Source organism: Diadema antillarum, unplaced genomic scaffold (assembly GCF_040938485.1).
Source record: "Diadema antillarum isolate AM-2024a unplaced genomic scaffold, OU_Dant_1.0 seq00000369_RagTag, whole genome shotgun sequence".
In the NCBI taxonomy this organism is placed as follows: domain Eukaryota; kingdom Metazoa; phylum Echinodermata; class Echinoidea; order Diadematoida; family Diadematidae; genus Diadema; species Diadema antillarum.
In genome coordinates this window covers 316475-893190 of record NW_027271370.1, presented here as the reverse complement: position 1 = coordinate 893190, position 576716 = coordinate 316475, and the positions used below count along the sequence as shown (strand labels likewise).

Genomic DNA, 576716 nt, shown 5'->3' with positions numbered 1-576716 from the left:
ATTACCTTTCATCCAGGTTTCTCAGCACACATGGCATCACAGAATCACTCCACCCCAGTCCGAGAGCTGGACATCCTTCCTCCAATGTTCTCACTGGCTTCGGTAGACACTGAAGATGACACAAGCAGCACAGACACCCAGCCACAGCAGCAGACCACTGTTGGGTCTGCAGGCACAGTAGTCACTGATGGCCAGAATCCAGTGTGGGACCCACTCCCTAACCTTGTAGAAGAGGAGGAGGTGACAGAGACCAAAGGTCACACTGAAGCCAGTGAAAGTGATGCTCAAGCCAAGCTCGGCCAGATGACTTGTGAGGAAAGCAATAAGCAGCTGGATGGCAGTCTGGCCAAGATGTCACAAAAGCCATTCGACAGAAAGGAAGGGGAAATCCCTTCCTCTAGTGCCTACTCCATGATACTTCTCTTCCTCCTGGTCACTCTCACCACCCTCCTCGTCATCTTTCTTCTCTTTGAGACAGATCTCCCTCTGGTGCAGCCTGTGCAAGACTTGCAGCCAGTGTCTGACCTTAGGCATGTATACTATGAGCCAGCCAAATCGTGGATTGTTGACAGGTGGCAAGTCATCCACAATGACTTCATTGCTCCTGCCAGGCAGTACCTGATGGGCCAAGTTGAGACTCTTATGAGACATTTCAGCAATTAAATGTCTCTACTTTTGACCTTTCTAAAAGTTTTATAACCCAACCCAAAGCTTTAGATAGAGTGTTACTGGTGCATCCTTCCAGTAGCATTATAATTCCAGTCTTTGTCTCTCTACAACTTTTTGTAAAGTTTATAATATGTGTAGAAGGCTGTATCTTGCCTATCAAAGATATTAATGGATAAAAAGTTATGTATGATTCTTGAAAATAAGAATGGTTCATGTGTTCTGCATTTCCAACTGTTTTTATGATGGTTGTTGAAATTATGTTGGACATGAGGAGAAACATTTGTGTTACACTAGAACAAAAAAAAAAATGTTTTTGCTATACTTTATTTACATCAATGCTATTTCAAAGTGCAAATGTTGGTTGATAAGGTCTGCCTTGAAAAGCAGTGTATTAAAATATACATAACTAAATTTCTCAGAGTGAATGACCAAATTTGAAGTGCAAATAGCACCATTCTATCTATTATTGTACATTCTCATTTCTTATGGACCAAATGAAATATTTTGTCATCTGTGAATGGCTGTCATACATATTTTGATCTGAAATCACAATGTGTTCAAACTTCTTTCATAAATATTTTCATTTGTAGGTGTTATTGTTCACTGCATGTTTTTTCTAATGCTGGTCTGAATGGCTGTATGCAATAACAACAACAACAACAAATGCAAATTGTGTATTAAAGTAACAATATAGAAATTTTTACTCTGAAAAAAAAAAGAAAAAGAAAGATGTATCATCTTTATGACCAGATGAACAATGTGTCATCATATTTTCAAGATTACCCCATCCTATCATTTTATTTTATCAAACTGCGACACATAGATATTCATCTTAATGCAAATGCAAAATTAATTCGTAGTACTCTGCATTACTCATGTTAAATTGTTAGCTTGCCTTACTAGACTATGTTGTAGGAATGTTTTTACAGGCACCTATTTTTATGTATACAAATCATTGCTAATGCTATCGTTGCAATTTATGAATGAGTGGTTAACTGGCTGAAAAGAAATGTCTTTCCTAATACAATTTTAATTGATCTCATTAGTCACAGTGCTTGATGATTGTAGACTTGCATGCAAATTATTGCTAGCTAGTACATATCTTTGCCTTGAACCAAGGAGGTAGTACCTCCTTGCTTTAACCACCTACAAGTATATATCCACTGCAAATGTATGTTTTGCATGTAATTTATTTTGATCGCATGTTGTGCTTACTCATGTGTTTTGCATGATCTGTATACGATACTGGTACTATTTTGATGTTGTTGTGGTTTAATACTGATTGTAGGATTAGCTTTATTATCCTAATAACTATCATGAGCCTTGTGTAGTTGTTGTTGTCTCTGCAGCCATTTGAATGTGATGATCTTGCTATGGGGATTATTTGAAAAATGGTATATGTCTAGCATCAGGGAAAGGCAGCTATCACCTCTTACGTAGGAAACTCCAGGGGGACATTTTTTAATAGTCAACCAATTATACCAAACAGTTTAATTGATTCAGTAAGCTCAGGGATGACTTGAAATTTAAATCAAATTTGTCTTCAGGAATTGTGCAAGTCAAGTGGTCAGAGTTCCGTAAAAGTGGACATTTTCATGGTGTAGTAATTTTTGCACATTTTTTGCCTGACATGAAATTGGTACAAAAATAAAAGCATACCATTTTCACTTGTTATGTGTCAACTACACTACTAGTATTATAGATCTTTTATCCTTAACCCTAAAAAGAGTTAGCTGTTTTGGCAGTTAGCAAGACAGGGAGTCAGGGGGCACCCAAAAAGTAAACTGCCAAACTGAATAGGTAATTATTCTGCAATTATTCAGATTTGTTTTTGATTAATTTATTATGCTAATTAATGCAGGAAATTAAAACAGTGACTGTAAATCTGTAAATAAATGTCCAAAACTGCTATTTTTGGGTCAAGAAACTTTTTTTCGGATTCTTACTGAATGTACATTAAAAAGATGGCTGCATTGAAATTTTCCAAAATATTGCGTAACTTCTGAACTGCATACCCAGGCGTCGCAAATTTGGTATCAAAAGTTGCAAAAGATTTTCACGTTACAGATTTATCATGAAAAATGTCGAGGGGGGCTGAATCAGCTTCCCCCTCCCCCGTCTTTTTAGGGTAATGGTAGGCATACCACTTTATGGGTATAACTTTCCAGTTATTTTTTGTGGTTTTCTTAGCTTTCATTAGTCCTATAGTGTCAGTAAAATTGCTGTCATAATGCAGACCAGCCACCTTTTACCATAGTACTGTATGTGCTGTGAAAGCTGTTGTTAACTGCTGTGGCAGTGGTGAGCTGTTTGAAGTACTCCCTCAATTATTGTAACCGTCAGTGAAATTAAAAACAGGCAAAATTCATCTCGCCTGGCCCAAGTGTGGAAAAAATACTTGCACCAAATTTTTCACTTTTCTTTACAATTTTTGTCTTTTCATACTCAGTTCTATGCTTACCCATCCTTGAATAAAATATTGGCTTTAAATGGTAAACCAGTTATTTACTGTGATAAACCCTTGGAACAAGTTGCATATGTAAGCGGGATATGTTGTGACATGATATGCAACATGATATTTCAATAGGACATTGTGTAAATTGCCAAATCAACAAATTCACAGCAGCTCAAAAAGATTGATTGTTGCATAGTGATTGCATTCAACCATAATAGAGACTAATTCGAGCTCTTTTGAATTGACAGCATTTTTTAACTTCATTGTTTTCCAGAGAACATGCACACTTCACAGTGAAATGACATACATAGTACTTCAAAATTGTGTGAGGGTATACCACTTAAAAAGGTCAAAGGGCATCGATATTTAGCACAACAAATATTGCAGTGGACATTTTTTTTTAATGTCCTTAGCATCTCCAACATCTTGCGCATCTGTCATGATAAATGCTGTACAAGCCTGTTTAAGTATTTTTAAGAATGTTCACTAAGAGTAACCTGCATTTTTCAGTGTGTTTAAGACAATATAGACATCTCTAGATAACATTCTAAAATTCATACATGTAGAATGGTAGATGTCCTTCCAGATGACAGAGTGAAGAAAGAAGGCAGAGAAAGATATTAATGGTAGATTGAAGTACATCGTGAATTCAGTAGCATCATGCAATTTTCATTATTGCCCACAAGTTTGAATTCATAGTCATAGCATATACATGTCATTAGCTGTTTTATTGCTAGCAACATTCTCATTTTCATGATTGTCCGGATTTTGGTAGTTGATGATGTTATTACCATCATATTTTGTATAATATGGGTTTGCTTTCTTAAAAAGAGATTAAGTTTGTGTAATGTATGGTTTATTAATGTGTAAATATTATTGGTTTGGTGTTCTTTTTTTTTAAAGTCTGTTTTGCTGAGTGTATGTGTTTATAGCAGAAATATTGATGCATTTCAGTGTGAACAGAGAATTACTCCTTTTGCATCCATAATATAAGAGAGATGCCAGATAGAATAATGTGTTCTTTGTGTTTGTATATGTATGTATTTATTTGCAGAAGTACAGTGTAAGTTGCTCTGACAAAGAACATTTTATTGGTTTCTGAAAGTCAGCGAATGTAATTTATTAAGACATATGATGTATTTTAGTCTTATTCTTACAAATGTGCAATTATGCGTGCATTATGCATGCTTTTTAACATTGCCATCGCCATATTTGAATCAATTTTTTATATATAGAGAAAAAATAGCATTGGCAATTTTTCAGTAACTCTGATATAGATCGTAGACATTAAATGTATGTTAGAGAGCAATTGCTTAAGCCACTATGTATTCCAAAGATTTGTAACTCTTATGCATGCTCAGAAGTGCAGTGGAAACATGGTTTTTTTGTTTTTTTTCTTGACATATTTTCCACTTGCTCCATCTCTTGATTATTGTAATCTAATTCCAATCGACCAAGATGCTGCCTGTGACGTGTGGTTTGTGAAAAGCTTGGATTTAATTTTCAACAAGTCAGTTTGAAGTTATGGTTGATCAGTGCCATCCAAACAGTTTTCATCAATTGATTGTACCTGATTGAAAATTAGTGTATATCTGTATGGCCATATATACATTATAGGGTAGGAGGTTAGGTTATGGTCCGAAGTCACAGTCTGAAATATGCTTTTGTAAAAGGAGCTAAAGCATATTTCAGATCATATCAAATTTGATCTCCCAACAGATATGAAGATACGAAGAAAAGAACGCTGAAAATGGTTTTGAAATGTTTGACAAAAGTATAATCAAGAGAAAAGTATTGAAATGCATTCATATAACAAAGAAACAATGGAGAGAAATTCGATAAATGTCCACAATCCAGGAGTATATATGCTTGTCTGTGCCATGCTGCCATGTGCAGCACATGATCAGGATCAATGGCTGAAGATTGTCTAGGAAGCTATCAGTGGTGCTGCCACTACCCAAGCCTGGGTTATGAGTTCGGCGGCATTGTAGATAGATTATGGGAAAATTGTCACAATATTAGTACTGGAGAGTCAGGTTACATGGCTCCTATTGCACATCTTAATAAGTTCATATGGTCACCTGACTATTACGTTGTCTGCATGATATTTTTCATTCATTGTAGGAGTGACATGCCAGATGCATTGACAGAGACTCCAACTCTCCCGTTTTCGACGGGAGATCTCCCGCCGAAAGCCCATTTTTGCAAAATCTCCCGTTCTCCCGCTTGAGATTCAATTTCTCCCGCCCTGGCTCTGCGTCTCCCGCTTGAAATGATTTCTTACTTAGTATCATCGTATATGTTGAAAAATAAGCCTTGGATAGCACGAGAGAGCATCTAGAACCCTAGAGCTTCCAGGGCCCTAAGCGGGCCCTGGACCCCCGGCAGCAAGGAACTCTGGGCTTCACGCTCGTAATGTGCGTTTCGCGCACATCAAGTTGGAGTCTCCCGTTTGCTAGGGGTTTCAGGCGGGAGAATCTCCAGATCAGAAGGTGCTTGGGGTTGGAGTCTCTGCATTGATGTTCTCTTCATCACAGTAATGTGAACAAGATGGCTATTTCAGTGTTTGCAGAGAACATTGTAGTGGGATTAGTACTCACATTCAAATCAGCTGGACTTTCCTAATTCATGTCTAATTTCCCTCAAACTTTGCCAATGTGTGGTTTTAACTTAACCAGTTTCATAAAAAAAGAAGTGATTCTTCAATAATGCACGTTTTCCTTGAAAGCTGGTATTGCAAAGCAAGTTCATGACAAGATCAGAGTGATGATGTAATAGGACATTTGGCATTGTCGCAGTGTGTGTTTATTGGCCATTATGTCAGATTGTAATGACAATGCAGAAAAATGTTTATGATTCCTTGTGACAGTCTAATATTTTTCAATATGCTCAAGATGACAATGTGTTCATATGCCACTCAACCACGGATGAAAATCCAGAGAGATGATAAACATGTAAATAGAAATTTTTCTTCTCTGTCTGTATGCTGTCTGTTATTCTTGTCTCTGATTATGTGTTCACTGTACTACTATATTGTGAATAATTATGTCCTTGTCTTTGATGACAGGATCATACACTCTCCCACTTGGATCTGTCAGAGTGTCTGCATCTTGTTTCCAAATTTAGATCAAACTGGTAAACACAGAAGCTCTGTCATTGCAAGGTCATTATATCAAAGAGCAACCTTGTGAATATCTAGATACAGCATGTAGTGTAAATTGTGCACCATGTATGTAGCCTTGGTGCTGTCATTACCTTCTTTTCACACAATAGCCGACTTCTACAGTCTACAGTACACACTACAGTTATGGTTAAAAGGAACATTCAAAGAAGCTTGCACAATAAATATGAATCTAAAATGTTTTGAACCTTTGAAATGGACACTTGTATGCACTGTGCCACCTTCCTCTAAGTCCCCCCCCCCCAAAAAAAAAAAAAAAGAGACGAAGAAGAAAAAAAGAAATGAAAATGAAAGAAAAGAAAAAGAAAGAACAGTCACATATTCAAAAGAACAAGAATAAGGAAAATCTTAATGTTGAACTAAAACAAAAACAAAAACACATGCACTAGAACTAATAGGGCTTTATCAAAGGAAATCTTTGGATCCATGAAGAAAATCAACCCTTTACTGTACAATCCATGAAATGTGAGGTTGCGTGTGTGCGCAGGTTTTGTGACAGTAATTTGATGTGCTTGATACCAGCCACTGTTTGAAATGGATGTGTGCATTACATGTGCAAATGTACTGTTGTAATGTCAGGGTCTCAATTTGCTCGAGCTTATAGTCTGGTAGGAATGGGGGGTCCCCATGCACCCTCCGAACACATTTTTTTAACTTACTTTTTTGTAACCCTTAGGGCGTCTAGTTAATGAAATTTTTTGTTCCCAAGAAAAAATCGTGTCCCATGGGGGTCATTGGCGGCCATCTTGGCAGCCATCTTGGATTTTCAGGGAAAATCATGAATTTCCATAACTTTTGAACTACACAGCATACAATTACAAATAAAGCATTTCTTCAGGGTAAATGTGACATGAGGAATCGATTGAAACGATTATTTACATGATTAAAGAAAAATTGAAACAAGAAAAGCCAAAAAATATGACAATTTCAGTGTCATTTACACCGAAAAATACCCAAATAGTTTTACTTTTGAATTACATAACATCCTGAGACAAATAAAACATTTCTTAAGAGTAAATACGGCACGAGGAATCGTTTGAGATAGTTATTTACTTGATTAAAGCAAGTTTCATACTAGAAAAGTCAAAAAATGCAAGAAAAATTAGTGTCGTTTACTCTACAAATTGACCAAATAGTCTATATACATAGTACATGACAATCTCATACCTCATAAGAGTGACTGACCACTTTGTCTTAATAGTCTTGTAGTAAAGGGGGATCTTCATACACCCTCCTTTTTGGTATCCCTTAGGGTGTCTATTAAATGATTTTTGTTTTTGTTTTCACGTAAAAATCGTTTCCCATGGGGGTCATTGGCGGCCATCTTGGATTTGCGAGGAAAATCATTAATTTCTATAACTTTTCACATTTCCAACATACAGGGACAAATAAAACATTTCTTCAGAGTTAATATAGCATGAGGAATCTTTTGAGATAGTTATGTACATGATTAAAGCAAGTTTCATACTAGAAAAGTCCAAAAATGCAAGCAAAACCAGTGTCGTTTACTCTAGAAATTGACCAAATAGTCCATATACATGCATGACAATCTCATACCTCATATGAGTGACTAACCACTTTGTCGTAACAGTCTGGTAGTAGCTTCGGGGGGGGGGGGGGGGGGGGAGGTGGGGTCCCATGTACCCTCCTTTTTGTATCGGTTAGTGTGTCTTTATGATGATTTTTGTTTCGTTTCCAAGTAAAAATCGTGTCACATGGGGGTCATTGGCCGCCATCTTGGATTTGCAAAGAAAATCATTAATGTCTATAACTTTTGAACTTTCCAACATGCAAGGACAAATAAAACGTTTCTTCAGGGTAAATGTGGCAGGAGGAATCGGTTGAGGTGGTTATTTAAATGATTAAGACAAGTCTGCAACAAGAAAAGTCCAAGAATGAAAAAAAAAAGCAGTGTCGTTTGGTCTGGAAATTGCCCAAATAGTCCATATAATATACATGACAATCTCATACCTCATAAGAGTGACCAACCACTTTTGTCTTGAAGGAATTGGGGATCCCCATGCACCCTCCTTTTTTGTATCCCTTAGGGTGTCTATTGAATGATTGTTTTTTTTTTTCAAGAAAAATCGTTTCCCATGGGAGCCATTGGCGGCCATCGTGGATTTGCAAGGAAAATCATTAATTTTCATGACTTTTGAACTTCACAACATACAGGGACAAATATACCATTTCTTCAGGGTAAATGTGTCACGAGGAATTGATTGAGATGGTTATTTACATGATTAAAGCAAGTTTGATACAAGAAAAGTCAAAAATATGAAAAGTTTAGTGTCATTTACACTGTAGAGTACCCATTATATAATCCGTTTATATATACATGACACAAACTACTTCACAAAAGTGACTTATCACTTTGTCTTTAGATAATAGCTCAGATCTGGTGTTTTGTATAAAAAAGAACATTCAACATTATCTTTAAAAAATCAACTCCAAGCATTCTGACTTCTCACTTGTTGAAATCAAATGAAGAATGTAAGCACTATGGCAATCCATATGCAAATACCCCTAAAATAGCAGATCAAAAGAGGTGAACATACAGATTTTGATCACAACATGTGAAAGTGACCGTTGATAATCGACAAGAGTAGAACCTAAAATGAAATTGAATACTTTTTGTGTGCATTCTATTTCACTTAATTTGCATATGAAGAGTTTGAGTTGGGGTATTTTCATGAAAACAATCACTCTGCCAAGATGCTCTGCCGATTTCAACAATTTAGGTGCCAAAATGTTATCATTAAAACTTATTGAAGATTAAGTTAAAAGTGATTCATTCAAATGTATTTGTTCAAAGCCTTTCTGTCTGAAAATAAACATATGAATTTCACTTGACAGCCAGAAATCCACTCTGTGAATAGAGACTATTATATCAATGTGGATTGCGGCAACTGATTTTTCATATTTCGTATTTGCATACGAATCGCTGATGTGCTTACATAATATGTATTCTATTTCAACAAAGAGAAATTTCAAATTGTTTGAAATTAACTTTTCTTTTAAATTCTTTTAAAAGTTGTCTGATACAAGACAAAATATTTAACCTTTGATCAACAGACAAAGCGGTTAGTCACATTTTGTTACTTGTGTACTGCAGTATGTGTTTTCCATGAAGTATGGACTTAAAGTATATCGAGAAAAGTAACACAATATGACTTCACTTTGTCAAAAGTATTCTGAATTCTCATCCTGTGCAATTATACAAAACACAGAAGCGGTAAGCGATATGATAGCTTTTGGTTTCACACTTCTGTAATTTCTAGTCATCATCAAAACGATCATTGTAATTAATGTCTGGCTGCTCCTCTTCATCCTCCATCTACGCAGTAATTTTTTGAAGTAATCAATGAGGGAAGTAGTAAGGATAGGACCAGTTAACCACACCGGGTCCATGATACCGAAGGCTGTCTTCTGCCACCCTTGTCCAGGATCAAAGGGGTTAGCGCGCCATAGAACTGGCTGATCAGCTCGCTTAAAGATGGCAAGGTGGTGGTTCACACATTGACAGTGTTGGATAAGGTTGCCTCTGCCAGGTGGGAGCATGGAGAAAACCACCTTGGATTTGGTCATCAGTTGCTCGCCCTCTCCCATCATCTGCTTCAGCATGATGCTGCGGACGCCATTAATAGACTTCTCCCGGGTCTTGCTATACATTGGCATGTGAATGCTTTAATGTCATCTGTCACCTCTGGCTCCACAGACTACCCATCACCAAGATTTCTGAGGAAAAAGCAAACAAACATTGGCACATAATGAAGTCATATTTTAAGATTTACAGTAGTGTTTATTATGATAATACTGAGCAAGTTAATAGATTTCAGTAAAATACTTCTGGAATTATGATATCAGACTACTCTCACATGAATGCTATGTGGTACATGGGGTGGCTTTGTAGGTTCTTTAGGGGTCCAACGTACCTTGCTCAACCCTTGAAGGTACTTAATTATTACATCTTCCCCGGTAAACACATACAGTCCAAGTATTGTGGTACAGTAGTCAGCTCATTTTGATTCTGCATTCAATTTCACTGACATTCACTATCTGGCAATACGTGACAGTCCGTTTATTAAGGAAGATACTACATTGTAGAAGTGAGGGCGATGGATTAAGCATGGAGCAAGAGGATCAAAAATGTCTGTGTCAGGAGTCCTCACAAAAGCTACCTTGTACCAAAGCTTAGGGGCGCACTTGAGGTAGAGCACGACCCTGGTGTCCGTCTGATCCTCCTGGTTAGACAGCCGCTCATGGATATCGCTTATCGTCTCCTGGAATATATCATTGTGTTAACGAAAGGAATGTAACAGAAATCTCATTCTCTGAAGCTCAAGTGATTCCTGTTACATTATTTCTATTCACACAATGATGCGTCCCAGGAGACAATCAGCTCTATCCATGAGCTGCTGTCCAACCAGGAGATGGACACCAGGGTAGTGCTCTACCTTGAGTATTCCCCTGAGCATGGGTACAAAGCAGCTGTGGTGAGGACGCCAGACACAGACATTTTCTTGATCCTCTTGCACCATGCTCACTCCGTCACTCGCTCTATATTCCTTGATAAACGGATTTTCGAGCATTGCCATACAGATTGTAAATGTCGGTGAACTGGCATACAGAATCAAAGGGAGCCAACTACTGTACCACAATACTTGGACTACAAGTGTTTACCGGGGAAGATGTAACAAGTGCCTTCAAGGGTAGGGACAAATTCGGACCCCTAAAGAATCTACAAAGCCACCCCATGTACCACACAGCATTCAGGTGAGAGTAGTTTGATATTATAATTTCAGCAATATTTTACTGAAATGTATTAAATTGTTCAATATAACATTTGATAAACACTGCTAAGATCTTAGAACATGACTTTATAATGTGCCAATGTTTTGCCCCCCTCATAAATCTTGGTGATTGGTGATCTGTAGAGCCAGAGGTGACAGATGAGATTGGAGCATTCGCATGCCGAATGTATGGCCACGAGACCTGGGAGAAGTCTATTAACAGCAGCATCATCCTGAAACAGATGGTGGGAGAAGGCGAACAAATGACGATCAACTCCAAAGTGGATTTCTCCATGCTCCAACCTTGAAGAGACAACCTTATCTCACACATTTAATATGTTATCCATCGCCTTACCATCTTAAAGAGAGCTGACCAGCCAATCTTCTGGTGCTCTGTATTGCATGACCCCTTTGATTCTGGATAAGGATGGCAGAAGACAGCCTTCGGTATCACGGAGCCAGTGCGGTCAAGTGGCCCTATCTTTCCCACCTCCCTCATTGACTTGCTTCAGAAAATTACTTAGGAGATAAAGAAGGATGAAGAGGATAAGCTAGACATTGATTACGATGATGGTTTGTTAATGACTAGAAATTACAGAAGTGTGAAATGAAAAGCTGACATATTGTTATGTCACAAATGTACACACTAGTAGTTATGAACATATTATGATGTACTGTATGCATGGTTGTTTTAATCTGTATGTACACAGGTTGACCAGAGGAACATTCTATTTGGTATATAGTACATACAGGCTGACCAGATTAGTGGAGAATTTTCTAGGTGGTATACAATGTAGCTACAGTACATGAATGTGACAGGAAATACATGTACATTATAGCTCACTCAATCTAGAATGGTATCTCACCCAATCTAGAATGTTCCAGGAAGTGCTTACATATTTGGCTGAGTGATGCACTGTCCCTGTAGCCCAATGTGATTGGTAGTTATTTTTAGTAGGCTGTTTTGCACATAGTTAGGCAGTGAGTCAGCTCGGATTTCTAGAACCGTCTTGGACTTGCTAGTATATACAAGTGTGTTGCCCCAGGTTGGAGAAAATTACAGAATCTTCAAGAAAGGGGTGAATGGATAGTATTGTAAGAAGGGGAAATTCTGAGGTAGGCAGAGTACCCAACACCTCTGCTCCGAGAGTTACGTCACTTCTGGCTCTGAAGCGACTTGTTATAGTCATTCCTGTGTTACCAGCTGACCTGCTATACAAACTGTGTTTGTGGAGATTAGGCTAGGGAGACATTTTGCCTGTAGAGAATTAATTTGCCTTCATTGGAGATAGACTCCATATTTTAATGTCAACGGACATTGCTACGGCAAAGCTGTGACGGGCTGGATTCCTAGCTGGATATTATTAAAGTGAATCATCATTCAACGCATCGACTAGACGCGGTCGTCATAACGTTGGATATTTGTACATATTTCGCTGTGGATATATACCCTGGACTATTAATTCGTCGGTGTTTTCACGAACTGACGCTATTTCGATTTTGGTCAAAATTTTCAAAATCGAGATATTGGTACCAAATGAAAGTGCTTTCAAAACTCTACCAAATCTCAAAATTTTAGATCACAAAATTAATTATTCTTAATTTTATCAAAGAAAGAAAAAAACGACGGTACTCGAAATATCGAGAAATTGAGAAAAAGGGGTTTCACGAACCGACGCAGGAAAGATACGCCGGTTCGTGAAACCCGAATTGCTACGGTGAAGAGCAATGCGGGTTTCACGAACCGTCGCAGTTGCATTATTTTGAGCTTTGTTCAACTTACTGGCCTAGAATTAGGTTTTGGCCCTAATCCAGATCTCAGAGTGAGAACCAAACCTTCTGAAAGATGAATGACGGCCTAAGCCAGCCCACTGTCCACGAGTGAAGTGAATGGTAAGCTATAATCCTATTAAAATCATGCTCAAAATAACAGTTTCAGTTGGACTACCATAACCATTAATTGCGGTAGTGTGTAGTCCCATGTATTCAATCGCGTGATGCTTATGAAGCCTAGTCTGTAAACGCCATCCAATTTCAAATTAGATCCCAAATCATATTATTTATTGTTTCTTTTCAACTTATGTCGTTACTTCTGAGACTACTGAGTACTGTAGTCGTAACGTCTGTGTGCAAGACATGCAGATTGCAAGATTTCAAAGTCTCGAAGACACTAAAAGCCTTGACTTTTGAGTTGAAAATGAAATCATGAGATTGACAAAGTAGGCGTACTAAACAAAAAAAATAATAAAAAGTCTAACAGTAAAACTCAAAGGAAGAGTAAAGAATAAAGTTAGACATGTTAGACTTTTACTTTCAAGTCTAACTATTAAGTCTAAGTTAAGACTTTACTTGTAATACCGGTACCAGTTACTAAAACTAAGATCAGCTGAAGTCTAAGACCAAGTCAAATTAACACAGTTCAGAGCCATACCGGTACACGGTAGTCTAGCTCTAGATCTACATCTAGACTAGTGGTAATAGTAGGTAGAGTCCACCCATTTTTTCCCCCAATCTTTACTGGTCCATTCCTGAAAAAGTTACTGGTCAGTGTCCAACAGTGATTTTTCCTGGTCAGGGACCGTCGGACCAGTGCCAGTGTGCAGCGTTGGTGTAGATGTCATCTATGACAGTATGTGGTCTAGTGATACTACCTAACGCTAAACACTACGAGTAGTACTCTACAGGTTAGGTGGCTTTCCTGTACAGTGCAGTGTTATAGTATACTTGTGAATTCAGCCCTAGTACCGTACTGTGTGTAGATACGTGACATTATGTCTAATGTTAGTTCGAGTGGAGTACCTTTGAAGCACAGCGGTGGGACTTTTTTTCCCTAAAACTTGTGAATGCGGCCCAACCAAATGGCGTTTACATATTCATGCGTGATTGATAGTGATACAGTAGCGCTGTCGATTTCCACAGCATCCATACATAATCTTTTGTCCTTTCTTCTTTCCTTTTTTCCCTTTGTTCTTTCACCCTTTTTATTCTTGGAATCGAAGGACTTCTAAGAAATGTCCCTCGACTGATTTAACCAGGACTCTTGAGTCCTGGTAAACCTAACCTAACCGAGTAACCGTTAACATTTGTTAGGCCTAACATAACAGTAACACTGACTTAGCCCTGTATTGACTTTGTCTTTGGCCGACTTACTGAGATGGCGAGTCTAACTCTTTAACGTTAGTCTAACGTAGTCGTTAGATCTGTCAGTGTCAGTGTCACCGGCTTTTGTATATGGTGCCATCTCTAACGTACGTTAACAAGTTGATGTTAGTTATCTATGTCAACTTACTGAGTCAGTAATAGTGGTACTGTCATCCTGTTGGATATCGCCGCAATATCATCCGTGACGTGTTAATTTCGTGTCACAAAGACAAAAGTTGCCAAGATCTAATAGTATTAGATGTCTAGATCTAGATGTAGTCTAGATCTATAATATAAATTTTGTGAACCACTGGTAACTTAAAAGTGAAAGGTCTAGACTTCACTTAGTCTATAATTAGACCAGACATTCATGAGGCAAAGGCCTACTTAGTAGATCTATTCTTATTCTATTTTAAGAATTTAACGTCAATTCCTACTAAACTCGCCACATGTTATTTCTAAGGCCAAGGACTTCGGGTTAGTGATTTTTTTTTTTCATAAATACCAAACAGCAGACGTGTTTCATTTGCATTCTTGTGCAGACTTCATGAAAATATGTGCAGTATCAAAGAAATATGATGCACATGACAATGCCAGTGTTTTATAGGTGAATGGTTAATACCTTTAAAAGCTGAATGATAATGTAGAGTCTAGGTCTAATTAAGATGTTACAGTCTCTGATAAGAAACAGGTTTGATTGTCATAGACTGTTTCCCAAATGCAGGTACATGTAGTAATATTCAGCTATTTCAATGCAATGCCTTGTTTACAAATACATGTAGATTTATATTCATGTGAATGATAATTCAATTTCTACATGAGACATACCAAGTGCTAAACATAATATCTTGCATCAGTAAAATGTGTAAATGAAGAGGCAATTTGAATATGCATCAAATACAGTACGAACAGCAGCATTTTTTGACATTCTTTGATCCTGCATAGGCCTACCATTTTGTTTTATGTTTAATATAAATAGAGCAAAATAATTTCAACTTCAGTTTTGTTGGCTGATTTTTTTTTCTTCTCAAAATTAAAGTTGTATCTTGTGCCATGATGTTTGATTTTAATCAAAAGTTCTTAATTTCTTTCTTTTCTTTCAGATGACTGGTGCCATGTAGTAGCGAAGAACTGGACTGTCTCAGAAAAGAAAAGGAAAAGTACAGGGTCGTGTACATCACCAACGGATGTGAATACAATGGTAATGTAGAGTCTAGGTCTTATTAAGATGTTAAAGTCTCTGATAATAAACAAGTTTGATTGTCGTAGACTCTTTCCCAAATGCAATTAGTGATATTCAGCTTTTTCAAAGCAATGCCTTGTTTACAAGGACATGCAGATTTATTCATGTGAATAATAATTTAAATTCTACATGAGACTTACTAAGTGCTAGACATAAGATCTTGCATCATTAAAGTATGTAAAAGGCGAGACAATTTGAATATGCATCAAAAACAGCAGTATTTTTTTTGACATTCTTTGATCCTGTATACCGTTTTGTTTTATGTTTAATATAAATAGAGCAAAATAATTTCAACTACAGTTTAGTTGGCTGATTTCTTTTTCTCAAAATGAAAGTTGTATCTTGTATCATGATGTTTGATTTTAATCGAAAGTTCTTAATTTCTGTCTTTTCTTTCAGATGACTGATGCCATGCAGTAGCGAAGAGCTGGACTGTTTCAGAGAAGAAGAAAAAAGTACAGCATCGTGCTGATCATCAAGGAATGTGAATACAATGGCTTAGGAAAGAAGACAATCTACAGATAGGATAGAAGGGAGAAATTGGGATGAAGGGCGACAACATAAGGACGGTATATCTACAGTGAAATGTGATTGTAAAGTGGAAACATGAAAGGAGATCCTAAGATTGAAGGTGAAAACGATGCATTCCATTCTGTGATGTCGTAATTACAATTTTGCTACACTTTAATAACACTACAGAGAGACATTTATATCAAGGAAAGCTTCATGTGGATGTGGAACGTTAGATTTTTTTAAGTGTTCATTGGTATGTATTTCATGATAATAAATCTTGAAGGTTTTGTGTGGTAATCATAACCTTGTGATAAATCTTGATAGATTTCTAAGTGCACATTGGCAATATTTAGATGATGCTGTAATCAGATTAAGTTCTATTCTCCTTTATTCTTTTATTTATTATTTTGTTGTCTTCAACCCACTTTGAATGTGTCACGTATGATTCTTATAAACATGGGAACATGCACTCCATGTAAATGATAGGACTTATAACAATTTGACATAATTATTCAACCATCACTAGACAGTTCTGTTATAAGATGTTCTTTATATAACTAAAATTGTAAATTATGATACGTGTATGTTCCCATGCAAACTCACAACAAAATACAGAAATTTGATTTCTTTTAATAATAATTCATTATGTCTCTAAATTTACAATTAAAGAAAGTGATTGCAATAAGGATGTCAAACATCGTATATTAAAATAATAGATTATTCATTTGTCTCCATCCGTAGTAACGCACGCAACTGCAGTGTGCAGTTTGTAGGCTGCTGTGAAAAAAAAAATCACAGGCAGCCCAAGCAGGATTCGAACCCACGACCTCTGGATTACTAGACCAGCGTCATAACCACTAGACCACCAGAGTGCCCTGGCGCTACCTTTACACATGAATAATTAAGTATAGAAGGGCTTGGGGGCGCTTCGAAGTTTACTGCTCTTATTAAATATGTACATGTCATTTGCAACTCAACTAAAGATGATTAAACACACTGAAATTCTTACTTTAAATGATATTCATAATCTGTTTTTTTTTCTTTAATAGCTTGGGATGTACACTTTATACACTGTATCGGTCTACATTTCGCCTACAATATGGAAAAGACGTTTGTTTTTGAACAAACAAAAAATTAAGAGTCCTTTAAAGGTGCTGTAAAACAGTGGTGTTTGTTTGTTTGTTTGTTTTTTGGTGGGGGGGGGGGAGGGGAGTCAAATTAGCCTTGGCCCCTCTCCGCCGTCTTTTTTTTTTCCTTTAGCTGCATATTTTTTAGTCATCACATGAAAATTCGTCTGCATCCACCCCGTAGTTTTGCTGATGACCTTTCTTTTTAATTATTTTAGCCACACACAATTTTGGCTGAATTTCCCCAACCCTCTTGTGAATTTGCTAGTACATGTACTAAAACACATTCTCAGAATGTGTTTATAGTACTGGTGGATTAAGGATTCACAGGGAGGGGGGGGGTCGGCCAAAATTTCTCTTTTCTCATAATACAAGCCTTCGGGGCGAAAGGCTGATATTATGGGCTTTCTACACACATTTTTAGATGCTAATTATTGGTTAACATGAGCATGATCATTTATGTTGTGATTAATTTGTTTCCTTATATATGTATGACTTCTATTAGAGACTTAATTGGCTTGGCACTCCTTACATCGACCTATTTTAGACACCCATTTCCCTCTCTCTCTCGTGCTTTTTCTCTACTGTCCTGTGAATAGTGTAACTACATGTACATGCAGTACCTCTTCTCTTTTGTATGATATACATCAAGTTTTTATCTGAGCATATGGGTGTTGCAGCACTCTCAAGCTTCATGCATATTTAAAACCTGTATGCAGCAACATCTTTGTGTGGTCATATACATACATGTAGTTATGCTTGATATATTAATTTGAGAATGTTATTCTTTCTCTTGTATATGTTCCGTCCGCACTCTATAGATGTAAATGTACGATGTAAGATTTGGTGTGCATGTTCGAACTGTGTTCCTCTTTTTGTGAACACACAAGAACTGATATAATAATGAACTTGAATTACACATATTCTTGAATCTTGATTCCATCTCCATTTGCCATTGGATATGTATTGATTTATGGAGCTCTTCCACAATTGTTATCCTTCCCATTGTCATTACTCATCTCTGAATAATTCAAATTTGATATTCTACTGAGGACCTATGTTTCTTCGATTACATAATGCACCTCTTCAATATATTGCTGCAAAAGGCATAATAAAACATGACCATTGTTATATATTTAAAATGAAGCTTGAAATTCTGATAGTGTTGATATTCATGTATTTTTAGGAGTTTATCAGTTTCGAAGAGTGCATGCAGGATGAGTTTATGTCTTTATATGATCAGGTGCAGCTATCATAGAATCTGTTGAGCAGGAAAGAGAAAGATGGAAAATGAGGAATTATGAGTGAATTCGCATGCGAGCCAAATGACAATGACACTGATAAAAATTGTGACAAAGTAAATGTCACAAATATGTGGAATAATAAGAAATAAAGAAATTAATATATTATTTCAGAGAAAGAAATAACAGAGTGCATGCATGAGTATGAAAGATGAGTAAATACAAGTAATTATTACTGACTGGCACATCTTTTTCCCAAGATTTAGCGGTATCCTTCATCTTAGAACAAACATTCATAATTATTATGAAAGAAGTGAACTAAATTTGAATTAAAAATAATGTGAAAAAATGAAAAAGTAAGTTAATTAAGTAAAAAAAAAACAGTAAAAAAATATGAAACACAGTATACCGAATACATGTATTACCATAGATGTCCAAACGCAAAAGTGTTAAATAATAATATATCCACAAAAAAAAAGGGGGGGGCAAAGAAATCTTTGGAACGATCAACCACAGCTATAATAACAATACATGCGTGTACTAAATGAAGATGAAAACAATGACAACACTCTTTTTAGAACAATCAAGAGAAACTGGCTTGTATTATCATCTTAGTTATCACTAAATGTATTGTAATCATCACAACAATCATTACATGACAATTAATTTCAATTAATAAGGTTATTGTTGATAAGCAGGTATAGCCCTAATAGTATTTGTATGTAAACACATACGAAAATGAAATAGCGACGGTTCGTAAATACACGCGTATTGCACGTTACCTATTGTACAGGCCCTACAGCGCGGGTCCCACGAACCGGCGTAATACAACTTACGTCGGTTCGTGGGACCCGCGCTTAAGTACATAACCTATGGTGCGCGCAAGAAACGATGGATTTACGAACCGACGCAGTGAGTTTGAAGACAGAAATATCGTAAATTTTTTGAATTCACACTAAAATTACACTATGGATAGGAAGAATAACTTCCACTCTCATCACCCTGTCAAAATTTTCACACACAAGACAGGAAAAGTCATTGAAAACGTTGTCTAAAACTTGTGAGATCTTTAAACGCGATTTTCTCAGAACTGCATTTTCGCTCAAAAACGAAATAGCGTCGGTTCGTGGTAACACCGACGAATTGTAACCAGCGCCTCTGGATTTACGTCGGAGGAATCATTCATCGGTGAGTCACAGATCATTCATCGGTGAATCGCGGATCATTCATCTGTGCATTGAGCATCGTATTTGGACATTTCCAGGAGATTACATGGATTTTGTGATTTGAGATTTGGCTGTAATACATGTAAGTGATTCCATTACTGATACATAATTGTTTATATTGATTACTATTGTACTGATGTTAAAAACGATTACGAGTCTGTACCCACAATATCACTGTTAATAAACCGCCTGAACATTAGTTTATTGTTTCTTTTTTCTTTCTCAGAGTGATTTTGGTCGTAACACTTACCGCTTCTTTTGTTTGTACAGTTACACAGGATGAGAATTCAGAATAATTTGGCAAAGTGAAGTCATATTGTATTACTTTATTTTTTCAATATACGTTACTTCCATGCTTCATGGAAAGCATACACACACGTCACAGATGTAATCACTTTGTCTTCTGATAACAGCTTAAATATTGTGTCTTGTATCAGACAATTTTTAACAGAATTTGAAAAGAAAAAACTTAATTCCAATCAATTTGAACTGTATTTTGTTGACTTTGAATACAGAATGTAAGCAGAAAAACGATTCATATGCAAATATTCCTAAATAAAAGTAGCAGCAATCCCCATTGTTATAACAGTCCCTTTACACAGGGTAGATTTCCGGCTGTCAAGTGAAAATTTGCTCTTTGTTTTCGGACGATAAGCTTTAAACAAATACATTTGAATGAACTGCTTCTATAACCCAGCCTTAAATAAGTTTAAATAAAAACATTTTGGCGGCTACATTTTTGAAATCGACTGAACATTTTGTTTTTTTCATGAAAATTTTTCATATTTTTGGACATTTCTTGTATCAAACTTGCTTTCATCATGTAAATGACCACCTCAATTAATTCCTCGTGCTACCTTTCCTCTGAACAAATGTTTTATGTGTCCCTGTATGTTGTGTATAAGTTGAAATATTTTGGTACTTTTCGATAAAAACGACACTGAATTTTTCATATTTTCGGACTTTTCTTGTATCAAACTTGCTTTAATCATGTTAATAACCATCTTAATCGATTCCTTATGCCACATTTACCCTGAAGAAATTTTTTATCAGTCCTTGTATGTTGGAGAGTTGAAAAGTTAAAGAAATGAATGATTTTCCACGCAAATCCAAGATGGCCGCCAATGACCCCCATGGGAAACGATTTTTACTTGGAAACAGAAAAAAAATCATTAAATAGACACCCTAAGGGATACCAAAAAGGAGGGTGTATGAAGATCCCCCTTTACTACAAGACTATTAAGCAGTGGCGTATCTAGGGGAAACGGCGCCCGGGGCAAGCGCAAAAATTGCGCCCCTAATTTCTCAACCCCAACCCCATCCCGGTAGGGACTTTAACAAAAATCTACATGATATGCTTTTTTCAAGCACTTAAAAGCGGTCTTTTGAGGGTAATTTACGAATTTTGATAAATCTTGGCGAGCGAGCGCAGCGAGCGAGCTGAAAATTTTTGTATTTCAGCTTACAAAACATGGAATTCTTGCCATTTTTTGCTTATCAAATCTTACAATTCTAATCAAGATATAGTGACGGCCTTATAGATAAGGATTTATATCAACAAACTGAGGACTTTAAAAAATACTCTAAATTAGTGCGCGCGAGTGAGCCGAAATTTGTATATTTCTGCGGCATCATCACGTTTTGTTCTTATCTCTCTTTTTTATATATATATAAAAAAATTTGGCGAGCGAGCGCAGCGAGCGAGCCGAAAATTTTTGTATTTCAGCTTACAAAACATGGAATTCTTGTCATTTTTTGCTTATTAAATCTTACAATTCTAATCAAGATATAGTGACGGCCTTATAGATAACGATTTATATCAACAAACTGAGGACTAAAAAAAAATACTCTAAATTAGTGCGCGCGAGTGAGCCGAAATTTGTATATTTCTGCGTCATCATCACGTTTTGTTCTTATCTCTCTTTTTTAATATATAATAAAATATATAGATTTTGGCGAGCGAGCGCAGCGAGCCGAAAATTTTTGTATTTCAGCTTACAAAACATGGAATTTTTGTCATTTTTTGCTTATTAAATCTTACAATTCTAATCAAGATATAGTGACGACCTTATAGATAACGATTTATACCAACAAACCTAAGCAGAAATTTGTATATTTCCGCGTCATCATTACGTTTTGTTCTTATCTTTTTTTATTTTTTTGCGCCCCCCCCCCGTATGCTCGAAACCGTTGGTGTCCTCTTTTGATCCAATCGGCGATCGCCTTCAGAACGAAAGAAATTGCAGCCGCTGCTCAGTGAAACATTTTGCCTGCTAAATATTAAATGACATGTGTGAACACAATAGACATTGTCATTTTGTCCGCGTCATCGTCACGTTTTGTTCTTATCTTCTTCTTCCTTTTTTTGATAACTTTTGGCGAGTGAGCGCAGCGAGCGAGCCGAAAATTTTTTATATTTCAGCTTGCTAAACATGGAACTCTTGTCATTTTTTGCTTATTAAATCTTAAAATTCTAATCAAGATATAGTGACGGCCTTATATAGATAACGATTTATACCACCAAACTGAGGACTTGAAAAAGTACTGTAAATTAGTACGAGCGAGTGAGCCGAAATTTGTATAATTTCCGCGTCATCATTGCGTTTTGTTCTTATCTTGTTTGATTTGGGGTTTTTTGCCCCCCCCCCCCCATGTTCGAAACCGTTGGCGCCTTTTGATCCAATTGGCGATCGCTTCAGAACGAAATTGCAGCCGCTGCGCAGTGAAACATTTTGCCTGCTAAATATTAAATGACATGTGTGAACACAATATACATTGTCATTTTGTCTGCGTCATCATCAAGTTTTGTTCTTACCTTCTTTTTTATATATATTTGGCGAGCGAGCGCAGCGAGCGCGCCGAAAATGTTTGTATTTCAGCTTACGGAACATGGAATTCTTGTGTGAACACAATAAACATTGTCATTTTGTCCGCGTCATCATCATGTTTTGTTTTTATCTTGTTTGATTTGGTTTTCTGCCCCCCGCCATTCTCCCTCCCCTCCCCCTTCCGGGCGATTTTTTTTTTTCTTCTTCTTCTTCTTCTTTTTTCTTTTTTTCTTCTTCTTCGTTTTTTTTTCCTTTTTTTTTCTTCTTTTCTTCGTTTTTTTTTTCGTTTTTTGCGCCCCCAAGGAGTGGCGCCCGGGGCACGTGCCCCCCTTGCCCCCCCCTAGATACGCCACTGCTATTAAGACAAAGTGGTCAGTCACTCTTATGAGGTATGAGATTGTCATGTACTATGTATATGGACTATTTTGGTCAATTTCTGGAGTAAAAGACACTAGTTCTTCTCGCTTATTTTTGACTTTTCTAGTATGAAACTTGCTTTAATCAAGTAAATAACTATCTCAAACGATTCCTCATGCCGTATTTACTCTTCAGAAATGTTTTCTTTGTTTTTGTATGTTATGTTATTCAAAAGTAAAACTATTTGGGTATTTTTCGGTGTAAATGACACTGAAATTGTCATATTTTTAGGCTTTTCTTGTTTCAAACTTGCTTTAATCATGTAAATAGCAACTTCAATCGATTCCTCATGTCACATTTATCCTGAATAAATGCTTTATTTGTAATTGTATGTTGTGTAGTTCAAAAGTTATGGACATTCATGATTTTCCCTGAAAATCCAAGATGGCTGCCAAGATGGCCGCCAATGACCCCCATGGGACACGATTTTTTCTTGGGAACAAGAAATTTCATTAACTAGACACCCTAAGGGTTACAAAAAAGTAAGTTAAAAAAATGTGTTCGGAGGGTGCATGGGGACCCCCCATTCCTACCAGACTATTACCAGGTATATCCCTGCTAGGCTGCAAGTGAGCACAATTAAGCCCAGAAGTGGCCAATGTTTGGAAAGAGAGTTGTATGCAGTGGTACAGCTTTCTTGTTGCTGAAGATATCGGCAAGGGTTTTGTATGTGCACATCCCCACTAAAATTGGAATGACAGCTACGTACATGTATAGATCGTTATTATGCAAACATACTTTGCCTTGAGAGTTTCTGCTTAAAACTACGGGCAGAGTTGACTCCAAAATACACTGTAGTACTATTCATTGAGGGGCATAGCCCGAAGCGAATACGATGTAGTACTTTTGGAGACACCGAGGCCCATAGTTTTTACCACAAACTCAAGATTAGGCAGAATACATTCTTTGTTTGATATTTGGGATCGAATAAATCTACAATTATGACATCGCAAAGCAATTCGGACATCGCGCGCTGTTTCGTACGTCACTCTGTAAATTGTATCGGTTTCTAACCGCACACACTCGCGATGCAACATACACCAGTGCAGCACTCGAGCCTCGTATGCTATCCATGTCTGGTAATGAATTAAACACCATCATTTAAATCATTTTCAAATTGTTTTCCGCATCAGTTTGGTCAGTTTGCATTACTCTCAATAGTAGACTTGCTAAGGGGGTAAACGCTGCATTTTTTAGTACAAATGTCCTACTTGGCACAGATGTTACCTAGGGCAAATGAAAAATTTTCATCTAAAGAGGCAATCTGTATCTATGCAAATAAGCCTTAATTTGCATAATTTATGCAGAAATACATATAAAAATTATTTAAAAATATATGTGCATCCAGCAGAAGTACCTAATGTGGTAGAAGTATTCTATAGAGTAAGTGGAAACATTCCTGCAAAAATTGATTTCATACCTATGTAAATAAACATTAAATTTGCATAATTATGCAAGTTTTTGTGCAAAAATCTGCATTTTTGAAAGAATTTCTAATCTATTAAGCACTGGATCTTGTAGTACAAAGTTTGAACCTGGGATGGATGTTCCTTGGGTCAAAAGTAAATGATTCATCTAATGAGACAAACTGTCTCTATGCAAACAACCTGTTATATGCATAATATGCATATCAAAATTTACACATAGATAATCAGAAGAAAACAAAAAGCAATTATGTGACAATGTCTTAAATCGCTTTGAACTTAATATCCAAAAAGCTAATAGAATAAGACAATATTCTCACAACATTTTTCAGTTGCTTAAGTTGTTTCCATATTATTTAATCAACTTAGGTATTTAATGCATGAATTGTATTAATAAGTATACAAGACATGAAATTTCGAAACATATTGATCTTTGAAATGATTTTTACTATCAATTTTCCCTCATTGCACAAATGCTTTGCAGGGTGGGAAAAATAGCAATCGATAGTGACACTCTTTAAATATGATTATGCAAATATAAAAGTAGGGCCTACATAGGAACAGATGCAAATCGGAACAATATTACTTACAAAAAGATTGTTTTCCCCTTGCAAACAGTACACAACTGAGGTCATGGTTAGAAATCATTACCAAAAACACAACAACAGTGAAAGTGTGAATTCTGATTTTCATTGTGTTTTGAAGGCACCCAAGCGAATAAGGGGCTTTTTATATCAAACTGATTATAAACTTGTGTAAATTATGTAGATTATCTGCACACATTAAGAACTTACAAGCTTGAGTTAGAAACAAAGTCTGTTTCTGAAAAAAAAAAAAACGTTCCCTCAGTATACTATGAGCTGCTATGGCATGGAAACTATGCTAGGAAATTTATACACAATAACATTTTGATAAGGCAATAATTTATGCAAAAATTGTCATGTGAACAATAATCTTAGTCTCTGACTTAAAATCAGTCAATTTCAACAATAAATCAAAGCAGAAATAATATGTTCATAGCTAAAAAGGAGTATATTAGATGGCGTTTACAATTACTAGGATGTGATTTCAGTGTCAACAGATCGTCACATGCTACTGTTTACGAGGATCGTAAATATCATATTCTCCCTGGTTGTGATTGTTTTTCCTTGGGATAATGTAACTCCCTGGCGATCCAAAGAATGTTATATTCCACCACATACCAGCTAATACCTGTATAGATGATTATGACCTACATGATCTTGAAGCTTTTTCCAAAAAAAAAAACATAATTATGGTAACTGGTTTTGGGTAAAGATGTCAGAGGTTAAAATACAAAAATACACAGGTAAAAATGTAAAAAGGTAAGAATGTCAGAGGTTATACATGTGTACATCAAAATTAACTTTCATGCGACCCATACATTAAATGCAATGACGGTGATGACTATACCATGTCACTGAATTCCATATCCTTTCCTGCTCATCAAGAGGAAACAAAAACACTTGAGAGGGGAGGGCTTAACATTTTTTTCGATACTCAACAAGGGTATCACTGTCAGGAAAGAACATGCACAAATATGTACTAAGTTTCATGATACCTTGATTCACAGTCAAGATATGGAAGAAAAAGTGAAAAATAATAGCACTTTCATCAGAGCTTTGACCTTTTGTTAGGAAATTTCCCAGAGAATCTCCATTAGGTAATACATGTATATATTAAGTTTCAAGAAAAATCCTACAAGCATTGCAAAAATATGAGGGAAATAGTGAAATTTTGAGGGCTCAATTGACCTTGATCTTTGACCCTTGACCTTTGACAAATGACCCTTAAATTCCCTAGAAAATCCCTGCCAGTACCAAGTTCCATGAAGACATCTTGAACCATTTGCGAGATACAGAGACAAAAGTGAAATTTTAACATTTTCACCTCACCTTTGACCTCTTGCCCTGAAACACTCTGAAGAATCTTATTTTGGTATGTATGTATATATAGAACATGTATGCAGTCACTAAGTTTCAAGAAAATACCTTCAGGCATTGCATAGATATGGGAGAAATAATGAAATTTTAGCATTGACCTTGAACTTTCTGACCTTTGACCTCCTGCCGATTTTACCAAAAAACTGCTGAATTAATTGTTCCATCATATGTCATCCTTGGACCAAGTTTGGTGAAATTAATTTGCTTAAACCAGTCTTGAGTTATCTCGTAAACTGAAACAAGTCGACCTTGACCATTAACTTCTGGTACATTCGTGTATTAATATGCACAATATGCTAATTAGGTGGTATTAGCACAGTGAAATAGTGTTTTGATGTCACAAACGAGAAATAATGTTTTAATATTACAAACCATTTCCTTCTGACTAAAGGATATGCATAATACTTTGGTAGTTTTATCATAAAATGCAGCTCTTATACTGTAAGAAAAACTTTGAAAATAATGTTTTTACTTTACTTTCTTTAGTAATTATGTAAATTAGCTGATAATGATGGTTCAATAATTCAAATTCTTTTCTCATTTTGTTTCATAGCGTGTTTCTAAAGGGTTATATCTATATCTAGGAAGAGATTTAAGGGGGGTTTCATTGCTTACAAAACAATTTGAATAACTCGCATAATTATGCAAATTTTATGTTTATTTACATAGGTATGAAATCAATTTTTGCAGGAATTGTTTCTACATGCTCTATAGAATACTTCTACCAAATTGGGTATTTCTGCTGGATGCACATATATTTTTTAACAATTTTTATATGTATTTTTGCATAAATTATGCAAATTAAGGCTTATTTGCATAGATGCAGATTGTCTCTTTAGATGGAAAAATTCCAATTGTACCGAGGAACATGTGTGCCAAATAGGACATTTGCACTATAAAATGCAGCGATCACCCCGTTTTTCGCCCTTAGCAAGCCTATACTACAAGGGAAAACCCCATTTGACCTGAGACGATCATGTGAAGGAGATTCAGTTCAACTCAGCTCAGTCACCGGTGTAGCCGGAGGGGGGGGGGGGGGGGGGGGTAGGCGAAGGGGGCAGTCACCCCCCCCCCCCCTTCAAGATTTGGAAGGCGAAGGAAAGTTATTGCACTTCCCATCAAACTCGGCTTCACTAACTCATATCTCACTCCATCTTGGTCGTATCACACTCGGTATCACTCGTACAAATGACGTATACTCTCCCAAATCACGCATGGAACATTGGCATAAGTTTGCAAGAGTTTCTCTCGAGTTGCCCCTCAGTGCTCTTCAATACTCCTGACCACAACTAGACTAAGTGGGAGTTAAACAATATACAGTACCTATGCGTGCCGACCGAGAAGATGGAGGGAGGGATACCCCCTCCCACGCTAGTATAAGGGAGCTTTTGCGTTTTAGAATTGAAATTTACCGATCTGGTGCACAGTTTTGGTGGAATATTCGGGAAGTCTTAAAGGACAAGTTCACCTTCATATACATGTGGATTGAGTGAAGGCAACAATATTAGTAGAACACATTAGTGAAAGTTTGGGGAAAATCCGACAATCTATTCAAAAGTTATGAATTTTTAAAATATCTGTGCAATCACTGCTGGAGGAGAAGACTACTACAGTGTAAGATGTCACATGCGTACAACTATATAAGGAAAATAAAAAGAGAATTTCACAAAACTTTACTTTTTGAATAAAGTGCACATTTCTTCAACTTGTTACTGACTTATGTTAGGGGTAATATTATTCCCCTGACTTCTGAAAGAGAGAAGTCAAGTGTTCTTTTATTATGTGAGAAAAGTGAGAATATCTTGAATTTTCTTTATACTTTCTTTATATAGTTGTACTCATATGACATCACGAGCTATAGTAGTCTTCTCATCCAGCCGTGACTGGGCAGAAACTTCAAAAATTCATAACTTTTGAACGGATTGTCCAATTTTCCTCAAACTCTCATTGATGTGTTCTAATATTGCTGCATTCAGTCAACCCACATGTCTATGAAGGTGAACTTGTCCTTTAAATCAAAAGGTAAGAGACAAAAATCATGTAATTGTGGTGTGATTTATCCGTTATTGCAATGACATACTTATTAGTTCTATTGTACTCACAGGAATCTTTGAAGCAATCTTATGTGCAATCTTTATAGCTCTTATTTCTTTTAATTGCACCAATTTCCATTCCCCCTTTCCAACTTTTTTTTTTCTCTCTCTCTCTCTTTCCTTGCATTTCTTTTTTTTTCTCCTCAGGTCTCCTTTATTATACTTAGTAATTTTAATATGTTACGTTTTAATGTGTTTTTGATGTGATTTTTAAATGTAGGCCTATGTATATTTGTTTTATAACTATGCTTTACAAATTTGCAGTGTTGTTATGAATTTCTTTCTTTGATGTTATTTTATGTCAATTTTATATGTAAACTCATATTGTTAGTCTTCGGACTTTCAATTGATGAGTAATGATTAAAACCGAAATGACCTTCTTTTTTTTATGTCTGTATGTATCCCAAAATAAATTATGTAAGCTTAGCGACCGAGCCCGGGTGTGTGTGTGTGTGGGGGGGGGGGGGTGGGGGGGGGTGGGTATGGGAGGTTGCATCACTCCCGCGCGATGAAGCTTTTGCAATGCTAATAGAATTTCAATTCAACCATATTTTGCTGAAATATTTGGAAAATTTTCAATGGAAAAATGAAAAGAAAAGAAGATACCTTGACTCTGAAGTCGCAAACGGAAACGCCCACCAAACTGAATTCTGTAATTGTGGCGAGATTTTCTCCCAATGTTTTGGACTTATTCAATTATTCTACAAATGAACTGTACTATAGTGTGTACGGGCAGCGATCGAACGGGGGAGGGTATGTGAGGGGGAACAAAGAGCAACAACGAGCTTTTGCACTTTTAGAGTGCACATTCATCAAACGATATCTGGTGAACAATTTATTAGTGAAATATTTGGGAAATTTCCAATCAAAAAAGTACAAGATGATACGTTGGTTATCTATTTAAAGGGGAAGGCTAGTAACTGATCAGTGGGAATCAGTGGAAATGCTGGGAGATGATTGTTCCAATCCTTATGGGATTCATTCAAGAGTTAATTGTATATCTATTGTTGTGTGAAAATGATTTGCTTCACAACGGTCTCATATTCAAGTAATGACTTGTGCAGATTAATGCTCCGTCACTGACCAGGGACGCTAACCTGGAAGCATTAAACTGCACATTACTTGAATATGAGACCATTCTGAAGCAAATCATTTTCACACAACAATAGATATACAATGAACTCTTGAAAGAATCCCATAAGGATCGGAACAATCATCTCCCAGCATTTCCGCTGATTCCCACTGATCAGTTACTAGCCTTCCCCTTTAAGTTGCAACAAGAAGCTAGGAGCCCTAACAAACTAAATTCTTAAATTATTGTTGTGCGATTTTCTCATTTACTAATCTAATCATTTTAAATTCTACAAAACGCAGCGACCGAGAAGGGGTTTGGTGTGGGAGGGGTATACCCTCTCCCAAGCGAGTGAGCTTTTGCATTTTAAGAATTAAAATTCAACGATCTGGAATGGTGACAGATAATAACGATCATATTAATTGTACAAGTATTCTCACAACTGCATGCAGATAAGAAACGAGAAATGTAATCAGCAAATAAAAGGAAAGGAAATTATATCCAGTAATCATTGTTTCGTGATTTGTATCATTTGCTGATTATTGAAAATCTAACGTCCCCACGTCAGAGTTCGCACGACTCGATTATAGTCGTATTGGGTCGGCTGGAGGTCATGTAACACTCGCACGTGCGCGAGCGACATAAAGGCCCTGTCATACCTTTCCGGGTAAACCTTGCTTGTGACTTGCGTGGGACAAATTTTGCTACATGGAGGTCCCCGCAGATGGCCCGCACATGACAATACCTAGCACGTATCTAGCCCGTAGCAGCCCGGAGGTGCGCACGCAAGTCCTATTTCCCCGCAGCCAGGTAGGCCCTGTCACATATTGCGGGTATACTCTGTACGCTACGCAGGCTTGTTGCGTGTGGGGATTTTCCAGCATGCATGATACTAGTAATGTCTGTGGGCGGACAAGAATATTGGCGAGTTTCGCATGCGTCTTACCTGCTGGACGTGTGCTCCTTACGTTCTGTTTGGCTGTATTCCGTGTGACCTGCTTGTCTGGCGCGTGGATGGCGCGTGAGGGCTGACAACTCAGTGATCCCTCTGCAGGAATATTGCAGAGGTCCCACAAAATGTCATTATCTTGGCCGCAGCCGACTCTCAACTGACCAGCAGAAAGGCGGTAACTGACCCTCAACATATGCAAGCAGTGCTCATATAATAGAACGCTCCACGCCCGCAGAACTTACTGACAAGCTACACGTATGTTGGCAGTATCGACACCGTTCCTTGCCAGTATAAAACACCCGTATTATGCATGCTTGTGATGCAGGCAGATGACACACGTGTCCTCGCATAGGCACACATATCCATGGGTAACCTACTTCAAGCGGGTTAACCGCCTGTGACTTGCGGCAGCTATACGCGGCTTCCTACTGGTGTTCTGCGTGGACCTCTCACTGGCAATCATGCCCTCCCTCCCCCCCCCCCCCCCCATAAAACTCGGCTGCTGGTAAATCGGACATGCGTGCGCACCTCCGGGCAACTACGGGCGAGATACTTGCTAGGTATAGGCCCACAGTATGGAGTTCTGTGAGTAGGCTCCCTACTGTCGGGTGCGGGCCATCTGCGGGGACTTCCGGGTAGGGAAAATTGTCCCCCGCAAGCCATAATTAGGGCTTGCACGGAAAAGTGTGACAGGTCCTTGAGCATGGTCAAGGCCTGCTTCGGGTGAGTCGCGGGGATTGCTCGCACCCGCAGAGGTCCACGAAGAACAAGGATACAAGGCTCGTAGCGGCCGCACCTCGCAGGCACCTCTCACGCAGGTAACACGCAGTATCTGATAGGCCTACTTCGCAGTGCCAGTATGTCGCCAGTACCTAAAACGTAAGTAGCACGCGTCCAGCAGTTGGGACGATCGCAAAACTCGCCCAAATCCTTGTCCGTCCACAGAAAATTATCTTGCGTGCTGGAAAATCCCTTCACTCAACAAGCCCGCGTAGCATGCCCGGAAAGGTATGGCAAGGCCTTCTGGAACAGTCTTGCGAGTGGGTGCGATTGTGCTGCGACACTGAGACTGTTGCGCGACTGTTGCGCCATAAAGATTAGAACGATATAGAACTGGTTTCACATACACTTGTCTCACTACAGTTCACTACGCAAACAAACTTGTTTATGATAAACATGAAACCACAGAGAATCTAAACTGAAATGGAAAAAAAAGAAGAAGACATTGGCACAGGCCTGTAGGTCACTCCATGCGGGGTTTGAATTGCATTGAGAAGAACTCTTGTCGGCCAGAGAACAGGAAATAATTATGTTTCAAAACACAGGTGATGAAAATGAAATAGCATACAATAATTGGTCCTACATAGATATGATTTACGTTTAGGACATTGATTATTTTAGTGATGATTATGATATAAAGTCATTGAAATTGTGATTTTGAAAGACTAAATTATTTTGCAGTGTTCATCAGAATCTACAAGGTATATAGAGGACCCGTTTTCTTTTTAGTGAGACAAAAGTATCAGGGCTATGGGAAAATTAATATCAGTATTTCTATCATCATTATTATTTCTTTCTCTTTTTTTGCAGATGTCGACTGGAGAATCATTAACCAGATAGATTTATGTTGCGTCTGTCATGTCTGTAGATAAGCATGTGACGACTTTTGTGTATGGCGTCGTCTGCGCGGAAGAATAGTATTAAGGTCCTCTATATACACGATATAGCATAAAACTTTGAACTTAAAATTGAATTTTGGTTTGTTAACTCGGACAGTGTTTTAATTGCCCCTTCGTTGTCAGATATGTGTTGGGTGGAGAAGGAGCTCTTGCACCTTTATTTTCCCTCTGTCATTACTTCCCTCCTCCTACTCGTTCTCCTCATCACTTTCCTCCCCCTCTGCAACATAGTCTATGATATTGCAAATGGAGGCTCCGCCTGCTCCCCGTGGCGCGTGCTCCCTTGCTGCTCCTCCGGCTGCTCATCCCAGCTTGATTTTCGACGATCACTTTCAAAATCCTCCTTTGAAATCCTCTTTCAAAATTCACAATAATAATAATAATTAGGTATCAATGGAAAGAGGAAGAAAAGATATTAACTATGTTGACAGACTTCATGCATGACTGATCACATGAACTTTAAAGACAACAATGACAAATTGCACTTTTTCCAAGTTTGTTTGATGTTATTGTGAAGGAACAATGCATGTCTCACTGCATGGATGAGATACACGTCGATGACCATCAGGCCAGCTTGCACGACTGCAGGTTCATATTTAGGGTTTCTTCTAACCTTATATGGTTAATAACCTTCAACATGGCAACGTTGTCGAATACTTGGTCCTTCCCATAAAGGCTAAACCATGTACTGGTATTATCCATTTTTATCTCTTCATATTCAAGACATGGTTTGTCGCTGCGAGCTAATGTGTTGAACAGAGAAAAAAAGGACTGTGTGCAGGCGCGCCGGAAGCAGTTTTGGATTGGGGGGGGGGGGGGGGCAAACATTGGAGGGGGCTCAAGATTAGACCATGCATATACACAACATACACATACACACACACACACGCACACGCACACACACATCTATTATATATATACATATATATATATATATATATATATATATATATATATGTAAAGTGGCGTACGGTGGGTCGAAACATGGGGGGGGGGGGGGGAACCATAAAGTAATTTTGACGGTCTGTATGCTTGTGCGTGTGTGCGTGAGCAATAATGGGACTACAATACATTACGGAATGTGATACATTTAACAACGCAGTCATTGAGGAACATTGTAAGTTTTCCTTACATGGATTATGGAATGACGGTGTGAAACGATCGACAAATTATATACTGTCAGCAACATAAGGTGAATGGCATAACAATAAAATGCGAGCGAGCGAAGCGAGCGAGCTTGAAAATTTTGATATTCTACAGTTCCAAAACTGGAGTTTTAATTGTAGCTATATATTTCGCTTTGGAAATAAATGGGGGCGCATCGGGCGCAACTGCTGGCAATTATTGGCAGCAACATTAGGAGAATGGCATAACGATTCAATGCGAGCGAGCGAAGCGAGCAAGCTTGACAATTTTGACATTCTACAGTCCCAAAACTGGGGTTTGTGGCTATATCTTTCACTTTGGAAATTAATGGGGCGGTGCATCGGGCGCAACTGCTGGCAATTACTGGCAGCAACATTAGGAGAATGGCATAAGGATTCAATGCGAGCGAGCAAAGCGAGCGAGCTTGAGAATTTTGACATTTTACAGTCCCAAAACTCCCGTTTGTAGCTATATCTTCCGCTTTGGAAATTAAGGGGGGGGGGGGCATCGGGCGCAACTGCTGGCAATTACTGGCAGCAACGTTAGGAGAATGGCATGACGATTCAATGCGAGCGAGCGAAGCGAGCGAGCTTGAAAATTTTGACATGTTACAGTCCCAAAACTCCCGTTTGTAGCTATATCTTTCGCTTTGGAAATTAAGGGGGGGGGGGGGCATCGGGCGCAACTGCTGGCAATTACTGGCAGCAACGTTAGGAGAGTAGCATAACGATTCAATGCGAGCGAGCGAAGCGAGCGAGCTTTAAAATTTTGACATATTGTTACAGTCCCCAAACTCCCGTTTGTAACTATATACCTTTCGCTTTGGAAATTAAGGGGGGGGGGGCATCGGGCGCAACTGCTGGCAATTACTGGCAGCAACATTAGGAGAATGGCATAAGGATTCAATGCGAGCGAGCAAAGCGAGCGAGCTTGAGAATTTTGAAATTTTACAGTCCCAAAACTCCCGTTTGTAGCTATATCTTCCGCTTTGGAAATTAAGGGGCGGGGGGCATCGGGCGCAACTGCTGGCAATTACTGGCAGCAACGTTAGGAGAGTGGCATAACGATTCAATGCGAGTGAGCGAAGCGAGCGAGCTTGAAAATTTTGACATGTTACAGTCCCAAAACTCCCGTTTGTAGCTATATCTTTCGCTTTGGAAATTAAGGGGGGGGGGGCATCGGGCGCAACTGCTGGATGCGAGCGAGCGAAGCAAGCGAGCTTGAAAATTTTGACATTTGCAGTCCAAAAGCTGCCGTTTGTAGCCATATTTTTTCCCTTTTATTCATATATATATATACATATTTATTTTATTTTCTTTGTTTATTCATTTATTTTTATTATTATTATTTCCTTCTTTTTTTTTTTTTGGGGGGGGGCTTTTTGGGGGCAAAAATGCGTTTTGCCCCCCCCCCCACTTTTTGGATTGGGGGGGGGGGGCGGCCGCCCCCCCCTGCCCCCCCCCCCCCCCCCCCCACTTCCGGCGCCTATGGTGTGGGTTCGCCTCTGTGGGAGTGACGAAGTTATCAGACAGGTGGCATGTTAAAGGTTATGAACCATCAATGTTAGGATAAACCATGAACACAAACCCAAACGCAAACCTGCATTCGTACAGGCTTGCCTGTTTTGTCCACTGTCATAATTGACAGTTCTTACCATGCAGTGAGACATTAACCCTATTCCCACGGGGGGGGGGGGGGAGGGGGGGAGGGGGAGGGGGGGGGGCATCCCCCCCCCCCCCCCCCCGACGTCTCGCGTGACTATTCGCAACGCATGATGCTCTCGCCGCGACGTTTTATGACTTTTTTTTTCTTTCAAGTATCGCGCAACTTTTGAGACCAAATTTGTCGCTCCCGGGCATACTGTTTTGAAGCACGCCCCTTTGAAAAAAAAAAAAATCGTCGACCCAAAAATTGCTCAAAAACATGATTTTGTGTACAAATCCAATGTAAATTGTGTTTTTGCAATTAATTCATATAAAAATACATGTTTTTACTTTCAATGGCTGATAATGATTTAGTTTAGCCTGATTATGCTTTACCTTTCCTAACATGCATATTCTTTGTTACGAAATACAGACTATTTGTCTCAGAACAAGGTTAAAACAAGTGGAAGAATGTCTTGGTTTGGATGAAATGATACTGATTGGCTCGCAATACATAGACACAATCTTAATTGTACATTAGATACCAAGTTAAGGTCTTTTATGTTAGAATATTTCATAACGCAATAGCCCTCAACTAATTTTGTATAAAATTGGTCGAAGTGATTCTCTTTGTGTTATTTTTGTAAGAAGTTTCCTGAAACCTTGAAACATAACTTTTGTGATTGTACAGTAGTTGCTCACATTTGGAAAAAGCTGTCTGATTGTATTGACAACATGATTAACAAGAGAGTCACTACACAGTATATTTTGATTTCCTATTTGGTGTTGATACTGGAAATAGGCACGACAAAATGTATTACTTTTTTATTCTTATGTATGAAATATTGTATAATTCGTTGCAAATTTCAGCAGGTAGATTTGAATATTCAATCCTTTATGTCTTTTGTTCGAATGAAACAAAAAATTGAATATGAATAGCTGAGAAAAGGGGTAAGTTGGGCTCTCACTTTAAAAAATGGACACTTTCATTTATATGATAGTTTGATTCCTCTTCCCCCTACGTATACATGTACCACAGTGATGAATCAGTAAAGGAATGATATTTTATTCCAATTTTGTGCAGACATGGGTAATATGCCGTGGAGCCCCACCTAGGCAAGGTTGTTTTTTTTTTTGGAGTGAACGATGGGGCATTTGCCCTTGTTATTTGTTGGAGAGATTGGTGGGGAGCTTAATTTAGTCGACAAATCAGTATTTGACTCTTTTCTCTTTCAAAAGTGGCACCCAGCCGTTATCTCAAATTATTGTGAATGCTTTTCCCTGTTATTGTGTGATTTCAACACATGTAATTATTATTTTATAGAACGTAATTTATTTCCTTGGCTCTTGTTATGGTGGGACTCCACTGCATATGCAGGGAGACATTTTCATTGTGTTGTGTTGTGTTGTGTTGTATTGTACTGTATTGTACTGTGTTGTATTGTATTGTATTGTATTGTATTGTATTGTATTGTATTGTATTGTATTGTATTGTATTGTATTGTATTGTATTGTATTGTGCTGTCTTGTTGTGTGTTCATTTATGCTCCATTGATGAGCATTATACTTTCACATGTATGATATGTATTTTGTCTCATGGTAAATGTCATAGTTTTCAATAAAAACAGAAATACACAAAAAAAGTTGGATTACCTTTTTTTAATTTTTTTTTTAATACGCACTACCAGCAGCATATACCTGAGGTACTTGAAATGGGGGGGGGGGGTGGATTTTAAGAGCTCATCTGAGATAGGGGTGCATTCCGGATGGAAGCGGTCTGTGGAATTATCTACGGGAACCACAGAATTTACAAAACATGGAATACAGTATTATCAAAAGAAAAGTTCGTGAGAAAACTGCCAAGCAGAAATTGCAAGCATGTGTTTCATGTCTTTGGTTAATTTATTTTGAGAATACACTTTCACACCTACACTCCGAAATATGCACCTGTTCAAACATTAATTTTTGTAACGTATATTATAAGTAAGACCTAGGCCATAATATAATATCCTCACTATAGCAAGTCAATTTCAAGCTGACAAATTTATCGTTAATATTAAAATCTACACGTCTAGGCTCAGGCTGTAACTGTGAACTGGCTTAATCACGTTGCTCTTGCAGTTCATGAACATGGATCAATGCACTGTATGTACGTGTGGATAGATAAATCAATGAAATTTCCAGTTTGCGTAACTCCATTATACATTACTTATCGCGTGTATTTGTCCGCGGACTCGCTGTTCATTGTTGGGTAAACAAAGGCTACCTGTCATGCCTGTGTTGCCCCTGTGTGTCGCAAGCGCCTACTGGTATTTCGTGAGCTTCGGCAAGCGGGTTTTCAGGCTTTGTATTTTTTTTCAATACACACGACGAGGGTGTGCTGTCAGCTATAGTTGGTAATCTTAAATTTGAACTCTGTGGTACCGAAAAAGTATGTACTTGGTGACTAGACCGCAAATGTGAACACCAACATAACGTCCCAAGCAAAACAAAATGTTTGAACTACGTTTATACATAACGCGTTACCATACCAGTTACCAGTGTTATATAGGATCTTTGTTCGTATTGTGCTATTGTCTCTAACCTGTTCAGCTGATTGTTGACAGCTGATACCGTACCTGAGTGGGGATTGCGTGCGCACGTGTTCATGGAATAAGTGCGCGTGCGGATAGATCGCATGTGTAACGAGAGTATGCTTCCATGCGAGCGACCGAGCAGTCGCGCAGGCTTTGCGCTTTTTAGTCTCTGATAAAGGCGCGATTTAGACCTATCTTATTCTCACATGGGTACAAAATTTGTATTTTTATAATCGAAGCTACTAATGATCTTAATTTAATATAATATAAGTTATCAAGCTGATAATTATTTCAAAAAGCTAGCAAAAACTGGCCTGAAGTACAAAGTTTTAAAAGATGAGTCTTGAAATAAGACTAATTTTCCTTCGTTTCGTAGCTAGAGAGATCGCGGCAAGTGAGAAATATTGTTTAGTCAACTGCGCAATCGGACTCCTCAGCAACGCGGCCATGGCCACGTTTTCTCATTTTCCGAAGGACATGAATACTACATTAGACATGAGTATGGATGCTACAACCGCAGCAGAATGTCTCCTAGCCATAGCAGCGTCTAGGCCATCCGTTACGTCTTCAGAGATCATGGAAACCTGTCCAAACGACACTGTTTTTGCTCAACAAGAAGGAGATTATGAGACAGATGCAGCCGTCAAACGAGCACACCACATGTCGGACTCCGGCGTTAGCGCGCATAGTTCTTTGTTCATGGTGGCAAGAATTTTGGCTGATCTCGAGAGGTATCGACCACGGCATGAAATTCCATCACCCGTAAGCGATTGTCCAAGCCCACCAAGAATCATAAACGGACCCTACGATGGACTGAGTAATACTCTTCGTTCAGAAGTGGACTCATTTCCATCGAGTACTCCACGTGATGGCTCGCACATTGCTTACGATAACAACAAAGCGTCGGCTAAACAAAGGAACAGCAGACGGCCAAAACCGTCACAAAGTCAAAATACCGTTAAAAAACACCATTGTCACTATCAGGGATGTGATAAGGTATATGGGAAATCCTCACATCTGAAGGCACATCTGAGAACACATACAGGTTTGTTCGAATTTCTACTGTTTTGGGGGTTGATCTCTTTGTTCGATCTCGTATGTTTTCATTATGTCGGCATAACACCCCCTTGTGGGCCCCACCAGCACGTACGTCCGTCCCGCTGTTTCGGCGGGCACGCAAGTCTTGCGTTGACACACCCCCTGTGAACATTACGTAGGCCTCGTCGAACAAAAGAACACTCTAAGTCCAATGCGCGTTTTAGCACGAGCTCTTATCAACACTTGTCAACCAAGACAGTGGGGAATTCCCTGTCAAGGACCACTAGGTATTCTGAATTTCCCATGATCTGCAATGCAATCTGCTGCACCTCCTCGTGGCTTGTGCCTTAGATTAGTGTCTAAACTGTCTACTCTAGAAGTTCTAACTTCCAGATATCAAAAGATTAATAATTCACCGCCAGGCGTGAGCATGACATTTTTATAAATTTTAGCCATGCATGAGCATGACATGTCTGGTAAGGTAGACCAAATTTATACCACAAGATACCAGTTGTGATGTCTAAGTTTGTGTAGAACTAAATTAGTAACAAGTTAAAAGGTTGGTAATCATGTAGAAATGCATACCATGCATACCTATCTTTCCCCTAAATGATTTGTCAATGAAATTTCTTATGGCTATCAGACATGCTAAGATGGACTGGTATGGACTTTATCAGACGGTTTTTGTTCCACGATTTCATGGAATTTGAAAGTCAGTGAAGGAAAGAAAGTACAAAATTCCAGATTCCAACTGAAAAGTGCGGCGATTGTGTCCAGGCCCCATGTGCAATTCAGGGCATGTAAATTACATGTACTCATGAAATTGGTACATTTAGCACGGCGGAGGGGCTTTCTTCCACAGTAGACTATACTTCCTATAGCCTTTATTATTAATACTCGTGAATGCGACCCCACCATGGCACCAAACACTAAAACAGCGTTTTTGCAAGATTGATACAGCGGCGGGGCCGATTTCCACTGCATAGCATTTTTTTCTCCTCCCATTTTTTTTCTTTGGTCTTCAACTTTTTAGTCTCAGTCAGAGCCTCAGAGGGACTCCCTAATGTCCCTTGAATAATTTAACAGCCAATTTGATCATAAATACAACCCTAACCTAACCCTAAACCCTAACCCTAACCTAACCTTGCTTGCTAACGCACGGGTGCACGTGCACTGCGTGCTGCGGCGGTGAGGCCGATTTCACGATTTTGCCCAGTTCACGAGAGACATCTTTCTTTATTTTGCCTTTTCGACTTTTCAAATTCCACAATAAATACGCTCACATGCTTCATTTCAGCACCTCCAACAGGTGCACAACATTTAATCAACATACGGCGAAGAAACCGGTCGCGAGGTGTGCATTTCTACATGATTACCAAAAAGTTTGGGTTTGGGTCTAGAATGAAATCCCGTTTTACTTGTAAGTTGTAACGCAAGCAAGCCTCCCATTAAATTTGATCACTGTCAATGCCCTTTCTTAACACCGCCTGTTACATGTAGAAACCTAAAATGTTATTGCTAGGCACTAATTAATGTTATACGCTTTTGCATACGGTCAAAACTTTGCACAGGAAGTCGAACCTTGGTGCAGGTGCCATACATCTGTGCATGTTGTAGATGAATTAAAAATTATGTAGACTGGTCTCACATTAGAGTATAGAGTTCAAGATCTACCCTAAACCGCATAGGCCGTAGTCCCTACATTCTTAATTTTTTTCCTTCAAATTAATTTTTTTCCCCCAATAGATTCCAGTCATGAAAACTTCTTACCCCAAACTGCCCGAGTCTAGAGTTGAAACACCATATTTACGTAAAGTAAATTGTGCAGTTGTCTATTGATCTTTAATGTTATATAGGCCTACTGGTAATGTAAAATTTGGTCAAGAAGTGGTACAAATGATGTTAAATGTAGGCCTAACTAGAGGCCGGGCCCAAGAGAATAATTATAATTTACGTTCCATCAGCTCACCACACTTGTCATGTGCACAGTGTGCTATGTGGAAGTCATACTGAAAAACACAAACCAGCGGAAGTGGAATACCAGTTACCAATTAATGCAAATTTGTGATGCTGCTTCTTAGATTGCTTGTTACCATGTAGATAAACTGCATTGTAAAGAGGATACTGCCGCTACACAATGTACACTCACTCATCCGCTGCTGTGAGAAGCTACACATGTACAATTGTGAGTGGCAAATTAATACAGTAATCTCCGCGTAATCAGGTATCGCTTAAACGGGTACTCCGTTTAATTGGGTAGTAATGTCAAAATCACTTCCAATGCACATTAAAATTACCTGATTTTATCGCAGATATAACACTTTAAGAAATCATGAATGTCAAATTTTCCACAGCTAGTCGCATTCTCTGCTTAATTTGCAAAGAAGTCCGATCATTTGGGGAGTGATTAAACATGAAAACACATGTACCAGTACCGACTTGCCACAGGTAAACAAACAATACACATGTAGCTGGCACTCACAACTGCATAGACAGACAGGAGTTGAACACTCTTGCGCTCCACTTTCGCTCCGCAACAGCATTCACAAAACGAGAAGTTTGCCACAAAAATCAGGCCATGCACCAGCTCCATAATTTTGCTTTTGCCCAGTCACTTCTCGAAAAGTAACCTGACGTTTTACATGACTAGTGCACGCAAAGAGACGTGTTCATTTCGGAAAATATCTGCGTGGTGGCGAGGAGTCTATGGTCAAACGACAAAGTTTTCTGAAGACATACAATGTATTTGTCCATTAAAAGAGTGTAAATTATTGCTCGTGACTGAGCAAGTGTACGGTAAGGTATGTACATGTATAATGTGCCGTGCAAGCATGCGTGTTAAGCATACAGTGTAGGTGTTTGGTGCAGTGTACAATGCAAAGATATGTACATGGGCAATTCCACGGTAAATGGGTAGTTTTATGCACTCTAGACATAGAGCAATTTTATTTGAATATATTTGTTTTAATCATCTTTTTTTGTTTATTTCGTGAATAAATGTGGCAAGGTGAAATAAAATATTCAACCTCGTTGAGTCTTTTTGTCATTTTTTTGTGATGTGCTGGTTTGTTTGTTTTTATTTAATATTGTTGATAATGTGCAAATTTGAAATAAAAATTGACATAAATTGTAACTTGTATAAAATAAATTTTCTTAGAAGACACGCACCCTGGATGGATTATAATTCAAAATTTATCGCCAATACACCGAGAAATCACTTTCTTGCTCGCCCTGAACGATTACACGAGTTTTGAGAGAGTGGAAAGCAAGCTGGACCAAAAAGGTCGGCGTTCTGTCCTACTTCAGTTACGTACGTTCGGCCTCAATTTCGTTTGGTTTCCAGGCGTCAGAGTGCAGTTATTTTGTGTTAAATACACTTTGCTGACCACAGTTTCAAGTTAGGTTTCACTAATTCAACAGAAAATTAAATCAAATATTTAATATCCGTATTCAAAGTTACCAAATTCAATTTTCTGTCCACGCCGCGAACGTACGTAACTGCTAGTTGAGACACTCCAGAGTCGTTCGATTTAACACGGAAACGCCGACACTACCCTGAAGTTAGACATCTGCTTTCGGTTTCGCGCCATAAGCATAGCTGTCTTTTCAGAACATTTAGTTATCTAGCTTCAGCTTCCGTTTCTAATTCTGTCCAGTATGTTACGTGCGTTCAGTGGGTACGCTCCGCTTGGTGGGACGCACGAACGGTGGACAGAATCTACAATCGGTCTTCGTTACGTGTGTTCGCACGCGCGTAACTCAGACAGATCGTTCCCATGTCTTGCTTACCTCGTTGTTTCGCGCCGTTCTGTCCGAGGTTGCGTATCGTTCCCATGAAATTTCCCGTGTTATGTCTGCATCCAGCATCGACTGCTCAGATCTGAATATGACGGAGGTGATTACGACTCTCACTGACAAAAGGTAAATTTTGCATTCTAGAGTAGAATCTTCCGTATTTTTAGGATTAATGGCCCTGCTGGCATTATTAGAAATTCTTTTGAGATTCTCTGTATGCTAGCTTTCACTACTCGTTTTCGAGTTCACACGGACGATAACTGAGCCAAGTCCCACATGTGTTATTTTTTGTTAGTAAATTCTTCGTTGCTTCCAGCTTCAAATAATCTTTCTTTTCATCTTTTCGTAATATTTTTTCCTCAAAATAAAACCAAACTGACAGTGACAAAACAGCAGTGATCGAAAGCTAAGCCAAGAGTGGTACTTAGAATGGCTGAATACAAGTTTAACTCCACTGTCCATCGTGAGCTGACGCACTGTAACCGTGTTAACGTTAACTCGCTATTCAGTTTACGAAACGTAAACGAGTGTAAGTGTAACATTTTAATATTGAATTTCGAAAGCCAGGCTAGCGCTACGCTAGTGACATGAGTCCTAAGTGCAAGTGTTGTAACCACACGATATCGTTTGTGTATGTAGACACCCATGATCAAACAAGTTAGAAAAGAAAATTTACCAGGCCTACATCGGGATTTGACTTGATTTATTTCTGCCTAAGCAAAGTGCAAACTCGACTTCTAACGTTGTTAATGTTGTCCTTCAGCCACATGAGCTCATGGATTGCAGTTCTCTCATGATATGATTTATTTATTTAGATTGTATTTCTATGTTTTGATGTAGACTAGACAACTAGCAACTGTTATGTGAGAAGCTGTGCTGCCCTGTTCTGCACCTTTTAGTGGTGATTCAATCTGTGTTGTGAGTGACCAGAGCGTCCCTTCGATCATCATGCTGGTGCCCATGGCCAGCCTGTCTGCTTACCAGTGTTACGGTGAGGTGTATATACATATTTTTGTGATTTTGCGGGAGGGCTCGTTGGAGCTAAGTGACCTTGACTCAATGTACAATATGTCCATAACACCCTGTCTTTTGTGGCCTGGACAGTTATCTGTGCAGAGCCTCATTCCAGCTGTTGCACCATCCACCATGTTCGCTCTTTGCTGGCCTGTGTCGTGTCCTAAAAACGATCCCTGTCATGAAATCAGCCCCAAATCTTTCTGCTCTAATAAATGTATGACATGACCAAAGTTCCGCAATTTCACTTCGCAGAAATTCTGCGATGTTATGTTTATTTACAGAACTATTTTGTATTTATTTAATGAAGATTATAAATTTGTATTGCACGTATGAATTAATGACCACTAAGCAAATTGTGTAGGAGATATTAAATCTCTTTCTACAGTGGAAAACAAACATTACAAGTAACAGTAATACCTTTCAAAGAAGCCATGACCTCCATATTTTAATGCCATGCTATTATGTATTGTAAATATTTTATTTGTAGATGTCATAGAACTGGTACATGTGTAGTCTTCATTTTGTTGTCTTCCATGATATTTTGGTCCATTGTCATGTATGCATATTTGGGGTTTTCTTCTGATACGATTATCACTATAGAAGCTGCGTGGCCCTGTTCTACAGCTTGTGGTGGAGATTTTCTGAGTGCCCAGAGCATCCCTTCATCATGACTAGCCTGTCTGCTTTTCAGTGATAAGGTGTGAATGCATATTTTCATTTCATTATGTAATCTTCCTTTTTTTTTTTGGTCCAAAAAGGCTGCTACATTGGCACTCAATATATTAAGGGTGCATAATATATATATATATATTTTTTTTCAGACCATGACAAAAAAAAAAAAGAAGTTCCTGTTATGTACAGGACTATTTCTTATTCATTTTTAAAGTACTGTATATAAATTTATAGTGCATACATGAATAAATGATTGCAGAGCAGTTTGTGTAGGATGTTTGCAGGAGATATTGAATTGCTTTCTACAGTGTGAAAAAAACAGTGATTGTTACCCTTCAAAGATAGAAGCCATGGCCTCCATATTTTTTGACACTGTGGCATATTCTTCTTTATTATAAAGATTTTATCATAGATATCTTTTTGAATGATTATGTACAATTGTAGTTAGCCCTCCTTTTGTTGTTTTTGGTAATATCTTTATCCGTTGTCGTGTAGCCATATCTGTGGTTATCGGGGTTTTCACCAGATGTTATTATTATTTTATTAATAGAAGCTGCATTGCCGTGTTCTACAGCTTTTGATGGAAATTTTTTAAATCTCTGAGTGCCCAGAGCATCTCTTCATCACGCCAAGCATGTTTGCTTTCCAGTGATAAGGTATGTACAATGTATGCATATTTTCATGAAGTTGCAATCAATTCTCGGTATCGCCAGTGCGCAAAAAAACTTCTGTGCATGCTGAAGAGCTCTGTCACAGATACACTTTGGGATTCTTTTGTGCCCTTGTTCACTTCTGGTTGTCTCGAGCTAAGTAGAGGTCGCAGTTCCCATATGATTCAATGGAGTTAATTGTCTGCTTTTCCATTGCCATCCCTTTTTTCTTGGTTAAAATTCAGCTTAAAAGAGTTGGAAGTTTTTAGTTTTACTGATTTGCGGTCACTAGAGTCCTGGTTCACTACTGCAAGGCTTCAATGTGCTGGTCACATGATGGAAAGCGAAGAAATCTTCAACAAAAATACCTCTGGATAAAGATAGAGCATGATCTGAGTGCATGAGCAGCCAAAACCAGGTCAAGTTTGTCCTGTAAGCTATCTCATAATGAATCTAGAACACTGCTCTCCGCACGGCAACTAGGTATTGGCGATACCAAGAATTACACCTATCCTTCTTTTTTTTTTTACTTTGGCCAGGAAAGGTTGCTAGGTGGGTTGATAGATTGGAGGTCAACTTTTATTTTTCTATGACAAACATACATTGCTTTTATGTACAGAAGTATTCTTTATTTATTTCCCAAAATCTATAAATATTGCATACATTACTAAATAATCAAACAGAAAAGAAATTCAAGAGGGCAAACATTGTGCAGAGGTGTTGATACTCAATTGCTGTCTGCAGCAAAAAATAAATATTACACATTACCTTTCGAAGATAGCGATAACTCACGGCCTCCTCCAAATTTCTATAATCCTGTACAAGTGTATTCAAAACTTATTGGAAATGTTTTATTATTAGATGTCTTTGAATGAAGATTGTTAGATAAAACACAGCTCTTCTAATTGTATGGCTACACATACTTTTGTTTCTACAGTAACAGTTTTTTTTTTTCTAAAATTCCTTTTTTTTTAAAAATAAGAGTCTACTGTATTTGTAGTTTGTGTATTTTATTGCTTGGTTTACGGAATAACTATGCAGCAAAATGTTTAACTATGATTATTTCAATTGCGGGTGACATGTACATGGCTTTTGAACAATCTTTTATCTGCACTCAGTATGTAGGAATATTCCAAACTTTCAAAAATTGTGATAAAATGAACTCAATATATATATTTGTTGATTATGTATGTATAATTTTTTTTTTTTTTTGACAGGTAAGACATCCTGGATGATGACTTGATGGGGAAGCCAAGGCATGGAGTTTTCAAGTGGTTGTTCAAAGATGACATCTCCAGAGAATCTACAAACAATATCCTGTGCAGAATGCCTGATCCCATTCTCTTGGAGGAGCAAAGCACCACAAGACAGCAGTTGTTGTTTTTTCCTTCAAGTTGTAAACTATATCAGATATGACTTGAGCTTTTAATTTTTTGCAAGATACAATGTAATAAGAAACCACTTATGAAATTTTTATGAGCATACAATTCTACAAGGAATTCAAAGTTTAGCTTATGAAATATGGTCTTCAAATGGCTGAGGTATGAAACCACAAAGTAAACCAATGTTATTGAAATAGAAGATCTGGGTTTCAACTTTTATGAGGATCACTTTGTTCAACTTTCTTTTTGGATATCTCAGCCTTTTCAAAACTGATTTTCACTTAAGTAAACTTTCAGTGCCTTTAAGAGAACCTACCTGGTATATGCTATTTCAAAAAGTTAAAAGCTGAGTCATCACCTAAATCAATACTTACCATCCCTTTTGTTGTAAAGCAAGATATAAACAGGGATACAACTGAATAAAAAAAGTTGTTACATTAGCTGCTTTGTTTCTTACTGTGGCTGATGAACATTAAGGCGATACAAGAACGAACAATGTCAGTTTTTATTGTGTTCAGAGCCTGTATGTTGATCGAGTTTGGAATATGATGACTGAAATTCCAGGATGGGCCTTATACACCATTTGAATGCATATGTATCGAATGGGCGGGCACATAAAAAGGGTGGGTTTTTTTTTGTGCGTGTTTTTTTTTTTTTTTTTTTGGTCTAATTTACAAATCAACTCATAGATTGTAAAGTTAAGAGTTCTCTGACAGTACCTGAACATTTCGGAAAGTGTTATTCTTCGAAAACAGTTGATGGCACATTAACTTTTTTATGTTTCTTACTGTGACTGATTTACATTAAAAGTCCAGTTTACCTTTGGGAGCAGTGATTTGAAATATGTTCAAGATATCACATTTGATGCATATGTGTCGGTCTGTTGTATCACAATATCCTACCATTTAAAATGTTTGCAATAAAGCCGAAAGTATAAGGAGATATCAGTATTATTCTTGATAAACCATTATATGTTTCTTAACTATGGCTGATGGACATTAAGGCGATAGAAGAGTGAACAATGCAAGTTTAATTCTTGTTTATGGAGCCTGTATGAGCCTAGATACACCATACTGCATTGAATTGGCAGGCAAAGAAAAGGGCGCTTTCAAATTCATGGAATTTTTCTGTCAAGATGTTTTCATTGCTGTCAGGCAGAAGCTCGGTGGTCTAGTGGAGATGACGCCTGTCCGGAGATCAGGGGGTCGTAGGTTCAAATCCTGCTCGAGTATGTACGTCCATGATTTATTAATTTTTTTTCTGCTGTCAGGCAGAAGCTCGATGGTCTAGTGGAGATGACGCCTGTCCAGAGATCAGGGGGTCGTAGGTTCAAATCCTGCTCGAGTATGTACGCCCATGATTTTTTATATCATGGCTACTATAGAAACACTGAACAATTCAGAAAGTGTCATTCTTTGTGTATTGATTTCCTATTAGGATTATTTCCTTTAATAATGAATGTTACAACTATTCATTTTCAAATGAATGTAAATTGAAATGAACAGATTTAACTGTTGCACTATCAAATGACAGTTTCTTTTCACATTGAAATCAGCTATTGGTACATTAACTGCTTTATGTTTCTGACTGTGGCTGATGGACATTAAATGCAATAGAAAAAATGAACAATGCAAGTTTTAATTCTTGTTTCCAGAGCCTGTGTGTTGATTGAGTTTGGGATGTGATGACTGAAATTCTAGTTAATTCCTTATAAACTGTATCTTAACATTTGTATGTAATTTTGTATCAGTAAAAAAACAAATCACTTTAGTTTTAAATTTGGACAGGCAAATACAATCCACTTGATTTACATGTATGTGTATGTAGGAATATCAATTCAAGGTGTAATGGACACGAAATGGTAACTGCTGACCCAATGACAACAGCAAAATGCTCCTTTGCATACAATATTTCGATATTTCAGCCTTTGTATATACTGCACATTGCGGTTTAAAATGAATAACACAATATACTGGAGAATGGGAGTGTATTGTATACCTTGGAAATTAAAAAACTCTGTAGAGTTCAAGTTTCTGTCCTACTGTTGTGTTACATACGTTCACCACTAATGCAGTGATACATGTCATATCATGTACTTTGGAATTTCAAGAAACTCCATGCCAATGAAGCTTTGGCTTTTCCTCACACACACATGCACCCATACAGATATTGAATATGACAACAGTTTGCCCGATTATGGAGGAACTTGGTACAAACATGATCTCACCTTTCGGATATGATGCACAAATTTTCTGGCAGTAATCATGAATGCACACTTCAAAATGACACAAATAATGAATGTTTTCACAATATGGACACCCTAAATTGTTCTTATCACAATGTATCAGCACAATAAATAGTGTCAGATGATTTCAAATCAATATTTGTATTCTTTGTATGAGGAATCCATCATTCCAATATTTCTGTCCTACTCTATGTGTTACACGCGTTCGCCCCCATAGCTATTACACATGTCTTACTTACATACCCACTCAAGCTCTATTTGAATACGAAGTTATCTTTTCCTACTTAAAAATATTTAATATAGGTATTAGGCAACCAAACTCTGAAATATGGATACTCTGAAGACAATTTTAATTTTTCATGTTTTTCCAACCTAAAACTACCCATTTACTGTGGAAATGCCCACATGTATACACATTGTGTGTGTCAATTGTGAATTAGACGTGTTCTGAACTGTTAGTCAGGTACTCCGCTTAATCGGGTAAGAAACGCTCTGCCCGAGCTTACCTGATTATGCTGAGAGTACTGTACTACAGAACATAACAGGCTGTGAGGGAACTTGTGCTAATGGATGTAGAATTATTGTTTTGTACTCCTTGAAGGATTTGCACTGCTATTCCTGTAAAGATAATGCTTTTTGAAATTTTATAATTCAGCCCTTTTGACCAAACACAATATACTTAAAACCCAAGAATTTATAAGCTATGAGGGAACTTGGAAATAGCATAAAATCTGAGCTTACCAATTCTGTACATGGACATACCTATGTACATATATTCAACAACATGAAAGCTATCATAAAAGAATCTGCTAAATCACTTTGAGCAGTGCCATTATATATTTATTGAAAGAGAGTCTGGCCAACTGCTGACAGTGGGCACCATATTGTTACTCATTGTAGTCGACTCGTTTAAAGGACAAGTTCACCTTCATATGTACATGTATTGTACATGTGGATAAAGTGAATGCAGTAATAGTGAAAGTTAAGGGAAAATTGGACAATCTGTCCAAAAGTTATGAATCTATAGTGTATGATGTCACATGCGTACAATGATATAAAGAAAATTAGAGAATTTCACAATTTTTTTTTTTTAATGCACATTTCCTCAACCTTTCACTGATGTATGTTAAAGGGGCATAGTCCCGGTAGTGTAGAGGGCGCTGTTGATGATACTGCCGATCACCGTTAGCATTGATACGAAGATTACCGAAGTTGAGCTGTCATCAAGAGTAAAGTGCGTAGGTGTTGCTAGGTAATGTTGCCTTCGCTGTCTTCTCTGCGCATCGCGCAGTCTGTAGTAATGCCAGGGTGCGTGCATATGTGCTTCTTATGACATCACAAAAGAAGTTTGCTAAAGCTGTCATCCCCCTCAGCCAAATCATGAGCCCAACTGTGATCGGACCACTGATTACAGTGGATCGGACTTCTTCGGACACGGGGAAGTGGGCCAAATCGATAGCGTAGGTCTCTATAGGAAACTTGCGCCGTGCGCCCGCGTACGCATTTGACTAAAACACCGGGACCATGCACCTTTAAGTAATTGGCTGGGGGACTAATGTCCCCCAACCTTCTGAAAGAGGCAAGTCAAGCGTTCTTTTGTTTTGCGAGAAAAGTGAAAATATATGTTTAATTTTCTTTGTTTTCTTTATATTGTTGTACAAATGTCATCACAAGCTGTAGTAGTCTTCTCATCCAGCAGTGACTGAGTAGAAACTTCAAAAATTCATAATTTTTGAACGGGTTGTCCAATTTTCCTCAAACTCTCACTGATGTATTCTACTAATATTGCTGCATTCACTCAATTCACATGTCTATTGCAGGTGGACTTGTCCTTTAAAAGGATTTGCATGTACGATATGACAAATGAACATATGTTTTATCATCAACATTATCATGTTTATGTACATGTGATGCAGTGATCCATACTGCTGCCCCCTTTTTATTCACGTGCCCTTGGGTCAAGTACACATGTAGATTTCTTGCTATTCATGTTTTTACTTGCTCGTAGGAAAACCTACATGCCCAAAAATAAAGATTGAAAAAACCTTTACCCATATCCGCCGATCTACGGGATATCCCGTAGTTCACGCAAAAGCTGGAAACGCCGATCTATGAGATAATCCGTGCAGAAATGGCTTGGACGATGATGTCATTGTAGCTTATTATGCTTGTGAACTCTGACCTGATATCCCACAGTCCTTTGCATCACTTCCTGTTACTGATATTTTTTCATTAGGATTGGTATCCACTTTCAAGGTTTACAGCAGGCTGCTGACAGAATAGGTCTACATCTATGTGAGATTGAACACTGCTGTGCGCGTACTTGTACGTGATAGGCCTACATGTACTTTACTGGAGTCCCATCCGTAGCGTCTATGAGTTTATAGACCACACTAGTCCGCAGAGCCAGATCTTTTAGTTACTATTCGATATTTCTTCATATTTGTAAGCATTATACCCTATGAGTTATGTACCGATGGAAAGCTTGCATTATGAAGATTTCAAAATTGATAATTATTTTTGAATTATGATTGAATAATGGTTTCTTTTGAATAAATGATATGATTTTCACAAATTTATATGGAGATCATACGAAAATATTAAAATCATATGACATTACATAATTCATGACATGATGCTGATTTACATCTTATATGAAAGGTCATTACTCTCTCTTTCAATTGATGTATAGTTTTCTGTAGTTTTCTTTTTGTAAGTGGTGGTGACATCACCTTGAATTTGTGACGGCCCAGTTTAGTGAACGTACATATACAAATGTACATGAAATAGCCTCCGGCACCAACAGCTTATAAACTGCTTTCACAACAAAGTAGAACAGCAAAATGGGTGGGCATTTATATGAAAGTGGAATATGTAGAACTCCCTAACATTCTTTTTTTTCTTTTTTAGTGTTAATTCATTTTTTTCTTTAGATTGTTATAAAGGAAAGGCTGATGATGGACTTGTTAAATAAGCCTTGACTGCCCTTGAGCAAGGTGTTTATATTTGTCAATTGATGATATCAAAAATCTAAAAGAGATTCAAATCACAGGTGCTATGAGGGAAGGGAGAGGGGCAGCTGGGTAGAGAAAGATGACAGCTGGACCTACAGTAAATGCTGATGTGTACCATAAACACATCATACAATACAACTTGAATTCATGTTGTGTGCTTGTTGCTTCCTGGACATGTTAGCAATCACTCCAGCTTCGCCTTTCTGGATAATAATTACTTTTTGATGCAAACAAATTCTGCACATAATTGGCTGGCTTTCGGGAGGACGATCTTCTACAATCGAAAGTTTGCTTTCATGATTGGGCAAGTAGGTTTAACTAGTATTAATCTATTGAACTTACCTTCTCTGGGCAAGTGGGCAAACACTAAAAATCTAGAATCAAGCCCTGTCTAATGACTGGCTACTGCACATAGTATAAACTGACTGATTTGTGCAGTGAGGAATTGTACAGTATGTTGTGGTGGTGGCCTACTGAACATACACTTTGTAAGAATGAGATGCTGCAGAAATGACTTTCAGAATTGAAATGGTCTAATACAAGTTGTATTGTATACCTGCCTGTTACAGTAGCACATCATAAGAAGGGATATTTTGCTACATGTAGTTTATGCTCACAAGATTATTGCAAGATTACATTGGTGCAAGACACATAGTTGACAAAATAATCATTATTTCTGTAATCAATGTGTGTTTAAAGCTGACCTCTCACAACCCTTGAGCAACTGTGATTGCAAAGCCTTACTACATTACTGTTATGGCACCATGTAATGCCTGCATGGCAATGCCTGTTTGTCAGCCCTGCTGCCTGTGCTCTGTTATAATACTGAGCTGATACCGGTACTCTTCTCTCTTATGTACATGCACACACACTCTGTAGGATAGGAACATCTTTGTGAGCTACATTGTAGCTGATGCCATCATTGAAAAGAGGGAAACTTTCCTCATCTTGTTAATTGTTGTTGTCAATCTGTGAAGACTAGAAAACACATGCACAAGATTAGTCTGTTGGTTTTTTTTTCTTCTGTACTGAAGTACAATGTAGTTATGCTGTGCCTTTGTTATTAGTACCAGTAGTTGACAGTTACATCATTTTTCATTTTGATTTTGAGATGCCATATTATGTTTCTTTCCTTCTGTCTTTATGCTAATCAATCACCATGATATGTACTGTGCATGTACAAAAGTGTATGCACAGACAAAGGAATAGTAAGGAGCAAGATAAAAAATGATTCAAACCCAAGATAATCTTTTTTTTTCTTTAAAAAAGATGAAGTATAGACTTAGTAAAGTTATTTTTGCACGAAATGTGTTTCAATTTTCATGCCAAATTGGATCAGTAATACATGTACATATGGTGTATGTCAGCTGTCACTTAACAATTGACAAGCCCCCCCCCCCCCCTTCCTGAAAAGCTAAGAGCTGTATACATGAATGACACTTTAAAATCAAATCTTTCTTGTGTGTGTTTTGCTCCAAAGGTGAAAGACCATTTCCTTGCAACTGGCAGGACTGTAACAAGCGTTTCGCCCGCTCAGACGAGCTGGCTCGACACTACCGGACACACACTGGGGAAAAGCGTTTTGGTTGTCCACTATGTGAGAAGCGTTTCATGCGCAGTGACCACCTCATGAAGCACGCCCGACGACATGCAGAGTTCCACCCAAGTATGATTAAGAGGCCGGGAAGCGCAGCCAGCTCGTTGGCCAGTGAGGGCAGTCATTCCCCATGCTCCAGCCCTGCACATTCTCCTTGAGCAAAATAAGAGGACAGACCTCCTCGGTTTACCCACTCCCAATCTCACCCTTGCTTGTCCTGTGGTAAAAAGAAAGGATGTGTTCATCCCCACGTTGCAACAGAAATCCACTAGCAATAACCTTGTCCAGTTTCAAGCTACATTTCAACAGATTCAGAGGATGGTGTTTGGGCCCTCCAATGGTGACACCTTGCAATTTTTTGATTGAAGAGTAATTTCATTGTCCATATGATGTCGGATTGAATTGTATGTACAAATTGTACGTGTAGCTTGTGCTTAATGTCATTGTGTTTGCACAAAGTGAATGGCAACTATGGAGGATCTAAATTGCATTCTGATATAGTTGAAACAAGATTGATATGGAAGCATAATGTTAAGTTAATGTCACTGAAATTGCCTGTGTTACTACAAAATTGAGACACTTTGGCATTGCCCTTCGCTGTCCTCGGAGTGAGAAACCTGTGATGCCCAGTGTGGTAAAATAGACATCTCTCATTTGATTGAAAGATACTTTTTATGCTCCTTTCTAAGTATATAGTGTAAGGGAAGCTCACATGTGATGCCTAGATGATTATTTTTGGGGAATACAAATGCAAGAGTATGTAAAGCAAGCTCTGTATGTGAATTTTTTTCCCATTTTCCTGTGACTACACAGGGATGAATGTGGCACTTACTTTGTGATGCTGTGGTACAAAATGTAGTGTGATCTGGTGCTAAACGGTATATACGTGTACACTCAGTATGGTTTTCATGATGAAAATCTTTAGGAAACTGTAGCTTAATTTTTTAATGTTTGAATGTTTTGAATGGTCTGTCAAGTACACAAATCCCACACATTTGTGAATATATTGACCAGTGAAATGATAAAAGAACTTGCCAAAGGCTAAGGAGTACTGATGAAGATGTGGATAAGTGAAATGATTATGTTTATTTGTTTTCATTTATTCAGTTTATTTTAATCAAGAATATTTGGCATTTACGTCTGAATATACCATGTAGCTGCTGTTATGCCATCTATTTCTAAGTTTATTTATTTCCATGAATGTAATAGGTGACTGATACTCGCAAAATTGACAGGTCACAAAAATATTGCCTCCTATAATCACAGAAGAATACCGTATACATGGTCTCAGGTGAGAAAGTGTTCATTTTTTTTTGTCTTGAGTCGGGATGATACTATCTCTCATTCCATCACTCTGGTTCTTGATCACAAATTGAACTACTCAAGTTCACATTGCAACATATACAATGTATTGTGCTCACAAAATGCATACCAGGGTATACAGTACAGTATGTTGTTGAAACTTGTACTGTTGAAAAATTTTTGTGATGTTTTGCAAAATTATTGGGATGCTTTACCAGATAATATTAGGCCTTTGTATTTAAAGTCACATAGCATACAATCATCATGACTGTTTATTTGATTTTATTTTTTTTTACCTTACTGTGTTGTTCCCTTGTACTTGAAGAAACTGTTTTTTTTTTTCTTTGCAATGCAGTTATGATTTGGCCATATTGGAAGCATTATGAGATCTATAAAGTTTGCTATTTTTGCTATTGTCACGTTTTATGCAAAATGTAATTACAGTAGAATCAGTTCTTGTATGTATATATCTTAAATTAAAATGAATAATGATGAGCTATATAATCACAGTATTGCAGTAGTTTTGATGCATTTTAAATTTATTATATTGTACACCAATCAGTAAGTACATTTTGGTAGGATGATGCTGATAGAACATTGCTATCTGAAACAATATACATGTATTGCCTTTGAAGTGACTATAGACTTAACTACACATTGAAGAGTCTCCCATGAACAAGACGTATCTATTTAGTCATATTGTATCAATGATGGACTTCTTGTACACGGGCCTTCAGAAAAACCTTTTACATCTTTTCCTTATCTTCACAAGTATTTATGAAAGTAGAAAACTTGAAAAACAATGTTTTGCATTTATATTCTGACTGTTGTATTGTGCCATGACTAGCATACTGTATCATTTCCAAGTTTGACTGTGATATTCTTTACTATATAGAGATGAATTTATGTATGTAAAAGTGCATGTAGCCCTCATTTGCAAAATATTGAAGTAAGATTGTAAATCACATTGAAGGCATGGACATCATGCATACTTACAATTTATGATGAACATTTCATAATTACTCCAAAACAAAAGTGCTTTAAACTCAAGTGGAATGGATGATACAAGAAGCATTAAATATTTATAGAGTGTTATCATCTGTGTTGCAAAAACCAGGAGAAAGCCTTGTGTGTACAATTCAGCACTTGCTATGCTGATGCCATTTGCTGTCAACACAAGTGTCAATGGTAATCTCGAGAGTGTGCAAAATGGGCTTCTACACTTTAAATACAGGTTGAGTTGCAGCATACTGTTCACACACACACACACACACACACACACACACTTACTGACACACACAAAATAACATTTTCTTTCATCTACATGAACGTGCTATGAAATGAATGTTGATGGGCGTTTTCCTCTTGAAAATCAAGATCTCAAGTGATAGTTTATTTGGTATTGCTATTCCTTGGTTATTATTCATTTTTTCCTCCGAGACCAAAGTCTTATCCATTAAAGTCATCATCTGAAAGCCATTGAACAATTTGTTGGGATGCCAGTCCTCTTTGTGCTAGGTTTATATTAAAACAAATGATAAGAAAGTAGATGTCATCACCAGCAATCAAATACCTTGTTGATCGGCCACATGAAGAGAAGTGCTTGGTAATGAACCAGGGGATTTAATCATTTGTGTATTGTGATCTTCACAGTACAGCAGGCATTGATATATTATTTGTATCATGACAAGGTGCTCGTGATTGTAGCCTTCATTGTTGTTTGTGCTGATGAATGCTACTGTCTCTTGCAACACTTCCAATTTCCACTAGATTTGTCTTGAGATGGCATTTGTTACAAAATCAGAATGGCTTATACGATGGTCTTGTAAAGAAAGATGTGATTTCCTGTGAAATATAGCCATATGGGCATTGATTTTTTCTTTTGGAACTTCTGAAGGAGCCTTCTAGTAGTCACATGAAGGGACTGGCTAATTTGATTTTTTAGCAAAAATATTCATTAACAAAATATGACTCTCATCTGGTAATGTACACGTACCATGTATGAGATGTGGCGAGCACTACCGGTAGCTATTTAAGATCTTGAAGATGTTTAAAATTTAGGTTCCTTCCTCATTGTTATCGTTGAAATGCTTGTTACATTATGACATGATTGAGTCATTGCCCTTAACAGTATAGTTAAGGACAACGTACAGTCTATATAGAAATTAGGCTTCTTTTTTTTTTTTCTAGTGTGCATTGCTAGTGTGCATTGCACAACATGAGTGTGTCAGTCAATACAGTGTTGTGATGTGTGGTATTTATATATTTATTTTGGTTGTTGTATGCTGTGTAAACATTATTTGTTTTTTGTTTAGTTGCAGTCTTTGTGTCAGAACTAAAATGATAATTCATGATAAAACTTGGTAACAAAAGTATTACATGTACCTGTCGACGGCGATGAAGGTAGCTTGTTAAAGTGAACAGGACTGACAGATTCGCTTGCTCCAAAGAGTGCATGATGAATGGTACCAAAGAAGTGAAAGAAGTACTGAAGGAGAGCAGAAGCAAACACATCTATAAAGTAAAATTCTTTTTTTTAAGTCATTTTTTATAATTTTTTTTTTTTTTTTTTGGGGGGGGGGATTGGGTGTGGTGGGATGGGAGGGGTGGGGTTAGGGAGAGTGCGAAAGGGAATGGGCTCTCCGAGGATGCCTGGAGAAAATGCATTTGAGTCCTAAATTGTCATGTTTTCAAATTGGGTGGAGAATAGAGATTGACATGATAATCAATCATTTAAAATTGTGGTTCCATCCTCAGTAAAAATAGGGTTCAGGGTCAAGATTTACAAAGTAAATTCACGTGTAAGGGAAGAAAGCAATGAGCTATTGCTGTACCAGAGATGCCAATTGTTCCTCTCTCTCCCTCTCTCTTTGAAGTGTTTTTGTACTGTTTTTGCACAAAAAAAAACCCAAACCAACAACAACAACAACAACAACAACAGCAACAACAACAACTGCAGGTTTCATGGAAAATTCTGTTTTGCCCAGATTGTATTACTGCAGATGTATATTGTGGGAAAGGTAAAGATGTTCTTTTTCCACCAAAATACACCCTTTCAGGCCTCATAATACTGCAATTCTCTTAACAACGTTGGCATCCCTGCTGTATTGTTATCAAAGAAGGTACAATTGTACATGATTGATATGAAGAAAGTAATCTTGTGAAAGGTAAGAGGGTTGAATATTTAGGGTATTTTTTTCCTTTTTTTTTTTTTTTTTTTGCATATTACATGTACATCAGCCTCTTTAATGAATGAAGTAAGAGGATGATGAATTGTCTAGATATGAGCCAAAATCTTGAATATGACTATGAATATGACTTTTGTGATGAGGCTGATTTCAGTTTGCAGGTGAAGGTTAGGGGTTATTGTCGTGCTCTGAAATAATTCAACTCTGTCATATTATAGACAAAGGGCAGGGCAGATATCCAGATCAATTCTAAATGTATGAAGAGGATTACTGGGTATGGCGTATGCCTTCGAATACATGGATTGAAAATGAGTGTTTTATCCTCTCTTTTTTTTTTTTGTGGGGTGGGGGATTGTTTATTTTCATTTTTGATGGGAGGGGTGTTATTCATTCATGAAATCATGAAAACTTTTGCTGTCACTTGTTTACAAATGTGATACAGTGGACTCCCGTTATAACCAAGTCCTCGGGACCTGCAGTTTTCTTTCGTTATATCGAAATTTCGCTATAAACGAACAAATAAACAACAGAAATACATAGAGGGAATGATGTTGCGGCCTGAATTTTTAGTTCGTTGTAACTAGAATTTCATTATAACCCTGTTCCTTATAACGGGAGTGCACTGTACAGGATTGTACCTTCTTTATTTCATATCCTATTCAAATTGACACTGTTATGTGTGAAGCATTTTTATTCAAACCAAAATAGGTAGCAGAGCTTTTGAGGGTTTTGAGGAATTGTTCATCAAGTATCTGATTTAAAAATGAAATTGTGCTTGTGACAAATGTGAGTAGATGGAGCAAGATTAATGTTTGAAGAGCTTCCAGTTGAAATTTGTTAAATCGAAAACCAACAAGAGTCTAATCTGTGTAATTACAGTACTCCATTGATACCCATGTGAAAGAAAGAAAAAATGGCTTGAATTGTCTGTGCTCTTTCTCTAAATTCATATGAATTAAAATTTTGAAGTATATTTATATTCCTGTCTTTGAATGCAGAGAAGCCTACATCGGTCAGTTTTTCTCTTTGAAATTCAGTCACACTGTGTTTAGAAGAATTTGCTGTGCAGATTCATTTTGACACTCTCTCATGCCAGCTCTTCCAATTTCCATCAAGGTTTGTCATGTGAGATAATGGTGTACGGTTTCTGGCTAAAATTTATTAAAAATGTATGGATAAATGCTTGCTTTCAAAATAGCAACCATAATACACTATGTTTCTTTTGAGCAAAAGGTACATGTTGTACATTTCCTGTTTAACAGTTTTCGTTGGATTTCAGTATGGGCAATATTGTTCAGCTGAAATTTTCAATATTTGGCTCACCAGATTACACATTACCCAAAATTAGATGTATGCCTATCAATAGGTGTTTTATTTTTGGTTGTTTTTGTTTGATTTTGAAATTGCTCCATGGAGCCCATTTCTGTCTATTAATCCCACAATATTTTGCAACTGAGGGCTACTTCTTAGAACTTGAGGGAATCATATGGTTCATTTTAAATTTACTGCGTGTACATAACCAACTGTGGCAGCGCATTGGCAAAACCTCTTGTGCCAATCCAGAAGATTGAATCTGTCTGGTAGCCTAAGATATTGCCCCTTCCACTGTCAGTCACGCAAAGACAGTGAGATGTGAATGTCACATTTATTGTTGATAAACTGTACAAACCCTCTTTAATCTATTTATTACCATTTATTTATTGACATTAGAGCTGATTGAATATGGTATGTTAGGAGGAGTTCAGCAGTTTAAAAACAGATATGTAAAGAAGAATGAACAGAGATAAAATGGTACAAGTGAATCATTTTGGCAAGTTTTCATGTGAGAATGATTCAAGAGATAAAAGTATGCCGATTGTTGTGGAAGTGACTTGGTGGGTATCGACAGACTCACATTGACCACATCCAAGCTCAAATATGCAATTGTGTGAATGGAGATTAGCTGGTATGAAAAAAAAAAAATGCCTGTTGGCTCCAAAAGACTGAGTATGTAACAATTTTGATGATACTTTATAGTTTTTTCCATGTTTTCAGTTTCATGACTGTTTGTGTGTCTCATGTCAGTTCCGATCACGTGTGCCATTTATGTGAGTTACTTTAGGAGTTGTAGGGGATTGATGGAGATTCTCCAACATTGTGTGAAGACATACCTCAACTATAGAGTGTATCATAATAATCAGAGTTTTATAATGGCAAATTAGAAAAAATAACCTCATAGCTGGTATATGACAGGGAATTACATTTCCATCAGTTCTTCATGTAGAAACTTTATTGTACATTATTATGATCAATTAATGCTGAGATTGATTCTGTCAGAGGGGCGTATGCTGCATTTTGAAGAATGTAAAGCCACAGTTGGAAGAAGACAATAAACTATACACAGTTGGTTTTACCTTCCATAAGAGCAAACAGTTGCTTCGTGTCTGGTACTTTGCAACCTGCCTCATATGTTGAAATGTTGTGTATGATGATGCAGTCATTTACATGGAAAAGTTCACGTTACAATTAATGTGTCAGTACACACACACACACACACACGCACACACATATATATACTGTATACGCTGTTATTTTCGTGTGCACAGATATTTACGCGAATAACGAGGTCATACACATTTTCACACGGTGCTGTTTTCGCGAATCGGCGCCAATGCTTACGTTAATGCTCTATATTACACAGTGCATGGAGACATTTTCGCGTGTTGTTAAATTCGCGATCCAACTGTGATTCACGAAATTCATGAAAATTAAACCCTCACAAAAATAACAGCTTATACAGTGTATATGTATATTATATATACCTGGTATATATATATATATATATATATATATATATATATATATATATATCTATATTGTGATTGTGTTGAGCTTATTTTACACTCTCGACTGACACAACCATTCAAATCAGTACAGTCCACATTTTTATACTTTAAAAGTGGATATTTTCGCACTTGGCAGGGTCTAAAGAGTTTTGCATGTTTTTAATTGCGCGGAATCAAGACATCCCACACAGGAACAAATGGCAAGCAAAAATATTCGCGTGCTTTTATTTTCATGCTAGTTTCTGGTTGCGCAAACTGCGCGAAAATTTGAACACCACGAAAATTTCCACTTTTTCAGTAAATTGCAAACACATCTTTTGAGAAATAATTGTTTGTTGAGTGCTTACATGTCTCTTGGGAGAAAAATCAAGCATAGGCACAAAGACCAGACATGTACATGTAGTGCTCAACACCCGTCTTGATATTGCAACAGATCAAGATTGTGTATCATTTTCATGTTAATGATCTACCTCCAAAGGTGTAAATGCCCTTTTTGTACATATATGTACTCTATCACTCTAGTGATAATACCTGCGATAAAAATTTGGCAACAAATTTGACCACTTGTCACATGTTCAGAAAGATGAAATATATATCCTCCCCGGGATCTGACATGAACAAATTTAAAACTGCACTCACAAATGTACTTCTAGCATTATCATTTCTAATTTGTAACATACAGTGGAAACTCGAGAAAAAGAGATCTGATATAACAAAATACCTGATATAACAAACTAATTTCTCTGGTCCCAATGAATTTATTTCCTTTGTTTTGTATTGTTTATTGACTACTGATAAATCAAAATATCTGATATAAAGAACAAATTGTCTTGGTCCCAAGGATCTTGTTATACTGAGTTTCCACTGTATTGATTACAGATGTTCCAATTTGGAGGATGTGCCCCCCCCCCCCCTTGTATAAATAGAATATATATTCCATCATCCTGATGATAATATGTGTACCTGCCAAGTGAAATTTTGACCATCAAAAAGAAGATGAAAATCTTCAAAAATGGCCCCACAATTTGTCCCCCCGCCTCCAGGGGAACATTTCTGGATCGGATTCCTCAATTTCTGGGCTTGATTGGGGGGGGGGGGGGGGGGGGGGCATTGAGACTGCCTGCCAAGTTTGGTGAAAATCTATCTTGGAGGATCTCGAGAAGAAGCTTAAAATGTAAAAAGTTTATGCAAAACCAATGCCAGACAATGAAAGATCGCGATAGGGTCACTAGAGATTTGGCCCTGGTGAGCTTAAAATTGGAGAACTAAAACTGTTTTTTAAAAGTTTCTTTCTCGACGGGAGATCTCCCGCCGAAAGCCCATTTTTGCAAAATCTCCCGTTCTCCCGCTTGAGATTTAATTTCTCCCGCCCTGGCTCTGTGTTTCCCGTTGGAAAGGATTTCTTACTTATTGTCATTGCATGTTGAAAAATAAGCCTTAGATAGCACGAGAGAGCAAGGAACTTCGCGCTTCGCGCACATCAACTTGGAGTCTCCCGTTTGCTAGGGGTTTCAGGCGGGAGAATCTCCAGATCAGAAGGTGCTTGGGGTTGGAGTCTCTGAAGGCCTATAGCTAACTTAAGTGCCTACATGATACATTTTGTATACTGTAAAAGTGGATACTTTCGCGCTACTAATTTTTTCGTGCTCGGCAGGGTAAGAAGAGTTTCACATGTTTTTAATTCCATGGAATCAAGACAGTATGTACTTGAACATATGGCAAGCAAAAATATTTGTGTGCTTTTATTTTCCTGCTAGTTTCTGGTCGCGTGAAAAACACTGCAAAAATTTCCTCATTTACAGTACACTGCACCGGTAATATACTTACGTATTCGTATATGCTTGCACATACTTGCTGCTGGCGTTTTTGTTCTTTCTTGCCCCTGTGGATTTCACGTTTAATGGCACTTGTGTCAATGTAAAAGTACTTTCTTTTATAAACACACTTGTATACACATACATACAATACACACAGACACACAAACAGCAAAAAAAAAAAAAAACCAAGTTAGAACTTGGCATACTTTCTTGGTAAATCTTGCATTAGCAGGAGGAACAAGTAACATTTAGAGATCAACACATCTAGGATTGAGCAGTGACAGAGTTGCCAGTCAGTGCCCTCTTGAACGTCTCAGTGAAGTCTGGTGAAAACTGGTCTCCACAAATACTTGGACATTTTCATTAATTAGACTGATATTCACATACATTCACATATTATAAAGTTAGGAAGTATGGACCAAAATCACACCTTCAGCTCTTGTGCAAGTGTTTTTACTTATGAGCGAGAGTATATTGTGCATTTTGTTATGCAATTTAGATAGAGTAACATTTGTTTTTATGCAGTGAATGGGGCCAGTGTGTGTGTTTTACTGTTATCCTATATGTTGATTACCGGTAAGTGAAGAAATGATGAAATGTTCAAGCTCTGCATGCCCATTCACCATTATACAGTCCTATACATATCGCACAGATATGCACACAAATTTATTTTGAAACAGAGTAGTCGGGAACAGGCTATTGAACAATTGGACAAGTTGATTGTCATGTTTGATGGTCTTCTGTATGAGGCAGTTCTTGCTCTGTGAAATAGTCGTTCAAGTCTGTGAATACACTAGCTAGGCTTACCCAGGTTATGTCTGACAGAGCTCAAGACTTAATGCATTGCCCTGTAGTGTTTGCCTGAGAAGGGTTTCAGAAATCCACTTGATTTTCCTCTATAAGTCATGACAATAAGTTCTGAATACTTTCAGTGGAACTATGAAATGACAGGGCCCTGACAGCATCATCGTCATCGTCATCGTCATCATCATCATCATCATCATCACCATCGCCATCACCATCACCATCGCCATCGCCATCGCCATCGCCATCGCCATCGCCATCGCCATCACCATCACCATCACCATCACCATCACCATCACCATCACCATCACCATCACCATCACCATCACCATCATCATCATCATCACCATTTGACAAAGTTTCCAGTCTGTGGGTCAACTTCAACATCTCAATGAAAAAGTGTTTTGCAAGGAAAACCACAAATACAACATTTTCATTATTATAACTGATATTCACATATTTCACTCCAGTTAGGAAGTATGGACTAAAATCACACCCACACCGTATCAGCTCTTGAGCAAGCATATTTTATTAATGAGCAAGAATATATTGTACACTTTGTTACACATCATAAATAGAGTAATGTTTGTTTTAATGTGGTGAATGGGGCCAGTGTATGTTGGACTTCAAATCTGGAATTAAACAAGTGAAGGAATTATGAAATGTGACCCTGCATCACAAAACCAACAAAAAGTTGCCAGACATGGATTTTTTTAGGTAGGGGCAGATTCAGAAAGAGCAGACTCTAAGCTTTAAAATGATGTATAACTCAATTCAAGTGGACTCCCCTAACCTATCTAAATACTGGAAAGAAAGCACACACTCTGGAAAAGTGTGAACTGAGAGAAGAGGCTCTGAAGTACAGGGTCTATTCAAGTGCTTAATCTTTACCAAGCCACGCTAGCTGTGTGATGAAAGGGACGTAACAAAGGATGTAAACCACTGGAGCAACAAACAATGAAGGGATAGTCAGATTAGACTGAAATTTAGCATGCTCTATCAACACATTCTGTCCCTGTTATTGGCAACTTTCAAAGCAGGAGCATTATCCTTTCAACAGTTATTACACTTGAAAGTGAAGAGTGTGCAAAGGATTTGAAGAAATGAAAAGGGGCCTCTGAGGCATACCTGATCATTCTACTCCCCCCCCCCCCCCCCAAAAAAAAAAGGGGTTGTAGATAAACTGCTGAAAGCACACTTTCTCATTTCTGTTATGGTCCCAAACTAAAGAATAATGTAAAAGGATGGCTCTTTTAGAAAATATGAAAAACTTAAGATTGACTCGGTTGACCCATTTCACCTTTTTTGAGTCCTCATTTAAAATCAAGGGGTGCAACTCTTTGTCGGTTTTGTGATGCACGCTCACAAATATACAAGTTCTGCCCATGTACCATTACATAGTCCAATACATATCATACAGAATGTATATGGAAGGTTCCCATCAGAGCCACATACTATTCACTCTTACTTCTAGGCACCATGGCAGCATGTAACTTATGGAATTAATTGATCCACAGCCGACAACTGCAAGCAGGGAAGAAACTATGCTTCAAACAAAGAAATATTGTGTTACTATAACAGCCGCATAAGCAATGTTTTCCTCTACAGTAATTCATCACTTTTTCCTTATTTTTGAATTGCCATAACACCAAGAAATTTACAAAAGGATAATTATGACCAAGGAAAAGCAACTTTGAATATGTGTTATCTCCATTTACCTCACAATATCTTCTTCTGTAGCCATGGGTTTGAAAATGAATTCATGATAGGAATCCCACATCACCATTTATTCACATGTACAGGAAATTTGGGCTGAATGATGAACCTAGTTTCACATGGACTCTCGCTATATCTGACATTGTTACCATGAGATTTCCCTGTGCAAACATATAGTTAGTCTTGAATGACAGTGACGTTAAATCACTGCATCACACGTAAACACAGAAATATCTCAACTAGAAAGTGTGTGATACAGCTTTCTTATACATGTATTTCACACATGGATTTGCATTTCCTCACATATGATTATCTGAAGCACCCTCTAAAGTAGACCTTGTTGTCCCTTCATAACCACATAGGTGTAGACACAGGTTAAGGTATGCAAAGAGCAGAAGTAGTACTGCACCTGAAAGTGACTTTGCAATTTAGTTACAGATGTACAGACAATGGATTGGGTGAAATAAATGGCATTCTTCTGCAGAAATGAGTTTGTAGCATGAAAATGTTCACTCACAATTATGATGGATGGTGGGTATGCTATATATTTGGTTATAGCCAAGATAACTCAAACTTTGCTAACAGCTTTTGACAAGTCTACTAACAGTAAATGCCCTAACCCTGGTTTAAAAATCATCCTCACTGCAGAATGAATACAGACATGGTCATAAAATGTGAAGTCATTCTCAAAATGCTGCCTTATTCATGACAAATTTGATACCTGTTATCTAGCTTTGCACTTGGGCTCCGGTCAGTGGTCAGTGGTTGGACAACATACCCATAACTCAGCATAGTTTATGAATAGTTTTATTTTCATTGCTTTTTATTACTTTTCATGATGTTTTATACTTGGGTTATTGAGGACGATAATAAAGAGAAACTGGTGAACACACTGTTTGGTTCCAGGACCAGCATTCTATTTCTTCCTGAATACCTCACACTGATAGTGGCATTTAGCTCTCTCACAAGTGAACAGCTACAAATGCTGTTTCTATAAAATGCTTTGTCCTTTTTAAGTTGCAGTTGCTAACCTTCATTAGACAGTGACATGATAGGAAGAATAAAAGGACATATGCATTCTCTGCAAGCAACATGAGACAGCCTCATGTTGAGCCAAAAGGATGTACCAGGGACTTGGCAGTCCATGGCACACTAAAAGTTGTTTGTTTGTTTGTTTGTTTGGGAAGGATCTCCTTCCTTCCAGCCAGTGTCATGGTCGATGCAGTCCATCTGGCCATCAGGTGATACTGACATGATACAGGCGGCCTATGCCAGACTCCCCTGCTGTTAGCAGCCAGCGTGATGAGCCCTGGTTTGGGTTCCAATCCACCTGCCAATTAGTAAGCAAAGTTAGACACATCACACAACTGAATTTACTACCTCTTCCAAACTTCTCAAGCTTTATTTTTAATGTGGCATCCCAGCAGAGGCAAGCAATCTCCTTCAATTTAAGCCTTCCATCCCACTGTCTGTGCCATAAATCACTAGAGATTTGTTTATTAGGGTCAATATTTGTTCTTGTGGTGAATTCAATCAAACTTTGTTTAAAGGGATAATACAATAGCTACCTCTGCAAAGATACAAGTAACAGGTGATTAAATTTTGGCAGTGATCCGGGAATTTTTGTAGATTTTATGAAGGAGTTCAAACTGCTCATCTTTGAAATTTTCATACGTTCACTAAAGTGTGTGCTCTAGTTTTTGCTAGGGTGAGGCACGCCACGCAGCTTGAAGTTGATGAGTACTGACATCACAAAAGGCTTCTCTACTGGTAAATTGGGCGACTTTTAGCATGCATACGTATGGTGGACTATTGAAGAACAAGATCAGTGGTATAAATGAGCTGCATAGTGGAGGTCTGTACTCTTAGAGTGCTTCTCTAGTTTTGATTGAGATGGGGCCTCAGGTTTCCATTTTTTTTTGAGATAATGAGAAACCTCGTATGAAATATGAAAGAGCATACAATTTTAAGAGGAAATCAAAGTTAATTTGATGAAAATTGGTTTTGAAATGGCTGAGATATCCAAACACAAAAAGGTCCTAATACAAGGTAGCACCCATCTTTTATTAGGACCACTTTGTTTTACTTTGTTTTTGGACATCTCAGCCATTTCAAAACTGATTTTCATCAAATAAACTTCTAAGAGTTCCTCTTAGAATTATATGCTCTTTCATATTTTGTAAGTGGTTTCTAATAATCTTGCAAAAAGTTTAAATCTAAATCCCTCATCCCAATCAAACCTATACAATCCCTTTAAGGCTTTCCTACTTTTTTTTTTTTTCACTGTCATTGTGTAGAGGCTACTCATTCTGTTGAATTTCTCATGTTGGAGCTCATTACAAACACATTATTTTCTCTTTCAAAACACACACCCTAAATATGGTGCCAAAGCAATACAGTACAGGGATGCCAACCTTGAAAACAGCATTGCAGTTTTCCAAAGGCTGAAACGACTTACTTTTGGTGGAAAAACAGTATTTTTACCTTTCCTGCAATAGACATGCATACTTTAACAATTTTTGGAAAAAACACTATTTTCCATCAAATCTGCAGTATTTTGGCAAATACAGTACAAAATACTGCAAAAAAGTAACAATTGGCATCTCTGAAAGTATATGAAGAAGCTTGTCACTTAAACATGCCATATTAGTTCCCTAATATCTCCCTGTTATTTAGTAGCTAATCACTTTGTCTAAAAAAGGGTGACCTCTCTGTTTAGTTGAAATATCAAAAAGATGAAACAATACTTTTGTACAAAGGAAGTAAGGGCTGAAGGAGTCCTACTCACTGCATTCGGTGATTCCTTCTGGATGAAATATTTCTCTATGTCACTCTTTCCAGTGGCACCTTTTGCCAGCTCGAATGTCTACATATAAAAACATATGAAAAACAACATTGATAATGCAAGGCTTTCTTGCGACTCACTGCAGCTATTCTGATTACTTACACTGAATTCATTTCTTTTTATCACGATTCTGGCTAGAAGTGTCATGGACACTGTCCACAACCACAGACAATGCTGGTTTCCATTAAGTAGGAGAAACTTTTCTTTTCAAAACCTCAAACATTTTTATGGCAAAATTCATATTCAAAACGTTTAGTCCACAATCTGATGCTCTAGAAATGTCACATGTCATATCTCATTGGACACAATTCTTTATTTCTCTTGTTTTTTATATACCTGCATATAGTAGACGGCGAGTTGTCACAATATTGGGGTGTTCTTCAAATTTTCTGTAGATTTTGATTTTTTGTGCTATTTCCCCTATTTTGGGGGTGCTGAACACGAATCCACTTGTTGCCATTTTTCTAACCGACGTCTTCACCCGTTGCCATGGCAACGCATTATTTTCCTTAAAAGAACATATATTCTTCAATAAAAATCATAAAAACATGATGTAAACACCAAAATATGTCATTAACATCCTTTTTAATTAGACTTGAGAAAGAATACAATTTTCATGATGTCATGGTTACCTTATAGCAATGACGGTTACCATGGCAACAACTATTCATAAAGAAAAATCATATTTTTCATGAAAAGGCAAGAAAACATGACAAGATTGAATGGAATATTTATAATAGATTATCAGCTTATTTTTCCACCATGTTAATTTCACATCATTTTCGTTGCTATAGCAACAGCATGACAAAAGCTGCCTTTTAAAGAAAAATTAAGCATTGCGATTGAAAGAAAAGCAAGAATATGTCCATAGATGATAAATTTCTGTATAGTGAGATTTTTTGGAGCTATTTCCTTTATTTTGTCGGTGCCAAACACGAATCGACCTGTTGCCATATTTCTAAATGACATCTGTAGCCGTTGCCATGGCAACAAAGTATTTTCTTTGAAATAACATGTATTCTTCATTAAACATCACAAATGCATGCTAAAAACACCAAAATAAGTTAATATAAACGTATCACGCTTCAATCAAATTAAAACTCACAATTTCCGACTGTCACAGTAACCTCATAGCAATAACAGTTGCCATGGTAACAGCTATTTTTTAAAAGAAAATGATTTTTTCATCAAAAAGCATGAAAAGATGGAAAGTTTGAGTAGCATACTAATTACAAATTGCTATGATAATCATCAGCTTTTTTCACTACGTTCATGCCACATTATCATCGTTGCTATGGCAACAACTTTTTTTCCCTAGAAAGGAGAAGTATCCTGTTAAAAGAAAAACTAGATAAATAAATGATCAATTTTTGTTTATTATATTATATCATATAATTTTTTTATCATTACCTTTAAAAGAACGTATATTCTTTATCAAAAACATCATAAAAACATGCAGTAAACACCGAAATAAATCAATCTAAACATCTCTTTAATCAAATTAAAAATCACAATTCTTATAACGCCATGGTTACCTCATAGCAAAGATGGTTGCCATGGTAACAACTATTTTAAAGAAAGTTGTGATACTTTCATGAAAAAGCAAGAAAATGTGACAAGATCGGATGGAATATTGATTACTAACTACTATCATGACTATCACCTCTTTCCCATTATGTTCATTTCACTTCCCTTTCGTTGCTATAGCAACAAGATGACAAAAACTGCCTTTTAAAGAAAAAATAGGTATTTCAATTAACAGGAAAGTAAGAATGAAGTAAATCCGTAGATAATACATTTCTGTACAAGTTCGATTTTTTTGTGTTCTTTCCCTTATTTTGGGAGTGCCGTACGCGAATCCACCTGTTGCCATATTTCTAATTGACATCTTTAGCCGTTGCCATGGCTACAAATTATTTTCTTTAAAAGAACATGTATTCCTCATTAAACATTATAAAAACTTACTGTAATTTCCAACAGATGTCAATATGAACATATTTCTGTGATTGAATTAAAGGGATGGTATAGTTTTGGTTGAGGCCTAATTTCAGGTTTCTAACATTTTTTGGTGAGATAATGAGAAACCTCTTGTGAAATATTAAAGAGCATGTAATTCCATGTGGAATTCATCGTTTATTTGATGAAAATTGGTTTTGAAATGGCTGAGATATCCAAAACAGAGCGATTCTAATAAAGTGTGGGACCCACATTTTGTTACGATCACTTTGTTTTACCTTGTTTTTGGATGTTTCAGTCATTCAAAACCCAATTTTCATCAAATAAAGTTTGAATTCCTCTTAAAAGAATATGCTCTGTACTATTTCATAAGTGTTTTCTTGGTAGCTTGCAAAAAGCTAAAAGCCCAATTCTTATCTCCACCAATACTGTACTATCCCTTTAAATATCACAATTTCCGAATATCACAGCTACCTCATAATGATGACTGTCACCATGGTAACAGCTATTTTTTAAAGAAAATAATGTTTTTTTTTAATCAAAAAGCATGAAATTATGAAAAGATTGATTGAAAAAGTTGTTTCATTACCAGTTAGGGTCTAACTATGATTGTCAGCTTTTTTTTTTCCTATGCTAATCTCACATTATTATCGTTGCTATAGCAAAAACATGAGGAAAACTTTCTTTCATAGAAAGAAGAACTGTTTCATTTAAAAGGAAAGAAAGAATAAAATAAACAAGTGATCAATTTCAGAAAAGTTTAAATCTTTTGTGCTTTTTCATCTCTTTTGGGGATGGTGAACAGGAATGCACCTGTACGTGGTCATTTTTTTAAATGATGTCTTCAGCCGTTGCCATGGCAACAAATTATTTTCTTTAAAAGAACATGTGTTCTTCTTTAAACATTATGAAAACATGCTGTTAACACCAAAATGTGTCAAAATAAACATGTCTCTTTAATTTAGTAAAACATCACGATTTTTCAATTTCATGGTTACCTCATAGCAATGACAGTTGTCATGGTAATAACAATTTATTATGGAAAACATAAAAAATGACAAGATTGAGTAATATATTTATAACAATTTACTGTCAGTTTTTTTTCCACTATAGTCACCCCACTTCGTTCTTCATGCTATAGAATTAACATGAGAAAACTGCTTTTTAAAGAAAAAATTAACGTTATTTATGCAGATAAGGAAGGAAAGAATACACTAAACAAAAAAAAATAAGTAAAAACACAAAAATTTAGTCAGCTTCCTGAATTTCTGATCACATTGCACCTTTAAAACCTTAAATATCCATATCCGAAATAATGGTTAATATTTAACATGGTTGCCATGGAAATGCATCAATTTTTGTAGAAAAAAATCTTCAAGAAAAAATGTGAAATTATGGCCTAACTTTTGAAGTAATACAAATGAGCAACACTACTAGCCATATATAATTCTGTTCACATCATATTTGTTCCTATATCGCAACAACCATGTTAAGAAATAGATTTTTTAAACTATAGATATACCCAGGAAACATAAAATACAAATAATAAGCAACACAAATGTCTAAAAACCTCCCCAAAAGTTCAAATTTTCTCGTCATGATGTACTCTGTTTCAGCATTAATGTACGTCTTCAAGACAATTGATAACCTTAAATGACTATGATACCTCCTCTATAGTAATTTCCAACAGATTGCTATAGAACTGGAATCCTAAAAAAAAACCATTTTTTTCTCATGTTATTGCTATGGCAAAAGAAATGATGCGGAATTAAAGTTGTGAAAACAAAAGCTGATAGAAATTTGTAATGAATATGGTACTCAATCTCGTCATTTTTTCAATTTTTTTCATCAAAATATTAGTATTTTCTTTTTAGGAATTGTTACTATGGCAACTGTCATTGCTATGAGGTATCAATGTAATTGAAAAAAGGGATTGTTTTTATTAATTGAGGAAAAATGTATATGTGACACTGCACCTCAAAACAAACAAAATTCGCCAGACCATATTCTGAAAGAGCAGACTTTAGGCTTTAAAATGATGTATAACTCAAATCAAATGGACTCTCCTAACCTATCTAAATATTGGAAAGAAAGCACAAACTCAGGAAAAGTGTGAACTGAGAAAACAGGCTCTAAAGTACAGTGTCTATTCAAGAGCTTAATCTTTACCAAACCATGCTGGCTGTGCGATGAATGGGACAAAAAACAGGAAGTAAACCACCAGAGTAACAACAATGAAGGGATAATCAAATTAATCTGAAATTAAACATGCCTCATCAACACATTCTGTCCACAATAAATGCCAACTTTCAAAGCAGTAGCACCATCCTTTCAAAAGTTATTAGAGTTGAAAGTGAAGAGTGTGGACAAGGTTTTTCAGAAATGAAAAAGGGATTCTAAAGACACACCTAATCACACTATTCTACCAAAAATGTTCGAGATAAACTTCTAAAAAAACACACTTTCCTGCCCGTTTTATGATACCAAATTTTAGCATAATGTAAAAGGAGACCCGCTCTTTCAGAAAGTATGAAAAAGTCAAGTTCGGCTAGGTTGACCAATTTCACTTATTTTCAGTCCTCACGCTAAATCAGTGTGTGCGACTTTATGTTCGTTTTGAGGTGCACGGTCACATATAATGACATATTTTGGCCTTAACAACATGTTTTTATGATGTTAATGAAAAACACATGTTCTTTTAATGAAAATAATTTGTTGCCATGGTAACGGCTGAAGATATCATTTAGAAAAGTGGCCATGGGTGGATTCCTTTTCAGCATTCCCAAAAGAGTATAAAAAAAAAGGGCTGAAAAATTAAACTCTACAAAAATTGATTATTTATTTATCTAGTTTTTCTTTTACTGGGGTACTTCTCCTTTCTAGGGAAAAAAGTTGTTGCCATAGCAACGATAATAATGTGGCGTGAACGTAGTGAAAAAAGCTGATAATTATCATAGCAATTTGTAATGAGTATGCTACTCAAACTTTTCATCTTTTCATGCTTTTTGATGAAAAAAAATCATTTTCTTTTAAAAATTAGCTGTTACCATGGCAACCGTTATTGCTATGAGGTTGCTGTGACAGTCGGAAATTTTGTGTTTTAATTTGATTGAAGAGTTATATGTTTATATTGACTTATTTTGGTGTTTTTAGCATGCTTTTGTGATGTTTAATGAAGAATACACGTTATTTCAAAGAAAATAATTTGTTGCCATGGCAACGGCTAAAGATGTCATTTAGAAATATGGCAATAGTTCGATTCGTGTTTGGCACCGACAAAATAAAGGAAATAGCTAAAAAATCTCACTATACAGAAATTTATCATCTATGGACGTATTGCTTTTCTTTCAATCGCAATGCTTATTTTTCTTTAAAAGGTAGCTTTTGTCATGCTGTTGCTACAGCAACGAAAATTATGTGAAATTAACATAGTGGAAAAATAAGCTGATAATCTAGATAGTAATTTATTATAAATATTCCACTTAATCTTGTTATGTTTTCTTGCCTTTTCATGAAGAATATGATTTTTCTTTATAAATAGTTGTTGCCATGGTAACCGTCATTGCTATAAGGTAACCATGACATCATGAAAATTGTATTCTTTCTCAAGTCTAATTAAAAAGGATTTATAATGACATATTTTGGTGTTTACATCATGTTTTTATGATTTTTATTGAAGAATACATGTTCTTTTAAGGAAAATAATGTGTTGCCATGGCAACGGGTGAAGACGTCGGTTAGAAAAATGGCAACAAGTGGATTCGTGTTCAGCACCCCCAAAATAGGGGAAAGAGCACAAAAAATCAAAATCTACAGAAAATTTTAAGAACATTACAACTCGCCGTCTACTAATAGCTTGATATACACAACAAAACAAACAGTATGATATTTCTTTCGAACCTGTTAGCTTAAAAAGGTTGATGTTATTCAGAGATCTGTGTGCAGTGTCTTATGCACTACATATTACATGAAAACTTGTAATAGTATACATGTATACCACCATGCACTTCCCATAAATCTGTAACTGTGTACACTATCTTTGTGTAATGACAGTTAAGGTTTTCTATTGTGAAGTTTAAGGTCATAGTTGCCAAATGTTGGCCAACTATCATTATAACATGAATATATGACCCCCCCCCCCCCCATGCTCATTAATGAACTGCAGTGTACACAATGTGATATCCACACTTCACAATTTCAGAGTCTTTTCTACATTGTAAGGGTAAGAATATCAATATCTTTGCCCTCGATTCAACTAAAAGACAGTCATGCTTTTTTACAAGACCAAAATTTAAATTACAGGAAATTCAAGCATACAGAAGTATATGATGTCTACTACTGGTACCTCTGCTTTGCTCTTAGATCTCGTGAAGTTCCAGGGAAGCACACAGACAGCCAGTAAGCCAGAAATATCACATGCAGCAACACAATGCAGCCAATTAGAGTATGCCAGGTCCTGCAAAGAACAATGCCAACTGCAATTAGCCATTTCAATAAAAGTACTGTAGTCTAGAGACTACTGTTAAATACAAGTCCTGTAGTCTACTGTACTATCTGTGATACTGAAGTCTTCTAGGGGAGACAAAGCTGACCCCTCTGTACATTCACTTGTTTCTCAGATAGTCTGATACCCCTTTCATACCAGACGCTGTACAGTGGATGATGTCCGGAGGTCGTCCACTGTTCACCCTAGACCACTGTTGGTATGAAAGGTAGCCCGAAAAAGACACCCGGGTGAACAGTGGATGTGATGCGTATTAGACCGTCTAGCACGAACAGTGGACGAACAGTGAATGAACACTGGATGTCGTTCCAGCATGAAAGGTCTCCGCAGCTCACCGAGCGCGCTAGAGTGCACTACAGACTAGCCTCTGGTATGAAACGGTGCTCTGCCCGCACCTCGTGTTTACTTAACGAATCACACCCCAGACGTCCGCCTAGAGTGCGCTCGGGTGACGTCTGGAGAAGTTTGGTATGAAAGGGGTATAAACTGCAGCCCCTTCTTGCCATCTCCACGCAATGACCCTGTGGAACCTCTACATCATGTAGAAATAGAAGTGCTACACCACATAGGGCCATGATGCTGAATGTTTTGCTGTATAGATGGTGGGAGGGTGGACACTGCGGTATATAAAACAAATCTACTGAGAGAAGCCTCCACCAAAATATTCAGATATGCCTTAATGGAGCCTGCAGGATGGTCTTCTCTTTGACTGTAAACAGTCCTGAGGTGTGCAATGGTCTCTACGATGGATACAACAAGGGTGAAAGAAGATAAGATGTAAAAACAGAAAGAACAGAATAAATGTAGAAAAGAATATTGTTGACTGCTTTCAAATGGCTGGCTGTAGGCTGGTTTTTTCATGCAGGTACGTTCCATCTAGTATAGCCATGTTTGTTAATGTAAGCCATTATATTTAAAAGAACATTGTATATGCCCATATCAGGGCAATTACCCCCTGAGGGTAATTACCCCCCCCCCCCCCCCCCCCCCCCCCCCCCCCCCCCCCCCGCCAGATACTGGTCAGTGGTAAGGTTTAGAGTGAAGATTAGGGTTAGGGTTAGGTTTAGGGTGAGAGTTTGGGTTTGGGTTAGGATTAGGTTCAGGGTTAGAGTCAGGGGAAGGGTCCGGGGTAATTGCCCAGGGTGTAATTGCCCTAGACTCATATATGCCATATATTTAGCGAGTCAAATTTTTTTGTCTTTTCATCAGGAATTCTTGACAATTTTGCAAGTGGTTAAATTGGCAAAATGTGGAGTACAGCACTGAACAGAGAAATGTATGCATGCACGTCGCATTCATGTTGGGATCACAGTTACTGTATAAGTGGATATTTTTGTATGAATAATTATTCATGCCCGGCGAGGTAAGGTGAGTTTTGCATGTTTTTAATTCCACGGATTCAAGACATTAACTACTGGATTATATGGCAGCCAAACATATTCACGTGCTTTTACTTTAGTGCTAGTTTCTGGTTGTGCAAAAATTTCCATTGTAACAATAATATTTTCGCATGTTGTTAAATTCAAGTACAACACCTGACTTGTGAAATTCATGAAAATAAATACCTAACAAAACATATGTCATATACAGCATATGGCAGACATAAAACAAATCTTATTTTCAATGGTTCTACTTCCCTACCACCCATGATTGCATCCTACTAGTCTATATGGCTGTGAAGAAAAATAATGTATCTTTCTCTCTGACTGGTAGGAGGCAGGTAATCATGAGATCACAACACACAGTGAGCTGTGAGTTGGCTCAGTCGGTAGCATGTCTGCCTCACGATCACGCGGCCCGGATTCAAACCCGAGTCTGGACTGTGCAATGTTGTGTGTAAGCATACCGTCCCCTCTAGCAAGAGGCAAAACACTCTGTCCCTTGGATAGGACATAAAATGGAGGTCCCGTGTATGAGACAGTAACAACTCATGCACATAAAAGATCCCGCTTCATTCATTCATCGCAAAGAGCAGGATATTTAACCCGGTGAAGTGGTCCCACCTCACATCCAACTGGACCCCCTGGAAGACCAGCTTATGATAGCTGAATATGGGTTATCTAGCCATCTTCTCAGATGGAAAATGAATAAACAAACAAACAAACAGTGTATGAATTTCTTAAGCTAGGATATTATTGATGTCAAGATGAAACTAGCTATATCCTCTTCTACTTGTAAATCCCTTTTGTCTGGGGCTTCTTCTCAGACTCTACTCTTCACTTTGTCACTTTTCTATCCCAGGAATCATCAATTGTCATAAAATCTTCTTTTGATCACAAAAAAACACTCCAAATAGAAGATGGTGTCCCAACACTTGTGACATCCATACTATAGGCCCTATAGATATCTCAGATCCGTCGGGTAATGCCAAAGTGCACTCACCATAATCCAGATATTGAAGGACCCTATCCCACTACTGGGGCGGAGGCTACAGGCATCTTGGAAATTTCTGTAAAAATGAATGTGAGAGACAATATGACTCAAATGATACAAAATTTATGTCTCACTTCTGTTACTGGCACAGACATCACTATTCATGGCATTAAGTCTGTCTATTCTTTTTGAGTTCAGCTACAAACAGTCAATGACTACTGAACAACAGTGTGCTTATACTTCATGAAATGATTAATAAGTATTGTAAGATTTGATACCATGGCAGGAAGTTAGGGTAGCAGCATATATTATAATAACAATAATAATAATAGCTAGTTTCTATTTAGCACATTTCACACTTGTTAAGTATCTCAGTGTGCTTTACAGACTATTATTACCCCAGTCACTGGATACATTATTTTATACCAGCATATCCTCACTCTCAACTCCCTAGGGAGCATTCCAGCCAGTCACAGCCATTTCATAGGTGCACACATGCTGATCAACCAACATAAACTTGCTCATCCTACCGGTACCCATTCAAAGTCCTGGGTGGAGAGCAGCAATGTGGACAAAGTGCCTTGCTGAAGGAAAAACATGTCGGGCTGGGCGTGGGCTGGACCCACGAACCCATACCATGGTCATGTCAAGAGACAAGCACTCTTATCCACTCAGCCACGCCACGTGACAAATGCTGATGAATATGAAATCCTATTGGTCATACTCTGCATTGTGCCTTGTTGCCCTAATATGTATTTTCAGAGATTAGCTGTGAAATTTAGTTTGCACATCAAAAATATCATAGGGAATTGAATGTGTAAATATAACACTGCATAATATTGACTTTAATTCAAAGGAGATATTTCATAAGGTCCAGGAAATGTGAAATGTTCCAAGAACTGCATTTTTCATTTAATTAAATTAATTTCTCACTTACAACTTGAATCTAGCACTAGACAAGGAGTTGTCCTGGCCACAGACAACGCCATTCAGGTGGGATAGGGCCTGATGCTTGCAGGTATTGTGGGCACGGTGGGTGCTGAGGGGAAGTGCTGGGTGACGCAAGTCCCAATATATCAACTGCTGGTCCATACCACTACTGCATATGATGTTGCTGTCTGCATGCGCAGTGAGGAGAGACAGACAAATATTTAGACAGAAAAAGAAATAGAATAGACATATACAAACAGAAAAGAACAGATTGACCTCGTATGAGAATGTCAAGTATTCAAATAATGCACAGGTGAGAATGCAGTAGTCAAGATGCAGTGCACTCGAGGGTACATACAATGTTGCAAAATGCACAACATTGTGAGTACCTGAGTGTGTTGCATCTCTACTAACATCATGAGCTTTAACCTGTGCATTATTTGTTTGATGAAATCGGTCTATGATATGTAATATCTTCTGGTAAAACTCTGTAGTGCAATAAAATGGGGCTGCTCTTTGATCTGCTGTGCATGTGAATGACAGTAATTTTTTGGGTTTATGCCAGGCGCACAGCTACTGTAGCTGCACAGCGCAATTGGTATCTATCGCTGATAACATGCAGTGCAGTAATGCTTTTTTCCTGTGCACTTCTTGCACGTCATGCATTAGCATAAAAATACACAGAGCACACGTGACTCATTTCAGAGCCTCTGATCAGGTACATTCTTAACACATTTTCTTAAGTGCTATAGAGTATATATCAAAAAGATGCTACTATTGCAGATTACTAAGAAATACTGTGCACTCTCTGAGTGTTTTGTGAGTTTGTACAACCAAACCAGATGAAAGCCATTATGCACTAGCCGCAAAGGAAGGTACAGCTACACACATGCAAATCAATGGATGGATACATCTGGACGTTTTATGCACTTACTGTTTAAACCAGCATAATTTGCACTAACTTCTAAATGTGGGAACTCACCAGCTTGTAACCACACCACTGAAAAGACAACATTGGTGTGGGCATTGATGACAAGCAGTGGGCAGACAATGGAAGAACCCTCAGGACATGGTGTTTGCAACAATGGAGATGTGTAGCTCAGATTCCACACAGCTATCGCTCCTGATCAAAATATTAGAAAGAAGTCATACTCATTATGAAGAATTTGGAGAGTAATTCCACTCCAAAGATGAATTGACCTTGGACTTGCACTGTTTGCATGTAATACCTTCTTTAGAGTCCACTTTCACATTTAAGTGGCATGATTCATAGATCGACACATTCAAAACCTTCAGACTGCAAACAAGTACAATAATACATATTAAGCCATTCTGGTCCATGCTTAGAATATAACGGTTCATAGTCTATGAACATTTCTTTTGTGTATACGTGTGTGATAGATCACATACATCAACAGACATCAAGCAATAACCATGCATAGATACTCCATAAAATTATGTAAGATATGCCTTCATGTATTTCATGCTTGTTTTAGCCAATGGGACTAAATTTAAACCATCTATGTGAATATGGGCCAAAGGGTCAAAACATAATGCACCAAGTAGAGAAATTGCAGTGATAAAAGGGTGTGTTCAGGTCTCATTGAATGCTCATATACATAAGAGATGTTGATGTCTTTACTTTGCAACCATTCAAAAGGGGGAAAAGTACTAAATGTTCATAGACATCACTATAATTACTAGTACTTGATTCATTTTTGAAAGCTGCTGGGACAATGAATCTTGTAGAGAAGGATGTTGCCTTGATGGTAAATCTTTCTTTGGTAACTTGGCTCAAATATTTCCTGCTTCAGCATCAAACTCAACGAAACTTGATTTACCAGGAACCAGTGGTCTGCCCAGACTCATTCAACTATACATACATTTAGTTTGATAGCAGTTGCCTGAAAAGAACAACTACCATGTGTGCAGGGGGATGTGTATGCATAAAATCATAGCACATTGAAATCTGTATGGCAAAATGAGACTGGAGAGGTACATGCATAGGACTGGTGGAAGCATATGAAGACTTAGATGGTACCGTTTGCAAAACCTGCAGCTACTCTGGAATGTGGTTTACGCATCTCCCAGGCAACACACAGGCATGCACCAAAGGACACCTTAGCGTTGCCTTCATCATGCTTTGGCTTGAGGATGAGATTTGGCACAGGCTTGTACACTATAGACAAAGGATATAAATACATTCCACAGATCTGTATGAGTGATGAAGCTACAGTGTATGAACAAAATTCTCATAAATTACATATTTGGAAAATTCTCAGAAAGTTACTTTTTATCCCTTACATTTTGAGCACTTTGAGCTGTGATTTCATACTTGTAAAATTGTACATCACACTGCCCCAGAGAGAGAGAGAGAGAGAGCGAGGGAGGGACGGAGATCTTTGGTGTCGCTACTCCTGGATGAGACGACAACTACAGTTTGTGATGTAATGGCAGGGCAATAAAGAAATATAACATCGCTGTTGCGACAAGACCTTATAACTGAAATTTTGGTGAAAATGACTTTTGTGGATTAATGGTCAGATAATCAGTGAAGTGATGTCCTGTCCGAATCCTAGCTGCCTTATCCCAAAAATGAAGCCACCATGGCATGTCAAAAGAAAGGCTCTCCCATTTGATACAGAGCTTTGGCTGCCATGCTTCTTTGCTCTCCTGAACAATTTGTAGATATGAGGTCTTGTCGCCCCAGTGACAATAAATAGAATTCCACAAATATTTTTTGAAATGAAATGTACACATTCTCTTGATTTGTAACTGACATATTTATGTTAAGGAGCAATATCATTCCCTCTGCTTTCTGAAAGAGGTAAGTGCTCTTTCATTATACTAGAAAAACCAAAATATGTTCAATTTTCTTCCTATTTTTTTAATTTTGTCCTGTGGTGATGTCACCATGAGCTGTTGTACTCTTCTAATCCAGTGATGGCGGTACCTTCTTTAATAAAAATTCTTAGCTTTTATTATATTTGAGTTTCATCCATCTTTCCTCTTTCATTTGTATTTTTTTTTTTTTTTTTGTGCAGTGACTTGTTCAGAAAAAGCATCATAATTGTGCCTCTACAGTTACAGAAAGTAATTAATATTCTAAAATGAACAATACAAAGCACTCAATATGTTGAAGAAGATTTGAATCATAAGATAAATGTAGGATTCATCAGTCTGTCTGGGCATCCATCCGTAAATTCTGTGAGATTCCTGCAGCAGAGAAATTAAGTAGAAAGTGAATGTTCACCTCTTTGTGACACATCTTTTGTATCCTCAGCATCCCTGGTTGGATGTGGTATGCTATAAACCAACACACTGCCTTCCGCACATGCCATACTCAGCACCCCAAGGCGCTGGTCAGAGTTGTTGCAGTGCGGAATGGAGTCTTGTGATTGGTCAATCTGGGGGTGTGTTGGGTTAGGGTCATCCCAGCATCCAGATGGGCACCAAGCAATTTCTTTCACCAAGCCAGCATCATGTGCTATGCTGAATTCAAGTTTGGGCTGAGCCCTGACAAAGAAGAAAAAACATCATCACATGAAGATGGTCACATTACCTGTTACTCAGTTAGATCTGAAGTTTTCAATCCTATCTGGTGACATTACTATAAGAAAAAATATTATTAGATTCAGTATCATATATACATTGTTAAAGGTTCTTTTAAACCAAGCATGATATCTTGAGAGTGTACCAGGGTAATCATAGCAATTTCTGGGTATTCAGGTGACCGTAATCAAGCGTGTCAATTCTTACTCTTTTTAAATTTCATTAGATCACTGATGTAGCATCATGGAGAAAAGACTAGAGAGGAGACGGTAGAGGCTACTGCTCAATATGGATTGCAACCAACTTGCTGACCATCTGCTACAATCATGTAATTTGATTCTATTTGCATGCTCTGCAATGGGGGCTGTGTGATTTGTTCTACAGTTTTATCTATTGTGGACACCATCAAAGACCAACCATATGGCAGGGCTCGACACTAACGGTGGCCCGGTGGCCCGGGGCCACCAAAAACGCACGTCGGGCAACCAAAATCTCAGAAATGAAGAATTTGGTGGCCTGATCGGGCCACCAAAAAAGGTCGGATGTTTGCCTTTGGGCCATCAAAAATAAACGTTAATGTGGAGCCCTGCAGATGGACAACAACAGCATGGTAAATTTCAGGGTAACTTGCTGCATTCTGATTTCTTTTTTTAATCTTCTTTTTTCTTCATTGATGGCTAGGTTTGCCACATGAAACTATGATGAAGTACATAAAAATATATGAAATACAAGTCAATCGTTTGGTTAAGCTAAGAAGGAGCATAAAAAATTATCGTAATACAAAGATGAATTAGAATAAAACACAAACATTACGACCTAGTTGTCTGCCTACTCTTGCATTTTGAAGGCAATGTGAATGTGTGGCTCAAATGAACGTATGTCATGATAAACACATTTTTGTAAATACTGTGACTTGTGGTATCAGCAAAGGAATATCTCTAAAACACCGTGGAAAGCAGATCACTAATATCAGCCTATTTCTATTTTTTTTCTATGATTAAGTAAATGACTGTGACACATTTATCTTTTTACAAATTGCTATACATATTGTCAGTCTTTCCAACATGCTCATGCCAACCTATGTGATCATCACAGATTTCATTCTCCTAAATCCATATTGCTAGTATCACTTATAAACACTGCTACTGTATAAGCTGTTATTTTCGTGAGGGTTTAATTTTTGCGAATTTCGCGAATCTCAGTTGGACCGCGAAGTTAACAACATGCGAAAATGTCACCATACGCTAAGGTAGTAGTGCGCTTATGTCCTGCCTCTTTGTCAATTCGCGAAAATGTCTATGACCTCCTCATTCACAGAAATATCTGTATGCGAAAATAACAGCACATACAGTATTTGGAATTTCACACTCATTTACCAGTCAGAAGAGAGTGGTCCAAAGCTCCACAGCTGCACAAGGCCAGGCAGACAGTTAGAGTCATACATGTAGCTGATCTGGTCCTTGCATGGATTGACAGCAAGGGCTGCATACTGATTCACTGCCTGCTGGTCAAGAGGGGTGGGGCACCAGGCTAAGGCTGAGATGGGACCCTCTGCACTGAAGGCAGTATGCTGTTGGTGGGTGTCTGCAGTATTATTCATAATACATGATGAGAGACAAGCATTTCTATTGACAAGACAAGATAAATGCAGTCGTGTGACACATACTTCCAGGTATAGTTACACATCAGTTTTTTTCCCCCCGCACATTATCATGTTATTCTGAAATGCAGAACGAAGTCAAATATCTTGAAAATCAGAATGAATAACAAAGTAAACTGTGTACAATTAACACCTGGGAAGCACTTTTCCTCTAATACTGACATGTAGTGTAATATCCAATGGTCTACACAGTATCCACCTCACATACAAGTACTGCAAGAATTCTGTTTCATGCAATTCACGGTGGCAATGTGGTGGGACGGGATGTGCAAATGTAACAGGCCGTGATGGCCATGGATGCCATGTCAGATTTTTACACTGTCAAAAAAATTGCCATGGCAGTTCCGGTGCTAATGAGAAACCTTGTAGGCCATAATAAAACTGGGTGAATGCAACAAAACTTGACAGCACATAACAGGCCATATTGAAACTGGGAGGCATATCACTGAACTGTTACTGGCTTACTACATAGGCATGTCAGAAAGAGGAATCAATACCTGTTTTAGCAACCATTTCTTCAGTTCCAGACAGAGGTATTGATGATGGTTCACTGCCTTCAGTCTTGATGCCGTTCAACTTGTCCCCAGTCTTACTTCCTGCATACTCACTACACTGATACTGAGCAGCTTCACTGTAAGTTAAGACAAGCACAGATTTATGGTACATGTTATCCTCCAGTCTCCTTTATGCAAGTATTAATGCAATGCCAAAATGTGTTCCATGAACAGATAACAAATTTTTTACTCAATTTCATCAATAAGATGCACAGTGTCATTAAAAAAAAAATACATATATCATGACTAGTTTCATACTCCAGAGCTCAGTGAAAGATGACTGGTACAGGAATAAAAAATAATTTTATTCTCAAAACTAGGAAACAAAACCCCAAGTTTGATAAGCACTGGACGCAAACATAATTTACAATCCTCATTATGCTAATAGAATGTCATACTAAACATTACTTCAAGATTTAAATAACGTGGCACCATTTACTCATTCACAGCATATCTGGTGCAGACATCCCATAGCGTGACATTCCAGGGAGGGTAAATATGAAACATCTCTGTACCATGGCATGGATATACACAAACCAAAACACTTTGCAAATACAGATACAAGAGGTCCCTGACTTGGGATGTAGATTGATATCATGAGTCAAAGCTTGCTGTGGCAGACATGAAGATATGTAGATGAATGCTGGGCCTTAAAAGGAAAGACAGGCTGAAGTACAAGAGATCACAGGAAAGACTGGATTCTGTCAAGAAAGGAACTAGAGACAGGCAAGCACAGTTGTGGATATGTTGAAAGGAGAGATAAAGGGAATGTATAAAGGCAGACAGTGAAAATGGAGCTGACAGGAAAACAGGGAGTGGCCAGAAAGAGGACAGCCTGATAATGGAGAGCCACTTGGTGGGAGTGGAGGGAAAGGAAGGACAATCCATTACAGATGGGCACAGAGAACGGCGGTACACATGGCAATGATTGTATCATGAACAGCATGAGCCAGAAGAAATGGAAGGAGGAGATGACTTCTGGCATTTAATCTTCATGGTCTCAAATCACATGACACAGAATTTTAAGATGTCTCATCTACGGGAAAAAAAAATTCAGTACACTTGAGAAGAAAAACTCACCGCTGGGATGTGTGTATAAGATAACTTTTGCCAAAGCCATGAGTATTAAATCTGCCACAAATGTTGATAAGGCTACGGTTACCTTGGAGACAGCTGTGGCCATGATGTCATCTGACTCCTCACGTTGTGAAACAATACTTCATCCATACTGCATAATCGCTCCTGGTGTCTGTGAGAAAAGCATAATTGTGTATCCTTCAATTGATATCTATTTTAAAATCTATCATAAGTTCAACTAGAACTATCACTCATTGTGATTAATATACCCCCACCCACAACTGAGGGAATTAGCTCTACCAGGATTATTAATTTTTTTTACTTTTTAATGAAAAAAAAAATTACCATGGCAATGCACTGTTCAACAGTGAATAAATGTATCGCTCACAGTTAGCCACATGTCCCACATCTCAAGTCGAGTGCTCAAAAACTGAGTGAGCAAGATAAATAAACTGACGATATCTATGGTTTTTAGTAAAAATTGTGAAACCATAGCAACACAATGTTGGACATTAAGAAAAAAAATGAAGTTTGCACAACTATATATCATAGCCGTCACATGTGCCAAATTTCAAGCCAAATGCTAATAGGATGAGGGGCTTAGTTGAATTCATAATATTAGTGTATCATTTTCATTCAAAATATACTGTTACCATGGCAACACATTTTCCACACTGACAAAAGATTTTTTTGCACATCTAGGTAATGTAGGGGTAACATGTGCCAAATTTGAAGCCAAAATGCTCTAAACAGAGAGAGTTAGGAGAATTGAAATGTTTGTATGATTTTCATTCAAAATGCACTGTTACCATGGCAACACATTGTTCAACAATGATGAAATATGAAGTTTGCATATTTCTGTACTATAATGGTTGCATGTGCCAAATTTCAAGCCAAATGCTCAAAGACTGTGGGAGTTACCTGAATCCACAATATTTTTGTAAGATTTTCATTCAAACTATGCTGTTACCATGGCAACACAATGATCAACAAGGTTAAGTTTGCACATCTACGTACCACAGTGGTCAGGTGTGCCAAATTTCAAGCTAAATGCTCAAAGACTGAGGTAGTTACCTGAATCCACAATATTTTTGTATGCATTTTAGTGAAAAGATGCTGTTACCATGGCAACATATTGTTCATCACTGATAAAAGATTAAGTTTGCACATCTCTATGCTGTAGTGGTTGCATGTGCCAAATTTCAAGCCAAATGCTCAAAGAGAGAGGGAGTTAACTGAATCCACGATATTTTTGCATGATTTTCATTAAAAATATGCTGTTACCATGGCAACACATTGATCGACACTGTCGAAAGATTACGTTTACACATCTACGTACCACAGTGGTCATGTGTGCCAAATTTCTCGCTAAATGCTGGAAGAATAAAGGAAGTTAGCTGAATCCACAATATTTTTGTATGCATTTTCGTGAAAAGATGCTGTTACCATGGCAACGTATTGTTCATCACTGACGAAAGATTAAGTTTGCACATCTATATGCTATAGTGGTTGCATGTGCCAAATTTCAAGCCAAATGCTCAAAGAGTGAGGGAGTTAACTGAATCCACGATATTTTTGTATGATTTTCATAAAAAATATGCTGTTACCATGGCAACACATTGATCGACAGTGTCGAAAGATTACGTTTACATATCTACGTACCACAGTGGTCATGTGTGCCAAATTTCTTGCTAAATGCTCGAAGACTAAAGGAAGTTAGCTGAATCCACAATATTTTTGTATGTTTTTTGGTTAAAAAAAAGCTGTTACCATGGCAACGCATTGCTCACCACTGACGAAAGATTAAGTTTGCACATCTATATACTATAGTGGTCATGTGTGCCAAATTTCAAGTCAAATGCTCTCAGACTAAGGGAGTTAACTGAATCCACAATATTTTCGTATGATTTTCATTCAAACTTTGCCGTTACCATGGCAACACATTGATCAACAATGACGAAAGAGTAAGTATGCACATCTACGTGGTCACATGTGCCAATTTTCAAGCCAAATGCTTGAAAACTGAAGGAGTTAAGCTAATCCACACATTTTTGTATGATTGGTTAAAAAAAACTGCTGTTGCCATGGCAACAGATTTATTACCACACACATCAAAGGTGTTTTGCACAAATATACATTACATTGATCGCTTATCCCAAATTCAAACTGAATTGCTACAAAACTGAGAGAGAAGTGCAATCCACAACATTTTGTAAGATTTTTATGAAAATCTTCCGTTGCCATGGCAACGCATTATGAAATACTCATGAAAAAGGTGTCTTGCACATCTGCCTGTGATAGCGGTCACACATGCCAAATTTGAAGTTAATTGCTCAAAAAAATGAGAAAGTAGTTCGATCCACAAGTTTTTATGAAAATATGCAGTTGCCATGGCAACGCATTATGCGATACAAATGAAAAAGGTGTCTTGCACATCTACCTTTGATAGCAGTCACACATGCCAAATTTGGGGTCAATTGCTCAAAAAATGAGAGAGGAGTTCGATCCACAACATTTTGTAAGATTTTTTAAAAATTTGCCGTTGCCATGGCAACTCATTATGCAATATCAACGAAAAAGGTGTCTTGCACATCTCCCTTTGATAGTGGTCACACATGCTAAATTCGGGGTTAATTGCTCAAAAAATGAGAGAGTAGTTCGATCCACAAGTTTTTACGAAAATAAGCCGTTGCCATGGCAACGCATTATGCGATACTAACGAAAAAGGTGTCTTGCACATCTACCTTTGATAGTGGTTAAACATGCCAAATTTGGGGTCAATTGCTCAAAAAATGAGAGAGGAGTTCGACCCACAAGATTTTGCAACGGACCGACCGCCCGACCGCCCGACCGCCCGACCGCCCGACCGCCCAACCGCCCGCCCGCCCGCCCACCCGCCCGCCCGCCCGACCGCCCGACCAACGGACCGGCCACCCGACCTCAGAGTGATTCCTATATAACGGGTACCCCCCCTACCCACTATGTGTGGGTGGGGGTATAATAAAACATTGATTTCAGAGGTGGTAAGTTATTGCAGGTTTTGTGGTTTTCTGACAATGACAATTTAGTAAGTTTTGGTAAGTTTTATGCAACGGGCCACTGTCAAAAAAGCTGTGAACAATTTTCACAGCTTTGCAATGGTTACTGCTACAATACTTTGTTGCCATAAAAGATGCTCAGAAATACCCAATACATGTACTTACGCTATATAAATTCCTAGACAAATATTTACAAGGAACATTGTTATGGTAAGGATATTCCTGTATACCTAGTACCTCAGAGCCTCTATCATTCTCTACTTCATGGTGTGCAGTGCTCAACTGGTTCAGTATCCCACCAATTGTTAGTAAAGTTTACTGAGTTCAAAGCAATCTCAATATGCATGATGAAATCTTTAGCACTTACAATGAATATGCTGTCTGTTTCAAAGATCTGCGATTACGATGAGAAGCTGCAAAAGGAGAAACAATGCATGACATGGTATCAAGAAAACATTACCTGTTTAGGACAAAGACATGACTTCATCAACATGGCTCCTAGTAATACTCTAGTCAAAAAAAAAGAAAAGAAAAAAAAAGTCTTGCGCAACTTTATATCACAATCACCATGTGTGTCAAATTCCTTCTGAATCATTTACAAACTGTAGATTTACCTGATTTAGAGGGTCATAATGTACTGCTACCATGGCAATGCACTTTCTGTTACTATTGCTAAATGTGTCTTGCACAACATTACATTGAGCTTTGCTTGTGTGTCAAAGTTTGTAGAATTGCTTGAAAACTGGAGTAGTTAGATCCACAAGCCATTCACCTGATTTTGGGGCCATAACTTGCTGTTACCATGGCAAAGTAGTGGACCTTCTTTGGCCACTTGACCTCAGAGCGATTTCTATATATTCCCTTACACGCTACTGTGGGGTCAACTGACTTTAGAGAGGATGACACTATACGGAATGAAAATATGACACAAAGCTGCATAACAATTTTTCATAGTTTTGGTAGTTACATGTACCAGGTCTTCTTCCCTGTTCCTTGGCCTTGAAAATGCCATAGTTTTCATCTTCTTCATCTTCATCCTCATCCTGGTATTCCTCCTCATCTTCTTCAGTCCCATCCTGCCAATCATCCCCTGAAGAAGAGTCTGAACCTTTAGTACTCTTTTTAGTGGTGTGTGCTTCATACTCCTGAATAGCAACCAGCAAGTCAAAAGCAACTAAATAGAAAGTGTGATGTATTTCATTTGCTACATTTGCTTTTAGCTTGACTTAGACAGTAAGACAGAATATTGATAAAACAAAATATAAATTCAATTACACATATTTCGACTTTTCTTTAGTAAAGGTGCTTTATCAACATTCTGTGACATCTTTTTGAATAAATGAAACAATAACACAGATACTTATCAAACCTTTATATTTTGAGAGGATTGATTGCTAACACATGAAAAGACACAATTTTGCATGAAACAAGAAATGTTAAATTTTGAATTGAACATTACACTTCATTAACTCTTGCTAATGAAAATTTCAAAAAGATGGACTTCTGCACATAAGTAAAAATGTCACAATCATTTCAGACACTACTATAATACAGTCTATGTGGATATTGCACGTTATGGATAAGTCCCAAAGTTTACAGGTCTGTAAACATATTGCATAAGCAATCATTAAAAACAAATGCAATTTACTCTCATCCACGTCTCATGCATGTTTCACTTATCATGATTAAAAGGAATGCAACAAACAAAAGAGGTGTACGAGTGTGGTATAATGCAGCTACATCTCCACAGCTATTGAGCAAAAACTGTGAAAGGTATGCTAAAATATACATTTGCAGACACGCTCAAAACTTTCATTGATATACCAATGGGAACTACAAAAATATTGCAATTAAACCATACTCATCATCTTATAGATCTAACTAACAGAATAAGACATGTAGTATTTGCTCCAAAGTTTATTCCAAAAGTTCATTCTCAGGGTGATCACTTGGCTTAATCCTGAATATGACTGTAAACATTTCAAGTCCCAGAAACCACATGTTTGGTAAAGTCTTTATACATTACAAGATCAAGTTTCTTTAAAAATCTCTTTTATTTTGTGCATCCTGTTGTCCATATGAAAAAGTTTCAGTTGCAGGATTATCAAAAGCCTCTGAAATTGCCAAATTTATTGCCAAACCCTAAATTTGCATCAAATTTCAGGAAATTAAAGTTCCTGTTTTTCTTCTCACATGAAATTTGTGTAAATGTTGTACCTCGATCTGCGCACAAATGAATTCAATCAGTCCCATTTAGTCTTTCTCCAAATACAAGATATGTAGTGAAATTCACACACCCCAATTTAATTGATGACGACAAGACCAAAAAAAAAAAAAAAAATAATGCATGATTCTCCCAATAGGTGTATAGTACAATGTCTTCACAATGTGTGATGACAGTTTCACATAACTGGCAAAATATCGAAATAACAGGTTTATCAGAAATATCTTGAATGTTCACTTTCCACGAACTGGGTTTGCTATAATTGTCTATTTAAGAGTACAGGTACACATATTTGGGGAATTGAAAATTTTTACTTGACTTCTGACCGACCTTATTATAAGTTTATGCATTGAGAATAATTTTCAAGGTATGAAGAAAGAGTGTAATTACAGTACAAAATATATCTTTTTTTTTCATTTAAACCTAACCTGTGACCCTTAACCTTTGACCTTTGACCTTCTGGCTGGAAACTTCCAAGAGAATCTCCATTAAGTAATACATGTACATATATTAAATTTTAAAACTAATAATGCAATTATTGCATATATGAGGGAAATAGTAACATTTTGAGGAGTTGACCTTGACCTTTGACCCCTGACTATTGACCCATGACCCCTAAATTCCCTAGATAATCCCTGCCAGTCAGTACATGCATATGTACCAAGTTCCATGAAGATACATTGAACCATTTGTGAGAAATGTGATATTGCAACATTTTCACCTAACCTTTGACCTTTTGACCTTTGACCTTATGACATGAAACTCTCTCTGGAGAATCTTTATGCAGTAGTACATGTCTACACTAAGTTTCAAGAAAATAACTGCGGGCATTGCATAGATCTGGGGGAAATAGCAACATTTTTAGCATTTGACCTTGACCTTTTGACCTTTGACCTCTTGTCAATGTCACTAAAATCTACTCAACTAATTGTCCCATCATACATCATCCTTGGACCAAGTTTGGTGAAAGCTGCTTCATCCAGTTTTGAGTTATCACGTAAACAGATAAATTTTAGGATTTGACCTTGATCTTTGACCTTTGACCTCTGTCCGATTTCACTGAAAAACTAATCAAGTAATTGTCCCATCATACATCATCCTCCAAGAAAGTTTGGTACTTCATACTTGGACCAAGTTTGGTAAAATTCCAGTAAATATTACTCAAGTTATCGCGTAAACGAAAGCGGACGGACGTACGTACGGACGTACGGACGTACGTACGGACGTACGGACGGACGGACGGACAACCCGAAAACATAATGCCTCCGGCACCACTACGTGGCGGAGGCATAAAAAAAGAAAAGAGAACAAAATCTACAATATTTCCAAGGAACTGATAGATTGCAGCAGTCTTCTAGGATATTACTGAAGGGAGTAATGGAGTTGGAAGGGTTAAGCTTCAATTAATGTTGAGGAAACATTCGTTGTTACCTTGCTATGCTTCTGCATGATGTGCTTCTTGATTTGAGGGAGTGTCTTCAGTACTGTGTCACACACAGAGCAGGTGTATGTCTTCTTTCCATGATGAGGATTCTGTCACAGTGCCATGCAAAGGGAATGATACAGGTTCTGGATTAGAACAATCTTCATCTCGAGACATTAGAATCATAACCACTGAACACTCCTAGATTAAATAACAGCTGAAAATGCCACTTTACCTGATATTCAATAAACTTTAAAAGTTGAACTTCACAGATTTAGATAATAATCTAATCAACCCATCTTCACCTCATGATGCATATATAGACAAGCTACAAAAAAATAATAAAGGTGTTTTTTCTTAAATCATGACATTGAGATGTGGGATGGACAGCTGGACAGATGGACAACCAAAAAACATAATGCCTCCAACTCTTCACGACAGAGAGATGATAAAAAGTACCTGTGTGCATCCTTTGTAGTGAACAGTCATCATCAGGACTGCCTTGACACATTTGGCACAGAAGGGGCACTTTGGCAGCTCTGGGGGGCTCTGCTTCAGGCCTTCATTCCATTTATCAACCAAGTCACGGGAAGGAGTAGATCCCGACTTTCTTACTCTATAAAGATCCTGTATATAAATACAAATGACATGCGTATGAAAGTATTGCAAACAGGGATTATTTAGAAATGGCATAATCTTTGGCCTCTTATGCAAGAGGCCTGCCAGTCAGACAGAGAGAGATACTTAAACAGAACATTTTCTGTTCTGAGGGTAGATACATTCATTGGCTAACAGACTTTAAGCACATAATTTTACAGAATATTGCAATTAAAGGGAATGCAAACCCAAAGAGAAATGAGGATTTAGTAAAAGCATTAACAATAGTAGAACACATCAGTGAAAGTTTGAGGAAAATCAGACAATCGATGCAAAAGTTAGGAATTTTTAAAGTTTTGGTGTTGGAACCGCTGGATGAGGAGACTACTAGAGGTTATGACGTATGAGTGGACAACACTATAAAGAAAATATAAAAGGAATTCCACAAAAAATTCACTTTTCTAGCAAAATGAAAGAGTACTTGACTAATCGCTTTCACAAGGCAGGGGGAATAAGTGCTACCACTAACATATGTCAGCATCAAGTTGATGGAAAGTGTAATTTTCATGAAAAATCACTTTTTATTGACTTCCATAGTTGGAAGCCATATTTGCACAGTTACCTCTCCTAAAAAAAAAAAAAAAAAAAAAAAAAAAAAAAAATCACAACAAAATCTTCTGTGTGAGATGATATGAGTGGCCTAAATATGAACTAAAATGACCAACATGAATAAATACATATAATACCGTGTATAGTTATCATCATGAGAGCCATTATAGCATTTTCTTTTAAGCATCCTCAGAACAATCAAGGTATATACAGCATGAAGCTGTGTACTATCAAACTCACATGCAAGCCTTTTCTATTGTGACTGTCTTGACCATCTTTGGAGTCCATGATGTCATCTGTCAGACGCTTCACTTTATCTATGGCCCTGAAGAAGGCAAAGGAAATCATGAAATTACCATTCTCAAGGTGAAGTGCTGTCATGGTGCAATAGTATGATCAATAGCAATCACTGCAAACACAACTTTAGAACACAGACTGGCCTTTTCAGCAATGTTTGAAATGCTTTATCTTAATTGACCCTTCTTAACAAAAATCATTCACATACTGATAATGTTTTGAATGTGGACTATCATTCATTCCGTTATAAAATTTTGTTTCACAGCACTCTAAAAGGATCTAATTCTTGTACAAATACTACAGACATCAGATTACATAAACATGTATCCCCCGAACCCGTCTCCCATACCCCATCTGGATTACTTTTTAGGCCAGAATGTTGTATATGACAACTGTCGCAGGATGCAATAAAATCCAAAGAGAAATGAGGCTAGTATATAGCACATACAAGGAATATGACATGATCAGGGTGACCTTTGACCCTATAAAAGGTGGACAGTGAGGGCAGCATTATCAATAGGTGTAGGTGTATAGATTTGACTATGATACATTTACATACCAAATTTGAAAAAAAAAATCGGTCAAAAAACAAAGCCAGCATCGCACACACAAGCAGACCCTGTTAAATTTACCTTTTCATGTATAAAGGCGGAACAAGCGAGGGTGCCACCACCAAAAACAATACAGGCATCTTCATTTCACTACAATGCGCCTTTTTGCCAAATTTGAAGAAAATCTGATAAGAAATGTGGCTGATAGAGCACACACAAGAAATGAGCATTGGCATCCAAGTCGGAACACTGAGGGCGCCGTCACCTCAAACTGTTGTGTCCTTCATGTAGAATGACCACCCATACACCTCCTTAGCAAAGCAAGGGAAGTCTGAATAAAATCCGTTGAGTAACAATCAAGTTATTGCATAAATAAGCACTTTTGCAAATTTTGACATGATCAGGGTGACCTTCGACCCTGCAAAAGGTGGAACAGTGAGGGCAGCATTATGAATAGGTATAGGTGTATAGATTTGACTAAAATTTGAAAAAAAATCGGTCAAGAAACAAGGTCAGTTTCGCACACACAAGCAGACCCTGTTAAATTTACCTATTCATGTATAAAGATGGAACAAGCGAGGGCGCCATCACTAAAAACAATAGGCGTCTTCATTTTACCATAATACCACTTCATGCCAAATTTGAAGATGATCGAAGAAGAACTGCAGCCAGTAGAGCGCTCACAAGAAAATCTCTGCGGCGGACGCAGACGCGGATGCGGACGCGGCGCAACAAGGCCAAATCCATAGTATCCTCCGAACTCTGTTCGGAGGATATAATATACAAATGATGCACAGGATAGAGTGCGTTAGTAACGCCACGAAATAATCCTGTGCATCATTTGTTTTATAAAATGGGTCGAAAATTCGAAAACTAACATCATTTTTCAGCGTTTTTCACGTACCTTTGTGGGTCAAGACGTCCGAAGATGTTCGTCCCAAACTTTTACGCACGTCGCACTCGCGGAAGTCCCGCACATACAGTATAAGTATAATGGGGGGTTGGGTTTCCGGACACCCGCATGAAAACTTACTTATTTTACATAGAATATGCACCCTTTACCTTAAAGACTTGATATAGACTCCTCATATAGGCCTACTAGACAACATACTCTGAAAACGGCGTGAGAATTAACCTGCTAAATCGTTGGATTTGCTCTTCAAAGTGACTCCATGTACGCGTCCGGTCCCATAACGCTTGGTCTACTGTACTGTACAAAGTGTACGTATAGTACGGTACAGTATACGTACGTACGCCACATATGTTATGCACAAGGGAAGACAGGCCGGCCGGCCGGCAGCCCGAACTAGAAGTTGTTTACAGGATTGACAGCGCGTACGCGTATGCATGCAATTCATCAAAGGAGCCGCCGCGCGCACAGACGATCGGCAATCTACCATAGGATTACAGGCAGTGCAATTGTACTGAAGTAAAGGAAGGAGGTGTGTCTCATTTCAGCGCTTCCTATTGGCTACATTCTTGAACCCATTTTATAATAAGGCATGACAATCAACTCAGTTGAATTTGACACCAGAAAGTCTTTTGACATTTGTTCCTTGGTGGAAATGGCTGCATAGAAAGCCCAAAACTTGCCCTATAGAGATTATCCAATCATCTCACTTTTTCATCTTGTACTTAAAAATAATATAGATTTACTTGGCTTCTACTTTCACCTTACATGTATCATGCCAAATTGTAATCAATTAAATTTCCAGTGTCAATTTTACACACACATTTACCTGTTGTGTATTATACATTTTATATCAAACCATTTTTCCAACCTGAATCTCTAATGATCTATCTTGAATACTAGTTTGCAGCTCTCTTAAAAAAAAACAAAACAAACGACACTATGATACAACCCCACAAACACATTCTGAAATATCACAGTCCAATGTAAACATTATCCTAATTACACTAGCTGAGTACTGGAAACTTTATAGAAGGGTTCTAAAACATATTTGGACAAAAGTTTTGCAGGAAAACAAGTGAAAGAGGGGTGGCAGAGAGACAGAAAGACACATAGACACAAATTTCTGTCATCCTTCCATGCAGCTTTACAAGAAAACATCATCCATTCTTGTGAGGATATAACCAAAATTACATTGTTTCCAAACAAACTACTGGTATGTATCACGCAGGGCTCATATACAGTTGTACAACATATCTGACAAAGGCATCAGACAAACTTCCCCTCACAAATTCAACTTTTGTTGAATATTGCACATATTGCATTGTAAATCCTACTTGATTCTAGACAACTTAATGGCACCTTACTTCAGGGCTGACTTTCTGGGTCGACATGGATCAAAGCTCTCAGCCATAGGATCATTTGTGCTTGTGCTTGGCTGTGGTTCACTGTGGTATAGCCGAATGTGAATGGCCAGGCCAGGCTTGGAATTGTATATCTAGTGGGGAAAATAAAGAAGCAGGAGTTGAAGTATGATACAAGTAAATTTCCTGAACAGACTTTGGCAAACAAAGAGTAGTGTGACCAATCACACCTCCTATGATTTTGTTCTGTTTTAAAAAATTATCATCTCCCTACAACTCCACATAACAGCTCTTGAGAAGTAAATTTTCTGCCCATAACACAACATTTGTTGTAATTTCAAAAGACAACTTATAACCTTGAAGAAAAGATACCACGTTATGCAGAGCCATTAACAACAAAGTTGATAGAACGGCACACTAACCCTCATTATAAGCAAATGCTAGAATCTACAATTCAGTGTCTCATGTAAATCAATTGCAAAGAGGTTGCAAGTATTCACAGTAAGTTTACAGTGTGAATATAACTTTTAATTTTGGTTACTTTTTCTTTGAACTGGGGATCTTATTGTGTGTGTGATGAGGGGTGACACAACATTAGCTCCTGCGACAATTGCTCCAGTCTTATTTTCTCCAAGGACTTATGGTTAGGGTTAGGATTGTGATAAGGTTTTATATTTAGTGTTGATGTGAGGATTAGGGTTAGGGTAATGCTTGTGGGTAGAAATTTTGTTTGACGTAGCATACAGATATTTCATGGGAGCAATTGTTACAGGAGCAAACGTCATGGAACCATGAGGTGGCTGCTACGCAAAAAAAAAAGTAGAAATGTCGCTATGGCGACTGGTATGCCTCCGCCATAATGCATGATTCTCCTAATAGGTCTAGATAGTACATGTGGACAATGTGTGATTACATTTTCACAAAATTGGCAAAATATTAAAAGGACAAGTTTGTCACAAATGTGTTGAATGTTTACCTTCCTTGACCTAGGTTTAATTGGATGAATAGGAGAGCATTAATATGGGGATTAAGGACTTTAACTTGACTTTGACCCATTCATACGTTTATGCATTGAGTAATTTTCAAGGTATGGAGAAAAAGTGCAATTTCTGTATTGAATAGTAAATTGCTACCATTTTCATCTGGCCTTTGACCCTAAAATTCATAAGATAATCACTGTCAGGCAGAACATGCATAAATATGTAGTACGTTTCAAGATATCTTGAGCCACTTCTGAGATATGGAGGAAAAACTTAGTTCAGCACTTTCATTTTTATCTTTGACCTTTGTTTGAGGCAAAAACAAAAGAAAAAACATTTCCAGAGAATCTCTATTAGGTTATACATGCATACACCAAGTGTAAAAAAAAAATCCTGCTGGCATTGCATAAACATGAGGGAAATAGTAAAATTTTGAAGTGTTGCCTTGACCTTTGACCCCTGACCTTTGACCCCATGAACCCTAAATTCTTTAGATATTCACTGCCAGTCAGTACATGTATATATACTATGTTCCATGAAGATACCTTGAACAATTTCCAAGGTACAGAGAAAAAAAGGTGAAGTTTTAATATTTTTACTTGACCATTTGACATTTGACCTTTGACCTCATGACCCAAACTTTCACCAGAGAATCTCAATTGGTTACTACATGTATATACTAAGTTTCAAGAAAGTATCTTCAGGCATTGCATAGATATGGTGAAAATAGTGAGATTTTATGTATTTGACCTTGACCTTTTGACCTTTGACCTTGAGCATGTGCACCCAAAAGTTGATAGGCACAACTTCACCCCCTAATACACATACATGCCAAGTTTCATTAGGATACCTCAAAAGGTTTTGATAGTTACCCTGTCCACAAAATTCATTACGGACGGACGAAAGGACGGACGTACGGACAGACAGACGGACGGACGGACGGACGACCCGAAAACATAATGCCTCCGGCACCACTTCGTGGCGGAGGCATAAAAAAAGGTCTGCTAGCATTGTTGGATAGCCGAGTTAAAGCTCTGGTAACACTTAATTTGCAACTGATGCATGTACATATGATAATGCCCATTCAGAGACGAACATATTCTCAACAAAATTAGACACCAGGTGACAGGCAAACACAGGAAACTGCATCAGCTGTGGCCATGCAGTCACTAGGGTACCAAGTATGCCATTCACATCAATATCAGTAGTTTCTGGAGAGATAATGTGGTAAAGCTGAGTCACAGAGTGGTATAGCAAAGAGTCCTCAACCAAAAAGAAGTAGAAGTAGTCATATATGTATATGTCTCCACAAACTGCCACATTTTGCTGGTCACCGATTGTCTCTCAAACATGTACAATGTAGTGATATAAACAATGCATGTACCACATACAGCTGTAATTCACAGAACAATGTTGTAATCTAAAAATATATATATAAATAAATAGATAAAATAAGAGACCCAGTGGCTCCAGCAATCATCTGATCATCAACAGTTTACATTCCACACATTCTTGTAGACTATTAAGTAAGAAGAACATATAACTTTGGGGCCTTGTGGCGTCCAGGGGATATGGCTTCCATTTGTGACCCTGCATCACAAAAAAAAAAACAGCCAAAAAGTCACCAGACATGAAATTTTAGTTAAGAGCATATTCCGAAAGAGCAGACTTTAAGCTTTAAAATGATGTATAACTCAAATCAAATGGACTTTCCTAACCTATCTAAATATTGGAAAGAAAGCACACACTCGGGAAAAGTATGAACTGAGAAAAGAGGAAGTACAGTGTCTAATCAAGCGCTTAATCTTTACCAAGCCATGCTGGCTGTGAGATGAATGCGACAAAAAACAAGATGTAAACCACTGGAGTAACAACAATGAAGGGATTATCAGATTACATTGAAATTGAGCATGCCTTATCAACACATTCTGTCCATAATCAATTCCAATTTTCCAAGCTCTAGCATCATCCTGTCAAAAGTTATAGAGTTGAAAGTGAAGAGTGTGTACAAGGTTTTTAAGAAATGAAACAGGGACTCTAAAGACACAGTCCCCACCTAATCACACTATTCTACCAAAAAATGTTCGAGATAAACTACTTAAAAACACACTTTCCTGCCCATTTTATGATCCCGAATTTTAGCATAATGTAGAAGAAGACTTGCTCTTTCAGAAAATATGAAAAAGTCTAGATCGGCTAGGTTGACCCATTTCACCTATTTTCAGTCCTCACACAAAATCAGTGTGTGCGACTTTTTGTTCGTTTTGTGATGCATGGTTACATTTGTTCTATCACATTGGCAATCATACCTGGAATATTTGTACAGTGGAAACTCGATATAACGAGATGGTCGGGACCGAGTCGTTTTCCTCGTTATAGCCGATATCTCGTTATATCAGTAGGCATAAAAGAAAGCATAACATAAAGACATTAATTTGCACATGTGGGACTACCCATCATTTTTCAATCAATACTGCTAACTTGGTAATGAGTGTGAGGTACTTACTCACCTTTATAGGTAAAAAGATGTTTTTTCGCCAATGAAATCCGATATCAAGAATGTTTTTCATATTAATTGTAGATGTTTGAATTTGTAAATCTATATAGCTTGCGATTGTGTGAAGATCGCCTGTGGATTGGTGTGTGGTTATGGTATGGGTGTGTGTTGTGTGTGGAAAGCTTGAATATGGTCTGCACAATGCTGTGTGTCTGTGTGTGTGACACATTCTGTATGTACATTATGACTGCATGTGTGTGAAGATGGGGAATTCCCTACGTAGAAAGCCAATCACAGCATCAGATTGCCTCACACTTGCTAAACGTCATGATGATGTCATGTATACAGCCGTCCCACCACAATTTCTGCATGTATCACACACACACACATTTCGTATACACGTACAACATGCGGTGCTAGCTGTAGAGTGAACTGAAGAAAATATGTGTGTACAAGACAGTTTTTGGCGCATCGAGCTTTACAATCTCGGAACATGATAGCACAGGCGAAGTAAAGCTTTACCCGAAGACATTTTGCTTTACCTCGCTATGTCAGGTTTGATTGGCTATGTTTTTCTTTGTTTGGAAATCACAAAAATTATCTCGTTATAGCAGTTATTTCGTTATAGCCGATCTCGCTACAAGAGTAGCATTTCACATAGACTTGTGTGGAAGGAAATTTGGGACCGGGAAAATTTCCTCGTAATAACCGATATCTCGTTATAGCAGTGTTCGTTATACCGAGTTTCCCCTGTAGATAATTTGACTATGCATTTTAAAAAAGGGAATCAAAATGCGAAAAATGGCCCCTATGTCAGATTTGAAAATACATTTTCTAATATATCTACTGAGAGTACTTCTGATTTTATAGACTTTGTTTTCAAAGATTCTCTAGTTTAAGGGCTCTGTAGTCACTATGGGTGGGGGGGGGGGGGGGGGGGCATGATGCTCATTTGTACAAATATATTCTTTCACCAGACTAGCAATAAAGCCTACCAAGTAAGTCTGTTGACAAATTTGACCATGTGTTTCAAGAACACACAAATTTGAAAACTGGGCCCTAGTTCCAGTTTGCCCCCCCCCCCCCCAATACACACACACAAACACAGGTCCTGGAGGGATGGAGGTGGGGGATGAGGGTGCACCTCTGGATCTGCCATGAAGAAACTTGAAATGACAGTCACTAATCTACTTACTCAATGCTCATTGACTTAGCTCGATCATTTTATGATTCCAGAGAACAAGACTTTCAGATATTCCTTCGGGAGAAGGTGTTGGCCCCCATTGGGGCTCATATTGAAGAAACTTGAAATGACAGTCACCACTCTACTTACTCAATGCTCACTGACTTAGCTCTATCACTTTATGATTCCAGAGAACAAGACTTTCAGATATTCCTTACGGGGGGGGAGGTGTTGGTCCCCATTAGGGCTCATATTGAATAAACTTAGATATGACAGTCACCAATCTACTTACTCACAGCATTAACTTAGCTCTATCACTTATGATTCCAGAGAACAACACTTTTAGATATTCCTTGGGGGGGGGGGGGAGGAGGTGTTGGCCCCCATTGGGGCTCATATTGAATAAATTTAGATCCTGTCATCCTAGGGATACTCATATGTTCAAAGTTTGTTGAAAATCCTTGATGAGATTTTTAAGAAGATGAAAATGTAGAAAGTTTAAGAACAATGCATTATGGAAGCTGGAGGATGAATGACCACAATAGCTCACTTGCACCTTTGGTTAAGGTGAGCTGAAACATCATTGAATTTAAGAACAGCTTTTAATCACATTCTTAACTTCTGGTCTTTTTTTTCTTTGCTACAAAATGATATCCATGCTTATAAAATACCTTGTCTGGACAGAAGTCACAGATGAATTTGGGTCTGTTCTCAGCCTGTTTCCCACATCTCTTGATGTGGTACAAGTATCCAAAGACAGTGACAAAAGTCTGCTTGCAGTCCTCTGTTGGGCAGACAACCTGCTTCTGAGTCTTCAACAAAGCTCGCACACGATGGCTCTCAGACTGGTCATTACTTATTTCTGCTCTTTCCTCAGACTTCATGATGTCAGATGATAGGAAGGAAACAAAATACAAATTGTTAAAACATTATTTTGACAGAAGAGCTTGTTCAATTGTTTCTTTGAATATAGATACACTACATCAACCTAACACATCAGAACATGTTTTCAAGTTGAACTGATTTAAACTCTGACCTTGGATATTGAACTTGATTTTTCCAAGAATGTATTTCTTTATTTCTTCTCACTAAAGTACAGTCCAACTGAACTGTCCATCTAAGTTGTGGCTGGAAAGACAACTCCAGCTAAAATATAATGACCTTTAAACTGTCATTCATGTCAGTGCAAATCAATATTAACCATGTACACCATTCTGTCAATCTCAATATCAATCAAAACCATTGTGAATTCCTGGCAGAAACCCTGAATCACAATGGCATTTTACACCAGAGTACAGTGTTTGACCTTGACCTTTGATCACTCAGAACATAACATGAACACTGCTCCTGAAATATAGTGATCAAAATGGGCTTCTGTATGCTAGTTAAACTCACTTTTCCACATTTGTACTCCATGTTTGCTTACGAGTCAATACTGTTCGAGTTAAGTTCGCACGGGAGTCAAAGCTTGAGTAAATTCATGACCCGTCTTAGGTCAGCTTGAAACATATTTTAAGTCATTAATGGACATTTACTTTGTAATGACAAGTCTCCTCTGCAGGACAGACATTCTGGCCGCTTCAGTATGTTTACAGATGTATGAATATCATCACACACTCTGGGATTGAATTATTGAAAATTAACTGTTGAACCAACTTAAATCACCAAAATATCTTAAATACTTTTGTGATTTTGAATTTGCACTGAAATATTCATGATTCACACAATGCAGAGATGACTGCAAACAATTTATCTCTTCCTACATCTAGTTACCTCCGCCAAGGGAGGAGGTTATGTTTTCGTTACCGTTTGTTTGTTAGTTTGTCTGTGTGCAAAATAACTCAAAAAGTTGAGCACGGATGTAAATGAAACTTACAGGAAAGGTTGAGAATGACACAAGTAAGAGATGATTAAATTTGGGTAGTGATTGGAGAATTTGGGGGAAATTTATGAAGGATTTTTGATATTTTAGCAAGTAGGGTCAATGAACTTGGGAGCTCAAGCTGCGCAAAACTGAGGTAAACATACGCGCACTAAAGTGTGTGCTCCACTTTCTGCCTTGCTTTCTGCTAGGGCGAGGCGCGCCGCGCAGCTGAGGGTTTATGACGTAACAAAGGCTTCTATATTGGGAAAAAGGGCAATTTTTCAGCATGTATACCTATGGGTGGAAATCACTGATCTCTATGGAAGAGCCCAAAGAGCTTTTAAAATCTCTTTGGGAAGAGCAAGATCATTGGTGGAAAGTAGCTGCTTGGCGGAGGTCTGCACTCTCAGAGTGCTTTTCTAGTTCAATTTGTATTTGCCTCTACAAAGGGAGATTATAGGCTTAACAGAACTTACTGATATGCTCCTGCACTTCTTGAAATGATTCACAATGACCTTCATGGAGTTCCTCTGGAGTTGGCACAGTGGACATGTTGCATAGCCATGGACAGCAAAGCTCTTTTCCCACTCTTCTATCTCCTTTTGAAAGTCTTTGAAGTCTTGCTCATTAACATTACACCTGGAGAACTTCTTTGTATAGTCATATCCCAAACTGATCCTCTTTTGTGATGTTTTTGTCTTCTGTTTTACGGAAACTTTCGCGTCATCTTCCTCCCAATCATCAATCACCTCCTCCTCATCATCATCTAAAGTGTCATCTTCTCCTGTATCCTCAATCAGCCACTTTGGTCTCCTTCTGCTCCTTCCTGCTATTGACTCACTCAATATTCCTGGGATTTCTTGTTCTTTATATTTTCCTGAAGTTCTGCCTCTGCCTCTCCCTCTTCCTCTTCCTCTTCCTCTGCCCCTTCCCCTCCCCCTCCCTCTTCCTCTCCCTCTACCTCTCCCCCCTCTACAATGGACAGCTACTTCGACACCATCTTCTTTTCTTTTCTGGTACCTTGCATCATCACGAAGATCAGGTTCATCACTGTCATCTGTACTGTCTCTGGCTATACCTTTAAAATTGTCACTCTGGGATATATGCTCTGAAAAGAGCTTAGACTTTGGAGGCCTCCCTCTTTTCCGCTTTACTGGACGTTCATCATATCCATCCAGTACCGAGGTTTGGTGACACTGGACAGGGACACAATCTCTAGAGCTCTGACAAGGTTCTTCTGCGTACTCACTCTGTGATATGACATCAGTCACCTTTTCTGCCTCGAGTGATGGTTGGGCTGGATGAAGATAAGGTTCATCACTGCCATCTGCATTGTCTCTGGCTATACCTTCAAAATTGTCACTCTGGGATATTTGCTCTGAAAAGAGCTTAGACTTTGGAGGCCTCCCTCTTTTCCGCTTTACTGGACGTTCATCATATCCATCCGGTACCGAGGTTTGGTGACACTGGACAGGGACACAATCTCTAGAGCTCTGACAAGGTTCTTCTGCGTACTCACTCTGTGATATGACATCAGTCACCTTTTCTGCCTCAAGTGATGGTTGGGCTGGATGAAGATCAGGTTCATCACTGCCATCTGCATTGTCTCTGGCTATACCTTTGAAATTGTCACTCTGGGATATTTGCTCTGAAAAGAGCTTAGACTTTGGAGGCCTCCCTCTTTTCCGCTTTACTGGACGTTCATCATATCCGTCCGGTACCGAGGTTTGGTGACACTGGACAGGGACGCAATCTCTAGAGCTCTGACAAGGTTCTTCTGCATACTCACTCTGTGATATGACATCAGTCACCTTTTCTGCCTCGGGTGATGGTTGGGCTGGCAGTTTTCGTGGACGACCCCTCTTCCTTCTTGGTGCTGTCTCTTTTATCTGGTGCTCCGTTCCTCCATGCTGGCTATTATTCCTCTCTGCAGACACACATACTTTCTTTGGTCGGCCCCTTCCTCTTTTCTGTGGCTCCATGCCTGCTGAATTCAGTTGTTCTTTGGTGCAGATCCCTGGAGCTACACTTCTGTCATGCTTTGATCTGAAGGTTGATAAAATCAAAATAAGTCTTCAATCATAAAAACTTAAACTCAAAAGTGCAGAAACTATGTACAAGTATTTGGTGCTTGTGAAGTCATAATATGTTTCTTATAATTCTGGATTTGCACTTTAAAGGAAGAAAAGTAGCAGTTTCAAGTGACTGGAAGAGAATTGTTTACACATCTTCAAGTCCTACCCCTGCTATAGACATAGTTAGTCAAACATGTGATTATTTTAAGTTTCAAGTTTATTTTATCTTCCAGTAGGATAAAATAGTACATTCATATTCATAAATAAAATGTCAGCAAATTCATGAACAAAGCAACAAAGCTTAAAAGACTAAGAAAATGCAGAAAACAAGGTGGTCTGTAAAAGAGGCACAGCTTGTTAAATTTAGATCACCATTGCAGTAAATTGCTGCAACTCTGCAAGAAGAATAACGGCAGATTAAAAACAGAATGAATACAATAATAAGCAAAATCAAAGAAATAAAACAGAGGATAATGAATATATACTGTATGGAGGGGAGAGGAGAACTGCTGTCCATTGTATTATCCAGTTACCTATAATGTATACCGTGAATAAATCATTAAATTAGAAAATGTAGCAATCTTTAAACTGTAAAGGGATGATAGTTTTGGGTCAGATGGGGCTGCAGGTTTCCAACTCTTTTTTTGTGTGTGTTTGTCTGTGGGTTAATGAGAAACCTGCTATGAAATACATGTGTAGTGGGATTGGGTTTTGGGAGAGTCGGCTTTGACTCTCCCTTTCTCTCACCGACCGAACATACCAGACCGAGACTGCAACTTTAACCGGACTGGGGGGTCATATGACCGACACATTCGACCCTGTCAGCTGACAATTGACCCCCATGACCTGGACTCGACGCTTGATGACTTGACTGATGTTTTCCACGGATGTACACTTCCCGAAACTCCTGGAAATCCGTGGATATCAAGCACATCGGGCCACTGGCGTAGTCGTATTATTCGCCTTAAAGTAGATACCACTCCCACTTTACATGTATGAGAGAACATGTAATTCTTAGATCCCGAGTTCACAGATATACAGTTACACGTATTACCGGACAGCATGGTAATTCCTGATGCGCACATTTTTGTGTATTAGAATTCTAATGACATTCAATACATGCAGGACTTTATGGATTAGCCTCACAGAGCATTGTATGGACCGAAATCGCAAAAAACGCGACATAAAAATATAAAAATGCTAAAAACTTCACATTTCACGTCAGATTTAGAAGAAGATGTCGATTTATCACCTTGTGAACTGTGCAAAATGTTCAAGTTAGGACATTTTACCATAAAATACGAAAGTTGAGTCTCATTTGCCGATTTTTTCTTTGTCGTCTGCTCGGTAAGAATGTGTGACAGGAAATCGTGGGTATGAATTGTGATTTTGATGCAAGGACACAGTGCAAAAGACGTTGATTATTCCATTACGAAAATCGTGTCCGGAATTATAGAATGCGATTTTACATCGTGCGAACAGACAACTTTTTGGAGAGGGGTAGAATTTGGAGTCCAAAAATCAGAATTAGGGCCCAATAATTGTAATAATCTTACCAAATTCATAATTTTCAAGACTTTTGTGAATAACTGGTGCTATTTTAGGCAGAAATTTCATCCTCTGAGTACGGAATTCAGAGCCGCAAAAAAAAAAAAAAAAAGGTGTCCGGAGATACGATTCACTTCCCTACTTTGTCTTCAGTAGATTCTACTTGATGAAATTGGTCTTGAAATGGCCGAGATATCCAATGAAGTGAACCTTCTTAGTTCTTCTTCTTCTTCTTCTTCCTGGTGACTCTGATGAGTGACCGCAATCAACATGCTGATTATTCTGTCACTTTGTCAGGTAGGTTGGTATTGCACGGTGCAGTAGATTTTGAGTTTAAAGCCAAAACACAGTTCTGGTACGCCTGCAAAAGTTGTCAACTTTCGCTCCTAAATGTGAACGTATGCCTAAGAAATGTGCGGAATAACGCTTTAATAACAAGATATTCGATGGGTAATGACGAAAATGTGAAATGACTCGGGGACAACTCGGCCTTGCTTTGACGCCAGGCCGAGTTGTCTTGGTTGTCCCTCTGGATTGTACAGTGTTGTACTACGGGAGCGACCTGTATAGCTCTTCATGTTCTGGCTACTCGCAGTAATGGTCCGAGTTGATACAAAGCGCGCATCAAAAAAACCTCTTTGGCGCGTATGCAAAATTAGTGTGCTCCTATCAAGCACCTCTACAAACAATCAAAGACGCTTGATAAACAACTTCAAAGACAACGCGTCTCAGCAACTCAGGTGATGTGCGTAATACGCTTGAGGACCACGCAGTGTCCATTTGTTTTGTACAGGATTAGCACGCACTTTCCCGTCTGTTCAATCAAAAATATACAGTAGAATGGCGATCACGAACTGCGTGTAAATTGTCTGAAATAGGGTCGAGTTTCCCCCCCCCCCCCCCGAGACCGAGTTAGTCTGGATCCTTCAGGACTAAAAGTCGGTTTATTTACCGACTTTTATTTTTTATCTCAAAATACTCCAAAACGACTCATCATGCCGGCAAATCGCGTCAGCCAGGTAAGTTTCTTTGTAACAGTTAGACTCTTTCGATGTAAATTACTGCAAGCAAATATGAAATGGTGCCAGACGGGTTCTCAAACCCTTACCAAAACTATGTTTTCACTTTAACAGCAATATGATTTGTTTTGTTGAATAATAGACAATCCCAAGAAATAATAAAACTTTATTCATTCGTTCAAGAATAAGTACCGTAATGTAAACTCAGCATAGCAGGTAAACTCGGCCCCCAAGTGGGCCAACGCGCATGTATTGTTACAACTATTATAATGCGCACGCTGGGGGCCAAGTTTACCCGCTAGGCCGAGTCTACCCATAACTACTGTAATAATAGTAATAAATCAATAAAGAATTTCTGGATCTGGATCTGGATAAATATTCTACGCTGAAAAACTTTGGATAGAGTATCAGTCACTCAGCACTGATGCTTGGCTTGGTAGTTGGATTAGATACCCAGTACTCCTGTCTCGAGGCCAAGGCCAAGGTCCAGGACACAAAACAGGTCACAACTTTAAAGATCTATAAGCTATAAATTGAATGAACAAAAACCAACCAACATGCACTCCACACCAAATGAAGCTTTAATCTTTCGACAGTGCATTGGCATATGATCTTACCCAAATAAATGGGGATGGCCTATCTAACTAACAACACACAGGCTTCGCAGCACTAGTGAGTAGTGTCTAGCCATAGCAGCCCTGTCACTGCACGGAACATCAGGGCGCGCGCGGCGTCTGGTACTGTACCATCGTCTCGGATCCTCTGATTCTGAAAACTGGAGTCACCATTAGCACCAGACTTTGGTGGATGGGAAAGTAACTTCTGCCTCTATAAACCCCTGAACTGCAGAAAGTTTGATCGTCTTGTAGGGAATGGGGCTGTTGGGATTTTCGATGAGTAGAAATCTAAAGCGTCGAACATCTGAAAAGTCACGGCGCAGGCACTACGTAATAACCGGGTCCGATCGCGGTAGCGATTTTTTTTTTCCGTAACCCTAACGCGTCGAAATTGCCAATTGTGTCACTTGAGCAAAGACTATCGGTGAACAAGTTGGTTTTTGTACGCATGTGCGTGGACTTCACATGACTTGGGCAGTTTCGTAGCTCCATGGTAAGGCCAAGGAGGTACTAGGCGTTGAGTTTGTACTGTATATCTACAGTACCACTGGCATGGTCGTCTGCTAACTACAGAATCAAATTACAACGTGAGAATGGGACGCCGTCCTTCAAACAGAAACATAACAACGGGTTTATGGGTATATGGGTATGTGATGCGTGTGTTTGTGTGTTTGTGTGTGTGTGTGTGTGTGTGTGTGTGTGTGTGTGTGTGTGTGCGTGGTTTCCACTTCACATGTCATCGGCATCGCGTTCGCCTTTGCCTTAGCTTACGTGGTATTTCTGTGGTTTTGTTCGCCGTCTGCTGACACTTTTCCTGTATCTCGCAAGACTTGCGTTTCTAGGATGCATGCAAACTCGACGTTGTCATCAATATCTTGCAAAAAGTAAATTTGAAATCTAATTGAAGCTTGGAATAGATTAAAATCAATATCTTGCAAAAAGTAAATTGGAAATCTAATTGAAGCTTGGACTAAATTAAAATCAATATCTTGCAAAAAGTAAATTGGAAATCGTATTGAAGCTTGGAATAAATTATAATCAGAGTATCATATTTAGGCCAACAGCTGCAGCATTGCTATTGTTATCAACATTGATCATGTTTATTAAGCCCCACAAAATCAGATTCAAAGTGGGCATTGGGTCTTGGGTAACATGGATGAACTACTGGGTTAATTTGGGTTTATCCTCCGACTTCACGATGATTCAGAAAGCCGTAGTATAGGCTCCTTTTTAGTTCAGGTTCATGTATATCAAGATATATGATTTCATTCTCAATAATATAACATCCAAGATGAAGATGGGGGAGGGAAGAGAAACTGTGGGGGGGGGAGCTATAGTAATCATCGATTTTGATCGATAATCTCTCTATAAATAGTTTAATTTAATCAGCTTTAAAAGGGCATTTTGGATCGGCCAAAAATCAAAAGATGTGCTATTTCCAACAAATTCTATTCATTTTCCCAGTCCATACATGTACAAAATTGTTCTAGTATCACGGTTTGAATTGCTCTATCAATATTTTTTTTTTTTGATTTTCACTTTATCATTGCCAACCCTATAGTCCTTCTCATCACGTACCATCGTCACCTCTACCACCATTGAAGGAAACCAAAACCCAAAAAGAAATGTGGATTGAGTGAAAGCAGCAACATTAGTAGAACACATCACTGAAAGTTTAAGGAAAAGCGGGCAATCAATGCAAAAGTTATAAATTTTTAACGTTTTGATGTTGGAACCACTGGCTGCATGACATCAGGGGTGGGCAACAACATAAAGAAAATATAAAGAAAACAAACATGTTTTCACTTTTCTTGAGTAATGGAAGAGCATTTGATTAACCACTTTCAGAAAGTAGGGGGAATGATTACTACCCTCGACATAAATTATGTCAGTATCAATTAAGTGAGGGAATGTGTAATTTTATTGATTTTTTTTTTTGGTGTGGAATTCTCTTCATATTTTCTTTACATTGTTGTCCACTAAAGACGTCATGGTCTCTAGTAGTCTCTTTATTAAGTGATTACAACACCAAAATATAAAAACGAATAACTTTTGATTGTCCGATTTTTCCTCAAACTTTCACTGATGTGTACTGCTAATGTTGCTGCGTTCACTCAATCCATATTGTTCTTTGGGTTTGGTTTCCTTTCCCAGGTCAAAAAACCAGTAGAAACCAGTAGAAACTAGTCAGCATTTTTAACTGGTCGTTACTGGTTTTAACTGGTCTTAACTGGTTTCAACTGGTTCCAGTTGAAACCAGCAAGGTAACTCTAACTTTCCAGTAACAAAATGAGCAATTCTAATTGAAACCAGTTGAAAACGTACTGGTACCAGTTGATACCAGTTTAAACATACTGGTACGAGTTTATACCAGTTGAAACCAGTAAAAGTCTACTGATGGCCAGTTGTAATACCAGTTCAAGCCTCACTGTACCAGTTGATAACAGTTTCTGTCGGTTAAAGTTTTACTGCATGGTATACTAGTTGATACCAGGGGGGGGGGGGGGGCGTTTCATCAACGAGTTCGTCGGAGGTTTTCACCGACAAATTTGCTATCAGCCAATCAGACGCAATTAAGGATTTCAGTAGCTTTTAACAGTTGTCGGAAAAACGTTTCATGAAACACCCCCAGTTCAAGTGTCATTTTGTACCAGTTGATACCAAATGAAGGCTACTGGTCTATTATAAGTTAATACGAGTTGAAGTTCCCAGTTGATACCAGTTCAAGTCTTAATGTGTACAACGGTACCACTTGATATATTAACCAATCATCACTATACCATCATTGCTTTTATTGGATTACCATGCACGACCATAAACATCATTACTATCATTTCATCTTTGATGCGCTTAGAAACATCAGTATTAAGCGCTATATAAATGTTATTCATTATCATTATCATTATCTTATCATCATCACCACGATTATCACTCGTATTACCATCGTATACATATCACCACAAGCAATGAATCTTCCACCACTATCAATATTTTTTTTTTCATGTCATCAATCCATCAACAACAACTTCACGAAATCTCTTTCAAAGTTTTCAGCATCTTCATCATTATCCTCAGTCTAAATAAGCATTGCGACTGGCAATACATTCCTATACTCGATCCCTCCCTCCAATGCCCACAGTATATGGCCTAGCACCCTTTATTGAATTGATGAAGAGAAACGATTGAATATCAAAACACTGATTTTTTGTTTGTTTGTTTGTTTGTTTTTGTATGAGTACTAGCTGATTTATTCAAAAGTCTTAAATGGATGACACGACGTTTTGAGTTCAGTCGCCAGTGCGTCCATAACTTAGCACCTTCGTACCTTCAGGTGCACTTAGTTAAGCCTAGTGATGTACATGAGCATCATATACAAGGCTAATAGACAGTGGAAATCTACATGTGCCAAGATTTCGCTCTGATTGTCACAAGTGCAGCCCAATCGTATCCTCCTTGAATGGAACAGGTTAGATCATTCAATTAGATCAGCTTCTTCCATATATTCATTTAAGAGATTGTTTAAGCAAAGTTGTTATTTGTAAGTAACACACGAAATTTATTCTGGGCTAGCTTAACATTCCTGTATAATAGCGTTTTAATTGTTATTTCGGCATTCTGGTGAACTCTTGCTGTGGCATGTACTTTTTTATGTTACTTTGCAATGTACAATATGCTGGTATGTATCTACACTGTATAATTATGTCATCTTCTGTATATACCTTTTGCTATTTAATGTACATATGTTCATCATTCAGGGCTCCATGGAAGACCAATATTTATTGGTGAATGGGCTACCCTGACAAAAGATTAGAAATAAATAAATAAGTAGATAAATAGATAGATAAAATAAATAAATAAACTAGCCGCATTCACACGTACAAAATAGCTGGTTACCGAGCGCGCTTCAAAACTCGAGTTCTTGTTATACTCGCAACTTTTTATGAACTTCATGATGATCGATATATTATAGAAACAAACACCTGGCTTTAACTGGTATCAGATTCCCAGGTGGGTTCATGACTTTAAATGTGTATAAACCATTTGTTGTCGACCGACACCCGAAAAAGGAAGCCATGAGTGATTTGTCGTCTCGAAGTCGTGCAGTATCGTACACATAAAAAGTGATGAGATATTAGAGCTGTGAAAGAAGTTTACCAGTATGAAGTTTATCAATATCAGCATAACCATTATGTCTACTATGTGAGAGAGAGAAAAAAAAATCCAACCCACCAGCTCCGATTCTCAATTAAGCACATTTGTAGAAGAGATTTGAAACGATCGTTTTGTAATGTGTTATGTGGCACAAAATAATTGCACTTATTTTTAATAATGGTAATCGATAACCAAATGAAAATCAATTTGCCAGATATTAGCCAATATAAGATCTTTTCATTTAGTTGGAGTAACGAGCATCAGTTCAGAGTCACAGAGGCTACTTACGAGCTTTTATAAAATGCATTCATAGGAAACTGATAACTACAAGTTTGAACGATGATATCACCCATTATGATGGTTACAGTTCGTTATTGAGGTGAGTATTCCGAAGGTTCGTTATTCCGAAGATTCGTTATTCCAAAGGTTCTTTATTCCGAAGGTTCGTTATTCCGAAGATTCGTTATTACGAAGATTCGTTATTCCGAAGGTTCGTTAATCCGAAAATAAAACAAAGCTCGTTATTCCGAAGGTTCGTTACGGACCCTATTTCATTGTCGGATCAACGAACCTTCGGAATAACGAACCCTATATTTTATTTCCGGATTAGCGAACCTTCAGAATAACGAACCCTATTTCAGTTTCGAAAAAACAAGCCTTCGGAAAGCGAACCCTATATTTTTTTTTTTTCGGATGAACGAACCTTCAGAATAACGAACCTGCGGAATAGCGCCAAATATGTTCGGATTAACATAGGCCTACCGTTTTTTTTATGTTAGGAATAACGAATATCCGAAACACACAAATCCCCTATACCTAGAGGTTTGTTAACCCGAAAATCAAGAAAGGTTCGTTAATCCGGACATTTGTGACGTTATTCCGAAGGTTGGTTAGTCCGAAAATAAAATAGGGTTTGCTATTCCAAAGGCTCGTTTATTCGAAAATGAAATAGGGTTCGTTATTCCGAAGGTTCGTTAGCCAAAAATCAAACAAGGTTCTGGAACGGGTCACAAGACTTTTTGAACGTTCTTAAAACGTTTTTAAACGATCTAGAGGGCTTTCAAAAGTTATCTGAATGTCTATAACGTCCAAACGTTTTTCTGTCGTCCTTAAAAATCATGTATAGTAAGGTTTTTAAGTGTTATTTTTTACGTTTATGAAACGTTTTTATAACGTCCAATTGAAACGTTATAAATACGTCGAAAAACCTTCCAGAAAAATGACGTTCTGACAACGTTTTGACAAAACGTCCAAATAACGAACTTGGAACGTTTCAAGAACGTTTAGAAAACGTCCAAATGTTAGCTAGGAACCAGATTTGTATCATGGTTGTCTTAAGGTGCTCACATGCACTTTATTAGACCTTAACCGGCCACGATCTAAAAATGACATCAAAATCACGTCCATTTTCCTTGTTTATTTTTCCTGAAAAAGGCGTCTTTCAGACATCTTTCTTGTTTTCTTTACCAATATACATCAAAAAGGCATGAATTGACGTGAGATGACGTGCTCATGACATTATTCTGAAGTACATCTTGTCTTTAGAATTGTGTTTTACACATCATTAAGACGACTCTAATGACCACCAATGACATCTTTGGGACAACTTCCATTTGAGCAAAAATACGACATATTCACGTCAGTTTGAAATGTTTATATGATGCAATTGTATCTGCCTGTTATTTTCGTTTATGAGACATTCAATTAGTAATTTACACGTCTTTACGATATCTTTGTATAACCAACCAGGCGTCAGAAAGACGTCACAAATATAACGTCTTTTAGATGTCTTCAAACAATAATACGACTTTTTGGCCTTAGGTTGAGACGTCTAAGTAGCGTCTGTTTTCTTTGCTTATTTAGTAATACGTCAAACAAACGACAATTATTACGCCTTTCTGAAGTCTAGATAATGAATTCTCTCGATGTCTTCCATTTGAGCAAAAAAGAAATCTTATTTTTGACAGTTGACTGACGTGGAATTGTCGTCGTTGTGACGACAGTATAATATAATACTGATAAAACTCTGTAAAACTATAATTCGTAAGCCTTAATTATATGAAGTCACAAAGACATCGCAAAACTGACGTAAATTTAACGTCACGTCATTAATATGACGTGGTAAATAGGTTGCAAGGCAGCGTAAATTTTATTTCACTAATACGTCGTAAATATAAAGTGGATAATACGTCACAAAACTGACTTGAAATTTACGTCTTTACCCAGCTAACAAAAAGACGTTTTCTAAACGTTCTTGAAACATTCCAAGTTCGTTATTTGGACGTTTTGTCAAAACTCTTTTAGAACGTCTTCTTTCGGAAGGTTTTCGACGTATTTAAAACGTTTCAATTGGACGCTATGAACACTTCTTTTAAACATTAAAATAACACTAAAAAAAACCTTTCTAAATTTTTAGGACCGACAGAAAAACGTTTGGACGTTATAGACATCCAGATAACTTTTGAAAACCCTCTACAACGTTTAAAAAAGTTTTAACAACGTTCAAAAAGTCTCATGACCCGTTCCAGAACCCTGTTTGATTTTCGGATTAACGAACCTTCGGAATAACGAACCCTATTTCTTTTTTGAATAAACGAGCCTTCGGAGTAGCGAACCCTATTTTACTTTCGGACTAACGAACCTCCAGAATAACGTCACAAAATGTCCGGATTAACGAACCTTTCTTGATTTTCGGGTTAACAAATCTCTAGGTATAGGGGATTTGTGTGTTTCGGATATTCGTTATTCCAAAGGTTCGTTAATCCGAAAATCAAAAAGGGTATGTTAATCCAAATATTTGTGACGTTATTCCGCAGGTTAGTTATTCCGAAGGTTCGTTTATCCGAAAAAAAAAACTAGGGTTCGCTTTCCGAAGGCTCGTTCATTCGAAAATAAAATACGGTTCGTTATTCCGAAGGTTCGCTAATCCGAAAATAAAACAGGGTTCGTTATTCCGAAGGTTTGTTGATCCGACAAGGAAATAGGGTCCGTAACGAACCTTCGGAATAACGAGCTTTGTTTCATTTTGTACTCTCTTTGCAACTTGTTCTGTGTTTGTTATTTGTTGTATATCATTGCATTTTGTAGCGAATTTTGGCCTTACGGGGTTGATTGTAGGCTCGTTTTCACAAAAATATATTGTGATCTTGCACATTACCATCACACCTCACTCTCCACTCCGCACATCACTAACCATAAACACCCATCGCAAACATCGCACAGCAGACAATCAGCGACAGTACTTACAACTACAAAGTTGACATCAAAGACTGAGTCATGGAGAATAACATACCGTTACTGTGTGTTTATTAAGCAGAGCCTGTGCAGTCGTCCTCCGAGAAGGCGGTATTACAAGCAAAGATACAAGCAATGTGTGCGATAGCAAGCCAAGCCACCAGAAAGTTTGGAAAACATATCTCCCAGACAGCTCTATCTACACCCCAGGGCAGAGCCCTTCTCCCTACAGCTCGCTGGCTATCTACTTTCACTATCTACTACTCTAACTCTACTCTCGTCCAACTATCGTATCTCCCTCTTCCCTCTCCGAGCAGGGTCCTTTTATACCTCTTGCACTTAGACCTTTGTACCCGCTGCGTGTGTCCCTTGACATCGTCTATACCCCGTACACACTTTCGTGTGCACACACACTGCACACCCTGGGTTGGTCCATTATCTTGAAAGGGGTGTCTCTATACCAATTTTGTCACAATATGTTTGCATTTTCGCCGTGTGTTTGTATACTTTGTTATTCTATGTGAAACACGGCCTTGCTGAAAAACAAAAAATAAACTCAACTCAACTCAACTCATTTTCGGATTAACGAACCTTTGAAAAACGAAACTTCGGAATAGCGAACCTTCGGAATAAAGAACCTTCTGAATAACGAATCTTATGAATAACGAACCTTCGGAAAAAAGAATCTTCTGAATAACGAACCTTGTAGATAACGAACTGTAACCATAATAATGGGTGCTATCATTGTTCAAACTTGTAGTTATCAGTTTCCTATGAATGTATTTCATAAAAACTCGAAAATAGCCCCTGTGACTCTGAACTGATGCTCGTTGCGCCAACTTAATGAAAAGATCTTAAATTTGGCTAATATCTGGCAAAGTGATTTTCATTTGGTTATCGATTACCATTTTTGAAAATAAGGGAAATTATTTTGTGCCAAATAACACATTATAAAACGATCGTTTCAAATCTCGTCTACAAATGTGTTTTACTTGAGAATCGGAGCTGGTGGGTTGGATTTTTTTTTTCTCTCTCTCTCACATAATATGGTTATGCTGATATTGATAAACTTCATACTGGTAAACTTCTATCACAGCTCTAATATCTCATCACTCTTTATGTGTACGATACTGCACGACTTTGAGACAACAAATCACGCATGGCTTCCCTTTTTGGGTGTCGGTCGACAACAAATGGTTTATACACATTTTTAAAGTCATGAACCCACCTGGGAATCTGATACCAGTTAAAGCCAGGTGTTTGTTTCTATGATATATCGATCATGAATTTTATAAAAAGTTGCGAGTATAACAAGAACTCGAGTTTTGGAGCGCGCTCGGTAACCAGCTATTGTGTACGTGTGAATGCGGCTAGTGTTCTTACAAACAAACAAGCAAACACACAAACAAACAAAAATCAGTGTTTTAATATTCAATCGTTTCTCTTCATCAATTCAATTAAGGGTGCTAGGCCATGTGGGCATTGGAGGAAGGGATCGAGTAGGAATATCTTGCCAGTCGCAATGCTTATTTAGACTGAGGATAATGGTGATGATGCAGAAAACTCTGAAAGAGATTTCGTGAAGTTGTTGTTGATGGATTGATGACATGAAAAAAAAGTATTGATAGTGGTGGAAGATATATTGCTTGTGGTGATATGTATACGATGGTAATACGAGTGATAATCGTGGTGATGATGATAAGATGATATCCAGTTGTGAAATGATAGAAATGATGTTTATGGTCGTGCATGGTAATCTAATAAAAGCAATTATGGTATAAGTGATGAGTGCAGTTGTTAAGAAACCAAAACCCAAAGAACAATATGGATTGAGTGAACGCAACAATATTAGCGTTACACATCAGTGAAAGTTTGAGGAAAAATCGGACAATCGATGCAAGTTATTCGTTTTTATATTTTTGGTATTGTAATCACTGAAAAAAGAGATTACTATAGAGACCGTGACGTCTTTAGTGGACAACAATGTAAAGGAAATATAAAGAGAATTCCACACACAAAAAAATCAATAAAATTACACATTCCCTCAACTTAATTGATACTGACAAAATTTTTGTTAAGGGTAGTAATCATTCCCCCTACTTTCTGAAAGTGGTTAATCAAATGCTCTTCCATTACTCAAGAAAAGTGAAAACATGCTTGTTTTCTTTTTTCTTTATGTTGTTGCCCACACATGATGTTATATGCAGCCAGTGGTTCAAACATCAAAACGTTAAATATTCATAACTTTTGCATCGATTGCCCGATATTCCTTATACTTTCAGTAATGTGTTCTACTAATGTGGCTGCTTTCACTCAATCCATATTTCTTTTTGGGTTTTGGTTTCCTTCAATGATGGTCGTGGTGGTAGAGGTGACGATGGTACGTGATGAGAAGGACTCGATAGGGTTGGCAATGCAAGTGAACATCAAAAAAATTATTGATAGAGCAATTCAAATCGTGATACTAGAGCAATTTTGTACATGTATGGACTGGGAAAATAAATTGATTTTGTTGGACATAGGACTTTTTTTAATTTTTAAATGCCTATTCAAAATGCCTTTGTAAAGCTGATTAAATTTATAGAGAGATTTTATCGATCAAAATCGATGATTACTAGCTCTACCCCAGTTTCTCTTCCCTCCCCATCTTCATATTGGATGTTATTTCACGAGAATGTAATCACATATCTTGATTACATGAACCTGAACAATAGGCCTAAGGAGCCTATACTACGCCTTTCTGAATCATCGTGAAGTTGGAGGATAAACCCAAATTAACCCAGTAGTTCATCCATGTTACCCAAGACCCAATGCCCACTTCAAATCTAGTTTGCAGGCACAAACCCTTGTTGGTCGTATTAGGAGTCTGCATGTGCCAAGACTAATACACGCACCACTGCACTGCAGCCTCTCCCAACAAGGGAGAAGCTACAATAGTGCCGAAGTGGTGCATATAGTAGTCTTGGCGCAGACTCCTTTACGACCAACAAGGGTTTGTGCCTGCAAACTACTTCAAATCTGATTTTGTGGGGGTTAATAGACATGATTAATATTGATAACAATAGCAATCGCTGCAGCTGTAGACCTAGATATATAATACTTTGATTATAATTTATTCCAAGCTTCAATTGGATTTCCAATTTACTTTTTTGCAAGATATTGATGACGACGTCGAGTTTGCATGCATCCTAATTGGGCTCACACCTGTACAAATAAAATGGAATGTCCCAGACCCCTTCACAAATTCGTACCAAAGATACCAAAATAAATGAAGAAGAATTAATTTAAAATCAATGATATAGTTTGGCAAAAACTGAATAGCTGTAAATATTGAGTATGAATTCTTCTACAAACTGCATTTTGGTTGGAAGATGAAAGCTTTTCTGATTGAATTTGAGGAGACTTTATTTCATTGGCTGCATGTACAGAAAAGATGTGATTTTTTGAGTGAAGAGAACTCGTAGTTTGGCTTTGCAGACCCTTGGACAGAATTTAAGCCGAAGAACCCACCTGGGAAATTTGATGGATGACAGGGTATATCTCACTTATCCAGGTTAGTGAAGATGAAACATCTCATTTCTTCCAGCTGTTTTACAGAATTTTTTCTAAGGGGAATTATTTACCCGTGTGAGCCCAGTAGACACAGGAAAAATGTCAGTAGACGGCGATCAAAACCACAGAAATACCTACAAAGGCGAACGCGATGCTGATGACATGTGAAGTGGAAACACACACATACACACACGCACACACACACACACACACACACACACACACACACTCACACACACACACACATACCCATACCATGGAGGTAGAAAAATCTACCTCCATGCAAGAACCAATGATGTGTATGTGAGTGTGTGCTGACAATGGCCATGAACAATGGACATGCCTGAACCACCTGTTGACTAGGCGTCAGTCTCGCGCTCCCTGGCACATGAATGCTTAATCAATAATTCATGTGGATTGCCCTGGGCACTGCTAGTCTGAATTCATGCACGGTAAAGGGTAAAATGTATGCACATGGAAAAAGTAAGCACATGTTTCCATGTGCTTGCAAACACCACATTTCATTCCAGCTGGCAATCATTTTCAAATTTTGCTTCACATATCACTAAATTTGGGATATAAATAAGCATAAATGATCTAAAGTTCCTCATTTTAATACAATTGTCTACTAATTAGATAGTTGACAAATTTTCGCTTTTTTTGATAAAAAGATATTATTTTTGGTAAAGAGTTCAGCAGCATTTATCATTGGGGCGATTTGTTTCACAGTAGATTTATTTAAGGCTCCATATACACAAGTGTATAGTCCAATTGATTTCTTTGCTTCGTGTCACCATGTTTACGATAGAACAGAAGGTATTCATTGTAATTTCGTTTTTCAGAAGTAAGGAGAGCACTGTCGCGACTCAACGACAGTATTGGCAGGCGTTTGACTTTACACAGATACTGCTAGAGGCTGAATAAAGACTAGTTGTGATAGTGGAATTTCTCATGAATAAATAATGAAGCATTCAAAGCCTGGCCATTGTTCAGGACCATTGTCAGGGTGTTAACCACACACTCCCATACACACCCATTGACCCCTGTGCAAAGTGAAATTTTGTACAGAGGGTTGAAAATAGAGCAAAATCTGGAACCTAAACTGTGAAATTAATCATGAATTTCATGAAACTGATTCATGCTTTCATATTTAAACCACCTCCAACCAAACTGTACACTATTCAGCTATCACTCATATCAATGACAGTGTTATCTGATAAATAGTTTTTGAATTATTAAGAATCAAAAGTGGGAAATGTTTTTTGAAACACCTAGTATAACAGAGGGGGTTGGGGTCTGAGAAATAAAATCAATACATGTACATACAATGTATATAGAGAGGGGGTCTTAGAAACAGAAATCATGTGATATGAGAGGAAGTCAAGAGAGATAGAGAGAGCTTGTATTTTGAACAAATACTTATGATGTATGGAGAGACGGGAGAAGAGAAAGACGTTTTAGAAATAAGAGAGTGAGGGGGGTCTGAAAGACAAATACAACACTTTTGATACAATGTACTAATTTTAAAAGTAAAAAGTAAAAAGAAAAAAATCAAGAGAAGAATAGGGACTCTGAGGTTTCACCCCCCCCCCCCTCCTCGTCGGCGGGGAGGGGGGGGGGGAGGGGGATTCAATTTAAGAAATTAAGATCGAATCACCATAATCAATCTGCCAAGTTTGGTATAAAATCCGTCATATATTTTACAAGACTATGCAGAAAATGTGGAAAATCCCCCTCACACCCCTTATCAGCGCACTCCTGGACCCGTCATAATCAAACCTGAAACTTTAGTAACTGTAGTGTCTTCATATAACGTAGTTCCATATTCTTCGGTTCAACAGAAGAAGATTCCAGATTCCAGAGTTTAGGGACCTAAAACTTCCACCCCTCCTCCCCACCCCCCCCCCTCCCCCTTTGGCGATGGGAGGGGGTGGAGCTCATTTTACCATATAAGACCATATCACCGTAAAGATGGTATCTGCCAAGTTTGGTGAAAATCCTTCTTGGGATTTATCAAGTAGATGCAGTAAATGTGGACAATCCCCCTCCTCTCCATTACTTCCCCTCCCCCCACCCCCAATCAGGGTACCCCTGGATCAGCCATAATCAAACATGAAATTTCAGTCATACAAGGCACTAACTTAGCTCTATCTTTTTTTTTGTTCGACAGAAAAAGATTTTTAAAAATCCAGAGTTTAGGGACTCTGAGGCTTAAACCCCCCCCCCCCTTTTCGGCCGGGGGGGGGGGGAGGATTGGGGGCTAATTTCAATTCATAAAGATCATATCACCGTAATGAGGCTATCTGACAAGTTTCGTGAAAATCTGTCCTAGACTTTTCAAGAAGATACTGACAATGTAGAAAATCCCTCTCCTCCCCTCACCCCCTCCCCCGCGATCCGGACGGAAGTTTTTGTGGAAGTTTTTGTGATGTACAATTGTTGAATATGCAAAAACAGATTTACAGATCGAAAATTAGACTCTCAATGCTTTTAATTATGCTAAAATATCATCTTGAGCTTAATTTGCATAATTAATTGATTTGAATTAGAAATTGATTGTTTCAAAAAATCTTATGACACAATCTTTTGTAGATTATGACGTGGGTCTCACGCATGCGAAATTTCATCGCGATCGCACCACCAGTGGCCGAGATCTCATGGGGGGGGGGGGGGGGCGGTGTGAGCATAGCAAAAAAAAACATCCTAGCTCATTCTTATTTGGTTATATAATACAAGAAGAATTTCGATAGTACCGTAGTTTGGGGACTTAATTGAGCCCCCCTCCCCTTTTTCGGGGGGGGGGGGGTGGTGGCTACTATATAAACAAATTGAGATCCCATTGCCATAATCGTACTACCTGCCAATTTTGTTGAAAATCTGTCAAGGATTTTATTAAGAAAATCTAAATGGTGGAAGTTCATGGGCAGTTTTGATATGGAGTTTATCTATTATCTTTATACACAATGTCGCTAAAGTAAATGATTTGCACATTTCCCGGCGACGTTTTGCACATTTCCCGGCAAAATTGAACTTTTGCACATTTCCCGGCGTCATGTTTGCACATTTCCCGTTGATGAAATTTGCACATTTCCCGGCAAGACGTTTGCACATTTCCCGGCGTTTGCACATTTCCAGGCAAGATGTTTGCACATTTCCCGGCGAGACGTTTGCACAATTCCCGGCGTTTGCACATTTCCCGCCGTTTGCACATTTCCCGGCTCCACAACCCCCTTTACAGATAGTGTGTAGCGATGTCAGCACTCCCGAGGGCAAGCCGCCCTATAGATAAATCTGACTTCAGAGCACTGTATAGCTTATGGCAGCCAGCCATAACTGGGGGCTTCCAAAGAAGAACAAAAGCACTTTCAATGGGTTAGAGATGAGTCAGGGCGTTGCAATGTCAGTGCATGAATTATCTTTTATCAGTATACTTGAAGCCCCCGGTTAGAAATTAGCATACAAACAGCAACCGAGAATGAGTGAGCATTGATTTCGCATGATATCAAAGAATCTATTCTCAGTATAAAATCTTTTTCGACATTCGACATTGCAAGGGTTTATCTGACAGGGGGTTATACTATATACGTGCAGTTTGAGCTGAGTAATGGAAAATCTAACGGAATCTCTGATTTGTTAGCTATTTGAATGAAGCAAGTACAGTAATTAGTCACTTCTATACTATGGAACGATTTATTCCACACCTTATACACGGTAGTATAAATGGATGAAAAGCAAATGGAAATAAATGGACGAGTAGCAAAATGGACAATTAGAAATGGTGTGCTCGATTCAAATGTTTATTGCAGATTCCTTATGTCTGGAAAAGTGCCAAACATAGCATGCTTCTTAGATGTATTAGGCATTATAGATTCAGGAATTCATGCATGCTGTTGGTATGTATATAATAAGACTGGTAGTGGCGCAGATAATGTAGCTATAAAGATTGGTCGAGATGATGCATCGGCGGAGAGTATGATTTTTTTTTTTTTCTCAGAGGTATTTTGGGGGCGCTAAAAAGAAAAAAAATTGCCGGATCCAAAAGACATGACCACTGGGTCGGCCCCTATCCTGAATTCCAATATCATGGCCGCCATGAAGAAACAATTATAGGGCTTAAAAATTCTTGTCTTGGCTTCTAAATGACTAATGGCGTTAATATTTCGTACACAAGGACTTTTGGACATGCTAAATTCAAATTCATGTGACGGATGGATTTGAAATGTCTGACAAACATATCAGTGTGCCGCCTCGACGAAAAGTTGAAAATTCCTATCTTAAGTTCTAAATGACGAATGTTGCTCCGTGCAGGGAAGAATTGATGAGATCTATCGCAGGTGTTGATGAGTTGCTTTGACGAAACACAGCGTTCCTGTTTAAGTATGCGTAGTTCCTCAATCACAGTGAACCGAACGAGCAGCAGTTCGATGCCCCTTTCAATACTTTCGGCAGCAATGTGTATAGAGAACAGGACACGTGAACAAAAATCAGTTAAAAAAAATGTAGGCATACTTCGGATCGTTAACGGTAACATGATAATTAAGTATACACAAAAGTAGGGCCCTGCTTTAGCCAATTACATTTCATAATTAGAAATATTTCACATTCAAGTTCTAAACTTCCCCAACGAAGCCATTTTGTGCGCAAGGTAGTTGATCGATTTTTTATGAAGAAAAACTGAAGGGATTTGTTCGCCGCCATAATTATTACCCCCAAGGCCCACACAGGATTTCCACATTTCTTCTGAACGGAGGTCTCCGTGATATATTCAAACTCTGTAAAAGAGCGGCTTAGAGCACTGTCATTGCCAAAGACAGTGGAATGTCTGTAAGCATTCAAGAATTGTCATGCAATGAATCTACGAAAAATTTGCACAAAGTGCGAAGAGATTTCGCTCCTTCTCTAAAGGCCTATCGAGACAACGAATTCCCGAACGAATTAAACAAAAATGGAGATGCGTTCGGATCCGTTGCTAATGCTTAAGAATAGTTCATAACAATCACAAAGTTTGACGGTCTTTGTTTCCAGTAGCTAGTTTCGCAGAGATACGCTGGAGCAGGTGTTTTTTTTTTTTCTTTTGATATGTTCAAAATAAAAGTCAGCTCCGGCGTGTCACTGCGGATCCCTGCACAGCATAGCAACAGCCCCGAGCTTTACATGCATTTTTTGCGTGATATTCGACGGTCGAAAGGCTTCATTTGAACGTGGAAGTTCCATGATTTGAATAAAGAAACGTTACCCGCTTTGGCAAATTACGCATTATAACCGGAGGGCCAAACCCCAAAAAGTCGCTTACTTAACGAGTGAGTTGCACTCTCTCTACAAACTAAGTAGACCATGCTTATTTTCAAGTTTTTATTGTAACAAACAACATTCCACTGGTCTACCTCAAAAAATTTGTTGCGAAAGCCTCCAAATCCAAGATGGCGTCCAAGATGGCCGCCATATTTACTGAATTTGTTATTTGAAAGATAGAATTTGATTGAAACATCAGATTTCAACAAATTTGATGTCATATGAAAGAGAATAAAATTTTCTACAAGTTGATACGATTTTTGTGGGTTGTTGTGATAACTGGATTGAGATTTTAAGGAAAAAACACTCATTGTTTGGTATTTTTCTGAAAAAAAGAAAATCATGAAAATGCTTGATTCATCATAAATCAAAGAAAGACTGAAGGATTATCTTGAAACATCTCAAGAATTTTGTTTGACATATAATTGATATTTGGAGAAAATTAGGGGTCAGTACCGTTTTTGATTCAGGAGTTACAATGTCTCAAACTTGAAAACTCACTATGTAAAAATGACCACTTTAGTTGTGACAAGACTTTATTGATCGTAAAAAAAGCATGCGCGCGCCTATAGACTACTACACGCACCACTGGCACTGACGCCTGTAGCAGTGCCAGTGGTGCGTGTAGTAGTCTTGGCAAACGCAGAATTTTCTTTGACAAACAAGGGTTTGTGCCTGAAACTAACTTTTCATACCAAGTGGTAGCTCAGGTGACGCTGATTGCTATTATTTCAAAGTAGATTGTTCTGAAGCAGATGAGATGAAGCAAAAAATATCTTTCAAATAGAGGTAGAAGCTTGAAATAACCTTGCTATAGAAAGTTTAAAACAAAATTTGGATCAATCACTCAAAAAATTCAAGATTGCAGGCCATCAAAGCTGACATAGTGTATTGCGCCAAAGTAAATGTATCATTTCGATTTTTATACAATTTTGTCTGTTTTGGTGTCTATTTATATGGTTTTTATATATTCTGAACATGTTAATGCTATTTCAAACCATCTTAGGTTTTTATGGAGACATTTTTTTTTCAGAATGGACCATGAATATTTCTCTAAAAAGTTACAAAAAATTAAATTAAAAATGTTTATGAAAACCATGCAGAAATTACAATCTTTCCCATATAATCAATATTTGGAGGTCAGTATTGTATTTGGTTCAGGAGTTATAATGTCTCAAACTTGAAATCCCATTTTACATAATATGCATTTGCACGCATCTGTTCCCAAAGACGTCACAGAGGGTCAAATCCAAGATCGTGCTTACTTTTCGAGTTCCACTCTCTCTATAAACAAAACCATACATAATATTAAGCATACTAAGCAATGTTCCGTAAGTACACTTCAGTAGATTTGTTGCAAAAACCTCCAAAGTACAGATGCGGTCCAATAGGGCCGCCATTTTTATTGAATTTAACATTTCAAACATAAAATTTGATAGAGACATTGGATTGCAACAAATTTGATGTCATATGAAGGAGAGCAAAACTTCCTAAAAGTTGATACCACTTTAGCTGTGTATTGTGATAAATTGGGGGGGGGGGGTTATTTGCTTCTCTTTTTCGGGGGGGGGGATCCATATTTTTATATTGTTTTGGAAAAAAAAGAAGAAATTTAAAAATGCATGATTTAGTATTTATCAAAGAAGAACTGAAGAATTATTTTGACACCTGCGATTGAGATTGAGATTTACTGAGATTGAGACATAATTCATATTTCTGGAATTACAGGCAATATCATACACTGTTCACAAGTTAACATCTAAAACTTGAAAAAAAATATATATTCATGCATTATAAATTTTGTATACAATGTGTTTACATGGTCACATGTAATACTGTAATGGTCTAGTGACTTGCAAGTACCTGCATGCAAACTAACTTTTCATGCCAAGTGGTAGGTGACGCTGGTCGCTATTACTGTAGCATTTCATCATAGTAGATTGTTCTGAGGCAGATAAGATTGAACAGAAAGTATTTTCCAAAAAGAGATAGGAGCTTGGAATTGGCACAAATTTTTCCAATGTGTAATAATTAGCGACAAAAACAGTATCCACACAAAATTCAAGATGGCGGTAATTAATCGAGGTTGTTGTTCAAGGCATTATTTCCCATTAGTGCACGTAAAACAAAAATCCAGCTTTACTTAATTCCTTAAGCTAGTTCTAAACTGTGAGTTAAGAATAGAACAACTAATGTACAAACTTAAATCAGTATATTGTTAGATGTACTAAATAGATCTGATAAGAATGTTTTTTTTTTACATAATTCAAATTCAAATTCGAATTCAAATACTAAATTGTTAACAGTTATCATGGTTATGGTTTCTGGAAAAGATATGGTGATATCTTCGTATGTTTTAGGCTTTATTATGATTTTTTGACATGGTAGAATGTTTTGTAATACAACTAACCTGCACATATAAATCGAATGTGATATCTCTCCCAATGGCAAACAATACCTTAAGTGTGTTGCGTCAAAGTTAAATCTCAACTTATAACTTATAATTTGATATATATTTCTAATCTTCTTATCTTTCTGTCTATTACATGTTTCTATACATCCGAACGATATTGTACTATTGTAAACCATATTGAGGGTCTTTTTTTTTGGGGGGGGGGGGGTGGAGTTCATTCCAGTGTTTGGGTAAGGCCCAATCTTTCATAAAAAAAAAGAAATGCTTCTGTATCAAAGATACTATATGCTTTTTTACTTGTATGTTACTCTGCTGTTGTAGAAACGTGAATGATGATGGTATAATTGTGTAATAATGTCTGATCCGTAGATGTCCTTGAAAGCCCTTCTGTTCCGAACCCCCCCCCCCCCGCCAAAAAAAAAAAAAAAATCCGACATGGCGGCAATTTCTCAACTTTGCTCTTAAATGTGTTGTGCGAAATTACTTTTCAGTATATTGTTCGAATAAAATTTTCCGAATTGATTATTCGTGCTGTATATTCCCCATTTACAAATAAGCATGCTGAAACTGTATTTACTGTTATCAGATTGTTTTTGGGCTGATTTCATGTGGGTTATAGTGTCACAATTGATCTGAACTTATGCCATTGGTAGATGCTTTCCCATACTAAATATCAGGATCACTCGAGAGTGAAAATGTTCATTTTCATTTATTTCAGAGTGACCTCGAGATCACTCGAAGAGTGACGAGTGATCCCTATTCAAAGGCGGGGCTCGACACTACGTTGGTCCGGTGGGCCACCAAAATGTCAGAAATGAAGAATTTGGTGGCCTGATCGGGCCACCAAAAAAGGTCGGATATTTGCCTTTGGGCCACCAAAAATAAAAGTTAGTGTGGAGCCCTGCCTAAGGTCACTCTAAAATGAGTGAAAATGAACATTTTCACTCAAAAGTCACTCCAATTTCACTCTAAATTCACCGTTTTCTGTTATTCACTCCTCACATCAAAAGTAAAAACTTCCACTCGATTTGTCAGTTTTTTCTTTTTCGGAGAGTAGAATATCACTGGTCTTAAAAATGTGTCCATAAAAACCTAAGACCGTTTAAGATATCACAACAGACAAAATTGTATCAAAATCGAAATAATACATTTAATTTGGCGCAATACACTATGTCAACTTTGATGGTTGTCATCTTGATTTTTTTGAGCGGTTGATCTAGTGTGTCTTAAACTATCTATAACAAGATTGGTGCCAAATTTCAAGCTATTACCTCTATTTGAAATTTTGTTTGCTTCATCTCATCTGCTTCAGAACAATCTACTTTGAAATAATAGCGATCAGTATCACCTGAGCTACCACTTGATATGAAAAGTTAGTTTGCAGGCACAAACCCTTGTTTGTCAAAGAAAAGTCTGCATTTGCCAAGACTACTACACGCACTACTGGCGCTGCTACCAGCGCCAGTGCCAGTGGTGCGTGTAGTAGTCTTGGCGCGCACAGACTTTTTTATGACTAACAAGGTCTTGGTTACAACTAAAGTGGCCATTCTTACGTAGTGAGTTTTCAAGTTTGAGACATTATAACTCCTGAACCAAAAATAGTACTGACCCCTAATTTTCTCCAAATATTAATTATATGTCAAACAAAATTCTTGAAACGTTTCAAGATAATCCTTCAGTCTTTCTCTGATTTATGCTGAATCAAGCATTTTCATGATTTTCCTTTTTTCAGAAAAATATCAAAAAATGAGTGTTTTTTCCTTAAAATCTCAATCCACTTATCACAATAACCCACAAAAATGGTATCAACTTGTAGAAAATTTTATTCTCTTTCATATGACGTCACATTTGTTGAAATTTGATGTTTCTATCAAATTCTATCATTCAAATAACAAATTCAGTAAATATGGCGGCCATCTTGGACGCCATCTTGGATTTGGAGGCTTTCGCAACAAATTTTTTGAGGTAGACCAGTGGAATGTTGTTTGTTACAATAAAAACTTGAAAATAAGCATGGTCTACTTAGTTTGTAGAGAGAGTGCAACTCGACCTCTGTTTTTAGCTTTTGGCCCCCCGGTTATTACTTACGTGCCGGGATTACGCGTCCTTGACAGTAGCATGGGGGGGGGGGGGGGGGGGGGGTGTCAGAGAAGGAGAAGAAACGAGAATCTTTTCTTTTGCCCATGCCCGGTGGATGCTGCCGAGAAGTTGTGCACTCTACCGCAGGTGTTGATAAATTGCTTTGACCTATGACAGCACTTCTGTTTAATGCATCATTCCTAAAATACAACATACCTATAGCCAGCAGCAATGCGCTGCCCGTCCAATATTTTCAGCAGCAATTGTGCGTACAATCAAGGAGGTTCTTAAACCTCCTTGGCACAATGTGCAAAGAATATAAATTTATATAGGACACACGAAGGAATGTAGTAAAAAAAATGTACCTCTTTAACTGTAAAACTGACTAAACAGGCAGAAACACGCAATTACCAAGTACTAAATTCGAAAGATTTGATAATTGAGTATTAAACCCGGCAAACAATATTATGCACTTGATATACGCAAGATTGTTAAATATTACCTTTTTTTATGAGATATTAATATTCAGTCCGAAGGTATTAATAATAAGGAGATTTGAAGAAGAAAAAAAACTTATTATTCCATACACGATTACCGCCAAGTTGCATACAAGATTTCAAAATTTCCTCTGAAATACAGTTCAAAATTCTTAAAATCAAGAGCCTCTTCTTTGGTCTCCATATCCAAACCCTATGGAAGAGCGGCGTGGAGCACGGAACATCAGAGCCAGTGAAATGCTAAGGGTTAGCGTTAGGGTTTGTCTTGCTATAGAACCCATATGCTATTCGCACAAATTGCGAAGAGACTCCACTTTTTCTCCAACACTTTTTTTTTGGTATAGTAGTGGAGAGCATTAGCTGTTATTTTAGACACGATCGCTATAACAGAGTGACGTTTTGATTTCGAAACTGTTGTATACAGTACATATGTAGGCCTACCTCTGTTTTCTCAGCCACCCTGACATTCACAAAGCTCCCAAATTCAGGAACTACTTGATTAATAAAAGACATTAGAATGCACCTTAAAAAACAATAGCAGGATCCAAAAGACATGACCACTGGGTCGGCCGCCATCCTGAATTCCAATATCATGGCCGCAATGAAGAAACAATTAGGGCTTAAAAATTCTTGTCTTGGCTTCTAAATGACTTGTGGCATTAATATTTCGTACACAAGGGCTTTTGGACATGCTAAATTCAAATTCATGTGACGGATGGCTTTGAAATGTCTGACAAACATATCGAATGGCCGCCATTTTGAATTTCAGTATGCCGCCTCGACCAAAATGTTGAAAATCCCTATCTTAAGTTCTAAATTGCAAATGTCGCTGAAATTGGTTGCACATAAATATCATAACACGCTTGGTTAGGAAATGGAATGATATAATCTGTCTGACAAGCGGTTTGCCCGCCATTTTGAATTCCAATATGGCTGCTAAGGCTAATATTACGACTAATTACATGAAATATAATAGGAGCGGGGAGGGGGCGGGGACTGCTGATCAATTTGCATTGGTGAAGAAAAGGATTTTGTCATGAGGGCAGGGAGTAGGTCTACACAGCTTGCTCCTTTGGTTATGTCTACAGAAGTTGGTCTCAAAGGTAACAGGCGCCGATAATTGCTTGAGTAATCATAGAATTCAATTTTTCACAGTTTGCAGGGTGCATACTATGAAGCACAAGCTGTTTTGATTGCGTAATATAGTGTATGAAATCTGCTGAATCTCTGGTTGTTATCACTGAAGACGACGAGGAATTTGTCTTGAAGGAAGAGACTTGTTTGTTTGTTTTCCTCCTTTGTAATGCTCGCCGTTGCTTGCCTCACATAGCAACAGGCAGTCAGAGTTTGCGTGCATTTGAATAAAATTTAGCTTTTGAAACCATTCACTTAACTAGAAAATGTTATCTGCACTCAGTTTGGTGGCGCAGGCAGGTGGTTACTGGAAAAGAAGTGATATCTCTTCGCTCTTTTGCAAATTTATGCGTAGCCCCTATAGCATGACTATTGAAAAAGTAGCATTTCTTCTGGCTTTGGTGTTCCATGTTCCAAACCGCTCTTTAAACGCCTCCTTGTCTTTATCCAGGCAGGTTGTCGGCGGTTATGATGGGATCCAAGTGGGAAAGCATGTTTAACATGTTATTGTAACGCTTTTGACAGAATTTAGGCATTTTCACATCAGCCCGATAAAAATCCAAGCTCGAGATATTTTTCGCGATTGTGAATTAGCGCGCTATTTCATTTCTTATTCACATCCACCCAAAGAGAATTAGCCCGAAAATTTTTCGAGCTCATTCGACAGCTTTAGTAATGTGTGCACTTTCAAATATTTCTCATGCTTTGTGTGCAGTTTGCCTCGATTTATCGGGTCACACACGCTAGGCATGATGGGATGCATCGCGCTAATTTCTTGAGGCGTTTTCACATTATCAAATAGCGCGCTAGTTCGCCAATTATCCCGCTATTTCAGAAATTTCCCGAGTTGGACTCGAGAAATTTTCTCGACCAGAGAGATACCATAGGCGTTTTCACATCAGCCCGATGTTCCAAAATAGCGCGCTATTTTCTGACTTGGGAAATTATCCCGATAGCGAAATAGCGCGCTATTTCATAATGTGAAGACAAATTAGCGCGCTAATTGTATCGCTCTGATCGAGAAAATTTCTCGAGTCCAACTCGGGAAATTTCTGAAATAGCGGGATAGTAGTGCGCTACTTGATAATGTGAAAACGACTCGAGAAATTAGCGCGATGCATCCCATCATGCGTAGCGTGTGTGACCCGATCGATCGAGGCAAACTGCACACAAATCATGAGGAATTTTCGAGAGGGCACACACATTACTGATGCTGTTTTTCGCATACTCAGCTGTCGAATTAGCTCGGAAAAAAAAATCGGCTAATTAGGCGTTTTCACATCAGCCCGATAAAAATCCAAGCTCGAGATATTTTTCGTAGAAAATAGTCAGCAAAATAGCGCGCTATTTCGAAACATCGGGCTGATGTGACAACGCCTAATGTAATTAACGGGTGATGAATGTCCATGGTCAAAGCAAGTCAGTACATGTATAATACCTGCGATAGCGCGTGTAACTTCTAAGCGACACGGAGCAATCTGGGGTATAAAAAAAGAAAGGGGAGATTGTTTAAATATATATTTTCTGTAACACCTCTCAGACGGACGTCGTGATAGGCATCTTTCAAGAACGGCTGATTTCGATGGCACCAATCGGCGTTTTCACATCAGCCCGATAAAAATCCAAGCTCGAGATATTTTTCGCAGAAAATAGTCAGCAAAATAGGGCGCTATTTCGAAACATCGGGCTGATGTGAAGCGCGTAAATGAAGACACGGGGAATTGTCCATATAGGGCACCCAGAGGACATTTGTTCCTTCTGTATTGTTGATAGTGGCTTGCTATGCGTTGATAGTGGCTTGCCTCACATAGCATCAGGTGGAGGGAGTTTGCTGCATTTGAATACGATTCAGATTTCGAAAGGAATCACTTGACTAGAAATGATAACCTCGCCCAGTTTGGATCTTTGGGTGACTTTGAGAAATTGCTGATTTCGACAGCACTAATGAAGACACGGTATTTTGTCATTAGGGCAGCGAGTGATAAAGTTGCCCCTTTTGTAATGTTCGTGGTAGCTTGCCTCACAAAGCACCAGGTGGTGGGAGTTTGCATGCATTTGAATAGGATTCAGGTTTTGAAAGGGATCATGATTAGAAATGTTAACCGCACGCAGTTTGGATTCTTGGGCGACTTTGAAAAACTGCTGATTTCGATAGCACTGATGAAGACATGGTATTTTTTGTCATTAGGGCAGCGAGTGATCAGGTTGCCCCTTTGTACCGTCCGTAGATAGGAGCCTGTCTCACATAGCATCAGGCGGCAGGAGTTTCCATGTATTTGAATACGATTCAGGTTTTGAAAGCAAACACATTAATGTTAACAACCCCAGTTTTGATCCTTGTGCCAGTTTTGTTTTTGTTTTTGTTTTTTAGAAACTGCGTGATTTTGATAGCACCGATGAAGACACTGTATTTTGTTAATGGGGCAGGGAGTGGTCACGTTGCCCCTTTTGTGATGATAGTAGTAGCTTGACGCACATAGCACCAGGTGGTGGGAGTTTGCATGCATTTGAATACGATTCAGGTTTTGAAAGGAATCAACTGACTAAGAATGTTAACCGTACCCAATTTACTTCGTGTGACAGGCTACGCCTACTTTGAGAAACTGCTGATTTTGTTGGCACCAATGAAAACACGGTATTTCTCGATAAGGCATCGATCGAGTGGTCAGGTTGCCTATTTTGTAATGTTCGTAGTAGTTTGCCTCACACAGCATCAGTTAGCGAGAATTCGCATGCATTCGAATATATTTCAGCTTTTGAAAAGAATCATTTGACTAAGAATGTTAACCGCACCCAGTTTGGTTCGTGTGATAGGCATGATAGGTAAGGCCTACTCTGAGGCTGCGTTCACATAGAAGTATACTATTCGGGTATTCGGGGCTCGTTTTCGAGGGCACGCGAATAGCTTGAATCGAACGATATGATTTCCTCACACCGGTTCACATAAGAGGGCACTATTCGAAAGTACCGAATAGCTGCGAATAGTATAGCAAAGTGGGAATCGAGCTTGTTCGATTTTCTTGCAGCGTATACCGTCTCTCGTTTATGAAATAATGATAATTTTGATCTGGATTTGCCATTTGGCAAAAATAAGCACGTAGACTGACATTCTGATGCAGTTTAGAAATTGTTAATAAGATTTGCTGGGATGTAGGAGGAAGAAATCCTCACTGCATGGGATGGTGAGTTGACGGTGCGGGTGATGGTGTACTCGGTGCCCGAATACCGAATAGCGAATAGCGAATACCGAATACCGAGTACTTCTATGGGAACGCAGCCTTAGGCTGGGTTCACATAAGAAGTACACGGTATCGTACGGTATTCGCTATTCGTTATTTGCTATTCGCTATACGCTTTTTGGACACGCGTGTCCTAATATGGCGCCGTCAAGTCGATCCAGTACACCATCACCCGCACCATAAACTCCTATCCCATGCAGGGAGGATTTCTTCCTCCTACACAACCATCTTATTAAGAGTTTCTAAACTGAGATTACATTGGAACGTACCATTTTTGTGACAAGAAAGCTATAAATTGAGTATATGAATAAAAAACTGATCCAACTCCAACCTGGGGTCATTTTGGGTAAATCAACTAAAACTGATTATTTTTAATTGGTTTAATAACACTATTTGATCATGATACACAACACTGCATCAGAATATCAGTCTACATGTTTATTTTTGCTAAAGGGCAAATCCAGACCAAAATTTTCATCGTTTTCATAAACGAGAGATTGTATACGCTGCATGAAAATCGAACAAGCACGATTTCCATTATACCATGCTATACGCAGCTGTACGGCATTTTCGAACATTAGGAAATCCTATCGTTCGATTCAAGCTATTCGTGTGCTCTCGAAAACGTGCACCATATACCCGAATAGTGTACTCCTATGTGAACCCAGCCTAAGGAACAGCTGATTTTGTTCGTAGCACCAATAAAGACACGGTATTTTGTCAATAGAGCAGTCAGTGGACATTTCGCCCCTTTTGTATTGTTCCTAGTATAGTCTGCCCCACATAACATCAGTTGGCGGGAATTCGCATGCATTTCAATAAAATTAGACTTCTATGATTGGAATCCCTTGACTAGGAATGTTAACCGCACCCACTTTGTGTGGCGTGACAGGATATATTGAGAAACTGCTGATTTTGTGAGAACCAATGAAAACGAGGGATTATCTTATTTGGGCGTTGAAGAGAGTTTTTACTCCTGTCATTGGCTATAGGGGGTAGATTCAGTGAAAACAGGGAGGTGGAACCATCTCCCTGGTGAAAAGTATTAAAGGGGACAGCGTGGATAGAGACCAGCCTGTATCACCTCTGAAGGAGAGTCTTTGCTTCATGGAGGAGTCGTGCATGCTGAGGAACGAGTCACTTTCCCCTGCAGCAAGACATCCGACATCATGCCGGTGAGGAGCGGTGAGGACCACACGGCCGTTTCGTGGACATCATCTCTCCCAGGAGTCGGGCAGTTGTCTACTGGCTCCTTTGTACCGGCATTCAAAGCTATTATAAGTAAAACACATTTAGCTCTCTATTTATTTATTCATTTATTTATTTATTTATTCATCTATTTATTTGCTTCATGAAATATCTGTAGAGTATAAAGATGTATTGTCTTAGTGAGGAAAAACTACACACAATGTGTGCATCCAATGCCTTTTCATGTTTACAAGTTATGTTATGTAAGACTGTTTGTGTGGAAACTGTATTAACTGGTCTTATATTTTCTATGACTGTCGTATCAAAGGTGAATGCTAGTCGACAACCTCACCATGCCGAGTGTTCCTAACAGCCTTTATGGGGGACGTGCAGCCAGTGAGACCAATCCAAGCTCCGGACACCTGCTGGACCGACCACGGGGCCATCCCCGGCAGCAGACACCAGTCCACCTGTACCCGCCACGAATGGGCCATTGGTAGTGTAGTCTTGTCTTTTAAATCTATGCTTGCAATAAGATATTGCGTCACTTGTATTAAGGTACTCCGTATAGGGAGTGTCCAATATGCCACTTTATCTCTGTTATCTCTTGTTTGTACAGGTTCCATAACCATTTATGAATCTAGCAGTTAGCTCAAGTGGACATCATTTTAGCAGAATATGGTTTTAAGCGGTGATAGTGTATGGGTTGTAAGCTCTCATTGCCTTAGGTTTTTTAATTCCAATTTGGGACAGAAATTGTAGAAATTTGCCATGCTACTACATGCCATGTGCCACCATGTCATCTATATCATCGACTTCCGTTTGGTTTTCTTTTTTATTTGAAAAAGTAAAAGTAAAACCAAGTGAAAAGCAATACCGATTCTGATCAGTGTAGTGAGATGTAGATTGCGGAAAAGTGTATCGATGTTGTGTTTTTATGTTTCTAGTTAATAAGACTTCTACAGGTTACCTGTCAAGTCTACGACCCAGAATGCCGAGCATCCCATCGCCTTTATGGGGCATGCAACCAACGAGACTAATCCACGCTCAAACAACCCATTACTATAGAGTAGACCGAATAGAGCCATCTTCGACGGCCGGGGCCTCCACTCCCGAACTTCACATTGGTCAGCACGGTGGGGACGACTTTTACGACCGGGTAATGCATCTAAAATCTTAATCTTTAAGTGACTTGGCTGTCTTTTGGGGGACTGGCTGCTTACTAGTAGGGCCTATTTGCTTCATCCAAGATAACTTTATTTCTTTATGATAATCTTTTATGATAAAATTTGAATAATCTTTGAAGGCAAATGACTGCGAACAAGTTTCACTTTTTAATTATATACTTTCGGATGGAACTGCAGTTAAAAAAATATTTGTACATCAAGTAAGGTTAGATAATATTTAGATCCACAATCCATTTTGGGTATTTCCTGACAGACAATATAAATCTAATATCTTAAACCACAAGACTGCATGGAGGCTCTCCAATAATGAATTTATACCTTTCTTTTGGTTTTTAATTCTCTTCCGAAGAAAGCAACAAAATAGCTGGCGACATGCTTTGTATGTCGTATGTACAACAGTATTCCCTGTTGTCTCCGGACATTTAGCTGAATAACATGACTTTACCCTCTAATAACGACCGCTTCATCTTAAAACTTGAAAATAATTCAAAAAGACCTGATCAAGCTTCAAATCTTTGGTATAAATACAGATTGATGGACTTCTTGTAGATATCTTGTACAGCTGATTGCAATAAAGAAGAATGTTACGAAATTAGAATAAAAGTTTATTTTCAGAACCTGTTTTCGTCTTTATTTTCAGAGTGCCCAGACTGAAAAGTGACACTACCAATCTCATTTTGTATGCAGAGTATGAGATAAAATATGTCAAAGTGCAGAATGTGCAGACCCCAGTGGGTATGCTATCACGGTGCCCACCCAGTCGGCACTGTGACAGCACACCCCCTGGGGTCTGTACCCTCTGCACTTTTGATATATTTATCTCATATACTCGGCATACAAAATGAAATGGAAAATAAAAATCATTTGTTCAGGCTTGTAATTTCGGGTGTGTTGTGAAAGTGCATAGCGTGAAATACGACATCCACTTCACTTTATACATCACAGTATACAAAATGATTTCAAAATTAAGTGTGTGTGTGTGTGTTGGTGTGTCTGCGTGGCGTGTCCCATATCACGTAGTAAACAAGACTATACAAAAAGATATAGAAAAATATAAATTTCTTAAAAGACACAAAACACTCGACCCGACAAGACTCAGTATCATGTGCCACATCGAGGGGGGTGGAGTTTAAACAAGATACACTCTTGTTTAAACCCATCCACTAGGTGTGGCACATTCTTCGATACTGGGTCTTGTCTGGTCGAGTGTTTGTGTCTCTTTAGAAATTTATATTTTTCTATATCGTTTTGTAGTGCAGTACTTAGTAGAGTGTGCCACACCCAGGGGGTGGGGTGCAGACCTAGAGTGTGCCACACCCAGGGGGTGGGGTGCAGACCTAGAGTGTGCCACACCCAGGGGGTGGGGTGCAGACCTAGAGTGTGCCACACCCAGGGGGTGGGGTGCAGACCTAGAGTGTGCCACACCCAGGGGGTGGGGTGCAGACCTAGAGTGTGCCACACCCAGGGGGTGGGGTGCAGACCTAGAGTGTGCCACACCCAGGGGGTGGGGTGCAGACCTAGAGTGTGCCACACCCAGGGGGTGGGGTGCAGACCTAGAGTGTGCCACACCCAGGGGGTGGGGTGCAGACCTAGAGTGTGCCACACCCAGGGGGTGGGGTGCAGACCTAGAGTGTGCCACACCCAGGGGGTGGGGTGCAGACCTAGAGTGTGCCACACCCAGGGGGTGGGGTGCAGACCTAGAGTGTGCCACACCCAGGGGGTGGGGTGCAGACCTAGAGTGTGCCACACCCAGGGGGTGGGGTGCAGACCTAGAGTGTGCCACACCCAGGGGGTGGGGTGCAGACCTAGAGTGTGCCACACCCAGGGGGTGGGGTGCAGACCTAGAGTGTGCCACACCCAGGGGGTGGGGTGCAGACCTAGAGTGTGCCACACCCAGGGGGTGGGGTGCAGACCTAGAGTGTGCCACACCCAGGGGGTGGGGTGCAGACCTAGAGTGTGCCACACCCAGGGGGTGGGGTGCAGACCTAGAGTGTGCCACACCCAGGGGGTGGGGTGCAGACCTAGAGTGTGCCACACCCAGGGGGTGGGGTGCAGACCTAGAGTGTGCCACACCCAGGGGGTGGGGTGCAGACCTAGAGTGTGCCACACCCAGGGGGTGGGGTGCAGACCTAGAGTGTGCCACACCCAGGGGGTGGGGTGCAGACCTAGAGTGTGCCACACCCAGGGGGTGGGGTGCAGACCTAGAGTGTGCCACACCCAGGGGGTGGGGTGCAGACCTAGAGTGTGCCACACCCAGGGGGTGGGGTGCAGACCTAGAGTGTGCCACACCCAGGGGGTGGGGTGCAGACCTAGAGTGTGCCACACCCAGGGGGTGGGGTGCAGACCTAGAGTGTGCCACACCCAGGGGGTGGGGTGCAGACCTAGAGTGTGCCACACCCAGGGGGTGGGGTGCAGACCTAGAGTGTGCCACACCCAGGGGGTGGGGTGCAGACCTAGAGTGTGCCACACCCAGGGGGTGGGGTGCAGACCTAGAGTGTGCCACACCCAGGGGGTGGGGTGCAGACCTAGAGTGTGCCACACCCAGGGGGTGGGGTGCAGACCTAGAGTGTGCCACACCCAGGGGGTGGGGTGCAGACCTAGAGTGTGCCACACCCAGGGGGTGGGGTGCAGACCTAGAGTGTGCCACACCCAGGGGGTGGGGTGCAGACCTAGAGTGTGCCACACCCAGGGGGTGGGGTGCAGACCTAGAGTGTGCCACACCCAGGGGGTGGGGTGCAGACCTAGAGTGTGCCACACCCAGGGGGTGGGGTGCAGACCTAGAGTGTGCCACACCCAGGGGGTGGGGTGCAGACCTAGAGTGTGCCACACCCAGGGGGTGGGGTGCAGACCTAGAGTGTGCCACACCCAGGGGGTGGGGTGCAGACCTAGAGTGTGCCACACCCAGGGGGTGGGGTGCAGACCTAGAGTGTGCCACACCCAGGGGGTGGGGTGCAGACCTAGAGTGTGCCACACCCAGGGGGTGGGGTGCAGACCTAGAGTGTGCCACACCCAGGGGGTGGGGTGCAGACCTAGAGTGTGCCACACCCAGGGGGTGGGGTGCAGACCTAGAGTGTGCCACACCCAGGGGGTGGGGTGCAGACCTAGAGTGTGCCACACCCAGGGGGTGGGGTGCAGACCTAGAGTGTGCCACACCCAGGGGGTGGGGTGCAGACCTAGAGTGTGCCACACCCAGGGGGTGGGGTGCAGACCTAGAGTGTGCCACACCCAGGGGGTGGGGTGCAGACCTAGAGTGTGCCACACCCAGGGGGTGGGGTGCAGACCTAGAGTGTGCCACACCCAGGGGGTGGGGTGCAGACCTAGAGTGTGCCACACCCAGGGGGTGGGGTGCAGACCTAGAGTGTGCCACACCCAGGGGGTGGGGTGCAGACCTAGAGTGTGCCACACCCAGGGGGTGGGGTGCAGACCTAGAGTGTGCCACACCCAGGGGGTGGGGTGCAGACCTAGAGTGTGCCACACCCAGGGGGTGGGGTGCAGACCTAGAGTGTGCCACACCCAGGGGGTGGGGTGCAGACCTAGAGTGTGCCACACCCAGGGGGTGGGGTGCAGACCTAGAGTGTGCCACACCCAGGGGGTGGGGTGCAGACCTAGAGTGTGCCACACCCAGGGGGTGGGGTGCAGACCTAGAGTGTGCCACACCCAGGGGGTGGGGTGCAGACCTAGAGTGTGCCACACCCAGGGGGTGGGGTGCAGACCTAGAGTGTGCCACACCCAGGGGGTGGGGTGCAGACCTAGAGTGTGCCACACCCAGGGGGTGGGGTGCAGACATCGTCGTCGACGTCGTCTTCGAGGTCGACATCGACATCTTTGTAAATCATCATCGTCATCGATGTCGTCTTCGTGGTCGACATTGACATCTTTGTAAATCAGCATCATCGACGTCGTCTTCGTAGTCAACGTCGACATCGTCGTCGACGTCGTCTTCGTGGTCGACATCGACATCTTTGTAAATCATCATCGTCATCGATGTCGTCTTCGTGGTCGACATTGACATTGTTATCGACGTCGTCTTCGTGGTCGACGTCGACATCTTTGTAAATCAGCATCATCGACGTCGTCTTCGTAATCAACGTCGACATCGTCATCGACATCGTCTCCTGGTCGACATCGACATCTTTTGTAATCATCATCGTCATCAACGTCGTCTTCGTGGTCGACATCGACATCTTTGTAAATCATCGTCATCGATGTCGTCTTCGTGGTCGACATCGACATCGTCATCTTTGTAATTGGCATCGACGTCGTCTTCGTGGTCGACATCGACATCTTTGTAATCATCGTCATCGACGTCGTCTTCGTGGTCGACATTGACATCGTCATCGACGTCGTCTTCGTGGTCGACGTCGACATCGTCATCTTTGTAATCGGCATCGACGTCGTCTTCGTGGTCGGCATCGACATCTTTGTAATCATCGTCATTGACGTCGTCTTCGTGATCGACATCTTTGTAATCATCATCGTCATCGACGTCGTCTTCGTGGTCGACAGCATCATCTTTGTAATTATCATCGTCATCGACGTCGTCTTCGTGGTCGACATCGACATCGTCATCTTTGTAATCATCGTCATCGACGTCGTCTGTGTGGTCGACATCGACATCATCTTTATAATCATCATCGTCATCAACGTTGTCTTCATCGTCTTTGTGATCTTCGCCATCGTCGTCATTGTGATCATCATCATGGATATCATCCTCATATGCGTCATCGTAATCATCATTGTTGAGATATGTCGCATATTTCAATGATGGGAGTATATTCTGCATTACCACTTGCCCTCAAACTGGAGAAATTGACCCAAAAGAGTCAGCTACTTCAGATACCATATTATGTAATATATTTCGATGTGCTTTCATTTTCTCAATAAATCACAAAAGTCAACCCTGTAGCAAAAATGTTGCCCTCTGTAACACATTGAAATGCACTGTATATTGTGTGAAAGCTAAAATATTGTTATCTCTTCCATTTTGAAAGAGATGATACTACCGTACGTGTGATTCTCAATCAATGTGCTTCTTAATCATGAATTCAACCATTCTGCACATATCTTTTCATCTATCTCACTTTGTATGAATATATGTACTGCTTTATGTTTCTCTCTGACAGTTTAACGAGTTATTCTCTTCTTTCTTTCCAGGAAAACTTTAACACAAGAAAAACAACACTCATAAGCAGGCCCGTCGCCGGGGGCGATTTTTTTTCCGTAACCCTAACGCGTCGAAATTGCCAATTGTGTCACTTGAGCAAAGACTATCAGTGTACAAGTTGGTTTTTGTACGCATGTGCGTGGACTTTCAGTTTAGGCGTTGAGTTCGAACTGTTACCAGGGGGGCCACCTCCCTGCTGTTACACAGTATCATGGACCCATGCACAGACAGAGTACCATTTAGTCCATGGGCCAGGCCAGATATTGGTAGGCGCCTACAATCTGAGGTGGCAATACCTTTTTGGTGTCATTTTGTTTGTCGGGCATAGATATGCTTATCAAGCTATGATAGCATTTCCAAATGAGTAGCTTAGTCATAATAAATGAATTTTAAACCAATTTGGTCTCGTTGTTATATCCCTGTACTTCTGAATCGAGACCAACCGCTATACAAATCTCGCACCCCCTCACACGCCTTACCTCGCCAAGAATTATTGGGAGTTCAGACTCACGGTATGTGGCTAAGTTTAGGTCTGTTAGCTCGCCACTACCGAGGTGAGGGTCGAGTTAACAAATAAACCACCGAAAAAAAAGAGAGAATAATTTAGAAAATGAATTAGTTAAATACAGTCAAATAAAACAGTTTGAGGAAATTAATTTGGGATCACAATTATCAACTTAATTCACCCGCCACCCAGGCGTGAAATATCAATGACAGACAGGTTGGTATAAGTTATTTAACAAAATGTGACCATTTCAATACAATAACCAAACGGCAGCTTATCAATTCTCACACACATCACACTCTCAAACACACTGACCTTTTAGTTGTTTCTATTCGGGGAAGGGATAGGGAAAGTTAGTGGGGAAATGAAGTTAATATGTGTGGCCACTTACTTATTATTTTTGTTTGACGCGAGTGTCCGAATGTCCGAAGAAATGTGCACACAAAACATGAACGCGAAGGTCCTCCTTTGACGACACGGGTGACGGCAGGGATGGGGTGTCTCGACTCCGGGGATGGTGTATCTACCGCAGGGATGGGGCGTCTTCAGGGATGGGGCGGCTCTTGGAGTAGGGCATCTCAGGAACAAGGCATCTGCTGAGCTGGATTTTCTTTGCTCGTTGTACACAGGTTTAACACGGGCATTGCCGATTGGGGTTCTTGTTCTTTGAATGGATGTCTTAAATTGATGAAGGCGTGGAGTTTCGATGAAATAGTCCCGTTGACAAGACTGGTATTATTTTGTTGTTCCAAATGAAATTACTGGCGTTCACAAGAGTCCGATTTTCGTTGCTTAGGTTTCGAACGAAGTTACTGATGTTGATAATTACAAGTTCAATTTCCAGTCAAAACTTGGACTATATTTCAAAGATGTGCAGCTTCGGAAAAATTAGTAAGTTACAGATGAATAGTGGAGATGAACGGGAACTGGAATACGGGAGCCGAGATAGGGTTGGAGTTGGGGCTGGGACTGGGACTTCGGCCGGGGCGGCTCTGGGACTGGTCTCTCTGCTTCTCGACTCGACTCGACTCCACACTACTGACTCCACTTCACTTTGGATTTTGGGGTAAAGGCTGGGGATATATAGGTCATTACACATTCATTAACACACCCACTAAGACATCTCACTTCACGCCCACATCACTCCTCATCTTAATCTTACTCTTTATATTTCCATCCCATAATGATTACTTTTTGGGGAGGTCCTGAGATTAGCTTAAAATGATTGTCATCTTGGATAAGTCATCTCATTGGTCCTAAGTATCATGATCCGCCTACAAGGGATGACAGATTAATACAAGAAATGTTCCAGGAATTAACCAAGTTGTCTTGAACATTTAAACCACGAGTCATTAGAGGGCTCCATTGGGATAGTGGTCAAGACAGATGTGTGGCAGGTTGGGAGACAGTCGACGCCAACACCACTCAATATAACACAAAAATCTGGCGGAAGTTTCCTCTCGGAGTTTGGGATAATTTATCTAAATATCAACACTTTGGGCTTTCAACATTGCCGCTTGCATCCGGACGGTGGATGACTCACAATGACTCTTTCTGGCTAATGTTATGATCACTCCGGCCAGTCCATCTGAGCTGCCTGTCTATAAATCAAAAGGGTCTTTGTTTTGGGGAGTTACGTATAAAAAAGGGCAATGACTGTCGAGGGTCAAGAACCTGCTGCCGGAAACTTTACCCTTGCACTAACAGAATTGGGGAACTAGTCTACAAATTCAGACACAAGAGGGGGTATATGTCTGTCGCCTTACACAAAGAAGAGCACTGTCTTCTGTATGTTCACAGGTGTTCTGTTGTAAAAGCGGTGTGCTTAGTCTTTATTCAAGACAGCAAAGGGAATATCCAAGGGTTATGATGTCCACAGCGCTTAGTCTAATATTCAAGACGGCGAAGGGAATATCCAAAGCTTATATGATACAGTGTATATCCCTTTATCTAAAAACAACAACAACAACAAAGCAATTCCTCGTGAATTTTACCGTATTTTTCAATTATTTATCATTTTCCGGTGAAAACGCTACGGTAAAAACGCTAATACCACGCCAATGTCGCTTTATTTCCATCTAACAATGAAAGATTATGCAAAAACAATGTACCGGTACACTACAATACATTATAATTAATAATGCTGTAAATGAACAGAGTGATCTTTGTTTAAAACTGATGTATTTTGTTGAGAGAGTGGTATAAAAACTGTATAGATAATCCCTTTTATTAGGAACTTTAGATATGATAACTGTACGTTGTTCTAGATAAAGACTAAGCGCACCGCGTGACAGCTGTGGACATCATAACCCTTTGGATATTCCCTTCGCTGCCTTGAATAAAGACTAAGCGCACCGCGTTTACAACAGAACACCTGTGGACATACGGAATGCAGTGCTCGTATTTGTATAGCGGTTAGTTTCGATTCAGAAGTATAGGGATATAAAAACGAGACCAAATTGGTTAAAAATTTATTTATTATCACTAAGCTACTCATTTGGAAATGCTATCATAGCTTGATAAGCGTATATATGTCCGACAAACAAAGTGACACCAAAAAGGTTTTGCCACCTCAGGTGGTACCAATAATTCATTTTTCGGGTCTTGGCCCATGGACTAATTGGCACGGTCGTCTGCTAACCACAGAATCAGATTACAATGTGAGAATGGGACGCCGTCCTTCAAACAGAAACATAACAGCGGGTTTGTGTGTATGGGTATGTGTATGCGCGTGTGTGAGTGTTTGTGTGTGTGTGTGTGTGTGTGTGTGTGTGTGTTTCCACTTCACATGCCATCGCCATCGCGTTCGGCTTTGCCTTAGGTGGTACTAGGTGTTTCAAAAAACATTTCCCACTTTTGATTCTTAATAATTCATAAACTATATATCAAATAACACTGTCATTAATATGAGTGATAGCTGAATACTGTACAATTTGGTTGAAGGTGGTTTAAATATGAAAGCGTAAATCAGTTTCATGAAATCCATGATTAATTTCACAGTTAGGTTCCAGATTTTGCTCTATTTTCAACCCTCTGTACAAAATGTCACTTTGCACAGGGGTCAATGGGTGTGTATGGGAGTGTGTGGTTAACACCCTGACAATGGTCCTGAACAATGGCCAGGGTTTGAATGCTTCATTATTTATTCATGAGAAATTCCACTGTCACAACTAGTCTTTATTCAGGCTGTGGCAGTATCTGTGTAAAGTCAAACACCTGCCGATACTGTCTTTGAGTCGCGACAGTCCTCTCCCTACTTCTGAAAAACGAAATTACAATGAATATCTTCTGTTCTATCATAAACATGGTGACAGGAAGCAAAGAAAATCAATTAGAGTATATGGTGCCTTAAACAAATCTGCTGTGAAACAAATCGCCCTAATGATAAATGCTGCTGAACTCTTTACCAAAAATGATCTCTTTTTATCGAAAAAGCAAAAATTTGTCAGACTATTTAATTAGTATACATAGACAGTTGTATACAAATGAGGAACTTTTCGGATCATTAATGCTTAATTATATCCCAAATTTAGTGATGTGTGAAGCAAAATTTGACAATGATTGCCAGCTGGAATGAAATGTGGTGTTTGCAAGCACATGGAAACATGTGCTTACTTTTTCCATGTGCATGCATTTTACCCTTTACCGTGCATGAATTCAGACTAGCAGTGCCCAGGGCAATCAACATGAATTATTGATTAAGCATTCATGTGCCAGGGAGCGCGAGACTGACGCCCAGTCAACAGGTGGTTCAGGCATGTCCATTGTTTAGAGCCATTGTCAGCACACACTCACATACACATCATTGGTTTCTGTGTAAAGATCATTTTTGTACAGAGGGTTAAAATTTGACCAAAATTTGTAACCTTACTTCAAAATCAATCTTAGATTTAATGAAACTGATTTATGCTTTCACATTCAAATTACCTTCAACAAAATTGTACACTATTCAGCTATTACTCATATCAATGACAGTTTTATCGGATGAACAGTTTCAGAATTATTAATGATCAAAAGTGGAAAATGTTTTTTGAAACACCTAGTATTTCTGTAGATCGCATTTCTGTAGATTTGTTAGCCGTCTGCTGACACTTTTCCTGTGTCTCGCGAGACTTGCGTTACTAGGATGTATGCAAACTCGACGTCGTCATCAATATCTTGAAAACGTAAATTGGAAATCTAATTGAAGCTTGGAATAAATCATAATCAAAGTATCATATATACGTAGCGACACGTAGCGGTACCTATATAGTGAAGCAACCTTCTTTGTCAAATTTGCAATCTGCTATTTACATGTAGATTAACGTCTGTATATCTTTTCATTTTACTCATGTTTGTATTCCAATATACACTATAATCTTGTATATCTTTTGTGTCATGTGTAATCTTTGAGTATTGTATTCACTGGTTTGTTATATTGTTATTTATACTCTTTGTTTGCTACTCTCATACCCCGAGAGGAGGTCGAAAGAGTCAATAAAATTCACAAATATTTAGGTCTGCAGCGATTGCTATTGTTAACATTGATCATGTTTATTAAGCCCCACAAAATCAGATTCGAAGAGGGCATTTGGTCTTGGGTAACATGGATGAACTCCTGGGTTAATTTGGGTTTATCCTCCAACTTCACAATGATTCAGAAAGGCGTAGTATAGGCTCCTTTTTAGTTCAGGTTCATATAATTGTATCAACGTATATGATTACATTCTCATGCAATAACATCCATGATGAAGATGGGGGAGGGAAGAGAAACTGCGGGAGGGGGGAGCTAGTAATCATCGATTTTGATCTATGAAATCTCTCTATACATATTTTAATTTAATCAGCTTTAAAAAGGCGTTTTGGATCGGCATTTAAAAATCAAAAGATGTGCTATTTCTATCATAATCAATTCATTTTCCCAGTCCATACATGTGCAAAATTGCTCTAGTATCACGGTTTGAATTGCTCTATCAATAAGTTTTTGATGTTCACTTTATCATTGCCAACCCTATCTATAGTCCGTCTAATCACTTACCATCGTCACCTCTGCCATCACGACTATCATTGAAGGAAACCAAAACCCAAAAAGAAATGTGGATTGAGTGAAAGCAGCAACATTAGTAGAACACATCGGTGAAAGTTTAAGGAAAATCGGGCAATCGATGCAAAAGTTATGAATTTTTAAAGTTTGGATGTTGGAACCACTGGATGCATGACATCATGTGTGGGCAACAACATAAAGACAATATAAAGAAAACAAACATGTTTTCACTTTTCTTGAGTAATGGAAGAGCATTTGATTAACCACTTTCAGAAAGTAGGGGGAATGATTACTACACTTAACATAAATTATGTCAGTGTCGATTAAGTTGATGGAATGTATAATTTTATCGATTTTTTTTTTGGTGGAATTCTCTTCATATCTTCTTTACATTGTTGCCCATCATGGTCTCTGTAGTCTCTTTATTCAGTGATTACAACACAAAGAATATAAAAACGAAAAACTTTGCATCGATTGCCCGATTTTTCCTCAACTTTCACTGATGTATAATCCTAATGTTGCTGCGTTCACTCACTCCATATTGATCTTTGGGTTTTGGTTTCCTTTAATATCAACCAATCATCACTACCATCATTGCTTTTATTAGATTACCATGCACGACCATAAACATCATAACTACTTGTATCATTTCACAACTGGATATCATCTTATCACCACGATTATCACTCGTATTACCATCGTATATCACCACAAGCAATATATCTTCCACCACTATCAATACTTTTTTCCATGTCATCAATCCATCAACAACAACTTCACGAAATCTCTATCAAAGTTTTCAGCATCATCATCATTATCATCAGTCTAATTAAGCATTGCGACTGGCAATATATTCATACTCGATCCCTCCCTCCAATGCGCACATGGCCTAGCACCTGTAATTGAAATGATGAAGAGAAACGATTGAATATTAAAACACTGATTTGTTTGTTTGTTTGTTTGTTTGTTTGTTTGTTTGTTTGTAAGAACACTAGCCGCATTCACACGTACAAAATAGCTTGTTATACTCGCAACTTTTAACTTCATGATCGATATATTATAGAAACAAACACCTGGCTTTAACTGGTATCAGATTCCCAGGTGGGTTCATGACTTTAAATGCGTATAAACCATTTATTGTCGACTGTCACCCAAAAAGGGAAGCCATGCGTGATTTGTTATCTCGAAGTCGTGCAGTATCGTACACATAAAAAGTGATGAGATATTAGAGCTGTGATAGAAGTTTACCACAGTATATGAAGTTTATCAATATCAGCATAGCCATTATGTTCACTCTGTGAGAGAGTAAAACACATTTGTAGAAGAGATTTGAAACGATCGTTTTATAATGTGTTATTTGGCACAAAATAATTTCACTTATTTACAATAATATTAATCGATAACCAAATGAAAATCAATTTGCCCGATATCAGCCAAATTTAAGATCTTTTCATTAAGTTGGAGCAACGAGATGGTTACAGTTCGTTATTGAGAAGGTTCTTTATTCCGAAGGTTCGTTATTCCGAAGTTTCGTTTTCCAGAGGTTCGTTAATCCGAAACTGAAACAAAGCTCGTTATTCCGAAGGTTCGTTTCGGACCCAATTTAATTGTCGGATCAATGAACCTTCGGAATAACGAACCCTATTTCATTTTCGAATAAACGAGCCTTCAGAAAGCGAACCCTATTTTTTCGGATAAACGAACCTTCGGAATAACTAACCTGCGGAATATCGCCACAAATGTTCGGAATAACATACCCTATTTGATTTTCGGATTAACGAACCTTCGGAATAACGAATATCCGAAACACACAAATTCCCTATATACTTACAGGTTTGTTAACCCTAAATTCAAGAAAGGTTCGTTAATCCGAACATTTGTGACGTTATTCCGAAGGTTCGTTAGTCCGAAAATAAAGCAGGGTTCGCTATTCCAAAAGGTCGTTTATTCGAAAATGAAATAGGGTTCGTTATTCCGAGATTCGTTAATCCCCAAATCAAGCAAGGTTCTGGAACGGGTCATATGACTTTTTTGAATGTTCTTAAAACGTTTTTAAATGTTCTAGAGGGTTTTCAAAAGTTATCTGGATGTCTATAACGTCCAAACGTTTTTCTGTCGGTCCTTAAAACGTTAGATTTTTTTTTAGTGTTATCTTACCGTTTAAAAAAAACGTTTCTATAACGTCCAATTGAAACGTTTAAATACGTCGAAAACCTTCCACAAGAAGACGTTCTGAAAAAGTTTTGACAAAACGTTCAAATAAACGAACTTGGAATGTTTCAAGAACGTTTAGAAAACGTCTTTGTGTTAGCTGGGTAAAGACGTAAAATTCAAGTCAGTTTTGAGACGTATTTTTATCACTTCATATTTACGACGTATTAGTGAAATAAAATGTACTTTGCTTTGCAATCTATCTACCACGTCATATTAATGACGTGACGTTAAATTTACGTCAGTTTTGCGACGTCTTTTTGACTTCATATAATAAGGCCTACAAATTATAACTTTATAGAGTTATATCAGTTTGCGACATACTGTCGTCAGAACGACGACAATTTCACGTCAGTCAACTGTCAAAAATAAGATTCTTTTTTGCTCAAATGGAAGACATAGAGAGACGTCATTATCTAGACTTTAGAAAGGCGTAATAACTGTCGTTTGTTTGCGGTAAATAAGCAAAGAAAAAAGAAGCAATTTGGACGTCTCAAACTGACGCCAATAAGTCGTATTGTTGTTTGAAGATATCTAAAAGACGTCATATTTGTGACGTCTTTCTGACGCCTGGTTGGTAATACGAAGACGTTGTAAAGACGTGTAGATTACTAATTTAAAGTCTTATAGACGAAGATAAACACAGAGTATACTTGACATCATATAAACGTTTCAAACTGACGTGAATATGTCGTATTTTTCAAACTGACGTCAATATGTCGTATTTTTGTTCAAATGGAAGTTGTCCCAAAGATGTCATTAGTGGTCATTAGATTCGTCTAAATGACGTGTAAATCACAATTCTAAAGACAAGATTTACGTCAGAATAACGTCATGAGCACGTCATCTACACGTTAATTCATGCCTTTTTGATGTGTATTGGAAAAGAAAAAAAGGAAGACGTCTGAAACACGCCATTTTCACGAAAACTATGTAAACAAGAAAAATGGACGTGATTTTGACGTCATATTTAGATCGTGGGCGGTCAAGGTCTAATAAAGCGCACGTGAGTACCTCAAAGCACAACCATGATACAAATCTGGGTCCTAGCTGACATTTGGACGTTTCTAAACGTTCTTGAAACGTTCCAAGTTCGTTATTTGGACGTTTTGTCAAAACGTTTTCAGAACATCATTAAATTTTTCTGGAAGGTTTTCGACGTATTCAAAACGTTTCAATTGGACGTTATAAAAACGGTTTTTTTTTTACGTTAAAATTACAAGAAACCTTTCTAATCTTTTAAGGACCGACAGAAAAACGTTTGGACGTTATAGACATCCAGATAACTTTTGAACAAAAAAGTCTTATGACCCATTCCAGAACCCTGTTTGATTTTTGGATTAACGAACCTTCGGAATAACGAACCCTATTTCATTTTCGAATAAACGAGCCTTTGGAATAAAAACCCTATCTTATTTTCGGACTAACGAACCTTCGGAATAACGTCACAAATTAATGTTCGGATTAACGAACCTTTCTTGAATTTAGGGTTAACAAACCTCTAAGTATAGGGAATTTGTGTGTTTCGGATATTCGTTATTCCTAAGGTTCGTTAATCCGAAAATCAAAAAGGGTATGTTAATCCGAACATTTGTGGCGTTATTCCGCAGGTTAGTTATTCCGAAGATTCGTTATCCGAAAAAATAGGGTTCGCTTTCTGAAGGCTCGTTTATTCGAAAATGAAATAGGGTTTGTTATTCCGAAGGTTCGCCAATCCGTAAATAACATAGGGTTCGTTATTCCAAAGGTTCATTGATCCGACAATGAAATAGGGTCCATAACGATCCTTCGGAATAACGAACCTTTGGAAAACGAACCTTCGGAATAACGAACCTTCGGAATAACGAATATTTGGAATAACGAACGTTCGGAATAAAGAACCTTTTGAATAACGAACCTTCTCAATAACGAAATGTAACCATGATATTTTGGGTGCTATCATCGTTCAAAGTTTCCTATGAATGTATTTCATAAAAACTCGAAAGTAGCCTCTGTGACTCTGAACAAATGCTCATTGCTCCAACTTAATGAAAAGATCTTAAATTTGGCTAATATCGGGCAAATTGATTTTTATTTGGTTATCGATTAATATTAAAAATATCGATTTTATTTGGGTGTATATTGATGTGTTAAATATTCTTTTTTTTTCTTATGAAGCACTGTTATGCTGAAAGTACAGCTCCATTTAATATAAATATTCTTTTTTTATGAATGCACTGTCATGCTTATAAGGACAGCTCCATTTGATTTTAATGAAAGTAAGTAAGCAGTGTATGTTTTGTTTTTATTTTTGTTTTTCGGTGCATTGTATATTCTTTACGAATGCACTGTTTCTGCTGAAAGTAGAGCTTGGTTTGATTTCATTATAATTGTGTTTTGTTGAATCGTGGATTCTGTAATACATTAAAAGATTATGGAAAAAAAATAAGTGAAATTATTTTGTGCCAAATAACACACTATAAAACGATCGTTTCAAATCTCTTCTACAAACGTGTTTTACTTGAGAATCGGAGCTGTGGGTTAGATTTTTTTTTTCTCTCTCTCTCACACATAGTAAACATATGGCTATGCTGATATTGATAAACTTCATATTATACTGTGGTAAACTTCTATCACAGCTCTAATATCTCATCATTTTTTATGTGTACGATACTGCACGACTTCAAGACAACAAATCACGCATGGCTTCCCTTTTTGGGTGTCAGTGGACAACAAATGGTTTATACACATTTAAAGTCATGAACCCACATGGGAATCTGATACCAGTTAAAGCCAGGTGTTTGTTTCTATAATATATCGATCATGAAGTTAAAAGTTGCGAGTATAACAAGAACTCTCGAGTTTTGGAGCGCGCTCGGTAACCAGGCTATTCTGTACGTGTGAATGCGGCTAGTGTTCTTACAAACAAACAAACAAACAAACAAACAAACAAACAAATCAGTGTTTTAATATTCAATCGTTTCTCTTCATCATTTCAATTACAGGTGCTAGGCCATGTGCGCATTGGAGGGAGGGATCGAGTATGAATATATTGCCAGTCGCAATGCTTATTTATAGACTGATGATAATGATGATGATGCTGAAAACTTTGAAAGAGATTTCGTGAAGTTGTTGTTGATGGATTGATGACATGGAAAAAAGTATTGATAGTGGTGGAAGATATATTGCTTGTGGTGATATACGATGGTAATACGAGTGATAATCGTGGTGATAAGATGATATCCAGTTGTGAAATGATACAAGTAGTAATGATGTTTATGGTCGTGCATGGTAATCTAATAAAAGCAATGATGGTAGTGATGATTGGTTGATATTAAAGGAAACCAAAACCCAAAGATCAATATGGAGTGAGTGAACGCAGCAACATTAGGATTATACATCAGTGAAAGTTGAGGAAAAATCGGGCAATCGATGCAAAGTTTTTCGTTTTTATATTCTTTGTGTTGTAATCACTGAATAAAGAGACTACAGAGACCATGATGGGCAACAATGTAAAGAAGATATGAAGAGAATTCCACCAAAAAAAAAAAATCGATAAAATTATACATTCCATCAACTTAATTGACACTAACATAATTTATGTTAAGTGAAGTAATCATTCCCCCTACTTTCTGAAAGTGGTTAATCAAATGCTCTTCCATTACTCAAGAAAAGTGAAAACATGTTTGTTCTCTTTATATTTTCTTTATGTTGTTGCCTTAAAAATTTAATAAACTTTAAAAATTCATAACTTTTGCATCGATTGCCCAATAAACTTACAAAATTCATAACTTTTGCATTGATTGCCCAATTTTCCTTAAACTTTCACTGATGTGTTCTACTAGTGTTGCTGCTTTCACTCAATCCACATTTCTTTTGGGGTTTTGGTTTCCTTCAATGATGGTCGTGATGGTAGAGGTGACGATGGTAAGTGATGAGACGGACTATAGGGTTGGCAATGATAAAGTGAACATCAAAAACTTATTGATAGAGCAATTCAAACCGTGATACTAGAGCAATTTTGCACATGTATGGACTGGGAAAATGAATTGATTATGATAGAAATAGCACATCTTTTGATTTTTAAATGCCGATCCAAAACGCTTTTTTAAGGCTGATTAAATTAAAATATGTATAGAGAGATTTCATAGATCAAAATCGATGATTACTAGCTCCCCCCTCCCGCAGTTTCTCTTCCCTCCCCCATCTTCATCATGGATGTTATTGCATGAGAATGTAATCATATACGTTGATACAATTATATGAACCTGAACTAAAAAGGAGCCTATACTACGCCTTTCTGAATCATTGTGAAGTTGGAGGATAAACCCAAATTAACCCAGGAGTTCATCCATGTTACCCAAGACCAAATGCCCTCTTCGAATCTGATTTTGTGGGGCTTAATAAACATGATCAATGTTAACAATAGCAATCGCTGCAGACCTAAATATTTGTGAATTTTGTGAATTTTATTGACTTTCATCTTCCAACCAAAATTCAGTTTGTAGAGGAATTCATCATGATACTCAATATCTACAGCTATTCAGTTTTTTGCCAAACTACATCATTGATTTTTATTTAATTTTTTTCTTCATTTATTTTGGTATCTTTGGTACGAATTTGTGAAGGGGTCTGGGACAGTCCATTTTATTTACAGGTGTGAGCCCAGTAACGCAAGTCTCGCGAGACGCAGGAAAAGTGTCAGCAGACGGCTAACAAATCTACAGAAATACCACCTAAGGCAAAGCCGAACGCGATGGCGATGGCAACGAGACCAAATTGGTTTAAAATTCATTTATTATGACTAAGCTACTCATTTGGAAATGCTATCATAGCTTGATAAGCATATCTATGCCCGACAAACAAAATGACACCAAAAAGGTATTGCCACCTCAGATGGTACCAATATCTGGCCTGGCCCATGGACTAAATGGTACTCTGTCTGTGCATGGGTCCATGATACTGTGTAACAGCAGGGAGGTGGCCCCCCTGGTAACAGTTCGAACTCAACGCCTAAACTGAAAGTCCACGCACATGCGTACAAAAACCAACTTGTTGAAAGCCCAAAGTGTTGATATTTAGATAAATTATCCCAAACTCCGAGAGGAAACTTCCGCCAGATTTTTGTGTTATATTGAGTGGTGTTGGCGTCGACTGTCTCCCAACCTGCCACACATCTGTCTTGACCACTATCCCAATGGAGCCCTCTAATGACTCGTGGTTTAAATGTTCAAGACAACTTGGTTAATTCCTGGAACATTTCTTGTATTAATCTGTCATCCCTTGTAGGCGGATCATGATACTTAGGACCAATGAGATGACTTATCCAAGATGACAATCATTTTAAGCTAATCTCAGGACCTCCCCAAAAAGTAATCATTATGGGATGGAAATATAAAGAGTAAGATTAAGATGAGGAGTGATGTGGGCGTGAAGTGAGATGTCTTAGTGGGTGTGTTAATGAATGTGTAATGACCTATATATCCCCAGCCTTTACCCCAAAATCCAAAGTGAAGTGGAGTCAGTAGTGTGGAGTCGAGTCGAGTCGAGAAGCAGAGAGACCAGTCCCAGAGCCGCCCCGGCCGAAGTCCCAGTCCCAGCCCCAACTCCAACCCTATCTCGGCTCCCGTATTCCAGTTCCCGTTCATCTCCACTATTCATCTGTAACTTACTAATTTTTCCGAAGCTGCACATCTTTGAAATATAGTCCAAGTTTTGACTGGAAATTGAACTTGTAATTATCAACATCAGTAACTTCGTTCGAAACCTAAGCAACGAAAATCGGACTCTTGTGAACGCCAGTAATTTCATTTGGAACAACAAAATAATACCAGTCTTGTCAACGGGACTATTTCATCGAAACTCCACGCCTTCATCAATTTAAGACATCCATTCAAAGAACAAGAACCCCAATCGGCAATGCCCGTGTTAAACCTGTGTACAACGAGCAAAGAAAATCCAGCTCAGCAGATGCCTTGTTCCTGAGATGCCCTACTCCAAGAGCCGCCCCATCCCTGAAGACGCCCCATCCCTGCGGTAGATACACCATCCCCGGAGTCGAGACACCCCATCCCTGCCGTCACCCGTGTCGTCAAAGGAGGACCTTCGCGTTCATGTTTTGTGTGCACATTTCTTCGGACATTTGGACACTCGCGTCAAACAAAAATAATAAGTAAGTGGCCACACATATTAACTTCATTTCCCCACTAACTTTCCCTATCCCTTCCCCGAATAGAAACAACTAAAAGGTCAGTGTGTTTGAGAGTGTGATGTGTGTGAGAATTGATAAGCTGCCGTTTGGTTATTGTATTGAAATGGTCACATTTTGTTAAATAACTTATACCAACCTGTCTGTCATTGATATTTCACGCCTGGGTGGCGGGTGAATTAAGTTGATAATTGTGATCCCAAATTAATTTCCTCAAACTGTTTTATTTGACTGTATTTAACTAATTCATTTTCTAAATTATTCTCTCTTTTTTTTCGGTGGTTTATTTGTTAACTCGACCCTCACCTCGGTAGTGGCGAGCTAACAGACCTAAACTTAGCCACATACCGTGAGTCTGAACTCCCAATAATTCTTGGCGAGGTAAGGCGTGTGAGGGGGTGCGAGATTTGTATAGCGGTTGGTCTCGATTCAGAAGTACAGGGATATAACAACGAGACCAAATTGGTTTAAAATTCATTTATTATGACTAAGCTACTCATTTGGAAATGCTATCATAGCTTGATAAGCATATCTATGCCCGACAAACAAAATGACACCAAAAAGGTATTGCCACCTCAGATGGTACCAATATCTGGCCTGGCCCATGGACTAAATGGTACTCTGTCTGTGCATGGGTCCATGATACTGTGTAACAGCAGGGAGGTGGCCCCCCTGGTAACAGTTCGAACTCAACGCCTAAACTGAAAGTCCACGCACATGCGTACAAAAACCAACTTGTACACTGATAGTCTTTGCTCAAGACATAGTGACACAATTGGCAATTTCGACGCGTTAGGGTTACGGAAAAAAAAAATCGCGTCCGGGTACGATCTCGATCTTTGATATGATACAGAACGCACCGCTGCAGGCGCTGCTGGCCGTGTACGTAGTAGTGTACCATGCAGCAGCGCAGAGGCACAGGCTCTAGACATACAGCAGCAACACCCAGGAGGAGTTGAGTACACGCTTCATGATCTTAGCACTCTCTGTGAATGTTTCACAAAAACTATGGTGTTTCTACCGAGCAAATGAATAAGAAAATAGGTAGAACTACGGTACTGCACAGTACAATACAGCCGTTATTTAATTACTTGCAGGTATCTGTCCACGTTGACTTCGTTTTGATAAACTCACCGGAAAGCCAATTTTGATTCCAGGGCTGGTGCGGAACCGGGATGGGGGGGGGGGGGGGGGGGGGGGGGGGGGGGGGGGGGAACAGGAGGGCTTGGACCCCCACTTTTTTTTCACCCTTACATAGGAATACATATGTAGGGTGTCACCACTTTGGGCCCCGGCACTTTTTTTTTTTTTTGTTTTGTTTTTTTTTTTTAACCCCGGAAGTGGCAGTAAAACCTTATGAGCGCCGTATGAAGCAAAGTCAGTTTTTCTTTTGCTTATAATGTTGGGTCATGAAACCCGGAAGTGGGCCTACTTTTGAAAACGTGGCGCCGGCCATGAACCCAGTCAAAAATATCGAGAAGCATGAAGATATTTGTCATTTATATCAACAACAATTTGGGACAGGTATTGGCATTTTTAGATGTCAAGATTAAGGAGGAATGATCAACGCCTCTATGAAAAAAAAGACAAAACAAAAATCCTTTCAACATCAGATATTCCAATTTAATCTTTATTTCCGTAACTCTCACTTGTGTTGAGGGTTATTTGGACTTCATCATTAACATTGAACAGTGACTTCCGACTCTGGTTTGCATTTGTTACTCATAACCCCTGACCTGCATGGTTTCATATTAATTGGGGCCCACTGCTATGGAGCTAAGAAGTAACTTCACAGTACGTATATAATATGTCCATCCAGGGCATCGATGGGATTGAGAACAGGAATATATAGGACTGAAATAGCAATACCGGTACAAAATGTATTTTTTCTCAGTACAATAAGATTGCACCCATGCATACAATATATTTTGCAATACAATGTATCTACAACCTATATAGTGCTATATCCGCTATCGGTATAGTGGCTATCATGACTGTGACACCAATGATTAATTGAGCTATACCAAAAACTCTATCAATGTACTAGTATATATTGTTGGGTTAGATTACACAAATATCACATCACATTTTAAGAAACTTAGAATCTTGATTCTTGTCAGATTTTCAAGTATAGATACCAATTATATAGCAAGTTCCCTTTCGACGATTTTAGTAAACACAAACATATTTCACACTGGTTACTGAAGACAGAATGAAAACCAGCTTTGTCCTCGGAACGAAAGATGTGCAAGAAACATGTTTGTTCCCTTCCTTTAAATTTGATCTGTCTCGGTCACCTGAAAGTTATGAGTCTAACACTTAGCTCCTAAAGAGTTAATTGAAACGTGCAATTTTATTTTGTTTTGTTTTGTTTTTCTGTATGCTCTTTCAATTTTATGATCATCATACATGCCCCACATTATACATTTGTGATATTGCACGCTTTGACGACAGGGTCGGCGGGATGAAGGGGCTTGACGGGCCCCCACTTTTTTTTTTGTGATGATGAGCATAAGGGTCTAACCAATTTGCCTCCCCCCCCCCCCCCACTGTGTTTTACCCTGGAAGTGGCACCAGAAAAAAAAAAACGGGTTCTAGCTTCTTTTTTGTTTCTTTTGTTTCTTTTTTTTTTGTGTGTGTGTGTCACCGGTATAGTGTCGTACATGACTCGATGAGGGCTAAGAAGTGCGAGTAAGGCCTTAATTTTTTGTTTTTGTTTTGCTTGTCAGGTGAACAAACCCAGAAGTGGGAGCAGAAAGTTGCACTGAGGGCCTATTTTGTTGTTGTTGTTGTTGTTGTTGTTGTTGCTTGTCAGCTGATGAAGCCCGGAAGTGGCACCAGAAATGTAAAGTGAGGAAGCAGTACACTGAAACACAATTAAAGTTTGAGGAAATTCAGACAATGGATTCATTCAGTGCCGTCATAGACATTGGTCGATAAGAATTCTGTACTGCGGTTCAACATCACTTTAGACAACTAGGGCCTATAAAGAAAATACAGATTAAATGAGAATTCTGCAAAGTTTCATTTTTCATGAAAAGTGCACATTCCATCAGCTTGCTACTATCGTTAAGGCGCCTAATATAAGTCAAGTACTCTATCATTACGGTGGATTATAAGATTTGTAAGATTTTATTACTGACTCTATCGACCCTCGATCGGGAGTATGAGAGTCTCAACAAGAACATTATGGCAATAATTATGAATAAATGTATGAAAATATACATGTGTATCAAAATGATCATATTTACAATAATACAAATGCTTTGTGAGGGATCATTAATTTGTGTGGTTTTTTTTTATATAAGGGACCTATACTAGGGCCTATTGTAATGTGTAGCACAATCCACATTGTAAAACACATTGGTTGTTTAACCACCCAGCCACTTCTAGTAGTTACATTTAGTAGCTGGCAACAGTATTATTATCATTACAAAAATCTTTCATCAATAAATGATTTAGAGAAGTATACAACATAACTATTCTCATAAATTTTACATTTTTTTAACTTATTTTTTTTTAATGGTATGGTGCCTTTTATCTACCTAAACAATTTTCCCGTTTTGTAAGCACAAGGTTTAATAAAATATTCTTTGGTATATGTACATCTGTCTTTCTTTACTAAAGAAAGAACACACATAGGCCTATAGGCCTTGTATAGATAATGGATCTCGATCGGATCTCCAACTTATCCTTCCGAGAAAAGTGATTTTCTTTCATTGCTTTTTTTCCAACCCGGCTCCTTCTAAAGGGAAGCTCAACAGGGAAAGTCTGACACTTCGTTTTCTTGTGTTTTGTTTGTTTTATTTGTTTCTCTGTTATCAGTTATATTGCTTATATTGCTTTAAATAATAATAATAGCAATAATAATAATAATATTGATAATGTAATAATAACAATAATAATAATGATAATGATAATGATAATAACATCAACAGTAATAATAATAATAATAATAATTTTTTGCCATAATGACATTATGAAGTGTAGCATTATCCTTATCCAGGGCTGAAAGTTTAAAAATTCACTACTTTTGAGTCAATTGTCTGATTTTCCTCAATTTTTCTATTGACGTCTACGGCCGGTACTTTATTTTTCTCTATTTCTCTTTCTTCTTTAAAACAACAACAAAAGTACGGTACTTTACATTGCTAATTTTCCTCTATCCGCATTTGGGTTCTCGTACTCCCTTTTTTTAGATTGGCAACTCCAATACGTATAATTTCGCTTCTGCTAACTTCACTTGCATCATCAGAGAACCGCAGCTTCGTTTCACTGGCAGCTTCAGCTCACAGCAGCTGTTAAAAGCTGAGCAAGACATGCAACTCCTATATATCCTAGCTAGTAGAGACGTACGCGATCATCGCTCCAGTCCCCACCCGGTACCGTGGGCAATGCCTTGCCTTGCCGGTACGCTGCCGGTACCTACTCGAACTCCGCCGCCCGGCAAGCTTCATTGTACGATCTTGAGTAGCAGGCACAGGCGCGTAGGCGAAACCTGGCCACTCGACAGACAGCACAAGAAAGGTCAAGAAACCGGCGTATTTGTGGGAATATTCAAATTCCTTGTGCCTTAAGATGGAGGTTGAAAATCGAATATCTTTCAAGTCAGACGTTGAGCGTCTTCAACAGACACGGCGAGTTTATAGGTCAGTGTTCATCATGTCCATGACCATATGTATGGGTCATAGATCAGAGATGGTCATGGTGGTGTTTTTGTGTGTTTGTTGTAACGTTAATCAAAATGCAGACATTTAGAATAGGTCTAGAACTACATAGCTCAGAGCCTAGTTACTGTAAAACGAGAAATTTTCGCGTGCATTTTAATTTCACGAATTTCGCGAGCGCCAAAATTCGCAAAATTAAAATGCACGCGAAAGCTTTTGTCTACACTAAATAGTAAATGCATTGAATGCCAGTAGCAATTCGCGAAAATTTCATGCCATGAAAAAGGCTGTCGGCTCCAATTCGCGAAAATTTCATGCCGCGAATATCATGTTTTACAGTATACTTATAGAGGGGGCTCAGCCCCAAAATTTACATTACCATGATTGCATTACAAGAAGACCTCTAGACCTCCCAGAAGCTCTGAAGCTACGGTACTGTTTACTGAATCAGTGAATGGTATTGTCCGGCTTTTCCTGATCTATCTGATTCAACACAACAGTGCAGTGCAAGCTTTCTCGCTGTCTAGAATCTAACGTTTGATGGGGCCTAGTCAGGGAGGTCCCTCCCTGGCCTAGTGAATGTCTGTCTAGCCCGACCATACACCGTACTCGTTGTGTGTATACAGCGACAGGGCTGTGTTGCTTAGACTTATGTCATGAACATGTTAGTTATGATTAATGACATAATGTCTGTTATACTGTCATACTCATAGTGTCATTGTTTGATAAATACTAAAAACGCTAGATCTATGAATAACAGTAAATTTAAATTGTGAGTTCTAAGCCGCTAAATAAAACGCCCTAAGCCCTCAAAATAGATTACCTTACTCGTAATTAAAGGACAAGTTCACCTTCATATACATGTGGATTGAGTGAAGGCAACAATGTTAGTAGAACACATCAGTGAAAGTTTGGTGAATATCCGATAATCCGTTCAAAAGTTATGAATTTTTAAGATATCTGTGCAATCACTGCTGGAGGAGAAGACTACTACGGTGTATGATGTCACATGCGTACAACGATATAAGGGAAAAAAAAGAGAATTTCACAAAAGTTGACTTTTTGAATGAAGTGTACATTTCTTCGACTTGTTACTGACTTATGTTAGGGGTAATATTATTCCCCCTGACTTCTGAAAGAGTGAAGTCGAGTGTTAGTCTATTATGTGAGAAAAGTGAGAATATCTTGAATTTTCTTTATACTTTCTTTGTATAGTTGTACTCATATGACATCACAAGCTATAGTAGTCTTCTCATCCAGCCGTGACTGAGCAGATACTTCAAAAATTCATAACCTTTGAACGGATTGTCCGATTTTCCTCAAACTCTCATTGATGTGTGCTACTAATATTGCTGCATTCACTCAACCCACATGTCTGTGAAGGTGAACTTGTCCTTTAATAAAAGAAGAAGAATCTTCTGTAGAACCAGGCATATGTATGATGTAGGCAGATAATGACTGTAAATCTGATGTCAGGAGCCAATTTAAACTGCCCATTCAAAGATATTAAACATGAAAAATATTTCATGAAATTGCAAAAAGAGTTTAAGCCAGCCCCAGTTATTACAATTCTCAACCTCATGGAAAAGAATTGTGCAACATAAAGTGAGGAGAATACCATACATGATATATTTTTACCGTAGTTACGGGTAAACTCGGCATAGCGGGTAAACTTGGCCCCCAGCGCGCACGTTACAACTATCTATGATGCGCGCGCTGGGGGCTGAGTTTACCCGCAATGCCGAGTTTACTGCAAAAGTGGATATTTTCGTGCGACTAATTTTTCGTGTTTGGCCGGGTCAGAAGAGTTTTGCGTGTTTTTAATTCCGCGGAATCAAGACATCGTGCACAGGAATATACGGCAAGCAAAAATATTTGTGTGCTTTTATTTTCGCGCTAGTTTCTGATTGCGCGAAATGCTCGAAAATTTCAACACCGCGAAAATCTCAACTTTTACAGTACCCATAACTACGGTACCATTCTCCTTTCTATAATTCTATTTCGAAAACCTAGCAAAACTCGCTGAATGCGCCTGATATTAAAGCAGACTAGTCTAAATTTTATATGTCCCATAACTATACACAGCCCAGTCGCTGTGAGTAGCGTACAATAACAGCGTCTGGTCGGGCTATATGTTTCAGAGACATGCACAGGTTCAAAGGTGTAGTACCTAGGTAAGTGTTTCCTTAGTGAGAATCTTATCAATGATTTTTAATACTGACAGTGAAACTGTTTTTGAAGATGCTTGGTCTTCTTTAATATATACATGTACCCCAAGCAGTTCATTGAATAATCACCTCACAAGAATAGATATGAATACAATGTAGTAGGATTTCTAATCATTTCTTCATCCTGATTCTATTCACAATGAGTAGATATGATTGATAGTTTGCTCCTTTGTAGACCCTATCTTCACTCATCTTTAAGGTTATGCATATTTTCCCCTTGTTCTTTGAAACCAGGGCTGCCCAAGATGTAACCAACAAGCTGGAATCAATCATCAAACACAAGCAAGCCTACCGCATGGTATTTGAGAAAGATGCAATTGAGATGCGCATGAGGTATGCCTTACTCTATGTGTACTTGTCGAGTTTAAAACTGTCACATATTTCATGCATGAGGTATGAAATCAAACATGATAGATACTAGTAGTCAATGTCTATCACTGTATTGGTATCTATTCTAGGTGAGTTAAGTGTTAGCCATAGAGATAATCATGTCGTTGATAGACAGTACTGTATTGCTATTATGGCCCACAATGTATCATGGGGTGCCTCTCATAAGCAGTTGTTGAATCACTTTAAAGTGTTTTGTCGATGAATTGTGCTATTTGTTCTAAGGACAGAAGATCAAGTGTCAAGCTCAAGGAAAGTAATCATCTTCAAGGTAGTCACACCATCCCAAAGTGAACAAAATGTCTGGTAACTATGTGCAGTGCTATTATTTTACAGGCTTCGTGATCTGTGTGAACGTCTAATGTTCCTGCATCCAACTGACTTTGGGAGAAAAGCAGAGGAAATTCTCTGGTGGAAGGTCTACTACAATGTTATCAATCTAGCAAAGAAGAGTAAAAAGGTTTGAAGAATACTATCTAGCTCTGTACATTAGTTATGTTCTCTGTTCTTTACCAATTCTCCCTATCGCATATAGCCGATATCATGTGCCATCACCTTGTGATACCGATATCTGATCGATCGCTCTTGGGACATACACTTCCAGTTTTGCGGTTTACCCACCTCACGTCCTTCATCTATGGATATTTTCCATAAAATTGTTGTTTTGCATCATCAGCCCAGCATTTGGCCGCTTCGCAGAAGAATCCCTTTCATCAAATGTTAAGTTACAGATTAGAAAATAACTTTATTATTTGGCAGATAATAAGACAGAATTTGATACGATCTGTGAATACTAGTACTTCATCGTTCAATGTGCATAAAAGTGTACCTTTACACATCGCGTGTTCATAACCGTAAGTTTATATCCCAAGAATTAAAGGTAAAAAAGTTAGAGCACCACACGCACTCAGTTTCAGTATGTATGCAATAGGGAGAATTGATTTACCTATCTGTTCAGGTGAGAATGAGTCATCATTCACTAATGTAATAGACTGTACTCGTGCACATCATTTTGTATTTCCTTTTCAATTTACTACTCTTCTTTTCTTTCTTTCTTTCTTTTTTTTTTGAAAATAGATATACCTACCTGAATATGTGTAAATGATATCAATTTATGTACTAGCAATTCAACTACTGTGCAATTCATCATAATTGATTTTATGCGTGTAATGGTAATTGTGCAATTAGATTGCACAGTATCCACATGAGGGAATTGTGCCGTGTAGCTGAAGTCAGTTATGAGCATGTGATTATGAGATCTTGATAAATGCATTTGTAATTCAATAATCAGGTATGATAGTGATAGATACAAGGAAGTCAGGTGAACTCTGTCATGTAACCAGTGTGGAAGGTGTATTGTCAGGAAAGGCCTATGCAGGGGGTGTTGATTTGTGCAAAGTGATAACCTTCTTTCCTAAGACTGCGTTAAGGGTCCTAGTCTGTGTCAAAATATCACTGTTTCAATGCAGTATATGAGAAGTGGCTCATCTCTGGAGTGTGCCTACCGCACCCACCTGTTGGCCGCCACCGGTTTCTACCATCATCTCCTGATGCGGTTGAAGTGGGAGTATGGACTACAAGAAGACCATGCCACTGACTTCATGAGTTTCCCTGATGAGGACCAGGAGAAAGGTAGTAATATGGCTTAATTTTCAAAGCTCTGAACCTGGCATGTATCTCAGTACAAAGCATTACATTCATGCTAATAGAATTTGTAGCAAAATGTGATTTTTCAAAGCTCTGGGGTCAAGATTTTATGAGTTCTTACTCTCGCTCTTTAACAACGTGAAGAAAACACAATGTTACATATGAAGCTAGGTAGATGGCTGCTGTGTGACAGAGCAGCTCACAGATTAGATTTGGGACATGTGATCACGACATTAACTGCCAAAAGTTGCAAATAGCTTTTATCCTCTGACAGTTTTCTGGAGTAGCTATGTTTTCCCAGGGTTAGATACTGTCTTTTCACCTGAGCAGCTACAGCTGACCACATCCTGTTTCTTAGTACAATGCTTCAAAGCAGGTGCAGCAGTTCATAATAGTCTGCACAGCTACTAGTACCTATGGGCATGCTTGGAGTTTACATGCCTCTACTTTAGAGAACATCAAACCAACACAGACTGTAGTGATTTCCCATGATTGTGGTACAGTGGAACAACTAAAACTTGTGGACACCATATACTGCTTGCAAAGGTGCCAACTACTACTTGTTTGTTGTTGTTGTTTTTTTCAATATTTTGTGCTGCTTTTCTGCCAAAGATAGCGCAAGTTGCTTGGAAAATACTGTTTTCCCCAAATTGTTTTATTACAAATATCTATTGCAAAAAAGGTCAGAACACCATTTTCCCAACATAGATTTCCCACACGCTTTTTATCTCTTGGAATACTGTTTGGAATACGTTTACGAGGTTGGCATCCCTGTGCTTGGAAACCATACTTTAATGCCAATATGAGCACTTCCACAAGATGTATGCAAACAAAATTATGAATAGCACAGTATTTGTATATCTGCAATACAATGAAATATGTTCACTGTGGGAGGATTCCTAAAAACTACAGTCCTGCTTATTGGTCTACTTCACTGTAAAATAATGAAGTGCTGTGATGAGTCAAGCTTTAAAGATGGAGAATGGCTAAATCTTTGAAATAAAACCTTTTTATACCTCCACCAGCGGCCACGAAGTGGTGCCGGAGGCATATGTTTTCGGGTTGTCCGTCCGTCCGTACGTCCGTCCGCTTTCAATTACGTGATAACTTTAGTGATATTGACTGGCATTTTACCAAACTTGGTCCAAGTATAAAGTATGATGGGGCAATTACTTGATTAGATTTGGGGTGAAATCGGCCAAAGGTCAAAGGTCAAGGTCAAGGTCAAATCATGAAATTGTATGTGTTTACGCGATAACTCAAGACTGGTTCAAGCAAATGTCACCAAACTCTGTCCGAGGATGATGTATGGTAGGACAATTACTTGATTAATTTTTAAGTGAAATCGGACAGAGGTCAAAGGTCAAAGATCAAGGTCAAATCCTGAAATTTATCTGTTTACGGGATAACTTAAAACTGGATGAAGCAGCGTTCACCAAACTTGGTCCAAGGATGATGTATGATGGGGCAATTAGTTGAGTAGATTTTAGCGACTTGCAAGAGGTCAAAGGTCAAAATGCTAAAAATGTTGCTATTTCCCCCATATCCATGCAATGCCCGAAGGTATTTTCTTGAAACTTAGTGTAGACATGTACTTCTGCATAAAGATTCTCCAGAGAGAGTTTCATGTCATAAGGTTAAAGGTCAAGAGGTCAAAGGTTTGGTGAAAATGTTACAATTTCACTTTTCTCGCAAATGGTTCAATGTATCTTCATGGAACTTGGTGCGTACGCATGTACTGACTGGCAGGGATTATCTAGGGAATGTAGGGGTCATTGGTCAATAGTCAGGGGTCAAAGGTCAAGGTCAACTGTTCAAAATGTTACTATTTCCCTCATTTACTAGTATATGCAATGCTTGCATTATTATTTTCAAAACTTTATACACATGTATTACCTAATGGAGATTCTCATGGAAATTTCCTGCCAGAAGGTCAAAGGTCAAAGGTTAAGGGTCAAAGCCAGGTTTAAATGCAAAAAAAAGAGAATCTATTTTATACAGTAATTACACTCTTTCTTCATACCTTGAAAATTACTCAATGCATAAACTTATAAAAGGGTCAGTCAGAAGTCAAGTAAATATCCTCAATTCCCCAAATACATGTACCTGCACTCTTAGACAATTATAGCAATTTTTTTAACCTAGTTCAAGGAAAGTGAACAGTCAAGATATTTCTGAAAAACCTGTCATTTCAATGGTTTGCCAGTTATGTGTAACTGTCATCACACATTGTGAAGACATTGCACTATACACCTATTGGGCGAATCATGCATTATGGCGGAGGCATCAGTCGCAATAGCGACATTTCTAGTTGTGTATTATATGTGAAAAACTTACGTATGGCTTGCAGTATATGTGTGGTGTTTTTTGCAGCAGCAACCTTTCAAATTGAGGCTTGTATGTTTCATTTGATGGAGTCAAAGGGGGCCTGAGCCTTTGATCCTAGCAAAATCTTTGTCAGAGGCAAAATGGAAGTCATGAAGGGAAAGCAATCACAATTATATGGACTACTCACAACAAGTGCAGTCTGAGAAGAGCTAAGGACACGAAACAATGAAAACAAAAGGAGTAGATTAGGAGTCAGAGGCAGGGAGTCAGCCAAACAGGTAAGGAAGAGGGATTAAAGCAAGGGGGTGAACAGACAAAACACAGAGGTGGTCAGACAAAACACAGAGATGGTCAGTGATGATCCCAAGGATCATCACTGTAAAGGATAAAGATGAATAGGGAAGTAACATCAAACAAGATAGGGAACAACAGAAGGATGAAGAATAGGAAAAAGAGTAATACAGCAACAGCATGAATGGGGGAAGGGGCTGAACAAGTAGCGCACCCTACACATGATGTACAGAGATGTTGGCAAAAAAAAAAAAAAAAAAAAATGAATGTAAGAGCCAACCAACAAATGGAAAGTACAAAACATATCAATGTACATAAAAACGGCAATACATATTTTATGTAGGAATGGATCAATATAAAGGCATCATGCATTGTACACACAGACTGTATATGGATTGGACAGTTTACCTTTGATATTCTTATCTCTTAGGAAGTGAGTTTCATGTAAACTGTTTCACATAATTTTACCACTGTGTGTAATTATATTAAAAAAAGATCACGGGTCATATATTCCTGAACAATATTTTATCAACTCCATTTTCCTCATTCCCCCTTCCCCATTTCACTCTGTTGTTGTATGTTTGCTTATAATCTTCAATGTGAAGCCATGTGCATTGAAGCCAATAGCACTGAAAAAAAATTGCATGAGAGCCAGAATCCATATTGTAATAGGCAATTCCTCTCTTCTACCTGCAATTGTTGTTATCGGCTGATCGCTATATTTGTTTTTTATTTGTTTTGTTTTTATTTTTCATGCAGACATTGGTAATGATGCCAATGCCATAAAGGCAAAGGACTGGGCACAGAAAGCATGTCAGAGATGTCTCATATACCTTGGCGATCTAGGTGAGCTTGAATGTGGAAGTTTATTTACTAAAATACTTCATTTAAACAAATATACTCATTAATGTCTCCTTCCTTCCCATCCCAAATCATCATTTGTTAAATTCATACTGAAAAATGTTTGGATTATCAGAGAATAATGTCTTATGTGCCGGCACTTAACTATTCAAGATTTTCATCAGCATTCAGTAATCCATCCAAACTTGACCTTTGCTGGAGATTGGCAAGGTGTGGCAATGTGCCTTTAGTAGTCCAAAGAGGAAGGCTATTGTGATGCAATAGGAATTTGCAGGATAAAGTTATATCTATTCAATAACAGATTTATTTTCAAGACATCTGTACCATTTATTGAAGCAAGCACTCCAGCCTGCATGCCACTCTGTGACCAAAGCACAGTAAGAGTTCAACATTCCTCCAAACATGTATGAATATTCAAAGCAAGATGATATGTGGGTCTATAAAACGATAATTGTCGACAAGATATCGTGCTCAAGACGCATTTATGTACAGTTTAGCTGCTTCCTGTTTTGGAACATTTTAGAGGACTACTGACTGGAATGAGCCGTAATATGAAAGCTATAATAGGCCTACACACTGCAGTGACTAACTTTCAGTACTGTCTGGATGTATAGCGAGGTACAGACAGGAGTACGAGGGCCCAGGTCACCTCCTGGCTGAGCGCTTCTACCACCAAGCCCTCATTGTCAACCCTGCCATGGGTATGCCTCACAACCAGCTTGGGACGCTGGCAGGCATGAGTTATCAGGGGGTCAATGCAGCGTATCACTACATGAGATGGTGAGTATTGTCTCTATTGATTCTCTAATACCTCACCATTGAAATGGGCAACGGTGACTTAGAATAGAGTAGGAGAGGTAAGAGCATGAAAAGTTGAGAAAAACCTGAAACCTGTAGAATTAAAATCAGAATTGTGTCGTGGAAGAGATATAGCTGGAAGACATGAAACATACATGAAGTAAGAGTGCAAACAATCTGTTGAGTGTATTAGCCGTATAAAATCACTGTTAAATATGCTAATTAAGTACACAGTACTTGGAGTCACATGACTCAGTGTGAATGTACCACAGTGGAGAAAGGCCGTTACCCTTGTCCATTGTTACTTACTTCACCCATACCATACCTATTCATTTTACAGCATGTACCAAGCAATACTTGGTGCTTCAGCAGCAATTAAGCAAGTGTTTGATATTTTCAGCTGGCACCCAACTCTATGACGCATTTTGTCTTTTGTGGTATATGCAAAATAAGTTGGTCTTAGGCATCATGGGAGTGAAGAAGTCGTGATTCTGTACAGTTTGTGGGCTTTTCCATACAATTCTTAAGAAGGAATGACATAATGGTCATTCAGCCATTTAACATTTAAAAAAAGGCAAAGCATGATAAGGTGATTCAATCTGGCTTTTGGAAGAAAAAACACACACACACATACACCTTGTAAAGCTCATTGACTAGTGTGGTGGTCAAATTCTGACTGACCCCATTCTGCAATACTCTTTGACTGCTTTGAATATTTCATCAAATTTAGAGTCATGCATCCATCACATTAACATTAAATCACAGAGTTCTTTTGAAGACAAACTGCAATGGAAAGTCCTGGTTAATTCTTAAATTTCACTGCTTGTGCAAATTTGAAAGATAATCCTGAGCTGTTGTTGTATTTGTTCCTGAATTAGTTAATGGATAAGGTAGGTTTTCCCCCTGTTTGTCAAACTATGAATCAACCATAGTCAAGACCAGCATTAAGTTCTTATCAAGCTTCATCTCATAACAATTGACTTCTTCTGAAAGAATGAGAGCAAAGGGGATGAAGTCACATTTATGGGAAATGTTGTTAAATATTGCAAACAAATTCCCTTAGTTTGACATAGAGTGATAAGAGAGTGTGGCTTTTGACACTTCTGCATCAGATCAGTTTTTCAATCTGATGATAAAATCTTTGTCATCAATATTGCTTACACACAGCTGGTTGTCTGACTTGAGGTTTGATGGGGCCATTGCCAACCTAGAGAAGATATTTGAGAGGAACCAGAAGCGATACCATGAACTGTCCACAGTTTCTAGCCCAGACCTTCCTCCAGAGTTACAGAGGTAAAAGGAACTTTAGGGGGAACATTTGTTTTATTCTGATCAAGACAGGTTTGCAGTCTGGTATGGATAGAAATACTCATACCCATGACCTCACTGTAAGTGAATTCTCCATATCGCATATAGCTATAAAAGAACCAATGTTGGTGGCGCACTAATTTAATTGGCGTATTTTGGAGTGATTTGCAGTCAACCCCACTTCCGGTTGCAGCTATTGCTCCGCGCGCTATTATGCACGCTGCGTGCAGCGGCGTGGCTAGCGTCCCACACACTTATTCATCGTGTACAATTTTGCCATAGGCTTCTTGTGTGGAGAACTTACACAAATCTGTATATGTGGGACTGTAATATAGATCGTCGTGTGCAATGAAAAGATCCTACACATGGGTCAATTTTCAACCATTTTATCTAAGTCAAAATAATAAAATATGAAGTGAAAACATTCAGATTAGGGATTTCAACATCTCTGAATTCTGTGAAGGGGTATAGTTTCAGTAATGTCAGCCTCATAAATGATCTGAAGAATAGATGAACACGGCACATTCAGTGCAGCAGTTGTAACTGTGTACTCAGCACTAGCAGCAGTGCAATGGGCCTCTAGTTCGTCGGGGGCAGCGGGGCAGGTGTAGGGAGCAATAGTTCTTGAATCTTTCGCGATCATCCATGATTAATAGCTTTTAGAAAGACACTCGCTGAAAAGGTAAAATTTGCGTGACCGATGTTGAGCAGACGCTACCGATGCAAGTGAAACTGTGCGTTGGCTTGCGGTGCGTTGCGGTGCAGTGCATTGCGTATGTAACGGGTTGGCGATAACCGGAAGTTAAGCTGACTGCATAAAAGCCAGGATGTTGATTGCGCAATGCATTCTGGGACGATATTTTGCTATATGCGATATGGAGAATTCTTGTATAGCTAAGGTTGTTGTATTGAGGCCCCCTTTACCAACTCATTGTTAGCTCATAAAATTGAGATGGGTGGTTGCAAATGAGCATTGTAGATATACATACAGTACATATACACAAATTGTAAAATTTCTGAGTGTGTCTGTCATAAGGCCACCTGCATCCATCAGAAAACATTCATGAAGCCAATACATATCACTGCAGCCCTTTGATGAGGTGACATCTTGACATTTACCACATTCCATTAAGAGGAGAATTGACATTATAGAAAGTTGTTTAGAACAAAAGTAGTGGTATTTGAGTTGCACAGACCAGTGAAACTAAACTGAAAACAATGAAAAGAAAAAAAGAGGAGGATTACTATTTCTGTATCAAATCTGTCACCTTCCACATTATCCGATGAGCAATCCAGGATAGGCATTTTTGTCGCATTACTATGATGCTACAAACTTACAAAAGTTCAATGAAGAAATCACTTGTTAATTTGTAATTTCGTCGAAATCAATGATTCAAACTACAGCTTTACGCAGTGTAGAGTGTTCCCATATGTTAACATGACCTGTACTAAGTTGTAAGTGCAATGTTAGTGCAGAGGGTATTATTTTGATAAGGTCACCTGTAGTCTGTTTAAGTTCCAAGCTAAGCTATTATAGTATGATTCCTTTCATTGAAGAAACCTGAAAAACTCCTTTTGCATATTCATAGCCTTGACTGTGCACAAGTATATGGAGCAGCAAAATAGTGTTATTATTTTGTCCAGATTTGGCTTGTCATTGACTTTTGATACCCCAAAACATACTTGTCATGAAATGTGGTGAATTATTCCTTTTGTCATTGCCTATTTCTTTATCTTTTTCAAGACCACGGGACATCAAGCATTTCCTCATCCGGTTCCTGTACCTGCAGGAACTGTTCCAGCCCAGCAACAAGACTGGCATTGACAACTTACCATCCCTGTGCCAGGACGTGCTTCTGGGATTTCACCAGTGCATGCTGCACAGTGCTGCCAATATAGGCAGTGGTGGTCTTGGGATGGGGCAGGGCCATGCGCGGTCAGAGGATGGCCGAGAAGGGTACCTCTCTAACGATGTGGTCTTCAAGCTGGTGGCCCTCACACTCATGAGCACCTACAGACTACAGAAAGCAGGTAGCAAGGCAAAAAAGGGGACCTTAGTCTTAGCTGACATCAGCCATGTTCAGACGTATTTCTAGTCGGAGTAAAATTTTATGATGCAGCAATTAAAATTCCAATTGATACTTATCTTACCACGACCCTGTGTCCACATGACAGTCGTGGGAAGAAACTCTGACCAATTTACCACAGCCTTCACGGGGATCACCGTGGAGGGTCGGTGTAACTTCCAGAAGTGGTACGTAGCGCCACGCACATTGACCATACGATTGTTTTTTTTAACCAGCGGCATTTGTCTTCTCCATTCGTGTTGATGAGAATTTCTGAGCGCTAGCTTCTTCGTCATGATCGGCTAGGTTAGAATTGTACTGCACATGCACGTGTACTCGCAAAATGTCAACATTGCGATTTGACCCCTGAAGTTTTACCTAGGTTGTAAGGTATGTAAGATAATAGATACTCTGAGGGCTTATCCGCACAGGCAATTTACTCCAACCAGCTAGTCATGGTAGCGAGATACTCCTGAGAAAACTCAGGAGTATCTTGGTCAGAGGAAGAGGTCGTGGTAATTTCCCCTGACCGGAGGGGGGGGGGGTGGTTTCATCAACAAGTTCGTCGGAGGTTTTCACCGACAAATTTGCTATCAGCCAATCAGACACAAGGATTTCAGTTTCATTTTCATGAAACGGTCCCCAGGACCTTGTTCAGACGGGCACTACTCCGACCTTTCCTCTGACCTTCCTCCAACCAAGCTTCCTCCGACCCTTCCTCCGAAGTTACTCCGACCAAAACATCCTTCGTTGTAATTCTCCAAGCAATTGTTTCTCTGTACTTCTTATCCTAGGAACTTGTTGTACCTCATTTTGTGTGATATCAGCTGGAAGCTCTTACCTACCAACCTAGCTTTCCTAGAATTATTGATATTTACCACATAAGTGATCTTTTCTTGTTTCATTTGTTGTTGTTGTTGTCAAGGTTCCAAGCAGACATCTACAGCAGTTGTATTCACACTGGCTCTGCTGTCCTACACCCTAAACCACCTATGTGAGAAGCTTAACAATGCAGTCTACAGAAAAATGTACCCAGAGCAGACAACTGCAGCCACAGTGCATGCTAATGGTAAATTATCTAAACCTGATTTTCTTGCAACTAAGAACTCAAAACTCATCATATGTAACAGATGATAACTTTTAGTAAACATCTAGTTCATGGGCCCACCTTTACTATTTACATGGAGAAACAAATATGTTTCTTCCGAAGATGTTTTAAATCTGTGTGTAGTTTTCCAAGAGACCTGATATGTTTATTTGTTTGTGTGTTTGTTTGGGGTATTAAAAAAAAAAAGGGGGGGGGGGTGTATTTTTTATGGGGATGTGGTCTTTTCCAAACTTGATTACAGTTCAAAATTCTTGAATTGTGATATGAAGACTAAGTAATATGGAACACTTCCAGACATTTAAAGATATGTGATCAGAATCATTTAAAGGTTATGAGTCCAGAATCAAGTTCAAATCTGCAAAATCATGAGCTCTACCACTCAAGAGATAGTTTACATAGTATAATCAAATTTATCAAATAAGTACAGTGTGATAGCTGAGGAAAGTCTGTCTGTAAGATATTGATATTTGAAATAAAAGGATTGAACTTCATCCATTTTTTGGTCAAATTCTAGCACCAGATTCAGATGTTTCTAGTAATGGTCGAGCCAGCCCTGCAAACACCATCACTCAGGATGCCAATCCAGAGATGGACAGTGATGGTACCGTCAAACTGGCCCCCAAGAAGGCACAGCAGAAGAAAATGAAGCCCAAGGCAGCACTGAAAGCAATGCGCAGGCGGCGTAAGCGAGTTGGCTTGGGTGCCGACACCAGCGAGGATTCAGACCTGAGTGAAGGGGAGCAGGGTGTGGGAGGGGCCCACACTGATGGGAGCTCTGAGTCAGGTGGGGAGGGAAGTGGTGATGCTCTGGTCGCTGAGTCTGACAGCGAATACTTCATGGACAGTCAAGAGTTCGAATTAGAGGATGAGGAGACTAGTGGAAAGCCTCACACCCAAGAGGTTTGTAGACAAGTAATGTCAAAATTTGGACTTGAGATGGCAAAACAACATATGTTGAAAATTTATGAAAATTGACTTAGTCACATATTTCAGTTTATTTTAGTGTAATCTAACTCTGAAACAAAATTTGAAATCAGAACGCAGTCTGTGAGTGAGATTATGTTATGACATCCCCTCCCTGTGGGAATTGTTATAATTTTGTTGGCAAAACAACATAAGCTGCAATACGCTTGCCCCTTCTCAACACGTGTCGTACATGAACTTTGCAAAACAGTGTATCTACAGGATCTGTGTGAAATACGTTTTTTGCCATATAAAATATACAGTAATAGGAAGAGCGCTGTGCGCGGACTGCAGAACTATGTGCATTTCATTGCGTTACATGTATGCTCGCCATTGACGAGACTTACTTTGTTTTGCTGTAGCAATACTAATATGTAGCTTGGTTAGGTTGATATGGTAAAACAGCGTATGTTCGATTTATGCAAATTATTTAGAAAAGTAGGAGGTCTAGTGAATTTCATTTGCATGCAGTATATTGTTTATATTGTTGCTCTTTTTAGGGTAAGATATGAAGTACTAAACTAAAACAGAAAAAGAGCTGTACCTTTGCAAAACTTTCAACTCAGTTTACTGGAAAAGAGGTTGCATGTAGGTACACTGTTTTGCCATCTCACAGCCAAGTTATTCATTCAATATGAATTGATGTTGGGTAATTACCTAGGGAGATGTCCTGTTAGTAACTCATATTAACACTTGCATTGTCTTGGATCTTCTTGTGGGTAAGAAAGGAATCAACATATTTGCAACAACAGTTTGTAGAATTTAAATTTTCCAAATGGCTTGGGTAAAAATCACAAAGAAAAAAACTCTAAACAGTTCTTTATTCAGATCTCGATTTTCATATTACAGTAATTTAAGCTCCTTACAAGGATGAAACAAAGTCCCTGTGACAATCACATTTTTTTGTAGTCTTTGTTCTTGGAGTTGTTATAATTGATGAGCATGATAGATATAAGATGTGCCTTTTGTATCTTACCAGGAACTGCCCTCTCACCCAAGCCCAACTCCCGAAGGCATTCTTGGTGGGGTCAGTGACAAGTTGGTGGAGGATATCTCATCTCGCCTCATAGCACCACCCGGTCCTAGCCACACTCCTCCTGGTAGGCGCAACATCAAACTTGCCCCCACTTTTGATGCCTACACCAAGGAAATGGGCAGCCCACAAGTACAGCTTAGCAGGGATGTACCAGAGAGCCAAGGGACTGGAGAAATTGCTGATATCAGTGACAACACAGCTGCTTCATCACATAGTAAGCCTTATGACTATTCCTACATCAAACAGTGGTGCCTTTGAAGTGACACTCAGTCTGGCATCATGTGTGCAATATTGTGTAATTTTTATGCCTCCGCCACGAAGTGGTGCCGGAGGCATTATGTTTGTCCGTCCATCTAGCGGTCCGTCCGTCCTTCTGTCCATCTATCTGTCCGTCTTTCCATCCTTCCGTCCGTAATCAATTTTGTGGACAGGGTAACTAAAAACCGTTTGAGCTATCCTAATGAAACTTGTCGTGTATATCTATGAGTGGGCAAATTTGTGCCTGTCAACTTTTGGGTGCACATGCTCAAGGTCAAAGGTCAAAAGGTCAAGGTCAAATGCTCAAAATTTCACTATTTCCCGCATATCTATGCAAATCCTGAAGGTATTTTCTTTAAATGTAGTGTATACATGAACTACTAAATGAAGATTCTCCAGAGACTTTCGGGTCATGAGGTTAAAGGTCAAAGGTCAAGTGGAAGTGTTGAAATATCACTTTTTTCCTCCATATCTAGCAAATGGTTTGAGGTATCTTCATGGAACTTAGGTATTGACTGATTCTGTGACGCGCTATGTGTATATTTGGCATGGGCAGCGCCATTACTGTGGTGTCCCAGCGGACCCCCCCTCCCCTCTCCCCTACCCCCTCCTTTCATTAGCACGTGCAAGGAATGAAAAACTGATGCGTGGTTGTTTTAGCCAATAGGCGTCTCGTACTGAGTGCGCGAATGCTTGCTAAATGCGCGAACCTTTGTTACAAGTGCATGATAAACATGTTGCCTGGGGGGTGGGGGGAGAGGAGGGGGGTTCGGCTGGGACACCGCAAAATGAGCTAATGGCTGCGCCCAGTGCAACAAATTGTCTGCTGCCCTCAACGAACCCAAATCGGTCAATATACACTGTAAGCATGTACTGACCGACAGTGATTATCTAGGAAATTTTGGGGTCATGGGTCAAAGGTCATGGGGGTAGAGGTTAAGGTCAACTCCTCAAAATTTCACTATTTCCCCTCATATTTATGCAATGCCTGCAGAATTTTTGTTGAAACTTAATGTATACATGTATTACCCAACAGAGATTCTCTGGGAAGTTTCTTGCCAAAAGGTCAAAGTTCAAGTGAAAGTGCTAAATTTCACTTCTTCCTCCATATTTTGATAGCGACTCAAGGTAACATCATAAAACTTGGTACATGCATGTTCTACCTGACAGTGATTCTCCTGGGAATTCCATGGCCAAAGGTCAGGTTAAAATGTTATTATTTTACTATTCAATACTGAAATTACACTTTTTTTCTCCATACCTTGAAAATTACTCAATGCATAAACTTGATAAAAGGGTCAAAAGTCAAGTAGAAATTCTCCAGTGACCAAACGCCTGCACTTGTAGACAATAAAGAGACATTCATCCAATTAAACCTAATTCAAGGAAAGTGAACATTCAACACATTTGAGACAAACTTGTCATTTTGATAATTTACCAATTATGGTAAACTGTCAGCACACATTGTCAAGATGTACTACATATTGTATATACCCAATTAGGAGAACCATGCATTATGGCGGAGGCATACCAGTCGCTAGTAGCAACATTTCTAGTTATATTTTATTGTTGTAAAACATAATAGACTGCAGTTTAGATTTGAGGCAAATGATAATGAAGGGTAGGATTCAATGTCAGTGTCAGGCTCTCAGATGCCTGTACTTGTGCAGTGACTTATGACTTGTCATTCATATTGTCATTTTTGTAAAATATGACACACATTGAGTGTTCTGGGAAATTTCATTGATTGGAATTGAGTAAGATTCTGATGAAGGTCAGTGTAGGAGGGCCATGGTCAAATTCTGACAGGTCAGTGTTCAACTCTAAAAAAGTAATCTAGTGCAGCTTTGAATACTTACAAGTGCACACTACTGATCAAGTTTTAGATGATATTGAGTAAAAACTAGGTGTTAAAGATAAAGAAAGATATGGATTTTCATTGCGTACTTCACGACAAATCAAGTCTTTCCTTAATCAGTATGTGTTTCTGTTCAGAGTTTGGGCGGAGAAAGTGATCATTATGAAGTAGAGCTGATCTTTCAGAGGAAGCTCTGTTATTTGTGAAGTATACCTCTAGGCCAAGACTCTATTCAAGTTCTGCTTGGTACATATGGTTATCGTACAATACCATGCTTGATGAAAGAAAGGTCTCAGCTCTAAAAGTATGACTTGGCATGTTAGATTTTAATCTATGTTTTCTGAAGGTTATGAGAGGGAAAGACGGCAATTTTCTGAACTTGTAGCTACATCAACATCATAACGTTACAGAGTGCTCTCTTTCTGTTGGAGGCATACAGAGATCTCCTGCTGTCTCTCCTGTACACTCTCACTTTTCTTTTGATTAGTAGCTTTCAGAACATTTGTATGGGTTCCATTTTTAGCCAAAGTTTATAAGGGTGTACTATGATAGTGTTAATCTTTGCTATAAGACTATCAATGTTACAGCCCAGTGCAAGGTTTGGTTTGTTGTGATAGCTTGATGTAGTGATGAATTTCTTTGTTTGCATTCAGAAATGAAGGCAGAAGAGGAGGGGGCCCCGGTCCAGCCACAGGGTTCTCCTGCCGCTGGCACTGGTCAGATCCCTGTCCCTGTCCTCATGGAGATCCTGACAGAAGAGGGTTTGCTTCCTGTGGTAAAGATCCTCACTGACTGGCTGCGAACTAATGAAGACTTCATCATCAAGACAGCTCAGGTACAAAGTGGTACACTGTATGATATGCTGTTGTCACCTTCAACAATTGCTCTCTGTAGAATGAAAATATGTATTAATCTCTGCTGCCCAGAGTTGAACAGCTGATTTATAATTTAGACTTGAAGAAAAGATGGAGCAACTGACCTTACATTTCTATCTCAGTTTTTTTCAAGTGTGCTTTTGACAAGCACTTTCAATAGTTGGTTCCTGCAGGCAATGAAGGCAGAAATCACTTTACTCATCTCCTGAAGAGGGATTCTGTGGTCTATTATTGTCTTATTATACCCCCACCCACACATAGTGTATGTGGGGGTATATAGGAATCACTTGGATGGCGAGTGGCCGGGTGGTCGGTCGTTTGGTCGGTCAGTTGGGCGGGCGGTCGGGAGGTGGGGTGGTCGGGCGGTCGGGCGGTCAGTCTGTTGCAAAAAAATTGTGGATCGAACTACTCTCATTTTTTGAGCAATTGACCCCAAATTTGGCATGTCGTCGGCCTCATGCCAAAAGGGCCTTAACGCCATAGACTTTGTACACTATTAGTGCCCTTTTGGCATGAGGCCGACGATGTGAGACTGCTATTAAAGGTAGATGTGCAAGACACCTTTTTTTGTTAGTATTGCATAATGCGTTGCCATGGTAACGGCATATTTTCATAAAAACTTGTGGATCGAACTACTCTTACATTTCTTGAGCAAATAACCCCAAATTTGGCATGTGTAACCGCTATCAAAGGAAGATGTGCAAGACACCTTTTTCGTGAGTATTGCACAATGCGTTGCCATGGCAATGGCATATTTTTGAAAAATCTTGCATACAGTTGTGGATCAAACTACTCTCTCATTTTTGAGCAATTGACCCCAAATTTGGCATGTGTGACTGCTATCAAAGGTAGATGTGCAAGACACCTTTTTGGTTAGTATCGCATAATGCATTGCCATGGCAACGGCATAATTTTATAAAAACTTGTGAATCAAACTACTCTCTCAATTTTTGAACAATTAGTTTCAAATTTGGCATGTGCAACTGCTATCAAAGGAAGATGTGCAAGACACCTTTTTCGTGAGTATTGCATAATGCGTTGCCATGGCAACGGCAAATTGAAAAAAAAATCTTGCAAAATGTTGTGGATCAAACTACTCTCTCATTTTTCCAGCAATTGACCCCAAATCTGGCATGTGGGACCACTATCAAATAAAGATTTGCATGACACCTTTTTTTGTGAATATTGCATTATGTGTTGCCATAGCAATGGCAAATTTTCAAAAAAAATCTTGCAAAATGTTTTGGATCAAACTACTCTCTCATTTTTTGAGCAATTGACCCCAAATTTGGCATGTGGGGCCCCTATCAAATAAAGATGTGCATGACACCTTTTTCGTTAGTATTGCATAATGCGTTGCCATGGCAGCGGCAAATTTTGAGAAATCTTACAAAATGTTGTTCTTTGAGCGCTTAGCATGAAATTTGGTACATGTGACGGCTATAGTATGTTGATGTGCAAACTTAATCTTTTGTTATTGTTAAACAATGCGTTGCCATGGTAACAGCATTTTTTCACTAAAGAGCATATGGAAATGTTGTGGATTCAGCTTGCTTTCTCAGTCTTTTAGCATTTGGCTTGAATTTTGGCAGTGCAAAATATATCTTTTGTCATTGTTGAAAAATGTGTTGCCATGGTAACAACATATTTTGAATGAAAATTATGCGATAATATGAATTCAGGTAACTCCCTCAGCTTTTGAGCATTTGATTTGAAATTTGGCACACGTGCCATCTGTGATATGTGGTTGTTCAAATTTAATTTTTTGTCATGTGAAATGTCTTGCCATGGTAACAACATTTTAAAATAAAAATCATAGAAATTGCCAATTTACGTATCTTACTCCCTCAGGTTTTGAGCACTTGACTTGAGTATGGCACATGTGACTATCAGTGAGCAAGATATACATTTATTCAATGTTGAACCATACATTGCAATGGTTTCTTCTTTTTTTTCCGATAAAAAGCATACAAAGTAATTGCTGGTTGAGCTAACTCCCTCAGTGTTAGGTGGGGGTATTAATCACATTGAGTGATAGTTCTAGTTCATATAGTAACATAAAACAAATACCTCAAATTCAGTACAAGAGTATTACTTTCAGATAAAAGATTTTTGAGTCACATCCTTATTTGTGTTTTCAAGACTTTGTGATATTTCAGTCATTTCACTAAAGGCAACACAACACAGAGGTTTAAGTGATTGGACATGAAGGAAATTCATTGTTTATGATGCATGTATTTGATATGTTATGATGAGCAGTAACTGGCAGCCTTATGTTGGCTTATGATCAAAGGGAATTGGGTTGGTCAATCTTTGTAATGCTAGAACTACCTATTTACGACATACTTTAATAGTATATCTCTTCAGAGTGGAATACCATTGATTTCACAGCATACTGTAAAACATGATATATTCGCGGCATGAATTTTTCGCGAATTGGAGCCGACAGCCTTTTTCATGTCATGAAATTTTCGTGAAGTGCCACTGGCGTTCAATGCATATAATGTAAACATGGACTTTCGCGTGCATTTTAATTTCGCGAATCTTGGAGCTCGCGAAATTCGCGAAATTAAAGTGCACGCGAAATTTCCTTGTTTTACAGTAAGTGCCCGTTGATGCTTATGCCATGTGTACACGGCTCAGTGTCAACAGAGCAGTGTTTTGTTGTGTGTACACAATACCCATCATGTGTGAAAAGCCTAGTTGGAGATATACACACCATCTCCATACGCTTCCCCAATAGCCTACACTTATCATGCTCCTGCATAGCACCTAGGAGTGTCAACCCTATGCCCCTGCGTTTATTGTAGTCCCACACATGTTTCTATTTGTGTGTGTGTGTGTGTGTGTGTGTTTACATACCATTTCATTTGTGGTTTTGCAGTTGTATTAAGTTCAAGTTAATTGTTTGTCTCCCCTCCCTTCCTCCCCCCCCCCCCAAAAAAAAAAACAACAACAACAACAATCAACAAAAACAAAAACAGAACAATGTGTTGAATGATCATGGAAAAAGGGAGAGAGAGTTTAAAATCATCTAGCATTATTCAGATTATCATGAATTGTCATAATTGAGATTACGATTGCTCAAGCATATTCATAAACCAGCATTGGGTCAGTGCTCGTATGCCAAATAGGTAGCAAATTAACTTAAATACACAGAGGAACAAAAAGAAGGGGGGGGGGAGACATGTAGAGATATGGAAAGAATATTTTCTTCTTTTCTTCTTTGTATGTAGAAAGATAGACATGTAGAAAGATAGAAAGAGAGTCTTCTTCTTTATGTAGCACAATGTTCCCAGTTGATACTGTTTGCTGACTATTGCTAGTCACCTAGGACGAACCATGGGGGGTTGGCATCATTTGTCCATTTTGTGTGTGTGTGTGTGTGTGTGTGTGTGTGTGTGTGTGTGTGTGTGTGGGTAGGTAGGTAGACCACTTCACCAGGTTAGCATCCTGCTCTTTGCGATGAATGAATGACATGGGATCTTTTGCATGCGTGAATCATGACTAACTCACTCATGGGACCTCCATTTAATGTCCTATCTGAGGGACAAAGTGTTTTGTCTTTATGAGAGGGGACGATATGATTACATACAGCATTGCTCTGCTAGGCTCGAATCGGGTCATTTTTTCCCCTTTCACGCTAGTCACCCGGGTGATCACCCAGGAGATTCAACAGAGGATCCAATGGGAAACGCCTCCAAGAAATTTCTTTCATACTAGCGAATGAGTTCCTGCTTGAATTTCTCTCTCCTACTCTACTGCAGTTCAAGTACGCGCTATGACGAATGCATGAACGTTCCTGCAAGATGTTGTTGGTATGCTGACCCTCATTTTTCACCCAAGAGTTTCACTGCAATGCCCTTTTGTGCTACAGCTTCACCTGCCTTAACCCAAGCGAACTCGGGGACAACTGCTAGTTTATCAGGGATGATTGGAGGTTCAGATTTCTGAAAAGTCAAGCAGCATTTTACCCGGGAGTTCACCTGCACTGCCTTTCGTGCTACAGCATCACCCAGGTGATCCTGAGTGAAATTTGCAAAGCATGAAACAGGCATTAGATTGAGAGGCAGACATGCTGTGGGCTGAGCCAAATCACCACCCTACAGAGAGAGAGAGTTTGAGTGAGGGATTGAAAAAGATACGACTAGGGACAGAGATGTTCTGTCAATGGGTTGTTGGACTGCACTATGCTAAACTGAGAGGTAACATGAAATAATGAACTACCTATTGAGAGAGAAAGGGAATAAGGTTCAATAGAATAATGTATAGTAATGATGAACCGTCAATATTTCAAAAAACTTTGAGATCTAGAGTGCTATAGTCCAGACTGTAATTAACTTAGATGACCCCTACTCTTATCTCCTTTAACAGCCCATAATTTGTCAGAATAAGAAAAGTCAGTTTCAAAAGAAGCTACCAGAATATTGAAAATATTCAAATGAAATATGACTGATTACTGAAGAATTCAAGTTTGTAATGACTCAATGTAAATGAGTGACTCAAAGAAAAGAACTATTATGAAATAATATAAAAATATATTTTCAAATGCTACAATTTAGATGGTACTTTTTTCAAAAAACATATTCATATTTAAATGCACTTTAAAAACTAAAAAGCAAAATTTCCTTTCCTCATCAAATTCCATGAGTGTGTAGTCAAGGAACAACATCTTATAGTGTGACGTCAAAAAGTCTCCATGAAAATTTTGTTATGCCTCAACCATGAGGTGTCACCGGAGGCATTATGTTTTCGGGTTGTCTGTCCATCTGTCTGCCCGTCCGCCCATCTATCTGTCCGTCCTTCCATCTTTAATTGATTTTGTGGACAGCGTACTTGAGAACTGTGTGAAGTATCCATATGAAAGTCAGCATAATTATTTATGCATTAGAGGATGATGTGCCAATTAAATTTTGGGTGCTCAAGGCCAAAGTTCAAGGTCAAATTCTTAAAATTTCACTTCTTTCTCCATATCTCTGCATTGCCTCATATGTACATTTAATTAAACTAGGTATATGTATTATGGCACAATTATTTTCTAAGAAAAGATTTGTGCCATGGGATCAAAGGTTAAATGATAATGTTGAAATGTCCCAATTGGTTTCCCATATTTTTGAAAATAGCTCAAAGTATTGTCATGAAAATTAGATATTACCAGTTAGTAGTTGTTTGAAGAAAGATGTGGGTCATGGGGTCAAAGAGCAAGGGTCAAGTAGCCATCCAAATGAAATCTGGTTCAAAAATACATCAGCACTAAACACATTTGGGGTTGTGCTGTCAACCTTTAAAGAGGACCCTTCAATTTTTACCAATCATGTGAAACTGTTGTCTCACTCTGACTCTGTCAAGATGTACAACAGACCTATGGGAGAATAATACGATATGACCAAGGTGTACCAGTCACCATAGCAACATTTCTAGATAATTCATAGAACTGGTCAATTTGTGATCATTGCCAGCTAGTTTTGCCACTTTCATTTGTGTTTGAGTTTGAGTATGGGTCTTCAAATGTGGCCATTAAGGAGCAATTTAAAAGCACTTATTGGCAAGCAGTGACAAGACCAATTGCTGTAAGTCTCCACTGAAGGGCTGAACAATTTATAAGGATTAAACATCCGTGCAAGAGAGTACTACTGCTGCAAGGTTAGAAACATGGTCTTATCCACTGATAAGGCTTGCCCTTAACTTTTTTCTTTCCAGGTGGCCAAATGATCTGCAGTTGGCCCAGAATGAGACTGATCTTGATGCAGACTTTTCCTGTTTCAAGGCAAAGACAGCTTCTATACTGTCTGTTGAATATCATGATCCTGTTGAATTTAGAGTAAAGAATAAAACTGGAAAGTATGCTGTGAAAGTGGATATTTTTGTGTGAGAAATTTTTTTTTGAGCTGGGCCTGGTAAGATGAGTTTCGTGTGCTTTTAATTCCACTGAATCAAGGTATGAACCACTGGAACATTATAGGAGGCAAAAAATGTTGCGTGCTTTTATATTTGTGCTAGTTTCTGGTTAAGTGAAATGCGAAAATTTCAACAATGTGAAAATTTCCACTTTTACAGCAGCTTGGCTAGTGCAAGTTTTGTCACTGCAGTCTTCTGGGACAGCACACCTGTGTGTTTGTGTGTGTGTATGTGCCTGCGATATTATTTACATGAGGTCGCAAGCTTCTTTTTTTGTGTGCAAGAGTGCAAAGACTCTTTGTAATGTACTGAAAGTCACTGAAGGGCAGCTGACAGGACCTCATTTAGAGTGTTGCTGAACAATTTGTGGCTGCACAGGCTGTATACTGTATACAGCTGAAATAATTGGGCAGAGACTTAATTGCTTGTTACAAGTGAGTGCATGTTCTTACCGCAAGGCAAAGAAATCCACTTGAAAAAAAGAAAAACAAACAAAACACAAGACTACTTAGTGGTGAACCTGTTAGACAGTGATTCATAGTACCTCCAACTCTTTGCACCCTGTCGAGCAAAATCTGTGACTAGACACATGTTTACAAGCAAAAATAGAAGAGGCGTCATTTCAGGCAACCAAGGTGCCTGGTGTCTGTAGATCATTTCAGTGTCTGTCTCTGCCTGTTTGCATTCCGGGGCGAAATTTTGGTGAAAATTACTTTTTTGGATTGTCACATAATCAGTTAAGTGATGTCCTGTCCAAATCCTAGCTCTCCTGCCCCCAAAGTGAAGCCACCACAGTATGTCAAAGGAACGGCTCTCCCATTTGATACAGTGCTTTGGCTGCCATGTTTTTTGTTTTTTTTTTGCTTTCCTGAACATTTGACATTTTGTAGATACAAGGTCTTGTCGCCGCCCCAGCAACGAAGTGCCCAGGTTTTACTCACACAACAGTCGTTTTAGTTGCCCAAGATGAAAGTGAGCAAGTGGGTTTGTAGCACCTTGGCTATGTATTACTGCAGTGTATTACCTGCCCCACTGGCCCCCTGCAGCACCAGGCCTGTCCCTGTATGGAGAACTCTGAATGCGTGATTGTCCTTGTAGACCTATTTTTGGACACAAACAAGTACATACACACACCTTAGCCTTGACTCTTCTTTCCCAATCCTTCAGCGATGTCAGAATCTACATCCACTGGGAAACCAGATACTGTACAGTGCATTTCATTCAGGTTCACTCTCTGCAAAAAAAAAAAAAAAAAATGTCATGAGTAACAAAATATGTACAAATTACTGCTTTCAAGAGGAAGAAGGAAACAAGACACCCAATATACTATGACCTTTCTTGCAACATCCACAATTCCATAACCTGCATAGTGAATAAAGATGTAGCTTCAGCAGGACTCATGCTACCCTTCCACTACCCGACACTTTGTGGTGTTTAAAACAAGTGGTGAGCTTTGTGATGCAGTCACTGTGCAAATGGCAAGGTCATTGCAGATAACAATTTCTGGCCTTTAAAAAAAAAATAATAATCCTTCATACTAGTAAGAGTTATGTAATGTGTGAATTCTGTTGCGGATTCTATCGCAGCCGTATGTAATATGTAGCAGCCACTGAAATTGTTGCTATTGTGCTTTGCAACATAATAGTATGCAATAGGTAGCAAAGTGCAATTTCATTTAGTTTTATTTGGTGTATGAAGTACAGACTAAACCAAAACACTTATGTGGTTTCCACAACGCGAGAGGTGGCTATGGCATTGTTCGATGCGATTGCTGTGCAAACATTAATGGCAGCACCTGATCATGACCTGAAAAGTGGCTAGCGTGGTCGCAATCAACCAAGTAGAATTTAGTTCAATTTCATTTGGTATATAAAACAGATAGAGACTGTTTTTATTTGGGGGCATTTTTTGTATTATTACCCCTGGGGGCAATAATATCAACGAGACCCAGAAAAGCAGTCCATGTGATTGTGCCAGGAAGCAGAGGCATCTCAGCCAACTGCATGCTGCAGTCAAATTGCTCTTGTAGTACTCTGATGGTGGATCTGATTCCAAGCCAAGTTACCTTGAAATGTCAACTCTTAGACTTCTATTTTAGGCATGTTGCCAATGTTTCCTTGAGTGAGCATTGTTTATGGGATATGCCCACACATCTAGCTACTATTTTGCCACCTTTTCTCTACAATATTTTACCTGTTGCCCATGATATCATAGGTGGCTTTCTTTTACATTTTTATTAGTTGTGACTAATGATTTTGATTTGTCTGTAAATGTCATCAGATACATACATGTGCGACTGTTTTTGAAAAATTGGTCATAAAAAAGACAAAAATTGAGGAAATTAGTATTGCAAATATGAAACAACTCCCAATTTCTTGTGCCCTTGATCCTGACAGGAATGTAAATGACCTTGATTCATGTCACTTCCATTTTTTTTTTCCTGCAGGTAAATCTCATGTCTAGTATCTTTCATGTCTATGGATGTAAGTTTTGCAAATTGTTGATCAAGGTTTAAGCAGGATCACACTGTCTCTTTCACTTTTTGCTGCAGAGTTCCCAGCCACTTTGGGCAAGACTTGCCAATTTGCTGAACTTATGTCCCAATGAGAAGTTAATCGTCAATCAAGGTATGATAAAATCCATTTGTTTCTTGTTTTATTTTTTAGTGGATGACTCTACATGTGTAGAATTTCCAATTGTGTGCTACTGTTCGATGGTAGTATAACAGGCAGCATATAGTTGATCATAACTGTGATTTGCCTTCTACCTTGCAGCATGGATCTGCTCTTGATAGTGTTATCTGTAGGTCTGTGATTATTATTGAAGGGTTTATTTCTTGCATTATCACCATTGAATGCTTTGATCATGCCTAAAGATGAAATACTTTCAATGCTCCATGGAATGAATGGATCTCTGTATCATACTCGTGGTGAATGAACTAAAGATAGACATCAGTGACGGTTGTTGCTGGAAGTGCAAATTTGTAGATGACCATGTTTCAGATTGTTTACCTTCTGGTATTATGTTACTGTCAATCCGTGTATGCTACTCTGAAACTATGGAAGCAGAAAATATGGTTTGAAATTTGTATGGTATACAAGTTAGAACACACTAATGTTTTCATTTTTATGTGTGAATGGTAAAATATAATCAACTTTGTTAGTAACTTTTGAGCACCAACTTACACATTTTATGTTGCTCATGTGTTTCTAAAAGCATGCTTTGCAGATAAGAATTCATTATTCTGTGTAGGTGTTTAGCATTGATGGTTTCACACAATCAAGTTTGACACTAAATTATTAGCACTATTGTATGTTTATCATATATACTCATTACTTTGTTTTCCTGACTGACACAACCAGACTGGTGTAGCAGCACACCGATAAGACAGCTGCTTGAGGCAAGCCTGGACCAAGGGGGAGGGAGAGACTGGTGCCAGCCCATGCCACTGACAGAGGACATTGCCTTATGGCTGATGCCCCCATTGCAGTCCTTACACAAAGAGATGGCCCATGACTGCCACCATGAGATGGACCTCACACAGCAGGATGAGGTCAGTCCCAGACACAAAGTCCAAGTCCACATTAGTCTCACCAAGGAGGTTGAAGAGCTGAGTTCCAACTGGCTGTAATTGTTCAAACAGCTATTGATTTTCTTTGAAAAAGAACTCCACAGCATTTGTGCCTTTGATGATCAGGGTTTGATGCTGCCGTTCTGAGCAGTATGAAGATTCGTTTTGAACGCTAACATAATGTTGGCTATGTTTTTCTTGTTTATCTGTTGAATGAAATGAAATTTCAGCTAATGATAAAGCATATTAAAAGCAAAAGTAAATCCTACCAAAATATGTGCAAACTTGTAAATCTGAGCTGTATGTTGTGAAAATTTAACTGTACCCTTACTGCAAAGATGATTTTATCATTTTTCCAATCACTTCTGAGAAAATAAACTGAAATGGTGTAATCTTTAAGTATGGTTCTTAATTCATTTATATGTCAGATTAGTGTAAAGACTTGCAAAGTTGAGTAATTTTGATTTCAATTTCATTAAACTTTGTGCAATTTCTATTCGCCATCCCTATGTCTAGGTACCAGTAATCATGTACACCTGTATAAGAAAGCTTAAAAGCTTATAAGAAAGGGCGGCAAACAGTAACTGTCATATTAAAAGACATCTTCTTTAGAGAGTGGCTGGTTATTATGCAATGACACATGAATCACTTGTCTTCCTATCTATGGGGCAGCTCCAGTTTGGCACATACTTCAAATGTTTTTCATGCAAATGCATATGTTTTGGTGTTTTAGGAATAGACATGGTGACATGGATAAGTTAAGTGTAGTTATTTTTCTTTGTAGAATTTGCATGTTCAGTGTGAATAGCCCCAAATGCAACAATTTAGTGTCGGAAAGTGATAGAAAATGATATGAGAAGATATGAGAGAGAAATCAACCTACCCGATGAAAGAAGAGTACAATTATCAATTGTTGCAAAAGTGTGACTGAAAGGCATGTTGAAACACAATGAATTTTGTTTGCAGTTTTTCCCTATTTGATTTGTTAGAAAAAACAGAATAGAACTCAAAGCATTCCGGGTACAAATGTACTTTAAATTATATTGGTTAATACAAGCATACAGATTTCATTGTTTATGTTGATTCAGTAAATATCGCAATTAGAAATGACTGGCCTAGTGAAATTTTCTTTAAGATTATTCAAAAGATATTAAAGTTTAAGAATTTGAAAGTTTCACAAATTTTCTTAGAGCAGTAACATTAGTCTCACCCACATATACCTTTTAGATGAGGTGATAAGGTTTTTGCCCACCACTCTTCCATTGATTTGAAAAGATTAAAAAAAAAAAAACTTAGAAAAGGACTGCCATTGCTTGATCATGTTACCGCTGTTGCCTCGCAATTGATGCTACAACATAAGTCAATAAAGCTCTGATTTAAATGTGAGGAACACAATGAGTTATTTACATTTTAGTGAAAACCAGAAATTTATCAATAGCTGGGTTCACATGTACACCAATTAACGGGATACAAATCTCGAGATTTGCATCGCGATCGTCATCCCAAGTTTTTTGCACGTGTTGACAGAAAAAACCCGAAAATTAGCGGGATAAGCATTGCGATGCTAATCCCAAGAAATCTTGCGCTGGTTCATCAATTAGCGGGATAATTGGCCCCGCGCTGGTACGTGTGAACGGTTGGGATTAGAATCTCGAGTTTTTATATCCCATCATGCAATGCGCACATCACAACAGCGAGGCCTCTGCGAAGAGGTCCTTCACCTCTTTGGAGCACAACAACAACAGCGCGGGAACCACACCACTGACATGTAAAAGACAGTGGACAAAGTTAAGTGCGCGCAGGCAGTGATAGAGAAAGGCGCTGCATGACCCAGTTTGCAGGCTTTGCTGTTATCTCTATCGGCAATTAGCGGGATAATTCGGTACGTGTGGACGCGGGTACGTGTGGACGCTCGCAAAAAAACTTGGGATGTGCATCGCGATCGTCATCCCGCTATTTTGTACTTGTGAACCCGGCTAATAATTTGATACTAGGTCATAGAGAGTCGTGAGATTCATTTGATTTGTAATCATTCATGAACTATGTTTCATAGTTTCATTGCCTATCATGCACCAACTTAGTATGCAGCAATGCTTTTGAACTTGGGACTACAGTCAATGTCATAGGTCAAGGTCAGATTGTGAAAGGTCACTACTAGTCTCCTCATTGTCTCTTAAAGTGCGAGGAAGACTAGGTAAAAGGTCACTTGATGCACAATTCCCAGTTACGAATTTGACATAATTTCATCAAACTCAGCAAGCATTTTTGTTTGAAAGCAGTGTACCAAGTTGATATATCGCAAATATTTGCTGAGGAATAAAGATCAAAGTCAAATTCTCAATAAACCAACTCAAATATTTGCTGAAATATGTCTCTAAGCTTTAAAAAGAGTGTACCAGTACTATGGTAGGGCATTTCATTGTTCACATTTTCAGTGTGCTATTCTTGAGGATTTGGATCCTCATTGAGTTCAGAGTAAAAATGTACTGTAAAACACAATATATTTGCAGCATAAAAATTTAGTGAATTGGAGCTGACGGCCTCTCTCGCAGCATGAAACTTTTGCGAATTGACACTTACATCCAATGCATATTGTGTAGGCAAGAACTTTCGCGTGCATTTTAATTTTGCAAATGTTGCTGCTCGCGAAATTCGCAAAATTAAAATGCACGTGAACATTCCTCGTTTTACAGTATAATAGAGACATTATGCAGACCTGAATGAGTGATATACAACCACTCTTCATGGGTGAAAGACTGCTAGGTATTACCGGTATGTATGCAATCAATACATTTTTTTTTTCAGTTCAAAGGAATGTTGCTAAGCAAAACATACGAAAACTTTGAAGTTAGATTCTTTAGTTGAGATTTTATACAGTTAAGAATCCCTGTAACAAATGTTGATGAAAGAAAAATGTAGTAAATCCATCTATTATTTTCTGTCCCCCAGATGGTGGTGCGAATATTATGTTTGCGTCAGTTTGGTTACTACCTGACTGGCATCAAAGGTATCAGCTTGCTCTATGAAAACAGTCAGTTTAGCAGTCCAGCTCCAGACACACAGAAGGAAGAGAGAGAAGAGTGTCATGCCCCCAGCAGTGCCAGTCAGTCTGTGAGTATTCTCTCTCTCCATGGAGATCTCTCGCTATGCTTCAAGTCCTAAGATGCTCTTTTTACTAGATTTCTTCCTTGTCTCTTTCTCTTTATCCATATGTCAGTCCACTGTTTGTTTGTTTCTTTGTTTGTAGGTGTTGTTGTTGTTGATGTTGTTGTTGTTGTTGTTGTTGTTGTTGTTGTTGTTGTTGTTGTTGTTGTTGTTGTTGTTGTTGTTGTTGTTGTTTGATATGGCAACTACTTCTGGAAGCTGCGGTGGGACTTGCCACTGTGTAACTCCAAAAGATAATATCCTGTTCAGATAAACATGTAGATATTTTCAGTCAAAGTCAGAGGTCAAAGAGGCCAAATGTACGTTTCTGTACAGATTGGAATTGCTGAATGAATATCATTACAGTAGGGACTATCCTAATTAAAACAAATGTCTTACATTGTGCAAATTCTCCTGGCAGCTGATAGACAGAAAAAAGGAAAATGTTTGAGAAGGAATAGATGCTGGTGCAAACAATTCCATTATCTGTGATCTTTTGGATTGGATTTTGGACCTTTGTGATCTTTTTCCCCTTGTACAATAATATATAAAATGAGAGATATTCTGATACAACAAGAGATACAAAACAAAAGCGTGCCAACAAAACAAATTTCCAAAAATGGACTATAAGACTGTATTGAATTTAATTGAATAAAGAAGTAGTCAGTTTCATATCATAGTGATCACTTTCATTTTTATTAATGTCTAGTATCAAGATGCACACAAGTGATTTGTAAGTGGGGAAAGAATACAGGAAACTGCCACTGCAGAGCTTTACTCGGATGATGTCCCAAACAAAATTAATTACAAAAGGAGATTAATGCATTACTGGCACTGTTAATATGTTCAAGTTCAGGTTCAAGTGGAAATTTATTTCATTTTTCCACAGTAAAATAAAATATAAACATAATCTCACTTTCTTCAGTGACAGAAATAATGCATGTAAATTTATACAGAGAAAACAATAATTGAAAACTTACAGTAGGGATACATTGCAATGGTTGCTAAGGTAACAAAAGTGAAATTATGATATAATCTGGACTGACCTTTAGGGGGATACGACATTCATTGCCTGAACTAGATTTGTATTGCCCGAGTCGGAGACCCATTTCAGGCATCTTGAGCGGTAACATAAATCACTACAGATGTAAACTTTTTACAACTTCCCAATTCACGGTTACAATTTTTCACTCGGGGCCAGCTCAAGCTCTACACCACACTGCGCATTGCATCCCTATACACAGCTCAGGTAGGCGGCGCGCGTCTTTCGTGTATCAGCTAACTCACACAGGGGCAAGGATCGTCCTCTATTTTTACGTGTTAACCTATGGGAATTTGCCCTCTGTCACGAAACTCATGTATGTGGCGTGCATAGAAACAGCCAGCTCACACAGTAACAACGATCGTCCTTTAGTTTTACATGTTAACCTATGGGAATTTACCCTTCGTCATGAAACCACTCTGCGAAAAACAGTCATCAACAGCAAATTTTCCTCACTTGGAGCTCGAGTGCCCGGATGCTATATTCCCCTTGTTTTTAACATGCAAATCCCATAGGGGTTTGCCAAAGCGGGGAATATGAGAAATTCACCCCTCTCCTCCCTGTTGATGTGCAATCCAGCATGTAATACGAAGAAATACAATTTCGTAGAACCACAACGCAGATGTCTGATATGGGCAATAATTGTCAATATGCACTGTGTGAAAAAAATGGAGGGATCCACTAAAAAGACAAAGCTTGTAGAGTGTGGGCCCCTCTTGAATAAAAAGTTCGGTGCAAAGATTGATTGAAAACAGCAACAATACATACACATATTTTCATTACTAGAAAAAGAAGGGTTGTGCGAAGAAAATTCTGTGTCCGTGTGGTTGTGCAAGTGTGTCTGCATGTGTGAGTAGGCCTATGTGTTTATGTGTGTGCGTGTGTGTGTGTGTGCGTGTCATTGAGATGACAGTTCAGCACGTCATGAGGCAACATGCAATACTAATATAAAAATTGTTTTCAAGAATAACTTATATTTAAAAGTACCTTTTTGTGATATGGATTTCCCACGTGGCACCAATGTTCATCAAGGCAAATGAAAATATTAATCAAACCAGGCATAATCCTGAACAAAATCTTGAAGGGCACAGCCAAAGGCCAATGAGCAGGATGATACAGAACTTGTCATATTATTAAATACAGTCTGAATGGAGACTATCTAATGCAGACAGATCAGATATGTGTAAGTCATTGGGAGTTGACTGATATGACAAAAGACAAGCAGAGACATATCTGTCAATGTTGTGAGTCAAATTGAATTGAGTATCAATATCCTCCTGCCCAGATAATGTGTTGTGATAGGGCCGATCCAAAATTCCTCTCTATTTGATGATGTCATGAGCCTGCAGAGACCTTTCTCTACTTATGTTGCATTCAAAACATGAATATATCTTCATATTTGCTTCATTGTTTACGTATGAATTCGTTGTATAGTATTATTTTCTTGATTTCCCTTTTATTTCCTGGCCGAAAAATAATTTTATGATAATGGCACATAGAGAGTTCAGGCTCTCACAGTGAACAAGCATAGGGAGCCTACATGCATTACAGGCTGCATTTCTCTACTTCTTTCAGTAGCATGTGCCAAGAGCCACAGACAGATGAGTAATTTGCCATGTAACCAAGTGAGTCACTCGAGCAGTTGTGGCTTTTTAATTGATAGCTCTCAATTCGAGCGACAGGTTGCTGGTGTGGTTGTGAATCATGCTGATATGACAGCCAGATTTTAATTCATGCCACATTGTTTGCCCTGCCATAAGAGCCAATAGGCTGCTGCATATTGCCTGGATGCATGAGTGAGACACTCGCTGGCTCTACTGCAGTATGTTTACCTACTTTTGGCACCAAAATGGTACAGTGAAACCCCGTTATAACGAGGTCCGTGGGACCGGCGATATTACCTCGTTATAACCGGTACCTCGTTATATCCGTACGCATCAAAAACAAAGAAAAACATACGCACGAAATTATATACCCATTAATGAAACTTAAGGACATCCTTTGCGTTGTTATTACACAATCATGGATCATTATTATTGAGAGAATAAAGGGAAATTATTTGTGAGAATAAAGGGAAAGTATTTGTGAATTAGACGAAAAATTAGGGGCTGAAATGAGTTAAATCTTTATTGCAATAATTCTTGTTTGTTAAGTTTTTCTAAGCACCAGCGCGAATAGAGTAACATACAGGCCTTGTTTACCGTAACTTGCGAGGTATCTTTATACGCTGTTTGTGCCCAGCGGGAATGCAATGATTTAATGAATCATTTCGGCTGTAATCTTGTACAATGTATGATCGTTGCGCCCGAAGGGATTAAAAATGCGGTCTTTATTTTCTTCCCAAAAATCTCTTCGCGTTTTGTACATCCGTTCTTGAAAAATATGCGGCAGGATTGAATATGGAAGGTTGTGATCCTTTTTACGCAAATCTGTACCTGGTAGACCATTCTGAAAGAAAGAAAAATCTTCATTGTGAAATGCAGTGTTAAAATTGTAATAATGAACAAACCCAGATCTATTCAAACTAATAAATGCGTTGGTTTCTTTTTCTGATTTAGGTTAACATGCGTCATTCAATTTTTTTTTTACGCTACTGTCACCTGGCGAGATCGCGATGATTTCAGGGTAACATACATGCGTTGTTTACCGTTAACTTGCGAGGTATTTTACGCTGTTAGTGCCCAGCGGGAATTCGATAATTTCATGAATCATTTCGGCTGTAATTTTATACAATGTATGATCGTTGCGCCCGAAGGGATTAAAAATGCGTTCTTTATTTTCTTCAGAAAATCTCTTCGCGTTTTGTACATCGATTCCGTTCTTGAACTGTTAAATGCGTTTGTTTCTATTTCCGAACACCGATTAAGTAGGTTAACATGCGTTATTCAACTATCTTTTACGCTACGGTCACCCGGCGAGATCGCGATGATTTCACTAATCATTTCAGCTTTAATCATACACACTCATATTTAAATTATCATTTGTTAAATGATAATGAACAAATCCAGATCTATTCAAACTAATAAATGCGTTTGTTTCTTTTTCTAAACACCAATTAAGTATAGGTTAACATGCGTTATTCAACTATTTTTACGCTACCGTTACCCGGCGGGGTCGCGATGATTTCATTAATTATTTCGGCTTTAATCATACACACTCATATTCAAATTATCATTTGTCAAATGATAATGAACAAATCCAGATCTATTCAAACTAAATAAATGCGTTTGTTTCTTTTTCTGAACACCGATTAAGTAGGTTAACATGCGTTATTCAACAATTTGTACGCTACTGTCACTCGGCGGGATCGCGATGATTTCATTAATTATTTCGGCTTTAATTATCCACACTCATATTTGCTAACCAGCAAAAGAACTGGAATTCGGAACTAAAAATGGAAAGGATATTAAATGATGAGTTGACACGCATTCCAATTGTCCATTTTTGGCCACAAGTGTCGCTACATGAAAAGTTTTTGAATGCGTTATCCTTTTTTTCCTCGTTGCGCTGTGGTCTGACCTAATATCACGCACGCGTATCTTGCGAAAAAGAAAATCGAATGATTATGTTTAATAATTCAGTAGGAACATCGGAAGGCAAATGTTTCGTTTGTCGCGTGTTTGAAAGCGACAATTTAGTCAAGAAATGGAACCTCGTTATATCCGATCAAATTGCTTATGTTTTTCTTTATCATGATGCACCGAAATTGTCCTCGTTATAACCGGAATCTCGTTATAACCGAACTCGTTATAACCGATTCGTTCTACCATAGGTTTGCATGCAAAGGAAAACGGGACCGAAGCGATCACCTCGTTATAAGCGGTTCCTCGTTATAACCGAACTCGTTATAACGGGGTTTCACTGTATTTGATTTGTGTGTGTGTGTGTGAAGACACACTCTTTCTATCCCTTCTTTATATTATGTCAGGCTGAAAGTAATGTACACAAAACCAAACAACTTTATAACTAGTTTGTATGCATCTAAAAGTTGTCTATTTCAATATTCTTAAATCTGTCAATATTCTAGAGAATGACATAAGGTTTGTTGAATCAACTCCACTCAAACTTTAAAACAACATACTAGCAAAGTATTCTTTAAGTAAGTTTACCTGTCACATCTCATGTTTTCAGTATGTTTCGAGTCAGCAGCTATTCACGAAATTAAAGACACTCAAAAATATTGACTCTGATCCCGATATGAATGTGACACACATGTATACATTTCTCCGTTCAGTACAGTACTCCACGATCGCGAATTTAACCACTCACAAAATCGTTGGAAAGTCTCAGTTAGCAAAAATTTAGGCTTGCTAAATATGTGGCGTGTACAGTATATTATTTACAGTAAATGAATCACATATAATAACTTTTTTGTGATGTTTAAATTCTGAAGGAACTTAAAGAGAAGTGGATTTAACGTCTGTGTTCATAAATGTTTATCAATGAAGGAGACAAGATGTACATCTTTTGTAAGTCACTGAGGCTTTACATCAAGAGAGTTGAATATTGATCACTTCACATTTTTTTTTTGACAAGGAAGGTTTAGACAAGAGCTTTGCAACGTTGTTTACACGCGTTGTATTAAAATGTTCTTTTTTGGTTTGTGTATTGTCATACAAGTTAGTTTCAGCTATTAGATATACGTGTATTGACATTAGGAGCTTGTTATAATATTGAGAAATCTATTTTTTCTTTCATATTTGGATGTACTTGACTAAAAATAACTGACTCACCAGACACACTGATTCATTGCTTGCTTGTCGATCTCGTCAACTTTTTTTTCAGTGAACAATAGAATAGTAGCAGTAGTAGTACATGTAGTAGTAGTTCTAGTAGTAGTAGTAGTAGTGGTAGTAGTGGTAGTAGTAGAAGTAATAGTAGTAGTAGTAGTGTAGTAGTAGTAGTAGTAGTAGTAGTAGTAGTAGTAGTAGTAGTAGTAGTAGTAATTAGTAGTAGTAGAAGTAGTAGTAGTAGTAATAGATGGAGATGGGGCCAGAGTTGAATTATTACAGTGAAGATGGTGGTACAGTTTAATTCAGTTCATTCTCTGTGTACAAGGTGTATCCATATTGTCAATGTGCTAAATAAGTTACCATATGTGTGGTGTTATTATTGAACAAGGAGCAACCAGTAGTATTACCTACGCATGCATGGTAATACTGTTATTGCAGAAATTCCACATTTTCAGATTAGTATGTCAAATAATTTTTGAATGATGTTATAGATAATCTTCCCTTTATTCAATGTCGGGATGTTTTGTGGGTTTTTTTTTTTTGCTCTCAGTAACTGGGAGTAGAAAGGGATTTACTGTATATGCTGAATATTTCACGAGGTTTTTATTCTAGGGAATTTCACGAGTCAGGTGCTATTCGTGAAATTCAAGACACACAAACATAATGACTCTGATCCTGATATGAATGTGATGCACACATAAACATTTCTCCGTTCAGTACAGTACTCCACGATCGCAAATTTAACCACTGGCGAAAATCGTCGGGAAGTCCCGATTTGCAAACAATATAGACTTGCTAGATATATGGCATATACAGTATTTTGTTTTCAATGTATGCAAAATTTTTTTATGCCTCCGCAACGAAGTGGCCGGAGGCATTATGTTTTCGGGTCGTCCGTCCGTACGTCCGTCCGTCCCGTTTTGTTTTTGTCGATATCTCAAGAACCGTGTGGTGGTTTTACATCAAACTTGGTATGAGGGTATATCCTTGGGGGATAATACTTTGTGTGGATTTTAGGGTCACAGGGTCAAAGGTCAAAGGTCACAGGTTATTTTGTGAAAAAAAATTTGAAATTTCATGTTTTTCTCCATATCTCACAAAGGGTTCGAGGTATCTTCATGGAACTTAGTATATATGCTTGTACAGATGGGCAGTGATTATCTAGGGAAGTTGGGGGTCATGGGTCAAAGGTCAGGGGGTCAAAGGTCAAGGTCAACTCCTCAAAATATCACTACTTTCCTAATGCAATATGCCTGAAGGTTTTTTTTTTAAAAAAAAACTTGATGTATGGCATGTATTACCCAATATATATTTTTGGGGAAGTTTCTTGCCAAGAGGTCAAAGGTCAAAAGGTAAAAGGTCAAGTGAAAGTGCTAAATTGCACTTTTTCCTCCATATCTCGAAAGTAACTCAAGGTATTATCAAGAAACTTACTTATTTATGCATGTTCAACCTAACAGTGATTCTCTTTGGAACTGTGAGGTCAAAGGTCAAAGACCAGGTTTAGATAATGCTATTTTCCCATTTGATACTGAAATTATACTTTTTCTCAATACCTTGAAAATTACTCAATGCATAAACTTATAAAAGGGTCAAAAGTCAAGTAAAAATCATCAGTTCCCCAAATACCTGCACTCTGACATTTTAATCATTCATCCAATTGAACCTAGTTCTAGGAAAGTGAACATTCAGCACATTTGTGTCAAACCTGTCATTTTAATATTTTGCCAATTGTGTGAAACTGTCATCACACATTGTCAAGACATTGTACTATAGACCTATTAGGAGAACCATGCATTATGGCGGAGGCATATCAGTAGCCATAGCGATATATCTAGTTTTTTCTGTTTACAAACTGTGAGAGTTCATATCATGTTTTTCTTCTTCCACTAGAGAGATGCCAAGATCGATCTAGATGAGCAGAAAGTTGAGGAAATCACCTCATGTGCAGATGAGCGGAGAGAAAAAGTCATGAGGGAAATGGCCCAGCTTCGCCTTCAGGTAGGTCCCCCCTCCCTCGCTTTCAGTCATCAAATAGATTCATTTTTAGACTGGGCTCACTGAGATGTGCCCTAGTTACATGCCTCATTCTTTGAAGATTATGCCTGTATACTCTAAATGATGATTTGCCTATAATCTTTTCAAATTATGAATTTAAATGATTGCATAGAGCATTGATATACATGTATAAGTACCAGTTGATGAGAGTGCATGAGTACACTAGCTAACCTACTGATACCGTAAGTGAATATCACAGTATTTTTACTCTAAAAATCTATAGAGTATCTAGTGAGCTCATAGTGTTCACAATATTCAAATCAAAGTTTTGAGTAGGAGAGTTAAAAGTGTGAGAATGAAAGGCAACCATTATATGCATTCACATTTTGCATTATGCATGTATATGAGTCTGTACATGACATGTAGTAGATCAAACATTTTTTTTTTCAAAAAGTAATTTGAGGTAATATCAAAGAGTGTTGAGGGCAGAAGTGCTCAAACAAGAACTGGATTTTGTAGGACATTGAAATGTTTGCTAGCATCATGATATCACTGTCAGTTTGAATCCTTATGGCTTGTAGTAAAGAAATATTTACACCCTGAAAATTGAACTTCACTGCATATTCAAGTTGACTTGTTAATAAATTAACAGAAAAATGAAAGTTGCTTTACAATCAGACCAAAAAATAAGATACAGATTTTTTGTAAAAGCTGCTGAAAACTGCTTAACCAATAGTAGTAGTGAGACATTGGGGTAAAATGGAGTCAAAAGGAGCCTCAGCTTTTGATCCAAGCAGAATCTTATTTTGCCTCTGATGAAGACACCAAAAATAAGATTTAGGTAATCAAATTTCTTCATTCAAAGTTCCTTTTTTTTTCTATCTCTCTCTCTTCATTCAGAACTCATATCATTTTTTTCCAGGGTTGCTATAACTTGCCAATGGTGACTTATTATGGGAGGACTTGTTTACATTTGCTCAAGTATTTCAAAGAAATAAACCACCCTAAAATGAAAACAAAAATTGAAGAAACATTGTGAGTCATAAAATGACTAGTGAGATACTGACATCATGTAATTTGCATATGTTGATGTGACCCTCATCACTTCATATTACTCAACCTTCTTATTTTAGTCCAATAAAGGAAAATCTCTCACTATTCAGTTCATTTAGTTTTATTCCTTGAAGTCAGTTGTAACATGAAGTGGTCTAGCTTAGACAGTAGAACTGAGTCAAAGTGGCTTGACTTAAACCATATTGGTTTTTAACTATACACAGCCCAGTCGGTGTAAAAAGCGACAGGGCTGCACCAGGGTGGTGCACAACAACAAAGCGAGCACACAGCGAACATTGCGATCGCATTGAGTTTTGATACTTTACATAATTTTTGTCACCTCAAACTCATTAAAGACAATCTTCATTAATTAGACTTAAATTCTGTGTTATCGATATTGACATACACAATTCACAACTTACCGAAAACAAACTAAGATAATATGCAGCGTGTGCGAACGATACATTGTCTTTCACTGATGGCAATTTTGAATAATAGGGAGTTCACGTGCAGCTCCGATCGCGTTAAAGATATTGTTTTGTTCCACTTTATCTAGTTGCATTGTATATGTCCATGTTATTGGCAGTTTATGCTAATGTTGGATGATGAAAAGTCAAGATTGAGTTCAGCATGATTCATGAACTATGTCCTTACCATTGTTTTGTTGTTTTTATGCCTCCGCCACGAAGTGGTGCCGGAGGCATTATGTTTTCGGGTTGTCCGTCCGTCCGTCCGTCCGTCCGTCCTTCCGTCCGTCCGTAATGAATTTTGTGGACAGGGTAACTATAAAAACCTTTTGAGGTATCCTAATGAAACTTAGCATGTATGTGTATTAGGGAGTGAAGTTGTGCCTATCAACTTTTGGGTGCACATGCTCAAGGTCAAAGGTCAAAAGGTCAAGGTCAAATACATAAAATTTCACTATTTCCACCATATCAATGCAATGCCAGAAGATATTTTCTTGAAACTTAGTGTATACATGTATTACCCAATTAAGATTCTCTGGTGAAAATTTAGGTCATGAGGTCAAAGGTCAAAGGTCAAAAGGTCAAGTAAAAATATTAAAACTTCACCTTTTTCCTCTGTACCTTGGAAATTGTTCAAGGTATCTTCATGGAACATGGTATATACATGTACTGACTGGCAGTGATTATCTAGAAAATTTAGGGTTCATGGGGTCAAAGGTCAGGGGTCAAAGGTCAAGGGAAACACTTCAAAAGTGTACTATTTCCATCATGTTTATGCAATGCTGGCAGGATTATCATATTTTTTACACTTGGGTGTATGCATGCATAACCTAATAGAAATTCTTTGGAAAGTTTTTTTTTTTCTTTTGTTTTTGCCTCAAAGGTCAAAAGGTCAAATATCAAGTGAAAGTGCTGAACTAAGCTTTTCCTCCATATCTCGGAAGTGGCTCAAGTTATCTTGAAACTTACTACATATTTATGCATGTTCTGCCTGACAGTGATTATTTTATGAATTTTAGGGTCAAAGGCCAGATGAAAATGGTAACAATTTACTATTCAATACAGAAATTGCACATTTTCTCCGTACCTTGAAAATAACTCAATGCATAAACATATGAATGGGTCAAAGTCAAGTCAAAGTCCTTAACTCCCAAATACATGCTCTCCTATTCATCCAATTAAACCTAGGTCAAGGAAGGTGAACATTTAACACATTTGTGACAAACTTGTCGTTTTAATATTTTGCCACTTTTGTGAAAATGTAATCACACATTGTCCACATGTACTATCTGTACCTAGTAGGAGAATCATGCATTATGGCGGAGGCATACCAGTCGCCATAGCGACATTTCTAGTTTCTTCTATTTCTAATTCCCTGAAAAAGCTACTAGCAGACTATGAAAATTTGTGTTTTTATACTGTAGTTACCCTGTAAACATTACAACATATATCGGAGACACCTTACACTTGCAGAAACTCCTATCTATGTTTGTAAGTGTCATAGTTTATTGTTTGCACCCAAACCAGCTCAATCAATTTAGATTTGATAATAATAATACAGTGCTTACACAGTGCATATCACTACCATAGTGTCTCTATGCACTTTAAGGGAGAGGATTGAAAATGGAAAAAGGAAAATAATGTATTGTATGTACCGTAGATGTTGCGGTTTGCAAAACCAAAACTCAATCATAATTCTTTTTAAACAGAAATGTCTTGAGAACAGTTTTGAAATTTAAATCCTGTGTATAACATGGAACAGTGTTCCACAGTATGGTAGCAGCATGAACAACAGATCGCTCACCATTGAACTTAGTTGTGATGACAGTACATTAAAGAAGATTTTTCTGAGCCGATCTGAGATTAAGAGAGGGAGCGTACCTTACCAAGGACTCACTGAGATATTTTGGTGCCATTGAATACAGGCACTGATAAGTCAGTAACAGCATCTTAAAAAATATGCGTGATTGGATAGGGAACTAATATAGCTGCTTCAAAATGAGAGTTGTGTGAGAATTTTTCTTCGTGCGGGTAATCAATCTTGCAGCTGCGTTATGAATTGTATGTAGTTAATGTAGTTGTGAGTCTGAGATATAATACAATAAACTATTACAGTAGTCTAGATGACATAACAAAGGCCTGAACAAACTTTTTAGTGGTCTTAGAATCCAGAAACTGACGAACTTTTCCCAGTTTTGGCAGCATATGATGCTGAAATTGTGATTGCAACATCAGTCACTGCAAAGACCCTACAGTGTGAGACTGATGAAAACAGAGTGACACAGTCTGGCTGTCATTTCATGCATTGCCCACCAACAAGAACATCAATGCTTTTTGCTTATTACCTCCTGAAGGACCGCCATGGCCAGACTTTTCAAGGTCTCCCAGTAGTATAAGTTAGCTTCCAAATGAGGAAATAATTGCTCTGGCTTTGTGATGGTTTACTGCAGTACAAATTAGCAGCAAGTGCTCTGTGTGTTACAGTTTGACCTACCTTATCCGGACCCGTCGTTACAGGCGCTCTCTCATCCTGATAAGGGATTTGGCCAAATATATGGGAGACTCAATGTTTAATACAACAGCTGCCCACCCAATGGTAGCTACATGTAACCTATTTATTACAAATAGTGTACACTGAAACTCTTTCTTTGCTATAAGCACAGTATTATAGCCGAGTTTTTGTTGTTGTTGTTTTTTTTTTTTACCAATATGAAATCAATTTGTTGTCTCTTGGGATGATTTACCTGCTGAAATACTGAGGAATGTATCAAGCAGGTCTTGGAAAGAAAGAGAATGAGTCGACAAAACTGAATGAAAAAATTTGATCATCACAGCTCAGTGAAGTCTACTATTGTTGGACAGACTATATGCTTATGAGAGTGAGAGGAGCACATATCACGTCCTCGTCAGCTGGTCTGCATTCAGAATTCTCTGATAATGTGCTCAATAAACGCTTGCCTGTACTGTGCCCTGATTCAATGAAAAGTTTTCTGTCCATGTTCTTGCAGATATTTGGGGGTAGTGAATGTCACAATGCATATTATTTAGATGAAAATTTGATGTGAATGTACAACTGTATGTTATTTATGTTGGGAATGATATGTAATTCATGTGAGTGTGTGGAGGAATTTTGTTTGAGTTTGTTTCCCCATAATTTTTAGATTGAAGAAAAAAAAAAAAAAAACACCGCGAGATTGCATCCGGATAATAGAGAGATCAGGATAAAGGGAGGCCAGATATGAGAGGTCGGACTGTATGTGTTTGCGTACCATGAACCCATAATTTCCAATTATTTCTTTCGAGTATTACGGGGCCATAATATATGTATTCATGCACATCTAAGATTGAAACACAAATCACTTCGAGACTTGTCACAGACAGCTACCTCACCAATAATACATGTTGATATACAGTCAAACCTGTCAATAGTGGCCACCCGGGGGAGACGAAAAGAATGGCATTTATAGACAGGCAGTCCAACATTATGTGCCTATCCCATGCATATATTTACACATTTACATGTATTATATTTGTACACAATCTATATGTATGTGCATTTAGTAGGCAAGTGTATGCCAATGAATGAGGTACTTGTAATAACAAGTGATAACAACATTTTTTACGTACATTACTAGGCCTGAATGGCGACTGAATGCAGTGGTAGTGACCATCGATCTTTTCACCATGCTTGACCAGTATGGCTGAAAAGCAGAAAAACATGCTGAATTATCAGCTTGGCTGCAGCTACATGTGGGTCTACTGCTACTGTATACAGCTGAAAGTCTATTGCGCGATACAAACTTGGTGGTTGGTTTCTGATTTGCATGAGGTCTCAAACATGGTTTTTCCTGGGGGTGGGGGGGTTAGTGCTGTATATGACAGGTGGCTGCTGTGAACAGGTTTGGATGCACTTGGATGCTCTTGGAACTGCATATTGATGTGTGAATACAATGGACAGAACGTGGAGGGAAGGGATTCCTGACATGCTCTACAAAGATCTTCATTTCTCTTTGACCACTGAAGCAAATTGAATGGGGTTTTCTGTAAGATATGGGTAATAAGTTATAGTATAATACTCTGAAATTGTATTTGGATTGATTTGCTATTTTTGAAGTTATCGTAATTTTTTGTTTGGGATATACGGTACAGTGTAGAATTTGACAGGACTTTATTTCATTCAATTTCACAGTCAGAGGTGAACCAACTGGAAGGCACAATTGATCCGATGGAGGATGACCCCCTTTCACCCTTCCTGATCCCTGTCACTGCTGTTCTGACCAATCAGCTTGCTATGCTGCGGTCACTCGTGGCAACATCACGCTTCATTGTAGTCATACCGAAAGCAGGTGAACGTCAGAGATAGTCCTTCATCTAACCCAGAGAATAGGAGATTCAAGCAGGCCTCATCTCTCTCCTTGTCTCTCTAAGGATCTAACAGACTATTTAACTAATCAAAAGCGTCTGTGTCCTTGTCCTGTGTCCTTGTCACTGTCATTGATGATTGTCCTCTATTGATGATTACTCCGTCCTTGCCTTTTAGTTCCTTTTCAGTCATCATATTTCCATACCTGTGTAAATTTCATTCTCGTAGAGATTTGAAAGAGATGGTTACTCTTGCCATAGCCTTTCTCTGATACTTTCATTTATGTTATTTATTATCGACTCAGTTTCATCATAGATTGCAAACATTGCTGAATCTTTTTCTGTGTCTTCTTTCATATCTATTATATTTCATACGTATTCTTCTTTTTACTCTCCATTATCTCAACGTATGCAGTGCATTGCTAAAGAAAGTAGTATCTATGAGTATCCCCATAATTTCTCAAAACATTTCTTTGTAATTGGTCATGGTAATTTTCACTTACCTTGGACAATGAGGTCAATAAATTGTGTGGTTACTCCATGACCTTGAATTGAACTTCATTAGGTAGCTTACCTGATGGCTGCCATTGTAAGATACATTTGTACAATTAATATATCATCTTGAAGCCCCCTCCCCGCTTGCATGCATATGCCCAATCATTTATAATGAACACTTATACCTTATTTCTGGTGTAATCTTACTCTTCTCAAGGCCTTGATCACATTGCATTTCATAATATATTATCAGTTGTCTTGTAAATATATATTGTTATCTAAAACATAGATATTGCATCTTTGTACATCTTTTTATCATTGTAATTCTATCATTTTGTCATTGCAAATAAACCAAACAAATGTGAAAAAGTGGTTTAGACATTGAATGTGTAGATACACTTAAAAGAGTGCATCAGCTGCCACTGTAAGTGATCATTTGGTCATGTATTGTAAGTTTTATGCTATTTATTGTCTCTCTATCCCCAGTCATTGCTGAACTTGATGTCAACAAGAAAAGCCAGGCCAGAGCGCGTGATGCAATTAAATTCATGGAAAGAGAATTTCAAAATGGCAACAGGTAAGTGTCAAATTTGATCTTCTGTTGCCCATTGACTGTACCATGCACTCTGAATGTGGCTCTTAACCTTGAGAAAAGCTTTATCGATATGACAGCAGTTGTCACATGCACACTGGATAAAACATAAGAAGGATAGCCAAACAGGGCAGAGCTAACAAGAGAACTACCCTTCTCAATTTATGTCTGTTTATCACCTTGTGTGATGATAATGATGATAATGATAATAAAAATATAGGATATACGTATACTGCGCAGCTAGTATGATATACCCTGATGCACATTACAAAATAGTAGTCATGATTATAGTAGGTCTAATGGAAATCTAAGTGGCATTCTTCACAAGATGAGTTTCTAACCTGGTCTTGGGCAGTGGATAGGGCTCAGTTGGTAGCACATCTGCCTCCAGACTCAAGGGAACCAGGGTCGATTCCTGAGTCTCACTGAGCAATGTTGTTTGTAAGAATTCTGTCCCCTCCGATAAGAGGCAAAACACTCTGTCCCACTGATAGGACATTAAATGGAGGACCTATATACATGTATGTGAGTTAGCCATGACTCACACACGTAAAAGATCCCAGTTCATTCATTAATCACAAAGCTCAGGGTGCTAATGAGGTGAAGTGGTCCCCCTGCCCACCCACACAAGAAAACGTGTGAATAATGCTGACCCCTTGTGGTTTTGCCCCAGGTGACTAGCAAAAGACACATTGCGCCATACGCTTGAATAAACCTGGTCTTAAACCCATTAACTGTAGTAGCTTGCCTTTCAAACAGAGGGAGATTATTCCATTATTTCGAAGCAGCATACATGAACGCCCAAGGGTAGTTTTTTACTCCCTGAAGGATATTTCAACAGTATTTGATCCTGAGAACTTTGGAAATTGTAAAATGTTTGAGATGATAATTTTAACTCTATAAACTCATGTAGGTACACTGGTGCTGTATCATGAATAGCCCTTGAAATGTGGTCAGCATAGATAAGAAAATTGCAGTGAGGATTTTTTTTTTCTTTATCACCAAGGCAAGCCCCACTTGGAGTATACAAAAAAATATGTTGCTGAAGTTGTAAAGGGTGTTTCTAAAATATATCTCTTTTATTTTTGTTTCTTTAATTATCTATAAATGGCTTGTTTTTTGTAGATATTTTCTTCTACATCAACTTGTGTCATGGTCACTTTTTAACCCTAATCAGGCCGGGCTTTTTTGGCTATGCTAAAACCGGAGGGGGGCGGATTTGGCATGCGTGACACTCACGTCATAATCTACAAGATTGTGCCATAATATTTTTTGAAACAATCAATTTTTAATCTTAATCAATTAATTATGCAAATTAAGCTCAAGATCACATTTTAGCCTACCAATTAAAAGCATTGAGAGCCTACTTTTTGGTCTGTAAATCTGTTTTGGCGTATTCAACAATTGTACATCACAAAAAATTCCAAAAGTCATTTTAGTTCTTATGTATTTTATTGTTTTCAGATTTTCTTATGTATTTCTGTGTTTTTCAACTTGTGTTTTTTTTTGTTTTTTATTGGAAATTGTCACTGACCACTTTTCTACCATAATTGGCATAAAATTAATCAATGAAAGTGATCAATTGTAAAAATAATCAGGTTTTTATGACTTACATGACAGACTGTTTTCCACAGAAAATGTACACAAAATCACAAAATTGTGCCCATTTTGGGGTGACATGCCGTTACAAAAATGGGCGTGGCTTCGTTGAAATATGCGCGGACGTTGCAAATTTGGTCTCAAAAGTTGCGCGAGACTTGAACAAAGAAAGTCAAGAAGCCTTGAGACGAGGTCTTCTCGCGTTAAAGAATTATACGCGAAACGTCGAGGGGGGCAGATTCTGCCCCCCCCCCCCCCCCCCCCCCCGGCCCCTTTAGGGTTAAGCCTCAATGTACTCTTAGATTGCAGTAGTCATAAAATGTCAGAAGTCTTGAGAGAAGCCGCTCAGTATGCCTAGTTTTATTTTACATTATGTGACAAAACACGAACAGAAAAGTCTTATACTGCAAAGTAAGAGATAATCTTTAAAAATGACTGCACAAGAACTTGACGAAGATAGCTAAGCAATAAATACAAATTCTTTATTAGATACATCTAAACTATAAGATCATGTGGTGAGGCGTAGTCCTTTGTAATACTGTCCTGTTTGAAGTTAGATAATCTCATGTATAAAGAAATTGGGAAGATAATCCATGCAGTAGTCACGAGATGCATGCTTGTGTGTCATTTCTGATTATTTTTGTTGAAGTCACATGTTTTAGCAATGTCATGTAATGACAGTTGCATGCACACTGCTCCTGTACATGGTAATACCTGTTGAAAGAAAAGCCCTCAAAATGGCTGACCAGAGTTCTCTATCTGATCACAGGTATCTGAAGGCTCAGAAGGAGGATGAGAGTATACCCTTTGAGGATAAACCCACTGTCAAGATTGATGACCAAAGTGTCAGGTGAGGTGTAGCCAAAAATATAAGCAAGTTTCACCCTCTGTCATAGACTTGAACTGAAGTACATGTATGCAAAAAAAAAAAAGAAGAGACACATAACACTATGACCCTCACTCACATCTGACACACATATACATTCACTATCAACAGGTTCACACGCAGTTGATGTAGACAATGAGCAGTGCTTTTGAGTCTACCTACTTTTGATTAAATAAACATTCTTATTTATTCTCAAATCTGAGAACCCAATAACGCCCTTCTTGTTCCCAGCCGGCGATGTATAAGTTCGTATTCTAATTATGTAGCATAAATATCATTTTGTTACCATTGCCACCCTGCAGGACTTTCTGCAGTATTGCAGAGTGTGCTCACTTCTTTGCTGTGCATGGCAGTCCGATCTTGGCTGAAATGAGTAGCCCCTGCCCCAGCAGAATGGTCACTCTTCTCACTGACCGGGAACCAGCAGAAAACCCCATCGTCATGACAACCATCAGCAGGCTGCTGAGTGTAGGGGTGGATGTCACAACAGCCAAAGAGTTTATGGCAAAATGGCAGGCTCGTGTCTGACTTTCACGGGAAGGAAGACACGACATATGTTTTGTCATCAGGTATGCTTACATCAGTTGCATTTTTTAGATTTTCATTTACATGTATGTTAGTATCCTTTGTGAATTTAAAAATAGATAAGAGAAGGGGGTTCAAGAATGTCAAAAGTTACTATTTCATTATACATGAATTAAAGCTGGATGAGTAGTTGGACTTCGTATCTTGGGCAAAATAAGAAGAATATGGTGCATTCATGAAGAATGCAGCAAGGAGACATTGAGGAGCCTAGTGTGAATACATAACTTTTATAGAGTGTGAGGGCAGAAATAAGCCAGTTTACAGTTCCACTTTGCGCATGAGCAGAAAAAGGTCATTTGTACAATCAGGCACGTTGGTTTTTTAATTCACTGAGATAAGCATTCCTGATGCAATGATTATTCATGTAACCTTTATAAATGGTGCTTGCTATCACATCCACCTGACAGCAAGCCTGATATTTAGCAATGTTGGTAGAAAGACTTTGTTTATGCATTCAACACAAAACAATAAAATGAATGTCTGCCAAGTGTCAATTGACAGACCATTCTTGTCACCTGCTCTGCGTAAGTTCATACTTGTTTGAACGTGAATTCTAAAAATTGTGGGCACGCTTATGCATCATGCTGCTTTGAAAACGAGTGAAGTGCCTAACCAATTGAGAAAAAAGAAAAGTCATTTGTACCAATGTGCCCATGAGCTAACTGTGAACTGGCTTATTGCTTTACAAAAGATTTGGCAGGCACACTTTACCAATGAAGTATTGCTGATTATTGTTCTTAAATGAAAGCAAATTGAAAAGTTGTACCCCATTATTCTTCTTGTCATATCATCGTGATCATCATCATTATTATCTTATTGTTGTTGTATTGGATAATTGTCATTTCATTATCATTATTATTATTCTTATTATTGTTGTTATCGTTATTGTAGTAGTAGTAGTAGTAGTAGTAGTACTAGTAGTACTAGTAGTAATAGTATTCAGTTGCATTATTGTCTTCATTTTTATTACTAAAATTACTGCTACTACTCATGATACAAGTACTACTGCTATTATCATTATTTCTGTTTTGACTGTCATTACCATCAGTAATATTCATAATTCTTAAAACCAAGGAACAATTTTCCTGCAAGCTGAAGTCTGGGTTATACTTGTTATACTGCTCTCTTGCCTCTGCATGGAAGATGGCCTTGGATAGCCTTCATCAATATTAGAAAGAAGAATGACAGATTCCTGTCAGATTCTAAGTCCGATTCTGTTTCTATTTAAAATTGCATGCAATAATGCATCATGAATGAATGTGGCCTAAGAGAGATTGACCCAGATTAAGGTCATATTCTCCAATGTATCCCATTGCCAAGTTGCCTTTCATCTTTAATCAGCCACCCTTGATAATCGCCATACAGCCTTCAGAGACACATTGGCAGCAGCTGCCAGCATTCACACATTTTCCTTGTATTTCATTTCGTTTAATCTTTAGGGGATCAATTGCTGTAAAAAAAAAAAAAGAGAGAGGTCATGGAATCTTCGTGTCATAATCCAAACTTATCAATGAACACTACATACAGGATGTACAAACTAACATTTTGGTGTGTGAGAGTTTATAGTGAGTGGTGAGAGAGAGAGATAGAGAGAAAGAGAAATATATATAGAGAGAGAGGGACAGAGAGAGAGAGAGAGAGAGCATGATGCCTCTTTCCCAAAGTGTGATTGTCTCGGTAAAAGCTCTCGGGTGTCTTGTGTTGACAAGGCTTTGCCTCCCAGTGCTTCCCATGCAATTTCCTGCAACCTGCCCACTGTGCCCCCACCCTGCCTGATCACTTCCTCTTGGCTGTGAACTGCAGAAATGCTGAGCTGTGCTGCCCACCCCTGCAGCATGTCATAGACAGTGTGTCTGATTTTAGGCTACTGTTGGTCATGATTTCTATCATACAACATATACAAGTAAAGTTCGCTTTACAGCATCATAGTGTTAATTTAACTGCTGTAATCGCTACAACTGTTGACATATATGGATATCAACATTCATAATCATAAATGACAGTCATAATCCTATGATGTCAGTCGATGGGAATGATGATTATGATGATTATGATAATGGTAGTGATAATGATAGTAACAACAATTATAATGATGAGGAGAAGAACAAAAATAAAGATGGAAAGTGACAATAATGAAAAGTTTAAGACCCTAGAAATAGATATAATGATTTCACTTGGTACCAACAATTTGTGCTGGTATTACTGGCCCTACTTATGCTGTGTAAGGCACTAAACATGATGATTTGCAATTGTTAGTTCCCTAAAACCTTTTTGAGATTGTATGGGGAGAAAATGATCGTGTGAAAGTTTGTGAAAAATTTATCACTCATGATTTACGTCTGCTTCTTGATTCCTAAAAAATTCATTAATGAATAATCAGATTCAATTTCTGATTGATTTGAAATTAATTAATGAATTCATAGTTTGGAACTGAGTATGCTTTAAAATTATGATACTTTTGAGAATGTCTTGCAAGCAGACTTCAATATCTATTTCATATTTTGCAAGAATGTGGTACCATTTCAAGTAGCCATATAACTAATTGGATGATTTGACATCATTTAAGAAAGACAAACATTTGATTTTAGTACCAAAAGTCACATTTTGATGATATTCTTTTCTGTGTCATTGTGAGTGGTTTGCACATATCACATTGAAGTAGTCATTCTGTACTTTTGTATTGAAATATCAGAATTTGTATGCCATTGTCAAATTCTTTCATTTGTATGAGTGGTGTAAAAGTTTCAGGACTGTGAATAATGTGATAGCCATATACTATATTCTTTAACACCTTCAGATGTAATGCAGTGCCTTGTAAGAAAATCTTTCCTCAATCTGCCTTGTTTTCATGAGAAAAACTGTGTCTTTTGATGATGTTATGCCTTCAGTGTGGAGTATTTTATGAGCAGCAAAAGTTCCCTCACTGTGTCCTTTGGCATCAAGTGTTAGTAGTTGTTGTTTGGCTGGCATCAGGACAGACAAGGAATGACCCACAGTGTGAGTCAGGGCAGTGAAGGGCAGTAATGTGAAAGCTGGTTTCATGCTGTGGCCTGTTGAGTTAGGTACTGTGACAAGTGGTGTCAATTGGTGAAAAGAAATCCGACATTGGCTGGTGTGCTTCTTGAACCAGGTCGAGTGTGAGAGGAAGAACATGACATACCCATGGGTAAAGCATCTCACACTTGTTGCTGTGTTGATGTGTGGAGTGTGTGATAGCATGAAAGCTGTTTGCTGCCAAATAACATTACATGTGAGAGACAGCCACACGCTCGCAACAAAGTTTCAGACAATAAGTCCGGCAGTCGATCATAGTGTTTTGTTCTTCAGTATCAAATTTACTGCTCTTCGAACATGATGGTGGGATGTTTTCAACAAGCATCTCTGTTCAAAATCTCTCTTACACTTTGAGGGAACAGGTTGGGAAGGGGTCAAGTTTATGAGTGGAAACTGAAGATTTAGCTATGGACCTGATAGCTTGATGGAGGAAAATGTGTGTGCTTTACCAAACACTACTCAGTTCTGCTTGCTGATTTGTGTATTATTCTGATGTAGATGGGCAAAATATGTGTGAAGGGGAACAACAGTGTACAAATCTTCTTAAAAGAATTCAGACAAATTTTCATGTAGAGTTTCACCTGATTACAAAGATTAAATGGCAAGTCCATGGTGTTTTATTTGCTGTGTATTCCCACTCCTTAATCACCTTGATGTGAAAATTGGTTTATCTTGGTTAGTGTCAGAAAACTGTATTTGCTACATGTATAATGGGATGCTCTGTCTATCATTCTCACACTCTCAAGCTAGAGGATTACATTTGATGTTAAGCTTTTGTAATTACATCACTACACAACAGTGCATTAGCTCAGTGCATCATTCCTATTTACAAGTTGGGCCATGCACATGTCATATTTCTGAGAAGATGTTCACATTGTAGAGAGTATGAATTTTCAGAGAAGGAAGTTTTGTTTTGCTTTGTTTTGTTTTCTTTTGAGGAAGTACATGAAAATACTGTGTAAATAGAATCCACATGTCAAGTTAAATCGATAACAGCAGATAAAAAAAAACAACAACATAGGACAAGAACAAAATTGAGTGGTTTCCACCATCAAGATATTACACCCAAATAAGCATACTCATTATAATTGAGTTCTCGAATGCCTATAAATTTAAACTGATGTGAATGGGAAGAGAAAAAGGAGGTAGGTACTTATATTAGTGTAGGGATAGATGACTAGATAAGAAGTTCGGGTGGTGGATGAAAAATTAGAGATAAGAGAGGGCCAGGAAATGAGAGAAAAGAAAACATTATCAATGTGAAGATATTATTAAGTGGTCAGAAGCACATGTGAAGCATATTGGTACCAATGATAGTCAATGATTTGATAATCAGAGGATTAGCTGGCCAAGATGATGTTTATTTGCACTTTTTCATATTTTAGGGAGGAATGTTTTTGTTTCCAAGATACTAGAGTGCAGATTATACAGAAATAGACAGTGTGATAGGCAAAGGCATAAAAGAGGTTGTGAGTAATGTATCCAGAGGATAAACCATCAATTTGTTGGTATTTAACCCTAACTGCACTGGGGGGGGGGGGGGGGGGGGGGGGGGGGGGGGGGGGGGGGAGGGGGGGGGGCCTCGGAGGCCCCCCCCCCCTCGACATTTCGCACGATTACTCTGCAACACGCAATGCTCTCGCCGCGATGCTCCATGACTTTTTTCTTTTGAGTTTCCCGCACATTTTGACACCAAATTTGTGACGCCTGGGGGTACAGTTCTGAAGTTACATGACTTTTTGTACATGCACGCGAGGCCAAAAATGGCTCAAAAATGTGATTTTGTGTACAAAGTCAATGCAAATTGAGTTTTTTCACATGGTTCATATAAATATGCTTATTTTTACTCTCAATGGCTAAAATTAGTTTGTTTTAGGAGTATTATGCTTCAAAAAGTGTCTGTGACAAATTTTGTTACAAAAAACAACAAAAACAAAAGGTCGAAAAAACAAAGAAATACATAAGAAATTAATGAAACAATAAAATAAATAAGAAATTAATTTTGATACCGAATTTTTTTTCAAGTACATTTGCTAAGAATGCCATAAAGAATGATTATGCCAAAAATGAGCACTTTTGGAGCTTTATTTACTGATTTAGATGAAAGATTCTGATTTCTCGCATAAATTATCATAATTAATCAAATAAAATAAAAGAAGACTATTTTCTAAAATTTAAAAACACGATCTTGTAGATTACATCGCACACTACCATTGTGCAAAGTTTCGCGGCGATCGCGCGATCCACGGCCGAGATCTTGGGGGGGCCCTTGAGGCCCCCCCCCCCCCAGTCTTTCGAGCTACCAAAATAGCCCAGTCTTTTTAGGGTTAACATAATCAAGTTTATATTATACTCATACTGAAGTATGCTAAGCAATCTGGCAAGAGTATTTTTATTTGAATTGAATTGAACAGGTTTTATTAAAAATCATGTCTGGCAGCCAAAGGCTGAATGAACTCCTCAAAGTGTGAGAGAGATATTTTGATTTACTAATGGAAGCACAAATATCTGTTTTCATGTATTTCAGTTTGATATAAGACAGATTAAAAGACAAAAAGAGAAAACAAGAAAGAATATAGAAGAGGTTTTGAGGATAAGACCACAGACTATCAATCACAATGTTCCTGTTATGAGTCCCCTGGCTGCAGTTGTTGTGCCTCTAGGCAGGACACTTTATTCTGCTTGCCTTGTCCACCAGTGGGACTTGCAGCCATTGGTCTTGTAGTTGCTTGATGGTAAACATTCAATGCTTTCATAAAACAAAACAATTCATCAGTCGTAGAGAAAAGGAAATAAGATATTATAAAAACATGCAGATAAGCAGTCCATGTTGGTTTCATCCATCCACTTGTATTGAAAGATAGAATGGCATAACCAGTGATTGGATATAAATGTATTTAAATGTTACTTCAAACAATCAGTTGCTGTATTGCAACAACATCAAGATCAGTTTCAGTGTCATTCTCAGGATCTGTGAAATTTGGTCCATATTGAACTTTATTGAAAACTTACCTGTGTACTAATCCTTCATTTCTCAACTAAACTTAATCAGATATGTAGCCAGAATGATGGCTCTCCCCTCCCCCCCCCCAAAAAAAAAATGTATTTGCATTTCATGAAAGATAACTGCAAAATAATGGTATAATAACTTAATTATTCATATCCCAAATTAAGGGAACCCATTAAGGGAAGGAAAGTTTCAGTTTTGATGTAGTAAGAAAAAAAAAAAAGGTCACATGGCTAACAAATTCCTCAAGATCATTCCCTCTTATTGTCTATCTCTATATCATCTGCAGGTCATCAAGTATGCTGCAAGGACAACTGAAGATAGTTATTGCAGCGTGGAGCTGAGATGTACTTCTGACATCACTTTGAGATATCCAATCCTCCTATGCCTGAACCAGCTCCTGACGGCTGTAATAGCTTAATTCCAAAGATGCATTTTTGCTGTCATTAAGGGCTTTGTCAACTTGCCACTTTTCTCTGATGGTCATCGTGTCTATCTGAACTTGTAAAGTTTGTCCCTGACTAATGGCGGTGACTGACAATTTAATCGATCAAACAATTTAAAAGTTATTAACCATGTGCTAACTTTAAAATTATAATAAAATTGTCACCATTTGGATGTATGCGCTCATGTTCACCGTATATTATTTAGAGTTTCCTTCTGATGTGTCTTCTGTAGATCAGGTTGTAGGTTTTGAGACCCCTGGAAAAATCCTGAACCAGTGTCCTCTGAGATTTTAGACTGAAGAATTACCTGTTTCACAAGCATCCAACTATGTTGCAAAAATTCCTGTACATGAAGCCATACTATGATTTGAACCGTTTATTTCCTAAGCATATGCTACGATTTTTTTTTTCTACAGAGTAAAGGCTGAATAACGTAATAACAAAATAGTATATTGTGAAAACTAAATATAAGGTTCGGTGTTCCGATACAAATGAGTATCTATCCTCAAACTCAAAATTGTATTTTATTTTATTTCAGTGTCTTATCTGAATATCTTTTTAAGGAATTCAGGCAGGATGTTCATATGATATTGTCTTTATTTGAGGTGCTGTGCCTACCAAATTCTTAGTTGCTCAGCTGTGAAAACAATATATTTGGCCACACTGGTGGACTGACTTATGTGTGGATGATAAATATGTGTCCAACTTGGAACCCTCATCCATTGGATGCTCCTTTTACTTCCAGTGTTGGACAAGTTGTTGCCTCATATCTGAAGACAGCATAATAGATCACATTGGTTCATGTCACATGGATGCTGCTCATGCATGTTGGTTCATTCAAGTCTTAATTAAAAGGGAAAGTCACTGAAGGGGTCTTCCAGATATGTGCTCACCATGATGCAGTGGATCACTTTGGATTCAGAGCCATATGCCATCTTCATGCTACACCTTTCCATCTTTGCTAATGCACTGACTTATGTAATGTGGGATTTGAGCAGAGCTGTTTTCGTCCTTCTTGATAGCTGCTCTTTGTGGTAGAGAGAATCAAAAGTGTGTGTTGTTGCAACTTTGGAAAGAATATGGTATAGCTGGTTGATTCATGCTTTATTCAGTTTTATGTGTGTGTCATTATACCTCCACTTGGATCCTTCATTCTGCCTTCTGTACATGGTCAAGGAATCTTGTGGGATCAATGAGCGTCCTGTCGGACCTCTGTCTCATCTTACTTTTGTGCGGGTGGCATAGAGAATTCAAATACTTGGCAGGTTGATCCCACCTGGATGCACAGCTCTCCCACCAAAATACTCCATTGAATATTTCCCTGGTCAGATCAGAAGCCCTTCTGTAAGTCATAGTGGTGAATTCAGACTGCAACAGCTTGATGACTGTGAAGGTCTCCTCTGTGCCTTTCCAAGCCATGATGAATCACATGAAATAGTTTGTGAGGATCTCACATGACTGAATTTTTATTTCCCCAGTGTCAGGAAGACCACTACCACTAAATCGTACGGTCAACTAATGTGCCTCATCCTGATTGTTGTTGTTGTTGTTGTTGTTGGTCATTTTCCATCTGTGAAGATGGCTGGATAGCCCATATTCAGCTACACTAAGCTGGTCTTCCATGGGGTCCAGTTGGTTGTGGGGTGGGACCACTTCACCGGGTTAGACACCCTGCTCTTTGCGATGAATGAATGAAGCGGGATCTTTTACATGCATGAGCTGTGACTCACTCATACATGGGACCTCCATTTTATGTCCTATCCGAGGGACAGAGTGTTTTGCCTCTTGCTAGAGGGGACGGTATGTTTACACACAACATTGCTCAGTCCAGACTCGAGTTCGAACCCGGGCCGCGTGATTGTGAGGCAGACGCGCTACCGACTAAGCCAACTCACCGCTGTTGTTGGTACTGCACCTCTACTTTACCGCTACCAGCCTTTCGACCTACTTTAGCAGCAAATCCAAGCTCTGTTTGGGTCTGAAAAGACCCCTTGTGTCATGGAGCTCCCCTCAGTGCTAGTTCTCAAAGGATGTGTTGGTAGTTGAGCCTTGCATCCAAGTCATTCCTACCTATTGTCAGACCAGTTTGGTCACAACAGCAATGTCTTCATGTACTGCTAGTGCTTCTCGTGACCCTATGCTTGCACAAACAGTAATGTGTCCTTGTACAAACTGGGTACTTTGGGTCTGTATATAATCAAATTTGATCGTGCAGGAGTGACTTCCTCTAGATAAAGACTAAGTGGTATGGAATGGTCAGTGGTGAGGCTGAAAACTTGATGTCTGCGCTGCTCCTGCTACCATACCATTGAAGTGACATGGGAGAAACTCATCCAACTGGAGTAATGTGGCTGTTTAAAGTGAGGCCTGATGTTCTACTCCTGTCAGTAGAGTGATCCTTGCAGTCAATGCTTCTCAGTAAAGAGTGATTGTCTTTGTTTCTTGTGGGAGACTTGCCTTCTTGCATACTTGTATACAGGATTGTATGTGTTATAACTTTGAAGTAAAATTGAAAATGAAGCCTGTATGCTCACCAGCACTCCTGTGATGCAGTTTGTATTCTTTGGTCAATGCATTGTCTTATTATAACAGGACCACTTTGTATTTCTGATGAAATTTTGTAAGTTTGCAAAGGGATAAATCTATATATTTGGCTTCAGAGGTCAGGTCTGACAATGTCAAAGGTCAAAAGGTCAATGAACTTACATAAAAAACCACTGTACTTGTAATATTGGAGCATACTCTCAATAACTTTCCACAGCTTTGAGCTATGACCGATAAATTCACGCCATAAGTTCATCACTTAAATTGTGATATGCAGATAAGATATCACTTGCCATTTGCCTTGCCCTGTTTCTTTGTTTTTGTTTTTGTTTTTGTTTGTTTGTTTGTTTGTTTTTGTTTGTTTTGTTTTGTTTTGTTTTGTTTTTTTTTGGGGGGGGGGGGGTCCGGAAAGTGGATTAACAATGAACAAAACATCAAGCTTACAGACAATTTTGAACAAGTTAATAAACACAAAGAAAAACAAGCACAGTCATGTCCACTGATAATTGAAATGGTCATCCAGAACAAGTTATGATTTCATTCATGACTTCCCTTTACTTTAGTAATCAATTTGCATGCACTGCTATGTCATATAGAGTAATTTAAGTGATATGGTGTCACATGTACAATGTTGAATAAAGTTCATTCACAGTGTCAGACTAACTTGTTTGTGTGTGTTTTTTGAGCTTGTGTGTGACTTATTAAATCTGAATATTGTCAATCAGAATTCATCAGTTAAGAGGTCCCAAGATGTAATGTTTATGATGTGCAGGTCACATATAGAGCGCATACCTAAGGCCTTAATTAGAATCTGAAACCACTCATGCATTACTGCTCCTTATCTCAGCATTCACCACTGCCCCCACCCCCCCCCCCAAAAAAAAAAAAAATCAACAAACAAACAAAAAACAAACTGCTAATTACAGACTGGAAATGTGGGTACAGTGAAGCTGATGAATTTGAGGGTAGTACAGTGTAAGTTTGTTTGTTTTATGTATAGGATTGATGTAGTAATTATAGTACTTATCTACCCCTATGCTGCTGCTATTGCAAGTCCTATAGCGTATACTGTAAACCACATGATCATGCTTGTCTATAGACTCTTTTGTGAGCCATCAGTGATTCCGCCTTGTGGCAATTATTTATTATTTGGTATCCTCCCTTCTAAAAAAGTTTAAATATCAATTTTCATGTTTGCTTGTTTGATGTTTGCCTTCCCTTATCAATGTAAGTCATGTTTACCAAGATTCTCCCCTTTATGAGGAAGTTTGTCTATCCTTGGTGCACTTTACTCTCTGGGTCCCCAAAGAGAATTTACCCTGTGTCATATAGGCATGGACAGTATCAATATATTTGATGTATTGATATATTTTTTGAGCACCATGAACCACAGCCTGAGATTAATTGTGTTCTCCATGTGACTGCTACTGATAAGGACAGAAGGGTTGTTTATTCAAGCTAGGATATTAAGTAGAAAGATTGTACATTTCCAGAACACTTCTACTGTGTAGGATGCTTATACCATTGTAATTATAGTTGTGTGTGTGTGTGTGTGTGTGTGTGTGTGTGTGTGTGTGTGTGTGTGTGTGTGTTTACAGTGAAGATATTTTAGAGCTATCAACAGCCATGATTATAGTGTAATGATAACAGTGGTGACTATTATTATCATCATTAACATTGCCAACATCATCATATCATAATCTCACCATTGATATGGCAATGTGTGCAGTGAAGCTTGAAACTTTCCACATCACAGGAAGCAGATTGGTTTAAGCGGACAAGTCCAAGATTGGCAGATGAGTTCTGGTCAGGAAAACATGCCCTGTCCAGACTTTGACCTACCTGATGCATATATACCAACTGAACAAATAATATGCAATTTGGATCGAATGAAAACCAATAAATATCTATGCCTGCACATCAGAAGGGCCCCAGCATGAAATGTAGACCTCAAAATCAAAGTTTTGTTTGTGAAATACTGTACAGAGTTTTGAAAGCTCCTTTGTAATGATGTAAGCATCATTTTTCTTTTTCTTTTTGGTACTCACAAGCCTGGGGCCTCAGGATGATATGATCATTATGCATCAAAATTTGCATACCCATATGAACTTGTTCTCATTTTGACTCCGTCAACTTCATTTGCTTCCATTTCAAGTTTGCTGTGAAATTTGATTTAATGTACTAGGGGAAAAATACTATAAAACAATTTATGAATGAATGTGTGCTTGATTTTTCACATTTTACACACTTATTAGGAATGCGTAAGAAGATCGAATATGCTCAAGTCTCAATATAATGTGGAGAGTACTCAGTAGTTGCTAGGAGTCACAAAACTCCTGTGTAACAGACATGTCTGAATCTGACTCTAATTTCACTCATGATTTTCTTGAGTTCTCATATGACACATCCAGTAATCAAAATGATAAATGCAATGATTTTATTACGAGCAGAAAACATATTCCGATGTTGCATGAAAGATCAGTAGGAGTGGAACACCATGCAAAAACTAGATAAACCTCATTTTAGCAGTCACTGCGTCCTATGGCAGAAAAAAAAAAAAAACATCTTTTGGTTGTTTATATTTAACCGGACTGTCTGTCTTAGCAAGAGAATGAGGCTATCTATGAAGAAATAAATGTGCCTCAAAACTAATAACGACTGTCACATCTAGTGTCAGACATAAACAAACAAAATGACTCTGACAAAGAGAAGGAAAGAGAGAGGAGGGGGGGGGGGGGGTTAGAGAAGATTGCAACATGACAAAATGCTGTGATTATATATGCAGTAAAAAATGGAAGGCTGACAGCTCATCCGAATGAAAATAAGCAAACGCAGATTAAAAAAATATATATATATGAATATGTCAATGCAAATACTGTTTCTGAAATGTTACATTTTCCAAGAATTTAAGTAGTGGAACTTGGCTTTGCATACTTTTTTACTTTATGCTTGTTTTTACATATATCACAGATTATTGATAAACTTAGTACAGAGTTTATGATTATTATAACTTTTACTGCAAAATTTTATAAATTTATGCATTCACCTATTTCATGTACATAGTTCCAAAAATATATGTATGCATACAAATAGCTACAATTTATAGCTCATATGTATTTTTTTTGCATCGTAATTAAACACTGTGATCATTAATTTCATTGCCGAGACAAGGTATCGCCGTAGGTCTTTCAAGTGTGTGACGTATAAGCAATGTTATACAGGAAAAAAAAATCTGAAGTACTGACAACCCTTACTAATTATTTTCTGTATGCACAACAAATCAATCGTCAATGCAAATACTTGGGATCTATAGCATACAATCAAGCGAAGGTGACGATATAACAACATGCCCTTGCTCAGTGAATATGAATCTCATTTCCATATTTCTAATCTAACGGGAAATCATGGATTTGGTGTGAGCAATTACTAACTTTGGAGGTGTAAGTCATCGGTAGTGCTTTGTACGAAAAATGAAGGGACTATCTATGCTGTCTGTATAGACTGTCACTAGAGTCGCAAGTCCCGCTTAGAATATACAATTCGAGAAAATAACGTGTCGTACATATTAATCCACAAAACTGCAATCTTCTTGCGTTCTACTAACGAGGCACCACGGATTGATCAAAATGAGTAACTTGGTTAACTTTAGCTAATGTCATTGATACTGTCATAAAAACAATAGATTTCAATTGTCTAATGACAAACTTTGATATCACCACGCACATTATGTAAATCTTGAGTTGAGGGTATAGCATGATAATTCCATTGAGATAAAGGAATATAATGTAAGCTGTTGTCTTGTAGAGGAGAAACCTACCATAAACTGGTAATACTTCTGATGAAAATGATGATGATGGAAATGATATTGGGAATGACAACGATAACAATATCTTAACCAACGGAGCAGTGACAGTAATAATCATTATAGTGGTGTTGTCATAATTATCGTTGGTAATCATCATTATCAACACTTTTACAAGCATTATTATCATATTCATGACTATACCCAACAATAATAATCAGTTTTAAAGCGCCACTCTCTCACTCACCCATCACTGTGTCCCTAAGTGTTTCCCACCTAATGTGACTATTACTATAACATCATGTCCAGACACAATCATGGCCATAAAACAGACATTAATCTACAACTGAGTATATTGGTTGCGGAACTTGCGATAAGCCACACTAACCCGGGGAAGATTCTTACATTGCAATTGTGCATTCAATTGCAACGTATAAATTTGCAAAGGAGTGCGGGCTATAGGTCAAATAATGGGAACTATTGAGCAAGACATACAATGACGTATACTGTTTTATCATCTTTAATACCCTGCAACGCAAAATGTACTCTTTTTATAGAAACCTCCGCATCGTATGAAAGGTGCATTATACTGGCCATAACACTCTCGTGTTGAACAATTTGATATACGTTTAGAATCGATATGTCAAGTTTATACAAGCCATCAAAACATGTGAACTTTGCACCCAAGATTACAAATAATGTTCTTGGTCCAATATACCACTTTGGAGGGTGTTTCAACGCATTTCTCATACAACGATACAGTTAGTAAACATAAACTATTTAGTGGGAAATTAAAATCCACTACTTTATGGATATGACGTCGACATTTCAAATTGTGATATCATCTTGATCTATGCAGCGCCACATGCTGCAGCAGTTTAGCATCAAGAGGACGGAGATGACTTTTACAAGCATATTTTATATGAATACTTTGTATATATTCTTTGAAATAATGATAATAATAGTAACAATAATAATAATAATGATAACGATAATAATAATAATAATGATAACAATAGTAATAACAATAATAATAATGATAACGATAATAATAACAATAATGATAACAATAATAATGATGATGATAATAGTAATAATAATAACAATTATAATAATAATAATAACAATAATAATAACAATAATGAATAACACTTACGTATATAGCGCTTAATGCTGACGTTTCTACGCGCGCAAAAAAAAAATAATAGAGAATTATGTAGGCCTACATAACAACAACATCAAAAGTTAGGATATAAATTTTCAGCAATGATTTAAACTTATCCACACTTACAGCATTTCGAATATATAGAGGGATTTTGCTCCAAAGAAGATGGAGAAATAACAGAAAAAGACCTATCACCATAACGGGAACAGGTGCGTGAACCATGTGGTACATGTGGTTGCAGAGTGGAGGAACACGGAGAGAACGGGTTGAAGAGGAGGTCAGGAGGAGCGGAGAGAAATCAAGTCTTTGAGATAAGGTATGGGGCAAGATTATTACATATCTTGTAAACAATGAGAAGGGTTTTAAAATGTGATACGTTGGTGTATTGGGGGGGGGGGGCAGTGGAGGGATTGGAGAACTGGAGTAATGTGGTCAGATCTTTTTATGAGGGTCACAAACCTAGCATTACAGCTGTATTTTGAATTCTTTGCAGTGGTGCAATACTAGAAGCAGGGAGGAACTATTAATCTCTAGCTTCAATTATCACAACTTTCTGTAAACTTAAATGACACGTGAAAATCGAGACTTTTTCTTTATTTGAGTAATGCTCTATTCGACAACAAAAGGGATAGAAAATTGGCAAATTATCTCCGAATTTTTAAAGAACAATTGAAGAGTTTGTTCGCAAAAACCGATAAGTCCATATTTGCCAAATGGAGATATTTGCAATTAAAGGTCAAGAAAAATAAAGAGAATAATAAGAAAACATTTGCTTTTTCTGACCATAACTTCAAAAATGTACCTTTATATGTAGCGTATATATATCATGTATATATCATGTGTAATATATCATTTAAAAGGTATTATTTTGTACTTTATGACAGAGACCGTACTTCAAAAACAGGGATATTCAACCCAAGTGAAAGAATATCTCATTTTGGAGAAGTGCACTAGTCTTCTACTCAGTTTCCAACATGCTAATTGAAAAGTTAATTACTGCACGACCAAGACAATGTTATAGACGGAGTTTACTTTTTCTTCTTTTTTTTTAACACAAATAGTCAGTTATTTTTTTTTCTTTCTCTCTCTGTAGGCCCTATATCCTTTTCTTGACGGCCTTATTGCCGGAATGTCATAAACAGACATTTTCTACTGTTATTATTCTTCATTACCCGTTGGTTAGAGTTCCATATCTTTGGGAAAATATTGAGTTTAAGTTTAATTGAAATGACTTCCAACATCAGAAATCAACTTTGACCCGAGAAAGCAGCAACCAAGCTTGATATCGCGCAGGTGAATTTGAAAGCACCGAGATTTTCCCGGTTCGATATTATGATTATAAAACGTTTGACGCGTGGTCTGTACTTTTGGATAACGTAGACGGGTGCATGATCTAATTTGTTGATATAAGAACTATATAAACCGAGTTTTGGGACAACGATGACGCACGAAGGAAAACGCCATCAACTCTTGCAAATAACGAGACCAGCTCTCTCTCTTCATTTCTCCAGCTTCTTCTCCGTATCTATTTTGATCCTTGTAAGTTGACATCGTAACCACTTTCACCTGGTTTGCGTGTCATCCATGTTTTCCTTTTTTCCTCTTCCGCTATCAAACCCATGTTTTCTACTTTTTTCTGAAATATCCATCTCATATTGATACTATTCTCATTGATTTCGGTTTTGATTTCGTTTTCGTCTTCATTCGCATTTCCTATTCTCTCTCTCTCTCCCCCTCCCCCCCCTTGTTATTAAGTCTCGCTGTCCATTTTACGCTGTTCGATTGTTGTAATTGACTTAACTCTGGATGTAAAAATTGATTCCTAATCTATAATTTCATTATGGTCCATATTCTCGGCCTACGAAATCCAGTTAGATATTTCCTGTCCCCAGTCTTTTTTGAGTGGCAACACTCCACCTGGTGGAAAATCTTTCACGTGTTGTAGTTGTATAGTGTTACCAATTATAAATTAAGCAAACAACATTAGCAGAAGGTGGAAACAGCCTGTATGGCTTTTGAATCGCAATAAGTATTATCGCTACCACTGCCGTTGATGATGATGGATAACAAATAAGTTTTAGTCCAGCAACATGCACCAGTTGTTCGACTCCCTATCGAACATCTGTGTGCGTGCCATCCGCGAACATTTTGTGCATCAAGAGAACTGATGAACAAGATGGATTTTGCCAATGCATGCCAGCTGTGCCAGTTTCGGCATAGGTCTATTACCTATGCATTACCTATGCCTAACAACGCGACATATCACAGTTCATGATTAAAAGAGAAATGACTAGTAATTGACCATTTGTAAATGCCCTAATCCATATAAAAGGAAACAATACGAGTTTGTCTCCCTCTGCAAATGGAATTTGTAAGATCGCAACCGCTGATCTGTAATTTAATCAACTAACATGTCGGAAGAACGGAACCACAGGACTCGAACCTGTCATCTACTGCTTTCCAGGCAGCGACACTACCACCAGGTTGTCCCTAGTTGCCGGCAGTGACATGATGAACTTGGAACAAAATACCCAAGCTCTGAAATTCAGACATTGTTATTAAATAAAAAGTAGTCCAAAGTGGACGAGGTTTTAATGAAAGCAAGAGAATATTAATCGGAGGGGTGAAGCAGAGGGAGACAAACTGAAGAAAATTTCCACCTCAACCTTCACCCCTCTGATTAATATTCTCTTGCTTTAATTCAACTTTAATCCAATAACTGTGATACACTGGACGATAATAAGTTAATCTAAGATTTGCAAGCTGTTGCAAGTTTCAAAATGATGATTACAATACTGATTGTAAATAGTAGTTGTAATAGTTTGGCATGTCAAATCATGAACCAGTGTTGTACTTTTTGCTTGTACTTCCACGTATAATATAAATTACTGTTGTGCTCTATGGTCTTCGCATATATCGTTCGCGTGCTCAGTGAAAGCAGCAGGCCTTTGGAGCTCTGAATGGGACTACCCTGACGGAATAAATGAATAATAGATAATGATGATGATGATGATGGTGATGATGATGATGATAATGATGATGATGATGATGATAATAATAATAATAATAATAATGATAATAATGATAATAATGATAATAATGATAATAATGATAATAATAATAATAATGATAATAACAATAATAATAACAATAAACAACTTTTTTAGTGAAAATACTGAAGACCAAAGGTCATATAGATCATGGTCAAGTTCTTGAAATTTCACAAGTTCTCCCATATCTCTGTAATGCCTGAAGGTATTCTCAGGAAAATTAGTGTATAACATGTATTACCAGATCAAGACTAGTTTTGGGCAGTCAAAGGTCTAAGGCCAATGTCAAGTGATCGAAAAAAGGTAATATTTCATCTTTTCTCAATATCTCGGAATTAGCTCAAGGTATATCTTCATGAACTTAGCACATAATGCATGTACTGCCTGACAAAGATTCTCTTGGAATTGTTTTTTGTTTGTTGTTGTTGTTGTTGTTTTGTGTTTTTTTTTTGCGGGGGGGGGGGGGGGGTCATGGGGTCAACGGTCAAAGGTAGGGTTAAGGTGCTCAAAACTCTACTATTTAATGCTGAAACAATACTATTTTCTCCGTACCTCGGAGATTACTTAATGCATATTCAATTAAACTATATTATACACATGCATTACTCCACAATGTTTCTGTGAAAGATTTTAGCCACGGGGTTAAAGGTTCAAGTGAAAATGTAAAAATGTCACATTTTCCCCCATGTTCTGAAAATTGCTCAAAGTAGCACAAGAATGTTTGCGAGTTTCGCACTGGTGTCTTACCTGCTAGACCCGTGCTACTTGCGTGTATTCCGTGTGACCTGCGTTAGAGCTTTGAAACCGATCCGTTTTCTGTTACGAGCGACTTACGGGTACTGCGAAGTACCTGCGTTGGAGTTGCCTTCGAGGTGCTGCCGGTAAGGGTCTCCTACTGGTGTTCTGCGTGTTCCTCTGCGAGCGATTCCCCAAAACTCACTCGGAACAAGTTTTGAGCATGCTCAAGGCCTTGTCATACCGTATCTGGGGAAGTTTTGCTGGTTGACTTGCGGGGAAACAAATTTGCTACCCGAGCTCTCCGCAGTTGGTCCGCACCTGACAGTATAGCGCGTATCTCGCCCGTAGTTGCCCGGAGGTGCGCACGCAAGTCCGATTTACCCGCAGCCAAGTTTTGAGCATGACCAAAACTTTTTCCGGGTGAGTCGCGGGGATTGCCCGCAGAGTAGAAGGCCCTTAGCGGCAGCACCTCGCAGGCAACTCCCACGCAGGTACTTCGCAGTCCCCGTATGCGGCCAAGATAATGACATTCTGTGGGACTTCTGCCATTCCTTCAGAGGAATTCCTTCACTGAGTTGTCAGCCCCAATGCGCCTGGCACACAGGTCACACAGTATACCCAGAAGGAGAACTTAAGTAGAACGCGTCCAGCAAGTAAGACACATGCACTGACTCTCCCAAATCCTTGTCCGCCCTCAGAGAAATTGTCCGGTATGCTGGAAGATCCCTACACGCAACAAGCCCACGTAGCTTGCAAGGAAAGGTGTGACAGGGCCTAAACATGGTTGCGGGTAAAAAGATTTGCGTGCGCACCTCCGGGCGACTACGGGTGAGATACGTGCTAGGTACTGTCATGTGCGGGTCATCTGCGGGGACCTCCGGGTAGTAAAACTTGTTCTTCGCAAGTCGCACGCAAGGCTTGCCCGGGAAGGTGTGACACGGCCTTAACCGACTGAGAAAAAAAAAAAGAAAGGTCATTCGGACCAGTGTGCCCATGAGCTAACGCCGAACTTCAATCAATAAATTCACGGTGATTTTATAGGTCTAGGCTCGTGTACAGCTTGCATTGATTGTTTCTCCTACTTCTTTTTATTCATTATATTTAGTATAATATACCAATCATAGCACAGTCTGCTTATTTGTCAAAGGTTAAGAGCAACACTTAATTTAATGCGATGGATATCTTTTATGCGAAAGATACAAGGGTTCCCTTTTTATTTCAAATTCAAAAACTTCGATGAAACTTTTTGCGTACAGGTCAGGGGAAGATTTAGTAGGCAATTACATCACTTCACATAATTTCCATATGTGATTCTTACTTTAAGCCTGATTACCTATATACCTTCCTGCTCGTTTGATTTCGGTCTATTTTGCTGAATAAGCCAAATTCTACAAAGGAGATGGGATAGTTGATAGAAATGGAGGGTATTTCAAGGTCTTGGAATAATATACCTATGCAGTCATTTACGTTCTTGTTTTGTGAACGGCATGCGAACTACAATTCACTGAATTTATACATACTATTCATTTCAGTGTGTCGTTTGTGCCTCTCTTTGCCAAAGACAATGTTGTAGACGCCTAAAATAAATGCAATAAGAACAAAAGGATAGATCGAGTAAAAGCATGCAGTGATTGAGTGGACGGATAGCAAATGGTCCTCATGAAATAAAGTCCAAGTCACTCACTTATAATATACTTGTTTTCACCTGTTTCTATGTTCCAAAGCACGAACACATTAAATTTTGGCACAGCCATTAATAAACTCATTAAAACATCAACGCCAAAAGCATGATCAAACGAATGGAGAAATCACGTTATCTCCCCTTCTTGCCAGATGTTGCATACCTTATGATCGAGATAAAATTCATATTCCTGTAATAGTCGAACGTACACTGTGTAGATATCATTGCAACCTGTGCTGAAGTCACTGATAGAAAAGAAAACACAGTCCTCCCGAAGGTGTTTCTCTCCTTCTCTCCCCTCCCCCCTCTCTCCTCTCTCCGTCTTTCCTTCTCTCCGTCTCTCCCCCCCCCCCCCCATGCATCCCTCTCCCTCTTCCTCTCTTTTCTCTCTCATCCACTAGTGCCCACGCTAAATTTCCTCTTTAGATAGATGTAGCAGTCGACAGATTGAGTCTGGAATGTCATATATTTTCATTCCTCTCAGCTGACAGCAATTTGAGAAAAGAGGAGTCGTGTAGTGGCAAGCGATATTGTTCAAGCAAAGGAGAATACCCTCACATATAGCAGTTTCAAGTGACAGAAGTGAAACGGGGAAAAATAGGGTTAACAAAATCTATGAATAAAAGACAGCATGCAACAACAACAGAACCCACACCCATATAATAAAGGAAAAACGTTCATGGAGATAATGTTGGTATGGCATCAAACACGGCATCCATGCATGCAGTACTATCAGATATTGCCCTGTGCAACCTTTGAAAGCAGCTCTACTGGCTTTTTTGACCGTTCAGGTGCGCAGGAACCGCATAAAACGTGGTTTGATGCTGTATCTTTTTCATTATGGTGGTTTTCTTTTTCAGGAGATAGAGAACACAAATCTTTTTCATATGATATCTTTAAATGTTCATTTATAATTATTTGTTTCCATTGAAGACGTTGAAATAATCATTGTATAAGAAGATGAAGATTTGTGTTTATCTCTCTTGTTGCCAAAATAATGTCATGATAATGTGAATTTAAGATCGATTGAATTTACTCAGTTCCTTTATCTTTCTAAATATAAAAGATGCTGTGAAATGCAGGTTTACCAAGATTTGTTGATAAGATGATAACGTCTGCAGCAAAATTTCCACAGAACTTGATGAGAAGTTCAAGGATACTGCAAAAAAAATCCAATGAATTGGGGACTTGTTGCATTTATAGCATAATATTATGCTGCAGGGGACTCACCGCCTTTGCCGCCCTCTATCGATGTGGGGCGTGACCTTGTGTGACCCTTTCCTCTTTCTTGTTTTTTTTTTTTTTTTGGGGGGGGGGGCGGCAAAGGGGAAGTATTTCTTTTTGCTATCTATTTTGTCATGTTCTCAAAGTTTCTGCTTCACCGCCCCTCGTCTCTGGGTCCCATGCTCTATATGTTGCCTGATCTGTCTCAAAATCTTCCCAAGATACGACACGACTTGTAATGATGTAAGTTTGCATATCAAAATCATAAGCTAGTTTAGTCCTCTTCAGAGAAGAACAAGCATCCACTGTTTGATGGGAGCACTTTGATTTGGTCGATTGATCCTCAGTCAAAACAAAAACAAAAACAAAAACAAAACAAAAGACAAAAAAAATATTAATGATAACCCATTGCCAAATTTTTCTCTATCATTGCAATATGAACCTTTGCTATGATGATCATGTTTCACAAAATAAGTGCTAAAGCTAGGTATAATACATCGTTATAATATATGCCTACACGCCTATGGGAAGCGGATTCTGTTTGATTGATGCACAATCAAGCAAAAGACATCAGATAAAACGAATGGGGGAGTCATACATAACATTAACTTATTTCAAGAGAAAAGAAAAAAACAAACAAACAAACAGGTGGATGATGCAAACCTTTATTGCAGAAACAACATTCTCCCTATGTCAGTCAGTCCATGACTGAGTGAAGGGGAAAGAAAAGAAGCAGTGCTATCTTTCATACATAATTCAATCACCATCAAACGTATATATCAAACTATTACGAGTTCATTATCTGAGAGGAGTGCGTGGGTATTTTGAGCTCTCTTCTTAATTTTCACACTGATTGCTATCAGAAACTGATCTTTAACATCTTTTTTTTTTTTTTGCCTTCACCTAGCAACCATCTAGTATTCTTTCTTCATACCAATTCATTGTTCTTCTGGTATACTGATACAGCCTGACTCCTGCTACCACTTCTTCTTTTGTTGCTTCATAATTAACATCGCTGCATTATTGTTATGAGTATAATAAAGGAGGAGATACAGAGTAGTATTTATAGCAGAAGATGAGCTAGAATGTCTCTGGTGTTCTTGTACCTCGCTCTTCCGATCTTCTCAACCCCATTGTCATATCCTGTCATCGTCAAGTTCATTTTTGTAGTTTTTGTCATAGCTATAAGTTTTTTCAATCGTGACAAGGATCAACTCTCGATGTATGGTATCAGCTCTCAGCCCTTTGACCCCGTGACCGCAGGTCAGATCGTGACGTGTCATTAGCATTAACAATCGTCGCTATTTTATGCATGTCGTATAATGTATTATCACAGCCGTGTCTGTGTTGAATGAAAGGAGTCTCGCTGTCACGTACGGATAGTATCTGTATTGTTATAGGCAGTTATATCTTATTTTCTTCATTACTTTTATGTCGTTGCATCGGTTGGCTGACATTTCACTGAGACTATATTAAGGGCATCATTCCTATTGGATGCAATGCTCCGTCTGGAAGATGATGAACAATGTAGGCCCTATGTAAACTACACACCTAACTGAACGGTTAAGAATAGTTTTGAAGTCAAATAATGATTAGCACATTCTGGCAACAGAAGTGACATTATACAATGTCGATTGGTGAAGAGAAAGAATAAAAGAAAAAAAATGAAGGAATTGGGAGCAACGGCACGAGAAAAAAAAAAGTGGCGTTCGGCCCAACTTAGGGAGGGAGAGGGAGAGCTGTAGAGGGATGGTGTAGGAAACTAATACACAAGATCGAGCGGTACAGGTAAGAAAGGGAAAGAAAATTGGTCTAGAAAATGCAATCTATAAAGAAAATAAAGGTAAATATGGGCGCCTACAGTCTGGTGAAATACTCTAATTCTTCATACTGCTTCTGAACAGATAAAATTGTGCATTGTATTATCATATGCAAAACGAAACTGGCCTTAATGGTATAAAGACATAACAATGCTAGGTCTTCATAAACAACAACAACAACAACAACAACAACAACAACAACAACAACAACAACAACAACAACATCAACATCAACAACAAAAACCGAACGAATATTTTTATCTTTCACCCATGTAAAGTTACTATTTCTAAAACCGTAACAAAAATCAAATGCTCGGGCAGCTGCGGATTGCTTCGTATTTAGTGTGATGGTCATCGTGTATTCTTGGCAGCTTCGTGCTTTCAGAGAATGACGCAATCAAAGCGTATAAGGTAAGAAAGTGGAGAGGCATTCCTCATCCTCAAACTGTCTACTTTTGAAGAAGTACTCCATCCTACCACTGTCTCGACAGTATACGCTGGATGAGCTTCACTGTGTACATATTATTTTGTCTTCATAATTATTTGTATATGGCATAATGTGACGTTATGTCAAGAATATGCCTGTTAGTCCCTGCAGAAAAGGCGCTGAGTAAATTTGCGCATTCTTCTTTGACCTGAAAGTAACAACTAGTAACATCAGCAAAAAATTGGTTCGGTATAGATATCCTTGCTCATCGAAGGTGTCGCCCTCATAATTCGTAATGGATACAACTGTGTGACGTAAAGTATAAATCTTTTTTGCGTCTGAATGCCCTGCTGATATGATGATCATTTTTTTTTTCTCTTTTACGACGAGGACAAACCCTGGGAAGAATTTCATGGACAAGAACCTGTAACGAAAAGAACCACTGACGTATTTTTCTGAGAAAGAAGTTACTAATGTTTGTTAATCAGTTTGTTTTATTTGTGGGCGTTGTCACATTAGTGGGCTCGACAACTTGCTCTGTCGTCAGTCAGCCAGCGCCTATCACTCTGCAAGGCCTTTTTGCTTTGGATAGACCGTGGGTAGTTAGCTCTTTGGATAGACAAACCATGATAACCGTTATGACTGACAACTGCCAAACATAGAAATTGTACAAAAGAGGATGCAGTTATAAATTCTTTTTAAAAGGAAACAGGCATTGATCACAAAAAAAAAAAAAAAAAATGATTGGAAACAAAATTATATTACTCATTACGATTGATCTATATGCATAATAATTATACATACTAGTAAATGTAAAATGGTGCATCATTTGCACAATAGCCTACACCTATCATTTGTTTGTTCTACTGGTATTAGTGTATTTTTTGTTTTCTTGGTGTTTGCCTTTATAGTGAGGTTTTCAAGAAAAAAAACCCCAGAGAGATAACGAGAGAGGGAATGATAGAAAGAGGGGAGAGAGGGAGGGAGAGAGAGAGAACGGGAGAGAGGTCGATTTGTTTTGCCAACGTTTGGATTAGATGTTTGTGACCCTTGTACTACCTTCGCGGTTAAACCGTATAGCCACTGTGGTTAACAGGCGAGAGTCACGTGAAACTAATGAGATGAATTCCCCTCTAACCAATCAGACAAGTCAGAACCACAAGTCACCGATTTTGCTGACGATATAGGCGTGTCTTGTGTGCGCAGTAGACGTAGAGCGCCCATGTGAGGTCAGCCCATGCTGATACCAAGTGGCCGTGGAATACAATGCAGCAAGGCGGGCTGCACCTTCAAAAGTTGGAATAATATTTGGCGGCGGGTTATTATTACCACCTAGCATGGCTATCTCGTTATACGATTTCCCCAACATAATACCATTTGTTTGTGCTTCCCCGTGACCGATGTTCCCGGAAAACAAGTCCTTCGCCTCACCCATCCATCTTAATATCTGTACTACATGAAACGCTGTGGCGATGCCTCTGCTGGAATCCTAGATCACTGAATGTCAGGAATTTTCAATCTAGAAGATAATTTGTTTTTACGAGGCCCCATTTTACCATAAACACACAGTTCTCTTCCCTCCAGTTTTGCCTTCATTTTCTACAGCGCGATGATTTAAGGCTGACGAAAGCAGTCTGGAATTGGCGTTGACACATCCCTCCCTTTCCAGTCACTAAACGCGACTCTTGCACCAATAAATACCCGGCACGGACGGCTGACGATCGCGCTGACGTTGGCCATTTGCATAAGGCTTGGAAATTCGAATATTAGTTGTTAGCCAAGCAGCTTGTGGTGGGCGTAAATATTCCCTCAACCGACCATGAGAAATGTGTTTATCTAGCACGCCAGTCTGTCTAGCTCACAAAATCGCGATGATAAATAAAGTGAGTGGCCAAAACATGAATAAAATAACGCGGCTCTTATCTGAGAAAGTAATGCAATTACTTTGAATATAAATGGCCTTTCTATAGGTGCGTAATAATGAAGAGAGAAGGAGAAAAATCAATGGCATAGAGCAGTACAAGCAGCGCAGCGATAACTTTTCCCTCTCATTTCAAGCGAGATCTCTCCGCTAATATTTGATTGACTTGTTTTCACGGCAAACCCTCGCGGGTACACACACCATCTCGGCCGGATACATGTACACTGTATCGCCTGTGTTTATTTTTAATAAATAAGGGCGAGTTTTTTCGCTCACGTAAGTGCAATCTTATCGTTCGAACCCCCGTTGCGACTACCCCCAGGGTAACTTGATAATTTTCCTTGCTTTGTTGTTGGGTAGCTAATCCCTATGGAATAGTGTACAGGCGCGTCTGCACCGCTGCAGCCAGACTGCCAGGCCATATCAGCGTGAAATGCAATCGCTTTCTATGCCCGCATTCCGCGGATAAGTGGTAGGTGAGGCTTTCAGCAATTTGTCAACCGAACCTTAGTCAGGCGTGATCGCTGTGTCACTCACAGGGGCGTGGCTATTTTGAAGCAACCGCATGATTGGTCAACTGATCCACAACTGCGACATAAATTAGCAGCACGTGAATTCCACCGTTCCTACTGGTCACGTTCGATCGCCGTCGGTGATACAGCCAATCAATTACTTTCCTTTTATGGAATATATCACTTGTTTCTTTGTCGTCCGCGTCCCGCGTGGAAAATAACTTATTGTGTGGTATCTATTTTGCTGCCTATCTGCTCAATATTATTCGAGAATCTTAGGGTGGATACGGGGCTACTAGGCACAACTAAATTTAACGTGTATTTACAATTGCATTCCGTGCCATAGTATAAAAATTGGAAACTGTATGGGCTATACCGGTCTATGTTTGGCAGCTATCGTGATCTGTTTTTCATACACTAACACTGATTGGATCATCCTCGCTGAACTGTAACTACAAGTGTATACTCTCGTTGACTCCGTCGAATATTCGCCTACTCACGTAACGCGGTCATATTCTACACCACCACCATACACACACATGCAGTATGTGTTCTCTATCCACCCATTGGAACTAGTGTTGGAATACGTCACCCCGGGATCGAGGCACCTCTTGAGGGTAACTTTTACCGGAATACCGTCTTCTTTACTGGATCTGTAGGTTGGAAATACCCATAAGATATGTATCCTCAGAGCAGACACGCTGTAAGTATATGTACGCATACGATATTCAATACTGCAGAGTGAAGCATAGCTTCCGTACCGTTATGGACTGCAGCAGGTTCCTTAGTCCCATCTGTAGATAAAGATGGGGACATACGATAATGTGTGGGGGTAGGGGATATACGCAGTTGTGTACGTTAATGACCCCTTCTTTCTCTAGTATCCACAATAACCATTGCGTGCGTAGCTTGAGTAAGATTATCTCAACTGAAGTTAAAGGATATAAACGTTGTTTTCCCACTTTTTTGTGGTTGAAAACACTGCATTTTTCAGGATCAGTGTAGATACTAGTAAGATAGGGAGGGTCGAGGGTCTAGCTTGTTCCCACGCAATCAATGGCTGTTTACTGCCTGCTACATCTGCATGCTGCTGCTTGTTGGTTCCTCACATTCGGTGGCTGTGTGCATCTCAGGGGACCACACATCCTAATGTATTTGGCTGTACCATGTAGACAAAGACACAAGCATTTACAAGACCATACTTGGCTCAAATTTGCAAGATGATGGGAAAAGAAATATGGCACCCGCACCAAAGGTTCGACCTCCCGTGCCAAGGTTCGACCGTGCACAAAAGCACAAGGTTTCTACATCCCATGTAGCAGGGGGTCAAATTCTGGATGGCGTTGTGGTCGGATCATGGGCACGGCTTGTATGAATTTTTGGGTTTTTTTAACTCTTTTGAAAGAACTTTTTAGAGAATCCAATAGTAGGAGATCTACTACAAAATATCGTGAGAACATGTATGACTAAGCCACAATACAATAAAATTCAGATCGAGATGTTGTAGAGTCTAGATTCCATGCATTGTTGCCAATCTCATCCCATCCCATTCCAGTAACCAGGCAGGCAGAACTGGTGCCCGTTGACCATCTCATTGGCTATAGGTGGGACTGAGGCCCATATGGTCACATTTATAGATTAGAATTGTCTTTTGAATGTGATCTTTGCTTGAATTATAACTATTTTATTCTTGCTGCCGCCAATACAATGTAGTTGCACTTTTGCACCTTCCATGCAAACTGGATTGATGTACAATTTTTTGAATGAATTTGTACGACTATTTCTTATCTTAGAGTGAAAAACAAAAAATACATACACATGTAGATGTGTCTATATATACATCATAGATAAATGTATCTTAAAGAGATTGAAGGAAGATTATTGTATACCGGTACTGGATATATTTAGGGATTCCCATCCAAGGACAAAAGTTGAGAAAATGTTTTCTCATGGAAATGCATATTTGTGAATTATATATCGGTATAAAAACACTTTGCGAACAGCGTTGAATTACTGGCTACATGTGTCATGAGCAATATACTTCTTCTTTTTTTGTTGAATTAATACAGCATAGGATTCCATTCTGGATAGCACAATCAGAGTGGCATAAATAGTTACCTACATAGTACAAATGTATGTGTTGGTGATTTAATATCATTTCTGATCAAAGTATGTGAATTTCCATAAAGTTGTTTCTCTGCTTGGTTGAAATAAGCTTTATATCCCCATGCAAAGGCATATAATGTATTTCAAGAGTTAAATGGGTAACAGAAGTGCTAATTGATAGCTATGTAAAAGTGATGATCCTTTACTTTTAGGATGGGCAATGCACTGGATATAGACTGGACCTAACATGATGAGTGACTATCCAATGATGCAGCCAGCACAGTTGTGAATAATTAGAGAGTACAGGGTGCTACAATACTTTTTTTTTTTTTTTTTTTACCACTTAATCTGTCAGGCAAACAGAATTTCAAATTGTTGCAGAATACTTGCCTGAACATGAAAAGTTGTAAATGGATTTGAATGAAACTTGCAGGAAAAGTTAGCTAATGACACAGGGAACAGACAATCTAATTTTGGTAATGATCCAGGAATTTTACGGAATTTTGAAGGATTTTTTTTTCTTTTGCAGATAGGGTCAATGAACTTGGGAGTTCAAGCTGCGTGTCTTTGAGGTTTTCTATGAAAGCACATGCTCTGCTTGGGCAAGGCTTGTATATTTGGAAATTGGGTGATTTTCAGCATGCGTGTATAATGATAGGTGGAAATGAGCTGCTTGGTGGAGGTCTGCACTCTTTGAGTGCTTTTCTAGTTTTCATATCACTGATATTGCTATTCTAGACATCTAGAACATTTTAACCACCAATATAGCATTGTGTTATAACGCTAATAAATGCAATATTTTACACTACAGATGACATGTACAGGTTGTATAGATTTGCATGGGTTTCAGTAGACTCAACACACCTTGGTCAAAAGGCCATGATATTACATGTGCATTTGTAGTTGTTGTCCTGGTTCCTGATTTTATTCTTTTTCTGTTGTATATTTTTCTATTGTATATTTAATAATACTTAACTGTATGTTATTGAACTCCCTCAACAAAACAAGTTTTAGTATGCTATTTTTTTTTAGCTATTGTTGGACTGTAAAGGCATTATTTACCACTGCAGATGAAACAAAAACCCAACTGTAGTGCTTCAAAATAGTTCTAGTATGTGAGTTAGGGATAGAAACAACCAATGTAAAATTTGAATCAATATAATCAATGTTAAGTATTATTAAATATACAAAATGTGAACAATAGTTATGACAAAATTGTTTCCAGATTAAACTGTCTACAGTTATGGTTTTGTCTGCAAAATTAGTGATGTCTCCTTATATTTTAGGCCTCATAAGGAAATTTTTATATGGTAGGATGTTTTGTGATACAACTGACCCACACACACATTATGCATCAAGTGTGATATCTCAAGCATTTCTTAAATCACTGCTCCCAAATTGTAAACTGTACCTTTTACACATATGTATGCCCATTACAAGAGACAGGACAAGCTATTGGGTATTATATTTTGGATCAAAAATTTGTCTTCCATTGATTGGTTAAACGAGCTTCACGTGATTATAGGTATCTTGAACTATTTTAGAATGTTGATGTGTTTGACACTCCATGAAGTAATATTTGCAAAATGACGTCACTTTTATGACGACATTTTGCAAATAGTATACTATTTGCGAAATGATGTCACAATCACCCTTCTTTACAATCAAGTGTACCCGTCCGGTCCCGAATTCTAGTGTTCAGGTTTGCAGCAGCCATATGATCGCTTGGATACATGCGACAGCCAACTCTAGTGGTGTCACGGCTGCTACCTATTTCAATTTCCGATCTCTCGCACTGTTGCGTATTGAAGGCGCTGAGCTGCCACCGCAGTGCGGCTAAGCCTATATAATAATTTTCACTATTTATTCAAATTTTTGATCCAAAATATAAAACAAATATACTTTGCCTAGTTTCGAGTTTCTTGTTAAAACTATGGGCCTTGGTGACTCCAAAATAGTACTATTCACTTCGGGGCTGCGCCCCTCATACCCCTTTCAGTAACTCATGCATTTCTGGCCAGCTCCTGGCCCGAGCTAATTTGGCCCATGCCAAGCAGTAAAAATTGCCTTCAGTAACCACAGCAGAGCCGCGCTACTTTTACGATGACCCATTCACGAACTCGGCCACGTGAGGGATAACTACCATGGTAACTGAACACGTCATGGACAGAGCGGAAGTGCATTTTTGCGCGATATTTGATGTGCATGCCGCGTGCTTATGAGCTGAGCAGCGTAAGCTGTGACCTTTGACCGTGAAAGGAATTTTGGCCTGCGCCTGGCGCTGCTATCGTTCATAAACTCTTCGATCAGCGCCAGGCCCGTGCCTGGTCCGCACCTGGTGCTAGCTGCAGCAGCGCCAAAATAGCCCGCTCCTGGCCCGCTCCTGGCGCGGGCCACTATGGCCTGACCCATTCATAAACTCAAAATTTTACGACTTAGCCCGCCCCTGGCCCGCGCCAGAGAGTTACTGAAAGGGGTATCAGTGAATAGTACTATTTTGGAGTCACCTCTGCCCATAGTTTTAACAAGAAACTCTCAAGGCCAAGTATATTTGTATACTATGTAGAATATTTAGCAGACTTGTTATGCACTTTAGCCATCAATAGCAGAACATTGAGTTTACTACTGTTTGTTAAAGAACAACAGTGACAAACTAAGAAACAAACAGAAAACAAGATGAAGGTTCATCTCACATAGTCCATGGGCCAGGACAGATATTGGTACCATCTGAGGTGGCAAAACCTTTTTGGTGTCATTTTGTTTGTCGTGCATAGATATGCTTATCAAGCTATGATAGCATTTCCAAATGAGTAGCGTAGTCATAGTAAATGAATTTTTAACCAATTTGGTCTCGTTGTTATATCCCTATACTTCTGAATCGAAACTAACCGCTATACAAAGAAGAGCACTGTCTTCTGTATGTTCCGTAGAGCTGTAAAATGCAGCTCTATGGAATGTTCACAGGTGTTCTATTGTAAACGCGGTGCGCTTAGTCTTTATTCAAGGCAGCGAAGGGAATATCCAAAGGTTATGATGTCCACAGCGCTTAGTCTCTATTCTAGACGGCGAAGGGAGTATCCAAAGCGTATGATACAGTGTATATCCTTTTATCTAAAAACAACAACAACAACAAAAGCAATTCCTCGTGAATTTTACCGTATCTTTCAATTATTTATCATTTTCCGGCAAAAACGCTACGGTGAAAACGCTGATACCACGCCAATGTCGCTTTATATCCCTCCAACAATATAAGATAATGCAAAAACAATGTACCGGTACACTACGATACATTATTGTAAATGAACAGAGTGATTTTTGTTTAAAACTGATGTATTTGTTGATAGGGTAGTATAAAAACAGTATAGATAATCCCTTTTATGAGGAACTTTAGATATGATAACGGTACATTGGTCTAGATAAAGACTAAGCGCACCGCGTGACAGCTGTGGACATCATAACTCTTTGGATATTCCCTTCGCTGCCTTGAATAAAGACTAAGCGCACCACGTTTACAACAGAACACCTGTGGACATACAGAAGGCAGTGCTCTTCTTTGTATAGCGGTTTAGTTTCGATTCAGAAGTATAGGGATATAAAAACGAGACCAAATTGGTTAAAAATTCATTTATCATGACTAAGCTACTCATTTGGAAATGCTATCATAGCTTGATAAGCATATCTATGCCCGACAAACAAACTGACACCAAAAAGGTTGTGCCACCACAGATGGTACCAACAACCCATTTTTCGGGTCTTGGCCCATGGACTAACAAGTCCAGTTTTGATATCTCTGTTCTCTGAATCTTGCTTGAGGCATGAACTATTCAACTAAGGTTCAAGACCCTCATGCTCTAGTTACAGTAGGTCTGGCACAGTGTATCAATGTTGAGGTAATGCAGGGCTGCGCACTAACCCATTTTTTCTACTGGTCCGACCTGCCTGTCAGACCAGTAGGTGCCTAGTTTGTTTGTTTTTTTTTTTTTTTCAACTGGTCCATTCCTAAAAAGGTTACCGGTCTGACAGTGATTTTACTAGTCCTGGACCGTCAGCCCACTGCCAATGTACAGCGTTGGATAATGTACCGTACTTCAGGTTAATTGTAGTTTTGGTTGGTGTGCATGGACATAAACAAACCTGGGTTCTTTATTGGTATTGCTCTGCATTACACGTATTTCTCAAAGTTGTATGGACTAATGAAAATGGAACTCTGAATGCAAGAGAGTTACACTGATGATTGTTTTAAATCAGACAGAGTGTCTAATACACAGTCTTTAACTTCCAGGAGCTCATGTGAGCCCATATGGTTACAACATTGTTCCTGAAGCAGCCCAGAAGTTTGATAAGTTGTGGGCAGCAATTAGAAAGTTTACCAGTACCAATGAGGCAAAGTTTACAGCTGTGAAGATAGTTGTGTTTCCTATTGCATGAAAGAATACAGTAGGAGAGATAGTAATTAAAAAAAAAGACAACTGCAAGTATAAATGCAATGGCATCAATATGTAGAATTGCATAACAGATACATACAGTGTACATGTGTAACTCAACGATAAACTGATTACCCATCCAGAAAATGTTTTGCAGAAAATGAAAGGGGAAGTTAATCACAATACACTTACCAGTTTGTTATATGGTATATGGTATATGGTATATGGTATATGTTGGTATTACACACAAATGTATATAAAACTTGTCATTACCAATATCTACAATTGTACCTGACAATGTTAGTACATGTAATACATGTAGCTGTGATGCATTGCTACAAATGCTTGGCAATACATCTTTCTCTGAGTAAGCAGTCAAAATCAATTTTAAGGCATACATGTACATTGTACCAGTATGCTAATCATAAAGCTGTACCAGAAATTTTTCAAATTTCATATAATGGCCAGAAGCATTTCAAACTTCACTGCCACATGTACAAATAGTTTGGTATTTATTATAAAGTTGTATGAGCTCCAGTGTTAGATTAGCGGAACTGCAGTGAGCAGTACAAGACTTTGTTACCACAGCATGACCTCCAAATGTTTGAGAGATTGTTTCTCATCACTACGATCTCCAGCCTTCCAGAGAAGGTTTCCTTCTTTGCTCTGATGCATGTTTTTTCACTGTGGTGACTGAATCGTTCCACAAGGGTAGTTTGACGGTGCAAATTATTGAGCGGCAAGCAAAGCTTCATATGTGTAGTTTTTGTTTTTGTTTTTTGCATTATGCCCAATTTGATTGAATGCTTGCTGCAGTATAAAAAATTGCTAAGCACACCCTTTCAAACAATACTGTCAATTAAAAAGTAAAGAGCATTGTACGTAATAACCCCCCTTTTTTATTCCAGGCTCAGTAACTGCTTGGTTTTAAGTGGGATGCCACACCATGTTTGAGAGGACTGCAATGAAGGGAGTAAAATCAGACAAAGAGAATGGTAGAAGTTCCATCAAGATTGCACCATAAGGCAAATATAGTATTTGAGAATTTCATACTTTTACATGCTTTTACCTAATAGATCTCAAGGTGATGATGTCACTGCTTTAAAATTCTTCCACCAGTTCGTTAAAAAAAAGTATAGAATCATGAATGGTTGCCGTTCACACAAATGTTCTTCAGCAAAAGCAAATTCTCATTCAAAAATCATTGTTACTAATATGTATCTAGTGCTACCTTGTTTTTGACTCAGATTATATTGTTGGCTGAGAACCAGAAGGGCGTTATTGCATTTGGGGGGGGGGGGGGGGGTGTAAAATTGTTGAGTTCAATATCCTCTACATATATTTTGATGTCATTTCTAAATTATTTTCATCGTCAGTAAAATGCTAATATGAAAACTACAAGGGCACTGTTTTACCCAATATTTGGATTATTGATTGGAACAATGCTTATAAATTTACCCACTTTTAATTACATAAACTTTTGATTTCAGGAAAATTGTTTCTTTCTTATTAAGGCTGAAATCATAGAACGTTATTCTAGCATCCTTTTGTTTCGTAGTCGATGAAATGTAATAGTGTTAAATTTATTTCACCTACAAAAAATGATTTATGTTCATACATGTTTTTGACAACAACGCACACTGGCACTGGTCCGATGGTCCCTGACCAGTAAAAATCACTTTCGGACCAGTAACTTTTTCAGGAATGGACCAGTAAAACATGGAAAAACTGGGTACCTACCCCGGTCCGACGGACAGGTCGGACCAGTAGAAAAAATAGGTTGGTGTGCAGCCCTGCTTTGAGAGATGTGGAGGTGATGACATCACCTCATGTAGATAGCAAGTATTTGTATGTGACCATCATACCGTGAGCTACATTGTATTTTGTGCAACCATTTGTACATACATTAGAAGTCTAACTTTCTCAGTATTTTATTAGTGGAAAAATGAGCAAAGAAGATGGGATTCCATCGGGATTCGAACCCGAGACCTCCGTATTGCCAGCCCAGTGCTCTACCGACTGAGCTATAGAAAGCCCTAGTTCAGTGTTCATCCTTGAATTTGTCGAATTTGATGAAATCTCTGCCATTGTGTTTGTCGTAATATCTATTTCGATTATTATTGTCAACTTGAAATAGACTGGTACAGCTGTATTTTTACAGACTTATTTCAATTCTGGCTTAATGGCTTCTAATAAATGCTTATTGGTACACTCTTGAGTATGACGTGAGACAATACCCTGTTCTCAGTGTGAAGACAGTGATAAATGTAACAATTATAATGGGCATCGTAGCAAGGCATGATTGCAGAAGTGTAATCTGGCATGACCATTTGTTATAGGCTGTTACTGAGGTAAAGATATTACATGGAAATCAAGTAGACAGTATGCAAAATTGAAACAGAGCAAAGATATCACAAAGCAAAATGGACAAATATTTTGCTGATATCGTATTCTTTGCAGTATTCAGGTGGAAAATAGATTACAAACCTGTGCAGTCAACAGATTGTTGTTTATAGATGCTTGCAAATATGTTGTTGGAAGTCATCTTTCTTGGAAATCGTTTCTTTTTTTATGTTTCCTTAAAGTACAAAACACACTGTTTCTATAACATCAGCACTCATCCAGTTCAATCATTTCATCGCGACAACAATATTTAAATGTTGTACTGTACGTGTATTTCATTCAAGTCATGCAGAAGTGGGTTTCAACAGAAGTAAAAGAGACATGAAAGAAACATGATATTGAATGTGTGTCTGTATACACTTGAAACCTCTGGCCTCAAAGATTTGCATGTCAGCATCCAGAAATTTTAAAAGACGTATGTAATGCAACTAGTAAGTTGTGTTGATGTTGCTGCATTAGAAAAGGATTGTTAATACAGTTGTTATACATGTACACATATCTGCAATGCCACATGCATTGATACCCAGTCATAGTGTTCATGTACATTGTAGATTTTGTTCATGTACAGTGTACATGTATGCTATGCTTGCTTATGAGTGGTTTTAATATTTTTATGCAAATAATTCTTAGCTACTGTTGTTGCATGTACTTCTATGATTAATTTGTTAAATCATGAACATCAGAACAGTTATGTACTAAACTTAAATTACAGTTGTATGTTTTCCATACAAGTGTACAACCGTATATCTGCTAAAATTACTTTGTTGTACTCGGCATTTAGAGGTGTGGATTGTGAGCATTCAGAATTTATACCTCATTGTTTTTCTTCATCTCATGTTGTCCTTGCTTTTTTTTTTAACGCCCCTTTCCCACAGACCCCTCATCAACCAGGGCAGCCATTTAAATTCACCATTCCCGAGTCATGTGACCGAATCAAGGAGGAGTTTAGCTTTCTACAGGCACAATATCACACGTAAGTTGATGGACTGAAGAAATTAGGTCTGTTTACACATTTTAAAGGGACTGTACGGTACTGGTTGAGGTGGGGATTCATGTTTTGAACATTCCTAAATGAGATAATGAGAAACCTCTTTAATATGAAATATGAAAGAGCATGCAATTTTAAGAAGGATTCAACGTTTATTTGATGAAAGTTGGTTTTCAAATGGCTGAGTTATCCAAAAAAGTGATAATAATAAAAGGCAACAGGACACGCCTTTTATTAGGATCTCTTTGTTTCACCTTGTTTTTGGATATCTCAGCCTTTTCCAAGCCGATTTTCATCAAATAAACTTTTGATACCCCTTAGAATTGCATGCTCTTTGACATCTCAAGTGGTTTCTGAATATCTCGCAAAATGTTAAAAGCTAAATCCTCACCTCAACCAGAATGGTACACACCCTTTAAAACAGGACAGGATTTTTTCTCTTCCTGGCACATTTTCCATCCTTTTTTTTTTCCCCTCTTTGAGAATGATACCCAGCATAATAGGATCTTTGTTTGGTCGGATTATCTTTGTTCTCATGTCCTGTAACTCTGCCTCACTCTCACCCTGTTTCATGATCCAATCATTGACCAAGAACCTGTAGTCAGTTGATCCTTCCATCCTCTCTTCCTCTAAACATCTGACCCTGTGGACATGACATGTATTAAGTTGGGAATGGAAAAAAAGTTGACACTTTGTGTATATGTATCTTTTAAAACAGCCATTCATGATATTCTACCCAAAAAAAAAGGGAAAAAAAAACACAAAACAAAACAATATCAAATGCCAAAATATACACACGTGTACATTGTATGTGAGAGGAATTTAGAAGGTCATATTTATACACAGTTAATTCTAGAGGTTTTATAAACATGTATAGCCCCCATACAGAAATTGAAGAGATCTCCATAACTATGGTTTCAAAGTATTTTGCTGTTGGTGTAGTACTGTACAATGTATGTTGTATTTGCTTGTAGCCAGTCAACCGAGTCACATTGTGTCTGGGAGCTTGAGGAATTTGAAATGAGCAGTCATGCAGAACATTTTTTTAAAGGCATGTCTGCAAAGCACTTGTTGAAAAACACAGTGTTTTGATAGGTTTGATGTGACATTGCATAATATCAGAGCATCAAACCTGTTTAAACACAGAACAACTCAGACTGGAAACTCTGTTTGAGATTGCAAACTACAGGTGTATACTCATTCAAGCTTGAAGTCTGAAGTTTTGAAACTCAAAACCATAACCCAGTTACCAAACATTACTCACATGCAGTATTTCAAGCAAATAGAAAAGAAAACTAAGGGATATCGTTCATCCTCTATGCTGGATGATGGAGGGTTGATTGAGCCATTGTTATTTTTAAATTTCAATCTCTAGAACAAATTTGGAAGGCTTGCCACAGGGCTACTATTGAGGGCTTTTGTAGCATCCCACCTCCTAACAAACCCTAGTGTTTGTGGTTTAGTGCATCAGGCCTGGCAGTCATGTATTTGGTTAAGATCACAAGCAGGGATGCACACATGAATATTAATCATTCACTCACTCACTCACACACATGCACACACACACACACACACACACACAAACAAACGCTCATATGCACAGTGTAATCCCCCAGTGCTCCTTGTCCCAATATGATTATTGCCGATTTCCGTGTATTTCATGAATTCTAGCACTTGTGTAAGACTGTCACAAATAGTATCATTCTAGTGTGCATGCTGCAAGTCATTCTGGTTTTGTGGCCAGTACTTCACTCTTGTAGGAATTTACCAGATGGATGTCATTGCCACATCATAGTGATCCAGGGAAATGAGACATACGTAAGTCATGCTAATCAAAAACAAATAATGCCCAAAATCTGAACGATGACAGCTTGCCTCATCTCATTTGTGATTCCCTCTGGCATTATGACATCAACACACAATTTAACTTTTTAAGCATATATTTTTGCCCTTGACTTACGCTCTTCATTGTTGTGTTGCTTTTTTTTAATGGCATAATCCAGGCTAAAGATGGACTGTGAAAAATTAGCTCAGGAGAAAACTGAAATGCAGAGGCATTATGTTATGGTAAGTTTGCTGCATTGTATTTGTAATGTTTGTTTATCAATTTGTGTGTGTTCTAAAAACCTCCTGGTAAGAAAGAAGCAAGTCTCATGCTTTTAATTTTGCTGCCTGTTGATACTTAGTAGTAAAGTAAACAAAGTATTTGTGCATTTTACCAAGGGACTGGTTTCGTGGTATGTAATGTGGAATATGCTAAGAATGTAACCCCACAAATCATTCTATGTGAATTGATTTTTTTTTTTTAACAAAAAGAAATAAGTCTGTGCATTTCGGGGGGGGGGGGGGGGGGAATGTAATGTCTAAGAGTGGCACAGTATCGATGTTGCTAACATTTAGTGAAATAACACATCTGTCCCAACTGTAAATACTATGCACTTGCGTATTATATGTTGTTTTTCTTTAGGGTATCACTGAGGATTTTTTATGCCTCTGCCACAAAGTGTCGCCAGAGGCATAATGTTTTTGGCTGCCCATCCGTCCGTTCTTCCATCCATCCGTCCATTCGTCCTTCTCCCCGTAATCAATTTTGTGGACAGCTTAGCTCAAAAACTGTTTGAGGTATACATAATGAAACTTGGATATGTATGTATGAGTGGACGAAGTTGTGCCTATTAGTGTCGGGTGCACTATCCTCAAGGTCAAAGGTCAAGGTCAAATTCTAAAAATTCAGTTTCCCTGTATCTATGAAATACTAAAACTTCACTGTTTTTCTCCATATATCTCAGAAATGGCTCAAGGTATCTTCATGGAACTTAGTACATACAATGTATACATGTACTGGGTTATGGGGTCAAAGTTCACAGGTCAGAGGTCAAGGTCAAATTCTCAATATGTTAGTATTTCCCCCATCTACATATGCAATGCCTAAAGGTATTTTCTTGATTCTCTGGGAAAGTTTTGGGCTTTGGGGTCAAAGGTCAAGTGAAATTCCTAAAATTTTACTTTTTTCTCCATCTCAGAAATGGCTCAAGGTACAGTATCATCATGAAATGTAGTGCATGCAACGTATGCAATACTGTCTGACAGATATACTTTTGGGAATATGGGGGTCACAGGGTCAGAGGTCAGTTTATATGCTAAAAGTCTACTTTTCATTAATGTTGAAATTACACTTTTCTCAGTACCTTGGAGATTACTCAACCTGTAAACTAGAATAAAACTATGTACGACATGTATACATTACCGAGTACAATGATTCTGTAGGGAAAGAGTTTGGTCATGCGGTTAAAAGGTCAAGGGAAAATGTTCAAATGCTACAATTTTTCCCATACCGGTAGTGAAAATATCTCAGAAGTGTTGTCATGAAAATGGATATTAACAATTATTGATTAATTAAAGTATTGTGGGCCAGAGGGACAAAGGGCAAGGGTCAAAGGTCAAGTGAAAATGCTCAAATCTCTGAATACTGGCTCTCTTAAACAATTTAGCCATCCAGCCATCTATCCATCCAAATTTAATCTACTACAAGGAATGTAAAAACTCGACGCATTTGTTACAAACATATTTTATTTTTGACCAATTATATGAAACTTTTGTCTCACATTGTCAAGACATACATTGTACTCTAGACCTATTGGGAGAACCATGCATTATGGTGGAGGCATACCAGTTGCCATAGCAACATTTTTAGGGTTTTTTTCCCCTGTGCTCACTCGGAAGACATACTGTACATCTCTGATGGCACCGTGCGCAAGGAAGGTTTAATCCCTGATACATTGTAGCTTCATTTGTTTTCATGTACAATATGTACAGCTGTACAGTGTCTTCTACATATTGTATTCCCTACAAAAGAATGTCCATTATAAAAGCTTTGAAAAGGGATCACAAACTTGTAAAAATAAGCACTTAGTAAGCCCAAGTGGCAAACTCAGCTAGCTGGTTCTCAGAGCGCTAGTGATTGATACGTATGACACGGGAAGATCCAGGTTATTGATTCGTAACAATAAACATTATAGAACTTTCTGTTAGTGAAAAAAAACCAACTTATGTGAATTTTAGTGGTGAAATAATCGAGCAAAAATATTTACAGTTAGCTATGATTATTTAATGACTTTAGTGGCAGATTACAGTGTATTTATTAGTAAAATCATATTTAAATGGCCATAAAAACGAATAAACTTGTTTGATCATTTGTGCTAAAATCTTACCACGTGAATGCGTACGCTAAATTTCTTTTTACACTATGGCCTAGGAAATATCCCCATACACAGTAAACAATACAGTACATGTAGTCAGTACACTCGCCTTCTCCATGGTGTAAAACAAGGCACATCCACCAACCATGTATGTTTACAGTATGCTTTTAGTTCATTTAATAACGTAGAACTCACATTTTATTTGGTACATTGTAAATACATCACAAATAAAAGCAGTTACAAAAGTAACACTGATGTATGTACTCATGATAGTATGTAATATTACCATAGTGCATACACATACATTGGTTGTTTACAACCTCTGGGTTACATTGTAGTGATAATGCAAGTGATGCACTTGAGTGATACTGTTAAATTCAAAATGGCCACCATGACTCTACAGAATGGTCATCTGTGTATAAAGGCCACATTTAAAGTTTCCCTTGAGTGGCCTTTCTGTACAGATTTGACTGCAAAGGAACTGTTGCAGTTCAATACTACTTATTATTTTATTAATTGCTCTGTAATAAAAAAAAAATCGATATATATCGTTGCTGGGGCGACAAGACCTCGTATCTACAAAATGTCAAATGTTCAGGAGAGCCAAAAAACATGGCGGCCAAAGCACTATAGCATAGCGAATGGGATAGCCTTTCCTTTGACGTGCCGTAATGGCTTCATTTTTGGAGTAAGACAGTTGGGATTTGGTCAAGACATCACTTAACCCATTATTTGACCATTAATCCAAAAAAGTAATTTTCACCCAAATTTCAGATACAAGGTCTTGTCACCCCAGCGACGATATGGAGTTACATTTAATCTTAATTTTTACATTTGTAAGTAATTGAGATACAGTGTGTTCATTTTCGTGAATGTTAAAGGAAAAGCAGCATTAGTGAGGACTCTTCTCAGATTTCAATGAATTATTTTCTTTGTCAAACCTTAGATGATAAAGAATAAAGGGATTTTCAAATAATTGATGACAAATTTCTTGAACCATACTAAACTTATATAGGCCTCCTGGGGCTTTTCAGGCAAAGAGATTGTTCAGGAAAGGAAAAAGATGTCCATTTACACTTTGCCATTATGGGTATTTCTGTAGTGCTAAGTACTATTTTGAAACTGTAAATGCAGTGATTGTTTCTTTATGTTGGAAATAAGAAGACCCTGTATCTTATTTGAATCAAATCACAGTTACAAAGTCTATGTTATTGTACCTACATAGATGTAGTATGTCGGTCCAACACTGTTCATTGTATGTACATGTATTGTAAATGGTTAATTCTTATGAGCTTGTTTCATACAGAAATGTTTCCTTTCCTTTATGTTTGTTTATTTTTATATGATGCCATTAGTGCAGTAACTCAGTAAATGGTGAAGTTATGATATTCAATGTACTTTTTCGCTCTGACTATCAATCCAAATCTAAATATGAATATACAATGTATAGCCAATATATTCTTGTGAATATAGCCAATAAATTTCATCTTAAGGTACTGTACTACAGTAACTTCCTGACAATACACCAGTTTTATTCTGAGGAGACAAATGAACATAAGTTTCGACACTGAAAGTACTTCCTGGTTTTTTCATAATGTTTTTTACACCCCTGCTTGCTTATGATCTATTGGTAGGCAAGATTTAAATGTAGAGCGTTTCTGGAGTGAGTAATTTTGATGTGCAGGCTCACCTACAAATTGTATAGTCCATTTTGTATAGAGTTCTTTCAAGTGTTTCCAGTCATTAAACAGCAGACAACTGCTCTCACAACATTCAGTCATCATCTAGAACAATACCTGCCCACTCTGGCCCATGGCAGAAGGTCATATAGCGGAGCTTAGTTTCTCTCTATTCTTTTATCTTGCAAATTCAGTAACATATGAATCTCTGCAAGTCCTTCTGCCTTATCTATTCTTTGTTTTGGTTGTCTGTGTCTCATTGTCTCCTGTATCTTTTCCACAGTACTACGAGATGTCATATGGACTCAACGTTGAAATGCATAAACAGGTGAGATTCCATGGGACTGGGAAAGTGCAAGTGTACATTGTACATAACTTTACGTGGATGATCCGTATAAGGAGGGGTATATTGTAAACATTCGGTAATTTGTCTGACATTTCAAATCATCGCGGTATTCATCACTTTCCTCTGTCGATTCAATCTTGTTTTCGGCTTGAGTGTTATGCTGGGCTATGTGAAAGTGTACCTTGGGAAGTACATATAAGATATAAATGAAATTTCTCAAAATAGAGGGTAGGACAAAGCAGACCTGTCACTTAATTTTTGACTGTTACGATAAGCTATAAAACTTTATACCTGTGTGTTTCCTGTAGGTGCTTACAGCTTAGGAACTTCCATTTAGGTCATTCACTTCAATATGCTCTGTATTATCTACTGAGATTTTAAATACTATGTTATGGATATTTGTAATGAGAGCATGTATGCATGTTTGTGACAACCATTCTCTAAAAGGTTATGTGGGGTCCAGCATATTCAGTTCTTGTCCATCAATTGTATGCGGTTCATATCCAAAGACTACATGTTACACACCATAGGAATCTTTTCTCCTCATAGTTTATCATTATGTTAATGGCTACTTTGGTATTAAGTAGTTAGAAATCAGGTATGAAAAGAGAGCGATGAGCATATGATGTGGTAAAAGACAGCTTGCAGAAGCCAGAGTGATGAAGCGAAGCAACAAATCCACTTGGGACGCTGTGCAGTGGTTTCTCTCTTTTTCCACACACCTTCACCCGTCTCTACTCCTGTTCCCTTTTCTGCACATGAAAGTACTGCCTGCTTGTGCGCTTGACCTAGTGGCTTACCCCGGTAGGGTTGTTGACATCTCAGTGAGCACACCGCAAAGCTACCAGGGGGTACTTGTGTGGTTTCATTCCCACAATCCCTTGCATTGAGTCACTCGCCTGCTGGCTGATGGACTGCTGACATATGATATGTGAGGTGAAAATGATCAGGACTTTAACACTGCCTGTCTCAACTGCTTTGCCTGTATCAGCAGAACAACAATTGCAAACTATCCATACAATATCAGCGAAAAGGCACAAATGATTGAGATATATCACCACTTGAATGTCAGGAAACCTTCAAATGGGTGCAGCATCCTGTGGGCATTTCAAAATAGTGGTATAGGTCATGGGCTGTGACACAGGAAATATGAACAGAAACCAAATGCAAGAGACATATATTCAAGCCAACTTTGCAGAATGCAATATTTGCATTGCCCTTATTGTTGTATTATGAAGAGAAAAAAGTTCTTATTTCTTTGTTTAACTTTATGACTTGTTTGCTTTTTATAGACCCTTTATATAGTGGTTACCTGCCTAACGCATCCAGCCACTCATTTTCTATCTGTGGTAAATATCTAACTGTGTATAGTGGCCACAAAAAGTTACCTGAACCGTTAAATCAGCCAGAAATACTTTGGCTTTGACGTTCATTGCGTGAATTTTGTCGAGTCCTAGCTCAGTCACAATCACACAGACATGATTGACAAACGCAGCTCTTTGCTTCAGTGATGCCAACCTGAATAGATGCTACAAAGGCACAGACAGCTCCTAATAACATCTCAGAATTTCACCAAAATGCTGACTAATAAGTGATTAAAATCCCTCTAAGTAAGGACAATAGGATACTCATCTGGGTATTGTTTGACGGTAACATCAGCTTTGCTCATTATCGATCCCCTCAAACTTGCTAGTGAACCCGATTCATGCAAAACCATTAAGAACCAGTTCCTCAGGCTCAAAATGTTATTCTAAAAATCAAAAGAACTGAAGTAGGCTAAAAGAAAATTTAAGGTAAAGTAAATTGTAAAAAAAATAATTAAATTCCCCATATTATAGCTGCTCATGCAAACGTATTTGCTGTTTTTTTCTTTGCAAGAATAACATGCGGTATTTTATACTATTATACGATGCAAGTGTTGAAATTGAAAATGGCCATCGACCTGTCTATACATGTAGTGGCCACTTTTGTCATTTCCCTTGGGTGGCTGCTATCTACAGGTTTGACTCTACGTGTGTACATCAAACACTTGTCAAGAACAAATTTTGTAGTAACCAGGAGCAGATATCCACCTATCATTTGTGCATGTATCTTTCATTGGTGCATGAACAATGTGATAATCTTTAAGATTTATGCAGCAACGTACTACAAATCATAACATAATTAAGCAACTGCCCGCACAGACCAGCATTATACACATGTTCACCTGTATGTCGCACATTCTTCTTCTTTTTTTTTTTGGGGGGGGGGGAGGGTTGATCTGTAGTAGAATCAGGGTACATACTTTGACATTTTAGCATAATTTGTTTATGTGATGTATTGCATACAAATGTAATGTGTATTTTTGTGATGTAGGCTAACCAAGTGTATATTGTCAGTTCTGTAGTGACTTAAAGTACATTCAGTTGCAGAGGTTCACTCCAAGCAACTTCACCAAAGGGTTTTACAGATGTTGAGTGGATGACAAAATGCTTAGTCTGTGGTATCGTTTTGGTTTCTACAGCTTCACTGTGAATATTACATAACATTTTTGTCAATTTATGTAAAAATGAGGGACAGAGAGAGGTAGTATTTGCTTCCACATGTTTGTAGTTTAAGTATAATATTTTGGTGAGTCATATTGAACTATTTGTACTACAGCACCTAAGATATGGCTTGCATATCAGCAGTCATTGTTTGATGTCATGAATTTTATTTTGATAAGAGAAAATGCTAAATTATAATTGCCATGAATTTATGACTATGAACCATAGTTTGATTTAAAAAAAAAAATGCATGTGGTGTGTCTTTCATACTCATGTATTGCTTTGTACCACATTACTAGTTCTGTTGGTACAATATTGACTACCATATTAGCCATCTGACCAGCTGCAGCCCCATTTCATTTTGACATATCATTTTTTATATCTTTACACTGATTAAGCTTCTCTGTGTATTGGTGCTTAGGCAAAGTCAAAAAAGTGAACTCACTGTAGGCTTAGCTTCATCAGATCTTTGTTGGGCCCCAGAATTATAGGGAGTACCATGTAGGCCGTCTGACTAATCATCAGAGAGTTGTTATCCCTCTGGTAAACTTTTGCGGGTCTTGAACATGGATTAGTGGTCATCAATAGGGGATAACCACATCCATTTTCACACTTCCTTTCTCTTCCCAACCCCCCTCTTCCAGCCTTCCTGCACCCCCCACTCTCAATAGGGTAAATAAAAGTCATTGAAGTGCCCAAGCAGTAATTCGATAAGGCCCTTAGGTGTAACATTTCCTACTCTCATTGTAGTTTTATGGTGATAGTGGTAAGTAAATGGCATGGTTATAGCCATTGAGGGTGCCAGGCTTTTTCCTTTTAATCACACAACATGGGACTTTGAAGCTGTGGAGAGCCTTCCTACTATGCTGATTATTGTACACACAAAGACATTTATTATATAATCATTGGTACAGATGTGACACAGATGTGGGTTTTTGTCCGAACCTAGCACTATGTGAAAAATAAGGATCTGTAAGAGAAACTACTACAACTTTGTATTAGTCATTTGCATCTGTCCGTCTATCATTTTTTTAACAAGTACCAGGTATGTCAGTTTGTACTCTTGAGACTTTTTCCTCTTTTCCTGCATGATCCCTCCACTTGGTTTCATCAATCTTCATCCCCAGCCCCTAAAATTCAACAAATATTAGCATAGCAAATATTGCCAGTTCCACCTGAATATGGCTGTATTTCTTCTATTTGGCCAGTGAGGTAGAAAAAATATGACAGAATGAGGAAAAAGAGAGAGCAGCGAGGGAGAAAAAGAGCAAGAGAGGGAGGTGAAGCATCGGAGAGACGGACTTCAGTATGATGTGGTTTCTGTTAGCATGGCAGTATTTGAACAAGCAAATGGTGTTTGAGCAGCCGTGTTGCTTCTCTGGGTGGTTTGCAGAGTCAACAGTGGTTTTGGCCTGTACAGGGTTGTTCAGGCTAAAGCCACTCTGCGTGAACAAAGCTGTCTCACAACAAGCGCGGACACTCGAGAACGCGCTGTGTATTTTGGGTACCAATTGAAATGCAAGCATACATAGAGGGCTGGCTGCCCCACCCCGTCCTGTATGTGTGCCAAGCTGCGCAAGACACAATTATTGCCTACTGGATTTAGCTGTGCCAAAAGCTCTTGTTCTGTTTGCGTTTCACAACAAGGCTGGGTAGGTTGGTCAGAGAATAACATTAGCAATAAATAACAGTTCTGAAGAAATCCAACTGTTCAATGATCTAATTGACCTAACAAAATTTAATCAAGACTGTAAGAGAGCATGAACAATGGCCATAGTTTACTTGTTTGTTTTCCCAAATCTCCTTTGCAAATATGAATGGGTGAATAACAATACAGCTGTATGTGCAAGTATGACATTTAGCATGCCTGTCAATTCAACTATGAAAAGGGATTTTTTTTTTCCGGTTGTTTTTTTATGATTTTGTGGATGATCTGTGATGATGTAATAATATAGTGCAGTAGTTCTCAAATCTTCCTGGCTTTTCCTCAAGTACACATTGTATGGGCATGCATGTGTGTGCCTTTTCATGTGTGTCAGATGAAAGCTGTAGGCCTACATACAGCATACATGCATAAGTTCCTGTGCTAAAAATAGATTTTGCCACTGCTATAGGCCTACACAGTGCAATTCAAGCTTCTTTAGCTGGTGGCACTGTAAACCTGATTATTAATGATATTAATGGGGTATACAGAGTGTTTAAAGCATTCTACTTGGCCAAATCATAGTTATTTATTTCATTGTAGATATTTTAAGTAATATGAAACTACACGTTCTTCAGATCCATATTGAAGTAAGGTAGCTCTGTCATCCATTTGATGTACAGTACTGAATATTCCACATACTGTATATTTCATAATGGTTCCATATTTGCAAATTTGCAATTTGACTGATATTTGTGGTATGAATGTAACACATAGAGGTGTTGCCCATGCCATAGGACATTATGAATCAGCAACTTGAAAAAAAAAAAAAAAAAAACTTATATGCCTCCCGCATTTGTTAATCTAGAAATGTTTCAGTGGAGTCAATATTTTAGGCAGCAGCATTAATTGAGTATTAGATACATGTACATTCCCCCAAAAAGGCTCCTGTTTAGCCAAAAAAAAACACAAAACAAAACAAAACAGAAAGAAAACCTCATCCTGAATCTGCTAACCAAAGATGACTTGTTTAAAGAGGCTCACATGTGCATACACAATGTACTATACAAGAGAGACCCCCCCCCCCCAAAAAAAAAAAAAAAAAAATACCACAGTTATATTACCCTTTGACATTGTCAGGCAACACCTCAAGGAATATTTACCTTGTGGTACTTGAGTCAGAATCCAATCATCATCAACTTCCTCATGTCTTTACCCATCCTAAAATGATGAAATATTTACACCCTCAACAGTGAATCCCTTTCTTTCATGTGTACACAAGCCTACAATCATTTCTAGTCTGCAGATTAATCATAGTGTGACATATCACCAAGATTTAAAAGAAAGAAAAAAAAAACCAGTAAGGTGTAAACATCAAATCGGGATTCATCAAACTGAAAGGCTTGAGATTTCAGAGATTTCCCATCAGTGGTTGTTGCATGCCAGCATGTGTAGTTGCCATTCAATTTCATATCTGTTAATGCAGCTCAACACTGCTCTCTCGAGACGTACAATACAATGTAGGTGACGGCAAAGATGTCAACATGACAAAATTGTCTGCTCTTTAATTTTTTGAGAGTGAAAAAAAGAAAATCAAGGGATCTCTTTGTGAGGAAAAAGATTACTGTATAAGCTGTTATTTTCGCGCGAATGTAATTTTCGCGAATTTCGCGAATCACAGTTGGATCACAAATTTAACAACACGCGAAAATGTCTCCATGCGCCCTATTAATAGTGCATTAACGTAAGCGTTGGCGTCAATTCGCGAAAACAACATCTCGCACAAATGTCTGTGGCCTCGTCATTCGCGAAAATATCTGTACACGAAAATAACAGCATATACAGTACATGTATGCAAAGTCAGGTGAGTAGAAACAGATAATTTTGAATTTTATCAACTTTGCATTTTTATTGCATGCCATCACTCCTTCATGACTGAGATAGAATAATAAAGATCAAGAAAATTTGACTAGTCAGAGATGTATTGTTTATAATAGTCTAAGTTGCAAATAACTGTCACAACAAAGTCTCCAAATGAATTGTGAATTTGCTTCTCACTATTTTTCTTCTCCTAATACAGACAGAAATTGCCAAAAGGTTGAATGCCATCTGTGCTCAAATAATTCCCTTCTTATCACAAGAGGTAAGTTCATCCATGATTTCCTGAAAGTTTCTTAATGTATAAAACCTTTTTTAAGGGAGTTACAGTGATGCCCCTATATCATCCAGAATGACTTTGAAGAAATGAACTACACTAAAAATTATATTGTAGTAGACTTTAATATCTGAAATCGAATTTAACAACTCCAGTCATAGACTCTTTGATGCAAGATGACTTTAGAGAGAATCAGAAGGATGTAAAGGACCTTGAAGTGATATTTTGTGAACTACAGTCAAGTAGCCATAATTATTATGAAGTCTACTGTGTAGGATGTTTTTTGACATTGGGTACTTTGGTACAGGCATTGCTGGGCTGCAGGACAAAAAGTCCACAGTCAGCCTCAGTCTAGCCTCAGAGGTGGCTTCAGCAATGCATCATTTGGATGCAGCTTACAACTGGGCCAGAGTACGTCTGCTTTCAAAACCTGTGCCATGTTGGAACACCTTTTATATGTAGAAGTCCAAGTTTTATCATGTATGGCTTCATTCACTGGATGTCCTACTTAAAATGTCTTAAAAAGCCACTCCATGTTTGAGATGGCTGTAGTGACTAGATGAAAATCAAACCAGTTGTACAGTGGAAGTGTCGTCAAAATTAAACATAAGATACGTGTTTTTATATGTTGACAAAACAGTGTGTAAAGTGTCATTGGCAGGTGCATATTTGATGAGGTTACCCACAACCCTTCCATTGTATATGCAAAAAGATACATGAAAGTCACTAATCTTCTGCAACCTCCTTCCACCGTGGAAGTTACAATAGGTTTAGCTCTGTAAATTTGATGATGTAAAAAAAAATAGTAACAGAAACGCACTTCCAAACAATCAAATCATGTTAATGGAAGCTATTACATGATCAATTCATGGACTGTGGCTATAAAGCTTGCCTGAGCAGAGTTTGTGAGAAAACATGGTCATGGCTGCATCAGTGCTGGCCACATCACCTCTATACTAAATACACCAAACCTGATGCAACTCCAGACAGGCGTCAGGTTTGGTAGACAGGTTACACATTTTGAAGTGAACCTAGCACTTGCCTTGCAGTCCTTTCAAACAAGAGAGTTCCTGACAGGATATACAATGTATGGACATATAACAAGCTTTTATGTGTCTGAATGCTCTTATATTGATACATCGCATGGATACATTATACATGTCTTATATCGAAAAGATGGTTACAAGCACACAACATGCAAAGCCTGTGCAAAGTTTGTATTGTGAAAGGGAGAGACTCGTACATAATCCATGAACTTCCCATGAAACATGACAGTGTGCGAAGTCTGATGCTGCCATGCGATAAACGGATATCTGGATGTTGTGTCTGAATGCTCTCATATCATATGGTGCATAATATCCATCTATATACGTTTATTTGTGCCTGAATGCTGTAGTATCCATGCAATATATCTCCATATGATGTATCGATATGTACGATAATTCTTTTTGTCTGAAAGCAGCCTCAGGCTTTTATGGCCTTTGACACATGTAGCAGAGGTTTTAAAAAAAATCTCCATGTTGCAGTTACATCAACAAGATGATTATTAGGGGTCTCGTTCCTTTTGATATTACATGTATTTTTGAAAAGTGATTACATTGTGATTACTTTCATATTTGCTCAAGTTTTTTAAACTCAGATTTCCACAGGCATGTTTTTTAGAGGAATTCTGCTTTCATTTACACAGACCTTATGTTTGGCTTGTGCCTTTGATTATTGTAAAGGGACATTCCAAACCATTGTGTTGCATGAGTGTAGATCATGAATGAATAGTAGTTCAGTTAAAGGGGATGGCTAGTAACTGATCAGTGGGAGGAGGCTGGAGGATGATTGTTCCAATCCTTGTGGGATTCATTTAAGAGTACATTATATATCCATTGTTGTGTGAAAATTATTTGCTTCAGAATGGTATCATATTCAAGTAATGTGCAGTTTAATGTTTCCAGGTTAGCGTGTCTGGTCAGTGACGGGGCATTAATCTGCACATTACTTGAATATGAGACCGTTCTGAAGCAAATAATTTTCACACAACAGTAGGTATATAGTGTACTCTTAAATGAATCCCACAAGGATTGGAACAATCATCCCTCAGCATTCCCACTGATTCCCACTGATCGGTTACTAGCCATCCCCTTTAAAGATGTTTTGATCATGACAGGAAGGTTTTCACAAAATGTCTATGCTTGAGTGATTTAACATCCATTTAAAGATGTACAGCTCAAACAGCACACATTAATTGTAAAAATTGTTCCTACATGGATAATGAATAGTGCTTTAAAACATTGTTTACTTTATAAATCCTGAACAGTCGAAAAGAAATATGTCTGTACGAGTATTTCACCCTCGGAAACAAGACATGAGGACATGCAGTAACAGTACATGTACATGTATGTGATAGATTTATGAAATGCCAAAACAGAGTTTGATTTTTTTTTAATTACTAAAAAGTGAAAAATTAAACCCACTGTCTTACATACATTTGTAGGAATTGGCAATGAAGAGATCAGAATGAAAACATTTAGATGCTACACATGTATGGTGTGCTAGTAAAGAAGATAAATTCATTCAATGATACTTTTTATGTTTGTCACAGGTGTGTTTTCGTAATTGTGTCACAGACATACATGAATGTTATTGCAAGTTGACAAATTCTACGGAGAGAAGTAAATTTCTTTCACATAAATTCCTTAAAGGGAAGATAAACCCCAAGAACAATGTGGATTGAGTGAAAGCAGCAGCATTAGTGGAACACATCAGTGAAAGTTTGAAGAAAATCGGACAATCGATGCAAAAGTTATGAATTTTTAAAGTTTTGATGTTGGAACCGCTGGATGAGGAGACTACTAGAGGTTATGACGTATGAGTGGACAACAATACCAAGAAAATCTAAAGAAAATTCTGCAAAAATCCATTTTTCATGAAAATTACAAATTCCATCAAGTTGATATTGATATATGTTAGGGGTAACAATTATTCCTCTTGCTTTCTGAAAGCGGTTGGTCCATTGTTTTTTCATAATTCTAGAAAAGTGAATTTTTGTTGAATTTCCTTTATATTTTCTTTGTATTGTTGTCCACTCATACGTCATATCCTCTAGTAGTCTCCTCATCCAGCGGTTCCAACACCAAAACTTTAAAAATTCGTAACTTTTGCATCGGTTATCCGATTTTCCTCAAACTTTCACTGATGTGTTCTACTAATGTTGCTGCTTTCACTCAATCCACATTGTTCTTTGGGTTTACCTTCCCTTTAAAGCTATTATTTGCTATTTTCTGATATTGTAAAGCAAAAAACTTCCAATCAAAACTTGTGTTTTTATGCTAATAACATCTGTATTTGAACATTTATCTCTGTAGCATCAGCAACAGGTTGCTGCAGCTGTTGAGAGAGCCAAGCAGGTTACAATGACAGAACTGAATGCTATTATTGGGGTAAGTCTGTTGTCATTCTTACACCTTTCCTTAGCCATGTAGAAAGTAATGAAAGCACCACTATTACGTGTGTCTGGCTCCATACAAATACCTGCATGCATCTCTTTGATGTGGCAGCATACTTTGCGAGTAGCGGGCATTTTTTTTTCCTTTTTTCAATGCACCACATTTCAGACATCTTGCAATTGGCTGGAAAACACAATATCTTTCTGGTTGAGCTGTTCCAATGTAGAAATGAGCTATCTGCTGCGGCCATTGGATGGGTGGTGGGTAGCCAGACACACTGAGGCAGATATTGTTGATATGATCATGTTGCCGTAGATTAGCAGCGATGCGCACCAGTGGGAAGCAGCCAGCCATGCAGAGAGACACTACAGTTCCCTTTCTTTGGTCTAACCTCCCCTTCTACTCCATCAGCGCCCCCCCCCCCCCCCATCTTTTTTTTTTTTCTTTTTTACTCCAGCATCTACCCAGTGACTCCTTTGATAGCATCGGTTCCGCAGCAAAGCCCATGCTGCAGTGCATGCTTCATGAGCTCTGCCCATTTAACCGCAATGGTGGCAGCCATGCATGGACCACCGCCTTGCTCGGCTGCCCCCATGAAGTCAACAGTGCATTAGGCATCGAAAAACTGCCGAGGACAATTGCCCCTCAGATTAATTTCCAACTCTTTCATCTGTGCAAATTACGGTGCCGGAGTAAGAAGGCTGTGCCCGTTCAGTTTTCACGATGAGTTTGCCCATGGACAGATTGTCCTTCAATGAGTAGATCTACTGTTAGAGCAAATTACAATGGATAGTTGACATTGTGTGAACACATTTTATAGTTTTTTGGGTGGGTGTTGGATGGGGTGGGGGAATGGAATAATTGGCTTGAGCAAATAATATATGGACAAGGCAGTGTTTGTCATGAAAGAAAATCAATATCAAGATTACCTGCAAAGATTATGTCAATTGACTTGATAGTTGCAACACCTGCTTCTATTTATGCACATGGCATGATCTTAAATTTGTGTTGTTTCATTGCCAATCATGAGAAAAAATTCTGGTCCAGCTCCAAATGTGTTTGTATTTCATTTTCTGCCTGAACAGACATGTATGGATCCTTCCATTTCATTTTCTCTCTTTTTCTCTCCCTATCTCCACAGCAACAGTCTGCCTTCCCACATTTCTCAGTAAGTATATTTATGCAAGTGTGCTATGATTTCAATTCTCTGGTGTCACCCATGTCTAAGAAGAAAGATGCCATATATTGAACTGCTGTGTTTCCATTTGTCATCAATATCCTCTTTTTAAAACTGAAAAGGGAAGACTGTGGTTTGTTAATCAACCATCTGTAGTGTTCAGCATTTTCAGTTTTAAAAAAGAAATCATAAATTTATTACGATAAAACTAACTGGGTGAATGGACCTAGGTTTACAAATATGATCACAAAGAAAGACTTTTATTTCTAATACCTGGTGCATATCTGATATGTTTGCCATATATATCGTGTGTGTGTGTATGTGTGTGTGTCTGTCTGTTTGGGTGTATTGCTGTCTGTTTGTTTGTCAGGCTAGCTGGTTGGCTGGTTTTTGTTTAGTTCACACAGCAGAAGCGAGACATAGGCATCACTTTTCCGTTGGTGGCGCCAGCGTCGTCAGCGTCAACAATTTGGTGTACTTTCTCTAAGTTACACCAAAGGTACATCACCTAAAAATTCTGGTCAAGTGTGAATGTGGGTGCAGTCTGACAAGGTCAAAGGTCAAAACGTCAATGGACTTTTCCTGATAAGCACTGTACATCAAGTGTTGTGGTGTACTCTCAATAACTTTCCACAAATTTGAGCTGTGACCAAACTCACACCACGGGTACATAGCCTAAAGATGCCTGTCAGGGGGGTGTTTCATCAACGTTTGTCAGCGCTGACAATTTCAGCAAAATCCTTGGTTTTGATTGGCTGAGATGCTCTGGTCACTGACTGTTACTATGGTGATTCAAGTTGTCAGTGCTGACAAACATTGATGAAACACCCCCCAGGTTTGAATATATGTGCAGTCTGACGAGGTCAAACATCAAAATGTCAATGAACTTTCCCTACAGTATTGTGGTGTACTCTCAATAACTTTCCACAGCTTTGAGCTGTGACCACTAAACTCACAATCTACAGATGCTAGTCAAGTGTGAATATGGGCATAGTCTGACAAGTTCAAAGGTCAAATGGTCTGTGAACTTTACCTGATAAGCACCGTACACATATTATTGTGGTGCACTATTAGTTACTTTCCACAGTTTGAGCTATGACCACCAAATTATACCACAGGTACATCACCTAAAGATGCTGGTCCAATTAAAATATTGGTGAATTCTGACAACCTACGTACAACAATGTAAGGTCAAATGTCAGTGGTTAGTGAACTCTTCCTGATAAGCACTGCACACGTAGTATTGTGGTGTACTCTCATTAACTTTTCACAGCTTTGAGCGATGACCAGCAAATTCACACCACAAGTACATGGCCTAAAGACACCAGTCAAGTTAGAATATTAGTGAATTCTGACCAGGTCGAAGGTCAAAATATCAATGAACTTTTCCTGATTTAAGCACCATATATTTTATGCTCTTGATACCTTTCTACAGCTTTGAGCTATGACCACAAAACTTACACCACAGGTACATCACTGAAACATGAAGGTGAAGTTCAAATATTCATTACAAGTGTAAGTCAGACAAGGTCAAAGGTCAACAGGTCAATGAACTTACACTGAAAAACCCTGTAATCACAATTCTGATATATGGGTGGGCAAGACATTGCTTTGCGTATGCCTTGGGGTTTTTCCCCCATACTATGTGGTCACATATTGTTGTATTCAAATTATATTCAAAATGGCATTTACTGTCTGTGGTGACACTCAAGTGTGTGGAAACTTCTAAAGCCAGCCTTGAGAAGGGCATAACTTTGGAGTGCTCCAGGGCCTAATTGTCTCTGTTCACACTGAATTCAGAGGAGCTCAGGAGCATTCCCGAAGCACTGTAAATGCCCTGTGTAAATTGGGTATAAAATGGTTTATTACACTGCTTTGTCTGGAGGATCAGCAACCATAATTGGAGCACTGAATGACATTTGGGTGACAATGTGTGTTCTATGACTTGTGAACTTGTGGCTTGTAAATTGGAGAATGTGAATAGGTAGGTTGGGGTGTGTTCATGCTGAATACAAATTATAGGGCCTACATGTGTAACTTCCTTTCATCTTCATCCTAATCCTCAGATTCAGTGCATGAAACTTTATACAATGTATCTGCCACATCAGTGTTTATTGTCTCACAGTGAAAAAGAAAGAAAGATTATTTCTGACTATTTATTCCTCAGTTGAGTCATGTGAACATCAATGACATGTTTTTACCAGTGCCACTTCAATTTGATTCCATATTTTATGTGGTTTCCCTGTTTTTTGGCATTACATTGCACAGCCATGCATTGTAACATTGCAATACTGGTATCCCATAATATGCTGTGATTCTTAGGAAATTACTTTTGTGGTTTAGACAGGTACCTTCAAAAAGTCCTTTTTTGAAAACAGTGTTTTGTAGGTGTTAATCAAAATTGAGATTTGTTTGAACTTTGCATCTGAACACTTAAGAAGTTACTGTTTCATTATTGAAACAAAATAAGAATAGCAATTAACTTTATTGAGAGTGTGCAGTTACTGTTTACAGGCTGTTTAGTGTTTTCCGCCATTTTTTTTTTGTAGTAATATTATATATCATGAATTTCAGTTTTTTGTTTTTCATGCTGCATGTTTCTTATTAGGATCTCATTCCTGTAACTACAATAAAGATACCCATAGTTTATTTTTAAGTTATCAATCTGCAATTTCCTTTGCCAAAGAGGTAAAAGAAAAAGCAAAAACAAAAACTGGTGGTCAGGTTGCTAGTCTCTTGATCATATGTCATGTATGACCCAGTATTTTTGGATTGTTTGTAGTTTTGTTTTCTGTTTACTGTTGAGTGGTATATGTCTCATTGGAGGTACATTGTACTGTGTGCATTTACCCCATTCATATTGCATTAAGTCCCGGGCATTGTGCCAAGCATACTCTTGGCACAAGCACAAGGCACAAGTTTAGAACAAGCTTACATTTCATTCTCATTGGGAAAGAATAGTATGATAGTATGCTCGGCCATGTACGTGGTATTAAAGGGAAATCTATGCAAGTTCATGTTGACACCCCATCGACTTTGCATTTGAGTTTGATTGATACCACTGTATACATGAAAGTTGTAGAACTTTGCCGTTCAATCTTTCTCAGTTTTTTTCTTTTTTTTCCTGAGGCTTTCTCTGCTTTATTTTGCTTTCTTTTTTAACATTTGATTAAATATGGGGTGAAGTTTTACTTTGATACCACAATATCTCCCTCAATAGAAAATGAAGTTCTAATTAGACAAAATTTTAAGGTGTGATTCCGACATCCAATGAAAAAATAATTCCGTTGAGGAGATATGATCGAGAACGTGATTTGAGATGATAATGTCATACTGACGCCATGGATGATTGATCACGTTGATACATTAGAATACATTAGATTGATCGTCCATAGGACGTGATACATAGATAAGATATGTTTTGAAGTTGATTGTCAAAGAACTTCATGAGTTGACTTGAGCACAAGAACTGACGAGAAATAAAGGAAAGAAAGAAAGAAAGTTTTCGTACAGATACAGTCGGTGATCATTGACAGATCACCTGATAATACAGGTAAGGGTTCGTAATAGGATCACAGACCTCTATTGAAAACTGAAAGGATGTGTATGTATGTTTGTTGTGTGTATGTCTTCATGTTAAAGTGAGAGAAAGATATCATTTGGCACAACTCTGTATAGCTTGGGCAGAGGGAGACGGATGGCAGGCAAGTGGAAGGAAAGGGCAATCTGAGAAGCGGGTGATAACAAACCCAGCAGCAGCCTGAACATCCTCCCAAAAACTGCCATCAATATGTATGAGTGCTCAGTGTGGCATGCATGGTAGCTAGCTGGCTGCAGGGAAAGCCATATATACCACACTGTGCACTGGTGCAGAGCTGCCTCTGGAAACCAGATTATTATTATTATTATTAGGCCCCCTATTATTATTATTATAAGAGCGTCAGACAGACTTGAGCTAGAGGCCCTTGGTCTCTGGCAATTTCCATCCATCCAAATTCCCCCTCATCTGCTACTTCTTTCTCTCTCTCTTTACACACACACACACACACACACACACATACTATACTCTCTCTCTCTCTTTTCTTTCATCTTTGTAGAAGTGTACATTGTATGTAGCTTTTGTGTAATTAGAGCTCGGTAAGAGGGTTATATTATAGAAGGTTATATTTGCTTATCTAAAGAAAATTTTTAGTCAGATATGATCATCATTTCCTTTTTCCACTTGATATATATTTAAAATCAGTTCTTTATCCGGTAGCAACACTCCAAGATCAATCATGTGATGAACATCATACAAGGAGCAAGTGAATTAGTTGAAGCACGTGATGTGAAGGATACAACATCTTTGTCGCAGACTATTTGAATAATAGCCTTCTGGATAAAGACTTGTTTGACCAGTCATTTCTGTATTCTACCATGCAGTGATTTAATAATTAACAATCTTTTTTAATAGACAAAATATTTAAGCCAAGCTTTGTAATAACTGCAGGTGTATCGTTCATCATTGGTATGGGAACGAAAAGGGGGGAGTCTTGTGTACTGAATTTTCTCAGAGCTGCTATGAAACAGTGAGTAAAAAACTGTAAAATCAAAGTCTTTGACATGCAGCGTGATCTATGCCCTTTGATAATCCACAAAACTTGACAGTCAGTCACTATGCACTATGGCTTGACATACGTGGTAAGTGGTGACTTGGAGGCCCGGTGCCACCCTAGAAATAGATGAATGGCCAGCATAACTACAAAAAAAAAACACCATTTGAGGTATCCTTATGAAAGCTGGCATATGCATGTATGAGTGGACGAAGTTGTGCCTGGACAGGTCAATTTTTTTGGTGCACATGCTCATGGTCAGTGGTTAAAGGTCATGGTCAAATTCTTAAATTTTCTCTATTTCTCCCATATTCATGCAGTGCCTGAAGGTATTTTCTTGACACTTACTGTATACATGTATTACCAGATCTGTAGGGAAAGTTTTGAGCCATAGGTTCAAATGTCAAAGGTCAAGTGAAAATGATCAAATTTTACTTTTTTCTCCATATCAGGGAAATGGCTCAAGGTATCTCCATGAAACTTAGTAGAATGCATGTACTGGTTGACAATGGTTCTCTTTGGAATTTTGGGGTCATAGGGTCAAAGGTCAGGTTAGAATGCTAAAATTCTGGTATTTAATGCAGGAATTACACTTTTCTCCATACCTTGGAGATTACTCAGTGCACAAACTTAATCAAACTAAGTAATGTACATGTATGCATTACTGCACAATGATTCTGAAGGGAAAGATTTTTGCCATAGGGTCAAATGTCAAGTAAAATGTTAACATGTCACAATATTTTCCCATATTTTGAGAATAGCTGAAAGTATTGTCATGAGAATGGATGTTATCAGTTAGTGATTATTTGAAGAATTGTGGGCCAAGAGATCAAAGGGCAAGGGTCAAAGGTCAAGTAAAGATGTTCAAATTCGTAAATACTTGCTCTCTTAAACAATTTAGCCATCCATCTAAATGAAACCTAGTTCAAGGAAAGTAAACACTAAACACATTTGTGACAAACATGTCATTTCAGTTTTGTTTTAAAATGGGAAACTGTTGTCTCATATTGTCAGGACATACTCTAGACCTATTGGGAGAACCATGCAATGTGGCAGAGGCATACTAGGCATCATAGCAACATTTATAGTTTGTTTTTGTATTGCTGCATTTGTATAAAAACCTGCAGTTTGTTGATAGTTGCTGTGCTGGTTTAGCGTAAAACTAATATTCTATGGAAGTAACACCACATTTCAGAGAATGTTGATTGTTAATATATGGCCTTGGTAATAGCAGCATGAATGTCGATTTTGACTCTGAAATAATTGTTGATGACTGTCACTGCTTTTATGAAAGTCTTGGGGACAATGATGCAGTTGTGGTGGATAGTGTGCAGATGATTGTAATAAGCTGTTAAATGGCGTTTCAGTTTCGTATATGATAGTCATACCAGCATGATATAATTCAGCTTACTTCTCATACAAATTTGCAAAATTGAAATAGAAAGAAGAAATACACCGACTCTGATCCTTCATATATTGTACAGTGTAAATTCAAAGTGTCATTTCCTGGAGGCTTGAAAGTGGTGAGAACTGAGTGATTATACTTGTGCTCTCTCAATAGAATCATAGTATCACAGAACTAGAATTGACTGTGTGAATCAAAGCAACCTTTTTACGGTCCAGCTGTATGATTTTCATGTGATATTGACCATAGAATTTGGTGCAAGATGTTGGTTGCTGTGTTCCTCCTGACAGGGCATTCAGACGCAAAAAATTTACACTAGAACGGTATAGCTATACTAAAACAGTATAGCTATACGATGAATTTATTCATCTGAACGCTGACTAACGAAACGACATACAGTCAAACCTGCCTTAGCGGCCACCTGTCTATAGCGGCCACTGAAAAATCCCCCGAGAAAAAAGCCTTGTTAAAGACCCTGTGTATAGCGGCCACCTGTCTAATGCGGCCAGCGGCCACAAATTTTGTTTCCCGCGGTAGATTTTAAGCTGTCTATAGTGGCCACAGAGCTGGTAATTCAGCATGTTTTTCTGATTTGTGGCGGTACCAGTCATTCATGGGCAACGTCAAGTGATCACCACCGCTGCATTCGTCACTTAATCAGTCATAATAATGCGCTATTGTTAAGCTTTCTTCACGACTGTACAACATGCTACTGTGTAACAATTTCATAAACACAGGCATTGTTTAATGCATGAGACACACGTGTGCATACGTACACATGTACATGTACACTAAGTACTTATAGATGTATACAACGATAATACATGTACGTGTACATGTGTAGGCAATTCACACATATAGTTGGATAACCTGTCTATAGCAGCCACCTGTCTATAACATCACTTTTTTCGTTTCCCTTGGGTGACTGCTATAGACAGGTTTGACTGTATAGCGAAACGACGGTCAGAGCATCATTTCGAACAAGAACTCAATAACGAATCAGCATTCAGTGTGCGTCTCAACGTATTGCGACCGTAGAACAGTATAACTGGGCGGGGCTTAATGGCAGCGCGCACAAAAGTTGACCCCACAGCTGTCACTCATGGCTATAACAGCATGCGCAGTGGGAAACTGCACATCTATACGACGTTTCCCAGAATGGTCGAAATTAGTGTCTGAATGGTCTGTCGGCTATAGGCCTACGATTATTCTTTATACATCGTTTCGTTATCGAGTTTTGGTATAAAATGACATGCGTCGGAAGAGGGGGTTAATGTCTGCCTCAGTGTCAGTAACCTTCCATGTGAGGAGGTATGTGTCACTGTTGAAATGTACATTGTACATAATCACCATGATTATCAGCAGGGTGTCTGATGTCATTGCACTGGATTTATGACTGTGTAATCGGTCACTTTAAATAGGGGTGAGGGAAATGGAAGGTGATTGAGAAAAAACAGCAATGACATTAAAAAAAAAACTTGCGAAAAATATCAATCAACATTGCACATAAAAGACTCCTTTACTGTTTGTTTCTTTTTGATTAGTACTTTGATGGATAATTATTGATCCCATTTTTTCCTGCATGGTACTCAACAGAAAATCTACTGACTTCTAGAGGTATTTATTGCTATGTATTGAATACTGAATGTTTCATTTAGTGATATTCACTGTAGAATGATCTGAAACATTCTTTAGGATGCTATTCATCTAAAATTTCAGTTTAGATTATGTGATGCAAAGTAATGTGTTCATTCTAGGAGGTGAAAAAACACTGACACACACACACACACACACACACACACACACACACACACACACACACAATAAAAAAAATGCAATGTGAGCACCTGCTCTTCCATTCTTATTAAGAGTAGTTTCTGCAGACCTGTGCATCAAATTAATCATTCATTACCGTGTAGCAGTACATGTCCTGGAGTATATTCAGTTGTGCAAAGATCTGTACAAAATTACATCAGGAGACATTGACTAAAAACAGTGTGTTTATAGTGCACCAATACCTTGAATATTATGTTTGCTATACTTCGAGAATATACTTGAGACTTGTCCTCTGCAAATATTAGTATTTTTTGTCCATCAGAATTTTATTTATTGGGGTTTAGATGTAAATCTTAGAGAGTACTCAAAAACAGAAATGACTTGAAATAGACTGCTTGATCACCTAATTCTTTCAATGGAATGATCGCGCTATCGATATTTTTTCCAAATATGTCATGAACGATAGTGATATGCAATGCACACCTACATGTAGTTGGATCGATACTCACTAACCTAAAGCAATCGACATGGAATCTCGCTATTGTAAAAACATGCACATATAGCTAGGACGCGCACACATCAGTACCAGCGCTTACAGAGCAGAACTTGAATGCGAGGAACACAAGTGCCAAATTGTTATAGAGATATGATCTGATTTATCGAAATGTGTATACTCTCAGAGGCTATCAGAAGTGAATTATGGCTGTTTTTAATGTGTTCTAGCTGTAAACAAATTTGATTTCCAGGGCATTAGTACACTTTAATAGTATCTGGTTGTCAAAGCATACATATTCACATTTTCTGATCAGAATGTGCAGATTGATAAAACTACTGTATACCCCGAATATTTCGCAAGGATTTTATTTTCACGAATTTTGCGAGTCAGGTGCTATTCGCAAAATTAAAGACACGCGAAAATATTGACTCTGATCCCGATATGGATGTGACGTACGCATGCACATTTCTCTGTTCAGTACAAGATTCCATGATCGCGAATTTAACCACTTGCGAAATCGTCGGGAATTCCCGATTCGCGAAAATTTAGACTTGCGAAATATATGGCGTATACGGTACTCGTTTCAATATGGGGGAGGGGGCAATACCACTGTTGAACAAATAACAAATTTTCATGTGTTGATGTATTGGATTTCTTTCCCACAGGGTCAAGCAATGCAGCACCCCCTTCCACATGCACATGCCCCGCCTGTACCAATCCCACCCCATCCTGCAGGCCTGCCTGGTGTGCCCAGCAGTATGCCATCAGGAATGTCTTCTGGTCTCTTGCAGCTGGGTATCATGGGCGGAGCACCACCACTCTCATCCAGCAAGGAGGATAAAGGTAGGGAGACCCATGGATCCATGACAAAATCCTCAATATCGACTTGGGCAAAAATCTGTTTTGAAAGACACCATATATAAATGTTGGTCTAAATGGTTAGCTTTACAATAAATGAATGCTTGATAGTTTGATAGTTTATCAACTCAATCACCCTATTTGGGGTATGCGAGTACAAAATAAAAAACAGTATACAATATGTGGGAACTATGTATGTACAGAATGGCAATATTCAAATCAGCTTGACAAAATCAAACTCATTTCACAATACAAAAGTTGGTCACAAAATGTGATACTGTATATTGGTGTTTGACACAATATTTTTGCTTTTACACATTATGCAAGTTGAGTGGTATTTGCAAGATTAACAATGTCAAAAAATATTACTCCTCTCAACACAAATGTGCTGTACTATATAGTCTCCAAGATTGGAAGCCACTAACTTTTCTTCTGAAAAAGGAATAACAATTATTTCTCATTTGTGACTGGTTCTTGATTACAATTTAGAAATCAATTCACTCACCACATGACGTTGTCTTGCAAGTCCCAATTGGCAAATGTTATGCTCCCTAAATACTGTATATGCCGAATATTTTGCGAGGTTTTTATTTTTGCGAATTTTGCGAGTCAGGTGCTATTCGTTGGATTAAAGACATGCAAAAATACTGACTCTAATCTGGATATGAATGTAATATGCACGTATACCTTTCTCCATTTAGTACTGTACTCCAAGATCACAAATTTATCCAATTGTGAAATTGTCTGGAAGTCTTGATTTGTGAAGAATTATACTCGCTAAATATATGGTGTATATAGTATTGCATAGAAATGGATTTCATTTATCAAATTAATGTTTCTGAATATAAAAAGAAAAAATTGATTTATCTGTTGATATGATAACTGTTTTTTTTTGTTGTTGGTATATTTGCATGTTATGTGTTGTTTGATGTCTTTTTGCTCCAGCAAGGAGAAATGAAATGAAATTTTCACATTAATATGTGGAGTGGTTCCTGAAATTTTGATTTGCTTTAATGGCAGTTGAAATCACTTATATCAATCAAATTGCATTCAAATGTAAGTTCAGAGGGGAAAAAATGTCTGTTGCATTTTAGATCAGTTTGTAAAGCATGACATTCAGAAGACACATGACAACATGTGTTTTTGACCTCCACCCACTATCTCAGACATAATTGATGATGCAGATCTCCTCTTTTATTCATTCGAGGGATTACACTCTCTAGGAAAAGATTTGTGTAGTTTGGTTCAGTCATGTATGCGCATGTCCTCCTGTTTCCAAACCAGTCAATAGTCCATTTACTTTATCTGTATGAACATATATAGTGCTCTGTGTGATAACTAGGGTGTGTCAAGTAGGAATTCAGTTTTTCACCTTTGACATTTGTTGAATGGGGCTGAATGAATCTTAAGAAAGATTCAGAGCATAACATAGAGTCAGAGATCATTGTCAAACTTCTAGTCTTTCATTGCTAATGTGATATCAATGATGTAAAAAATTGAGAGCATATGTCTGATGTGAAAAATGTCTGATCTAACAGATATAAGGCTAAATATGAGGAAGGTTGGGTCATAGTTTTATAATCAAGTTCCCAAATTTCATTTGTAGTAAAATAATCTGAAATTTGAATAAACTTCTGGCAAGCTCATCAATCGGTATAAGGAATGTTTTGGCACTTTCTGAGAGGATATTGAGCAAAATTCAGGGGTTTAATCTAAAAGGCCCAAATTCACGAAGGTGGTACAAATGAAACCATGGACAAAAACCATGGACTGCCAAGTGTCGCATGGAATATTTAGTTACGAAATTGGTCATTTCGTCGACAAAATGACCGTTTCGTTAACGAAATTATCATTTCGTGGATGAAATGTTCATTTAGTTACAAAATGTTGTCATTTCGTTATGAAATAAACATTTCATCAACGAAATGATTGATTTCGTAATGAAATATTCCATGCGACACTTGGTGCTCCATGGTTTTTGTCCATGGTTTGAACCATGGTTTCATTTGTACCACCTTTGTGAATTCAGGCCAAAGAGTCGTATGCCAGAAGGCTACAGTTCATGTGGGAACTTTAGAAATGTTCAGTGTATTTCTTGTCATATGATGACAAAAAAAAAGTTCTTAATTGCATTCAAGATATGATAGTTTTGTACTTATGAAAAAGCAAACACATCTTAATGAACATTTAAACAAAAGTGTTGTGATATGTTATAATGAGGTATGTACCAAACCACATGTAGTGAAAAGAGTTTTAATGTCAACCCTTGGTCAGTAGTCTGAGCTTCATCAAAATGTTACTGGAGGGACATGCACTAGTGGCAAGGCTATGAGAGTTCAGAATTTGTTTTGATTTCAGATTATTTCACTCTGCCTAAAACCTACTTTTTAGACTTTTTTAGCAATTCAAATGTATTGAAATGTTCACAGTTTCATGCACTTCAGGCCTTTTTTTTTTCATTTCAGATTTCTTTTCTGCAAGTATTCTCACACCCCTGAAATACCAAATATAGTGATTGTGTGAGAAATGACAGCATCCTGTAGACTGTGGGCAGCACAGTTGAATCGCTTTTTAATAATAATTCATTATATCTTGCAGTACACAGTGTATGTCCTGGAATATTTGCTGGTCTAATGTTTTTACTGTGCCTGTATTGGAAATTATTTCCTTATGCATGAACTGTCGTTATGAATACTGTATGATGTGCCTATAGTTGTCATGGCAGTCCTCAAATTTGTTTTGTAAACAAAGCATTCATAAAGCATATTACAGTGAAAACACATCAATAAATATCAAAGCTGATGAATTGTCACTAATGAGGACTCATTTGTTTTTTTTTTTTTCTTCTCTCTCTATTCTCATAATCATTAGCCCCGGACCCAAGGGTAAGTCCATACATCTTTTATGCCATTAGTGTGAAATATATGATTTATTTTTTCTTCAGAAAAAATGCCAGACACAGGTAAAGATAGAAAAGACAAACAGTGCAGTGTAGTTCACACACCAAACATATTTTCTCACCCTTTATGTTGCTTATAGTAACAGATGAGCAATTTATTTATTGTGTTTGTCCTGGTCATTACACGTGCCATTTAGTTCTGTCCTTGCAATGGCCATGCTGCTGTCTGTTCTTGTATACAGCAGCCACTCTGTTCAGCACAGCTTCTAATGTTGTTTGCACACTAGACCATGTAGCAAACCAGTGAGTAGTTCTTTGGGTTCTTAAGACTGTTCTGTAAAGTCTCTACTGATGTTTACATTTGAATCCAAAGAAGTCACTGTGAGCGGTGGTGTAGAGCCTGTTTTGAGATGAGAAATACAGTGGAGTGTATGGCCTCTATCTTCTAGTTTGAAGTGTGACTAGGTGTTGCACACTGTTTCACACCTAGCAAGCTGCTTCAATTATTTGCTTGGGCACTAAGAAAGAATATCCCATAATCTAATTTTTAACACCAAATTTTCATTTCAATTTTTTTTTTGCAGGTAAAATACCGCAAAAATCTTCTGCAATTTCAAGAGTTGCTGTAATTTAATTTCTCTATCCTGTAAGGTATCTCCCGACAATGTATAGATAGTGTTCCTTTTAATACTGATGAGTAATAGTATTAGTATAATCCAAAAAGATATAGCAACTAAAGAATTATAAGTAATTCATGGAGTTTCAGTTATCTGTGGAGGAAAAGTTTTAAGTGTAATGAGACAGTTATCAAGTGACAGTAGAGTACATCAGAAACCTGAAATTATGTGCATAGTGCAGGGAAAGGCTCTGTAATTGATTGGTTAGGATAAGACATAGAAATGTTTGGAATGGTTGTTGGAAAAAACCCCAAAAAGAAGCAGAGAAGTCTTGAGAATTATCTTATTTGTTGGCTATCGATCCTTGCCTCATACTGTTTAAACACTAAATGAATGGAATGAAATTCAACTGCGGCAACATAATGTATGTGCTTGAAATTACTGAATCTCACAGGTATGAGCTTGAATTAATCACACTGGCATATATAGAGACAGAGTTTGCTTGTAGCAATAGTTGTCAATCAATAGTTGGGGAGCATTCAAAGGAAAGATGTAGAAGACTTCCATTCGTTTGACAAGGAGGGTGTCCTGAGGAGGGAGGAAAGAGAAGGAAACATGGAGGATATGAGACTGCCCATAGGGATAAGAAATGAGAATACAAGTGCAAGCATGTCAGCAGGTGCATGGGTATTAAAGAGTGTACCGGTAGGAGCTGTAAAGGTGCATGGAAATATTTGAGGGAGAACTGTGTGTGTTTATCTATATGTTTGCGTGTTTTGTATGGGCCTTTGTATGATTGTTATATACCGGTACATGTGTGTATGGTGCACAGAATGCAGTGGTCCTTTTACTGTCTAGCATTGCATAGTTTTTGCTCAGAAGTTGCCAATGGTTTTATGACTGTTTTGTCATTTTGTTTCTGAATAAAGTTGTTATTTGCAATAGTAGATTATATCATCTTTTTTTTTAAAACAAAACCTGTAAGTTGATTGAGGGTTTAGGTTGGTAGTATAGAAATTGGGGGGGGGGGGGAGATTTCCATGTTTTGTGTCCGTTGTTGTTTTCGTGATTTTGAAGCCACAGTGTAAGACTTCCCATCAGGAATATATCATATTCACCAGGTGTGAGGAAGGTATGTGGCTTTACTGTGCTGTGCTTCATGCCCATTTCCTTACAAGGGAAGATGTTAAAAACTTGTGAGTGTTCCTGGTTAACCACACCATGTAGGTTGGCGTGATTTATGCATGTCAAACGAGCTGCCACTTCCAACAACTAGCACACACACATGCGTGATGAAGCGAACCCTTGAGTCTAGTATGGCATGTGGGATAGAAGCTCTCTCAGCTGGGATGAGTCTATTCCCTCTGGGAAGCTTGGTTCAAATCTCTCTTCTCTGATGATTAATATGGGGATTAGGTGCTGGATTGTCAAACAAAAATCCAACATAGGGATTTGCCCCCTCTGGTTGTGATATTGAAACTGTCTGCAATTAATGACTTCCTCTTGTAGACTCAAAAACATGTACAGGTTTGCTGAGACTTCTCTTTTCTTACTATGCATGTATACACACATGCTCTGGTGAAACTATATACAGTGGGCCTATGCAGAGCTTTCATTCCTGCCAAAGTTCAACCAAATTCATATATATAACTAAGTTCCAATGTCAGCATCATTGATGTCAAGTGTGCCTATGAAATGTCATGAACAAGTTTAATGTTGACATACATTTTACATATTTTATGTTATTTCAGACATTTGTGTCATTTGAGACAGTTTGCCTGTTTTTTTTTTTTGAAAAGATTCTCCATAAATCTCCATTTATACATAATGTTATATACATTGTACTATCATATAGGGACCTACTCATGCACAATTATGTATGTTCCCGACTTTGAGTTGTAAAGTTTGAAACTCTTTCACTTGTGTGACTTGACTTTCCTGCAAGAAAACAAAAAGGATTTGTGATTAAGAATGTAGTTAGAAAAGTTCAACAAGAATGAAACTAGAAGGAAGTGGTGTTTTATATTTTACAGGAATCTGTGCTCTTACAACATTGTGAGTAAAAGAAATAGATGGTCACATTATTTTATCAAGAGCCATTTGGTTCTCGTCCAGTTTGTCAAAATTGTTTAACTTTGGTCTGTATGTGGCACTGGGAATTTAGCTCCAATATTACTCCTCGTTGGGTTTCAGGATTCAAACTTAGGAGCCACAGTGTACTTTACACTCAGAAAACAGAAACTGACATGTAGAAATACAGACCCACTGTGAGTAAAAAGAAGAATCTTCCATAACAGAGTAGACAGTCTTTTTCTGATGAACAGAGTCAGCTGACCTTTGTGATTACAAAGTATTTACGAAATCTGACATGCAGAATCTAGCTGCATGTTATTGGTAGAATTTCTATGCAAGCATACTGCTATAGATACCATAGCTCTTTGAGAAAGCTATTGATGAGGGTCTGATCATGCAAAGTGACATATAAAACATATATGATAATATATATATATATATATATATATTATTATTATTATTTTTTTTTTTTTTTTGACTGAACTGGTGTCTTGGATCATGCACAAGAAAACAGCAGACCATTTTATGAATTGTTCTAGTGAAGACCCACACAAAGTTTGTGAATTGGGTTGCATGCCAAAAGATTTCTTCTCTGTCAGCCAAGCGTTCACAGTAACCGCAATGTCAACAAGAGAAGCCTTGCACAAATACCAATGTATTCTGGGCCAAAGAAAAATTCAGGCAATGCATCAGAAGTAGGAATACTTTGCAGAAGTCACAGTGAAAACAAAAAATGTGTTCCCTAGTTTTTCATTGTTCCATGTCTAATCAAGAACCCCTCTGCCAGAGCAGACTTGAAATAACACCCTAACTATACAGTAGTGATAGGTAGCCATGCATATCTCTGTAATCATTGTCATACCTGCTTTTACCTAGCATCATGTGGGGTAGTTTGATTGTCCCTGCACAAGGTACATATTGGCACCCCAAGAGATTCACGAAGTCAAAACAGCATCCTCCAATCAGGCTTAAATACCCCTGCTCTGGTTTCTTGTCATTTCCTCGTGTAGCTGAAAAATACAAGAATTCTAATCAGAGGAGTTGCCATGGCCCATAGATCTTTCACTGTCATTTCGAATGCACATTTCTGAGGAAGTACACATGTTAGTGTACAAATATGTGACGAGACAAAGAGTGTTCTTTGCCAGTTATAATCAGTGGCTCAGCTTTATGGAAATATGTTAAGTGTGATAAACTGATGAAGGCTAGGGTGTTGCTAGGAAGTGGTTATTTGTGTATGTCTGTGCCTGTTTCCTTCTTGTACTCGTATAACTGTATCAGCAATTTGTATTGATTTTAAAAGCTTGAACCAAATGAAGTTTTACAGCTGTAGTAACTAGTATGCAATTTCAGAGATCAGTAATAACTGTACCACAATATATTGTATGCTGAGACCTATGAGCATGCTGATCCGTAAAAAAATTATTTCTTAAAGCTTCATATCATGTTGTCTTACAATATTTGGTTTTTGACGCTTCTAAAGAAAATATTTTGTAGGGGTTATGGCATTTTTAGATCAGTACAAAAGTCCAAGTTTCAACAAGTAAATTTAGTAATACAAATACCTGGTTCCTAGACCTCAATTTCCGAAATCTTTAACACTTGATTTATGGCTTACATACAGTTATCAAGATTATGCCAAAATACGCAAAATAATAATGCAAAATAGCCCTTGTTTCAAGAGCCTGGAGGATTAGTAGGTAGTACTTACAACAAAACACATTCAAACATTGATATCTTAAGTACCAATTCTTCAGTCATGCATGATTTGTTTTTTTTATATGAAGAAATAGAATCTTATAAAATATGTCACACTTTTCCCACTCTTGAGTGATCATTGACACATAATCAATGATGCATACTTGCACACAGTGTAATAAACTTTTCTAAATGATGCATGTAGTTGATACTATGTATTTGTTTGTGACTGTGCATGCCATAAACCCTGTAAGGAAAACAGGCCTTTAGTAAACACACATACAACATTGCCTTTTTTTCAAACCCAAAATGATTGAAAACTTTCAACAACACAACATCAAACCAATGCAGGATATGTGGGCAGGGAAGTGTGAATGTGATTTTTCACATTTTCTTTTACTAAAGAGAGGGGAAAATAGTAATTTATTGCATTGGAGAAATATTGGTGTCTTTCACACCAATAATTTGCCATTGTTCCTCATATGATTAAGAAAAAAACATGACTCTTTGTTCTCATTTGACATCTTAGGCTTGAGAAAATAAGACTAAATGAAAAGGTGTTAAGTTGCCACTAAACACATGGGCCCGAATTCACGAAGGTGGTTTAAACTTAAACCATGGTACAAATTTAGACCATGGTCTAAAATAAGCGTTAAATAGGCGTACCAATACTTGCGCGCATCAATGCACGTTTTTTACTGGATGTCTGTTAGCGTACGCAATCTATCAATCATAAATACGCAGAAGAAATATACATAAACCGTGGTTTAAATTTAGACCACCTTCGTGAATTCGGGCCATGGTGTTCGAGACAACTTAAAGCCCTTCTCATGCTCAACAGACGAAGTGATATGCACAAACAAGTCAGGGAATGTTACTACAACTTCATTGTACAGGTATAAAAGAATGATACAGTAAGTGCTCTTACAAGTTGTAGTTGCTCACAATTTTCCCTTGTTGTCTCTACAATGTACTATGAAACAGTTTGTCTCTTTCCCAGTCTTTTAATATCCTTAATTTGGGAGGAAATATTTTTGATAACCTGTTTGATTCACAAACAAATATATATGAGAGAGATAGTGACCAGGAAACAAAGAGTTGGAGTGTGGTTACACAGGAAAATATCAGCTTCCCCTTTTGTGGTTGAATAGAAGTCCTAACTTGATCACAACCATATATCAGAATTTGAAACGGCCTCTGCTACGGATCTGTACTGAGCCTCCTGGTGTAGCAGTGTATGCATGTCCTCAAACTCTCAATTGGGTTCGTAGATAAGAATGGACAGTTGAGTACACACGGTTGCCTGTTTTTCCTGAATAAAGGAAGGAAAGAGAGAGAAAGAGAGAAAGGCAGTTATACTGCACATGCACATGGAATGTTAAAGCATTGCCTCATTGTTCATCGCTCATTGATTCACTGCGTGCAACATCCGGTTCCTGTAGTGGGTCAAAATAGGAAAACCAAAGCATTTCATGGAACCCCTTTCCATAGATTCCTGTCTACTCCTCTGATCTAACCACTTTCTTTCCTTCTCTCTCTTTCGAAGCATGGTGAGAGTTTGAAATATCTCATAACCATAAGTCAGTAGCAATGTCAACCTGCATTTATATCCACACAACTTTGCATGGATGTAGATGGATTGATAGTGTATTTATGGAGATTAAATTGTAGAGTAGGATAATACAGGGATGATATGAAAAAAAGCAAAGGAATAGATACATTTACATGTACTTCAACCCACATACCTCTCCCACATACCCCCCTCCCCCCCCCCCACACACACACAGACACTCTCTATTTCTCTGGGCAAGCCAATGATTTTTGAGTGGGCATACTGCTACACGTAGACATTCAGGAGGTAAATGATCAACGGCACTTTAAATCCTTCTGCTTCAGTACATCTCTCTTCTCTGTCAAACTCTTTATCAGATGGAATGACAGATGTATAGGTTGGAGGTCAAGGTAAAAATACTAATAGATTTTGCAGTGAAAAATTAGTGACAAAGTAAGTGATCATTTTTCTTTTAAATGCCACAGTCACATGTAGTAGGCCTTTCCTATCTAGCTTTGCAAAAGTGGAAATGTTACCTGAAAGTAAAGACTATAATTGAAAAATATTATGAATACTGTACGGATCAGCATAAATGCCTCGAGGCTAAATTGGCTTTTTGTTTCCAGAAAGATCAAAGAATGTCCTCATGATTCATTTGTTAAAGCTACAAAGACTTTTTGCTTTGCCAGTCATTCTCCCATTTCTCTTGTGGGCCATTTGTTGCCTTCCTCTTTCTTGGTACATAACAAATGCTTGGTTTAGATACAATGTATCTGTCCCACAGTGTAAACCCCCTGTGTGTCACATAATAACGTGGCTCATTGAGAGGTAATGCATGAGTGCTTTCTGAAAGCATTCTGTTTTGTGGTGTTTTCTCAAAGCCATGTAACTTTTTATAGAAGCGATTTTGCTAGAAATGTGGTATAGCGAAGTTGTAGAGAAAATTGAAAGCTTTGCAGTGATGTAAATTCCATGACAAAGCCGTGTCTGTGACACTTTTAGTGTACTGTGGCATATTGCGATTTATTGACAATTTGTGTGGGGTTATGTGTTTTAGCAAAACATGTAAACTGAAGACTGAGTAGGGCTTGTAAATGTGGCTCACAAAGAGTTAATGTGATAGTATTCTGACATGTAACATTTAACTGAGGATTTTGCATTGAAACTCTCTTAGCATGATCAACACCTGGTTAGGAATGAAATATTAGACAAAGTGATGTTTAGTTGTTCACACACCAACCCATTCTCGTTCCAGTGTAATACCGTTTATTGAAGGCAGCAGTGCTGTTGCCTCATTTACTAGAGCACTCAAACAAGGCGTTCAGACGGCAGGCCCTAACCTCGAGGTTAGGAAACCTCGAGGTTTAGCTCTTGCCCCCTAACTACGACGTGTGTCCACACGACGAATCTTAACCTCGAGGTTACGAAACCTCGAGGTTAAGCTTCTGCCCCCCCCCGTAACTACGAGTGGGTCCCACTCGATGTTAAAACCACAAAACTGGAAGTTTCAGCCCCCACTGCTAACAAGGCGTCTATTTATTCTTTAGTCCAACCCTGTCGGACTCGCTTACAGGTACTCTTTTTCTCTGTCATGGTATGCAGAGATAGCACTGCACTGATGACTTTATGCCTTTATGAAGATATTCGTCGAAAACATTTTTTTTTTTTTGCGTCGGAGAAGAATATAGAATACAGTAGCGAGTTCGACGTGTTCAGTTTTAGAGATTAAGCGCATGGGAAGAAAAGATGATGTGTCGTGCGTCATAGGTTTTTCACGTGTAGTATATTTGTGGTGTACGTTTGGGAGGTTGACCCGGAAGCAGAGGGAAATTGTGGGGGATGGAGTTTACGGCGAGGTCACTCTTAACTTCGAGTTCGTTGTTTTTTGTGTCCACACGGTGCTTAACTACGAGTGGGGACCCCCCGCGGCTCGTGGTTAGAGCGCTAACCATAAGATTTCTCGTGGCTCGAAACATCGAGCAAACCTCGAGGTTTGCTAACTACGAGTGCGTCTTCACGGTCCCTAACTACAAGCTCTAACCTCGAAGTTTCCTAACTTCGAGGTTAAGGGCTCCCGTCTGAACGTAACTAAAGAGAGACCTTGTGCCATGGCTCCTAATCACCTAGTAGATACTAAAATTGAAGTTAATGAAGGCTTAAAACCCTGCAAGTGGGGAGCCAGCTGATAATTCCCATTGCCTGAGCAGCCAAGCAGATCCAAACCATCCAAAGTGATAGGCTGTTTTCTGTGGGGATTAGTGCCTTGTTTGTGCTTTGAGGGTGTCACAATTGCCTAAGCTGCTTAGCAGGTTCACTAATCCTCTTTACCATGAGTCTTCTGCTGAAGCTGTCAAGGGAGTTATGAAATATTCATCAAATCCCTTGCTAGCTTGGCTTTATCTCATGCACACATTTTTTTTTTGAAGGAAGTTCAACATGCTGTGTGTCATTGATGGATTGTTATAGCGTTGTAATAAAAATTTGAAGTTGACAGATGTGTATGGTTGTTAACACTATCTAAGAATCCCATCCAAGCATAACAGTGTTGGTGATAAACATCTTGCTGTTTATATAAGCATTTTGGATGTGGTGAGAATGCAGAATGTTGCAGAGCTGTGCCTTAATTTTCTGTAATGAGAATAATATCACATGACAAATGTGTCAGCTATCATACTTATTTGGACTTCGATAGGAGACCAGTTATTTTGGTTTTTAAATAGTTGCTGTGAGGGATCTCTATATTTTTGAAGAACATTTGAAACGTAGTGTGATAAATAGTGTCACACAAAGTAAATTTTGTAATAATGCTAACCTTTGCATTCATAGTATCTGTTTGACTAGTTTGGTGTGATTTTAAATTGTTCATGTCCACATTGAACAAACCATTGAAATAATGGCATTTATAACAAATTCATTATTTGTTCAAAGCTAAATGTTGATCTCTCTATGATCTCATAAAGAGAGAGAGAGAGAGAGAGAGAGAGAGAGAGAGGGAGAGAGAGGAAGGAAAGTAAGAGAGACAGGGGAGAAGGGAGAGTCCTCCATGAAAACAAAACAAAAAAAAACCCTGAAATGCTTTGAAAACAAGTCTCCAATGAAGTGTACAGTCAAAGGATCATTTCAAGGCAGTTAATGTTCCTAGCTGGAAGCGTAGGCAGTCTGAGTACCACAGAGCAAAATAAATGTATCAGTAGTGTCATTAGGCCAGGTTATCTTCTAGATCAAATCATGTGAGTCTGAAGTTGTAGACAACCCTGGTTCTGGCCACTTGTAAGATACAGTGTGTGAATGACTGTATGTCATGTGGGAGATAATGGAGATAGAGAAATGTGCCGCATATACTATTTTATATATGGATTTATCAGCTTTGTTAGCACTTGGTTACAGATAACCATTGATTAGATTACAGGTAGCTGTCTCAAAGGTCATTGCAAGAAAAACATGAAAGTCAGTGGGGAGCATACTATATCCTGCTTACTATTCAATCCTGGGAGCTATCAGTTTTATATTGCAATTAAGAAATCCATTTTTTTTAAAATGTCTTTACTGATTTTCATAAGTTACATAACAGAAATAAATATCAGTAATTACTAATAACAGTATCCATAATAATACTGTAAGAAAGAGGGAGAGAAAAAAAAGAAGGGGGTACGATATTAGAAGATAAAAAAAAAGGGCTGGGCACAAGTAACATTATGGTCCTTCAGGGCAATATCATAAGCAATATAACCGACAAGGTCAAGATTTAAAAAAAAAAATTTTGAGGTGATAATATTTCACAACATTCAAAACATGAATACAAATAGAGAATGTGTAATAGCTGGGGTAATACAGGGTAGTACTAGGAAACCAAAAGGCTTACAGGTCAAATTTCCATTTTCTAAAATACACAGAAAGCTTGTTTCTCTTTTTAGCAACAAAATATTCAGTTTCTTTAATTGTGTTCAGAAACCCGCTTTCTTTGGTACTGTATACATATGTCTACAAAATCACCCTATTTTCTGGAAAGGAAGCACTTTGAAACTGCTGCATGCCTAAACAATGACCAGAGCATGACAGTGTTATGGGCACTCAAGGGAGGAAGACCCAGTGAGGCAAGTTGCATTATGGGATTAAAAAAAAAAAGTTTTGTAGTGTGCCTTTCACACATGCTGTGCAGGACAAATTGTCACGAAAATCATAAAAAAGAATCAATTTTTTTCATTGCAATGCATATTGCAAGAGTTATCAGGTTTTTTTTTTTTTTTTTTTGTAAGATCACACTCACACAAGAATTAAGGGTTTTTGCATGGCATTGTAAAAATCATTTTTCGAAAACAATTTCAGGTTTGTGTGAACAGGCCTAGAGTTTCAGACAGATCAAATGAGTCAACATGTCTGAAAAGGATTAGGTTTAAGGCATATTTGTCAAAAGCATGGTGAGACATTTTCTCAGTCCTTATAGTTTCCTTTAATCTGTGCATGGTCCAGCAAGGGATGAAAAACTCTGTAGAATCATTGGAAAAGCTGAAAAGCTGACAAATAGGTGAACATAGGGAACAAGAGAACTGTATTTTTCCAGTATTTCCCCATTTTTGCCCCTTGCCCTCCTTGTCATTAATTATTCTTCAGTTGATGATAGTGAATTATCTGATTCTTTGACAAACAATTCAGTGCATTCATCTGGGTGACAAGTTCTTGATGTTTAATTGATACTAATCTGGATGTACATGACCCTAAATCACCTCCTCTTGCTCATGGTGAAATCCGCTAAACTTCAAAGTGGTTTAGTCGTTGAGGTCAAGCTGATTTCACCCACTAATGCCATTTTCTCCTCAAAGACCTTCCAACCTTCCAGCCCCCTCTTTATGTTCAACGGTTAATCCAGGTAACAGGTTTATTGTATCCAACTTTTAAGTTACCTTTGTTGGACTGGCACGCAAGTACCTTTGGTGGCTAACCATCCCAGAAGAAAAAGTTCTCGGCTTTGCCAACTGCAAATCTATACTTTTCCTCCTTTTTTTTTTCCTTCTGTATGAGTGTACTGCGTTCCTCTGTTAAGAGGAAGGGGGGGGGGGAGGAAGATTTGGATGGCTGGGCAAACTGTGAGATGCTATTCACTCTGAGAGAGGTGGACTGTGGAGGAATCCTGTCTGGGCCATTTGTTTGCCTGTGGTAACCCTTCCCTGAAAAGTGTTGATCAATGGTGTCCAGCGATTTTGAAGAGAGCCAACAATAGGATGTGGAGAGCTGTGCTCAGCAGGGATCCCTCCCCCAAACCAATGGCACATCAATAGGATTAAGACTGATTATACTCCTCCATGGACAGAAACCTTGCCTTTGTCTGGGAATTATTTATGTATCCCGAGGCATGACATGTTCTTCTTTGGCTCCTCCTCTTTTTCCCAACTCTAAGAAGAACCTGTAGGGGTGGCTGGAATGCCATGGAAACCAGCCATTGGTAATTACTGCCTGCAAACAGATAGTCCATCAAGACATTTTTCTCCTCTTTCATTTAAAAAGGAAAACCCAATGTATCTAGGAACTAGGACAACTCTTCATGGACTATTCTTGGCTAGTACTGGAAGAAATAACTAATTGCTGAAGAAAAAAAAATCTCTTGCAACATGTACTTTAGGCAGGAAACAAATACATCAAACAATAATTACAATATCCAGCCAGCTATAATGCTGTACAGTGTTCTACACTCTTCAAGAACAATCATATTGAAATTTAAAGACATAAATCAAAGTCATGTGTAGATAGCATGAATAATGGTCTGATGGTGATTGCTTTCTTTTGCAAGGGGTATTAAAGAACCATTGAATGTATTGCAACATGCTCAAATTCTGCTGAGGGAACAATGATTAACAACAGACAGTGCCTTGGATCAGCTTCTTTTCCCTCTTCAACTCTGGTTTGAATCGATCTCATCTCCTGTGCCTTTAGAAATGAGCTGATCACAATAACTGCCAAATCAAAAATGAATCCTTGAAGAGCTATCGCCAGCATTGGCTGACAGTTTGAATACAGCATTCTTCATCCTAGAAAGCATGATTGATTGCAGGCTTTCAAGTGTTCCTACTTTTCCTACTTTTTCCTACTTTTTTACTGCTTGTCCTACTTTTCCTACTTTTTTGCTCAAAATCCTACTTTTTCCTACTTTTTCCTACTTTTTTGGTGAAAAAACCCGCAAAAAAAAAAATGTGCAAGGCTACTTGAATAATTGATATTCAGAAATGATGAGTAGACTCTAGTTGCAGATTCTTACCGATGGGGAGAGCCTCTATCTTCAACATGAAAGAGGGACAACACAATCCAATCAACCACAAGACTGCTGCCAGCCTCAGCTTTTGCTCCTGTGAAGACCTTTATGTGATTGATACCACTGATATTGCAGCCTAGGACTTGGAGCAGTGCTGAACCAGCTCTCATCATCGCTCAAAATTACCAGGTAAGCTTGCCATACACTTAAAAGTAGAATTTGACGTCAAATCAGATAAACAGGGAGAAATGTGTATTTAACAGATCCCACAAATTGTGAACAAGGAATGAGAACAACAGTAATTACTTAGCCATCTTGAAAGATAAAGACTATTAATAGGAGAGCTGAAACCTCTTTATGGACAATCTTAAAAGTTGATGGCTTTTTACATCTTAGAAGTATTGTTTAAGAGGTTGAATTGTATCACAGGTAAGACATACATTACCTCGAAGAACTTAGAAGTAAGCAGGGGATGGAGGAACTTCAAGGAAAACAAACACAAAAACAATATTTCACTATCGTTTAAAGATTGATTGAAGTTGAAACCATGAGACGTTGAAGTCCACTTCCTGAAGACACAGAACTATCAGGAATATATAGAGAGAAAAGCCATCTGAATTATACCTGAAAAAACCCAAACAAGCAGGAAAGCTAATGAATGTTAATTCCACAAAGAAGAGCAAGTGTGTGAATGTTTTAAATTGAACCGCCAAGAACAGTTTGTTAAGTTTGGAGGAAGCAACTTGCAGAAAAATTAGAAGCCATGACGACTTTTTATTCCACAGATCTTGCAAATTTTAGTTAAGGCTGAACATCTTTTTATTATCCAGCTAGTTTGAACAAGATGCAAGAAAATGGTAGAACAGAAATCCCTTAATGAAAGTGATTAAAGTGTGATGTATCGTTTGAAGTGACACACCCAAAATATTGAACCATGTGAAAGAGTCTTGGTAAAATGTGAGACAAGGAAACTTCTTACAAAAAGTGAATGGATGGATGTGTAACATGTCAGTTGTGTCAACATACAAAGCTGTAAGTTGAAGGTGAAAACCAAAAGAACAGTGGAGAATATCAAAATTGAAAGGACACAAATACACTCTATTTAAGGGGGGATGAGAACTGCATGGTAAATATACAGATCATCTATTGTGTATTTGCTTTCAAATGACCAAAACAGTTTGTTAATTTTGGAATTTTCTGAGAAATCAGAGAAGCTGGCAAGGACTTAAATGATAATGACAGTCACTGTTTATTCCCCAGATCTTGTAAAGAGTAGTTTATAAAATTGACAAGCTGAAATACTGAGCCAGCAAAATATCTGGAGAATGAAAAGCAGAACCTCAACCTTGTAAAATTTCAAAGGCTGAAGGATATGATATTCTCAAAATTATATGAAGAAATTTGATTTCAAGAATATTGAATGAGCTTAAAAGTGCCTGGAATGATATTGCAAAATGGAGAAACTTCCTAAAAAGATCAAACAGCTGTATGAATATTCAACAAAAATGGTCATGATGAGCTGAAAAGAAGTTGAATGTAAAGAATTATTAACTATCCGCGGTGAATTTGGCAGAAATTGCAAACAGTAAGAAATCATTGGAAAGTACAGAATGATAAGTTTCTACCATTCTTTCTAGATTAACAAATGTAAGTTCATTCAAGAATACATGGAATCTATCATCTACAGAACACCAAAGAAATGAAAACTGATTTATATTCGTTATCTACAGAAAATTATCAAAAATAGTCGTGTTTGCTACCTATAAAGTCAGTAAGACTACAGACAATAAGAAACAAAAAGCAGATATGCATATATGCTCCTCACTTTTATAAAGTGGAGTAATTTGGTTATATTTAGTCTTCTGTTACTCTACATGTGACAGTACTACATTTCCCTGATTGATACTGAAATGTAAAGTATTTGATTTTTTTTCTGTCTCTCTCTTTGGATGTTTTGTGTCCTATTGGTTAAAGTGTTTCAAATTGAGCTTGCCTTTAATATGCTTCCATCTATATCATATGATAATACCAAGATGATATCTCTGGAAATTCAGTGGTGGACACTGTGCCATGAACTCACAGTATTTGAGTGTGTAGATTTGTAGTGGGCCAGGATTTGCAAAATAGGGATGTTAATGCATTGGTAGGTATTAATTTCACTTTGTAAGGCCTCACTGTCATGAGACAATCCATTCTTCATGCATGTCTTGCCAGAAATTATGATAACACATGCTCTCAGAGACTAATACTGACTGCTACATATAAGTAGTTGAAATTCTCCTGTTATTTTAAAATGTTTGAACACATGTTACATGCTTACATGGATTTGAAATTGAAGGTCTCTTGGAAAGTTAATCTATTGCTTATCTCATGGTCATTCAGCTGGAACTTGAAAGCATAGTAGTCTTGAGCATTACTTGAATAGCTTTGTCAAACATCCTTATTTCCAGTCTTCTTCACACTTTGAAGTGAAACATATCTTTACAACTTTAAATGAATGGAGATACATAAAAGTGTCATCTTTTTTTTAATTGATTTTGTCAAATATCCTTATCTCCACTCTTTTTCACATTTTGAAATGAAGCACATGTCTTCACAACTTCAAAACATTCAAATAACTGTAGATAAAAGATGCCATCTTTTAATTATGGAAGTATACAACATACCTTTGGCATTAGTGTATAACTTACACATCATGGAATGTTTATGACATATTTTGTGGGATGATAAGATTATGTGACCGTGCATCACAAAACCAACAATAAGTCTTACACACTGATTTTGTGTTAGGACTGAAAATAGGTGATATGGGCCAACCCAGCCAATCTCAAGTTTTTCATATTTTCTGAAAGAGCAAGTCTTCTTCTATATTATACTAAAGTTTAGGATCATAAAACAAAAAGGAAATTGTGTTTTTAGCAATCTTTTTCTGGAACACTTTTTTGGTAGAATAGTGTGATTAGGTGTTTCTCATAGAGGCCTCTTTTCATTTCTTTAAAAAAAAACTGTCCATACTCTTAACTTTCAACTGCAATAACTTTAGGAAGGATGATGCTACTGCTCTGAAAGTTGGCATTGATCATCTACAGAATGTGTTAATAAAGCATGCAAAGCTTAATCTGTTAATCTCTTCATTGTTGCTGCTCCATCGGTTAACATCCTGTTACTAAGTATTTGTTCCATTCATTGCAGAGCTAGCACTGCTTAATGAAGATTAAGCGCTTGAATAGACGCTATACTTCAGAGCCCCTTTACTCAGTTCACATTTTCCAGAGTGTGTGCTTCATTCCAATATTAGGATAGGTTAGGAGAGTCCATTTATATCGAGTTATACATCATTTTTAAGCTTACAGTTTGCTCTTTTAGAATCTTCCCTTAACTCAAAATCCATGTCGAGCGACTTTTGTTGGTGTTGCTTTGCAGGGTCACAATGGTAGGTGTTCATGTCAATCACAGAATGATGTCTTTTCTATGCAGATTCATATTGCCTGTACGATTGAACATGCATTTCTGTTTGTTTCCTGACATTGTTCTAAGGAATGTCTGCCTTTGTTGTATTTTTCAGGCTCTCCCAGGAGCAAAAGTGAGGCTGAGGCAGCAGGGTTGTGAGTACAAATTCAGATTTACATGTAACATCAAGGGTTCTGGTGAGTCTCGACGAAAACTACTCCAAATTGCCTGCACATGTCCTGATTTATTCCTACTTTTTTTCTCAAATGTCCTACTTTTTCCCTCTCATGTCCTACTTTTTCCTACTTTCTTAGAGATTCTGTTCCTACTTTATTCCTACTTTTTTACATTATCCCGCTTGAAAGCCTGTGATTGGGATCTGATTCTCAAACTCTGCCGAGGCATGCTGTTTGCAATGTTTACCTGCCTGGACATGAGGACATGAACAGAGAGTAGCCAGTAAAGCTTGTGGGAGAATTGATTATATTGGGAAAACATTCCAAATTGTCTCTGCTCAATGCTATATTGCTAGGCCAGGGATGCATTTCTTTAGAGGGATGTCGGATCTATATCAGCTTTACATGTATGGGTCCTTCATATAGAACCAATGGTTTGTCATTACAGGTGCATTCTTGTTCTGTGGCTCAATGATCTTGTATTGAGTGACGAGCATTGCTTGTATGGAATGTGTTTGTGTGTATGTCAGTAGGGGATGGATTTGTCTGTCGCGACAAATGCTACTTTCTGCCCTGAGGAAACAAAGCTTTTGAAGACCAGAAGTATATGAAAGTGTGATTTTATGCCATGTCATACTTGATTTTAATGGATTGTGGAAAATCAGGCGAACGTAATGGTAGACTTTATATCAAATTCATAGTTGCAATGAGAAAGTTATCGAGTCATGGAGTTTCACATCTTGGCACCTCATAGTGCTTATACTATAGCAGTAGCTGGGATGATGATGTTTATGAACTCACAACTCTTCCATTTGTTGTTGAACAAAGGTCCCATACAAGTCATGTTATACATCTGTGATAAATGTAACAGTATAGCTGCTGTTTTTTAGTTTTACCCATGAAATGAGTGTATATATTATATATACATCATATTATTATCATATTAAATCAATCAAATCATATATCATTGAATGTGTAATCAGAGACATTTTACCATGAGCCCATGCACAGAGCTTGCTGGATAATGCTTGTAGCTCCTTTTGATATGCCTATTGTGTGACATTGCTTCGTGTCCAGCTTGTGGTAGACTAATCCCAACTGAGTGAAGAGGGGAAACCTCCTGCCAGGTCAGCAGGCGTGTCAGTTGACACATCAGATGTGGATTAGACACAGAATGAAACATAATGAGGGATTAGAATCACAATGAAACTTTGTAATGGCACCAGAAAGACATGTCTGTCTGGCTGCAGCATTAGCAGCTTGATCATTTAGCCAACACAAAGTCCTCACAAATCTGAACTGTGATTAATTGCTGCCAGGAGTGGGCCAACAGCTCTTCCACATACCAACGCTACTATCCACATCCAGTGGCTTGAGAGCTTGTTTTTATGTACTCATGACCATGTCATGTATCTGTTTTCACAACTTCAATTGTTTTCTAATTATCTTACTGATTAATTTTATGCTTCTAACCTTCTTCATTAAAGGAATAAAACTTTCTCTAATACCAATTGTGTAACATCACTGTATTGGAAGTAGTGTGAATGTGATTTCTTCATAAACAGATTCAAAAATAAAAATGTTTTGGTAGGAAACAGTGAATTAAAGAGGGCGCCCTACCATGTATTGATGGATGGGTAATACCATTATAGCAACAGCAGATACCTTGGGGGTCACTCATTTCACAGTGAAGTGATGCATATGGTTTTGGGGTTGGGTTCCCCTCCCCCCCCCCCCTTTTTTTTGTGCTTCTTATGTGTCTCTTTTTTCCCAACCCGGTACTGGTACCTCATTGATATTGATAAACAGGGGAGATGGGCTGCCTAGCTTGGAAGCTGAATATGAGATGCCAACTCGAGGCATAAGTGTGTGTTTTGCCAGCACAGGCTTCTCGACTCACTGTCGTCAATTTGCCTGTTGCCAGTGGCGATTCGCTCTCGTAAGCATCCTCTCTATTTGATAGCCAAATTCAGCTCGATTTTTTTCCCCTCCAACCGTATCCTGTTTCTCTCCCCTTTCATCCCTTCTCTGTCCAGCTACATATTCCATCCTTATTAACATGCAAATAAAACAAAGTGTTTGATAGTCTATCACATTTGTAGCAGGAGGCATGATGGGTCATTAGAACACATCCATTACCACATGTACCAATGTGTTGATCCAATTTTAAATTGCTGTATTTCATCAGGACTATTACTTTGTACATTCATTATGTAATGTGGGGATTAGATTTGTCCATTATTTATGCAGGGATATCACAAGTAGTGACATTATGTTGAATTATATTTAGTGTTGTAAGCAATATTTTTGAGATCCTTTGTATCAGGGGAAAGTCAAAGCCAAAGAAGCAAGCACATTTCAATCCCATGTGTATTAATCAGCACTTCTTGGTATTGAAGGAGAGCATAAACAAGATAAACATGTGAGTACAATGTAGGTTCTTCATTATATAGGCCTAGCTGGTATGCTTGGCATCTTGTGCCATTGTTACTCGGGATTTACTTGCCATTACCTTGTGTGCATTCTTTGCCAAGACAAGACAAGAGAAGGTTGGGAGAATGAGAGAGTTCACTATAAGTTACTGATACATGCCTGTATGGGAGGCTGCTACTAGTGAACTTCACGAGCGATGATTCATGAGAGTTTGGGTAGTGTTTGGGAGGAGGAGGAAAGAGGGGGACACAAAATCATGAGATCCTCATAAAGCATGAGATCCCATGTTTAGTCAGTGAGAGAATCCTATCTAAAGCTGGCTGTCGTAGTGATGAGGGAGGTCCCACCAAACGCTGGGTCTCCTCCCTCTTGCTGTCTCACATACTGTGATTGTAGCTTTGCCAAGTGTCAGACTGAAGGGTACCCGCTATCTACAGTCGAGGACAGCTGCCATAATATGAATCCTAATCATTGAGGCTTTATCATAGATACATATCTCCTAGACTCTCCTGCCAAAAAAAAGAAAAAAGAAAAAAAAATCAGAGGTCAACCCCATTAACACTACATAGAGGACTATTCATTTGATCATTTCTTTATCTTTTTCTTGCATTAGGTAACTAGTATATCATTTCTTTTTTCTTATGTGTGTGGTTGTGATCATGTGTCACCTTCAAGCCACATATATCTTGCTTATGAGTGATATAACACTGGGACTGATGGAAGGGAAGGTAATGCTTGAGGAAGCTCTTCTAGTGTAAGCCTGGGAAAAACCACAAACCAATCACTGAGACACGTCACTGTGCTCCAAGGGGGGGGGGGGGGGGGGGGGGGTGGTATGTCACTTAGTTTTAATATATTTCAGCAGTGAGTAGAGTTTAGGGAGTTTACTCTCTTTTCCCCCTCTTTTCATTTCCCTTAGTGGTTTGTTTTCTATGAGCAGCCCAGACTGAGATAGTTTCTTCATCCCTGCAGAAATGCTAACGGGAAAGGTTACACCCTTTCCTGACGTCATCTAGGAAATAATGACATGATTAATGAGTGGAAAATCCTATCGCGCCTGTGAGTAAGTGAGAGAAATTCAGTGAGTAGCTTAGAGTAGAGACTTGTATGAGGTTTGTTTCTTATTTTGAAAACCGCTGGAGAGGAAGTTGGCAATTTAACTAAAACTGCTTTAATTGTTTTCTTACATGTATGCACCCTTTCCAACCAGAATATTGAGTGCAGTTTCTTGTGGGGATTTTTTTTTTTGGTTATGCAGTCCTGCCCAAAGTCCTACAATATGTGTGTTTTCAGTATATACATATTCTGTTCCTAGCTCCTTGTTATTCTCTTTATTAAAAAGAGTATGACAAAGGTGAAAGTGTGAATTTCAATTTCTGTACATGAGCTGAAGCCGATGAGGGACAATTACATCGACTTTACTCTTGAATTTTCTTTGAGCCAGAAATGTGGTTACATATGAAATACAAGAGAGAAAGCAAGGGAGGGAGGTAGTACATGTAAGACATAAGAGGGAAGAGATGGAAGAGGAAGTACATGAGAGGGATGAATATAAATGTAGGCCTATTTATCAGCATGGAGGGCAGAGAGAGACAGAGAGAACAGGCAACACAAAGAGCATCATGTGCTTACATAAGTATACTAGCAACAGGTGGACATACCTTCATTATTATCTTTGAATCATTTGTTTTTGATCCATTTTTTGTAAGAGGTACATGTAAGTTACATCAGGGTCCTCTCTGCTTGCTCGTGCCATAAACCTGCCATAGAAGCATTCATACATTATTTAGTCATTATACATATAATAACAGGTTTTCGTTATTGACTGTAATGGTATGCTATATGCTTAAAAAGATACCACATTCTGTTATCATCATGCATATTATACAGAGTTTACTCCATAAACAAGAACATTAAAAAAAGCAGTACAATGTACATTGCACCTCCTCAAAGCACACTTTGCATAGCTGCACAGGATGCTCTTATAAATTGTTCATTCAGCTTTGTTTGCATATTGCAATATCTGTTCTTATGGTGTAGTAAAGAAAAAATAGTAAAGTTCATGTTCCTGTGGAGAAAGAGAGAGCTATGATTTCTGAATTAGAAAAAAATGTACATTGTTTGTGTGAGCAATGGGTAATTCTCTGTCTGAGACCTGAGAATGGGTGTTTCTGTTGACTCTGCTCCAGTCAAACAAAGCTAGGTAGGCTGCTGTGTCCCAGTGTTGAGCATGTATGTGTGTCTCTGTGTGTGCGTGTGTGCGCCTGTGCGCCTGTGTGTGCATGTGTGGTGGTGTACATACACCACTATCACACCAGGCGGATTCTGTTTGTATTTTCTTTCCCACCATTTTCCTCTTCTCCCCACCTCACTGTGGGTGCAGGGCCCTCTCTCAGCACACACAGGCCATGTTTAACCACATATTGACTGAACAAATACAACAGTTGATGGGGAAGCTTTTGCTCTAAAAACCAGAGATACAGACTGTAGTTTGCTATGGCAGCAGAGAAAGGATGAGCGACATTTTTATATTGAGCCTACTGAGGTGATGGCAAATATGGTACGCAGGGTCAAATTTTATATTTACATATAAGTATGATGGGGTTTATTTCTGTGACATCATCATGCACCGTTAAGCATGCCACAGTAATTTCCAGTGTTTTAAAAGTTAATATAGCAAGATGGTGTTTGCTCTGGCCCAAACCTGAAATGTGTTATCAAATACAAGTGTAATACTGTGGTATCAAACATAGATCTTTTATGTCAAAGAGTTCAAACTGAGTTGGTGGCTGATAGCTCTTTGTCTTGTGTTTCTACATGTACATGTACATGTACAATCCATCATCAATAGTTCTTTACACTATGATGATTAATTTAAACTTTTTTAAAATCTTTTGAATGCCGTGTGTGTTTTTGTGTTTGTTTGGTTTTTCAAATGGGAAGTGGGGGGGGGGGGGGGGAAGTGATAGGCCTACATACTGAAAGCAAACTGGCATTTTAGGAATGCTCACCAGATGTGCAGGTATATTCCACTGCATTTGTTAATCAGGTTCTTAAGAGAAAGTTAGCAACACATTAATTCATGCATCATTGTCCTTTCTTTTCATCCTTCTCTTGTCATATATTTTTTATATACAGCAAATTACACATTTAGATTAAAATATAGTGAATTCACCAAGATACTATATGTGCACATATAGATTTAAGCAATATAGGTAAAACATGTTTGAGCTCCCATAACTTCTGTGAAATATTAATCTAGCATGGGCATTATCATGTTGTGGATGTTTGTTTATTTGTTTGTTTGGTTGGTTGGTTGTGTATTTTTGAGGGAGTGGGGAGGAGGTTTCTATCTTACTTCTAAAGGAGAGATGGAAGCCTAATAGTTCTCAGTTTATTTTTTGGGTAGAGACATAGCAGGAGAGTTGTGCCAGTGTCTCATGCTCTCAGCCTGCAGCCATCCTAGCTCCATCCAGTCAACCACAATTACCACAGAGGCCACCACACAGTACATGACTCTATCCAAGCCAAAAGGCCACCACATGCCCAGCCTATTCTCTGCTCGAATCATCAAAGGATAGGCCAAATCATGTGAAACCTTTAGTTTTTTTCCTACAAGAAGCATTAGTTTCTTATTCAAATAATTTCATTCACCAGTTTAGAATTTCAAATTATGTGGATAGCCAGACATGGTATTTACCGAACACCATGGTAATTCCAAAAGCATAGGCCTACATCTCTGCGTAATTGTGAAATTCTATATGCATGGGACTTGGCAGATGTACCTCACTAAGCTTTGTATAGTCCAGAATTGCCAAAATGTGACACAAAAATGTAGAAATGCTCAGTAATTCACATTTTACCTCAGACTGTAGATTGTTTGAAATGTTCATGTTTGGTCTTTTACCCTACAATTCTGAATTTGATCCATATTTGCTGTTATTGTCTTTTTCGTCCTCTTGGTATAAAGGTGTATGGTGAATTGTTGGTATGAATGGTGAATCTGATATGTGAATCCTGTGTTACCTGCATGAAAGAAGTCAATTATTCCATTACAAATATCGTGTTTGGAATTATAATGCACTTTTGCACTGCGTGAAAAGATGACGTCTTTGTGGAGGGGCTAACTTGAAGTATATCTTTAAAAAATCTGAGAGAATAATTCCCATATAATTTTGCAAAATTCATAATTTTCAGGACTTTGTGGATAACTACTGCTACACATTATGCTAAAATCCTCTTGAGAATGGAATTCAGAGCATTGAAAAATTAGTGTCAGGTAATACAATACAATCTCCTACATATCAGCAACTCACACAATTGCTTAATATTGAACTGTGCTTTCAGTCTAGTGTCTAGCATTTTAATAAATCTATTCAAATGAGTTTGTGTGAAATTTCACAATGACATGCAGGTGATCTGTACCTTTAAATATTTTTGAAGGTTTTGTCTTGTCTAAAATATAAAGGTGTTTACACATTAGTGTGATGTGACTTTAATTCATTCGAAACATCCGGATTGGCTGGCACTTGTAAATGTCGTCAGAAGGCTTTACTTCTCCAAGGAGCTTATCAAACAAAATAGACCACATATCGACCTACTTCAGTCTGATTTGTGGAGACTACTGTTGTGACAAATGTTTCTGGTAATGGTACTATCATGCAGAATGATATTTGCAGTTTGTTTCTTGAATAGATGTTTCATCATTTAGCCATCTTTCAGTTTCTATGTTTTCTCCTGAACCTTTGCACAGACTTTGTCTAGTGTGAGCTGATAGGCAGGGTGTCACTCTCATGAATTAACATTATGGTACTATACTTCTCAGTCAGGCAACAATAAGAGCCATAGATTGAATGCTGCTAGTCCAAAAGATAGTTAAGATTTCATGTCTATAGTGGAAGGTTCTATGACAGTTGCTCCTGCAACAATCGTTCCCATGCAATATCTACACGCTTGGCCAAACATTACTTCTACCCACAAACATAACCCTAACCCTAATCCTAATCCTGGCATCAAATTAAACCTAAAACCCTATCACAACCCTAACCCTAAGTCCTAGGAGAAAATAAAACAGGAGCAATTGTCGCAGGAGCAAATGCCATGTCACCATAGTCAAATAGTATCACAAATCATTTTAATTTTTTTTTTTTTTAAGAAGAAAGGGTTGAGGGGATATGTTCATGATCAAGCATAACATTTGCTGCTGCAAGAATGAAGGGATTCCACCAGATGAGGATGTATGATATGTATGCTGCTGAAGCAGAGGATAAAGCAGTCATCACTGTCACATGAGGAAATACAATCAGCTGCAGAAAACTACAAAATTGCATTCATTAACATTTTTTAAGTAGTGTGGCTGCTTTTGGCTCCAAGAGGGACTCATGTGAGCCTGGTCAATTCTAGAGAAAGAATGGAAAAAGACAGATTTAAAATGCAGTACATTTACACACACATGTAATGTAAATATTGGAGTTCCTCGTTTTATTGTCATAACATCCACATCTTCCAGTGTATGAAATCAGAGTTTTATGCAAGCTGATCACAAGGAAGCTTAATTTGGAATTAGACAAGGGATGGATGATAAAGGATATGTAATACATTTTAGTGTTAATAGGATTGCCCTATATGGGTTGTACTAAGCATACACTATTACCCTTTTACAGTCATGTGAATTCAGTTTACTCTTGTTCTGACGATAATAACTGAACATTGAGGTAATCAGGAGTAATTAGAGGATTGTGTGAGTGTGTGTGTGTGTGTGTGTGTGTGTGTTGTAATCAAATGACAAAAATTGTCGTGCATTGAAGCTGTTCACATGGGCGTCACCAGGGGGGGTGCGTTGGGTGCGAACGCACCCCCCTTCAGATCAAAAAAAAAAAAAAAAAAATCAGTCTGCGAGCGACCTCAACGGCGGACGCTAAATAATTACTCTTTTCTAATTTTGTTTATATTTTGCACCAGGGACACACACACACACACACACACACACACACACACACACACAAAATCAATTCGCACCCCTGTTTCTGGCAGCACTGATTTTGTACATATCTATTACTATCCTACAGTGTTTACTATTTATCGACCGTACTGTAAATCCGTACGATACGGAGCACTTATACACGTTTGCCCCATCCCACATAATCATAATATCCGCGATGAAAAGATTTTCTTGCTTTTTTTTTAGAATTCAAGAAATCTGTCCATTTATTTCACCCAAAAGCAGTGGCGTAACTACGGAGCGGGAGGGGGGGGGGGGGGGGGGTTGGGGGGAGGGGGGTGAGCCCCCCTCCCAGTCCGCTGGTTAAAAAAAAAAAAGACTTACCGAAATAGTATTCTTCAAGTGTTAGTAAACTGCTTTTGAATGAAAGGGTGATCAAGAAATAAGATATTTTTCTATGATTTCTTTTAACCATAATTAGATAGGTATATAGTGTGAAACATTGTTCAAAAAGCCCGGACCCGACAAAAGATTGTGATTCAGCGTGATTCCTGGTTGGCATTCTGCATATAAGCAGGATGTGCGCAGTGTACTCAGTACATCCGAACGAAGAGTCGCTACAATGTTGCGCAATGTGATGTAGAATGTACACTTTTGTACCTTACGCTTCGTTATATCAAAGCTAGATCATTGATTTTGCAGTGTTGCTTTACATACTAGTCTATGTAAAAATGTCTTGCATTGCCAATAAAAAGACTTGACCTGGGCTAATTCCTAACTTTTCCATGTACATTACAAGACACACACACAAACAAACACGCACAATTAGTTTAGGGGATGCTCTAAAGTGCAGATTTTGGACATCCTTTCCCCGCTTGGTCACTTCGACGCCACCTCGCTGGTCATACCTCCCCCAGTCATGAACATAAACCCACACCCTTGACTACCAGTGGCGGATCCAGGGAGATGGGCGCACCGGGCGCACCGGGCGTCCCCCCCCCCCCCCCCCCCCCTCCCCCTTTAATTTCCAAAGCGAAATATATATATATATAGCTTCAAACGGCAGTTTTTAGATAGTTACTTTATGTCAAAATTTTCAAGCTCGCTGGCTCCTCTCGCTCGCATTTAGTCGTAATGTCATTCTCCTGAAGTTGCTGCCAGTAATTGCCGGCAGTTGCGCCTGGTGCGCCTCCCCCCCCCCTTAATTTCCAAAGCAAAAAAAAAATAAATAAATAAAAAAAATAGCTACAAACGGCAATTTGAGGACTGTAAAATGTCAAAATTTTCAAGCTCGCTCGCTCCGTTCGCTCGCATTTAATCTTTATGCCATTCTTCTGATGTTGCTGCCAGTAATTGCCTGCAGTTGCGCCCGGTGCGCCCCCTTAATTTCCAAAGCGAAAAAATATGGCTAAGAACGGCAGTTTTTGGACTGTAAAATGTAAAATTTTCAAGCTCGCTCTCTTCGCTCGCTCGCATTTAATCGTTATGCAATTCACCTGATGTTGCTGCCAATAATTGCCTGCAGTTGCGCCCGGTGCGCCCCCTTAATTTCCAAAGCGAAAAAATATGGCTAAGAACGGCAGTTTTTGGACTGTAAAATGTAAAATTTTCAAGCTCGCTCTCTTCGCTCGCTCGCATTTAATCGTTATGCAATTCACCTGATGTTGCTGCCAATAATTGCCTGCAGTTGCGCCCGGTGCGCGCCCCTTAATTTCCAAAGCGAAAAAATACGGCTAAGAACGGCAGTTTTTGGACTGTAAAATGTAAAATTTTCAAGCTCGCTCTCTTCGCTCGCTCGCATTAATCGTTATGCAATTCACCTGATGTTGCTGCCAGTAATTGCCAGCAGTTCCGCCCGGTGCCCCTCCCCCCTTAATTTCCAAAGCGAAAAACATATGGCTAAGAAAAGAACGGCAGTTTTTGGACTGTAAAATGTGATATTTTCAAGTTCGCTCGTTCCGCTCGCTCGAATGTAATCATTATGCTCTCCTGATATTGCTGTCAGTATTTGCCAGCAGTTGCGCCCGATGAGCCCCCTTAAATTCTAAAGCAAAGAAATATAGCTACAAACGGCAGTTTGTTTGTTTTTTACTGTAAAATGTCAAAATTTTCAAGCTCGCTCGCTCGCTCGCTCGCATTTAATTGTTATACGCAATTCTCCTGATGTTCCTGCCAGTAATTGCCGGCGGTTGCGCCCGGTGCGCCCCCCCCCCCCCCCACCTCCTTTATTTCCCAATTGCAAAGCGAAAAAGTATGGCTCCAAATTGCAATTTTGGGACTGTACAATGTCACAATTTTCAAGCTCGCTCTCTTCGCTCGCTCGCATTTAATTGTTATTCCATTCACCTGATGTTGCTGCCAGTAATTGCCAGCAGTAAGATGCGCCCGGTGCGCCCCCCTTAATTTCCAAAGCAAAAAAATACGGCTACAAAAGGCAGCTTTGGGACTGTAAAATGTCAAAATTTTCAAGCTCGCTCGCTCGCTCGCTCGCATTTAATTGTTATGCAATTCTCCTGATGTTGCTGCCAGTAATTACCGGCAGTTGCACCCGTTGTGCCCCACCCCTCCTTTATTTCCAAAGCGAAAATATATGGCTACAAACGGCAGTTTGTGGACTGTAAAATGTCAAAATTTCCAAGCTCGCTCTCTTTGCTCGCTCGCATTTGATTATTATGCCATTCACCTGATGTTGCTGCCAGTAATTGCCAGCAGTTGCGCCCGGTGCGCCCCCCTTAATTTACAAAGCAAAAAAATATGGCTACAAACGGCAGTTTTTGGACTGTAAAATGTCGAAATTTTCAAGCTCGCTCGTTCGCTCGCTCGCATTTAATTGTTATGCAATTCTCCTGATGTTGCTGCCAGTAATTACCGGCAGTTGCGCCCGTTGCGCCCCACCCCTCCTTTATTTCCAAAGCGAAAAAATATGGCTACAAACGGCAGTTTTTGGACTGTAAAATGTCAAAATTTCCAAGCTCGCTCTCTTTGCTCGCTCGCATTTAATTATTATGCCATTCACCTGATGTTGCTGCCAGTAATTTCCAGTAGTTGCGCCCGATGCGCCCCCCTTAATCTAAAAAGCAAAAAAAAAAAAAATGATGTGAGTAGTGACAGCAGGTATGATGTGCAAGCTAACAGTGCCCAATTACAGGCTATCTCTTATGACATGAGGCACGTGAACAAAGGCACTTTGCGTGCTGGCTGGCGTTGAGCGTAGTACGCAGAGGTGCTTATTGGCTTGCTGAGGGTAGGGGCGTGAAATGACTGTCTGCTAACCCAGAGGTCCGCAGTAGCTATTGCTGATGAACAGACAGATCTCTCCCCTTACTCTCACCTTTTTTCTTCTTTTTTTTTTTTTTCTCTCTCTCTGTGGGCTGTAGTGTAGCCTACTCATAACAGATGCTGGCTGTGTCCTGATCATTATAATAATCATTCAGGTTATTTTCCTTCTAGTAGCAGGTGATTTATAGTCTGACAATAATAATTACCGTAAAGTTCCGTGTATAAGACGCACCCGTGTATAAGACGCACCCCTAATTTCGAACCTAAAATTAAAAAAAAAACAAAAACACGAAAGTGTCCACGCAAATATTGCGTGTGTCATACATATAATTTCTGCTCAAAATTTCTCTAGAATGCAGCATGTATTTGCTCTATTTTTCGTTTCCTTTTATATTTTCTTTTAACGGCATTCATCGGATATCAACAAAATATGGACGACGCAAAATGCGAGACTTGTCTCGGTACTCACTTGCTATTGTTTCGCCTTTTAATCATGGTACATATGTCATGCATATCGTACTCATAAGTGTACAGTACGATCTTTGCTGTTATACATACAAATGTAGCAGAGGGTGTCTCGCATATTGACGCATGTCAGACTGGAAGGTTCATTACGAAAAATAAGAAAAACATCAGCAAGTGTAGCAGAGGGATCATACGGCAAGACGTACGGTGCGTACGGTAATTACACTCATGCACTGTTACCAGTAACATGTGTGTCTCTTGTACCATGCTTGTATGCACAGTGCTAGCCTTTTGCAAAAGGCAGCTCGCTATAATTTCAGCACACGCACACAGAGAGCAATGGACTTGCACACACAGCGCGCAACGGGCAAGCGCGCTTCGATCCGATCGCTGTGTGCACGGGAGTCCATTGCAAAAGCCTCTCTGCAGCTGCTGCCTTTGCCAAAGGCTTGCTAGCTAGCTAGCTAGCTACAGTCAGTGTAGATGCTATCCTAGCTGGCCTTGCACTCGTGAAATGAAGAGCAAACGAATGACATGGATATGCATGCATGCTTCACACATCGTTCATATTTACGGTGACATAGTGTCGATCCTACTCCGTATTTTACAGCTTTTGTCTATGGCCATATTGATACTAGTACACCCTGTACATTGATAAGTTTTACAGTATCGGTAATTTAGTAATGATACCTGTACATCACGTATTCCAGCTACTAGGTTGGCTGTTGGTAGCTTGGTAGACTGACATCGGTAGCATACAGCAGTGCTGTTACAGCTGTTGTCTATGGCCAGATTGATACATCGTTACTGCACAAGGCCGATGTAAAGTTTATCTCGTATTTGCAGCTTTTGTGTGTGTCCAGATTGAAAGATCGCTCTTTTATCTGTAATTTTTAGTGATTGCTTACCTTCCAAACGTCGATGGGCATACATGGCCCCAAGTTGGCCTTATAAAATTGGGTGTACATGACGGATTTTTTTCCGTGATTCGACTGTACCCGTGTATACGACGCACCCCTGATTTTCAACGTTTTCCGACGAAAAAATAGTGCGTCTTATACACGGAACTTTACGGTAGTGTTCGGCACTGTGTTGTACTGCAGAAGAAGGCCCAGAATGTGAAAGCAGTGTTTTGATTGTTAGATCATGTCTCCCATAACACACACTAGTAAAGAAAGATATGAACAGGGATGAAAATTATTCCTTCTATGCTACCTTTGAAAGGGATACATTGTGTTCTCACAGTTAACACCAACCCTTGGTCAGAATACTTAGCAGCAGTCTTACATCTGTATTTGATTTGTGTACATAATATATGCCTGCGTACATAGTTCATAAATCTCTAGTACTTGTAGTAGATTACTGTAAAGCAAGAAATATTAGCGACATGAAGTTTTCATGAATTGGCGCCAATGGCCTTTTTTGCAGTGCTCATTAAATTTTCGCGAACTGCCAGTGACAAAGTGACATCTAGTGCATAATAGTGTAGATGAGAGCATTAGCATGCATTTCAATTTTGTGAATCTTGGTTCTTGCAAAATTTGCCAAATTAAAATGCACGCAAACAATTCTGGCTTTACAGTATATAGTTCTGCAACATGAAGTAAAGTGAAATTGTACAGGTATTTTTGCAAATACAGTTGTACATGCTTGTAAAGGATGATCATGAAGGACTATCAGAATTTTTTTCCTATCATTTGATAATGTAACTTCATTATTCTATACATTTAATTTAATTCTTTCATTCATTTTGTTGTTGACTAAGTTGCTGTTGACCAAGAGCATCTATTTGTATTAGCACTCTGACCTCATACCCTGGCCGTATTTGTGGCCAGTGTTTGTGCTTCAGCTGAAAGCCCTGGCTAGTTGACATAGCACCATTCTTGGTGTCTCCATGCTGGGAGTGGTTATGATGTTTACCTAGCAAACAGACTAAACCTATGTCAGACTGTCCCTCTTCCCCCTCCCCACCATACCCTCCATCCACACGTCTCTCCACCATCTACTTCCTCACAGCAATGAGGCTCAATAGCTCTAATATGAAATTCCCAACCTTCGTTAGGGAGTAAAAGGTGATTCTGAGTGATATGCTGTCTTCATTCTAGAGCATCCATGGCTATTATGCTTATATAGTCTTCATCCATGTATGCACACTCTGAGCAATGCACATTTTTTTTTTGTGTGTGTGTGTTAATGTTCTTCTGTTTGATGGGTCTGTGCATGAAACGTGAGTGTGTGTGTGTGTGTGTGTGTGTGTGTGTGTGTGTGTGTGTGTGTGTGTGTGTGTGTGTGTGTGATGTCATGTGATGAGGAGATTAAGAAAATACAGGAGTGCCAAATTATCAGCCCTTTACTAAGCTCAGTCAGATGGAACAAACTATGAAACAACATACATGGCTTGTGTCGTTGTGATGCCTTAGATATTTATTGTTTTACGTTGACCATTTTGAAACATAATCCATTACTTACAAATAGGAAGAGATGGTTTTGCACCCCCCCCCCCAGCTCTTCTGTCTATCTGGACTGATCTTATTACTGTTGTATATCCGTAACATCTTGGCAGTTGTCATATTTCTTTCTTCAAACTTTCATGGTGTGGGCAGATGTGTAGTGGGTAAAGCAGTTAAATTTTTGGTGGGTCTTTGAACTTAATGTAACTAAAGCAGTTCATGTTTTGTTGTTGTTGTTGTTTACAGTGGCTGTATGTAGCTCCCTGAACTTTGAAATGTGTGTAAGGTACATGTGGGACCCTGAAGAGATGACTTACATAAATTCTGAAGTTCAAACATCATGGTGAAGCTATGGACAGAATTTGTCATAATCAAGTGCCAGAACTTTGTAAAAGCAATTAAAATAAAAGAAACTGTTTTCCAATCATAGTAAAGAAAAATGATAAAAATTAAGGGATAACTTCACACTGTAACCTTAAGGATCATATTGCTTGCCTAAATATCAGTAAGATTCCAGTTGTCTTTGTATCTAACCAATGGAAAACATGTGAGAACTAACCCACATTTCTTTCATTTGTCTCACCACAGAATTCCATCTCCCCAATGGAGCGCAATTCAGATAAGTATACCCGTAACTCAGACCATGGCGAGAGCAGCGGTAGTGGAAAAAATATGGTGAAGAGAAAACGGGAGGAGAAAGATTCAGGGGTGAGTGGGTGTTTTTGTTGTTTATGCAGTGCATTTTACACTTCATTAGAATGCTTCGTTTTGCTGTTAATATAGTGCAAGTCTTTTCCAGACCAACTTGTACTCAAAGATGTAACGAAAAGAAATCTTACCTCAAAGTGGATTATGTCAAACATATAAATGTATACATTCATATAATTATTTTCATTGGGCATTAAGATTTCTTTGTGCAAGGTGGTTTAATATGTGTTCTTTTTTCTCCACTTGAAGTCTGCCATTGATATTTCTAGTTTAATTGCAATACTTGTGCACATACAACAAATTGTGTATTTTGTGTGAAGTTGGATCAGTGAATTTTCTTTCTTTTTTTCGTAGTGGAAATATGCATTTCACTCAGTGTCTCATTAATAATGAGCATGAAAGCAGTAAGTGATTGAAGTGAGAGCTACCTGGTTGGGATATATACATAATAAAGCAAGTACATGCTTTTATGGTATTGCAATGGAGTAACACTGGCATAGCAGGAGAGTATAATGGAGTCAGTAACTAGTATGGCACTACAATGGAACATGTCGCATTCTACAGCTATCTGTTAGAAGTTGTATATACTGTGTTTTGACTGCATCACTCATTAGATTTTGATGCCAGCAGGTGAATCCATTTGATATATGGGACTGGACAACAATGGAGGAGGGTCACATTAGCATAGTGCACAGTAATCTGTATCATCATCACTGTTTGAGGGCTGGCATCAAGGCTATGTAATTGAAATCAGCATAGAATCTCATCACTCCTCTCACACTAAGGCTCACTACACCTTTGTATTTAAGGGATCTTCACTTTTTATCATCTAATTAGAGTTTATTTATTTCTACCAATCCCGAGAGTAGCCTTCAGCAACTCTTCTCATTGGCGGCTACCATGTAGTGAGAAGCTAGAAGATTGAATGAGACAGTGAAGGAGCTTGTTTCCCACCTCCCTGTTTAAAACTGCTGGAACTTGATATAATTATGATGATCGTATGTATAGAGAGGACTATAGCCTGGGGGTACATGAAAGTGATATCTCATATGGTTTAATAATGTCTTTTGAAGAGCTGTGAAGAAAACAGTTTGTTTTAATAGAATATCAAATTCATAGAGACATTTGCAGATTGAAAGTAGCATCCTAGTTACTGTAAAATGCAGCTGCACCTGCTGATGTTCAAGGAATCATAGATCATCACCTTAAGATTTGTACTTTTACGTGAAGTTTGCTTTATCTGGTGCTTCTGTGCTGATAATGCACAATGAATCTTTCAGGTAAGGGACTGCTCAGAAGCTAAGGGGGATTAAGTACAGCCACAGATCAATGTGTGCAGGGTGTAGTTTTATTTGAAATGAAGCCGACAAGGAGGAGCTGCTGAACGTGTGGAAATAAAGACAGGAGGTTCAGAGAGGGATACCTTCTTCAGCAGTACCAACACTAGTAATACAATAGAGTGCTTTACAGATAGACACATCCTTTGAAAGCTGATCAATGCAAGCTCTTTTTAAGTAGAGAGCCTCAAAGGTGTATGAATGTAGCTCTGTGTAAAGAAGTCATACATGTGAATATGTTTGCTAAAAAATGTTGGGGCTTATGTACTTCTTATCAAATCAGTGACAGAGAAGAAAAAGGATACATTTCCTGTTGCCTATATTCAGGGAATTGAAAGCTCCATTTTAAGTGATCATAAACCATAAATGCTTCAATGTAGCTTGAGGAATAGACTTTTGAAGGCATTGTTTCAGCTGATGGGAGATTGTAGTATCAGTTCTTCATATTTGAGCTGGGATACAAAAGGGATGGTTGCCATCATTTGTGCATTCTTTTGTAGAATCATTGGATGTGAATATTTGATTGTGAAATTGTGAAATTTAGATACTTTATATTGTCAGTTATGGTCAAAGCCACAAACACTTGTTGAGTTTCTGTGTTACCTCATTGACGTACATTGATGTCCAATGGTGAATACTTTATGTGATACAACTTCATGTTCTCATTTCCATTCAGGATAGTGATGGGGAGAAGAGTGACGACCAGTTGATTGTGGACGTATCAAATGAGGTAAGATGATTTCCAGCAAAGACCCCTTTCTAGTAATTACTGTATAAAGTTTCTTGAACTGAATGTTAGTCATCCATGAAGACTGGGAAATGCCTTTGCCGTAAGTTTCAGAAGATCAAGTGAAAATAGACATGTATGCATGTTAGCAGAGGATGTTCTAATTGTTTTGATGGATTATGTTTAACAGATCTTATCAAGGCTAAAGGAGTATTGCTTGCTATTGACAAACTTAGCAGGCCAGACTGTAAGGACAAATGATTGTTGGAGTGTTAGCATTCAGTGTTGGTGCTATTCACCCAAGGGCATCTCTCCTTTGTTTTTCTCAGAACCCACCATCCCCAGCACCAAATGGGAATCAAATGTCACCAAGAGACAACAATACTGACAAGCACAGAACGAAGAAGGAGAGGTCCAGCACACCCAATAGCATCGCATCCAGTGCAAGCTCTCCTCCATCCAAGCCAAAAGAGGTAAGGATGCTGTCAAGATGACCCTCCATCTATCTCCCCTTCAACAATCATCTTGCCACCCACCTAAAGGCAGATGCCATGTTAAAATGTGGTAGCTTTTCTATACATTGTACTATGGAGGATTGCGAAGAGGTGTGCTATTGTACCACAGGAGGATTCTCTAAAGTCCATTCTTTCTTGTTCTTCTTTTTTCTTAGATTGGCTAATACACTGAAGGTCAAATGAGGTTGTGTCTACTGTTGTGACATCTCCTTTGATCTGCATTTTAAGAAGGTCTATACTGCTACATAATGCATTTATGAATTTAAGGGTGAATTCAGGACCAGTTACAATTAAGTCTGAAAAGAAAGAGTTACGATCACAGCAAAACCATAATAGTGGATATGTACTAAAGCTGAGTTTGATGTAAATCATAATTTTATAGTGATGTTAGGTTACTTGAGGAATCTACTGTATTTGCTGTCAATTTGGCAAAAGATGTGAATGTGCCAAAATTATGTTGTATGATACACTTTCACCACCATGAAGGAATCAAGTAGGCAGGAGGGCCTTGGAAATATGAAGGTTTCTCTTCAAACATTTCGGTTTGGATGTTTACTAATGAATTAGAATTGGGTTCGGCAAAGGGTACTATGTATATTATTGAATATTTCATCATACCCCACATACTGCTGACATAATGGGTAGTATTCAGTTGAGCTGTGTGACCTGTGTAATCATTTACCCTAATATACATAATATCAAGGAGATATGCACTGTATGAACCTAGTACTATCAAGTAGTGTCAACCCAAAGTTACTGCATTACCTGGAGGTAATTGCTCAGAACAAACAAGATGTTATCACCTCCTTAGACAATATATGACCCTCAATAATATGAATGCCAGTGAAGTGTCTTAATACCAAATTGTGTCTGATAACATGTTTCAGGCGGCGTCATTTGAATACAATAAATTTTTTCACTCTATGTCAAGTGATAAGGCTTTATTTACACAGGCAAACACACACTGTTTGCGCTCCTCAGTTGCCTGTTTACAGAAGTTTACGTATCTTTGGAGTTATAAGGTGAAGAACCCAAACTATTAACAATCAACTGTTTCAAGCCAGCCTTCTGGAGAACTGTAACTCTATTGTACCTGTGTGTAGGGATTTAGCCTGATTGTGTGTGTGTGTGCATGTGTGTACGTGTTTAAAGTTAAAATAAAAAACATGCTGACATCACTGTAGGTGTCTTCTATAATTGGCATTCGTTCTAGCAATCAGTTGATATTTATCACATGTTTACCTTAGGAATACATAAAATATATATGTCACAGAGGCACTTAATCATTCTCATAATCTCAATACTTAGATCCTTTTTGCAGATGGAAAAGGAGATAGAACTCAAACATGCTTTGTGATAAGCAAAGGGAATGGTTTCAAAATTCAAGTAGGTGTCGAGGCTGATGGTAAACACCTGTGATTCACAACCTCTTTAATTCCTCTATCAGACATCTGAATATGTTTGCTTTTTGGTTGGAAAGCAAACACAGTACAACATACTAACAGACGGTCGATTGTGTAAATTCTAGTGATTACTTTGTGTGCAGTGACACGCTATTTTGAACGATTGGATTTGTTTGACCCGTCTCTCTTTGCCACAGTATGATGGAGTAGGTGGGGCCTGTTTACTCAGGGCCTTTTGAGGCAACAAAAGATCACTTATCAGAGAGACAAATGTTTGGGCAGAAGCCGGTAAATAACGAATGAAAAAGGGGAATTAAAAGAACAAAAATGGGTGGATGTCATCGCCCTGTTTTCTTCTCTGAATATCACTTTGGATCTCACATGTAGTCCTGATGTTCTCATTGCCAGATCTTGTCATATTGATACAAGTGTGCATACGATGTGTAAATGTGTATGCAAGGTATCATCAGGACATCGTGTGCGATGAGCAGGGTTACTTTGTTCTGTGTCCGTTAAGGCTTGGATATGGTTGTCCTCTACTTAAAGCTGACGCTCAAAAATAGATGTTCTCTCCCATAAGCTGAACAGACACAAACAAAACAATAAAAATGGCAGTCATTGTAAACAAAAGAACTTGCCATGTCATGATACTGTGCTGGTTGTTGGCATGTACAGCCCATCATTTTCAATGTTTGCTGTTACTATGGTCTTTCAGAATGATAAACCAAGTTCTCCAGCCCCGCCAAAGTCTGAGACTCCCACCAGTAGTGGGGCAGCTACCCCAGGATCCAGCAGCAGTGTGCAGGGTATTAAGCCTCCTGTGGGCAAAGTACCTCCCAGTATAGGTAAGTGGGTGTGTCAATAGTTAGACCCCACCCCTTCAACTCCCTCTGTCACCCTCCTTGACACATGAATGTACGTGCCTGTATGGCGCTCTCATGGAAAAGGGACTTAGGATGAGCTGCTCCTTCATTAGTTTTATGCCTATTACAGTTATGATATGCTGTGTGTAACACATATCATTTGTGGAACACATGTCATGTTAGTATATGTCGCTAGTACAGTCCCAGAGGGGTTATTCCCCTCCCTAGACTTGCTATTAAAGCAAGATTCACAGAAAATAAAAGTCTTTTTTTTTTCTAATTTCTCGTATTTGTTATATTTGGTGTGATCCAAAAGAAATATCCTGTATCCCTTTCATTGCATACCCTCTCTATTTATAACGAGCCAAAATCATCAGTAGCATGAGTTGGCATTTTTGTATTAACTCTTAACGTGCCATGCTCGCCGAACGGCAACCTCAGTCCTGACGTGCCGTGACCAGCGACAAAGAAGAGCGCGAAAAACATTGATCATTTAAGTTCTTGTGGTACCATAATTTGTTACACCAAGAAACTGACAATGATATGTACTGGTAGCTGACTAGTATAGCCATCGTTTCCACTAAAAATATGAGTATACTTACATTGGAAAATTTTGAGTAAATACGTTATTTTTCGTCTAGATGTATTTTTTTTCGCGCCGGGAAAATCCGCAGCGAGTGCACCCTCTGCGAGATGTGTATAGATCAAAAGTCCCATTGATAAACCACACGTGTGTATGCTATTGAATCTGCGTGTATTGTCTATGCGGTTCCACTTGTATTGTTCTGCTTGGATGCTGTCTGGCGGGAAGCTGCTTTGATTTTGTCCCTCAAAGACGGTAAGCTTTCGTTCGTCGGTGAAGTCTTTCATCCTTTTGTTTTGGTGAACTAATCGTCCCCACGCTAGCATACAAAAGAAGAAAACGCTTTTGTTCTTGTTTATGCACGTGTGCAGTGAACGGAAAGTAGACCTGTAAACTATGCCGCTTGGTACCACACGTGGTTCCTAGTTTGTTTTGGCGTGATCATCTTCTCCTAGTTCGAAGCAAAATGAAATTCAAAGTAGAAATCTAGTATTTCGGAATTTCAGACAAAATATAAAACGTAAAAGATGAACATTATTTTGCTTAGTTCAGTTTCAAAATTGTAGGCAGCGTTCACAAAGCGCGAAGAGAGCTGTTGTTTTGAGCGACGACATGCAAATAGTACATCTACTGATCAACCCTGGTTTTGACCCAAAACCAATTTTTTTTTTCTCAAACTTACGAACGTGACAGGAAATAAACCTACCTAGTATTCTCTGTGATTTTGGCACAAACTGGCTGTATTGCTTTTACTCCACGGATATGAAAGTACATTATAGCGCCTGATTCTCTGTATGTGACGATGTGCACGTGAAAAGCAGTCAAACTATGTTGTTTTCCATGTACTAGTATTTGTTTTTGTGCTTGCGTCCACCGTTGCATTTTTTTAGGGTTTCTCTTCAATTGGTCTTCATACTGTACCTCTTTCGGAGTGCCTTCTCTCTTATTATCTTGCTTCTTCTTTTCTCTATACATTTTGAAGAAAAGTAGTTTTCACGCATTGTGCATGTCTCCGTATCCGTATAATTTGTCATTGTGCTGCCGTATTTTGCCGGCTATAAATAGCTTGTAAATAACCTTTTCTATGGGAACAGCAAATGTCTCTACGTACTCTCGAATTAGCGACCAGAATCGTTGCGAACGTCAAAAATGTAATATCTTATTTCTTTTGGCAAAAAACAAAAACAAAAACAAAACAAACAAAACAGGCCCACAGACAGTCGATTGGTGTATCATAGAAATTGTTTACTCAACCATGCAAAATGATAAATAATTATTTATCATTTCATGATGACAAAAATCGAAGCAGTATCGTTCATCGCCAAGCGATGATGCAGACACAATCCCTACAGCACAGAGTCGATAAAGAAGAACAGAATTTGATCAGTAATTCGTCGACAGCTGATATCAAATTCGCAAATGTGTTTTCTTGTTTGATTTTGATTTCAATTGTTTGGAAGCTCGAAACCTAAAATTTGATAGGTTTCCAAACATTCATCGCTCAGTGAGACACAGAATTAAAGTATATTTACGTATTTACATTATTTGTTGAGCTTTGCTTATCGTTTTATTCCTACCTTTTATCATAGAAATGTGTTATTTTCTCCGAGTCGCAGGTGAAGAGGAAAATGTTCAAACTCAAGCAAATCCTTCAAAATTATTATTACGTAGAACTTGAGATGAGAGAGAGAGAGAGAGCATGACCAATGCAAAGTAACGTCAAACTATTTGCTAGCATGCAGATCTTGAAAACTTCAAACTCAGATCCTGCTGTTCAGTCCTTGGAGTAAATCAGTGTTGGAAATCCCAAAAAATAAAAAGAAAGAAATGTCGGATGATGCTGCTTCATGAAAACTGTGTCACAGCGCAATGAAGGTAAATGATAGGTTTGAATTCAAGTCCGGAACTAACATCCATCAGCTATTTTAAACTGATGAAGGAAAAAGGTGATGTTGTGATCGGAAGGACAGTGGCTGGCGATAGGTTGATCAGATCAACATTCTTGATTGGATACGGCGTTAGAAAAATAAAATCCGGAAGGCGTGTGCACTTTTATCAGTCAGATCACGGCAGCATCTTCACTTTCGATCAGGAGTTATGTTCATCCTTCAAGCTGCCCCTAGCAACCGCTAGTGTGTATTGTACTCAATCAGTATTCGGATTATCTCCGCCGTTACCAAGGAATTGCGCGCGCACAAATCCCTCGCTGACAAAGGCCTGCCGATTTCAATAGAGTACGCCCGCTCGCAGTCCGCATAGACAAAAGAAGGATTAGTAGGTGCTTCCTTCTCAAGTGGACAAAGGACACTTTCCAGGGCCCGGGACAATTACTCTACAATAGTTTCAAATACAGGATCTGGGACTAAAGGACTCAGATTTGGGAGTGAATTACTGAGGCAGAAAGAGAAATTGCTATGACAAAATAAACTGCTTGTATCTTTGGAATCATACAATTCTAGAAGACAATTTTGCTGTCATTTGAAAGGTGAGATGCAGCTCTAAAACTTTCTCACAGAGTCAAGGGAGCGTTCTATTGAAGAAACACCACGACTGACTCTGTCTTTTCATACTACACAAAAAATTCTATAATTTTTTGATGATAGTAATCATTTCTGCAATATTTCAAGTTCAAATAGATATTATGGCAAACTGACTACATGGCACGAAAGAACAACCATTTCTTGATATTTGTTGTGTAGAACTCAATTCAAAACAGTCGATAGTTTCAAAGATATGGCAGTTTTAAATTACATTGTCAGTCCAGTTTTGAAACATTCTGGCATTAAGTAAAAACCTCTGGCTCGTTAGGGGTTTTGGGCCTGGCACATTAAGAGTTAATACATATCTCTGTGAATCAAAGGTGTGTACATGTAAATGTTGTACTAATGTACATAATTTGTGAAGTTCAAAAGGCACTGTTTGACATTGTTTCCCAATCTGAAAATCTGAGCTAAATGGCCCTACATGCAGCCAGAGTCTCTGATATTGTGTGTATGTGAAGCTATGAAAACTTAGGGCTAAGGGTAAACGTTCTGTTCTGTAAGAAAGTGAATGTCTGTCTGTGACAGCTCAACATTTCCCAAGAACAAAAGTGTTAGAATAAAATATTTGGTTTTTAACTTATTAATGCAGGTGTTACTTTTTTCATAACTGGTAACAGTGTAATTCTCAAAACTTTTGTATGCTGGAGTATTTTTCTTCCATTAGAATATTACCATACAGCTCAGTCAGCTAAGTAAGATTTTTTTTCTTAAAGTGAGCCAAAACAATGTTGAACAGTGTCTTTAACCATTGGGGCACATCGGTATACTAAAGCTCTTGAACTTTAGTCTACTAACACTCAAGTATGCGAAAGTTCGGCAACCCGCTTTCGTCACACTTGCTGTGATGTATGTGCCCTACACCACACAGGATCCTATCCTTTTCTACCAGGCCAGGGCATGAACCATGAGCTCAACAACCCGTACATGCCTCCAGGGATGCACAATAACATCTCTCCAGGAGCTCTGGGTCCTTACAGACACCCAATAGTGAGTAGAAGGGCACTAGTAAAAAAGAGTCATATGGTAAGAGATAGTTAGCCATCTGCATCATACCTAAGCCATGAACTTAATGGAGTAATCATCAAAAGTTTTTCTTTTATGGTAAGAGATAGTTAGCCATCTGCATCATACCTAAGCCATGAACTTAATGGAGTAATCATCAAAAGTTTTTCTTTAAGTATCAAAATATTTACTGAACTATATCTCAAACTTGCACTTTGATTTGCAATGAGACTGACAATATTGTGTGAATTCACTAAATCCTGTATGGACCAGCATTTCAAGTTGTTGTCGACATGAAGCACAAATATATGTATTTCATAAACGGTAATGACAGGTGTAAACAGTTTATGGCTTCCTGATTTAACGTACAGGTGAGTGAAAATTGAGGAGTCAGCTTTAAGGACAATTCCGGACCAGATGAAATGAAAGAGGAAAGTTTTATAAGTCCACAATGAAAATTTGATGAAAATTTGATAAAAATGAGGAAAGTGAATGAATTACTTCGCTTCTTTTCGAAAGAGTTTTCATGAAAAGTCAATATGAATACATGCGTAAGTGAGTTGATGATGTCATCGCCTCGCAACTTGCCATATAGTTTGTACACAAAAATCTTGAAATTTTCATTTTTTTTAAACTTATTTGAACCCCCGTCACAAATCATAATTTATCTGATTGATCATTATTTCGTTTTACACTTTCTAGCAACAAAATGAATTTCTATCATTTTTTTTTCATTGGTACATGGTCAATAAAAAACTGTGAGGTAATGACATCGTCAGCTCATTTGCATATTTATATCAACTGTTCTAGAGCTGTTTTGTTGCAAAAAAAGAAAAAGCATCTTTAACATTCCATAACTTTCTTATTTTCAGTCTGCATGTAAACTGTTTTTCAATTTTTGAAATCGAGATATTGTTGGTCCAGAAATATCCTTTATGGTATCATGTAAAACGAGGAGTGTAGTTTAACTACTGCATTGTCCATACAAGATATCCAGCCTAGTTTTGATGGCTGTGGAAGCAATTTTATTGATATAATGGTTTGATTTTACTTTGCAGTTTAACGCAGGACCAGTGCCCTTTGACCCTCATGCCCACACAAGAATCTCCTCCATTCCAGGCATACCCGGTGGCAAACCGTGAGTAATCAGATTACCTGTTGGGAAGACTTAAAAGTCTCTCATCAAATGCTGATATTATACTAAGCCATCTGTGTCATGTGATTACACCTTCATGAGCATGATTGTGCAATACGTGTCACAAGTTCGCTGCTGACTCGGGGGGGGGGGGGGGGGTGGAGGTGGAGGTGATGATTATCTCTTCTTGACACGCACCTATGTGATGAATATGAATATATGAATATTTTTATGCCTCCGCCACGAAGTGGTGCCGGAGGCATTATGCTTTCAGGTTGTCCGTCCGTCCGTCCGTCCGTCCTTCCGTCTGTCCTTCCGTCCGTCCGTAATGAATTTTGTGGACAGGGTAACTATCAAAACCTTTTGAGGTATCCTGATGAAACTTGACATGTATGTGTATTAGGGGGGTGAAGTTGTGCCTATCATTTGTTGGGTGCACATGCTCAAGGTCAAAGGTCAAAAGGTCAAGGTCAAATACATAAAATTTCAATATTTCCATCATATCTATGCAATGCCTGAAGATATTTTCTTGAAACTTAGTGTATACATGTATTACCTGATTTAGATTCTCTGGTGAAGTTTGGGTCGTGAGGTCAAAGGTCAAAGGTCGAAAGGTCAAGTAAAAATATTAAAACTTCACCTTTTTTCTGTATACTTGGAAATTGTTCAAGGTATCTTCATGGAACATAGTATATATACATGTACTGACTGGCAGTGATTATCTAGAGAATTTAGGGTTCATGGGGTCAAAGGTTAGGGGTCAAAGGTCAAGGGCAACACTTCAAAATTTTACTATTTCCCTCATGTTTATGCAATGCCAGCAGGATTTTTTTTTTTTTTTTTTTTACACTTGGTGTATGCATGTATAACCTAATAGAGATTCTCTGGAAAGTTTTTTTTTTTCTTTCGTTTTTGCCTCAAAGGTCAAAAGGTCAAAGATCAAGTGAAAGTGCTGAACTAAGTTTTTCCTCCATATCTCGGAAGTGGCTCAAGTTATCTTTAGATTTTCTACATATTTATGCATGTTCTGCCTGACAGTGATTATCTTATGAATTTTAGGGTCAAAGGCCAGATGAAAATGGTAACAATTTACTATTCAGTACTAAGAGAAATTGCACTTTTTCTCCATACCTTTGAAATTACTCAATGCATAAACATATGAATGGGTCAAAGTCAAGTTAAAATTCGTAAATTCCAAATACATGCTCTCCTATTCATCCAATTAAACCTAGGTCAAGGAAGGTGAACATTCAACACATTTGTGACAAACTTGTCATTTTAATATTTTGCCAATTTTGTGAAAATGTAATCACACATTGTCCACATGTACTATCTAGACCTATTAGGAGAATCATGCATTATGGCGGAGGCATACCAGTCGCCATAGTGACATTTCTAGTTCAATCTGTGAATGTTTTGCACAAGTTTTCTTATTTATTCTACCAATTGTGACTAAGATCTTACAACATTCCATGGTCTGAAAGCCAATAATTCCAAATAAAAATAAAAATGTAGTGTTTAAAGACAGTCGAGAACGAGAGACTCACGTTGGCTTCAAAAGGGGAAGGGAGCAAGAATCTTACAGAGACAAATTTACAAAGGGGTTTAACCCTATTCTAACTGGGGGGGGGGGGGGGGGGGTCAATTTGACCCCCCCCTTGACATTTCGCGCCGCGATTCCGCAACGCGCAAAGATTTTGCCGCGTCGTTTGATGACTTTTTTCCTTTAAGTCTCCCGCATATTTTGAGACCAAATTTGCGATGTCCGGGTACACCGTTCTGAAGTTCTGTAATGTTTTGCGTATGCATGTCAACCCGAACACAGCTCAAATTCATGATATCTTGTGCAAATCCAATGCAAATCGTGTTTTTTGGTTAAATTGATATAAATTAGATTATTTCAACTTTTAACCATTGAAATTAATCAATTTTAATGTAGATAAGCTTGAAAAAGTGCCTGCAAAAAATTTTGGCCAAAAAACAATAGAAAACAAAAGGTCAAAAAAACAGTGAAATACATAAGAAATTAACGAAACAATAAAAAACAAAAGAAACTGATTTTGATTGTGCTATTTTTTTACAAGAAAATTGTTCAATGTGTCTTGAGGAACTCTTACACAAAAATTTAGCAATCATTCAGTCTTTTTAATGGAGTTATAGGTGAAAAAATGATTTAATGTGTAAATTTGCATAATTAATTAAGTAAAAATAGAAAATCGAAATTTTTCTTTTGTATGACCGTGTAATCTTGTAGTTGACATCCGGCTCTATCTTCAGGCAAAATTTTGCGGCGATCGCGTGATCGGCGGCCGAGATCTGAAGGGGGGGTTAAATTGACCCCCCCCCCCCCCCCCCAGTAAAAACTTGGTCTCAAATAGCCCAGTTAGAATAGGGTTAAACTACCTGTATTTCCATTTACAATTTCTGTAAGTGGTTAAGGTGTTTACTGTGATTGTTGTTTTGCTGTTGATTTTTGTCGTTGTTGCATTCTTGCCATCTCAAATACTCCAGGGCCTATTCATTTCATGTCAGTGCTGACGGCCAGATGCAGCCCGTGCCATTCCCCCATGACGCTCTGATTGGCCAGGGAATCCCAAGACACGCCCGTCAGATTAACACTCTCAACCATGGTGAGGTGGTGTGTGCCGTTACTATTAGCAACCCCACCAGGCACGTCTACACTGGAGGAAAGGTAAGTTTGTCCAAAGATTTCAGTTTGTGTAGAGCAGGAGTAAGGGAGAGGAATACAACACATCTTCCACAAAGTGACAGCTGTGTTTCAGACTTTGTCATGAAAGAGTGGGTAGTAGATCAGAGAAAGAGGCAGTTTACGTGAAGCTTAGAAAGGACTGGAGCAGAAAATGTCACAATCTCCACTTAGGGTAGATGCAAAAGAGCTCTTGAGTGCTCTTGAGTGCTTGTGAGTCTTGCTGATGCTACTTCTACAAGCAGGTATATGCCTGTAGCAAAGTTTGTTTTTTTTTTCACACATTTTGCATGGATCTTTGGCACATCTGCAAATTGAATAATTTAAATTCATTTTATTTTTCTTTTACAAATTTTGCTTGATGTACCCTCCATGATTTTATTATATCAGATATGTCTGTCCCTTTCCCCTTTAAAAAATGTCATTTATCACATGCAAAGCATTTCACATCATCAAGGAGAAGATTCTCTTGAACCCAGAGGCATCAAAGTCTACTGCATGGTGTGGTTGTTTTACTATCGTTCTGTTCTCAAGTCAGTGATGTGTTCTCTATTCTGTGGCACAGGGTTGTGTGAAGGTGTGGGACATCAGTCAGTCTGGGAACAGGAGTCCGGTCTCCCAGCTGGACTGCCTAAACCGGGATAACTACATACGCTCCTGCAAGCTGCTGCCTGATGGAAGAACACTGCTGGTCGGTGGTGAAGCCAGCACTCTCTCCATCTGGGACCTAGCTGCTGTAAGTTCAGGGTTCCTGATATCTTTTTTTTTTTGAGAGAGCAAGTAATTTATGAGTAATTAATAGTTACTAGCAGGGTTTCTTGGGGCTGAGTAGTGTATGAAGAGCAAGTGGTTGTGAGAACTGAAAAGTACAAGAAAATTTTCTGGTATTAAATATCCAAACCACTGCAATCACAGATTGACATTGAAATTACTGCATACGCCATATATTTCGTGGGGTTTTCATTATCGGAAATTTCACAAGTCAGGTGCTATTTGCAAAAATATCAACTCTGATCCTGTCATGAATGCAATATGCATGCATACATGTACACAGTACATGACCAAGGTGTTTGATGATACTGTACCACTCCATGGCCCTGAATTTAACCACCTGTGAAATTGTTGGGAAGTCCTGATTTACAGAAATTTCTACTTGGTAAATATAAGGCATATACAGTAAGATGTGAAATGAATGGACAGCTAACATCCTTTGTGATGTGTGTGAAAAGTGGGTTTCAAATAACTGTAAACTTTTCTTTCTCTGTCACTGTCCAGGCAACACCTCGTATCAAAGCAGAGCTGACATCCAGTGCTCCAGCCTGCTATGCCCTGGCCATCAGTCCAGATTCAAAGGTCTGCTTCTCTTGCTGCAGTGATGGGAACATCGCTGTCTGGGACTTGCACAATCAGACACTTGTCAGGTAAGCTGTCTCAAGGGATGAAGGTTGACATGCATACCCACACTCAGTTGTCGTTAAAAGATCGAACACGTTTCCAGAATACATATTTTTTCTTGTCTAACCGCATACCCCTAATTGACCCTAGGGTTGACGAGATACAGGGTCATATTTTTTTCTTGTCTAACGGCATGCCCCTAATTTACTGTAGGGTAGACCAGATACAGGGTCAGGTTGATGTTAAAATAGTCTGTATAACTAATCCCTGCACTAGTCAGTGGCTTGTTAAAAGACAACACCAACAAATAACTTTATGAAAGGCAATTTAGATCAGTCTGTAAAGGCAGTTACAAAATGGAAAATAACATAATTTACGTGGGACCTAAGTGTGAATGACTACTCATTTATTCAGAGGCCTGCCTTCCCGTATGCCTGAAAACTAAGATGAAGTGCATACAATCAACTTTCAGATTTGATAATAATGACTGCTCGGCCAGTGGATTCAGGTCTTGTCATCACAGTACTATTGCACTTATATAACATAAATAATAACTTGGCCGTAGCACTTATCCCTTTACTATACCAGGAGACCATCCTATACAAAAACCTTACCTTACGGGAGGAGGAAAGGTCATGTAAATGAGGATTATTAAGCTAATTGTGATAGTTGCTTTGCTCAATATCAGTTTGCCAAATACATAAAATCATCATCCTGTGTATCGGCACATCCTCGGGGGACTGTAAGTGTCTGTTTGGTCTGTTGTCATATGAAAACATGCATGCACATCTACATCAGCAGGGGGGCGGGAAGTCCGCCCGACATGACCACACTCTTGATCACTGACCACCCGGCATAAAACATACCCGTCATGAATGTCCAATGAGGAGCTCAGACATTTTAAGATGGGGCAGCACTATTTTCTATTTCTTGGTGGAGTTCATACCACTTCTGAGGGATGCAGGCCAGAGTTCTAGTATAAATTACTGAAGGGTTTCCCATTCAGGATGCCAATGAAATCAATAGGAGGGCAGTCATTTTATATTTAAAATGTTTGCCTGCGGGGTAATCATTGCTGTGTTTTCAGTGACAATCAATAAGTTTGTTAGGAAAAGGACATGATGAAGTGGAGGGGGTTCCATGTTCTTTCCAAGTGGTCTTCAGCAGTGTGGCTGATGCCTGGTTCTGTTGAACTCCTTCCAACTCAATTCAATTTGTAGGGCACTTCCAAATCTCTTCTCTAACACTCTCAAAACTTTTTCCTAAACTCCTTCTTTGGGGCTTGAACAAGATCTTTTATATCCTATTTGTTATTCATATCTCCTAAGAATATCTCCATATCCCTAAAAATATGTGATTGGTCAATTAGAGTCAGGTTTCTATTACGTGAAAAATTATGGGATCTTCCCTATCAATGTGATTGGGTCAATTTCATCTTGGGATGTGGTTGAAATAAAAGTAAAATCTTATAGGTAAGATTTTTCATTAGCCCCTCCAAATCTTTTTCACACAAAATCTGCTTTTATGTTTAATTAGATAACCTTTTGCACTTACGTCTTGGACCTGTCGTAGCACAGGGAGTCAAGTTGTCTACATCCTCTCACCTCTTTATTGATTTTTTAAAAAAACTTTCTTACACTATTTCTTTGTGAGTCTGTCACAAGTGGACAAGACTTGCTAATTTCCTTGGAAACAATTCTCAGATAAGAAAGGAAGAATCCCAAAATTTATTACAAGTTTTCTGCGTGAAGTGGTTATTGTCCTAAATGGTACATTAACACTATTACAGTATTCTCATATTTAACTCTAATATCTGTACTTATAATAATGATATTATTATTAACAAAAGATGAAGATGATGGTGATGATGATGATGTTTATTATTATCGTTATTATTATCATTATTGTTGTTGTTATTATTATCATTGATATTATTACTGTTGTTATCATTATCGTTATTATTATTATTGTCATTATTATTATTATTATCATTATTATTATTATTATTATTATTATTATTATTATTATTATTATTATTATTATTATTATTATTATTATTATTATGACCAAATCAACTCACAATAAGGATTAACTCACAATAACTCACAAAGGAAATTCATGCAGGGGTTAGATCCTTCAGTTCAGAGGGAGATTATGACCACTGAAACAAGTGGGTGTGTAATAAAGGGGTTTTGAGTCAGAGGGCAAGGGAAATCAGCCACAACAATAAATGCAGTGTGTGGAAATAAGTGATACAATGAACTGCTTATGAATAAACCGGGCTTACTGTCAAAGAAACTTGGCTAATGTCACACTAAGAATTTCCAAAATAACACCCTTTTGGGGGAAACAAAATTTGGCAAAGAAAAGAAAGCCTGACATAAAGCAAAATGAAGATGGCATAAACTCAAATAAGGTGTTAGGATTGAACATAGTGAAGTCACAGAATCCGGAGTAGGAATATTACTGCAGAGGTGTTAATTAAACATGCTAGTAGCCATCGGGCTTCCATTTAAGCTGATCTATTTATTTGCTTGTCTATTTACCACATAAATGTAGTAACAGCATTCTCAATCTAGCCTGTTAGAAAAAAAAGTCATATTGTAGTATTTGCCATAGAACTTATAAGTAAATCTGAAGCTCACATTGTCATTATCCTATACTATAATACTCGAAGTTGTTGTTGTTGTCGCGGCAATGTACTCTCGGGTGGGCACGGTACGCCAGTGTGTGGCCTGCGCCTGTGTGTATGTATTGACGATGGTTACATGAAACACTATCATTCTGCTTTCGCGTGATGGACTGTCATATCGTATAATACACGGCGCGCGCGGTCATACAAGGGGATTTACGTACAGTGACGTTCGCCATTGGCATTGGCGTGCCCTAATGAAAACAACGAATGCTGTTATTTTATTGTATTTTGCACAACTGCAGGATACTATACATATGCAGCTCAGGTACGTCATTAAGTTTACTCTCAAGCGGGTATCATTGTACTCAGACTGTTTAGGACGGCTAAATATCCACTTAAATTTTGTCCTTGCCGATCGTATCCTTCCATATCAGATTACACGCGCCGCTGTCCATTCATTTACTGTAGGGCTGCTGTAAACATGAATATTCATAAGATGAGCGGACGTAGAGGAAACCCTCGTGGAAATAAAATGGGTAATTCTATGGTCCATCACACCAAGTTTTGTTGATAAAAATAAAAAAGAGGGAGCAAATGAAGACAAAAATATTCTTCTTTCTCCCATAACGAGGGAAAAGAGTTAAAGAAAAAATACGAGGCCCTGAGATGCATGGATTCCAACAGGTGCCTACTTATTAAACCTAATGACTATAATATGATCTCCCCCTCCACAAATACTAGTGGAGATTATAGTGGTAATATAATAACGATAATAATAATAATAATAATAATAATAATAATAATAATAATAATAACAATAATGATAATAATGATGATAAAATGTACCTGTGTCTGAAGCAGATAAACGGGTGGTTCTATGATCTATCAAACCAAGGTTTGGTGATAAAAACTAAAAGAAGAGAGCAGTATAGTGAAGACGAAAATATTGTATTTCTCTCAGCACAATAGCAACAAAAACACAACTGGGGTAGTCCTGCTCAGCACAAGATTGAGTATGTTAGTGCGGTGAAGCAGTTTTGGACAGTTTGCGCAGGACTGTCTTCAGAAAAGCTTTTTATCAAGAGCAGAAAAGTGGGGGACAGAGATTTTTACAATTCTTAACAAATTAACATTTCTGCCTCCCTATGTTGATCATCCCTATATTATGACTCTACTCTCTCCTCTCCCCTAATGATGCCTCGCTCGGGTGACTACATTTGACTACATTTGTTTGACCAATATTGCAATTTTATGTAGCATTAAATCCTTGAGTTTTTACCTTGAAAATTATAAACTATTTTGTTCATTCCCTAGATTTTATTATAATCTCGACATACTGAATTTCGCATGTGTTTCGTCATCTTTCGTAATTAGCATGTTGCACTAAACGCTTACATTATTTCTTTGGAACCTACATCCTACAAGCATTGCTTTTTAGTAGGTTCCTCATATTTACACATCATTGTATTACATGTCCTTATACATTTGTGAAATTATGTCTAAAATTGACTGTTGTGTTAAACATATTTTACTTCAAAATCAAATAGAATATGTAACCTGAATATGAAATGTGAAATTTGGAACATGATTAAAAAAATAATAATAATTATAAAAATGTTAGTAATAATGAAAATGATAATAACAATAACAATATTACACTGTAATAATGATAATAAGAGAATAGGCCAATACAAATTAATGGGGAGGGGTGCTATAATCCATAACTAAGAGTGGGCGGAGGAGACGCAAACAGGTACTGGATTGTTTTAATGTTTAAAAATAAATATCAATGATAACGAAGCTATTTGAAATAAGTAACCTTGAGAGTAACCTTGACATGACGGACAAAAAGATTCACTATCCTTGACCGATAAACTTTTTTTCTGAATTTCCTCGAGTCATCCCCATGTCAATGAATTATGTAAAATAGCAATGAAACCGAATGACTATGATCTCCCCTCCCTGAAAATAATAATAATGGTAATAATCATAATCATAATCATAATCAATGATTATAATGATAATAAAAACAATAAACAGTATCAATGAGATAAACAGGCGGTTCTAGATCCATCAACCCAAGTTTTGATTATGAAAACAGAAATGAGGGAGCAAATGAAGACAAAAATAATCTTTGTGTATTTCTTCTGTCATAACGTGGTTGAAGAAATATTAAAAAAAGAATACGAAGCCCTGAGACCCGTAGATTTCCACGGGTTTCTTATACTTATAAAGCCTAATGACTATATGATCACAATAATAATATAACAGTAGGAGCATAATAATATAACAGTAGGAGCATAATAATGATAACAATATGATAATAATAATGATGATGTTTAGTCTGAAGTATATAAACGGATGGTTCTCTGATACATCGAACCAAGTTTTGGTGATTAAAAACAAAAAGGAGGGCGCGATTGAAGACGAAAATATTATATTTTTCTCTCATAACTTGGGAAAAGAAATAGGAATGAAAAAAAAAAATGCGATGCCTTGAGACCAGCCGCGGATTCGCTCGGGTGCTTGCATGGATGCAAGAACAGGGGGTATAATTAATATCAGACGGGAAGAATCTGTGGGCAGAACTTTCGGAGAATCTCATCAAGCGTTTTTTGGTGATTTTTCCCTGAATGTTTGTTTGTTTGTTTGTTCTGCGAGGGTGAAAATGTGTGTGAGGGGATGGTAGTCATGAGTAGAAGAGAGCACAAGTAACTGTTCTTTTTATTTCATCAATAAAAATGTGTAAAATCGTATATATGAGAGGGAAAAAAAAGAGTAAAACCCCTCAGACCCGTGGATTTCCACGGGTGCTGCTAGTATTCAGAATATTAGTACAGTTACATTCTTTTATAAGGTTTTGGCTTTGTAGTTTCCTCATTATTAAGGAATAACTACTCAATTGCAAGACTGCACTCAAATAATACTGGTTTTGTAAGTTCAGTTTTGTGAGCATACTCTTGACAATAGTGACTATTGTCAACTGTATGCCCATTGTCAAAAGAGGGCAGCATACCTTTACCAAGCCAATATTAACCTCTATGACTTTACTGTCTAGCTCAGGCAGTGCATTGATTGATCTTCCAAATGGAAATATATTCCCTAAAAGATGTCACCAGGGTATAATTGTGTAGGCCCTATAGAGTTTTCTCATTAATCACTCTCTAGAATATTTCACCCGTCAATTTTTGCCAGTCCAATGTCCTGAATGAGGGTCGAACCCAGCCAAAAACATACATGTCCATCGCCCCCGTCATTGGGTTCAGCGGTATTATTGCTGTCTGCATGGTTGCACCAAGGAGGTTCCAACTGGCTGTAATTATTCAAACAGTTGTCAGATTTATATTGATGTACAAAAGAATTTCACAGGTGCATTTGTGCCATTGATGATCCATATTCGACAGCACCGTCTTGCTGAGCAATCTGAAGATTCATTTTGAACGTTAATATGATATTGGCCATATTTTGCTTATTTATTTATTAAATGAAATGAAATTTCACTCAATGATAAAGCATGTAAAACAAAAGTCAATCTTTTGCAGAAATATGTGTAAATCAGAGCTGTATCATGTGAAAATGTTACAACTGTACCATCCTGGAAAGCCGGTTTTATCACTTTTCCACTTAATTTCCGCAAATAAAACTAACATGGAATAATCTTCCAAGTATAATTCTTTATTGATAGATATATAAGATTAGTGCCCGGTTATGCCCAGTCAAGTACTTTTCATCTTTATTTCATCATTTTTTGCGCAATTTCTATTCCCACATCCTCGTGTCTGTACCACCTACCTTTTATAAAAAGGGATAGGGAAAAGTGATTACCATTACAAAGACATATCTTCCGTGTAGAAAGTGGCTGGTGATTATGCAATGAGACATGAGTCAGTTGTCTTCCTATCAGCCTGGCAGATCCTGTTTGGCACATGCTTCAAATATTTTTGAGCGGCGGCATCGAACATCTAGCAAGGGAAATAAGACGGTTGTGACTCCATTCTCTAGAACCTCCTTGGTTGCACACATGTTTTAGCATAGATGAGTGGCATTTAAGATCATACGAGAGTGAGCAGTGTAGTACTCAGCAGATCTATAAGCTCTAAAAAACTGGCTTGCCATTCTAAGCCTCTAAATTTTTGAAATGTTTCATATGGTATACCACGTAACATGTGCCAGCATACTACCAATTCATTTCTGCTACAGAAAAACATACCATGAGGATGATACTTTGCAGACATAGACTGTGTTTGTGGAAACAAATTTTGCAGTTGTCATGTACTAACTACACCCCCATTTTGCTGTCAGAGCAGTCAGTGTGTTTGATATGCTGGAAACTGCACCTCGCATGGATGGTTCCAGAATGAGCTGTATATATCCTTCACAAGTGGGGTTTAACTTGTTTGAGAGAGCATGAGTAAGAAAAGGATATTTTCAAGACATTCATGAAAATACAGGTCTAGATTTTAACCAGATTTTGCCAGAATCATCCATGCTCATTAGTTGTTCTTATACATTTTCTGCAGATTATTTGGTCCAGAGGCAGGGCTTTGATATAACAGGCAAAATAAGCTGATTTCATGATTTTTACAAATCTAGAACTGAAGCTGCAGAAGATTTTCTTCGTGGGTTCATTGAAGAAAAAAAAAAGAGAAAAAGAAAATGTGTTTGACTGGTTCTTGATTGGATATGTTTGTAGGGTGTGGTGCCCTCCAGCAAAAGTTAACTCTTTTACACACACAAAAAAGTGGCTAATAGCATAAAGTCTCTCTTTTAGCAGACAGTTCTGCCATGTACATAAGATGAGTTCTAAATTCTTTTACTTGGATCCACTGTATTTTGATCTCTTCACCCATATCTCTTGCAATGATCAGCGGCCTGTCATACACATATCAATCCGTAGATATTTGCAACCTGATTCTTATGTTTGGTTGTAGAAGGATTGTAAAGCATAAATGGATTCCGCCAGCCCTGCTGCATAGTGGAAGAATGAGAGAGTGTTTCATGCAATTATGTTGTCAAGATTTAGAACAGTGACAGCGCAGACAAAGGCCAGAAAGAGAGGAGTTATATTGTCAAACATTTGCATGACTGAGACTGATATTTACATATCAATGGACAAGCAATTACTGCATCTCCGAGCTATGTGTTTGATGTTCTGTGCGTGAATGTCTTTCTCCACTAGGCAATTCCAAGGCCATACAGATGGTGCCAGCTGCATTGATATCTCACCAGATGGGTCAAAGCTGTGGACTGGGGGCCTGGACAACACAGTGCGTTCTTGGGACCTGAGAGAAGGGAGACAACTGCAGCAGCATGACTTTACCTCCCAGATCTTCTCTCTTGGCTACTGCCCTTCTGGTGACTGGCTGGCCGTTGGGTGAGTTGTTTCTATCTCTTTGTGTGTTGCGGGGGCTGGGGGTACGCACTGTGCTTGGGTTTAAGCTTGCATCTTGAACAACAGACTGCATTGCATTTCTCTGACCAATTGTTCAGATTTAGTTCAGTGGACTGATATAGTAAAAAGTTTATTTTCAAGATTTGTGAATGCTAAACATCTTGGCAATAAACCATCAAGTCAGTCACACAAGCTCCTTCAAACTGTAGAACTCAACAGGATTAGAGGGCAATATTTGCTGATGTAGGGTATTACAAGATGATGATGCGATTGGTTTAATTAACATACTTTTACATTTATTGTGTTTTAGAATAGTGGACGATTGTACACCATGTACATGAATATTTGCACAGATAATCATATTATGAATACAGAAAAAGTTTAAAAAGTTATTTTCTCTACTATATCCTTGGCCTCAATGAATTGGCAACTGTTCACCTTGGGTAATCATGCCTTTGTTGTGTGTATGATATACTGTCAAGCATGCACTATTAATGTGATAGAATATGGACTGTTAAGCAGATTCTTTTGTATAATCATATGGTGCAAAATTTGTGATGGATGTCTCTCGCTGGAATCAAGACACTGTCCCTGAAGTCTGATGTACTGATAGTAGTGGGAGTAGGATTTATTGCTGCTTCCAAAAGGCATATTCAGTTGTACCAATGAAAAAAAAAAATGGAGTCATGTATGAGCCCTTTTTTGTGTTGTTGGTTTGTTTCTATGTACCAGAAAGTCATCAAAACTTGTATTATGTGTTGCCTGGCTGGTGTATTATTTTGATTATCTTCAAAGACCTTGTAATACATGGTATGCTATTGATTAAATGTGTGTGGGAATGTTACAGGGTAAGAAGGGATGACTAGGAAAGTGAAAATGCAGCAGGAGAGTCAAGGTAAAACTGAAAGCATTGAAAAGAAGTGTACAGCAAATGATGGGAACATCTACAATTATGTTACATAATTACATCGCTGATATTGAGGTTCTCTTAGTTATCTTATTCTTTTCCAGTCATTCACCAATAATTTACTTTTATTTTGTTTATTCTTTTCTCCATGAGATAATGAACCTTTTTGTAAAGTTCTCCTTTGAGCTTTGTTGTAGATGTTCCCCAGTTTCTGTAAACATGTCTATTTATGTTTACTTCATACTCTGTTGTTTTCATGTTTAGGATGGAGAGCAGTAATGTGGAGGTGCTGCACCACTCCAAACCTGACAAGTACCAGCTCCACCTTCATGAGAGCTGTGTGCTCTCCCTCAAGTTTGCCCACTGTGGCAAGTGGTTTGTCAGTACAGGCAAGGACAACCTGCTCAATGCCTGGAGAACTCCCTATGGGGCCAGCATATTTCAGGTTAGTGCCTTGACCGTCCTTTATTTCTCTCCTTTGATATCAAGGAAGATATTTATGAGCAGTGCAGTCGAACCAAGAAGAGGCAGGTCCCAAGATAGAGGGTTGTGTGTTAATTTTTTACAGATATCTTTGCAAAGTATGAACAAAAATCCTCAAAAAAAGAAAAGAAAAAAGGAATCTCAATGTAAAGAGGACCTCAAGGGAAAGTGTATTGGAATTTTCTCATATGGTTATTTACTGTCACACTGATAACTCATGTAGATTAGCAAAGATGTAACACTCAACATTTGTTGAACATTCTACATGTCATATGTTACTTAACTTTTGAATTAACCATATTGTGAAGGACTGTATCATGAAGATACTGTAAAAGTGGATATTTTTGACTTATTTTTCATGCTTGGCCGGAAAAGGAGAGTTTCGCGTGTTAATTCTGCTGAATCAAAACATTAACGACTGGAACATATGGCAAGCAAAAACATTCACGTGCTTTTATTTTTGCGCTAGTTTCTGGTTGCACGAAATGCGCAAAAATTTCAACACCGCAAAAATTTCCACTTTTACAGTAACAATTATCACAATCTCTCATGTTTCTGCCTGGGTTGATAATGTATCCATTCATGGAGAGGAATATTATTGCAATATGTCACTAGAAGAAAGGATGTGTGGTTATATTCACTTAATACCTCAATGCAGTCTCTTTAATGGCTTGTATAGAATAAACCTCACAACTACTGTAAAAGTGGAAATTTTCGCGGTGTTGAAATTTTCACGCATTTCGTGCAACCGCAAGCTAGCGCGAAAATGAAAGCACGCAAATATTTTTGCATGCCATATGTCCCAGTTGTTGATGTCTTGATTCCGCGGAATTAAAAAACATGCAAAACTCTTCTTACGTGGCCAAGCGCGAAAAATTAGTCGCGCGAAAATATCCACTTTTACAGTAATGGGGTTAGTATTCATACTTGAATGTGGATGCTGTTCCCAAAATATCTTATAGATTCAGTCAAATAGTTGAATGAAAAATTTGCAGTACCTGAAGCAAACATAGGCAGTGTTAGATGTAAATGAATTGGATATGTAGACCAAACAATGTATTTGAAGTGATATCAGTAAATTCAAGGCACAATGATCCAGATATGCTATTGTTTGTTTTCCTTTTTCCTTTTCAGTCCAAAGAGTCCTCATCAGTGCTGTGTTGTGATATCTCAGTGGACAATAAGTTTATCGTCACAGGCTCAGGTGACAAGAAAGCAACAGTCTATGAGGTCATCTACTAAAGCCACCCTCTGTGTTTTCTGTCCTATTGGCGATGAACAATAACTTTTTCCTTGATGAGAGAGAGAGAGAAGAAGCAGGAAAGACAATCCTCCAGCACTCTAAGAGGACTTCAGAGTTCAAAATGTGCAGCTTACTAATACTTTGACTGGAAGGAAAAGAACAGCTTGATTTCAAGCACCTGAGTGGCGTGAAGTGTGCTAGTCACTGGCTTGACCGCACGGAACCTGCAGAAAGGACAATTCCCGTTTAGAATGTATTGTGACTTCTTCTTTCTTTTTTTCCTTTTTTTCTTTTTTGCTTGCTTGCTCCTTGTTTCTCTCCCCAGCTGACCGTATCTTGGCATGTGATTGGACCAAATTAATCGTGTAAAATTTTATGCCACCCCTGCCATTATGGAACATGTATGGAGCATGTATGGTGACAGGGAGCCAATGCTGAAGCCTTTTGTGTGTTAATGGCATGTCAAGCTGAGTATCATCAACCACGGTTGGGCCATGGAATGTGCATCAAAAGCTTTGACTCTTGAAAAACGCACAGAAATTCTTCTGATGTTCCTGAAACAGATGTACTATGAAGAAAATGTTGTCCATTTCTTTGCTTATTTGTAAATCTTGGAATGACATGATGCAACATGACAGAGACCAACCCACTTTCTCTTGGAGTATTACCAAAGGATTGCAGGAATGAAATATCAAAAACAAAACAAAACAAACTCCATCATCACTATCTCTGGAATTTGTTTTGAGTTAACCACCAGTCTTAATGACTTTGTTTTTCATAAGGATGCCCTTTTGAAACTCTCAGAAAAGCACCAAACAGTATAATTTGACCATGGAAGAGCACTTCAGATTAACCAACTGAAAAGGAACACAGTTGTTGCTCTTCATTGTCCAAGATAAATCATTCTAGAAATGGCAGCAGATTTCTGACATGATGTGATGCCTTGTTGGTTTAAGTTACTGTTAAAGTGGTATGGTTTAAATGGTTTTCTGTTGTTTACCCATTGTGGACAAGTAACAGATAAGTTAGTCTGGGTTTCATTGATTTTCCTCCATGTATTGGTATCTTGCCTACCTCGTAATTGTAAATTGATTCAGAGCATATATGTGATACATGTATGTCGATTTCTCTGCTGATGAAGCCAAAAGGCTACCACTCGGTGTTTCAAGAGAAATTAATGTGTAAAGAAACTAGGAAGTTGTTGCACTTCATGTACTCAAACCCTTTACTGGTATTCACATGCAAGAGATTATGCAGAATTTGTATGCACTTGATATAAGATAACACTTTCACTGTCGGGATTAAGTGGGGGGGGGGGGGACAGCAACAAAATGACAGTGCGTGTGTGTTTAGGGGTGTATATGTACGTACATTGTATTTTTGCATGTGTGATGTGTGTTTGTGTATGTCTTTGAAAAATTGCTGTCAACACAAAATCACAGTGACATTGTTCTAGGAGAGGGTTTGGAATTGACAATTCTTTGGTCTGTGAAAAAGAACTTTTGAGAAATAAAGATTTAAGTGACCAACAGGTCACTTGCTACTTCAGGTCCATGGTGACATTATATATGTTGGCATCAAAATGAATAAAAAATACTACAAACAAAATGAAATTGTTCAGAACAAGAGCATCAAAAGTTACTCTAGAAATCTTCATTGTGAGCAATGTAGCTATCTCACAGATTACTAGTAGAGCAAACATTGAATCAACTGTTTGTATGTGGTGTATTAATCCAAGCAGATGCTGCTGTTACCCATCTTTTCAACTCTGCTCTCATGGTATTGGCGATTAATATTGTCCAAGAGTAAAGAATGCCATTCAACACTGTGCCGTTATCTTTCTCTTTCCCCAATAATGTCTCTACACTTTGTATTGTGAATTGAATCAGATTTTGGAAGAAGCTTTATTCTTGCACTTTAGGAAATCATGTTGTAATGCTTGTTTTAAATGGCATCAATATATGATATTAACAAAAACCTCTGTTGAAAGTCACACATCGTGATTTCTTTCATGATTTGCATAGATCTTTTAACCTGATATTTTTTGTCTAACAAGCACTGGAAAATATTAAATTGGTGTAAAATTAATGAACATACAAACACACAGATGCATATTAACACAGGTTATTTATCAAAAGGACAACGTAAAAAAACTCATCAAATAAAGGTTTGAATATCAGGCAGAATTTCTATAGCAGATTATCTTTTAGGGCTTTGACAGTGTTTATAGCATATATGAAAACGATAGGAAATATCTACTAAGGGAAAAGTGCAGAAAATAAACTAAGAATTCACTAAGGAGCAATAATCTTATCTAAAAGGAGGCAGTATAATTTCTTTGGCCCAAATAATACTATGTCCTTCTTGAGTTTCTTCTCACTTCAGTGATTTTGTATGCCTTGATCATATGGTAATGGCAGGAGTTTTTATGGGTTGTCCATAAATCAAATTATTTGTAATCATATCTTGTCACCACAATGAACTACATAGACTTGAAGGTTCAGCAATGAATTTCATGTATGCTCATGTAAATATGATTCAGTGAAAGTTGTTGCTTTTGTCATTAAAAGCCAAAGGTCAGGAGCCATTATGAAATTATGAAATTGTAAATTGAACACAATACCTGAATATATGTCACAAAATTTAACAAGACAAGGATTTTGCAAAAGAGCAATCTTCAGTTTGATTGTTCAGTGAGCAAGTGATGATCAATGGCCAATATTCAGCATGTGAAATGTGTATCATTTTGCTCTAAATCAAATTCTAATTGGTAAAATTAAAACAATCCTGGTATATAAACGAACAAGGCAGAACACGGCGAATATATATGTGACCCTGGTTAGAAATCAAAGGTCAAAGGTCACATGCTTTGTTTGCACCGTCCAAAACAACTTCAGTTTATCTTGTTCAAGGCATTCTGAAATGATGGGACAATAAGACTTAAAGATCAGGGATCAAAGATCAAGTAGATGCCAGTGACAAGACTTTGCCATCATTAGGCGCTGTCTCAATACACAGAGATGAGTCAAGCAAGAACAGAAAAGTCACATCAAAGGTAGCACATCAACACTATGAAGTCAAATTTTTCTTGACATATCCAAAGAGAGATGCTCATTTTCACATATAGTGCACCTGTGCTTTAGAGAAGTAGCATTCAGTGATTTCCCTCTCTAAAAGTGTGGAAATTAGTAAGTTTGTACAAGTTTCACTTCTACCGTGCCTTTGATTTATGAGTGTTATTGTTATGAGAGACCCTAGTTATTGGTTTGGTCAGACATTTTACACAATCTTGTGGATTGTCTGTACACAGGAAAAGAACATTTGACATGAAAGAACATCACTAAGCAGTGTTCTCATGGTTGGTCAGTGGGTTAAAAGGGAAAGTGCTTATGTGGTATTTTACTTCCCAAATGGAGAAATGCAAAATTTGTTTCATTTGTGTTCATGTTTGGCAGAGTCAATAAGGTTAAAACTGATCGGCAGACTTTGTCACTTTCTGTCTGCATTAGGGCTATTCTGTTACAGTAAGTTAAAAAAAAAAATCTAGTGAAAGGTGATTGTGTTTGGTACTTTGAAGTCTTGTACATGTTATCCCAGTGAGAGGTTACACAGGGGATCACAATTTTTCTTGTGTGAGTCAATGTATATACTTGTATAGGAATTTTTTACGCCAAAATGTCATGGACCCTATTAAACGTTTGTGGCTACTATCACTACCTCCATTTTGTCCTGCATATTGTTCACTGCTGTGTCTATGTACAATTATGTTAATCACTCCCCCTGAAGTATCCATTCACTGGGTCACTGTATCCCTGTCACCATCCATTTTTCACTCTTCATATAAACGCACACACACACACACACACACACACACACACACACACACACACACACACATATATATATATATATATATATATATATATATATATGTTTATTTATTTATTTATTTATTTATTTATTTATTTATTTATTTATTTATTCATTTATTGGAGGAATCACTATCTGGTAAATTATTGACCAAAGGCTTTTATCAATGAATCCTTTATTGTGACATGACCCATTGCCAATAATCAGAAAGTTACAGATCCCTGTGCTTGGCAATGCATAGACATTTCATAATGATAATCCATGATAGGGTGGGGGGGGGGGGGGGGATAGGGTTTCTTAGCCCAAGACTTGCCCTGCCTGTAAAGAATCAGACAATAAACAAGCCCCATGATTGATTGGTGATTCCATAGGCCAGGTTCAAATTTGAGCTCATGTCTAACACACTCTTCAATGGCAACTCTAAACTCACTCAAGAATTGCCCGTGGTTAGCCCGATCCAGCAATACATATTGATATATGAATTCCTTGTGACTTCATGTGAATTAGTGGCTTCGTACAATTCTTCATTTTTGCGTGGAAACATCAATGGAAGCGAATACATGGTGATACAACAGTACAATCTTTTATTTTCTGATTGGAAATGAGTGAAGAAAATGAGATTCTGTCGGGATTGCAGATTTGTAGACCGTTGCTCTTGCCGACTGGGCATGCGAAGTGCTATGTATGGTGTTAATCCCTGAAACCCCTTAATTTTTAATGCTCGTGTGGTCAGAAGCTTACGTAAACCTGACATAAACCCTAAGGATATAAATCAACTTTGGGATAAAGACAGAAGTGTATGCTTAATATGTGGAATTGGGTGTTAAAGGAGACTTACAGATGATTTTCAGACTTTTACATTTGAACAACTACAAATTACAATGTACTTATACTGCGCACAGAGTTTCGGAATTTATAGTGATTGGGATGAGGTATAAGAATGTTTTCAAAATATATGACAAATTGCAATGAACAAGGATGATGACATGGCAGCCTCACCATAAGAATACATGAGTTAGAGTTCAAGGAAGCACAGAACATAAGAAGAAGGCATGTATAAATTCTGAATAGGTGAACTTGTTAAGCAAGCGGTATTGTAGTGGAATTATCTGAAATGTGTGAGGCTCCTATGTCATGAAGAAGATTTTTCAGAGAATTGATTTCTCTGCTCGAGGACCACAAATTCCACAAATCTATAAATGGAGTTGTTGATTTATGTACTACATGATGCGAAATTATGAAAATCGTCTGCAATGCTCCCTTAATGTCAATTTTCAAAAGTAGATAACTTCAATTTGGAATTTTGCTGAAAGAACTTGAATGCATTCTATTTTGCCATAATGAACAACACTGGTACACATGCAAGGACTTGTCTACATATATAGAGCCCCAAAATTATTAGATATCTGGCCATTGTGTCAAAAATTTATGATTTCACTTCAACTGATTCTTCACATGGTTAGTATAACCAATAGTCGCGTTATTGAGTGAAAAACCTTTTTTGGTCTTGACGTAGACAAAATGGCGTATCTAGCAACCAGAGTGCATAACTCGTAGCAGCAAAGGATGACAGAGAACAGAATAGTGTTTGACGGATTTTCTTACGTGAAGCCCTTTTTTCCATTCCACAAATTCCACAGTCATACATGCAGTTTTTTTTTTAAGGACATGTATTGAAGGCAATTTTCAACCCCATGAATAAGACACTAGTTATGTTCAGACGGTTATCCTTAACCTCAAGGATGAGCTAACTTCGAGGATAAGCTGTAATGGGCGCCAAGGCGACACTTGGCGCCCCATAGAGCTTATCCTCGAAGTTAGTTTGAAGTCGCGAGCAAGTCCTCAATGTTTGAACATGTTCAAAAATGTTACCAATTTGTTGCAACTAGCTGCAACTCGTGCTAAACTAGTGATACACTCGCATTACTCGTGACAAGCTCAACATGAACTCTACATACATTGTAGCTCGTAATAACTCACCTCCAAGAGTGGAGTACGAGCACTACGACTGTGTTGTGAGTCAGGCCGAATTGCCCATGAGATACATGTACAGTAATTGTGCGAGTTTAAAAAATGAATATCACTACATATGCCAGCTGGCATGTCGGGATACGCTCGCCTTGCACTCTAAATGGGCTCGTGCAAAACTCGCTATATTTCGGGAAAGGCTCAAGCGAACTTGCTGTAAGTCGCCGTACTCGTTCTAAATGGGTAACTAATCTCATGGGCAACTCAGCATGACTCGCTCGTACTCCACTCTTGGAAACTCGTGATGGGGAGTTAAGTAGGAGCTGCGCAATTCGACCTCTGGGTGTCAACTTGTCTTCAAACCTGAGATGAATTGACTTGCCAATTCTTGCATGTCATCTGGTCTTTTTGTCCTGAACAGACGACTTTCATGTCCCACAAACTTTACCTCCCCAGTTACACCAACTTGTCTTGGGCAATCAACTCACTGAGTTTTATTAACTCGTCTTAGGGTCCTCTCGCAGTAAGAACGTCGACTGAAAAATTTCAACAACCTGTCTTCTTGGGTCTTAAAGGTAATTGCCGAGTTTGAACAGCTCGTCTTCTACTATTGTTGTCATAAAAACGACTTTCGTCATTTCATCATTTCGTCTTTTTCGTCCTCAACCCATGAAGTTATAGAATTCCATTCTCAAGAACGGAGACTGTGTTGCACCAATATTCAAAGTTGAGTTCTCCCCCATGACTGGCACTCTTTCGTTGCGAGCTAATACCTATGATATCAACATACTATACGGTTGATCTTTGCCCCGTGCCTCCAATGGCCTTAGTCCATGGGCCAAGACCCGAAAAATGGGTTATTGGTACCACCTGAGGTGGCAAGTTCTACTTGTGCATTTTGATATGGCATATATCTAAGGATCATATTTTGCTATGATGGCATTTCCAGAGTAGTAGTTTTGTCATAGATTTCAGCTATTAACCCGACCAATACCAAATAATTTTTGACGCTCTGTGACCAAAGATAGGCAGAGTGTGATTTTTGATAATTTCAGGATTTTTCAACCAATCCCTCTGAAATTTGGCACATATTCAGCACATGATGCTCTAAAAAATGACACCATCAAAAATTCACCAAAACGCCGGATTTGGGTGCACTCAGTCAAAATACGCTAAAAACAAAGAAAAAATAGAAAAATTTCAAAATAGTATTCAACTACTTTGTTCTAAATCATGAATTGGGCATGCGAGGTAAAACAGAATCAAACTGTGCTGTTATTTCAAATCTGTAAAGACAAAAGAACATATTTGAGCCTTGTTTTGACAAATTTAGTGCATTTAAAGGGCCAAATCGTGCAAGAAAGTGGTGTTTACCACGTAAGAAATAAAGACAAAATTAAAGAGGGCGCTATAACCGTTTTGATAATGAATATTTCCTTAAAATAATCTTTGTTGTGGTTTTGACTGTACATATGTATTGCTTTGAAGTAGATTAGCAGACGCTATCACAATTGTTATGGAGACGCTGTTATAAAATAGTATCATTTAGGACAAATATTACCTCGGAAAATGTAAAAACAAAATGCACAGAAAAACAAAGCTTATCTAATCATATTTCATGTGAAGAAATTATATCGAGCCATGCTAGAAACTTGCTAGAAGCTAGAAACCATGCTACATATTTGGGAAAGCACGAAAAATTATTCACAACTTGATATTGTATGCTGGTTGTAGTGATAACCAGAATGAGTCAACACAAATAAATCATATTTTGTTTGAAATTTGGAGATCATTGGATAAGAAACTCAGCAACAGATGTATAAGTATGAATATGGAGATGTTCGTCTCACCTCCCTAGGGAGCCCCTCACTTTTTGGCTTTTCAAGATCAACATAATAGCAACGTACTTTAAGTGACATAATCTGACCCTAATAGCGGCAGTCACATATAAATATTTAAATCTTAGCACACAAATCCATACGACATGCTGGCCCAGATATTTCGAATAAACTTCCACTTGAGTTGCATGACACCAAGTCTATTCATTGAAAAAACAGTAAAAGAAGTGATGATCTCACAGTACTGTGATATGTTATGTAGAAACCCTTTACAACTCATTCTGTATTCATTGTTGTATCTATCATGTTTATTTCTGAGTCTTTGCGGATGCACCTGCAGTATACTGTGCTCCTCTGATCTTTATAGTGTGATTCATTCCTTCTCTGTTGTTCATTGTTCATTTTATATTGGGCAAATCATGATTCTCTATAACGTCATACCCTGGAAGGGCACATAGAATGTTATGCTTCGTAGATGATTGTTTTTGTTTTTTCTCTCTCTCTTCTCTCTCTCTCTCTCTCTCTCATTCAATGTGACTTTAATGTAACTTTTACATGACAAAAGCAACATTTACATGAATACATCACTGTAACTTTGAGTATAAGCAATCGTGCTGTATGCAAACTAGAAATGTCCGTTGCCGCGCAATGCGATTGTATCCCCCGGCACTATGTAGCAGCAACTTTTGCTTCATCTTGGGGACAAAGATCCCCTCCCCTTCTTCGAACATAAAGGTGAATATTGTGAAGACTAGGCGCAGCTTCACAAGCCTTTTCTTCTTCTTTTTTTTAAGCAGATCTATATTTTTAAGTCACTATGTTCATTTACAATATTATTCATTATAATTCATTGTAGTGTACCGGTACATTGTAATTGCATTATCTTTCGTTGTTGGATGAAAATAAAGCGATGTTGGCGCGGCATTCGCGTTTCCACCGGAAAATGATGAATAGTTTAAAAAATATCAAAATACGGCAAAATGCACGAGGAATTGGTTTTTTTTTTGTTTTTTTTTGTTTTTTTTAAGATAAAGGGATAAACCCTGTATCATAACTTTTGGATATTCCCTTCGCTGCCTTTAATAAAGACTAAGCGCACCGCGTTGACAACAAAACACCTGTGGACATCACAACCTTTGGATATTCCCCTCGCAGCCTTGAATAAAGACAAAGCGCACCGCGTTTACAACAGAACACCTGTGGACATACAGCAGACAGGGCTCTTCAATGTATAGCGATTAGACTCGATTCAGAAGTATATTCCGATAGGGATGTAAAAACGAGACCAAATTGGTTAAAAGTACATTTATTATGACTAAGCTACTCATTTGGAAATGCTATCATAGCTTGATAAGCATACTATGCCCGCCAAACAAAATTACACCAAAAAGGTTTTGCCACCTCAGGTGGTACCAATATCTGGCCTGCGAATGGACTACCAGTGCAGGCTTACCCTTGAATAAGAGAGAAATCCAAAGTCTTCTTACACACGGGCGTCAAGACAAAAGTCTCCGCCAAACGTCTAAGATTAGTTCCAGAAAGGTAAAACGAGGAGAGAAAGTGTATCTTCAATGAGTGAGAACAAGGTAGGACGGCTTCAGGCGGACGTGGGTTTAATAAAAGATATGTATATATATATATATATATATATATATATATATATATATATATATATATATATATAGATATATATATATATATTAGTTATATAGTTATAGTCCACAACAAAAGCGTGCATTGAGGTCAACAACAGCACAACAGGAATAACAGGAATGAACTAAATCAAATTACGTGCCCACACTATAAGATGGATTACCTACATATCAATGTGAAAATGAAAACTTCCAGCGTGAATGACCATCCAAACAGATTTAGGACTGACACTGGAACAGTTGGAATCATGAGAACGCTGTAGTTTCAAGTAATTCAACATACAGTCATCTAAACTAACCTTCTTGGTCGTAAATACATTTTCTCTATGTGAAGTCCATAATAAGATGTTACTATATGCTACTAAAATTACTCATGACGTCAATAAACGTCTCATCAAAGTTTACTCTAACGAAATTAATCATTAAAAGGAGAAATTTGTGATTACTCATTTTTGGATTGATTCCGGAGGCTACTTTTAATGCAATTCGCTGATGGTTTGCCTGTGATCAAATGAAAAAGGATAATACACTTGTATTTAATTAGATGAAAGAAGTTTGTTAGGCTGGTCACAAATACGATGCTATATAAGAGGAGTATACACAATAACTCCGAGGGCCCCAAGGCATTTAGGACATATTACAGTATACGACGCAAACGAAACAGCCTATACCAAGGTTTATATTATGCAGTGATATATCTTATTATTTTTGATAATCTATGAATCGACAGACTACTTACTGATAAGTTCCATTTCATGCGAGTGGCTAACAAAAGTATAAAGCTGCCACGACAGCATCCAGGGATATGACTTGGCACGTAACCCTGGAATTCCATTTCGCATTGCCGTCGATGCCTCCATTTGCAATCTGTTCTCCTGAGTATACTGATTCAACAGGACCTGAAATGGGATTCACACGTGGCATATATAGTTTAAAAAAAGAAAAAGAAATCGAAAAGTCACTGTATTCTCGGCCTTAATCTCAATGTACAATGGATATGTACCCCCAGACCATTATGATCCTACAAACAAAACAACAACATCAACAAAAATACGAAAGCCTTGAAAAGGTCCATAAACGAGCCTTCCGTGTCATCCTAGGTGACCAATACATGGCCTTTGAAAATGCTATAGGGCTCCGTAATATCTAAACAAACAAACAAACATGCGAACAAACAAAGTAGACATTCATTGTGTATTACTTTGGTTAAAAATATCTCCTCTGCTATATATATATATATATATATATATATATATACGAGTCAAAATATGAAAGTTCTGCGTCGGTGTGTAGTAAATAGATATCAAGTGTAAAAACAGTCTTATAAACACAACAGGAGCCAAAAAAAATGGACTGACGTTTCGGTCAAAGACCCAACGAAACGTCAATTTTTTGGCTCCTGCGGTGTTTTTACGACTGTTTTTACACCTGATATCTATATCTATATCTATATCTATATTTATATCTATATCTATATCTATATCTACATATATATATATATATATATATATATATATATAATAGAAAACAAACAAATGTACACTGTATTATATAGGCATAGTAACAAAATCTTTGAATCATACTGCCGAACAAGGCGCGTGAAGAACAGGTCGGTTGCATCTCTTATATATTTAGTACAATTCTAATTAGCTGTTGTTGCTTTTTTGTCATAAATATCTACTTCGTGCGATGATATACACGTGCGACGATCCGATCTACAATGGACATAACGCATTTCCATCGGTCGGCGGAAAGTCCTTTCACCTCTTTGTTTGCTTACACATCTTCTTGCCCTCTTCCAATTTTCTTCTTGCCCCCTTCCTTTCTCCTCCTTCATCTTCTCCTCTCCTTTTTTTTTCTCTTTGTTCCTCTTTAACTCTCCTTTCATGCTCCTCTATGCCCTGAAAGGGCGATTCGCCTTATAGAATGCTATGCTTCTCAAATGAGTGTTTCTCTCTCTCTCTCTCTCTCTCTCTCTTTCTCTTTATTATGTTAATTCGTCACTGTAATCAATGAGTATGTACATGTATGTATGTGTGTATTTATGTAAGTATGATGAGTTGATCTGGCAAGACTAGTATCGGGAGGTTTTTATCATCCCCTCCCCGCCCCCCCCCCTCTCTCTCTCTCTTTCCCTAACCCTTATTCCACGAGCATAATGTTGGACCCCTTGCTTTTTTAATGTTATTCATTATCGGTTGCCAAACAGTCAAACTTTGTGCTTAATCTTGGCAATCGCTCTTATGCAAAGTAAGCTGTAACTGATGCAGTTATCTTACAGATGTATGTATTTGACGATAATTGTTGAAAATAGTCATAGTACTGTTATTTTGTGCATTGTTAATGAAATTGCAGAAAAATGATATACTTGAAAAAAAATGCATGCAGAGAATAAATCAAATCAATTAAATTAAAAAAAGCTCCCCTTTATCTTATTGTTCCTTTACTTATGCCCCTCCTCGTCATCGCACTCTTCTCCTTGACTTTGGTTTATAAAATCCTTTCATATATCACCTGTATGACAACCCGATAAGTTTTCAACTTAATGATTATCGTATATAGCAATGAAGATGTGGCGAGGAATATGCAGCAGGATATATTGAAATATAGTACTGAACACTCTTCTTGCTTGTTTGTGTGTGTATAGGCCTACGTGCAATATTTCCTTTAGTGCATACAGTGGTCTTTTGTGTGTATAGGAGTATTCAACAATCATAGGGGTTTAGATAAGGTATGGTATGATAGAATATTCATCTTAATCTACACCAGTTATATTCTTTTCTTAATCATTTGCTATTGCATAGTGATGAAAGGAAGGTTCCATCCTGATAAAAATCATGAAAACAGAAAAATCAGAAAAGAAGATCAGTGAAAATTTGAGGAAAATAGACACAAAGTTATGAACTGATAGATTTCGGAGAGTTAGACAAAATCTAATTAACAACTCTGCGTGATGTAGGCGTTGAGCAGCTCTCTATTTGTTTTGTACACAAAATGCCGCTAATTTTCAATTTTCTCACGAGAAAAATTTCTCTAGATCTGTTCTTGGAACAATGTATATTGTAATTGTGATACGTTTTTCCATGTTATCTCAGTGGATGAGTTCTGTCTGTGCCAAAATATAGAGTGAGAAAAGCTGGTTTCAAAAAATGTAGAGTGTTTTAACCAGCAACCTGATTAAGCATGTTAGGACGTCGCATCACTATTCGAAACGTTGTTGCTTCAGTCGTTCTCATTATGTTTTTGGTTGGTGATCATATCATAAAAAGTTCAAACTTGAAAAGATATCCCTAAGTCCTAATAGCTTACATGGCGAGTACCATAGATTACATATTTTGAGGTAGGGCAGGCCTACTAGCCATGGTTTCCACTGGGACGTGTAGACGATACGCTATCCTTTTATTTTTAGTTTGACATTGATTTCTATGCCAGTCGATCCATATTTTATTTTGTCGTAAAGAGGAAAAAAGAATCAAAGCAATTGACAATCAATCGCAATCAGCTTTATGCAACGTAAATGTTTGATTTCGATCCAGGTTGCAATCCATAGCAAAATATACAGCATAGATAGATTGCAACCTGGATCATAATCAATTAAGTATCAACTAACTAAAGCTAGTTGCGATTGATTGTCATTTGCAATATTCCTCTATGATCACACACTGAATGATATCATAATAACTCTGTATAGCAATAGCATGCACAAAGGGCATGCCGCCAGACAACGTCTGGTGCTCTATCCCCTCAGCTCAGACGCCAAAAGCTCCGATCAAGATTTTCTAATGTTCACGACCGAATTACGGCAAATACTGCCCTCTGTTGCCATTGGCGCAAGTCCTGACCGTAAAGGGCTCACACCCGTAAATACAATGGAATGTCCCAGACCCCTTCACAAAATAAGTTCGTACCGAAGATACCAAAATAAATGAAGAAAAAATTAATTAAAAATTAATGATGTAGATTGGCAAAAAACTGAATAGCTGTAGATATTGAGTATGAATTCCTCTACAAATTACATTTTGGTTGGAAGATGAAAGCTTTTCTGGTGGAATTTGAGGGGACTATATTTCATTGGGTACGTGTACGGAAAATGGGTGATTTTTTGAGTGACAAGAACTCGTAGTCTGGTTTTGCGGACCCCTGGACAGAATTTGGACTGAAGAATCCACCCTGAAAATTTGATGGATGAAAGGATATATCTCACTTATCCAGGTTAGTGAAGCTGGAACACCTCATTTCTCCCAGCTATTTTATAGAAATTTTTGAAATTTGATTTTTAACACACATCCCTATGGGGAAATATTTATGGGTGTGAGCCCTATAGAGGATGCATGCAATGCACACCAGTCTATGGGAAGTATTCATCCCATACAAACTCTGCTGGTTTATGTTGATCTATTGTGTCAGATCTCTTCCTCCCTCCCCCCTTCTCCTTCCTACCCCCCCCCCCCCTCTCCTCTAAACTCTGTTTGGCTACAATTTGTTTTCTTATTATGTTGTTGTGGTACTAAATCTTAGTAAATAGCAGTCACCAGTATCACACAACTTTGAATGACTGTGTTATTTTAATGTATTTCTTTGTTTTGGCTACCACTGAAACAGGTCAAAATTCTTAAAATTAGTCTGTTCGACAAAACAAAATCTTTTCGAGTACTTTGTAGGCAATAATGTGGTGATGACACCCCCATAATCAAAGATTACTGCCTGCATCTAGGTATTCATCTTATGAAAAACTGATCAACACTACATTTTTTTTTTAAACCTCAAAGGGCATGAGTTTCAAAAGTGTCCCTTTGAGAAGCTTTATAACCCTTGAATGTGTCATTTCCCATATGATGTAGGGGAAAATATCATCAAAAACACATTTATTATGTTTAAAAGTCAAATGAGAAATATGACCTCCACTATAGGGCTCACACCCGTAAATACAATGGAATGTCCCAGACCCCTTCACAAATTCGTACCAAAGACACCAAAATAAATGAAGAAAAAAATTAATTAAAAATCAATGATGTAGTTTGGTAGAAAACTGAATAGCTGTAGATATTGAGTATGAATTCCTCTACAAATTGCATTTTGGTTGGAAGATGAAAGCTTTTCTGGTGGAATTGAGGGGACTATATTTCATTGGGTACGTGTACGGAAAATGGGTGATTTTTTGAGTGACAAGAACTCGTAGTCTGGTTTTGCGGACCCCTGGACAGAATTTGGACTGAAGAATCCACCCTGAAAATTTGATGGATGAAAGGATATATCTCACTTATCCAGGTTAGTGAAGCTGAAACACCTCAGTTCTCCCAACTATTTTACAGAATTTTTTGAAATTTGATTTTTAACACACATCTCTATGGGGATATATTTATGGGTGTGAGCCCTAAACCTGTATCATCATAAATAATCTCTGTTAAAGCTAGGTCCTGTCAGAAGGAAAACCCCATAACAAAAACAAAAACAACTGCCTAAATTGCCGCCACGTATTGCGTGGCGTGAGCGACACTACCCCGAAGCCACATTAGCATGTAGTACTTCACCTTCGCACTTGTTTTTCCATTAGGGTTCTAGTGATGTCCTGAGACTTGCATTTGATCATCAACCCCCACCTCTTCGCATACTTAGCAGAGCGTAGATTCATGTGAAAAGAGTACTCGGATTTACATGTCATCTGCTTTGATGAAAAGATCATGAGACTGAAAAAAAAGAATGCATTTATGTATCCAGAACTTTGCAGGTTTTGTTGTAACAGTAACAATAGTTTAGATGAATGCATTGTGCTCCTGAAAAAGTAGCAACAACAAAATAACACTCTTCAAACTAATCTCTCCAACAATAAAATTTTAAAGAGAAATGTACTATCATGAATGCGAGGCCGTTCCCCAGCCCCTCCAGAGTTTCACCCTCCACGTCTTTGAGTTCGAACTGATCATCCTAAACTCTTCTCCAGTATTTGCAGTACTGAAAAGCTACCAAAAAATAGTTATAGCGCTGTATCTCCTATACCAAAGGATACACATATCACTCGTTTATCAATGAATGGCATGTTCTTAGCATAAAGTGAAATCTTTTGTCTCAACAATCATATATCAGATTACTGCAAATCTACGGGTAGTAATTTTAGTCGTATAATACGTAAGTTGTCAACTGTCAGCGGTGGTCTCGGATGGTCGCAACCGGATGTTGTCGCCATTATTATAATAGCAATGGTTTTAGTGAATGTGATTTTAGCGAAAGTTACGACATAAAATTAACAAGGAATCGATTACATATCACCATTATTTAGTTTGGTCATGTACCTTGTAGTATTTAGATAATAAATATAACTTCAGTTAACGTTTAAATGTGTAAAGACCATGAAATTGTTTTAGACTAGGACTTAAAGAATTGCAAAATTCTGAGCCATCATATAATTTCGTGATCTCGTTTTAGGGACAATGAGGGAGGTGGTGTAGATGCGTTTTTCTAGTTGGGTATGCATGTATTTGATTGTTTTTCTTGAATAACCTTTCTATCACTAATAGTAAATTATTCGTATATGAGGTAATCCATGTAATGATGCATTAGAAACCATCTAAATATTAAAAAAAGGAAAGCTGGGCCGGAAGGGCTCAGAAATTGAGACCATGAACATTTCTAAGTCTTTTCTGTATTACGAAGATTTTGTCAAGGACATTCTTGCTAACCGCATGCGAGCATTCCTTTTCAAATGGGGTAATACGATCGCATAGACAGCATTATAAGAATATCTTTGGATTAAACTGATTTGAGTCGATAACTCCTGCTCTCCTTATACACGTTTATTTTGACCCCAACATAGTTTGGATGAGTTTACCATGAGTTTAGATGTTTATCTGCATTGTCTCACGTCCATGGCCTGACACAATCATGGTTGCCGTGACCGCCGGGACATGGAGTGAATTTTAGCATAAAGAAACTTTTCCAGATCTCTTTCCCATACCTTAACCCTATAAAGCCCATGCTATTTTGACCCCTTCCGGGCCCAAGGGGGGGGGGGGGGGAGGGCACATTGTGCCTCCTATATAACTTCTATTATGATGTATCACCGTCATATTTGGCACATGGATAGAGCAACTCATACTCTACATGACCCAACATTTGAAATTTCTCAAGGTCATCTATTGAGGGCGCTATTTACCAAAATATAAAGAAATATATAGGAAATATGCTAAAATCATATTTTTCTTTATATTTCTTTATCCCCAGTATATATGTTTTTATTTTGTAGCAATCATTTTCATATTTGCCACAAATGAAAAGCAAATCAACCTTCACTATTTGTTATGGTTGAAATTTCTCAAGGTCAACGTGTGGGGGCGCCATTTATTACAATATAAAGAAATATATCAAACCTATGATGTATTGCTTGGGATAGGTACATATATTGGTATCACATTTAATATTTCCATAGTATTGGAATTTTTAGTTTGCAGATTGATAATATGATCAACAAATGATAGTACAGGCAAAGCTTGTGTGAAATTAACACAAAATAAAGCGGGGTTCCCACTATCACGATTGGCGCCGCGATTGAAATCGTGGTCTTAATCGTGAAGCAATCGTGGTGATCTTATCAGATCGCATTAGATTGTATCAGATCTTGAGGTCAATCGTGGCAATCGCGTTAATCGTAGAAAATTTTTGGACGGTTCAAAAATTTTCTACGATTCACACGATTGATTTTTGATCGTGATCATCGCATCAGATTGTCTTGGATCGTATCAAAACGCAGCAAATCTTATCTAATCGAGCTTCTTAATCGTGTTGATCGGGATCGGCTTTTTCACTTTCTTCTGCTTATTTTGCACATTTGCCCATATTTTACTGGCAAATCGTATATATTTTGTATTCCGCGAGGTTGAATAAGGGAGTGGTGGCACAATTAAATATAAAATAACAACACCACTGAAACATCCAACAGAAGCAGAATGTTCCACATACCCCACAAAGTAACTTTTGTAAAAGTGACCATTGTCGTGGATGTAAGGTCACTCGTGCATGACTAAAAAATGAATGCCATTATTTTTCACATAGAAGTTAGTCAATAAGTGTAGCAATACCCCTGCGAAATAATTTTGCTTAAATATTTTTGTTTGTTAAAAAGTTATCTGTGTGTTGTGTGTGTATGTCGGTTTTGTTAAACACTGTCACGGTTTTGACTGTTAAATAAAACAATAAATCAAGCCAAACCAACCAAACTTTCAACACCCCTTGAGCATGTGATGAGATAACGACATTTTGAAATAGAAATGCATAATAAGTATTATGATACATAATATGCGAATATGAAATCAAACACACAAGCAATGCTATCAGTTCGCCCAACTTTCTTATATTGAGCGTAAATAACACATATCATGCTAGCATTCAAACATATCCCATCCTCTTCTTTAGCTTCAATTTCATTTTCTTCATGTATTTCAAAGAAAGGTGAAAAAATTTTTCTTCATCTTTTTTTTTTCTGGAGAAGATGGGGGATATGATCTGATCTTTTGTATTCGGGTTTTTTTTTTTTGGGGGGGGGGGGAGGATGAGCACGTCGATTCAATAATCTATTAATTTCTTTAGGTTAACTTAGAGGAGGGACTATTTGAGGTTGTGGCTGGCCTAGGTGATGCTTTCTATCTGATGATAACGTAATCGTCATTCGCAATACTACAAAGGTCACGTTCTCATCATCCTCAACATGTCAACCCTTGCCATCATTAAAGGTTGTGGATAGTAGGCCTTATCACTCTGCAGGAGTTGAGGAAACAATGAAATCCATCGTCAGCCGGACTATAATATTCCCATTCGGGTCCAATCGCACCTTAAATGGGGGTCGCTTTTGATCCCGATCGTGAAAAATACCGTATCTTATCTGAAGCGGGGTTCCCACTATCACGATTGACGCCACGATTGAAATCGTGGTCTTAATCGTGCAGCAAGCGTGATGGTCTTATCAGATTGTATCAGATCATAAGGTCAATCGTGGCAATCGCGTTAATCGTAGGAAAATTTTGGACGGTTCAAAAATTTTCTACGATTAAAACACGATTAGTTTTTGATCGTGATCATCGCATCAGATCGTCTAGGATCGTATCCAAACGCAGCAAATCTCTTCTAATCGTGCTTCTTAATCGTGTTGATCGGGATCGACTTTTTCACTTCACTTCCGCTTATTATTATTATTTTTTGCCCATTTGCCCTTATTTTACTCATATATTGATTTATTTTGTATTCTGATAGGTGATAGCCTGCATCTTTAGATTATTATTTCCAAACGGTAAATTGTATGACGGTGTGGGGTTTAATTGTCGTAATTTTTAAGATACATTATCAAAATCATTTTTTTAATGATTTCATAAAATGAAAGTTGTATTACAGATTTTTAGATGTTTTCATACATTATGTTAATGATGTTTTCATTAATGAGTTGCTATTACCATTATACAGACACACAAAACAGGATATGGGATAACTTTTGTAACGAAAACAAAAAATGAACAAAAATAAAATGGCAATTGCATGTCTGCACGTATTGACTAACGTCAGTACACATGTGAGAATAATTTAATGAATCGTGCTTCAATGGGTACATATCAAAGGCAAATGTTTAATTTTTAAAAGTATATTACAGAGTTGTTGTTGTTGTTGTTTTTTTTTTTGGGGGGGGGTGCAGTATCCTGCTGTTTGTGTATTGTACATATTAATTAAGAGTTGTTGTTTCATCAACCATCGTTTGACCCCATTACATCTATTTTGACACTTTTCAATGTCTTTTTTTGCATGTTTGGTAGAGCATAATTTTAGAGGAAAATGGTTATTTTCAAATCTCATTATTACTGCAAATGTAAAAGTGACCATTGTCGTGGATGTGAGATCACTCGTATGATTATGACAATGAAGATTACTCTTATTATTTTTCACAGTTAGTTATTCAATAAGTGTAGCAATATACCCCTGCGAAATAATTTTGCGTAAAACCTCCTTTTTTGTTAAAAAGTGACATCATTTTGATTAGGGAGTCACTTTTCTGTTATGTGTGTGTATCAGTTATGTTAAACATTGTTAAGTAAAACACTAAATCAAGCCGAATAAACCAAACTTTTGATAACCCATGAGATAACGACATTTTGAAATAAAAAGGCGTATGATACATACACTCTGCGATTATGAAATCGAACACATGAGCAATACTATCCATTCGGCCAACTTTCGTATATCGAGCGTATATAACACATAATACTATGTTACATAACATTCAAAATGATCCCATCCTCTTTCTTAGCTTCCATTTCATCATATAATTATTTTCTTCATGTATTGGAGAGAAAGGTCATTTTGTCTTGCTGTTTGTTTTTTTTTTCTGGGGAAGAGGGGCAATCATCTGACCTTATGTATTTGGGTTCGTTATTTCATTTTTTTTTTTGTGAGGGGGGGAGGGTGAGCATGTCGATTTAATAATCTATTAATTTCTTTACGTTTAATATTAGACGAGGGAATATCTGAGGTTATGTCTGGCCTAGGTGCTGCTTTCTCTCTGATAACATAATCGTCATTAGCAATACTGCAAAGGTTACGTTGTCATCATCGTCAACCTGTCAAGCCTTGCCATCATCAATGGTTGTGGATAAAATTAATAGGCCTAATCACTCTGCATAATTTAAGGGAAACAATGAAATCCATCGTCAGCCGGACTATAATATTCCCATTCGGGTCCAGTCGCGCCTCAAATGGGGGTCGCTTCTGATCCCGATCGTAAAAAATATCGTATCATATCTCAGCAGCCCGTAATGGTTCGCGGTATTCGTATTGGAACGTATCAGTACGTTGCTGCACGTACCAGATCGGGGATCCTGATCGTAATGGTCATGTTAGATCGGTACCAATCGTGAACTCAATCAGGACAATCCTGTCGGATCGTATTGAACGGCAGACCAGATCGTGACAGATCGTATCGCTTGAAATAGACCAATCGTGACCATATCGCATCCAAGCGTACCAACACGTATTGACTCGTATAACTTCGTATCCGAATGTGAAATTTCAGACGAGTTCAACAAATTTTCCACGATTAGTTACGAATGTCCAATCGTGGCGTTCGCAATGGATCGCACGATAGTGGGAACCCCGCTTCAACAGCCCGCATTGATTCGCGGTATTCGTATTGGAACGTATGAGAACGTAGCTGCACGCACCAAATCTGGGATCCCGATAGTAATGATAGTGGTAGATCGGAACCAATCATGGACTCAATCGGGACAATCCTATCGGATCGCATTTGAACGGGAGACCAGATCGTGAAAGCTCGTATTGCTTGAAATAGACCAATCGTGACCATATCGCATCCAAGCGAAGCAACACGTATTGACTCGCATAACCTCGTACCCAAACGTTAAATGTCAGACGAGTTCAACGAAACTTCCACGATCAGTTACGAATGTCCAATCGTGGCGTTCGTAATAGATCGTACGATAGTGGGAACCCCGCTTAAACTGGTAGTGTTTGGAAAATGCTGTATTTTCGATTATTTCTGTTATAGCTATTGTTTGATGCCTACATCATATGAAAATAAAGGAAATGATAAGAAAACCATTTCAGGGTAATTCACGACCATAATTACTTCACATTTTGGTCCTTCAGCAAATTACAGCCAAGAAAACCTTCATTTCATCCATTATTATATTGTTGATTGAAATTGGAACAGAAAAAACATGCAAAATCTGACGAACATGGTTGTCAAATTACGGTTGCCATGGCAACCAGCAATATCAAACATAAGTATATCATACATCAAAATGTTTGCAATAAGATTTTAGGTAAAATCACAAATTTGGTTGAAATCGGGTAAAGGGTGTAGGAGTGGCAAACAAAAATACGGTAGGGGGCACAATGTGCCCCCCTTGCGCTTTATAGGGTTAAAACAAATGTTAAAACAAGATATACAAACAAACACACCATCAGGCACGGACAAAATGTAACATCATGCCTCAATGCACATACAAGGTCATGTGACAGTGAAGATACAATGTGCCTTTATTTTTGACATGGTTTTATGACTAAAACAATTAAAGTTAACAAACGCAGATATGAGGATGAGATGAACATGATTACTGATCTATACAAGAAAATACAAATTTACTTGTAACTTAGAGCATTGACTGTTACAAACAAACAATATATATATATATATATATTTTCCTCTTCATTCTGTGCTTGTAGTCAGTTCCACAATAACAAAATTGGTTATCCTGTGGAAAGACGAAGCTGGAGAGAGAGAGAGAGAGAGAGAGGGAGAGAGAGAGATTGTGTGCGTGTGAGAGAGAAAGGACCTATTCAACAAAAATAGAAAGAAAATTTGATCTCAAAAACCTGATAAATAAGTCCAGATTTCAGTATATTCATCATCTGTTATTTACAAGTTTTACATAATTTAGAAATACTGTAATTTTTTTTTTTGCCTTTGTACACACAAGCACACAATTATACATGAGGGGATACGTTCAGTAAAAATTGTGTTCAACGCGTAGATAACATTTAACAAACCTTGACAATAACCTAGTTACAATGGTAAAATCTTCCAAAGTACGAAGAAGATGTATATATTGAATGAATTCTTTGAGGAATTTAAATCTTGACAACGACATCGTTACAATGTTAAAATCTTCCAAGGTACGAAGAAGATGTACATTGAATGAATTCTTCGAGGAATTCAAACCTTGACAACAACATAGTTACAATGTTAATATCGAAGAAGATCGATGTACATTGAATGAGTTCTTCGAGGAATTTATTCTAAATTGGGACTAAGCAGTGTAACTATAATAATGAGAGGCTCCGTCACCTACTAGAATCCAGTACACTAATTCGTAAGGAGAAAAACGCTCTGAATCAACGGAGCAAAACAAATTCCTACTATAAGACGAACAATCAATATGTTCCCCTATCCATTGAATCTAACAAGTTTGTCCATATACAGACCAGACAAAACATTAGTTTACTTGTCACCTGAAAACACACAAGAATAGTTGTCTCACTTATAACAAGTTAGCGTGAATGAAAACCCTGACAGCTGTGCAAATATGGGTGCAATCTGACAAAGATTATGAGTGGTAGGAATTATTCGCTTCTTGGAATGTTTGCCATCTAGGATGGTGTCCTTCGGGAGTTTATGATCCTTCTCACGTGACCATGGCGTTTCGCAAGAGGTATGTTTCAATAGCTCTAGATATCTCTGAAAATAATACAAGTTATGCTTTATGTTGATCGTACATATGTTGCCCTCCTCTGTCTTGGAAAGATGCAAGAATAAAATCTCCTTATGTTTTTTTTTTTTTTTTTTTTTTTGAGCACAGCTTTCCAAATAATGGACAACGAAAGTAATGATCTCAAAACATTTACACAGAGCAGAAACAATGTCATTTGTAACCTTAACAACATATTCCTCTTTGCTTTTTCTTTCGTACTATATCACAGCCGGCGGAAGAAAGGAACCGCTTTGAAGTGTCTTCATTTCATAATGAGTTTGTCTTAAGTGTTGGGAAAGTTTTCCTGGAAAGAATTGGTTTGATGTTCGTTCGCCGACTGTCTAGGCCATTGTGTTCTGCTGAGACCACAGACTGCTGGTGCGAGCATAGCCGGGTGCCTCTTGTGAAGGCACAAGAGCTCTTCCTACGCGCCTTGTTCGACCGGAAGGAGTGGAGGAGCATCTCTCGGTAGCTGCGGCCACTGAATGCATACAGGAAAGGGTTCAGCGCGGAGTTAGAATAGGCCAGGCAAAGCGAAAAGAAAGTAAAATGCGTGAGGTGCTGGTTGCTAAAAGCCTCGGTGTTGATTTGGAACGACGTCGCCAGGTTGATTGCGTGGATAGGACCCCAGCAGACCCCAAATAGAACGACTACAGTAAGTGTCATCCTTGTGACCTTCCACCTCTTCTTCCGCTGAGCCTCAGAAGCCATGCTGGCAAGGTAAAAGCTGCTCCAGACGGTACGTAGAATACGGGTATAGGAGTAAGTCATGACGACGAAGGGCAAAATGTAGAGTATCAACTTGGCGTACACTTGGTAGGCACGGAAAGCGAAGAGCCACTTCTGGCTATCCCTTTGGCCACGGACGCCACAAAACTTGGTGTTTCGCCAAGGGTCACTGTGGACCTCCATCAGCAAAGCGGCAGGAATGTGAAGGAGAAATGAAGCTGTGTGTTGTGCAATGGCAGAAACAAAAAGGATACAGTTTCTTGTAACTATGCCTTTGTTATGCGTTTCCTTACTGTCTCCTCAAAGGCAATAGAATGAAATTATTGTTAATAAAATAAGGTAGTAAAAAATACTGATACAATTAAAATGTTCGCGTAAGATAAACAAATCATAAAAAGTGAAAATAGATATTTCAAACATATTGGATTCCAATTATAGCTCTCATGACAAGGCTCTCAGAATGGTGAATATGATATCTTTCGACAAATAAAGAAACCATTCATGTCTATACTTTGCCATGAAGTTTGAAAAATAACCCAACTTAACCTAACATAATCTAACCACTTTCATTATGACTGATCAAAGTCAAATCAAAACTAATGTGACAAATTTCAATATTCCTTTCTAAAAGTTGCAAAATTCACTTTTGATGATGAGGGGAAAACCTGGATTTTTATTTCACATTCATCTAAGTATTTTCACGCAAAGACTAATGTCCCACTGGAGTTCCTCATAATGGGATAAAGAAAATGTGCCTCTGAAAAAAATCTACACTGATTTTTTAAGAATTAATAAAACAAACGTCTAGAATGTCACACAGGAGCTTTGACTCACTTTCTGTCAAAATATTGAGCAGCCTAGTGTACGTAATAACGAATAACTGATGTTATATCGTATTGAAGTACATATATTCCGTCCATCTCGATAAAATGAATAGAAAAATAAACAAGTAAATATCAGAATTTGTGTGACATTCAAAGCATTTCAGTCTTTTTGTGTCCACAATCTTTCTCTTGAAGTTTGTCTCCCTCTAACGAATGAAATTTGTAAGATCGCAACTGCTGATCTGTAATTAAACAAACATGTCGGAAAAAGAAACCATGGGACTCGAACCTGTAATCTACTGCTTTTCGGGCAGCGACACTACCACCAGGCTATCCTATATGTTGGTTGCCGGCAGTGACACATTGAACTTGAAACAAATACCCAAGCTCCGAAATTCCGACATTGTCATGATTGTTATGTTAAGTTGTCCAAGGCTGACAAGGCATTAATAAATGTAAGAGAGTACTAAGTAGAGGGTTGAAGGTTGAGGTTTTGAATTTTCTTCAGTTTGTCTCCCTCTAACAAATACCCGTATATATATATATATATATATATATTGAAAGAAATTGGACTGAGGCGGGACGTTGCTCTCGATCTTAGTCTCCCTAATATATTTGTCAAGCTTTCGGCCCGTCATTAGGCCTTCGTGAAAGCTTGACAAATAAAAGGGAGACTAAGATCGAGAGCAACGTCCCGCCTCAGTCCAATTTCTTTCAATGTATATGCAACCAACAATGAGGTACCGCGCACGTACGGGACCCAGGGAACTATCTCTCACACTATATATATATATATATATATATATATATATATATATATATATATATATATATATATGTATATACCGGGTGTCCCAATAAAAGCGGAACGGTGGATTTTCAGTACCTTGCGTTCTAAAAGTGATATATTCTTTGACATCATTAGAAAGAACAGAAGACAATGATACCAATATCATTAAATTTGGTTCAGTACTTTTTATTCTACGCTAATTTCTGTAAATGCAGTCATTTTCAAATTTCGCCGGATTTTTGCGACTAATGAGATAATAATTTGGGTGCGACACGCGATTCATACGGCGAATATTGTGTAAGCTCGGTGATCCATGTCAACAAAAGATACAGCTTTGACATTGGGCGCGGGCCAGAAAAAAAAAGGTATGTGTGTGTGTGTGTGTGTGTGTGCCCAATGTGAATGTATCTTTTGTTGACATGGATCAACGAGCTCACACAATTCACCGTATGGAACGCGTGTCGAACCCAAATTATTATCTCGTACGTCGCAAAAATCCAGCGAAATTTGAAAATCACTGCATTTACGAAAATTGGCGTAGAATAAAAAGTACCTAACCAAATGTAATGATTTTGGTATCATTGTCTTCTGCGGAAGATGCTCTTTCTAATGATGTCAAAAAATATCACTTTTAGAACGCAAGGTACTGAAAATCCACCGTTCCGCTTTTTTGGGACACCCGGTATATATATGTATATATATATGTACGCACACATATAGATAAATGGTGATCAATTAAACTAATCAAGTAAAAAAAAGGCAAAAAGAAAAATATGGAGGGGAAGAGAAAATGAGAGAGACACTGACCTATCCATATGACGACGTTGATGGCGTTTGCTCTCGTTACTGTTCTGGAATGAAGGGAGTGAATTGGTCGGAGGATAACACGATACCTGTCTGCTGTCATGGCAACCAACGTAGCACACGAGGCTTGAACTGTAACCTTTTTGTGACGAGATTAAGGAAACAGAAAAAAAAAAACAACAACAACTTGATATTACAGTGAATTTTTTGGTCGCATTCTGGTTTATGATTGGATGGAGGGAAAACGGATCTGATAGTAGAAAAATAGTTTTCTTTACCCCGGGTAACCCATTCAGCGTTGCCACTACTGCCCTGCCATTATATATATATATATATATATATATATATATATATATATATATATATATACATATATATATGTATATATATGTTATCATCATCATTATCATCATCATCATCATCACCATCATCATCATCATCATCATCAAAAAACAAAACTGAAACCAAGTTCATGCTGTATTCACCAACAATTTATTTCGGCACACAATTGTATCAACACTTGAGAAAGAGCGAATTGCTCGAGAATTTGTGTACCGAAATAAATTGTTTGTGAATATAGCATGAACTTGGTTTCAGTTTTGTTTTTGATGATATTATCACGCCAACAAGTGGACAACTTACTCAATGGCTAATTGAATAGACTTTGTTCGAAAATGACCGACAAAAGACGAATGTGAAAATAGGATTGGTATATTTCAGATTTCTCGGGACGAAATTGAATAACAAATCTATTGAATTGAATGAAAAAAATATGAAAATGAAAGGGAAAACCTATATTACCCTGGTGTTACCAGGTACCCATTTATAAATCTGGGTGTAAAGGGACTTCGCTTATAAATTTCTTAGAAATGTTCCAATAATTGCAAGGCTGCCGTACTTATAAACGGACACGGAAAAGCTATGTACAGTAGTAAACTTGTTTTGGGGTCTGATAATGTTAATAGCATTACGGCAGAAAGGGTTCATGACCGGAAGCTTGCAGCCAGGGTGTTGCCAAGAAATTAGAGTTTGGGAGAGACAGAGATTCATTATATACTAGCCCAGTAGCATCGTCACCATTAGTGAATCAGTTGGGAGCTCGGCGCATCCAGATAATGGACTGGGACATTGTTGTGAAAGATTAGAACAGTCGAAGTGATGCTTTGTCGTGTATCATGTCTGTTTACAGTGAAACCTGTCCCTCGAATAGGACATAGAATGGAAGTCCCATGTGTAAGAGAGTCACAACCCACGCAAGTAAAAAAAAAAAATCCCGCTTCATTCATTCATCGCAAAGTGCAGGGTACATAACCCGGTAAACTAGTCCGCCCCAAGTACACACTATATCAACAACATTGTCCCCATGGAAGACCAGCAGCACTATGATAGTGCAGCTGAATATGGACTATACAGTCGTCTTGTCTTGTACAGATGGAAATGAAAAAAAAAAACTACAAACCTTGTGAACTAATTTCGTTTTCTCACCTACGGCCCTAGAATCATGTTGCTGAAAATGCAATGTTTCATGTATAATGTGTGCAATTTCAACAAACACAATTATCTTGATGGCGGGACAGAAATAGGTCAATACAAACAGTATTGTTTCCTGTCTTCAAGCTCTCATTTATATTTTGATCGTCAGACATTCAGAATGCATTTTTCGTATCAAATTTATTAATCAATCTCACAAGTCATACGTATTAACATGCGCGATTAATATCTGCTATTTTGTCATTTTGAGGGGACATTGGGAAATCCAGATCGTTGTCGTGGAATTAAGGGAATCGTTGTTTTGTTCGCTGAAATGGAAAAAAAGATCATAATTGTCATTTGAGACAATAAACAAGCTATTAACTTCGCTATCAAAAAATCATATTCAATACCTTGCAGTATATGTTGTATAACTTACATTGCCTAATCCGCATGAGACCATGCATTGCGATACATTTTTTTTTGCCCCAAATTCGGGTGCTGCTTTTCTGAAATAATGTGATTCCTGATGCGAAAAGTGTAAGACGATGGTCTTGTCTCTTTGTGTTCTCCTCAAGATTATACCAAAGTGCTGCCGCTTATTTCAGCTGAGTTGTATAAAAACCGTTCAAACTAATATCATTAATGTTTTGTCGGGTTTTATTTTGCTTGTTTGTAGCTGACATGTCTTAGCTTTCTCAGCTGAACTCAAAGTGTTCGCAGAGCCATGAGTGAAAAGTTTCGTGGCTGTACCCAACAAATGTTTTGTGCCACATAATAGTCATTGTTTACTTGTTTACGACAAAAGAATATGTAAAGAAACATGATAAGATAAAAGGGAAAGTACAGATACCTGTTCCGCATCATACTGAGTTACAGACCAGTTGAACAGCAAGTGCAGTTCCGGAGTGTACTAAAAAGATCACTTGATATCACACGAGCTATCCTATATACATGGATGTTCTATGAGCAGCCGGTGCGCCGGTCGCTATGCAGAAGTGCTAAAGCCCCGTCACACTATAGCGTATAAATCAGCGAATGCCTAGCGGATACCATTTTTAGGGGAAAAATTTGGCAAAGTCCAGATACGCTCGAATTCTCGAGCAAAGTGTGGTTTTCGAACGTTCGCCTAACTAATGATAATAATAATTTTGGATATAAACTCCAAATTTTATTGCCCAAGAACGGAAATTCATTTTGCCCAATTGATCGTGGGCCCGGCAGCCACTGAGCAGCGCCAGATCGACGTTGCTCTAGCCTTTTCAACTGTTGAACAGCAAACAAGGTAGCAGCAACTCCCATCTTTTAACGTCTTTTGGTATGACGCGGCCGGGGTTTGAACCCACGACTTCCCGATTGTGAGGGCAGCTGCTCTACTCACTGAGCCAACACATCGGTGTTGAGCATATTAGTCCGGGAGCCAGCGGGGGTCAGCCTAGCTGAAAAGGTTACCAATTTGTATGTGTATAGCAATTTAGTACATATGCCCCTGAGTATGGAAATGCACGTCTGGCTGGTCATCGGTGTTGGGTGTGGCCAGGAGAGCCACAAAAAGGACCCCCCAAAATTAGGCTAGCCTAGCTGGAAAAGTAACCCCATGAAAACAACTGGAACTTGTTCGTTACACTCACAGGATAAATGAATGACAATTGCCAGACGTTTTAAGTGGTGGGGGTAGCCGCCAGACGCCCTTAAAGACCCAACTCCAGCTACACACAGAGAAATTAGGGTTCTATTAGGGTTCATATTTTCACCCTACGAGCAAATCTAACTAAAAGGCACCTTATAGGGTTCGGGATGGGTGTAGGGGTGCAAATCTGAACCCTAAAGGGAGCCAAGTCTTAAGGGTTCGAATTTGGAACCATTCCATAGTCTTTCCCGAAAGCTGACATGTGGGTGTTGAATGGTGTTTGCTTGAAATGCCACACTATTTTTGGATATTATCGTATATTTTTATTTGAAAATATAACTACACGTTGTTAAAGAGTAACAGTGTCATCAGTAATACTGTACTAAAAAAAATACTACTTGAATTAAACATTTGTTTTTTCTTCTCGCACCGGGATCAAGAATATCATTTCAATGACGTTATCATAGAGTACACGTATTATGCGTGCACGCGTGGACCGTTCAGCACATACACTTGGTCAATGGCAAAGCTAAAATCGCATGCGCACGCCACGCCGTTGGTCGCGCGGTATACGTACGTACGTGCATACTACTGACGTTCCTCGTTTGAAATGGACAGACGACCGTGAGGTTGGGATGATGAATTAATCTTTTTGATGAGCCAACCGTTGTGAGTAGATAGTTGTACTATAATTCCGTTGAAAATATTTCACAGTAATCGATGATGATATGTGTGAATTATGCTAATCGAATGCTGAGTGGTGAAAACTGATGCGAAAGAGTTGTATCGAGGTACATGTGTACTAACATGTCAGAAGTGCGATCATACATATCAGGTACATACAGTAAAGCATAGCGAATAAGTCAATGAAAGTGCACAGTAATACGGAAAGCCTCAACCAAGGTACTAACTACGACCAACAGCCCCATACGCATAGCCATAGCGTAATTACGCTATGCGTATGGGGCTGCCGGACGCAGTTACCAAGGTACGTACGTAAATAGGTGACCGGATATAGTCGCATCATATTCGTTAATAGGAATTATTACGTTTGAGCCGAGTTGAGGCTCAGTTGGATATTGGTTTCTGTGAAGTTGACACGAAGAACGATGTAGGCATGTATGATGTGCCTAATGAAGAAAAATAGCGTTCCTGGTTCATTTAGGAGAATTTAAGACATGTATGAAGATTGAAGTCAGAAAATTTAGGTTGGCCTTGACTCCTTGTTGTCTATCAATGAAAATAGAATGTGTGTTATAAATTAGCAATGCCATAGTCACAGAGCATAAGCAATGATACACGATATGTGAATTTAGATAATATCTACTGGAGAAGTTGCATGTGCTAGACATGACATAAAATAAGTCACACAAACAAGGTATGTAAATGGTAAATCACTTCAGAAGTACAACTACTTGATCCCATACTTTAGCAGGTAGATATTCCAATATTGATTGTATGTTGAACTTTGTTTTATTCAATTACAGGTTGAGCCTTGCTGATCCATGCTGATGCATGGTGTTAGCTTGGTCTCATACTGGACCAAAGGGACCTGTGATTATTCATCATCGAGTTCACTATGCATCAAGTTCAATAATGGTCTTCAGGATGAGTGATGCAGGTCAACCTCGAGAGACTGGTGAGCCATATAGGATGCCAGAGCTGGAGATGGAAGATGTTCAGGATGTCAATCCTGGTTCCTCGTTGAGTCAGTGTGGAAGCCATGCCAGTCCTTCTGAGAGTGATGGCCAGAAGGGCATACTATTTGGCAGCTGAAGCAGGTGCTATAGAAACGCATCAAAAACTAGAGCTCGAGGAGTTTCGACTTATGCAGCGTAAGATGAGATTAGCTATGAAGACCAAGCTGCAGGTTGCTGAAGCAGAGGATCAGATATACCTTGACTACGAGAACAAGAAGTTGGGAGTCGGCTTTCCTGTGAAAGCAGAGGATGAAACCTTGCTGTACCCAACTGAATGCGCCAACCAACCAGTACACACGAGTACACCGATTTCCCTGACTAGAGAAGTAGCAAAAACGTTATTTTCAAATTTTCTTTGACTTTTAGCAGATATAGTCCAAAAGCCAATAAGATCATCAGCATCATGTAGTATCCCTGAACCAGGTTTGATGAAAGCCCATCAATTTTTCCGTAGATACATCCGCACAGACCGGGAGACAGACAGGCAACCTGAAAACATATGCCTCCGGCACCATTCAGGGCAGAGGCATAATAATGAGACTCCTATGTCATAGGCTATGTCATGTATGTTTAAACCATATACAATTTGAGACGGGTCACATTGAATCCCCCCCCCCCCCATTAGAATTGCTAAACACCACGGCTCTAGAAACATCTTTCCATTTTAATCCAGAAAGTAATCACCTCCCTGTTTTTAGCCGAGGGTGAGCATGAAGCCACTCCATGAAATGAAGATTAGCATTTTTTTTGCAAAATATATGTGAAAATGTCTAATTTCATAGATAACGATAACTATTTATTCTGTCTTCTAAACTGTTGTCAGGTTATTCCCTTTCTTAGAATGCACTGGGCTTGAATATTTACAAGAATACTCTAAAGAAATATATAATAGAAAAATACAAGAGAACGAACTGGCAAATTACAAATTTAAACACAACCTAAAGAGAACTTGACTTCTATTCACTTTTATCTTTTTTCTTTTTTTTTTGGGGGGGGGGGGTGGATTATGGATGAAAATATGAATCTGCTAATGGATATGAAATACTCAAATTATGCTTTCCATTATATTTCATACTAGATGGGGTTAGTTTGTATTGTTCATATATTAGATATTTCTTCACCATCGATAGCCTCAGTGCTTCAATAACACATGCACACTTTGAATTGATTGTTTAAGTAGGGAACAAAAAAAAAATAAGTCGCCTGCTGTTTTTTGTAGTAGACAGCCACACAATGTATGTCAATTTTGGGCAATCTCTGGCAATGCAATGTCATAAGTGGAGTAGCTTTGTGACACTTGACAGAAGCATGATTTTCTCACAAACCCTTTATGTATATAAGGATTGAAAAATAGAGTTTGTTCCAAAACCTGAGAAAACTCAACATATCATATCTACTTTTTTTGCATATAAAAGAACACTGGACATCACTCTTTAAGAAGGCAGAAACTACATGTATTATCATTGCCCTTACATACGTCAGTGACTTGTTGAGGAAATGTGCATGTTTTACCTAAAAGAAAAAAAAAAGTGAAATTCTCTTTAGGTTTTCCTTGAATTGTTCTACGCATGTGACATCATAAACTCTTCTCACTCTGCTGCGACTGCACAAATGATTTAAAGATTATTAACTTTTGAACTGAATGTCCGCTTTTCACTTTTTTTACTGATGTGTTCTAATAGTATAAGCCAGTTCGGGGTACCAGTTTGAGCATGTGCGGAAAAAGGTTATTTGTACCGAGAGACAGGTTGGTTTTTTAATTTCACTGAGATAAGCATCTGTAATGCTAGGATTATTCATGGAATCCTTATAAATGGTGCCTGCCAGTACATCCACTTGACAGCAAGCCTGGTATTTGGCAATGTTAACACAAAAAAAAGTTTGTTAACATATTCAAAACAGCACTTAATAAAATAGATGATTCCCTAAGTGTTGATTGACGAACCATACTGGTCACTTCATCTACACTGGTTAGGTTCATTCTTTGTTTGAATATGAGTTCCATAAATGGCTATGGTGGGCAAGCTGCTGCATTATGTCACTTTGAATTGAGTGAAGTGCCTAACCAACTGAGAAAAATGAAAGGTCAGTTGTACCTATGTGCACATGAGCTATCTCCGGACTGGCTTATTGCTGCGCATTCACTCAATCCACATGTAGGTCTATATGAAGGTGGACTTGCCCTCTAACTCTGATTATAATTTTAAGCTTTCTTTAAGTAGGTTGTATAAAGTGCTGATATATTTGTGTAAGGTTTGGTGAAAATTAAGTGTTAAAATGATTGGAAGAGTTGTGAGACTGTAACATCAACACTTGAGGTATTTCTCATGCATGATCATAAATCTCTGTAAAATATTGATGGTAATACATGTAGTAATAATGATAATGATAATAATAATAATAATAGTAGTAATAATAATGATGATGATAGTAATAATAATATATTTTGCTTCTGATCATTATGCTTGTGATGGTGCCAATACCAATACCTGCTTTATGAATGTGAAAAATCGACTGCTCTTTACAATATTTTGAATGTTGGGGCTAAACTGCATACATTGTGTAATTATATTTATGGTCTACTGAGTACAATGTGCTTCTTGTTTCCATCGCTTGAAAAAACAACAACAATGTATCAAAAAAATTGTTTTTAAACTTGTCTCACAAGACATATTCCTTCCTCTTTATGTCCAGTTTGTCATACCACTGATTGGTTAACTTTATTTTCCCTTTCTGAGGTTACATTTTCTGTGGAATTGTTAATGTTAATTTGATGCAGTGAAAAGTGTTTTCAGATGTGCTATTCTGCCCAAGATTTATAACTGGGACATATCTTTAGCTGTGTGCATAAAAAAGTAACCAAATTTAGATGTGCATTCTTCATTTTTTGATTCTTTTTTTCACCTTTCTTATCATTGGTGTAATTGTATATGAAAAACAAAATGTGAAGTATACTAATTGTATAATGGCGCACATTCGCTAGCTCTCAAGTATGGAATTGGATGGAATATGTCAGTACAAGTAGTGAGTTTCAAAATATATATGACAGAACTTTGCCATACCCTTCATTGTTTTGGCAATAACTTGTGTACGAGAAATCAGAGTTGACATATCGCTGTTGATGTCTAAGAGCGTCATAAGAGCGTCTTTTGATTACACATAAAGGTGCTTAAGATGTACCGGTAAATTCAAGGTACATATCTATGATCCATTCTAGAAGTAGAAGGACAATGTGAAAGATATTTGTCACATAGTTTACTATTACTCTGCACAAGCTTCAGGGATTTTTTAAATAAAAAGAATTAGTGCTTTTTGTCAATGTGGTAACTTCCTTTAAAAGAAGAAAAAGTAATCATTTGATGGAAAGAACAAATATTTTTTCTTTTTCAATGTACTGACCAAATTTCATACATTTTTGATTTACATTGCCCTTTTTATGACAAAATATGCATCTCGTATTAGAATTTGTAGAAATACAATATGTATATTTGATGTTCACTTTAAAGTAAACCATGAAAAAGAAAATCGCTGTTAACTTGTCCCTCTTCCATTAGACATATATTAAAATGTTAATAATTTATATGTAAGTATGCACTGTATTCATCATGTTTATGTTCTATTTGTTGTTGAATTGAAGTCTCTGACTTCATTTTTCGAAAGATTGTGGATTTAATTGAATGAGAAACTGTGTGTAAATCTATGCATGCTATTTTGCGTCATGTCTGGAGTGTTGCCTTAGGTAATTGTTTGTGAAGTCAGTGAAGGCATCCAGTAGACATTAGGTAATTGTTTGTGAAGTCAGTGAAGGCATCCAGTATATAATTATTTTGGTTTTAAAAAAAAGGTTATAATTTTCACCATATGGGGTGCAGAAAGGTAACCCTATATAGAGACGTGTGCAAATTGTATTGCATCCTATATTGCGTTCACTTTATCACCCCATAGGGTGCAAAATTACAACAATAATATGAACCATAATGGGTGCAGGTATGAGGTGCAGAAAGGGAACCCTGTATAGAGGTCCATATTTGCACCTTGTAGGGTGTTGAATATAGGGTGCTAAATAAGAACCCCCCAAAATAGAACCCTAAATGGAGCCGCTGGTGTTACAACGATATGAACCAGAAAGGGAGCAAATATGCACCTGAATTTTTGTTCACCATATGGGGTGCAGAAAGGGAACCCAATGTAGGGGTGCAAATATGCACCAGATATGGTGTTGAATATAGGGTGCTAAATAAGCACCCCCAAAAATAGAACCCTAAATGGAGCCGCTGGTGTTACAACGATATGAACCCTATTGGGTGCAGAAAGGGAACCCAATGGAGGGGTGCAAATATGCACCATATATGGTGTTAAATATAGGGTGCTAAATAAGCACCCCCCAAAATAGAACCCTAAATGGAGCCGCTGGTGTTACAACGATATGCACCCTGTAGGGTGCAAATTAGAACCGTAATTTCTCTGTGTGTAGGCTAGCCTAGCTGAAAAAGTAACCTAATGAAACCCACTGGAAGTTGTTCGTTACGCTTACAGGATAAATGCATGATTGCATTGCCAGACGTTTTAAGTGGTGGGGGTAGCCGCCAGACGCCCTTAAAGGCCTAACTTTTTCCAGCTCGGCTAGCCTAGCTGAAAAAGTAACCTAGTGAAACCCACTGGAACTTGTTCGTTACACTTACAGGATAAATGCATGACCATTGCCAGACGTTTTAAGTGGTGGGGGGTAGCCGCCAGACGCCCTTAAAGACCCAACTTTTTCCAGCTAGGTTAGCCTAGCTGAAAAAGTAACCTAGTGAAACCAACTGGAACTTGTTCTTAACACTTACAGGATATATGCATGACGGTTGCCAGACGTTTTAAGTGGTGGGTGGGGGGGGGGGGGGTAGCCGCCAGACGCCCTCAAAGACCAAATTTTACCAGCTAGACTAGCCTAGCTGGAAAAATAACCTCCTGAAACCCACTGGAACTTATTCTTTTGATACACTCAAAGGATAATTGAATGATTGTTGCCAGACAATTTAAGTGGTGGGGGTAGCCGCCAGACGCCCCAAAGACCCAACTCTTACCAGCTAGGCTAGCCTAGCTGAAAATTAAAGTAACCCCATGAAACCCACTGGAACTTGTTCTTACACTTACAGAATATAAATGCATGACCGTTGCCAGACGCTTTAAGTGGTGGGGCGTAGCCCCCAGACGCTCTCAAACATAGGCGCCGGAAGTGGGGGGGCAGGGGGGGCGGCCGCCCCCCCAATCCAAAAAGTGGGGGGGCAAAACGCATTTTTGCCCCCCCAAAAAGCCCCCCCCCCAAAAAAAAAAAAAAATAAATAATAATAATAAAATGATAATAATGATAATAAAAATAAATGAATAAACAAAGAAAATAAGATAAATATGTATATATATATATATGAATAAAAGGGAAAAAATATGGCTACAAACGGCAGCTTTTGGACTGTAAAATGTCAAAATTTTCAAGCTCGCTCGCTTGGCTCGCTCGCATCCAGCAGTTGAGCCCGGTGCGCCTCCCCCTTAATTTCTAAAGCGAAAAACATAGCTACGACGGCAGTTGTTGGACTCTAGAATGTCAAAATTTTCAAGCTCGCTCGCTTCGCTCGCTCGCATTGAATCGTTATGCCATTCTCCTAATGTTGCTGACAGTAATTGCCAGTAGTTGCGCCCGATGCCCCCACCCCTTAATTTCCAAAGCGAAAGATAAATATAGCTACAAACGGGAGTTTGGGGACTGTAAAATGTCAAAATTTTCAAGCTCGCTCGCTTCGCTCGCTCGCATTGAATCGTTATGCCACTCTCATAATGTTGCTGCCAGTAATTGCCAGCAGTTGCGTCCGATGCCCCCCCCCCCTAATTTCCAAAGCGAAAGATATAGCTACAAACGGGAGTTTTGGGACTGTAAAATGTCAAAATTCTCAAGCTCGCTCGCTTTGCTCGCTCGCATTGAATCGTTATGCCATTCTCCTAATGTTGCTGCCAGTAATTGCCAGCAGTTGCGCCCGATGCGCCGCCCCATTAATTTCCAAAGTGAAAGATAAAGCTACAAACCCCAGTTTGGGGACTGTAGAATGTCAAAATTTTCAAGCTTGCTCGCTTCGCTCGCTCGCATTGAATCGTTATGCCATTCTCCTAATGTTCCTGCCAATAATTGCCAGCAGTTGCGCCCGATGCGCCCCCATTTATTTCACAGCGAAATATGTAGCTACAATAATTAAAACTCCAGTTTCGGAACTGTAGAATATCAAAATTTTCAAGCTCGCTCGCTTCGCTCGCTCGCATTTTATTGTTATGCCATTCACCTTATGTTGCTGACAGTATATGATTTGTCGATCGTTTCACACCGTCATTCCATAATCCATGTAAGGAAAACTTACAATGTTCCTCAATGACTGCGTTGTTGAATGTATCACATTCCGTAATGTATTGTAGTCCCATTATTGCTCACGCACACACGCACAAGCATACAGACCGTCAAAATTACTTTATGGTTCCCCCCATGTTTGGACCCAATGTACGCCACTTTACATATATATATATATATATATATATATATATATATATATGTATATAATAGATGTGTGTGCGTGTGTGTGTGTGTGTGTGTATGTGTATATTGTGTAACATATGCATGGTCTAATCTTGAGCCCCCTCCAATGTTTGCCCCCCCAATCCAAAACTGCTTCCGGCGCGCCTGCTCTCAAAGACCCAATTTTACCAGCTATAGGCTAGCCTAGCTATAAAAGTAACCCCCTGAAACCCATTTGAACTTGTTCTTTACACTAAAAGGATGAATGAATGATTGTTGCCAAACGTTTTACGTGTTGGGCTCAGCCGCCAGACGCCCTCAAAGACCCAATTTTTCCAGCTAGGTTAGCCTACCTGAAGAGTATGATTACCTATAGTGAAACCCACATGAATTTGTGTTTTAACTCAACACATCAGGAGGTGGTTCTACCTCCCTGCTCAACAGTTGCATGAATGACCTTTGTTAGACTTTTCGAGTAGTGGGGTGAATTTAGCTGTCAGACAGCCCGGAGACACCATCTCCATGCGCGTGCACGCAAGCACACACACACACACACACACACACACACACGCGCACACACACACACGCACACACACACACGCACACACACACACATACACCAACACAACCACAACCATCACAATCACCAGTAATGGTATGTAACGACGATGGACCCTTTCATCGCCAAGTAAAGTGGTTATATCATCGTCCTTATAGGGATATTGCCACTCTCTATTATTAAAGGGACATTCCAGACGATTTTCATAATTTCACATCATGTAGTACATAAATCGACAACTCCCTGTATAGATTTGTGGAATTTATCGTGGTTCTTGAGCAGAGAGAAACAATACTTTGAAAAATCTTAAACAAATTACACTGAACAAGGATGATGACATAGAAGGTTCACATATTTCAGAAATGATAGCAGTGTAATTCCATAACAATACCGCTTGCTTGCGAGTTCACCTATCTATAATCTATGCATGCCTTATTCTTTTGTTCTTCTTCCTTGAGCCCCAACTCATGCATTCTTATGGTGACTCTGTCATGTCATCATCCTTGTTCATTGCAATTTGTTCTATTTTTTGAAAATATTTTTATATTTTTACCCACGCCGATGAAAATCGGCAGGGGGTTATGTAAAGGGTTCCGTATGTTTGTTTGTTTGTTTGTTTGTTTGTTTGTTTTTTGTTTGTTTGTTTGTTTGTTTGTTTGTTTGTTTGTGTACAAGATAACAAGAGAACGGGTAAACGGATTTGCACGAAATGTTCAGGAGATGTTTGGATAATGGCAGGGAAGAATCGATTAGATTTTGGTGATAATCGGTTGACCCTTGCAAATTCTGTGTGACCTTGAAGTTTTGACCCCATGATATAGTGACCACTCCGAAAATTTCCCGTTTCTCACTTTGCGATTTTCCGCTACCATACGAACACATACACTCCCAAACGATCCGACTTCGCTGCGCAAATGTTCGTAAGAATTCCGAAATTTACGTTTAGGCCTATTTGAGGGACTATGTTCTTCTAGATTTATGAAAGTTCGTTCTCCGTCGTCACAAACTGGCCCGTATTTTGATGGTTTTTCAAATTAACATTGATTGTTTTTTTCGTTGGAGGAGCATTTGCTCGGTCAGTTGCACTGCACGATATGCGCGCTCAATGTCAATGCGTGTGCAAGGCCGCTGAAAATGCATCGCGCTGTACACTGTTGGTGCAAAATTGCATCGGGGGCGTTGCGGCGCTCGTTGGTGACCGAATACTGGTGCAGTAGACATTTGCATTCAACCCTTGCATTGAATAATTTCCGTAGACACTAATCATATAGGGGTAATTGCCTAGGGAGTACGTAATTACCCACGCCGATGAAAATCGGCAGGGGGTTATGTAAAGGGTTCCGTATGTTTGTTTGTTTGTTACCCACGCCGATGAAAATCGGCAGGGGGTTATGTAAAGGGTTCCGTATGTTTGTTTGTTTGTTTGTTTGTTTGTTTGTTTGTTTGTTTGTGTACAAGATAACAAGAGAACGGGTAAACGGATTTGCACGAAATGTGCAGGGGATGTTTGGATAATTTTTTTTTTTGTTTCAAACAATATTTTATTTCGATTTCATCATCCATCATTGATTACAATTCAATATTTAATTGTGTTGCTTGCAGCGTGACATTTCAAACGTATATCAAAATATTACAAAATAATTCTTAGGACTGTCATTGTGTAAATTTCCGATTGTTCTACTACTAGTATACAATACACAGTAACTGCTTCACAAATATAATCATCTCCGCAATAATTATAAAATCAATTGTTAATGCCTAATGGGTCAGCAAAACCAAAATGTATGTACAATACACATTACAAAATATACCCATTGACTGCGTCCGTATACTCGTCACAGCAGTGATTATGAGATAATGAAATCAATATTGTTAAGGGGTCAAACACAAGGTCTGCATACCTATGCATCAGGTGTCAACAAAAAGCCTACATACCTATGTACACACAATCCAATATACAAACATTTTACAAATCTTCATGATCAATGTCTGTACATAATTCATACCTATAAACATTACCCCTTCATCGCTCACCCGTATAACCTCAACAACATTTCCCCCTCTAAATAGGCATACTCCAGGTATACCTCACTCCAGCACAGATACACACACATATTTGCACGCACACACACACACACACATACACGCCCACAATCATCGAACCTGTTCACCAAACACTCAACAACAAAAAGCACAAAAAAGGTATCAAATAGTAGTGCAGTAAGTATCCCGTGCCATTAAATGATTCCATTTCCTGCTGTGCAGGGCCAGCGTACCTCGTTTCATTGCTAATTTCCTTTCTTCTTCTCTACTTTCTAACATTCTTTCTCTAATTTCTCTTATCAAAGGGGGCCTGGTCTTTTCCTTCGAAAATACAAATATCATCCATTTTATCAATAATATCAAATGGTTTATGAGTTGTCCTTTTCCAATATCCTGCGTTTTAATACCAACATGAACAGATTGCCAATCTAACTTTTGCATCTGGGGTAAAACAAAAACTTCACTACACAATTTCCAAATCTGATTGACTTTCCTACAATGAAAAAACAAATGTTCATAAGTCTCAACCTCAGAATAACAAAATGTACATTGATTATCTCAGTCCTACAAAACCAAAAGAAAATAACTTAGCTTTTGTATATATTAAACCATACAACATTTTATATTGAAATTCACGCAGTTTACAATCAAGAGTAGACTTCCGAGGCCTCAGAAAAATCAATCTAATATCTATTTCCTCAAAATTATATAAACCAACTAAATTATTATATGCTGATGATGTTTCAATTCCATCCCTCATCAATGCTTTATAAATACGTTTTGATGTTATATCCTGTATATGATATATTTTATTCTGCAAATATAATTCAATTTTCAGTTGAGTATCCTCCATATTCATTTCTCGCTTTAATGTACCTTTCCATGATGACGGTAAAGCTAAAAATATTTCAAACATTTTTCCAATCATTTCTTCACTAAATCCTAATCTTAAAAACTCCCTTCTCCCTTTAAAGTCCCCATTTACATCTACCAAATGATGAACTTTATATACATTCCTAAGAAATAACTCTTTATCAAATATTGTATGTCCATCAATCAAAATAAATTTATTATTAAAAATTACCTCATTCCTTTTTGAATCCTCTTTCAGAATCAAACTTCTACTTCCCATCCAAACCTGCAACATATCATTATAAAATTCTGGTAAAATTAGCCTCAACAACCCTAAAATTGCCTTACTATAAAAAATCAAAATACCTCCCACCGATTTAGTGAAAAACTTAAAACATAACTTCCACTTCATACTATGATCCCCAGAAATCAAACGCTTAATCCACATAATTCTTTGTGCTTTAACAAACACTCGAAAATTAATGAACTTTAATCCTCCCCTATCATAATCTAAATACAAAATATTCCTTTTTATTTTATCTCTACCCCTCCAAATAAAATCAAATACCACCCTATCTAACTCCTCAAATACCCAATCAGGTGTTACCATGAGTGAAGAAATATAAATCAACTTTGGTAAAACAAAAACCTTTACTAATTGAACTTTCCCCATCAGCGTTAAATCTCTCTGTTTCCACCATAATAATAATCTCTTTATCTTACTCAAAATCTCCTTATAATTCATAACTTCTTTAACATCAGGGTTCAAAGAAAAATATATTCCTAATATTTTTACCACCTGTTCTACTCTACCAAAAGGCAACACACAATCCTCCCTCGGAATACCTAATAACAACACATACGTTTTATCATTATTAACTTTTAAACCCGAAATTTGATAAAATACATCAAATAATCTTTTAACCTCCTCAACAGAATATCGATCCTGAAGAAATAAAGTAACATCATCAGCATACAGAATTTATTTAATTTCAACATTATCAACCATTAACCCATGAATATTAGAATTCTTCCTTATTGCCTGAGCCAAAATTTCAATACACATAATGAATAAATACGGGGATAGAGGATCTCCTTGCCTTACCCCCTTCTGTATTGGGAAATAACCAGTAGACTCCTTACCATTTATAACACAACTACAGCTATTCAAATACAATATTTCAACCCAATTACATAACATTGATCCAAAACCAAATATATTCAAAACTTTCTGCAAAAATGTATGACGGATCGAATCAAAAGCTTTCTCAAAATCAATAGCAAACATATAACCAGGTAAACCACAGCTCGATGTATAAAAGATCATATCATCAATCAATCGAATAGCCTCTCCAATATTTCTTCCTTCTATATATCCAACTTGATCAACATGGATTATTTCATGCAAAACATGCTTAATACGGTTTGACAAAACTTTCGCAAGTATCTTATAATCTACATTCAATAATGAAATAGGTCTGTAATTCTTTATATATAAAGGATCTTTTCCTTCCTTATGAATCAAAGTAATTACACCTTGTTTTTGAGAAGCAGACAATTCTCTTCTGTTATATTCCTCATTAAAACTGTCCAACACCACATCCCCTATCACTGACCAGAATGTAATATAAAATTCTACACTTAATCCATCATTTCCTGGAGATTTATTCAACTTCATCTGATTCAAAATAATTTCACATTCTCTTTTTGAAATATACCCCTCACAGGATTGAATAGAATCCCTACTTAATGTTGGCAAATCTTGAAAAAAATATCTACTATCGCCAGATATAAAATCAAAATTCTCAGAATAAAGATTACTATAAAACCTTTTTATTTCTCTAATTATTTCCTTAGAATCACAAACTACCTCATCATTAACCCGTACACTTTTAACAATCATTTTCCTCTTATTAAATTCCATTAACTGTTTAAGATAGGATGAGTCACCTTCTCCACCTTCATACCACGAAGCCCTTGAACGAATTTTTATCCCTTCATTCACGTAATCATAACATTTTTTCAACTCTTTCTTTTTATCTTCCAACAACATGATTCTATCACTATCTGATCTCAAAAATACATCATTTTCTAAAAACTCAATTTCTTCCTCAATTCTCTGAATTTTTCCCTTACGTTGTTTGGCCAAATTTATAGAATATTTCCTAGTAAGATTACAAATTTTCATTTTCAAAAAATCCCACAAAACCCCTTTATCTTCTATTTCATTCCGAAATTCTCCCAATATTTTTATTATTTCATCTTTCATTTTATTGACATATTCACTATCTTTACACAAACTGTTATTAAATTTCCAATATGACGCCTTAAAACATCTATCATTTTCCTTATCATCATTAGGTTTATTCAAAAGTTGCAAAAAAATTGCTGAATGATCTGGCGCAATAGAAGTTAATATCTTGCATTCCTTTACAATATCATGCAACTCACTCGAAATAAACCAATAATCAAGTCTACTTTGCATAAACGGAAATACCTGTCGATAAGTATATTGTCTATCTAAATTATGGGTGACCCTCCATATATCTATCAAATTACATTCCTCGACAAAATTATCAAAACACTGATCAAAATTTGTATACTTCTTTACCATTGCTCTCCCATTATAATCTAATTCAAAATTTCGTATCAAGTTAAAATCTCCACCAATAATAATCAAATTTCCATTATCAACAAAAGGATGCAGAATCTTTTCAACTTCAGACAGAAAGTCTCTCCTCTCTGTTTCTTTACCCCTCACTGGAAAATATACATTTACAATAACAATTTCCATACCTTGTAAAACACATTTCATCAAAATATATCTACCTTCATGATCTATATCCACATATAAAACATTCAATTCTAAATTTGCATTAACCAACAAACAAACACCTTTACTATGTGGTGTACCATGACTAAAATAGGATACTCCGTCCCACTCCTCTCTCCACTTTTTTTCAACTTCAGGAGAGCTATACGTCTCTTGTAATAACACAACATCTGCTTTTTTATACGTACACCAGTTAATAATATTCTTTCTTTTCCTTGCATCCCTAATACCTTTTACATTCAACGAAAGGAAATTACAGCGAATATCTAAATCATCCCAAGCCATAGTTACAGACGAGTACCGCCAGAACAAGCACAGTTAATTCACCTGACTCCGAAATACATTTACAGCTACCATCTGCATACACACAAACACACCACTTATACACACACTCACTCACACCGATTACACTCACAATTACACTTACACTCGTGGAGTCCGGAAGGACGTCCATGTACACTTCCATAACCAACGAAACGAGTCTTCCCCCCCCCACCTCCCACTGCATTGCACTAACGAAGAATGGACACAGGCAATGATTTCCCCTATACCTATCCAAGTGCATAACTCTTGCTCAGCATCTGAAAAAAGAGGAAAGGACTAAAATGAAGAGGAATAATCAAGAACAAGAAAAAATAAATTAACACCCGACTAATACAGCTTGACCTTGTATTGTTCCTCTCTTGGGTGCCCCTGGACTATGGCTAACGAAATTGTAGTACCTTCGAGACCAAATCGGACTGTGCATAGCTGTGACAAAAAAGACAACTTGAGAGGGATACGCCCTGTTCAATATGCAATCTACTAAAAAATCAAAAAACAAAACAAAACAAAAAACACCACAGTGTTAAGGGGAAAAGAATTGTAATCTAGTATCTTCTGTTCTCTTAACGAAGGAGCATTTTTGTCGACCAGACAGGAGTCATTATCAGACTACCAAACAAATTAAACTAGGACATGACATAAGGAAAAGAAGGAAGAGAGAAAAAATGGGGACATGACAAAAGAAACAAAGGGTACGAAAAGAAAAGAAAAAAAAAACCTGAGAAGCCATTAAGGCTTGACCACCTGCCTTCCCATTTACTGCACTATGCACTATGCAGAACGATTTATCTGTGTGTCTATACTCATTATCGGCGCTTGAGGGCGACAAACATGCAAAACTGGTTACCAATAAGAGGGGTCATTGACTAACATATTGATACAAAAGGGTTTTCAGTGGTATTACAAGAGAGTTGCAATACAAAAGAGCTTCGAACATGCATTCATGATTGACCCATAACTAGACACCTGGCTTCTTAAGCAAATCAGTACATCAGCTTTTTAATTGCTCTTGAAAGACCCATGGCCATATAAAAACGATTCGCACTACTCCCGAAACCAGATCAGTCCACGGGCATGACAAAACAAAAACGAAACAAGATAAAGCAAAAGAAATCTTTAAAAGGACACGCCTTATATACGTAATTGTACTTTACCACAAATAGTAAGTACGTCCCCGCACCAAAGGAGGTTCTAGCTGTAATGCCAGTGAAAATTCCACTGCTGTAAGTTTTGTTTTCCATTCAAACTTTTAGTGGGCCAGACAAAAGACGTTAATACTGCCATCATAATAACGTGCCTTAGCCCAGTTTCCTATTTTCCATCACGGCCAGAAAAGAAAAGAAAAAGAGGGCAACGCCTTGAGAGGTCGTGACTATGAAAAAATAACCAAACAATCAACTTACAAGAATGAAACAGTGCAGCTATTTTTGGAGGACACACCCATAGAGACAGATAATTGCATTGCTTCCATCTGCATGCAATCTGCATGCATTCATTACACACCAACTGGGTTATGTAACAATGTCTTCCAATAGAACAAACAAAAAACGACAAGCGCAGATTGTTCTAACTCGCTTGTATTGACAAGAATCTAGTTCGTTTCCATTTAGAACAGATTGTAGCCAAAAAAAAAAAAAAAAGGTATTCTACGTTGAACCAAATTAACGCATATGCTGTTATCTGATACGAGGAATAATGATGTCTTAAAAAAAAATGATATCCCAACCTCTGTTGTCCAAAAACATTGGTTAGAGGAAGAAGGAAAGAAGTAAAAAAAAAATGAATGAGTTACTGCAACCAACAAAGTATTCCTATCTCGGTTACGAGGGATTGCTGTGATTGCTTGGGTAAGTTTTGACGAGGGAATTGACAATTAGATGAGAAGAGAGAGAGGGGGAAAAAACCCTCTGTAACTTCAGAAACCTATTTCAAAATCATGTTCATATTACTGCTGTCAAACAAATAAAACAGCTCCATATCATACAGTTATTATCACAAATATTGATGTGCATATTACATATCGTGTCACATTCCCCCGCACTTCAGTGTATTACGCAGGCTCAACGCCATCATGATTACAAGACACACACAATGACAGTCCATATCTTCCGATCTCAAACTAACTCTGATCAACGGAGAAACGAGCATATTAATGACATCATTGCAAGTTTTCTGCATTCAATGTTATAATACATTAATATCTGATTTGCTTTAGCAGAAGAAAAAGAAAAAAAATGTATGAGTTGCTGCCATTTAAGCGACCAACCAGAATGTTCCTATCTCGGTTACGAGGAATTGCTGTGATTGTTGACAATGAAAATGACAAAGAGATCAAAAGAAAACCTTTGTAACTCTGAAACCTATTACTTCTGTCAACACCAACAAAACGACTCCATTTTATAGTCACAAATAGTTGATGTGCATATTATACATCGTATCACATTCCCTCATACTTATTGTCATAGGCTCAACGCCATCATGATTACAAAGCACACACAATGACAGTCCATATCGCCCGATCTCGAGCTAACTCTGAACATCACAGTAGAAAACCAACAAACTGGATCAACGGAGAAATGAGCATATGACAACATTGCAAGTTTTCCTCATTCAATCTTATGATACATTAATATCTGATTTGCTTTAGAGGAAGAAAAAAAATAAAAATGTGTATGAGTCGCTGCCATTAAGCAACCAACCAGAATATTCCTATCTCAGTTACGAGGAATTGATGTGATTGTTGACGAGGAAAATGACACAAAAGAAAACCTCTGTAACTCTGAAACCTATTACTTCTGTCAACACCAACAAAACGACTTCATCTTATAATCACAGACAGTTGATGTGCACATTGTACATCGTGTCACATTTCTCCACACTTCTATTACAGGCTTGGTGCCATCCTGATTACAAACACACACAATGACAGTCCATATCTTCCGATCTCAAACTAACTCTGAACATCACATTAGAAAACAAATGAACTGAATAAACGGAGAAATGAGTATATGACATCATTGCAGATTCATGCATTCAATTCTATGATACATTTCTTCCTCGCCAATACCATAAGCCATTTTCAACCACTTTCAATGATAGCGTTAGTAGTATCTCCCAAAAGACGTATATCCCAAAAACTATTTTAACAAAATTTCATTTTTTAACGTTTCTTTTTATGAGGTTCTTTCTTATGTATATATTTTCCAAACTCGCGAAACAAATCCTAACCATCAAAAAATGTATATATTTCGCACCGAACATCATGAAAATCTACCTAGATGTGTGAAATTATGTTTCAATAAACATGTTGTTAAACCAAGCAAAGTCCAAACATGCAAATAAAGTTTCTGTCCTTGTTGCGTTCATTATAATGATAATGACACTCAGATCACTTCCCGTCTCCTCCTCTAAAACGATATGCGTTTTATATCCCCAGCACAAACATGATAATACTATCGGATGTCACCCCCCCCCCCGCAAAAAAAAAAACCCACACATTTTACTTGTCGTTTACAGTACCAACTTTCTGCTTTCCATATTCATTCGCAATTTGGCGATGAAATCTCTTCTCCCATCTAATATACCAGATAATAAATGAAATAAATCCATAGTCTCAATACTGATATCATATTCATTTTCTTATTACCAAAACTGACTCACTAAGTGTATGAAGCATTATAACTTCTGCCATTCATATCAATCTATTTTCATTATTTTCCTCAAAAATTCCTTTAATTTGTCAGACATTATCAGAACTAAGAAAGTTATCCCCTTCTTCTCCGAACATTTTATCAGGCAACCAGTGATTTCCCCAATCCATGCACTCGCACATGCATATTCCATATACACATGTATCTATCTTATCTATATCGACTCGACGGCTTTGACAAACACTAGAGAGCAACTACGTGCTTACATACGCAAAACAGCCTCAAAATATGAACAAAATTATACCAATGAACATTTTATAAGGCAACCAGTGATTTCCCCAATCCATGCACTCGCACATGCATATTGCATATACACGTGTATCTATCTTATCTATATCAACTCGACGGCTTTGACAAGCACTAGAGAGCAACTACGTACTTACATACGCAAAACAGCCACAAAATATGAACAAAATTATACCAATGAACGTTGAACAAACTCATTTCAGTCAAAATAGTTATACAAAATATCCCCCTTTCCAGGAAGATATCACTCCCCCCCCCCCCCGTCTTGTCCTCCATGAGAAGGAATATGAGAGTATAAACCCTTTACTGACTAGACATCAAAAACCTCTCCACCTGGTGTCAATGAGCACACAATATATCGCATTATTTTCTGTGAATAAATATCTTTAAATCTACCTCACAGATTTCACTTCTGACCATGTATGCAACAAACATAATAAATTCCATATGCCATAACAGCTCTACTGCAAACTCACGAGACCTCTTGTACTGTTGCTGTTGTCTCCATATCCATCATACGTGGGCTATTTGAGTTACTCCCTCCTTTTGTTGGGGTCCGCATCGCTGGCGAATGCAGTTCCCGGCTTTCTGGTGGTGATTTTCTCTCATCGCGATCTCGTTGCCGGGCCCGCGGCTCTCCTGTGATTTCCATGATGAAACTTTCCTGATGTTCTTTCCTTAGCAACACGCGATCTACATAGAGCTTGGTTGGTTCGCTTCGTGAGAAATATGCCAATTTCCCCGCGCTTCTCGCCGCTTTCAGGGCTGGGATCTGGCTTTGTCGTTCGTCTCTTACACGTTTGGGTAGGTCGTCTGTGATGAACATCTTGATAATGGCAGGAAAGAATCGATTAGATTTTGGTGATAATCGGTTGACCCTTGCAAATTCTGTGTGACCTTGAAGTTTTGACCCCATGGTATATTCTAGTAGTGACCACTCCGAAAATTTTCCGTTTCTCACTTTGCGATTTTCCGCTACCATACGAAAACATAAACTCCCAAACGATCCGACTTCGCTGCTCAAATGTTCGTAAGAATTCCGAAATTTACGTTTAGGCCTATTTGAGGGACTAAGTCCTTCTAGATTTATGAAAGTTCGTTCTCCGTCGTCACAAACTGGCCCGTATTTTGATGATTTTTCAAATTAACATTGATTGTTTTTTTCGTTGGAGGAGCATTTGCTCGGTCGCAGTCACACTGCACGATATGCGCGCTCAATGTCAATGCGTGTGCAAGGCCGCTGACAATGCATCGCGCTCTATAAACACTGTTGGTGCAAAATTGCATCGGGGACGTTGCGGCGCTCGTTAGTGACCGAATGCTGGTGCAGTAGACATAAATTTGCATTCAACCCTTGCATTGAATAATTCCCGTAGACACTAATCATAGGGGTAATTGCCTGGGGGGTACGTAAATTTTGTTTTTCTTTTGCGTTTTTGTGGATACCATCAAAGATCGTACACTCATACGACCTTTGATATCATCACACTCTCGGCTTGCTATAATCAAAATATCCCGCAAGAAAACGGCGTATTTCTCGATTTTTAGCGCTTTTTCGGCGACCCGTCGCGTAGACAATACTCTTAAAACTGGACTTAATTCGCGTGCGCTTGGAAAAGTTCCGATTCTGCACTTTTGACGGTGGAATTTGGGATATTCGATGGATTTTTGGAGGAGACTAAAGGACTTTCCTATTGTGAATGAGTGTTACCGTATGTGAAATGATGTGACTTTGCGTGTGATGCGACTGTAGAACCAAAGATCGTACACCTCAGTGTACGATCTTTGGTAGAACTCACTGGCTGGTGATAAAGCACACTGGCAAGTAAGTGACCGAATTCTGGTAGATGACCGAATGCACATTATGTTTACCCCGACTTTGTACTTCAGGCGTGGGTCTGCCGCCTTTGACGGCCCCTCTCTAGTTATTTTATATTCTTATTTTTACAAATGTAAAAATCTGAGAATCACCTGGAGGTCTCCTTTAATGGGGGAGTTTCTTGAGCGCACAGGGAAACATGCTTTGAAATATCAATAGGGCAAGTGTTGAGACGAAATACTGTAGAAATATGAGAATATACAGTGCTGTGGTCTTGGTAGAAGAAATAGGGTATCTGTATTTGTCCTCAGTGATAACCAAAAAACTTATTTGGAAAGAATATTAGACAGCAAAAAAGAATTGCCCAATCAAACATGTCGGGATTTTTCTCAAACATGTTCTCATTTTATATGCAGTGTAAAACAAAAACAAAAAACAAAAAACAGGGCCGGGTACAGTATCCGGATGGAAATTGGTGGGATGGGCGTAAACCCTCAGATATTATAACATACTGACGTGAAAAAAAAAGGACAAAAACTACTTTCTTTCTGTGCCCTGGGGAGAAATATTCATCAATTGCATTTTGGAAATGTTGAAAATCACAACTTTTGATGAAATCGTGTCCTACAGTGTCTCTTCTTATATGAAGGTTTTTTTTATAATTAAGTTTCTTTCCTCTATGACCATGATAAAACAAACCCCTGATGATTAAAACAAAAGACAATCAAAACTTGGTAAATGAATTCTTTGGACATTAGCAAAAGGGAATACATTAACAGTTTTTGCAAACACTTGATACATGTCTAATACTCCATCAAGCTCATAAAAAATACAATTCTACTGCAACGAGAAATCCATTCAGTAAGACTCGTACTCGATGTACATAGCTTAAAATGCCAACTTTTTGAAAACAATGCCCCAGCTCTTAAATTTACTTTAAAATGGGAAGTAAAGCTCAACACCTTTGGCCTATGACTTTTTAGGTACCGTATCACCTTACGGTTGAGGAGATGGGTAAAGAAAAATGATTAACGAAACAAAACTTCTAGGAACATGCTTCACATGACCTCACCGTTTTCTTCTCTTAAGAAAGAAACGAAATCTGAAAATTGTTCAAGAGTGTTGTTCAACATAGTACATTGCAAAAGCAGAAAAATTCAGTGTTTTTAAGAAACATAATTCACAACAACAAGGCATTCATGTCGTGTCTAGTATTGCACGTTTTTGGTTTGGAGGGTTTGGATGCTAATATTTCAAGACAAGTTTATGCTCCGGCACTTAAATGTAAAGTAATGATCAACCTCTCTTGCCAATAAACTCAACATTTGCTGTTCTTCAGTAAAACATATGACAGGAACATATGAGAAACATGTCTAAGAATTCGTCACGTTCATATGAATAAGCTCACAGCAACAACAAAAATATTATGTTATCTATAAACTAATACTGCATGTACTTAGTTTCGAGGGATTAAGATTCAAAATGTTATGACAAAAGCCCCTACGTGGCTACCAGCAATTAAACATCCTTCAACTTCTTTAGCAAATGAGCTCATGTGTATATCATCTTCTTGTTGAGAAGACGAAGATGAGTAATGATAAAATAACCAAACTATCAACTTTCCTTAACATGCTTTACATGAAATCATTATTGCCTCCTCGTAACGAAATTGAAAAAACCAGAACATCTGAAATTGTTCAAAATCGCTTCCTGATAACTATGAAAGCAAAGGAAACTTAGTGTTTGTAACCACTATGACACGTGTCTACAGATCTGTCATGCTCATAAGAAACGTAACTCACAGGAATATAATTTCATACAGTAAGTACTTGGTTTGGAGGACATTCAGATGCCAACTTTTCAAGAATAATACTCCAGCACTGACATTAACTGATGAAAAAAAAAAGGATTGTTCACCAATATTAACACTTGACAGCAATCATTAGATGATCCAAGGAGTGAATTTGGTGGTAATATAGCTCAAAAGTGTGGAAAGTTATTTAAAGAACACCGGAATACTATGTCGACAGTGTTTACCAGGTGAGATACAAACATAGAACAAGTTCCAGTGGGTTTCAGGAGGTTACTTTTCCAGCCTAGGCTAGTCTAGCTGGTAAAATTGGGTCTTTGAGGGCATCTGGCGGCTACCCCCCACTACTTAAAACGTCTGGCAACGGCCATACATCCTGTAAGTGTAAATAACAAGTTCCAGTGGGTTTCATTAGGTTATTTTTTCAGCTAGGCTAGCCTAGCTGGAAAAGGTTGGGTCTTTAAGGGCGTCTGGCGGCTACCTCCCCCCACCACTTAAAACGTCTGGCAATGGTCATGCATTTATCCTGTAAGTGTAACGAACAAGTTCCAGTGGGTTTCAACAGGTTACTTTTTCAGCTAGGCTAGCCTAGCTGGAAAAAATTGGGTCTTTAAGGGCGTCCGGCGGGGTGCCAGGTAAAAATGGCAGAGGTAAAAATGGCAGAGGTAAAAATGGCAGAGGTAAAAATGGCAGAGGTAAAAATGGCAGGGGTAAAAATGGCAGGGGTAAAAATGGCAGAGGTAAAAATGGCAGAGGTAAAAATGGCAGGGGTAAAAATGGCAGAGGTAAAAATGGCAGAGGTAAAAATGGCAGGGGTAAAAATGGCAGAGGTAAAAATGGCAGAGGTAAAAATGGCAGGGGTAAAAATGGCAGGAGTAAAAATGGCAGAGGTAAAAATGGCAGGGGTAAAAATGGTAGGGGTAAAAATGGCAGAGGTAAAAATGGCAGAAGTAAAAATGGCAGAGGTAATAATGTCAGAGGTAAAAATGGCAGAGGTAAAAATGGCAGAGGTAATAATGGCAGAGGTAAAAATGGCAGAGGTAAAAATGTCAGAGGTAAAAATGGCAGAGGTAAAAATGGCAGAGGTAAAAATGGCAGGGGTAAAAATGGCAGAGGTAAAAATGGCAGAGGTAAAAATGGCAGAGGTAATAATGGCAGAGGTAAAAATGTCAGAGGTAAAATGTCAGAATTAATGAGAGTGATTTCGTCAGAGATAAACGTATAGAAGAGGTTTTGATTGATAACCTAGCCAGAGCAAACTGTATCGAATTATCAAATTCCAACTGCAGGTTTGAAGAATATTGAATTATGTTTTAAAAAGATTAGAGCACTCTCACTATTCTGAGTTTGGTTCAAGTGCAGTGGCGTAATCTGTCCGTTCAGAGGAATAATAAACCAGCTAAGAGCCTAGTAGGCCTATGGGAAATTTTTATTATTATTATTATTGTTGTTGTTATTATTATTATTATTATTATTATCTTTATTACTATTATCTATCATTATAAGGGGGTTCCAACAATGCTGCAAAACCCTTAAACAGTATAATCCTATGTTGTTTCGCCCAATGAAGTTATCACACACACACACACACACACACACACACACACTCACGAACCCACTTTTGGTATAAACATATACTTCTATACGCAGATATACATACTCTCACATACACACTCTTAAACAAACGAATTCCGCTCACGTCCAGGCTAGTATATTGTCATTATTTTTCATTTTTTGAACTGTTTAGTGTAAAGAAGTAAAGGAGACATCAGTAGTCGAAGCAAACCGCTAATTTTTCACCTGTTCTATGTTATTTTCTCACATTCAGGTTTCGTAGGAGGCTATTTATTTAACAAGGCCTGATTACGACATAATGTAGAAATAAAAATACAAAACGCAAAAAACAAACTATAGCAGATGTATCGGCAGACATAAGTAAGCTCTTGCAAAACATTTTATTACATTGTTCAAGTATCACATGGCGCAAAAACAAATATCTCGAAGTTTAATGAACACTTTGTGGTCACTTAACAAACTTATGCTTATTAAAACTGGAGACGAACTTTAGCAATAAACTGTTCAAGTGAGAGTAAAAACCGATAGTTTGTCATGGGATTTTTTCAATCATTGTCGAACGAATCCGCAGGCGAAAAATGTAAATGTTTGATGCCTTTCAAACTTAGCTGTTGCTCCCGAAGTCAGATTCCATTACGTTTAACGTAGTAAATCTATCAACATGGTGTGTTGCTAAAGATTGGTAGATTCAGCCACCGAAAATGACGTTGTTCTCTCGTTATACAACAACAGTAAGAAAATCCAATCCAATCCCATCCATTTAGAATGAAATCACCGCCTCGATGACTACCATATGATCGCGATTTAATTTACACAGGGATCGCTGAAGCTCTGCAAGACTCTCTTCGTCATTTTCATGAGGCCTGTAGTAAGAAGCCAAATGAAGAGTCTTAGACCCCGCCATGTTTAATTTACACAAGATAATTTCACAATCCCTTTTTTTTAAAATGTTCTATGGAACAACATGATCAATGGTGGAAATGGGCTGCATGCTTGACGGAGGTCTGCGCTCTCAGAGTGCTTTTCTAGTTTGTTAGTTACCTCCGCCAAGGGAGGAGGTTATGTTTTGATTTGTTCGTTCGTTCGTTAGTTAGTTAGTTAGTTTGTCCGTGTGCAAAATAAGTCAAAAAGTAGTTAACGGTTTGAGATGAAACTTGCAGGAAAGGTTGAGAATGGTACAAGTAACACACGATTAAATTTTTGTGGTGATCCAAAAAATTTCAAACCTTTACGCGTGTTTTTTTCGCGCATGTATACCTTTTTTTTTTTTCGTTTTAATGTTTATAATAACGTATACATCGCTTACGTCACGGTTTATGCACTCTCATCTCATAGCCCCAAGAAAATGTTTCGGATAAACCAGAAAGAGGTCAGGTGAGGCGATATGCATTCTACCTGTTTAAGTGAGGAAAACGAGGGGAATATTTTGTACATGTACGTAAGCCCTATTGGTCGTGAAGGAATGCAGTTTTCATTCTGGACAATTTTTGTACATGCTCCATTTGCAATAGTTTAGAGACGTTGGAGGCTGGGTGGAAGGTTTGGTCCTTTCCATTAAAACGCAGAGGGTATCCGTGAGAAAAAAAAAATGCAGGAAAGTAAAATAGGGGAGACCGGGAAAAAATGGGCCATTTTTACCCCTGCCATTTTTACCTCTGCCATTTTTACCTCTGCCATTTTTACCTCTGCCATTTTTACCTCTGCCATTTTTACACCGAACCTCTGGCGGCTACCCCCCAACCACTTAAAACGTCTGGCAATGGTCATGCATTTATCCTGTAAGTGTAACGAACAAGTTCCAGTGGGTTTCATTAGGTTACTTTTTCAGCTAGGCTAGCCTATAAGCTGGAAAAAGTTGGGTCTTTGAGTGCGTCTGGCTGCTACCCCCCACCACTTAAAACGTCTGGCAATGGTCATTCATTTGTCCTGTAAGTGTAACAAACAAGTTCCAGTGGTTTTCATGGGGCTACTTTTTCAGCTAGGCTAGCCTAGCTGGAGTTGGGTCTTTAAGGGCGTCTGGCGGCTACCCCCCCCCCCCCCCCCACCACCACTTAAAACGTCTGGCAATGGTCATTTATTTATCCTGTGAGTGTAACGAACAAGTTCCAGTTGTTTTCATGGGGTTACTTTTCCAGCTAGGCTAGCCTAATTTTGGGGGTCCTTTTTGTGGCCCTCCTGGCCACACCCACCACCGATGACCAGCCAGACGTGCATTTCCATATACTCAGGGGCATATGTACTAAATTGCTATACACATAAAAATTGGTAACCTTTTCAGCTAGGCTGACTCCCGCTGGCTCCCGGACTAATATGCTAACTGTGTTACGAGCGGATAAAATAACGAATGAAAGCGAATGCGTACAGGCCATCCAACGGATGCTGAGCGGACAAACTGAATGACCAGCGAATGCCAAGCGATACGGCTGACGCACACTTCACCAAATCCTTTTGAGCAGAACTTAAGCTCGAACGCATTTTTTCTCTTTTTTGTGACAATCATCTTTCTTTTGTTGTGTTTCTGACTCGCTAAGCTGACAAAATTCATGAGTAGACAAGCAAGTTCTTGTCTGCTTCTCTTGCTCTTGACTTTCTCTTTCAGCATTTTGATGGGTGTGTCATGTAATGATGTGTTATAGTTTTAGCTTGATGGTGATATCTAGCTTGATTGGGCATATTCGTCAAAATTTTGTGTTGGTTTTGGCTCATGCATATTATCTGGGATTTCTGCATGTTCATGAAGAGTGATTGGGCGAATCATCAAAGACTATCAAAATAAATACTACACTGAAGAAAAAATAAGAGTCTCGTCACGACAGTCCTCTCTTCATCTCATCTCTTCCAGCATGCTTGTTCGCGTTCTGTATCATAAATGAAAGGTGGGCCCTACTGATCAATTATAGGAAATGAAATTCACCAGCACCACCAATAACAATGGAAAAATCACAGTAACATTTTCGATAGTTGTTAATATGTTTTATTGCACAAATGTGCGTCGGAATTTCAATGTTTTAGGGCTTAGAGTCAATCTATCAAAATTTATCTTTGAGATACAATGCATAGTTTTATCAATAACATCGATACACAATGCATACAAGGTGAAGTCCTTTAAGCACGGTTAATCATTAAATTCACCAGTTAACATTGATCATCTTATGATAACGGGAGTCGAACTTTCACAATTCCCAATTTCCGTGCAGAGATACTCATGTACTACAGGTTGACTTTTACAGCAGCGGTTTAGAATAATGTTATAGATGGCAAGCACTGCAAGTGCGGATATTATTCATTTATTATTGAATAGAATACATTATAGTGAAATGTCATGACATTGTGTGCTATGAATATCTGTTGTTTTTTTTCTACTAAATTTAATTAACGTGTGTTGCTGTCTAAATTCGCCGGGCGAATTTGGACGAACGACGGACGAATAAGAAACGGACGCAGAGCGAGCAAAACTTTCTAACGATTGATGTTAACGAACACACAGCGGATTGTCATTCCGTTTGTCATCCGTTCAAGATTTTGGACATGTCCAAAATCAAAATTTGGTTCCGGCAGATCTCTGCGAATCTGTGCGAACAGCTAGCGTCAAACGGTCACGAACGACGAGCAACGGATGTGAGCGTATCTCCAAATTTTCGAATCCGTTGGGCATTCGTTGGCTCGATCCGCTCTAATGTGACAGGGGCTTTAAAGGGGATGAATGTGTATTGTTATTTCATATAAAGATTTAGCATTAAAAACGTAGATGAATTGAATGCATCCTGTCAAACTTTCTCTTCAGAAGGAGTTAATCATTCTGCGTGCTGCAGGGAAGCAATTTTGAATGATCTAAAACACGTATGTGCTTGTTGTTTTTTTAAGACCGTTCGACGTCCAGCCACTCATGACACAATAACAGTTGTATTGTCGTAATAATAATCATTGTTCGTCAAGTCCAGGTAGATTGGAACATTTGTGTTACTTTATCACGCATAATTTCATCTAAAACCTTTGACTTGATTTGATTGACCTAAATTGATTTCAATATGAATAAATGGATTTGGAAGAAAACTTGATAGGTACTTCATTTCTATATCGGTGGTTTAATTTTTCATATCAAAGACACGTTTCCGTGATTTCCAAAATGGTATTTTGTACTGTAACGTGTTAGGCATAAAGGCATTATCATCATGAATAGTATAGTATGAATCCACGCAATTTTGATTAATGTTTAATTCAAACATTTCACGACAGCTTACGAAGCACACTCAGAAACTTTAAGGCCATGTGTCCAGTGAACCATCCATGCATGGGCTTTTGGTTTGTTCAGTTATGTTGTTTTTCAGGGTTTAACATCACGATACACTTATTTAACGTTTTATTTCACTCAGTGTCTTCAGCAGTGTGATTTCGTGTCATCAAACTTATATCATGGTAACATTATTTCCATGAGACGTTACGCCTTGCAGATAAGGTGCAATTCCATACAGTGTTCAAGTTGACGTTTGTCAGTGGCGCATACTCAGACGGACAGTTTCGTCAGAATCGGATATGAAATGAGAATATCATACGACTGTTTTCATCCAAATTTGATCATTATCACAAAAGTTAGTATACTTGCCATCATCTTTTTTTTTTTTGCTTTTATAGAAGCGGTGTCATCAGCAAGCAAAAAAAAAAATGTAACAGAATAAAAAGATGCAATCAAAATTTGAAGAGCTTAGAATTTAATTTGCTTCCACTACCCATAGTTGCTGCTTTTATCATAATTTTGTAATCAGTTATTCCGACTCCTCTTCCTTGGTTGATTATTTTACGGCCCTGCCACACTTCCGCGTAGAGAGCACTTATACTTACAGGATACACTTTTTTTCCATGAAATTTTACAAAGTCCAGGGTGCATTTTATGAAGTGTTTTCTCGGATATTTTATCTGATATGACACGTTTGCTCTCAGTCAATCGGATGCAAGGATCTCAGTAGCTTATAACAGATTGCCAGGAAAAAAAATATCGGGAAAACGTTTCAAGAAATGTTTCCAGATACACAAATTTGCTCGAACTCCTGGCTGAAGTCTATAAAACGAAGTCAACTTATGCGCATGTACACCAAAAACATCCAAAAATGTCTGGCACACGCTTGTTCTATCCGCTGTAGTGTGACAGGGCCTTTGCACATCCAATTCCTTCCTCGTGAAGTTAAGTTCTTTTTACCTCAATTTTTTTTTTTTTTGTCAATGTAACAAAATAACATTTCGTTTGAAAGCTCACCCGCAATTATATCATAGTACAGCATCACGACACCGCGTTCATGGTAATGAGTTCACTTGTATCTCATTGACAATTATACAAGATATATGAGAGGCTAAGGAGTATAGTAGAGTCACAGCATGAATTATGGACTAAAAAATACTCAGTAACTTATTGCTTTTTTTACTCCAATTCTCGGGTCACTTACTCTTGATCTCCTCTTCGATTTTTTTTTTTTTATATTTCGATTGCGTGCAGTTCGGATGGAGCACAGTAAAACAGCTTATGATATTTAGCATAATACACAACGAATTACAAATAATAATTACAAATAATTAGACTTCTCTATAATCTCTATACGTGCTATATTATTCAAACATTTTAGATTGACAAGGCCCATATCAAAAGACCACGTATTCTTCCATACAAACTCTGCCTGCAGGACATTACGTATCATATCCTAAATGTTGTGTCGTCAGGCAAGATTACAGCCATGCACTCAGTTTGGTTGCAGCTTATGTTTCAGGAGAGACTTTATTCTCAATTATGATAAAGACAGGATGTAAATGCCAAGTTGAATTAGGGAAGAAAGATGAAATTAAAAGGAATGCACGCTCTCACTTTTACTTGCAGCTTTTTATTTACATTCCGTGTATCACGGTTTCGAAGTTTGAGGTGTCCCACTACTTAAGAGCTGATCATGAATTAGAATTAAAATTGGTTCCAATATAAATAACCTGACAAAGTCTTGTAGACAGGCTGTTGCCATACAGTTCGTGCTGTTCATCCGATCAGAACTTATAAAGACATATTGTTAAAACAGCTAGAGTGAAACGTTTGTGTCGAATCTTCAAAGAACTTTGACTTGTGATCTATAATTATAAGAAATTCAACTTGGTAATTTTTGTTTGTTTTTGATATACATAAAAAGAAAAAAAAGTTACTCCACACGCCAGACTGTTCATTGATACACGCAAAAACTGGAACGAAACTATTTTAGCTACTGATTCAAATTAAGATGCGAGACTTTTGTCAACGACACTCCTCATACCACGTAAGTAGCCATCCTCCAACTGGCGTGCCTTTTTCCGGCCTAGGTATCATAAAAAAAATCTGGCATAAAAAGTGATAATGAAGGTTTTGCTTTGAATTCTGTCAGGAGTGAAGAAGTGGAGATAAAAATGTCATCTCATAACAATCCATCATTTGCTTTGGATTATACGATTTTCTCGGCATAGAAGAGCAGAATTCCTTGACTCTCGTTACCACTTGTGTGCATGTATAATTTGCGTTTGCATCTTCTTGACTTTTATGGGAGAATTTATTTTGATATTCGAATTTCAAGGTTTAGTCAGCTGACACCCTTTGGTCATATTCATTTTCACAAATTTATTCAGTGAATAGGCGCACATGATTATGCTTGTGGCTTACAGCTTGAGATGAACTCTCTCATTAGTGAAGACAAGGTGCTCTTATTTTTGACAACCTCCTCACATCAAAATCATCATTAATGTAAAAAAAAAAAGGAAGATGTGATTGGTGGTTTGTATTACATTTGCATTCGTACACGCAGCAGCAATTAAAAAAGCCCAGTATTTAACATGCTTGCAAAGAGTGTAAACATGCACTCGGAGTGGAGTTTATTCTCTGGTAATTCAAAGACTGGATCCCATCTCTGTTTATTGCCCAGTGCCGCAATGTTTCAGTCGTAATGACCTGCGAACGCACTAACGATTGTCATTTGAATATCGTGCTACGTGTACTGTGTATTTCTCTACTCCCTCAAGTAACTGTCAATCTGACTCTCCCTTTCTTGACCATTATTTTTTATTTATGTCTCACTCCTCTCTGAAAATAATGATGACAAAAAAAAAAGATAATCCACTGGACTGTAAAGTTAAAGGAAGATATCAGCTCTAGATAAAGCACCTTCGTCTTAACCTAAAGCACATAACATTCATTATAGTACGTAGACGAAAGATGCCCAATTCATTCAAGACAAACAAAAAGCTTTACTTTCACGCAGATATTCTTAATGTACGAAGCCGTGTGTATTGTGTGTTTGTGTGGGTGTGGATATTGGTGTGGGCCTACTTCTTCTCAATGGACCTCCCCGCAAAGCACTTACTTTTCTGTAGGTTCCCCCACACATTATTTTTATTATAAATATGAATATAACATGCTCAAGACTGATTTACGAGCATCCAGTAACTTTGATTACAATGCAATGTTCTTTCTGTACATTGTTCGATCTGAACATGTATATTACGAATGTAATTTGTGGAATATTTACAACTGAAAATAAAACAAAAAATATAATGTTATGTTAACTCAGTGCACAGTTTCTACCTCCAACAGTTATCAGTTATCAGCACTCGGAGTGGAGTTTATTCTCTGGTAATTCAAAGACTGGATCCCATCTCTGTTTATTGCCCAGTGCCGCAATGTTTCAGTCGTAATGACCTGCGAACGCACTAACGATTGTCATTTGAATATCGTGCTACGTGTACTGTGTATTTCTCTACTCCCTCAAGTAACTGTCAATCTGACTCTCCCTTTCTTGACCATTATTTTTTATTTATGTCTCACTCCTCTCTGAAAATAATGATGACAAAAAAAAAAAGATAATCCACTGGACTGTAAAGTTGAAGGAAGATATCAGCTCTAGATAAAGCACCTTCGTCTTAACCTAAAGCACATAACATTCATTATAGTACGTAGACGAAAGATGCCCAATTCATTCAAGACAAACAAAAAGCTTTACTTTCACGCAGATATTCTTAATGTACGAAGCCGTGTGTATTGTGTGTTTGTGTGGGTGTGGATATTGGTGTGGGCCTACTTCTTCTCAATGGACCTCCCCGCAAAGCACTTACTTTTCTGTAGGTTCCCCCACACATTATTTTTATTATAAATATGAATATAACATGCTCAAGACTGATTTACGAGCATCCAGTAACTTTGATTACAATGCAATGTTCTTTCTGTACATTGTTCGATCTGAACATGTATATTACGAATGTAATTTGTGGAATATTTACAACTGAAAATAAAACAAAAAATATAATGTTATGTTAACTCAGTGCACAGTTTCTACCTCCAACAGTTATCAGTCTGTAATTCTAAAATCGCCTGAAACATTTGTTACTAAAAGATTCATCGAAATCCTTTTGTGCGAAGTCCCTCAATGTAATCGTGGAGCTACAATTCAATAATGCAATTACTCCACAATGATGAATTATCAGAGAATTAAAATTGATATAAAAATGAAGTGATAAGAATGTGTGTATGCTGGATCCATTCCTACTTTCCGACAATTTGCAGAGCCTTACGTGCGTCTTATAATCTCCGGTAGACCAAAAACAAATGAAAGAGGAACCCAACATTTTATAAAGCGAGGGGCTTTGACGTCCATGTTAAAAACGTGAAGTTAAAAAATGTAAGTCACTTAACTACCGTAATTAAAGGAAAAAAAAGTGCCATAAGACGATTTTTACACACCTGTGTCCCCTTCCAAGTTCGCTCGTAGAATCTTACCAAGGAGGTTTAATACATTGGAGTTCCAACTGGCTGCAATTATTCAAACTGTTGTCAGATTTCTATTGATGTACAAAAGAATTCCACAGGTGCACTTGTGCCTTTGATGATCGATGTTCCAAGCCGCCGTCTTGCTGAGCAATCTGAAGATTCATGGAATAATCTTCAAGTATAATTCTTTATTGATAGATATATCAGATTAGTGCCCGGGTGTGCCCAGTCGAGTAATTTTCATCTTTATTTCAGCATTTTTTGCTCAATTTCTATTCGCGCATCCTCGTGTCTGTACCACCTACCTTTTATAAGAAGGGATAGCGAAAAGTAATTACCATCACAAAGACATATCTTCCTTTGAAAGTGGCTGGTGATTATGCAATGAGACACGAGTCAATTGTCTTCCTATCTGCGTGGCAGATCCTATTTGGCACATGCTTCAAATATTTCTGAGCGGCGGCATCGAACATCTAGTAAAGGAAATAAGACAGTTGTGACTCCATTCTCTAGAACCTCCTTGATCTTACCATGAACATTAACAAGACATCAAACCTCTGACGAAACAAATGTCTCTACAACAACAAATGAAGAATATGTAGTACTCCGAGTACATGTGATACATCTCATCACTTCTCTTTGCGTAGATTAACAAACTTATATATTGGAGAGCTGTAACGATATTCAGTCACATGACTTGTAATGCCAATAGAGACATGTGTTGTAGGACTAACTTGTTTGTCCATTTTTCGTTTGATTAATATTATAAACTTTCCATGATACCGTGCTCTCGTCACTGAACCTGTTCTGGGGACATCATCACCCGTGAAGAAAACAACACGTTTGAATGAAAAATCGCAGCTCTTTCCTCACAATAGTTTCCAAAATGTCTACTATACGGTAAAACCTCGAACCTTAAACAACAACAACAACAACAACAAACAATCAAACAAACAAACAAACAAACAAACAAACCTAAAAGAGATCGTATACGTCGATAGCCATAATTTTTGTGTCGCAATATGAAAGTAATTAAAATGTCTTTCCGTTGCTTTTGAAGAAAGAGTTGAAATACTGTAGACGCGTGCGGTAACAGTATCGCGTTAGAATATTATTATGTACTTAGAATATTATTATGTACTTATATCAGCTGCTAAAGTCAGAGCATCGACAGAAAAATATGTCTAATAATTCAGTCTTCGTCGGTCAAATCAACATCCCAACCACTGAAGCTTCTGGGAAGAGAAACCACATCCATTTATAATTCATCCAATCCGGAACAGAGCGATTGACAATTACTGATCGAGCTCTGCTCTATTTTGCAGAAAGATATAAATAAACGTCTCTTGAAGTATTCCGTTACGAAACGTACTCTGTCGGCAGCGAATTGAGGAACGGTTAGACGCATCAAATTCACTAGCAAATAAAAGCGTTTCTCGTTACGCCAAAGGGCATCGACCACTCTGCGAAGGTCGCCTACCAACTGACTATAATTATGTAACAAGGGTTGTCATACACAGGCATCAGCAAGACTGAAGACATGAACAAACGAGTATAGAAACATTTCGGTAGACTGGTTTCTCACTCATTCAAACTTCACAGAAAATGTGATTGATTTAGCCAGGAACTAGTTGCAGTGCTCTTTCCAATAAGACAGCAGAAATGTACGCTTCCGAAGTCAGCTACCACCATGTTCAATATGATAACCACACAATACATGTTCATACGGGGAGGGGGTTCCGCCTGAAAGGCATGTACATCATCTCCATGCTTATCATGCTGCTGCCTTACAAAATCAAACAACCTAGGAGAGGAAATGAACTAGAGTGCAGGATATATCTGTGGCATGAAATTGAATTAGAGGGTGCATACTCATGACTAGCTTGGTCAACAAGAAACTGTCATATCAACAGCCATGCAAAATATAATCCATATCATGCATGTCATAATCATGGGCCTACGCAGGAGAGGATTCTTCTTGTCTATAATGACTATCCTGTCTGCTGAAAACACAAAACAAAACAAAGCAAGGAAAAACAAAACACCGAAAAAATTAGATATGAGCAAAGACCAAATGATGATCCTTGGATGGTAGCATCATTTCAATTAAATGAAAATGCGAACGTTTTGGGATCCGTTATGATCTTTTAGGGATTTTGCTGCTCGAACATTCACCACGAAATACATATGTCAGGGATATCAAGAATGACTCAAACACCGTGAAGACCATGTTTCCGTGGCGTATACATTGGTGATTTTAGAACACATTTTCCTCTATTTTTTATTTTATTTTAGAGCCCTTTAGCCGGAGGTCACGACTTCTTTTTGTGTATAGATAGCAAGGGGATTAAGACAAATTGAAGACAAAGCTCTGAGCCTATAGTCTGATATTCATGGATCAGTTCATGGATTGTAATGACCCTGCGCCGTCATCACTGCAGTTGTAACAAATATTCAAACAACGTCTAGTGTATTTCTTGCAAGATGAATTTGAATCAATATAATTCTCCTGAATGGAAAGAAAGTCTACATAATTCTTCTGTCAATTCAGGATTGAAACGTGAACATCTCCTGAGTAACGATCATCCTGATATTTAACATAATATGTCAAAAATATGATTTCATTTTGAGCACAAGAACTCATCTCAGATTTTGACCAAAAGTATACAATGCCGAACATATTTTGCAGACCACCTCCCTGCTGACAGCAAAGAACATCGTGAATTGCATCCAAGATCAGAAGTAGGTCAGCAAGTAATTGGGAACACATAATTTGATAATCGATATTTACACTGTGGTCGCATCAGGATTGCTGGAGCGGTGCAAACGTGCCTGAGAATACCTAGGCGTTCAAAGGCAGAGTCAACCATGAGCACTGTCTTGTTGTGAGATGCTTCCTTGGATCCTTCTGGGGTTTTGCTCCAGTCTTCAGCGTGGTTACTGTGTTGGGAATTCGTGGTGATGTTCTACGCGTCCGGCCAGGAGCATTGTTCCATTATCGTGAGGCTTTTTCACTCGTGTGCACGTCTTCCAAGAAGTAATTCCCAGCCGTCCGTCTCACTTCGGCACTTACGTCTCCATAATTACACAACCGTGGATGTATCCAATATGAATGTCTCATAGTCCTCTCGATTTGTTGAAACAATAATGACTTTCAATCTTTTGTGCCCTGCACTAAAATGCTGTGTGTCTTACCACGTGAATCTTTCATTTGTGTCAAATTTCCCTTTTCACGGAATGCGGACATCATCACCTTTTGCAATCCCATTCTTTCACTGCCGTTTTCCAAGTTCACATGACAAGGACCTAAATGCCAATCTGTGTGATATAGGTAATGAGAGGAAATCCACTCTCTTGCCGGGGAACTCGGAACAAATGACCACAGGGACAATTTCGGCATCGCTGCACTTCTCCGTCTTTGGAGTAATGGGCTTGTAATCATTGGGTCTGTCATCTGATATACACTGGCGATTTGAAGAGAGTTTGAGGGGAAGAAATGACTTACAAAGCTCTTCAATGTATATTCTCATAGTCAAACAAAGAAGAGGTCGTGCAAGAAAGGAAATCTGAGATCACCTTATTGGTTTGACCTGAGGTTTCCAGTGGTAATATTCCATAGCAACTTCGGATTTTGTGTTCATATTTCTCATCAGGAATATCTCTCTCTTTTCTGGGTATGGTATACCTGTATGAAATAAACACTCTTTTGTTTCACTGCAGTTAGGCCATGGGGTGAGCTGGTTTTTTCGCTTGTTTCGTTCCGACAACTGCGGCACTAAAATGTCTCCACAGCTACGTGTAAACAAATAACCAAAAAGGCTACAGGAAAAAGTTCGACACAAACCCTCCTGCAGTATTTTGGTAATTTAGGGGGAAACATTGAACTTTTTTGTCACTGAGGAGCTGAATATGTACACTTTGCCGTGTGCGATATTCATTTGCGAACGATCATGTGATGTATGTTATCCAATCCGAATCGAGAATTATTGTTTATGAGTCAAAATGGCCGCCCCCTGTGAGCCTGTCGACGCGTCTACGTCGTCTGCTCTGCCGAAACTTTTAAGATGCGTTATTATGCATGTAACATCGATGAAGTTTGAAAATTTCACGGCTATGACAAACCTAAGATAGACGAAACCTATTTTGTGTGCCAAAGAGTGGATCAAATTGAGTGGGGGAGACCGTGAAATCGCAGACCAGAACGAAGTGATTCAGCTGCTCAGGGGGACTGACTGCAACCTACATAGGATAATTTACAGGTTAGTTTACGTGCGTACAGTCGTAGCAGTCGACACTGCAGTGCAGTCTCTATATGCGTAATGTTAATGACCATGCATGATGACTACTTAGTACAAGTACAACGTTAGCTATGTTATGAACGTTGCTTATGTATGTTATAATGGACGCTAATGCAGTACCCAGTAGCTTAGCCGTTTGATAGCGTGTCTGTTACATTTTAGATAAATTATCTTGAATTTCACCTTGGCATGGCATAGCGCCGTTATAATGTAGCCTAGATGAACGGATACATGTTGTTCTATGTACAGCCCAGGTTAGGTTGATGTAGCTGATTGGTGATATTGTTTTGTAAAAATCTTGACACACAGGACTGGATGGAATTCCATGAAACGTGCTACAAGAGGTTTATAGATAGCAAACGCCTGAATCTCGCTAGGAAACGAAAGCTGAAGGAGGAGCCTGGTCCGTCAGCAGGAGCATCTGTTTCCTCCCCTAAGACGCTCACATCAAGATCAAGATTTTCTTCTGGAAGCTCTTCAGGTTCTGCTGTGTTGCCTGTAAAATGCATCATTTGCAACAGAGTCAACCTGCTCATTACTTGCCAAGGGAAATAGGTCAATAATATAATTGATATTGAAGCATGAAAACATTGTCATGTTACTATAAGTTGTCCTTGATAAAATGGAGCAATATATATACACCACTGACACATTCACACACATACACAAAGAACTTCAGTGCAAAGTTCAGAAACAACAGAATGTACTGTATATGCACCAATGCTTTGGTCAATGTGATTAATGGTCAAGAATTGACATCTTACCAAAGTTGTGCATGATAAAATATCTTTGTAATACAGATTGCTTCCTGTATTTTGAATGCCAATGTTTATGCAACATGTTTTGACTCCTTGCCTCAGTATGTGATTGTTCGCCCTTTAGCAAACATTTCTGCCCACTATTATGATTTGATTAGGGTTGAATTATTCTAAGAACAAAGATGTTTTCCTAAGTGTGGTTTTTTCATAAAACTGAATGACTACGATTAAAATTTGTTTCTCCCACTCTGGGGGAAAAAGATATGTAACTATTATTAATACTGAAACAGAATGTTCATGTAGAAAGGTCAGTACAATGTAGGTGTGAGTACAAAATCAGTTTGCTAAAACTAATACCAGCCAAATGAAAATTGTGCATAAGTTGAGTCAGGTTTGCACAGATCCTCTGATATTGGAAGTTAATTGCAATATTATCATAATTTTTAATGCCAAACCTGTTTTATTCTCTCCAAGATTTTCAGGTACACATTGCCTCCAATACAGAATCCAACAGTTTTCACTCATGAATGGGTAAACTATAATATTGCCTTTATTTTATATATTGGCATTCTTCAAAACCTTTACACCCTTTCAAGGATATTTGGACCATGGAATGTTCCAGGAAATTTATCAAAACTAGAAAATTTGACTGATTATCATTTTGAGCTATCTTACATGAAAGGAGGTTGTGTCCCACCAACCTAATGATAGCAATGAAAACTTCAGGAAATTTTATGAAGATTAAATTTTCTAAAGTACTGTAATATTTCATGAACAAAGTGATTGCTATGTGATCTAAATATATTAAAGCTTCTTAAGAAGAAGAAGAAGAAGAAGAAGAAAAGAAAAACATCTTTACTGATAAACAATATGATCTGTTTAATAGTAATGTCTCATGTGTGTAAATGAGTTAGTATGTGTGCGTGTGAGTGTATATAATATGTCAGCGTTTTTATGCACCTGTGTATGTGTAATGCACTGATAAATACATGTATTATATCATTGTGTGTGTTCATGTTTATGATAATCTTTTTTATGATGCTGATGTGATAAATGGCCAAGGCATGTAGAATAATATTGTAATACACTTGGGTATCTTCATAACTGTGTGCGTATGTGTGTGTGCATGTGAGGGTGTATGTGTATGTGTGTGTGTGTGTACAATAAGATTCTCCCACATGCACGCGGACACACACACAAACAAACGCTCTTAATTTTTTTTTTGCCTTGAATGATTAGTCATTTGATTAATAACATGTCTTTGAACAGAATATAAGGCATTTGCCTTGACCTCTGACGGTCAGTCAGTGCTCTCTCTCATTATGGTCTCGAACCACTTTGCTCTTGTCCTCCTTTGCATAGCCAGCATCAGGAAAAGCTGAAACATGAGATATAATGCAACTATTAAACCAAAACTTCATTTTTTTTCTAGGTATATGGCTAAAAGCAGTGCTTTACAAATGTGTATATGTATTTCAGCTTAGAAACACTATGGGAACTATACTGCAGCGAGCAGCCCCATACGCATAACTGCGGCCAGCAGCCCCATACGCATAGCGTAATGGGGCTGTGAACTGTAGCATACAGGATCATGACGGATATTGTATTGCGGACAAATATCAACTTAAAATCGGGAAAAATCTTCAATTTGAAGACTTATTAATAAATTTGAAGTATTGATAACAGAGTTCGTGCAAGGTTTGCTTCTGCAAATAGTTCCTTTCTGTTCAAATTGATGACTAAATGTGACTCGGTCGAGAGGAAACTGGGAGAGCTACACTGAATTGAAGGCCAGCGCATGCGCACACAGACATCATATCCAGTCAATGGATTCGAAATTTGTGCGCAGTGATGTGTGCGCCTGCGCTGACCGTCAATTCAGCGTAGCTCTCCCAGATTCCTCTCGACTTAGTCATATTAAGTCATCAATTCGAACAGAAAATGACTATTTGTAGAACCAAACCTTGCACGAACCCTGTTGTCAATACTTCAACCTTACTTGTAAGTCTTCAAATTGAAAAATTTTTGTTCGATTTAAGGTTGACGTTTGTCCGCGATACTACCCTGTCATAATCCTAAATGCTACAATCTGCAGCCCCATTACGATATGTGTATTGGGCTGCTGGTCGTAGTTTATAAAATATGGATTTTCGCAAAAACTACAGGATATTTCGAGGAGAACTTTTTACTGTATATTTAGGATGTACAAAACATCACATTTCCGCATTCAGAAAGTAGTGCCAGTGTTGCTGGAACGAAACCCATTTTCTAAGCCTCTTTTTCAGCTTCACCCCATGGCCTAAGTGGCACAATTTTCACCGAGTTTAACAAAAGGAGAACGCAAGGAAAAAACAGATATGTATGATTAGGGGGAACATTTCTCCTATTCTGATTGAAATGGCTATATCATCAAGTCATGCACATCAGCGCTTTTTAGGAAAGTGCCTGTTCTAGTGAAGCCAACTGCAAGGGGTTAAATATCAAATTACTTACGTCTATTACAGTTTGAGAATTAATTTCTCTCTTCACGAACACCGTGACTTGAAAATGATATTGCATATAATATGCACCTTGAATAGCCGTAACTTAACATAAGATAGAAACAGATATTTCTATCACACAAAAAAAGAATAGATTATCTACTCTATCGTCACCATCAGTGTACGCTTCTCCTAATTAGGAGGCTGTCACTCGATGTATATCATGCTATGGGTGATGTGGTGGTAGAAGCATGGAAGCAGAGGATGCATGTTTGAAAAGTATAGCTTTGAACGTGACACGTCTAGGCATCACTCTACCAGAGTTCATTTCTTGTAAATAAGGGAAACGAATTAATCATGTAATTTGTCCACTGCTTTCAACGTTTGTGTATTCTGTATTGATGTTCATTTCCACAAGTCAAAGATTCGAACATTTCGAATTGTTGGACAAAATGGCTGGTAACCGCGTAATCTTTTATGTTTTTGGTTTTAAAGTATCTTTAATAACAATCATGATGGAAACGTACTTGTGACTCCAAGCCATGTGTGTTTGGTTTTCGTAAACTGAGTGAAATCAGAAAAAAAACAATGTGGGTGATTTCATTACAATCGGACCTGAAGTAGGAAAGATATGGGATGTTTCCCACGCTTTAACAAATCAGAGATACTACTCGCAACTACATTTAAATTGGCAGAGATGATGGCCTAATTAATATCACCAGTTTCCAATTGAAAAAATCACTATATAACTTTTTCTTGGACATGAAATCAATAAAGATTGCATTGTATTATTGTAGTCTTGTAAAAGCTTAGTAGCTATGACCTTTAGGAAGAAAGTGCCTTCGGTTTGATAGACCATGCTCAAAACAAGATTTGAATCGTATTATGCGCATAAAAACAATGTAAGGGTGAGAGGAAATAACATTGCTTCTTCAAATTTGTGCAGTGAGACCAATAATACCCTTCGGTGAAACTTTACACTAGGCAGTATTAAGATGTATTATCATAATTTACATCGCACAAATTTCTTGGTTTGTGTTTGAATTTGATTTTAGTATTATAAATTTCCTAGGCTGCAGACGGGAGGAGGGGGCCAGGTGGCTGCAAGAAAAAAAAAAACACCCGATAACAAACACAGATACAGACACAGACACAGACACAGACACGCAGACACACACTTACACACCCAAGAAAACCAATAAGGGGGTGGGGAAGGAGCTTGTCCCATGACCCAATCGTGAATAAGCCCCCGTTCCACTATCACGATCTGGACCCCGATCTGTCCCGATCTAGCAGGTCGGGAGAGAGCGGCAAAAGCGTACGGGGATCAGAAGCATCGTAGCAGCAGCGTTTGGAGGTCGGGGTTGGCGCGGGCATTTTTTCATATCGGGAAGAAATTTTAAGCCCCCGTTCCACTATGCCGTTCTCGCTACGATTTGACAATTTTCTCAGGTCGGGAAGGATCGGGTAAAACCTGAGCCGATCTGGACACAGTACGATGTTAGAACGCTCTAAGTACGCTGCAGTTACGACTAACACGTGCTTGCTACGCTCTTACTACGATGATCGGGAATGAGACATTACGATCTCTGCCGCTGCAGCTACGCTTTAGAACGATGTAGCTACGCTGTCAGTGCGATGTTGCCGATGTTATCCGATCGATGCACGCTGTATCTACGCTCTGAACGATCTGTACGATCTTATCACGCTGTCATCCCGTTTAGAGAGCTGAAAAGAGCCCGATGTGCCCCGATGTACCCCGATTCGACAGTAGATCTGCAGTCAGTCAACTTGATTAGCATGCAGAACTGAAGAAATATACTGTGGACCTCGAAGAGGCTCCTCAACTCACGGTTCTTTTGCAGCAATGCATTGTATAAACAAAGACGTGCTGATTTTTCCAAGGCTTTTTCTCGATGTCCTTGCTTTTATAGTCCGTCTTCCTCCAGTTGTAGATGATTTCAAATTATTGCATCACGTGCAGTCTCTCTTTCTTCGCCTTTTGGGTAGCTGCTTCGCTGCTTTCTTCTCTTCTTTTTCTTCATTAATTACAGCTAAAATTACTTCCCGTTCTTGTGCCGATGTTACTACGCTCAGAAAGACCTTGTTACGCTCATCCCGCTGCGTTTACGCCGTCACTACGCTCTCCCCGCTGCGTTTACGCTGTCACTACGCTCTCCTCGCTTGCCGTACGATTAAAAATATGTCAATTTTGATCGGGGAGATCGGGAAGAAATTTTGAACCGGTTCAAAATTTCTTCCCGATCTGAAAAAATGCCCGCTCCAACCCCGACCTCCACACGCTGCTGCTACGATGCTTCCGATCCCCGTGCGCTTTTGCCGCTCTCTCCCGATCTGCTAGATCGGGACAGATCGGGGTCCAAATCGTGATAGTGGAACGGGGGCTAACCTGTTCAAAATTTCTTCCCGATCTCCCCGATCAAAATTGACCTATTTTTAATCGTACGGCAAGCGGGGAGAGCGGAGTGACAGCGTAAACACCGCGGGATGAGCGTAACAAGGTCTTTCTGAGCGTAGTAACATCGGCACAAGAACGGGAAATAAACTTAGACACCGACGTAGTCCCGCTGCTGCGCCGCTCTTCCCTGATCAAAGCACGATTTTCCCGCTTTAACGCCGCTCTCACTACGTTCTCTACCTCGTATAGAATCAAGGCCCGTTCCTACGACGCTCTCAGTACGCTTCACTCCCGCTTTAGTTACACTGTTTCCGCTTTAGCTACGCTGCTTCCGCTTTAGCCACGCTGTTCCTGCGCCTTCCCAGACTCAATTACGCACGTCTCCCGCTCTCGCCGCTCTAAAAGGGACGCAGCCGATACGCTGGAAAAATCGCAGCCAAAATGTCTACCAGAAGAAGATCAAGGAGATCGAGAGGCAAAACTGTTGAGGAGGAGAAGAACATTGTCGCTGCATCTGTCGAGGCAGAATATTAAGAAGAAGGAGCTCAAATTTTCGAAGAAAAAGAAGAGAAGTAAGCAGCGAAGAAGCTACCCAAAAGGCGAGGAAAGAGAGACTGCACCTGATGCTAAAGCAGGAGGAAGAGAACATAGTAGAATTTTGAAGAATATGAAATCATCTACAACTAGAGGAAGATGGACTATAAAAGCAAGGACATCAGGAGAAAGCTTTGGAAAGATCAGCACGTCTTTGATTAACAATGCATTGCTGCGAAAGAACCGTGAGTTGAGAAGCCTCTTCGAGGTCCACATTATATTTCTTTGGTTCTGCATGCTAATAAGTAAACTATTGACTGACTGCGGATCGACAGTCGAATCGGGGTACATCGGGGCACATCGGGCACTTTTCAGCTCTCTGGACGGGGTAACAGCGTGATAAGATCGTATAGATCGTTCAGAGCGTAAATACAGCGTGCATCGATCGGATAACATCGGCAACATCGCACTAACAGCGTAGCTACATCGTTCTAAAGCGTAAACTGCAGCGGCAGAGATTGTAATGTCTCATTCCCGATCATCGTAGAAAGAGCGTAGCAAGCACGTGATAGTCGTAACTGCAGCGTTCTTAGAGCGTTCTAACATCGTACTGTGTCCAGATCGGCTCAGGTTTTACCCGATCCTTCCCGATCTGAGAAAATTGTCAAATCGTAGCGAGAACGGCATAGTGGAACAGGGGATTAATATTATACCTCTGACAATGCCCCCCCCCCCACACACACACACATACATACACAACACAGAGACTGGTGCGCGCAAAAAAAAAAATGACTAGAACAAAAACAAGCAAACAAACAAAAAACAAAAACAAAAATGTTCGGCAGCACCAACGTACTGCAGGGAAATCACGATGTCGTGCCGATTACAAAGCGAAAGCTGCCGATCAAAACACAGTATTCTCCACGGGCCAGGACCAGTCGCAATAACTCGATGTAAAGCACATGCACCTTTTATAATTGTACAAATTGCATTCTTTTGGTTTTTCTTGTCGTTATCATTTTACAAAATTAAAAGTAATATCGATTTACAGAGAAATCAATTTTCCCTTTACGAATACAATTCATGAAAGAAAATATAGCAGGGTATAGGCCTTATAATCTAACACTATACATGAGACAGCATCGGATGACAAAATTTCAATATGCGCTAACGCGCAAATTCATGAGGCTACAAGTAATGAGTTCATGTATAGCTTTTTTTTTCCGATGGAAACTTCTTTATGAAAAAGAAGTTAGATAAACGCCAAAATATTTATTCAGTGACAACAAATGTATGATATCTAATTTAATTAGATAAATTCATAAACTAACAATTTTCAATTTGCATGTGTTCACGTAGCACCTTGCTTACATGGAATCATGCTCACTGGCTTCAACCAGGGAGGTAGGAATATTTTAACTCCTAGCTCTTTACAAAGTGGAGTACTAACGCATTGCAAAATTTATTTGTCGAGATGTTCACTTGTACTCGAGCGCTTTAAAATGCAGTTTGCGTTGTCAAAAAAGACGTGTTAAAGGTGAAGTTAATTGTTAAAGTTAAACATACATTTGGATTCAGCGAATGTTTGAGTTTCATTTTTTATTTATCCAGGTGTACAAATGAAATCATATGGACAAATTAACAACAACATTCTCATCAACATATTCCAGAGTACATAATTATGTACTTAAAGAAGTTTTAAAAGAATGAATATACTCTCATTTACGCAAGAACGTAATAATAATTAGGTCGTATTTTAAGATAGAGGTGGAAGAGACCGTTATCAGCAGTTTGCTTGGCTGTATATAGAATAGCGTCCACGGGCGAATGTAGAACGATTTCTGAGACGCTGAGCCAATTAAACTCTCATTTTTACGCATGTAGTGATATAGGCAAATATTACCATGCCTTCCGAAAGACCTGGGCTGAATTCTTTTTGTGCTTTCATCAACCTTACAAGAAAAATTGTACAGGAGATTGTTATAGAGGAGACATGTGTGCCGTTTAGTTTAAGCATTGGTGCAATTATCATGGATAATTAATGTATGCAAATTTGAACGTTTTATTGAGTTTTAAATCAATCAATAACTAATATCATTGGTATGTGACTATGTATATGATCATGTTTATACGGAGGGCTCGACTTTGGCGTTAGGCCCGGTGGCCCGGGGACACTAAAATTGGTGTCGGGTCACCAGATTACCAAAAAGGTTGTATTTTGATGGTCAGATCGATCAACTTTGATTCACAATGGATTGCTATGTTTCCTTTTATTTGAGCCAATATATATTTCTCTTAGAAACACCAAACACCAACGGGCCATCAGAAAAAAATATTAGAGTCGAGCCTTCATATGATAATAACATATTGATATTTATTTCGGCAGTGATTTTCATTCAGTATACAGTAAGGCTGTTTTCTTTCTTCGTTATTTGATTCTGCATGGTTGCTGTTGAATATAAATGGGCTATACGTTGAAAAGTGATTTGCCCCAGGCAATACTGAGATCAAATCAAGCGATATCACAAACAGCTTAAACATTGTAATCATCTAGACTCATGCTAATAGAAATGTCTCCACAATGGAGGTCATAATGATATTATGTGTGCTTATTGGGGAGCTCATAGAAAAAGGAAAAGAAGGTAGAGAGAGGAAAAAGAAAAGAGAGGAAAAAAGTGCCTCCACGTGGGAGCTCCTATAACGGAATGAATACGATTACTGTATGACCTCCTCATTACATATTCACTATACATAGACTACCGATATTGACCGGGCTTGTGCCCGATAGCAAGTGATACTTCTTAATCCCACCCTAATATATTTGCCCACGATGTTTCTAAAATCATAGTTATAACTCAAACACTGAACAATCGGTGTTTATTTGCGTCGATGAAAGGCAATTTGTCAGTCAGTTGCAATAAAAAAAAAAAACTCGACGCAAGAATCATCGATTTGAATGAAGACTATCTTCTCCGTGCAGATCTAAGTCCCGAGAGCTGATACATCTTCAGCTTTAAAACAGTCGCAGTATAAACGTAATCCCTAGCTCATGTTGATACAATAACATTTTATGTCTGAACCGATATGCAACCACAATGATGCATCGATTTCTTGTTAAGTATAACTGAATAAATAAAAACATAAATGAATATATATATATATGTATATATATATATATATATATATATATTATATATATATATTAGAAGAAAGAGTCTCAAGTACGCCATGGATCCAACGATTACAAAAATTTTTATTACAAAATTTTCGGTCTGCCTCAGACCTTCGTCAGTGCAAAGACAATGATGAACAATGATAAACATGAATCATAACAACAAGGCTATGCGCGTCATGCGCATAGTGCGTTGCCCTGGAGCTGCGTTGTCAAGGAGAGCGCTGATACGTATAGGGGTATGGTAGAAAGTGAAATCTCAATGAAGACTGAACTCAGACTCAACCAAAGTTTCAAGTGCTTGTTTGAATCATACTATGCTATATATACTATTTATAAAAATACATACATATATATATATATATATATATATATATATATATATATATATATATATTATTGAAGGTTAGTTAAGTTTAGATCGATTGTATATCTAGGTTGATTTTGTCTATACGTTGTTGTCATTGATTGTGTAGATCCTGAAGAAGGGCATTTCGTCCGAAAGCTTGATGATTAAAGGGGTGCTACCCAACACCAGCCACGTCTATATGTGCAAGATTTGCCGTCAATAGATTAACTATCCTTGCACCCCCCCCCCGCCATGTTGTGGTTAAGTTCTTTGATGTCAGTATATATGTATATATATATATAATATATATACATATATATATATATACATATACATATTCAATTGACATAATTCATGATGAACCCCGCTGAAAAAAAGCAAAGTTACTTTATAGATGAAAATACCATGGAACAGACCTTTTGTTTTGTTGAAGAGCACTACACACCATACAAGTAACACACCGGGAAGACGCATAGGGAATTATTTATTATTAATTAAGATCCTGTTTACCTTTGGGAGCAGTGATTTAAAAAAATTTCAAGATATCTCATTGTTGATGCATATGTGTAGGTCTTTGTATCACAAAACATCCTATCATATAAAATTTTCGCTATAAAACCTACAACATAAGGAGATTTCAGTATTTTTCTCATTAAACCATAACTGTAGACGGTTAATTCATTAGTCTGGAAACATTTTTATTATAACTATTGTTCACATTTTGTGCATTTAACAATACTCAACATCGATTATACAGATTAGAATTTTTACAGTGGTTGTTTCTATCCCTAACTCACACTTCAGAACTAGTTTAAAGCACCAATGCTGGGTTTTTGTTTCATCTGCAATCTGCATTGGTAAATTATGCTTCGCTCATACACTCGACATACACATTCTCCTCATCACACACATGCACACTATACCATCCATTGTTATGATTACCGGATACAAACATGTAGTTTAGAAGACAGGAGATGACTCACGCTACCGTAGCCGATATCGTAGAAAAACCATGTCCTACTCATCCCCCATAGAAACAAAGTTTAATTGCAACTTCCTCAAATTTACACATAACACAAAACACGTTTTCCGTTTTTCGCAGACTACATGAATACATGCGCATAGTCGAATAGACATTGTGTGCAAGAAAATAGCAAAGACATTCTTGTGATACATTATTTGTTGAGTTTTAGAGAACGGAATAGAGCTGATGATGGCAATCGTTGTGTTTATTTTCCATTGTTGTCTATCATTTCGCATTAACCGCACAAATATAGGTCTAAAACGGTATGCACTGAGCAGCCATCACACTGGCCAGTGCTCTTTTGATGCCAAAATTGTCCGCCTTACTTTGATGTAAGCAGGATTTTCGCCTTTTCTCGAATGCATCCATCAATTACTCTCTCCTGTCTTGTCTGGTTATGCGGCCAAAGCGTAGGCGTCGTACTGCCATTTTCACTGAGAGAGCGGGAAGGAATTGTGTAGACCTCAAATGCACTACGAATCATTATATTCAATTTCTACCGCGAAACTCTTCGGCTCTAGGAGCAACAAGTTCTTTCTTAAATGCACTTATTCGAAACCCGAAAGCCCAGTGGCTGGTATGAGTAGTCTAAGAGAGGACAGACAAACCTCAGTGGATTGGAATCGCGAAGCCTTTTGAACGAAACCTATGTTCATAGTTAAGATATTGACTAAATGGATGAAATCTCGATCACGCGAAAGCCTTATTTGATTAACTGGATTCATGACTCGCACTCTGATACAGTCTGGCATTGCAAACACGACTCATGGGAAATTATGTGCTCCAAACATTGAGCGGTGATGGTATTGACACGAACGACCGACATCAAATCTTTGTTTTGTTTTGTTTTTTATTTGTCACTCTTTGGCACAGTTGCTACTTTGGAAATTTCCCAGCGATACACTTGGCAAATAAAAATAAAAAAATCTGCTTTGTCTGGACACAATTAACGTTGGTATTTTTACCTGGTTTAGATTTATGCCATCTCAGTAAAGCACTCAATACAGGTGGGACAAAACAAGTCGTAGCATTGATACATATCCGAAACAGACAGTATAATCTCACCAAAATGATTCGGCGGAAATAAGTGATACTCTTTTAAAATTTCATCTCAATCATCCATGTCTCGAGAAAAGTGATTTTGACAATGTCCCGTCTCACAATGATATTGTCATGTCGGAGTCAGGTTTTGTTCCAGAAGGGTAAACCAATAAGCAGTATAGGGGAATGACCTGAAAACAGAAGACCGAGAAAGGATGATGATTGTGGTTGAGGAAGAAGAGAACAATCACTGCCAGCAGACAATTACAAAAATAAAACCTGCGGTTTAAAATACCGGCCCTGGAGCATTATCACTGCCGTCAGTCCATCTCTGTGAGAATCATGAATGTTAGGTTTACAACTTTTTCCATGAACATTATCAATCTGGCTATATCGTTATAACAATCTCTGTTTTTTAAATCAAAATTAAGTACCAACGGCAACCCCATTAAAAATTAGAGTCTCAATTTTTTAATTCAACATGACCCTAGACATATGTGTCAATCAATTACAGTTCCTTATTCCGAAGGTTCGTTAAAGTCTGAAGGTTCGTTAATCCGAACATGGAATAAGGGTCGTTATTCTGAAGAATTGTTAATCCGGAGAAGAAAAGAGGTTTGTTAATCCGAAAACGAAAAAAAAAAAAAAAAAGAAGAAGAAACTTCGTATGTCGGGAGGTTCGTTGATACACACTTTCTTTACATTTTCGGATTAACGAACACAACCCTTGTTTATCATTTCAACATCTTGGAAGATACAAAAAGAAGCAAAGTACTTGATGTATGTATACATATTTGTTTACCTATTCATCGCATTTCGCGTTGAACGTTAATAAGATTTTATCTTTTCCCCCTCGCAGCAATAACGGGTAATACGGGAATAATAAAGCAGTTAAGATCGTAAGCCACTGAATTACCACATAAGGTCAGACTTATAGTTATGGCAATCAGTACAATGATCCTGACAATTTTCAACAAGAATTTAGTACAGGGAGATATTGCATTTATTGTGATGTTTATTGTGGTTCGTGACTTTATAAAGTTAAAAACGTCGAAGGGCCATTTTCCATATACACATACGAGACAATATCTTGCAAATTATGAACGTTTTCATGAATGCGATGCTGTGGCAGACAAATCAATCTCCGACGTGTCTTCCGCGTTTGAAACGGCCAAACAAAGAAACAAAGAAACAAATAGACACACACACACACACACAAAATCTATCAGTCACACGAACAATAGCGGATGAGTATGGCATCGAATACGACTTCAGAAGAACGGCAAATAAATATTCGTCTACAATAAATAAGATGCTCTGAATTGGATGCTGCGGTTGGACTGACCCTTCACGCTATTCTCCAGCTGTTGTTGAAAGGCTTGCATAGAAATCACATAGGAAGGATCGTGCTATGGGGAGCTCAATACACCAGAGGAAACTGGTGCATGATGTCAAGGTGGAAGTCACTTATTGACGTGCGCGTGGGTTCGCATAATGTGCATTATCGACTGCATTTGATAAAGGTCAATTAAGTGCTGTAACTTAACCGAGAACGATGAACTTGAACATCTTCAAAAGGGAAGAGGCTTCAAATGGGTTGAACAACTGAACCACCATACTAAAATGCAAATCTTACGAAATATGACATAAATGTTCAAAGCTTATCATCGTCGAGGAATAAATTGGAAATTACAACATGTTCTTGGTGTGTTCTTGATCCTTCTGCTCTTACCTTTTTTTGTGTGTGTGCATATGACGTTTATATAATCATGAACAAAATTATCGATAAAAGAATAGATGCACTCGTATAGGCCTATACGATTTTGAACAAAGTTTCTATATAATATCCGCGTGTGGTTTAATTCTAGCCCACATGAGATAACTTCTATGCTTTCTGGTTATCTTCATTGGATTCATACATTTCATTGGGGTTGTAAGGCACTTGAAGATTGATTTTTTTTAAATGGTTAACAAGTGAAAACTCAACCTCTCGTTCAATCCTTAATTATTTCTGTCTGTGTCTTTATCCCTCTCCTTCATCTCCTCTTTTCCTTGAATACGTATCATGTACTGCTAAACAAAGAACTTGTTTAAAAGAAAAAATGCGTGCAGAAACAATACTGTTAATGGCTGCTTGCTGCAATGAAGCCCTGTCTTTACAGCTCTAAAAACTGTATGATCTATACCAGTACACAAAGATCGATAGGTGGTTTCAGGGGATACATGCTCCCAATCTTTCCCAATAGTTCGATCATTTTTCAAGCGCCTCGCACCATCACAGTCAATAGATTCAAGGATAGACAAACCCAGGCTAACAAAGGATATTCAGAGACATATATGTTATTACTTAAGACCATTCATGCTTAAGACATAGTTGTTTAAACTCGTATCAGTTTTCATTATCACTGAAACATTTCGGGTCATCGACGATTAGATGTACGTAATACTGTAACACCTGGGTTAAAATACAAATTCGCAAAAGCTAGTTTAGTAAGACGGTGCATGCGTGTTTACCGGCAACTCGGTAATAACGCAAATATTTACTACTCCTATAATTTCATGAAACGTTTTTACTTTCTTTACCTTTTTGCTCTTAACACTGTTGTTACTATGTATTACAATTTTTTAATGATAAAATCAACATCTCCGTCTCATCAACATCAGAGAACTGACTGTAATTATCAAAGAAATCTATACACAGAGTGAACACGTCAATCAGCAACAACGTGAAAACAGCACCGACAAAAATTCTCTCATAGACAAAAATGATCTTACATCCCATGTTGTCAAATACTCCAATATCATACAGCATGCATAGGGTCACAACTCCCAGTTCCACTGGAACGACATGCATTCTCGTTGATGCTACTAAAAACAAAGGAAAGGAAACGACTTCACCCCATTTCACAGAGATACGCAGGCATTTTTGGAGGGCAAGAATACGTTCAAATTTTGGGAATACACGTAAAAGGGAGCGCAGCGAAAGAGCGGTTGTAGGGTGAGTGTCGAGAGGGTACCCCTCCCCCCCCCCCCCCCCCCGCTACACGAGGGAGCTTTCACAAGTATGGAATAGAAATTCATCACGAATTCTGGCGCACACTTTGGCGGAATATTTGGAAAATATTCAGTCCAAAAAGTGTGCTTTGTCTATGAAGGTCCCTTTCCCACACGAGGTTTTTTTTTTTTTTAAAATTCTTTAATAGAATCGAAATTCCCTCTTGGTGCACATTTTTTATGGAATATTCGGATTTTTTTTCTGTCTGTAGTGAACTATAAGTCTATGAAGGTTGACACGGCGTAAATGGATGTGAACATGAGGGAGATTTCGCATTTTTAGAATTTAAATTCATTGATCCGGTGTACACTGTAGTAGAAAAGTTTGAAACTTTCAAATCATGAAAGTGAGAAAACTAAATACTTAAGGAAAATTTAGTGAAAAGCCAAATTGCGGAATATGTCTCTCGTTCCGCTTTACGCTTCTCTACATTTTACTTAGTCTATGAAGGTGAATAGTGCTCACCGGAATTAACAAAACGACACTGAACTAGGGTATCGAGAAATGTAATTGGCAAACACAAGGAAAAAAAAAAACACAAACTAAATTCTTTGATTGTAGCGTGATTTTCTGATTTACTGATCAAATTATTTGCAATTGCACTATCCCAGTCTGAAATGGGGGGGGGGGGGGCAGCACCCACCCCGCTGCCTACGATTATGTTCCATTTATACCTCACAAAGAGGATTTGCAGAGAAACCAGTCGTACCTGTAACTTTGAGGAAATGACATTTCTGTAATAGGGTCTGACGATTCGTGTCAGAATTCTGTAATGTCCCTGCATGCACTCCTACTTCGTCACTATCTTTAGATCTGATCGCGATGGTGATTAAGTGGCGTTTGTGTCACAAATCGCGGGGATAAAGATACCAACAGGCAATTGCTGAGAAACAGGGAGACAAACAAATACTTTGATCCGATCTTTTAGACACATACGCACGCCCACACACGCACACACACACCCACGCCTACACACGCACTTTTTTGACAATTCTTTATTCGAATTTCGTTCAGTTTCATATCAGAAAGATCAGAAACGTTTACAGAACAAAAACAAGACATCATACAAAAACAGACCGCATTATACACAAACATAATACAAAATAACATCAACTTACACTATACAAGGACAACATGCAGTAATACCAACATTGTGCAAACTTATATCATACTTACATTGTAACTCTTTTAACCAAAAAAAAAAAAAGAACGAAATCCGCTTTTTGTTATTTTTTTAACACATATTCTCGCAAGGCCCGCAAAACAGGAACATAAGGGATAATTTGCTTAAAAAAAAACCGGGCATATTTCATTGCTTCTCGAAAAAAAAAGAAAAGAAAAGAGGCCATTTGCGAAAAAACATACACACATGCACACAGACACACCCACCTAACACCAACATGCCCCCTTCCCCCTCCCTCCCCCCCCCCGTGCCTTCAGCCCTCATGTTTATATGCAGGCCCGTAGCCAGGGGGGGTGCGTCGGGTGCGTACGCACCCCCCCAAATTCTGAAAGGTCCACTTTTTCATAATAACGGTTTTTAGCAATTCTCAAGATAACAATCCAAATAAATATAAAGACACATTATATGCTACGTAAATGTGGAAGAGTACGTTTAACAATGTTAAAAATAATTGTACGAAACCCTTCTGTTGTATGAACCATCGGATCGTCCCCATGCACACAAACACAAATGTTATGTATCAATTTGTGCGAGCTATTACATATTGAAAACTTTCGGTCATCTGCGAAGCCGCGCTTCCGCGCGAACGCTACAACACGTAAAACGGGTCAAAAATCGACGCATTTCTCCACAAAATCTGCCATAACTTTTAAACTGTTTAAGAAGCAAACTTGGGGCGCCAGGATTCTGAAAGTGGACACTTTAGGGATTATTTATGTGTATATATCTTTATTGTAACATTTGTAGCAGTGACGCAAATTAGATCAGAAAAGTACCTTATATACAAGTAGAATTGTCTATGGCGAACAGTCCAAACTTGACGAATTTGAGCATATTTAATTAGTACAAACGATTTCTTGAGCCTGCACCGTTTCAGGCTCTGTTCTGGATACGGCGGTAGAAACTCATTCTTTTTTGCTGTTTATTTTATCATTATTTACTAATCTCTTTTCTAACTTACAGGTAGCGGATTTCTTTGCAGGCCAAATTCGGAAATGTACTGTTGATTATTACTTATACGTTTTCTCATGTTGTGACAGTTCTATTGGTTCTCATTTTAAAGTGAGCCAAAACCTAAGAACATTCTCACTTATAATTTCCAAAGAGTATTATGCAGGCACGCAAACTCATTTTAGTTGTATTTCATTTAAATGTAATGGGTAAGAGGGTATGAGAGAGAATGGAAAGTGCTGAGCTATGAAGTAAAATGGTAAAGTAAAAAGTTTGTCAGATAGTATTACAAAAGCCTGAATATTGCAAGAGCTCCGGAGTAAAAACAGTCAGTGAAAAACCCTATGTATGATAGCATTGTGAGAGCGTTAGACTGCATTGTGACGCATCGTTATTTAATTTACATTCTTTATTGATATATTTTCATAAATATCTCAGGTAATGAGTCGGATTGGATTACAATTCTCACTTACAGCTTTGTAGAAGTCTGAGTCAACAGTATCACACAGTACTTCAAGACGTATTATAATAGTACAAACGATTTCTTGAGCCTGCACCGTTTCAGGCTCTGTTCTGGATACGGCGGTAGAAACTCATTCTTTTTTGTTGTTTATTTTATCATTATTTACTAATCTCTTTTCTAACTTACAGGTAGCGGATTTCTTTGCAGGCCAAATTCGGAAATGTACTGTTGATTATTACTTATACGTTTTCTCATGTTGTGACAGTTCTATTGGTTCTCATTTTAAAGTGAGCCAAAACCTAAGAACATTTTCACTTATAATTTCCAAAGAGTATTATGCAGGCACGCAAACTTATTTTAGGTGTATTTCATTTAAATGTAATGGGTAAGAGGGTATGAGAGAGAATGGAAAGTGCTGAGCTATGAAGTAAAATGGTAAAGTAAAAAGTTTGTCAGATAGTATTACAAAAGAAACTCATTTTTTTTTTGTTTATTTTATCATTATTTACTTATCTCTCTTCTAACTTAAAGGTAGTGGATCTCTTTGCAGCCCAAATTCGAAAATGCCTAGAGACGGCTAGTAACCAAATATGCTACTATAATTTAATAAATAAGAAATAACCATTCCAGTATGTATCTTAGTGTGCACAGTAAGACAGATCAAATCAAATAGGAAAACATCTGAGCACTAAGCCTGAGATCTGAATTTGCACTCAACTTCTTCCAATGGCTAACGGATGTTTAATTTTGAATTTCACTGACCTCCAAATTTCACAAAGAAAACCTTCTTAGCATGATGGTTAATATGACATTTGACTGATATTGGAGATGTTTGCGAATCGGATCTACTACCTTTAATATTATTAAATCTAAAATGCTTATTTGAAAGTTCGGAAATGCTGGAAATATCCTACCACATGGAGGCAAAATATAAATGGTTCACATTTACAATTCATTTTGTTTTAAAAATTTTCTTATTTATTTTCGTTTTTGACAAACTCGCACACCAACGGCTGATATACTGTACAGTAAAGTGAATGTTTCATCTTCCAAACAGCATCCAATGGGATGGAAAACTCCAACTGAAAGGTGGACACCGTGACCATACTCGCTAAAGAAAACGCGTAATAGGGGTCGTTTTTTCTCACGGATTAGATGGAAAGTGTGATGTACGAGCGTATATAATCAAAGGGTATCAAAAAGGCCGAAATTTGGGAAAATGGTATATATATTGTTCAATCATGATGAAGTACTTCTTTAGGGTACAGGAAACATTTAAGGAATACTTGTTTTTAAGGCCCGAAAAAATCATATGATCATTACTCGTTTAGGGGCCACTTTGAAAGTCCATGTATGAGCATGGTGTCCACCTTTTAATTGTCGCTACCCCTCCCGGGACAGTATCAAAGGACCGTTTTGTTAATTAACGCAATCCCCCCTTCCTTTAAAAATCCTGGCTTCAGGCCTGCTAACGCGGGTATACAATAGAAAAAATAAAAGTTAAAACAACACCAGGAAAATCACTATTCTCAATTTTGCGGCACGCTACGCGCGCAGAGTCTCGAACACAATTAAACTTTGCAACTTCCTGGCAAAATGAGTTTTTACTATTTCCTAGATGAAATACCGTAACGCGATTGCATGCAACAGACAAAAATACAAATTTCCTCGAGACTTTAAAACGTCATTAAAACAGTCAAAATTCACAATTTGCGGCGCGCTTCGCGCGCAAATTCTTATACAACTTTTGTAGTTCGGTCGTCCAAAGAATATATATATATATATATATATATATATATATATATATATATATATAATTGTGTGTGTGTGTCATCATTGGTATTGGTACCGAAGGTCCGTTTTTTTAGTGACCGCACCCCCCCTTGAAAAATCCTGGCTACGGGTCTGATATGTACACTTTAATAACTCTGCCGTGTAAGTTGCCATTTTATTTGTCATACAATATCTAAATCCTATTCATGATATGGAGATGATGTGGAAAAGCAGAAGCAATAAAGAAAAAAACGACAACGATGTGATAATAACTCGCGGATACGGCAAAATCAAGACAAAAAAAAAACACGCACACACACATACACACACACACACACACACACACACACAAACATCGTAATCCCATAATAATATAGGGTTAATAAGTGTAGCAAATCCACAGCTGATCACGCTCTGGCATCACAATAAAACATGTGCACCTTCAAACACTTTGACCTTAAAATGTTTGGGGAAAAACCTTGATCTTGCCTATTTTCTTATTTTTTCTTGTCTAAGCCCAATCTCTTTGATCTAAATACTAGTTAACGCTGGTGTAAAGACGAAAAAAAAAAAAGAAAAAGAAAAGAAAACAACCATTCTGCAGAACTTTACCGCCGGGAACGGATGAGACATGCATTAACTCTCTGGGAAATATGAAATATCTCGGAGGTAAAAGAGTGACACTGTATCTAGTAAGTTGAAGGATGAGTTTCCAACACCTGCCATATCTGCTGTGTCAGTCGATCCAGTGAATGTATAATGATGGTGGCATTGATTCGGAACAACACAGCTTGTGAGGGTACTTAAAACATGAAGAAACGAAATATAAAGTACTTCAAAACAATTGCCCCTTTCATACCATACGCTGGACAAGTGGATGGCGTCCGGAGGTCGTCCACTGTTCACCCTAGACCACTGTTGGTATGAAAGGTAGCCCGAAAAAGACACCCGGGTGAACAGTGGATGAACAATGGACGAACAGTGGGTGAACACTGGATGTCGTTTCTACCCCTTTCATACCAAACTTCTCCAGACGTCACCCGAGCTCACTCTAGATGGACGTCTGGGGTGTGATTTAAGCAAACACAAGGTGCGGGCAGAGCACCGTTTCATACCAGAGGCTAGTTTGGAGTGCGCTCGGGTGAGCTCGGCACACGTTTTCTTTTAAAATTGTCTCTTCCTGTCTTAGTGCATTATATTACACCCTCAAAATATTAATTACGGCTTTTAAGATTAAAAGGTTAAAAATCACACTTCAGGGCCCCGTTTCATCAAAATATATAATCTGTTCCTTTCTCTACCGTCTCAACTAGTGCAACTTCAACTTCTAGCCCATTACTGTCCCCCACTCTTCATTTTTTGCCCTCCCTCTTCAATTCTCCTCTTTCTAGGTTCTTCTGCCAAACAACGATCCGGTTAAGGACTACATTCACATGGTGTCACCGCAAATCTTTCTCCCTCATTTACTTTACCATGCAAACCTTCAAACAACACATAGGCCTAATATATAATCGATTTTAAATTTCCTTACAACACAGGCTGCCATTGACTTATGGTAGAAATCAGCTTTATAATCAATTATAACTCTTCATGAAACAGGGCCCTTATTTATCTATTACAGACCATCAATATCGTCATCACTGATTTTAGTGTCATTACCTGCTTATACACATTGCATGCATGCATACTGTACAGTGAGCTGTGTGTACACGTTAAATATACGTAACACAAAGAGAGCGCTTATGATCTAGGATTTCCGGTTCCGCTCGACATCCACTGTTCCTGTGGGCGATACCTTTCATACCAGAACGACATCCAGTATTCATCCAGTGTTCGTCCATTGTTCATCCACTGTTCACCCGGGTGTCTTTTTCGGTATCCCTTTCATACCAACAGTGGTATAGGGTGAACAGTGGACGACCTCCGGACGTCAGCCACTGTTCAGCGTCTGATATGAAAGAGAAATCGTTATGAAAGGTCTCCGCACGAACACTGGACGTCGATCGGAACCGCAAATCCTAGAACGTGGTCATAAGCGCGCGCTTTTAGGCCTACGTAAGTTGAAAAAAAACAAAAACAAACCCGTGTACACAATACTGTACAGTATGCATACATGCAATGTGCATGCAAGAATAGACGATGAAATTAGTGATGACAATATTAATCTGTAATGATAATCAAGAAGTGTGATTTTTGACCTTTTAATCTTAAACGCTGTTCTTAATATTTTGACTTGATTTTGAGGGTATAATAAACTGCAGAAGGAAAGAAAGAAACAATTTAAAAAGAAATAGCTGCCTTGGTAACGTGTGCCCGATACGATACGGACACACACACACACACACACACACACACACACACACACACACACATACAAGGACAGGAGCCTTGTCTATAGCCTCAAACGGTGCTCTGCCCGCACCTCGTGTTTACTTTAACGAATCACACCCGAGACCTTCCTCTAGAGTGCGCTCGGGTGACGTCTGGAGGAGTTTGGTATGAAAGGGGTATTAATGAATTGATGCAGACACGCTTTGAGAAAGACGTTTATTTCACAGACATGGAATTGAAATTGCTCGATAATGCGGTTTCATAAACAGATAGGCAAATACTTAGGCAGAAGTATGAGAGACTTGAAAAGATAAAGTTATATGATGCACAACAAGTAAGGGAGATCGCGACAAGCCTTTAAACACATTACAAAAAGCATTTACATGTCGCATGATTATCAAAAATATCCTCTTCACAATTCGATTTGAAACACTCTGTTGCGGAAACTTTAAACTCAACACCTACTAGAATCTGACCATGTGAAGAGCTCATTTCTGTGCGAACTCTTGGCTTTTCGGACTTTTGCATTAGTTTTGCTGATTACTTAGAGGTAACTTCCTCGATTTGTGAAATATTTCTATACTTTCACCCCCTATGACGCACTTTCACACTTAATTTGTGATGTCGTATGAGTGCGGAAACGAGTGACTTGTCCCGAACTAACAGAGGGCTATGGCTATAAAAAGTCCGTGATTTTTTTTTTAGCGTTTGCATAATTATGGATGCCCTGCACTTACGGTGTTGCGAACTACAGCTGTTGTAATCAGACTTGATCCAGGACGGAGTAGTCCTTATCTTTGAAGGAATTTATATGAATTGCAACATTACTGGATTTGGTCAACATCTAACATCAACTTGCCGAGTACAAAGTGTCGTTAGAGGATGTTATCGCATATTCGAAAGAAATTAAGCAGTAGTTTTCCCCGAATATGAAAATATCCATCGTGAACGGCTCTTGGTTCGCTTCACACAGAATACCAGGTCCGACTTCAAGCTTATAAATGGAACTGAAGGTTTAACTGTGTTTAAAATGCATTACCTTCGCAAATCGATGCAGTGCCCACTATTACGGCACCTTCAGAATGCCTCGAGCTTGCAGTTGCATGAATGCCATCAGCCTCACCTTCAACTCAGGCAGTGCCAGTGGCAGTTGTACATGAGGCAACTGAAACTGAAAGTAAGTAGCTAAAGAAGCTCAAGTCTAAGCCTAAAAGCAAGTCTGTATATCGTCACTATGAGTAAAGGCAGATCAGACAGAGACAGAGCGCTGAAGATTTTACAGTAGAGAATTCTCCACTGTCATAGTACTTACTCGCGCCTATAACCAGTGTGTACACTTAGCGCGGGCGTTATAATGCCTGCCACGCCTGCAGCAATCATAATTTAGGCTGCAAGGCTACACAATGTACAAGGCCAAATTTTTGTTTTCATCCAAAGCTATCATGTTAAGACAATTAAGCATTTACATCTCCCGGGGAAGCTCCCTCAAACCCCCTGGTTGGTCTAAATGTAGGTTCGCTGATTTCAAAACTAAATGAAGTAAAAATTTCAGTGTTACTGATGGGTTTGTCGGTTAAATGCAGTTTTCTACGGCTACGTACGAGCAGGTAGGCCCTGGTACGAGGATGAATGCGCCCGGGCAGCAGGGCCACACGTGAACCGCTGTTGCACAGCATCTGCATCTTCCTAAACTGGAGTGACTTGCTATCCATCAATCACTTTTGTGGGGTTGGTCACGTGACGTGACTGTTTACGAAAACTGCTTTTATAAGTCGTGAAAATACGTGGGAAAAAATATTTGTTTTTCTAGAAGATAATAGATCCAGAATTTTAGGCGTTGAAATAAAATGGACAATCGTAAGTTGTACAAGACATTTCAGGAAGGTATTACTTCTTTATTTTTATACCATTTTAGAGGGTATTTAAGTACCACAAAAGCAGCATGGTATCAGAAACCTGCCGTAATCCGCTGCATTTTTGCCATTCGTTGGCAGGATCCAATCAACATCACAAAGGTCCTAGATAGGCCGTGCAATCGTACTTCACTGAATCCGCGATAATCACTGTCTGGTTCAAATGAGTTTGGTGCCTCACCAGAATTGAATGGGTGTGAAAAATATCTCAAAAAGTGCGGTTATGTCGTAAAATGATCGGAAGAACTTCACTGATTTTGTGAGACAAACGCGAGATATTATCCAACCTGTCGTGATCTGTTTGGAGTTTCATAAAGAACAAATTACGAGCAAATCACGACCCAGTGTGCGGAAAAGGTTCACAAGAAATGTCATTTTTTTTTTAATTACCGCCGAACTAAAAACGACACTCAGGAGTCCGGGCCCACCCGTATAGGTTTGGCGATGTTTTGCAGACTGGAATATCAATGTTGGACTTTGCCCGTTTTTTGACATTCGCAGCCTTCGCAAATTGATCGCGTGCTCCATGAAAACTTATTATGAAGATATGATATTCGGAAGGTTCATTAATCCGAAAATGTAAGAAGGCTCGTAACTCCGAAGGTTCGTTATAATCCGAAAATGAAATAGTGTTCGTAATTCCAAAGATTCGTCAATTCGAAAATGATTACGAAGGTTTGTTAATCCAAATATGAAATAAGGTTCTTTAACCCGAAAACGAACAGACGGTGAGTACTAACCAGTCTCGGGAATAAGACACCCTGTTTCATTTTCGGACTGACGTACCTTCAGAATATGTATATATGAGTATAACGTAGCATCAAACGGGGACAGGTAAAGGTGATCAAAGCGCATCCTGCGTTCAGATTAACAGTCATAGTTTCACAACATGCTTGCAGGATCTGTGTTTACAAATTAGTCTCCCCATTTTTAGATGGAACACTAGGTTGTCAAGAGCTACTTAAGAAGTAGTTCAAGTCAGAAGTCAGTTTTGGTCCGAACAATTATATATAGGGATGTGTAACATTATCTTAAGGTATACAACATACAACTATAATTATCATGGGCAGACAGGCCAAAAGGACTTACAATGGATGAAAACATTATGTCACTCATGGTGGTAAGAGAAATCCCGGTCGTTGGTCGCTGGATGCTGAAATTTAGCTGCCGTTTCTGTAGAATCATCAAAAGTAATGTTTTGTGGATCATTTTCTTTTAGTATAGCAAAAGTATTGCCCACATGGAAAACTTGAGGCCAAAAAACAGAAAAAAAAACAGAAAAAAATCTTTATCATGATATCTTATATGACTTTGTCAAGTTCAGACCATCAATCACAGGCAGGAAAATAAACTACTCCCGATCTCTTTACCCCTTGCGCAAGTTTCAAGACAATGTCAGTAAGTTTATGGCAAAAACAACAAACAATATCTATTGCTGGCCACTCACCAAATAGTGGCCGGCATTGCCAGCCACTTGTGACGTTTTGCATTTGAACTTTTTGCCCAAGAGATGCTCAAAGAACTCTTCCAGACAGCTCACATCTACTGTCCAGAGTGACGTTTGCATACTGGAGTCTTATTTGAAGACTGACCGGAATATAATCACTTTCAGTTCGACATTCGGTTGGTTTGAAGTAAACGTTGGTTGTCTTTGGTCTCGTTGTGTTGTTCATGATAACAGTCAGCAGTGTTAGGTTTAGCTTTTGTCCGTTAAGAGAGTTAATGTGATGCTGCTCCACACTCACTTTGACTCTTAAGGGGTAGGTATATACGGAATACGTTTAGATGAAATCTATTGTAGTACAAGTACCGGGTATATGAAACTTCAGTTTCTCTGCATTTTCTCATTGTTCAAAATTGGCCTTTGCCAACTAAAATAATGATATGACATTTATTTTGAGGTACAACATTTCCATGAATTCGAACAAAAGTCTTTACTAACATTCTTTGAAAAGTTCAAATCAAGAAATATTATTGTTTCCTTCATATCAATGAAATGTTGAGTTGCGTTAACTTTGCGATGGTAACTCTCAAGGGAGAAAGTTACAAAATTATTTGCAGAAAATCCATTCATGAATTCTCATTCTTACGTACTAAACAAGTTTGAAAGTTGTGAGGTAATTACATCATCGCCAGATCAATTTGCGTATGTGGAAATTGTAATCTGGCTAAACTTATATAAAACTTAAATACATCGTAACTTTTTTTTTCTAATTCTGTTCAATTTCAGTGTAGCTTTTGCTGTTATTTTGGGCACATGTCATATTTTTTATTTCCAAACCGATCTGAAAATGGTGTGGAGCTTTTCGTTATAGGTGATCTATTACGTCTGTTGACTGAACAATTCAATCCGAAAACCAAAGAAAGTAGGATGTGCCACGTGGTAATGCCATCTCAATATCTTTTAGAAGAGAATCCAACAGAGACCATTTGCAATCAAGGTGCTAGCATCAAACAAAAGAATTTTGCCCCGAAGGTTTTGAAAACTTATAGAATTGATTTGCAGATGTTGATTGCACTGAAAACGTACAAATACGACATCTCGCAGAACGTTGCTCTGTCACCTTTAGACGTTGCAAAAAGTATATCTTTCAGTGGTTACCTGTTGACTCTTAGCACCTTCGATGTGAAGTTTAAACTGAAAAATGTTAAAGTAGTAGCTACATAAATATCTCTCTTTTTGCGCTACTGTGCTAACAAAAACGAAGCATAAAGTAGGTGCAGCAATATGAGTAACACTATAATTATTGGCATAATTATCACAGTGATAATTGCAATCAATATTGTTGCGTTCATTATCATTATTACAATACAATTACCAGTAATTCATTTTTTTTTTCATTCATTCATTTATTTTGCTTATATAAATGACTACATGAATGAATGAATGCAATTACCATTCTCAGTGGTATTATTAGTAACGGTCTCCTCTTTGTCATCAGTATTATTATTGTTGTTATTCTGTCTGTATATATCTGTCTGTATATATATAGTCTGTAAAGCGCATTGAGACACTTAAGTGTGAAATGCGCTATATAAAAACCAGCTATTATTATTATTATTATTATTATTATTGTTAACATTGTATTCATAATCTTCGATAGTTTATTTTGTCTGATCATTCTCTTTTCTTCGCTCACTAAGTGTGGCGACATCGACTGTCTCGCAATGTCTGGTGACGAGTTTAATATCATTCCTCCACCAGCGTGTGCCGTTGCCTTAAGGTGGTCATCTGTTCACTCATTTGATTTGTTGACTTGACATCAATATCACCATGAGGGACGACTGCCTATAATCACATTCACATCAAGGCGAAACACTCCAAAAATAACGAGCTTCGTCTTGTGTGCCTATGTGGGAATTGTTACCATGCCTTATTGCATCCATCTATATTTTGGGCGGCTGGGTACTGATGCAGTTCTGGTGTCGTACGTATTAAAAAAATGGGAACAAACAAACAAACAAACAACGCCGTGCATCGATAGAAGAAGCCGGCAGATAATGACTGACAAGTTATGTTGGAAACAGTTTCAGATAACTTTTAGCACATTGTCAAAATAGCAATATGTCTCCATAAGCCTAATCATGAGGGTAACGGATTTTTTTTTTATCTTAACAAGAACTGTAAGGCAAAAACTGCGAAAATTTATACACTTTGCCGAAAAATACTCAATGAGAACTGTTCTAAGTATTGTCATGATGTATTGTCACCTTTGTCACGATGTATCAGTAATGAAGAGATACAGAGTAATGGTTTAAGGCAGAGGTTTTATAGGCGATAAAGTTGAAAGGGTTTTGTAAACCTGATCAATTTGGCAATTTTATATGTGATGATGTTGAAAAGATTCGAAGTGTAAACACTGATCAATTTGGAAGTTAGTTTGGAGTATATTGTAATGGATCAGTGCCATGAAGGTAATTTCAACGAGAGGGAGAATGTTGTGTTTATAGATATTCAGATTTATATATACGCATATTCATAAAGTGTCTAGACACCCTGACATTCATTATGTAACCGCATTATGTAACCTCCGTGTATTAGTATGCATGTGCCTCAGGTGTCAGCATACATTCCAATACCCCACCTATTGAAACTGTTCTTATATGTACATGAGTGCATGTCTGGAGAGAGACAGTTCTGCAATAAACACCGAGACGTTAACTGCCACGCCTTTTCTGTTCCTTCCTTATTTGCAGTCCTAAGTTTTTTAACTTGTGACCCACGATACAACAACAGCAATGTAAAATGTGTTGATATCACTCCAGCATACAAAAGAAGGGATATGATTCCCACAGGAAAAACCACAAATTACCAAACAATTCTTAACATGGCTTGAAATGCCTTTACCTGTACTCTCTTTATCACCTCTTTTCTTACATCACGGTAAGATCATATGATATTATACTAACTTCCAAAATGAAGAAACAATCTTCGTTATGAAAACCAGTGTTGAATGTTGTATCTTTATGCCAAGTTTATTAAAGGGAAAGAGCAACACAGAACAAACATTAACTAGAGATTGTAATTTGTCATCACTGACAAATTAAGGTGATCCGATTTTTTTTAATCAATGATTCAAGTCCTGATCGCAATAGGCATGAGCATGCAGGTTTCATCTGTGGTCAGAGACATTGGCCGTGTGATGTTTGGATTCTCATTTAGAAAAGGGAGTCATATCTGCTATCTTTGGTACCAAATCTATATACACTATAACGAAGATACAACAACAAGTACATATGACCTTTGACCCCCACTTTGCACAACCTAGATGGCATCTGAGCAAAAAGTGGTTATTTTGTGAAATGATTCTTGTAACATGATCTTTGCGTGTGCAAAATATGGGAAAGATAAGACATGTATTCACCAAGATACAGGATGAAACATTTATGACCTTTGACCCTAATTTACATACCCAAGATGGCGTCTGATCAAGTAATTGTTATTTTATGAAATAATGTTCGTGACATGAACTAAACATGTGCAAAATATGGTGGTGATAGGGTATGTTTTTCTTGAGTTATTGCACATAAAGTTGCAAAAAGAAAGAAATATTTCAATACGTCGAAGATAAACTTTAATTTCAACCAAATTTTTTGACGTGATCCCGACATTGTATGAAAAACAAAGGGCACATTTACAATAGCCCAAAGTCTCAGCTACAACATATCAAAATCGTGGAGAAATTCACCGAAGCATAAGTGAGCTAGTGCTCGATAAAGATAGTAATGTCAATTTTCATTTCCAGAAAAACTGCACTGCCATAGAGATTACACGTAAACTGGTCAAATTTGACAAGGTTACTTTCAATCCATTTTTACGAGGTGATGCCGTCATCCAATCAAAATTGTGTTTTCCATTAATGAAAGAACATTTCATGATAAGCTACAACATATTGAAATTTGGGTGAAAATTGGCAAAGGATAAGTGAGATACGCTCGAGTAAACTTGAAATTTGATGACGTCATTTTGAAAATTTACTTTTTTGAGTTTATTAAGAAATTTGATATCTTTTAATCATTTTGTCAGCATAGCCAACCCATGAAATAACATGTACAACTCATCAGCTTTCAGAATATGTCAAGAAAATGGGGGGTCATCGTCCATCCTGACGAGTAAAATCCGATTTAAAATTGGCGGTTTTTTGGCATAGTTGCACTGTGTATCCCCATTGACGCACGCGCGGAATTTTGAATTTGACGGGCCCGTATGACGTCATATTGAGTCGGATCGACTTGAAACTTGGTAGAAATATTCCTTGACATTTTGGACATCCGATCCGTGTAAAAAAACGGGAAATTTCTATTGCATATGAGCTGTGTGTGCGAATATGTGCGCGCGCGTACGCGTCCGTCCAATTTTTTCAATTTTTCAAAAAATGCTCGAAATGGTCTGAAACGTGCGCAAAAATATTTTGAGCTCGATTGGAGCATACAAATATTTCAACGCGCGCGTACGCGCGCGTTTTGAGATAAAAATGAATTTTGAGAATATGAGTAGAATTCACTTGACTTGAAATATATGTGACGTAAATTTCATTGAAATAATCTATTCCATTAATGACATATGCATGAAAATGTGTTTTCATATAATGACGTCATAGTGACGTCACGGTCGACTGATCACTATGATTTTACTTGCGCTGTTGTCTTTGCGACATGATACATATATGGTACAATTTTGAAATTGATAGGAAGAGGACTTTCTGAGCTAACCTCTACACAACTTTTGAGGAGAAATAAAGAAAGAAACAAAGAAAGAAGAAGAAAGAATCAGTACAGATACAGAAGGTGATCCGAGAGGATACTCGGATCACCTAACAAATAGCCAAATTCAACTCATCTCTTGAAGAGTAGGACAGATGCATGTTCTCGTGTTCTCGACATTTATTATTAGCTCCTTCGCGGAGACATCTATTATGAGCTCCTTCTTGGAGACATCCATTACTGCATTATGAGCTGCCTTGTGGAGACATTACATTAGCATTACACTGTACATGTGATACTTATGTTTGATTTGTTTATAATGTACTATGGTCTTATTTGATGTCAGTATTGTCTGGGGAAAATTATTTTAATAGGGTCCCATTTTTTAAAACAGAATCAACAACAAGAACATGTAACTCTGAGGGGTCAACAACATGTTCGAATGCGTAATAAATACACACACAAAAATGCAGGAAGATATTGTCTTGTTCAAAAGTATCAAAGGCAGTATTGACCACTCCTCAAAAGAAAAAGAAAAAACAATTTTGTTGATAAAACAAAATATGAGAAATATATCGTTGGAGGAAAAAAAATATGTTAAAGACACACGTATAATACATTTTAGTCACACACATGACAATCCTTTTCAAAGAAAATTGTATATTACAACGTACCTCCTAGGTAGTTATGTTGTTCTTCCAATCCTATAAGACAAAGCTACGCAAATAAAAAAGTTCACATCAGTTCGTATTTTCATTTTCTATAACTGTGCCCGTATTTGGTTAGATGTATGCTAATGATCTGAAGGGACCAAATTTCATGACGCGTGTGTTTGTACTAGTTGCAGTCGATAGGTACACTTATGTGTACACGAGTGTGCATGATTCATAAATGTGTAGGTAATTCACCGTCAAATAAATCCCCATGTGCCAAGCAATGTTCTGTAGCAATCGTCGTGAAAACTGGGGGGGGGGGGGGGGGCACGTGTCCCCCAATCCGCTGGTAAAAAAAAGAAAAGAAAAGACTACTAAAACGGTAATTCAAGGGTTTATAAAATGATTTTCAAATCGAAATGAAAGGGTGATCAAGAAATAAGATATTCTTCTGAGGTTTCTTTTAACCATAATTAAAGAGGTATATATTGTGAAACATTGTTCAGAAAGCCCGGAGCCAACAAAAGATTGTGATTCAGCGTGATTCCTGGTTGGCATTCGGAATATAAGCAGGATGTGCGCAGTGTAGGCCCTACTCAGAACATCCGAACGGCAATTTCCAAAGCGAAAAAAATGTAGCTACAAACGGCAGTTTTAGGACTGTAAAATTTTCAAGCTAGCTCGCTCCGCTCGCTCGCATTTAATCGCTATGCCATTCTCTCGATGTTGCTGCCAGTAATTGCCAGCAGTTGCGCCCGGTGCGCGCCCCCCCCTTAATTTCCAAAGCGAAAAAATATAGCTACAAACGGCCGTTTTTAGACTGTACAATGTCAAAATTTTCAAGCTTGCTCGCTTCGCTCGCTCGCATTTAATCGTCATGCCATTCTCCTGATGTTGCTGCCGGGTAATTGCCAGCAGTTGCGCCCGGTGCGCCCCCCCCCCTTAATTTTCAAAGCGAAAAAAATATAGCTACAAACGGCAGTTTGGGGACGGTAAAATGGCAACATTTTCAAGCTCGCTCGCTTCGCTCGCTCGAATTTAATCGTTATGTCATTCTCCTGATGTTGCTGCCAGTAATTGCCAGCAGTTGCGCCCGGTGCGCCCTCCTCCCCTTATTTCCAAAGCGAAAAAACTATAGCCACAAACGGCACTTTGGGGACTGCAAAATGTCAAAATTTTCAAGCTCGCTCGCTTCGCTCGCTCGCATTTAATCGTTATGTCATTTTCCTGATGTTGCTGCCAGTAATTGCCAGCAGTTGCACCCGGTGCGCCCCCATTAATTTCCAAAGCAAACAAATATAGCTACAAACCTCGGTTTTGGGACTGTAAACTGGCAAAATTTTCAAGCTCGCTCGCATTTAATCGTTATGTCATTTTCCTGATGTTGCTGCCAGTAATTGCCAGCAGTTGCACCCGATGCCTTCCCCTTAATTTCCAAAGCGAAAAGATATAGCTACAAACGGCCGTTTTTGGACTGTAAAATAATGTCAAAATTTTCACGCTCGCTCGCTTCGCTCGCTCGCATTTAATTTTTATGCAATTCTCCTGATGTTGCTGCAAGTAATTTGTCATTTCACACCGCCATTCCATAATCCATGTAAGGAAAACTTACAATGTTGCTCAATGACTGCGCTGTGGAATGTATCACATTCCGTTATGTATTGTAGTCCCCATTCAGTTTGCAGACTGACAGCGCACGCACACACGCGCACGCGCGCACACACACACATACACACGCACGCACAAGCACAAGCATACACACCCTCAAAATTACTTTTCCACGAGGTGCCCCCCCCCCCCCAATGTCTTGACCCGATACGACCAAAACAAACATTTGACTATTCGAAGTTACACGTAATTGCGAGGACCACCTCGAGACTACCGCGTTCGAAGAAGATCACCAAGCGATTTACCTTTCAGCACAGGAAGTATGGAGACTGTGGACCTACACCCTCGACCTTCAGAAAGGAATGTTATGAGAAGGGTAATGAGGTAGATTATAAGCTTATCTTGGATTTTTTAAAAGTTACACATAAAAGAAAAGATTTATATGCCTGTTTGAAAATGTCAGTACAGTCTTCTTTTTTTAACACCTTACATGATTTCCTGACGTGCCTATTTCAACTCATTTCACTCAGCTTATGACTTCAGATCAAATTAATTTTGATAGTAAGTACTTTCACGATATTTCTTCAAATAGGCTACGATCTTTCCAATTATTTTGCTGCTTACACGGTGGAAAGAACTTCACCTGCACAAATTCATGACCAATCGTATACGAATAGTGATTGTAAACTGGATTTGGATTAAACGCGACACCAAACGCCTGCACGCATGAATGATAAGTATACATCATTATCATCATATGCAACCTTGCGAAGGAAACAACTGTATGGAATACTGTGCTCATCATCTTTCTACAGTCCCAACTGTCGATGTCCTTACTCCCCAACCTCAGAAAGAGAGAGAGAGAGAGAGAGAGAGAGGGAGAGAGGGAAAGAGAGACTTAGATGATAAACTCGATTCACACCGGATATGACGCAGATGGCTTGAGGCAAACGAATTCCCATTCCCTCCGTCTTAATTTCAAACACTTTTTCTCCGATTATTTAACACCCAGTGACGATAATTGAAATTACCGATTTGTGATCAACAAATCGATGGGGCTGTGTTTCTTCCAACACGTCCGGTCCATCCTTCACCCATCGCCACACGCATGTTTGCCAGGCCCGTAACTAGGATTTTTATGGGGGGGGGGGGGTTCAAAATTGGAAATAGTGGACTCTTCTGAGGGAGTTAAGCAACCAAGCGGGATAGGGTCTCACTCTTGGAGGGGTATATTTTCAAACGTAAAAACAATCAATTCTTCACCTTTAATAGTTCGGTGTGACACATGTATCAGCCATGAAGAAAAGTCTCTGATCATCTTCGTGCCTATATACTGAATTGTTCTTATACCTATTATCTATACCAAGTTCAGCATCATCCTTCTTGGATTTGTGTTGCTGAAGATATCAACAACCTCTTCCAGGTTGATCACTTTGTCAGTGGCGTACCGTGGGTCAAGACATGGGGGGGGGGGCACCTTGTGGAAAACTAATTTTGAGGGTGTGTATGCTTGTGCGTGCGTGCGTGTGTATGTGTGTGTGCTGTCAGTCTGCAAACTTAATGGGGACTACAATACATAACGGAATGTGATACATTCCACAGCGCAGTCTTTGAGCAACATTGCCACGAATAGGACTCTTCCTTTTACTATACGTATAGTCAGGGGCGAATCTAGGAATTCCGTAAAGGGTGGCGCAAAGCGAGGGAGCGTAGCGAGCTAGGGTGTGTGTGTGTGGGGGGGGGGGGTGTGGGAGGGGGTGTCTCCCTCCCGCGGTAGGGAGATTTGTTTATATTTATGTTGGTCATCGTGCGATTTCACGCATACTTTTGGGAGATTTTTAAATGATTTTGTAACTCTGAATAATTCTGGAAAATGGAATGGAAATATTGTTTTACTCGAGGTGTGTGAAATATGACTGCAGTAGAATTATATAAGCATAGTTTCTGTGCTCATGAAATAAATGACTGACTGATTGATTGATTGATTGATTGATTGATGATGATGATGATGATGATCATTAAAATGTAGCTACATAATCCCAATATTGCATATGATCATGTTCTTCACTACGAAATTAGATCATGGGTGAGCGAGCGTATCGAGCGCTCAGGAATACACAAATTCATAATGTAAGATAAAGTTATCTTTCTGATAACCCAGGACGTGTAGCTCCAATCTCTTTTTGCAGGCTATAACTGCTGGCATTGCTGATAACTTATTGCGAATACCTTACAACATTAAGCTCTAAAGTCATTCCATATATCGAGAATCATCATTTACTTCACTTATTTGTGTGTGCGAGCGAGCGAAAGCGAGCCAGCGCCTGAAGAAACATGCTCTTTTCATGTGTCGTGAATACATATGTTATCATTTTTACCCAATGAATATCTTCCCGAAAAATATAAGTTCCAGGTGCAAAACCTCCTACCTTTCTTGTCGGTGCAATGTTTGTTACATGTTAACAGTTTTCCTTACATTGATTATGGAATGACGGTGTGAAACGACAAATTACTGGCAGCAACATCAGGAGAAATGCGTATTAATTAAATGCAATCGAGCGGAGCGAGCGAGCTTGAAAATTTTGACATTTTACAGTAAAAAAATTGCCGTTTGTAGCTATATTTTTTCGCTTTAGAAATTAAAGGGGGCGCGAATACCTTATAACAATACCCTCTAAAGTCATTCCATATAATCAGAATCATCATTTACTTCTCTTATTTGTGTGTGTGAGCGAGTGAAAGCAAGCCAGCTCCTAAAGAAACATGGTCTTTTCATGTGTCGTGAATACAAATGTTATCATTTTTACCCAATGAATATCTTCCCGAAGAATATAAGTTCCAGGTGCAAAACCTCCTACCTTTCTTGTCGGCGCAATGTTTGTTACTTGTTAACAGTTTTCCCTACATTGATTATGGAATGACGGTGTGAAACGACAAATTACTGGCAGCAACATCAGGAGAAATGCATAACAATTAAATGTGAGCGAGCGGAGCGAGCGAGCTTGAAAATTTTGACATTTTACAGTAAAAAAAAACTGCCATTTTTAGCTATATTTTTTCGCTTTAGAAATCAAAGGGGGCGCGAATACCTTGTAACAATACCCTCTAAAGTCATTTCATATATTTAGAATCATCATTTACTTCTCTTATTTGTGTGTGCGAGCGAGCGAAAGCGAGCCAGCTCCTGAAGAAACATGTTCTTTTCATGTGTCTTGAATATATATGTTATCATTTTTACCCAATAAATATCTTCCCGAAAAATATAAGTTCCGGGTGAAAAACTCCTATCTTTCTTGTCGGCGCAATGTTTGTTACATGTTAACAGACTCTTTACATTGATTATGGGATGACGGTGTGAAACGAAATTTTACTGGCAGCAACATCAGAAGAATTGCATATCAAATGCGAGCGAGCTGAGCGAGCTAGCTTGAAAATATTGACATTTTACAGTCCAAAAACTGCCATTTGTAGCTTTATTTTTTCGCTTTTTTAAAACCAGCGGATGGGGGGCGGGGGGGGGGGGGGCACGTGCCCACCCCCACCCCCACCCCCCCCCCCCCCCGTAATTACGCCACCGCACTTTGTGGTAGTTAATATGGAGAAGCGCAAGAGACGTTAGCCGAGTTTGGGTCATGCTGGCTCTCAAGTATTATGGTGAGACTCTTCAGTGAACTGGCACTTCTCTCGCATTCACACGATGTTACCGGAACGGTGCACGCAAGCTGGAGGAGAACCCTGATATTGCGAAAGTGTTTGGGATTGCAGACCTTGATAGCAGCTGCTTGGCTTGCTGGCAAAGTAGACACAGGATCAGTAGAAAACCTAAATGTACACATTACAAAATCTTCAGTAGATATCTCGCTCAGTCACCATAAACGCCGACCAAGCGTTTAATTTTGATTGTGTTGTTGTTGTTTTATCTTTAAAAATCATTCTTCTGTCGTATTTGGAGCTTTGGGAAGAAATTTTCACTTTTTTTTTTGTTCAAGCGGACCCTGCTTGCTAGCGAGTTCAAACCCCCCTAACCCCCCCCCCCCCCAACCTGTGTTTGCTGAGTCTACTGAACTTATTCACATGACACTCCATTAATGACAGCAGTCCAATCATCCTGAAAGTCTCGTCAAAATCATGCATTTTTAGTATATGGGTTCAAACAGTTTTAACCCTTCCGAAAGAAGTCAGAGTTGTTACATTAAAATGAATATTGTGTTAGTCGTACGAGGGTTGAATGCCAATGATGTATATGTTACAATTACAATTCCAAGCAGCTGAAATGTAAACATGTATACATTGTGTGGCCCTGGAGGGCTTGTCCACTGAATATTCGATAAACGGCAAGTTGTCTTTGTCTGTTTAAGGGCATAATGTCTACCTTGCTTCGTTTTACTTTAAAGTTATTCTGCTCCGAACGACGTTATAACTTTGTCTCGAGTAATTTCATAGAAGAAACACTTGTCTAATCAATTTCTCTAAGGAATCCTGCTTGATTACTTGTGTTCCTACCCCAACTTCCTATAAGAGAATAATAAAGGTATAACTAGACATTTGTCATGAAATCGAATACAAGAACAATCTGAATGTTTATAGGAATAAAACTAGCAAGGTTGAGTGGATGCACGTCATGAGTCCGACACCCATGAGTCATACATCTTACGAGCTCGACACTAAGAAAATGAGGCCCATGAGTCCGACACTATGGGAAAGTAAGGCCCATGCGCGACTCCGACACCCATTACATCACGTATCAGTATGCAGTGTCGGTCTTATGGGCTTTTTTTTCTTCAGTGTAAGATTCGTGGTCCTTGTTTGCCTGTTTGTCGATCTAATGGGCTGTATGACTGTTGGGCTGTATGACCCCTTTTTTCAATGTCGAGCTTGTGGGCCGTATGACCGTGGTTTCGGACTCGCCCCGGCTGGGTATATGTGGCCTAGCTCACATGTAATATGTACACGTGGCATGTGGTCATGAGCAACGCATTATGGATGGAGTGATTCATTGTAGATTGAGCTTCGAGTGGTGTCGAACGATTAGCAACGTATTTAAGTACTGTCGTTTTCATGTGTGGATGCCGTCAAAATGATGTGTATTATTCTCTTTCCTCACACTTAAGGCGATTTGCTGTACTTTCATCGTAAATTCTGTCAACGTCCCGTAAAATGAGGTACCTTTAAGATCTACAGCAGAGAATGACTTGCTTAGTGACTGTAAATGCTCGTACATCTGCTAATCTTTCACCATCGTAATATTTAGAAGAAAACATACACATATCACCCTATTTTAGAACTGTTGCCTCGTCTCTGCTTCATTGCTGCTTTGTCATTACCAGGATTACTCCGATTATTCTTAGGTTTAAATAAACAAATGCCTTTTATTTAATTGCCTTAAAATGTAGCAAATGGTTTACATGTATTCTTTTATTGTATTTACCCGTACGTTCTATTTTGAAGGACGAACATTGCCAAGGAAAGACGTTAGCTTTCACAAGTGAGCTACACCATGGTCCACATTAGACAATCAGACAGCAGTCTTTCGTCTTGGTTAATACATTTAGTATAGGAAATGGTTGTTGTCTTAACTTGACCGATGGCAAAGTTTGATATTTAAGTTCCATAATACCTACGAGAATGCCAACAAAAAGAAAACAAACAAACAAACAAGCAAACAAACAAACAAACACTAATCCTTCCGCTTTGCATTATGACAGCTTCACAACATAGTGAGAAAGCCTCCTTGCTTAATACCACCGTTGAACTATTGATTAAGTTAAAGAGATGTGTGGATGTAAAACTTCGAGCGGCCCCTGCTCTCCTCCACTCCGAGTATAATGTCGCTGGTTTCATGAATGCTTGTTTATGCGACCTACATCCCGCAGGGTGGATTTCAAAACATAAACACGCTGAAAGAAATACACTGATATTCAAAAGGGGCCCAGGCACCACGAGGCATAGTTCACGGATAATGCCCTAGACCCGTCGTAATGCATGTGCTTAAGCTCCACCTAATTACCAAGTGATAGCGACATCCCGCAGCGGTTTACCTCCGCCAATCAATACACATGATAACAGTCCTGTCGAGAGAACAGCCTGAAGTGGCAATCGTCTTGGACATCACAGTGAATGTAAAGTGTGAGGAACGCCGACCCAGCAGGTTGAAATAAAGAAACGAATATTCTATTTTGCTTTTGATTAGGAAATCTTCTGATCGTCTACATAATATAACTGATTTGAAAAGAAGGGGAAAGTTATTGGATTTCTTTTGAATTCTAACAGTGAGGGATTTTCACAAATCTGTGGGACAAGTAAGGGAAAGAATTGATGATGTAAGTCCTATGGCACATTGAATTGTAGTCATGCCTCGCACATTTATTACTATGACACATAGTTCTAACGTTTCGTCCTTTTCTCTGTGGATCTCTCAAGTTAATAAAAAAAAAGTTTGTCTGTGTGTTTTTATATAAGATTCTTGAGTGAGTTGTGACACCTAACGGTCTTTCGATATCCACTTAGCTGAAGCTCTGGGGGTCAATAATGCTTCTCCTTTGACATTCACTTCTCATTAAAACATCAGAAATGTTACCATGAGCTGTTGTACTGGGAGGGGGGGGGGGGAGGAGGAGGAGGAATGAGGCATTAACGTTTTGACTACATTTGTATTCCTCCATAGAAAGGGCATTACATTTCCTGTATTAATTCGTCATCATTGTACAATTATATGAAAACCAAATGTAGAGTGAAGATGAATTAACAAATGAGAACAAGATAGAATGGAAGAATCCCACCAGGACAGAAATGATAAAGAATTGAGCGTGCATGCTGACACGGAAATAATCAAGAGGAAGAGAGAGAGAAAAAAATAGTTAAAACACATACGTGAACTGACAAAGTAACGGCAAAATTATATCCTACAACTCAAAATGAAATGTGAGTTAACACAAGTTATGCAGAAAACTACAACAAACAACAATGTAAACGTCTCAGCATTTCGTATTTTGCCTCTTTTGCCAATAATATCTATAACGTGTTGATGATATTATGATGTATGAAACAGAACCTAGTGGAAGTGTTAAACACGTACATTTCTATATAAATTAAAATGTTCTTCGTAATTAGCTAGCCAACAAAACAACAACAACAACCAACTTTAATCAACAGCAGGATACCATAATGTTTTCAGAACACTTTAAACGAAGTGTTTTACCATTCATTAGTAGATGACCACATTGTTTTTCACATATGCAGTGTAATTTTCATTTCAATTATTGCTCTAAATTTTTAGAAGGTAAAGTTCTTGTGAAGCCCCAACGGAATTTCAATCGGAGCGCAGTCGGCACTAATATTCTTCAAGCGCAAGACCACTCTATGTTCAAGATTAGGCCTACTCTAAACAGAATTGTTGTTTAAACAAGGTCGAACATAATAAATCATGAACTTTTGAATATTTTTTTTTCATGTATTCACGGATCGTGTGCAACCATGTTATATAATTGTACAAAGATTCAAGGTGTTAGAGTCACTCTTTTATATTTCATGTAAAAAAAAAACAATCTTCAGTAAAGATTTAAGCGTAGACAAATGGTAGGTGAGGAGTAGACTTGCCAGGCGATAACATCTATATCTTATCTAATTTACTTACATTGCTTCAACTTCATAAATGATTGAAAGTTCTAAGATTTATGATTACTTTGTATCAGATTTCGATGAAACTTCCACCATCCTGTTTGTTTGCATTAAAAAAAAAACATGAACATTGTATAGAAATCGACATTAAAAGTTTGTGATTACACTTAAAAAGACTGCCTGTACAAGGAGGGGAGGCAGCAGTATCACGATGCTGGTCGTAACTTACCTTATTTGGCATTCCTCACGTAAATGAAAAATTAGATGCACTCCCGAATATTTCCTACATGCACGCAAAACGCAAGGCAAGGAAATGCGGTCAAGTTATCCCAGGGGGACTCCCCCTCCCCAGAGTGTGGGAGTGAATTTGTGTGTGTGCCTACATGTAAACTGTGTCTAGCTGTGTGTCGGTCTTTCAGGCCATTGCTAATAAGTTTATAATCTGTTCATTGCGGTCCTCCTCAATTGGCTGGAAATACATTAATTTTACACATCCATCGTCTAAATAGAAACAAAAAATACGTTGTAGAACGTTTAAAAGAATGCTTTTATAAACAATATCACTGTATGGTACTGAGACGAATGAAGGAGGTAGCTTGAAGCATTTTATGTTAATGCCATGTTAATGGGAAGTCTAAAGTTCGCCACGGTTAAAAAACAAACAAACTATAAACAAACGAACAAACAGACAAAGAAGAACTTAACTTAAATCGTCTCTTCCCTTCCGGTATGACAGAGCTATTCATATCAATCTTCCTTTCATAAGTCAATACTGAACATGCTATTTTTAGCCTTCCCAATTTTTGAAATGATAGTACCAATGAATACTTCCAAAACACGCCCTTTCACTTATTCTACCATGTGTTCTACCATGTCTGCTGACAATCATTTTATAGAACCTTCGTATATATGTCACTAAATTCACTATAAGATATGCAGTGGAAAAGTGAGCTTTATACAACGGCAGGATGAATGGAGTGCGACATTGGACATCTTTAATGGGAAATCACAATATCTGCATGGAGGAGAGGATAAGAGTGGATCCAATAGCTTGCCTATACTGCCTACATACAGCCGAGGGCAAAATCTATTGAAGTATACTAGGATGAAACAAAACGAGATTCATAAAAAGGATATTTTCATTTTGCTTTTTTGACGATTGATTGATTGAGGAATATTTCAGATAATGATGCACTTCTTACTATAAGGGGACATAGCTTTGTTTTCTATTGAATGTAAGGCACCCTACAAAATATAATGAGAAAATGTTCTCGTTAAGAAATTGTATGAGTTAATTCATTATTACATTTTTATAGCAACATACACGAAGGTAGCATTTATCATTAGTTCGAATATAAACGTTCGTAGTGTAACGCTGCATAACATGAAAGCATTATCCGATTCCTCTTTGGAAAACTTGTCTATATTCTAAGCTTCTCTTATCTTCCTATCAGTTTATTTACCCTGATGTGTGATCATCTTTATGAATGTATGAATATCTTTAGAGAGGCAGTGACAGTCTCAAAGACAAACTGCACAACTGGCATCCCAAATTTACAATTTCCTCCAAGACTTCTTCGTAGACAAGAAAAATGAAATCACTTGATGAAATCTTACATCATATCCTTCGATTCAGTTCAGGAGGCGTCTTTGTGGACCCGTCAGTGCATGTAAGTGGATCATTTACAAGTACCTACACTAAACTTGCTAATAAAACATGACACTTGCTATACTTATGAATTAAGATAATTTTCTTTTCGACTGACATTAAAGGAAAACTTTTTGTTTCTTCCTCAGTCTCCTGTGATCAGGCTAATGTTTTTGTGCAGTGCTTTAATGTTTGCGTAATTCTCCTTCATATCAAAGAGTACCCTTTTGTACACATTCCCTCTGTACATTTTCTAGTCAAGTTGCAAGACATTTCAAATTGATACACATTGATAACACAAGTTGAAGAGTGAAAATAATTTTAAAATTTGTATGTTCCTGAAAACAACAACAACAATGTTTCCACATCTTAGGTAGACAGTGATAAGATGATAACTTATCACGGGAAATTATGTTCACAACGAACTCTTCTTTATGCCAGGTCAAAGACATCGACTCACGTCAGCAATGATATATTAGCCATATAAGTGGATGTAATATCATTTTACGAGCCCTGCCAGATGTAATTGGTAGCAGAGGATCTACCTTCGTGAAAGAAATTTACCAGCCAATATGAATACCCACTCTATGGAATTGATATTTTAACTTGATGAAGAGAATAATACCGAACACGGTGCCACAGTAAAGGGAAAATCAAAATGATTATAACAAGATCTTATCAGGCGGAATACTGTCGCACTTATTATTAGTGGTAGAATACCGATGATTAAAAAAATATAGATCTATATGTTGGTGAAGAACAGACTGAAATACAGTACAAGTTCCCGCGTGCAAAACAGCAAATGTAAAAAAGAAATAAAAAGATCTTCATATGAACAAATATAAAAGAGTGTAATATTTGCTATAAATATATAACCTATCTGAAGAAGATTTTCGGTAAGTAAATTCACACAATTACAAGAAAAGACGGCAAATTATGTCGTGATGTGACATGAAGTCTTGTCTTGAAGTATCACGCGAAAACTGGTCAATTAATATAGCATTTTGAGCTTCCAGTAGAAACGCAAAGGTTTTTAGAATATCGGGTATGATCCAGGCAGGCCAACTTGCAATTGCATGCGACAATTTCTCCCATCCTTTCTACATTAATATTCCTTTTCTCCATCTCCATCAATTCTACATCAGGAACATAGGTGCAACTTAGTGCTTTTTGGCCGGCCTTGCAGTGTTGATCTGGTTAAACAGTAACAACCCACACTCACACCTCCCCCAATTTCTACGTTTTGTCTGTACGTTCACTGTCTGCTACGATCGCTCGTCCTTCACGTTCAGGTGAAGATAATGCCTATCTTTTTTTTTCCCCTCAAGTGCCGAAACAGCCATTTACTCTGAAGTGGCGATGCGGAATTTGATATGGATTTACGTCATGCAAAAGTCCCATCTCTTCATAATGCTAGAATTGAATAGACGTCAGTGATTACATTATGATAATTCGAACACCACCACACGTACACAAAAAATATCCCGTGGTGCTTGGTCTGCCAACATGCATTCCACATTTCTTTTCTCAAGGAAAAAAGAATCCTCTATATCAGATGGCAGTTAAAAATTCCTTTTTGTATACAACAAATAAGGAGCATAATTGTACTTCTTTTAATTCGCAATTAATGTGGGCCTCGACGTTGAAGTCTGGAAGAGTGTGCGTTTACAGTAATAATAAACTAGTAAACCAAATTACTTGTTCGTATACCGTTTTCCACTATGTTCGAAATATCATCCACGCTGCTGGGTTGCTGGATAGCACATTGGTAATATTTTACGATAAATGCGATTTGCATAATCCATTCTGTTCTTCCCAAAGTTTTCCTTTACTCAGATCACTTGTTCGAGATGATATGCTTCCTGCTTGCATCTATTATCATTAAGCTTAGAATGAAATCTAAATGGCATATGTTTTATAATGCATACATATGGTATTCCTAGCGTCCGTCAAGGTTTTCTGGGTGATCGAAGAGCCCGCAACCCGCCCCTTTACTATTACGGGCAAACACTGTCGTAGTCATATTTCCTACTTCTTATTATTGCAGACAAGAAAAGAACGGTATTTGCTCAAGGAAGAAAACAAATACGTCTTGGGCCTTCATTGCACAGTGAAAGTGCACGAAGTCTCCTCCAGGAAAACTCTTAATCCAAAGAAACCTGTCAGGGAACGGGTTTTTTTTTTCGTGTTTGCTTTTTCCTACATGCATACCAGGGTTTGCCCAACAAAGACAGGAGAACAAGCGAAAAAAAAAGAGAAAAGTGAGTGCGTGTGTGCACATGCATAACATGTGCATTCATACATGTATCGCACAGATGCGCGTTATGTTGTGGGAAACTCATTAGTAGGTTGGGGTCTTTCCTTTCTACCAGTTTTCCCAATGCAATCAAAGTTCATTTTTCGAACGATATAGACCATAGGGTTTCTGGGACGAACACTGAATTAGGGCTTTCTATAGCTCAGTCGGTAGAGAACCTGGATAGCGATCCGGAGGTCTCGGGTTCGAATCCCGTTGGAATCCCATTTTCTTTGCTCATTTCCCCACCAAAATCTATCAACGAGGACTGATAATGACAATAATGTTAAATGATATTATGTTGATGGTACACTGCAAGCCAATCAATTTCATCCATGTAAGAGTGATGTAAATCAAACTCTTAGTATACTCACTCTAATTTTCATGAGCAATTCTCGGTATCACCAATGCACAAAACAACATTGCAGAGCCCTGTCACAAATACACTGTGAGATAGCTTGGTGGCAATGTCGTTTCCGGCTGCCTATAGTGCATATATTCCTCCACTTGCGATGCAATGCAACTAATGCGTGCATTTTGTTAATTACTTTCTTTTTCTTGGTTTGAATTCGTCTGAAGAGTTTTGAATTCGACTAATTTGCATTCATCAGAGTAATGGATTGCCACTGTGGAGCAATTTGAATCTAAACAACTTGAAATATGCCTAAATGTACATAAATATATCGTAACACATACGTAATTCAGGAAATTCATGCAATGATGAAGCCCTAGTAATGTAAGAGTGTGAGGAATGATCAGTGTAGTTACTGTGCGATATTACGAGATATTTATGTATATTTGTGCATAATTCAAAGTATTTATAATGTATAATTGATTTGTGTTCAGATTAACTTATTATGACTTCGTTTGTTGTCAAGTCACATGAAGAAGCGAGCAAGGCCAGGAAAGAAGTGGGTATAATACTAGTAGCTCAAGAAACGTCATTGGATGTACAGCCCTACTTCATTCGTACACTAATACACACTACATCCAACCTTCGAGTAAAATGAAGTTGAAACACCTTACACTTATCATATTGGCTCTATATACGTATGTACGTGTATATATATATATATATATATATATACATATATAGGAAGTTATAGGAACCGTATAGGGTCATTAATATAGGCCTATATATACACAAACATAACTGATTATTTTAAATTCCATTGGATCCACTTGTCTCGAAGTCGCAATTCGAACGTCGTGATAAAGTAGAATGCTGATATCCTCACCCCAGTTGGCAGAGGGCTTCTGCGAACCGTTCTCTACTCATGGATGTCGATAAACCATCGATCGACCACCGATTGATCCCAAATGCACGTCTCCTACATTATTGACCTCGTCTTTGCAGTTTCTCCAAGCTCCTCAACTGCACTCAGTGTTCTTGTTCAAGTTTTTGTTTTTTCTTTGTTTTTATAAAAAAATAAGTTACTTGCATATCATTTTACTTTCTATAGAAAGGAAATATACTATTCATATAATAATGAGATGATTTGTCAAAATAGAATTCCTGTAAGTATGTAAGCTCCATGAAAATCAGTCTTTCTCGTTCATCGTTCCTTATTACCAAAGCTTGTTATTGCATTTTTGTTGTCTGCATCATCTCATTTTAAATGCCGTTGCACAGTTTCTCCTCTTGTCTATGAGTGACACAAGTCACTACAACCATTATTGCTTCCATTATTGTGGATGGACTGTCATGCTTGTATGTGTGTGAATGCACGCGCGTAAAAATAGGTGTGTGAGTATGAGTGAGTGTGTATTCTGTCTGATGTATAATGACTACGCACCATCATGATTGGTCAAGGTTGAAAATGAGGGAGACTACTATATAGAAGCAATCTATTAACCTAGTTTCAAGCACATTAACATAGGGCTGAAAAACGGTCATTGATTGATGACCGTTCTCTTTCTATTAACTATACGTAAAACCTGTTTGAAAGAATACAAATGCTTGATACAAAGTTTTTGAGTGATTCTCGGGGAAAGATACATGATCAAGGATGACAGAGATTTCGAAAAGCCTTTCTACATGGCAGTCATACAATACCTTGCCAGTCAAATTTTGCTTGATTTTATCACAGAAAGGTCATATCTCATATGACTCAAAAGTGACAGACGCCGCAAATAGCGAATGTTTCTGCGTGCCTCAAATGGTAAACATTAGGACAGATTGTTTTACTTCATATAGGTGAACGTCGACTACTCTCAAAATATAAAGAGTCTATCAAAATGTAAAAGGTAACATCACGGCTGTATTTTCTAGGCTATCCATGCACATATGAATGTGGTTTATCGTTGAATCAATTAATGAAGGCATAGTAAGATAGGACGCAAATAAACCAAGAGTATCAATTAACACTGACTGGACATAAGAATATGCATTTAAGTTTCGAGGTAAAAGGAAACGGCATGCGATATATCAATAATACTATGAATAGTAGATCTTTAGAGAGGATTTATCGTATAAATCACATAAAATATCAACAACTTCATACAATGAATAATGAACTAGAGAAGCATTCTGAGAGCGCAGACCTCCGCCAAGCATGCAAATCATTTTCACCACTGATCTTGTTCTTCCGTAGAGATATCAGTGATTTCCACCCATACGTACTTATAGCATTGTGTGCTGAAAGTTGCCAGATTTCCCAATATAGAAGCCTTTGTTACGTCATAAACCCTCAGCTGCACGGCGCGCCTCACCCCAGCAGAAACTATCTAGAGCACGCACTTTAGTGCGCGCAGGCAAACCTCAAATACGCGCAGCCTGAACTCCCAAGTTCATTGACCCTACCTGCCAAAATGTCAAAAATCCTTCATAAATTCCCCCAAAATTCTCGGATCACTGCCAAAAGTTAATCGTTTGGTACTTGTGTCATTCTCAACCTTTCCTGCAAGTTTCATTCCAATCCGTTAACTACTTTTTGAGTTATTTTGCACACGGACAAACGAACGACTAACTAACGAAATAACGAACAAACCAACGGTAACGAAAACATAACCTCCTCCCTTGGCGGAGGTAATGATGATTCATGATCATAAAACCTTTATGAAATAATTGTTATCTCTCTGCTACAGTCTATATTCTTATAATGATGTATCAGTTTTGATTTTTTTTTCCTAACTGTACTTTGTACATGTTAAATTAATCAAGCAGAAAGGAGTCATCTCCCATCATCTGCCCATTGCAACACTGTATAGAATAGTATACAAATAGTGAATGGTCACGAGTGCAATGGCACGCCATTGCACGAGTAAAGACCATACACTATTTGTTTTATACAACACCTCGAACGTCAACAGATTTGGTACTCAGAGATTCTTGAATTTAGCACAGAAATGGCAACCATTTTCCGTGAAAGACGAATGAGTAGCCTCACAGTCGCAGTCACCGTGTAGTACATTGTGTACGTACGTACGTACGTATACTACGTATGCGAAACGAAGTTGTTTACAAAAATGAGTGACAAAAGTGCGCGCTTGTAAGCGCGCTTGTAATTGTTAAGTGTGCGCGGCACATGTTTGTTTATTGTGACATCAGAGAACGTGCAATAGAGCATTTTGATCGAACCAAAATTGCACGCTGAGACAGCCAGAGCGTGCAATAGAACCTTTCACTAAATGTCACGTGATGGGCAATCGACCAATCGGATAGCTACATTCTAAATAGGTGTTGTATAATAGTTGCTGTAGACCCTATAGAAATGTACCTTCTTCTTATTATTGTTATCATTATAATTATTATCATTATTATAAATATTATTATTGTTATTATTATCATTATATTATTATCATTATTATTATTATCATTATTATTATTATAATTATTGTTATTATATCGTATTTCTATATCATTAGTTTTATCATCGTCATTGGTATTGAATGATGTCGATTATTTCGTCTCAATTAATACACTTGATCTCTCATTCAGCTCTGTACGTATAGATACACAAACCCCCCGAATATATACATGGCGCTTTACCTGTTATCCCGAAATGAAAAAAATAAAAAATAAACACAAACGCAAACAAACAGTGGACCTCACGATACCTAACTGATGTTTGCTGGAAGGGGGGGGGGGAGGGGAAGCGACATATTATTTGCATGGGGACACTGTAATAGGCAGCATTGTTTATACATTCATGCTACTGTGTATATAGTTGTGTGTCTGTGTGTGTATATTGTAGTTTAATTCACTTTTTTAAATGTCTTTTTCATGATAAGGGTATCGATATGATGTGTCGAAGGCTCTCAACACTTAAGAGAATGTCCAAGGCGGGGATGTCAATCAAAGTCGTATGTGAAAGGCACAGCAAATGATTTCAAAAGTAATTACTACTAAATACTCTGTCCAAATCCCTCCAAAACTCATGTCAAGAGAGGGAGATGGAGGAAGAGGAGGGGTTAATGATACCTCCTTACATCTCATTCGTCTTCAGAGCACAAAGATATATTGCAGAATACCAAGAGATCCAAATGTTACACTGAAACCGTAACCGCGTATAGAGTTCCTTTATATTTTATGGCCACTTCAAATAAACAGCGGGGAAGAAATTTCTTCGCCACTTCATCTGTTAGCACACAAGTGAGGTTTCAGATGTCCTATTTCCTTGAAGGATTTTCGAATTTGTATCTTCCTTAAATGACTTCTCCGGTAGCATCTTATAAGAAAGAAAATAAGTAAAATGGACATCACGTTTAGGAAAAGAAAAACAGACGTGTGTGGCAAAAAGAGATCTTCACTCTGCATGGACATAAATCAGAAAATAGCACTTAAAGGTTTTGATTACCTTTGGGAACAGTGATTTAAAAAAATCTCAAGACATGACATTTAATGCGTATGTGTAGGTCTGTTGTACCAAAAAAACATTCTATCATATAAAATATTCGCGATAAAGCCTAAAATACAAGGAAATATCTGAATTTTCTCAATAAACCGTAAATGTGGAACCTGTTTAGTAAACTGTAGACGGTTTAGTCAGGAACATTTTTGTTATCATTATTGTTGACATTTTGTATACTTAACAATACTTAACATCGATTTTACCGATCAAAATTTTTACAGTGGTTGTTTCTATCCCTAACTCACGTTTTAGAACTAGTTTAAAGCACTAATGCTGGGTTTTGTTTCATCTGCAAATGGTAAATTACGCCTTTAAGCTTTGATTGGAATTTTGGGCAGGCACGCTAGTAAATGCGCTAGTTAGGCGTTATATTTGCCTAGTCATTAGAAGATCTACCAACATTCCGCCTTCAAAATATGACTATACCCTGTGCAGTCAGGACAACATAGATAAAAAAGAAAATGAACATTAATGTAAAAGCAAAATCGTTATTAGGGAAAAGTAAAGTATTAATCTACTTTGTAGAGGCACAACCTCCCCCCCCCAAAAAAAAAAAAAAAAATCATGTGAAACTTAGACAAAGGAGCAGGTAGAAAACTTGCAGGGGTGCATGACACAAATGTATTGGGCATCGTTTCTTTATATACCAATGCGCCCTCATAATATGTAAACATCTCTATTTCCACTTGAGAGAAAAAAACAACTTGAGGTACTGTACGTAACGCAAAGCTACCTTTTCAGAACAGAAATGTCGATTTAAACCCACAAATTTAGATCAAACTTTACAAAATGTAATCCACTATATCTGTCGCACAATGTTTTTTATTTTGTTTCCTTGTTACATAACATAGATTACAACTCTTTCTCTCTCTCTGTCTATTAATACACACAGACATACACACACACACACACTCACACACACACACACACGTACACACACACACACACACACACACACACACACACACAAGGGTCTTCGTGTGACGAGAATTCTACGTTACGGTATAGAATAAAGCATTGCTTCAATAACAACAAAGATGTCCCTTGGTGGAGGAAGGTTCATTACAACAAACATTGAAGAACTCTCTAATCTGAAACCAGACAGGGTTATTTTCATGGCTTTGCATTTGACATGAAGTCGGTTTTCACTTAAATTCTGCCCTCTGTGGCTATGGGTTTATCAGCTCCAAGGTTTGTCTGCGAGTTGATTTCAACACAGCTTCAAGAACGAAGAGGAGGTTTTACGTTTCTAATTCAACATGGTATATATTCCGTCCCATGGTCTGCAGAAATAGTCTCTGAGTGGATTCACACAAAGTCAGATTTTATTTGGTTGGCAAATATACGAATCGGTGATGGATATGTATAAGTGTGTATTTGGGTGAGTAGTATAAAGGGTGAGATAAGGTTAGATGGGTTTATGGGTGGAGAAGAATAAAAAGGTGAGGGATGGCATGCTATAGCATACAAACAGCTTTGATTCCATACTCCTTTCAATGAATATAGGACGCTGCCTTCAAATCGTATTTTACCCTTCCTCCTCCTCTCCTTTCGAACGAGTCAGCAGCATGTGCTTGGGATATAATAATAATGACGACAGAAATGATAGTGATAATAATGATGATGATGATGATGATGATAAAAAAAGTAGGAGCGACAACAACAACAACAACCACAACAACAAGGTCATATTTACCCAAGATTAGGTTCTTCTGTGTTTGCTGCGCTCTTCCAGAGAGCCCTTCCATTATCATTGCTAGGTATACCCATCTATACATCTGGGTCGAGAAGGATATGGTGGGTAACAATATCTAATCCAAGGACGTAAGCACTCCTCAGGACCCAAACTTATAGGGACCTCCCTTTGAAAGTCAAAAGTTTTATCCCTTGTACCACAGTGTCCCATAGTAAGTAGTAATCTATTTGCTCAAGGGGTTTCTGTTCAAGGGGTTTCTATTTAAAGTACATGGAGTCTTACTTAATCTAAATCGTCGTTATGTTTTGATAAAGTATCGTTCTCATGCTTTCCATTAAGCCCGCCGCACACTATACGATCCGACCGGTCGTACGACCTTAAGACTGAAAGTGTCACGTCACAGTCTTGCCAGTTTCCAGTCGTACGACTGGGTCTTAGCGCCAGTCGTAGAGATTTGACATGCTGAATTTCTACGACCGGTCGTGGGCTTTCAGCCATTCACAATACAGTAAAATGCAAGCGCACGCAGTGCGCACTGCGTGCGCTTTAATACTCATTGGTAAAATGTACTGATAGAACAGTCGTATGCCTACTCGTAAGGTCGGGTCGTATAGTGTGCGTTGGCAGGTCGTACGATTGGGTCTTATGGTCGTATAGTCGTGAGTCGGATAGTGTGCGGCGGGCTTTAGACATTGTTAGACACATTATCATTTGTCTACAGCAACCCATGACTGTATACAAAGAGTTTGATCGTAAAACGAGTCAAATCCATTGTTGTCACTTTGAGATATTTGTGATTAAGCCTGTTACAAAACAAAGAAAAATGATTAAAAAAATACTTTTTTTCACTATCTGATGATGGACTTACTTGGCGATGTGTAAAAATAGCACTTACAAGCCATTTGAGGTTTAACACTCCATACAAAGTGTGTATGTGCTGTTTGAGTTTCAACTTATTTCCCCTCGTTCCCACCACCCCAAAAATGATTTAAGCAGGAACCAGCGTCCCATGGAGTATGAAATATTGATTTAAGCAAATTCTCTCAATAAATTTTTCTTTTGCCTTAGTGATTTATGATTCACAGATGATTGGAAATTCAAATGAAGCCGCAGTGGGTCATCGCCTTTTTAGAAGCTCAACCTCGTACTGACAAGCAAGGAATGGGTGACAGTAAAAGCACAAAACTGGCACACGTCGCAGGGAAGGTGTTATGTAGGAGTTACGTCATGTGTAAGATATTCTAGAGGATGATGTGTACTTTGAAATCCTCTAGCTTTTTGAAGATTCCCATGTCTATAGAATATTCGCAGCACAACATATTAGCGTGCATTTTTTTAATGAATGTAGTTGAAAACAATCACAAAATAATCTCGCTTTTGCCTTCTGATTTCTTTCAGTTAACTGCGATGTCTTAAAAGTAGTCTGGTTATTGTTACATTTATGGTTAAGACATGAACATAGCATTCACTGGCTGAGGCAAAATGTGACGGCCCAGCTCAAAACTCACGATATGTAATATATATATATATATATATATATATATATATATATATATATATGTTTAATCATGACTTCATTCAAGTTCAAGGTTATGTGAGTAGTAGGTCCACCGTTTTATTCAAAACGAATGGCAGGTTAAAACACGTACATGAGATACAAATGAATTTTAGTCAAAGTGAATATCCACTTTGCTTCACAGATTAAGAGGCCAAGCGCTTATAGCTGTAAAATCATGCATAATTCGTTCATATTGAACAATCCTTACCCATTCAAAAAGTGTTTGAAATAAGAGAGAGTGAGGAGGTGCAGTATTACAGAATGGGGGAGAAAAGAAGATTTAACGATGAAGGTCACTATATAAGGTGTGCTGTGTAGGAGAATAAATGACATAAAAAACCCCACTAAATATCTCCATTTTGGCTGCATTTCAAGTATTTTGACAATAGGTAGAGAAAGATCACTCTCTTAGGTAAAAACAAACTGTAATTTTCAAAAATAAGTTAATTTGCTGGATCTTATCATTTCCTTGGTGTAGAGTTTGTTGTTTTTGATAAAAGGTGGAGACCATCGTCGACAGGTGGAGTGCATAATAATAAGCCAAGACTCCGTGCAATATCCCTTTCAACTCAGTGCCCTCCTCTCCCTTAATGAATGAAGACATGCCTGCCTCTCTATAGGCTCTACTACAGCATCCAAATCGATGTCCGCAAATCTTCATGGGCTCATGAATTATATTTTCGTGTTGTCTGTCTGATGCATTATCAGCCTAGCATGTGACAGACATAGACCCCAAGGGATATTTCTATACATGGTTTTCAAGCAGATTAATGAAGAAAGCTATATTACATGATAAGTATGGTCTTTGGTTAATGTAAAATTTGTTTAATGTTGCTGATTTCAAAACAGAATAAAAAATGTAATTCTCGCCTCACATAACAACATGTATCTTATACTGGTGCCCAAGCCAAATCTACACCAGTGGTTAGTAAGTAGACGTTTTACAAGATGAAGGAAGTGAATCAAGGGTTACACAGTAATCAAAGGGGGAGCGAGATCGAAACGGCATACCGATGCAAAACGAAAAAAAAACACCGCACAGTAAGTGCTCCTCTCCCTAAGACACATTGTTCATTGCATGCAATCGCTGCTTCAGAAAAAGAAAACAGAAATAAAACTATGACATTATCTTTCGCATCACATTCATTAGTATTTTAGCTTTCTGTAATTTCTTTTCTTATCTTCTCTTATCTGTCATGGGATGTAGCAATTTCACCAAAAAAGAAAAAAAAAAGAAAAGAAAAGAAAAGAAAATCGAGGATACTGGGCACCTGTAAGGAAAGACACATGAAAACGAAGAAGGACAAAGACGATGACTTCACAATCCGTCAGTCGTGGGTCTTTTGTATAATCAACATGTATCGCTGGTACTTTGCACTTTCAAGTTGTCGCGTACGTTGATTGCTCTGTCACGAATATACAACAAAGGCAAGGTTTCACTCATACCCCGCCTCAACAGAGCTTTTCGAAACTGAATTATCCCGACAAGGTCCGGACAAATATGTTTACCCTGCTTGTTATGACTCTCCACGACAAGGCCAAGTGATATCTGCACAGTTGTCAAGGTAACTTTTGTTAAATTTCATCAGGGTAATTATTCGGATATTGCCGCAAAAACGTACGGACAACCCTTTCATTTACTGCGGTATGCTCCCGAGGTAAGATGCGGCCGATACGCGTAACACACATCTACGTTGTAGCGCAATACTAAAATACTAACGAACTAAAGTCGTTGATCTGCTCAGTGTCAAGTAAAAAATTGATCGAGATCAATCATTTTCCATCTCAATTTGAGAGGTTCAAAAAAATACATCTGTTATGTATGATTATGTTCCATGGAAAACAGTAAATATTTTGAAATCTTATCCATTGGAACTTGATTAATCGCAAGTATAAAATCATCGTAGAAGCATTCTCACTTTTGCTAACAAAACAATTAAAACGTTAAAAAATACCAGCATTTCGCGAAGAGTCCTTAAATGGATGGTTATTCTTCCAAGAGATGGAATGTAGCATTTCGTTCACGAGAATTAAAGAGAATGGCCAGTAACTGATCAGTGGGAATCAGTGGGAATGCTGGGGGGGGGGGGGGGGTGATTGTTCCAATCCTTGTGGGATTCATTTAAGAGTACATTATATATCTATTGTTGTGCGAAAATTATTTGCTTCAAAATGGTGTCTCATATTCAAGTAATGGATATGTATAAGTGTATATTTGGGTGAGTAGTATAAAGGGTGAGATAAGGTTAGTTGGGTTTATGGGTGGAGAAGAGTAAAAAAGTGAGGGATGGCATGCTAGCATACAATTCCAATTCCATTTATCGTATACTCCTTTCAATGAATAGAGGACACTGTCTTCACATCGTTTTTTACCCTTCCTCCTCCTCTCCTTTCGAACGAGTCAGCAGCATGTGCTTGGGATGTAATAATAATGACGACAGTAATGATAATGATAATAATGATGATAATAATGGGCGATTGTTAACGATCTCCCCGTCAGTGTACAGGCATATACTAACCTACTAACCTGGAAACATTGAACTGCACGTTACTTGAATATGAGACCATTCTGAAGCAAATAATTTTCACACAACAATAGATATATAATGTACTCTAAATGAATCCCACAAGGATTGGAACAATCATCCCCCAGCATTCCCACTGATTCCTACTGATCAGTTATTAGCCATCCCCTTTAACTAATATGAGTTTCATATGCCCTTCCCATGAAACTGTTCTCGGAAATCTGGAAAATAAAATAGTGAGAGATATACCTTTGCGTGTCGCCGGCTCGCCGTTTAGTCTATTCCGCTCGCTCCAGATAAAACCCATCCCTATTATAAATGCTGTCAAAGGGTCCTTGACGCCGACAGCTAATGGATTCTGGTTCTTTATGTCCTTTGAATAAAACGTGATCTGTCAGTAACTAGGTCAAAATTGTGAATCAGAACTGGTTTACTTTAAACCTCTTGCTACTTGTTAATGAGAAGGGTGCCCCCTATCCCCATAGATGCCGACATACTGCTTGTCCATCCCGACAAATCTGATATCAAAATTGAATCACGAGACTCCCATTCTCATGTGGCCTCATAACGAGCATCAAGCAAGGTAATGGTACTTTAGACTCCTGTCGGAGCGAAGGCTCACTGATGACCCTCTTTTCGTTTTTCCTCTTCTTAATGCACCCTGTAAATAAATTCCATCATCTCTAAACAGCATTATGATGGCTGAGATGAACGCCAGCGCATGGGATAAATGTATCTCTCATCTTTCAATTTCAATATTTCAGTCTCAACTTGATTTCTACTCAGCTTTAAGAATTACAGACTTCGTTTCTACCCTTGTTAGTAATTTCATTACAGAGGTCATTGGTAGCATAAATTTTGATATAACATAGACCACAGTTGTCAAAGCACGAGCAAATACAGCCATGTTCCATATGTATGGGCACTATGTATCTATACTGTATATATCGAGTCGCTCGAAAATTTGTGTGCAGAAATAAACCGTTGGTGAATACAGCATGAACTTTGTTCTAGTTTTGTGTTTTATCTTATATATACAATTATGTATAAACATTTCTATTACACCTTTGCACACTGACTGGAGCTACGCTTATCAAGCAAAAGTCTTTACATTCTGCTGTCATATGGGGATAGATCTCTTTTCACTGTAAAAAGTGTTTCATTTCCTTCATAAACTACGATATATACTCATTAATTCAGTCAGTTTCTATGTTTGCTACACTTCCCGACAAAGGATATTTTGATATTTAAACACAAAGTTTACCTTACTGTACCCCATATAGTGTGTAGAATAGCGTTTGTTTTTGATTCGATATCTTTTTAAAAGCCTTGCATTGTATTTTCTTGTAGTTTTGTAATGTTTGTGATGTTTATGATATGTATCCTATGCTCTTTACCTTCTTTAAACAAATAGTAATAATGATAATGATATCAGCAACATGGAAAGATGCAGGAATTGCTCAACTATATAGGGGAAGGTGCATTCCAATGTCTTTTATAACCATATTAGTATAGCAGAGAGATGAGGTCAAAGGAAAAATCTTGATTTGCTAGGGTTTCTTTGTTGTTGTTCGTTCTTTCTTTTTCTTTTTCTTTTTTTTTTTGGGGGGGGGGAGGGGGTAGCCAAGTAATCTGAAGAAAAATAGTGCAAATGTTATAGGTTTTCCCGGCCAATTTCGAACTTTTGTCAGTTCAATTCCTTATTGCTGCATTCAAATTAGCAAAATTTAGCGTAGATGACATGTTCGGTATTTCAATTTGATGATCTCTTAATTCAAATTAATTTTTAAGCATTCAAATTACCTTTAACCACAATCTAATTAACTCTTTTTCAACTGAGATTCGTAAGACAAGCACCATTTCGCTATTCATTCATTAAATTTAGAAAGATATAGTCACGTGATCAATATTTGCTGCCCTCGTTCATTCGAATTCATTTTTGGGCATCCAATCTAACATCTTTTGCAGTTAATTTAGCACACACGTTTATGCTTTGGTTCTTTCTTTATTTTCTTTCATTATAGTTATTGTTTTGTAAGCATTGATCATTACATTTCATATTTTCGTATTCATTTAAGAGATTTGGGCAACAGATTTTTTTTTTTTCAATGTGCTTATTGGGTCTCCCAATCCGAAGACAATGCATGTGGCCACAACTTATTTGGCCGTTGAGCTCTTTATTCTGGGTGTGTCGGTCAGTTCTAGGAAGTCAAGGTTATGATCTTCAAATGTTTCTATAATTCTTTCTCTGTCTCCTTGAGATATACGTCTGTATATAACTTGTGCTGTCATGACTGTTCAGACTGTAAGAAGATGAAGTTAATCGATCTGTAGTATACTGGTACATGTAGGCCTATGATGGCATGTATGAAAGAAAAGGGGCGTTACAGAACAACAAACTCGAGTTATATACGGTCAAAAATATGATACTTTTACTGCTTAACAGTGTGTGGATGAAACAAAAAGTCACATAGAAATACACGTTTAAATGTTCTCACCTCTTTGCAAAAGAAATAACATGACTTAAATTTTAATGAAAATGTTTGGAATTTGACTGGCCATTCGCGAAATTGAATGACTCAAAAACCCTTTTCGGCGAGTGATGGCGAATTTGAATGAACGTAGAGTACCGGCCAATCTGAATGCCCATTTTATGAATTCGAAAGCCACATGTGCAAATTTCATTGATCGAAATGCTAAATTGAACGCACAAGTTGCAATTTTGAATGACAGACTGTGCGATAACGAGGATCTTTGCTAAATTGAATGAACCTACTATCAATTGGACTGACAAAAGTTCGAAATTGGTCGGGAAAACCTATTTATGAAATACATGGAACATATTCATGTATTCATTTCACCACATGAATAATTTTGAGGGTATCATGAATCATTACATATCAGCATGTAATAATTATGTGCACTACATAGGTCCTTTTATATCAAAACATTCAAATTCATATCCTTGCTAGGCGTAGATTTTCATAGAATCATCATCAACAACAACAACAAAGCAAGACAGGTTCTATGTCAGCTGAAGATTTGAACACCAACGTGGTGAAAATGTTATTCACGTTATTTACGATAGTCATGGGTCATCATGACAAACACAAAGGAGAAATTTGTATCAGACATATTTTTACCTTTTAGTTGTACATTAATTTTGTATTGGCATTTTATGATATTATTGTATATTAAATTTTGTCAAGGCGACAATAATTGTGAGTTAAGAATCGAAGTTCTTCGTTTTTCCAAAACAATTCTGTATACTTGTAGGTTTTTCGAAGTCTTTAGATCTTAATCTATCTTTAACTAAACCTTTTCGATTTGTATAAATAAAGGGTTTTTCAGTGTCACATTTGATGAGGATTAAAAAAAATGATTTTGAGCTTATTTTGTCTCACTTTTTTTGATTGTTTCTTTAACCATTTTGCAATTTTTTATTTCTGTGTCTGTTTTAAGTCAAAATTAGCTACATATTGTAGAGCCCTCGAACAGGGGTCAGTATCAGTATTCATCTAGTCATTAGTACTCACACAAATGGAGGTGAATCCTTTTATTGCAAATTGCTGGGAATAAAAAAAAAACCCATCAAAGGTACTCTGCGGCACAACACCGACACAACACAACACAACACACACACACACACACACACACACACACACGCACACACACTGGCGAACACCCCAAGGGGACCGCCATCCTATGAGTTTCCTAGAGCACATATCTCCTCCTTGTATCGGCTCGGAATATACTTACAGTTCATTTAACGGGCGTGACGATAAAACATAAAACATTTCAGGGTCACTTTGATGACATATTCGCATCTGTCCTCTTCTTCGATTCCCAGCTGGTGTTAAATCCTGTCAACCCGATGACCTAAATGATTGATTTTATCATTTTTTAAAAGACGCTCAGCGCGTCCCTCGAGAAAGAATACCCCCCCCCCCAAAAAAAAAAAAAAAAAAAAAATCCGGTTTCAGTTTCGGATGCCACACATCTTCTCAGAAAATACGAAAAAAGAGAACCTTGAATCGCATCTGCTAAAAAAGCAACCCATCAGAACCCAAAAGAGATTAAACAAACAGACGAACAAATTGAAACATAATGTCTGTAATTGTCTCCATAACGACAGAAAATGGTCGAAGACATCATAAAGACATGTGAAATTAAAAAAATTCCACCATCGTTGTCCCTTTCCTACTTCTGTTAATTTTGGAATATAACTTCCACGTCATTGATTTATAAGCATACGTTACACAAAAATTGAGTGACAAGGAAATAAAGTAATTTTTCGTACGACACTGAGTAGGCATTAAATACACCATTACCCACACCCAAACACACACACACACACACACACACACACACACACACATACAAATACACTCCGCAACAAGGTTTGAAAACCTGAATTTGATTATTTCTCCCTTCTCTTATTAAAAATCGATACATGCATGGTACCATCGGAAAGATTATCTAGTTGTTTTTAAGCTGTTACCCCATTTGTTATGACTGTACAATCGGGAAAAGGACAGTATTTTGAAATATGAGAAGGTCCGAATCAAAAAATTACAAAATAAACACACCAGTGATCACGAAGAGGTAATAATGAACAAGTTCTTTTGTGGTGACTTATGTCTTGTGGTCTCAGCTGGTTAGCCATGAATGCCAATTTCAATAAGATTCTTAATTTAACAGTTAATCATATAGAGGTACCATGTCAGGCAAGGCTGATATCTCATCAAGTATTTGGTTATTCATCATATACCACGTGTAAGCAATGTTCAAAAGACCCGTGCAATAGGACAAATCGAAGCAGAGATGCTTCAAAAAGATGTGGCTAAGAGACTCGGCGTGAGCCCTGGGACCATCACCAAAATAATGGAAGCAAAAATTCCAAGCAACATAGGAGATGTCAAGGACCAACCAAGAAGCAGACGTCATAAGATCACAATGAAACAGCAAGACCGAGACATCAGGGTTCTTGCTCTGCAGGATTGCAGGAGAACGTCACAAAGTATCCAACAAAGTGTTGTGATAAGGTATTATACAAGGGTATCTGATAAGACTGTGACAAACGGTCTCTATGCTGCCCATCTCCGAGCGAAAACGACTGCAAAGAAGCCAGCAATAACTGCTATACACGAAGCAGGCCCGTCTTCGTTGGGGCCGCGAACATTTCCGCTGGAACATTATCGCTAAAATCAATGAACATTGTTAAAATCAAAGATCCCTGTAACAATGAAGATGAAAATTCTTGCAAATCAAGTCCCTGCCACTTCATTTGATTATGACCTTGTCGTGTTAAAGTGGTCAAAGTTCTGTGAGATTAAATGGCTTGAGTACTCTTTGTGCTCATACATGTTTGTTTGTTTGCTTGCTTTTTGTTTGCTTGTGCACATGTTTGTTTGATTACATGTTAATGCTGATGTTAGAATGCATAACAGCAAAAGAGATATTGGGAAACTCACTCATCAACAGGGAAAAAAAGTCAGTGACTTAACAAAACTTGGGTCATTTTGCAACTTTTCATTTTGAGCTTACCCCATGCACATTTCAAAGCACTGCTCCTCAATGTAAGCTATAATAAGAACACGTAAGGTATCACTTTACAGAGAATTTAATAATCTTTCTGGAGATTCCAAGCAACCAAGCATGCTTTGATTATTACTGGAATAAGAGAGGGATAATCGATCAAACTCAGATATCTAAACTTTTTTTTTTCTTGCCAAGTTTATAACATAGGTGTTTGAATGTACGTGAAACTGTGAAGACGCCGATCATGTGTTGAGGTGTGCTGTTGCCGATGTTAGACCCTCCGGCAAGGACTTGTATTATATTTAACGTGTTGTGCAGTTGTGAACAGATACGAGTATTACACTTATACTAGATTACACTCATAACAAGCATAATAGGAAGGATAGCAAGAGCTATGATTGGCCATGCAGATACCACGTGACGCGCATATATTTTGTTATTATAGTGCACGATGAATATAACTTATAACTACAGTGCATCTTGTTTACCGTACCTTTGCGCAGGCATGGCGTATAGTATAGCGTCCCTGTAGCTACGCATACGGACAAGTAATACACACGGTCATCGTAGTAGGTGCATTGCTACGAGAGTGCTAGCGTATAATAGGCACGGTGTATGAAGCGCTGCAGCTGCATACACCTACGCACGCTCGCTCGACAAACTCTAGTCGTTACGCAACGTCCCAATTTTACTTACTAAGTAAGTCCTATAGAAATGCAAGCGGGGACGCGGCCTGAACTGAAAGCCCCTTCTTAGGTCGTAACCAAAGAGGTTCTTAGAACCTCTCTGGTCGTAACGCAACAGCGGAACGTATAGAACCTTCCTTTTTTACTTTGATTTGGACGACATGTATTTGGATATTTCATTTTTTAGGAAACAGGCTTTTTCTCCATGGACCGTGCAGGTCATTGGTATGTCGAACCGCAACATAGTTACAGTTCGTAGTCGTATAAAGCTGGAATTCTGTTTGTTTGTGCAGAATCTAAGGAACTAGGGTCCTGGTCTAGACCGTCCTAGAGCTAGCGAAATCAATGTTAAAAATACTTTGCTCACTATAACAAATAGTACATGCTCTTTCATGTGCTATCCAAGCCAATGTATATACGCTCAAAACGCACAATTAGCTATCGTGCAATATTCTATTTCACCGGCCCGAAGGCCTCGGTGAAATATAACTACACTTGGGCTAATTGTGCATTAAAGTCTTTGTCGCGCATAATATCTATAGTATTCTAAGTAAAGTGCATTGAAATCATGCACTATTTATACAATATAATATATATATATATATATATATATATATATATATATGTATATATATATATATGTATATGTTTATGTAATAAGCCTATATATTGTATTACTAGTATCTATTCTCATCGTTCCGTTATAGATTTATCAATGATGTTTCTCATATCTATTTTATCATTGATTGTTATCTGTGTTTTATCTTTAGGTTATCATAACAAGGCCTATTATTATTATTGCTGTTATTATTGTTACGGTTTGATCATGCCATTCTTTGTATATCCCGCGAGGTATACTACAGAGTAAACAATGACCATCTTATATTTCTAACTATTATTGAATTTTTAAGCATATCTTATACACCCACCTTCCCTGAGGAAGAGTTACAATTCACGGTGTGAATTATACGCCCCTTGAGTATGACACCAGAGCTGTGTGCTGTGACAGTGTTTGTAACTCTACTCGTATTGAACGATAATTCTATCACTTTTCCGATTAATTCCAACAAATAAAACTTGTATGGTGTAATCTTCAAGTACATTTCCTTATAAAGCAAAATGTCAGATAAATTTCTGGATGTGCCCAGTCGAGTAATGTTGATTTTCTATTTAATCAATCTTTGCGCAATTTCTATTCGCGGTTATCCCCACGTCTCTATGTACCATTATGATATAATCATCTTTTATAAGTAGGATGGCGAAAAATAATTAGTATCATAAAGATCTTCTTTAAAGAGGGTGGCTGGTCTTTAAGCGATGAGACGTGAATCAATATTGTCTTCCTTTCTGTGAGACAGACCAAGAATGGAACAAACTTCAAATATTTTTGAGTGGCAGCATAAAAATGGATTCACCTGTTGGCTTACTGTCACGTTTATATCTTGACTGAGATATCAAATACGTATTTGAGAAGATTACAAAGCTTACAGGGTTAGAGCAGCTAGTAAACAAGCTTACCATGTATTTACAGCCTCTAGTTAAACTCATTGATTCCGAGGTGACAGGAATAGTGCCATCTTCTAAGGGGGCGCATCCCCGAAGAAAATAGTGCTCGTCCCGTCAACGAGGAATCCATAATTTTACTAGACGCTAAAATTCTAGTGCATGATGTTTCAAATTTTTCAAATATTATAAAATGTTTTAACTGTACAATAACTGTCACTTTAGTTTGGTCGTTTGTCTACATACATTATGGATATTACAGCACGGATAGATCAGCGTTCCATGCACAGTGGACGTGATTTTTATTTTTTTAAATCAACATAGCAATAATAATGTTTGGTCACATGACGCTATGTAGACCAAGCGGCGAACAGGATTCCATTAATGGAGAATAAACTGCAGTGCTGATATAGAGATCATCGTTATGATCCAGAACTATTGTTCAAGTCACTGATTTGGCTTCAGGTGACAAAAGAATCGGTTTACGGTGCTTTTGCGTTCGAACCATTTAATGATTGGCCACTACTCTAGATTACTAATTATCTTCAGTTTTATCACCAGAGTAGATCAAATCTTCGCTCCTGTATGGATTCAAGGCGTTTTTCTTATCGGGAGCCTGCAGGGCAGGTGATCGTAGCTCCATTGTATTCTCAGCATTGGTAACAATGGTAATGACAACGTGAAAAAGACTAGGTGTTCCCCGTTTTCCATCATCATGTCTCTACGCAGGGGCATCGTATCTCTGAGGTTTCCTGTGGCATTGCACATTAAAGCTGTGGGTCTTATTGCAATTTGTGGTTTCTAAACTGACCTTTGCAGGCTACTGGTAATACGTTGATCACGACAGGGAAAGGGGTCGTTGCTATTTCAAATGATGTACTTGCCTGTCGATGTTATCAACAGAATACCATTGATAAACATCCAAAACTTATCCTTAGGACTACAACATTAACATGATTCTTTGTGGCCTGTCTGCCATGAACAATAAATGTCAGTCTGCATAGTTTGCGATCTTAGAAATACGAGGGCGTCAGTTTAGAAAAAAAAAACTGCACATCTTCACCTCTAAATATAATCTCTTTCACACACACACACACACACACACATACACACACACACACACACAATCATAATATCACTTGCTCAGATGTCAGATGTCGGAAGTTTGATTATCACTATTCCCTGTCTGAATTGAAAAGTCTGAGAATGTTTTGATATTCGAAACTTTTCTTTGAATGTTATAAGTTTCTCTCAAACATGGAATTGACGTATTGCCTTTGAATCATTCAAATCATTTATGACCGCTCTGTGTGCATTTTATCAAGGGGGCAGACAAGCCTAATGACCGTAGGACTTACCATTATTCACTGTCAAATACATAGAGTACTGTATATGCGGAAAGCTGTAACTGCAAGGATAGCGGAGCGGAACGTTTTTCTTTTTTTTGGGGGGGGGGGGGAGGTAGGGGAGGGGTCGTCTTTCCGTCATAAGACTCTTGCTCTGGTAAAGAGGCACAGGTACAGAGCGATGAGCAGAACCGAACCTCTGTAATTCTTGGATGAGTGGGCTTGTATATCTTTTTCTATTTCTAGGCATTTGTGTGTGTGTGTGTGTGTGTGTGTGTGTGTGTGTGTGTGTGTATGTGTATGTGTGTGTGAGTGTGCGTGTGTGTGTGTGTGTGTGTGTGTGTGTGTGTGTAATTTGATCAAATGCATAAACCGTGGACAGAAAATTCAGTTCTACTCGACAGCTTTTGACCTTGCAAAATGGGTGTTCTTATCGATACGGCACTTGCCGGCATACAACTCCTTACTTACCCTTCTGTAGCCCCATCCTAAATCCTTGTATCATGTTTTCATGTTCATGGTGTAATGGACGCTATCTGGAGTATTAATAGAAATAAAGCAATGGTAAATGAAACTGAAGAAAGAAAAGATTTATGTGTAATAGGAACGGTTCGGTGTAAAAATGGCAGAGGTAAAAATGGCAGAGGTAAAAATGGCAGGGGTAAAAATGGCAGAGGTAAAAATGGCAAAGGTAAAAATGGCAGGGGTAAAAACGGCAGAGGTAAAAATGGCAGAGGTAAAAATGGCAGGGGTAATAATGACAGGGGTAAAAATGGCAGAGGTAAAAATGGCAGAGGTAAAAATGGCAGAGGTAAAAATGGCAGAGGCAAAAATGGCAGAGGAAAAAATGGCACAAGTAAAAATGGCAGGGGTAAAAATGGCAGGGGTAAAAATGGCAGAGGTAAAAATGGCAGGGGTAAAAATGACAGGGGTAAAAATGGCAGAGGTAAAAATGGCAGAGGTAAAAATGGCAGAGGTAAAAATGGCAGAAGTAAAATGGCAGGGGTAAAAATGGCAGGGGTAAAAATGGCAGAGGTAAAAATGGCAGGGGTAAAAATGGCAGAGGTAAAAATGGCAGAGGTAAAAATGGCAGAGGTAAAAATAGCAGGGGTAAAAATGTCAGAGGTATATAAATAATTATGTCAGTGGTAAAAATGTCAGAGGTAAAGTTGTCAGTGGTCGAAATGTCAGTGGTCAAAATGCTAGAGATAAAAATGCCATTGATAACAATTTAGTCGTTGAAATGCAAGAGGACGAGGTAAAAGTGACAGATTTTTTTTTCTTCATGTTTCTGACACCTTTCTCCAAATACGGGCTTTTCGTGCTTTCTGAAATAAAGCACGGGGGAGACCGGGGAGAAATGGGACACTCATGTAACTTGAAAAATGCTTGGCCAGGCAACAATCCAATTATATCAGTAAAAAGATAAGCCTCGGTACACCTGAAAATGGACATATTAACCGCTTTACAGCTCTACAGGTACACTCATCTTATCAGTAAAATATCAAACTTACTATAGATATGGTAGGTCCTATACTATGTTAATTTTAATAAGTGTGCAAACTTCTGAAAATAAAATTGCTTGATAACAGACATGCAGGTATGAAAAATTGGCAGGGATCTTTTACTGTTTCTGTTACCACTGGGAGAAATTTAATAGGGCAGTCAACGGTTGCATTTCTCCCCGCGGCACATGTAAATCCTACTTTGGTCATGATGGTTATCCAATTTCTCTCCAGGTTGTCTCATTTCTCCCCGCTTGATGTCCCATTCCCCCCCCCCCCCCAAATTTGGGGTTAAACAAATCATTAATTACACGAAAATGTTTTATATATAATATAGGGATATCACTAAATACTCTTAGTGGGGCAGCTTAGCAAACCTATCGCGCGTTTTGTGATACAAGCACCAAATTTGGCACAAATGTACATTAACATTATTGCGAACATTTTCAGATATTGGGCCACTTGGAATTCTCTCTTTATGTCCGCCATATTGGATTTCAAAATGGTCGCCATTTGAAATCTACAGTTGCGATTATCTCTGGGTCTAATGGTGCTATTGACCTGATTCTGGTGTGTTTCGGGAGTTACGCCAATGCTTTGGGGTAACAGCTAAGTTTGAAAGGCATCAAATATTTACATTTTTTCGCCTGCGGATTCGTTCAACAATGATTGAAAGAAATCCCATGGCAAACTATCGGTTTTTTCTCTCAGTAGAACAGTTTATTGCTAAAGTTCGTCTCCAGTTTTAATAGGCATAAGTTTGTAAAGTGACCACAAAGTGTTCATTAAACTTCGAGATATTTGTTTTTGCGCCATGTGATACTTGAACAATGTAATAAAATATTTTGCAAGAGCTTACTTATGTCTGCCGATACATCTGCTCTAGTTTCTTTTTTTTTTTGCGTTTTGTATTTTTACTTCTACATTATGTCCTGATCAGGCCTTGTGAGATAAATAGGCTCCTACGAAACCTAAATGTGAGAAATTAACATAGAACAGGTGAAAAATTAGCGGTTTCCTTCTATGTCTCCTTCACTTCTGTACACTAAACAGTTCAAAAAATGAAAAATAATGACAATATACTAGCCTAGACATGAGCGGAATTCGTTTGTGTAAGAGTGTGTATGTGAGAGTATGTATATCTGCGTGTAGAAGTATATGTATACCAAAAGTGGGTTCGTGCGTGTGTGTGTGTGTGTGTGTGTATGATAACTTCATTTGGCGAAACAACGTAGGATTATACTGTTTAAGGGCTTTGCAGCATTGTTGGAACCCCCTTACAATAATAGATAATAGATAATAGTAATAGTAATAATAATAATAACAATAATAATGATAATAATAATAATACTGAATAACAAAAATAATTTCCCATACACTCTTAGAAAAAAAGGTTCTCTTGAGCACCATTAAATGGTTCTCAGCACTGTCACAATAGCGACACCCTTTTAGGTGCTCGTGAGAACCTTTTCTAAATGGTGCTTGTCGGCACCTTTTGCAAAAGGCGCCCATTAGAACCTTTTTCCCGATGAAATGGTGCTCGCGAGTACCATTTAAAAGGTGCCCATGGGCACCTTTTTGACTAAAGATGGGCACCTTTTTGACTCTTTTCAAAAGGTGCTCATGGGAACCATTTCATTGGAAAAGGTTCTAATGGGCACCAATGTTAAAAGGTGCTGACAGGCACCATTTAAAAAAGGTTCTCACAGGCTCCAAAAAAGGTGTCGCTATTGTGACAGTGCTGAGAACCATTTAATGGTGCTCAAAAGAACCTTTTTTTTTTTTTTTTCTTAGCATGTAGTATGTGAATTGATGTCTGTGTATTTTTGGTGTGTTTCACATGCAGTGCTGGTAAGGTGCTTCACTGGCACCATTCTTAAAGGTACATTACCTATCTGCATTGAAAATGTGCATCACAAACTCATTTGAAATGAAATGAATTCATCTGAATTTCATCTCATCAGTCAAGCATACGTTCAAAACATGTATATTAGCAATACATCAGCATATCATACATTATCATTGACGCTAGAAAAAAAAAAAGAGCAAGGATAACACACCCATGCACACACACTTTCACAAGCATGAATACATGTACATGACATTCACCAATATTTTTTCATGAAACATTACTCAATAACTGAAAACCATAGAAATTTGCTCTTTCACAAATTCGCAGAAATGTATTTATTCACCTTCACTTTTACAATCTAAAGGTGAGGTTTGTATTTGTTACGTTATAATCTGTCAAATATTCTTAACAAAATATTTTCATTTGTTCACTAATTTTTTCCCGCGATATTTGTCATTTGTGTACCGAGCAGTTCTTGAAACACCATCACACATCTCTGTACAGATGATATGAAGTAGCAAGAGGTGCATCAGGCTTTTGAAATACATAACAAAATTTCTAATTCTCTGTGAAATAATTCCTGCATGGATGAGATACAGTAATTGTGTAAGTCTTAAAATAGGCAGAAGTCAAGTACAGCTTAAGTAGTATGAGGAACTTTTTCCACATATTTGCTAGTTTGTTCGGTGTTGTTTTTTTTTTCTTTTAACGCATATTTGTCCTAAAAGCAACTACAAAGGGCAGGAAAACAATTCCATTAAACAGGACCTTTGGTATTGTCACAGAAAACATACATTATATTGCTGGTATGATACTTGGGATAGGATAGGCTTTACACTTCTTCACTTCACTTCACTTCACATTCATAACGTTGAGTACTTGAATTAACTTATCTTTGTTTATATACGAGTGACCTTTTTTGTTGTTGTTGTTGTTCTGCAATTTGAAAGCACCATAGACACATCTATACAACTGCAAATACAAGAAGAGTATCAATTCAGGTTAATCATGACTTCTGACAATTTACAGCATGTCCTACGAAAACACACACAAAAAAAAAGAAAAGAAAAGAACACATTGTTTTATAATGAGAAGGATAATAAGAATCCAAAGGGGAAGAGAGCTAGGATACCACACCCACACAGTTTCACAAGCATGAATGAACAAAATTCCTCAACCATGATCTAAAATATATAACATTGGGAATCGATAAAAATTTGAAGAGTTTGATAGCAAAAACCGATAAGTCCATTTTTGAAGATTTTGAAGTACGGTCTCTGTCATAAAGTACAAAATAATACCTTTTAAATTATATATTGGTTACTACATATAAAGGTACATTTTTGAAGTTATGGTCAAAAGAAGCAAAAATTTTCTTATTGTTCTCTTTATTTTTCTTGACCTTTAATCGCAAATATCTCCATTTGGCAAATATGGACTTATCGGTTTATGCGAACAAACTCTTCATTTACACTTTTTTTTTTAAAGCAGAGCAACAAATTCATTAGAGTAAACTATATGCAATGCAGGCCTAAAGCTGAGGTTTGAATTTGCTGTCCTATAACCTGCCTATGACAATAATATGTTGTTAGCATTTGTCATTTTGTTCACCAAATTTGCCAACAGTCTTTTAAACACCACCACCACGTACATCCATTTTGTATTTCTGCAAAAGCAATATAAACTGGTGACAAGAGGTGCATCAGTGCTTTGAAATAAATTAGTCTTCAGTTCTCTACACAATACGTAATTCCTGCGTGGGCATAAATGCAATAAGTTTTACCAGTCTAGGTGCAAACTTTAAAAGTGTGCAGAAATCGACCACACAATGACTGGAGAAGTATAAAGAGCATTTTCCGTTTGTGCTTTTAAAGTTTAGAACTATGAATGACTCCACTTCTCAGATTGGCATCTGGTCTGATCTCATTACGTCCCCCCCCCCCCCCCAATACAGTTGATTCAAAGCTGTTAAATGCAAATTATAGTGAAACATTATCACTGGTACATTGTAAGTTGCAAATACTGTATTGAGATCATAACAAAACATATGTGACCCTCCATCACACAAACCAACAAAAAGTCGCCTGACATGAATATTTGGTTGACGGCAGATTCTGAAAGAGCAGCTATAAAATACACTATAAGTCAATGCAAACGGACTTACCTACCCTATCTACATATTTCTCAAAGGTTTTCTCTGGCAGTATCGGTGTTTTTTCTTTGACTCAGCTCATTCTTGGCTAGCGTAGGTTTCTGGTCGATGCTGTCAACGGGCTACCGGGCTAAAATTGTCATTCTGATCGATGTACTCTTTTGGTCACCCAGCTCATTCTTGACTAGCCCATCGGTTCTGTTTGATGCTGTCAACGGGCTATCACAGGCTGTCATTCTGATCGATGTATCGAGATCGCCTTAGCCACACAGCTCATTCTTTACTAGCCCAGGGTTCTGGCTGATGCTGCAAATGGGCTATCCCGGGCTCTTATTCTGATCGATGAATTCTTGTGGCCGCCTTGCTCATTCTTGGCTAGTGTTAAGCCTACGGTTCTGGCCGATGTTGTCAACGGTCTGTCATGGGCTGTCTCTCTGATCAATGTAGAGTCTACCTTTTTCCCTAACCGCACCAGCGACCTGAACATGTACGTACTGCTTCATCGTCCCGGCCAGAGTTACTTGTTCCCTGGTTTCTGTGCATGTTGGTGTGTCCACTTCCCTGATATATGAACTGAAAGATACAATAGACCTACACTGCGTTAATAAAACAATGTCATTGCTATAATTCGATAAACAGAACACTGCATTACATGACGTGACTCCTCACTTAGAACAAGCCTGAAAACATACTGAAGATATTTTGACCGAACAGTTAGGCCTACTGGGCTGTAGACAGACCTCTATTGGCTCTAATGTTAACACTGACAGTTATAACTTATAAGTTATAGCGCTAGAACAAATTTCCTTATCATGTAGACGGTATAGACCTTAACCCGGGGCGCTCCTTGTACACAGTTATCTTTGCGTTCGGCGTTTGGGCTATGTTTCGGAGTCAGTAGACTCTATTTTTAATAGGCATAGAAATGTCTGAACGTTACATGCATACCTAGCTAATTAGCCCGGCCCAGTCGCTGTAAAAACGTGACAGCCATGCTCCGGCCCTGCACGGCGTCTGATCAGGCTAGCCCATGAGCCATTGCTATGCCAAATTTCTAATTGGGAGCAGTGTCAGGCCTAACATGTTATTGTTAGATCTGGATCTACTGTACCTGGTAAACATTACACAAGATAGCAGCTTCGATCAAATTAGATCTAGCAATAACATTAGGATCTAGCTAACCGTTAAGGTTAATCACTGACTGAAAACGAAAACTGAGTGATGAATCTAACGCTAACACGTAACATTCTAACTTGATTTTGTACCAACGAATGTCATCTAAAAATGAGATAAAACCACATAAAACTAAAAATCTTACCTCTTCTCCTAAATTGTGATGACTGCCATGGCGAAAATGGAATTGACAGTGACACGTTTCCAGTCCACTTTGTCAAAATTAATGTCTAACGTTACCGGGTGCCGCTCGTTATGGGTGTGATGTGTTTATGTGTAAGTACAGTGTCTACACTATTCACTAGCCGTCTGCTGCTGTATGCTGCAGGCATGGGTATTGCACTGGCACTCTGCCGCTATGCGGTGGTTGTAGGTTTGCATAGGCGCAGGCAGGCAGCACAGGCTACATAATAGCCGCGGCGCGTGCCGCCGCGGTTAATAGTCCTATACTAGTACAGTGCAGTACTAGTATGTGTACGTTTACGCGTACGCATATCTGATCGAGCGCTAAAATTGGATGGTGGCAGCTGTCAGTTGGCACGCAGCCAAGAGAAGTCATTAGTCTACGATTAAAATAATATGTACTTTTTATCATCACAGCAGTAGAAACACATACAATATTTTTGTACCAATACCACAGTTTTGGTGATTCTTACATCTGGCATTCGAATATATAGCAAGCGGAAAAATGAAAGTGGATCTAAAGATATTGTTTGACCTGCAGGAGTACCACAAATAACACTCTGGGTCGCATACTAGCAAATGGTGACGAACGGAACCATTTCGATTGGGAACCATTTATAGGTGCTCATCGGAACCATTTTGCGAGAACCATCTGATGAGAACCATTTTGGAGCCGACGAGAACCATTTGAGAACCTTTTTTTCTTAGAGTGTAGGCCTACTAGGCTCTTAGCTGGTTTATCATACCTCTGAACAGACAGATTACGCCACTACACTTGAATCATACTCAGAATACTGAGTGCTCTAATCTTTTTAAAACATAATTAAATAAACATTCTTCAAATATGCAGTTTGGATGTGATAATTCGATAAGTACAGTTTGCTCTGGCTAGGTTACCGTTCATACGTTTATCTCTGACGAAATCACTCTCATTACTTCTAACATTTTACCTCTCAAATTTTTACCTCTGCCATTTTTACCCCTGCCATTTTTACCCCTGCCATTTTTACCTTTGCCATTTTTACCTCTGCCATTTTTACCCCTGCCATTTTTACCTCTGCCATTTTTACCTCTGCCATTTTTACCCCTGCCATTTTTACCTCTGCCATTTTACTGCCATTTTTACCTCTGCCATTTTTACCTCTGCCATTTTTACCCCTGCCATTTTTACCTCTGCCATTTTTACCCCTGCCATTTTTACCTCTGCCATTTTTACCTCTGCCATTTTTACCCCTGCCATTTTTACCTCTGCCATTTTACTGCCATTTTTACCCCTGCCATTTTTACCCCTGCCATTTTTACCTTTGCCATTTTTACCTCTGCCATTTTTACCTCTGCCATTTTTACCCCTGCCATTTTTACCCCTGCCATTTTTACCTCTGCCATTTTTACCTCTGCCATTTTTACCCCTGCCATTTTTACCTCTGCCATTTTTACCCCTGCCATTTTTACCTCTGCCATTTTTACCTCTGCCATTTTTACCTGGCACCATAGGAACATACCCACAAAATCAGAACACACATGCACAATACCAGTTGCTGAGGTTGAGACAGGTGAAAAACAATATGATAAGCGGATGCAAACAAGAGAATAGGTTTGGTGATTCAAAGTGTGCAACATAGGTGCACAGGCTCTGTGTAAAGTCTTCTGTCTCAGCAAATAACGAATACAATACCTAAAGATATTGTGCCATATCATCCTTCCCCTCCTCAAAATTCCACTGTTTTCAACGAACAGTCAAGTATCACGTGTCACTTTACTTTACGTTTACGTCTTGTGACTTTTCTTGAAACAGATCGCTCCAAGTCTACGAAGTGTTGAGTAACGTACGTGACCCAACAATTTGTTGATATGCTTCGGACAATCCACGAATAAGCTCACGTAAGTTGTCGCCAATGTTTGAAAAAAGAATAATTTAACCTGTAATTGAGAAGAGACTAAGGAAAATGGTTCAGGCCATAGATGTCATGTAATTCTATAGTTTTGGCGCAGCAACCGCACTTGTATGATGCACATGTACAATACGCTCGGCTAATTCAGTAGAAGGGTTATAGCCAGCATGGTATGACAGAGTGGAAGTGGGTTGGGGATGAAACAAGTTCTGCTTCCACTACTTTTGCTACTAATGCTACTGAGTATGAAATGCCTTAAAGATATGCTCATTCAACACTAGGCCACGCAGCGCGTTCTCATGTATTGCAAATACGCATTAAAAAACGTAAAACAAAACAAAACAAAACATAGTTCTCAGAAGGACTCAAAGTTAATCCTCCACCATTTGGAATTTGTTTGATAATACATCGAACGGTCCTAACAAGAAGATTGTCTGACGCGATTCGCCAAGATAATAATTTGTTTGGAGCATTTTGAAATAAAAAGTGTACAATAATTTCGCTGGTATGAATACGACTATAATTGCTCCCGAAGCGCCCCCCCCCCCCATCAGTAGTGAGTTGTTGTAGAGCTTTACGTGAAGATCGTTAGTGGCCTTGACACAACTTTTGCTCACAAGACAAATCACCTGCTGTAACAGTCTAATGCTGATAGGAGTGTATGTGTTATTGTTATTGCATGCTTGGCTTCTAGTTTATTTCTTTGGTGAAAGACACGAAAAGCTGGTTAAAATGTGGTAACCTTAGATATCTAACGTACTGTTTTAGGCCTAGAGACATAACCTCCCATGGCGTGTATAGAAACCCCTGAACTTGATTAAGTCTATGGTGCTGCTGGCTACAAAATTCCATCGGAAATTGTGACTTGTGTTACACGCAGAAAATCTACTCAATAAAACACTCACCACATAGTTCGCGCTTCTTCAGTCATTGATGTGCAAAATGCACATCAACAGGATTATCCAGATTGCGTGGCATTGTCTATAGCTGAAGCGTGGGTCTGTACTGTGTGGGTTGACCGAGAGTCTTCATTCCGATTCATGTCGCTACACAGGTCCACACACTTCTTGAGCTAAATTATGTCTTTGACGACAAAAGAGCCAACCCTTGATAACAGGAGTGCACAAAACTTTGGCAGTAGCAGACAACAGATCACACCCCCACATTCCCTTAAAAATTAATTGAAAACTGTACACTGAAATTCCCCTAAATTGTGAAGTTGTCATCACAATAGACATCTATGACTTGAAAGCAAGACATTCATATAAATGAAGGATTTGTGGGGATTTTCAGGATTAGGCTGGATATAGGTTAACGTTATGGCCTATCTAAGGTGTTGTGTCTCTATCTCACGGGTACCGACTCAAGAAGGTAGCACAACACAGTCGACTTGCAAGCAAAGCATAACATGTGTTTATCCTCCCTGAACTGCAACATATATTATATACTGTAATTATCCGAAGCGAGGAGGTGATTGGGGCCACAGATGGTTGTCCGAGAAGCTCTAATGGGAAAGTGAAAGATGATGAGCACAAGGAATTGAAGTATTGTTTAATGACCACACATAAACTTGCAATCAGGATATAAATAGGCTCTCTAGATTCATGTTCACGTCAGTTATGTTGCAGATATTTTAAACAAGGTAGTTTAAGAATCGGATTGTTATCAAACGAAGAAAATATGTGAACATTTCACGAATATGCCCCTTGACAGAAATTTGAATGAGGCAAAGCACTTTCCTCATCTTCTATGCAAGGTTCACTCTATATACCTGTACTCTCTTCCCATGTACAGATCTCCTTCCCTTTTTATGGGAATACATTTAATTCAACATTTCATATGGTCACCTAGATAGCATATATGATACCCTCCATTCTTTCCTGATTTTTTTTTTATTTGTGGAAGTAGACTGCTGCTATGGTGCGGACTAACATAACAGTCCTTCTGTCACGTTATTGCTGAGAAGCAGCTTTCTCAATCCTCTTTGTTTATGTTGCTTCCACAATTATATTGGTTTTTCCAAAACAGCATATAAATCTACCAACATCATATACTTCTTGATATCCTCTCCACCAAAGAATTTAACCCATTCAGTGTGAAGTGGGAAAAGTTAAATGTTGCATCTGCAATATTGTACTTTGAAGGTCCAGTTTACCTTTGGGAGCAGTGATTCCAAAAAATATTCAAGATATCATATTTTTATTTTGATGCATATGCGTAGGTCTGTTGTTCCACAAAACATCCTACCATATAAATTTTTCGCAATGAAGCCTAAAATATAAGGAGATATCAGTATTTTTCTTAATAAACCCTAACTAGACGGTTTAATCTGAAATATTTTTATTATATCTATTGTTCACATTTTGTATACTATATCTAATAATACATAACATTGATTTTACTGGTTGTTTCTATCCCTTACTCACATTCTAGAACTACTTTAAAGCACTATTGCTGGGTTTTTGTTTCATCTTCAAATGGTAAATTATGCCTTTAAAAGAAAAATTTAGCAAGTTTTTGCGGAACTAAAATAACACACTCCTATGCTGGTGAATATTCCATGTCTATTCTCAGTCGATAAAACTCTTTTTCACTATTCCTTAAATAGAAAAGAAACATAATCTAAAAGTATACATTTAAGTATTTTATTAAGTTATTTTTCCCCTACGATTTCCCCTTTTGTCGGCTTTAAATCTACAGGTGGTTGATCTGGTTCTCGTCCAGTTTGTGTTGTATTTTCTGGCCAGCACTGGTCGGTATATGTTGTAGCAGGCTTCTCAGCAGGGCATTGCTTTGGCCGTTCCAATACTCGTTATAGGGATGTAAATAAAAAAAAAAATGTCAAAGCGACCTATCCAATGGTCAACATGAAGGTGTTTGTGTGTGTGTGGGGGGGGGGGATCCACATAATGAATTCAATATCAATACTACTCTGTTAAATTTTGAGCTTCGTGCAATGTGCTGGTGCAATGGAAAACTTTTAAGAAATTTTAAGAAAGAGAGAGAGAAAGAGAGAGAGAGAGAGAGAGAGCATAACTAGTCTCAGTAAGAAGGGCTTGCAATGTTAAACATCTTGAATTTTCAGGTCACTGTTTGGTAAACACGACATTACGTGTTCTACAAGCGTGGAAAATAAACGAATAGTATAGCTATGTCTCACGCTTTAATTACGGTCACCTGTTTTACGAAAACCCGCAAACCGTGAACGTGATACGTGACACGTGGCACATGACTGTCCGTTACGAGTTAAAATCCAGTGAGTGATAAAAACGGCTATATAGGGCCTGTTCATGTACATTGTTTCGTGTATACAGCAACGACAGTAGTGATTAGAATATTCTCTTCGTACGTGGAATATACAGTTGACAAAAATAAAAAAAAAAAAAACTCGCCATCATTTCCTCGTGTTAACCGAGCAGAGTCACTGGCTTCCACCGAAGCAAGTATTTTCTTTGTGTCATGTCTTCATCCAGAAATATAAGCTGCACTTACTTACCCTATCAAATACAGATTGCATTTTAACATTCCAAATCTTTCGATAGATCGTATTCATAGGCCAAAACATGATCAAGAAGTTTGATTATATTCTATCGGTATCGATTTCTCTCAAATGCCCCCCAAAAATCGACAACTGAAACCACAATAGTCCTGTTAACACTATATCCAGTTTGGAGAGAGACAGAGTTCTATACATGTCGCTTGAGTCGGGATCAATCTAGAATTTCATGAAAGGTATGTTAAAAACCGATGAAAGACTTCGCGGAGGTATGCATTAAAAAAACAACAACATTCAAATCATCTCGACGATAACGAACTCTCCTGGATTTGGCCTTTGCGATAACGAGTACTTCTTGAGATGATTCGCATTACCACGGCAGCATGACCAGAGAGTGGTTGAGAGCCCTGGTAAAGTATTCTCAACCTGTTAAGGCGGATATAGTGTGAAACCCTATGCGCAGACGGTCGATCAAGGTCGACGACGCCAGACCACTTTGCGATGCGAAAGCAAGCGTCCTCCAGCGTCACGTGGCTTGTGTGAATACATATGTGACAGGTGCGCTGGGATGAAGTAAGATTCTTAAAAAAGTGGTATAGTAGGTATGCTCATAAGGAAGACGAAGTTACTGTCGATTCAAGGAAGATAGCTAGTTGATATTTGAAGTCATGATAGACAATGTAGCTTGAGATTTGATATGACCGTGAATTTTCCAATCATATCTACCATCAGCCGACACAAATGAAAATTCCGTCTGTATACGAAAATTTGAAAAAAAAAGACAAATGTACGCAACCTGATTGCCATGATGGGCAGTGATTTATGTTTATATACATTCATGAAATTACATTGAATAGAAGTGATAGACAAATGTCAACCTTAATTATGTGGTATAAAATCAATCACTCCTAGCGATGGAGCACTAATTTAACAGCCGTATGAATAGGATATCAGCGTCTGTTTACCTTAGAAAAGAATATAGATATGGGCTGATTGCACACAGACAGAGCCAAATTTAGGAACACTAAAGCTCTTACAGAAGATGTCAAAATATAGGGTTTTATAAATATTTCTGATGTTAAAACAAAAAATCATGATTGTGGTTCGAACTTAAGATGTCTAAAAGGTCAAGAAGTGTCCATACCTTCCCTTTATCTTCGCCCACTTTGGGACTTGCACATTCGATCCCTCATCCTCAGGGTGGAGGTAGTACCGGGAATTAGCAGCCGTGCACGTGAGATGAAGCGCCTCAAGCATTATATTGAGTAACGTGGACATTGACAAGTGATGAAGTTATTGTTTGATAAGAAATAGTGCAGTTAGCTAGAGCAAATATACATAAATATATGTATCTATCGCTCTCCATATATACATATATGATATATATGATAATAAGCTTGAATATTTTGTGGTGATAAGGGAACGAAAAAAAAAAAACCACTAAAACTTTAGTGCATAATTAGGAAAACTTACAGTAAGCATGGTAAGGAGTACTAGTAACCGAGATTCTTCGTGTTTCAGGTTGAGAGTTCAATAAAACTTTCCTCGCAAAAAGACTGAGGGAAATATTACACAAAAATCAAAAGAGAAATCAGTCCTATACAGCTCTCAGCGTCGTTTCAAGACAATCACTGGCTTAGTGAGAAATCACTGTGAGAAATTGCAATGACGGTGCAAATGAATCTTTGTTTATACAAAAAGAATGGTAACTTCATTTCAGTGAGGAGTTAAAAAATCAATGAAACTTGTACTTCAGACATCATGATTTTGGTAGCTGCTTCAAAATACGATCAGTGTTGGTTCAGTCTTTAAGTCTAGTCACATATTCAATTGTGTTGTAAAGCTAAATCTGAATTATGGCTTGAGCAAGGTATAAAACTTGATAGATCCTTAACACTCCAATATGTATATATTATAATCATATCATTATAAGATTCTTTTTACTATGCGTTCAATTGGATATGAAGAATATTTTAATAATACCAAGTTGTATAAAATGTGGACAATGAGCCAAGGAGTATCCATGTGCCTTGTGGTGATGAACCAGGCAATATTGCCGATTTTTCCTACTTTAAAATTGCGCTTATCCCTACTTCTCTCTTTACTTAAAATCAATGGAAAGCCACGTCCATCAGCCCGTGCTTATTTATATAACAGTTGTTGCATCCCTCCTTTGCAGGATCCATATCACACCAACTGGGGAGAGAAAGGAGAATAATTTAAGTAATTGCCTATGATCCACGCTCCCATTCGGATTGTGAAGACCCATGTGACACTCTGATGAAATGTCTGGTAGCATATTTGACGTTTCTGTATTTTTTAACGGTGTTTGTGAGCTGTTGGAAAGGTTGCGTGACATCCCTATAGTGTGGCAGCTGTGTTGTCATCAAATCGCGTTTGTTATTCGTCTCAAATTAGTTTGAGGCGCAGAAAACTGAAGTCAGGATAAACACTTTATGGATGCTATTCAATCTTCCTCCTTTTTTTCCTTTCCTATGTCAAATGAACAAGATGGTCTCCAGAAACAGCGGTCAACAATGAGATTGATAATAGTACATAGTTGCGAAAGACGCCCCAAGGGAGGATTCTAAGCTCGAAAGTTCACCAATCCATGTATTCTGATCTTTGCCATTGATGAATTGGTCAGTATTCAATCACTACATATGCAATGAATCCTTGTTCCAATGAATTTGGTGAAAAAATTCTATGTAGTGCATTGGGCTCAAAAAGCATGTTCAAAATAAGTGTGAGAACACTTTAAAGTGGTAAACACGCAAAGCAAGGACTTTATCAAACGAAAAGGTAGAATAAGTGTCACATGGTAACGCAGAAACTACAAATGTTTACTGAATGAGCGTAAGAGAGAGAATGGCCTAAGTAAAAACACTGATTCCTATGTAATTCCTAGGTAGAAGCCTGGCACGATGCGGACTACCATTTTCTGTCCCATTTGGGACCAGCGCAACACATAATAATCAGTAATATGATTTTACTTTACTTAATGTAATGTTCTACACTTCCCTCGTTGATGCGGCACCCTATGTGTATGAAAAGTGTATATTTTATGTGATGAAAATGAATTCGTTTCTAAAGGGGTATTATACATGATTTATTACATTCATTTACCTTAATAGTTGCTTTTTTTAATTGTCCGAGCTTTCCCTGGCCACGTCACCAGCAGTGACTTCATCCATCAACAAGTAATGATGCACTTCACCTCACAATAACAAATAAGCGTTTGTGTCTCACACAAACTTTTGCATGATTTAATCCCAATATTCCACACTATCAGACACCAAACATAATAAGCAAGTATGCATTTTATAATGCAAGGATGCTCCATCCTTACGCAGTGGCACCAGCCGCTCTTTGCTGATGAGCTGGAGGGAAGAATCCTCCAAAACGCCACAACAGCGAAATCTCAAATGACTAATGTTCCGCAAAAGCAAGAGGGCAAATGAGAGAGAAAGAGAGAGGAGGGGGAATTAACACATTTTAAGTTACAGTTTATTTTGCGCCATTGTCAAATTACGGAAGTAGAATAAACAGTAATGCCTGATATACCTTCGGTTTAAACAACTAACATTAACAACAACAAAATCTAACGGCCGCAAAAGTATTCGTGTGATCACATAATAACATATTAGTGACGGTTATGAATTTTCTATGAAAAGTCACACACGAATGAATAACTCTAGGGTTGTTTTCACGGGCACACGAGCGATTTGTGAAGGATATGAATGTCGTAACAATGGCAAAACATTCGCATTTTAACCAGCGCGGAGGTTTGTAAGCGCCTTCAATTTTTTGGTTTTTTTTTCTTTCTTTTTCTTTTTTGGGGGTCGTTTTTAGTTCGGCGGGGTTAAAAAGATTTCAATTCCTTCCAAACGTTCATACAGCATCGCAGGTCGTGATTTTCCCATGAGTTCTCGAGAATGAATTAAAAACTTCGTCATATGTGTGCGACCTACTGCGAACTTGGATTTAAGTAAAGACAGCAGTCAACTCCCTAGGAAACATTTTCCCCCATGATTATTCGAATAACTGCGTTGTTAGGTAGCGTAATTTCGTATGTGTGAACTAGTTGTACTAATAGCTCAGCAATTGTACATACATTTGCACAAAGTTGTGAGAACTATACGCCCAAACTGGGCGAGAATGGTTTACGGCTCCATTGTCAGGACAAAGAAAACTTTTCCGAGTGTTGACCTTCGTCATTTGCATTGGCATCCTTCGCGAATCATTCGCTCAGTAAAACAGCCTTTTACGAACTATATATTGTTGCATATGGAACAGTATTTATTTAACAAAATCTGCATTTCATGCGTTGATCTCGACAGAGGAACACTTTGGAAGAAACATGGTCCAAATGGTTTCGGTGATGCAACATTCAATACTTGATACACCCACGTATTTTCAGGGCTTATTATGCAGTCTGCACTGCAGCTCACGCCTCGTAGAAATAACATTCGTCTCATCACAGTTTACTCGTTCAGTTCCAGAGCATCAGCCACAATGAGACAATATTACAGAGTCTGTCATAGACCCCTATACTAACTTCAATGCTTATCACCAGAGAAAGAAAACAGTATAAGCTAAACTGAATAAAATCAGCAGCGGCAAGCCTGTGAGACAGTAAGCAAAGACTCATAGAAGAGTGTGTGTATATTATTCACATTATATGGGTTTGCGTGTGCGTGTACCGTATGCCCCCCCCCCCCAACAAATATAACGGGACCCTCAGCAACGACAACTTTAAATATAGTGAATCTATCCCAATATATATATAATAATTATTATATATATAATTATTGCCCACATCTTACAGAAAAACCAATTCTATTTGCTCCAGTGGTCAAGAGAAATAAGAATCTTTGTAGAGCATGTCAGGAATCTCTTCCCTCCAAGTTCTGGTCGTTGTGCTCACACATCAATATGCAGTTCCAAGAGCATCTAAGTGCTAAACTAGGAAGAAACAAACCCATGACATGCTTTGCAACGATCCATATCTCTCTCTGACCACGTAACCAAATTGAATGGGTTTTTTTTTTCAAAATATACGTAAGATGTTATTTTTTTAGACCCTATAATAACATTTACACAGTTTAAACATGTTGAAAGTTATCTATGCGAAAATCCGATTGTAATTTTTGTTAGACATACTGTGTGATAATGCAATGATGTTAAATAATCACATAATACATGTATCAAAGTCATTAAGTAGGATACAATACATATGATTCGTCATTTGATATGCAAAGGAGGCAGCGATTTAAGTAGGAGATGAGAGAAGGGAGGGATCTCTATTTGACTGTCTGCGATCTTTAATGGGCACTCACGTTTTACATACACCTTGGAGTCTTCTTGAAAGCTCGTCCCCAACAGACAGAGAATGCGGGCACCGCTCGTGCCTTTGACTGATTTTATTGGTGCACGTTATTCCAATATGGATTTCCGGCTATACAAAGGTGTCATTTGACCATTGTCAGGACTTTTCATCTACCAAGCTAGTCCACCTCCAGAACGGAATGAAATGGACACTGAAATGCCAATCTGCTCATTGTTGTCTTTTATCTTCGAATTTGTGCGTGTTTGGAAATAGGTATGATTATTATGAGTCGGGATGACTATGAGTACCGGTACTTCAGAAATATAGATAAAGACATGTTCTCAGATAATTATTTGGAAAATTGGTAATACGATTTATAATTTGTTAATGAAATTAATTTACACATCGATTTTCCTTTTTTGAATCATGTACTTGTAATCTGCTTACTGATATTCCATGTGATATTACTGAAAATAATTTTGATTTATGTATGAAATTGTTTTGGAAGAAAAATAAATCAAACAAACAAACAAACAAACATGTTGTTATCATCTCCGGGTTACTACACTTTTTTCTGCGATGCATACAACATACATTGGCATTGTTTTTAAAATCAAATGAAATCACTCAGATATCTGGTTAAATCAATTAAATGAATGGTTGCTTAAGTTGATAAAGTCGTTCATAAACACCTTTCGCTGCATGCAGATCATCCATTCCTATTAATATTACTTAATAACTTATTTCTTGTCAACACAAAGGAAAAGGCCATGCGAGATGCCATTCCCTTAATGGTGTACGTGTAATCTTCAGTAGTGAAAGGTGGAGAGACACAAACTTTCCCCAAATGCGCGGAATATTTATGTGATAGTAACGAATCACTTCCATTTTCCCAGAATGTGGCGTGATAGGATCGGCAGCCATTGCAGTTACACCCAGAAATTATTATTGCATGATATTGCCTTTGTTACAATCCAATTATACATTAACACTATATCATGAGTGCGTTAAGGAATTCTGCATAATTTTCCTGTCGTTTCTTGCGATACGGAACTAGACACTGGATTTGCACATTCCACAGATAAAATTTATATACATTTACTTAAATTCATGAAAAAAAAAACTGTGCAATAAAGTTAATTTTCCTTCTTCTGCTATCACTTTCTCATGATTCAATATGCAAGGTATTGTGGTGTGTGCTATAAATTTCATTGTCGTTTTATAAATTTGTCACCATAGTGTAAGAATTGGCATATCTATTCAGACGGCATGTCTCTGCAATAATTTTCTCAACCGTGAAGATGCAGACTGTAAAAAAGATATATATAATAACAAAAATCTCTATTGGGCTGTAAAAAGATATCACCTGAGATATTTTGTTCCCCCCGAAGAAGTAGAGAAGAAAAAAAAAAAAACAGTTCGAATGTGTGACACGAGAGTAGTTGACCTCAGAGTCATGTTACGTACCACAATCTTCGTTTTATTTGTCAAATTTTCTCCTCCAAGGTGTCCCTCTGAGGAAATACACTGGGAAATTGTTTTTCGTAATACAACGTAATGGAATCAATTATCGACCAAGGTAAAGTAGATGCAGACGTTGATTTTCAAATGTGTTTTATTTGGGTTTACCCTTCCTTTATAAATATTATGGTATTTTAAATTTATTCCTGTTTCTTACGCCTGACAGTATTATACTTCCGAATAATCTAGTGACCTAAAGTTTGAGAGCAATGAGCTCCTCGGTATAAAAAGGCATTTAGATTTTGGGAAAGAGTGACGGTTTCATGAAAAGTCACACCAGGAATCCTGGGATGAAAGTACTTATAATACTATCTATTTTATAACTGAACGTATAGGCAAATGAAGGTTAACATTTTTCCAATGCAGTCTAGATTGTATACACAGCACGTCAGAAAGTGAAATAAAAAAAAAACAAATAAAGAAGTGTATTTTGCAGATGATGAAAAAGTCCCTATTGTAAAATAGTCGAAACTGACCGCAGATGGAAAATCTGCGACTCGTCTCTCCGTAGTGTATTTCCATTACGTGGTGAGTTACATCAAAATATTACTTTACACCACAACATAAAAAATATTGAGTGAAACATCTCCTCTTTCAATTACTTTGACCTGATATTTGACTTTAATAAACAGCTTAATCTGCCTTCTGTTTATAGGATTTGTCTTTTAAAGTGCAAGAGACATTCATTAGAATTATTGCAGAGTCATGCAGGAAAAGCCACTTGTTGCTCGTTGGACTATCTCGACGAAATATGTCGAGAACGTGTCAAGAAAAGAAAACAAACAAGACAAAAGGGCACGTCCTGCATACTTGCATTTTTCAATTTCTGAAATCAGTTATCAATAATCAATTATGAAAACATTTCTGTGTAGATAAGTTACCACTCTGATTCCGACAAAAAAACCACTTTGAATTACATAGTTAACTAACAGGTGAGCGTGTTAGATAAAGGAGTCACCTACTTGTCTTTATGAATCATGAGTAGTACCTGTTGGTTCCAAAATAATCCACAATGTACGTACACAGTCATTTGAAAAGCCTTGTATTCAACAGAATATCAAATTGTAGGTGAACATGATGAACAAACTGAATACACGTGATAAGAATAATTCATCAATGTCCTACGTCAGATACATTTGATGTGTATCAGGAGTGTCCTTATTGTCAGATGTTGAAAAATAACACTGACAGCTTTCATTTGACTTGGCGGACTTTCTTGCTGCTGACTGATTAGTTTAACATTACAGGAGCCTTTGGTGTAAAGTAGCCCCGTACAGATTGTCATAGTATTCCTTGTAATGGAATAATTGATAAACACTTCTGAAAATGAAACAGAAATCTGGTAAATGGTGATGTTCATTTACAAGTGTAACTCCTTCACTTGTTTGAGTTGCCAGCTGTATAAATGGCTGCCCGGCAACGCTCGGGTGATAAAAATGACAGGTCATATGGAAGAGGGGTCTAGGGCAATTACACCCTGGGCGACTACCCCGCACCCTTCCCCTGGCCCTCATCCTAATCCTAATCCTGAATCTAATCCTAATTCTAACCCTAAGCCTAACCCTAACCCTAATCTTTACTCTAACCAGTCCTTACCACTAACCAGTATTTAGCCGGGGGGGGGGGGGGATGGGTAATTGCCCGGATACGATGGGAGAGCAGTGGTGACCTTGAAGAGGCTACCCTGGGTAAATAGGATAATATTATTATCATTACTGTCTTTACATTACATGGTTGTTGGTACACTTTAACGAAGGAAACGTTTAACTGCTGAAAGTTTGGGTAAGGGCATTAGGAGCGTATCTCTTCCTCTACAGGAAATTTCCTGATGTAGGCCTACAGCCTTTGTTGAAAGTGCATGTTAAAAGTTCATGGAAGTGTAACTCGAACATGAAGCTTCATTGTGGCTGTTGGCATAGACTAATTATTCCTTGATGAAAATTGATGTTATTTTTTAGGTCCTCGAAAAGGTTCGCAAAAACAATTCAAGCTCTTTAAAGTGTTGCTACTTGTTTGAATGATAAGTTCCTTTCCAACTGGAATACTTGTAATACTGGTAATAAAGAAGAAGAAAATATTTAAAGCAGGAAAACTGGCGTGCCACACACACAATCCGGCGTGTTGATGTTATGGTTAGAGTAAGTCACACAAAGACACACGCATATACGTGCATGCATGCATGTGTCAAATCTTCAAAAGCTGAGTAAATTAGTTACAATATAATTAATGGTTCTGATATTGCGTGTATAATTACATGTATATCTAATCAAAATGGAAAAGTTATGAGGTGAATTTGAAGGAAAATTGACGAAAATGATCGCTAAAAGATGAGATTGCTTTTACTGTTATGTGTGCAGCGAGTGTGACGGACGAATTTGAATGTTAAATGACTAGAATGTGCGACAAATTAATTGAATAAACTTTGTTCTTAAATGATCGACAAAAGACAAATTTGAAATCAGGATCGGCAATTCCAGATTTCCCCGGAAGAAATTGAACTACAAATCGATTAAACTGAAAAAAAAAAACAGTTTGAGAATGAAAGGGAAAAAAGAATATGGTGAGTGATTTATTTCTGTATAACGTTAGTGCATTTATGTAGAGATTTTCCACAGATGATTTTCCCTGTATATTTTCAACCATTTGTTCTCTAAAATAAAACAAAACAAAACGGTAAAACGACGAATTTACTGTTACCCTACAAGACAAAGCCGTTCCTTTTTTTTTGGGGGGGGGGGGAGATTGGTTTGGCATTCAACACTGACATTTTTGCCAAAAAATATCAACAACATCAACAACAACAAACAATCAAGTGTCATGGTCCTAAAGTCTGGATGATCATCCTAATGATACCACTATTAACCATTCCCTCCCCATATTCAAAAGCAAATTAAAATCTTTATTTAAAAACAAAGTATGACAATGAATCCGTTTTACTCGCTGTATGTTAATGACATGTACGTATGGCGTTAAGGTAGCTTGAAATTCTGTTTGATATCATTTTTCCATTCCTTTTAAAACCCTACAATATAAAACGGTATTTTCGAAACTGAAGTGAATATAATACCTGTACCTCTCCATTTTCGGTCAATTATTTTTGTTGTTTACTACTAATATCAGCAAAAATTGAGCATTTCTACTCTCACGGCTAAATTTGTTTTCCTATGTATCATATGAAAGCATTCAATCTGAGGGACCGACTAATAGTTACAAGCATTACTTTTAGTTGGTTCCGTCACATTTCGCACTCTAATTCGTAATGGACCTAGGCATTGGTTCCGTCATTTACTTAAAGATAGCCATGTGTTGTCTATTTGCTCTGATTTCACTGCTCTTACTATTGTAGCTATAAGTTTCTGTGTGTTAAATTGTAATCTGATGATTTGATGATTTTTTCCCAAGTGATATATATATCATATATGGTTTTGTCATGAAATATGAGAAATATATATATATATATATATACATATATATATACACACATATATATATATATATATACACACACACACATATATATATATATATATATATATATATATATAGAGAGAGAGAGAGAGAGAGAGAGATAATTCATATATATATATATGTATATATATATATATATATATACTGTGGGAAATTGGTCTCGACCTGAACGCGCACGGTGTCTCATCTTTAAGTGTAGTCTATGTGAAAGAAATGTGGTAGAGACGGACGTTGGTCTCAAATACTGCTTCTATAAGCTTTGAATATTGAGGCCTGCGGCCTTTATCAGGGTCTAATACCAAGCGAACATACATTTGAGAGCAACGTCCTTCTCAGACTTTATTTCTCTCGCATATATATAGAATTATCTATCTATCTATATATATGTATATATATATATATATATATATATATATGTGTGTGTGTGTGTGTGTGTGTGTGTGTGTACAGGGAGAGGGAGAGAGAGAAAGGGGGGGGGGGGGAGGGAGGGAGGAAAGAGTGCATCAAATCGCAGCCCCCGAATACTCATTCTTGATTGATGACCAGCCTCATTTAGTATCTTTGAAATAAAAGGCTCAGTCCAGAGCATGCAAACACGGCCTGTTCCAGCACGGTGGCACCGCCATCTGAACAGGTGTAAAGCACACAGCATCTTCCCAGGTTCGACATCCGAGTCAGGTTGAGAAGGTGACAGGATTCTCCAAGGAAGTGGACTTCAACCATTCCTTCCCAACGAGGGGAAGAAAAAAAATACTCGGAAGCAATGATAAAGATCGTAATGGTAGAAATAACAAAATGACTATTATGGAAATCATAGTAATTATAGAAAATAAAACTATAGAATAGACTCAGTCATGAGAGGAAAGGGACGAAATTTAGAAGGCGACGAAGAAGAATAAAAGAAGTCTGAGAAAGACAGTAAAAAAGAGAATAAGATGTAATTGTTTAATTTTGTGCAATTCGCATACTCCATATAGGTCCAAGCATAATTCTCAATGCAGAATGAGAACTGTATGCACATTACTATAGCTGCATTAGGCACTGTGCCTAGGCGACAGTGGAATCTGCATCGAGCTCCACAGATTGAGATAAGGTGTTTATCTCCTAGAGCATCAAGGCATTTGTTATTGTTTTTTATTTCCGAACTGCATTAAGTCAGTTATGCTGTAGACTAATGCCAATCACTTTTCATTCGGTGTTTGCCTCTCCATGAGTGCAAACACACCCGACGCCAGGATTCTAGCTGGTCGTGACAGATGGGCAAGTACAAACGTTGTGCGATATGGAACGAATTGTCAGTTATTGTGTTGTCGAATGCTACGTGTTTGTCGATGTATTCTCATAGGAGGCATTTAGAGGTGTTACTTTTATTCGAGTTCAAATTCAATTTTCAAAGAGAAAATCCTGCTGAAATGATAATGTTATCAAGCAAGAGTTTGAATGATTTTGCCTTGGTGCCCACACTAACTTTGAATACCATTTGCTGTGAAAGGAGAATGAAGAATGTTATCATTACCGATACGCATACTTTCAGTTGAATCAGCAATCAGTTCATGCGACAAAATTATCTCCTCATCTTTAAAAAAATAAACTTTTTTTTCTAAAATCCATTTTGCTCATTGTTTTTTAATTTCTTTCGATACAATTTAAGCATCCCTTTTCAAAACATAACCATCTATCAATAAATGGTTGTAGTCTTTCGCCGCTGTTCAATATTTCAACCTTATGTTAGGATTTACCCATAGTTCAGCAACAGCCCAACAATGGACTCCACAAACTGAAATTAGACGTTACTGTTACGCTGAATTAACATCGCGCTCCTTGTTATGAAATGTTCATAATGATAATTAAAAGATTAAGAGGCCATTTACGACATTAATCACAGCTTTCTCTTCGTTTCATTTCTCGACTCGTGCCCTCTCAGATTTAACTTACCGAGGAAGAAGATACATTTATGAATGTACTGAAAACGCATAACTAAAATGCATTTTGATAATAAAGACCCATACAACATACACACACACCTGTTAAAAACACAAACACTTGTAATGGACGCAAGCACGAGAGCGTGCATAGAAACAGGCATACTTTCTTTTTTTCTCTCTTTAACTGCTTTTATCCTCAATTTATGCGTTTTTTCACTCATACTAAATGTTTCCTCTGTTTTGGAGGGGAAGGGGCCGGGAGTGGAGGATGTAAGCATTTAGATAGTTATAAACTGCACAGGAAACTGCTCCTAATACATTTGGTATGTGATATGAAATCTCCGATGAAATGTATAGTTTTCATGATGTAGCCATGAACGCTTAATTGACAAAATACTCAAAAGTGTTTTATATATAATGACAACCAAAAGACACCAGTGGAGGTTGCTGTGTTGCTATCCTTTATCATGCACACCTCCCGCAGTATTCAATAAGACATGGAGAGAAGTACGTCCATCATACATCAACATATAATTATACTTACATATTGCATGTACACCACCATCTTGCACATAAAGTCGCCAAATATCCAGGAGGGCAGAGCAAAAGATGAGGCAGTGATTGGCGCACAGGCGAGGAGAAACATCATGTCGCTGATGGCATTGTTCATGATGAAGTAATTGGTGACGCTCCGCATAGCCTGGTTACGGGCAATAATGAGAATGACGCAGAAGTTGCCCACCAGTCCGACCACGGTGATGATGCCGAATACGATGGGGACTATCAAGTAGCCGGCGCTGCGAGTAGGCAGTGTCTGGTTACCTAAAATGTTACTGATGAACAGTGTACAATCTGCGTAGTCGGCCGAACTTGGCAGAGAATAATCTGAGAAGAAGAAATGGCCACATCCTGGTAACAGGGAAAGTTCCGAATCCTCCATTGTCAAAACGCTTCCTTCCAGCTCGGCAACATCCATTCTGACTGAATGATTGGCGTGGAATCACATAACCATGTGCGGACGAGGGACTCACAACACAAGACGAAAGAAACATCCCAAGCAATTTTATCATAGCATAGCAAAGGAAGGTAGAAAGGAACAAAGAGGAAAAGAGGAATATGCATATAGAGGTGCACGTTTCACACAGTCTAGGACCCAGATTTTTTTTTTCTGAAATAGGTATTGTTCTATGCCTGCAAAGTCAGTATCATATGTGTGAGTACGATAGTCATCCTGAGCGTCAGAGAGAGAAACGGAGAGTGGGGCCTAACGGACACCTGCTCGATCTCCTGCTTCGATCACTGATACCGTAACTCGTACCTCCCCTTTCTCAACGCACACAGACCTAGGTACCATCACACACCAACACACACACACACACACACACACACACACACACACACACACACACACACAAACTCCCTCCCTCTCTCCCTCGCTTTCTCTTTCGGATTCTATTTCTCCCTTATTTCTTCTTCCCTTCCCCCATCCGTTTGTTGCAGTCTCTCTGAAATCTTCCTCCTTTCCCCCTAATTTGCTGTAATGTGATTTTAATTTAAGGCTGGTCATCAAGATTCTCTGCCATGACGCTGAGTAAGAAGAGGATGGGTCAGTGAAATATTCTGCTTATTATTACAGTAGTTTGAAAAGAATATATAGGGGAAAAGCACGTTGAACAATAGATTACGTCTTCATCAACAACCAGGGGCTGGAGCCAGCTGTGCGGGAAAATAATGGTCTTAATCAACATACCTTGTTTGAAAATCAGGACAGCGATTATCATTACCATGAAGGATAGTCGAAATACGGCATGTGCCGTTCTAACAACTCAATGAATAAGCTCTGTTTACTTCAGCAGTGTACATACTGCGTACAATACTGCGTACAAGCATTACCTGTATCATCAGCTGCTATATTCGGCTAGTGGCTTTCATTTTTCTTTGATTATCAGTGTAAGCTGTTTTGTTGTAAGAGAGTGAATATGGAATGTAAAGAAAGATCAAGATAGACAAATAAAATCAGGTAATCAAATAATCTAAACTCGTTTTAAAAATTCTGCTTATCTTAGTTTTTCATGATGAAATTCAACAATTGATTGATTAATTTGACAAAGGTGGCAACTGAGATCGAGTGAACATTGATATATTACTAATAATGCTATTTGGCATGGATGCATAAAAAGGAATATTGTGCTAGAGGCAGACGTTGACGATTTTTGAACGGATTGTTTTCGTTGTTGTCGATTAATTTACTTTGAGATTGAGTCGGTGATACCGAATATCTTAATCCATTTATATGTAACGATTAAAAGATTATTTTTTACTACATTAGCCGTCATATATCTTTGCGTTTCTGTCACTCTTTCTCATGCTCTCCCTCTCTGTGTATATCATAACGAACACAAGAGCGACTGAACTTAGTTACTTCTCCAAAGATTACGTAAATGGCAACAAAATCATGTTTCACATTCACAATGAACTGATAAAAAGACAAAGATTTACATAAACTGTACCAGCAACGATCGATAGATTTAAAAATTAGAAATCAACAATTAAAGAAAGAAATATCCATCTCTAGTTAGCTGTATATTTTCTTGCAATACATCCATTCTGCTGTTGCCTTGATCAATGTTGCCTTGATCCATGTTGCCTTGGTCCTAAATGCAAATTTGTCAAATCTGTCAAATTGTAATAATTGGGAAAAATGTGATGTATGCTTATCTTTACTTTTCCGTTAAGGAGAACTCCGGATGATTTTAAGACTTTTGCCTTTAAACAACTATAAATTGGTTATACTAGGCAATTTAAATTTAATTGGGAAAGTAATAAGAATGTTTTCAAAATCTATAATAAATCACAAGGATGAACAAGGATGATGGCATAGCAGCTTCACTAGAAGAACGCATGAGTGGGGGTTCAAGGAAGCAAAGCAAAAGAAGAAAGCATGCATAAATTCTTCCCCTTTAATCGCATTCTCCTGCATTTACTCTCTCCGTTAACAACCCAGCAACTTTCGAGAATTATTAGAAATAAAATTAACAACTAGTAACAGATGGTAGGTGGTTTTTGTTTTTTTAGGGTATGAAATGAAAAGACAGGTAAACGGCACTTCCGTCTTTCCAGCGTCCTCCTTCACACTAATGAGCCATGTATTGGTAAACCTCCTGATGTTGTTTGAAGATTAGCACGCACAAATGTCAGAAAAGTCACAAGAGACGAGCCGTGACGCACACGACTTGGATTAGTTGTACCAAAACCTTGGGTAATTTGCAGACTATTCAGATAGCGAAGGACTATTCTGACGTTCTGCCAGGCATAAACATTTTGCTTGGTCTGGAGAAAAACAAGCACAACATAAATAACGAGCAATTTAGACATCATCCAATGTATTGAAGTAAATCTGATATATAACATCCGCTTTCCCCCGTACCAGATTGAGTTTTGATTGTACTGTACCTGTACAGGTGCCTCACAGTTTTATGTTTACTTTTTGTACTTTACGTCATATACCATATCACGCTAGCTGTTACCTGTCCTGATTACTTTCCTGTGTCACACTCTTTCATGATCTTTTATTCTCACCGTTCGCAAGTAAAGAACAAATTGATTTAATTTATGTGGTTTGCTCCTAGACGTTATTGTACTCTGATTGTCTATCTCCAATTGATCACTTTTACACTAATATTTCCTCCTATTACATCCTATTCAGGCACGATGCATTGATGTCGATGTTTCTGATTATTTTCCAGTGTACGCTGTCTTTGACAACAAAGTGTATAAAACCAACTATAAAGAAAGTGACATACATAAACTTTCGCAGTTTTTCCTTGAAGTCTTTCTGTAATGATTTAATCAATAACGAATGGTTAGGTGTGATTAGATGTTGTAACCCAAATGAAGCTTACAATAATTGTCTTCGCCAGTTGTCATATATATGTGACAAACATGCATCTATCGAAACTATAACAATCAAATTGAAAAAAAAAAAAAACCTAGATAAACCTTGGATTACATGAGCTATTAAGCCCTCAATATTGAAAAAAAACACCGACAAACTTTTTTTTCTAGAGTAATTAAGTTTAATTTTAATGACGAGGTTCTTGGAAAAAATAAGTGATATAGAAACGCCCTGACTAACAGTTCTTAGAAAGGAAAATAAATCTATTATAGTCAACCATTTGAACGAGATAAAAAGAAATTTGAAAAAAAGCAAGGAAGCACACTTATAAACAAGGTTCAGCAAAAACTGATGGGAAAATTCATAAACTCATTAAAAACAAATCTGATGGATCAACTGCTGAGGTTCCTTCCTCAGTAGATATTGCAAATGTTTTCAACGATTTTTTTCGCACATATTGGGGAAAATTGCAGATAGAATAGAAACTACGGACGTTGATTATTACAAGGTATTTAGGTCTCTGCCAGAATGAATCTGTTTTTTTTTCTTCCGGTAACAAGTTCAGAAGTAAAAGAAGTGATAAGTAGTCTTCATCAGTCAAAGGCCATTGTATATGATAATCTATCGGTTCGGCTATTCGTAGTATGAGCTCAGAATTATGTGTGAAAACCACTGGTGCATATATTCAACCTATCATTCACATCGGGCATCTTTCCAAATAAATTGAAAGTAGCGAGAGTTCTACCTGAATTTAAAAAAGGAGACAAAAGTTTACGGGGCAACAATGGGCCCATATCTATTTTACCAGTTATTGATAAATTGTTTAAAAAATTGTAAATATTCGACTGGTGAAATGCTTAGAGAAAAAAGAGAAATGTTTTACAATCATCAGACGGGATTTAGGCGGCATGGATATAGTATAAAACTGTCATAAACTCGATCAATCAAATAACTCAATCTACAGATGAAGGGAGCTTGACAGTAGGAATTACATGCGGCGTTCCGCATGATGTTAGGTCCAACATTATTTCCTGTCTACATTAATAATCTTCTCAGTTCATCAAATTATTTCAATTTTCGCTTATTATGCTGATGATCCTAATCTATTTCATACATTTAAGCATGGTGAACGTAATATTGATTTATCAGGAGTTAACCATAACCTGAAAGATATAATAGCTTGGTGCAACTCAAACAAACTCAAAATAGAACCAACAAAACTAATTACATGTCATCTAAAAATCGTTTAAGACATTTTTTGATATCAGGTCATTTGATCAAGAATGGTACCATTCTAGAGTTAGTTGACTCAACATTGTTCCTTGAAGTTCGTATAACAGACATGGAAGAATCACATTGATACTATATGCATACAAAAAAAAAAATTGGAATATCGTATAGATTTAGACACTTTGTGTCAAGAACAACTATATGGTCCTGTTATATAATTCTTTTATTTTACCCCGTTTAACGTATATGGATTAGAGGTTTGGGGTGCTGCTTGTAAAACAACTCTGAATCCTATTCTAATGCTGCAGGAACAAATGGCGGGAATAATTACTTTCAAAGGTTCGAGATATCACTCTGCTCCTTTATCTTATGACCTGGAAGTGCTAGATATTTTCAAAGAATACCGTTATGTAATTGGTATATTTATGCATGATATAATTATAACCACCTGCCTCATTCCTTATCTGATTATTTCTCAGTACTAGAACACCCTTATCAAACAAGAAACAAAGTGAAATGTAATTTGAGTGTTTCATTGAGTAACACCAATCAAGAGAAACAATCAATTTTGGGACTTCATATACGGAATAATTTCCAAAAGAATTGAATATGGAATAAAACTAATTGCCAAAAGAATAAAAAAATATTACCAGTCGCAAAAGTTTTGGACGGGCATTAGAACAATATTTCATTGAGGAATACCAACTTGAAGTGTAATTTCAGAAAAATTCATGAAGATAATAATTTTTCACTTTATTCATTTTAAGCTCACTTGATATTTTGCTACTATTATCATTTTTTTTTTGGTCGTGGTTATTGCTGTTTTTCTTATTGTAAATATTGTATATGTGTTATTATTGTAAAAGATATGAGAGATGTATATTTTTAGTCAGTTTGCTGATATTGATTCTTGTAATCAACCTCATGGGGCTAGCCTCGACTAGCATAATTATGCTATTTGTTAGCACCTTTTACCAAGTTGTATTCAATATGTCTCATTGTGATTTATCAAAATATATGTATCATTGAAATTTGGTAATAAATTCATATTACCCTCTCAACATTTAAAAGGCTTTTGGCTTTAAAAACAAACAAACAAACAAAAACAAACATGCGAAACTGTTACATGTATCAATTTCTTTATTCTGTGTACACGACTTGACGTAGATACATGTGTAGATGCAAATTTCAAATGTAATGTCTTGCTTTGATCACCTCATTTCTTTTATTCGTTTGAAACACAAAACAGAACACTTCATAGCTTCTAACAACGGGAAGTTAAGCACTCTCTTTAAAAAAGTGTTTTCCTACTCTGATTGTTGACAAGTTATATATACTCATCATTATGTACATGTACCTATGTATGTATGGTTACCTCAATAAACACACACACACACACACACACACACACACACACACACTCTCTCTCTCTCTCTCTCTTCTCTCTCTCCTAGTCATTATGTGATTCAGATCATTGTGAGTGTATGCAGGCATCAATTAATCGTCACTTAATGTGTGTGTATTCTTTCCTCTAATTGTTTGTATTTGACAATTGACACATTCAATTCGTGACATAATCATAATTTACTTGTATAATATGGAATATGGTCCAGTAAGGTCAAATCAAACTAAACAACACCAAATCTAAACTTATATCTAAACTTATATCTAAACTTATAACAAAACTTATATCTAAACAACACTTATATACCGGTAAGGGGGTCTATTCAGGATTCGGTTGCAGTTGGAAACAGTGCAATTGATTCTTTGTCTTGCTTACATCTGTGCAGAGGTTTCACATTGCTAGCACTTATAAATATGTAACGTTTAACTTTGATACATGTAATTTTTCTTAGGCTGTAACTCGTCACATATTTTCACACCTACTGTAGCCCCTCTGTTAGAATGCAATATTTCTCTTCGAGGAATATCTCATCTTCATATTGCCAGGGGAACTACTATTATATTGTGTTTTTGTTGTTTCTCGTGTTTGTGATGTAGTGTGTTTTTGTTAGGCAGCTCACCACAAGCTCTGCTTTTTTAGGTACTGCCTTCATTGTACAACTTTATGTATGTGATTTGTGAAATGTTTACAAACTTGAACTTGAACACTTAATACAGGCTAGCCTACTATATCAGAACCTCTATGAAGGAGTTCTAAAGATTATTACCCAATCTATCTCCGCTGACACGGAAATACATCCAGTGGCATTCCGAAGGAAGCATAGCATCTAAGTGGAATATATCAGCATCTTCATTTAATGGCCACTCAAGATATTTTCAAATTCTTCCAAAAACAAGGTTTTGTTGGAATGACCCTTATAGTCACAGCGTGTGACCTCCAAAAAGATAAGACAATGAAGACAAATGTTTTGCCATGGGGTAATATTAAAAGCATTATTTACCATTTGCAGATGAAACAAAAAGCCAGCTTTAGTGCTTCAAAATAGTTCTAAAATGTGCGAGTTAGGGATAGAAACAACCAATGTAAATATGTTTATCACTATATATAATCAATGTAAAGTACTGTTAAACGTACAACATGTGAACAATAGTTATGATGAAATTATTTCTGGAATAAACCGTCTACATACAGTTATGGTTTATTGAGAAAAATAGTGATATCTCCTTATATTAGGATTCATTGCAAAATTTTTGCGATGTTTTGTGATACATCTTACCTACGCAAACATCAAATGTGATAATTTGGATATCTTTTAAGCGGCTCCCAATGGTATACAATACATTTAATACTACCTGCGGACTTGAACCGGGTCCTCAGGATTAAGAGCCATTGAGGAGTGATATCCACTCATCCACAGGATCTCCTGAATAAATTATACATACATACATATACATACATACATAAATATGTTTACATACATAAATATGTTTACACACATATATGCATGTATATTATACATATACATGTATATATGTATATTATGTGTATCATATACATACATATATATTGCAGTCATGAAACACATATTTCCAACGAAAGTCATTTCTGTTGGATTACTAGTATATCGAAACTTATCATGTAAAGAAAGCGACGGACATGTGATTACGGAAAAACCACAGTCTCAAATGCCAAGGATAAGGTAGAAAGACGAACGAGGAGTTTAAATATGAACGGCATTGCTTCTGCTAGAGAATTATGTCTTTTCAAAGCAGATATATTTCCAGTTTTGTTGTCTATTTGTCACTGTTTGATGAAATGTCTCATGATGTCAATTGTGCTCATGTGGTTGTCAATATGAAAAGCTAGAATAAGAACAGATGCAAGTCCAAGGAGCAATATTTTGCTATGAAGAACTATCTCCAGCCGTCAAGTATTTTTGTTGTTGTTGCATGAATAGCAATGATTGCGGTATCGAGTATTACATAGTATATAGCACGTCATTTGTAACAATCCGTCTGTTCTCTCAATACAAGATATTAAAAACAAAACGAGAGAATTTGTTTGTTAGTATCATGCACGTGCAATCACAATTCCACTTTGAAGTAGCGTCATTCCATAATTTCCAAATATTGATTTTTCGTTCATTACAGTTGGACATCATGAAATCTGAATTGTTAATCCGTCCAAAGTCATAAATGTAAAGGAAAATGCATGTCAGGTCCCTTGAAATGGGTAACTTGTCTTTACCTATATCCAACGTCTGCAAAAATCCCGGGATGATTTTCTTTTTTTAAGACAGCATGGAAAACTCACCTATTTGATTTCGCATATGATTAAAAATCAATAATCAGTAAATTCATATTTCTTTGTCTCTTTCCTTTATCTCTTTTCTATTTATGCTATGAAATGTGAGGAATTTCTCGTGCCCTTTGAGCACTCAGACAGGGTGGGGCAATACAAATACTATGTATTATCATTATCATCATCATCCACAATTATCCTCGGACATGTTCAAGGTGGTCTATGAGTTTTGTTTACTCCTTCTAAGGACGTTATTAGCCCACATTACATTTTCGACACTGGTGCAAGATTTTAGAATTTTCTTGATAGTAATGTCAGAGATGTTTGCTTTAAATATTGACCAGCTCTAAAACCAAGGTAGAATACGCCCTTTTAACGTCTTTAATATTGTGTTTCCTTTCAAATTGATTTCACATTAAACCACATCTTCTAAACATTGCATGCTTTATAGTGAGTCTCGTCCTTTCGCTCAATCCTTTGTCAAAATCATTAGGATGATTTATTTATTTATTCATTTATTTATTTGTTTTGTTGCAGTTGGGTAGCTCTGTCAGTGGCTAAACTCTGTTATTCTCAGAGGCCCTACACATACAATAACGTACATCACGAAATACATACATTGTAGACACATTAAAAGAAAATAACATAATATACAATCACGGTACACTTACAACATGGCCAGATAATTGAGTATTGCGGAGGTAGAAAAATAGATAAATAACTTCATCTTCAACATTGCATATCAGGACTGTACTTCCGTACAGTCCTGATATGCACTCATGTTTCTTTCATTTGTGCGGACCATATCATGATGCCTTTTATTTACAAGCATTTATAATCAAATTATATGAAAGTAAAAATGAATTAAAAGGTATCGGCTTCCGGGAATCAATCATATTATTATGGCACTAAAATCAGTTAGTTTGCCTATTTCCAACGTGATAAAGAGGTCATGATGACCATTCATAGACGACAACATGATAGACGATAACAGGGATACCAAGGTCAAAGAGCAGCTAGGCATGAGATTTCTAAAAAGATTGCCCCAAAATGTGACGTGTCTGGCGTGAGAAAAATCTTCCAGAGGCGTGAGCCTTGTGTGAGACTGGGATGGTCATGATAAATCCAAATGACCCGCTGTCATCACTGATAATACGTTTATTAAAAAAAAAGCGCAATAACCGTTTGGTACCTATACCTATAGTTATACCCGTCAAGCTCACTGAGGCAAGTTAGCTGAGACAGTAGATACTGTATGGAAAAACTTGGCATGGTACATAATCAGCAATAATAAAATCAAATCCTCATGGCAATCAGCATGGTCCAGAAATGGAGATTACCCGTATGAGTAAGAAGCACTCCTCATGATCAAGAATTCATCAGATGGCTTCACAGAACAATTACCTTCGGAAAATGGATTCAAATCCATGGATATGTATGTATGGATGTTTGTCAATTGATAAATCGAGTATATTTTCTTTCTATCTATCTTTCGCTTTCACTTATCCGATTTCTTACTGGAACCAATCAACTATAAAGTTGAAGATAATGAGACAAACGCACCGTCTATAAGTAATGTCATTGTAATCAAGATATTCATAAGAAATTGAATTTGACAAATCGAAATCATTCCTTGAAGGACGTTATGTCGATTCCAGTGGCAACTGAAATGCAGCAGAGCACCGCAGATTTACAAGAAACCGTTAAAGGAGGGGTTCAGACGATTTTCAGGGATAATCAGTTTAAACAAAAGTTCAATATTTTCTGACCTTATACATCGTAATCTTTTACTTTCACTTTTATATAGAATAAAGTAAGACACCAGTTCTTGTTCAAATTCAGCGCATTCTCACTTTGCCGTGCTCGTAATTACTAGAATTTTATGCACGTTTGTAGCAAGCAGTGAGTTTGCAAGTAGTGCTATCTTGATATTATATCATTTGATTTTCCTAGGCCCTTTTGCACTTTCACAGATCGCGTCGCGGATCACCATGCCTTAATATTGCTGCAAGATAAGAGCTTCTGCACTAAAGAGTTTTACCTTCGTGGTGTAGACAAGCAGAAGCGTAGTTCCATAGATTTTCTTGTGTGTTTGCCACACTTAGCTTTGAAGACATGCTGTCGTTCGAGAAGGTTTAATTATCAAATGAGAGCCTACAAGCAAACGTCATCCGTCAACATTTCGGGGATATCCGTGTAGACAACGTACATATTCGTTTAAAGACCGTGAAGAATCTCAGTTTCCTCCGTGTTTTTCCTTGATGCTTGTGTCCACTCGTATCCATGTTCGTATCCACTCCGGTAATAAGAGGAGAATCGTGATGTTGTACGCCGGAACACGGCAATTTACGATCCATGATGACTACTGAAGCGATCTGTGGCAGTCCCCTTCACACTTCCATGGATCGCATCATGGATCATCACTGATCATCCTTCCGAGATCATCCGTGCTGTTTGCAGCATTACCATGCAGACACCGTGAAGTCATCCGGCATGATCCTTGATGTAACGGCATATCCGTGGGGCAAAAATGAAAATCAGTCCGTACTCTTCTTGAAGGCACCTTCAGTTGTACTCCATGTAGCCTCCGTATTCATTCGGAACACTCCGTGAAGACATCGGGACGTACTAATTATCATCGGCTCCCTCCGGATTGAAATTCGATGTATTTTCCAAATGAGAATGAACAGTAAGGGTAATATTGGCCGTGTGACGGACACTTATATACGTATAATATTGAAACGAGGATATCATAAGATGTGTCAGAGTCCACTTTCATAAAGTTCCTAAAATTGCTCACAACTTCCCCCATCAGTTAAGCCATCAATTTCTCCTACTGTCCATAAAGTGGTCGCTTTGGAAGCCAAGGATTGACACACAAATTCCGTCTCCTCATGATTTTTTTTTTTTTTTTTGGGGGGGGGGGGTAGTTGCCATGGTATTGCAGTTCATCTGCAACAACGAGTTTTACCTTTCTGTTGTCCACAAGCAGAAGCGTGTGCTCTAGGTTTTCCGGTGGTTCTGAAAACACGTTGTCACCCGAGAAGATTTAATCATCAAACGAGAGTCTGAAAGCACACGTCATCTGTCCACATTTCTGGGATACCCGTTTAGACAACGTACATGTCCGTGTAAGGACCACGAATGGACTCAGTTGACTCCGTGCTCTTCTCTGATGTCCGCGTTAGATCCGTATACGTTTCTGGTGTAGTCGGCATTGCTACCTTGTCTCCCAGTGAAGACACTGTTCTTTTTCGTGTAGGCGCCTTACTTGTCCGTGTAGACACCTAGTTGGGATTGTATCCACACCGGATTACGATCTGTGATGATCTGTGAAGCAATCCTTGGAAATGTGTAAAAGATGCTTTAGTGTTGTGGGCCGCCTTGCTACCTTGTCTGTACGTGCAGATACCGTTCTTTTCCATGTAGAAACCCAGACCGGAACGTGTCCATTGCGAGGAAATCATGGTGTCGCACGCCAGATCACCCAAGATTACGATTCCGGAATGATCCGTGAAAAAATAAAAAGGACTTTAGGTAAATAAAACATAACATGACATAAGTAATGTTGTTACAGTAAAATTATGATCTTGTTATAGTTAAGGTTGATTGGTCCGAACCTTACTTCGTTTTCGGACCATTGAACCTTACAATGTATTTCAATTTCGGATCAACAATTAAGCGATTCTCATTTCGGACGAAGGAACTTTCAGAATAACGAACCTTGAGAATAAAGTCACAAATGGTTGGATTAATATCCCTATTTCATGTTCGGACTAACGAACATCTGTAGGCAAAAGGAATTAATGTGTTTCGGAGCAACAAACCTTCGGAATAACAAACATCACATGAAACTGACACTGGGAATTATCGTGTGTGTGTGTGTGTGTGTGTGTGTGTGTGTGAGTCCATACTCACTCTGTCACTCTATCTGGCTTCAACAAGGAGCACTGCTGGCAGTGCTGCTAGTGCTAGCTTGTCATAGAGTTACAACGGACTACATGCGATGCAGCCAATTGGTATTTGAGTGGTCGGTGCATGCGTTTCAACAAACAGTGAGGAAGAGTGCATATGCTGCGTCGAAATTTAAGCAGTACAATTAGAATGGCATCACTCTGAGTCTGCAGATGGAACATGGTACTCGTTGAAATATTTTCAATCGTGTTGTTTCTCCAAAACTGTGTTTGAAATGACGCATGGTATATACACCGCCACTCTCGTGGTTTCAATAATAAAGTCTAATTGATAATTATTTTCTTATTCGGAAATATAATGTTAGTGTTGAAAAAAATCTTAAATGGGGAGGACACAAGCAATGATGATGAACATTATATTTGCAAGCGCATCTTCCTTCAAACATGGCTGTTCGAAATGGTCGCGATGTTCGAGATGACTGAACTATTTCGATATTCATACGTCTTAATGTCGTCTTTGTCTGTCCCGATATTGTTAAGACATCTTGGACACCATTCTCTATCCGTCTTTTGAATAGGGATGGCGGAAAACCTTTTTGTGTATGCATCTTCTAGCTTATTTACACACCTGTACACATCTACACAAACTTGACACAGTAATTTTGATCTGCAGGCATGAAGGCCTGAAATGCGTGGAAAGAGTACACGCGAGATTGATCCGGAGGTTTTTTTTTTAACCCTTCCAGATGTTTGGTGTATGTATATTCTAATTAATCTAGCGAAAAATCGTCTCTTTCAATATGATAAGAAAATTGAAGGGAAAACTAGTTTCTGTGAGTCAAGTTAAAGGACAAGTCCACCTTCATATACATAAGGATTGAGAGAATGCAGCAATATTAGTAGAACACATCAGTGAAAGTTTGAGGAAAATTGGACAATCCGTTCAAAAGCTACGAATATTTTAAGTATCTGCGCAGTCACTGCTGGAAGAGAAGACTACTACAGTGTATGATGTCACATGCGTACAACTATATAAGGAAAATAAAAAGAGAATTTCACAAAACTTTACTTTTTGAATAAAGTGCACATTTCTTCGACTTGCTACTGACGTATGTTAAGGGTAATATTATTCCCCCTGCCTTCTGAAAGAGAGAAGTCGAGTGTTCTTTTGTTATGCGAGAAAAATGGAAATATGTTGAATTTTCTTTATTCTTTCTTTATATCGTTGTACTCATGTGACATCACAAGCTATAGTAGTCTTTTCATCCAGCCGTGACTGAGCAGAAACTTAAAAAAAAAATCATAACTTTTTAACGAATTGTCCGATTCTGCTCAAACTCTCACTGATGTGTTCTACTAATATTGCTGCATTCACTCAACCCACATGTCTATGAAGGTGAACTTGTCCTTTAATGACAATAAGTAGGTCTAATGAAAGATAATTCAGTCAGTACTTCCTATCGATTTATTGAATATTACTGTTTTTGTAATTTTCTTGGTTTAATAGACATTGTCATGATATCCGTTGAACTGTAACGCAATATGACAATAACGAGAATTGATATCCATACACGTCTCTGCTCTAGTGTCCCAATTACATTATTTGCTCAGATTGATAGAGAATACGTTCCCTCGTATATAGTTCACAGTTAGGTATTGCTATCTTCATGCTCAGAATGCTCTTCATATTCATGTAATTTTCACATTGAAAGTGAAACCATGTTTACTTGCACCTCATTGCACGCATTCCTTTTTGTAAAAAAATAAAAATTAGTCGGCGGAATCTATGGTACTACTTATGCCAATGTGTGCCATCCACACAACCTCTCAACTTCAGCGACGTCACGTTCAGAAATAGTCAAGAGCAATCCGTCTCCATACACTTTAGTATGACGACTCTGTCCATTTTTTTGCCTTACCCCCTCTTGCGATAATAGCTAAGCAGTGTGAGCGCTGTAACTACTTATCCTAGTAGAAATTGCAAAATTCAAAGCTATCCGAGAAAAGAAAAAACTACCAACGATTAATGACTAGTGCTATTGGTTCTATACGTTGAATGATAGAGGTAACTGGGATCATAACTGCTAATCATGATGGATGCACGCAAATAGATAATGTGAAAAGTGATCTGAAATTTGATAAATTAACTTGGAGAGCCCTGAGGAAGAATGGGAGCAAGAAGATCCCAATTCAGGACTCAAATGAAAATGTACATTTCTAACAAGAAGGAAACGCTTCGAATTCTAGACTTCTTCTTACATTTCAAAACTTCAACTTGGGTCCGTCTGTACAGTCGTGATTGTTGGCAGGGGCGGATCAAGGGATTCCGAAAAGGGGAGGCGCCTTTACAAAATTGATTTGTTTTCTTTTTATTTCTTTTGTTTTAACAAAAAATTAAAAAGGGGCCCGCCCCAGGTGCGCCCCCCTCTGGATCCGCCACTGTTGTTGGTATGTTATGAAAACTTAGTCTTCACATGATCAACAGAATTGAAATGAAGAGCTGCTGATTGGACGGAAAGGAAATGTATGTAGACAAGGGTTTAGGGTATGGTCGCGTTCTGAAATAGGAAATTATCCGCATTCATGATATATAACTTATCAAGACTGGATGTTTATAAACCGACTATAATGAATAACAGAAAAGGAAATACAGGAATGTGTTTTTTTTTCTGAGAACAGCTAGGAATAAGGTCGAATTAAGTACATTGTCTGTACATGTGCTCTGATTCTACCTTTACTCACTAATCACAGCTGGAGGCATTCTCCTGGTATATCGCTAAGACAAACGATTGCAAAACTGCAATCTTTCTTGATGATCTACTCTTAGTTAAGGTTACTTTTTCTTCAACATTCTTTCCATCCCAACAAAATGGGTATAAAATAAATATTGTGCATCTAAGAATTAGACAATATGAACGTGTGCACGCATGTGGGCGAACGGCATTTTTTAGTTGTATTTCGTTTTGAGTTTTATCTTTTCGTAAATCAAAGTTAAGTTTGATAATATATATTTACCTGTACTGTACTTTTTCAAAAGGTTCCTCCCACTAAAGTCTGTAAGTTCTATCTAATTACATAACCACTTCATTTTCTTTCTTCCCCACAGCATCATCGCCACTCTAGACATTCATATGTCTTTAGATAGTATTCATAAGGTTGTATAATCGCCTACCTTAAAACTAACAATGTCTACTTGTAAATTGTCTTAATTGTTTGCGTTTGAGTGTGTGTGTGTGTGTGTGTGTGTGTGTGTGTGTGTGTGTGTGTGTGTCTTAGTCGTTACCTGCTATGTTCAGGCTGTGTCATTCTTAAATGTGACAGTGGAAATCATTGTTAATTAAATTGAACTGAATTGAATCGTGTGTGAGAGAAGGAGATGACAAAATAGTGACAACCGCTGTGAAGTGATTGTCAAATTAAACAAAAACTTTGTACACTATTAATTACGTTTCACGTCTGATCATGTCAGAGTATGAGATTAGTTGCTGGTGACTGTGAGTTGTTGTTGTTGTTGTTGTTTGGGGGGGGTATTTTTTGTTTTATAAATTTCTGGACGGTTTCATACAAACAAAAACAGACCTTATGGACAATAACGGAGAAAACAAATTAGAGAGAAAGTGGTGATTTCGTTTATTGTAATAGATAACATGAACAACCGAATTCCAACCGAGTTGACCATAATATATTTCAAAGGCTGATCCTAGAAAAGCAACCCTTGCTACTTCTTCGTAGCCTTTAGATGTATTCTATAAGGTCACAATTGATTTTATATCGACAGAGATATGCTTTCTCTAATATCGTGATTAAGAGTTTAATCTTCACTTTAAGATTATTTCGCTGAAACTTGGTATTTTTTTTTAAATACATAAAATGATTAATCCAAAGCCTGGTAGTACCATAGTGGTAATAACTAAAGAAATATCCTTTACATGTCATTGACAATAATGCAGGTTAACTCGAATTAGATTCTGTTTGCAGTTTGAAGGTACAAAGTATCACAGTGCTTTGACTGGTCAAACAAATGAGTCTCTAAAGCTGACTGAAAAGTAAGTCACGTTGGAGTAGTGACGAAACCTGATGTTGAATTTGTTCAATTGAGTAAGAAATGATGACCTCTTGCACATGAATGTATATATTTGAAAGACTTATTCAAGCCAGTGTTAAACACTTTAAATGGCTTATGAAGATTTGCCAACCTATTTTGTGTGTGTATGTGTGTGTGTGTGTGTGTGTGTGTGTGTGTGTTCTGTGTGGTTTGGATGTATGGATGTGCGTATGTGTATTTGTGCGTTTATAATCTTCATTTTCCATGAGGTTTTTTTTTTTTTTTTTTTATATGAATATACAGTAGGGAGCTTGCGTGGCATTTTGGTCTGCAGTCGGTGGTCTCGGCGACTTATTTGATTGATACATAATATGACACATGGGTTACTTGACATTATGGTGGAAATTCTTAAATGATGGGGAGAGGCTGAAACTGGCTGCTTTCAAGTATAGAAAAAAGGGAAAGAAAATAAAATAAGCAAGAAGATAACAGTTCCGTGCATTTCATCTGAGTAAAGAAAAAAAAAAAAACAGACAAAACCAACTTTTCGATTCGTAGAAGTAGAGAATAATATACTGCCACCTTGCGATGATAAAGAGACGCAAATCTTCACCTGCATCAATATGTATGCCGATATCTAACCTGCCTTACGTGTTGACCTTGTACATAGGCACAGATCGCTGAACGAACTTGTTTACAAGCAAAATGTGAGACGAAATCCAGGGGGATCTTGATTTAGTTTCCAGCAGACTTGTGAAATGTCACACGTCCTATATCCCTGACTGACAACCTCCTCTTTTGAAGCCTCTTCGCTTGTCCTTTCTCGTTTTTTTAGAAGGAGAAGCGAAGAAAAATAGATAAGGAAAAGATTAAAACCAAGAGATCTAAAATCACCCAGGTCTTTTATTTTCATCTTTGTAGTTAATGCACTAAAGACTGAGCATAAATCTTTGCTACCCAGTTTTGTTGCAGCTGTATATTGTGTTATGTTTGTGTGTATGCTTGCTTATATTTTGGGGGTTTGATATTGCATTTACTAGAAAGAAAGGATAATATGTGCTATATATATGTAGTATTCATTCAAGCTATATGACATTGAGCATTGCAACGTAGCAAAGTAGAGAACCATACCAACATACAGAAAAACGGGAATGGAAAAGAATACATTGTATTCATAAACATGTTTTGATTGCTGATGAATGTTTTAAAGTGGTTCAGCAAAAGTGTGCTTTGTGTGGAGGTTTAATGCTTATTGGCATGGTCTGAAATTATCAAATTCATATTGCAATCAAAAGAAACGTTACTTCATGTCCTTCACCGTGCAAACCTTCAAGCAACATACAAACAAAACGTGATGGCCATTTTGACCTTGCATCACAAAACCAACAAAAAGTCGCATGCCCTGGTTGTACGTGAGGACTCAAAATAGGTGAAACGGGTCAACTTAAGTGAATCATGATTTTTTCATATTTTCTGAAGACCAATTCTTTTCTTGTATTATTTTAAGATGGGATCATAAAACGAATAGGAAATTTTGTTTTCAGCAGTTTTTCTCGAACACTCTTTTAAAAAGAATATTGTGAGCAGTTATGTCTAGTATGCCCTATTTACTTCTTAAAAACCCCTCACATACTCTTCCCTTTCAACTCTATCATTTTTTGAAATGATGATTCTACTGCTAGATAGTTGGTATAAGTCATGGATAAAATGGGTTGATAGAGCATTTTCAATTTCGGTTTAATCTGATAATCCCTTCATTGCTGTTGCTCTACGGTGCTTTGCACCCTTCTTTTTTTGTATAGATTTTTTTAGGGAAAGATTAAACGGTTTGAATAGACCTTATATTTCAAAACCACTTTTCTCAGTATACACTTTCTCAGAGTATGTCACGTGCATGTCGTTTCTTTTCAATATCTAGATAGGTGCGGAGAGCCGATTTGAATTTAATTTGTTTATTATTCATGTTATAAGCATAAAGTCTGCTCCTTTTGAAGACTTTTTGTTGGTTTTGTGATGCAGGATTGCACATTATTTTACTTGGCATGATTAATCTTGCTAATAACTCCCTACTTGATGTGGAATACCCTCTAGCTGGGATTCATGTAGAAATTACAATTATTTTTTTTTCTTCACGGGGATATCATAAACTTGAGTTGGCATACAAAAAAACCTACAAAGCAGTCATTTTTGTTTCGTTTTGATATCAGAAAGAGCATAGTCATTCAGTAATCAATGTTCCCATATCTAATGCCAGACACATGCACACTCTCAAAATGATACTGACCGTATTTCCTTAAAAGCGTGTATTTTCTCTACAATATTCATAAATCACATTGAAAGAACAGATTCTACGCAATTCCTCAGCCAAACACACTCTGTCTGATGTGAATCTTAAGGTGTCAATTCATCTTTGCTAAAAAAAGATATGAAAAAAATGTATGAATTTTCATAACCACATAGTATGCAAATGTGGGGTGACTAATAAAAGTTAAGTAAAGGACATATACTTCACTTACAGGCTTGGAAGTGAATGTTCTATTTTATCAGTGTTGTCGATCCTCCATGACCCGGAGAGGGCGCACCTGCATTCAGGTTGGTGTGCGCTGAAACAGAATTGACGTGTTCAGGAAAGTAACAAACGTTTTGCAATCTTTATTTACCAAGTTACCTTTTATCACAATAAAAACAGTTAAAAATGGCGAAAGTATCGCGAAGAGACACTCTCAAGCACACTGATTATCTATACGAACACACATGCACACACCCACATATGTTCCTATATGTATTGATATCATTATATTTATATATGAATATATATCATTGTAAGAATTTCCGTATTTTCGTATGTATTTCTGCATGGATTCCGCATATATTTTCATGCACACTAATGTATAATTTCAGTTACTTATAATGGATGATATAATTTCAGTTACTTATAATGGATGATCAATTTTTGTTTTGAACCCCACTTAGTATGCTTCCCTTTGTCGGAAAACCACATACAGCCGTGAACAAGGCCAGGAAAGGCCGAAAGCTTTGGAATTAAATTGCGGTGGAAATCTACGTCATTGGAGGTGCAATCTATTTTATTCGTACACTTATGCTTTCACGACAATCCAAACCTTAGAGTACGAAAGATGCTGAATCACCTTGCACTCATATTCATGATGTATATGTATGTGTGTACTAATATATTGTATATTATATAACATATATACATATATGTACAGTATGTATATATATATATATATATATATATATATATATATATATATATATATATATATATATATATACATATTTGAGATGTTAGTTGCATTTATCTTAAATGCAGAATCAGACAATGATGTATGTTTACCCATGATCCAGTTACTAAATGTTAGGAAAATATCACATAGCCCAAGACGAATTTGCAAATTCAGAAACGCGATCTTCGCCATTCTAACGCAAACAATAGGTATTCTTTGGAAAATAAATAGAGCTAAGCAGTAAAACGGGTATTGGACAATCTCATTAAGTTAAGTGGCCATGAAGCTTCGGAAACTTAATTGTCAAAAATTGCAAACCCAGCAGATTGTATGAACCTCGCATTTGATGAAAGAGTCAAAGATGCAGACTGTATTTTTCGAAGAAGCCAAAAAGTTCAACAAAAACAATGGTAATAAAGAAGGTAAAATTATCACTACTTCAATGTCTTGTCACGGGCAACATACAACTGTAGAGCAAGATAAAAACCACCAACCGACCAGCAGGGAACTATAAACCGATGTTCAAGACAACAGTGAGAAGAAGGGTGAAGATGATATCATCAGGAATACTGGTCTCCATGAATGCATTGTCAAGGCTTGTCAAGAAACATATTTAAGATAAAGACCGGATTTTAAAAGAATGAGGAATTCCAGGATTTTGACTACATTAATTTACACCTTGTGACTACCATGTTCAGATATCGAAATATGAGTATCTAAAAAGACTACTTCCAATATTGTCACACACACACACACACACACAACACACACACAACACACACACACACACACACACACACGCACACACACACACACACACACACACACACACGCACACACACACACACACACACGCACACACACAAATGAGCGCATTCCCTGTCAAAGCTGTGGTTCATTACATTTGTCTAGTGATCTTAGTAATCGATACATAATGTAGGTCTATTCATATTTCAGTGTCAGGTGTAACTCAGGTAAAGAAAGGAGGTAGCCCAGCCGTTTTGATTCATAATTTAAAAAAAAAAATGGTTTTCAATACAGGATCAACAGTGTAGTAGATAAATCAATAGTGAAATAGTTTGCGCGATTATAAAGATACATAGACAGATAGTTACATACATAGATAGATGAATGGATGGAGAGATAGATAAAAAGGAGAAATAGAGCAATTATCAAACTGACTGGTGATCACAGAGAGAATCTTTACACAGACGCAACGAAACGACGAGAATACGAAGAAAGAGTAAATGAGTAACATAAGAAAACCTATACAAGCCCAGTAGTGAATACAAGTAACTTGAAAAGCCGTATTCAGAAAAGGCTTCTGGCGCCACTTTTTCTCACCAAATCTGTTTTGTTCGCATATCCTTTATTCTTTGCTAACAACGTATTCTTTTTCTCTTTCTTTGCCAGTCTTTCCCATCTCTTTCCTTCCCGACTAAAGTCTACAATTATACAACTCATGTGGCCCCCTCTTTCCTTTTCTCGCATTGGTCCCTCCCCTCTTTCTCTCGTTCCCATCCCTCCCCTCCTCCCCCTCCCCCTTTTCGCTACCCTCCCCTATTCTTTCCTTTTCTTCTTCTCTCACTCAACCCCCTCCCATCTCTCCCCCTCTTTCCCGTAGACATACGGTCATCTATGGGAACGGAGATTTGAGGCCAGTGATAGAAAAGTAAGTATACAGTGATCCACGGGTGGGTTGACGTATTAGTGCTGGTCATACGAGCTCGATAGACGGTCTCAGGGGCTAACGGCCGTCCTCACACTGCCTATCTCCTATCATCGTTTCATCTTCACAACGGAGCGCTGATCATGGCACGCGAATGTGAAGTCACGCATCCAGACGAACTCTTCCATCTTATTCTTTCCCCATGTAAATCCCTTTCCATGCGTGCGCCCAATGCGGCTGTTCTTGGGTGCGGCCAGCGATTAACGCGAGTGAATGATCATCAGCATACATCTGGCGAGTGCGTCGAGTTTCCCTGAACTCTGATCTATCGCAGCGAGTGCTGGAAAGGGCAAAAAAGAAATAGAATACCTTATGAATAGGTTCCCAATATAAACAGAAATTGATGTAGACAGTATGATAATGATAGAATGGTGGTGAATATATTGCCGCGTTTATGGGCAGTTTGATTTGATTTCAAGAAAAATAAAACTATTTACACAGTGGCGGATCTACAGGGGGGGGGGGTTTAGGGGGTTTAAACCCCCCTCTTGGGCTGCCAAGTAAAAAAAAAAATAAGAACATACAAACAAACAACAACTAATTAGTCAATTATTTGAAGACCAAAATCAACAATAAAGGCACTTTTCTTGCGTAAAAGCTGTCAATTTTAAAACTGAATATGCAAAATTTTCGCCCCTAACGGGGCGAAAATTATAATACACTATACATTATCATATCTTTATACACTAATATTTACTTTATGAGTAAATTTAGTGTATAGATGGTATAGCCTCGCGTCCTCGAGTGTGCCCCGTGGAACATACCTTTAGTAAAGCCTACTTTTTTTCTTTTCTTCTATGCTTTCTTGTAATACAAGAATAATTTTTATTGCTCAAACAATGCGATTACGTTTTAGCTTTTAATGAATACATTTCAGACGAATGGCAAAGTGAGAGTGGCTCGCTCGCTCTGTCCATACTTATAATAGAATGAATAGTTTGCATAATTTATGATCATAGTCCTTCGCGGGGATTTTTTTTAACTGTGTTTAGTTCCCTAGGAATTTGATTTAAATGCCCTAGAAACGCGACTTTTATACTCTGTTTTTACAAAAAGTCCCTATGCGTGGGACATGGGAAGAGGTATATCCCCCTCCCACACCCTCCCCCGCTCTGTCGCTTCGCTCTCGCCGCGGATCTCACACCGTCTCATGAAATAATGTTATACCCCCGTATAATCATAGTCATTTGCAAATGATTCTATTCACTTTTTAATTTCCTAGAAATTTGCTTTTAAATGCTCTATAAACGCGACTTTTGTACTCCCCCTCCCCCCGCTCGGTCGCTTCGCTCCCTCGCCGAGGATCTCAAACCATCACGTCAATGTGCCCATCCCCGTCGAAATTTTGCCCCCCCCCCAAACCAGACATGTTCCACCGCGCTTGGGGCGCGGGTGGGGCTGCACCAACCCCCCTCCCCCCCCCCCCAAAAAAATATATATATACATTGTATATATGTTTGGCAAAAAAAGAGAGAGAGAGAGAAAATAGAGCATGCAAAGTAATTAATATGCTTAAAATTGCAAGCTGGCAATCCTAAAAATTGAAAATCTCCCTACTGTGGGAGGGGGGATACCCCCCTCCCACACCCTCCCCCCCCCCACTCGCTTTGCTCTCACTCACTTTGCAATACCCCCAGCTCAACCCTTAAACCCCCTCCTTGGAAAAAAGCTAGATCCGCCCCTGTTACAAATAAACAGACAAACAAATCAAACATAACGAAAGAAAATAACAAAAACTCTGTGGTACCTTGATATAAATAGTTCTTCTGTGCACATTGGTGTTGCCCTTAAACCAGAAAGTTGTTCATTACTGTTATTTTGTCCCATTATTGGTCACGGTGTTTTTCTTTTCTTTTCTTTTTTTGGAGACCTGAGACCTGACAGTGGTCACTGTAGAAGTCTTTACTCAACCCTCTATGATACAGTTTGACATCATCATGTTACTTTTCACATGTCAACAAATCAAAATATAATGATACAAATTTAACGTACTATTGACAACATCTTTATTAAAGTAAATTTAAGTAATTTTCAGAGGTTATATCTAAAATTTGCAAATATGTTAGGAAGGAAGCATTCGGCACAAGGTGACAATATTTTTCATTTATGCAGAAAAAAATGGTTAAAACCCAATCTCGAAATTGTGTTTGATAATATATTTGTTGTTGCTGGTACGAAATAACAAATTTTTAAGACAGACAAACTCAATACTTGTATCAAGATACAGGGTTGAGGGCATTGTTTAAGACCTACTAAAACAGTAAAATTTTTTTTTCTCAATAATCTGATCATATGAAATGTGAAGCTTGAGCAATTGTTAGTTTGTGCGAACCTCTTGGCTTTGGGACTTTTGTTCCATTTTGTAAATGATAAGCTGAGATGTGATTTCCCCGATTTCGAAAAAAAAAAATGTATATACTTTCACCGCCTGTGGCGCACTTTGTGATGACGTATAAACATGGAGTCGAGCTCAGGCTCAGCGTCTGCTATAGATTCAATCCAGCTATGAGAGTGCAGCCGCAGCACGAGCAGGGGTGCGAGAGGCTAGAGGCCCTGCTGTCCGGCTGTAACCGGCCTTGATGGTGTTAACATGTGACCAGAGAAAACTGCATTTTCAGACAGTCCAATAATCACAATAACACTAAAAATGGCCACTCATACCAACGAAGCTGCAATAAGACAATACAAGGGGATTTCGGGAAGTCACCCGGGAAGAAATATATGCTTCATTACCTCAATATTGAAAGCTCTAATGAAAAAATAAAAAGATTACAAAAAGGCTGCTGAAAACTGCATAGCCAATAGTGGCGAGCCAGTTTGGAGACCAAAAGGTAAGCAAACACACACACACACACACACACACACACACACACACATGTATATGTATACATATATATATATATGTGTATATATATATATATATATGTATATATATATATATATATATATATATATAAACATATATATTATTCATATATTGACTACACACAACAAGCAGCACAGTCTGAGAAGGGCTGGGGACACAGAACAAAGAAAACGATAGGGGTAGATTAGAAGTCAATGGCGGGGAGCCAAACAGGTAGGCCTGAGGAAGGGGGATATAAGCAAGGGGGTGAGCAGACAAAAGGCAGAGGCGAGCCAGTGATGATCACATAGATCATAGGGAGCAACCTGTGAGGGATAAAGATGACAACGCCTGAAAGAAAAAAAAAAGAAGGAAAAAGTCGGCCTTTCAAGTTTTCAGCCGTTGGCATTTACGTAAAGGCCTTGTCACACTCGTCAGCGTATAAGCGATATCATAGCGTATGCCTAACGTATACCCGGCATTTTGGGGGCGAAATTTGGCAAAGTCCAGAAACGCTCGAATACTCTCGAATTACGTCCAACCCATATTGAGCCTTGGCAAATGTACAACGTATACACAGCCTTGATATAACAAATGACTGACGAATGGTCAACAAATACACAGCATATCAAAAATGTGCACTGACGCTGGTCTACCGATAGAGTAACGAGTGCGCACATTAGAAATAGCGGTTTTGTCTTTTAGGTCACAGCAGATGAGAGTAACTCCTCCAGCTCAGCACCAAATGCAAACCTGAATTCGGGAATTATTTGATTCAAATTCTTCATAGTGATACGAAACTATTTTGTCACTTAAGATGCTTGAATATTTACCCTGAGTTACAAACTAGACGGTATGAAAGCGTGCCCATAATGGTGAAAAAGGATCTGTGAAAATTGCTCATTGGTGATGAATTCTCTTGTTTGTTTTTCATTTAATGTGCTTTCTTTTAGTTCGTTTCCAACAAAAGTGTAAATACAGTATAACATTTGCCAGTACATGGTTACACTAAATCGATGCAGCTCATTTCTTATTATAAGGGAAAACATAGTGTAAAAAGTGTAGTAAACATAGTGTAGAAAACATTACTGGGACTTCAGCTTTTCCAAGAAGAGTAAGCTCTTTGAAAATTCTAGAAAACAAGCACTAATGAAATGTTTTAGAGATATCCAAATGTCTTGAAAACCGATTTCTTTTTAATAATGCTACTTAAGAGATATTGATTTGTTGATGTATTGATTTTGAATTATTGATAGATTGATGTTGATTCTTCTCATTCAGCCACTCGAAGCACAAGAACGATAATTAGTTTAATAAAAAAAAATGGGATTAAACTCACTTGTGGCAACGTTTCGTCAGTGGTCAATTGGCTCCTTCGGGTGAATGACGCTCCCGTCGATGGAATGGCCCTTATACATGTATAGTGCGAGATTGTGCAGAGCTAGAGCGCACTGGACCTTGTCCAGCGTGGTCCACAATACCTTGAGACAGAAATTGGTACGTGTCAAGCAGAGGAACTTGGTCTACGGCATTCGGTGTTCCCAGGAGGACTGCAATGATTCTATGTACACTGATGTAGGGGAGATTCAACAATCACTGCGAGCTCGCATGAACCAACATCGAAGGCGCAGCAGTTCTGAAAGTATCCCAGATTCAGCAGTCTACAACTCAAGCAAGACTCTTTCAATACCAAGGAGGTGATCATCCTGGATGGAGAATTCAAATGGTTTGAAAGGGGTGTTAAGGAAGCCATCTGGGAACGAGTGGAGAGACCTGCACTCAACAAGAAAGGAGGCCTCCGCTTCAATTGGTCACACATGTGGGACCGCGCCTTTCGCAGGATTCGAAGCCGTCTTTCGGTCGCTGACAAGGTCCAATTCACTCTAGCTCTGCACAATCTGGCACTATAAAGGCCGTTCCTTCAACGGGAACGTCATTCGCCCGAAGAAGTCAATAAATTATTTATTGTCGAAACTTTGCAACAAGTAAGTTTAATTCCGGTTGTTTTTATTCAACTAATTAATGATCCAGGTACTAAAGAGACTTTTGTAAAATTGTTGAATATTTTTGACAAACAGCAAAGCATAAAGGCTAGCATACGGACTGCTAGTCAAATAAGTGGATTATACTACTATACGTTGGGTATTCGCTGATCATTCATTTCATACGCTCATCGTCCGTCGGACATTTGCTGCTCATTATTTTGTTTCGTACGCTCAGCATCAGCTGGATGAACGCTACGCCATGTGCTTTCCTTCGTTACTTTGTACGCTAGTTATACGGTCAGCATACGCTCATTATTCGAACTGAAATCCAGAACTGGCCCGAGAATTCGAACGTATTCGAGCGTATCAGGACTTTGCCAAATTCTATACGCTAGGTTAGCTAGCTTGTGCGCTGACGGGGCCTTTAGTGTAACTGTGCTTATGGGGTTGTACGTATACGCTGCCAAGCTCGAGTCCAGTTGCGACAGGGCAGCAAGGTCGCACGCACCGCTGTTTGCGATGCAGGTGCGCTCTCCTAGCTGGATTGAATCCCTAACATGTTCTCTTGATTAATCGTTCTAATTAATCATCTTTTCTAGAACGTACAGATTCAGAAGATGTTTAACACGTTCTCAAGTGGAAAACGTTAGAACGTGAAAGACATCTTTTATCAATTGATACTCATAGTATGCAAGTTTTGTCATCTTTCCCTATACATAAAAAGCAGAGTAGAATTTTATCTCTCATGTTTTTAACCTGATTATGATTTTTTTGTTAGGATAGACAGAGTGCAATATGTTTATTTCTGTGACACCGGGAACTGACACATCATTTGTTTTTTGTTGTTGTTATAACTGTTTTTTAACTCGCATATTATATTTCTCTCGGTTTTTTTCTTTCTTATTCCTGTAGCCCGTTGCATAAAACTTACCGTTGAATTTCAATGGTAACTACCGTCAAAATTAGGCGTCACAGCCAATCAGCATCAAGGATTATAAAATTTACCGCTAATTTGAAGACTTACCGCTAGAAAGGAGCGGTAAGTCCAGCGGTAAGGGTTTTATGCAACAGGGCCCTGATGTATTTTTATCATAGTATAATTTTGTTATATATCCCTTTTGTGTTATCTGGTTGATATGTATACGTTTATTTTGATTGTAACGTTGTGTATTTGAATATATGTATGTGCTTGTATTTTTTTATTGTGCAGGGCCCCTTGGTAGAGCAGTTTTGTAACTGAAAGGGCTACCCTGCTGAAATAAAACTCTACAGTGAAACCGTCTTAGTGGGTCTTTAAGGTTTCTACCTTATAGTGATAGTGTCCCTTACTTTGTCCTTTATCAAGATGTTTTTTTCTTTTATATCAATAACTTGTTCACTTGACTTTGTGTCTAATTTATGTATGAAAAAGAAATGCAGAAATAAAATCATTCAATCTATCAATCAATCAATCAATCAATCAATCAATCAATCAGTAAATCATAACCGCTTCACGGAGTCACGGAAGTACAGGTTTTGACTGGCATGAGTGACCGTGTCCAAATAAGATAAGCTCAAATTCAAACTCAAACTTCTGCCGGGTATGGTTCGGAGAATGTTAGAAAATTAACCCTGTTTATCATTATTACCATACGTCACTGATAGACTAGTGGCCAAGGTCATATTCTTAAGTATATCCTAATCAGTCGGGGGAAAAAAGCACTGCGTAAATTTACATAATCCGTTTTGCTCTCAAGATGATGGCCATCTAAATAATGTGGCCACATTTGAAACGCAGGCCGAAGTGACTGTTGTGAAAGTAAACTACGAAAGAAATATTTAGGGCTTACATTGTACCATCCATTTTGGTTCAAACAGTATGCAAGCCTCTATGATTGGACGCCAACATTCTTTAGGTGCAATACCCGGGGAAGGCATCTTGTCATACATTGGCTTTGGTGTACAAGATGAGTAAAATGACTTTCAAATCTTGGACTTTTCCATGTGATACACTCTTCCTATTTTATAGACAGAAGAGTCATTGCAACCCTGTGGTGTCTTTCCCCTCCACGCACTGTGTTACAATCATTGTCTTATACGATGGACTGCGTATGAATAGTGGTATTTTTGATTGAAATTGTGCTACTTGAGTTAAGTCAATCAAATCATTTGAATCTGAACGCACAGATATAAGCGTTATAAGCAGTCATGGCTTTGGGGCACGGTATGATTAGGAATCATTGGAAAATGATTATTTCCTTTGATAAACATGATAAAAGGACTCATATTCTGAAGAGAATATCATACTCAAAAGAACCCATGCAATCAATGGCACTCGATGGACAACTACACTATCATGTGCCCCCCCCCCCCCCTCCCTCCCCTCCCGAACCGCTGGCGACTATGTTCGTTATGCGTTGTTATTCACAAATTAGCTGCGTCTGAGCTATGGGACGGGGTATCGAAAAGAAGACTCAATCTCGATAACAAGTGGGGAAGGCTACAAAAATACACTCATATCAAATTGCATGAATTTTCGCTCGGAGCGACCAACGCAGTCTATCCCGGGTGGTACGCCATGCACAGAGGAGTACAGGACGCAGTCGTGAACTGAATTACTCCTACTTTCCAAACAGTTCTTTAATTGGTATTTGATGAGTCAAAAGTATATGAGCACGGCGTGTTCTTCAACGGAGATAGCTACGTTCTCCTGTAATTTGAAATGAATGATGGGAAAATCCCCCTGCGACAAAATAAATCTCGTCTCTTTCATTGAGTGTTTCATGCGTCTGATATAGTCTTTATAAACAATAATGAGATATCTAACTGGGGTAAGACAATCATTACGCGTACGTTGTGATCTCCCATATCTCGGCCCTTTTTACTAAGTGTGCTGTGGTACTCTGTAGTTCAAAGAACATTGCAAATTCACAGAAAACAGAAAAGTATAAAGGGTTCAAAAAGAAGTTAAACAAACAGTTCTCAGAATAAGGCAATAGTGATGAAAAAAAAAATAATTTCATGGCAGATAAACCCTCTGTTAAATAGCACTGGACTGGTTTGTTGGAGAAGTCGGTTGTGACGAGAGTTTTCCCAAATTATGCGTCACCTATCATCCAAATGAATAATAGAGATATTCCACTTTTCGTAGAGCATTAAGTTTTCATGACAAGTGTGTGAATGTGATGGTGTATGAAAATTTTTAGAAACAGGAATTAAATTTGCTGCACCAATTTTCTTTCACGTTATACAAACAGCTGATTTTGAGGTTGTTCTCTCACGAGATTATAATCGGTGATTTGTGTGTTGTCTAATATTTATGTCAGCAGATTAGAGCCACAGAGAAAGCAGTTCCTTTACTACATATATATATATATATATATATATATATATATATATGGGTACGTGTGTATGGGTGCGAGAGTATGCAAGCTGAATTACTTAGCTATCATTTGAAGATTTGTATTCGGCAAAGCTGAAAAATGGAATTGATACAAATGATATGTTTTTTTAAAGATATACTCAATTAAGGAAGAAAGTATGTATTTATGTGAAGGAAAATTGATCAAGGAAATATTTTGAACCATTAAAAAGTATGAAGTTTTGATAGTAGATCTCCCGTGAATTATGATTTCACCGTAGAATCTTATTTTGAATTTTGGCCACAGTGAGGCGGGTTATTAGTTGAAGTTTTCAATGAATAAGTTCATATGGGGTGTTTATTGACGTCTCAATAGCAAGGCGTAATAAATTTGATTGAAAGAGATAAAAAAGATCCGTTTTATGTTAATAATCAAATTTCGATTATGATATCAAATACAAATTTTAAGAATATTTCGAAGGTAATGGCAAATCGAATAAAATGAGCTTTGTGTGAATTATACAGCCAGATCAAGTACTGTAGGTTATATGGATGATAAAAATATTGGTGAAGTTATACGTTTGATAGATGATGTGTTTTTTTTTTTTATTTTAATAACAATCATTGTGAAGAAGATTTCGAAAATGCATTTAATTCTGTTTCACACACTTTCCATTTGAAGGTATTAGAATTATTGGTTTTGGGCAGTCTTTTTGCTCCTGGGTTAAGACCATACTATGAATTATCATGAAATCAGTAATTTTGTTACGAAATATGGGCTTCTTCACAGGTTATTTCAATATCAATCGAGGAGGAAGACAAGGTGACGCATTATCAACATATTTGTTTCTGTTAGTAATTGAAGTTTTAGCTCAAGCGGTGAGAGTAGATGATGTTATTAAAGGAGTCGATTTTGGTAATTTTGAAGTAGGGCAAATTTTGTATGCTGATTGTAACGATGTTCGTCAAAGCTGGAACATCGATTATGAGAATACAAGACATATTTCGAGCCTTCTCTGAGTAAAGTGGTTTAAAGGTTGATATAAAAAAAATGATGAGGATAGGGAAAAATAGAGGGAAGACGGGAGAGTTCTTCGGAAATGCAGTAACATAACTGAAATTGATAGTTAAGGAGTGTATTTTTTCGTTTGATACATCAAACGAAACCAGAGATATAAGATTTTGAGTAAAATTAAGATTTCTGAAAGATATAACATCCAGGAAAGTATACAAGATTTTTGTAACAAATTTTCAAAATGTATAATACTTCATGTGTTCCACATTGTCACAATGGTTTTGATTTTTCTATAGAAGAGACACATTATTAGCAAAAAAGGGGGTTCAGTTAAATGTAGTTTAAGGAGTATTAAACACGAGAGAACATCGTTTTAGATTTAGTCTTGTTGGTGATAATGATAATAATAACAATAGAGGCTACTTGTATAGTGCACAGGTCCATCTTTCAGTGCTCATGGCGCTTCAAAAATGAAAAGATATATATATATATATATATATATATATATATATATGTTCAAACATGACAACAGAGAAGAAAACGGCAAACAACAAACAAACACATACCAGATAAAGCATACAATTTATAATTACTGTTCATTATGTAAGCAGACCAAACTCACATTTATTTGGGGGTTGTGGTCACGGTGGAGTGCTATGGCAGACAGTGATTGAAAAACTGGAGGAGCTGGAAAATGCGCAGTGGAAAGACATTCATGTTGGAATAGATGGAAAGGATATTATAATTAAGTTATGTCATACAATTATTTTGGTGAAGATACATATTATTTATAGGTCAAGGTCAGAGGGAACCTCTCCCGCTCAGAGAGACATTGTTCAAAGAACAGTGGAATATCGAGATGAGAATAAATAAAGTGCGCAAACATTCAGCAAAGTGGGAGGATATTGAAACACAGCTAAACCCTTGATTTATTGTAATTATCTGTTTCTCTGATGTTATTCCTGATTCCACAAATTTTGTAATACACTTACTTTCTTATTTCGAATTTTATAGCAATAACGATGGGTGTTACTTTACCTGCGTTGCATGTTGTGTGCTTGATTGTTTGTGTGTGTGTGTGTGGGGGGGGGGGTGCAGATGTTGGGTGTAGGAGGGAGGGATGGAATGCGTTCATGACTAGCTGCACGGGTTATGAGGGTTTTTCTTTGGGGGTAGAGAATAAGGGTATAGGATTAGGGAATAGGTAGGTCAAGGGGGATAAGACAAGATAAGAGAAGGAATGTTAAGAGCGGGAACGTACATAAAGAGCATGCAGATTTATTAATCATAATGCATATTTATGATATGTTTTCATTTTTGAAGCGCCATGAGCACTGAAAAGTGGACCTGTGCGCTATACAAGTAGCCAATATTATTATTATTATCATTATTATTATTATATTTGAAAATGGGTACATTTGCTTACTTGACCATTCAAGTAGAATGATTTAGGTGCACTCCTTGACATGACGTATTATGCTGTGTGTACTTTTTTTATATATGTGAATATCTGTACATTAAATGTTTACCTGCACATTCAAGTACAATGAATTAAGTGTACTCCTCGACAGGAGAAACTACGTTTCGTACATTCATTTTGTTCATTCAAACATTCATTGGATTGTACAGCAACATATAACATCGAAATAAAACAAAAATAAGTTTATGTTATGCTTTAAAGGGTGTGTACAGTTCTGGTCGAGGTGAGGATTTATAGCTTTTAACGTTTTGCGAGATATTCAGAAACTACTCTATGAGATGTCAAAGAGCATGCAATTCTAAGGGGTATCAAAAGTTTATTTGATGAAAATTGGTGTTGAAATGGCTGAGATATCCATAAACAAGGTGAAACAAAGAGATCCTAACAAAAGGCGTGGCCTGTAGTCTTTTATTATTATCACTTTTTTTTTTGGATATCTCAGCCATTTGAAAACCAATTTTTATCAAATAAACGTTGAATCCCTTTTAAAATTACACGCTCTTTCATATTTCATAAGAGGTTTCTCATTATCTCACTTAGGAATGTAAAAAACATGAATCCCCACCTCAACCAATACTGTACAGCCCCTTTAAACTTTACATGCTACCTTTCTCATATTCATTATTTATGAGTTTGTTTTTCATTGTATTCTCGATTATTTTTTTGAGACACGACCTGAAAAAGCAATACTATCATTTAGATTAACATTGTCGTTATTCCAACAAATCAGACAGTGGTGCATGCAGAGTAACATATTACAAGTTCTGAGAGTACGAGACGCTTTCTGCTTAGCGCGACGCCTCGAGAGAATAAATCTTGCTAAAGAAAAACGTGTTCCCAGAGTTGTATCATGTCACGTATGGAGCAAGCAGGTAAAAACATGATGCTGAAGCTGCGTGAGATAGTCAAGCAAAACCTATAACTATATGGTACATGAAACGGCTTTGGTGAAATGAGTAGTGATGACCGACTATCCTGCATGTAAGCGCCTATCCATACGAATTGAAATCACGACTCCTGATGTCTCAGATACCAGCTGGTGAGTGAAATGCATCTGCATGATACAGTTACATAGTTTGATTTACTCTCGAGCTGTATACAACTTGATTTGTGTAATCCATGTAAATATTTTCCATGTATTTCCATAATGTATTAATGCATGTAAAACTGCAGGGCTCATTGGGAAAACACTTTTGTACAGCTGAAGATTGACCAACCCTCAGGATAATAATAAAAAAATGGATGAATAAGTCGAAGAAAGGAAACAAAATATGCAAATAAACAAAAACTCTAAATTTATAGGCAAGGAATACGCGGTGTCTGTATTACACAGTATACGATTCAAACACCGACTGCCACACCGTGTCGAATCAGGTTCACAGAGTCGAAATTCCATACATCGAGACTAAAAACATTTTAGAAAATATTGACTGAGACACGATTTACAAAGATCTTATGGGACCATGACATCAATCCAACTTTTTCAGCTATTTAAAGGAAATGTACTTTCCTTAACAACAATGCACTGCGCATAAGTCCTTATGGATGGGGAAGGGGGTGATTGGAGGGTTCAATGGTACACAAGAAATGCAAAGTTGATGTCAAGCGACCTACTCATTAATACAAGACTACGTTGTACTTATCTTTCTATCATAGGTGATTAATATTCTCTTTCACAGATGGTACCAGTAATACCTGGGAACGCTGCCGTGGCACTTTATTTCAAACTATAATAGCCACAAGCAATCTTGGGATAGCTGCTTATTATACTTCGCATTCGAACGTAATTACGTGATACATTAGTTACTAAGCTTTTTTCACATACATTCATGTCTCTTCAGCCGGGATGTTCTATGTCAGAGAGCTCATGGCACATAATGCTGCAGTAAAATTAGTAAGACGATGAAAACCTTGGCCGTTTCTTCAATGGTTACATCCCTAGTCCTTCAATGCTGAAGATGACAGAGCTTGTATTACTTGCACAATCTCTTTCTCCCTTATCAATTTGATATAGTTTGTGCTCTATTGACAAGTGACAGTGCTCTATTGACAGTGCCAGGTGAATATCGTCTTCTCTCTAAACAGCAAGCAGCAAACAAGTTCAAAAGCAGAGTTTTGTGTCAACAAGTTTATGTAATACCCACTGTTCTGAAACTTTTTCACAATGGCTGAGTCAAATAGTGTGAATGATATGAATAATGGAATTGTTGTTATGTCTGCTTATGCACAAGACAAAGAGGATGTACCCGTACATGCCTCAAATAGCGAAGAGGGTAATAACCCTGATATAATTAGTTTTTTGAACTCACAAGCTCACGAACTGATACTTGATTCTGATGTAAACGACACCAGTCCTCAAATACCACCCACAGAATACCACATTGAAGACGACATAATTTTATTATCTCATTCTAATCCAAACCAATTTTTTATTTCGCACTTTAACATAAGGAGTATAAACAAAAACTTTGATCAATTCAATATGTTCGTGAATCAAGTTAAATTTGATAGTCAGGTTATCGGAATCAGTGAAACCTGGTTAAATGAAACATCACCTTCTTCGCTATTTACCATTGATGGCTTCACTCTTTTGACAAAAAACAGGGCAGGTAAAAAAGGCGGCGGAGTTGGGCTTTACGTCACTCAGAATTTGAATTATGAACTCTTAGACGAATTCAGTTTAATGTCTGAAGTTATTGAGAGTATTTTCATTGAAATTAGGGTTCCAAATAGAAAAAGTATTGTTGTCGGTGAAATATACAGACCTCCAAATACAAGCCCCACTGAATTTATTGAATCTTTATCCGTACTTTTAGCTGATAAATATTTGGAGAATAAAAGTTGTTTTATCATGGGTGACTTCAACTTAAACCTTTTAGACTGTCATACCAACTCCGCATGCCAAGATTTCCTCAATGTGATGTTATCCGAGTCCTTTTCACCTCTTATAAAGAAGCCCACTCGAATTTCAGATGTCACAGCAACTCTAATTGACAACATCTTTGTTAATAGTTCTCTTTCCAATATCACGTTTGGTGTAATAGTGTCTGATGTATCCGATCATTTTCCGATTTTCGCTGTTCTGCCCAATGTTAACATAAGTAATGCCTCTTTTTATTCGCCCAATTCTGGTTTTCAAGAAATGTCAGAAACTAATCTTAATAGACTTAGGGAGAGACTAGGATCCGTTAATTGGTCAATTGTTAATAACCAAAGCGATGCAAATTTAGCTTTTGAACACTTTTCACAAATATTATCATCCGCATTCAATTCCATTATACCCGTTAAGCCATTTACTCGTTCAAACCGTAAAAAGGTTCCAAAGAAACCATGGATTACGAAATCTCTCCTGAGGTCTATTAACCGTAAAAATGCTCTTTTCTACATATACCGAAGTGATCCTAACAGTCGAACTCGGTCTCGGTATGTGCATTATCGCAACGTTCTAACATCATCCATACGTTTAGCCAAACGAATGTATTTTTCAAAGCAATTTATCAAGCATAAAAATGACATCAAGAGTACGTGGAAGGTGATAAATGAAGCGCTGAACACTAAAAATAACATCGAACCACCTAGGCATATTATTAATAATGATAAGTACATTGAAGATGAAGCTGATGTGGCAGAAGTATTCAATGAATACTTTGTAAGCATAGGACCTAATCTTGCCAGCAGTATTCCGCATTCAAATACTGATTTTTATTACTTTCTACAAGACCAGAATCAGCAGTCTCTTTTTTTTGAACCTGTCATTGAAGAAGAAATCAAAGATATCGTGCAAAACTTGAACACTAAGAAAAGCTCTGGATGTGATGGAATCACCAATGTTCTCCTTAAAAACATCATTAATGAAATAGTTATACCATTAACACACATTTTTAATCTATCGTTATCTACTGGCATAGTTCCACAAAAAATGAAAATAGCTAAAGTAGTACCAATTTTTAAAAAAGGACAAAAAGAATCTGTGACAAATTATCGCCCTATATCTTTGTTAACTTCATTTTCAAAACTTCTTGAAAGATTGGTATATATGCGCACACACAAATTTCTCGAAAAGTGTGAAGTTTTCTGTAACTCCCAGTTTGGTTTTAGGAAAAACCACAGTACGACCCATGCCTTACTCACTTTTATCCATAAAGTTGCTCATGCTATAGATGATGTCTCCCATACTATTGGAGTTTTTCTTGATTTTTCGAAGGCCTTCGACACAATTGACCACGATATTTTGATTTACAAGCTACGACATTATGGTATACGTGGGAAGGCTTTGGACTGGTTTCGAGATTATTTATCAAACAGAAAACAATTTGTGAGTATAAATGGCCGTGATTCTCAGTTAAAGTTAATTTCATGTGGTGTTCCACAGGGCTCCTTACTAGGCCCACTATTGTTCATTTTGTATATTAACGATCTTCCTAGTTCCTCGCCAATTCTTTCCTTTATATGTTTTGCTGACGACTCCAATCTGTTTTTTACACACAGAGATCCTTATACTCTTGTTAACACAGTGAATAAAGAACTTAAATCTGTGCAATCTTGGATATACGCCAACAAATTGTCACTTAATATTGATAAAACTCATTGTATGCTTTTTAGCAATAGTCTTAAAACCCTTCCTTTTCATATTAAGTTTAATGAAACTGAATTAAATCAAGTCAGTAGTATAAAATTTTTAGGGCTTTTTATTGATAGTGATTTATCTTGGAAATCCCACGTTAGTTATTTAAGTAATATTCTTTCTAAAAATACGGGTGTTCTTAATAAACTTAAGAGTGTTTTTCCAAGTCAAATTCTGCTTAATCTTTATTCTACTTTGATTACTCCGTACCTTAATTATGGTATTCTTGTGTGGGGGAATGCAACTAGAAATCTTCTTGATATACTGTTCCGTATTCAAAAACGTGCCATCAGAAATATCAACCATGTCGGATATTTGTCCCACACGAATGATTTATTTTTGAAAAATAAAATACTGAAAATATCAGATCTGTTCAGTTACAACGTCGGCATATTTATGTACAAATTTTCTGCCAACGAGTTACCGGGTGTCTTTACTAGCATGTTCAGAAAAAACTATTTGATTCATAATTATCCTACCCGCCAAAGTGACGCATTTCACCTTCCACGTACTCGAACAATTTTCGCTAAAAAAACGATAATGTATACGGGCCCTAGATACTGGAATGACCTCTCCCCCGAAATAACAAGCTGCTCGTCCTTATATTCCTTTAAACGTAAATTAAAAGAGTTTTTATTGAGTGTATATTTTGCAGACACTGAACAGTCGTAATGTCTTATGTAATACTGTGGTATGTTATTGTCCAATCAAACATTTTGTCAACACGTTGCAGATTCCATTTAGGGTCTTGCCATCGGGCTCTCTGAATTCATCATTAGCAATTCCACATTCTACTTCGTTTCCCTCTCTTCCTCTTTCCCTCTACCCCTCTCTAACCTTCTATGCAGAGCTTGACGGCAGGCACCAAATGGCTTAATAGTTGTACATGTTACTTTTGTGTCTTACTGATCATATCCTGGTGAAAGTTTTAATGCAACAATAGTTCATAGTATATATACCAAAGTAGGCTGTATAATAATGATGGCTCGGTCACAGTAAGTTCATATTAATGTATAGTTTGTTTGTTTTTCTTCTTCTTCTTTTTCTTCTTCTTTTTTATTACATAAAATTTGGCAACCTTACATCATCATTCTGGTCTTATCTTCTATCCGTTCTCCGTTTCTTTTTCACAAACACTGATTACTCGGGGCTTACAGCCAAACAAGCTAGCTTTCATGTAGGTCCCGTCATACTTTTCTTTGATCAACCCCATTTCGATTTCGATTTTGACCAGTTATCATTACATGTAATTACTGTGTTATCACCATGTATATTGTTTGTTTTCTGCACATTGTTCACAAGGTAAAAGAACTTGTCTGGTTTCTGTTGTAATGTTCATAAATGAGAAGTATGAAAATAAATGAATTGAATTGAATTGAATTGACAATGGCAACAAAATTAGTGAAAATGAAGGTGTGCGAAGCACTTTTGAGGCAAGGCGTAATGTTTTCCCACAACGCAAGCATGAAAGACGCAAAAGATAAAATGAAAACGTATTGTCATTCATACGTTTTAAACATTGTAGTAATGAGAAAAATTAGGCTAATCCGTATTATTTTAATGCCTCTTCCGTTATTCACGATTTTTTAAGGGCGATTATTGAAAACGATTGTTGCCTCTCCATTCGCTTCTTTTCCATTTCATGAGAAAGCAACAAGTACTCTTAAGTATTGATTACATATTATGTTTGATGTTTATCGTTGCCGGAGACGAGCCCGGTGTAATGTGAATATACGGCAGTGGGGAACAGAGTCAAGCAGTCACACAAGCTAGCCAACATGTGCATTCTTACTATGCATTATTCATCTTTGACACGATCATCCTTTACGCGTAGCTCATCATGGGAGTCACCATGAGGCTTATGCAAATCCCTTTTCTTCCACTAGAACGTTGACAGACCCCCCCCCCCCCACACATACACACTGAGAGCCAAACATACACTCATAAACCGACAAAAAAGAAAGAAAGAAAGAATGAAAAAGAATCAGAAAGGGAACGACTGACATGAATCATGCGAATTCGTGAACGACAAATGGGGGGGGGGGGGGGTGAAGATTGAGTTAGCCATAGCTCTAGTTCAGTAAACAAACATAAGCTCTGCCAAATTTTGTAGAATACCCATTTCCAAGAAAGAAACAAATAAATTTTGCTGTGATAAGGTAACGGCAAATTTTGTCCCCTTTGACACATTTGCTGTCAATGAGTTAGAGAAGAGATGCCTTAGCGGAGAATCATCGTTGAAACTTTTCATATTATGCTGATTAGAGCGCCTTGTTAAAGATGGGGAAGTGACTTCCCAAATTCTCTGCCTTTATTGTGGATTTCAAAAGAACACCATTCCGTCTTGACCAGTTTGAGAAAGTTGCTTTTTGTCCTGTTTCTCCGAGTAAATCGCTTTGGCGAGTTTTAAAATGAGATGCTTTTCAATATCCCATTTGACTATACTGACGAGTACCATAAAGCAAACAAGATAATACAAGTTTGTTTCATTATAATCTGAAAATAATTGAGGCAATTATCTATTCTCTTCAAACCTGTGACATGTTGAACGATGCTCATTAAATTCGTTAGTCATCGTTGCCTTATAACACGGAGGCTGTCATTAAACGCCAAGGCTGTCATTATTACCTCACATGACAATCATCATCACTTCATTTACCTATGTTAAGAACGCAATTCATACCAAAAAAAAGTTTTCAATGGTCCATTATTTCGGAATTCCTTACCATCTGACGTAGAACAATCCCAAGTCTGTTCTCATTAAAAAGCAAATTGAAAGACTATTAGATACGCAAATATGTATAATTCTCTTTTTTTTTCTCTCTCTCTAGTTATACTATGCATTTCAGTCAGTGTTCTAGTAACACTCAGCACTTAAAATATCATTATAGTGGGTTTTTTTTCAATGAATATCCTGATGTATGGACGACTGTAGTAATCTTACATGGAAATTGTTTATTTCGGTGTATGTAGAATTATGTACTTAAGATAATAGGTTAACTGTTGTAGTAATCTTCATTATGTACAATTCCCGTGCCTCTGGCCATTATACGGCACTTATGGTTAACCTCTATTCGCTGCAAGCTGCGCTTTTTTTTACAGTCACTTCATAATGATATATTGTATCATTTTTGCCACTTGAAAAAGAATTTATACGTAATGTTGATATATTTTGGTTAATGTTCATAATGTTGTTCATTGTTTGTACATAATTTCACAATATGAGTTTAAGAATAGTCACAAGAGTACATGAACAACAATAACAAAATAACAAAAATTTATGGTCTCTGTTGTGTGCGAGCCTAGAGAAATATGAATGTCAAGAGAGATATAATCTTTCGAAAGACAAAGCGATTACAATTTGCATATACTCGGGATATTGGTTGGACTAGCAATACTTCCCTCCCTCGTACAAATAATCTCTCATGCAAGCACATGAAGGCGCATTTATTGATTGCTCGCTCAGACAATGCAATTTGTGAAGACGATGTCATTAAATTTTGTAAACCATTGCGCATGCGAAGAAGAGTTTCACGTTATCGAATCCACGCTGATGCATCGTTTTGGTATCTATCACTATCGCTCATTCTTTCATGAAGAATGCGCTAAACATTCCGTCGTAGTGTAATAAGGCTTGCATTGAAACATAACAATAGAGTCAAGATATCTTGACCTATCATTGTGTGTGTGGGGGTTTTTTTTATTAATGTTTTTGATGGGTGAAATTTTATCCCCTTTAGTCGCCAGTATTTGATCGTGGGAAAATTGCAAGCTCTTCAACCTGATCCGTGACATGATGAGAATCGGGGGGGGGGGGGGGGGGGGGCGTGGTCCTTATCACATCAACAGCAAAGGGAATTGTGGCATTCAAGCAGATCATGTTTCGATACAGTTGTTTCAGATAGGCACAATGCTCCCAGGCGCCACAGTGTATTAAGGGCTTTTTACACTTGTGTTTCTTAACCCCGGACTTTCTCTGACCCAGGACTATCGTTAGTCCCGTACCAATTTTTTCAGCTTTTTACACTGGTCAATTAGTCCCGTACTATCTCTTGTCCGGGGCTAAGGAGAAAACTGACCTTTTTACACTCGTATTTCTTAGCCCCGGACTTTCCAAACCACATGAATATTCATGATTACGCTGTGTACTGTACACGTACACGCACGCACCGGCAGCACTCGATTACCTCGTTTCTGATTGGTCAGTGAGGGTCGGACTTCGTCTCCGTCGCTTAGCCCAGGATTATTTTTTCGTTCTGTTTACACTCACTTGCTTGGCACCGCAACTGCGGTGCTAACCCTGCTATTTTGCAGGGCCAGATAGTACCGGACTATCGGTGGGGCTAGCCCACTTTGGCAAAAACGAGTGTAAACAGAAAGTGGGCTAAGGATAGTCCCGTACCAACGGTGGGGCTAAGGCCCCCTTAGCCCCACCGTTGGTACGGAACTAAGCAAAAATTTACAAGTGTAAAAAGCCCTTTAGACCCCTTTTACAGTGCGAGGCCGCGAGCCGAGCCCGCCTTCATTTCGGCGTAAACGCGCAAAAGCCATTGCGGTCAAAATTGGCCGCGCATTTGGCCACGCTCTGGAGGTGGTCTCGGCCGCGGCCGAGCCGCGGCCGAGCCCGGCCTTTTCTCAGTGTAAACGCAAACTGGGCCAAATGCGCGGCCTATTTTAGTCTGGCTTCCAGACGCTCTGCCCGTACTATTTCGCTATTCAGGATATTAACCCCCTCAACGTCGAAAACTAGTATAGTTTAAGGTGGTTTTGTCCTGCAAAGGATTTTTCCTTCGGCAAAGGCCTTTGCCCGAACGGCGACTTTGTTGCCACGGAGTCCAGCTGGCAAAGGGTCTGAAAACCAGACTATACCAAATTGTGTTTGTTTACAAGCAAAGCGCCACTAAGACAGAATATTAAAAGGTTTGAATGAAAACCCCGGCCGAGCCCCGCACTGTAAACGGACAAAATTGCGGGGCTCGGCCCCGCAATTGAGGCCGGGCTGGGCCGAGCCGGGCCGAGCCGCGGTCGAGCCCCGCAATTTTGTCCGTTTACACTGCCGGGCTCGGCCGCGCTTTGAATTCAAACCTTTCAATGTTTTGTCGTAGTGGCGCTCTGCTTGTAAACAAACGCAATATGGTATAGTCTGGTTTTCAGAACCTTTGCTAACTGGATTCCGTGGCGACGAAGTCGCCATTCGGGCAAAGACGTTTGCCGAAGGAAAAATCCTTTGCAGAACAAAACCACCTTACACTATACTAGTTTTCGACGTTGAGGGGGTTAATATCCTGAATAACGAAATAGTACGAGCAGAGGGTTTGGAAGCCAGACTAAAAGTGGCCGCACATTTGACCCAGTTTGCGTTTACACTGAGAAAAGGCCGGGCTCGGCCGCGGCCGACGAGACCACCTCCAGAGCGTGGCCAAATGCGCGGCTCGGCCGAGCCTCAGACTGTAAACGGGGTCTTGGTGATGATATCCACGGGAAAGACCTTTGCATCAATGCTTCTTGTGGTTAAAGGTTCTGCTTACCTTTGGGAGCAGTGATTTTAAAAATGTTCAAACTATCACATTTAATGCATATGTGGAGGTCAGTTGTACCACAAAACATCCTATCATACAAAAATTTTGCAACGACTCATACAATATAAAGAGATATCACTGTTTTTCTCAATAAACCATAACTGTAGACGGTTTAGTCTGGAAGCATTTTTATTATAACTTTTGTTCACATTTTGCATATTTATCCATTACACTGATTCAAATTTTTACGTTGGTTGTTCCTATCCCTAACTCACATTTTAGAACTATTTTGAAGTGCAAATGCAGGGTTTTTGTTTCATCTGCAAATGGTAAATTATGCCTTTAATGCTTTTGACTCTCATATTATACTGCGTCTCTGCACACAAGCAAAAATGCTCGATTCGTTCGCTTGCTGGGGGTTTCTATGACCGACAAAGCTTGAAACAAAGCACATTCAAGTTGACAACAACTGATTCGTAAAACTGACAGAGCAACACCTGTCAGTTGTTTTTACATTATCAACTGAGAACATAGAGATGCTCAGTACTAAAGCTCGTGATTATACAGACAATATGCTGCATGAAGGAAGCCTCATAATTATTAATCTAACGATGACGCTGTTATAGGCTAAAACCTTCCAATATGAACGACGCGCCACAGATATCTTATTATTTATTACACGATAACTTTAAGTATGACATCAAGGAGGGGGCAAGAAAGAGGAAGAAAGGCAGGAAAATAACCTTCCTCCTCTGATGGTGATTTACGACAAACGTATGGACCAAGATGACAAAGAAGAATTTAAGTAGGCAGCGGTAATGATCGAACAGTACGGCTAGGGGCTCTTTGGGGGAAATGCTGTGCTCTATCAATATTTCCTACATACAGAAGGAAAGTCCATGTGACACAAGTCCATGTCGAGTAAGTGGATTAACCCGGTCTCGAAATATCAGAGGATATCACAACTAGAATTATCACTAAAGGTGATTAATACCCCAGTACCAGCAGCTCAGACTCCTGTGAAAAAGAAATGAACCAAGGTTTGTCGTGTACAAACATAAAGCGCATTTTGCCCATATACACATAATAAAACAGATTTTCATACACACCAAATGTGACCTCAATAGCTTAAATGCTTCAGTTTGATAAAAAAAGTGTGGTTACCATGGCAACGCTTTGTCCGACAAACACAAAAACTTGTCTTCCACATATGTACCTCAATGCTGTAATGTCCACCAAATTTGATTTCAATTCTTCAAAATTGTGGAAGTAATTCACTCCACAAGATTTTCAAGAAAATATGCAGTTACCATGGCAACGCCTTGTCGGGTTCAAACACAAAGAGTGTCTTGCAAAACTACTCCTTAGATCATTATACATACCTATTTTGAAATGAATTGCTTAAATACTGTCGATGTAGTTGGCGCCACAAGGGTTTGGAAAAAAAATTGTTGTTACCACGGCAACGCTTTCTCCGACAAACACACACACACGCACGCACAAAAAAAAAAAAAAATGACCCGCACATCTACACGCCAATGACTTCAGGTACCCTATTAAAAGTTTCACCTAAATTGCTTTAAAACTGTAAAAGGACATCGCGACGCAAAATTTGCAACGGACCGCCCGACGCCCGACCGACCACACGCTGATTCCTATATACCCCCTTATACTCTTCAAGCGGTGGTATGAAAACTAGTCAGGCGTTCAGATGTGAGAAAGAGTAAAGATGAAAAGAGATGAACAAGTGATTGAAATATGAATTTAAAAAAAAGGTGAGAGGAAGAACGAATTTCCAGAAAATAAGACTTGACGGGCAATTATTTTGAGCATATTCTAGCAATTTGCTCCATGAAAATGTAAAGAATAAACTGATGAAATTGACTTTCTTGACACATCTCATTTTCCCGACTACGTATCTTCTTCGATGATGGAATATGACTCTATTATCCCTACATCCAAACATAAAGAGGAACAAAATGCAAACTGATGACGGAACTTATTTCCACACTCACACTTTCATGGTACAATGACGTGTTTGGCTGTAACATCGTACATATCTCACTTAATCCTATATTCTTTAACCGGGAGATTTTGTGACCATTCTGATGTCTGTCCAAAGTATTGCACATCATTATCTAAACAAGAGCCAAATGACATACAATATTTCTTGGCAATATCGTCCTACTATCATATATCTTGGTGCGTGTGCGTGTGTGTCTGTCTGTCTGTCTGCATGTGTCTGTGTGTGTTTGCATGTGCCCATTTTCTTGTCTGAATGAGTTATGATTTCTTGAAATAGGAAATTCAATATTCTTTTATTTACTTCAGATCGCAGTTCTGGCTGTTCCATTAATGAGAAAGCACAAGAGGTTCATGTGATTATATCATAATTATATTCATCATGAGTCATCTTAAAAATTATCTATCTTCCTTTCTGTTCTATCTCTATTTCTATACCACTTTTATTATCTTACCAATTGGCGTCATTAGATCGGAGAACACCCACTTTGATTCCAATAACGTCTCTATACTGTTTTACGCCTTCAAAGAATAGAGTAACACGATGCACAACTTGAACGTCTAATTCTGTTATGTATACATTCACATTGTAATTACACTCATAAAGGCTCGGTTGAATTCAACGCAGTATCTCACAAGAACTTGTTATTTCATTTTCCGATGTCGCATAAAATATATGCAGTAGAAGCAGTAAAATCTGGGATTTTATAAATAGGAGTAGCACAATGAAAACTCTTGTAGTAGTAGCGATAATCATATACAAGTACATGTTTATAACGAATAGTCTTGGTGGTAGGTCATCGTATTTTAAGATGCAATTAGTAAATGTTGAAAAGGTGATGATAATAATGCTCAGTAAATTCAAAATTATAGTAGTAACTATTCAGTTAAAATGGTTTTGTTGTAGAAATAGTGCAGCATAATGGTAGATGATATATTAATTGTGATAGCAGCAGCATTGGTCACTGAAACATATAGTGGTGGCATTTTCTCTCTGATTTCAACTACCAGTACACAAGTTTACCTCTTTCCTCTCCTTTCCCTGCTCCTCTGATAAGATCTTTCGATTGTTGCTGGGTTTTTTTACTCACTCTGGTGACGCCGATTATGAGTTTGCGAGAGCCCCAGATCACGTTTGTCTCATTTCATCAGTGGGGTGATCCATAATCTTCTCAGTCTGTGCACTTAGCTCGTATAAATGGCTCTTTAAATTCTTCCAAGAGTTTAGCACTTCTTCAAGGAACGATGAGACTGCTACAATGACCTTTCCTAGAACTTGTGGTTTGGCCAAAATCCTCTAATAATTCATATACATGTATGATTATTTTTTTAAATATTTTTGACAGAAATCCAACTCTAAAATCACCACTGTACGATAAACTCATGAACGGTCGATTTCTTTCATAAATACTGCCTTGTGTATATGATGTCGAATCTGATTTTGTAATACATTATCGTATTCTCATTTGTTGCTTGAGAAAATTCGTTTTGTGTTGGAATTTTATCACAATCTGTAGCATTCCATCCCCTACCAACAAATGTTCACTGCATAGGCTTGACCGTCGTAGAGTATAACCTTAGTGATGTCAAATGCAGGTATTTTACATAATTTAATTTAGTATAATTCCAGGGTAATTGTACAACATACGCAATGTCAAAGCAGCACATTGTCATACGACATCATCTTCTAAGATTCATGTCACACGACATCATTTCCTAATGTTCATATAAACTTTCTTAGATATTCAGTTGATAGATGTCGGATCTTTGTCATTTTTGCTCGTGAACTTTGCTCTCATATCATTTTGTGGCAAAGTGCAAAATTGAATTACAATGAAATCAGCTCAAATCAGCGGGAAGATATCAACCTCTCATCACTTCATCCCCAGCCTACTGTAGAGGCCCGAACCTTAGCACATTGTCCCATTTATAACCAAGGGGGCTTATTACAGACCCAGTCAGAATCATCCTCACCCCGTCCTCCTCAGCTCGAGAAAAGATTGCCCATCTTGCACTCTCTGGCGATTTCATTTCATGAGTGCAGTGGAGTGCAGTTCGAGAAGATAAATTCAATTCTCTTTTTGTTTGAGATTTTCGGGATTGAGAGAGACAGGCTTCAGTCTTATTGTATTGAACTCCCAGATTTCCTCTAAAGGCCGTAGAGAAAAGTGCTCAACGAGGTGATGATTGGAGTTTGGAGTCGTTGAAAAACATCATATCTACTCGGTTTGACGCGTGCCATGTTGTACAAAAGGACTGATCTTTGGACGCGTGCGTACGTCAAAGATAATGGAGTGCGCGCTGGAAGTGCGTTACCAATATTCTTTACAGCCATCGTTTATCTCCAGTTTGTTGGTGCGTGCAGGTCTCTCTACTGCGGCAGGAGAAGAATCCATTCGCTATGCCGCTGTGCTAGTAGACGGACGCCGTGACGTATTAACATTCTTTCTACTTGGAGCTCTCTCAAATCATCTTTGGCAAGCAAATATCTTACATCACAGTTTCAACACCTAGCATACAACACTAGTCCAATTGCGTTACTGTCCAGCACATTCTTCCGTTCCAGGTAAGAATCTCTCCCTCTCTCTCTCTTTCTCTCACTCTCTCATTCCTATTTTCTGCGTGAACCAATCTTCTCTGTCTTCTCTCTCCGAATGTTCCAATCTTAACTCTGGATGGATGTGATGTCATCATGAGGAAACTTTTGAGATGGTTTGATATAATCAAGACTACATAAAAAGAAAAGGAGGGAGGGGGTAGAGAACTCATTGTTTTACAGGAAACATATTATCTTGAACGCAATATTTATATACATTTTAGGGGGTACGAAAAACTTTTCGTGTCTCACTAGCTATTCTAGACATTAAAAAGCAACATTTACCCATTGATACCAATGTATAGTGGTAAGTTGACGTTTTTTCCATCACATTCACCCTAGCTAGAATTGTCCAAAGTTTTGATATTCCCCAAACCCCCAAATGGGGGAACGACTGATTATTATTATTATGGCCCTGCAGGTAACAGTGAACACGTCGTGTATTTTTCTTAAATGCACTGTTTTGTGTAATCTGAAGTCCTTGACGCCAACCTGGCTACTGTCGGCTGCACGATTAATTAGACATTATTGATGAGATGTTACTTTATACTACCGCCATAACCCAGAGTCCATGCATGGGTGTCACTTGGGTATGGTTGTGGTATGCTCAGTTTGAAACAATCGATTTATGTGCGTGAATTACCACGAAATGATTTCACAGTAAACAGATGCATTTCAAAAATATCAAAGGATCTCTCTAATTTCCGTTAGGTTGCCATTATTCTGTTGTTATTTAGACATACTGCACTTGTTACCCAAAACTTTACAGGTAGTCTATTTGTGACGCCATTTGTGTTTGTTTATTTGAAACTATCGCCGTTTTATCAGCGTGCTCATTAATTTTTGCCGTGATTCTCCTGGAAACAAAGTGTGTAGTAACAGACTGGCAGGGATGTTTCGTTCCTATCATTTCGCGTCGAATGTTAACGAAACGTGAAACATTAACTTTTACATGTCTGAAACTTGTTTGCGCATTCAACTTGAGTAACTTTCTGTTTGTAGATGTGTTCAAGCATGGTAGAAGTGTATCGCAAGTAGTGACAGACACTTCCTGAACATGTTTTCTATTTCTAGTCTTCACAGAATTTGATCCTTATTTCGAGAGTAATCGCGCACATCTTGGATTGTTAGTTTCACATTGAATGGGTATCCTCCCCAAATTTCTATACAAATATAAATAAATTTTAGGTTCTATGAATCTCTTTGTCTGATGTCGTATGACTGAATTATACGACGTTTTTACTGAAAACTCAGATATACCCATGACAATGTTCATACACATGTGTATACACACATGTATAATAAAAGAAATTAAGGAAAAACAGTAAACTTCCACGAATTAATCCTTAGCACGGTTTTTATTTAAAACATCAAATGCAAAACATAAAATTCCAGAAAACCTTAGTATTTGATTTATGTTTTTTTGTGGTATGCTATCTTTCTTTTTCTTGTCTGCCTCTGTGGTCCTATAATTTCTATCCTGTATGAAATGCTTTATATTCAACTTTTGTAATCAAGAAAGTCATTTTTTTTTTGTTGCGTCGATTGCATGAGTTGTCAACAGTATACAAACACTGCTTTTTAGTGGAACCCCGATTATTTTCTAGGAGCATAGATAATGCCACAAGTTTGGTTTGAAATTATGTACACAATAAACATGCTTTCAATTCCTTGCTTATATTTAATTTTCACTTTGCACTACACCAGCGCGTACTTAATAATCATGTAGAATTCTCTTCTATCGTGGTTTGTGGAAAAAAACTCAGAGAGTCTTGTCTCAAAATGCCGTAATAACCGTCTTAACGCATGTATAAAGCAAATCCCTTTGCTGTGTTAGTTAAAAGATATAGTAAATATTGAAAGATAATAATTCTCTATTCAACTAGGCCAACGCAGCTTCGCCTCGTTGAGCAAAGTGTCTCATCTTTCACCGAATGTGAAATCTTGTACCTTTGCACGAGTAAAAATCACACTCCATTGGTTTTACAAAACCTCAAAGATTTAGGTCCACGCCGATTCCTTAATATACATTTTTCTTTCATGAAAGGCGAATAGTTGTAAATTGTACTATGGTATACTAGTAGTCTTATGAGAAAGCGATCGTTTAAAGGGGAAGGCTAGTAACTGATCAGTGGGAATCAGTGGAAATGCTGGGAGATGATTGTTCCAATCCTTATGGGATTCATTCAAGAGTACATTGTATATCTATTGTTGTGTGAAAATGATTTGCTTCAGAACGGTCTCATATTCAAGTAATGTGCAGATTAATGCTCCGTCACTGACCAGGGACGCTAACCTGGAAGCATTAAACTGCACATTACTTGAATATGAGACCATTCTGAAGCAAATCATTTTCACACAACAATAGATATACAATGAACTCTTGAATAAATCCCATAAGGATTGGAACAATCATCTCCCAACATTTCCACTGATTCCCACTGATCAGTTACTAGCCTTCCCCTTTAAATTTGTTGACAGTAAATAAGCGATTGAGCCGCATTTGTAACTGATTGAGTGCCCCCGCTAGAAAAGTATGAGTATTATGACGTCAGAGGAGAGCACGATGGTGAAAACTACTAGTTGGTTTTAAAAAAATCAACTCATACCATGACAATAAACGTAAAGGGACGACGTTGGAGTGCAATATCCTAAACTACTCGACAAAAATTGCACTCTCGACATTTGTAGCGTGCAATGGTATTTCTTCTGCGAATGTCACGTGATGGAAAAATTATCACTAATCAGATGGCAAATAGCTTTGTAGGTGTTGTATAATATCTGCTATTCAGTAGGTCATCAGCAAAATCCTACGGTGGATTTTACAAATGTTATTTACAGACACAATAACTTTGGTGTCATATGTTTCCTGCTTCTACAGATCTCTTTCAGCAAACAGATATATTGATTTCACAATGACTAAATATAAAGTTTATTAATTGAATTTTAATGAATGTTCCGAATTTAACATTGAGATTTTGAGAGAAAGAAGAATCGAAGAAAATTCAAATATCCTAACAAATAAACAACGCATATAAGAATAAACGAGATGTTCATGTGTGTCCCATGCGGGGATACAGTTGCATGAATTGACGTGCATTGTTCCGTCTCTAGGACTTTATTCTGCGTTTACATTTCATTTTAGTGCTGCATGTGTCTGATATCTAAGAATCATCGCCACCAAAAGTTTAATAATTGATAGGAGTCGTGATGCGATCATCTGGATCAGCCACACGGTCTGTGTTATCAATCGCCCGGAGAATACGGGATGTGCAAGAAGAACAATCGACAAGCGAAATGGGAAATGATATTGGAAATTTAAGAGCGGCCAGCAGATGTCATTGTATAGGTCAGAAAAAAACAAACGTATGTAACAATCCTCGTTGGGAAAATGGCTTGATATTATTCTAGCACATAGAAATACCTTGAGCCAGCAATGCCCAGGAGGGGTGGGGGTATTCGTGTTCTATCGACTTTTCTCAAGAGGTTAAACTCTTAGAGACCTGTCAATCAAAATTGTCTGCAAGTATTTGGTTTCTACAATTGCTTCTTGGAATAAACCTACCACAGGTTTGAAAATGGTGAATGTATATAATACAAATACAATATTTATTTGTGTGTGTGTGTGTGTGTGTGTGTGTGTGTGTGTGTGTGTGTGTATGTGTGTGTGTTAGTGTTACATCGATTTTTTTGTCTTCCTCTCTTTCTCTGTTAAAACGTTACGAGTACACATTTGTTTTTCTCTTTGTAATCATGATCAGACCATGTCATACCACAAATTGCTCACTTAGAGTGCTAATACATTTTTGACTGACATCACTAGAAAAGAAGTACATGGAGAAGGAATTTGCTTTTTCCCTTCATATTGCATAAACCAATTACAAGCATATTTTCATTGATGGATGAATAGTGCCATCATTACCATTGTTATTGGTAGACGTAATCGTTTTCACACGCAATGTCGACACTGCTATTTCCATCACTTCACGCCGAATAAAAAGCATCAGAAAGGGCGATGACAGACGTATCCTCGTTATTAATGATAAATAGACGTACATGAAAGTGAGCATGCCTTTTTTATCTCTATTTATTTTCCTCTTCTCTTAAGTCCTCCGAATCTCTTCCTTTCCCATCATCCACTTTTTCTTTCCATTTAATCTTAATATAATTTCTTGTTGATTTCGAATGACTTTCCTAGATGCGATGAAAGATCTATAGCGTGTATACATAGGCCTACTTGCGTCTTAGCAATGCACACTGTGTTTTGACTCTTCGGTAGTACTGTATAGCATTAGTTCTTATCGAATTGAAACAGCTTTCTCAACCAAGTGAATCCTATATGCGTTTGAATATTGACGAAGCGAAGCTGTAAAGAAGAGCTGGATTATTAACCGGTAAAATGAAAATATAGTCACATAGTTGTCGCTGTGATGCTACCTACATAGATATGGATTGACGTTACCGCAGGCACGGCAGGGGTCGTTGTATTTGGTTTGCCAAGAACATCATCAAGTGTCAGTGGCGTACCGTGGGTCAAGACATGGGGGGGGGGGGAGGGCACCTCGTGGAAAAGTTATTTTGAGGGTGTGTATGCTTGTGCGTGCCTTATAAAAAAGATGCGTTATAAAAACATGATATGATTTGGAAAAAAAAACCCTCAAATATAATGTACTGTATGCTTGAAAAATGATTCAGCAGCATAAGTTTTTGTTGTTGGTAATATTGATTTCATTGTTAATATGGATTTGATATTGAATGGAACTCAAATAAAGAATATTATAAAACAAAAAAGTGTATGTGTGTGTGCGCGTATGTGCGTGCACTGTCAGTCTGCAAACTTAATGGGGACTATTTACATAACGGAATGTGATACATTCCACAGCGCAGTCACTGATCAACATTGTAAGTTTTCCTTACATGGATTATGCAATGACGATGTGAAACGACAAATTACTTGCAGCAACATCAAGAGAATTGCATAACAATTAAATGCGAGCGAGCGGAGCGAGCGAGCTTGAAAATTTTGAAATTTCACAGTCCATAAACTGCCGTTTACTGTTATATTCTTTTGCTTTGGAATTTAAGGGGGGCGCATCGGGCGCAACTGCTGGCAATTACCGGCTTGAAAATTTTGACATTTTACAGTCCAAACACTGCCGTTTGTAGCTATATTTTTATGGCTTTGGAAATTAAGGGGTGCAACGGGCGCAACTGCTGGCAATTACTGGCAGCAACATCAGGAGAATGGCATAACGATTAGATGCGAGCAAGCTTGAAAACGTTGACATTTTACAGCCCAAACACTGCCGTTTGTAGCAATATTTTTTAGCTTTGGAAATTAGGGGGGGGGGGCGCACCAGGTGCAGATGCTGGCAGTTACTGGCAGTAACATCAGGAGAATGGCATAACGATTAAATGCGAACGATCGGCGCGAGCGGGTTTAAAAATTTTGACATTTTACACTTACAGACCAAAAACTGCCGTTTCTATACTTTTTCGCTTTGGAAATTAAGGGGGGGGGGGCGCATCGGGCACAACTGCTGGCAACTACTGGCAGCAACATCAGGAGAATGGCATAACGATGAAATGCGAGAGAGCGGAGCGAGCGAGCGAGTTTGAAAATTTTGACATTTTACAGTCAGTTTAGTCAGTCAGTGTCGGTTTATGTTCATAATTGGGGGAGGTATGACCAGCGAGGGGGCGTTGAAGTGACCAAGCGGGGGAAGGATGTCCAAAATCTGCACTTTAGAGCATCCCCTAATTGTTTGTGTTTGTGTGTGTGTGTGTGTGTGTGTGTGTTTTATATACATGGAAAAGTAAGGAAATAGCCCAGGTCAAGTCTTATTATTGGCAATGCAAGGTATTTTAATATAGACTAGTATGTAAAGTAACACTGCAAAATCAATCATCTAGCTTTGATATAACGAAGCGTAAGGTACAAAGGTGTACATTCTACGTCACATTGCGCAACATTGCAGCGACTCTTTTTGCCGTTCGGATGTTCTGAGTACACTGCGCACATCCTGCTTATATTCAGAATGCCAACTAGGAATCACGCTGAATCACAATATTTTGTCGGCTCCAGGCTTTTTGAACAATGTTTCACACTATATTATACCCCTTTTATTATGGTTAAAATAAATTTTAGAAAAAATATCTGATTTCATGATCACCCTTTCATGTCGATTTCAAAAGCAATGTACTAACCTTTGAATTACCATTTTGGTAATTTTATTTTTTTATTTTTTTTAAATCTTTTTATTTCTTTTACCAGCGGGGATGGGGGGGGGGGGGGGGGGCACGTGCCCCCCATGCCCCCCTCTTTCATGAAGTGCCCAGGGAATGTTTCATACAAAAGATGTAAAAAAAATTTTAAGCAACTGTGACATGGCTGTCTTTACATCATCCAAATAAAGAATACTCTTTGAAATAAAAAAAAAAACACCTATGGATAAAAAAATACTGTCAAATTAGGCTTTCATTTTTTGTTTATTCTCTTTGTCTTTCTCTAATATGTATGCATATATATGTATATATATATATATATATATATATATATATATATAACAAAACTGGAACAAAGTTCATGCTGTATTGATCAACGGTTTATTTCTGCACACAAATTTTCGAGCGTCTCGCCGCCCTTGCTCAAGTGTTGATAGATTTTGTTGCTTATCTCTTTATCTTGCCAACACGTGGACAACCTAATATATATATATATATATAATATATATATATGTATATATATATATATATACAATGTATATACATATACATTTGGTGCCTGGTACGGAAAATAAATAGAACTTCATAAACAGAAAAAAAATGCACATCCGTCACTGTCTGTGTGCCATTAAAAAGGTAAAAGAGGACAAAAACAATTTTGATCAAGCAATAAGTTAGAGTAGTATCTCAAACACGAAAAGATTAAAAAAAATCACACTCAATGTATACACTTGCTTCATTTACAAAGATTCGCGACAGTATAGAACGTGCTGTAAGTCCTACATCGTGTGTGTTATTCTAACTCACAGCAATCCAATCGAAATTGCTGTGATTATATGCTCAGAGTTAGCATGGTTGAACGTCAAATTAATCAAGTCGAGACAAAACAAAACTACTCTTCGAATGAAAAACTTAAGTGATTTTCAATAAACAATGAAAGTTAAATTAAGCAACCGCAATTTTTGTTTGTTTGTTTGTTTGTTTATTTGTTTGTTTGTTGGTTTTTTTTTGGGGGGGGGGAATGATTTGGTGAACGAAGATAACTTATTATAAAATAGACCGGATCAAGGTTAATCTGGAGAACAGAAGAAGTGAAATTCATATCACAATAACTTTACACGTGAACTTGTCAGATTACATAAGATAAATTGTAGTGGCTCCGCTACCCCCCCCCCCTCTCTCTCTACCTTATCCTTTATTTATCTTTTCATTCTGGTATTCAAAGTACACTTATACAAAAACAAAATATCCTCCTACTTCCTTGATTCTGTTACAAAAGACATATGCCATTCTCCTCCTCCGTTCCTTCATTATTTCCATCTTTGTCTCTCCCACCTCTTTGTCCTCTTTTTCTACCTCGGTGTCTTCTTCCTCCTCATCATCCATCGGCTGATTCTTCTTCTTCATCTTTTTGCCGTTATTCCCCGAGTCAATTTCTTTTTTCCCTTATATTGTGCTCGCCAGCCAGTCGTCTCCTCATATGATGACAAAGCCCAGAGCAACATTTACTCCGGTTATGTGGAAATCGCTTTACATTCTTCTGGGAATAGGGTGTTAGCAAAATGAACAAGGCACTAGCTATAACGGCGCCATGCAATGGGCCCACCCCAGTTTGCACACCGTGTTGCTTGTGTCCGCAGCACTCGTGTTTAATGCGCTTTGCGTTTTGGAATGAAAACATGTCGGTAAACATGGTAGGCGTAAACTGACACCACTACCACATCCCCCGTCCCCGCTTCCTTGGTCTGCGACGCGGGGCATGCTTGGTAAGTTAGGGTGCAAATTACGCGCACAATTTAAACTTTCGTTAAGAACATCTCGGAGGATGCGCTTCACTCAACCTTTTGTGTATGCTTGGGTGAGCGTGGGTGACCAGAAAATTCTGACTACATGGGTTTGATGTTTTTTTTCGGGGGGGGGGGGGGGGGGGAGGGACATAAAATATCCCTCAATATTCATCAAACATGACCGCCAAGTGCGTTTGCCTAATTCGCAAGTCATCACAAGTATCAGTATCGGCGTAATGTAATTGTTGGCTGAGGAACGTGTTTCTCGATGGCTGCAACTGGTCCGGCATTTGTTAAACCCTTGGGGCCTGGGTAAGTCACAGGTGATAGTGCACTCTCGTTGAGAGAAAAATGGGGAGGCGGAAGGGGGGGGGGGGGGAAAGCGAACTCAACCCTCTACTGTATATTTCATTTTTTTTTCTCTGTTCTTCTCTGTGTAAATCACGTTCTTTTCGAAATCAAATAAATTTTGTCAACGCGTGTTTCCCTTCAACATTTTTTGAATATTGCATCGTGTATAATCATCGCTTGTGATCACATAATGTTTCACTTCAATCCAGGAAAAAAAAAATGATATGCACTGTGCCTGTTGCACTGAGCTTATTGGCAAATATATATAAGCATTAACTATCAGGCAATACAAAGAGATGTCCGGCCGCCACTTTCTCAGAAAAGATATGTTTTGAGTAGTGGCCCGATTGGGGCAACACAAATTTGTCAGGGTGTATACATTGCTTTTATTATTTTTTTTCTCACCCAGAAAAGGGGAGAATAACTCGTGGATTGGTGCTTCATAACTGCAAGCATTTCAGCTGATGCAAGATTGCCAGATAGTCCGAACTATAGTGCGAACGGTCGAACTCATTCTATTATACCGCCAATTCGTCTAAACTATCATCTGAATATATCTATCCAATGATAGAAGAAGGTATACACCTATATGTTGAATATGATAATCTTATGAGTATCTGGAGTCATGGAAATCCATGTTTATGATTCAGTCACGTATTAAATATGTAAGAGTTCTTGAACCCAAGTTTCAGTACGTTAGCATTTGAATCCCTTTACCATACCATATCACTTTTTACAAAATTATCGAGTCTTTTATCATTTTTCAAAGTGTTTCTTTCTTAGGTATTTTTCATTGACGTAGTAAACATGATACTGACGCACCTAGTCATCTATGCCGGTCAGTCTTAATACAATAGATACTATCCTACTTTATTTTGATATTTTGTTGTCTTATTGAAATATTTCTTTTTGTTTATTTTCTTTATTCTTTTTGGCCACAAAATTTAATCGTCGGACCAACAAAAATGTAATTTGATGAATTTGGTGACCCGACCCGGAGACCAAAGGGAAAGGATACTGTCTTATCACATACAGGCCTACACACACACATATATATATATATATATATATATATATATATGTGACTGTGCACCTCAAAACGAACATAAAGTCGCACACACTGATTTTGCGTGAGGACTGAAAATAAGTGAAATGGGTCAACCTAGCCGAACTTGACTTTTTTCATATTTTCTGAAAGAGCGGGTCTTCTTTTACATTATGCTAAAATTTGGTATCATAAAACGGGCAGGAAGGTGTTTTTTTTATGCAGTTTATCTCTAACATTTTTGGAAGAATAGAGTGATTAGGTGTGTCTTTAGAATCTCCTTTTCATTTTTGAAAAACCTTGTCCACACTCTTCACTTTCAACTCTAATAACTTTTGAAAGGATAGTGCTACTGCTTTGAAAGTTGGCATTAATTATGGACAGAATATGTTAATAAGGCATGCTTAATTTCACTTTAATTTCATAATCCCTTCATTGTTGTTACTCTGGTGGTTTACTTCCTATTTTTTGTCCCATTCATCGCACAGCCAGCACGGTTTGGTAACGATTAAGCGCTTGAATAGACACTGTACTTCAGAGCCTCTTTTCTCAGTTTACACTTTTCCTGAGTTTGTGCTTTCTTTCCAATATCTAGATAGGTTAGGAGAGTCTATTTGATTTGAGTTATGCATCATTTTAAAGCTTAAAGTCTGCTCTTTCAGAATATGGTCTTAACTAAAAATTCATGTCTGGCGACTTTTTGTTTGTTTTGAGGTGCAGGGTCACATATATATATATATATATATATATATATAAATTGAGTAAGTAGTCGACGTGTTGGTGCAATAATATCAAAAATAGAATAGAATTCAAGCTTGTGCTGTCAATACCAACAGTTTATTTTGAAAAGAACACTTGATAAAAGGCGAGTCGCCCTAAAATTTGTGTGTGAAAATAACTTGTTGTTTATTTAATCGTCGGACCAACAAAAATGTAATTTGATGAATTTGGTGACCCGACCCGGAGACCAAAGGGAAAGGCTACTGTCTTATCACATACCGGCCTACATATATATATATATATATATATATATATATATATATACATGTAAATATAAATTGAGTAAGTAGTCGACGTGTTGGTGCAATAATATCAAAAATAGAATAGAATTCAAGCTTGTGCTGTCAATACCAACAGTTTTTTTTTGTAAAGAACACTTGATAAAAGGCGAGTCGCCCTAAAATTTGTGTGTGAAAATAACCTGTTGTATTGACAGCATGAGCTTGAGTTCTGTTCTATATCATTATATGTATGTATGTGTATATATATATATATATATATATATATATATACATACATACATACATAACGTGCTTAGTGCACAATGTAATTGTGTATGATAAATGTACAAATATGCATTGGTATGTTATGTCTGTATAGTATATTCATAGCAATAATAATGTCATAATAGAGGAATGCATTAAATGCCAAATGCCTTGATTTCAATTCAAAATCTGAATTTTTTGGGGCCTCCCCCTTCGTCAGGGATGACAGTGCTAATCATATATTCATATAATCACAAAGGGCTAATCATATATTCATATATATTTTTGTATACAAATATTATGCATACATGTACAAATACATGCATACGTTTATACCTATTCATTCATTCATTCATTCATGTTTTTATTTTCATTTCCAATCAATATACATATAGGTAATACAAACGTCAGATGATAACATATCTTGTAACATATAATACATCTTGTTTCATAAAGGACTTGGTGGAAAATAAAAATTGAGGGGCTGCTAAAAAGCGAACTTGTATCTATGTTTGTATCTTTAATGTCAGCAATGTACGTTTCATAATTATAGTAACGTAACTACTCGATGTTGACCGGCACACTTACTAAATCTTTAATGCTTCTTCTTGTTGTCGATACTTTACATGTTTTTCGTTATTTGTAATAGAAACTTAGACCCCCCCAAAAAAAATCTAAACGGATTTTATTTTTCCTTGTTCTATTGCATTCCTAGTGTCTTCATCTCCTGAACGATGGTTGAATAAGGAAGTTAATTGCAAACTAATCATGTGTCATGTACACAGATATCCGTCTGCTAAACTGATAAATGTCTGTACACTTGAATCCCACCTCTCCTTCTGCATCTCACTGTGGACCTTGTAAGAAAACAGAAAACAAAAGGCTTGTGCCGAAAGGGTGGGTTGGGTGGTGGCGCGTCGCGTTAATGGGAACACCACCCTTCGTCCAAAGCCCCCCCCCCCCCCCCCGGTTTTGCCGAAAGGGTGCGTTGGGAGCGTTGGATCGCGTCGCGTTGACTGGAACCCCACCCTTCGTCCAAAGCCCCCCCCCCCCCCCCGGTTTTGCCGAAAGGGTGCGTTGGTACTTTTTCTCTTTTTCTCATGTAATCCTATAAAGCCCAAGCTATTTTGATGTTATTGTTTGATGTTTCATCGTCACATTTGGCACGTGGGTAGAGCAACTCATAGTCTACATGAGCGCATACTTGATTTTTTTCAAGGTGACACATAGATGGCGCTATTTACCAAAATATAAAGAAATACATAGGAAATATGCTAAAAACATGATTTTTCTGTATAATTTCTTTATCCCCAGTATGTCTTATCATAGACCAATATTTTTCATATTTGCCACAAATGATCTGCAAGTCAAAGCTCATTATTTTTTATGGTTGAAATTTCTCAAGATCACTACATGTGGGCGCTATTCATAACAAAATAAAGAAATACATTATGAGACCTGTGATGTATTTTTAGGGATAGGTACATGCATAGTTACCATATTTCATATTCCAATAATATCGGAATTTTGAGTTTGCAGATTGATAATGTGATAAACAAATGATATTAGAGGTATAACTTGGGTGGAGGAATCAAAATGACACAAAATAGAATGGCAATCTTTGGAAAATACTGTTATTTTCGAGTATCTCTATTATATCTACTGTTTTATGGCATTGTCACAGAAAAACAGAGGAAATAATAGGAAAAACATTTCAGGGCCATAATTACTTCACATTTTGCTCCTCCAGCAAATTTCAGCCAAGAAACGCCCGTTTTATACATTATAATATGGTTAATTGGAATTGGAACAGAAAATATGCAAAATCTGACTGACATGGTTGTCAGTTTATTGTTGCCATGGCAACCAGCAATATCAAATATAGCTAAATTATATATCAAAATGTTCGGAATAAGATTTTTGGAAAAGTCACCAAATTTGGTTAAAACTGGATTAAGGGCGAAGGAGTGGCGAATGAAAATCTGGTATGGGGCACAATGTGCCCCCCCCCCCCCCTTGGGCTTTATAGGGTTAAAAGACGAGTTTTGAATTCATATCAAACCAACTGATATTAAACAACAAATAGCAATTAGACCAAACGGTAATTGGACGGAATGATGACTAGACCAACTGGTATATATTAGACCAACTGATATTAAACAGTCTATTAGACCAACTGGCTGTAGACCAAGTTGTAATACAGTGTAAACCGATCCGGACGATAGCCTCTTTGAAATGGTTGTTTGAAGGTTAAATATAAATCCAAAACTCGTCTTTTAATATTACATGAGAAAAAGTACCAACGCACCCTTTCGGCAAAACCAGGGGGGGGGGGGGGGGGGGGCTTTGGACGAAGGGTGGGGTTCCAGTCAACGCGACGCGACCCAACGCTCCCAACGCACCCTTTCGGCAAAACCGGAGGGGGGGGGGGGGGGCTTTGGACGAAGGGTGGTATTCCCATTAACGCGACGCGCCACCACCCAACCCACCCTTTCGGCACAAGCTAAAACAAAATACTGCAAGGGATGGTTTCCAGAAAATAGTTACGTTCAGACGGCAGGCTCTAACCTCGAGGTTAGGAAACCTCGAGGTTTAGCTCTTGCCCCCTAACTACGACGTGTGTCCACACGACGAATCTTAACCTCGAGGTTACGAAACCTCGAGGTTAAGCTTCTGCCCCCCGTAACTACGAGTGGGTCCCACTCGATGTTAAAACCACAAAACCGGAAGTTTCAGCCCACACTGCTAACATGGCGTCTATTTATTCTTTAGTCCAATCCTGTCGGACTCGCTTACAGGTACTCTTTTTCTCTGTCATGGTATGCAGAGATAGCACTGCACTGATGACTTTATGCCTTTATGAAGATATTCGTCGAAAACATTCTTTTAGCGTTGGAGAAGAATAATACAGTAGCGAGTTCAACGTGTTCAGTTTCAGAGATCAAGCGCATGGGAAGAAAAGATTATGTTGTTGTGTCGTGCGTCATAGGTTTTTCACGTGTAGTGTATTTGTGGTGTACGTTTGGGAGGTTGACCCGGAAGCAGAGGGAAATTGTGGGGGCTGGAGTTTACGGCGAGGTCACTCTTAACTTCGAGTTCGTTGTTTTTTTGTGTCCACACGGTGCTTAACTACGAGTGGGGACCCCCCGCGGCTCGTGGTTAGAGCGCTAACCATAAGATTTCTCGTGGCTCGAAACATCGAGCAAACCTCGAGGTTTGCTAACTACGAGTGCGTCTTCACGGTCCCTAACTACAAGCTCTAACCTCGAAGTTTCCTAACTTCGAGGTTAAGGGCTCCCGTCTGAACGTAACTAATGTGCCACTGCAATCGATAGAAATAACAGTGGCGAGAAGCCTTGGATTCATCGGAACAGTGATTGACATGTGGGCCACGTTTCCGGCCGACATCTCTCCCTATGTTATGAGAAACTTTTTGCATGGGTTCTATGAGTGAATTGGGCTCTTCTTCGACATTATTTAAACCCATTATTCGCCGCAAGTGTCATGTGTTACTGTGCGCGCTTATAGTACTTACGCATGTGATAGCAATTTGGAAAATTACCACACATTGCGGCAAAATTAATCTAGTCTTTTGATACAGACGCAGGTGAATTTCCTTTTCATGCTCATAACGACTAAGTCGCCGAGTATTTAGCCAACTGGGTAAAAATCAAAAGCTTTCCTTTCAGGATATTCTTGTGGTCTCTTGAAGCTGTGTTTTCGTCTCGCAAAGTGAAGGCATGTTTGAAATGTTCATATTATATAGAAACTGGTGATGACAAACGTCGGTTATCATCACATCACAGCAAGTAAAGGCAGGTGTAAGGGGATCCACCTGCTGTCTCAATTTAATGTAAAATGTCAGATGATATGAATCTATGGACCAAAACCTCAAGTTGGAAAACATGCACTTGGAGTTGTTAAATCAGAGCATGCGCAGATAACCTGGATGATGTTCGTTATGCCGAAGGATCGTTATTCCAAAGCACACAGATTCCATGTAAATGTAGGTATTGTTTTAACCTAAAATGACAAAGCGCGCGTCATCCGACATTTGTGAGGTTATTCCGAGGGTTAGTTATTCCGAAAGTTCGTTAATCCGAAAAAAGAGGTTAGTTATTCCGAAGGTTCGTTCATCTGAAGAATGAAAAAAGGCTCGTTAATCCACAAATGAAAAGAAAGTAAGTACCAAAGAACTTTGGAAATGTGAACCTTAAATCAATTTCGGATTAGCCAACCCTTGGAATAACAAACTTTTTTTTTTTAATTTTCGGATTAACGAAGTTTTGGAATAACGAAACTTGTTTTATTTTCAGATTAACGAACCTTATGAACAGCGAACATTTGGAATAACGAACCATATGGATAACGAACTTTATTTTATTGTCTGATTAACGAACCTTTTTGAATGACAAAACCTTCTACAAAATAAACTGTAACCAATAACCTAATATCTAAATGAAATCACAAACAAGTGATGACTAACATTAACACTTATAACAAGGGATCTTCCCTGACAGTTAATGTGAACCTTGTTCAATAGGGAACTTACCATTTCGCACTTCACACTATTTTCAAGCGTGGTGATTTGCCTTCTATAGCACCATCTTTGTGGTAAACATGAAACTGATGTTGCAGTATGGCAACTTCTCCGAATCATTCGTTATTCTCGACTGTAATGAGGTACAGCAAATGTTGATGTAAAACAAGAGGGTAGTAGAGAAGAAAGAGAGAGTAAAGGGGCGAGCATCGGAGACCATTAATTAAAATGCACAAAAATGATTGACAACTGTCGATATCGGAGGTCAAATTGCTAGCGGGTATGAAGCGATTAGTATTTTCGATGCGATAAGAGTGAAAAGAAACAGAACACGCTCAATTAGAAATACAGCTACTGAATTTGCTTTGTCCAAACGCACATAGTCCAAATTACAAATTACTCATATTGTTCCATATCATACAATGGGATTGTTAAGCAAACTAATTCTCATGAATACGCTTTCTCTTCTAGTTTCACGTTAACGTTTTATTTCCTGTGTATATTCTAGATTTTATCGTCATGAAGCAGTGTTAGGTGTAACTCTCGAATATTTACCTTCCTCTTTTCCTTCAAAATTTACTCATCTTTTTATCTGTATATTATCAGCATTGATTAGAGATGACTATACGATATGGGTAATAAAATAAATGGGGAAGGGGAGGGGGTTGGAGGGGATTTTGACATAACGATTAGATGAACGGTACATGAGCCGGTGTATGAGTAACAGTATGTAATTATATCTCCAGATAATGTTTGAAAATGAATGTTAAAGAATATTTGTGTATCATATTGTGGTATTTGACTATCAGTATATATATATACATCCAAAGAAAACGTAATAATAATAATAAGAATAAGAATGGTATAATGATTATATGTAAATAAGGAATTGTATATTAATGAACATAAATACGAGTATATCCTATTCCATCTCCATTTGGCACTGTTTGGTTAATCCTTATCATTCAGAAGATTAGTGAAAGAGGAACTGTGGATGGGATGAATGTAAATAAGCAGAATAGAAAAAAAAACCACCGCGGCATCAGTGAAAATTATCTGAAATGCACTTTTCTTTTCATTTAGGTTTAGAGCATGCATGACAGCAAAATGACTAAACAAACCGATGCTCTGACATAACTCTACTTCATTGACTGCTGTTCACCAATTTAGTGTATCACAAATAGAGACGAATTATAATTGTTAAATACTTTGCTATTTTGCAAAAACCTGGAGAAGTGATAGCATTCCCAGAACGCATGATTTCAAGGACGCGCAGTCCTTTTCACTATAGATATGCAAGACTAAAGATAAAAAACTGGCGGAGATGGCTTTCCAGGGATTTACAGCTCGAGATGTCGTCGGCCGAAGTAAGAGAAGCTGAGGTGCAAGGAAGTCTTGAGAAAACCGCAGTGTGGTCTAGCGGGAGATGACACGAATCCGACTTAACGTGATGTATTCACCAGCGCAAAGGCGTTCAGGAGGGTAAGTCGCGAGAAATTCGAGATGGCACGACATGATCTTCGAAAATCCTAATGTTTCTTTCTCTTCCCAAACGGACTAACATGGATTCTGATTGAAATGTCTCCTGAAATCCATGACACAATTCTGATACGGTGGATATCCTGTCTCGGAGAGAAACAAGACTCTCTTCTTTCTCCGTCCTACAAAGAATGACAGGCAAGTCCTTTTCAGATTTCCTGGATAGTCCGCTAGTTACATGTCATTTGGATTTGACATTACTGGTAGAACTGCAGATAGGTCCGTGAAAATCCTGATCATTGATAGCAAAGTTTTACAAGCCAACAAAGAGCAAATATCTCTCACTTCTAGCATCATTAGGGTGATACATTCCAATAATTTCTATCTAGTCGGTAGTTTCACCATCAAAACTATTACGTATATTGGATTTAAATTTCACATGACGCCTTGTACTATCCGTACAATGTGTAAGTATGCTTGCTGGGAATTGCAATACATGCAACAAAACTTAATCGCCCTACAAATTATTTCGATGCTTTTCCTTCTCCATTTCATCTTTGTCCTACCCAATCTGTATGAGAGCAATTCTCCAAATTATAATATGTCAAACATTTATTTAGTGTGTCACTTTGATACCCTTTGTTAAATCTCGTGACCTTTATTTTCCTCTGTCTATACTGTGCCTCTAGATTTCCACCAGTCCATCTCTCCCCCTCTTCTATCTCCGTTTCGTTCTTCAACTCTCTCTCTCTCTCTCTCTCTCTCTAGGCCCACTTTCTTACTTTCCGTGACTCCACTCAACTGTTGCCTGCGAAGAAATTAAATCACACTTGTAAAGGATATGGACACAGTCGGATTACCCTCTTCGCGCTAGCGCACTAAATCCTGGCGGTGAGAACAAACCGAGATACAAGACGAAAACTCGAGTAGAGTTTTCTACAAGAGGGTGGCAAAACCTCGGATGAATTACCCGTAAAGTGCACGGGGTGTTAGGATGAGAGTCCTGGTTACAACGAGAAAACTGAGAAGTCAGTCGTTACGCTTTGACTCGCCGTGCATGGTATGCAGCCGGGGCATCTGGCGTACATTTCTCCCTTTGGGGGACAAGGGGTGGGGAAACGAGTCAAGGGTTAGACTGTTCACCGAAGAAGACGGGTAGACAATCAAATTATTAAGATATTTTACCTCGTCTTCAATGATTGTGTTAAATTTCTCAAAATATCAAATGTAGACAGGTTGGACGTCATATTATCACATGGGGATATCACACAATATGGCACAGCAGGGAGCTGTATAGTTGATATTGGTCATTTCGCCAATACGATATAAGCACACTTAAATAGAGAAGGATAGAGAAAACAAACCAAGTGACACTGAAAGAAAAACATAATGGGCAAAAAGATATAGAAAACACATTAGATTCCTAGACTATCCAACTAATAAGTTTCATGTACTGTTTACGATATTCCATGATGTCAGTTTCTCCTGGAACCTGATCTTCATTGTCTCATTAGGTGCAATTATCGTATAATCAGTGGAGTCATGGACTTTCCGCACCAAAGTACCGTGAGTACTAGCTATCAGCCCGAGTTCATACTCATACTGCGTAGTTACGACATGTCACCTGTCAACACGGCAGTAGCTGGTGACACCCAATGACTCGTTATCTATCTAATTGTCCAGTCTCTAAAATGCCTTGCTATCTGTCTTTACTTTCCATATATTACAAGATGAATGCAAACAAGAGGGAAAATGTAATTTCTTAAATTTAATACGAGCCCGCGCCAAGCTGCACTACTGGCCTGATGATCTCACTATATCGCAGGCGAATGCCAGTGCACTTATCATATATGGATGCCAGTAAATCTACGTCGCCATAATCTGGGTGTAATTAGCAGAGCAGTGTTAATAAAAAAGAACTATATTTTGCATTCGACATACTTTTATATTCATGCCATTAGGTATTATCATTTTTTTTCTGCTTACACATGAGCAACATCAAATAAGGATGTTGGAAATTGTTTATTATTCAAACTTGTATGTAGTTCTAGAGACATAAATAGATGCAATCTCTGGCACCTAAACAAAAGGAAAGGAAATGTAACATGATTACAAGTTAGCTAATTTCCTTTGAAGAAAACTTCTTAGGAGTGTATATTGGACATGAGAGGTGGATGTCCCCGTCTGCATGCACTACCCTCCATATGACTAGATTCGTGGTGTCATACCAGTTGGCTGGTAATCCAAGAAGAAGACCTGATGTAAGCCCGTTTTCACTGAAAAGCTAAACTATGGAAATGGGACCAGGAATATGCGGCATGAAAGAGTTGGTCTTGAAGCGTAAACATCAATATAACATGACATTGCTGGTGGCTGCCTTTAGAGAAAACAGCGGAAGGTATATCCTGAGTTTTGTATCTCTGATAGCTTTTTTTTCTCTCTCTCTCTTCTTATTCCACAGCTGATCTGATTCTGTTGCCGAATTTCTTTTCTGAAGAGGAACAAACATTCCTACCAACTGCCCTCGTCTACTCTCTGTGTATGTACATTCTTTAGGTTTTTGTTCTCTTAAAAGACTAAAGCAGTAATTGACACATACTTTTACAATATCATTGCATGAGTTTCTCTTGGAATCACAATATTATCGCATAATTTTACACCTGACATTTGTCTAATCTAGCTGCAAGTGACGACAAATTAGTGTGGGAATTACTTGATTACTCACTTAATTACTCAAGCACCTAAAGGGATTAATTTGTCCGATTTGGTTTGACGGTGTGACGAATTATGCGATCATAGTGTTAAGCATGGTCGCAATGCCACTAAAAAGGGTTAACATACACGGATTGTCACAAAAATTTAGATTTTGATCATTTCTCTTCTGTCTTTCTTCCCTTTTTACATTTTGTTTTCTCAAACACAAAATAATATGATATTGATTAAAGCATGCTATTTATAACTACATGAAGGAAAATCTATATCTAAAGACTGCAATTTAATCGCAAGGGTTATTTTTAATTGCCGGTAGCAATTTGTGGGGATGGCTTTTCGTGCGAGTTGTGCAGAAACTGAATGTAGTGTGTTGATACACTCTCCATATTACAGGATTATGAACCGACGTGAGCAAGCATCCATGCCTTGGAAATAAAGACTATAATGACCGCTTTGCTGTATTGTTTCTTCTGTCTATCCAATTTGTTGTTGGAAATTTATTGTATCGTTTATTGTGTACTGTTTTTCTACAGTGAAGATAATGGCCTTGTAGTTTTCGTAGACCTAGCTGTTCACGTTATCATGATAACGTTTCCAAAATCACTTGCACATTGTAATCATTGTAATGACTATTATCAATATCATTTACCACTTTAAGTACTGCTTTTTTGTTGTAAACTTCTAACAACCACCTGCTGCCTGTTTGGCTGTACATGGAGTGTATTTTGTTTTCACGGATAATATTTTCATACTGTCTCTGGATGAATTCGTTATTTCATATAAAAGAGAGAAATGTGCAAACGCAGATGATAATGAAAGGTAAGAAAAGAAGAGAAAAATACGGGATCTGAATTTGTTGTAGACGTAAGTGCGGTTTACGCAAATAAGACCAACCACTACCTCTAGCTGTACACCATTTTTGATGATCGTAGTACAATTGTAATTATAATAAACATTGTATATCATTGCATGAAGCACAGTGATAATGAAGACATCATGCATGGCTTGAACTCAAAAGATTATTTCAAGGGTGCAAAACAGTAGGCATCTCATGCTGGATTGCTAGTTGACGTGTGATATGAAGTTGAATCTTCTTGTATAACAAAATGCATAAAATGTTTTGCACAGTCGCGTGGTTACAACAATGACATGATTCAAATAAACACTGGACCTTGTAGGACACATGTAGATGAAACTGACCGTCTTTGAAGGGACCGATTTTTTTTTTTTACTTTTCTGGAGATAGATAATCACATAATGTTGATAGGAGAGCTCAAATACTTCTATTAAGGCTAGTTGATTGTTTTTGTACATTGACAGGTCGGAGTCCTCGTTCCTCTCACTCATACGTAATCAAATGATGATAATACAACTTTCTACATGTTTGACATGCCAATAATGCTCCGTGTTTAGACAGTCAGATTTACATGTTGTTGCAATATCATCTTTGTCAGCTCGATATTATGTTCCACATAGCCGCCATTTTCACATCTTCAGTAGATGAACTCTTTATTAGGTCATGGAATAGATGATAGAGTCTTCCAATGTATGTACATGTAGTATGCATTTTTTTTTTCATTGAAATGACATCTCTACATTCTCTCAAGATGTAATAGTATATCTTTTTATACTAGTAATCTTCATCATTATTGTTGTGAAACTTAAAAAAAAAACACGTAGAGAACATCAGTGGAAGGGGACGAATTTTATGTAAGCTTATACAAAACATTTATGAACCCTTGCGTGCAGCCGGATGTCTACGTACGCTATTCCCTTTGTGTTCGAATTTCCTTTGAAAGTTGATTTATTGTCTTGATTGTAAAGATCTTGGTTAACAATGGACACTCCCTGATTCAGCTTGTAGATTTCTTCCATTACGTATACACATATTTATCGTTGTGATTAAATTGATGATTTGCCTCATGCAGTGAGTACATCGATTATTTGTCTTTTCCCAGAAAAACAACATAACGTTACAGTTTTATGATTTTTGCTGTCAGATAAAAATCCAAGTGCCCTAAGTCTTGACTCCAACTGTCAGTAGGTGACATTCCTGACCCGTGAGAGTCATCTTTTATGAGAAATAACACAACGATATATCACTTTTATTGACCTTCAAAAGCGACTTGAGATGAAACGGGAGGGATCGTCGGGCATCAAACTTTGTTAAGAACAGATACAAAAAAGCAGTCCAATGGAATGTCTGCATTGTTTAATTTTGTTTGTAAGAACTAGGCGTTACTGGCGGGACCAGGTAAACCATTTCTCTACACAACGACTATTGCCGACGGATAGTCTGCCTTCTTGGCATCATATCAGACATTTCATGCGATTTTAATCTCGGTGTGTGTAGAACAAAATATATGTAAGATAAGACAAAAGAAGCAAAACGAAAATAGAAACAAGAGTATAAAAACCCTACCATCTCCATTGATAGCTGTTTTACAAACATTGTCTCCCCTATAGATTGAAAGCGTGGTATCATATTATAGTGATATTGTTACTATGTACCCATTGAAAGGATCGTGCTGAGACCTAACGTTTTGGAAAAAAAAAAGACATGCGCACTTGTTCTTGTCATTGAATTGAACAGCTCGGAATTTCTTTGGAAGATGTCATCAATGGAATAGAGAAGAACGTTGATGACAGCTGCAATCTGATATGGCGTGAACAAGTTCAGGTAGCGGGTTTTTATGTTCGCAGATATTATGAAAAGTATTCCCGTTCTCACAACACGATATCGCAGCTGCCGGTGCGAAAATTCGTGGATGCTGATGTAATCTTCTTCCCCTGCTGGCTTGAAATCCGAGAAGACTGGCCACGGTTCCAGTTGGTAGTGTCAGTCAATTGTCCTGGTATCTCGTCTGGGGTCGAATTCCTCAGTTTTGTGGAGAGAGGTATACAACGACGAAACCGTCTCATCAAATCATGGCGAATATTCATAAGGGGGTCATTGATTGAATTTATCGCGCGCCTGGCCTAAGATGATCTATGAAATCAGGTAATATATACGACTTAAGATGATGGACGGCGAGAATTTTTACGATCGGTGAAGTGTTCAAGACTGAGCCAAGCAAGCAGATGGAAACTGGAAACAGAGCACATCTGAAAATTAAAGTTATTTCATTTCGTGCTACATGAATGTTTTTTTTTCTAACCTTAATATCAGGTTCTGCCAACAGTTTTGACAAGTTGCAAAGCTAAAGGACCTAATCTTGGCTATACCTTTTTATATAGTAATGATCTATTAATCAATCAAGAGTTTCATTTAAACTAAACGGAAGTTTGATTTATTAGAGAGCCAGACAGAAGAGAATATAATCTGCGCAATGAATACATTTATTTCATTTCTATAACGATACTCGAAGATACAAATCATGTTGTTTCGTTTCCGCTATTTGCTTGACACCCTACAATCCCCCTCGAAAAAAAAAGAAAAAAAGAAGAGTGCATAAAAGTGGAAAAATGAAGTTGCCAGTATTTGCTTTCTGTTTGTTTGCAGATATCATCTGTTATTTCACAATAAATTGTTTTACGACAGTAACATAGAATGTAAATGACTAAGTAATGAAATGTTGAATAATTTAGTGTATAATAGACAATTACATTCAATAAACAAACCTTTTTTGGTAAAATAAATGTCATTTTGATTAATGTAGAGGTCGAGAATATCAAAAGTAAATTGTTTTAAGCAGTAGTACCCCCTCCCAAATACTGTATGGATGTGAGCGCTTCAATAAATACATGTCATTGTAATTTGTCAATTATTAAAAAATGGAAATTGATGGAAATTGTACTTTACGTTAATGGTTTATTTGCTATGTGCATATTGCTGGAAATTTGAACTTTGCAGAGTAATACTGCAAATGTTACAAATCCTGGGTTCAACGTTTTCAAACAGATGTATAATATGTCTGACTTATTGATTGATTCTTAATTTTGTAGGCCGACACTCCAAAATTTAGTTTCTTGGATATCCCATTTCTATGCTGATACACGCTAAATAAAATTACCCTGATTTTTGCTATGCATCATCGTATGTTTCAAAAAATGTGAAAGAACAGTGTTTGTTACCTCGTTATCAGGCTCCCTCTACTGAGGGAATTAATAATGAAAAGAGACAGTGTCGTTGTCTACGAATCCTACATACTTTATACATTCTCCATTATCACGCGTTTGCAGGAAATCATAAATAAATGCATGACAATGAGGATGACGGTATTTCCACATAAAGAAAGGCAAATATCAAGTTCTTACTTCAACACTACGCGATGGAAGGAGGTTAATGCAAGATGCCACAAGAAGACTCTATGGCACAAGCACACACATGCATATAGAACGACAACATGGAACCTTTAGATAAGCTTTTACGGAAATAAAGAAGGCTTGCCACGGGAAAAGACGATAACAGCTCTCCTGCAATAGGACATTTTACAGAAAAGGGATTTCATCACCCTGTACCCGATAACGAATAGGTGATCATACTGCTTGTAAGAGCACCCATTATGGTACTTAGTGAAGCACTACATCACATCAGTGAAAGATATGTATCGTACTTAATAGACGTTTCTTAATTCGCACCCTGTGCGATTTGCAGTTCATTTACAAACATAAGCATGACATTTGAGTGTTGAATGATGCGATGTCTACTCTTTTGCGTTTGTTTTTGTCTGAATTAAAACGTAAGATGACAGTCATGTTGGAATGACAAACAAGAGGAGCCTAAATTCACGACTTGTCCTGTTTCGACTGAAATCTATCTGCAAAATGGTTAAATACCTGCTGACGGTATCTGTCTGATATTAGATTACACCATCTCATAGCTTTAGGAAATGTAAGATTCCGGTCAGTGTCCCTTGAGTTGTCCGTGTAGAATCTATGAATTCCTTAAACACTACATTTTCAATGCAGAGTAGCATGAATAAAATAATTATGACCTAGTATATTTACGATATAAGTTTATGTGACAAAATTGTTTTTATCTAATCTCCCAAAGATCGTTTACTTAGCAAAGGGTTGGTAGATTTAAAGCACCTAAGAATAAAAAGACAAGTGAGTTACGTCTGCTGAAAGTACAGAAGATCAATTCCACATGGAGTTCCTGTCGATGTATAGCTCGTGATATATTTCTGTCTGTGCTTGGCTATTCGGGGACAATATGATTGTTCTCTTCTCCAAGTTCATGAAAAGAATACTAGTAACTCATGGAGTCTCCTTCTTTTCCACAATGGATAAAAAATGAGTGACAAGTTCTAGGATGCTCCGGACACAAATTATGAAGGGCCTGATTTAAAAACAAGTATCCATTGTAAATATGCCTCATATCAGTCAAATCAATTAAGTTCAATTTTTCTTTAATGACGACTGTACTTTTCAGAAGTCTCTGTTACTAATCATTACTTTATACGTGATAACTTCTTCAAATATTTGGGTTTTTTTTTTTCTCAGACACACAAACGGACTTTAAAACTTACAATGGATTTGACTTCTTATGTATTCCAGTTACTGTTTTCAACATCATGCTACAACGTATATTAAAACGTATGACAAGATGTGCTTCCGATGGTGTTGGAAAGTTAGTTGGAGTTTCCTTATCCGTCTCAGCGTAGAGGTGAGAAGGCGCTGGCTGAGCACAGAATGTCGTGTGTCCTTTAGTACTATTCAGCCCGTGGTTTTCATTGGATCTCCCACCTTCCTTGACACTCGATCTGTGTCATTCTTCTAACGCCTCCTTTTCCATCAACATTGACAAGCGCAGTTTCTGCTTTATTGCGCCAAGGGAAGAGGGATGAAACGAAGCGCTTATACGTAAAAAAAACCCCAAAAACAGAGAGATAAGGAGAATGAGAAAAAAAAAAAGATGTAGAGAGAGAGAGAAGGATATTCGCACTTATTTCATTATTGATTGCGAGTGTGCTTGAAATGAAAAAAATCCAAGGAAAAAATGAGTTTGTGTACTAACGTCCCTTTCCTACATCTCCACGCTGTTCTTGATCACATTTGGTTATACTTATTTTGATTCGTATTCGATGAACAGAAAGAAGACAACTGTAGGTGTCAACGTTAAAATACTATCTTGAAGTTACTGTGGACTATCAAAGGGAACTTTCAATTCTCCCAAATAAATTTCATTTAAGCACATTAGATTTGGTTTGGCAGTGATGACAGTACAAAAATAAGCAACAGCAACACTACATTGCACGAGCAAGGTCAAATTTGTGTATGATGGTGGCGTAGGATTGCTACTAACATGGGGGATGACATTCAATCATGGTTGTCTTTGACAACCTTATCGTGCTCAAGCCGTGAAGCTGACCTATAAACTTTTGCATAGTGATTTAACAAAATATTACAATAAATTATGTTGGTATCATAAACTTGTCGGTATCGTGAATAGCCAAATTTCTACCCAATAAACATCTCTTCACAGGGTACTGGCATGGATGAGGGGTTAGTGTGCGGCAAGATTGATATATTGATCTCCCCACCCCCCCCCCCCCCCCATTTCGTCCGGTGACGTTATGTATTTCAATTTTTACGTCTAATATTTCGTGGAGAGCAAACAACAAATCACTACCAAAACACAAGTGCTGATGTTATCAGTGATAATCTTCAGATTATTAAGTCAATCAAGGAATTATTAGTTTTGATAGCATATGACAGCATCAATGTCTTGAATGAGCTTGGAATATGAATACCACGGTAATACCTCCACACCCACACTGCCCAATTTTCACACTTTTATCTTTCTCCTTCAAACATATGGTCATATTTTACTTAACTTGGCATCTGTTATCGCTAGATTGATAGACAATCATTTTTTTTTTTTTTATCTTTTTTATCTTTTCAATTCCGTAGTATAACCAGAAGGGATAAGCTAATAGTGCTATGAGGAAAAAGATTGGTCACTGCTGTTTCAAGTTCGTTCATGAAAGATCTGCTGGTGATTTGGAAAAATTGGGGCCCAATTTTTATCTTTCTTGATTTCTTTAATGCATGGTCAGATTTTTACCCAACTTGGCAGGTGCTTTCGCTGGAGCGTAAAATAAATATTTGTTCAAAAGGGCACAATTCCTTACTTGGGGCCCCAGGGGCACAATGACCGGGGGTGGGGGAGAGAAAAAAAAAGTGCTTTGATTAAGTAGATTAATTTTGTGACTGTATTTTCAAATTTGTTCGTGGCAGATCAAAGGATGGGCGGAGTGGGGGTGGGGGTGGGGGATAATTTAGGCCTTATTTTCACATTTTTCATCTTCTACTTGAAAACACCAAATTTGTGTATACTTTTCCGGCATTATCTCTAGGGTGACTGAACATATATTTATAACATTTGTTACCCCAGTGGGACCACAGAACCCCCAAATTATAGAATCTCAATTACAACAAAATAAAAATGAAAATAAAACTTCTCTAAAATCATATATACTCTATGTAAGTATATTAGTGAATGCACTTTCAAGTTTCTTTATGATAGACCAGGGAAGCCCCATTGGGGGTGGGAACTTCTGCTTCCTCGCATCCGAATTTTGAACTAACTAGAGTTAGAGAACTTATAAACAAAATAATGACTCTTTTAATAAACCTCTTTGGTATATTCTGTCTCTGGGATAATGGGAAGAATGTATTATCATATTTAATCTAGTTACTCCCGGAGTTTTTGTATATATGGGTGTGTGTGTGTCTTTGGTGTGGGGTTGAAAAACACTATATATCATTGTTATAAATTCGAGCTACCCAGCCAAATCGTATTGACATTGACTCTACTACAGAATGTTGTGCTTTTGTAAGATAACATTGTTGTTTATGAGTTATGAACCTTCTAGATACTATTTGTAGTATGGGACATAATGCTGCATCGTTATTTAATCAGACGCGTCCTGGGACACTGCAGGATCAGGTTGCATTTGAGAAAGTAAAGACGTGCCTTTATGAAGTGTTAAAGAGAATCTTTCGAGAAGACCCTGATCATCATACATTTAAAGCAAAAGTGGAAAAGGGGTGGCAATCGGGAAACTTGGCTTACTGTTGCTGGGGAAGTCCGCCGCAAATACAGTTTTTCCTTTCGCTACCATTTGTTCTAAGTCATTTGAATAATTTATCTGAAGATGGTTTGTATATAAGTTTTCTTCCTTCATTTTGGATGTGTTAACTGCGGTTTTTTAATAATTATACAGCATTTTACTTTTATTTGCTTTTTCATTAAAAACTCTGAATCATGGTACAATTCAATATGGATCTTGCGCCTCGTTTGAAGGGTTGGCCTTTGATATCAAATTTCAAATCCACAATCATTATTGTACCCCCCCCCCCTTTGAAATCCACGAAATTTGCTTGGAGACTGAACTGCAGGTTATAAGAGTGCAGAGAATGCTAGAATGAGCAAATTACAATGTTTGATGAAACCCTTTGTCAAATAATATGTCGAAAAATGATAAAGTTATCGTCAATATAATAATAATAACAACAATAACAAAATGCAAAACAAATTTATGATGTGCAAGTTTGCCTTTATTATGGTAGAATCACTAAATGGGTGCATTCTATGTGATGTGGTATATACGTTCTTGAATCCACGAAATTGAAATTGAAAAGACACAAGAATTGAGAAATCATGGAGTCAACGATCAATACAAAAAGCGCAACACGTACTCGATTCTGATCAATACAAAAAGCACAACACGTACTCGATTTTAACTCAAACGTTTAGGAAGAAAATATTAAGCTCTCTTTGGGTATAGAGTCGATACGTCGTTCTGGGACATTTATTATTCCCGTTGCATACGCACGCACGTTTATAACGCCACTATTGGGTGTAGGTTTACAGTAAGTAGATATAGACCTACGTACACCACTGAAAGATCACACCGTTATCATTTCAGGCAAACACTGCATTTGGAAAAAAACTGCCAAGATTAAGAAAATTCATGCTTTCTCTTTCATATACACTGTATCTATATGAAATACGAGTGGATGTAAAACCTCTAAACACATTAGATATAGAGCTATCAGTCTGTTTTTCTGGAGTCAGTTTGTTTAAAAAAAAAGCTTCAAAAAGATTTACCTGGGAATCCGCTCTAGACTCACCCCCACCCCATCCCACCCCACTCCCGGCCCTCTAGAGTTCGCGCCCGGGGTTGCCCCAGACCGCACCAGGCGCATTATGTTTGAACCCTCCCCCTTTGCATGATCAGCCCCTCTACAATCTAGAACGTTTCTACGCCCCCAGAAATAGTCACGCATCCTGCAAGAAAATTAGAAGATGTCCTAAACTCTCACCTTGCACCCAAGGCAACAGTGCGCCGTGGCCCACCATGCGCCGCTTGTAAAACAATTACCGTGTCAAGCGATACACTTCGACGGCGCTTGTCCATACATACAACGTAGGAAGATGGTAGATGTTTGGTAAGCAATACACCCATTAATACATATACATTATTTTGCCGAGGGAACTCTTATCAATTGAAGAAGAGTCGATGCCCGTTTATCGCCAAATTGAGTAATAGTAAGCCTACAGGGCACAGATTCCAGATCTGATACACATTACACTGGGCATCAACCTTGCCATAGAATATTTCTTACTAAGGATATTGTTAACATTTGCTATTTGCCATTCTATTCACACATAGACATGTATGACTTCAATTCTGGATCATCGTTTGATTTCACGTAATCTGACATTGGGTCGAAATCTCGAGCAATCATCTACACATTCTGCCTCCAGTTTTAGAATGATAAACCAAATTTCTTTGACACAAGTGTACTCATTTACTTAAATTACATTTTTTTTTTAAACTGCCTTGGGGATAATTCATATAATGAAGACATTTTGGCGTATATAGCCACTCGTAAATTGAAAACACCCTTCAACTCTGTTTTACGTTGCTTTACTGCCAAGGTTTTCTTGTGAAAAAACAAACAAAAATCAATAAACCAAACAGAACAGAAAAGAAAAGAGCCAGACATAATATCAAATGAATATTATTGGTATTCCCGTTATAATTGTCATAACTATTATAAATATGGAAGAGAACTCTCAAATGCGATATTATTTCTAATGATATTAAGTGTGTTGTTCGTTGTCCTGTGTACTTTCTACCCCATGCAACACAGATATAATTGCCACCGACCTTTACCTGTTTCATCAAGACAGACCGATTTTACGCTAGACCTAGATAATACACTATTTCTCTATCACACCAGGGCCCCGTTTTATCAAAAGATAAAATCGATTTTAGATTTCCTTACCACACAGACTGCTATAGACTTACAGTTGAAATCAACTGTATAATCAATTTTAACTCTTCATAAAACAGGGCCCAGATTAGGCGTTTCTTAGGTCGATTTTGCTTGGTGTCTTTCTGGCATTGCCGTAAACACTGGTTACTGGTCGCTTCGCAATTCAACACTGGCATTCTGAAATCAAATTATTCGTTGCATGACGAATGACATATGTACGTGTTTGCTCACAAGACAGGACAAATAATCAATCTATCAACTAGGAAATCGGGCATACTGCTCATTATCTTTTTCGAAGTTATTGCTAACGGATGGCTGACAGATGACTGAAGGAAAACAATCAAGGATGCAATAAATTTGTGTACAGAGTGTGTTCCGAGTTCATGCCAATAAGGAAAAACAAAATGCGAACATTACTGCGCCATAATCAATAACCCCCTTGACATTATGTTAGATTCCTTTTCATGATTTTACAGTTTTTAAGATAGTTCTTCGCTCTCATCAAATTATAGTACTTTTTGTTCAAGGGTTTGGTTTTGGTTTTGGTTTTGGTGGTTAAATTAAAGACTATTAGTATATGGAATTTTGTTGCATTACAGTCAACGGTGTTTTGTGTTAACGCTCTCATACCTGCATTGAACTGAGTACGTGGACTCGCGTTGTTGAAATGAATTCAATTACAAAAACAAGGGATATTAATTTGTAAAATATCTAAGTCACAAAAGCATATCAATTTTTCTATCTAAGCTGTACCAAAATACAGCAAGCAAATAAAACGTTACACACGGCAAATCGTAACAGAGACGCCGATTTTCCACTTAACAGAGGAGAGCGCTAAAAAGGGAATTAGAACAGTAAACATGTTCACACACAAAAACTTTTCATTGAAACATTGTCATGATAGAGAACATTTGCCGTAAACTTATTTTACAACGCACAAAAACTCCGGCAGTGGTTCTATTTTTCTTTTTCAGAATTAATGTGAAATATTTATTCAGCATCTCTATCAGCTCAGTCCATATAACATCGTGTACCTCCATTATGTTCCATTCCATCTTATTATGTATAATATATGTATATATATTGTCACTTTATTCGGCTAGATTGAATCGCGAGAAAGTCACCTACAAGCACTTGACTTGTAATGACCTTATCACAAACATTATGCATGTGTAATAAATTTACATTTGAAGTGAGAAATCATATCGGAATCGAGAAAATATTACAGATATGCATTTAAAAAAATTGGAAAGAAGGCTCTTCTACGTGAATGAGAGATATAGAAGTCACAATTTCCGAGATCAAAATCAAAGCCTGTACTTCCATTGGAGAGATCGTTTTTCTACAATCCTTGCCAATGCGACCCATTTTGTTCATCTGCAGTCTATATTTGAATCTTACTCATACGCTAATAATTTTCCGTCTCGAATGTTGACATTCTCCGGGGGAATCGACTTGGCAAAGGTTGTGATAGTCAGCGACACCAAATATTTGCGGCTCGCAGCCTGACTGTTAATCAAATGAGGAATTGCACTGTCTTTTGATATGTGAAGTTAGTATACAATAAAATAGTGAGATGTTTTATCACACTTTGTCTATCCTTCACCATCCAATATCTGTATTCTTGAATATGGATTTTGCAATCAGGAATTCAACACCTAAGAATATACTTACAAATCATTTGCAGCATCTTTTTACTCACTGTATATAGTAGCTGGACTCCTTCTTTACACCAAGACATTAAAACAATACCAAATAATATTTACCCTGCTCTGCTTGAGGGTAATAATTATTTCTAATGATGATGATGATGATGATGATGATAACAATAATACTAATACTAATAATAATGATAATAATGATAATAAACAACACTTATATATATAGCGCTTAATACAGACGTTTGTAAGCGCATTAATACGGAAAAAAATATTAAATCAAAATACAGCATTATGGGACGCTTGCCAGTGTTCTAATTCACATCGCCATGTGCACTCCTTTCTGTATTCGTTCTAAAAGATCAATATCTTTATCACATTTCTCCCCTTAATAGAGAAGACGGCGTTATTTCGTTACAAGACGCTTGTCATGGAAGTTGATAACCGCAATCAGTGAAATATTTGGCCAAATTAATGCAAAGACAATGACACACTGCAATATGCAATCTTTCAGCATCTTACGGTTTTCGATTACTTTTCTGAAAGACAAAGCAAACACGCTTGTAAATCAAAACTTTTAACACTAGAACTAAATGTCAGGGAAGGTAACGCAACATCATTATGCATGAATTAGGGTACTGTCATCATCGTTTGCACGTGTACTTAACACCAGGACATATTCAGAGATCTACTCTTCTCCTAAGTTTACGCATACTTGAAATTCATTTTGAATGACATCACGTTTGGATGGATCAATGTTTTAAAATGTCAAGTCATCATCTTGAAGCGAGGTTTTCACGTATCAGCAAATTTGGTTGATAGAAAATATAGATACTGATCCCTCGGCTAACTGCTTATGGGGAGCTTCTTCAGTGTTCTTGTTTCAGAGCAGGAAAAAGCTAAGCATGCCGTACGTACGTCAAGTATCTGGTGGAATGTGGTTATTTATTCAGTGAGGAGTCTTCTGGCGCACACGTTACATTAATCGGCTCTTCATCAGTTATCTCTCATCCAGCCTTGCCGATACCTTTCAACTCCATGAAGGAGATTCTCGAGGGAATCCCACCCAATCGTCAGGTCTTCTTTTTTTTCACATGAAATTGGAGTCGGTGTAGAGATTCGCAGGTCGTACACTGCACATCGTCATCAATCTTTGCCATAACTCGTGGTTTAAGCGATGTGAATCGTGGTGCGGCACTTCTCATATAGCTCAGCACTTTGCATTTCTCATCCATTGAATTTGGTAGAATGGGAGAGATAGAAACATCATCGTTGAATGGTTTCTTCACATTCAGCTTGTTACTCCACTGACTACCCTCTGATTGATATTGAATTTCAGATATATTATTCCTTTATTGTGTCTTATTGATTCCATGCTTATTCTCTTTCCTTTCAAATGGTGCAGTTTATTAGTTGGTAATTATGTAAGATAATAACTCACAACGATACTTATATGAAAGTGTGTGTGTGTGTGTGTGTGTGAGAGAGAGAGAGAGAGGGAGAGAGAGAGAGAAAGAGAGAGAGAGAAAGTTCTTCGGAATAGTTCCCAGAGATATTCAGGGTATTTCTTCCAATGCCCCAGGCAAGGATATGAGAAAATAATTCAATTATTTTTTAATTATTATTTCAGTGATTATATCAAAATGTTTGATATACATAATTGAGAGATGCAACTCTGAATGTTGATAGAACACAAGAATGGGAAAACAGATTTGGCAAATGGAATAATGTCGTCTTCCCGTGCTCTTAGTAAACATTATTTTAATACATCTTATTGAGAGAGTTCTTGTTGCGCTTTTGTTTATGGTAAGTTTGTTATACAAACGGCTACTGACGGTTTGATACAAGCTAATCCAGTAATTCTAATGTAATAGAACATCAAGGTTTATGATGAAATATTTCATTGTAATAGCTATGTTGTTTCAATCTATTTGGGCATATATTTTATCTACATGTCTCGCGTGAATTGAACTAATTGGAATGTATTCATTTCATTCTTCGTTTCATTTCTAAACAATATTATACAATGCACACGTATTTTACAAACGACGAAATAACAGTCCATTTCCAGGCAACATGATAACATTCTAAAATACATCTTGTTTCATAGAAGACTGGAAATGAAAATGGAGGGGCGGCTAAAAGCGAACTTGTATGATACAGTCCCTCAACTACAGTACATCATTAGGATACATATACAAAACTTACAAAGTTAGTAAACATAAAGGAAATTGAACAGTGCAAGAATGCACTCATTATGATATTACTGGTAACATGACGCACGCACACACACTAGCGCAGAACACGCACGCACAAAAACACAAATGTGGGGTCACCAAGAAAGGAACAGTAAAGAGTGTGAGGGAAAGGAATCGAATATAATTGGCTATAGAGAGAAGAAATAGAACGATTAAAAGGCAGGTCATGCAGTACATCAGCGATGCAGGGCAAAACACAGACAATGCCAAGTCAGATTAACCCGCTGTGTGCCTCGTGTATTTCCTGTCCACTGGTTTGTGTTCGAAATTTGTTCATATTTGACTCATTGGCACGGAAAGCGTTAATAAAGAGATACACAAAAGTTAATGAGAGCACAGTATTAAGAAATTCCTTCGGATCTTATACGATTAATTACATTTGCTTAAATCATTCTTTGCATATAATATTATCATAAATTGCATTCTTCATTAAAAAAAAAAGGTATGGTATAATTTCTCAATAGGGTATCAAAAAATACCCCTTATTACCATCTGAATGGGGCCTGTATATAAGGCCTTATCATATTTGTCCAATTAGACACTTTGATTTACAAAACAGCTTTGAAAATATGTAATTCATTAGATCATTTTGAATTTTTAAAAAAAATCAAAATTGGACTTAATACAAAAAGCAACACCCACACCAATTCTATTATTTCTATCATTGTTATCAAATCATAACCTTACAGCTTATGAAGAGGGGCAGTTTTATCAGAAATTCATATTCATGTTAGCCCAAAACAAGGAAAGAATTTTAAGTTATGAATTATTGCTTTATAGGCTTTATCGACATTGAAATTAGCCTATTTCCGAAAAAAATCTCAAAAAACCCGAATTCTTAATTCAATCATTTTTTTTTATTAAACTGAGTCGGGCATGCTGTGTATTAAGCCTGTGGAAAGCGTTCTTTTCATGGAAACTTTAGATTAATCTAAAGTGTGAGAAGGTATTATAAGGGAGGCAAAAATTGCATTATGCTATGTATATGTATGTTTAGAAATCAGCTAGGCTGCAGGGCACAATGGCGACTGAAACCTTGCAAAGAAAGATGAGAAAGTAAAACCTTATATTAACATCAAAAGCTGTAAACTGTTAATCTTGTGAGCAATGGTGAGCGCACTTCGGACAGATATGAAAATTGCAATGAAATGGTCATCTAGTGTCTTTCTGATTTGATTTTTCAAATGAATGAAACATTTCTCTCAGTTTGTGAACAACGATAGAATGTCCTCCTCATGTTTTCCAGACGAATTTGGTTGAGTTCCTAGAATGATCTCTTTTTATATTAAGGTATGACTGAGATGAATGTATTTGAATCCCTCAATGTACGAGTACGTAAATGTATATGCATATATGTATAAGCGTATGTGCATAAGTGTTCGGTTAAATACAAACTATAATTTCCACGTATGTCTCAGCTTAAGCGCTTTTTTTCTTTCTGTAGTTTGCCGATAAAAACAATACATGGAAGGGTGTGTCTAAATATGAACTAAAAATATACTAGTTTCTTTCCTACGGATGATGGACACTCTCCACGCTTTGATCAATTGGTATTATGTCCTGTTCAGGATACTTATCGCTCTGCCATTTTTTTTTTCACTCTGCTTTCTGTATTTTCAAGGTTGTCACCAGACCTTAATCTTGTGGTAACCCGTTAAAAGTGTTTCGTCACTGATACAATCACAATTATTACTCTCTTATTCACTCAGCAAGGTGAATTTCTTTTCTCGTCTTTAAAAAAATAAATGTCATTTTCCGTCTTCCTCTTCTTCCCTTGTATATAATGGTAGGATTTACATATTTGAGTTTGTTTGATGTCAATGATTGTTTTCTGTTGGTAATTCGTAACTGAGAAACACTTGCACGATTTTACCCCCGGCAATACTGCCCTATGACATTATTTAATTCCCATGTGTATCTTGCTTAGCAACGTCTAGCATATTTTGACAAGCGGAATCTCAATGTCCAGAAAAAGAAACAACGACTTTGGTATCTCACTTGGTTTCCCTACCACGAAGATGTCGACAGAGAGAAGAAAGTCTCTAGATGTATCATTCATGTATCTGTTGGCCTCGTCTTACGCAGGTTTTGTTACCGGAGTAAGAGGGAATGAACTAAAGATAGAAAGAAAAGTATTGATAGAATGATATTTCGCGATGTTTAATTGCCACTTTAACTATATTGCAGGAATGATAATGATGACGATAATAATCTATTGAATTTGTCAGAAGGTCAAATTTACAAAGGTAGAACTTTGTATGAAACATTCATTATAATAAGAATCCAAATTTGTTGTTCTCTTTGATTTATGTGTCATATTTTGACACACACCATGTTGCCGTAAGACTCAAATTTTCATTTGAATTCTATATGGTCTCAGGATTTCCTGTTGATACTACCACATGGAATTAGGTTTTGTAACACGCAGCGCATTGCATAATTATGTTTGCCATCCTTGAATGTGAAACTACTGATGATAGGCGTGCCTCGTTAAGGTTCTGCTGCATTTTTAAAGGGATGGTACAGTTTCGGTTGAGATGGGGCTACAGGTTTCTAAGATTTTTTAATGATTTTTTTTTTTAGATAATGAGAAAACTCCTATGAAATATGAAAGAGCATGATTATTTTATAATCCTAAGAGGAATTCAAAGTTTATTTGATGAAAATTGGTTTTGAAATGATTGAGATATTCAGAACAAAAGCAATTCTAATAAAAGGTATGACCCATCTTTTATTAGGATTGCTTTGTTTAACTTTATTTTTGGATATCTCAGCCATTCCAAAAATGATTTTCATAAAATGAACTTTTTGATTCCTTTTAGAATTGTGTGCTCTTTAACATTTCATGAAGTGGTTTCTAAGTATCTTGCAAAAAGTTAACGGCGGAATCCTTATCTCAACCAACACTAATCCATCCCCTTAAGACACAAGGGTATACTCTGTCAAAACTTTGGCCAAACTTTGGTCAAACTAAATGATTTATGAGTAAAACATTTTTCACGTTAACTTGAACTTTGTTCTCTTCCTTTCTCTTGATATATCAATGTAGTGTTCATTATATTAATACTTCCACCTCACGAGCGTACCAAAATTGCTTACACGTGGGAGAACATTGCCAAAGAGTGCTCTGTCCATGGGAGAACGTTATAAATGGTCGGATTAGACGTGGCCATGTTTATCAAATTGATAACTGGTATTTGACTACTCCCAAAAATAGTTACAAACGCGTTTCTCAATGTAGCTTTCTAATAAATATATTCATGCTTATTTAAGCTTGCTTTAATCTGTATTCTAAATAACATGCCTCGATCATTTCAATATTGTTAGTTATGGCGAGAATCTAATCTTTACCCTACTTTGAATAAAAAAGAAACAATAGAGTATAGTCTCAAAATGGATCATAGTGGCTGAACTAAAGGCTTAAGTAGGAGACATATCGCTGAAACCACGAAAATGAGATAAAGTCGAGACCTTGTGTATTAGAGCAACTTGGAAATCTCAGATAGTCCTTGCAGTTTACCACGCATTTCGATTGTCACCTGCTGTGCTGATAGAAATTACAATCTCCGGATTACATTCAATGAACATCCAATGAAACGGTGAAAGAAGGCCACAATCGTTTGAATCCCTCGCTACTTTCTCTCCATTGATTCCTTTCCTTTTACAGCGGGGTACTCATCGTTCTCAACGATTCAGCTAACCTACTTCTGCACCAATGGAGGATGCATTACTGCCCTACGATGACGGTACTTCATTGTCATCTTATATCTTCAATTACTCCAACTTACCACCGCTCAGACCGACGCTTGGCCCGACCTCGATCATCGTCCCCATGATTCTCGCCATCGTCCTCATCGTGGCTGTTGTCGGAAACTCGTTTGTCATCTACATTGTTCTGCGATATCGGAACATGCGCAACAGCGTCACCAATTTTTACATCATGAACGTGGCCGTGGGCGACCTCGTATTCGTTATCGTGTGCGTGCCCCTCACGTGCTTCCTATATGCCCACTATACATGGACTTTAGGTAGCTTTATGTGCAAATTCAACGCTTTTGCTATGACGGTACGTATTTAAACACAGGTGGGAATTTAGCGCAAGTGCATCTACGTATTTTATTTTATTTTATTTTATTTTTGGTAAGGAAATTATATTCAAAGCCAAGTGTGAATCATAAAGCATAAATACATGACCAAACAATCATTTGTCTTCAATGACTAAAATCTGCTTCTTTCCCTGAAAGAGTTTCTATTTGCTACAGAAACATACTCTTAATACGACCGTATATTAGACTTTTTTGGGTTTTTATCTTTTTACTTTTTGTTGCTTTATTAAATGCATTGGCTTTTTTTATGCAAAAGGGGCAAAATATGTATTGTACAGATTAAGCGTATACTAAACATTTGCGTCTTATTAACATACTTTGCAGATTAGGTTGTTAGCACGTAAGTGGATATACTGTGTTCAAATAAGACAGGGGAAAAACTACCTAGATATCTCTTGACAAGAGAGAAGATAGCACAATGTGGAATATCTACTCGCACTGAAAAGCATGCCACTTAATCGTTGAGCCTCCAGGACAGAGATAATCGCCGATGGACAAAATATCCCTTTACTAGTTAATAGGGTGAACATCAGCCTAGAGTGTACTTTGGCTGATTCATCGTGTAAAAAGGGAATACGTCCAGGAAAGATTAAATTCTTCCCGGCGAAATGACCCCGTGTGATAGGATAAGACACTGTCGCAATCAGATTGATTAAAGCAAAATGTTAAAGTACCTAAGAAGGGGAACATAAGGGAAAAAGATCTGAGCTAAACAATAATAATAAAAAAAGATGTATATGCATATTTGTACACAGTGTGTGTGTGTGTGTGTGTGGTGTGCGTGTGGGTGTGTGTGTATGTGTAAGTTAAAATAGCTGGGGGACCATTATAAAAAAGGAGAAAGACAGTGTCGGAGAATTAATTGAATGTCGTATGAATTAGAGGGACGTAAAGGCACATACCAAGAAAACTATACAACAAACAGCCTAACTCCCATCAAACAAGGAAAATAAAATCATTACATTGTAGTGTTAGATGGAGTATTTAGAATGACGAATAGTAAACTGCAAGCGTGGTAGCTTTACATTTGTGCGAGAACTTGACCGTTGCTAAAAGCAACAGATAGATAAATGAATAAATAAATAAACTGGCAAGGAAATTTCCAACCGATTGGTCTCGACAAGTATGAACAGTTTTAAAAAACGTGAACTAAAGATTATAGTCATATAAAATTGCATCTAGAATCACCACATTCTTTATATCATGTAAAATGATTTTCTGTTGTTACCTTATTATTTTAAAATGGAAACTAGATAGATAGATAAATGATAATGATAACAGTAACAATAATAATAATAACAAAATTAAGAGCACAGTGCACATGATTTGCACAATCGTGAGTGTGATAGATGGCGCTCGGTACTGCTTTCTTAATTGTAGCAGAGTATCGACAATATTTTGCATTACAACTGGTTTTCTATATTCACAATCAATTCATGAAACAAGACAAAGCGAAAGCAGTACACTAAGTGAAGATATTGAGTCGCGACAACACATGAAAATTTAATGATTGTACCAGTTCTTGTCTGTTGTGTTGCCCTTTATCTCTTTTGTAATGATGCTTCAAAACTCTTTTCACCTTTATGAATTATATGGAAAGAAGAAAAGAAAAGTGTTTGGCAGACAGTCCACAGCCCAAAGCGATTTACAAAATGTAATCCATCACAGTAACACTCAGCTTCCTACCGGGGATCTATTCATGCATTTAAATAATGAAGAACGATGCTACTAAAAGCATCTGGATGAAGGAAACAAGCGCTCTGCCATTGATTGAAACCTAGAACTTTTGAAAATCGCATTGAGCAATCCACCAGACCACGGCAACTCCCATGTCATCCGGAATCAAATCCAGTTCACTTTATTCTTTCACAGCTGCCGTTCAAGCAAGATGATAAGTGCTCGTATTGGTTTGGGGGTTTTCTGTCAGGACATCCCCTCTTTCCTATGGTCGCCAAGGTTAATTCATTGTGATTTCAATTAATATGGTGTTTGAACACGTGATTCCTGAAATTATTTCGCTACTGATTTTCCCTCAGAACTCTCCTCGTCTCTCTCTCTCATTCTTTCCCTTTCTATCTATCTATCTATCTATCTATCTATCTATCTATCTACCTATCTATCTATCTAGCTATATCTATCTATCTATTCATCCACCTCTATTCTCTCCTTCTAATCCATTCTTTTCCTCTTCCCGAATTAGGTCTCTGTGCAAGCAACATGCGCAACCCTAACAGTAATGACAGTGGACCGTTATTACGTCATAACCCACCCCTTCACTTCGCGTCAGACCAGGACGACGTTTCGCGCTGGTGTCATCTGTTCTATCATCTGGATTGGTAAGATCATCATTATTGTGTAGTGGTATCGTATGGACTGTCTGTTTAATTTGAATTCTTACATCAAAGACAAAGACTTTAGAGAAGCACGATTTACACCGAGTTGATGGAATCGAGAGGCAGAGAGATTGGGTCTCCCATTGGATCAGGGTATGTTGTTTTCAGTGCTTCAAGCAGAATTTTAAAGTGGACAATCATGAGCCTCTTACTTAATTAAAACTAGTGCAAAGTAGCGATGACTTCAATAGTTAACGAGACATGATGTCATGAGTGGTTAATTTGAGGCAAACCTCTTCCTGACATTTATTTCACATGTCGGCATTCCTGCATGGCTTCCAAAGGAATAGGAAAGTACTTGATACGCAGCATCAAAGGTTCATTTATAGTGCTTCAGGCACACACACAGATGTGGTAAAAGATACTGAACTCATTCGCGAGACTCTGATGGTTAATAACAATTGCTACATAGGTGACTCCGTTAGATCAGGTATAAGAGATATATATATCTGTGTGAAATAGGCACGAAGAAACGCAGGTACTGAAAAGGGCTTTTACTATACAGTCGGCCACGCCCACGACTAGACTGTTAAGCAAAAGCCCTGAAAAAAGGGCATTCCTACAAACAGACCACAATAGGACAGGGAGAGGGAGAGGGTTTTGTAAATATCCGTCGCCTAATTGCCTAGGTGGACTTATGAGAAGTCGAGTTAAAAGTTCTCAATTGTTCTCACAACAATTAAATGAAGTGTCCCTTACGTTTGGAGTTTAGAGCAAGTAGGCGTATAATAGAACTCTCCATTTCGTGCCTTAACGCTATTTTGAATTATCAGAGCTATTTCAGCACTGAATATGCTATAGGCCTATGTAGTATTTCTGCTTGGATATGGACTCTACCATCACTACATAATATGCTGTATAAAACCACCACAAGTATACGCGCAGGTCTACCGCAAGAGTTAAGGAATAAAGGTTAACAGACCAAGAAATACATTTCTAGTTACTCTCCATGAATATCTTTTTAGGATTGAATGTTTCAGCGGTAGCGTTTAACTCTCCATACTTCGCACTATTTGTGCAAATGGTATAGTTGTATAGTTGAAGGAAGAGACAGGAAGAGAAATGCCCAGGCGCTGCATATCACTTTGTCCAAACATGGCGCCACGGCAGCCTCCCTACACCAAATTATGGTTGCGGTGTCCGTCCCGACAGACATTAAAAATAACTTTCTTCGATATTCTCGTAATAAGCCATCTTTTACCCCTGTAACTGTCACAGTGTGGCCTCAATGACATTTCTATGTGTACCATAACTAAACAGTTCTCTGACATATTCAATTGCAAATGTATATATAATATATATACATACATACAAACACACATATACACACACATTCAGAATATGTAATAAAGGACCCCCAAACACCTTGCTAAACTCACACGAAGCCTGACAATCACATTTTTTTCAAAAGTGTATACATAGTATGGGTGGCTGCAATCATTGCGGATTTGAATTTGTCCCAAAAAAAAAATGAACAATGTGTTTGATGCAGTGCTTACTGCGTAGGGATTATTGGGAAAGACGTATGGTCTACTTGCAGTGAAAGCCAACGGCTAAAGCCAACGGCTGGAAGGATGTATGGACAACAAACTAGTAACTGACGATTACTGGTATCATCACTTCGAACTGGGCTTTTGTGCTTCTTTTAAACAGGGACAATCCAGAAGACTGAGAAAATCTGAAATGAAAAAAGTGTATGAAATGTGTCCTGTAGCGCGCAATCCGATAAAATGATAAATTCAATCGATATACTACTATACGAAAAAAAAAAACAGCAAGACAAAGGTGCTGATAGGTTACGTATATAGGGTAGGAAAACTGCCAGGGATAGGCAGTAAGACCACATGCGAGTTCCTCATACCAGCTTTCATTCTGACCGACCAGCTGCTTCTGTCAACGTTTGTTGGAGCTTTAGATTGATTGAATGGATAGCTTGATGCTATAGATTATAAGTATAAGAAATATTTAACTGAATTCAAAAGATGAAAAGGCAATGTGACTGTGCATCTCAGTATTGGTCAATACGTGTATCAGCCCCTTATGTTTATATGTATATATATATATATATATATATATATATATATATATATATATATGTATATATATATATATATATATACATATATATATCTGTGTGTGTGTGTGTGTGTGTGTGTGTGTGTGTTTCAAAAACAAGATTATGTATCAGGATTATGCTGATGGGGAACTACGAATGATGATTGTTTGTTATAACGCAATGTATGATGTGATTGAAACGTTTAGTGTACTGTGAGGAGAAATCTGGATGGAAAATGCATTTTGATTACTGTTTTTGGTCAGTATGATGGAGACATATTTTGTATGTGATTATGAGTGGTCTTGATTGACGCTGACAAATCCAATACCACCTTTCTTCATAGAAATGGTGAATGAATAGCAGAAAATGGATACATGTAATAATTTGAGGATGGAGTGATGAACCCAGTGATATTTAACCATAGATATGTTTGTATAGAGGGGAAGAGCATTTCTATTGTGATTAATGAAAAGGGTATTTACCATACGCTACATTTTACAAAGAGGTTTTATCAAGCCCCATATGCATTTCAAAATGTAGTTATTAACGGAAATGATGTAAGATTAATGATATTCATAATGCTAATCATGCGTATAATGGAAAGTGCCCAAGATGTCTGGAGATTGATATGGATATACAGTTGAATATTTCTGGTAAGATATTGAATTTTTGAAATATTAAATCAGAAATAATGTTTGGGTACTTTGTTATAGCTCTCCAAGAATTGTAAAGTTTGGAAATAAAACATGATGAAAGGAATTTTGTTTTTACTGATGAAGAAATCAGAATAATATTTGCCAGACCAAGAACCACGTCATTACTTAGTAAGCACAGGGGATTTCAGTTCAAGCTGTTAGACGGGGTGATATACATTGAGTAACATCTGTTAAAGTTTGGTTTGGTGAATGATAACCTTTGTTCCTATTTTAAATTAGAAAGGGAGAATCATTCACATTTATTTTTGAATTGTGTCTGTGTTGAGCCGATGTGGCAGCTTCTTATTGAACATGATGGTTTAGTTGACTTAGAGGATATGGGCCAGATGCATGGATATCTTCTTTGGATTACAAAGGAGTTCAGATTGAATTAAATGTGTGAATGCTTTGATTACTTTGATGAAATGTTTAATATTTCAGTCAAGAATAGAAAATTGTTTTGGATTTTATAGAGGAGGAAAAGGAAACTCCCAGAAAAGCGGGAAATTAAGCTTGGGTCCCACTTGCAAAAATGGGAACATTTGAAGATTTTGTAGAGATTGATTCATTTTAGAATTTATCTTCGTTGTTGGTAGGGAGAGACGAACAGATCGATTGTCTGAATCATATATTTTGTTTGTCATTTTTCTCTTTTTTTTCCACGTTGGAAGTCTAGGAAACGGATAGCCATAACGTGAGAGAGTGCTTAGGTGCGCGTTTGTGTGAATGTATGTATGCACTTTTTGTTGTTGAGTGTTTGTGTATAATTGTGCATGTGCCTGTTTCTTTCGTTGCGTTTTGTTCTTTTTTGTGTGTTTTTATTCTGGGGCAATTTATTTAGTGAGCGGTTGGGTATAGTTGTAGATAGAGCGGTGAATTACGGTAATGGCTTGTTTAGGATGGTTAAATATTGATACCGTTTCTTTTGGTAAATGCGGCGACGCACATGTGATTATTCTGTTTGTTTAACAAAATCATTTATGGGGTGGGGGTAGGGTGATAGGTTAATAATGAATAATGAATTTCGTTCGCTTAATTAGATTGTGACATTTTAGTTCTCTGCAGGCTTTCTTGAAATGCTGTATTTTCAAGTGTGCATTTTGTGTAATGAAACTGATATTGATCAGTTTGATCAAGTTGACCAAAACAGTTTTTTTTTTGTATTGTGAGATTTATGTAGAAGTTTATATCACTTTCCTATACACGGTATGATTTTTCATTAAAAAAAGAATGTGATATAGCTCACAAGTGAGAAGAATACAACTGCTTAGATTTGCGTATATTCGTTTCATTTTGAACATAATGTTGATATAAAACTCAAATAAAGAACATCATAAAAAATAGTGTGTGTGTGTGAGTGTGTGTGTGTAAGTGGTGAGTGGATTCAGAGGTATATCTCTCTCCATGCCCAGACTGTAAATGCGAATTTGAGGGTGAACAGGCAAAAAATCGTAGGATCTACTTGCCATGTATGTTTTTGTTTTGTTTTTGTGCTGTTTCCATAATTTGAATGCTTTTTCATACCATGAATACATGTCAAGTTTTTAATACATCATAGAATCTAGGAAGGACTGATGTCTTCACTACGTCCCTATTCAAAACTATGGAAATATCATCCAAAGCACTGGTATAGTGCCTTCGCCGATGCCATCGATCAGTTCTTTCCAATTTTCAAGCAAACACGTTCGTTCATAACATGTTGCGTTCGATATGTCCTTCGGCAATGATTTTTGGGGTCATCACTTAGCGATCCATCGTAGGCATACTATTCTTCAGGCCTCTACCTAGAGACTGAACTGGAAATGCACGCGTTGTTTGGTTAATATTCAATCTGATATGTAGCTCGTTGCTCCCCATAAGCCAATATGATCCGTTAAAGTTACTTGAAGCAATATGAGATTAATCATTCAAATCACATAAGTAGTATGTGTTTACCCTTCATTGTTATCAGGACCTTTGTTATTGTATGGAGGTATATGTATCATCTCATACTATGCGTTACCGTTAATATTTCTGATATGTCTTCTCAGGGAATATAACCAATTAAGGATGGATCAAAACGACGACTAGCAAAACAATAACTTATGAGTACACCAGCAATTCACGGATTTGGTGAAACTATTAGAGAACCAAGAGATTGTCCCCAAGAGAAAATATTCATATAACCTTCAGTTTTTCAATCAATAAAAGAACGAGTTCACATTACATTTAATAAACATGAAAGAGGAATGAGTATCGTTTACTAAGAAAAAGCTCTGATAGGTCTACATCTTGAAAGTGAAGCAAATTTTGTAGAGCATAATTATCTAATATCATGTGCTCACGTATGCATTATGATATGTAGCCTATACACACACACGCACACGCACATAAATAAATAAATATATATATATATATATATATATATATAAATGATTGTGAGTGTGTGTATATGTGTGTGCATTGTTGATTTTTGATATTTGCAGAAATCATTTCCTCACATTTCATAGGAAAAGAGCAATGAGCCACATACCCATATCTTGCGAATGAATGCATAAGATATCAACATTTCGTTAACTGTATAAAAACGTAGAACGAATTGTTATCAAAATTACGAGGACGAGGAAGATTGCCGCGGATCAATATAAAGTATAAATATTGAGCTTTGTGCATGCTAGCTTGGAGTGTTTGAACTGATTGTACTGAAAACTCTTGAAATCGACAAACGTTGATACACACGCACATACACATACACACGCATGTATATATATATATATATTATATATAATATATGTATATATATATATATGTGTGTGTGTGTGTGTGTGGTGTGTGTGTGTGTGTGACAATCTAAACCTGTTGCAATACCTATGCCAATACGAATTTTTTTTTCACGGAAATCAAGCAGGAATTCTGGGACGGAGAAAAACAAATTAATCATGTATATATATGTATATTTATATTACTATCATCCACATCTCTGACACTATTTTGTCTGACATGAATGAAAATCGTAACAATTTAGCACCTGTCGCTCTTTTAGTTTTCAGTTGTTGCTTTTTTACCTAGAAAATGGACATTCTCGTTTTTTAGTTTTTAGGGCATTTCCACTTCAGTGTTTTAACGCAGGAAGATCTAGAAGGGACTTCAACATATCCTCCCATGTTTTTATTTCTTTCTTTTTTAATGGCAATAAGGTCAACCAGAAGAGCCAGTTGGGAGTAGATATATAGTTCAAGTAATGGTGTAGATCTCGAATCTAGACCATTACACGAATCACCGAAGAAAGATTTTATAAATCCCCCTTGATCTTGCGATATCATCAATCATTTTCTGCTTTTGTGGGTGGTGTAACTAATTTTGCATACAGTAAAACCTCGTTATAACGAGTTCGCTTATTACGAGGTGATCACGTCGGTCCCATTTTTCTTTGAGTGTAAACCTATGGTAAAACGGATCGGTTACAACGAGTTCGGTTATGATGAGATTCCGGTTATAACGAGGACATCTTCGGTGCGTCATGATAAAGAAACACATAAACAATTTTATCGGATACAACGAGGTTCAATTTCTTGACCTGCCGCTTTCAAACACGAGACAGACGAAACATTGAAAACCAAATTCACGCTATCCTTCTGTTCTCTTTCCCTTTTTGCAGAGTCATTCTGAACACATAGCGCGCGTGAATGTATGTGCATAAACACGTGAGCTTTATTGTAGCGATCCCCATGCCGTCTCTCTACATGAATGATCTTAGGCGGGAAGAGGAAACAAACGTGCTAGGCTCAGCCGTCCCGCCGTTATCAGTGACAAATGCCGAGTACCGTTCTTTGCATGTTTTCTTATAAACAATGAGATAAGACACACGGATACGGTCCGATGTTCTTCAGTCTTTGAACATAATCATTTGATTTTTTTTTATTCTTTTTTTTTTTAGAGATACGCGTAGGCGGCCTACTTGATATTAGCTCAAACCAGTCCGTAATGTGAAAAAAAAATCTCATTCAAAAATGTTTCGTCCAGTGAAACAAACTGATGACGGAACACGGAGAAATATATTTTTGGAATGCATGTGCAGCTTATCATAATCCTTTCCATATTAATTCTGACTTCCAGTTGTTTTGCTGGTTGGGAAACATTGATGTATACACTACGTAAAAGATTACAGCAGAAATAAATGAAATCATCGTGATGTTCATTATTATTTCACACTGTATTTTACAAATGAATAATTTCATTCTTTCAGAATGGTCCGTTATAATGAGGAAGAGATAGGCGTAAAAAGGATCATGAATTCAACCATGTCGTGTACCTTTCAAGAACGCATGTACAAAATGCGAAGAGAGTTTGGGGAGGAAAATACAAAACGCATTTTCAACCCCTGCTGGTGCAAACATCATGGAATACAGCCTAAACAAGATCCCGCTGGGCGCATACAACGTAAAATAAGTTGAATAACGCATGTTACTCTGCTTGCACCCAAGTTCAGAAAAAAGTAACAAACGTTTTTAATACAATGTGATTTTGTTTATTAAAATTTTATACGGTGTTTCACAAACGATATTTTCATTCTTTCAGAATGGTTCAATACATGAGGAAGAGATTGGTGTAGAAAGGATTACGAATTCAACCCTGCCGTGCACTCTTCAAGAACGCATGCACAACACAACGAAGAGATTTTTCGGAAGAAAAACAAAGAACGCGTTTTCAACCCCTTTTTTTATTCTTTTGGTATAAACTCACAAATGATTTCTTTTCATTCTTTCTCAATAATCCATTTACTTGTGTAATGTAACACTTAACGCAAAGACTGCTCATAAGTTTGATTGCTTGGTATGTGACTCTATGAACCGGTTATAACGAGGGAATATCGGCGGTCCCACAAAACTCTTAAAATAGTTGGGCAAAAAAATTCCCAACTTTTAACCAAAAGTGGGGCAACATACTGTCCACACAATTATTGGTTAAAATCTGCCCAACTGATGTTGGGTAGTAATGAGTTTGCTATGTGGTTGGGCAAATTAAATTGCCCATCAGCTGTTGGCCAATCAGACTTTACCCAATTTTGCAATTTCCCAACCGTTGGTTATATTTTGAGTTGGGTAATCATTTGCCCAACCAATTTTACCCAATGAGATATTGCCCAACTTCCATTTGTCCAACTGTTTAGTAAGTTGAATTTTGGTTAATCAAAAATTTTGTGTTGAATTATTTGATGTATGGGTGTATACCAGAACATGTGCATGTCAAGACATTGTTCATATCTAACCTATAATCCTACAGCTAGTCGTAAAGCCTATACCTACAAGTACATCTAGGCTTAGCCTACATCCTAGACCTAGTTGGTACCAGTTGTTGTTGTTGTTCGTGTTTATTGGCGCTTTTCAATCAGTCTGATTATCTGCGCCACGTCTTCTCCATACTAATATTTGGAGTCCATGAAAGAGTCTATAAGCTCATTTCGGTTGATCACGTCACGCTCACTCTGTTCTAGGTTTCGACTTACCTGTCAAGTGGCATCAGTGTGTGAGATCAATTTCCCTCCACCGTTATAGTGCAGCACGTGCAGTACATCTATATACAAATACATATATATATATATATATATATTTCATTCTACTTAACTTAGCTTTATGATACCATAAACTGTGTATATTTTAACGAAACGTATAAGCACAAAAAGTGTGCGTAATACTAATAAATATTTTTCAATTTCAATTTCAATTTCAATAGTTTATTTATTTCCATCATCACAAAGAAAAGAAAAGAAAAAGTTGACATAATCCAAAGTGATACAATTTTATTTTTTCATTTCTCTTACACTCGTCCGATAAAGGATTTTTTTTCAATACAATATAAATTATACACGAATGA

At 38.0% G+C, this 576716-nt stretch overlaps 7 protein-coding genes, 2 long non-coding RNA genes and 1 other non-coding gene across 12 annotated transcripts in view; 8 read left to right on the top strand and 2 right to left on the bottom strand.

Moving 5' to 3' along the window:
• The window catches only part of LOC139731418 (FERM domain-containing protein 5-like), a 27007-nt gene extending 23002 nt beyond the window's left edge, over positions 1–4005 (top strand). Inside the window, exon 12 of the mRNA XM_071642305.1 lies at positions 17–4005. Within this exon, the coding sequence (XP_071498406.1) occupies positions 17–663 (647 nt within the window). The 3' untranslated portion in view covers positions 664–4005. The remainder of the gene's footprint in view (positions 1–16) is intronic.
• Positions 4006–12731: 8726 nt separating this feature from the next.
• LOC139731417 (uncharacterized) lies at positions 12732–17188 on the top strand. The gene is made up of 3 exons (XR_011710962.1): positions 12732–12991; positions 15343–15440; positions 15882–17188. It is a non-coding gene; the product is annotated as an uncharacterized lncRNA (long non-coding RNA).
• A 20639-nt stretch (positions 17189–37827) lies between these two features.
• LOC139731415 (Krueppel-like factor 9) lies at positions 37828–54329 on the top strand. Its single transcript, XM_071642304.1, has 2 exons — positions 37828–38425; positions 52674–54329. Exons 1-2 carry the CDS (start codon positions 37828–37830, stop codon positions 52946–52948), a joined length of 873 nt encoding a protein of 290 aa, XP_071498405.1. The 3' UTR covers positions 52949–54329.
• On the top strand, positions 43830–46029 carry LOC139731416 (uncharacterized). The gene is made up of 3 exons (XR_011710961.1): positions 43830–43928; positions 44453–44558; positions 45770–46029. It is a non-coding gene; the product is annotated as an uncharacterized lncRNA (long non-coding RNA).
• On the top strand, positions 47210–47282 carry Trnas-aga (transfer RNA serine (anticodon AGA)). The gene has a single exon. It is a non-coding gene; the product is annotated as a tRNA-Ser (tRNA).
• Positions 54330–63270: 8941 nt separating the features above from the next.
• On the bottom strand, positions 63271–107024 carry LOC139731403 (uncharacterized). Its single transcript, XM_071642291.1, has 20 exons — positions 106819–107024; positions 101907–103476; positions 100238–100444; positions 94910–95040; positions 92025–92109; positions 91038–91205; positions 90587–90688; positions 87905–88076; positions 87299–87344; positions 83979–84065; positions 82760–82893; positions 81979–82186; positions 80304–80566; positions 79092–79229; positions 78033–78173; positions 77058–77238; positions 76130–76196; positions 73589–73699; positions 67231–67308; positions 63271–65772 (listed from the first exon to the last, which is right to left on the bottom strand). The coding sequence occupies exons 2-20, from the start codon at positions 103410–103412 to the stop codon at positions 65680–65682; spliced, it is 3918 nt and encodes a 1305-aa protein (XP_071498392.1). The 5' UTR covers positions 103413–103476; positions 106819–107024; the 3' UTR covers positions 63271–65679.
• A 51179-nt stretch (positions 107025–158203) lies between these two features.
• Positions 158204–213485, top strand: LOC139731386 (nonsense-mediated mRNA decay factor SMG5-like). 2 transcript variants are annotated; one of them, XM_071642274.1, is made up of 21 exons: positions 158204–158395; positions 160876–160974; positions 161365–161488; positions 162498–162660; positions 166054–166140; positions 166770–166935; positions 168121–168246; positions 170006–170292; positions 171253–171396; positions 171950–172335; positions 173378–173648; positions 176204–176385; positions 184875–184950; positions 185686–185876; positions 188844–189005; positions 196707–196814; positions 202521–202677; positions 203675–203765; positions 206149–206229; positions 206568–206834; positions 213201–213485. In XM_071642274.1, the coding sequence occupies exons 1-20, from the start codon at positions 158325–158327 to the stop codon at positions 206791–206793; spliced, it is 3198 nt and encodes a 1065-aa protein (XP_071498375.1). In that variant the 5' UTR covers positions 158204–158324; the 3' UTR covers positions 206794–206834; positions 213201–213485. The 2 variants fall into 2 exon arrangements, with proteins under 2 accessions (XP_071498375.1, XP_071498374.1); XM_071642273.1 differs by lacking the exon at positions 213201–213485 and having other exon boundaries at positions 206568–206875.
• An 18941-nt stretch (positions 213486–232426) lies between these two features.
• Positions 232427–328597, top strand: LOC139731414 (transducin-like enhancer protein 4). Of its 2 annotated transcripts, none has more exons than XM_071642303.1 (21): positions 232427–232944; positions 242050–242147; positions 244166–244229; positions 248324–248368; positions 254634–254696; positions 258065–258139; positions 259287–259313; positions 268257–268434; positions 271321–271334; positions 302315–302434; positions 304448–304501; positions 304828–304971; positions 307132–307261; positions 311295–311392; positions 312466–312545; positions 315054–315234; positions 315815–315985; positions 316525–316670; positions 324459–324653; positions 325843–326023; positions 327196–328597. In XM_071642303.1, the coding sequence occupies exons 1-21, from the start codon at positions 232921–232923 to the stop codon at positions 327301–327303; spliced, it is 2196 nt and encodes a 731-aa protein (XP_071498404.1). In that variant the 5' UTR covers positions 232427–232920; the 3' UTR covers positions 327304–328597. The 2 variants fall into 2 exon arrangements, with proteins under 2 accessions (XP_071498404.1, XP_071498402.1); XM_071642301.1 differs by having other exon boundaries at positions 311274–311392.
• Positions 328598–350140: 21543 nt separating this feature from the next.
• LOC139731402 (G-protein coupled receptor 54-like) lies at positions 350141–481840 on the bottom strand. The gene is made up of 3 exons (XM_071642290.1): positions 481409–481840; positions 353024–353159; positions 350141–350820 (listed from the first exon to the last, which is right to left on the bottom strand). Exons 1-3 carry the CDS (start codon positions 481838–481840, stop codon positions 350141–350143), a joined length of 1248 nt encoding a protein of 415 aa, XP_071498391.1.
• Positions 481841–565295: 83455 nt separating this feature from the next.
• Positions 565296–576716, top strand: part of LOC139731412 (G-protein coupled receptor 54-like) — a 17858-nt gene continuing 6437 nt past the window's right edge. Inside the window, exons 1-2 of the mRNA XM_071642299.1 lie at positions 565296–565679; positions 567920–568055. Of these exons, the coding sequence (XP_071498400.1) occupies positions 565329–565679; positions 567920–568055 (487 nt within the window). The 5' untranslated portion in view covers positions 565296–565328. The remainder of the gene's footprint in view (positions 565680–567919; positions 568056–576716) is intronic.

Coding starts and splice junctions, on each gene's coding strand:
- LOC139731415 (XM_071642304.1), top strand. CDS start 37,828: ATGGCCACGTTTTCTCATTTTCCGAAGGACATGAATACTACATTAGAC. Junction 38,426..52,673: donor ACATCTGAGAACACATACAG/GTTTGTTCGAAT, acceptor TTTGCTCCAAAG/GTGAAAGACCATTTCCTTGC.
- LOC139731403 (XM_071642291.1), bottom strand. CDS start 103,412: ATGGAGCCACAGAAAAGAGGAAGGGGCCGACCAAAGAAAGTATGTGTG. Junction 100,445..101,906: donor AGAAGTGCAGGAGCATATCA/GTAAGTTCTGTT, acceptor GACATCATGAAG/TCTGAGGAAAGAGCAGAAAT. Junction 73,700..76,129: donor CCTTCAATATCTGGATTATG/GTGAGTGCACTT, acceptor TGTTCTTTGCAG/GACCTGGCATACTCTAATTG.
- LOC139731386 (XM_071642274.1), top strand. CDS start 158,325: ATGGAGGTTGAAAATCGAATATCTTTCAAGTCAGACGTTGAGCGTCTT. Junction 202,678..203,674: donor TGTAGTCATACCGAAAGCAG/GTGAACGTCAGA, acceptor CTCTATCCCCAG/TCATTGCTGAACTTGATGTC. Junction 206,230..206,567: donor ATTGATGACCAAAGTGTCAG/GTGAGGTGTAGC, acceptor GCCACCCTGCAG/GACTTTCTGCAGTATTGCAG.
- LOC139731414 (XM_071642301.1), top strand. CDS start 232,921: ATGTATCCTCAGAGCAGACACGCT. Junction 302,435..304,447: donor GGGAGGAGAAAGATTCAGGG/GTGAGTGGGTGT, acceptor ATTTCCATTCAG/GATAGTGATGGGGAGAAGAG. Junction 307,262..311,273: donor CAAAGTACCTCCCAGTATAG/GTAAGTGGGTGT, acceptor TACACCACACAG/GATCCTATCCTTTTCTACCA.
- LOC139731402 (XM_071642290.1), bottom strand. CDS start 481,840: ATGGATGTTGCCGAGCTGGAAGGAAGCGTTTTGACAATGGAGGATTCG. Junction 353,160..481,408: donor TGGTGGTGTACATGCAATAT/GTAAGTATAATT, acceptor CGTCACAAAAAG/GTTACAGTTCAAGCCTCGTG. Junction 350,821..353,023: donor CAACGTCGTCATATGGATAG/GTCAGTGTCTCT, acceptor CACAACACACAG/CTTCATTTCTCCTTCACATT.